Source organism: Sciurus vulgaris (assembly GCF_902686455.1).
Source record: "Sciurus vulgaris genome assembly, chromosome: 3".
NCBI lineage: Eukaryota > Metazoa > Chordata > Mammalia > Rodentia > Sciuridae > Sciurus > Sciurus vulgaris.
Window position 1 is genome coordinate 53,760,228 of NC_136463.1, and position 485,312 is coordinate 54,245,539.

The 485,312-nt window shown below is 45.9% G+C and overlaps 23 protein-coding genes, 1 long non-coding RNA gene and 2 pseudogenes across 61 annotated transcripts; 12 read left to right on the forward strand and 14 right to left on the reverse strand.

Annotated features, from left to right (window-relative positions):
* Positions 1-2,655: 2,655 nt before the first annotated feature.
* PER1 (period circadian regulator 1) lies at positions 2,656-17,562 on the forward strand. Of its 5 annotated transcripts, none has more exons than XM_079133231.1 (23): positions 2,656-2,744; positions 8,074-8,487; positions 8,606-8,704; positions 8,800-8,954; positions 9,046-9,167; positions 9,253-9,454; positions 9,606-9,657; positions 9,783-9,925; positions 10,288-10,366; positions 10,443-10,549; positions 10,713-10,866; positions 10,977-11,085; positions 11,168-11,299; positions 11,541-11,646; positions 11,734-11,905; positions 11,994-12,124; positions 12,357-12,536; positions 13,151-13,393; positions 14,280-14,890; positions 15,321-15,507; positions 15,697-15,886; positions 16,171-16,321; positions 16,675-17,562. In XM_079133231.1, exons 2-23 carry the CDS (start codon positions 8,213-8,215, stop codon positions 16,969-16,971), a joined length of 3,897 nt encoding a protein of 1,298 aa, XP_078989357.1. In that variant the 5' UTR covers positions 2,656-2,744; positions 8,074-8,212; the 3' UTR covers positions 16,972-17,562. The 5 variants fall into 5 exon arrangements, with proteins under 5 accessions (XP_078989357.1, XP_078989358.1, XP_078989359.1 ...); XM_079133232.1 differs by lacking the exon at positions 2,656-2,744 and adding an exon at positions 2,769-3,045; XM_079133233.1 differs by lacking the exon at positions 2,656-2,744 and adding an exon at positions 3,060-4,941.
* Positions 17,563-29,214: 11,652 nt separating this feature from the next.
* On the forward strand, positions 29,215-31,761 carry HES7 (hes family bHLH transcription factor 7; the record flags this gene model as incomplete). Its single annotated transcript, XM_079132699.1, has 4 exons — positions 29,215-29,301; positions 30,218-30,313; positions 30,899-30,986; positions 31,310-31,761. The coding sequence occupies exons 1-4, from the start codon at positions 29,260-29,262 to the stop codon at positions 31,759-31,761; spliced, it is 678 nt and encodes a 225-aa protein (XP_078988825.1). The 5' UTR covers positions 29,215-29,259.
* A 3,075-nt stretch (positions 31,762-34,836) lies between these two features.
* ALOXE3 (arachidonate epidermal lipoxygenase 3) lies at positions 34,837-57,726 on the forward strand. Of its 4 annotated transcripts, none has more exons than XM_079132946.1 (15): positions 34,843-35,371; positions 35,961-36,165; positions 37,197-37,278; positions 37,774-37,893; positions 38,187-38,312; positions 41,010-41,113; positions 41,662-41,834; positions 42,572-42,715; positions 42,801-43,004; positions 43,098-43,184; positions 43,757-43,926; positions 44,524-44,645; positions 50,542-50,642; positions 51,256-51,378; positions 56,841-57,726. In XM_079132946.1, the coding sequence occupies exons 1-15, from the start codon at positions 35,225-35,227 to the stop codon at positions 57,018-57,020; spliced, it is 2,088 nt and encodes a 695-aa protein (XP_078989072.1). In that variant the 5' UTR covers positions 34,843-35,224; the 3' UTR covers positions 57,021-57,726. The 4 variants fall into 4 exon arrangements, with proteins under 4 accessions (XP_078989074.1, XP_078989073.1, XP_078989072.1 ...); XM_079132945.1 differs by having other exon boundaries at positions 34,848-35,371; positions 51,208-51,378; XM_079132948.1 differs by lacking the exon at positions 56,841-57,726 and having other exon boundaries at positions 34,837-35,371; positions 51,171-51,263.
* LOC306657186 lies at positions 41,684-43,121 on the reverse strand. Its single transcript, XR_013762723.1, has 3 exons — positions 43,017-43,121; positions 42,392-42,496; positions 41,684-41,816 (listed from the first exon to the last, which is right to left on the reverse strand). It is a non-coding gene; the product is annotated as an uncharacterized lncRNA (long non-coding RNA).
* A 6,788-nt stretch (positions 57,727-64,514) lies between the features above and the next one.
* Positions 64,515-76,579, forward strand: ALOX12B (arachidonate 12-lipoxygenase, 12R type). The gene is made up of 15 exons (XM_079134774.1): positions 64,515-64,926; positions 65,923-66,127; positions 69,324-69,405; positions 69,545-69,637; positions 69,735-69,857; positions 70,169-70,272; positions 70,568-70,740; positions 70,971-71,114; positions 72,168-72,371; positions 72,564-72,650; positions 72,970-73,139; positions 73,583-73,704; positions 75,543-75,643; positions 75,989-76,159; positions 76,342-76,579. Exons 1-15 carry the CDS (start codon positions 64,780-64,782, stop codon positions 76,519-76,521), a joined length of 2,106 nt encoding a protein of 701 aa, XP_078990900.1. The 5' UTR covers positions 64,515-64,779; the 3' UTR covers positions 76,522-76,579.
* A 9,450-nt stretch (positions 76,580-86,029) lies between these two features.
* ALOX15B (arachidonate 15-lipoxygenase type B) lies at positions 86,030-95,567 on the reverse strand (the record flags this gene model as incomplete). The annotated part of the gene is made up of 14 exons (XM_079130720.1): positions 86,030-87,769; positions 88,154-88,324; positions 88,404-88,504; positions 88,602-88,723; positions 88,909-89,078; positions 89,219-89,305; positions 90,157-90,360; positions 90,453-90,599; positions 90,784-90,956; positions 92,165-92,268; positions 92,537-92,659; positions 94,744-94,825; positions 95,112-95,334; positions 95,421-95,567. The coding sequence occupies 14 exons, from the start codon at positions 95,565-95,567 to the stop codon at positions 87,590-87,592; spliced, it is 2,034 nt and encodes a 677-aa protein (XP_078986846.1). The 3' UTR covers positions 86,030-87,589.
* A 32,439-nt stretch (positions 95,568-128,006) lies between these two features.
* GUCY2D (guanylate cyclase 2D, retinal) lies at positions 128,007-141,677 on the reverse strand (the record flags this gene model as incomplete). The annotated part of the gene is made up of 19 exons (XM_079135721.1): positions 128,007-128,513; positions 129,030-129,139; positions 129,324-129,409; positions 129,547-129,641; positions 129,758-129,856; positions 130,107-130,281; positions 130,532-130,724; positions 130,821-130,984; positions 131,522-131,670; positions 132,297-132,446; positions 132,951-133,107; positions 133,218-133,424; positions 135,378-135,458; positions 136,822-136,923; positions 137,326-137,428; positions 137,719-137,803; positions 138,140-138,491; positions 140,555-140,859; positions 140,942-141,677. 18 exons carry the CDS (start codon positions 141,675-141,677, stop codon positions 129,046-129,048), a joined length of 3,333 nt encoding a protein of 1,110 aa, XP_078991847.1. The 3' UTR covers positions 128,007-128,513; positions 129,030-129,045.
* Positions 141,678-157,047: 15,370 nt separating this feature from the next.
* LOC306656292 (epithelial cell adhesion molecule-like) lies at positions 157,048-158,436 on the reverse strand. The gene has a single exon (XM_079131332.1). It carries the CDS (start codon positions 158,281-158,283, stop codon positions 157,348-157,350), a length of 936 nt encoding a protein of 311 aa, XP_078987458.1. The 5' UTR covers positions 158,284-158,436; the 3' UTR covers positions 157,048-157,347.
* Positions 158,437-164,241: 5,805 nt separating this feature from the next.
* Positions 164,242-166,566, reverse strand: LOC306657511 (nucleolin-like). The gene has a single exon (XM_079133583.1). It carries the CDS (start codon positions 166,532-166,534, stop codon positions 164,447-164,449), a length of 2,088 nt encoding a protein of 695 aa, XP_078989709.1. The 5' UTR covers positions 166,535-166,566; the 3' UTR covers positions 164,242-164,446.
* A 4,136-nt stretch (positions 166,567-170,702) lies between these two features.
* Positions 170,703-171,321, forward strand: LOC306656907 (prothymosin alpha-like; annotated as a pseudogene). The gene has a single exon. The product of its transcript is annotated as a prothymosin alpha-like (transcript).
* A 1,084-nt stretch (positions 171,322-172,405) lies between these two features.
* Positions 172,406-173,021, forward strand: LOC306657047 (large ribosomal subunit protein uL6-like). Its single transcript, XM_079132700.1, has one exon. It carries the CDS (start codon positions 172,428-172,430, stop codon positions 173,004-173,006), a length of 579 nt encoding a protein of 192 aa, XP_078988826.1. The 5' UTR covers positions 172,406-172,427; the 3' UTR covers positions 173,007-173,021.
* Positions 173,022-185,696: 12,675 nt separating this feature from the next.
* Positions 185,697-186,628, forward strand: LOC306655948 (large ribosomal subunit protein mL49-like; annotated as a pseudogene). The gene has a single exon. The product of its transcript is annotated as a large ribosomal subunit protein mL49-like (transcript).
* Positions 186,629-202,310: 15,682 nt separating this feature from the next.
* Positions 202,311-218,784, reverse strand: CNTROB (centrobin, centriole duplication and spindle assembly protein). 5 transcript variants are annotated; one of them, XM_079132123.1, is made up of 19 exons: positions 217,487-218,765; positions 216,627-216,711; positions 216,286-216,349; positions 215,672-215,828; positions 214,967-215,083; positions 214,633-214,749; positions 214,198-214,296; positions 212,527-212,763; positions 212,022-212,168; positions 209,030-209,163; positions 208,342-208,467; positions 207,894-208,056; positions 206,711-206,969; positions 205,109-205,263; positions 204,777-204,840; positions 204,459-204,629; positions 204,203-204,335; positions 203,105-203,177; positions 202,311-202,844 (listed from the first exon to the last, which is right to left on the reverse strand). In XM_079132123.1, the coding sequence occupies exons 1-19, from the start codon at positions 217,757-217,759 to the stop codon at positions 202,722-202,724; spliced, it is 2,697 nt and encodes an 898-aa protein (XP_078988249.1). In that variant the 5' UTR covers positions 217,760-218,765; the 3' UTR covers positions 202,311-202,721. The 5 variants fall into 5 exon arrangements, with proteins under 5 accessions (XP_078988249.1, XP_078988248.1, XP_078988251.1 ...); XM_079132122.1 differs by having other exon boundaries at positions 216,286-216,367; XM_079132124.1 differs by having other exon boundaries at positions 202,791-202,844; positions 203,125-203,177; positions 216,286-216,367; positions 217,487-218,775.
* Positions 218,785-218,819: 35 nt separating this feature from the next.
* Positions 218,820-220,442, forward strand: TRAPPC1 (trafficking protein particle complex subunit 1). The gene is made up of 4 exons (XM_079132129.1): positions 218,820-219,066; positions 219,222-219,292; positions 219,602-219,740; positions 220,060-220,442. The coding sequence occupies exons 1-4, from the start codon at positions 218,968-218,970 to the stop codon at positions 220,186-220,188; spliced, it is 438 nt and encodes a 145-aa protein (XP_078988255.1). The 5' UTR covers positions 218,820-218,967; the 3' UTR covers positions 220,189-220,442.
* A 134-nt stretch (positions 220,443-220,576) lies between these two features.
* Positions 220,577-227,573, forward strand: KCNAB3 (potassium voltage-gated channel subfamily A regulatory beta subunit 3). 2 transcript variants are annotated; one of them, XM_079132127.1, is made up of 14 exons: positions 220,577-221,604; positions 222,900-222,943; positions 223,031-223,068; positions 223,300-223,379; positions 225,130-225,174; positions 225,258-225,302; positions 225,515-225,558; positions 225,734-225,820; positions 226,090-226,175; positions 226,322-226,442; positions 226,527-226,621; positions 226,707-226,827; positions 227,004-227,092; positions 227,345-227,573. In XM_079132127.1, exons 1-14 carry the CDS (start codon positions 221,363-221,365, stop codon positions 227,420-227,422), a joined length of 1,215 nt encoding a protein of 404 aa, XP_078988253.1. In that variant the 5' UTR covers positions 220,577-221,362; the 3' UTR covers positions 227,423-227,573. The 2 variants fall into 2 exon arrangements, with proteins under 2 accessions (XP_078988253.1, XP_078988254.1); XM_079132128.1 differs by lacking the exon at positions 225,130-225,174.
* A 5,607-nt stretch (positions 227,574-233,180) lies between these two features.
* On the forward strand, positions 233,181-236,329 carry RNF227 (ring finger protein 227). The gene is made up of 2 exons (XM_079133267.1): positions 233,181-234,136; positions 234,229-236,329. Exons 1-2 carry the CDS (start codon positions 233,617-233,619, stop codon positions 234,282-234,284), a joined length of 576 nt encoding a protein of 191 aa, XP_078989393.1. The 5' UTR covers positions 233,181-233,616; the 3' UTR covers positions 234,285-236,329.
* Positions 236,330-236,967: 638 nt separating this feature from the next.
* CHD3 (chromodomain helicase DNA binding protein 3) lies at positions 236,968-263,064 on the reverse strand. Of its 14 annotated transcripts, none has more exons than XM_079133247.1 (40): positions 262,776-263,063; positions 258,123-258,235; positions 257,487-257,657; positions 257,135-257,256; positions 255,714-255,997; positions 255,357-255,487; positions 255,053-255,203; positions 254,593-254,768; positions 254,074-254,307; positions 253,699-253,902; positions 252,913-253,124; positions 251,960-252,091; positions 251,491-251,590; positions 250,910-251,101; positions 250,558-250,758; positions 250,117-250,254; positions 249,719-249,840; positions 249,383-249,556; positions 249,107-249,248; positions 248,751-248,882; positions 247,993-248,110; positions 247,652-247,776; positions 247,231-247,462; positions 246,742-246,908; positions 245,583-245,760; positions 245,091-245,156; positions 244,425-244,510; positions 244,138-244,271; positions 243,474-243,618; positions 243,139-243,301; positions 242,381-242,502; positions 242,129-242,264; positions 241,918-242,019; positions 241,606-241,731; positions 241,137-241,245; positions 240,810-240,942; positions 240,253-240,494; positions 239,084-239,247; positions 238,710-238,836; positions 236,968-238,246 (listed from the first exon to the last, which is right to left on the reverse strand). In XM_079133247.1, exons 1-40 carry the CDS (start codon positions 263,044-263,046, stop codon positions 238,006-238,008), a joined length of 6,318 nt encoding a protein of 2,105 aa, XP_078989373.1. In that variant the 5' UTR covers positions 263,047-263,063; the 3' UTR covers positions 236,968-238,005. The 14 variants fall into 14 exon arrangements, with proteins under 14 accessions (XP_078989373.1, XP_078989370.1, XP_078989371.1 ...); XM_079133244.1 differs by having other exon boundaries at positions 254,593-254,786; XM_079133245.1 differs by having other exon boundaries at positions 254,593-254,786; positions 255,053-255,191; positions 257,135-257,259.
* NAA38 (N-alpha-acetyltransferase 38, NatC auxiliary subunit) lies at positions 262,629-294,603 on the forward strand. 3 transcript variants are annotated; one of them, XM_079133260.1, is made up of 4 exons: positions 262,629-262,693; positions 264,528-264,613; positions 294,090-294,273; positions 294,444-294,603. In XM_079133260.1, exons 2-4 carry the CDS (start codon positions 264,545-264,547, stop codon positions 294,554-294,556), a joined length of 366 nt encoding a protein of 121 aa, XP_078989386.1. In that variant the 5' UTR covers positions 262,629-262,693; positions 264,528-264,544; the 3' UTR covers positions 294,557-294,603. The 3 variants fall into 3 exon arrangements, with proteins under 3 accessions (XP_078989386.1, XP_078989385.1, XP_078989384.1); XM_079133259.1 differs by lacking the exons at positions 262,629-262,693; positions 264,528-264,613 and adding an exon at positions 293,685-293,899; XM_079133258.1 differs by lacking the exons at positions 262,629-262,693; positions 264,528-264,613 and having other exon boundaries at positions 293,709-294,273.
* On the reverse strand, positions 288,960-293,173 carry CYB5D1 (cytochrome b5 domain containing 1; the record flags this gene model as incomplete). The annotated part of the gene is made up of 4 exons (XM_079133266.1): positions 288,960-291,898; positions 292,466-292,684; positions 292,831-292,907; positions 293,014-293,173. 4 exons carry the CDS (start codon positions 293,171-293,173, stop codon positions 291,668-291,670), a joined length of 687 nt encoding a protein of 228 aa, XP_078989392.1. The 3' UTR covers positions 288,960-291,667.
* A 147-nt stretch (positions 294,604-294,750) lies between the features above and the next one.
* TMEM88 (transmembrane protein 88) lies at positions 294,751-296,315 on the reverse strand. The gene is made up of 2 exons (XM_079133265.1): positions 296,033-296,315; positions 294,751-295,829 (listed from the first exon to the last, which is right to left on the reverse strand). The coding sequence occupies exons 1-2, from the start codon at positions 296,240-296,242 to the stop codon at positions 295,560-295,562; spliced, it is 480 nt and encodes a 159-aa protein (XP_078989391.1). The 5' UTR covers positions 296,243-296,315; the 3' UTR covers positions 294,751-295,559.
* Positions 296,316-296,836: 521 nt separating this feature from the next.
* Positions 296,837-318,102, reverse strand: KDM6B (lysine demethylase 6B). Its single transcript, XM_079133254.1, is given in 25 exon segments — positions 296,837-297,806; positions 297,808-297,945; positions 297,948-298,130; positions 298,214-298,340; positions 298,818-298,959; positions 299,102-299,289; positions 299,381-299,495; positions 299,659-299,807; positions 299,905-299,976; positions 300,058-300,122; positions 300,231-300,436; positions 301,293-301,398; positions 301,500-301,626; positions 301,721-303,933; positions 304,021-304,365; positions 304,453-304,653; positions 304,737-304,898; positions 304,984-305,076; positions 305,166-305,385; positions 305,485-305,583; positions 305,781-305,922; positions 306,012-306,162; positions 306,456-306,577; positions 311,270-311,382; positions 316,028-318,102. Coding segments are annotated over 21 exon segments (5,139 nt in total). The 5' UTR covers positions 305,918-305,922; positions 306,012-306,162; positions 306,456-306,577; positions 311,270-311,382; positions 316,028-318,102; the 3' UTR covers positions 296,837-297,755.
* Positions 318,103-318,404: 302 nt separating this feature from the next.
* DNAH2 (dynein axonemal heavy chain 2) lies at positions 318,405-422,640 on the reverse strand. Of its 7 annotated transcripts, XM_079133236.1 has the most exons (88): positions 422,499-422,640; positions 419,326-419,535; positions 416,993-417,054; positions 414,146-414,316; positions 405,767-405,995; positions 404,356-404,466; positions 403,955-404,193; positions 402,547-402,738; positions 401,709-401,866; positions 401,185-401,272; positions 400,424-400,629; positions 399,867-399,996; positions 399,206-399,388; positions 397,774-397,988; positions 385,218-385,364; positions 383,816-383,972; positions 383,274-383,513; positions 382,787-382,975; positions 382,079-382,226; positions 381,415-381,607; positions 379,322-379,522; positions 379,082-379,238; positions 378,355-378,529; positions 377,668-377,831; positions 376,415-376,576; positions 376,210-376,313; positions 374,571-374,727; positions 374,352-374,434; positions 374,055-374,235; positions 373,526-373,664; positions 371,072-371,289; positions 370,545-370,646; positions 370,052-370,177; positions 369,633-369,743; positions 369,125-369,313; positions 368,352-368,455; positions 368,067-368,256; positions 367,422-367,602; positions 366,525-366,652; positions 366,024-366,176; positions 365,621-365,746; positions 359,367-359,585; positions 359,045-359,162; positions 358,694-358,830; positions 357,934-358,071; positions 357,685-357,843; positions 356,530-356,682; positions 356,236-356,327; positions 355,698-355,896; positions 355,323-355,547; positions 354,339-354,443; positions 352,731-352,919; positions 352,486-352,571; positions 352,211-352,341; positions 351,903-352,052; positions 351,425-351,592; positions 351,001-351,161; positions 350,606-350,745; positions 349,025-349,157; positions 348,797-348,936; positions 346,892-347,102; positions 346,586-346,702; positions 346,281-346,422; positions 345,340-345,509; positions 345,094-345,210; positions 334,484-334,648; positions 333,833-333,958; positions 333,543-333,691; positions 333,403-333,469; positions 333,130-333,280; positions 332,734-332,882; positions 332,422-332,555; positions 332,115-332,259; positions 331,775-331,974; positions 330,112-330,238; positions 327,063-327,249; positions 326,721-326,869; positions 326,436-326,619; positions 326,041-326,231; positions 321,857-322,048; positions 321,501-321,685; positions 321,028-321,256; positions 320,806-320,957; positions 320,566-320,680; positions 319,718-319,894; positions 319,545-319,619; positions 319,236-319,386; positions 318,405-319,113 (listed from the first exon to the last, which is right to left on the reverse strand). In XM_079133236.1, exons 2-88 carry the CDS (start codon positions 419,519-419,521, stop codon positions 318,959-318,961), a joined length of 13,560 nt encoding a protein of 4,519 aa, XP_078989362.1. In that variant the 5' UTR covers positions 419,522-419,535; positions 422,499-422,640; the 3' UTR covers positions 318,405-318,958. The 7 variants fall into 7 exon arrangements, 2 of the variants coding, with proteins under 2 accessions (XP_078989362.1, XP_078989361.1); XR_013762762.1 differs by lacking the exon at positions 319,545-319,619 and having other exon boundaries at positions 318,970-319,386; positions 319,718-320,680; positions 355,698-355,833; positions 422,499-422,639; XR_013762763.1 differs by lacking the exon at positions 319,545-319,619 and having other exon boundaries at positions 318,970-319,386; positions 319,718-320,680; positions 422,499-422,639.
* A 6,746-nt stretch (positions 422,641-429,386) lies between these two features.
* EFNB3 (ephrin B3) lies at positions 429,387-436,830 on the reverse strand. 2 transcript variants are annotated; one of them, XM_079132949.1, is made up of 5 exons: positions 435,602-436,830; positions 432,425-432,717; positions 432,145-432,237; positions 431,928-432,032; positions 429,387-431,511 (listed from the first exon to the last, which is right to left on the reverse strand). In XM_079132949.1, the coding sequence occupies exons 1-5, from the start codon at positions 435,826-435,828 to the stop codon at positions 431,102-431,104; spliced, it is 1,128 nt and encodes a 375-aa protein (XP_078989075.1). In that variant the 5' UTR covers positions 435,829-436,830; the 3' UTR covers positions 429,387-431,101. The 2 variants fall into 2 exon arrangements, with proteins under 2 accessions (XP_078989075.1, XP_078989076.1); XM_079132950.1 differs by lacking the exon at positions 435,602-436,830 and adding an exon at positions 434,935-435,545.
* Positions 436,831-437,124: 294 nt separating this feature from the next.
* WRAP53 (WD repeat containing antisense to TP53) lies at positions 437,125-452,880 on the reverse strand. 2 transcript variants are annotated; one of them, XM_079133255.1, is made up of 10 exons: positions 452,225-452,877; positions 452,018-452,116; positions 451,678-451,789; positions 439,623-439,711; positions 439,340-439,430; positions 439,100-439,232; positions 438,038-438,246; positions 437,778-437,881; positions 437,499-437,633; positions 437,125-437,386 (listed from the first exon to the last, which is right to left on the reverse strand). In XM_079133255.1, exons 1-10 carry the CDS (start codon positions 452,626-452,628, stop codon positions 437,140-437,142), a joined length of 1,623 nt encoding a protein of 540 aa, XP_078989381.1. In that variant the 5' UTR covers positions 452,629-452,877; the 3' UTR covers positions 437,125-437,139. The 2 variants fall into 2 exon arrangements, with proteins under 2 accessions (XP_078989381.1, XP_078989382.1); XM_079133256.1 differs by having other exon boundaries at positions 437,236-437,386; positions 437,504-437,633; positions 452,225-452,880.
* An 886-nt stretch (positions 452,881-453,766) lies between these two features.
* On the forward strand, positions 453,767-466,839 carry TP53 (tumor protein p53). The gene is made up of 11 exons (XM_079133257.1): positions 453,767-453,900; positions 460,705-460,806; positions 461,191-461,212; positions 461,302-461,571; positions 462,357-462,540; positions 462,623-462,735; positions 463,057-463,166; positions 463,505-463,641; positions 463,728-463,801; positions 465,192-465,298; positions 465,868-466,839. The coding sequence occupies exons 2-11, from the start codon at positions 460,733-460,735 to the stop codon at positions 465,947-465,949; spliced, it is 1,173 nt and encodes a 390-aa protein (XP_078989383.1). The 5' UTR covers positions 453,767-453,900; positions 460,705-460,732; the 3' UTR covers positions 465,950-466,839.
* Positions 466,840-471,984: 5,145 nt separating this feature from the next.
* On the reverse strand, positions 471,985-477,946 carry ATP1B2 (ATPase Na+/K+ transporting subunit beta 2). The gene is made up of 7 exons (XM_079133584.1): positions 477,226-477,946; positions 475,359-475,487; positions 474,935-475,039; positions 474,623-474,828; positions 474,344-474,400; positions 473,468-473,566; positions 471,985-473,354 (listed from the first exon to the last, which is right to left on the reverse strand). Exons 1-7 carry the CDS (start codon positions 477,335-477,337, stop codon positions 473,190-473,192), a joined length of 873 nt encoding a protein of 290 aa, XP_078989710.1. The 5' UTR covers positions 477,338-477,946; the 3' UTR covers positions 471,985-473,189.
* Positions 477,947-485,312: the final 7,366 nt, after the last annotated feature.

A 485,312-nucleotide genomic window follows, 5' to 3' on the forward strand; every position in this document is an offset into this window, starting at 1 on the left:
GGATTCAGGAGTTGGTAATGGCTGCTGAACTCTGCAGTTCTGAGGTTTCCAGCTTACCCCCTGCCTTGCCTGGGGCATGTTTCTGATGTTGGACTCCTTTGTCCCTTCCTAGATTTAACTCCTCAGTGGTCTGCAGTCGCTCCCCGTGGTTATTCACTACCAGACCTGGAGTAGATGGCCTTGCCCTTGCCCCTGAATCATCTCTTCCCCTTTGTGCCCAGCAGGGTACCAGTGTCAAAGGAACTAATAAATACTTGATTTTTGTTTGGTACTAGGAATTGAACCCACGGGGGCTTTACCACTGAGCTACATCTTCAGCCCTTTTTATATTTTGGTTGGTGTGGGGGGGGGGACCAGGGATTGAACTCGGAGTACTTAACCACCGAGTCACTTCTCCAGCCCTTTTTCTTATTTTTAGACAGGGTCTTTCTAAGTTGCTTAGGGCTTAAGTTGCTGAGGCTGGCGTCGAACTTGCAATCCTCCTGCCTCTGCCTTCTGAGTTGCTGGGTTTACAGACTTGTGCCACTGCTTCCAGTTTTATTTATGTTTGAGACAGGGTTAAAGTGCTTAGGGTCTCACTAAGTTGGTGAGGCTGGCCTGGAACTTGGGATTCTACTGCCTGAGCCTCCCAATGATAAATACTTGTTGACTCAGCTCAGGGAGACCCAGATGTGTGACAAAGAGCCAACTGTAGTATTGACAAACTACATATACATAGTTTTGACACACTACATACAGTAGATGATATACTAGCCTTCAGCCATATCACTAACCCTGTTTTATTTTGAGACGGTCTTGCTAAGTTGCTGAGGCTAACTTTGAACTTGATATTCCTACTTCCCTAGCTGCTGGAATTACAGGCATGGGCCACCATGCTCTCCGTGGGTGCTTTTAAAGCCTCATGATTTACTGGCAGAGCTAGCTAGTTGCCTTCAGAGGTGCTTTCAAAAGTAGTTTTGAGGCCCCCTCTCTAGAGATTCTGATTAGGTGCTTCTAAGGGGCCCAGGTCATTCTTGTAATTAGGTACACATCTTTAGAGAGGGTTTACAAAATGGTAAGATTTTTGTGTATGTTAAAAACATCATCTTGGGCTGGGGTTGTGGCTCAGTGGTAGAGCACTTGCCTAGCATGTGTGGGTCACTGGATTTGATTACCAGCACCACATATAAATCAATAAATAAAATAAAGGTCTGTCAACATCTAAAAAAATATTTTAAAAAACATCTTCTCCTTTGACCCAGTCATCCCACTCCTTGGTATATACTCAAAGGACTTAAAATGAGCATACTACAGTGATGCAGACACATCCATGTATATAGCAGCTCACTTCACAGTAGCTAAGCTGTGGAACTAACCTAGATACCCTTCAAAAGATAAACAGGTAAAGAAAATGTGGTAGGTATGCACAATGGAGTACTACTCAGCCATAAAGAAGAATGAAATTATGGCATTTGCCAGTAAGTAGATGGAACTGGAGACTAGAATGCTAAGTGATATAAACCAAAAACCAAAGGCTCAATGTTCTCTTTGCTATGTGGATGCTAACACACAATGGGTGGGAAGAGGAGACTAGAAGTTGGATTAGACTAAGGGGAATGAAAATAGGAAAGATAGTAGGATGAATCAGACATAACTTTCCTATGTTTATATATGAACACATGACCAGTGAAACTTCACATTGTTCAACCAGAATAGAATTCTAATTAGAATAAGTTATACTCCACTTATGTATGTCAAAATACACTTTACTGTCATGTATGTATAAAAAGTCCTCTCCTGAATTTCTTGTAGATTTAGGTTTTCCCTAGGCCCAAGGATACGCCTTCTCTGGTTTCAGGGACCTGGGTTCAAGTTTTAGCCCCAGTTTGACTATCGTATTACTTTCTACAGATTATGTAACCTCTGAATCAGTTTTATTTGTGAGGAAGTGGGTAGTAAGTGTGCTGGCCTCCGTGGTGTTTGTGAGAAACACTTGGCCTGGCTCACAGAAAATAATCAGGAGGTATCTGTAATGTTGTTGGTCATTATCATGATGCGGGCGGTGAGCGCTAAAGACTGTTTCATCCTAGTGCTCACGCCTTCCAGCTTTGGGCAGCTTCAGAGACTTTAGGGCCGGAGGCAAGCCCCAGAGGCAATCTTGTCACACACGGGTCTCTGTACAAAGTGTCCCCACCTACGCCATCACCATTTACATCTGCGCCTGCGTGCAGGTCAGGCTCCATGCGCCTGCGCACACTCCAGTCTTGGTTAAGTGTCGTCAAGGAAAATCCCCAGCTTCTGGGTAAACAAGTTGCCGCGTGAGATCTCCGGCACGTGTCACCTACATCTCCACGACCTCTCAGCCTATGAGAAAGTTTGGAGGGCAGGACTGGCATTTGCGTCAACCGATCTAGGTAGGTCGCGGGTTGTTGTTACAGCCAATAGAAATTCCGGAAGTGGGTGGAGGTGTGGTTTCCGGTCAGTCTTCCAATCGACGCGCAGGGGCGGTTCCTCCCGCACGTGGATCTATCACTACCGGTTGTCATGCTGACCAATGGGAAGATGACGGCGGCCGCAAAATGCCAATGGAGGCTTTACGGAGGCGGGGCGACTGCACGCGGCGCGGGGCATGGGTCGGTGTCACTGAGCCAATAAGATGGGGGGGCGTGGCATCCCGGGCGGTGGGCGGGCCTGGTGAAGCCTGTGTAATCGCTACCGTACGTCCCAGTGGTGAAGAAATTTGGATTCTGCGTGCACTCCGAGCGGTGAGTGTCCCGGGGATGGGGAGAAATGAGGAGCGATCGATGTGTGCATTTCCAGAGTGGTGTGTGCTGTCAGAAGGGGTGTAATTGGAGTGGAGGGATCATGCAAACGCGTGACTGTTGCTCTGGGAGGTCTGATGGTTGTGGAGAATAGGGACCGCGAACTCAGCTCTAGGAGGACCGGGTGGGAGTTACTGATATCAGTTCCCTCCGCCACCCTAGGGTACGTGGACCCGACTGTCAGGGAGGGGTGCCCAGAAGCTCTCAGCGACCCGATGGAGCGGAAGCCCTTGTTCCCGGGGAGGTATGGGGACGGTACCCCTGAGAGCTAGTGGGGAATGTTCCAGTGCTTGACTACGGTTTGGAGGGGTGCCTTCAGCACTTGAAAGAGGCAGAGGAGAGGTTCAGAGATCCTAGGGAGGTCCTGAAGGGCAGATGGGAGGGTACCCAAGAGTTGGCGTGGAATTTGAGAAGGGGTGCTGTGTTGATTAGTGTGACCTAGAGCCAGTCTCATCATGGCTGTGGTTGCCTTTCTTTTGTGTCGAAGGGAGAATTTGGGTCTAGGAGCCATCCTTGGGAATAGAGGTGGGGCAGCAATTGTTGGGTTATGAGAGGACGACAAACAGGGATTTGTGCAGATTGGCTGTGCACAGATCTTCCTGAGCCACTGGAGGTGGGGAGGCACCAAGAGCTTGCTCTAGTATCTATACAAATAACAAGGCCTATGGTAATGTGGCCTGAAATAAGGTGGAAGAGTGAGAAAGTGAGGTTCCTAGGAAAACTTTGGGGGCAGGGGACTACGGGGGTTATCTCAGCATGAGAACGTGGGAAAATGGGATACAATAAGTGTATGGGGAGTGTAAACAATGTCTGGCGATTGGACGTAAGGGGAAGAAAGGGTTAGATGGAATCTGTGTTCCAGGCTCCAAATTTAGCTGAATATTTGAGAGGCCGAGGTTTGTCAGTGCTGTAATACAGCTTAGAGGTTGGGTAATACCTCACAGGTTCCTGAATGGTAAGAAGTCAGAATGACAAGCCATCATTTATAGCTCAGATTTGAACCCTGAGCTCCATTTGTTAAGAGTCTGAGACCACATTATAAGGTAGAAAATTAAGGCAAGTTTAATAACTTCTTAGTGGACCCCCATGAAACGGGGATAATAACACCTATCTCACAGGGTTGTTTGGGGGATTAAATGAGATTAATGTATGTATAATGCTCAGCACAATGCCTACAATCATTTTTTAAAATGTAGCTTAAAAAATGGCTGTAGGGTGACAAAATAGTGACAGGGTGAGAGGTTTATGTGAATGTTGTGACTGCGAACTATTCTCACATTCTCATGTTTTTTCTGCAAGTATTGATGACTCCCCATTTTCCTTTTCCTGGTGCTTCTGGCCTTCAGGCACCAGCCCAAGTTTCTTCATTCCTCCCTGTCCCTCTCCCAAGATCCAGGCCCCAGACTGGGCTGCTTGCTCTGTTCCAGTTTGATTTCCTCATCCTAGACCCATTCACCTCCCTGCCCCTCCTCCCTCTCCTTCTCCCCGCCCCTACCCTGCTGCCATAGTAACAGGAGATTCGGGCTCTGAAGGCGGCCTCTGGGAGGGAGCAAAGGTGCCTGTTCTCTCGCAGAACTTGGGCCTCCACTTCTCCGCCTTGGCTCTTTGGTACTGAGCCAGCAGCAGTGTACAGTTTGGGAGAGGGGGGAAGCCAGTGCCAGGAGCTGTTAGGAGCGAGCAGAGGGGCCGGCAAATGCGAGTTCCAAAAGAAGAGCCAGGTGTGGGGGTGGGGAAGGGGGCCCCCCCCCCCCCAAACCTCTCTCCAGGAATCCCTGGCTTTGGGACAGGACGGCTGTCGTTGGGTTGGGGGGAGGCGTCCAGGCTGAGTGCATGTCCTGGGCCAACAGCCAAAAGAACACCATGTTCCCAAGTGCGCTAGCCGCCGCCCTCTCGGGCTGGCCGCCTCCCAAACCGCTGCCTCTCCAGCCTCCCTGCCCCACATTCCCCGGCTGCCTCGCCCCGCCCCCTTCCTCCGCTTTGACGTCACCGCTGTCTCCCGCCCCCTCTTCTCCATTGACGGCAGCAGAGCCTGGTTGCTGTGGGGACGGAGAGGCAGGACAACCAGGGCCTTGGGAGCAGGTGGGGGCTGCTGGAGCGCTGGATCCTTTCGTCTATGCAAAATACAGATGTGGAGGTGGAGGTGGGCGGGCAAGAACTGCCTGGGTCAGGGGAGATCATCCCTAGATCCTTGAAGAGAGTTGGGGAGGGAGAAAAACCGTTTTCAGAGAAGAGGACTTGAAAGTGAGACAAGGGCAGGGACACAGTAGGGTCGGGGGAGAGGTGTGTGGGGTGGAAGGCAGGACCATTTTCAAGAAGAGGCTGAGACTCCATGTTCCTGTATCCTTTGTTTTCTGAGATTTCCTGTTGGTTTTTCTGGATTGTTTTATAACAGCCCTGTGTCCCTGCTTTTCCTCAGAGGCCTTGCCCTCACCTCTCCATGGGAAACACACCACTGTAAGGAAAGCTTAGGCCACGTGACAGTGAGGGACGTGCATCTACAGCTGATTATGTCAGCAGCTGCGTGGGGGCCTCTTTACTTGCTACCCACGTTTCCAGGGAGTCCTGAGGGGGACTACTTATCACAGTGCTGGATGGAAGGGCTGTGTAAGTTCAGCTCTTCTGGACCCAGACTGGCACTTTTTCCCCCCAATCAAGCCCCTGTTCTCTTTTTAGCACTCAGTATTCTGTTCTTTCCTTCTTTAAAAAAAAAAAAAAAAAAAAAAAAAAAAATTATAGTTCTCCTTTCCACTTTCAGGTTTCATCACCTCCCACATCTAAACTTAGAAACAAAAATTGTCATGTTTATTGATCACCTACCATGTGTCAGGTCCTTTCCTGGGTGATGGAGAATACAGTGATGAGGTGGATGAGGTCCCTGTTGGGCCCCTGCATCTTGGCTTTCTCTTTTCCAAGCAGTGGGGATATGAATCGTTTACCACCCCACCTTTCTCTGTGAGTGGCTCCAGCTGTCCTTTTTCAACCTCTACTCCCCCTTCATCTCTCTTTAGCTCTGGCTTCCTGGCCTCCTCTTTTGGGGCAGCCCTAAATGTGGGTGGCTGTATCCTCTGAAGAAGCACTAGTCACCATGTAGGCTGCCGGGAGACCTTTTCAATGATTGGCTATGAAAACACCTGCCATTGTTTCCATTCACAACTCCCATTGGCTCTGGCTGCCCCTTCCATTGTCTGTATCCTCCATCCACCCACTCATCCCCCAATCACACGTGGACCCTCAATTGACCTCCTCCCAGAATTTGAAGTGTCAGAGGAAGGGAATTGAGGAGGAGAACCCAGGAAAGACCAAGCGAGATTTCTGTCTTTCCCCTTCCTCTCAGGATCCAGCCATCTCATCTAGCTTGATCCAGCTCCCAGGGTCTTACATTTCTCACCTCAGGACAGACCAAGATGTTCTGTTCTGCAAGGCTGGTCAGTTCCGCAAGTAGACATCTCTGACTACCTCCTGTGGCTCGGAGGCATTTTCCCTGAAGAGGGACAACTTCCTCTTCCTTCCTTCCCTTCCATTATTCACTGTGCAAGGCGTCCTGCACCCATTGGCTGGGCGGTGTCTGGGGCCCTACAGCCCAGCGCCAGCACCCAGGTCCACGTGCGCCGGTGTGTGTGACACAGCCCTGACCTCAGTGGGGGCCAGTAGCCAATCAGGCGCTGGGAAGCGATCCCTAGCCAATCGGGGGCGGGGCTGGAGGCTCTGTGGGCAGGGGGCCAATGAGGGGCAGTGCCTGGCATTATGCAACCCGCCTCTTAGACTCGCGGAGGTTCTACTCCGCTGCGGGCTGAAACAGCAGAGGGCAGGCGGCTGGAAGGCGCTCTCACCGCCAGGTAGGAATCTCCGTGACCATGATCGGGCCAGTCTCCGTCCTCGAGCCGGGCCGCCGCCACTTCCAATCTGATAGGGCACTCAGCCCAGGCACTCAGCACAGCAGCAGTCCGCCTTCCTTGTGGCTGTCCGCGGGGACCTAGGTGTTTCTCGCAACCCTGCACCGGGTGTCCACACTCCTGAGCCGCTCACATTACCTCCAGCTTTGCTCCCCGATCCCAGCCACCCCGACCCCACAACAGAACCTCAATGGGCAAGTCCCATGGCTCTTTTCTTGTCACACAGGGGTCCCCAGGTTTGCCCTGGCCCCAGGACCTCTTCAGGCTTTCGGCGCTCCCTGCCCTGCCCCCTCCAATCCCTGGCCTGGAGCCGGCTGTGATGTCAGCCCGCTTCGGGCTGGAACATCCCGTTCCCGGCGCTAGTTCCTGCTGTTGGCCACAGCTTTCCCTTTTCTCCTGGCGCCCAGAAAATGCTCGGGGATGGGGGTGTGGTTGGACGGGGAGTAGAAGAAGAACTGCTGGCTGTTTTGCGTCCCTGCTCAAGGCTTGGGATGCGGGGCGGGGGAGGGGTGACTGGAAAAGTAGGGAACTGAGGGGAGAGGATTCCTGGGTCCTTGATAATGGCAGGTGCCGGTTTCAGTTCGGCCGTCCGGTGGGGGGCAGGAGCCAGAGAAAGGAAGGCTGTACCGTAGTGGCCAGAATGACTGGGATCCAGCCTTGGGAGGCTTTTCCGCGGAGCGGGGAGGCGATTGTGTTTGATTTTAGGGAGGCCAGGACCAGCCCCTGGAATCCCTATAGGCCGTTCCTCTTCATAGGGCTGCCGGGGGACTTGGGTTATTTTAGAGTGGGCGACCCTGACTGTGTCCGCCACTGTGGGAGTGGGTCGTTCCCTCACTTCCGAGGGGAAATGGGGGAGGGTCGCCCCTCCCGGGCTCCCGTGGTCCCTCCAGCAACCGCTGAGCTCAGCGGCTGACGTCGGTTTCCCTAGCGACCGCGGCGACGGAAGCGCGTGGTGGGGCCACGCACGTCGTTGCGCATGTGCAGCGGGAGTAGTGCTGCCCCTGGATAAAATTAGCCCGGAAGCCTAAATTTAGGAGACTATAGGCTCATTACCTGGCTCTGCGGTCTTGGAGTCCCAGATCGACTTGGGACCTGATGGGAACTTGGGAATGGGAAAAGTCCAGGCTTTGGTTCACAACCATAGGTCTAGTCGACTGCTCAGGCTCTATTCACGCCATGCTGTCAGGGGAAGTGGGCGGGGGGGGGGGGTAATCTAAGAGAAGCCTCTTCCCACCTGTGGCACCCTTATAGGGACAGCAAGCAACATATCTTGGTTCCCTGTTGGAAGCCCCAGGAAGGGGAATGTCGCGTAAATCAGAGTTCTATGGGGCTAATAGCCCAGCTTTCTCCAAACCAAACTTCCTGATCTCCCCCTCCAGGTGCTGGCTGTGAACGAATTTCTCAACCTTCAGAAACAGTTCTTCCACCTCACTCACAAGCCAGGCCTCAAGGCCACCTTGTTCATCCGTGGTGGCCTCTGCACCGTCCCTGTTTTCCTGTCCTCCCCATGGCCCAGACATGAGCGACCCCCTAGAAGGGGCTGATGGGGGAGGGGACCCCAGGCCCCGAGAATCCTTTTGTCCTGGAGGAGTCCCATCCCCTGGACCCCCACAGCACAGGCCTTGCCCAGGCCCCAGCCTGGCTGATGACACCGATGCCAACAGCAACGGCTCAAGTGGCAATGAGTCCAATGGGCATGAGTCCAGGGGTGCATCCCAACGGAGCTCACATAGTTCCTCCTCTGGCAATGGCAAGGACTCAGCTCTTTTGGAGACCACCGAGAGCAGCAAGAGGTGTGTATGTTTGTGTGCTGCAAAGTCTGGGAGTAGTTTTGTAAATGGGTGAGCTAGGTGATAGGCTTCATGCTGCTAGTCACCTGTCCCTCATCTTGGGCTGTTGCCTCTCCTCTAGCACAAACTCTCAGAGCCCATCCCCACCCAGCAGTTCCATTGCCTACAGTCTCCTGAGTGCCAGCTCAGAGCAGGACAACCCATCTACCAGTGGCTGCAGGTTTGTGGGGTTGAAGGCTGGGGGAGAGGTCTGGAGGCCTGGGCCACACTCTGGGATTAATGCCTTTACCTCTTCCTTTCCCATGGGCCCTGCAGCAGTGAACAGTCAGCCCGGGCAAGAACCCAGAAGGAACTCATGACAGCACTTCGGGAGCTCAAGCTTCGACTGCCACCAGAGCGTCGGGGCAAGGGCCGTTCTGGGACCCTCGCCACACTACAGTATGCACTGGCTTGTGTCAAGCAGGTGCAGGGTGAGTGGTGTTTCAAGGGAATGCCAGGGCCTAGGTTATTGTGGGGGATCAGTCACCTTACTGATGCCACACATGTGTCCTTACATTGCAGCCAACCAGGAATACTACCAACAATGGAGCCTGGAGGAGGGTGAGCCATGTGCCATGGACATGTCCACATATACCCTGGAGGAGCTGGAGCATATCACATCTGAGTACACACTTCGCAACCAGGTCTGTAAGCAGCCTGGTTCCTCCATCCTAATGCACTCCCAACCTGCTCCCACAGCTCCTAAACTTATTCTTATTCTCCTTCTAGGATACCTTCTCGGTGGCTGTCTCCTTCCTGACAGGCCGAATTGTGTACATTTCGGAGCAGGCAGGTGTTCTGCTGCGTTGCAAGCGGGATGTGTTTCGGGGTGCCCGCTTCTCAGAACTCCTGGCTCCCCAGGATGTGGGTGTCTTCTATGGCTCCACTGCTCCATCTCGTCTGCCCACCTGGGGCACTGGGGCCTCTGCAGGTGAGATGCCCAAGTGCTTGTGGGGAGGGATGAGCAGCCCCAGGATGCTTTTGCTGGGAGGGTCAGGGAACCCAAGCTTTCCCTTGATGGTTTCTTATCAGCCCAGGTTAGGTGTAGGGAATGTGCTCACTGCCTTTCTCATCTGTCTCAGGTTCAGGTGTCAAGGATTTTACCCAGGAGAAGTCTGTTTTCTGTCGCATCAGGTAGGTGGGACGAGTGGAAGTAGGCCTCTCTTAATCCTCCCCGTGTCTTTGCTGTGTGGGTCATGACCTTGAAGGGTGGGTGACTTTCCATTGAAAGTCCCTAATACTTCTCTCTCCCTCGCTAGAGGAGGTCCAGACAGAGATCCAGGGCCTCGGTATCAACCATTCCGCCTAACCCCATATGTGACCAAGATCCGGGTCTCAGATGGGGCCCCTGCGCAGCCGTGCTGCTTACTCATTGCTGAGCGCATCCACTCGGGTTATGAAGGTGGGTGGGCCAGGGGTCGGCCTAGTGGGGAGTAGGAGGAAGGGTTTTTCTCTAGGCTGGGGGTAGGGCACAGAAAGTGAGACTGGGAGGCACCAATCAGGTCTTTAGAAATTTGGAACAGAAGAAGGTATTATAAGGAGAGGGATCAACTCTTTCTTGGATGTTGGGTTGGATAAGGGCTTTGAGCTGGGGCACGGTGAAAAAGAATGCTTTGGTGGTTCTCAGTGTTTTTACTGGTACAAGGCATAAGAATGGCCCAGGGCTAAGCTGCCAGCAAGCCAGCCTGGCCCCAGGTAGAGAGGAGGGCTGAGGAGCTGGACCATTCTGGATGAAACTCAACAGCAACACATTCTGTGCCACAGCTCCCCGTATCCCCCCTGACAAGAGGATTTTTACCACGCGCCATACACCCAGCTGCCTCTTCCAGGATGTGGATGAAAGGTAAGGTCAGGTCCTGGAGGAAAGGGAGTGGCCAGGTCTGAGGTCACGGCCACTCTGACACCTCTTCCCATTGCAGGGCTGCCCCGCTGCTGGGCTACCTACCCCAGGACCTCTTGGGGGCTCCAGTGCTTCTGTTCCTGCATCCTGAGGACAGACCCCTCATGCTGGCCATCCACAAGAAGAGTGAGTTCCTCTCACCTTGCTTTCCTTTCCTATCAGGCTTCTTCACTGCCCTCATGATCGTATCTCTTGGTGCCTTGGTCTCCTGGATCTCCAGTGGGGTGGCCCTACCTTACTCAGCTCTCCTTCCCACTGACCACCCCACCTCATTTCCCACTGCCATTAGTCCTGCAGCTGGCGGGCCAACCCTTTGACCACTCCCCTATCCGCTTCTGTGCCCGTAATGGGGAATATGTCACCATGGACACGAGCTGGGCTGGTTTCGTGCACCCCTGGAGCCGCAAGGTAGCCTTTGTGTTGGGCCGCCACAAAGTACGCACGTAAGTGGGCCATGTTACCTAGCTGATTTTGGGAGGGGGGAAGTGTGGGACAGGGCAGGGCTGAAGTAGGACTGGGGACAGGGCTGGACTCAACTTTCTGAACCCTGCAGGGCACCCCTGAATGAGGATGTGTTCACTCCTCCAGCCCCGAGTCCAACTCTGTCCCTGGACTCTGATATCCAGGAGCTTTCAGAGCAGATCCATCGGCTACTATTGCAGGTGAGAGCTGAGGGGAGGGGCTTGGGAGGCATGAAGAGGGTGGAAGCCATAGATATGTAACCTGTTCTTCTCCCTGCCATAGCCGGTGCACAGCTCTAGCCCCACAGGGCTCTGTGGGGTTGGCCCCCTGATGTCTCCAGGCCCTCTCCACAGCCCTGGTTCTTCCAGTGATAGCAATGGGGGTGATGCTGAGGGCCCTGGACCACCTGCTCCAGTAAGTGACCCTCTCCAATTCACCCTTCTAATTGCCTGATCTCCTGTCCTGCTTGGAATCAGCATTGCCATTCCCCAGAGCTTTTCTTTATGTCCCATTGCCTCTTGCTTCCTTTCTTTCCTTGTCTGTTCTCATCCAGGCCTTTGTGCTTTCTTACTGATACCTTTGTGTTTTATTGTGCCCTTGGTTCCTGGCACTAGGCAGGTGCCCACCTTTGCCCTCTGTACTGCTGTGCCCACAGGTGACTTTCCAGCAGATCTGTAAGGATGTGCATCTGGTGAAGCACCAGGGACAGCAACTTTTCATTGAGTCCCGGGCCCGGCCTCCCCCACAGCCTCGCCTCCCTGGTGAGTTGGTGATGCTGTGGGTAGGGGTGAAGAGTGAGACCTCTTCCTCACTCCAGACCCATTTACCTTTTTCTTTCCTTGCACCAGCTACAGGCACATTCAAGGCCAAGGCCCTTCCTTGCCAGTCCCCAGACCCAGAACTGGAGGCAGTCCCTACTCCAACCCAGGCTCCACTAGCCTTGGCCCCTGAGGAGGCTGAGAGGAAAGAAGCCTCCAGTTGTTCCTACCAGCAGATCAACTGCCTGGACAGCATCCTCAGGTAAGGCCTGTCTGGCACCTTCCCCTTCAGCATTTGGTCTGCCCCACCCCAGGCCCTGCCTTCATGCCCCTGCTATATCCATCCACAGGTACCTGGAAAGCTGCAACATCCCCAGCACAACCAAGCGTAAATGCGCTTCTTCCTCCTCCTATACTGCCTCCTCAGCCTCTGATGATGACAAGCAGAGGACAGGTCCAGTCCCCATAGGGGCCAAGAAAGGTAATGACCCAGTGCATGCCCAGCTCCCACTGTCCTGTCCTGGCCCAGTGGTCCTGATCTCTATACTTCTGCCTTGGGGGCCCCCACCTTGCTCTGCCCTTCCCTCTTTCCTTGCCTCCTCATATTCAGACTCCTCCATATTATCTAGAATCTCTCTCCCTCCTCCCTGGGATCCCCTTTTCTGACCTCCCAGTGGGGTGGGGGTGGTAACCAGTGCCATCTCTCTGCACAGATCCATCGTCAACAGTGCTGTCTGGGGAGGGGGCCACTCCTCGGAAGGAGCCAGTGGTAGGAGGCACCTTGAGCCCGCTCGCCCTGGCCAATAAGGCGGAGAGCGTGGTGTCTGTCACCAGTCAGTGTAGCTTCAGCTCCACCATCGTCCATGTGGGAGACAAGAAGCCCCCGGAGTCGGGTATGGGCATGGAGTGAGGGGGGGCATTGCCTGGGCTCCACTTGATCCTCAAGCCAGAGCTCCTTCCCACCTGCCTTTTCCTTCCCTTTTCCCCTCCATCCCCAGTGGAGAGGAAGCCTCCCTCTTAGCTTGGGGCTACTGCTGCTTACTTTCCACCAGCCTCTGCTGCTTGCCCCCTCCCCTGTTCTGCTCTCTTTCTTACTGTCAGTTTAAATATAAAGTATGGAATGTGGCCAGGGTACTGACCACAGAGGGTTGAGGAAAGTAATATTGAAGTTCCCTAAAGGGTCTTTGGATGTTGACCTCAAAAATGTGTGAAGAAAGGGCAAGGAGTAGGTTTCTTTTCCAACAAGTTGTGATGGTGTCATCCTTAGGGGTTCCTGACAGGGTAGTGACCACTAGAAGAGACTGAGTATCTCTTTCCCCCTGGAGCAGCTTTGCATGGCCCTTGGCCAACCTTCAGCAGGGAGGTGGCCAGGAGATGTCCATGGACCCAGGCTTGGCTGGGGGCAGAAGCTGGGGTTGGTGGAGTCATTGAATAGGGAGGGTATGATGTGGGTGTGTGTTGCCCCTGAGATGGTTCTGATGTCCCTTCCTCATCTCACTTTCCTTAGACATCATCATGATGGAGGACCTGCCTGGCCTAGCCCCAGGCCCAACCCCCAGCCCGGCCCCCAGCCCCACAGTAGCCCCTGACCCAGCCCCAGATGCCTACCGCCCAGTGGGCCTCACCAAGGCCGTGCTGTCCCTGCACACACAGAAGGAAGAGCAAGCCTTCCTCAGCCGCTTTCGAGACCTTGGCAGGCTTCGTGGACTCGACAGCTCTTCCACGGCCCCCTCGGCCCCTGGCGAGCGAGGTAGTCACCTGGGGCTTTCCCGAGCTGCCCTCTGCCCAGACTAGGGCCAGACGGTTGTGTGGTGGGCATTGAGGGAGATGTTCCTGCTCCAGGGACCCAGGCTGGTGCTGTGTCTACCACCAGGGCCCTGTCTAGGGACAGGCCCCTCGCTAGCCTCTCCCCTTTAGGCTGGGGTGCCGGGCTGCAGCCAGAGGAGGGCAACCTGGGGGGCTGGCACTGAGACAGGAGGGCAGAGGTGCCCTGTTCCAGGTAAGCTACTTCAGGCCTAACCTGGGGGCAGGGGCAGGAAGTGTGCCCACCTAGGACTCAGATGTCACTGATCAAGAGATCTGCATAGACTCTGGGCCAACTCGCAGTGGGGTTGGAGCTTCAACGGCAGGTGAAGGGTAGCCCCTCCAGGGGCCTGAGGGAGATCCTATGCAGATGGATACAGGACTGAGGGCTCAGTCCCGGGCTTTCCCACCCATCTCTTCACTCCATTGCAAGCCAGACAGCACAACCTCGCCTGGCAGGAGGAGGACCTAGGCTGGCAGTGCCTGCGGGATTTTGGCAAATGGACTGGAGCTGCCTTCCTTTTCGTCTGTGGACTACTCTGCCTCCTCCCATCTGCCAATGTGCTTCTGTCCTTTGCACATCCCCATCTTGACCCCTCATGTAACCTTGCCTTCCCTGGCTCCTTTCTCAATAAACCCCCCTCTCCCTGGCTCCTGTGATTCTTCCCTGAAGGTGCCCCCACCTCCTGAGTCCCTTCTGTTCTGTATTACCTGTAAAGCTCTTTCTGGGGCCTTTCCCCGCCCTCTCCCTGGTCAGTGTGTCAGGGCAGTGGGAGTGGCAGGGGCACTAACTACAGGTTGAGGCCCTCACTAACCCTAGTCTTTCCCCACAGGCTGCCACCATGGCCCAGCACCCCCCAGCCGCCGACACCACTGCCGATCCAAAGCCAAGCGCTCACGCCACCACCAGACCCCACGGGCTGAAGCCCCCTGCTATGTCTCCCACCCCTCACCTGTGCCCCCCTCTGGCCCCTGGCCCCCCCCTCCAGCCACTACTCCCTTCTCAGCAGTGGTCCAGCCTTATCCACTCCCAGTGTTCTCCCCTCGGGAAAGTCCCCAGCCTCTTCCTCCTGCCCCCACGTCTGTGCCCTCTGCCACTTTCCCTGCCCCCCTAGTAACTCCAATGGTGGCCTTGGTGCTCCCTAACTATCTGTTCCCTACTACATCTAGCTATCCCTTTGGGGTACCTCAGACACCAGTTGAGGGGCCTCCTACCCCTGCCTCCCATTCACCCTCTCCATCCCTGCCCCCACTGCCTCCTAGTCCCCCACATCACCCAGACTCCCCACTGTTCAACTCAAGATGCAGTTCCCCACTCCAGCTCAATCTGCTGCAACTTGAGGAGCCCCCCCGTGCTGAGGGGGGCACTGTTGCAGGGGGTCCTGGGAGCAATGCTGGGCCCCCACCTCCTAGTGAGGAGGCTGCTGAGCCTGAAACCAGATTGGTGAGCACTGATTCCCTGTGCCTTGCTACCAGTCCCCCAACCCACACCCCCTGCCCCCCTTCCACCTGGTGCTACTTCCTGCCCTGGTGGGCTGGTGTCTCGGCATCTTGGAGATGGCGTGGAGGGTGGGGCAAGAGATCCCTGCTGAATTTCTGATTGAGGCAGAAATGGGCTACCTCCCCCATGAAGGGACAGTCTTATCGCTCTGACTGGTAATGAGGACATCTTAATAACTTCTGAAAGGGCATTTGCCACTTGGAAAGGATCTGGTGTCACATCCCTACTGTTTGTCAGCTTTCCTGTCTCAGCTTGGCCCTGTGTCATGGAATGGGGAGCATACCTCTTGGTTGAATGTGCCTCCCCTACCCACTCTAGCAGAAGCAGTTGAAGAGAAGCCCAGGTGCTAACAACCCCTTAACCCCTCCTCCAGGTGGAGGTAACGGAATCCTCCAATCAGGATGCACTCTCTGGCTCCAGTGACCTATTGGAACTGCTGCTGCAAGAGGACTCTCGTTCTGGCACAGGCTCTGCAGCCTCAGGCTCCCTTGGCTCTGGCTTGGGCTCTGGGTCCGGTTCAGGCTCCCATGAAGGGGGCAGCACCTCAGCCAGCATCACCCGTGAGTGCCCACCTTCCAACACCTCTGGGGTTAGGACAGTAACTGGGGAGTTGGTAAGCCAGGCTTCATCTTGACTGAGCTTGCCAAGCCCATTGGGCTCCATGTGTGACCTTGGAGGGTGGTGTGGTGAGGCCCTGGGTTGGATATGCTGACTAGACTGGCTCTACTGGCCTGCCTCCTACTCCATAGGCAGCAGTCAGAGCAGCCACACAAGCAAGTACTTTGGCAGCATTGACTCTTCGGAAGCTGAAGCTGGGGCTGCTCAGGCCAGGACTGAGCCTGGGGACCAGGTCATTAAGTATGTGCTCCAGGATCCCATCTGGCTGCTTATGGCCAATGCTGACCAACGTGTTATGATGACCTACCAGGTGCCCTCCAGGTAAGTTTCAGAGGCCACCTCAGCCTCCCTTTCAGAGGTAATAGGAAGACTGGTTTTCCTTCATTGCCCCCAAAATTTGGGTTATGGCTCTGACCTGGATGTTGCCATTTTACCCTCTGTCCCTTGGATCCCTAACTTCCTTCCTTCCAACCTGAGGGCAGGTTGACTGGTCTTGGAAAGTACCTGAGGTTCAGGAGAGGAGCAGAAGGCAGTGGGTGGGGGCTTTGGTAGAGGAAGAATGTCAACTGGTTCTGGTCCTGGATCCCAGCCTCTGCCTTTTGCAGGGACATGGCATCTGTGCTGAAGCAGGATCGGGAACGGCTCCGAGCCATGCAGAAGCAGCAGCCTAGGTTCTCAGAGGACCAGCGGCGGGAACTGGGTGCTGTGCACTCCTGGGTCCGCAAGGGCCAGTTGCCTCGGGCCCTTGATGTGATGGTGAGAGAAGTCTGGGACAGGGAGGAAGAAAAATGAGCTCATGTTCAAGGGATAGAGGCTAAGGGCTATCCTTAGTCCTTGGATTGTTAATCCTACTGTTTGCTACCAGATTATGTAGTATAAGACCACATGAGTTTTTGCAGAACTTTTCTGAAGCCTCCCATGCTAACATACATTGTAACTATCCCATGGGGAGTCTGGGTGAAGGACAAAAAGCATTTTCCAAGCTTTTTGAATCCCAGATGCATCCCAGGACTGGTTTCTTGGGAGCACCACAGAGTTGGGTGGAAAGTTGGGCTGTTGATTAGCAGTGAGGACTCAGCCTAACTCACTCATCTCCTTCTTCTTCCAAGGCCTGTGTGGACTGTGGTAGCAGCTCCCAAGACCCTGGCCACCCTGATGACCCACTTTTCTCGGAGCTGGATGGACTGGGGCTAGAGCCCATGGAGGAGGGTGGAGGCGAGGGTGGCAGTAGTGGTGGTGGTGGTGACGGTGATGGTGGCATGGGTGAGGGTGAGGGTGGTGAGGAGGCCCCGGCCCAAGTTGAGGCCAAGGTCTCAAGCTCTCAGGACTCTGCCATGGAGGAGGAGGAACAAGGTGGGAGTTCGTCCAGTCCAGCCTTATGTGCAGCAGAAAATGGCACCAGCTAAACTCCATTTTGGGGCCACTTCCCGGAGTCCATGCGAGGCATCCTTCTCTCATGTTGCAATTCTCAGAACTCAGATGTGGCTGGACCAACCAATAGAAAACTGCCCCAGCTTCTCCCACCTTAGGGGGCGGGACCCCCATCACCAGCCCAGCATCCAGAGGCTGCCTCTGGCTTCTTAGGGAACAGAGGAACTTTTCAGGCCCACCAAGAGGAGGGTCACCGCCCACCCTTTGTGGAGGCCCTTCTTCTGGATAAGGTTGCTGACAAGCTGCTGAAATGGGCTCGCCAAATCCCAGCTGAGCCTGAGTCCCAGTCCCGAGGGTTGGGGCTGCACTTATTTATTAGGGGAGACAGCTCTCTCTCCCTCCTCCTCCCCACATGGGGGGAGGGGAGCCTGGGGCCCAAGGAGGACCCAGGGGTTTGAACCCCTAGCTGCTCCAGGGTGGGGGAGGTTGGTGGACCATGGAGTCCCTGGTGCTGCCCCTCAGGTGGGACCCAGGCGTTCTCAGCTTTACCCTCTACCAATGGCATTTGTGTTTTTGATATTGTGTCTGTTATTATTTTTTTAATACAAAAAGAAAACAAAAACCCAGGACTTTGTGGAATGAAGTTTGGGGTTTGGGTGAGGGGAGGAATGGCTCTGCTTCCAGGAGGGTTGTAGTGAGGGTGGCCTCTTCCAACCCACCCCACCGGCCCCATGAACCCGTTCCTCTCGCCTGCACATCCTTTCATCTGAAGGGCCTTGTTGAGACAGCTGAATCTGCCTAACTCAAACTGTCCACTCACTTCTATACTCACTCCTCCATCCACTGGGTTTGTCCTGGAAGGGAGAGATAAGAAGCAATTTGTGGCTAAGGGCTTGGGCAAGCTTCAACCACAGGTCACGGTGGCAGAGGCAGGAGAAAGCCTGCTTAACCCCGCGCTGCCCTGAGGCAGTAGAGGGTGTCTTTAACTTTTATTTTAGTATCTTGGTCATCACACAGGAGATTAAGTACCTAAGGCACATGGAGTAAGGTGCCCATTCAAGGAAGATGGAGCAGGGCGCAACCAGAAAAGGAAACCTAGATCGCTGGATTCCCAGTACGGCGTCTGAGGCTGGTGTCCCATGTGCTGGAACCCAATAACACCTGATCTATCTCGGGGCAAGATGCCTCCTCTGCCGGCGCCGTGGCTTAGCTGGTTAAAGCGCCTGTCTAGTAAACAGGAGATCCTGGGTTCGAATCCCAGCGGTGCCTGAGTTAGCAAGGACTGGTATATTATTGCTGCAAGGAGGAAATATCCAATCTTAGGAGGTTCGTGTCACACCCTTTCACAGATTATTATTCTTACCAAGTCTATCCCCCCTTGGCCTCCGTTCTCGTGCACTTTTAGTGTATATTTGGAAGCGAAGACACTCTTCGCCCTCGAAATCCAGGGTGGAGCGGCCTTCCCATCCCGTTGTCTGCCTCCAAGGATGTGGGGAACGACTCTGTTGGGGGCTTGTTTTGTTGAGGATATAACTGGCTTGGGAGAGGGATGCAGTTCAAGGGAAGCTACCGTTCCAACACCGCTAACTTGGTGAAGGCCGGGATCAGCGGCTGAGCCTGAGCGCACGCGCGCAGTCATCTCCAGACAGTGGGGTGGGGCTGGCAGGAGGCGGGCACATTGATAGGCAGCTATAGTTGCGCAGGCCCCAGGCCGCACGCGGCTGTGATGGCCGAGTGGTTAAGGCGTTGGACTCGAAATCCAATGGGGTCTCCCCGCGCAGGTTCGAATCCTGCTCACAGCGTTGGTAGTTTTGGCAGTGGGCGTTGCTACTTCCAAGGTGGAAGTCAGTTTGTTTTCTAGGCCTTTCCTTCCCTTGAAGAAGCGTCCACGGCATTCTGAAGATCACAGATATTCAAATCCCCCAGGATCAGCCTACTAGCGCCCTCTTGCGAGGCCCCGCCTCCTACCGACTTGCAAAAGCCCTATTTATGGCAAATTTCGATTCATAATTCAATATCAATTTCTGGGTGCTACTCAGCAGGCAGATTAAGTTTCCCTAATCCATTCAGCCTCCTACTGTTCTATGAGACCATTGCATTTCTTTTCTCATTTCAATCACGATTCTCTTAATCTTTCTTCAGTTTTACTTTCTGGGTCACTGAGAAAATAAAGCATTCTGAACAGTTTCCCACCGACAAGCTCAGTCCCGCTACTTACCTACCCACCTACCTGAGTTTGTAACCACAGATTTCCTTTCCTTCTCATTACTGTAGAAAAACCCTTCCACTGAATTATGACCAACCTCTGCACCTATTAGATTTCCCATTCCTTTGGGCCCACTCAAGAACATTGCATTTTTTCTATACCATCAAATTTCCCTCTCTCCTGGATTGTTCCCATCAGCCTACAGACATTGTAATATCTCTCATTTAGAACAAGCTAGACAACAAAAGCTAATAACTAAGACTTAAATGTGTTCCCCAGAAGTTCTCGTGTTGGAACTTCAATCCCCAATCTTAGGTTGATTGGAGGTGGGGTCTTTGGGAGGTAATTAGGATTAGATAAGGTAATGAAATTGGGGCCCCAACAATGACATTAGCCAGGCGCGGTGGCACACGCCTGAAATCTCAGTGGCTCGGTAGGTTGAGACAGCAGGATCCGTGAGTTCAAAGCAATTTAGCTAGGCCCTAAGCAACTCAGCAGAAAACCTGTCTCTAAAATAAAATATAAAAAGGGGCTGGGGATGTGGCTCCGCAGTTAAGTGTCCCTGAGTCCAATCCCTGGTGTCATTAGTAGCTTTATAAGAAGAGGAGAACAAGAGAACTGGCCACCCCTAGGAGCACACATGATGGCTCACTTGCTGTTTCACAATGGGATGACCCTCATCAGATTGCCTAGCAGATGCCAGTGCCACACTCTTGCACTTCCCAGGCTCCAAAACCACAAGCTAAATATTCTTTATAAGTTACCCAGTCCATAGTATTGAGGAATACCAACAGAAAACAGACTCTATCTTGTCCCCACACACTCTTCCAACCACCACTTAATTTCTCTGCTCCCTTCTATAGCACGTGTAATAAGACATACTGTTTCCAGTCTCCTATGCTACTTTAAGCCCTCTCCAACCTTGTCCCTTCCTGCATCAAGGCTGCCCAGGTTAGGTTACCTACCAAATGACTATCACACTGCTAAATCCATTGATCACTAAACTAGTTAGCAACACTTGACACAGATGTCCCCCTTTCTCTCTCCTTGGAGCATTAGGGACTGATTGGGCAAGTGCTTTACCACTGAGCTATAGCTACAGCCCCAGTCCTCTGCTCTCCTCTTAGTGATACCCTCTTCTCTTGCCTTGTAGGTCACCACACCCCTCTGATATTCCTTCTTCATTAGCAGCTTGTTCACAGACTCCTTTGCTGGTTTCTCATCATCTGGATCTCTGAATGTTTGGTCTCAAGGTTCAATCTTCCAACTGCATTTTTTCTCTACCTGTTTATCTACCTTGGTGATCTCCAGGCCTGTGGCTAAATCATTCCACATTTTCATCTTTAGCTCCAGAACTCTCTCCTAACTTACAGAAACTTATATCTATTGCCCACTTGTCATCTACACTTTGATATCTAGTACGAATGACAAACTTTAAATATGCAAATTCTACTGCTGGCCTTCTCAAAAGCTGCTTCACTTGTAGTCTTTCCATTTCAATAAATGGAAATTCCAATCCTTCAACTGGTTAGACTAAAAACTTCAGCATCATCCCTCATTCTTCTCTTTTTCTCACACTCCACATATCATCAGTCCATACTTTCTTTTCAAAATGTGTCAAAAATCTGACTACTTGTTACTACATTCACCACTATGCCCTGGTCCAACCACCCTCTGCTCTCACTTATTACAAGATCACTAAATTACAAGATTATTACAAGATCACTAAATTATTTCCTGGTTTCCATTCTTGTCCCTAGTTCCATTATGGTGTACTTGTAACACAGTAGGCAGATCCCTATAAAATATAAATAAGATTCTGTCATTCTTCTCTTTGAATTTTCCAGTGGGGATGTCAATGTGAATCAATGGTTTTAATGTGCATATAGATATAGAAATAAATGTATACATACACATATTCCCTACCCCTAAACACTGAGTGAGCTTAGAAGCAATCATACACCAGTAGCAATGAGCACACCAAGAGCCTAGATCTTAGCTACCAAGTACTGTTCTCTACTGAAATGAATGAGGGCTCCTTGGAGAACAGGTTGATTCCAGCACTGGATTTGGAGAATTATCAGATTATTTTGGAATATTTTGTTGCAACAGAAAGCAAAGAAACCCTCGAAGAAAATTGGGTAAATATCAAAAAGATACAATATCAAGGGGCAGCTGGGTGGGTTCCAGTGACTCTCACCTGCAATCCCAGCAATCCCAGTGACTGGGAAGTCTGAGGCAGGAGAATCACAAGTTCATAGGCCAGCCTGAGCAATTTACCAAGACTCTTAATAACTTAGATTCTCTCTCAAAATAAAAAATAAAATGGGCTGTGGATGTAACTCAGTGGTAAAGTGTCCTTGGGTTAAATCCGCAGCACTAAAAAAATAAAATAATAAAAATTTTAAAAAGCCCTCCACTGGTTTCTCACCTCACTCAAGAATACCAATTGACCTTGAAGGACCAAACTGATCTACTTGCAACCTTCTCTACTTCCCCACTTCATCTCTCTGATCTCACCTCCTACCACTCCTATACTTGCCACCTCCCCCCATTCTGACCAGCCGGCTTGCTGCTCCCTTTTTCCTTGACAAGTCAGGCCTAGTGCTATCTCAAGTTCTTCATGCTTAGCAGTTCCCTACCCCTGGAATGTTCTTTCCCAAGTATCTCTGTATCCCTGTAACCTGTATCCTTCACCTCTTCAATTTCACTTTTTTATGAGTCCTTCCAGAAACAGACCATCCAAAATTACAATTCTCACTCTCCACTTCTCTCTCCATAGCACTTCCCATACACCAAATAGTACGTTTTATATACTGTGCATTGACTGTTTTCTGTACAAGAATGCATGGCCCATAAACATTGCCTGTTTTGTTGGGTGCTCTCTCTCCAGGGCCTAGAACAGAGTCAGGCACACAGTATGCACCCTATAAACATGTGCTGAAGAAAGAAAGAGTGCCTGTAATCCCAGTGGCTCTGAAGGATGAGGAAGGAGGATCATGAGTTCAAAGCCAGCCTCAGCAATTTAGCAAGGCCCTAAGCAAGTTAGTGAGATCCTGTCTCTAATAAAATATGAAAGAGGGCTGGACATGGTGGCTTAGTGGTTAAGCACCCCTGGGTTCAATTTTTAGTACAAAAAAAAAAAAAAAAAGAAAAAGTGTTAGGGTTCTTTGGTAGAAGGAGACTTAACAACTTCTGGCCCTTCTATTCTGCTTGGGTCTCCTTAGGTTTTTTGTTTGTTTTGGTACTAAGGGTTGAAAGCAGGGGGCTCTACCACTGAGATATATCCCCCAGCCCTTTTCTTTCTTTTAATTTTTTTAGTTGTCAATGAACATTTATTTTATTTATTTATATGTGGTGCTGAGAATCAAACCCAGTGCCTCATGCATGCTAGGCAAGCGCTCTACCACTGAGCTACAAGCGCAGCCCACCCCCAGACTTGCTTTTTTTTTGCGGGGGTGGGGTGGAGGTGGGGTGGGGCAGGACAGGGTCTCTCTGAGTTGCCCAGGATAGCCTAGAATTTGCAGTTCTCCTTTCTCAGCCTCCAGTAGCTGGGATCACATGTGAGCCCACTCTGTCAGCCCTCCTCTTTTAGTTTTGACACCTAAGGCAAGAGGAGGGAGACAGAACACCAGGAGTTTGCCTTGTGGGCCTAGAGATCTCTCTGGATTCAGCCCCTGGTTCAGAAGACTGGTCCTTCTACTTCTCAGTCCCCAACCCCCAGAACCCAACCCTTCAGACTCTTCTAGCCAGGACCCAGGGGGTCCCAGGAAACTAGCCTTCCCTTTGAAGAACTGAAGAGGGAGGAGCACAGCCTTGAAACCCAGGCTTGAGGAGAAGCACAGTAGGAGAGGGGAAGCTGGATCACTCCACCAGTTGTCTCTGTTCCTTCCCACCCTCTGCTGCCCTAGCACATTTGGGACTCCAGCTCCCCTTCCCAAGTCCCAGTACAGACTACAGTTGGAGGGCAGCCAGGAAAAGACCACTGTGTATGTAGATACAATATGTGTAGACCACTGTGTTTACAGGCAGAGGCCCTTGCTAACAGAGCCATTCAAACCCACTTAGAAATGCCCTCCCCAACAGATACCCTCAGACAGAGACATGCTGGGGGCAGGAATAGGGGGCATCCTCATAGGCAGTGTTTGGACCTGAGATTACCCAGCCCATTCAACTTGTCTCACCCTGCAGCAGCACTAGGTTTTCTTAAGTTAAAAAAAAAATTAGAAAAAAATATATATTTGTCGTAGATGGACACAATACCTTTATTTTATTTATTTTTATGTGGTGTGGAGGATGGAACCCAGTGCCTCACACATGCTAGGCAAATGCTCTACCACTGAGCTACAACCCCAGCCCCAGCTCTAGGTTTTGAAGGCCTGAAGGTTACATAATTAAAAAAGAAAATACAAACAGGTACAAAAAGTAGTATTTAGAATGAAGCAAAAGCACAACGATTTATCAATTTAAAAGGCTGATAAATAGCTGGGTGAGATGGCATGCTCCAGTCATCCCAGCTACTTGGAAGACTAAGGTCAGAGAATCTCTTGGGCCCAAGAGTTAGAGACCAGCCTGGGCAACATACCAGGGCCCAGTATCAAAAATAATAATGAGGGGGCTGGGGTGATAGCTCAGCTGGTAGAGTGCTTGCCTCGCAAGCACAAGGCCCCAAGTTTGATCCCCAGTACCGCAAAAAAAAAAAAAAAAAAAAGTATTCTTCAAAAATAATAATGAGCCGGTCGTGGTGGCACATGTCTATAATCCCAGTGGTTTGGGAGGCTGAGGCAGGAGGATAACGAGTTCAAAGCCAGCCTAAGCAACCCCAAGTTGCCTAAGCAACTCAGTAAGACCCTGTCTCTAAATAAAATACAAAATAGGACTGGGGTTGTAAGCTCAGTGGTTGAGTGCCCCTAAGTTCAATCCGCAGTACCAAAATGAATAATAATAATAATAATAATAATAATAATGGTTGGGTTTGTGGCTCAATGGTAAAGTGCTTGCCTCACATGTATGAGGCACTGGGTTTGACCCTCAGCACCACATAAAAATAAATAAAATAAAGGTATTGTGGGGCTGGGGTTGTGGCTCAGTGGTTACAACACTCGTCTTGCGTGTGTGTGAGGCACATGCACTAGGTTCCATCCTCAGCCCCACATAAATAAATAAAATAAAGGTATTGTGTCCATTTTCAACTGAAAATATTAAAATAATAATAATAATGAGCTGGATGCGGTGGCACACGCCTGTAATTCTAGCGGCTCAGGAGGTTGAGGCTGGAGGATCATGAATTCAAAGCCAGCCTGGGCAATTTAGTGAGGCCCTAGGCAACTTAGCAAGACCCTATCTCAAAAGAAAACATAAAAAAGGGCTGGGGATGTGGCTTAGTGGTTAAGCAACCCTGGGTTCAATCCCTGGTAATAACAACAACAACAACAACAACAATAATAATAGCAAGGTGTGGTGATGCATGCCTGTAATCCCAGCAATTTGGGAGGCTGAGGTAGGAGGATGGCAAGTTTGAGGACAGCTTGGGCAACTTTGTGAGACAAATAAAAGATAAGAAGGGCTGGGGATGTAGCTTAGGGGTAAAACATCCCTGGGTGTGATCTTCAGTACTAAAAAAAAAAAAAAAAAAAAAAGATAATGATAATAAATTAAGAATAAAAAGCTGAAAATTTCTACAAAGTCCAGAAAAACAACTTACTTGTATTAATTAACTGACTGCATCTCTGCACATTCCAAAGACTAGATGCTGCTTCTAAATATTTCAAATCTTGCTACTCCTCTAACCACCTAGGTACTTAGAGTGCTAAGAGCAATTGGACATTTTCATATAACATGTACCTTTTGGCCCTGCACCCTAACAGAGAGGCACAGATGACAGGAATATTCAGGAAGCCATTTCTACACCATAACCTAACAATGTGAGAATAACTACAAATCACAAACATATCCCAGGAAACTGCACATCTGATGTTTTCCCACCTCACCTTCCCCATAATCAGAACTCCAAAATGACACAGCCACTCCAACACATTGGGGAAAATGCAATGAAGGGGCAGCTGGAGTAGAAAAAGATAGGTCTTTACCACTTGCAATTAAAATATCTAATGTTTGCAAAAATTTACAGAAACCTATGACTTGGTTAAGAGCTTGCTGGAGTGCTCCCAGAGTGTGTGAGAGATCCTGGATTTCATTAATTTCATGGTGAATTGGCCTGTGCACTTGAAATTCTTGGTCTTATAGTGCAAATGAGCTCTTAACCCTCAGAAAGCCTATTCTCTTAAAGGCCTTGGAAACTTATTTTTCTACTTTTCAGAATGAGCATTTCATATCTTTTTTTTTCCTCAATCTGTAGCACTTTGGGTGCTGATGGGAGTAATCTAGACCCAAGGGTGTGGGTAGACCCAGTGGGAGTGGAGAAATCAGCCTGGATAGCAGGGAAGACCCTCTCCCATAGTGAGGTGGGGTTGGTTGGTGTGTGGCAAATAGGAGAACTCTTCCCCTTTCTTGAAGAATGATGGATCATGGTTAGGAAGCCTTTTTCTTTCTTTCTTTTTTCCCCCCTTTCTTTCTTTTCTTTTTTTCAGGGGTCTCATTGCCAAAGCTGCCCAGGAACTGGAGTACCTGTAACTATAGGCTTGCACAACCCAACCAGTTCCAAAGTGATCTTTTAAACATAAGGGAAAATATAACTTTCCTGATGACGATTCTCCATAGGCTCCCCATTGTACTTAGACTAAAACCCAAACTCCCTGGAAGCTTCCAAAATTCTGTGTGATGGGCCCTGCTTGACCCTTCCATCTTATTTCTGCCACTCTCAAATTCTCTGTCCCAGGTTCTCTAGCTCCCACCATTTCCTATATCAGGGACTTCGTATTTACAGTTCCTTTTGCCTGAATTCATGGCTGGGTCAAATTATCTTCTAGTCATAGAGGCTGTCTCTGACCACCTGGACAAAAGTTAGTACCGCACTCTCAACTCATTACCATCAACCGTCCCCCACTCTCCACAGCTTTATGACCATCATAAATTATATTTTCTATCTTCTTGGTTATTTTGTCACCCCGCCCTCCACTGTAATGTAAGCTTCAGGGGAGCCCAGATCCAATGTACTCCCAATGCCTAACAATACTTGGCGCACAAGAGGCACTGCATAAATGTCAGCTGAGTGAATAAATACAGCAGCTGCGCCTATAGACATACAGAAGCCCAGATTGTTTTACAATTTCCTTCTGGGGGCCACTGTCACAGCTCAGAGTGGAGAAGAGAGTATATTGCCTGTTACTGTCACAATCCAGGCAGAGACTCAGACCTCTGCTTAAATGAAATAGGCTGAAAGAGGAAGGAGACAGAAAGCAGAGGAAGAAAAGGACAGAGAGAGAGAGAGAGAGAGAGAGAGAGAGAGAGAGAGAGAGAGAGAGAGAGAGAGACAGAGACAGAGACAGAGACAGAGACAGAGACAGACAGCGACAGACACACACAAAGAGACAAAGACCGGGACCCAGATTCAAAGAACCAGAAACCTGGGCCCACAGAAGCCCCGGCAGCAGCGGGAGGTACTGTCAGGAGGAGGGAAGCGGAGGGAGGCGGAACCCGCGGGAATTGAGCGGAAAGCTAGCGCCGCTAGTCCGGGAGACCCGGGCCGCCCCTGTCCCGGCTCACAAGTGGCCGCGGCAGGTGGCCGTGCGCCCGCCAGCCCGCCCGCCAGCTCGACGCGTGCGGGATCAAAGCGGCCGGGAAGGGGCGGGACCGGGAGGTGTTAGGAGCCACGAGGTGCGAGCAAGAGAGCTTCCCGGCTTACCGCAGGAGCGTGGGAGCGCAGAGTCCCGGGAGGCTACAGAGATCTGGAGAGACGACGAGACATTCCGGAGAGACCCAGAGACGGAGAATGAGAGAGACCAGAGACCGGACGAGAGATCTCAGAAACCGAGACGCAGACGCAAAGACCGGAGAAATCACTGAGGACGCCAAGAGGAGGAAAATCGCTGAGAAACCTTGAAAGAACGTGAGAGATGCAGAGAGTCGCCGTGAGACACTCGGAGACCAGAAAGCCAAAAAAAAAAAAAAGGCTCGACGTCCATGCACATGGGAAAAGGAAGCGCGCTTTAGGAAACAGAAAATAAAGCGAAAGGAAGAGACATGGGGAAAAAAAGAGATTTAGAGTGAGGGGGGCGGGGAGACCTCGCTCCTCCCCCGCCGATGGCCGCGTGGACCCCCGGGGCGGGGATCCGAGCGCAGAGTCCTTTCTCAGGGTCATGCCTCTGGAGGTACTGGCCAGGGGCGGAGGGACTGGTGTGGAGGAAGCAGGATCCCCTGATTGAGGGGTGGGCAGCGTGAGGACGTGCGGAATCGGGGTCTAGAGAATCAGAGGTTGCATTTTATGTAGGTTTAAAAGTTTAAAGAAAGATACTTATTTAGAATTACCATCAAATGTAATTAAGGAGAAAAGTAAACCACGTTGCATTGGCCGGGAATCGAACCCGGGCCTCCCGCGTGGCAGGCGAGAATTCTACCACTGAACCACCAATGCGGACAGGGCTGTGCTTTCTGATCATCCTATTTGAGCTTATAAAAGACTGATGAAACTGGCTGCGGGAAAACTAGGCCTAGAGCTCAGGGAAGGAAGGAGTGGCCCCTAATGGTTAACATGGGTGGAACGGGTCATTCTTCCTCCCGCCTGGATCCGGCCACCCGGCCATAAAACCAGTCCATATGGCCAGGGGCGGCCCCACACCCGGGTGCGAACAGCCCCGCGCCCCGAGCCTCGCGTGCAGGTGAGAAAAACTCAACCCAAGCCCAGGTTCCCAAGGAGGGGGGCCGCGGGGGCGGATGGGGCCATACATCTGCGTTCCCATTTGGCCCAGGTAGGGGGTAGTAGGGTGTACTGGGGAGGTGGGGAGCCCTGATTCCAAATGGAAGCCCCCTTCTCAAGGTCTTGGCCCCTTCATGCTTGGGCTTTGGCAAGACAGGCTCCGCGAAAATACCAAGATGTGGAGGGGCGCTGGAAGGGTTTGGAGTCAGCCCCACTTGTCTCTGACGCCCACAGCTATCTTCCTGTGTCCTTGTCACTGTCACTCTTGTTGACCCATTACATTTATGATTTATCTTCTCAGGCACTTCGTCCTGAAGTCTCCGCCAATCTTTCTGCAGAGAGTCATGCTCTTGGTTTGAGGTAGGTGTTGATTTCCTCTTTTGTATCCTTTTCTTGTCTCTTTAGGAAGACTTCCCGCTCCAGTCAGGAGGGGCCTCCAGAAGCAGGCAACTTGGACACACTTGTGTAAGGTGTCCGGGCAGTGAGTTTAATTTTAAACTAAATACTTGTAAATGGAAAGACCTCTACTCCTATTCATACTTTAAAGACTAGAATCTTCTTTGAAGTTACCCCTGTCCACCCTCAGTCCAGTCGTCCTCAAGGAAATCCTTTTTTTCGGAGTACCTACTTCATTTTCTATAATGGCTGCTTTTTCACTAAATCTGCAGGGATAAACTAGACCTCTTGTTCATATGAACTGTCTAAAGCTAGACTAGTGGCCCATGCGCACAATGAGGGCACAAGATATTGGGGAAGTGAATATAACTGATTTAGAACAGATCATTTGTTCCACTGCTATGCAAGGACCCAGCACAATTGGGTTGCTCCCTATATGGAGCAGGAGGGGTATTTGGGGGGAAGGTGTATAATATTCAGCTTGGAGGCTGAGGAGTGCTTTTGTTTCAGTGTTAGTGGGGGTACAATGAACCTACAAAAAAGCTGCAATTCTAGAACTCCGAATTTCATCCTTAAGTAAGATCTGTCCTAAGTTACTTAAACTCCCTCTCCCCCTAATAGCCTCCTCCTTTCAGCTGGGTCCCGCCTCTTTATACAGCCTTATGGTTCTTATAACAGCCTGTGCCTCATTCCCCCATCACTTCCCACACTCCCAGGCCAGTTCCTCTCCTTCCCCTCCCCCTTTCACTCCTAGTCTTTCCGGGAGCCTCGTGCCAGGGTCCTTCCCCGGTGGGATCCAGGTGCTGAAGGGGGCGGGGCCGTATCCTATCCCTCCTACCCCGGCGCGGCGGGATATAAAGATCCAGACGAGCAGAGACCCGGTCCGCGCCAGGGTCCGGAGGAGCAATGGTCACCCGGGATCGAGCTGAGAATAGGGACGGGCCCAAGGTGAGAGGCGGGAGGGGTTGGAGCAGAGGTCCTTGGTCAGGCCAGGGAACCTGGGCCCTGACACCGTGGGTCAGTGGTGAGGCCGGAACACAGAGCTGAAAGAGGAGAGGTGCCCAGGAGACCCAGGGACCCAGGAACTGGAAAGAAGCTGCAAAGTATGAAGGAGATAGTGTCAGAACAGGACCTGAGTGGGCGGCAGAAGCAGAGTCCTTGGGACCTGGGTAACAGGGGTCAGCACCTTACGGCCTGAGGGCGTGGAGGGGGCAGAATTTGAAAAATAAATAAATAAATAACCATGAGGAGGACGCAGACAAGGGCGTAGGGTAGAACAAAAAGAGGAGAGGATGGGCATTCGCTCCACGTAGATGTGAGCCGGACTGTCCCAATGAGGTTCTGTAGAGAAAGTTTTTTGGTTCCAGAGGTTCGAGACCCGGCTGAAGATTTTAGGGGGAGCAAGTGGAGAAGGGTGGCGGCATAGACGGGTTTGAGGGAGAGGAGGAGGGGCGGTCGCGCTAGGTGTCTCCCTTTCTACACTCAGGGCCGCCAGCTCTGAGTCCCGCACCGTGCGGCCCACTTGCCTGGGCGCAAAGAGGGTCTCCAAAGTTCTCCACTGAGACTGAGAGACCGCACGAGATCGAGACGTAGAGAGAAAAGAGGAGAGACACAGAGAGGGGAGGAGGGACTGAGAGAGGAGAATGCAGAAGATCCGGGAGAGAGAGGAGGCGAGCTACAGAAGCGGATCCTAGGGGCGTTGGGAGGGGGAGCGGAGATGGAATGAATGGGCTCGGCCCTAGGCAATCTGGGGTTTGGGGCAAGGGGTGGGAGGGGGCTCTCCCAACCGCGGGATCCGGACGCCAGTGCGGCTGCGCTGAGTCTCGGTCCGGTGGGCCCGCTCTCCCTTCCCCGCTGGTCACAGATGCTCAAGCCGCTTGTGGAGAAGCGGCGCCGGGACCGCATCAACCGCAGCCTGGAAGAGCTGAGGCTGCTGCTGCTGGAGCGGACCCGGGACCAGGTCAGTCCCTCTACCAGTCCCGAACTCCCAAGCAACCCGTTTCCATGCCCCAGGGCTTCCCCACTGGGATGGCGGGGGGGCGGTAAGGCTGGAGTGGCCCCAAGGCATCCTGACCCGAGCCCCGTCTTTGGAATTCCATCCCAGACCCCCCTCTCATTCTCAGAGGGCAGTCTTCTTCGTCACCCCCTCGGGTCTGTAAGTTTTCTTTCAAGCTCTGTGAATTTCGCTCCCAGGATGGGTCAGTTTCACCCTCGGGTTTCTAAATGTCCCCTTTCCATACATTTCCCCAAATCAGCCAGCTACAGTTCTGCCGGTGGTTTTCACTCGCTGGGTTGCTGTTTCAAATCTCCTCACATATTGGGTATTGGTTCTATCCCCTGGGGCTGGACAGTTTCGTCTCAGGGTGGGACAGGACCATTCTTGGTCATCTCACTCCACATTCGGTCGCGCGTTCAAAGGGCAGCGCGCAAATGCGTTCCGGGAGCACCCCCAGCTCCCGATTCCGCCCCTCCCTTCTTCCCCCTGCCACTTTCCCCCTCTCTCCCCACCCCTTTCTGTCTCTGCGCCCTCCCCTCCCGTCTGTAGAACCTCCGGAACCCGAAGCTGGAGAAAGCGGAGATACTGGAGTTCGCCGTGGGCTACTTGAGGGAGCGAAGCCGGGTGGAGCCCCCGGGTACAGCGCCGGGGTCGGGTAGCGGAGGGAGGGAGGGAGGGAGGACCTCCGGAGATTCGGGCCGGGCAAGCTGGGGCGGGCCCTACGGTGGACGGTGGGCTTGGGGAGTGGCAGACTCGGCTCCTAGGCGAGGTTAATAACACCCGCGCGTGTCTGTCTCTGTGTCTCTGTCATTTTCTCCCTCTATACATTCATCTGGCTTCCTGTCTCTATGCGCCCGTCTGACCTCGGTATCTCTGCGCCCGCCCCTTCCCTCACCCTTGCTGGGCCCCTGCCCTGCCCGCCTGTCCTCCCGCCGGCCGCACCCGCCGCCGCGGCTCCAGGGGTTCCCCGGTCCCCAGCTCAGGACGCCGAGGCGCTCGCCAGCTGCTACTTGTCCGGCTTCCGCGAGTGCCTGCTCCGCTTGGCGGCCTTCGCGCACGATGCCAGCCCGGCCGCCCGCGCCCAGCTCTTCTCCGCGCTGCACGGCTACCTGCGCCCCAAACCGCCCCGGCCCGAGTCAGTAGATCCCAGGCCAACAGCGCCGCGCCCACCGCAGGACCCCGCCGCACCAGCCCTTGGCCCCGCGCTGCACCAGCGCCCCCCAGTGCACCAGGGCCCCCCTAGTCCGCGCTGTGCCTGGTCCCCATCCCTCAGCTCCCCCCGCGCCTGGGATTCCGGCGCGTCGGCGCCCCTCACCGGACTACTGCCGCCGCCACCGCCGCCTTACAAACAAGACGGGGCGCCTAAGGCCCCGCCACTCCCACCGCCCGCTTTCTGGAGACCTTGGCCCTGAGCTCTTGGGGGTGGGGTGGGGACGGGGGCTGGGGGAGGGGTAGAGACTCCAGCCGGAGGGCAGCAGAGGGACCCGGGCGTCCGGGAGAGGTGTTGGGGAGGGCGGCGGGGCGCGCGGGCTCAGCGCGCGGGTGAAATGTGGTCTATATTAGAGTATCTATATAAATATATATTTCCCTGGTTCCTGTCCCTTTTCCCTGCTCCCAACCCCGCGTCTAGGATTGTACCCTTTCTTCCCCAGCCCAGTCCCAGTCCCTTCCCGAGTCCCTAGTGCATGGAATAAAGTGGTTATTAAATCCCGGTGTGTCCCGGAGCCGGGGGCCTGCCTTTATCTCGGCGTCCACGCCCACTTTCCCTTCCCTTCTGTTTCCCACCCCCAGTCCTGCTCTCCAAGGCCCAAGCTCCGGGGCAGACAGGTAAGTAAAGAAGAGAGCAGAGCGGATATTGAGGTTGGAACTGAAACCAAGAGGAAAACGCAGAGATAGGGCAGGGGAAAATGGATGGGGACCTTTAAGAAAAGACCGGATAAAGAAAAACAGAAACAAAGTTGAAATAAAACCGACTCTGGTGGGATTCGAACCCACAACCTTTGAATCGCTCTTTCGTCACTAGAAGTCCAATGCGCTATCCATTGCGCCACAGAGCCACCTGGCGGGCGGTGGCGTCTCGCAGCTTACGGGTAGTAGCATGGGGAAGGAGTGGGGTGGGTGAGTGTTGTTGAGAGGAAATTGGGCGGGGCGTGCTAGGAGCATGCGGTTAGGTTCTCAGAGGCCAGTGGGGAGAAGTAGGTTAAACAAAGCATGTGAACTCGGGGGGAGTGAGGGCGCACGAGTATTCCAGAAACAGAGTGGGAAAGCAACCAAATAGGAGCAAGCAAAAGAGCGTAGAGCTTCGGCTGCCCGCTTGGAAAGTGCTTCCAGCACAGGCGCACTCCACTCCCACGTGGCCCCTATCAAATAAACTTGTTTTCTATAAATTTCTGTGTCCCTATTTCTTTTGGTTTGTTTTGCCATTTTCTACGATGCAGTTCAGGTGCTCGATGGTTCCCTATTCTTGATTTTTAAATGTGAAAAGGGAAACTAGTCAATTCAGTATTACCATTTTTAGCCCCATTTTCCTACTCTTCTCTTAGGAGGACGACGAGGACTCCAATTCTCTATGCAGGTAGCGTGGCCGAGCGGTCTAAGGCGCTGGATTTAGGCTCCAGTCTCTTCGGAGGCGTGGGTTCGAATCCCACCGCTGCCAGGCCAGAGTTTTTCCCCTTAGGAGTCCAGGTTACCAGATTATAGTGCTAAGAACCAACTGGGCACTCTAGTTTTACAAGGACCAGCGCAGCGTTTTAGCTATGACTTTTCTCTTTGATATTCGAGGCAGATACTGGGTCTCCCTGTATACCCCAAGCCAAGACCTGACAAACTGTGTAAACCCTTTCCTCATTGTTGATCTTCATTTTGATACCGTTCACAAGTATAACTTTCTTATCTCAACATTAGCACAACTTCCAAAATATCTAAATAATACCGCGTTATCTTCAATGGTCCCTAATAGTGGCTCTAATTATCCTGTTTGAAAACCTCAGAGAACCATGTCGTAAATTGCTTTTGTTTTTAGATTCTTGGTCACAAGAGAATGTTATCTACGAAATCAGCAAACAATGTAACAGATTTTAAAACCGGAACTAAACCTAAAAGGTAAGGTTCCACCGAGATTTGAACTCGGATCGCTGGATTCAGAGTCCAGAGTGCTAACCATTACACCATGGAACCTCGGTGTTGGGTGTTTCTTCGGGGATTATATACATTACTTAATACCCTATTTTGTCAGAAAACCAAACAACCGCGGATGATTTGGGTAGATATTAATTAATTGAGCACCTGAGATATTAATTAATATGTACTGTCAACTTCTAAAGCTTAAGGCTGTACGAAATAAGAAAATTTTATTAAGAATTTAGAAATATTAATCACATATTAAAATAAGATTTTGGAATATGGGGTTAAGTAAAATATATTAATATATTTCACCCTATTCTTTTTACTCTTTGATGTGGTTTACTAGATAATTTAAGTACATACGTATGTGTATATATACTTTTCTCTACCTTCTCTCTGTCACTCCTTCGACTCGAGAATAAATCCCTGTATTTTTCTGACTTTTTTCCATTGATTTGTTCAAAGGAGAACTACACATTAGCTGTACTCCAAAATAAAAACATTTATATAGCTGTGCTCCAAAATGAAAGCATTCTTAATGCAGGGAAAAAGGAAGCACGCCCGAACAGGGACTTGAACCCTGGACCCTCAGATTAAAAGTCTGATGCTCTACCGACTGAGCTATCCGGGCTCTTAGTGAGGCTCCCTTCTCTTTTCTAAAAGAGGTTTCCAATGCGAAAGCGCAGGCTTGCATAATGATATAAGAACTCTGTGCCTTTGAGCAAAGAACCCTGACACGTACTTGTGGCTCATCTGCTGCTGATTGAACTTTTTTCACCTCCCTTCCTTAGAAACCTGTGAAGGCTAGGACTGGAGCTGGAGCTTCGTGGAATCTGAAACCTTATGATGCCGGGACTGGCCGCGCGGGGCCGCTGCGGGTTACAGGTTTTCCTCCAGCAAAGGTTCCTCGCTGGCCCTTGTGACCCGGATTCTGGAGATCTCGGACTCCTGGGCTCACGCCCACTGCCCGGCAATCTGAGGGCGGACCTGGAGCGAAAGGAATGCCACCTGAGGCCTCCAGATGCCTTGTACTAGGACTATTTCATTCTCTACACCGGCCCTTGTCCAAGGTAGAAACTGAGATCGGGCGTGCTTAAAACAGGAGACGGAGAGGTTGAGTGTGCGGAGTGGCAGCAGAGCTGTTACTGACCTCCCGGTGGTGTGCAATGTTGGGATGCATCTGCGACTCACCTGCATGTGGTTGTAGTCACGTGTGATTTATGACCTAGTGCTGCTCACCTGTGTATAGTGAGTGATTCATATGGATGATTCACGTGTAGGAATTCGGATTTTCTGTGCTCAGTTCTGTCTGGGAGATAGGAGAAAAGGGTTTTGGAGGAAATTGAGGAGTGGGTGGACAAAGGCCCCAGGGCGTCGGTCGAGTCCCTGACCAGGCGGAGAGTAGAGTCCCAATGATACAGGCATCATCTCCTCCCTCCCAGTGGACCCAGGCTCCTGATATTCATCTGGGTGAGCCAGCCAGAGGGACCGGCTGTGCCAGAGACAAGCAAACAAATATTAGGGTGCAAGACTGTGGGCGGGGAGAGGAAGTCTGATCCACCAGCCAGAAACTCGGGTGAGCGAGGACCCAGGAGCATCCCAGAGAGAGCTGGGACCTTCCTTAGGCCTACCCTTCCCTAGCCTCTAGTCCTTCGCTCAGCAGCCCACTCTGCCGTGTCTGTCGGTCACCTCCTCCAGGCCGTTTGCTGCTGTGGCCAGCGTTGCCGGGGGCATTCCTTCTCTCCTCCCACCATGGCAGTGTACCGCCTGTGTGTGACCACTGGTCCCTACCTGAAGGCGGGCACACTGGATAACATCTCTGCCACACTGGTGGGTACGTGTGGTGAGAGTCCCAAGCAGAGGTTGGATCGAGTTGGCAGGGACTTCGCCTCTGGATCGGTGAGTACAAAGGAGAGAGAAAACTCTGAGGGAAGGGCCCACAGTCGACACTGAACGAGGGGAGGGGAGGTTCATCCCTGCTAGACTCAGCTATCTTTGCTGAACGCCTGATGCTCACCCTGACCTGTCACCATTTCTTTTGAGATCCTTGTCTTTTCTGGGATGACAAATTTCACCCAGGCATGACTGTAGAGAGGAAGGAGTACAGGCAGAGGGATCAGGGGAATTTCACTGGCTCCCTGGCTTCTCCCATAATTTGAGGGTGGGCTTTGGGCAAGTTTCTTTCCCTCTCTGAGCTGACTTCCCCTTCTCTAGAGCAGATTCAAGGTTATTCACTGGTGGCCTACATTAGCATGTCCCACTAATAAAGGTGGCTATGGAAATCCAGCGCCAACTCTGCTCACATATCCCCTGCTTCTCCCTGGATGAAGGGCTGCCTCTTCCTCATTCACAAAGGAATGGCATGGGTCAGCAGCAGTTCAGGTTTATAAGTCAGCACAGGTGGAGATGTGGATGCACCTTACAACTCTGCAAGGTTGGCCTTGACAGTTACCTACCTCTCACTAGTTTGCTCCCTTGGTCACCCCAGGTCCAGAAGTACAAGGTGCGCTGCCCAGCAGAGCTGGGTGAGATATTGCTGCTGCGACTTCACAAGGAGCGCTACGCTTTCTTCCGCAAGGACTCCTGGTACTGCAGCCACATCAGTGTCACTGCCCCAGATGGCACTGTTGCCCACTTTCCCTGTTATCAGTGGATTGAGGGCTACTGCACTGTGGAACTGCGCCCAGGAACAGGTGGGCCAGAGGCCAGGGCTGCTCTGTACTCCAGAAAATGTCTTTTGGGATTAAGGGTGGTGTCTCCCAAGTACAGGATGTATGACGTAGGCATGGGGTTAGGAACTGTGCTCCCATGAAGATGCTTTCTGAAAATGTGCTGCTAACACCCTGAAATGCAAAGGCTTTCTGGGCAATATTTATTCCTCTGCAGGCATACACAGACACACACACTTTTACAGACACACACTTTTACAGACACACACAGCTAGGCAGTTTGCATTCCACAGCTTCCATCTGTATTTTCTTAGATAATTTTTCTGGAACCTAGAAGGAACCAGCAAGCTAATTAGATTTCAATAGGTGAAGAAACCTTGAATGTATAGACAATGTAGCTGGAGAGGCCCAGTCCCCTACTTCTAACTTCTCTAGAGGGAATGAATGAAGTCCCTGAGGGGTGAGTTTGGATCCCTTGTTGAATTTGTGGGTCCTTTCAAGGATATTGGGCTTGAGTCTCTCCTGAGCTGGCATCCCCACATAGGAAACACCAGGCAGCTCTGTTTGTTGAGATGAGTGTCAGGGATGAGTGATGGACATTTTAGGTCAAGGGGAGTTGAATGAACATTACCCCATGGCCCATAGTGAGCTCCTCAGAGACTTCACTATGGACCGCCATCCTTCAGCACAGCACATCCATTATTTCACAAATATATGGGTTCACTAGTTGTTTCCCAAGTACCTGTTATATGCATAGTGATAGGGGCCATGTCAGATGCTGGGAATACAAAAAAATGAGTACAGTGTGACCTGCCCTCAAAGAACTTACAGTCTAGAAATGAGACAAACATGCAAAAAGTTAGAGAAGTTTTAATTTGGGGATGTAGTTGACTCAAATCCCTGATGAATGCATGAAGAACATGAAAGCATCCCCCATGTGACTCACATGAAGGTGGCTCTGGAATTTGGCTCAGGTGTTAGGGGGTGCAGGTGATGTTTGTAAGAGAGGTATTTGAAAGGAGACTTACATGAAGGACAATTTTCATTCCCTACAGCGAGAACTATTTGTCAAGACTCCCTTCCCCTTCTTCTGGATCACAGGAAACGAGAGCTTCAGGCCCGACAAGAATGCTACCGGTGAGGGTGACATAATTTGACTTCTTTCCCCATCTGTATTCTGATTTAAGCTTTAATCAGACACCAGTTTTAACCTTGGGGGCCCAATTCTGATCAGGACCTCATTTAAATCTAACCCCAAACCAGGCATGGTGGCACCTGCCTGTAATCCCAGTGATTACAGAGCCTGAGGCAGGAGGATTGAAAATTCAAGGCCAGTCTCAGGAACTTAGGGAGACACTGTCTCAAAATAAAAAATAAAAAGAACTGGCAATTTAGCCCAGTGGTAGAGCATGTGTTGAGCATGCTTGAGGCCCTGGGTTCAGTCCCTAGCATTGGGGAAAAAAAATGTTATCCTGATCTAAAGTCCAGGGCCTTCATTGAGAAATTCCAATTCTCTGTCACCTGCCCAAAAAGTGAGGTGTCTGGAGTTTCAAACTGAAGTCATATTTTTAAAAGCTAAGGCTTCTGTTTATCCCATGCTTGATCTGCCACTTCTGGTCTTTCCCTGGACAGCTGGAAGATCTATGCCCCTGGCTTCCCCCGAATGGTGGATGTCAGCAGCTTTGAGGACATGGAGTCAGACAAGAAGTTTGCCTTAACCAAAATGACACCTTGTGTAGACCAGGGTGACAGGTGAGGGCCAAGGCTTGGGAAGGAGGTGGAGGAGCATAAAGTGGAGTGTCTGTTGGGAGGATGGAGCCCTAGAAGGAGGAGTCTATAACAAATACAGTTTCATTCAAGAATCAGGAGTAGAGGGGGACTGGAGATGGGCCTGAGGGATCTAGCAGGGAGGGCCAGGGAGGAGCTAGGAGTGAGGGGAGACAAGGGGACTCTGGGGTCAGGACTGAGCGAGGTAATTAAGGGGAATGGGCGACAGGTTCTACTGATTGGTTTCCAGCCTTCCTCCTTCCACCATCTCTCCACAGCCCTGGGAATCGGTACCTGCCTGGCTTCCCCATGAAAATTGACATCCCATCCCTGCTGCACATGGAGCCCAATATTCGATACTCAGCCACCAAGACCACCTCGCTGATCTTCAATATCATCCCTGCGTGAGGCCACTGCCCTCTCTGCACTCCTGCTCACTGTCCCTTCTGCCCCATCCCTTTGATGCACATCTTACATCTTTGCCCCAGTATCTACCTCTCTCATCTCCCACTGATCCTAGGCTCCCTCTTCCCGTCCCCTGACTCCCTTTTCCTTACCTTTCAGTCTCCCGACTCTCTGCCAACTCTACCCATCTCAGAGCACCTACTCTGAGTAGAGCATAGACTGAGAGACTATTGGTGGGACCATACTGGACAGAGAGGCCCAGTCCTTAAGCTTTAAGGAGGTGGAGCCAGACTACTTCTGACTCAAATCCTATAACCAATGCTTTCTAGCTATGGGTCCTTGATTTCCACTTTAGTCTCTATAGAATCTCCTCACTTGTAAAATGACCATAACACTGGGCATGGTGACACATAACCTGTAATCCCAGCTACTTGGGAGGCTGAAGCTGGAGGATCATTGGTTCAAGCTTGGTCAACTTGAGGTTGTATCTCAAAATAAAATGAAAAAGAACTGGGGACAGAGCTCAGGCAGTAGAGCTCTTGCCTAGAATGTGCAAGGCCCTGGGTTCCATACCCAGGACCACAGGAAATAAAAATTATCCCTGCCTCATAGATTTTGAGGAGCATTAAGTAAGATACCCAGCAAATAATAATCTCTCAATAGATGTTCCTTAGTAGCAGTATTCAGAGACAGTCTTTGGAGGGAGGAATCCATAGGTCACTAAGGAGGCATTCATGCAGTTAATTAGCCATCAAAGGAGTCAGCAGTTTAAGTCAATAGCTGGGTCTCTAAGTGTGATGTGACTGGAATCCAGTTAACCTTCTGGGTTCCTGGAGAGTAGAGGGGTCAGCCAAATCCATTTTCCCCACCTTTTGGGGAAAGAGGTGGGGTTGAAGCAGGCTGGGGAGAGAGAGGAGGGGAGAATATGTAGGTCCTGCCAAACCTAGGTTGGGAACTGTGAACCAATAGCTTGGGTGGGAGCAGGAGACTCAGCTGGTCACTGTGCAGGGGCTGTATGTGACTTCCCAGAGGAGGCCAGGACAAGGAGCTGGGCCTCCACCTCTTGAACCTCTGTGTCCAGGATGATTCTTACAAAAGAAACAGATGGAAGGGAGTATAGAAGCAGGGGAAGACACTCTGGAGTGTCTGAAATGCATAAAGTGTGCAGGCAGTTCTGGCTCAGGCTTGAGAACGAGAACACCTAATGAGTCCCAGGTAGGATAAGGGACCAGAGGAGCACAGGGGAAGACAGAAAGAGTCCTTGAGTTGGTTCTCAGATGGATATGCAGGTTTACACAGAAGAGGGCCCAGGAGACCAAGGGAACCACCATTCTGGGGCTCAGAGGTGGTCTATAGGGATGAGATAGCTGGTGTTTTGCTCCATTCAGGAGTTTACAGGGAATTGAGCACAGGGTGACTTCAGGGTGTTTTGAAAGACATTTGTGGCAAACCCTAATGAAGGAAGACCCATTTTTTCTCCTTTATTTGCCTACTTAGCCTCCTCTACTTTCATGATTGAGTTCCTGCTAGTTTTTCTCATCTTCTGGGTTTGGATTGGCAGGCATTGAGCAAATATTTGTGGGATGAGTGAGCAAGCACTTAGTGAGTCCAGGTGGCCTTGTCCCTAGTCCTGTCAGATCATGAATTCTTCCTTCTCCTCTGCCTTCCCCAGTTGCTCACACTCTTCAGGGCACATCAGTGTCTTTACACAGCCTAACTTATTGACTGATTGCCACAAGCCAACCTGTTCCACACTCCATTCCCTTTCCTTTGGTTCAGCCCACTTGATGAGTGCTTATTAAAGTGGGTATTTTGGGGAATACAGAGCCAACTCTTGCCCTAAGAAGTTCACAGTCTAATGGGGGTGATATAAATATGCAGTATGTTGATAATGCAGGAGGTGGTGGGTGTTTTGTGAAAGATCTAAGGCATATTTTGGGGGAGGTCAGGCAAGACTTCATAAGGACTTCACATCAGAGATGCACTTAGAAGAGAAGTTAGATCTCATAGTAGGTAGAGATGTAGGATATGACTTTTAAGGAGAGGCCCAGCTTGAATGAAGCTCAGAGGTAGGGGAATTTAATTTCAAGCATTTTTTCCTGATTGTAAAATGATGTTCACCATAAAAAAATTTCAAACAGTATACACATCTACAGAGTCCCCTCAGCTTGCCAGTTCTACTTTTATGAATCCAGTGTACAATGTCAATCTTTGAACCAGGTGTGGTGGTCCATGCATATAGTCCCAGACACTTAGGAGGCTGAGGCCAGAGGATCACTTGAGCCCAGGAAAGAGAAAAAGTTGGGAAGTTTGATTGCAACGGGCTGATGGGGAGCTTCATGGACTACCAAGGCTTGGCACTTGGAGCTTTGTTCTGTAGGTAGAGGGAGGCCAATGAGGGTCTGGGACAAGAAGGAAGGTTAAATAGACCAGACCAAAGTACCAGTGAGCATGACTTCTCTGTATCTGGGTCCAGGGCACCACTTTCGCAGCCCTCCGAGGGATGTTTGCTTTTGAACCAGGCACACCCCCCCACTTCCAAGGCTGTAGAGCCTCACTGAAACCTAGACTTTTCTTCCATGTGGATTGTTAGGCACTTTCTACTTTGGGAAATGAATCTGTCAGTTCTCTCCAGGCAGGAGCACAGTGGCCCCCAACAGACCCCAGGCTTCACTCTCACCTTCCCCATCCTTAAGGTCCTTGGGCATGAAGATTCGAGGGCTGCTGGACCGTAAGGGCTCCTGGAAAAAGCTGGATGACATTCGGAACATCTTCTGGTGCCACAAGACCTTCACCTCAGGTATGGAGAGCCAGGGAGGGGAAGCCATCCTTCAATTTACCTCCCATTCAGACCCCTTTCTCCCATTCTTGGGACACAGTCCTCTCCCAGTTCTCTCAGAAAAACTGCTGGATTCAAGAGGGAGGAACTCCTGGTTCCACTGTGGTATCTCCCACATTCCCCTGGGGAACCCAGGCACCTCCTCTGAGGAGGAGATAAGAATAGGGAAGTGAGAATAGAGGGACACTGTCTTCCCAGAATAGGTTCATGGTCATTTAAAGAGTTCTGATCTTGATCAGGGGCACACAGTTCACTTCTTTACTCCTACTACAAGATGTTCTGAGCTTTGGGTTCAGAAAGTCTTAGGTTCAAATCCCTGCTCTACCACTTAAGTGGGCAGGTTACTCCATCCCTCTGACCCTCTGTATCTAGCATTCAATCGAAGATGTAATTATACCTACCTCATAGAGTCACTGGAAGAAAAACCTAAGGATGAGCAAGGGCTGGGCAGGACCAGGACCTAGGGAAGTAGGTTTGAGACCTAGTGGTCCCTTTTCTTGCTCCCCCAGAGTATGTTACAGAGCACTGGTGTGAGGACAACTTCTTTGGGTACCAGTACCTGAATGGCGTCAATCCTGTTATGCTCCATTGCCTTTCCAGCTTGCCCAGCAAGCTGCCAGTCACCAATGACATGGTGGCCCCATTACTGGGACCAGACACCTGCCTGCAAGCAGAGTTAGAGGTTGGTGAGGAACTTAGCAGTGGGCCTGATAGGAGGGACATGGGTGGGTTGCCATGGTGTGTGTGGAAGTTAAGGATGGAATGACAGGCCTGTGAACCTCAGCTTCTGTGCAGTCCTGGACCCTGCACCTTGTTCAAGTAGAACAGATATGGACAAAGGCCAGATGGACTTGGGATGGTTTGAGAACTGTTGGGGGACTTCAAGATCCCTGGTGCTGAGAGCAAACTGCTTTAGAACAGGTCAATGGCAGGGTCACCAGAGGTAGTAGGAATAATTGTGAAGAACTGGGAGCTGTGAGAGTGTGGGAATAACAATGATTCAGTCTCTCTAGGGCACTTAAGCCCTCAGGCATTGTCGAGAAGGTTAGAGATGTGGTTGGTTAATTCTCTTTGAGCGTTGATTTTGCTGTTGTTGGATACATAGAGTTCAGATCTCAGAAGGGAATTACATCTAAGTTGAGAGAGTGGGAAGGACCAGGTATGGGGGGGAGGAGGAGAGGACGCTTGACTTGTCCAAGCTGAGAGGCCAGGTGAGAGATTGCATAACGACAGACTCACCCGGACCTCATTCCGGACATTCTGAGAAGGGTGCGGTACTCAGCGTTGGCCATAAGCTCAGACACCAAGAATTGCTGAGGTCGAAAATGGGGACTTCAGCTCCTCCTTGAGGTAGAGAACGGAGAGGGAAGCAGAGCATCGGTGGGGAGGGTACACTAAGCCTCTGTGCGCCTTCTCCAGAGAGGGAACATCTTCCTAGCGGACTACTGGATCCTGGAGGAGGCCCCAGTCCATTGTCTAAACGGGCGACAGCAGTACGTGGCGGCCCCGCTCTGCCTGTTGTGGCTCAACCCCCAGGGGGCGCTGCTGCCCTTGGCCATCCAGGTGAGCTGGGGTTGGGGCTTTGGAGGGTGGGGCCTCAGGGGGCAGATAGTCTTGAGTCTTGCCTTCTTATCACTCTTCCGTGCAGCTCAGCCAGACCCCCGGGCCCAATAGCCCCATCTTTCTGCCCACTGACTCTGACTGGGACTGGCTGTTGGCCAAGACATGGGTGCGTAACTCTGAGTTCTTGGTGCACGAAAACAACACGCACTTTTTGTGTACGCATTTGTTGTGTGAGGCCTTCTCCATGGCCACACTACGTCAGCTGCCGCTCTGCCATCCAGTCTACAAGGTTCGTATCAACCTCCTACAGGGCCAAAGGGCGCGGGGCCTGGGCGGCCTTCCCCGCAGATCTTCGGCTCATGTGACCTCTTTCCACTCGCAGCTCCTGCTTCCCCATACTCGCTACACCCTGCAGGTGAACACCATCGCAAGGGCTACGCTGCTCAACCCAGAAGGCCTGGTGGACAAGGTGCAGCCTCCCTGCCGCAGCCCTGAGGCCCCACCCTTGAGTATGCTTTGCCCCACCCACAAGCTTTGTTAGGCCCCAGAGACCACTCCGCCACCCGGCAGGCTTCTTTCCACAAGCCCCGCCCCTCTCAGCAGTCTCCAACCTGCACGGGGTTCTTAAGCCCTGTCGGGTTCATAAGCAGGGTCGGAGTCTGCCAATCCTCTCACAGAATTTCAAAGTGGAATAAACAGTTAGCAGTAGGGATCTGGGGGTCCCCATTGAGACCCCACCCCCACCCCAAGCCTTCGTTTCGGAGGCAGGACACCTCCGGCCCCAGCACTACCCTCAGCTGACTGCGCCCCGTCAGGCTCAGGTCTCTCTGGCTCTTAAGTCATAGTTTCAGTTATCAAAAATCTCAGGATCTTTCCTCTGAACTTATCAGGGCTGCAACCTGCTCAGTCCGTGTCAGGCAGGCCCACAGGGATGCCTGATCTGTGGTCGTGGAGGGTTTGGCCAAGCTCAGAAGCCCCTTCCTAGGCCGAGTCGCTAGCCCCTGGGGTGGGGTTTGGGCAAGCCTGGGTGCTATGTTGCAGGTCACGTCCATCGGGAGACGCGGTCTCCTCTACCTCATGAGTACGGGTCTGGCCCACTTCACCTACACCAATTTCTGCCTTCCGGATAGTCTGCGGGCCCGTGGCGTCCTGACCATCCCCAATTACTATTACAGAGACGATGGTCTGAAGATCTGGGCGGCCATTGAGAGGTGCGGTCCCAAACCGGCAGCCCCTCCAGACCCAGCTCCTGGTCTCTGGGCAGTGTGGGGCCCCTGTGTTCGTTGCAACTGAGGCCCTTGGGACTGGGGATTCCAGGTGTTTTCAGAATTCTAGGGAATTCTCAAGGGTAGGAATTGGAGTTGGGGTGCCTTGTGAAATGGCAGGTAGAGAGGGACTGGGTGTCGTGAATGCAGTGGATGAAGAGAAAGAGCGGGGAGGTGTCCAGAGGAGTCAGGGGACAAGACCTTGTCCAACAACTCAGGATGGCTGTGACCTCCAGGCAGGCAGGCTTCCTCCAGAATGCTTAGTGAGGAGGAGGATGCAACGTGAGGCAGACTCTCCTTAGTGCATTCTCCCCCAGGACCCTGTGCAGAAAGGCGGCTCAGAGCCTTTGTGACTCAGGACAGGAATGAGACTTAAGGGAATCCTGGGCCCTCGGGTCTCCACTGAGCTCCCCCAACACTCGGGGATTCTCAATGGACTCTGGCAGCCTGCCTTTCCCCAGCCTAAGGAGCAGTTGGCCTTGGTGTTCTGGTCAGGCTTGACCCCAAGGTCACTTCAGGGCCATCAGCATCTCTTTCCTGCAGCTTTGTCTCAGAAATCGTGGGCTATTATTATCCCAGTGATGCATCGGTGCAGCAGGACTCGGAACTGCAGGCCTGGGTCGGTGAGATTTTTGCTCAGGCGTTCCTCAACCGGGAGAGCTCAGGTATCCCATCTGTCCCCACCCCCACCCCAAGCCCTTCCAGGTTCTTGATGATCCTGGCCTCCCCACTTCCATGAACAAATTCTTATTTATTACTGTCCCACTTAGCAGATGAGAAAATAGAGACAGAGAAGCCTACTGAGGCAGAATTCTGGACACAGCCTTGCTGTGCCCATCTGATTCTTCCACCTTTATGCAGACTAATCCATTCACTTCCACATGCTGAACTCTGTCAATGTGCAACATATAGTGGTAGGAGCCATCTCTGACTTAAAAGGATTCTAGAACCTTCTCTCATGCCTGTCCTGACAGGTGTTCCTTCCAACCACCAATGTCTCTTCATTTCCTGTGGCCACAAACCTCTTCATGGTGTGGGTTAGTCTTACTATTGCCTGACTCCTCATTGACATTTGTCCCCTAGTTTTAGCTGTCTCCCATCTTCTGGAACTGCCTGAGAGGACTCTCAGAACCACCAACACCAATGGTCCTGCTCAGCCTCCTTTCCTTAACTCAATGCCTAGCAGATGCCCCATACCACCCTCATCTCTTTAATCTTCCATTAACTCCAGGGAGGATTTGGCCTCCTGACCTTCCTACTTTTTTCTGAGTCCCAGCAGTTTTCCCATCCCAGAACTTGGCTTGTCCTGACTCTCTGACTCCTCTTTCTATCCCTCTGTAATGGAATGAGCCCTTCTCCTATTTCTTTTCTGTAGCTGATTTTCAGAAATTCCATATTCTCCAACTCAGAAGGACTTTTCTTTTTGGTATTTCACTGTCACCCTTAAGACCAGTACATGAAAATTACAAGTCATCCCTTTAAAACTTCTGGCCTTGCTTGGGTTAAAACAGTTCCAATGTCCATTCTCCAGTTTCCTCAGCCCAGCCTGAGACTTCTCTCAGCAGGGATGTAGCTTCAGCTGGTTTAGTGCTTCTGGTGGCCACACAGTGGAGTTCCTGTCTGTGGAGACCCAGAGAGAAGAGGTGGTCTCAGATGGCTCTCCATATGGAGGGACAGGTGTTGCAGTTCTACCTGGGATGGGACTTGGAGCTTCTTTCTCTCTCTTTCTTTTCCTTGTGGTAGTAGAGATTGAACCTAGGGTCTCACACATAGTAGGCAAGTGCTCTGCCACTGAGCTACATCCCCAGCTCATGCTTTCTTTTCTTTTAAATAATAACAACAAAACATTCTTTTCAAACATACACTAATGTAGAGAGTATAGTGTAATGAGCATCCATTTACCCATTTGCCAGATTCAACAATGCTCTTTTCTTATTAATCTGTTGTTTGGTTTATTGATGGAGCTTTTGCAAGTAAATTATAGTCATCCTATTTCACCCTAGTCAATGTCTCTTAAAATGTAACATTTTTCTTCAAAACCACAATACTGTCTTAACTTCTCTTTATTTTGCCATGCTGGGGATTGAACTTAGGGCCTCATTCATGCTAGGCAAGCACTGCACCACTGAGCTACACCCCCAGCCCTACATAATTGACCATAATTTCCAATGTCACCCCACATCTAGTCCACATTCAAATTTCCCCACCAGTTCAGTTTTCCCTCAGTTGATCCCATTGATTCAGGAATTAATCAAGGATCACATGGTATATTTTGTTTGTTAGTTTTGACTCTAAAGTTTCTTTTAACTCATAAGGGCACCACTTTCCCCTCTGCTTTTTAAAATCATAATACATGGACTCAGGGAAGAACCCAGACTAGTTGTTCTGCACAGTGTTTCACCTTCCGAATTTCTCTAATTGTTTCCTCATGATTTCATTTATCTTGTTCCTTTGTCTCCTGTGTATTTTATAAACTGGAAGAAATACAAAAAGGGTTACAATAAGGATTGCACATTTTTGGCAAGACTGTTTCTCAGGTGATGCTGTGTCCTCTGCATTACATCATCCTGGGAGGCGCTTAATGTCAGATTGTCTCAGCAGTAGTGATGCCAACAGTGATTTCTAGGTTAAGGTGGTGACAGCCACATGTCACTTGGGTTTTTTAAAAGGTGACCTTTCTTGTGTTTTGCAAACCCAGTGTTGATCTTGAGTCGCCCTGATCTGCTTCCCCACCCCATCGGGGGCTGTTTTTTGTTTGTTTGTTTTTGTTTTTCCTATTTAAGAACTAGACTAGGTAGGCATGGTGGTGCACACCTGTAATGCCAGTGGCTCAGGAGGCTGAGGCAGGAGGATCACAATTTTGAAGCCAGCCTCAGCAACATAGCAAGGGGCCCTAGACAACTTAGTGAGACTCTGTCTCAAAATAAAAAATGAAAAGGATATGGCTCAGTGGTTAAGCATTCCTGGGTTCAGTCCTTGGTACGAAAGAAAGAAAGAAAGAAAGAAAGAGAGAGAGAGAGAGAGAGAGAGAGAGAGAGAGAGAGAGAGAGAGAGAGAGAGAGAGAAAGAAAGAAAGAAAGAAAGAAAGAAAGAAAGAAAGAAAGAAAGAAAGAAAGAAAGAAAGAAAGAAAGAAAGAAAGAAACCAGACTGGGATCTAATTACTGTCAGTTCAAGTCACCTATCTTACTTTATTAAACATGCTTCTCATTTCTTACATTCAGATTGATAATAGCTCTTCCAACTACTACAAGCCTATTCTAGATTCATATATTTAAAAGTAAAACACACTTATTTGACTGTTAGTCTTTTGATTCCATATTCTGAGAAGAAAAAATACACAATATGAACTGCAGAAAAATCCCCATAGCTACTCTGCCCTCTGCTTAATTTTTTAATTGCCAGCCTCCAAGTTTAGGCACAGAACATTCAGGAAATTCCCACCCCCTCTCAGGTGAATGCCCAATCCTTCCTCCCAACTTCTTTCTTCTGCTCAGCTTGACTCCAAACCTTGGATCACTGTTTGCTCATGTTCCCCTCTTTGTCTTCCTAAATTCTGTTGGGTGGCTAATTTCTATTGTCCTCATCATTTCCCATTGTTATCACCCAAGTCCCAGACCTCATTGGTGCTCCTGCATGGTGGCAGCTGCTTCTCAACCACTTCCTCCTCTCCCAACCCCTTGCTCCTTAGCAGGCCATGCCTACTAGTCCTTAGAAATACTGCCCAGAAATCCCATGCCCCAGCACACTGCAGCAGCCTCATATTCAGTTATGTCCCCTCTCCTTGCTTATGCCCTATGCTGTCCCACCCAGGCATTTTACTCTCTCATGCATTCACTCCATTCAACCATTAATTACTGGGCTCCTAATTTTTATTAAGCATTGTTCTAGGCGCTTGAGTTTAGCAGTGAACAAACGGATAAAAATCCTGTCTGTAATGGAGCTTAACATTCTTTCAGGGAGATTCAAATAATCAACAAACAAATATGTCAGGTGGTTACAAATGCTAGGAAGAAAAACAAAACAGCATTAGGGAAATTATTTCATATGGGTGCCAAGGAACTGACGCTTAATAGAGACGTGAAGGAAGAGGTGGAGCTAGTTCTATGGATAATTGGTATAAGGGTATGCAGGCAGTGGGACCCAGCTACTTGGAAGGTTGAGGCAGGAGGATCACAAGTTCCCAGCCAGCCTCAGCAATTAGCCAGGCCCTACAAAACTTAGGGAGAGCTTCTCTCAAAATAAAAACTAAAAAAGGCTGGGGATGTGGCTCAGTGGTTAAGCACCTCTGGGTTCAATTCCAGGTACAAAAAAAAAAAAAAAAAAAAAAAAAAAAAAAGAAAAGTTTGCAGGCAGAGGTGTAGTAAATGCAAATACCCTGAGGCTGGAGCCTGTTGGTGTTTTTGAGTGCTATTAGGAAGGCCTTTGTGGCTGGATTGGAGTGAGAAGAAGAAAAGTTGAGAAGGAAAAGAGAAGGAATGGGAGCCAGATCCAGTAGGGCCAATAAGATGGGTGAGAGGGGAAGACCGTCGAAGGTTCTAGGCAACGTCAGTTGATTTATGATTTCTTTTTCTTTTTTGTGGTACTGGGGATGGAACCCAGGACCTTGTGCATGTTATGCAAGTGCTCTACGACCAAGTTACACTGCCAGCCTCTGATTTATGATTTTAGAGGATCACTCTGGCTGTCATGTGAAAAACAGACTATAAGGGACAAGAGTGAAAGTAGCAGAATTCATCCAGAAGAGAGATGATGGCAACTGGGTAGTGGTGGAGATTGAGCTGGGGAGGAGAGATGAGATTCTGAAAGTCTTTGCTGATATGTACGATATGACATAAAAAGAGGAGCGAGTGCATACATTTTGGCCTGGGAAACTGGATAGAGTACAGTCATCTCTTGATATGCAAGGGGGATTGGTTTCAGAAACTCCGGGGAGATCAAAATCCTCAGATGCTCTAGTCCCTCATCTGAAACGGTATAGTATTTGCATAGAACCTACACACATCCTCCCATTTACTTTAATCATTTCTAGATTACTTTTAAAACCTAATGCATGGGGCTGGGGAGATAGCTCAGTCGGTAGAGTGCTTGCCTTGCAAGCAGAAGGCCCTGGGTTTGATCCCCAGCACCCAAAAAAAGAAAAAAAAAAACCTAATGCAGTATAAATGCTATGTAAACTGTTGTCATAAGCCTATGGCTTAGGAAATAGTGACAAGAAAAAAAAAGTTTGCATTTTTTTTTTTTTCCTCCAAATATTTTCGATTAGAGGTTCGTTAAACCCACAGGTGCGGAATCTCCTGTGCTGAAATGGAGCCACTGAGGGAGGGTCAGGGGAGTCAAGCATTTGGTTTTGCGAGGTTAGGTTGGAGGTGCCTTAGGGATAGGGGGATGTCAGGGAATCAGCAACAGATTTATGCCCACTACTGAGTCAAGTTCAGGAGACAGGAATGTGAATTTGGGAGTTGTCAGTGAGTGGGAGCTGGGCAAAGCCACAGACTGGGGTTAGGTTAGTGCAGTACAGACAGAAGGACATAGGGCTGAGCTCTTCTCCCTCCAACCCTGACAGGGCTTTCATCTTTGCTACCCTCCCACCCTGCCCCTTGCCTTTTTTTGTGGTACTGGGAATTGAACCCATAGGCACTTTACCACCGAGCTACATCCCCAGCCCTTTTTATTTTTTTATTTTGAGACGGGGTCTCACTAAGTTGTTCAGGGTCTCACTAAGTTGCTGAGACAGCCCTTGAACTTTCAATCCTACTGCCTTGGCCTCTGGAGTCACTGTAATTATAGGCATGCACCACTGCACCTGGGTCATCTTTGCTAATTCTTTTCAAATTGTGTTTATTTACTCATTTTTGAGATGGTGTCTTGCTATGCTGCCCAGGCTGACCTTTTATTCCTGGGCTCAAGCAATCCTTCTATCTTAGCCTCGTGAGTAGCTGGGACTACAGGCACACATTGCTGTGCCCAGCTTCTGCCGTCCCTTAACTTGGGGAGGCCCCTTATCTTCCTCCAGGAAGGTCTCTCCTAACCACTCTAGCCCCAGTGCCTGTTTCTGTCCTACCTGTCTTCTCTTCCAAGAGTCAAACTCTGGCCTTGGATATTTCTTTCTTCTTTCATCACTCTGTGTTTTTAAGTAGTCATCTGTTTCTGCTACGAAGCAGAAGATGATCCATTCTGGGGTGCTTTGGACAAATCTTGGTAAATTGAGTAAATTAAATCATTAAGTGCTAGTATGGGCTACAGAGTCTTGGAGGTCAGGAAGAGGCAGTTTGGTGCTTGACTTGAACCTGGTTTCATCATAAACCTTGTTGGCCAAGCATCCATCATCTTGTCCAATCCCAGTATGTAGCTCCTATCTAGACCCCCTTCAGAAACAACAGACCTTGGTGATGGCCATCCCTAACTTTATCCCATCCCAAATCTTAGTCTAATGATAGTTGTGGTCCATGTCCAAGTCCTTACTCCCTTACTCTCCATTTGCAATGGGCTCCTGACCTCAGCTGCTCCTAGGAATCCAGTCCCTCCCTATCCTACCCTCTTCCTTTCATCCCCACACCCAGGCTTCCCAAGCCACCTGTGCACACCAGGAGAGTTGGTGAAGTACCTCACTGCAATCATCTTCAACTGTTCCGCCCAGCATGCTGCTGTCAATAGTGGGCAGGTAAGGTTGCAGAGGGCAAGCTTCATAAAAAGTCTGTTAGTCTTGGCAATGGACTTGGGGCCAGAGTTCAGGTTGAAAGCATGGGCAGATCAGGTTTGGGTGGGTTTATGATCAGGGTTGGGGCTAGAGTGACAACTGGGTGGAGTAAAGGGCCAGTGCTGGGTGGTAGCTGGGTGGAGCTGGGTCTAGGGTTACAATGGAGACTCAAGTTGGAGTTATGTTGGGAGTAGAACTTGTGGGCTCCTGTCTTGGTCAGGACTGGACCAGGTGGAGTATCAGGTTGCTCTGTGGCGTGCCAGCCCAAGGCCCTTTTCTAGGATTACCTACTTTCTGGGTCCTCCTCCCTCCCTGGTGACTCACCCCACCCAGTCCTGGGACATTGGGTAGGGAATGACAACGGGTGAGCTGGGCTCCTGCTCCACTTCTGGGACTTTCCACAATCCCCTAATTTCCCAACTGCAAGACCTGGGATGGTGGAGGCGGGATCGGGAATGATGAAGAGGGAGCTGGTCCTCATCTTCTGGCCAGCTGATCCAACTGGGGTGTGTGGGGGGGTTCTCCATAGCATGACTTTGGGGCCTGGATGCCCAATGCCCCCTCATCCATGAGGCAGCCCCCACCTCAGACCAAGGGGACCACCACCCTGAAGAGTTACCTGGACACCCTCCCAGAAGTGAACATCACCTGCAACAACCTTCTCCTCTTCTGGTTGGTCAGCCAAGAGCCCAAGGACCAGGTGTGTGTATAGTAGTGTGGATGGGGATGGGTCTTACAGGGCCAGGACAGTGGAGGAGGTGGTAGTGGCTATTCTGAGGTGGGGACTAAATGCTGGGATTTATGCACACTACTGAACTTCTTCAGGTTCTTTTAGTTTCCTCAGAAAATGATACTTGATTCCCCCCAAAGACAGACATTAAAGCAAATACTAGTTTAGTGGCTGGGGTATAACTTCCATCCAATTCACAAGTTTACCAATCCACCAATCCATCCATCATCCATCCGTGGATGCAGTTGTTCCCTGGTCCATCAATTACTCATGCATTCTCCTAAACATTAAACAAAAATGTTTGGGTACCTCCCACATGTCAGCACAGCACTGGGTACCAGGCATTTAAAGTTGAGTGAGACTTTCCTTCTTTAAGAAACCTGTGGTCTACTTGAGACATATGGGTAAATGAAGAAGGGCATCACAGTGTTTGTAGGAAGTACACACATATGAACTCCTCCATTTAGCATGTACTTCCTGAGCAGTGTGCCAGACACTGGTGGGCAGCCATGAGCCTTGTCCACAAGCTTTTCAGTTTAGGGACAGAGTAAGGACAGGGCTCTGTGGAAGCCTACAGGTTGAGGGGAACCCAAGAAAGCTTCTTGGAGGAAGCAACATTGAAGCCAAAATCTGTGGGACAAATAGACAAAGAAGGGGCAGGGTTGGTTTCTGGTTAGAGGGAAGGATACAAGCAAGGAGTAGAGGGGAGATTCCACTGGTGTGTTTGTAGGATCGTTATGGTTTAGTGCAGCAAGATGGCAGGTGGAGAGGAAGGTGGGTCTTTGCAGAATATTCATTTAGAGGATAAAAGACAATGAGAGGGCCACTCAAGAGTTTTAAACCAAAGATGTCATGATTCAATTTGCTTCAGCAAGGGTGCTTCTGTCGCCATGTGAATGGGTGACAGGGACAATTGTGGAGTAAGGAGACAGAGAGGAGGCAGTTAAGAATCAGAGGCCAGATGAGCAGCCCTTTAATCACCAACTGCTGTCATTGCCATTTATACAATGCCTAATCACTCATGACTCTGCCTTCCTGGTCTTGCTCACAAGTTCTTTGACACGTGAGCATCTTCTTTTTCTCATGCTTAATTCCATTTGGTGCCAGAAAGAATGCAAATGTTTTATCTTCCTAGAAAGTTTTATATTTGTTTGTTTTTGGACACAGGGTTTTGCTGTGTTCAAGGCTGACCTTGAACTTCTAGACTTAAGCAGTCCTCCTACCTCAGCCTCCCGAGTAGGTAGGGCAGGCAGGTGCCACAACCACTGACTCAGAATGATTTTTTTTCAGTGCCAGGGATGGAACCCAGGGCCTCAAGCATTCTAGGCAAGCACTCTGCCACTGAGTTACACCCCTAGCCCTTCATAGCAAGTTTTAAACAACCATCTCCTATCCTAGGAATGGCAAGAACTTGTCCCTGAATCCTGCCCCCTTTCTGTTCCCAGAAGGATAAGTAGGCAAGAGGATAAGGGTAGAGGGTTCCTTCCTCATAGGAGAGTCAGAAGTTTAACCTAGAAATTTAAAACAACAATAACAACAGTTGTCACTTACTGAGGATACATCATGTCTCAGTCTTTAAATCAGATACTTTGTGCACACTCTTTTAAAATACAAAACACAATTTACATGTTAGGAAGGATAGCTCTTTGTGATATGAACTGAAATATCTCCCTTAGTTGTCTTTTTCAAAAGTTTGTTTTGTTTATGATGTTTCTTTCCATAAAAAATTGATTTTTATGTAACAAAAAGTACCAGGGAAATAATTTACAACTTGGGGAGTTTGAGTCATGAAAGGTTAGATAGTTCTTGTTAACTACAGATTTGTAAAGAAAAAAATTTCAAGTTTTCTTCATATCATTTCATGGTTGTGTTATTTAAAAAATATCTTTGGTACATATGGGATTTATCATGATAAATGAGGTAAGGCAGGGGGATATTATTTTAATTATCCCTATAACGTTTATTGACTACTTCTTTTTCCCCAGTGATTTGAGATGATGTCATCTTTATACATTCAATTTCTTTATGTATCTGAGTGTACTTACTTCTGGGCATTTTGTTTTGCTAATAGACAGGTATGATACTCTTAAATTATTTAGGCTTTTAAAAATGCCTTAAAATGTTTTAGTGCAGGTCCCACTTCTACATTTTTTTTTTCACTAAATTTAGCATCAGGTGATATAGCTTACAACTGTTTTCATTGAGATTTCGTTAAATTTACAAATTAATTTACATAATAATATGGTCCTTCTATTTGTAGAAAGGCTATTTTTTTTTGCTTTCAGTGGTATTTTAATTTTAATTTTTAATAGGTCTCACATTTTTATTGACAAACATATTAATATAGGTTTTGTTACTGTTATATATGAAACCTTTTCTTTCATTAAATATTCCAAAAGATTGTTTGAATATATGTAAACTATTGATTTTTATATGTTGAATTTGTACTTGGTAATCTAATTGAGCTATCTTACTATTTATATTAGCCGTTAATAAAATACCTTGAATCTTACAAAAAAAAAAGATCACTTTGCTTTACATTTCTAAAATGAAAAAAGAATGTACAAGATAAGAAAAAAAATACAAAACAAATAGTAGCTATATTTAAAGTGCTTAGTACAGTGCTGGCATATAAATGTTCAATAGATGGTAGTTCATTTATGGGGGAAAAAACCTGAGGTTCAGAGATATTAAGCAATTTGCTCCACATCACTTAGCTAGGAAGCAGCCTTTGAATCCAGCCTGTTGTATTTTTTGTGTTCAGCTTGTCTGGTGACTATGCTATCTATAGTTTTAGAAGTTGCATATCAGTCTGGCAAATAAGATGTAAAACTGATTCTTTGAAAAGACCAATAATATAATGAACATAAATATACAACATTAGGAATGGGGAAGGGAATACAAAAGTTTTTAAAACAGTAAGAAAATACTGGTTACAAATTACATCACTATTTCATAGGGCTGAATCAACCTTGCCTTCCCAGAATAAAGTAGACTCCATCATGGCACATTATTATTTTACTATACACTATTGGTCTTTGTTGGCTGATATATTTGCTTACAGTTTTATGTAAGCAAACTTGGAAATCTAGATGAAAAGAATGATTTTTTTGGGAGAACATAAGCAATTGAAACTTTGGAAGAGATGAAAACCAGACTTATATGTAAAAGTTTGTAAAAGATCTGATCCCTTTCAACAAGTATTTTCTAAGTCACTCAGACTGCTTGAAAGCGTGGAGAAAGGTGGAAGCTTCTGAATAATTTCACTGAATTAATTATAGAACCCTGACTCCAAGATGGGCAAATACTTTTTTTAGTTGTAGATTGACATAATATCTTTCTTTTATTTATTTATTTATTTTTTATGTGGTACTGAGGATTGAACCCAGTGTCTCATATGTGCTAAGCAAGCACTGTACCACTGAGTTGCAACCCCAGCCCCCAAAGGCAGTAATCTTTAGAAAGGGAAGAGGGTCTCATTAGAAGGCTCCAGTTGCAAGTTGACACTTACCACCTATGTGACCTTGAATATGTAATTTGGCTTCTCTAAGCCTCAATTTCCTTATCTGTAAAGTGGGCATGATAAGAGTACCTGATTTAAAGATTGTTGTATCCTTGTAATGGTTCATGTAAAGTGTTTTAGAGGTTAGCTGTCATTAAGAAAATGAAATTATAAACTCCTTCTACTCAGCTACTACAATCTGAAAAATATATCAACCAATGAAGGCCATAATATATAGTGAAACAATAATGTGCCATGACCAAGTCTGACTTATTCTAGGAATGAAAGGTTGGTTCCACCTTAGGAAATGTAGCAATATAATTTGTTACATCAACAAAGAAGCATACCATATAATCATTTCAATAAATGATGAAAAAAGCATTTGATCAGTGTGAACAACTGTTGTAATAAAAACTCAGTGTAAAATGCAACGCCCTGAAGGGATTTTGATAAAAATGTGTTTAAGAAAATGGTGGGTGGCGCATGCCTGTAATCCCAGTGACTGGGGAGGCTGAGGCAGGAGGTTCCAGAGTTCAAAGCCAGCCTAAGCAAAGGCGAGGCACTAAGCAACTCAGTGAGACCCTGTCTGTAAATAAAATACAAAATAGGGCTGGGGATGTGACTCAGTGGTTGAGCACCCCTGAGTTCAATACCCAGTACGAAAAAAAAAAAAAAAAAGGTGGTGAACTGGGTATATAGCTCAGTGATAAAGCACTTGGCTAGCACTTGCCTCCCCTAGCAAGGGGAGGGGGTGGGGAGATAGAGGGAGGGAAAACTTATAATGAAATAGTAGAGGTCTCCTCATTAGAATCTGGAATGGGAAAGTAATGCCCATTATTACTGCTATTATTTAACATTGATCTTAAGGGATTCATCAGAGCAATAAAAACAAAAAATTATTTTAAAAACATGAATAATATTTTTTTCTATTTAATTTTAGTTGTAGGAAGACATAATACCTTAATTTTACTTTTACATGGTGCTGAGGATCAAACCCAGGGCCTCATACATGCTGGGCGAGTGCTCTACTACTGAGCCACAACCTCAGCCCCACGAGTAGCATTGACAGCTATCTTGTATGAGGGTTATATTAGGCAGGAAGAGTCTGCTGGTTAGGTCAGATGCTGGGCCTGGGCATTGTGATGGTGAACTGGTATGTGAAGTGATGTGGAGGGAGGGACAGTCCTGCACACAGGAGGGAATTGACACTCAAATTCATTGTAACATTTCTTTTCTCTTTGCTCTTTTGTGGTGCTAGGGATCACATCCAGGACCTCTTGCACACATGGCAAGCATTTACCACTGAGCGAATACCCCAGCCCTCCTTGTGACTTTCTTGATTGTGGTTATCCATGCTGTAAAGTGTGACAGTGTTATGGTGATTGTGTTGGCAAAATTTCCATTATGTTAGTTGATTCTGAAGGTGCCTTGGAACCAAGATGCTGGTTGTCCTCAGGGGCTGAATTTTGTGAGATTGTGAGGTAACAGGTGTATTCTTGAGTCTATTAGCTGAAGTATGTCTATGCTGATCTCAGTTGCATGATGAATGTGATTGTGCTCTTCTACTTTAAAGAGTGGCTCAGGGCACTGGAAGGGAAATTGAAAGATTTTCTAGTTCAATCCATCTACTTTCAGATTCAGGAATTGAGTCTCAAAGAGTAAAAGTCACACACGAAGGGTCAGCAGAGGGAACACAGAATTTAGGTTGACTGGCTCCAAGTCTGTCCCCTCTACTGTGTGGACTCTGGGTGTTGGGAGGCTGTTCAGGGTGAGGCTGCATACAGTGATTTGGGGTGGTGGTTTGAAGTGTTATGTTCACAATGGCTGTCGTGGGGTCGTGCCTGTGACTGTGCATGTTGCCACATGTGATCTTTCATTATTCTCCATCCCATCTGAACATCATCCGCACTTGTCATCTGTTTTTTCCCAGAGACCTCTGGGCACCTACCCGGATGAACACTTCACTGAAGAGGCCCCACGCAGGAGCATTGCCACCTTCCAGAACCGCCTGGCTCAAATCTCAAAGGACATCAGGGAGCGGAACCAAGGGCTGCCACTGCCCTATGCTTACCTGGACCCTCCCCTCATTGAGAACAGTGTCTCCATCTAACCCCCACCTCAGATCACCCCAGAAGAAAGGAGGATCCAAGCATGAGGAAGTCGAGCTTCTTAGGGTCTTCCAGACCCTTCCATTCTCCCTATTCTCAGCTGGAACCTTCTTTTCTGCATATGGGGACCTTTTCAGCCAAGATGGCTCTGGCATCATATGAATGAGCCACGAACTGTGAGGGATCAGGGCAACAGTGTCTGGGGGAAGCCGCTAACTGAAGTCAAATGCACAATACACCCCTTGAAAAGGAAGGAACCTTGTACCCCTTGCCCTACTTTGGGCAGCTTCCTGTTCCAGCCTCTTGTGGGAATCTACCTCCTCCCATTGGGATGCCCAGGTTGGGTTTCCAAGCTCTCCTTCCCAGTCCTCCCCATCCACACCCTCTTTCTCCTACTGTGGCTTTTCGATTCCCCTTGTCTCCATCCTCAGGACCAACCCACCCAGCTTCCTTCTCTAGAAGATCCTGGAAACTGGACACAGATGGGATGTGTGCCTGGGTCTGTCGTGTGGTTCTCTTTGCCCCGATTACCTTTAAGGGGAGGGGAAGAGTCAGAGCCAGTTCAACTGGATATCTAGCTGCAGTTCTAGGGGACAGGCCCCTGGGTGTGTGTGCAGCTTCACTCTCTTTCATCCTACTTCACTCTAATCCTTTTTTCTTTTTCTTTTTTGGTCTTTGAACTCAGCAAGTTCAATAAAAGCTAACATATCTGGCTCTCATTTCATTTTTGTGGTGTGTGGTGTGTGTGTGCGTGTGTGTGTGTGTGTTGGGTGATGGGGAACAGCTGAGAATCCATGGGTTGTCCCAGCTCAGTTCACCACCCAGTCTAGCCCTGTATTTCTGCCTTCAATTCCTAGACTAATATCTGGACTCGAGATACTGGTTGGAAAAAATTGGGCATTTTGCAAAGCCTTAGAATCCAGCTTCTGGATGTGGTAGTTGTTAGTGTTGCCCCTGAAATCCAGTTCTACTCTGGACACATGGAAGACCTTCTGCTGTCCCTCTTGTGGATGGGTGGAGTCCTAAGATGAATTTTGCCTGAGTTATGTGCGGAAGTGTGGTTATCTTCAGGTTGGAGGCCCTCTGGAGCTCTCTCTGCCCCTCAATTCTGGAAGTATGTGTCAACATGGCACTTGCAGCTGCTCATGTGTCCAAGGGACTAGAGAAGAGGCCCTGCTGACTGAGCTGAACATAGACCTGAATGAGAAATAAATGTGTTTTTTTTTTTTTTTTTTTTTTTTTTTTTTTTTTGGGTGAAGCCATTGAAATATTGGAATTGTTTGTTATTGCAGCATAACCTAGCCTCTCCTGACCAAAATCACTGAGGTCTGGAGAGTCTGATTTTTCTAGTCACTCACCCCTTAAAAACAGAAATTTGGGGCTGGGGATATAGCTCAGTTGATAGAGTGTGGCCCTGGGTTCAATCCCCAGCACCACAAAAACAAAAACAAACAAACAAAAAAACCAGAAATTTGTACAACTCTCAATCAGTCATCCACATCTCTCTCCACAACTGCCCAACATCTTGCCCTAGACCTCAGACCCAGTCCACCTTACCTCCTCTGCCACCTGAGTCAGATTCTGTGCCTGAACAATCCCTGGTCATGGCCTCTCTCTGGCCAGCGTCACAGTGTCTTTGAACAATGAGAGGGAGATGATTCTTCTGTCCCTATGATGCTGGTACTAGAGGAATCATCTTTAGGGTCAAAATAATAGGTGAACAGGTGACCCCCCACTCCCCAGCCTCACATGGCCAAGGGTTTTGCCTAGGATGACATCATTTAAGGAAGCAAAAAGTGCTTTCTATACAAGCATAGTTCCACAAAAAGTCTTAGATCTTTGTTTTTTAACTCATTTTTCACCCAGAGCCCCTGCTATGCTTAAATTTTGGAGCAACCATTGTCCTGTATATCCAGGAAAACACACTTTCCATCATTTCCCGCATCCTTTTCCAGCCTCACATTCTTCTCCCTGTTCAACCAAACCCCTTCTTTGGGATAGTGGAAGTGCGTGCTGGTGGGGTAAGGGGAGAGTCTAAAGGTTAAATTTTCACTTCTGGCATCTGTGATGCTGAGAGAAGAGAAATCCCTGTGCCATTGGGCATGAAGAAGTGGTTTGGGGGGATATGGCACCTGCAGATCTCAGCCTAAGAATTTAACCAGAATCACCAGATTTTGTTCACTTTACAACAAAATCAAGGGACTAAGAAATACTCAGTGGTGCCCCCTTGTGGTTATCTGGGCTGCAGTCAAAGCTGCAAATGTGAACCCCTAAACTGTCTTGACCAGAGCACTGTCTCAGCAATGGGTCTCCCCAGGAGGATGAACTCTTCCCATCCTGCACAAAGGTTCCACTGGAAGTCATGCTCATCTTAGAAAATGCTCCCAAGCAGGAGAGGGAGGTGCCAGGGTGGATCACTGGAATCTAATTTCCCAGAAAGTCAGCTTGGAGGGAGTTTAATTGGGAAGACACACCCAGCTGCACAGAGGACTTCTGCCAACTTTGGGCATGTCTGGGATGTGGGATGTGGGGAAGGGGCTCATGCCAGGCTGTTGGGTTGCTGTCAGATAGGGGGCTTCTTCCAGCATGCATTTTGGATCCCTCCATGTTTTTTTTTTTTTTTTTTTTTTTTTTTTTTTTTTTTTGTGGTGCTGGGGATCGAACCCAGGGCCTTGTGCTTGCAAGGTGAGCACTCTACCAACTGAGCTATCTCCCCAGCCCCCCTCCATGCTTTTTGATCAATCTGGAAGGATGACTGGCACAGTGGGAAGCATGCCAGCCCCTTTCCCTGGATGGTCTTGAACAAGTTCCTCCACGTTGGTGACCCAAACCTGTCAGATAAATGGGCGGGACGAGAAGACCTGGAAAGTCCCTTCCTGCATTGACATTCTAGGATCTGCTTGCGTAATGGCTCCTGTCTCCTCAACTCTGTTCTTGACCTTGAGAAGCAGCTGTGAAAGCCCCAGACAGGACCCCAGCTTCTATCAGCTTCCAGGTGGAGGGACAAAGAACACACCAATAGGCACATTGAGAGAAATTCTTCCATGTAGTGGCCTGAGCAGTTGGGAGATACAACCAGGTGACATGTGCTAGTGTGTCTGAGGGGGGCATTAGGTGTGGTGGTTAAGGAAGGTCTCTCTGAGGAGCTAAGCTGAAGTTGAGATCTGGATGCCAGAAACAACATTCTTGAAGCAGTGTGGGGGGTGGGCAGGTCGGGGGGATGGTGTTATGAGCCAGGACAGGGCGAGTGCAAGGGCACATCTTCGAGTAACAGAGGGTGGCTAAGAAAAGGTGTCGGTCATGCGTGGACACGAAGTCCATGGCCGGTCTTTGGATTTAATTTTAAGAACAACACTCTTTTAAACTCTGGTGAATTTTAAACAGGGGAGTGACCTGATTCAACTTTTTTCCTGTGTCCTAGGGGAGTGGGGCCCCAGGGGTTGCTCTCTGCCTCTCAGGGGATGGGGTTGGGCAGGGTAGAGGGTGTCCCGGCAGTGACGACTTGGTTTCCAGTGTGCGTGGGTGTCATGAGCTACCCCTGCGAGTGTGCATCTGTACCAGGGGCCTCTCATACTCTCTGGTTCCACCCCTGGTCCAGGAGAACCAGTTCTTCAGTGAGTGCCTACCCAGAGTTATGTGTCCACGTTTGGGTCACAACTGGGGAGTGCCCCAATCACATCCGTATACCTAATCCCTAATCCCTTCCACATCCCTAGCCCTAGCCCTGGCCCCAGCCGTATCCCCACTAGACCCAGGGAGAGGGGTTGACTAAAAGGAGGCCTATTTTAGTGGATCATGATTTAGGAAATCAGCTTTGCGGGCAGTGGAGATAGATCCCCTACTTGTGGTTTTCCCCATCCTCTTCTCATCTAGGTTCCCTTCTCTGTGTCCCCAGAGCCCTCCCTTACCCAGTCCTCTGGGCTGCCTATGTGACCCTGCTTCCTTCCCACCCCCATGCTGAGTCATCTTACCAATGGATAGAAAAGTTAAGCTTGGGCCTCTCGCTCCATATGCCCTGGGACCCTGCATCCCAGAGGGGCCTGGCAGCACTGTTTCCCAAATCCTTGAACTTTAATTTCCCCCTCCGACACTCTGCTGTTCGCCATGCCCTAGCAGCCCCCTGGGGCACAGTCTCCAGGGTAAGGGAGAGTTGGCATGGAATTTGCATCTTGACATGAAAATTTGCATAATCAGGCTCCTAACATCCCCCAAGAGTCATCAGGGTGACTGAGCAGAGCCTAGGAGGGCAGGCCTGACCAGCCCAGCAGCTCCTGTCCTCAGCCTAGCACGGCATTGTGCCAGGGGAATGGGACAGCCTGCCAGCCACCCAGAGCTTAAGCATGACCCTCATCCTCACGCTTCTCTCTTCCCTACCTCCATCCCCTTTCCCCATCTCCTTGGCTCACATCACTTCCTGTACCATCCTCCACCCTTAGCCCAACCCAGTTCTCCTCTCTGAATCTTCACTCTAATTCTAAACCTATCCTTGATTCAATCCTGGACCCATTAAAATCATGTTTCAAGAGCTGGATGTGGTGACACATGCCTCTAATCTCAGCAACTTGGGAGGCTGAGGCAGAGGGATCATAAAAAAATTTGAGGCCAGCCTCAGCAACTTAGGGAGACCATATCTCAAAATTAGAAAAGAAGAAAGGAAGGACTGGGAATGTAGCTCAGTGGTAAAGTGCCCCTGGGTTCAGTTCCCAGTGCAAAAAAGAAAATAATTATGTTTTAAGAGTCTCCACGGTATAGGCACTATTCCAGGAGATGGGGAAAACAAACAAACCAAATTATGGACAGTCTCATCTAGTAGGTAAAACAGACATCAAAGATATTAGCTATAGTGCTATGAGAGCAATTAATAGTTAAATTTGGCCTTACTCAAAAAAGCAATGATTAAACTAAGGTCAGAAAGAATAAGAGTCTTTAATCAAGTCCAAGAAGTAGAGGGAAAAGCATGTGCAAAGTCCCTGGGGTGGGAAGGAGCAAATCTCATGTCCTTTGTCTTTACTCAAAAATCTCTTTCCCAAAGAGCTCTTCCTGGCCACTCTGTATCTAAAATTTGCTGCCCTACACACACACATGCACACACACACACTTTTTTATTTTTTGTGGCACTAGGGATGGAACCCAGAGAACCTTGGCATGCTAGGCAAGCACTCTACCTCTGAGTTACACCTTCGGCACTCCCTTGGACTTGATATAATCCTTCTCTGCTTTGTTTTTCTCTTTGGCACTTGCCACCATTTAACATACTATTTGATTTATTTGACTATTAAGTCCTATTGTGTATTTCCTTCACTAGAACACAAACTCCACCAGGGCAGGGGCTTGTTTTAGTTACGTTGTGTTCTCTGGGCCTGCCACGTGCTGTGCACACAGTAGAGGCTTAATGAGCATCTGCTGATGAATGAATGAAAGGCACAAAGTATTATCCTAAGAGCAAGAAGAGCCACAGCCAGGCTTGATCTGGTTGGGGCAGGGTAGGGGTGACATGAGCATTTTGGGGTCTTGAGAAGATCGTTTCAATCCTTAACTCCAATCACATCCCTATTCTAAATTAAATCCCAATTGCAGTCTTATCCCTATTCTTCCAACCCCAAACCTACAGGAATCTTCTCTCCATCTCAGAATCCCAGCCCCCTTCGATCCTAACTTGGACTGGGAACTGAGTGACCTTCCCTTGATGGTGACAGGAGGGTGCCACCTGGGAGGAAACCAGGGCTGGTGCTTCCTGGTTGGCAGGAGCTGCCCCTGGGAGGTGGAAGGAAAGAGGGCAGGTCCAGAAAAAGGGGACAGGAACGTGACTCTCTCCTCACTCTCCCTCGGTCCCAAATGCTATCTGCCGAGAGTAGAACTTGGACCCTCTCACATCCACTGCTCCTCACCTTAGTCCTGACACCTCCTCCCTATCTGGGGGGCTGACTCCCCACTCTTATTTCTCTGGCTGCTGTGATTCTGTCGGAAACTAGTCTGGTCCCAACCCCTCTCCCACTTGGAGTTTATTTTCTTTAGAGCACTTAATAACAAGAATTAGAGCAAAGCTCCATGTATCTTTTATTTCTTCTTCATTTTTGCAATACTGGGGACTGAGGTCAGGATCTTGTTCTTGATAGTCAAGTGCTTTGTCCCTGACCTACCTTCCCACCCTCTCATTTAAAAAATTTATTTTGAGACAAAGTCTCACTACATTGCTCAGACTGTCCTCAAATTTTCTAGCTTTCTGCTCAGGCTCCTGAGAAGCTGGGATTCCAGGGGTGCACCTCGATGCCTAACTATTTTATTTCTTCTTTGTATCTGCAGTGCCTACAATGTGGTGTTAATTCTGCTCAATATACATCTGTGGAAGGAAGGAAGCAAGTAAAGAAAGAAAGAAGTAAGGGCCAGGTTCTTGACAAACAATTCCAATGGAGGCCTTCCTTCATTCCAGTCCTCTTCCTAGCTTCATTCTTAGGTTTTTTTTCCTGGTAAGGGTGTGTCATTTATAAAATCAAGAGATAACACAGATATAGTAAAAATGCATCAAGTGCCCTATATACTCCCCAGATGGAGAGAGAGAACACGTCCAGCTGCCTACGTGTTCCCCCATTCCCGAGATACTCATTAATCTGACTTGTGTAAGATGTGTTTAGTTTTACCTCTTCTGGAACTTGGGGCTGAGGGAATAAGAAAGTGTATCCTCTTTAATATGTGGCTGCTTTTCTTCCAGATAATCTTTGTGGGATCCATCCATAACGTAGCCTAATTTTTTTGTTTTGTTTAGAGATGGGGTCTTGTTGTGTTTTCCAGGCTGACCTTGAACTTGAGATCCTCCTGCCTCAGTTTCCCAGGCCATTGGGGTTGCAGGGCATGCAGCACTGCATCTGGAACTTTAGTTTAATTCCTTTGTTTTTGCAATGATTGGGGATCAAATTTGGGGGCTTATGCCGGCCAGGCAAAGGCTCTACTTTTGAGCTCCACCCCAAACCCTTTAGCTTAATTCCTGTGCCCTAAATTTCAATCGGATTTTCTTCTAATTGTATATTCAACCCCAATCCCTCCTCAGCTCATCCCGGCCTCAAGGAAAGCAACACATACCCCACCTCTGACCTGCAATAATTCCTTCTTATAGCATCTCTAGAGCCTCTCTGCACCTATGTGGTCCCTGGGCTTTGGTTCTAACACCCACCTGTCGTGAACTGTGGGTCCTAGGGTTGAAGGATGGTCCATTTCCCACAGCGATCATCTAAATGGCAAGTCTGTCCCGCTCCTCTCCCCTCCAATGCAGGTCACCCCTGCCCACAGTGCTGCTCAGCAGGGGTACCTGGCTCAGCAGGGGTGCCTGACAGCCAATGGGGGCAAGCAGATGGAAGGAGCTCATTAGTCTGATAAAGATCTGGGGGCCCTGCCCCACCCCCTCCCCCAACTTCCCTGGGGCGCTGGCTCAGGCTGGACTGGCTCCCACACCCTGAAGGCTCCTTCAGCGTGGCATCTTCCATCCGCCCTCTCAGAGGCAGGCCCAGCGCTCTAGCTGCAGTTCCTCCCCGCCAGCTCCCACTGGGCTCCAGCCCAGACGCCTGCTCACTGCCACCAGCTTGCTCCACCCCGGGCAGCTCACATCCCAGCCCTCCAAAGGACAGCTCCGGCCGGTGAGTGGTTCCTGCTGTCTAGCCACTTTGCCACAGAGGCTGGCCTGTTCACTCCTCTCTGTGCCTGGCCCCCCTGTGGGTCCTCCACACAGTGTCCCGGATTGAGCCCTCTCTTGACTCGTAAAGAGCAGCCATGGCCACCTACAAGGTGAAGGTGGCCACAGGCACTGACTTCTTGTCGGGAACCCTGGACTCCATCTCGCTGACCATCGTGGGGACCCAAGGAGAGAGCCATAAGCAGCTGCTGAACCACTTTGGGAGAGACTTTGCCACTGGGGCGGTAAGTGTGTGTGGCCCGGGAGGGATGGAGATGTGTGGGGAGGGAGCCAGGGACAGAGCTTGACCAGGAGAGGTTGGAGAACTGAGTCTCAGCTCTGAAGGCTGTGGGTTTCTTATGGCTCTGGCCTCATCCACACCTGTCTCCCGACCCTTCCCACTCTGCTAGTCTCTGGACTCTCTCTCCTCATCTCTGTTCCCTCATCTTTTACCCCTTTCAACCCGTTTCCATCGCTCTCACCTCTTCTCTTCACTCATTCTACATGGCTCTTCTCTCATCTCTCTCCCACCCCATCCCTTTCCACGGCCTCTCTCCCCCTCCCCAGCCTTCTTCCCTTCTTACTCACTCTTCCTAAACCAAGTTGCATCATAACTAGCTTAAATTTGCATTGGATTCTCTGTGACTTAAAATGGCATCAGACCAGCCTGTCCAGTGGGAACCTGCTTGCCCATGATGGAAGTCACTTTTTGTGAACTCTCAGACCTGATTTTGAGTCAGACCCAGCCATCTGCTGCTCTGTGACATGAACTGGTCCCTCTATCTATGTGGTCATTTCTGAATTTCCACATCTTCATTGAGAAATGAGAGAAGGGCTGGCTGGACCATCTCCATCTAGGTCTATAGGAGGCTTAAGAAGTCCTGGTCCCTCTTGGACTGCTTTGTACACCAACTCCTGGGGGTCTGCATGGTTCCTGAAGCCTCAGGTGATTAGGAAAGGGGATGGGAGAGAACAGGACTTTGGGAACTAGGAAGGGAGGGATGGAGGGACTGCGGTTCTGCCTAAGCCTCGGTAAATGGACCCAGCAGAGAACAGTCAAGTTGGAGGAGTCAGAGGAGAGCCCAATGGTCAGGTCCATGTCCCATCTCTCTGCCACCTCAGTCCAGAAGGTGAAACATCATCCAGCATGAGCAGAGCCTGGTTTAGGGACCTACTCAGTGGGAGGCTGGCAGAACCAGGGTCCAGTCCAGTGTGCTCAGTGAGACCTGTGTCTTGCTCAGGTGGATGAGTACACTATCCAGTGCCAACAGGACCTGGGGGAGCTCATCATCATCCGCCTGCACAAAGAACGCTACTCCTTCTTCCGCAAGGACCCCTGGTACTGCAACTATGTGCAGATCTGTGCCCCCAATGGCCACGTCTACCACTTCCCTGCCTACCAGTGGATGGATGGCTATGAGACCCTGGCACTTAGGGAGGCCACAGGTGAGCCCACACCACCTCACCCCATGCCCAGGGGGCCCCCACTTCAGCCTGATCACCCCAGCATGGCTACTCTGGGCTCCCATCAAGCTGGTCAGGCATCAAGGACTCCTGAGATCTTCTGCCACTGTCATATAGTACCCTCAGTCATCGCTGGGCTCAGCTTGGGACTGTATTCTGGCAGAACTAAGATGTGTGAGGCCCAGTGGTCACCTTCAGCATCCCAGAGTCTGGCAGCAGGCAGCATTTCCAATCATGCTTCTTCTTACGGCTTCTGTCCTCGCTTTGAATCCTGCAGGATGGCCAACCTTTCTACTCTATGTTCAGGCTCAGTACTCTTGTAGGATGCCTTGTTTCTTATGCCAGAGAGCAAGTCCGGCAACTCCAAAAAGCCTGATTCTCCAGCAGGATTCTGTTACTACAACAGGATGCCCTGCTACTCTAATAGGAAGCCCCATTATTCCAGCTGGAGCCTTCTTGCTGCATTCAGAAGCCCCATTAACAGTTCAACATCTCCCCAGGGCATCATGGCCTTGTATATGATCTTGATTATATAGAATATATATATATATGCATATTATATAGAATATATAATATATATTTAATATGTATATAAACATATACATTTATATATATTTAACATTTTTAAAATGTTCCCCCCACCCCCAACTGCTAGGGATGAAACCCAGGGCCTCACAAATGTTAGGCAATTGCTCTACCACTGAGCTACATCCCCAGCCCTATGAACATTTTTTAGACTGATGGGCTGTTCTGTTGCCCCAGAGGACACTTTATTTCTCTAACAGGACTCATTGTTATTCCAAAGCCTCCCCACTTTATCCACTAAGGGACCATCCACCCCCATAGGAGGCCCTGTTACTGGTGCAAACCGTCAGCTTCTCCTGGCAGTGGGTCAACACTGCCCTGCTGTTTGCTGAGCTGTGTGGTTGCCCACATGTGACAGGGACAGGACCTGAGTGCCTGAGCTCCATGCATCTACCCTAGACAGAACAGTCCACCTGACTGGGTGACTGGGTCAGCTTCCTATATGTGGCTGCTACATGAAGACTGGAGGTCTGTCCTCTACCCCAAGCCTCTGCTGACTTTCCTTGAGAAATTTGGAAGGGGAGGACAACTTTGAGGACACCAGGGGATCTGGAGCCCCATCCTCCTGATCTTTCTTGTTTTTCTGTGCTACAGTCTTTTCCTAGTGGGGAGGGAATAGGGCCTGAGCTGGGGGAAAGGAGAGGCAGGGGCAAAGGGAGGCAGGTCTAAGAGAGGGTGGGGCTGGCAAGGGAAGACTCAGCGGAGATGCAGAGTGCCTTCCCATGGTGATAGGTCTGTGTGGCATGGAAGCAGGGGACAGGCAGGGTGACACTTGGTGGCTGGGCAGGAATGGGGTTGGGTGGGGTGGCTGCCATGCAACACCAGGGCAGGGAGGCTTGAGTCACCTGTTGGGCCCTCGAAGGAGTGAGGCTCCCGCCCTGGGACAAAGCCAAGTTGGGACTCTGGGTTGTACCACCCCAGGGGGTGCCATTCACCCAGACTGTAGCATGAGCTGAGGCAGATGGAGGATGGACCCGGTGGCAAAGTGAGGACCTTGAGGGAAAATGATGGGACTGCAGGGATGTGCACAAACTAGCCTGGGGACAACCAGTCAGGATGCTGGAGAAAGATAGGCTTGGATCTCCATCTCAGAGCCACCATTTACTCTCAGGACTTTTCCACATTCTTCTAAACTTTGATACCCTCATCTGTAAAATGGAACTAACCAGAGGATCTACTTCATAGGGAAGATCTGAGAATCCAATGACATAATGTCTAAAAGAACAACTGTTGTGGCTGTTACTGGATGAAGGGTGGGAGGTCAAAGAAGCCGACTATGTGTCAAATTCCAGCCTGACTCCTTTTTTTTAAAAAAAATATTTTTTAGTCGTAGGTGGACACGATATCTTTATTTATTTTTACGTGATGCTCAGGATCAAACCCAGTGCCTTGCACATGCAAGGCAAGCGCTCCACCACTGAGCTTCAGCCTCAGCCCCTTGGCTGCTTTTTTCCTGTACAATATCGACTGTTTCATTCTTGAAAAATGGGAATGACAATACAGTCCTTGGGTTGAAACTGTTGGGGCCAGAGATATTTTGCAATTTGGATTTTCTTTTGCAGTCACACACATGTATATGTTCATATGTGTGTATATAATAGATACATATTAAATATGCATAAATATATACATATGCATATTTATCTCTTCCATTCATCTATGTTCAGGTTGAGTATCCCTTATCTGAAATGCTTGGGACCTAAAGTGTTTCAGATTTCACTTTTTAAAAATTTTGGAATATTTGAGATATTTTGGGGAAGGGACCAAAGTTTAAACATCTAATTCATTTGATTCATATATATACTTCATACACAGGGCCTAAAGGTAATTTTATACAATATTTTAAGTGTTTCTGTATTTTGACTGTGACCCACCACATGAGGGCAGTGTGGAACTTTTCTACTTGCATCATGTTGGCACTTAAAAAGTTACATTTTGGAGCATTTCAGATCTTGGATTTTTGGATTAGGGATACTCAGCCTATCATATGTACACATGTACCACATATTCACCACTGGGTATTCTCGATCAAACACATTAATATTTCTCGTCAAAAACTGAATAATTAAACCAAGCGAGTTAAATAAAGACTGTGTCTACCCTCAGGTAAATTTAGAGCATGCTTTGCTCACCAATGAATTTGTTATGAAACAAACTTGATTTCCACAGCCTTTTGTATTTTGGAATTGCAGGAAAGGGCTGTGGACCTATAATAATTAGTGACCTGCCTCGTAAAGTAGTTTTTGTATGGCTTGAATTATTAATATAAGTACTCAGGCCGGTTGGGGTTGCGGAACCACAACTGTCCACAACTGCCAGTTATTAATATTTCACTGTGTCTAGAAGAGGGACTTCCCCCAGCAGCAGAACCCAGCTTGAGGGGTAGAGTAGGAGTGGGGTTTGAAATTTTTTGGTCTGAGATTTTGGCAGGGGACATACCCTATGTCTTCCAGGGTAGGCCTTCCCCATCCTTAGCCATGAGCCTCCATAGCTCACCCTGGGGGCTAGAAACCAAACTCCTGTTCTCTGAAGTGGGCAGGAACAGGCAGGGGAGGGAGTCAGCCCTTGAGCTTCCTCCTTGGTCTCCCTACAGGAAAGACAATGGCGGATGACTCACTCCCCATCCTTCTGGAACACAGACAAGAAGAGATCAGAGCCAAGCAGGACTTCTACCAGTGAGGGGGAGGGTGGCAGGGTCTAGGGGACCTACAGGGGTTGTGGGAGATTAGGGGCCAGTGTTGGCTCTGGCCTGCTGTGCCCTGGGTTGGTACCTGGGCAACCATAAGGGCTCACCATCTTGGCTTGTTTTTGCAGTTGGAGAGTCTTTGTTCCTGGCCTGCCCAACTACGTGCATATTCCCAGTTACCACCCTCCTGTCCGGCGGTTCCGCAACCCCAACCGGCCTGAGTAAGGAGGCTGTGTTGGACCCCTCCCATGGCTGCCCTCTGGGCCTCTGCTCCCTGAATCCCAGGTGCCAGGCCCCAGCCCATGCTTCTCCCCCCAGGTGGAATGGTTACATTCCAGGATTTCCGATTCTCATCAACATTAAGGCCACCAAGTTCCTGAACTCAAATCTCCGTTTCTCATTCATCAAGACAGCCTCCTTCTTCTTCCGCCTGGGGCCCATGTGAGTGGGTATACCAATGGGAGATTGAGGCTCTGGTGACTGTCCCTCTCTGCTGTTCCACGCTCACCTCCAGGACAGGCCTAGAAGTTGGAATGGCCAGGGAGGCAATGGAACCAGAAAGAGAGTAGAAAACCCGAGACTTGACACCCAGAGACCTAGACACACAAAGATCTTGGGACATAGGCCACAGAGACCTTGAGACTCAAGAGACTCTGGGACCCAAAGATCTCAGTGGGTGGGCAGCCCTGCTGTCTGTCCCAGCACACCTGGCAGCCTCTCTGACCACCTCCCTCTGGCATCCCACCTCCTAGGTCACTGGCATTCAAACTCCGTGGCCTGGTAGACTCAAAACGTTCATGGAAGAGGCTAAAGGACATTAAGAAAATTTTCCCTGCCAACAAGACTGTCATCTCTGGTATGGAGTAGGGCATCCCCAATTGAACGACGGGCATCCAGGTAGTCTCTGGTGTAAGAGGCAAGCCCCTCTTGTGGGCTGAGTGACCAAGGGAACAATCAAGAGTCAGGTGTGTGCACCCTCCTGGGGCTTCTCAAAGCATTATCCTGGGCCCCTCCAGCAACTCAAGGCAAAGATGGGGGCTTAGTTTTCCTCCCTGAGTCCTCTTGGTCTAGACTGACTTCTTCTGTCCCAATGCCTCTATGTCCCTGAGGGGGACTTGTTCACTTTGTGATGCACCTGCACCACCCCTTAGAGTATGTGGCTGAGCACTGGACAGAGGACACTTTCTTTGGATACCAGTACCTCAATGGCATCAACCCAGGACTGATATGCCGATGTAGGAGGATCCCAGACAAGTTTCCTGTCACAGATGACATGGTGGCCCCGTTCCTGGAAGAGGGAACATGCCTGCAAGCAGAGCTGGAGGTGAGGCCCTCTCTGGCAGACACCCTGGACAGCCTCCCTGCTTCCTCCTTCAATGTCTCCGTGTCTTCTTAGCTCTGAGACCCACCTGAGTCCCACCCATGCCCACGTGCCCCACTTCCCCAGCCCTGTCTGATCACTGAACCCTGAGGCCAGTGCGCTTGGCACGCAAGGCGTGGGTCACGGTGCCCGTGCTGGTGTCTACCTGCCTTCCCACCGTGGCTCCCCTGCAGAAGGGGAACATTTACCTGGCAGACTACCGCATCTTGGAGGGCATCCCCACCGTGGAGCTCAACGGCCAGAAGCAACATCACTGTGCCCCACTCTGCCTGCTGTACTTCAACCCCCAGGGCAACATGATGCCCATCGCCATCCAGGTGTTTGGGGTGCAGTTGGGGCTGCTGTGTGGGTGTGATGCCAGGGCCGAGCCTCCTTGTGCACATGAATGTTCCTCTGAGTGTGTGCACATACTTATATGTGTGTGTGTGTGAGAGCCTGTGTGTATACTCGTATGTACTGGGAATGTGCATCTATGTGTAAGCTTGTATGTTCATCTCAGTCCACCTAAGCTAATGCACTTCCCAATCTGTGTGTGTGGCCGTGATGAGATTTGCGGGGAGGCTGTTGGGGCGTGGCCCTGTGTTTAAGCCCGGCATGAGAATGTGCATGTCCCTATGTGTGCATATCTGTGTGCTATCATTGTGTCTGTACACCCATGCATGAACTGGGTCCCTGCGGTGTGCTCGTGTGTAAGCTGCTGTGTGCCAGGTGTGCATTCTGTGTGTACGTGCACAGAGATGACCAGAGGGGATGCGCCTGACTCGAGCTTGTCTCCTTGACTTCATTCATCCATTTACTTGAAAGAATGACCTTTACTGTAGGCCAGGCCTCTGCTGGGAGTACTGAGCTAATCAGACTTAGCTGCTGCCTGGCAGGAGAGGGAATTGAGATGTTCCCTTATCAGGGATCCCCACAAGTGTTGTGATACCCCTCTGGGGCTATCAGCCTTGTCCTGATGCTTCTAGTTTATTAGTAGAACAGTGGAGGTTGGATTTCAGTGACAGCCTCCCATACCGAGGGCTAGGCACCCTTGCCCTTGTACAGAGTACAGCCTGCACACCTGAGTATGGCAGCCCTGGGGATGAGGGAATGACAGCTTCTCAGCAGTGGCACCTTGTGAGCTGCATCTTAAAGAATGAGTGGGAGCTGCTAGATGGAGATAGAGACAGGGCAAAAGTAGAGGCAGAGAGCATAGCAAAAGCAAACGTGGGTGGAGAGGGTCATGGTGTGTTCAGGGGACCAGAGGGACTGGAGCACAGTGGGTGTGGTTTTTACCTCCTTGAACTCCCTCTGCCTCCTTCTTGTGGTGCTGGCTTTTGTGTGTGAGGGTCTCTATCCTCACCTAACCCTCTTTCTTTCCCTGACCCCAGCTGAGCCAGACCCCTGGACCTGATTGCCCCATCTTCCTGCCCAGCGATTCTGAGTGGGACTGGCTGCTGGCCAAGACATGGGTGCGCTATGCTGAGTTCTATAGCCACGAGGCCATCTCCCACCTGCTGGAGACCCACCTCATCGCTGAGGCCTTCTGCCTGGCCCTGTTGAGGCAACTACCCATGTGCCACCCTCTATACAAGGTATGGGCTTGGGGGGAAGAGGCCCCATAAAGTCTCACTGCCTTGTAAGCCCTGGGAGGATCTGGGGACCCCTCCAGAGAGGACTTAGGGCAGGGGCTTTCCAAAGTCAGGTGTCTGATGTTACAGAAATGGGAATGCTGATGTCCTCTGGGGGCATCCTCAGCCCTGTCTTGTCCTTGCTTTCCCACCCAGCTTCTCATTCCCCATACCCGCTACACCGTCCAGATCAACAGCATCGGGCGGGCCCTTCTCCTCAATGAGGGGGGCCTTTCTGCCAGGGTAAGATTTCTGCCCCCAGCCCCTGTTGAAACTTGCTTTCTTCTGGTCTTTGCAGTTAGACTAAAAGCAGGACTTCCCACTTGCCTTTGGATCTTGGGGGGTGGGGAGGGGACTGGTTAAAGTGGGTGCTGTGTCTAGAATGGTGCAGAAGCAGGGGATGGGTGTGTTGGCCTGGACTTTGAGAGCAAGGAAGGACAGGCTGGGTCTGTGGCTCGAGGTACCCTCACCGAGTCCTGGAGGATCTGAGATGCCGTGGTCCTTAGGGAGGAGGCCTTGCAGGGATGCCATCCAGATCCCGGCTCTCCCTCCTCCCCCACAGGCCATGTCCCTGGGCCTGGAGGGCTTTGCTGAGGTGATGGTGCGGGCTCTGTCAGAGCTCACCTACGACAGCCTCTATGTCCCCAATGACTTTGTGGAGCGTGGGGTCCAGGACCTGCCTGGGTATTATTTCCGTGATGACAGCTTGGCAGTATGGGATGCAATGGAGAGGTGAGGTGGGGACAGCAGTGATGGCACTTAGGGTGGATACCCTGAGCTGTTGAAGCGGGTGTGGGAGCTTTTAAGAACCTGAACTTAGATGTCATCCAGGAGCTTGACCTTGGGGCTGGGGTCTGGGCTTTCCGTTCATCACACACCTTCTCCTTAGGCCCACAGGGCCTCTTCCTTGCTTTGGACTCCTGCCCTCTTCTGCTGGTCAGCCCCCTCTGGGCTCTGAAGTGCCTGGGGGGCCTCATTTATCCACACTGGGGATCACCTGAATGTCTTCTGATCTTGCCAAGCCACGCTCTCTACTTCCTTCCTGAATGACTTGCCTCCCTATAGGTCTGGGCTCGCCAAGGCCAGGCTGACCCCGGGGAGGTGGGAAGCATGGTTATGGAAGGAGAGGGGAGGGAGAGATGAGGTTCCAGTCTGAGTCCCTGTCCCCTGGTCAGGTATGTGACGGAGATCATCACCTATTATTATCCAAGTGACGCAGCTGTGGAGGGTGACCCGGAATTGCAGTCCTGGGTGCAGGAGATATTCAAGGAGTGCCTCCTAGGGCGTGAGAGCTCAGGTATGGGTGTGAGAGCTCAGTGGGGACTGGAGCCAAGGTGTGGTTCCCAGGAAGCTCCACGAGGGCCCTCCTGCTTCTGGGACAGACAGTATCTCCTTGTGGGCTGAAGGATGCCAAAGGACTACCTAGGACTTCCACAGGGCTCTGCCCTGGACCTTGGAGCAGTGGCATCTCTGGGAGGCTGGGGAAGAAAACATGGCTGACCATTGGTGCCTGTATGAACTCAGGTGCTAAGTCATCTCTGCAGAGGCCTAGAGGGGTCCCAGTCCCTCATCCTAGAAAAAAGCCACTGTGGAATGAGAAATGGGTTATGAACTCTAACAGGAAATATACTCTAAGCTGGAGTATATTTCTAGCAGGAAATATACTGCAAGCTCCAGGAGAGGAGTGGAAGTTGTCCTGAGGTCATGCCACTTGGGCACACACTCAGCAAATATTTAGTGAGCAGCTATGGTGTATTGCTGGACTGGTTATTGAGGGGGCAGAAGGGATAAAGACAAAGGCAGGTGCCCATCCTCAAGGTGTTTGATGCCTGGGGTGGGGGTGTTTCACTCAGTGAATGAGCAGTGTCCTTACAGCAGGACTGGGGCAGTTTGGAGAAAGCTGAGGAGGGGGCTAGAGAAGCCCAGGGAAGTTTCTAAGCCAGCTTGGGCTGGGCTGGTGGAGTCCGGGGAGGAGTGGGGAGCAGTAAACTAAGATCTAGCTGAGATCAGACTCCTTGGTTAACATCTAGCTAAGATCCGCCACAAGCCCCTGTTATCTCACAGCTATCCTCATCTGGCAGATGGAGCTGCTGCTGTTCAGGAGCTGCATGTGGAAAGGCCCAAAAGCTAGAGGCAGCATAGTGAATTCTGTGAACTACTCACTGGGATCCAGTTCCCTGCAACTGGAGCTGAGGGTGGAGGTGGGCAGGTTCCTGATAGGCTAAGACTGAAGCCAGGAATAGGGCCAAGTTCCCAGGCTGGTAAGGAGTTTGGAATTACCCTTGGAACCAGAGTGGCACATCAAAGTGTTTCACAAGGAGATCAGATGTGTATGTTAAAATATCAGGCTACAGTGCTGGTCAGGAGAGTTTAGGAAGCTGGTATGGTGTCCAGGAGGGAGGTGATGGGAACTTGACCAGAATGAGGGCTGTGGGGACACAGAGAATTCCAAAGCTAGAAATGACAAGACTTGGTGATTGGTTTGGGTTTGGTGGGGGGGCTGGGGTGGGTGAGGGGAGGGAGGGGCCAAGGGTGACTCCCAGGTTTGGGGCTTTTGCAGTTGGGTGGATGGTGTGTGTCACCCCTTGAGCTGAGGGCCTGGAAGCGAAGCCTTTGGGAGGAAAATACTCAGTCTGTTTTGAATGCGTAGGGCTTTTGTTATAGGGTAGCTGTGGCAACCAGGGCTGCTCACCTGGTATAATCAGAAAGAAGCCAGCAGCTTAGTTGGGAACAGGCTTGAGGCCAGGCTACTGAGAAATTTATCTGGAGTAAGAAAAAGTCTCAAAGGAGGTGGGAAGAATGTGTGTTGGGGTGTTGCTAAGTCAGGGTGGAAAACCCAGACTCTTCCCAAAGGAGAGAAGCCTCTCCACTCCCTAGGGGAGCTGGAAGAGAGATCCAAGGGCCTCAGCTTAGCTGGGAGCACAACTAGCCAGGGCCATCCAAGCCCTTCCCCCAGCCTTGTCATTTGGACATGGGGGAAAAGGAGTTGTGGCCACCAGAGGGCGGAACAGGCAGGATAAGGGCACCAGAGCTTGGAGGGTTGGCAATAAAGTGTGACTTGAGCTTGGAGGCGCCCTCTGCTGGATGGTCAAGGCTGGGTCAGGATTGATGCTGCCAGGTCCCTCTGCCCTGCAGGCTTCCCCACGTGCTTGAGAACCGTGCCTGAGCTGATTCGGTATGTCACCATCGTCATGTACACCTGCTCGGCCCGGCACGCAGCTGTCAACACAGGCCAGGTACCTGTGTTCACCAGCCCCATCCCCAGTCACAGACCTCCTAAATTTAGCAGTAGCCCGGACCTCAAACCCAATCTTGGCCATATCTCTGGTCCAGTCCCGATTTGTGTGAACCCCTGATTCAACCCCAGTCATACTTGAAATCCTTTCAGCCCCAACTCAAACCCACCCTTACTGCACCCCTAACCCAACCCCAATATCCGCTCCAGCACCACCAGTCTAAACCAACCCAGCCCATTCTCAGTCCACTGGGGCAGGAGTTCAAGTCAACCAAGAGAGGGTGATCAGAGTCTGGTGGATGGGAACTCTTGGGGTGCTCTCTGAATCCCTTTACCCCACCCCCAGCTGGAGTACACCGCCTGGATGCCCAACTTCCCATCCTCCATGCGGAACCCGCCAATGCAGGCCAAGGGGCTGACCACGCTGGAGACCTACATGGATACATTGCCGGATGTGAAGACCACTTGCATTGTACTCTTGGTGCTCTGGACCCTCAGTCGCGAACCTGATGACAAGGTGCAGCATGGGGTTCTGGGACTCTGAACATGGGCAGGCTGGGGGTTGGGGAAGGTGAGGACAGTTGGAGGTGTCCAGGGCTGGGAGCTTGCAGTGGGCAGTGGCTGAAAGGAAGGTGTTAGACTGTGGGTTGCGTGGGGATGGGCCTGGCTTCCTCCCAGCACCAGGTTCTGTGTCCACAGCGGCCCTTGGGCCACTTCCCGGACATTCACTTTGTGGAGGAGGTCCCGAGGCGGAGCATGGAGGCCTTCCGCCAGCGCCTGTCCCAGATCTCACACAACATCCGCCAGCGCAATAAGTGTCTCGCTGTCCCCTACTACTACTTGGACCCAGTGCTGATCGAGAACAGCATTTCTATCTAAGACACCCCCTTCGTATTTCTTCGTTTTCCTATTTTCGAATAAAATTACTTCAAATGCTCCCTGGGTTTTTGAGTGTGGGCAGCTGTTTTAGGAGTGCTGGAGGCATGGGGCTGGCACCACTGGGTACAAGCTGGGGCGCTCACACTGCGAAGCTGTTCTCCACCGCCACCAGGTCTACGTAGGCCTAGAACAGCATTAGGCCCTGGTTCTGCTCCCAGATGCCTTGCAATATCAGGACCAGATGGGTCTGCTGTGGGCCTCCTCCGTGAAGTGCTCATCTGGGCTCAGAAGCCTCTGGTGTCGCAGGGTATGGGGGATGGAGGGTGGGGGTGGTAGTGGGGTAGGGGCAAGGCTGGGACCTAGACTCTCATGATGATTCTGGTCCATCTGAATTCCCCCTACATGGGCACTCAGTCCCACCTAGGGGAGCCAGATCACCCAAGACTCAACTTGAAACAAACTACCTACCCAGCTGTGGAAGAGCCATCACTCTACAAGAAATCTAGACCACACCAAGCTAAAACCCACTTTGAAACCCTGACCTCTCTAAGCTCCACCTACTAGGAATCCATACCACCCTAATACATACCCTCCAGCCAGGGAGACATTCCAAGTCCTGCCCACCTAGAAGATGCAGCCTGCTGAGTTCACCCTCTAAGAAACCCTTTTCCCCAGGATCCTTCCTCACCTCATCCATTCTCCTGAAACCTGAGACCCTTCTCCCTGTACCTCTGACCTTGGTTTCATTGCTGATGCCCCGGATTACCAGGGTGTGGCATTGACTTTAGGGAGTAAGGCTACCAAGTCTGGCCTTTGGCAGTGAGTGGGGGGGTGGTCACATAGGGCAGGAATATTGGGCATCTAGGAACTGAATTCAAACCAAGCCCTCTCCCCAAATTCAGTTAGCACAGAGCTGCCACTTCTCCTGCTAGGCCCCCTTCTTCTATGACCCTGTTTGTCCCTGGGGTCTGGCCACTGTTGATGGTGGTATATTGGGCTGAACAGGTGAAAATGATTGTGGTGAGATACTACCTGAGGCCAGCACAACTGTCCAGGGTGGTGGGATCCCTACAGGAGTGAGGTGGGGAGAATAGAGCTGAGACCCAAGGGGCTGCTGCCCTGGGGAAGTGCAGCCTGGAGGGCAGGGAACAGGCATGGATAACTCACCTGAGCTAACGTAGCTTAGAAAACCTACCGGAAGATGTCTCTGACCCAGGCCTGGAGCTCCAAGTCCCTGCTCTCTGCCCTTTCATTATCCTCGTAGTAGATGTCAACAATATTGGTCACAAAGCTGGGGACCCAGGAATACTGTTCACTGCCAGTTGGGGTCCAGTGCTGCCCAGGGCTGTGGGTTGGAAGAGGTCACTGAACCTTTCTCCAAAAGGAGGAAACTGAAACCAAGGCAAGAAAATGGCCAACCACACAGTGTGAACTTCAGGGCTGAGTTTCAAACTGTGATCTTTACCAGGGGTGTGGCCTGAGGGCCACAGTCGGTCTACAGATTTTTTTTTTTTCTTTTTTTAAGGCATGCTACCAGAATCTGAGTAGCAAGAGAGCCTGGGTAGTCCACTTTTTTCTTTTTTTTTAAATACTGTAGCTGGACATAATACCTTTATTTTATTTATTTTTATTTTTATATGGTGCTGAGGATCAAACCTACTGCTTCATATGTGCTAGGGAAGTGCTCTATCCCTAAGCCACAACCCCAGATGTGTTTGATTGACTGTCAAGGTTTATCGTTTATTTTTGAAGTGGAATCATCAATATTTAAATATTAGAAGATGTCTGGTTTCTCTTGAAAAATCCGAAGATCTGGCCACAGTCATGCCTAGGCGCCCTTTGTCACCATGAGATACACATGAGTTCTCCACTGGCCTCCCAGTTATCCCCTCTTCCATAGCTTTTTTCTTCTTGCTGGTCCTTCAGACACTGGAGTTTCTGTCTCTTGAGCTTGATCAAAGAGGACAAAACAGAAAAAGTAGGAAAGAACAAACTAGGGAGGGGCTGCTGGGATTAGAGATGTGATGCTTCCCACTGAGAATGGCAGCAGTGGGAGCAGGCCACCTTGCAGTTGTCCTGAGGATGTGATATGCTACCCACCCACCCTACCAGCCCAAGAGCCCCCAGGACCCTGGCCTGCTGGCCTGGATAGCAGGGAGAAGCAGGGGCCACTGCTGGGGCACTGGCTCAGCAAGGTCAGGGCTCAGCCATAATTGGGGCCTCCTATTAATGATGCTGGGGTGGGGGGCCAAAAGGATGGATGACCTGGTCCACCAGGGACACAGAGTCCCTCTAGAGGAGGAAGGAGGAAGAGGGTGGTTGGGGGAGGGGACAGGCCTGCACGATTCCTGGACACCTTGGGGAAGGAGGGAGAATTACTTAGAAGCTGAAAGTATTTCACTTAAAGGAATCTCTTTTTCTAGAGCCAGTAGTCTGGCCTCTGTGTTCCATCCCAGAGCCACCTCTGGTTCCAAAGAAAGAGACTTCCTGCCCAGTATGGGAGATGCCTCTGCTGTGGCCAGGCCCAAGCATCAACAACAGGCACTGAGAGAAGTGAGCCCAACTGGAAGTCACCCTGCAGGATGTAGAGATTCTTTACTGGGCTTAGGGCACATCTCATTCCAGTAGCTCAGACTGCAGAGTGCTCAGCTGACCAGCTGCAGGGTATTCTCAGTAACGATAATCAACTCATCACCAAGATTTCTGAGCCTTGGGGCCACTGCCAATGTGTGGAGCTGGACGAAGTGCCAAGAGAGGGCACTCTCACTCAGCCCTCATCATCTCAGGATGATGTCTCTTGCTCAGGTGCTGAGCAGGAACCACTGGCCCAGAGAAAGATGGTTAGCAGGCTGAGAATGAGGAGGCCTGACAGGAGTGAAAGGGATGAAGTGGGGCCAGCACCAGATGAAAGAAACCGTACTGGGAGCTTGGATGTGTGGGTTCCTGTTTTAGCCAGTTTTTTCCTTGCTATGATCAAAAGACTTGACAAGGACAACGTGGAGGAGAAAAAGTTTATTTGAGGATCACAGTTTCAAAGTTCTCAGTCCATAGACAGCCAACTCCATTGCTTTGGGTCAAAGGCAAGGCAGAATATCATGGCAGAGGACATGGTGTAGGAAAGCAGCTCAGGACATGGTGGCCAGGAAGCAGAGAGTTCCACTCATCAGGGATGAAATATAATTCCCAAAGCCATGCCTCCAGTGACCTACTTCCTCCAGCCATATCCCACCTGTAGTTACCACTCTGTTAATCCATCTGTGGATTAAGCCACTGACTAAGTTACATCTCTCATATTTAATCATTTCTCTTCTGAAATATTCTTGCATTGTCTCACACATGAGCTTTTGGGGGATACCTCATATTTTAACAGCTCCTAAGGGCACCAGGAGATCAGGGAAGGGAGACTGGGTCCCTGTCCCCTCACCTCTAGTTGAGCCTGCAGCCTTGCTAGGCCACCACCCTATCAGTGACATGAAAATTGTTTTGGGAGGCAGTGACAGTGATGGGTCAGGACAGGGTGGAAGCCATTCAGAAACAGGAAGGTAAAGAATGCATCCTTCTGTCAGTGCTCAAACACACACTCTGCAGGAGTGGACAAGCGGAAGGTCACCCTGGTCCCCTGCCTCCAGCCCTGCCGCCATTCTGGGACTCATCTCCAGCTTCCCAGTGTGGTCCCTTCCTGATGCTAGTGGGTTCTCTTCCTCCCTCCTCAACTGGTTGAATGACTACCAATGAGTAGTTTCTCAGAAAACAAAGAGTTAGGGGTTCAGGTTCTACCTGAGAAGTCCCCTGATCTCCCTGGGCCCCACCCATTTTGGAGTGCCTAAGGGTGCCTGTGGTATGCATTGAGATTATCTCTAGGCTGAGAGTAGAGTTTGAGAGCCCCACTCATCCTTCCCAGTTCCCACTGCACAAGGGTTCTTCCAATTTACTGTCAAAAATCACCAGTCCTGGGGCCCATTCTCCTGCAACTTTGCCAGGAGACAGTCTGGGTAATATGTTAAACCAGAGTAATCATTCAAAAGAGTTTGCGCCACTTTGGGGCAAAGCACTGGTGCTAGGGATGTTAAACTGACAGTTCAACATACCTAGTTTGAACCTACAATGCACCTGGCAGGACAAGGGTATCAGAGAGTGGACACACCTGAGTCCTCTGACATGGTTTCAAGTTTGCATCCCAAGACCCCAACCAAATAGGTGCAATTTTGAAAGAGCTTTAATTTCCCTAAATTGCTTAGGATATTCCCAAGACAAGTTTCCCCCCTGCCCCAGTTATTCAGTGTTGGGGACGGTTTGAAGAAATATTATGAAGTTGGAGAAGGGATGTTTTAGGAAACTTTTTCATCACTTTGATCAAAATATCTGACAAGAACAACATAGAGGAGAAAATGTTTGTTTTGGCTTGCTGTTTCAAAAATTCAGTCCATGGATGTGGACTCCATAGCTCAGGACCTGAGGTGAGGTAGAACATTATGGAGGAAGTTATGGAAGAGGAAAGAAGCTCAGGATGTGGTAGCCAGGAAGCAGAGAGAGAGAGTTGCACTCACCAGGGACAAAATATAACCCCCAAGGCACACCCCCAGTGACCTACTTCCTCTAGCCACACCTACCTGCCTACAGTTACCGTCCAGTTAATCCAAATCAGTGAATTAATCTGCCGATTAGGTTAAGGCTCTCATGACCCTATCATTTCACTTCTCATGACCTGATCATTTCAGCTCTGGATATTCTTCCATTGTCTTACACATGAGCTTTTGGGGGACACTTCATGTCTAAACCATAACAGGGTTTGTTTGGTCAGCAAACAAGCTCCAAGGCCCTGACTTAGTTTCCCCAGCTTTAGATGATTGGCTTGCTGCTCAGGACAGAGGTTGCTGGTGTCCAGACAAGGTGGGAAAGGAGGGTTTGCCCCAGGAATTGCATGTAACTCCTTGTTGTTGAACTAGGAAGAAGTGGAATTGTTAGAACTTACTTTAAGGGCATCCTTTCTGAAGCCTGGAAGTGCAAATGGCTAGACAAACAATGGGGAAGGACATTTGAAGTGAGGCATCCTCCTGGGTTCCTAAGCTCTGCCACCTGTTTTCCTCACATGGAGGCCAGCAACCCTGAGTGACAGGGAGCAAGGCTTTTCAGGACAGAAATGGGGTTCTGTGCAGGACAAAGGAGGGAACTGGTGACTGTGCATGACAAGATCTGTAATTTCCAGAAAGTTTTCATTCTGGCCCTCTGGTCCTCAGTCCCACAAGGTGACTGCTGAGGATTCTTTGGTCCTGCCCCATCCCTGCACACATGACAGACCTGACACTGGAATGAGGAAGATGAAGGTGCACTGAATCTTATTCTGGTTTCTCCAGGGTTGTTGACTGTCCTGCTATCTCTTTAACTTCAACACAAATTTCCTGCAGAAAATCACAATGGCACAGGCTGGGGAGGGAACCAGGTATAGAGAAGGAGATGTCTTGTGGTGGCCAGGCAGGCTCATGGGGAGGTGAGGTAGAGTTTCTGGTCTACTTGATCCATGCCCGAGTGGCACAGGTTGGGATCAAGCTCCTTGAGGTTCTCAGCATCCAGGCAGTGGAGTATCCCCAGAGTAAAACTCACTCCACCTGGGTAGGGGCAGAGGTGGAGATGGCAGTGATTGGTTAGTGACCGGACCCCACCCTTTGGGCATTGGAAAGGGTTACAAGGTTGAGTTCCTTGGGCCTGGTTGTAAAGAGAACATTTAGGACAGGGATTCTTGAAGGAAATATGCCAGGATTCCATGTATGCTGTTCTTGGTCAGATCTGAGGCTCAATTGACTTCAGAGGGCAAGAGCAAAGGAGTCTCTTTGCTCCCCCAAAATGGGCAAGCATCAAGAGTTGGGGACTCTGGGGACTATCAGTCCAGAATTTTCCTGCTTCCAGATATTTCTACAGCTTCTCCTTAAGTTAAGCCTGGTGCTGGGCAGAGCAGAAGGTGACTGGTTGTTTTGCTTGCCAGATGATTTTGGTTGGGAGAGGAGATTTTGGCTAATTGAGAAAGGCACTTGCCTCTCACCCTTCAAACACCAGCCTCTTCCCCCTCCTCTTCTCAGGCCTGGGAAGGACTCCAGTCATTGAGTGCCCTTCTACCACTTCCTCCAGGGAAACGGGCCATTCCTATCATCTGCTCACTCCCCCTTCCTTCTAAGGCAGACCTTCCAAAACAGAAGTTTGCCTGATGTCATTCATTGACCCCCTCCACCCCCCCCCAACTCAACAGCAGACAGCAGAGACCATGACCCAAAGAGCAGAGATGTTGGGAATATAAATGAGGGATCTTAGCCACTCCACCTTATGGGACTGCCACCTCACCCTCACCCTGTCTCCACCAGTCCCTCCCACCTCCATTCATTCCTTCTAGCCCAAAACATCCTCACCTGACCCATCCTCAGAACCAGTCCTCTCCCCTAGCCCCATCCCCAAGTATGATTCTTCTCAGCCATCTCACCTCATCCTTGCCCTGTTCCTTTTGTCACCCCTAGGCGGGTCCACCTCCTTTCGTCCCCCTCCTGCAGCTCTGGCCCACCAGTTGCCGGCTCAGTTGTCCCATCCTTCATAGCTCCAGGCCCCGCCCGCTTCAGCTCCAAATTTCAGGGGCTGCGAAGGGGGGCGCCCAGCCACTGCCTCACCAGGAACCCACGCAGAACCGGGTTCTCAGGCAAGGACAAGTGCCTGAGAGCGTTTGGCCAGACAGGTGGGAGGGGAGCTTAATGCACCAGCAGTAGCAGCAGCAGCAGCAGCATCGGGCTCCTAGGGGAGCGTCACCTCGAAGGCATGCTTCTGGGGCCAGTGGGCAGAAGGGGAAGGCCAGTGTGGGTGGAGCGCTGTTCAAACGAGTGGGGATCCCTGGCGGCGCGAGTACTCAGTGCGCCTGGGTTGAAGTCCTCGAAATTGTCCAAAGGCACCGCACTGCTCTCTCCTGCAGATTCCACGAGGAGCAGACACGTCGTCCCCGTCCCCGAGCCCAGGAAGGAGCTGGTGGTCACATGTATCTGGTACCCGCCTGTAGAGGGCCGTTGGGGGGTCGGAAGTGCAACAGGAGTTGAGGCAGGGCGGGCCCGTCCCGAAGACTCAAGAGTACTTGGGGAGGCAAAGTAGGGGGCGAGGAAACTGTGCGCTTTGCTCAGATTCCGGTGACCTGCGCTCTCCAAATGTGCCTCCATCCGGAGGCGTCTCTCCCAAGTCCTCCACTGGCTCCAGCGCGCAGCGAAGCTTGGGTGGGACCAGGAAACGCTTCCTGCTTTCTGGCTCAGCTCAATGTGCTGAGACCCGGAGTCCTGGAATAACCTCGACTCCTTTCGTGCTTGCCCCCACCTCTATGAACCTTAGGGACCTGGGTCTCTTTTTAGTTCAGAGGACTAAAAAGAGCCTCTTCCAGATGGCTCCAGTTGGCTCCCCACTAAGAGAATTGGTGCCTCCTCCTCTGTCTCTACCTTGTCCACGCCCACCTATGGAGGGGCTTCTCTGTAAATGACTATGGATGCAGACACTGAGATTCTCGGTGACTTCCACTGCCAGCCCTTGCTCTCATCCTCAATCCTGGGCCTGGTCACTTTCCAAGTCAGTGAGGAAGGGAAGGGGTAAGTCTGGGGATGACTGATTTTCCCACCTTTCCCTGGGATTGAGCAGAGACATTTGGAACATCCAAGATAGATGGGGTGAGGGTACAGGGAGGAGGCTGGAAGAGGGCCCAGCAATGAGGGAAGAAGGGACTAGGCTTCTAGGTCCTGGTCTCAGGTAACACATGTGCCCTCAGCTCCAATGTGTCAAAGTATTTAAAAAAAAAAAAATTAAAAGCACAATTTATACAAATTAAACATAGGTCAAAGATTTTATTCAATTCAATTGTTCTCAGAATAATTGAGGTGCTGGCCATGTATAGGTGATGTAAGAAAGGAAGGTTAAGATATAATTGTTGGCTTAAATACAAAACTCTCAGTGTCCTACAGGGAAATAAACTAATATCTTTGCTGTTATCTTTTTGAATGAACAGAAATCATTTGCATTTCTGCTGGAACCAAATTACATGAACTTTACAGAAATTGAGACCTTTATTAATAATAGCAAACAATGATACAGTCTCCTAGAATGTTAAATATCCTTAAGAGAACAGGTGGTTGTCCTCTTGATTTTGTGTATTAGCTTTTGATAATTTTTCTTTTAGGATAATTTTTTCTTAACAAGGCTATTTCCTGGAAATATATCAGGCAATCATATGTCCTTTTCTGAGTTCCTTTTCTCTTTCTCTCAAATTAAGTTCCCCACTTTATTCTTCTTATGTGGCCCTGCTGTACTGTCCACCTTTTACAATTTTTTTAAACAACAGGTGGGAATGCATCTTTCCCTCCAGACATTTTCCTTTGAATGTGACTTGATTTTCATACTCAGCTTTTTTAATCATAAAAGGAATCTTATGCTTATCATTGTATAACTTTTTTTCCACCTATATAACAATGTTTTTCCATGTCAGTATTTATAGATTGACCTTATTAACAGCTACATTAATTTTCATAGGACTGTTTCCTAATGTCTAATATTTCCTTCCTAATGTGTTTTAGATTTTAATTTTTCCACATTTTTGTACAGTATAGTTATACATAATGATCTGTTGCATATTCATATATGCACACAATATAATTTGGTCAATGTCACTCCCTAGCACTTCTCCTCCCTCCCTGCCTCCCACTCCTTGGTCCCTTTCCTCTACTGATCTCTCTTTGATATTTAGGAGATCCACCTCCACCTTTCTTTTCCTTTTTCTTCATTAGCTTCCCCATATGAGAGACCTTCAGAGTTTGACTTATTTCACTTAACATGATAATCTCTAGTTCCACCCATTTTCCTGCAAATGCCATAATGTCATTTTTCTTTATGGCTGAATAAAACTCCATTGTGTATATATACCACATTTGATTTATCCATTAATCTTTCAATGAACACTTAGGCTGTTTCCAGAGTTTGGCTGTTGTGAATTGTGCTGCTATAAACATGGGTATGTATGTATCACTGTAGAAAGGTGCCTTTAGTTCTTCAGGATAAAGGATATTTAGATTTAAAAAAAACTTTTTTCCATATTATAAATAATATTGCATAGAACACCACTGTAAACATTTCTTTGTGCAAATATGGTAGCATTCAGCAGGATATCTTCTAACTGCTTTTGCTGGATTCAATTTTTTTTTTTTCAGTACTAGTGATTGAACCTTGTCCTCCTGAGCTTATAGTTCAGTGACAGAGGTAAGGATGAGGCTCATGTTATCTGAAACATGTCTTCAAGTTGGCCTCAGCAGAACAGTAAAAGGTTGAAGGAGGTACACTGGCTCACAACTGGCTCAACTCAGAAGTGGTAGACATCCCTTCTTCTCACAGTCCATTGGCCAGAATTAATCACATGGCACCACCCTAAGCAAAAGGTTGCCTGGGAAATGTTGGAAAGTGTGTGATATACTTGGTGAACATAATCTGTCTGCAGCAACTTGTGGTTCCTAACATTTCAAGTTAAGTCAAGCAGAACCTTTCTCATGGAGTTTGAATCCTGAGGTAAATGAATCAAGGACAAAAAAATATTCCAATTCTGTGCCTGGGAAAGTGTCCTTGGGTTTTTGTGCTCCAGTTGCCCAAAGCTACCTAGATTTCTGGTCTTTTCTGAGACTGCAACGTTTAACTCTTTAATTCCTCAAAACAGTTTCATTTGCATGAACTCTTTTATTGGCCTAAGTGAGCAGGAAATGTTTATTAATAGAAACCAAAGAAGTTTAATAGATGCATAGCTCTTTGGGCACACAGGGTCTCATTGGGGAAGAATAATTCACATGTCACCTGCCAGCCCATACTGTTCTTTCCGAAGCATTTGTCCATTGAGTTCCATGATTGGGTTTATGCAGATACAGTATATGTTTTGCATTTTGTTCATTGTTTTATAAAAATTAGTGAAACTATGGTGCATGCCTGTAATCCCAGAGACTTGGGAGGTTAAGGCAGGAAGATTATAAATTTAAGGCCAGCCTCAGTAATTTAGAGACCCTGTCTCAAAATGAAAAATAAAAAGGATTGAGGGTGTAGCTCAGTGGTAAAGGACTCCTGGTTCAATCCCCAGAAAAAAAAAAAAAAAAAAAAAGAAGATAGAAGAAGAAAAAAATTAATGAAGCTAAGCACCTATAGCACTGATACCTACAATATTAGTCAAATTTGAAAATCATCAGGTGAATTCAAAAGGACTCATTTGTTGTTTTAATGAATGCTCACTAAATCTGACACACACACACATACACACACACACATACAGAGAATTAAAGAATTTGTATGAAATGGAATTCTGTCATTGAAGATGGAATTGGGAAGGCAAGGTATGATTAGTCATCCATTAATAGAACCTCAAAATAGAACCTGCTTTAAAATACACTTTAGTTCTAAGAACAGAGGAGGACACTGCCTGCAACCGCCCCCAGGCAGTGGGTTCTCCTCCTTCTGGCTTCTAATGATCTTTTCTTAGTGTTCATTCATTTTCAAGCTGGGATAGTAGGTCACGGTCAACCCGTTGGGCAGTCTTCAGGCTGAGTTACTTCTTGTGTGGTCCAACAGCCTACAGGAGGGCTGCCCTTGAGTCAGGTGACTGTGCTGTCTAATCAGCTGTGGTCAGTAGGTCAGGATCATGCATTTCCTGGTTACAGTCCAAGGTAATAAAAGGCAAAACAAAACAAACTAGTAAAACCCTTAAGGGGGTTGTGCAGGCACTTTGAGGCTTGGAGTCTCCAAAGGCTCTCGTCATTCTGTTCTCTGTGGGTGTTTTGTTTTCTGTCTTTTGTGGGATGGAGGATGAAACCCAGGGACTTGCACATGCTAGGCAAGTGCTCTTCCACTGAGCTACACCTCAGCCCCTTGTCTCTCTGTTTTGTTGGGTGGGGATGAGTTACATGGGGCTTGGTTGTCCCAAGTGAGGCACACTGGGGCCTGTTTCTCTTGGGGATCCTTTTCTCTGGGTTTCAGTTAGCCTAGAGCAATGTGGTCAGAGGGATGTATGTCACATGGCACCAAGTTCTCCAGGGATTTAGATGGAGACACTGTTCTCAATGAGCGAAGGGTCCAGGTAGGTGTAAGGCAACGCCAGACTCTGGTTCCGCTCCCTGATGTCCCTTGAAATCTGGGCCAGACGGCTCTGGAAGGCAGCAATACTTCTCTGTGGGGCCTCTTCTGTGAAGTGTTCATCTGGGTAGGTGCCCAGGGGCCTCTGGAGACCAACCACAAGGTTGGGTGAGGGGGCTGCTGAAGTCCCATCCCCTGAGTAGCTGTGACCCACCTTGGCTTGTTCTGTCCCCAGTTCCCACTGAATCTCATTCATACCCCTCCCCTTAAGCTTTCTTCTTCAAGAGAAGATTATCTGCAGGAATCTCTTGAGAATTTTTAATTTAAAGTTTTAAAGGAGCATCATCTCATGTTGCCTTTGAAGCTACACATCATCTCATTCAGCCACTTATCTCTCATTCTGTGTCCCAAAGCTCATGTGTCCCACTGGGGGAGGTTCTGTGGGGCAAAGGGACCCAGCTCTTCATGGCAGAGTCGGGTCTGGGCCAGGGAAGGTAAACAACACACTGTCTTCTATGCCCATACTCACTTGGTCTCCAGGCTCCTGGCTCAGCAACCAGAGAGCAATGATGACATCGCATGTGGCATTGACTGGTGGGAGGGTGGCTATGAAACCCTCGGGCCGTGCCTGTCCTTTGGAAGTGGGCGGTGGCAGCTGCATAGTGGGCGGCAGATTGGGCATCCAAACACAGGAGTCAAACTGAAGATAGAGAGGGAGAAATAGGGCTGAGGAGCCCAGCCCTTCCATCCTGGCACCCCTGGTACTGACCTTCCCTTACCTGGCCTGCACTGATGGCTGAGTGCTTGGCTGAACAGGTGAATATCACCATGGTGACATATTGCACCAGAGCTTCCTGGGTGTCCAGGGAGGAGGGCATGCCTGTGGGGAGAGCTGGGCTGGGGCTGGGGCTGATAGGGTCCTGAGGACCTCCCTGCAGAGACCCGAGGGTAGGGCCTAGGGGCTGGGGGCTCTGTACCTGAGCTCTCCCGGCCTAGGAAGCCCATGGAGAATATCTCCCTCACCCAGGCCTGGAGCTCTTGGTCATCTTGGACAGATGCATCGCTTGGGTAGTAGATGCTCACAATTTCAGAGACGAAGCTGCAGAAAGCACCCAGGATCAGTCCCTCTCTGAGAAGCTTCTCTTACCCTCTCTAAGAACCACCCCTGCCCAATATCATTCATGTCTCAGCCTCCTTCTCATTGTGAACCTTTCTGGATCCTCCCTCTCTTTTCCAGTCTTCCTGCCTTTCCTGTCCCCTGGTTCCCTGGGAACAGCCCCTCACCGCTCCACTGCCCCCCAAATCTGCATCCCATCATCTCGGTAGTAGTAGTCTGGGATATCTTCAACTCCTCGGGCCCGGATATCTTCAGGCAGACACAGGTCAGAGTAGCTCAGCTGCTCCATGTTCCTTTGTATCAGCTCAGAGAAGCCTCCGATGCCAAGGCCTGTGGACTGGGAGACAGGACTCCTGAGCACTAGGACTTTGCTCCAGAAGCAGGAGGCAGCACTGGTATTGGAGAGTCAGAGCCACTCCCCAGCCCCAGAACCCGAGATTCTTCCAATTGAAGAAATGTCCTAAGGCGGTTTCTTACCCTGTCTACCACCTGGCCAGGTGCGATGAGTAGCTCACGGGCAAGTGTGTTGATATATAAGGTATATCGTGTGTGTGGAATCAGCAGCTGGTAAGGGGAAAGAGAGGACAGAACTGCAGATGGCCCTAGATTTGTCCCACAGAGGCACCCACCATGTAAGTCACTCAGAAAGACCACAGGGACTAGTGGGGACAGTTTGGGACAGGGGTCAGTGCTCCAGACCCAGAGACCAGGACAGAGTTCACTTAACATCTTTTTCTATGCCCCTAGGCAGGATCCTTCCTCTCTCTGAGCACCAGATCATTTTAGTAAATGATTTGGATGAGCATTGTGAGCTGGCATCCTGTGGTTTCCTCCGCCCAGGGCAGTAGAAGCACCATGGGCCTGGCAATGTAGAACTGTCCCCCAGAGCTCGTGTCTCAGTCTCGGAGGCTGCAGATAGTTAGAAAAAAAAATCAGCCTGGATTGAAGAGTACAAAGCAGGGTCTGTATCTGGGGTCCAGAACACCATCTCAGCGGGAATCAGAGTCTGAGAAGCTCTGGGAGGGGGAAATCCTGTCTTTCTCAGAGGAGATGCCTCTGATGCCATGGAGGAAACAGATTTGTGTCATCTGAAGACTCAGCAAAGCCCAGAAACCTACAGAATACTCCTGAGAGAGTACCTAGCTTTGAAACAACCTGTAGAAAACCTACTGGTCCTTCAAAGCCATGTTCTCACTTTGGCAGCCTCCCTGAGGCATGGCATCTACCCTGGCTCAGGGCCTGCCTAGAAGCAGGAGGACTGTGCAGGGACTGTGAAGTGGGTTGGGACCTCTGCGTCCCAGCCTGGGAAGACAGAGATCCCTGAGGAAAGGCCACTCTGAAGAGGTACTGCAAGGGGCAGGACAAGGTGTAGGGATCTTGGGGCACAGTCTGGGCCACCTTCATGAGACACTGACCTTGAAGAGAGGGTGGCAGTGGGGCAGTTGGCGCAGTGTGGCCAGGGTGAAGACCTCAGGCAGTAGGTGAGCATGCAGTAGGTGTGTGAGAGCCTCGTGGACAGAGAACTCAGCATTGCGCACCCAGGTCTTGGCCAGCAGCCAATCCCACTTGTCATCAGTAGGCAAGAAGATGGGACTGTTGGGACCGGGGGTCTGGCTGAGCTGGGGGTGAGGAGAACAGTGGGGAGAGAGGCAGCAATGAGTGCCTGCCAGTGATGGTGGGACCCTCTCCATCCCTATCCCCTACTACAGACCTGGATGGCAAGGGGCAGCAGGGGTCCATGCCCTGGGCGCTGGTATAGCAGGGTCATTGGGGCTGCAGAGAACTGAGGCCTTCCATTGATGACATTGGTACGGACGCCAGAGAGAATGCCATGATCCACCAAGAACAGGGAGCCCTTCTGTGGGAGAGAGAAGGGGAGCTGGCTTTCTAAAGAATGGGGGTGGGCAGGAAGTAGGGAGATTTAGGGCTAAGAGAGGAGTGTGTTTTGGGAGACAAATGTGAGTGTACCCCTCCCTCTCCAGCAGGGAATGGGCCTGAAGGCATTGAGATGGGGCTGGCAGAGCTTGGGCCCTGGGCCCCACCTCCAGCTCAGCCTGCAGACTAGTCCCAGGGCCCAGTACTGGGGCCACCATGTCATCAGTGACCGGGAAGTTCTTTGGGAGGTTGCGACAGCGGTGGATCAGGACAGGGTTGAGGCCATTCAGGAACTGGGAGGCGAAGAAGGTGTCCTCCTGCCAGTGCTCAAACACATACTCTGCATGGGGATGGGGGACACAGGAACCAGTCACCCCAGCTCCAATAGGTTTCCTCCTGACCTTACAGAAGAGTTCCCTTTGTAATTCATCTTGAGCAACCTAAAGTTTTCTTAGGGTGACCTCTCCTGGCTCCTTGGCACCAGTTCCTGCCCATTCACCAAACAGAAAATCTTAGTGCCCAGTCCACTGTCCCCCGTCTACCTGACATTCCCCAGAATGACTCACCAGCCTCAGATACAAAATATCAAAGACAGAACATAAGCTTTTCCTCCAGTTTGGGACTCTCCCACTGCTTGGCATCCTGGGGAATGGCAACTCCAACCATCTGGTTATCTGTGGCAGAGTCCAGTCCCCTCATTTTCCTCCCATCAAGTCCCATTGATTTTTCCATCCACAGGGCCTCTTGATCCACCTCTTCACTCAATCCCTTCTGCCACTGCCTTGCTGAGGCCATTATACTCTGCTGCCCTCAGCCAGAGACTCAGTTGGTCCTCCTGCTTCTACTCTTATCCCCTCCCACCCTATACAGCACATCTGCCATATTATTCCCTACCTATCCACAAGTTGATAGCATCACAAGGCACAAGTCTTGCCATGGCCCACACATGGCTCTGGCACCAACTGGGCCCTGGCCACTTCTCCAGTCTCCTCTCTGACCTTCCTTCCTCCTCATTCAACATGCTTTGGCCACAGCAGTGATTTTGTTCCTTCTGATCCTTCCATCTTCAGGGCCTTCCCTTGGCCTTGTGGAGCACTCTACTCCACAGCCCATCCTTGGCACTGTTAATGTTTACTCAACTCTCTGGGGAAAGCTTTCCAGGGCCCCCCTCCAGGGTAGGGTGGATTCCCCTTTTACATTATCTTGGAGACAATGATCATGTCTCACAAATGACACCAATGATTTGATTTCAAGTGAGTCCTGTGGGCACTGTGAGTCCCATGGGCACAGAGACTATGTCTACTGCCCCAAGCCAGTGTCTGATGGGTAGTAGCTCAAGAAATGTTCATTGGATTCGGACATCAGGGATCCCCACAGTCCACATTTTCTTTTAATCTCTATGGGAGAACATAAGGTCTAGGAAGGGACAGGTCCTGCCCAGAGTCCCACAGAGAATTGGCATTTGGTTTTCTGAGATTCCTGACAGTCTTGGGAACTGATACCCTGAGAAGAACTGATGCCCTGGGAACCCTGTGCCAAGTTCCTCACCAGCCGCTGGACTCTTCCGGAAGTTGAACATCCTTTTCATCTCTCTCAGACTCCTCCAGAGTCCTGTGCGGTCTAGCAGTCCCTTGATTTTGAGCTCTGCAAAACTGCCAGGAGATGCGAGGGGTGGGAGGGGGCAAGAGGCCCTGGGAGACCCACCCCAGTCAGCGAGCCTTATCCTTTTTAGGATTCTAAACTAGCTTTCAGGGTCTGAGGTGGTTATTGCCCCTAGGGTAGTCACTGCCCATGGGAACTGGTATGGGCAGGAGGCTATGTAACCCATATCACCAATGGCAGGGGAGCTGAGTAGGGGAGGGCAGAAGGCAGGGGTGGTAGGGCATCTAAACCAGTGCAGGAAAGGGTAGGCATCCTCACGCAGAGCCGCCTTTCATGTAGAATTTGGTGTTCTTGACTACAGAGTACTTCACGTTGCGGTCCAGGTCTTTTGCAGTCATCTGGTCAAGGCAGTGAGGCCAACCTGGGATGTAAGTCTTCCAGCTAAAGGGCAGAACAGGCAGGTGATCAGCAAGAGACCTCAGGAAGCCCCTGGACTAGGGCAGAGGGAGTCCCCTTGTGGGCCCTGGTCAAGCCAGCCCCCTTTTGTGAGCAAGGACTTTCTTGAGATCTGCCCTTCTCTTTGACCCACAAGGCTCAAAGGAGCTGCATAGTGAGATTTCTCTCTGTTCACAGTTGAATGATCTGGAGTTGAGCATTTGAGCAGAGTTAGACCAGAGTCCTTCCTAGGGAACTTGAGATTGGGGCAGAGCCATCTAGATTATATAGAGTGTATATAGGGATTGTCAGCTATGACCATTTTCCACTGTGTGGACTGGGAACCAGAGAAAGCTGAAAGAGAGATGAGAGAGAGGAAAGGGGGGGGGAAGGGGGCAGAGAAAGGGAGAGGGAGGGAAGGAGGGAGGGATGGAGGGAGGGGGGAGAGAGAGAGAGAGAGAGAGAGAAAGCATCTGGGAGGGAGGGCTGCCTTGGTTTCTGGCCTGAGATCTGGTAACTCTTCTTGCCTACACTTCTGTAACCACCTCTGTGTCCTGTTAATAAATTCCCTCTTCATCTGTCTGCTAGTTGGAGTCAGTTTCTGTTTAGACAAGCACACAACTCTTGACTAACACAGATGCATCTTGCCAAGGGAAGGCAGTCATGAAGCTGGGGCTGTCCCTAGGGTTTCAGTTACTTTTGACAGGCATCCCATAGAGAAGCACTCCAGCTTCCACAGCTTGTGGTAGCTGCAGCAACTTACTTTGCTTCGGCCTAGGCATCTCTAAAGCCCATTATCAAGTAAGTCACACAACCAAAACCCTTTGAGTGAAATGGTAAAATCATGATCCAGAAAACTGAGGACCCCTCCAGCCAGTCTTTCTGTCACTCATTTATTCTTCAGTTTATTAAAAAATTGCTTTGAGTTTTCAACTTCAAAGAACAATTTGCAATTAAAGCACACTGCCACCAGGTGGTGGCCAAGCCCTACTTCTCAGATTTCAAAGTGTACGTGATTCACCCTGGGGTCTTGGTAAACTGCAGGTGCTAACTTAGTAGGTCTGGGATAGGCCCAGGAGCCTGCATTTTCTAACAAGTTCCCAGGTGATGCTGATGCTGATGGAATGGAGCTGAGGTCTCACTCTTAAGCACTAAAGGCCTAGATAGAGTAGCATTAACTAGAAACATGAACAATGGTAATAGTACAGGACTTGGTGGTTGATTAGCTGCATTCCTAACCATTTTCTCATGTGTTCTACCTAATGACCCTAAGGAGACTAGTATTCTTGGTCCCTTTTGCAGAAAACGATAAAGAGCAAAGAGATTAAATGACCTGCCTAAGATCTCATAGCTCCTTTTGGAACAATCTAGATTGGCCCTGGGTCTCTATGGAGACAATAGACTTCAATATCTGCTCCATTTCCCAGGGCTGTTGCTGTGAGATTTAGTGCAATGATATTCTTGGGGGTGTAATTCATGACACACATAGAATCCCCAGGAACCAGATCAGCTTGTCTTCAGAGACCTGGGGCAAAAGCATGCCATCCAGACTTGGGACAGCAAAATACAAGATCAAATCTTCTGAAAATCAGCACCTGAGAGTGGCTCCTGACTTTCTGCCTCAGGAATCCTTGCCAGTCTCCCTAGCTTGTACCCTAATACTGAGCCCTGCCTGCCCTGGAGCAAGAGTCTCCTGGGGCTTGGGTGGTGTGTTTCTGGTTCTACTCACATTTCTGGAGGGATACAAGCTGATGTATGTAAAAGCCCCAGGGTAGGGAACACACATGCAGGGTATGGCTTTTACAACAGTGTTTTTCAAATTTCAATGGGCACCAATCATCTGAATGATTTGTCCAGACAAAAATTGTTACCCCCCACCCCCACCCTAAAGGTCCAAGTCAGAGGTACCAGGGACCTGAGCATTTGCCCTTCTAACAGGTGCCTGCAGGATGCAGATGCTGCTGGTTCCAGGAGCACATTTCATAGGAGAGGACAAGACAAGGGCATTAGTCTGTGTCATCAACAGCAGTTCCAGGCTGTCCCTCATCCCTTAAAGTGCCCCCTCCCTGCAATAATAGCTCTCTCCTCACCAGTACATCTCCTGCCTGGCCTGTAGTTCCTCCTGGCGTTGTCGCTGGAGGGTAGGATGGTGATCTGCCCAGGAGACCTTGGCTGTAGAAGAAGAAAAGTGGGTGGAGAGGGGGAAGAAGAAATCCTCCTACCTTTGATCTCCGCCACTCCCTCCTCCACTGCTGCCACCAGCTACAAGGTCCCTTTCCCCCATAAGTATTTCTCTCCCAAACCGGGCTGCCACCTCCTCCTGCCCACTGCTCCCACGTATTCTGCCCTACACCGTGGCCACAAGGATCTTCTGGTCACTCCCCCTTGCACTTCCCCCAACAACAGACCTCCTCCTGTGCCCCTCCTGTAGCGCCAGCCAGCCCCGTTGCCTCCTCACCTGCCCCTTCTCGTAGCAACAGGTCCCCTGCCTGCTCCAACCACTGGTAGCAGGGGAAGCGGAGTGGGACGCCCAGCGGTGACTCCAGTTGGAACCAGCGGCAGAACCAGGCATCAGGGGCCAAGGGCCCTAGCGGGCTAGGCAGCGCCAGCGGTGCCTTGTGCACACGCAGCAACAGCACTGGGCCCACGTCCTGGGGGAGCATCACCTCGAAGTCCTCCTCCTGGGCGGTAGGTTTAGTATGAGGAAGGGTAGTCCCTCCTGCTCTCCCCGCTCCACTCCACCTCTGCCCACCCCCCACGCACTTACAGCGCCTGCAGTGAACTCCTTGCCCAGGTGGTCCAGGGGCAGTGGGGGGCTCTCTCCCTGGGTCCCCACAATGCTGACAGACACTTTATCCCACGTGCCAGCGCCGCAGGCCTCCCCAGTGGATACTCTGATCCTCAACTTGGCCATGGTGCCAGCCTGAGCCTGCCTCTCTACTGCACACCTGCAGAGCTGGATGGCTCACCCTGGAGGAGATGCCCCGCCTCAACCTGGCTAGGCCCTATGTAGGCAAAGCGGGTTGTTGCCAACGACTCCAAGGGCCCACGGGCGCCCCTTGTTCGCCCTAAAAAGCTTCCTGGGATTAGGCGGGGAGGGGCGGGGTCGAGAGGCTGGAACCGGACCTAGAAGGAAGTGGATTGAGCAGGGGAATCCATAGTGCTGGCACAGGGAGGGACTGGGCTTCCTGAGATTTGGGGGACAGGACCTTTAGGTGATGGAATCCGGTTAGAATTGAGACCCAGCTGGGATGGATAGGGTACGTTTGTTCCTGTCCCACCCCCACCTTGTTTATTTACCGTCTTAACTTTAAAAGCCTGTGCCATGCCCTCCTCTTGGCTTCCTACAAGACTTCTTGGACTACATGCATTCATTCTTTTATTTCCTTCAATTTTGAGAGCTAACTATTCCAGCGACTAAATTAGGTACTGTGAATACAGGCCCAAACAAGACCCAATCTTGGCCCTGATGCAGGTTAAAAGCAGGTATAAGAAAGAATAAATAAGTAAACAAATACTGTACATACTAGAATTTCAGATAATGATAAGTGCTTTGAAGAAAATCAAACAAACTGATGTGAAAACCTGGGAAGTGATGGGGTGAAGAAGAAGGCCTTCAGAGGTGCAGAGGAGGTGACATGGGACCTGAGGGCTGAGAAAAGGTATGACTAGGAAAGGGAATTTTGTGCAAAGACCTGTCTGCACAAAAGTCCTGAAGTTAGGAAGAGTTTAGTTTGTTGGAGAAGGGAAAGGCAGGATTATAGTGAAAGAGACAGAGAAGTAAAAGAAGAGTTCCAAATGTTGGCTTTGGGGAAATACAGATTTGGGGTCTCCAATCTGGATATACTAAGTTTGATATGCCCATTAGATACCCAGTGAAGAAACTGTTATCAAACCCAGGTTCAGAAGTTCATCTTGGGATGTGGTGGTGCTCATCTGTAATTCCAGCTACTGGGGGAAGAGGAGGTTGAGGCAGGAGGATGCAAGTTGCAGGCCAGCCTGGGCAAATTAGGGAGACCCTGTCTTGAAATAAAAAATAAGGAAAAGGTTGGGGAAGTAATTCAGTGGTACAGTGCCCCCAAGTTCAGTCCCCAGTACTGGGCGGGGGGCAGGGGGGAGAGGAAGAAGCTCATCTTACAGAAGAACCAATATCTGAGATTAGTGTTGGAGAAAAAGAAAGAATTGTTCAGTGACCAAAGAATGGAGATGTGGGAGCCCATGCTCCCAAATCCACTTTCTAAACTCTTGGGAGATGAGGGGTTTCAGATATGACAGGAATAACAAGGGAGAGATAGGTTAATAAAAGAGAAGAATATTCATTTATTTTCTGGAAATAAGCAGAGATCTTCCAGGAACTTGGGTGCTGCTTCTTTTTACTCCTTTCATGGTCTCTTGTTTCCTATCATGGTGCCAACTACGTGTCTTTAGCCTTTAAGCAGGGAGAGAGTGAGAGAGAGACTAAGCAAGTCTAGTGCAAGCTAATTTGATATTATAGTCTTGGACAAAACATTTTTCAGATGATCAACAGGTCTACTTGCAGAGCTGAGTAGAATCTAACCCAGACTGTTGTTAAGGCAGCAAGAGACACACAATATGAAGACTGAGATGCCATGTGTTTTCATCCCATTCCAGTCACCCCTCAGATAGCTGTAGGTCCAAGTGAAGAGTCAATGTTTTCAGCAAAAGCAACCCTCAGGTTCCTGAAAAGAAACCTAGGCAACCATTACCATCATAACCCACACACTGGAGGTAATATCTAGTGGGAGATCAATAATCGATTGTCCAACTGTGTGACCTTCAAAATTAGTGATTTTTAACTACTTTAACTAATTTTAAAAGAGCAAGCGAAACTAGAGGGTTTATTTAGATTTTTTTCCAGGTAACAAAACCACTCCTGTGTTAAATGGTCAGGGCTAGCTGGTATGCAGCTGGAGTCACCAGGATATCAGTGTGACTAAGCCACAGGCTAGAGGAAATGTCTAAGCAGGGAATATAGGCGGAGAAGAGAAGAGTGAGCAATCTGTGCCCTGAGGTCCTCTGAGATTTGGAAGTCATGCAAAGAAGGAAGAAGCAACACAGATTGGTCATGGAGTATGTTAGTCAGCTTTCTGTTATTGCAACAAATACTTGAGATAATCAACTTATAAGGAGAAAAGGTTTATGTTGATTCACAGTTTTTGAAGTTCTAGTCCATTATCAGTTGGCCCCACTGCTTTTGGGCCATCATGGTCCAATGACCTAAAAACCTCCCACTAGGCCCCACCTCTTAAAGGTTTAACCACCTCCTAATAACACCTCCCTGGAGTCCAAACTTCCAACACATGAGCTTTAGGGGGAGATTTAAGATCAAAATCTTAAACAGGAGAGGCAGTTTCATGAAAGATGAGAAGAGATTGGGCAATTGTGTTAAGTGTTGCTAAGAGGTTGACCAAGAGGAAGACAGAGAAATGATCGCTGGATCTGCCAGCAAGGAGGTCTTGGAGTTTGTGCTCCCAGCTGATGAGTGCAGTTGAGGGAATCAACCCATTTTTGTGCAGCCAAGTCAGGCACAGACGACAGAATCTCACTGTGAGTCAGGTAACATTGTGCAGAGCAGTATTGGTGTTGTGATGGGGGTGGCAGCTGGTTGGAGTGTAGGTTAAAGAGTGGGGTGGAGTTCCAGCTAAACACACACACACACACACACACACACACACACACACACACACACACACACCCCTTACCTCTGCCCTCCTGAAACCCCACTAAAATACCAGGTTTAAAGCATAAACTTACAAGGACAAGAAAATGAAATGAAGAAATGAAATGAAAATGGTGATATCAGCAACTGATGTAACAGGAGAAAGGTAAAAGTCCAGAAGTGGTCATTTACCACTTGAAAACTCCTCAAGGTCTCAGGAATTGGGAGACAGACACCGCTGAGAGTGGTGTGTTTGTGACACTGAAATCAAGATGTGATCAGATGAAAACTTTAATTAGATGCAATTGAAAACTCTTCCCAAACTCCCCTGTATCTCCTCTACCTCTCACAATCTGTAGGTAAGTATCCTTCCCAACCTCACAAAGATTTATTTTCTAGAGATTGAACTGGAACAAGTCTAGACTTCCAGCTAGAGTGGAAGGTAGGACTTGAAACTTAAAATCAGAGACTGAGCTGAGTCTGCCATTGAACAGTGGGAACCCCTACCAAACCCCTTCCCTGTGTGGATCTGCTCAAATCCCTGCTTTCAGTTCTTTTTTTTTTTTTTTTTTTTTTTTTTTTTTTTTTCAGTTCTTTTCAATTCTACCTAGAAGTGGAATTGCTGGATCATACCAAGAAATTGTGACACTATTTTCCATAGCAGCAACACCATTTTACATTCCCATATCAATCAATGCCTGAAGCTGAAATTTATCCACATCTTGACTCATGTTAACTTCTGTTACTTGATAATAGCCATTCTGATAGACATGAAGAGTTAGTTGAGGTTTGATCTGCATCTCCCTAATGATTAGTGATGTCTAGCATAGTTTCATGTGTTTGTTGGCCATTTGGAGCAATGTCTATAAATGTCCTTTGTCTAAACCATCCATTCTTTTTAATTATTCTTTGCTAGGTCAAATTTTAGATTTGTTGTGAAAACGACAAGATGACACTCAAAAAGTAGGAGAAACCAAGCTTTATTTTACACCAGTGGGCCCAGAGGGAGATTAGCACTCCAAAATTCTGAGCCCCTCTGACTAATTTTTCATAACATACAGGCTGTCTAGGGTCAGAAATTTTCTAGTCTAAAACAGCACATAATTGGACACAAGGTTTCAAAAAACAAAATATGATTGTGTATAAGGGTCTTAGAGTGGGAACTGTTTACAAGAGCAGACTGTGATAAAGGAAGCTGGCTTACAAGTTCTTCTGTATCTCTAGCCTTGAGCCCTGAGCTTTCATAGGGGCATTTACATTTCAAAGGGACGTGGTAGGTCCCAGGGAAAGTCCTTTATATTCTAAGAAGAAGGAGTAAATCTGTGCTAATTTGTTCTCCTGAAGCCCAGCTTTAGGAATAAGGAGGGGAACTCTTACTCTCCCGGCAGCGTCCTCAATTCACTTTATGTCCAGGCCTGGGTCTGTTACCCACTACAGATTTAACATATGAATAATTAGAAAGAATAATTTGCATATTGAATTTACATGTGGAATATATTTGCGTAGAAATTTGCACACAGAACACATTCCATATATGTTAAATATTTTTATTTGTAGATCACTCATGATACAAATTGTAATTACATGTATTCTTTTCATGCACCCATGTGCAGTGAGTCTAGGAAAATGTGAGCAATGCTTTTTTTACAGACATGTTATTCTAAAATACATCCTTGGGCTGGGGTGGTTCAGTGGTAGAGTGCTCTCCTAGCACGTGCGAGGCACTGGGTTCAATCCTCAGGACAAAATAAAATAAAATAAAATAAAGGTAAAATACATCCTTGGATGTTCTTTTCCTGCTGTTTTTGTCTTCTTTTTCACTTGTATAAATTTAAATACATCTATTTTAAAGGAAAGTTAGTATTATGACTGTAAATTGATTTGTAAGTTTAACTTCTATAATAGAATGTAACAATAAAAGTGAATGTGGTGGGTATAATTAAATTCTAGGTAGACTCTATTGCCTGCAGTCAGCTCCCTGTTGCAGAGGAAGATAACCTAAAGTTGGTGATAAAAACAGAGCAACACCTAGTTAACACCTTCTGCCTGAGGTAGCTAGGGTTAAAAGAGAACCAATGTGTGGTTCTGTGTTAATTAAACTTGTGACCCCGTGTGACCCATTCTGACTTGCATCAGAGTATTTGGGTGCTTGTCAAAAATGCCAGTTGCCCAGCAAAACCTCACAGCAGGAAGGTAGCATTTCTGGAAGTTCAGGGGATGAATGTAGATGTTAAATATGCACAGTATGGTGATCCTTCCTTAGGGTCACTGCCCTTGAGCATTTCTTCTTCTTCTTCTTATTATTATTTTTAGTGTGTTGGGGATCAACCCAGGGTTTCACACATCCTAAGCAATTAATCCACTACTAAGCCCCAGTGTTTAGATATTTGATTCTGATCTACAGCCCATGATGGTCACAGATATATCAAATGGGAGGTATTATCCAATCTACTGAGAGATAGATGAAGAAATCAAAGCCCTGACTGTGGAAGGGACTTACTTGATTTTTAGAAATGTCAATCAAATTCTCTGTACTCCTGCTTTGAACCCCTGGATGATTTGAGTTCTCGCTCCCCTCTTTCTTCTTTCCTTCCTTCCCTCCTTCTTTTTCTTTCTTTTAAGTTCTAAAAATTTGGAGCAAAGTTATAGATGCAGGGCTGGGGGTGTAGCTCATCAGTAGAGTACTTACTTAGCATACCTAAGACCTTGTGTTTGATCCCCAGTACTGTGGGTTTAAAAAAAGCTACAGATGCATGCGTTTTTAAAGAGTCTAACAGTTCTACAAGTATATCACTAACAAGAGCTGCTCCCTACTCTACTTTACCTTTTCTGTTTCATCAAAGACAAGAATTCCCACTCATTTTGTTGATAATCTTGGTATTAACTACCACATCTGAAAATAGCATGCATGTATTATCTATTGAAAAACCTAGGTACATTTTGGCTTCCCACCATGACAGCCAGGATTTCATTCTTTTATCTGGTGTTGCCTCCATTAGATTTGCAAACCCTTCTTAATTCCTGTTCTAATACAGTTTCATTAGAATTGTGCAAACTGGCATTCAGTGTTTGCACAATTTTTTTAATATTTAATTTTTTTAGTTCTGGGGATCAAACCCAGGGCCTTGCACAAGCTAGGAAAGCACTGAGCTATGTCTCCAGTCATTCATATTTTGACACAGGGTCTCTAAGTTGCCAAGGTTGGGCTTGATTTTGCCATCCTCCTGCCTCAGCCTCCTGGCATGCTGGTATTATAAGTGTGCACCATCTCACTTGGCTGATTACATGATTTTGATTCTATTTGTGCTATTTATTCATAGGGAAGGGAGCCTTATAGTGTATTATAGTAATTAGTTTCCCATTCCCTACAAAACTTTCAGTCACTCTAGATAATTATGTTTGTCATTCATAATCTTGTTTTCTATACATCTTTCATTAATTTAACCCAAAGATTCATCTTTTTTTTTTTTTTTTTTTGTACAAGGAATTGAACCCAGGAAGGTTTAACCACTGAACCACATTTCCAGCCCTTTTTAAAAATATTTCATTTAGAAATGAGGCCCTTGCTATGTTGCTAAGACTGGCTTTGAACTCAGGGATCCTCCTGCCTCAGCCTCTAGAGCTGCTGGAATTATAGGCCTGTGCCACTGTGCCTGGCTCTTCATTTGTCTCTATTACCCTTCAATATGTTCACATTAAATATTGGATCAGTTCTGTCATCTTGAGGAGTCTCTCCCAGGCCTTCAACAGGCTGCACTGTTGGCTGCTCGCTTCTGCTTGGCAGTCATCCTGGGCTCTTGCTTCAGGATCATCCTCTCAGTTCCTTTTACCTCTCCACTGCTACAGCACCTGTTTCCTGCATCCCATGCTTTGTTCTTTCTTGGCTGTTTCATGAGCATGTCCTTCAAGGGTGCATGGGAGGAAGAAGTTGTTTAGACTCCCATGTCTAGAAATGCCTTTGATGGATCTGAATACTTGCACAATAGTTTGGAAACCTTTTTGTTCAGAGTTTTGAAAGCTCTGCTCTACTGGAAAAGCAGTGTTGCTATAAAGAAGCCTAAGTCATTTGAATTCCTCATCTTTTCATATAACCTAATATCCTCCCCAAGAAGCTTTCAGGATCCTCTTTGTCCTCAGCTTCCATTATTTCACAATGTCAAGCCATGGTATACTCTATTTTTATTCAGTGGGCCCTTTCAATTTTTTTTTAGTTGTAGATGGACAAAATATCTTTATTTATTTTTATGTGGTTGTGAGGATCGAACCCAGTGCCTCACACATGCTAGTTAAGCACTCTACCACTGAGCCACAATCCCAGCCAGAACCTTACATTCTTGAAACTCACATTCTTCAGTACTGGGAAGATGTCTTGAGCTATTTTATTGATCTTTTTCTTCTCTTCATTTTATCTATTGTCCCTTTTTTGAATTCCTATGATTTAGAGGTAGGATCTCCTGAACTGGTCCTTCATTTCTCCATTTAATCTTTATTTATTTAACTAAATTAAAAAAAAATTTAAACAGGGTCTCGCTAAGCTGCTGAGGCTGGCCTCCATCTCCCAAGTCCCTGGGATTACAGGAGAGTGCCACAGCACCTGGCTGTACTCCATTTTATTTATTGTTCTCCATTTTATTTTTTCTCCCATTTTCTATCAAGTTGCCTTCTGCTCTATTTTCTAGTGGATTGTCTCAAATTTCTCTGCTAATTCATCCATTGAGTTTTAAAATTTTTCCTATGGTGCTTTTAATTTCAAGAGCTATTTTTAGTTCTGTGTTTATTTTAAAAATAGTATCTTGTTCATATTTCATGATTGTCATATTTCTCTGAGGATATTAGCGATAGGGTATTTTAGATTTTTGTTGGTTTCTGATATGCTTCTTTGAGTTATCTATTGACACAAGATAAACCACCTCAACTTATAAAAATTGTTTATTTGCTGATGATTTTGCAGTTTGGGCAGGGCTGCTTTAGGTGTCAGCTAGAGTTCCCTGTACAGCTAATCCCCCTGGGAGGGAGGCTGGCATGGGCCTAGTAAGAATGACTTCACTCCCCTGTCTGCAGTGGCTGGGGCTGGTTGGGCATTTCTCTATCATCCTCATCATTCACTACATGGTGTTTGGATCCCAGGAGGCCTCTGTCGCCTAGGCCATGAACTGGCAGAGTCACTTCTGATGCATGGCACGAGTCAAAGTTGGTCACACACCAGCACAGAGTTCGTGTGGGAGAGGAAAGGGACTCTACCTCTTGATGGAAGGAAGAGGGAGGAATCTGTGGACATATTTAATCAACTGCAACACTATATTTTTTTTCTTTTTTGGTAGTACTAGGTATTGAACCAGGGGTGCTCTATCACTGAGCTACATTATTGGCCTTTTTTTTTTTTCAACTTTGAGACAGGGTCTTGTTAAGTTGCCCTGCCTGGCCTCATACTTGTGATCCTTCTGTCTCAGCCACCCCCAGTAGCTGGGATTACAGGTGTGCACCTGGCTCACAACACTGGTTTAGAACAATCTCTTTTCTGTTCTTTTAATGGAGGCTGGGAAGGGGGTAGAAGTTTGTGTTTGTGTTGAATCTTCCAGTTTTGACCAGAATAACTTAGAATATCAACCTGTTGCGTTTCTTCATCTCTAATTCCCCATGGGTTCCATCAATAGCCCCACTCTATCACCTTCTACTGTTGTCTATGTACAGTTCACCCTCTGTGTCTATGAGCTTCGTGTTCACAGGTTCCATCAACCTGGGTACATGTGCTACGTAGTCAGGCCTATGATGGTTGCATCTGTATTGAACATGGACAGTCTTTTTTTTCCTTGTAATTATTCCCCAAACAATATAAGAATTATTTACAAAGCATTTACATTGTATTAGGTATTATAAGTAATCTAGAGATAATTTAAAGTGTACAGCAGGATTACGTAGGTTCTGTGCAAACACTATGCCATTTTATATAAGGGACTTAAGCACTCACAGATTTTGGTATTTGCAGGAATCCTAGAACCAATCTCCTACATGGATGTCAAGAGACAACTATCCTTATGTTGAAGCGGGTATACCTTGATGGAACTAACATCTAAGTTCTCTTGGCTGAGTTTTGTGGAAAATTATAAGAAGCTTAGGGATAAGCAAAGAGGTGGACCCTGGTAAAATGATCACCTTTGTTTTTTAGTTTATTGTTTTTATATCTATCTTCTTTATTTCTTTATGCTTGCAAAATTATTTAGAAAAAAAATGAAGAAGAGTGAACAGAAAGTAGGGAAGTATAAACAATGAGGTTGGAATAAGTTTTTAAAGGTTTTAGTGTGAAGGGGAACAGAGAAATGGGACCATAGCAGGGGATGTGGAATGAAAGAATTTCTTTCAAAATGAGTAGTGTTCTTACAATGATTCTCTGTATCCTGGCTTCATAGTAGAATGACTAGGGACACTTCAAAAAAAAGCAATACCCAGGTCTCTCCACAGATTTTGGGAACTAGACCCACATGTTAGGTTTTGTTTTGTAGTCCCAGGGATTGAGCCCAGAGGCACTCTACTACTGAGCTACATCCCAAACATTTTTATTTTTTATCTTAAGACAGGGGCTCACTAAATTGTGGAGGCTGACCTCAAACCTGGAATCTTCCTGCCTCAGCCTCCCAAACAACTGGGATTACAGGTGTGCTCCACCCTGTCCAGCCCAGGTATTAGTAATTTTTAAAGCTTCTCTGGTGTTAGTCATTTGACAAAGTGTCTGAGGTAATCAACTTAGAAGGAGGAAAGATTTATTTGGGTTCAAAGTTTAAGAGGTTTCAGTCCATGGTCACCTGGCCCCCAGACTTTGGGCTTGTGGTACAACTGTACATCATGGCAGGAGTACATAGCCAAGGATGCCTGTTCACCTCATGGTAACTGGGAAGCAAAGAGAGAGGAAGAGGCTAAGGTCCCAGTGATCCCTCTAGGGTCATACTCCCAATGACTTGACTTCCTCCCATTGGTCCTCATCATTTAAGGGTTCCACCACCTCCCAGTTGTACCACAGACCTAGGAACCTAGCCTTGAACACATGAGACTTTGGGGAACATTTCAGATCCAAAGTATAGCACCTACAGATTCTAATATTCAGCAACCGTTGAAAACCACTGGCCCAGAAACATTTTTGAATCATTAGAAATGAAGGAGGGAAGGTTGATAAAAAAGGAAGAAGGACCCATTTCAGAAATGAAAATCCAAGAAAGTGACAGGGCAGAACCCAGAGTCCAAGCAGGGACACTACCAACAATAGGACATAACAAGTTTAAGCAATAGAAAATTCCAAGGCTCGAATTGACTTCCACAATACAGTAGGCTATTGTAACCCAGGCCTCACAGGTAGGGTGTATGACACCGTGAATTACCCACCCCATATCCATTTCCCCTCTACCTTCCTCATAAAACAAAAACTTGGTTCAGGGCAGGAAGGTGACCAGGGGGTCCTGGGTGCTGAATCATGCTTATCTAAGCTGAGTGTGATGGTTCTCTGCCTTGTGTTTACACATGGTTGCCCCACAGAGGACCAAGGGCTTGATGTCCTTCCATCTCTTCTCTCTGCCTTCTGCAGAGTTAGCCTCATCCTTGGGCTCCACTCTGGCTACTGTTCCAGAGGCATTTCCAGACCTCATGTCCTCACACCAGACCAACCAGGAAAAGAGGGAGTTTTTTTTTTGCCCCCAGTGGCACCTGTGGAAGAGTGCTGATGCTCCTTTTTTCCAAAATGCTAGCAAATGTCCTCTCACCTCCTTTTTGTTGTTGTTGTTGTTGTTGTTGTTGCTCTATGTGGTCACACATGGGTTCCTGAACGAACCAGTGCAGCCAGGAGAATGGAATACCCTGGGTAGCTTAAGCCCACTGTGGTGTATCTTTGGAATCAGGAATGGAATCAGTCCCACCCAAACCACCTGGCTGAGAATGGAAATGGGTGATGTGTTAGTCAGCTTTTCATCCTGTGACAAATACCCAGGAAAAAACACTCATGTGGAAGCTAGAGCAAAATAAGGGAAATAAAGTGATGATGCCTGGGGGGGTCTGTTACCGTAAATATAGTATATAGGGAAGATCAGTGGAATAGAAGGGAGAGAGCCAGAGAAGGGAGGAAGGATGGGGAAGGGGAGGAAATATAAATAGAATTTAATGAAAGCATGGTATATGCATATATAAAAGTACCAAAGGGAATTTCACCTTTAAATGTAGAAAGTACCAATCAAAAACAAATAAACAAAGGAACGAAAAGAAGACTAGTAGAGCAGAGAAAGGAGAACAGGGTTAGGGAGTGGGGAAGAAAAGTGGGGTAGATGGGAATTGACATCAAATTCCTTGCATGTATAATTTTGTCAGAATGAACCCAACTATGAATAACTATAATGCTCTAATGGTAAATTTAAAATTAAAGATTAAAAAACCTGAGGAAAAAAACTTGAAGAGAGATTTATTTTGGCTCATAGTTACAAAAGTTTCAGCATGGTCTCTTGGCTCCATTGCTTTGGACCTGAACATCATGGCAGAACATCATGGCAAAAGGATAGAGCAGAAGGAAGTAGTTGTCAGCTCATGGTGGCTGGGAAGCAGAGAAAGAAAAAGAGAGTAAGGTGCGGTAGCACATGCCTGTAATCCCAGCAACTCAGCAAATGAGTGAGGCCCTCAGCAACTTAGTAAGACCCTGTCTTAAAATAAAAAGATAAATGGGACTGGGGATGTGGCTTGGTGGCAAAGTGCTCCTGGGTCCCATCTCCAGTACCAAAAAAAAAAAGTGTGGTGGGTGCTGGGGACCAGAAATACCCTTCCAGGACACACCCTCGTGACCTACTTCCTTCGATCAGTCTCCCACAGAGTCCACCACCTCCCAGAAGTCTATTCAACTCTCAATGGATTAATCCACAGATGACATCAGAGCCCTCATTATCCAATCTCTTCCCAAAAGCCCCACCTCTGAACCTTGCTCATTAGGGACACGAGCCTTTGGAGACACTTCATTTCAAAACCATAGGAAGTAGTTTCATAAGGAAAATATTAGGTGCAGGTATCAGGAAGAGGGGACAAAGACTGGGCAGAAACCCCACTCACAATGGAGCAGGGACACTCCAACCCATGCAGTGGGACACGTCTTGCATCTTAACAGTTCACATGTTAGTGCAGATCAGTACCATGGCAGAGGGTCTGCAGTGTGGGGAGAGGGATGATGCCAGAGCTCCTTCCTGGTTGTTTCACATCATCAGTGAGACATGGGAAAAGTCTATCTGCTGAGAGGGGTCTGGAAACTTTTGTGTTGTCATATGCTTGGTGCTGGGGATGAAAGGATAAACAGAACAAGTCCTTACTCTCTAGCAGCTCTTAATTTGATGGGGAAAACCCACAGCCCAAAGGAACATGAATGAGGAATTGTGGATGGCAGTATCCATTCCCCTTATCCTGGTAAAACCAAAAGGGTTGTGGTGAAGCCTTTTTACTGCTCTACATTCCTGCTTTCCTATAAGAATAAGCTTCCCCATGCTCAGCCCACTCAGTGGCTCTGACTTCATCCTTTGGCTGCAGGGTAGGCATAGGATCAAGTTCTGCTCAAACAGGTTTAGGCAGAATTTGAGAATTGGTCCAGGGATGTGGCCTTTTCTTCCTTCCTTCCTTCCTTCCTTGCTTCCTTGCCTCCTTCCTCCCTCCTTTCCTTCCTTTTCTCACCCATTAGGCAAGTGTTCTACCACTGAACTACACCCCCACCCTTTTCATTTTATTTTGAGACAGGGTCTTAATAAGTGGCCAAGGTAGAACTTCAGTTTGCAATCCTCCTGCCACAGCCTCCCAAGTAGCTGGGTATAGAAGTGTGCCACCATGCCCAGTTGGAATAGTAATAATAATCATTATTATTAGGTGCTAGTTGTTGGATCCAGGGCCTTGTGCACGCTAGGCAAGCACTCTACTACAAGGTGCATCTCCAGTCCTTCTTTTATTTTTTATTTTGAGACAGGCTTTTGCTAAGTCTGGCTGATCTCAAACTTGTGATCCTCCTGCCTCAACCTCCTGAGTAGCTGGAATTACAAGTGTGCACCACCATACTCAGATATATATATATATATATATATATATATATATATATATATATATATATATATATATATATTTGGTATTGGGATTGAACTCAGCGGTGTTTAACCACTGAGCAACATCCCAGTCCTTTTTTATATTTATTTAGAGACAGGGTCTCACTAAGTTGTTTAGGGCCTTACTAAGTTGCTGAGGTTGGCTTTGAATTCTCAATACTCCTACCTTAGCTGCCCAAGCTGCTGGATATTTTTAAAGCCTTTAATTACTTAGGACTTGTTAAGATGATGGAATGAAGCAAGCCATAAAGCTGTTGCTGACCACTTCTGTCACCATTTGGGTGGATCCCACCTGAGAACAAAAAATACAGAGGAAATGTTGCTGAATAATATATATATATATATATATATATAGACAACTCTTGTGAGCATTTGGATAGAGCCATGCCTGAGGGGAGACCTACTTTTTTTTTTTTTTGGTGCTGGGGATTGAACCCAGGGCCTTGTGCAAGCACTCTACCAACTGAGCTATATCCCCAGCCTGAGACCTACTATTTTTGAATACCCAAACCCAAAGTTTTTCTTTAAAATAATATGGAATCCCTTTTAATCAGAAGAATCCTGAATAGTACAGAGGTTCAGCTTAGGCAGACATGAAGTCAGGCAGGTCAGAGAAAACTTTCTTCAGGTAAGAATGGTCACACTGAATTCCATAGATGAGCAGGTGTTAATTAAATGTAAGTAAGGAAAGTGCTCAGTGAACTCCACCTGCTAGCATACCTGTGTATTTGATTCCTGAACTGAGAGTATTGTTCACCTCAGTCTCTTCTGTCCCACTAATCCTCACATCTTCCACTTCCTGCCTCATCCCTCCAAGTGGGTCACTTAAATAACTTTTTGTCATATATTCATTCAACAAGTATGTCTTAAGAGTGTGACAGGGGAGGGACTAGCTGAATGTCGTATAGGAAAGGAAAGATGCATGACAAAGTCAGAGAATGTACTTGGTGGGGACTCAGCCTCTTCCCATTCCATGCCCATGGAAGACATTGCTAATCAATCCATGCAATCTTGAGCTCAGAAGTGGTCTCAGAATCTTTCTCATCATAGCCCTCTAGACAGACGCAATCAACTGATTGTAATTGACATACAAGATGAAGCATAGTGTCTTCCCCAACTCCTTGACATATCTATCTTCTCTGGCTCTCCTCAGGTTGTACCCAGTTTTCTACCTGCTTAGGAGACAAGTGACCAGGAGGATTGTGTGGGGTCTCTACTCCCTTTGGTAGAGGACAAGAATGTGACTGGTGGCACTGGTAGTAAATTATGATAAATCTGCTCTGCCCTCCATGAATGTCACTCTCACTGGCAGTAAAGTATACATTAGTCGAGTCTATGCACAACTAAGGTGTGCACATAGTTGTGTCTGCTTTAGACATGCCCTTCAATAAAGGACCACTTTATTATTGGATCCTTAAAGGCAGTCTCTTTGACATACCTGATAAGGATTAGACCAATTATGCAGATACGTGTTGCAGCTAATTGTGTGTAGCCAGTAGTGCCATGATGGCAATTGAGTGGCTGAAAGCACTACTGGAAGTGAAAGGCAATGGGAGAGTTTTCCCCATAGAATGGAGAACCATTGTCTCATTTGGAACTTTAATACCTCTTAGCAAATACCATGACTTTAAAACCATATAGCCAAAGGATGCTGGGCACAGTGGCTCATGCCTGTAATCCCAGGGACTCAGGAGGCCAAGGCAGGAGGATTGCAAGTTTGAGGCCAGCCTCAGCAACTTAGTGAGACCCTGTTTCAAAATTAAAAATTAAAAAGGGCTGGGAATGTAGCTCAATGGTAAAGCACCCCTGGGTTCAATCCCTAGTACCAAATCAAACAAAACCAACAAAAACCCTTATAGCAAAAGGAAAACCTTTCACCTTGACTTTTTCAAACTATAACAATAGATCCCTTTCTTAAACATCTAGAATTATATATATGAATATAAACTGTAAAACTGGATAGATCTGAAGACACTTGTATAACATCTTTTTCCTTTTATTCAAAAACAGAGGAAAAAGGAAAAGAAAGAATGAAATGAAGGCAGAAAGGAAAGATGAAGGAAGGATCGAGTGCATCCTCAAAGTAAAATATGGTCCAGGGCAAAGGTGGATCCAGAACAAAAGGGAGACAGGACTTAAACAATGTACTCCAGAGACTGGGAAGAGTGAATTAATTAGGACTATTGGTGTTTAAGTAATAGATACGCACTAGAGAGAACTTGAGTGAAAAGGAAGATTGATTATAAGAATATAAAACCAGAGATACAGCCAGAACTCAGGGACAGCCTAGAGACAGGGCTTGGAACCTTGTAAGAACTTGGGAAATTTGCTCTCTCCATCTCTCTTCTCTGCATGTCTATTTTGTTCTCTTTCTCTTTCCCTCTCCCTCTTCTCAGTTCTTTCTGGTCCTGGGTTTGCATGGCAGAAAATGATTGCTACAGCATCTTGTGTATATTCTCTATTTAAGATACATGTCTGAGTGTGGTTCACACCTGTCATCCCAGCTACTCTGGAGACTGAGGCAGGAGGATCACAAGGTCAAGGCCAGACTGGGTAACTTAGCAAGACACTGTCTCAAAAAAAAAATTTTTTTTTTTAAAAAGAGTGTCTTCATTCCAGTTCCCAGTTCTCAAGCACAGGATTCTCAGGACCTATTTTAGTACAGGGGTGCAGCCCTGGTCCCATTACCTGTATGCGGTAGGAAATTGCCAGTATGAGGTCATGGAAATTGCCAGGTTGACTGTGTCCACCATAACCATGAGGGTGATGCTGATGAATTGTGAGGTTGTGGGGAGATTATTTCTGGGCATCTGAAAACCCTAAGTAAAAAATATTCCCTATGTAATTCGAGGAAGGCTGCTTACATGAAGTGAGTTTTAAACTAATTAGTGTTTTATGTAGCTCAGCAGTAGAGTTCTTGCCTAGTATTTTCAAGGTACTGAGTTCAATCCCCAGCACCACACATACACACACACACAATATATATATATATATATATATATATATATATATTTTTTTTTTTTTTTTTAAGATAAAAGAGGGCCCTTCTAAACTAGTTAGGGTCTAAAGTACTAAACCACTTTCTCCCTAACATCCTAAATCCTCCTGCCACCCTGTCTTGCCCTAGATGTGCCTGGTTGAGCCCCCTTTTCCATCCCAGTCTCTGTACTGGGTCTCCTGAACCATATTAGAGAAAATAAGAACCATGCATTTGGGAGTTTCCCAGCCCTGGGTAAGGAGTTGCTTTTTCAAAGCTGTCTGCCAATTTCCTTATACGTGCTCCAAACAGACAAATGCAAATCATCCAAGACCTCAGTTAGCTTTGGCTGGTGTTGGAGTGGAAGTGGCCTTTGCCTCCAGCAATGACTGAAAAGATTCCAGAGCTGCTAGTAGACCCTCTGACCCATCTGGACCTTCCTTGAGCACCCGCTGTCCTGGGGTATCTCCAGGTATTCATGTGCTGTTTGGCTTCTTAGCATCCTCCAGTGCTGCCTGCTGTGCTCTTGGGATCTGTGAATGCTGGTCACTGGAGAGTGACCCTTTTCTTCAAAGTCTCCATACCCAGGGATTCTGGGCCCTGGGAGCTAAAAACCGGGTAGATCTGGGATTCCACAGAGATACCTGCTAACCCCAGAGCCAATGCCCACTCCCCACTTACAAAAGCACTCTCAAATCCTCACCTGATTTCCCACAAACTCATCTTGCTAATGGCAGACATGTGGCCATCTTAGTCTCTGGTGGCACTGAGGACACCAGAAGAGGAAGCTCTTTTCTTACCAGTAAATACTCATAGACTCAGCATCTCCTCCTCCCTCTGCCTCATAGAAAGAAATCTGCCTACTGTTGTCCAAAGTGACTTAGGGACTTGATCCCATATCAGGTTTTACCTCTTTATTAATAGCACAGAGTCTAAGACCTCAGGAAAATTATAGTCCTGACACTCACTGAGTAAGTGTTGTGACCTTAGACAGGTCATACAGCCTTTCTGAGCATCAGTGTTCTCATCTATGAAATGGAGTTATAATAGGACCTGACTCATGGAGCTGTAGAGCTTTCTCAAGAAAAGTGCTTAGCACAGTTTACAGCACATGGCAATCGCCCAATAAAATAGTGTCCCCCCGTTCCTGTACTTTCAAAGGTTGAGCTCACTACCTATTTCCCTGAGAAAACAGAGAGCTTTGACAGAAAGTTCTGGAAAATGAAACTACCTGGCTCACAAAGTAGCTACTCCCAGACCTAAACTATCCTACTGTAATCCTCTTACGAGGCTCTCCCCACTCCTATTCAACATAATCCCTCCTTGTGGGCCTGTCTACCTCCACTAAACACGGGGACCTCATTCCCTAGTCACCCAGCCCGGGATCTCCCCTTCAGTATTGCCTCCTTCCCTTCAGCATGTTGATGGACTCAAATCTTTCAAAAAAGAAGAATGACAACTTTTAAAGATATGGGCAATAGGCCCCAAGAAACTTCCCTTATTGTTCCCCTACCTGCCCTCCTGCCCAACCCTAAATGATCCCGCTACCAAAACTTGTCCCATGACCTGGCCCTGCTAAACTCTGTAAAACCCAAACCCTTGTTGCAGTTGGCTGCCATTTCCCTCTTGAAAAATGTGCCCCTCTGTTGCTTAATAAACCATTTCCCTTTTTTTTTTTTTTTTTTTTTTTGTATTCTCTTTCTTGTGCTACCATTTGGTGCTGAGACTAGAATGGAAGTTGGGGCTTTTTTCCCCTCCCTGTCCTAATGAACTTCTACAGCTTTTTCGTATTTCTATCTTACTTCGCAGGGTCTCTCTCTTTCCACCTTATACTGAAAGGTGGAAAGTCATGTTAAAGGCTGATGAAACCTGGAAAATGACCATTGATCATTCGGCACTTCTGTGGCTCTCTCAGGCTGAGGAAGCCCCCAGGACTGCTACAATGGCTGAATTCCCAACTGACTGATTTTTTTTTTTCTCCTCTCTTCTCTTTCTCTCTTTCCACTTTATAATCAAAGAAGGAGGCCCTTCACGAGTCTTGGGCTAGATTTTTGCTGCCTTACTGCCATGTGGATGGAACAAGGACCTGTATCAGGTCCTTTGTTGGTTGTGGAGGCATCCTCCTTCTAATCCTATCCACTTCAATTCCTTCCTTCTCTTAGGTATTCAGACCTCCAGATCGAAGGCACTTTTTGCCATTTTGTTCCCACGTGCAACACTAGCCTTCTCATTCTTCAGAAAGATAAGATCCTTTCTGGTCTCTTGCAGAGTTGCCAGGCCTGAGACCCTCACCTTTTGGCTCATCCGACCCCACGGGGTCCTCCACCAATCGGATTGCAGGAGGGGATGTCTTCATTCTTTGGTGGAACGCTGTTTGGTGGCAGGAGACATTAAGGAATGCTTTGATCTCTTTCACCACCCTGGTCAAACCTCTCCAAAGTGGGGGCTCCCGGAGGACTCCCCCTTAGGTTGTCTCATTGCTCATCCAGACCCCAGGGAATCCTCCACCAATCTTGTCAAAATCTAAATTAGGCAACCTAAGTCAATGGCTCGAATTCAGAATTCAGGACCTTAGACCCCCAAATCCTCCAAGACTTAAACAATTTCCTCCAAAGAAATGGCAAATGGCCTGAGGTTCCTTGTCTCCAAGCTTTCTTTTACCTTCATTCAAGGCCCTCGTTATGCCGACCTTGCTCTGTTCTACAATTACTTCTCACTGACTCCCCACTCTGTAAGCCCCTTAGATCAGATCTTAACCCCCAGATCTCTTCTTCATTTACCACCTCCAAAATAGCAGATGAACTCCCACCAAAAGTAAGTAAAGTTGGAGGCTCTAAAGGAAAGTTTCAGAGACAGAAATGACTGATAATTATCCAAAGAGACTGTCAGAGTCACAAGCTTTTTTCTGAGTCAATTTGAGACCTACAAATCTTCCTAACCTCCTATGTAGCCAAGCTTTACCTGTGCTTCTGTGTTTGCTAGTATGGTTATCTAGCCCCAATATTTATTCCTTAAATTGGTCTAATAGATGTAATGTGGCAACTAAAAGTCTTAACTAACTTTACTAAGAAAGCCGTAAGTAACAGAAATAAAGAGATCTCTACTAAGCATAGAGGTTATGCCAATAAAAAGGTATTTTGTGAAAATCAGATTAGATAGCTTAACTACATCTTATGGGGGCATTTGTAACATGATAAAACTTATGTGATAACTCTGAAAATGTTAAAGATTTACATTCCCAAATAAAGGCCTTGTCCTTACTGACCTTTTATGGGAACAACTTCTTAGCTCTTGTACCTACTTATGAGAGATTAATGGTTTCTATTATCTTCATGATATTCAGTGACATGTTTTGGATGTTGCAACATTTATTTTGTATTAATCTCACTTCAGTACTCATGTCTTTTTGTTTCTCTCACAGAAGCACCCACTCCTCAGATGGGGTTCTTTCCAAACCAGACTTTTGTTACAAACCCCTTGACTGACCCAAAACATTCCTAAAAGTGAAACTCAAACTGCTTGCCCCACGTTGTTCCCTCTCAGCTTGAAGCAGCCAGAGTGGTCATGTTCATTTTCCCTTACAACAGTAAGATTTCCATTTTCAAGTGGGAATTAAGACCAGGGGACAAAAAGACAGTCAATATAAATAATAAATGATTGGGTCAGAAAGATAGGGGCTAATTCAGGAGAAAATGAAATGCTAATATCTCCAAAGTCCTCCCCCCTCACCTGTTGCCAAGGATACCTGCCTCCAGGGAATAGTTCTTCCCTCAGGGAGTTGTAGAAATGTTTATGAAGTATCTCCTGGGCATACATGAAGAGGCACCCCTGGAAGGCTTCTTTCCCACATTGGCCCACCTTTTGACCACAATCATATAGGCAGGATGGGGGTAGAAGAGAGAGGCAGGATCAGGGGAGGAGAAAACATGCTAAATGTTGTGTGTAATAATTCTATCATATGGGCCCACTATGCTGACCCCCACATGCTTTCTTTTCTAGGAAGCAATTTACCTACAGTCCTGCCTGGTCTCTGAGGACAGGATATGTCACATTCCTTAGCAAACTACCTGTTCACCACAGGAGAAATTCAGGCCCCAAATAATGTCGATAAGAGGAACTCAAGTTTCCCTGAAGGAGGAGAATTTTGTGATCAGAACCTGAAACTGTGGGAGATTCTCAAGATAGAGTTCCCCCAGCTTTAAAATTAGACTATCTTCTCTAGACTCTCATAAGACACATTTCTCCTGTACTCCCTTCATCTGACAGGAAAAAGATGAAAATCTATCTCAGTTAATTAGAGTAAAACTACCCCTCATCTGTCCTAGTTGAGGAATCCAAGTTATTTTCTCTAGTGGAGATATCACTGAAAGCACTAACAGGCTTGCCTTCCACTTCACATTGAGGAGCGTAATATGAAATCATGGTCTTGTGTGCATAAGGACCCAAAAGGACAAAGAGAACATGGAAGAGAGTTTAAGAGCACAACTTACTGGCAAATGTCCTCTCTTAAAATAGTTATAAAAAATTAGTTAGTATCCTTCATTCTGAGTGATGCCCCAGTCAGAGGTCTTGAAGGAAAGGCAGAAACTGCTGACCCCTAAAGGGGCATATGGATAAATTGGCATATAGAAAAATGAGTGCTTATAAATTACATTTAAAAGAAAAATGTAATTCATATGCAAAGTGTATGAGATTTCAGTTGGGCTTTAATTAAAGTACCATAAAGTATTTCATCTTATTAAAATGGAGTAATTTGTTTAAATTCAGAAATTTCACAAAGGTAGTTTTGGAGTATGAATTAAGAAAATGGTCAACAGCTAGGAAGGAGATACAGGAAGGTTCTAGGCATGGAAATATATTTTAATATGGAAAGTAAAAAGAAAAAGAAATATTTCTGGATAAGAAAGCCTTTTGTGTGCCAAAGTAAAAAGTTGTAAAATGTCTAAGTTGCAGAAGGTTCGTGGAGGGAAAATGTTAAAAATTTGTGTGTAACTAAGTTGGTTGTATATAAGTAGCAAAATCAGTTAAAGTTATTCAAGATTTTTCCCTAAGGTCAAATATTAATGTACTGATATAAACCAAAGTTTAATTCTTCGTGGGTTGAAGTAACAAAGATGTCTTAAAACATTAATCTGCTCTTATATAGCAAGATAATCTCTTGTATCTGATAAGTTTTATTCTTTAGAGAAACTAGTCTTGAAGGAATTAGGGTTTGTACAACTCTGGTTAAACAACAACTGTTATTTTAGAATATTACATTATATTACAGATTTTGAATTTTTCTTTAAAAGCTAACCTTGATTAATACAAAAACATCAGTGTAATTGTAGTGCTATTTCTGGCTTCTTTGTATACTAAATGTAGTCATATCTTCCAAGTATACAAGTCTTTAAAGCATAAGGTTTAGAAGGGCGTGATACCAAGCTGGTGTTCTTCAAACCAAGGTTTAAAGTAAAAGTTTGGGATTATAAGAATTATGTTTCTTAGTTCATAGCTATTACACAAACTGGATATGTTTTTACTCTTGTTAATTTCATTTCATATTTTCCTAGTAAAGTTTAACTGTTGTCTGTTAGTACCTTACAGAAATACAGCTTTCAATATAATGACTTGAGTTAATTTGAGGTAGTAGGCCATCATCTATACACAGACAGGATGTAAGACTAACCTTCAGTACTAATATAAACCCATACTGAATAGAAGGGGCAACTGACTGTAAAATTATAGACATTGAAGTTACAACCCAGTACTCTTACTTTAAGACTGGTGAAACTGGCTTATTGAATGTTTAAGACCAAGGCTTGGAGATGAAAATTAAGGAAGTAAAAGGGACAAACCAGTATTTGGCTCTTGCCCTCTGATTCAGCTTAAACCCAGGGAACAAGGGGACTTCTCTAAATTGATGTTTTACCTAACTCTGGGCCACATGACCTCCCAATCAGAGTGATCTATGAGACCCTGGAAAACAGAAAACCAACCAGTGCACATGCTACAAAAGAGGAGGGTCGTTGGAGAAGGGAGACATCCCTGATGCTTCCAAGGGACACCACATCATTAAGGAACCCTGACCCATCCTGGCAGATGGCACTAAAAGAGCTAAGAGGCTACTCTCAAGTTCCCCAAGAGTGACCCCTTGAGGGAATTAAGCTGACCTTTTGTTTTAAAAATTTTAGTTGTAGATGGACAAAATGCCTTTATTTATTTATTTGGTGCTAAGTATCAAACTCAGTTCCTCACCCATGCTAGGCAAACACTCTACTACTGAGCCAGAACCCCAGCCCTCAGCTGATTCTTTTTTAAAATATTTTTTTTTAGTTGTAGATGGGAACAATACATTTATTTATTTTTATGTGGTGCTAAGAATTGAACCCAGTGCCCCACACATGTGAGGCAAGTACTCTACCACTGAGCCACAACCCCAGCCCTCTTAGTTGACTCTTAACAATAGGTAGGAACAAGGTCAGTTTGACCAGCTTGGTCTTGAACACTTAGCAAAAACAGTTATAACTAAAGTACAGCAATTCCCTAGGTTTTTAAAAGAAAAGACAATAGTTATTTTAATAGAACTTAAGATGTACACTTGTGTTAGTCTCACACCCCTAGTGCCCCCCAAATTCTGAGGCATTTTTTCCTTTGCAAGGCTCATATTTACCTATACCTACCAAAAATTGGACTGGCTTCTGTACCTTGGTCTTCCTTACTCCTCAAACTGATGTTTTACCTAACAACTAAAGTTTGCCTATCCTGGTAATGGTGCACACCAGACACAAGTGAGCCCTTCAGTTAATTTCCTTACTCATAGGGCTAGAGATATCTGCTGGGATTGACACAGGAGCAGTGGGATCTCTCTTCACTACTATAAAATATTGTCAATATGTGTTATTGAAGATATCTAACAGATCGCCGATTTGGTACTGACTTTACAAAGTCAAGTGGATTCCCTGGTGTCTGTCCAACTGCAAAATCATTGTGTCCTAGATCTCCTTGCTGCCAAATGAGGTGGCCTCTGCCTCTTTCTTGGGGAAGAATGTTGCTTCCATGTCAATCAATCAGGACCAGTAAGGGATAAGGTTGAACAACTACAGGACCAATTGGAATGGCAGAGATGAGAACTAGCCGATTCCTAAAATGGTGGATTTCCTGGCTTCTCCCTCTTTTAACCTCTCTAATACTCATTTTTCTTGTAATAACCTTTTCCCCCTGCTTTGTTAACTTTATACAGAAGCAACTTCTTCACAAGATGACTCTCTAGCCTAGACCACCTCCCAAGAACATGCAGAAGTTATTCTCCTTCACTCACAACATGACTTTCCTGAGCCCCATAAGGAAGGAATCACCCACAATGATTTTGAAGTTTCCTCCCTCTACACCCCCTCATGCCACAACCACCAGGACTGGAGAGGAGTCTAAAATACCCACCATTTCCTCTTCCAGACTTCTGATAGTAGATCCCCTACTCCACTCCTTCTCAGCAGGAAGTAGCCAGATATGATGATGTTGCCCCAACTCATTATACTTTTCAGAGTCTGGGGATATGGAAAATAGGCCCCAGGGAACTTCCCTTACTATTCCCCTATCTGCCCTCCTGCTCCACCCTAAATGAGCCTGCCACAAACTCCTCCCATGACCTGGCTCTGCTAAACCCTATAAAACCCAGACCCTTGTTGCAGACTGCCACCATTTTCTCTCTCAGAAATGTGCCCCTCTTTTGCATAATAAAACATTACTGGTCCGTTGAAGTCTGTCTCCATTTCCTTTTTCTTTTTGTATTCTCTTTCATGTTCTTTCAATTTTCACCTACTCTTCCTCCTTTCTGGCTCCTGAAAGAACATGTTTTACTATTGTGTCATCACAGGGAATGTTCTCTGGCCTCCCCAGGGAGTCTCTGACTCCTGGAAGGACCAGTTTCTGGAACCAGTTCAAGTCTTGGGAAAATCCAAGATCATTCAGTCCAACCACCTCAGTGTATGTGGGTGTTGCCCCATACTTGGGCACCAGAGCCCAGGGACTCCACTGAGATGGAAACCAGGTCTGGGCTTGTTCTCCAATGGCCAGGAAAGCTTCCATCACTTGGTAGCAGTGTTGAGGACAAAGTGCTCAATACTGTTCCTCCTTGTCTCCTTTTCAGATCCTGGTGAAGTCTGGAGCCTTTCACCATAGACTCTTAATGCCATGTATGCAGTCCCTCAGTTCTTGTTTCAACTGAGATCACTACCTCCCCACCCCGAGCCCCTGCCATGACTGAGTATGGCAGGAGTGCTGGGTGCCCATCCATCCTGGGATAAAGGCTAAACCCTAGGGGAGGTGACACCAAAGACTGAGGTGATATGCATGAGAATCCAAGTGGCCCCAAGTCAGACTGTATGTTGATGGTGGTAACAGGGATGACCTGATAGACACACAGTTTGGGAGTGGGTGCTCAGGACCCAGAGAGAGGCCTAGGAGATGAAGTACTGGGCAATAATAAAGGGAATGGTGGTGATGCAAGGCCACAAAGTGGGTGGACATTTATTTGCTTGGCTTGGTGGTTTGGGTGAGGCGTTGGTGGCAAGGGAAAACATGCTGTTGAGTTCAGTCATAAGCACGTTTTGATCAAATGGACCAACAGTGGGTCAAGATGAAAAGATCATGAGGGTTTTGTGGTATGAAAGAGAAGTTAATTTTGCTTTGCATTTTAAAAAATGGAATGTGTTAAGAGCTGGGCTTGGTGGTACATTCCTGCAATTCCAGCTACTTGGGAGGATGAGGCAGGAGGACCACAAGTTTGAGGCCAGCCTTAGCAACTTATGATACCCTGTCTCAAAGTAAAATAAAAGGAGGTGCTGGGGATATAACTCAGTAGTTCACTAGCCTAGCATGCCAGAGGCCCTGAGTTCAATACCCAGGACTGCAAAAAAAAAAAAAAAAAAAAAAAAAAAGAATCCTAAAAGTGTGTGTCAACAACCCATGCTGACTGGGTCACCCATTCATAAAATGCACAGTCATCCCATCCCCTCAGTAGCTGCAGGGGACTGGTTCTAAGAACCCCCCTGCCACCATGGATACCAAAATCCAAGTATGTGCAAGTTTGTTATATGAAGTGGCATAGTATTTACATATAACATACACACATTCTCCTGAATACTTTAAATAATTTCTAGATAACTTATGATACTTAATACAATACCAGTACTTCCTAAAACAGTTGTTACTCTGTATTGTTTGGGGAATAATGACAAGAAAAAAGTTTGTGCAAACTTAGTGCAGATACAAGATAAATATATGTATATAGATAGGACTAACTACATGGTATATTTAGTAAGAATGTAAAAATTTTCACCAATATTTTCAATCTGCCATTTGTTGACTCTAAGGATGGGGAACCTGCAGATACAGAGGGCAGATGCAATATTAACTTTGCTATAATAAGTTATCAAATGAAATTTTTCTTGTAGCTACAGAATTAGAACTAGGGCCCAGAGCAGGAATGATTAAACACTAAGCACTCCACATTCTAGAGAGGAAACAATGGACCAGCTGCCCCCACCAGTACCACCATCCTGAGGGCTTCTGGCCCTGTTTTAATCTATATTCCCAACTCCCATTTCCCACTTCTCAGATCGCCCAGTGGGGACTGCGAGGGTGGCAAGAGAGCAGGCAGAGAGAGCTGAAGTGGGTGGGAGGCAGCATCTGCAATGAAGGCAACTCTTCCTCCAACAAACACCAAGTGGAAACTCTCTGGAAGAATCACTAGGATGGAGGAGACTTTAAGAGCAGGAGATGGGCATCTTATTCCCAGCCACAGAGCACAGTAAGTAGGAATCAAAGCACAGAGGGCTGGGAAGAAGACAGAGGTGGCCCCAGTCCAGCTCCCTGTGTCCTAAAAGGTTGAGGAGGGGGACAGTTTCTCTGGCTCCTCAGAAAAAAGGAAATCAGAGAGCGAGCTGGAGAAGGACCACTGCCAAGGCGTCCTGGGCTTCCCAGGCAGCCATGGGGTGTGGAAGGAGATAGCACATTCAAAGAGAGACATAGCTGTTTTCTTCTGAGGGTCCTCAGTGATGAAGTAAGCTGGGCTGAGGCTGAAACCCAACCTCAGGGAACCACATATCGGGGGGTGGGGAGGTAGATTCAAATGTAGAGAATGGAAGCTTGTCCATTTTTTTTCCCCTGAAATGTTCTTTATTCCCATTTCATAGATGAGGAAAGCAGGCTGTCCATTCTGACAAGTGAAAGCACCAGGGTCTGACCAAGCAGTCACTGACTGAAAGCAGACATTTGCTGGCTGGGAAAGAGGTAGTGTGGGGCGCCCTGGGCAGGGGCTTGGGGAAAGTGAGTGGGGCAGTGTAGAGGCAGGAGGCATGGCAGAGAGTTACACATAGGGATGGCACATCTTATTCCTGCTGCATAAGCGCCACAAGTCCTGCTCCATAATATACCTGCCATCACCCAGCTAGTAGATGGCACTGCAGAAGCCACCCCAAGCCACAAGTGTAGGTTAGCTTGTTCATTTTTGAAGGTTCTCTTTACGAGAAAGTATATAACCAGGTGTGCTGACATACACCTGTAATCCCAGCTACTGGGAAGGCTGAGGCAGGAGGATTGCAAGTTAGAGGCCAGTCAGGGCAACTTACAAAGACCCTGTATTAAAATAAAGTAAAAGAAGGTACTGGTGATGTAGCTTAGTGGTAAAGTGCCCCTGGTTCAATTCCCTGTACTTAAAAAAAAAAAAAAAAAAAAAAAAAAGATACAGTTGGCCCTCTGTGTTCTGCATCCAAGTTTCTGCATCCATGGATTCAACCAACTTCAGATTAAAAATATCTGGGGAAAAATTTGCCTCAGTACTGAACACATACAGACTTTTTACTCTTATGATTATTCCTTACACAATACAGTGTAACAATTATTTACATAGCATTAATATTGTATGAGGTATATAAGTCATCTAGAGATGATTTTAAGTATATAGGAGGATATGCATGAGTAAGAAAGTATACAAATACTATATCATGTTGAGCATCCTTGTATTTTGGGTCCTGGAACAAATCCCCCAAGAATACTGAGGGATGACTATACAAAATTAGGTAGGAACCATAAGCCTCTTTTTCAACTTCATGGGGAACACACCCCTGCACATGTCCCAGCTGGGCAGGGATGGTCTCTCAGGGACAGTAGCAACCGAGCCAAAGCCAGACTAGGGAAATTTCCCCACCAAGAGATGAACAGTTAAGACTTCCACCATGTTACTTACTTTGTGGGGAGACCAGGGATCTGAAGATCAAATAGTACTCCTCACAATGTCCCTCCTCTCCTGAGCAAGGAGCCAGAGTGGGGAGGAATGAAGGAGCAGACACAAACTTCCCCTGGGATCCCTGATAGGTGTAGTGAGGAGCAGGCACTTCAAGCATGTAAGGGATTGCAACTTGCAATTGGACTGGAATCCTGGAAACAGTGATTGCAGAAATGCTGTTCACATCCCACCAAATCAAACCCTTCAATAATCCAATTGCATGTATATTGACTTGGAGTTTCAACTGTGCTCTTGGAAAAAAAAAAAAATAGAATCCAGGCACCATGAAGCAAGAAAACTGCCTATGAGGGACACATCTCCAGCACATCCTAGAGAGCCACCCAAAGCCCAGAGTCAGAACACCCAGATTTGATTCTTCATCCCAACATTTGCCAGATGAATATCCTTTGACAAGTCACTTCTCTTCTGGGAACCTCATTTATGTGCAAAATGGTTCTTGTGAGAATTAGAGATGGTGTGTGGGGTTGTGCTTTTAAATGATGGAATCGATGTTATTGGTGAGCAGAGAGGATAGATGCTTGACTAACATACCTTTCTCTAGGTCCACAGTCAGACACTCAGACTCAGGTGTGGGTGGTAAGGTGCAATGACCCCGGTGAGTTGACAAAACAATTTTAGCTTGGATGGGCGTATCTCCAGAATGTGGCAAATCAGCCTGCCCTACAAGATACTAGACTTCTCAGACAGCACAGATATCCTACTCAATTCTTCTACTCCCTTCCCACTTCTGGGAACAGGGAGAGACATCTATCTCCACCCCAAATCCTCTGTCAAAGTCTGATTGTTTCACTCATAAAGATGTCAACACAGTGCTGTCGTGAGCTTAGCAGATTGCGCCACACTCATTCGCATGATTCCCTCAGACTTATAAATGATGAGCCAGGACAAGTGTCCTGACAAGGATTATATGCTGTGCTGATTTTCCTACCCCAGGTCCTTACCTTCCCCTGCTTAGGTTTCCCATAAATGGAACAGTCATGCTACAGGGCAAGGGATCCGGCCTACTCTGGATGGAGTCAGTACTTAGTGACCATCTTCTGTTCATCATTCACCTTTCAACACCTCTTTCCTCCCTGACCACGATTCTCTTCTTTTCTTTCTCATTAAACCAGTCTAACCAATGCTTTCCACAATCCTTTTAGGGAGTATCAGGACACCTCAGGCTACAAATAACAGAAAGCCCAGTTACCTTCCCAGCTGGATCTGGCTTCAGGCCCAGCCAGGTATGGAAGCTCAAATAGTGGCAGTCAGGACTTAATCTTTGTCCATCTGCCCATTCTGATCTCTGTCTTTGTGATGGCAAGATCCACCAAGGTCCCATCCCCTCAGCAACCTCAGAAAAAGAGACAACAGCTTCCCATGACTTCCAGCAGTGTCTCAACACTGAATTTCATTTGCAACCCAGGTAACCTGCAGGTCCTCAATGCAAAAACACTGACTCTTCATTTTGGTCTGAAAAGTGTCCAATGAGTAACTAAAAGCAGGGTGAAGAATTCAGCATCTTTGCTTCCATTTTGTATCCATCTCCTTTGCTTGGAGTTATTTTAGACTCTAGAAACAGGTCTGATGATAAATATCTTATGGTAAGTCCAAACCACCCCACAAGCAACAGCAACTTTCTTATAAACGACAACTTTCTTTTTGTCCACTTGACTGATCCCAAGATAATGATCAACCAGACCACAGTGTGACCAAGACAGCTTGACTGTGCATATTTCTGGTCCCCTTGTCTATATAATCTGGAAGCTCATGGCAGTACCCTTGTGGCCAGGGCTGGAAATGTTGCTCTCCTTTGCCTTCCCAGTATAGCTAGAGTGATTAAAAGTTCCTTTCCTGCTTTTCACCATTACTTTTTTCCATTTGGTTTTTGGGGATAAAGGACAGATATGATTTGTTGGGGTCCCCAGAGTCGGCCTCTGTCCTAGGACTCTAGTAAGCATTCCCAGGGGGTGGGGGTTTTCAGAACACCCTTGGGTCAAAAGAACCACACACCATGAAATGGAATAAAGCACACCTTTATTTCAACTCCCCCGTCCTAAGACCCAAGCACATAGCCTGCTGTCCTCAGAGCAAGGTTCGGAACATCTTAGAGAACATAGCCCTACAATGCAGTGTCAGAAATTACTGGCAAGGAGCAGCTCACCTCACGTCTTCAAAGGAAGGTACCTGGGGGTCCATATGGGAGTGGGGAACAGGGCCCAGACCCTGAGGAGCAGCACAAAGAAAAGTGCCACGTGAGCCTAGAGACAAGCTGTGGGTTCAAAGCAAAAGCTATTGGAGACCCCACTTTGGCCATAACTTGTCCTAGCCTCAGAGCCATCCTAAAGCAAGGGTAACTCCAAGTGTGGGTTTCTGGTGCAGGCCAGTTGGCTGAGGTAGTGTAAACACATCTGAAGGTGGGGAGTGCCAGTGACCGTGCCAGGTGCTCACAGGTTAGGAATTGCCCAGACACAAGAGCATCAGGTGGGGAACTGGGAGGACTTCAGAGGGGGCCTAAGATTGATAATTGACTGAGTCCAGGAAAAAGGTGTCACAGAAATGGGGGAAGCTGCAAAGAAAGGCAGAGAGAAACAGCTGGGTGGAAAGAGGTCTGGGGCTAGAGAGAGAGCAGAGTCAGAGGAAAGAGGAAAACAGGTACAGAGAAAGAAGACTGAGGGACAGAGAGGACAGTGAAGCTCAATCTTTCCCCTTCTCTTCTCCCACTGACTCTGTGAATTCTGGTGGGAAGATGGTCCCAGCCCCCAGTCCCATCATATCAGGTCATTTGAGATCTGAAGCAGCTGGCCTGGGAATGAGGCTGAGTCAAAGTTGTGAAGAGACCTGCTGACACCTGTCCACTCCACCTCTACCCTGAGGTGGGTTTAAGCCCCAGCCCTCTTCCTCCTCTTCTTCTTGGGTGCGCTGCTCAGGCCTGCCCAAGGCAATCTTCTGCACCTAACCCTGGATGACTCTTTCCTGAGGCTTTCTAACTCATATACCATTAACCACCCCAGGAACTAGCAGGACAGGAAAGAGGAATAGTGGGAGATGAAGTGGGGTAGGAAGGGAAGAGCAGGAGAATGAGAGCTACATCCACACTGTCAGGTCCAGGCCAGCAATGTGGAATCTGCCCTTTAATTCTGGGACCAAAGTACAGAGAAAATCTTAAAGGAGATATTTAACAATGTAAATAATTTTTTAAAATGTGTGTGCATGCATGTTAGGTTTTTCTTGTCTTAATCTTTAATTCATCATCTTTGAATGCAGTTGAAAATGGTTTTTTTAATTGCACTAAATTATTCACTATAGTGGCACCATCTTAGGTAACCAAAACTTACAAGTGCTGGATTTGTTATTTCTTATAAATTTTTTCTTTTACTTTAGGAAGGAAGAGGAAGTTCCCCTAATTAATTTAAAAAAATGCAAAGCAACCTCCAGGAACAAAAGTCATTATAACATCCACTGCTCCAGGAGTCCTAAGCCCAAGGTCTACAGGTGCCAGATGTAAGGGACGTTCAGAAAATCTCAATGTCTTGGAGGCTGTGGGGACTGTGAGAACTGAAATGTGCAGCCCTGGATTAAACCTACTGTTGCTCTTTAGCTCCTGCAGGATGTTGCCCAGGGGTGATGCAAGCCTTGTGTGCTGCTTTTGATTTCAGAAGAGGGAACTCTGGTACAGTTGGCCCTGCATATCCTTGGATGCTGCAGTCACAGATTCAATCCATCATGGATCTTGGTCTATGGAGTTAGGCCTACAATGTTTGCATCTGTACTAACCACAGACAGACTTTTCTTGTCTTGTTTATTCCCTAAACAATATATTATAGCAAGTATTTACACCACATTTACATTGTATTGGGTATTATAAGTAATCTAGAGATGACTTAAAGTATACAGGAGAATATTCATAGGTTCTACGCAAATACTACATCATATTATGTAACGGACTTGAGCATCCAAGGATTTTGGTATCCATGGGGATCCTGGAACCAGTTCCCTATGGATACCAAGGAATGATTGTATATATTTTTATATATATATTTATGTATATACTGGATATTTTAACCCAGGGGCACTCTACCACTGAGACACACCCCCAGACCTTATTTATTTATTTATTTATTTAGACAGCATCTCTCTAAGTTGCACTGCTGAGGTTGGCCTCAGACTGGTGATCCTTCTGCCTCAACCTCCCAAGTCACTGATTACAGACATGCACCACCACACCTGGGTTTTTATTTTTAATACACTGATTTGGTAGCTGGGTACAGTGGCCTATACCTGTAATCCCAGATACTGGGGAGACTGAGACAGAAGGAAATCGAATTTGAGGCCAGAACGAGTAAGGTAGCAGGATGCTCATCCCCAAAAAAGTGATTTAAAATTGATTTTTAAATGTTAAAACAAAAATACTCCATAAGTCAGTCAAAGCAATTCTACTAGCTAGTCTCTAGCCTCATTTTAATGAAATCTTGAAGATTCTGAGATTCAAGGGCTCCTACAATCATTCAGTTCTAGGCTTCATAAATTTTAGTGTGCCTATACTGTTTTGAGAGAGCTTATTAAAATGTAGATTCTGATTCAGTAGATCTGGGACCTGAGATTCTACATTTTAACAAGCTCCCAAGTGATGCTGATGCTGTTGGCCCACCAGCCAGTATTTTCCCAGTGAGGACTTGGTTCATCTTTCCACCTAGGAATTCCTTCTAACTGCCATATCCTTAGTTTCTAACATCTGCTGTTATGCTTGCACATCTCCAAAGGATGAATGCTCACTACTAGTGGGTGGTTGCAGCTGCTCCTAATTTCTCCCAGGGTCTGTGGCAAAAGCAAATACACCAAGAGTCAAACATGCCAAAGCCTAAGCTCTGGAACATCAGGGGAAATTTCAGCAAAGGACTTGCCAAGACTGAACATTGACATTTGTTATGAAGATCTAAGCAGAAGGAATTTTCTGTCTAACTGGCTGCTCAGCAGCAAAGAGTTAAACAGAGAATATGATGGTGCAGGCCTGTAATTACAGCAGCTTGGGAGGCTGAGACTGGGAGATAGCAAGTTCAAAGCCAACCTCAGCCACTTAGTGAGGCCCTAAGCAACTTAGTGAGACCCTGTCACAAAATAAAGAATAAAAAAAGAGCTGGGGATGTGGCTCAGTGGTTAAGCTCCCTGGGTTCAATCCCTGGTTCCAAAAAAAACCCAAAACAAAAAAACAACAGAGAATATGACTATTCCTCAGGTGTTCTAAGTTAGTAAAGGTTTGGTGCAGTTTAATTTCCTTTCCCCAAAGCATTGAAGTAAACTTTCCTCTGCATTTGGGTAAATGACTTGGTTTAACCACTGGAGAAGGAATCAGTTTCTGACCAGGGAGCAAAGAAAATGGGAATGAAGCTTGAGGCTAAACAGAAGCCATGACCTCCCTAGGCCACATGCCCTGGATGAAATACACAATGCCTCCACCTCCAGGGCATCCAATTGCAGATCATCCTTCCTGGAGCCCTGAGAGGCTCTGGAAAATGGAGAATCCCCCACCCTGATGGGCTCAGAATCCTTTGGGCTGGGGGCCACATGCCACAGTGTCCATATCCTAAGGCCAGCCATTCTAAAGCCCAGCTGTCAGGGCCACAGGGGTGGTGAAAATCACTTAGGTCCCCCTTCATTCCGCCACTGGGGGGGACCCAATCCTGGAGAGCGCATGAGACTTTCTCAAGGCTGGTTTGCAGCTGACTCTTGTAAAGGCTCAGAATCCGTGGAGGCAAAGCTGGACAGAAGCCAGCTCTTGGTCAACTTTAGGTCACCTCTAGCAGCAACTTCCAGGGAAAATATCTTCCAGAACAATCCTGAGGGAAAGATGAATGTCTCAGAGGGAAGTGGAGAAAAGGGGTCATGGGGGCTCATCTAGGAAGGGGAGGGTCACAGTCAGAGGTCTTCAAAGGAGGGTAGTGAGCAGCTCTCTGCTTTAACTCCAGAGATAACTTGCATACTGTCCTCTGGCCAATGTTGCCCCCTAGAGTTTTATCTCTTGTGCAGTGTGTCCTGGGGAGGCCTGGTATGTGCTGTTTGTGAGTGGGTAGGGTCAGAGAAGTGACATGCCATCACAATTACAGGATTCCCTAACCCTGCACTCCTGGACCACTGCAGTCCTACAGAACCAGTAGGTGCTTCCCTCCCAGGGTAAATTCCTGGGTTTAAGAACTAACCTGGGCTCACTAAGTCAGTGAGGGATTGGGACATCTGGCTTGGGTGAGACTTTCTACAGCCAGTGCTAGACCCTCAGGCTAGCAAGGAGGCACCTGTCCCCTAGGAAGCATCCCCCATAAGTGTGTGGTCTGGGAGACTGAGGGAAGAAGTTGTACCTGTCTGGGCAGGGCCTCACTTCGCGGAGAACTGGCCTGGCCTGGCCTTCTCCAGCTTCTGGCGCCGCTCAGCGGGTATCTCCTGCAGGCTGATGCCATGGTTGCTGGCCCTGTGGCAAGGGGCGGCAATATCAGGGGAGGGGAGTTCAAATGGGGTAGGGGAGAGCTCTGGTCATCGCAGCTTCTTGCTGGGGTCAGACACAGGGCTGGAGGCAGGGAGAATGCGGGAAGGGGCCTACCCCGCCCGTGCTGGTCATTCATCTTTCACCCCGCCTGAGCATGCCAAACCCTCACCCCGGTTGCAGGTCAGGAGGTTTGGGGATGGGCTTGTTAAAGCCAACTTTGCCCACCAGCCAGTACGTGTCCTCAGCGCCCTTGCCCTGGAGAGAAGACACAAGAGAGGAGGAAGCTTAGATGAACTGAAGTGAGCGAGGGAGAATCTCTAAGTCTAAGTGGAACTTGGAGACCCTAGGTCCCCAAGGGCCCCTCCCCAGGAGGGAGAGGGGCCCGGCCTCACCTTCAGCTCAGTACGGCCTCGAAGCTCCATCTGGAAGCCCTGGTCCAGAGCGCGGAGAATCCGCACCGTGCTCATATTCACGTGGATACGGTAAGCTGGGACGGTGGGGACGCCATGAGCTCTGAACTCACCTCACCTGACCTCTCAAGCTGTTTCCCCTCTTCGGCCCCGCCCTCCCTCCCCCAGCTCCTCCCGCCTCTGTCACACTCACGCAGCCCAGTGGACTCCATGCGAGAGGCAGTGTTGACAGTGTCCCCAAAGAGGCAGTACCGCGGCATGGTGAGGCCCACCACGCCTGCCACGCACGGGCCTGCGGAGATGCACAAGTTGGCGGGCAGGAAGGACTTGGATTGAAACTGACGGTGCCCAGCAACTAGGCTATGCTTAGGGTCTTGGGGGACCTTAGCACCCGAGCACCCCACACTCCCTACCAGATCTCCAAATAAACACTCTCAAGGGTATCCTTTTCAAGGCAAGACCCCATCCCCAGCCCCTTCGAAGTTTGCCTCCTATAGAAGGAATTTGAAATGAAGCCCTAGAGAAGAAGGGCCGGGAATTACCTGAGTGCAGGCCGATGCGGATGCGTACTGGCACCTCCGGCATATGGCGCATACGAAAAGAGCCCACTGCACTAAGGATGTCTAGCGACATGTTAGCAATCTCTGCCGCATGCCGCTGCCCGTTTCTCTGGGGCAGCCCTGAGGCCACCATATAGGCATCCCCAATTGTCTCCACCTGGGAGAAAGAGTTGTGCCAGTTCAGTATTGAGTGTCCCTCCCCGCCATATACAAAGCCAATGTAGCATGCTGAGGCTGAAACTGGGGTTAGAGCAGACATCCTGCAGAGTCAGGCTGCAAATTGGGGACTGGGCTGGAGGAGAAGATTGGGGAGGTACAGGAGGATTGGGATAGAGTATTGGGCTAGTGGGCTGGGGTTGATGGAGCTGAACTGAAGATCAGGATGTCTTGTCCCCTGCACACTCCACCTTATAGACATCGTGGGCACCAATTATGGCATCAAAGAGTGTGTAGAGGTCATTGAGCAGGTCCACCACTTCGATGGGCTCACTCATGGCAGAGATGGTGGTGAATCCCACAATGTCACTGAAGTACAGTGTCACTTCCTCAAAGTACTCTGGCTCCACAGGTGTCCCCTTCTTCAGGGCCTCAGCCACAGATCTAGGCATGGCAGAAAGTGGGGTCACATGGAGGCTGCCCCAGTCTGACTGGGTTCCAGTTCCCTCTCCACCCACTCCTCGCCATATTGGCACCCACGGAGGCAGCATCTGCGTGAGCAGCCTGTCTGTCTTCTGCTTTTCCAGCTCCAGCTCTTCCGTGCGTTCCCGGATCAGGTCCTCCAGGTTACTGGAGTACTGCTCCAGCATCCGAAGCATTGAGTCAATGATGTTCGTCTTCCGTCCCTTGTTGATGCTCTTGAACTAGTAACAACAGGAAGCAGGTAAAACTGCTGAAGATCTGGGTAGTCATGGGGCTATATTACCCATCCCATTAACCGCAATTCATCTTCTGCTCATGAAGCAGTCCCGGGGTGCTGGGCATTGTGTGTTCAGACATTATTAGGAGGCAAGTGGGAAATGAGGGTTCCCAAAGGTAGTTGTTTTCAGTTAGGAATTGTCAGGGCACTGCAGCAGCTCAGCCTTTGGATTCCCAGACCAAGTCTCTGTCACAGTAAGCCAAACAAATACCTGGTTCTCAATCAATGTTATTTGAATTGAATTAAATATTTCTCCCACCCAGAGCTCTGTTTCCAACCTCAAAGACCTCCGCAGCCCCCATTCTAGCTCACCATCTTTCTAAGTCTGGCCCCAACAAACTTCCAGTTCTCAGGCTACTCCTTAGGAGGTCACCTTGAAGGTCAAAGATCCTGCCTGCCTTCCTGTGACCTTTCTAGGTTACTAACAAGAATCATGGATCCCAGGGACCCACCCAGCCCTCGCCCAATCCCAGTCCCTAACCAGGTCAAAGGTGCGGTCCATGGAGGGTCGAAGTTCTGGCTGTTCTGCCCAGCACTGTGTCATCAGATGGATGCACTCCACAGGTGCCTGGTCCATGGATACCGAGGGCCGACACAGCGGAGGCGGGCTCTGCACCCTCTGCACCACTTCTGGAGGCATGAGGGGACTGTGAGGAGTGGGCATTCCAGGATAGAAGCCACCTCTGATCCTGGCCTGATTGTTAAAGCCCAAGATGGGAGACCAACAGAGGGTCCTTTGAACCACAGCTTCAATGGATGCACAAGTCTAGTGTGTAAGGGGTCTCTAGGAGTAACAAGAGGACCCTGAACCCTGGGATCAGTAAGATGTGACACAAAGAAACATTATTCCATGTAAGGAAAATGAGAGGATAATGAATTAGCTTGCTCAGAGTCCCATAGATGATAATTGATGTGGATTTGAATCAGATGGGACTGTCCTTTTATCCTAGCCCCCGATGCCTCCCTGGGACCTGTGAGAACTAGAGGAACCTGCTCTGTCACATGGGGAAACAGGTTGGGTCCAGCATCAGGACAGAACAAACTGCTGAGATCTGGGCCCTGAAAAGCACTCCCCCCGCTCCACCATCCTGATGCTTGACTTTCTACTGCCCTGACCCTTCAGACTCCAGCTTCAAGGGAGCCCCCACATAATTAAGTCTTATCACCAGGCTTTGCTTTAGAGAAAAAAGTGAGGCTAGGTAGGCAATGGCCCTGTCCTAACTATAAGATGCCTTTCTGGCCCCAGCTTGCCTTACCCTCTGCTGTCAGCTCCAGCATGGCATAGGGGGGACTGCGGCACACGACCTCCTGCATAATGATGCCCAGACTGAAGACGTCACCGGCCAGAGTTCCCCGACGCTCCAGGGCTGGGTCCCGAAGCAACTCTGGGGCTGTCCATAACTGATCTGGGATGGGAACGGGCGCATGGTCACGCGGAGGACCGTGGGGCGCTGAGGACAGACTCCCATCCCTGCCAGAAAGCCCAAACTCACAACCTAGACACTCAGCAAGCCCGCAGCCCTGCAACCAATCCCAGGAGAGATTACTTGAAACTCTAAGCTGTGTCAGGAGAAGCCCTGCCCTCACAATAAGCCCCGCCCCTCAAACAAGGCTGTGCCCAGAAAAGACTCCTTCTCTTGGGCACAGGCCCCCACCCTTAGGCAAAGGTCCTCTAAGAGCAGACCCGGGTGCACTGTCAAGAGCTCAGGCACAATCCCTCCCCCGAGTTACCCCCACCCACCAGTCACAGATTCCATCCTCCGAATCTTAGAGGTCAGATGACCTTTTCCGTAGTAGTCAAGTCCAATGGATGTGTAATGGGGAGAGTGCAAGAAAGGGAGCAGGGGCCCTTGAAATATGTGGACCCTGGGGGTTACTCCTGTGCGCAGTAGGCAGCCAGGGACTCCTACCCTCGGCAGTGGGAGGCTGCGGTAACACCTTCTGCGCTTCCAACAGTTTCCCTTGGCCATGGTCGGTGACCTTGAGCACGAACCTCCCGTCCACCACGCAGTTCCGTGACTTAAGCCGCCCGTGAGCCACGCCGCGATGGTGCAGGTACCTCATTCCCTTGGAGGAGGCGGGGTAAGAGGCAGCCTGAGCCGGTGCGGTTTCTCTGCTCCCTATCTCCTTGCCCTCAGGGCACGCCGCACTACCACCTCCCGGCTGCCAACACTCACCTTGATGAGGTCCAGCAGGAGGGAGGACTTGAACATCCAGTCCAGCTTTATTTCTCTCTGGGCGAGGAGGTCGTGGAGGGAGCCCCTGGTACAGTGCTCTGAGACCACAGCCAGGATGCCCTCCCCGGGGGCCGCAGGGCCGTCTGCAGCCCCCGCCAGGAAGAGCCCTAGGTAGAGGGCCACGTTCTCGTGCCGGAGCTCTCGGAGCTGAGGGGGCAGGGGAGGCAGGGGAGTTGACAGGCATTTTCTGCCCTGGTGGCAACGTGGGCAGGGGGCCACTATTCAATGTCTGTTTTTAAGTACTCAAACTAGGAAGATGGGATGAGAATGATGAGTGAAATTGATGAGTGAAATGATGGTGAAATAACACACACACACACACACACACACACACACACACACCTATGGGTTGTGGGGTTCTCAGATACTTCTGTTGATTTTATGGAAAACAAAATCAAAAGCCACACTGTTCAAATACTAAATATAGCTGAACTTAAAGTTATGAATGAAAAGACAACCATGCATTGGTGATCAGCACCCAGGCAGGTTCTGATTTATTAAACATCAATCTTTGAACTGCCCCAGAGTTTTTCTTTCTACTTCTCCTTTTTTTCTTCATCTTCTTCTGCCTCCTCCTCCTTCTTCCCCCTTCTTCCTCCTTCTTCTCCTCCTTCCTCTTCTTCCCCTTCTCCTCCTCCTTCCCTTCCCTCCCCTCTTTCCCTCCCCTCCCCCTCCCCCTGCTTCTCCTTCTCCTCCTTCCTTCTCTGTCCTTCTTTCTCCCCTCCTCCTCCTCCTTCTCCTCCTCCCAGTTTGGGAATTGAACCCAGAACCTAGCACATTGAGCTACATCCCTTATCCTTATTTTTATTTCACAACAGGGTCTCCTTACATTGTCCAGACTGGTCAAGAACTTGAGGTTCTTCTGCCTTGGCCTCCTGAGTAGCTGGGATTATAGACCTGCACCCCGGCATCCAACTGAATTGCTTCAGTCTTTTTTTTTTTTTTTTTTTTTTTTTAGACAAGGTCTCACTGAATTGTTGAGGCTAGCCTCAAACTTGTAATCCTCCTGCCTCAGCCTACCAAGTTGCTGAGATTAAAGTGTACACCACACATCTGGCTGAACTGTCTCCATCTTAAGGGAAAGTACTACATGAGAGAAAAGCCCCTGCCATGACCACCAGCTCCTTCTGAATGTAACAGTCCTTGTGGAGAGGCATTAGGGCTTTCTGAGGACACCAGAAACAGCTCATGCCTGCAGCCTGACCTGGCGCAGCTCTGCTTGGCATCACATCAGTGTTTCAGATGCTTCTGAGACTCCACACTCCCCAAGTTAGGTAAGACAGCCAAGCCATCAAAGTCCTAAAGGAGCCATCAAAAGGTCATACCTACTTGGCAGGTACTTTCAACCTTAATGTCCCTCTTCCCCACTATGCAGGACAGAGTACACGCATATGCTGGAAAAGTGGGGGATAGAGGCTGACTGGTGCCCTTTCTAGCTTTTCTTGGATTTCATTTTAAACAGCGGGTGTTAAATGGTGACTATTAATCTATTGACCCATAGTCTGTCCATTTAAATCATTCCACAACTGTGACTATGTGCATCTGTGGAGGCCTCAGGAAAGTATGCCAGACAAAGACTGGCAGACAAATGCATGGCATTCGCAGGAAGAGGGACATCAAGGTTGAAAGTACCAGAATAAGCCAGTCTATTACCTCCTTGCCAACTTTCCATTCTATTAGGTCAATACAGCTAGGACTATTTAGCATATGTGGCCTGACATATGAAAACTCATTTTCTATCATTCACTCAACAAACATTCACTGGGTCTCAGTAATATTCCAGACCCTGTGCTGGATGCTGGGAATACAACAGAGAGGCACAGGGAAGCCCTCACTAAGCTTAGAGTCCATGAAGGAGGCAGAAGTAAGCCAGTCCACAGATGAACACATAACTTATGTATAAATTAACATGTAATTTATCTCATATAAGTTGTGATAAGAATATCAGAGAACTAGTGCCATGAGACAGATTAATGAGAACTCTGCTCTAGAGTGGAAGGAACATTTAACTGAAACCTACTACTATATGCGGGCTGTAAAGAGAAGCAAGAAGGGAGGAACTGATGGCCACCCTGCACCCATCATGGGACCAACTCTTACCTTGGAGAAGGCTGTCTTAGTTGCTGGACGGATAGCTATGTGATGATCCCCTGGGAATTTCTTTAGCCAAACCCAATCTCCCTGCAGCAGAGAGGATGAGGTTAGGGAACTCAGTCTCCTAAAGTCCCATGATGGAAGGAGCTCTAGAACCCCCATACTTCCATTGCCCACTGTCCCAGAACACATCTGCCATGTGACAGCATCAAAAACAGGAGTTTGATATCTGCCTATCTACTTCTCAGCCAGCTGGTTGAGAACCCCCTCCTAGGTGAGAGAGATGCAAAAGACCTGTATAGTTGTCCTGCCCACCTAGATGTGCCCATTAAGTGAATTGTTACAACCACAAATGTCAATGACATCACCATCCCTTGCCATGACAGCACCATGCTTTGAGTCAGGCATGTGGGTAGATGAGACTTTACTGTAAACTAGATGGAATGGATAGGGAGCCTCCTTGTCCTCAACTATTGGCAGGGCTGATTCAAAGCATGTAACCACTGCAGCTGCTCAGAGGGTCCAAGCTTGATTCAATGATCTGTTGCTATCATTTTGAATGAGTGAGGGGCCTCTCATACTTATTTTGTCCTGCATCTTGCAAATTACATAAGTTGCCCTGTTGGTAAGGAATTTGGACTAGAAGGGAGTTGTGAGAGTCTGGCATTGATGCTTAAGGAGCACATGGAAATACATGTGAAGACATTTTTAATTGTCACAAAAACTGCATTTAGTGTACAAGGTCAGAGACAAGAGAAACTAAACATTCTTTGAGGGACAAGGTGATCCCATGCAACAAAGAACAACCTGCCCAAAATGACAATAGCACCCCTCTGAGAAATGATCATGATGGTCTCTAGGTGACATAGTTGGAAATTCTGCATTCAATCCATGACTGGGTGCTTGGGAGCTCTAAATTTCTATTTTCCTCCTGATTAGCTGAGGTCTCTCTAGACTCCCTCTGAATCTCTTCTCATTATCTCCCATCCAGGCCATCATATTCAGATTTCCTGGCCCCACAGGGTCCTACTGCACTTTTATGACATTCTTACTCTGCTCTAGGGCTTGCTGTTTGAGTCTGATCTGAATTTTGGATGGGAATTATGAGGGGGCAGGGCCAGGGGCTCCCAGGCTTCAGTGGCCACACCAGCCTGCATGCTGGTCCCAGCAGACTGCTCATCAGCTCCAGCCTGTGGTCATGGTCTGGCTTTTGAGGAGTCCTCACCTGGATCATGGCTAAGAGAAAATCTTGCATCACAATAAAAATCAGATCAGGATTGAGGAATCCATGACAGCTCCCCAGGTCCCACTTGACCTCCCACTGCCTGGAGCCTGCAGGATTTGACATGACTGCATGCCTCCCTTGAGAGTATACCTCCTCTCTGCCCAGGCCTGAGCACCTTTTCTCACTGCCCCTTCTGGAGTACAACTCAGCCTGGCTCAGGCTCACCTCATAGAGGCCAATATTTGTGCTGTCTGAGGGCTGGCTGCGAATGCTTCGAATGTCCGATGTGCTGCGGGCAGCCAGACTGGATCGACTCCCCTGCATCATCTGGGAGGTAGAGGTCAATGCAAAGAGTCAATATACTCTGACTCCAGAGTATATTCTGACCCCTTGGATTGAGGTCAGACTGAGTTTTGTGGATTAAAGAGGGGAAGGGAAGAAATTTCAATTAGGGAAGATGAAAATGATATTACTTCCTAAGTGCACAACACTTTACAAAACGAATATATTTATTTTCTTTTTGGACCTTCACACTACCCCAGAAAAGTAGTGAGGACAGGGGCTGTCGCTCCTATTGTACAGATGAGATTGCTGATCCCTAGAACTCAGACCTTAGACATAACTGGGGCAAAAATAAGACTTTCTTTCTGGGATCTGGGGGTGGCTGGGATGAGGGCTGACTCAAGGAAGGGTGAAGACAGCAGGTTTTTGGTTCCTTGCTTTCCTGACCTTTCGAGAGCTACCCCCATGTGGATGGAGGAAGGTGATGTCATCCAGAGTCAGGATGATCTTGTTGGGGCCAGAAACCATTTGTATATGAAGGAGCCGGTGCCTGGTAATGGAAAGAGGTTATACTGGCAAAATGGACCAGTTTCATCTGAGGAGGCCAGTAGGGATTGGGATGGAGGGATGATGTGAGTTCAGGGGAGGTATAACGGAAGGCAGCCATCTCCAAATCAGACATTTCCCTGGGACACTGCCAGCCCTTCAGGATCCCTATCCTCCCTCCCCAGGAAAGATCCTCCCCTCTTCTACTCTTGAATAGCTGTCTTTGCTGCACAATTTCATCCCTGGCAGTGGAGAGCCATGATCACATCCTACTTACCTCACTCCTCTACTCACCTCACACAGTGGGCCAGGAAGACCCCAGCGAGCCCCATTGCTACCACCAGGAGGAAGCCAAGAAAGACGAGGCCCGGCTCCACTCCTGAAGGGACAATGAAAGGCGGGACACTCAGGACCTTGGAAAGAGAAGGATCCCTTTCAAATCCTGGACATTCCAGGAAATGGGGATGGGAGCTGGAACAGCCTCTAAGGAAAGGTCACAGATTCCTCAAAGAGGAATCTAGAAATGCTAGAAAATTTCTCAGAGGGTTTTCAGACTAGGCAAAAAAGAAGTCCTAAGCAAGCCAAGGCTTGGAGGGGGCCCTGGAAGGGCCCAGAGGGCCTGAAAGAACTGCAGGACAGGAGTTCACTCTCATTTACAACTTTGTGGACAGGCTGTACTGACTGTCCCAGTGCGGGCTGGGATGCTCGCCCTTACCTCCATTGCAGATGACGTTTGGCTCAAACCAGCACGAGGGATCTGGCCCTGGAGCGGGGCCGCCGCGAGGGAAGTGCACCGGGGTCCCAGCAGAGCGAAGGGAGCCCCGGACAGGATCCAGCACGTATGTGGTGAAGAGTCGGCTCCCAACCGCATCCGTGTCCAGCAGTACGAAGGAGGGCTCCTCGGTTTCTCCCAGGGTCCCACAGAAGCCAGGGACTTCGGCATTCCCGACGTGCCTGGCCACTGCTGCTCCAGACACCCAGCCCCCACCGGCGGCTGCCCGTGCTCTCGCCACGCCCCTCGCCAACAAGAAGACCGCGTCGTAGATGGTGCCAAACAGCGGGGAGACCTGGAGAAGGAAAGCAGGGACTCAGGTCTAGAAAGCACAGCCCACAAATTGATGGGAATTCACTAGCTCTGCCTATTCTTTCATTTGAACCCTTGGAGCCCTGCACGTACTGACTGTTCTCAGCTCCTAGTTAGTGGTTCCTCATGGACTATCTCTTCCTCTCTCCCCATTGGCTATCCCACTTGGTCTTCCCCACTGACTGGCCCTCTTTTCAGGACTTGAGTTCTTTTCTCATTTTCGAATTGATTGTAACTATCCATCACCTTTAGTTCTGTCCTTTCCTTTCAATTGGTTGCCCTGCATATTGTTTTAATCTCATCACCTACCATTATATAAAAGTCTTCTTTCCCATCCTTTGGTTCACTTCTATTTCCTATTTTCCCCTTTCTTCCCCTTAAGGTTACCTCCTGATCTCATCAGGCCATTCTACTATTGCCGGTTCCCATTTCTCAAAGTGCCAGACACTGTGTAAAGCACAAGAGATATACTGGTATATGAGACCATCCCTGCCCAGAGGAAATTTCCAACTACTTAGGAAAACAGACATGGTTGTGAAAGCAGAGCAATGAGTAGAGGTAGGAAAACCGAGGAAGCTTTGTGGATGAGAATGAGGTTCTCCATCTCATGGAGAGGTAGAGGAGGTAGAGAAGGAGGCTTCTAGAAGTAATGACCATCCCTCGGGGGATGAATCATAATTATCCAGGGGAGAGTCAGGTAAAAGAGAGGAAATCACACAACCAACAACTCAGAAAAAAAGAGGACACATTTTTGAAACCCAAAGTAATTCTCTTACCAACTATTCTCATCCTCTCTCTCCATTTGGCTGTCCCAAATTCTATTGGGGAAGACTGGGAACATTTGTGAGGAATATTTCAATTCCCCTTGACTCACAACCCTCTCAAACCCACAGTCCCTTTCAAATATAGTCTTGGTGGTGGTTGATTTCCTGCAATCAACATCTAAATTCCCTTCTATCTTAATGGTTTCTAAACCTCCCTTTGTAACTGGGGTGGATCTAGATGGTCTGAACTGGGCTTCTGGGAACTCAGAATCCTGAATTTGAGCTGGATGTTGAGAATAAACTTTGGATCTTAATATGGGAGCACTTGGCTCCACTTAGGGATCTTTCTGCTCTTTGAAGATGTCAAGGCCCTCAAAAAGTTAAGACTATCAAATGAGGTCCTAGAGGAAATGCCTTCCATGAAGGCATATAGTTGAACACCAGCCATTTATTGTGGATTGTGTATAATGGTAGTGGTAGAAATGGGTTTACTTTGAAACAGACTGGAAATGATGTTGCACCCGGCCTTTCCGCTTGCAAAGCCAGTGCTCTAAGGGATGGGCTATATTGTCAGCACAGGATGAGCTCTTTAAGGTACGTGACTTGATCCCCTGAGGTTCTGTGTCTGTGAAGTTCTGTGCAGAGAAGGAACCCTAGACAAAGCCAATCAATGACTAAGGAATTCTTAATTCTCCTTTTCACAACAATCTTGCAAATGACCCTTTTTGCATCTCAAGACATACAATCTAGGGGTTTGTCCTTAGGGAAAGAAATATCCCATCTTTACTTAAGGAGGAAACCAGTTATAGCTGATCCCTGAGCAGAAAATTATATCAGTGATCCATAGAGGACAGGGCACTAGGAGAGGCAGGTCTATATGGGTATTAGAATATGCTCAAGTTGTTAGTATGGAAGATTTTGGCGATCATTCGGCATTGCATCCCCAGCCATTACATTCACAATCATCTGACACTTTCAAAAGAAAAAAGAAAAAAAAAAGAAATGGGTTTACTTTGAAACAGATAGGAAATGATGTTGCAGTTCAGAGTTTACTCCTTGGACCTGGGCTTGAGAGGTCTTCTCTCATTGCCTATTCTCTGGAAGCAATTTCTATACAAGACCCCAAAAAAGACCAGAGGCTCTACATTACCCAGGAAATTCCAGAATAGCTAAAGCAGCTTGTTCTCTCCCCATTGGTTTCATTCTTTTTTTCCTCACTTTGACTCCTTTCCTTCCCTCTTCCCTCACTCCGCTCTCCTCCCATCTTCCTTGGCCCATCTACCTGCTGCAGATTGAGGTCAGGGGGCAGCTCCCGGTGCTCTTGCGCTCTCCGCAGGCTGTCCAGTACACTGCCTTCCGGAGGACAGTGGCGGGTGAGGGTGAGCACAGCATCGTGGGCCCTGCGAAGCTGGGAGCTGTTGGCCAGTGCGGCCAAGGCTTCCGGGCCTGGGGACAAGGCATAATGGAGTGTGTCGAAGGGCAGGAAGACCAGGGAGCCATCAGCTAGGCCCAGCTCCTCTGCGGCCTCCAGTAGATACCGCTGCTCCTCTCCACCCAGTAGCACCGAGTGCATCACCATGATCACCACTGCGGACAGAGATTTGGCTCCCTGAGATTCCCGGCTGTAGGCAGGACCCACCACCTCCCGGTACCCTGCAGGGGAGCCTACCTCTGACCCTGGGTCCGTCCCGGACCCTCTTCAGGGCCTCCCGGGCTCCAGACAGGTCGGAGGGCTCAATGGAGGTCACCAGGGTGACCGGTAGGCCCCGGGCCCTGAGCGCAGTGGACAGAGCTCGTCCCGCCTCCACCCATAGGTCCTGAGGGGCTGTCACCAGGGCCACGCACGCCCAGCGGAAAGCTCGAAGGAGGACGTACAGAGCATCCGCGGCTGGAGTCAGGGCAGGGACAGTGGTGCCCGCCGCCCGCGTCCCAGGGCAGCCCCAGGGCACCAGCGCTACCCCAGCTTCTTGAGCTAATAGTTCCGCTGGCCGACAGGCTGCAGGGTTCACGGGTCCCACCAGGCCAGAGACGCGGCTTAGCGCGGAGGATACAGCCCCCAGCGAGCCAGGCGTCCGGCAAGGCTCGGGCAGCAGCGCGACCTCTAAACGAGGGCCACCTTCCAGAGCAAGGTCATGGTTCAGGCGGGCGGCTGCCAGACCCGCGGCCAGATCGGGGCGGGCACGGGCGAAGATGGGGTCGCAATCCCAAGGGCCAAGGACCCCCACTTTGAACACCGCGGAGAGGGCAAAGGGAGGCGGGAAGAGGAGTAGGAGCAGGAGCCGGAGCAGCAGCGGTCCGGGCCAGGGCAGGACCCGCAGGACGCGTGGTGGGGACCCATCGCACCGCTCAGGGGCGCAGAACCCGGCGTCGGGAAGCTCCCTGGTTAGGAGGGTGCACGCAGTCATTGCCAGCTTCTGTGAGCACAGACCGAGCAGGATGAGCAATTGAGACCCCCCCACCCCCCGCAGAATTCCCGTAGGGCTGTCCCGGCAAACCTGTTTCTCAAACCCCGCTTAACCCTTGAGGTGTCTTTCCGTCCACAGTCCCTTCTGCAAATTCAGACGACTAGAGCGGGTCAAGTGCAAGTCCTTCCCGCCTTTCCATTCCCAACTTGTTTGCCCCTCCCTCCTCATCAGGACTGTCGAGGGTCGATGGGACATGCCCAGGCCCTCAGTCCTGAGGAGTAGGTGCCTAGGGACCTTTGCCACTCACCGGGAAGTACAGGGCTCGGGCCCAGGGCCCGGGTGAGGGGTCACAGGGTCGATCCCCCTTCAGTCTCCCCTGCCAGCCCATCCCAGGGCGGGGGTGTGGGAACAGCCGGCGAGAGCCCTTAATCTCCCCAAGCTGATTAGGGGCCTTTAATCAGTCAAGGAGGGGCTGGCTAGTGGAGGATGGGAGCACCTACTGCACCGTTTTGGAGTGGGATCTGTCTAGGTTTCAGGCAACCTGGAGTTGATTTAGCCATATTGGCGGGGTTTGGGGTCGGAGGTAGAATTAGAGCCCTGTCTCACACCACACACAAAATCAATTCCAGGTTATAGACCTGCATGTGAAAACCAAGTTTTTAAATGATTCATTTTTCAATCATCATGGCAAAGATTGGATCTGGTAAGGATCACCCGTGGATGCTAAAGCTAGGTGAAAATGTTGACGAAGAACAAGGTATTTGTCTGGTGTTTCTCTACAGATTGCTTATGAGTTAGAGGAGAGCAATCATTGTATAATTACAGCTCTTTTGTGTGTGTCCTTTTCAGAGTATAACGTGTACCGGCACATGATGTCCATATGTCCCTTATTGATTAATTCTTATCACCTGGACAAAGTGTTACCCCATTTCTCCATTGTATAATTACTGCCTGTTCACACCCTACCAAATCATAAGCAATCTGTAGGGAAACACTTTAAATCTACAGTTATAAAAATGCTATAATAAGAAAAAAAAGACAACTGACATAATTGGAATATGGATTAGAGGTATGATAAAACTTATCAATGAAGTTAATAACTACTGTAGTTATGTTAGAGACTATCCCCATTCTTGGACAATACACACTGAAGTATTTAGGGATAAATCATCATAATGTATGTAACTTACCCTCAAATAGTTCAGAGGAATATTACATATGATATATAATATGTTTAATAGGTTACATATTTATAAACAAATGGGATAAAATGTTAACAATAAGTGATTCTCTAAGTTGCATATGAGAAGACTTGTATAAAGAATCATTAATTTATTCATTCAAAAATGTATTGAGGGGGCTGTAACCGTAGCTCAGTAGTAGAGAGCTTGCCTAGCATTCGTGAGGCACTGGGTCCAATCCTCAGCACTGCATAAAAATAAATAAATAAAATAAAGGTATCATGTCCATCTACAACTAAAAAAAAAAAAAAAACTATTGAATTTCTCTGTGTACCTGTTGTAGGCTGAAGGCATACAGCAATGAAATAAAGAGTTAAAAATCCCTATTCTAGGGAGGATTAAACATAATAAGCAAGATGAAAAGATAAAATATATAAAGTGTATGGTAAAGCATGAAAATCTGTTAAGTTTCAATAGACAAATAATTGCTACAACTGGAGAACTTCTATATATTCAAAATATTTTATCATTTAAATTTTTAATATTTATTTAGGTACCAGGCATTGAACCCCGGGGGGCTTAACCACTGAGCCACATCTCAAGCCCCCCCCCCTTTTTTTTATTTTGATATAGGATCTTGCTAAGTTGCTTAAGGCTGGTTTGAACTCGCAATCCTACCTTAGCCTCCTGAGCCACTGGGATTGCAGGCATGTGCCTGGCTAAAATTTTTGAATTATTTTTAAATTAAAAATTATATGTCTAATCTGTAGTGGAGTCAATGTTCATTTACATAGTTTCGTGATTTTTACCTTCCATAAGGGTTATTTCCCCACATCTGCTCTCTCCTGAAATGCCTCTTGGGATTATAAAAACTCCACCAAATCTCATCCATTTCTCAGATGAGAATGAGGTCCAAAGACTGATTTGGCTAAACCAATAACCTCCCAATTTTCCTCTAGAGTTCTTGCACTGACATATAATGTAGATAAAGATGAAGAGCAGATTTTTAAAGACATTTTTATGGTAAAATATATTTAATATGAAACGTAGCATCATGACCATTTTTAAGCGTCCAGTTCTGTGGCATTCAGCACATTCACATTGCTGTGCCACCAGCACCACCATCCACCTCCAGAACTTTTTCATCTTCCCCAACTGAAATTGTGCACCACGAAATATTAACTCCCTGCTTTCCCCTCCCCTCACTCATTGGTGACCACCACTCTTCTATCTTTATGAATTTGACTATTTTCGGTATTTTATCAAAGTAAAATCATAAAATATTTGTCCTTTGTTACCTGGTTTATTTCTCTCGGCATAATGTTTTCAAGGTCCATTCTATATTGTAACATCTATCAGGATTTCATTCCTTCTCAAAGCTGAATAATATGCCTGTGTGTGTGTGTGTGTGTGTGTATACATACCACATTTTAGTCTTCCATTCATCCACCAGTGAACACCGGGGTTGCTTCCACCTTGGGCTCTGCTGGGGATTGAACCCAGGACTTTGGTCATGCTAGAGAGGCAACCTACCACTTGAACTACATCCCTAACCTGATAATTCTATATTTAATTGTTTGAAGAGCTGACATATGGTTTTCTACAATGGGTACACTATTTTATACTATATTTGAGGAGTAGAATCTGTCAAATCTATCCTGGTCCTAAGGCCAAGGTTACACAGCCAACTTCCAGACACTATGCTGCCCCGCCCTTCCAGTGATGCTTATCAGAGCTTGCATACTTATAGTCTATTGCCTGCTAATTTGTATTCCATCTGTAATGAACTAAAACAAAACATGCCCTCTTACAGAAAGGGCGGGGCCAAATCTTAAAGTAGCAGCTACTGGAGTTACCCAAGGGCGGAATTATATTTAAATCCAACTACTATAAATAACCTTAGCTCCAAGGCAGCTCCCACTCAGGAAGCTCCTGTTTTCTCTCTTTAGATTCAAAAGGAAAATGTCTTTCTTTTTGGAATTCTTAGTCTCTCCCTTGGTTCAAGAAAAATCATGAAATTTGGAGGAGTTGACAGAAGGACTAAGAAGTTTCTGTTTGTGGAATCAGTGCAGCAACAGATAAGGAAGAGCTATTTTTTAAGTTTAAGAACTATTTTTTAGTTTACTCTGAATCTCAGAGTAGCAGATAAGTCCAGAGGGGTGGGGTCAGGGAGGGTCTGATCTTAAAATAAATAAATAAATAAATAAATAAATAAATAAATAAATAAATATTATTCAAGTTGAGTTACAAAGGGCCACTGAAGCCAAAATATTGGGTGAAAGCCAGGATTCTATTAAAGTGCAATTTGTGATTGTTGAATAATGAGGGGGCCGGGATTGTGACTCAGTGGTAGAGTACTTGCCTAGCATGTGTGAGGCACTGGGTTTGATCCTCACCACCACATACAAATAAATAAATTAAATAAAGGTATTGTGTTCATTCACAACTTAAAAAAATTTTTTTAAAGAATATTGAGGAAGGAAAATATAAAAATATATATGGCCAAGGCCCTGGGTTTAAAGCCCAGTGCTATAAATAAATAAATAAATAAAGTCATTTTCATTCATTCTGATTATAGAAACAACTACTTCTTGTACTAAAGCATACAAAATTTGTAAGTAAAAAAAGAAAAAAGAAAGACCTTTAAAGGTAACCATTGTTAACAGCTTTTTAAAAGGCACACATGAAGCCTAGAGTGGTGGCAATCTATGTAGTCCCAGCTCCTTGGGAGGCTGAGGCAGGAGGATCACTTTAACCCAAAAGTCTGAGGGTAGCCTGGATAACAATAGGGAGAGCATGTATCAAAAATAAAATAAATGCATGTATGAGAAAATACCTTATTTTATGTACTGCTTTACAATTTGTTTCCTTCCTTAAAAATGTTTTATATTTGTTTTATGAAAATAAAATACAAAAGAATACAGTGAAAAGTTCCCCCCTCCCTGTCATTTCAATTCCCCAATAAGGGAACAACCTAAATTAGCTTCTGTGTATCTTTTGGAGGTCCTTCTAAATACACAAGAAAATGACAGTGCATTTTCTTATAGCTCCTTTTTACATTACAGGTAATATCATTCTGTACCTTGCTATTTTATGTTAACAATACCTTGCAGGTTTTGCTTCTTGCTTCATAGTTTATCATATGTGCATAGTATTCCATTGAATGGAAACACTGTAACCTGGTTAACCAATTAAAGTTTGTTACTAGCAATATTGCTCCAGTAAATAACCTTATTGTAATGTACAAAGCTGCTCTCCCCACCCTTTCCGTTACAGCTATTTCCCCGCCTCCCAACTACTGTCAGTCTGTGAACATCCTAGCTAGCTATTGGTTACTCAGTCTGCTTGCAAGTATCCTTCTCCATTATTGGTCCCCTGTTAGTCCTGCAGGATTCTTAAAGATAGCTTCACCGCCATCTTTTCTCTTGCTTTTTCTCTCCTACTCACTTGCTTTCTTTCTCCTCCTTGCTTTCCACTCTCTCTAGTGCGCCCTTTCTCTTTCCTTTCTCTTTTCCTCTCATTTTCTCTCTTACCCTGTAGGGAGACACTCCCCTTGCTTAATAAACTCCCTTATGTGATTTCCTGTGTCCGGCGTGGTTTTCATGGGATTCCTTACACTTATACAAACTTCATTTGCATGCATGCCATATATTTGTAGGATAAAGAGCCAGGGAAAATACACTGTAATTTGCAGAGATAAGATCAAGTTGTCCCCAATAGGTATTATAACAATTTACACCCCACAAGCAATAACTGGAGTGTTATTTTGGGTACAGACTGGATACAGAGTGTGTTTTACATGTTTTCCAATCTGATATTTGTGGTAGGGCAGGGATAGATGTATCCAAAAATCTAGTTATCATTTTCATACTCTTACGTTTTTTTCATGAATGAGTCTGAACATATTTTCATGTTTGCAATCTATTTGCATACCTTTTTCTGAGAACAGCCTATTTATACCTTTTGCTCACTTTTTCCCTGGGTTCTTGTCTTTTTCTTTTAAAGTTTCCTTTTTTTGGGGGGAGGGGTGGTGAACCTGGGGATTTGCATAGGCTATGCGAGAGCTCTGCCAACTCAGCTAATATTCCCAGTTGTCTTTTAGACCACTATCTTATATGGTCAGAGAATACACACTTGTGGTATGATCTACAATTTTTTTTTTCTAGTTTGTGTTTATTGCCTGTTTAAAATGTAGATATGTTTGTTCAAGCATGTTTTTAAATGTAGTCTTTTCAAATTCCTTTTTTTTTTTTTTCCCTGCGGTGCTGGGGATTAGAACCCAGGGCCTTATGCTTGCAAGGCAAGCATTCTACCCACTGATCTATATCCCCAGCCCCTCTTTTCAAATTCTTAATTGCCTTTTTGACTTTTAAGTCATTAAAAAAATCTGAGGTTATAAACCAATTCTCCAGAAAGTTTCCTTCAAGGACTTGTAGTTTCTTTCACCTATACTTCAATCATGAGCCCTTTAGGATTTATTTTGAAGTGAGGCCTCAGGTATGAATCTAACTTTGTTTACTTCTGACTAACTTCCAGTTATTCCTACAATTGTTCATTGAATTAACTATTGTGATTACTAAAGTATTAGAATATTTTTAGTTAATTTAGAGAATTAGCCCTCACCCTACTCATTGTATCCTTGCTCCTCCTTCCCAGATCTTCCTAGAATTTCTATTCTTATGTGTTACCTTTTTCCCTGTTTTGGTGGTACTGGGGCATGCTAGGAAGTGCTCTACCACTGAGCTACATCGCCAGCCCCCTTGTGTGTTCATTTTTTTGCATCATCTTCATAATCAATTTGTCTAGTTTTTTTTTTTTTAAGTATCACTGGTACTTTGTTATTATGTTAAATTTACAAATTAATGGAAAATATTTTATGATGATTACTCTTTCTATGCAGGTATATGGCTTATGTTTTTCATTTATTCGAACCCATTTTTGTATCCTTCTGCAGTGTTTCAAATGTTTCTTTAAATTGGTTTAAGTTGGGTGGAGCTGTAACTCAGTGGTAGAGCACTTGCCTAGCATATGTGAGGCACTGGGTTTGATCCTCAGCACCACATAAAAATAAACAAACGAAATAAAGATACTGTGTCCCTCTCCAACTAAAAGAATGTTTAAAAATAAATAAATATGTTGGTTTAAGTTTCTTGTTATTATAAGTTATTTTACCTTTTGTAATGCTGTCATAGGTTCTTTTTTTCTGTTATATCTTCTCTCTGGCTATTGACTGTCAATTTGTATTTTTCACTTTACAGTATGTTTTGGACATTGCCTATGTTCTTCTCTATAGATTTTCTTCATCTCCTTAACTAGCATTTCTCCACTTGAATGAATATAAAGCATGGAATATACCTATGTGATGGGAAAGTTGAAGGATCTTGAGATGGAGAGATTATCCCAGATTACCTGAGTGGGTCTGAAACATAATCACGTGTCCTTATAAGATGGAGGCAAAGGAAGATCTGACACAGGAGAAGAAGGCCAGGTGACATGGGAGCAAAACTCTTGGCTGCTGGAGAAAGAACTGCGGACTAAGGAATGCAGGGAACACAGCTCTAGGAGCTGGAAAGGGCCAGTCAATGCATTACCCAGAGAGCTCCCAGAAAGAGCACCTTTGGACTTCTGGCTTCCAGAACTGTAAGAGAATAAATTGTATTTAAGCCACTAAGTTTATAGGACTTTATTACAGTGGTCATAGGAAAGTAAATGCAGGTCTTTCTTATCTTAAGTTTATGCTGCATGGCACACCTGAAAATATAAACTCAAGTCTAAAGTGAGAAAGTTGGACTTACAGGTCATCAGGAAGGTTCTCATCCTTAAAAATGTCATCATCAAATAATTTGATATCAAGTCCCCAATAATACAGCACATTTGAGACTCAGTCTTCAATGCTGCATTTCCAGAATTTTGTGTATTTTGTACCTTTCCTTAAACAACTGAACACACAGTCTACTAGATCTCCCAACTTAATCTAGCAAACATCCTGCTACTGGGAAATATTCTTATCTTTGTCCCAATTATATAAAGTTTAGGAGAATTTTGTTCTCAGTATTCCCATTTCCCATAAGATAACTATTTTTGAATAACAGCAAAACAAGCACTGCTCAACACTTTTCAAAATGGAAAATGAGGTTGATTGATAGGACCAGTAGGTGAACCTTCCAAATATTCATCAGCTAGTGTCCAAAACCCTGAATTCAACATGAACTATCACTATGAGATATGAGAGTTGGGTGCTCTAAAGTTAATGAACCTGAAGGAAATTCCACAATTAGAGATGGCATCCCAGTAAAGAAACCAGTTCATAGTGGCAGCCATGGAGGGAAAGTCTCCACCAAATGCTTGTGTTGGTAGACTCTGGGTCTTTCTTATTGGTCCAGGTTTTCCATAGCCAGGCATGCAGAAGGTGTTCAGAAAGTACTGACAGAATGTTATAATGCTAAATTGCAGGGGGAGCTCTTGTCCAGCTCACAGGGCTGGGGTGATCTCATATTTAATTCAGGATAGGTCCTTGAGAGCTATAGAAAATCAGTGAACCATATCTGTTAAGCCTCATCTGCACCTGGACCTGATTTGGTTGCTGAAATCCTAGACTTTGAGTTGATAATGGGCTGAGACTTGTATTTTCTTGTGGGAGGAATGTGAATTGTTGTGACCAGAGGGCAGGTTGTGGCAGATTGTATTTTCTAAAGCTGACCACAACCCTGTCACTCATGTTACACATATGTTCCATAATGTGACTTTGGCACTCTGCCTTGGAAAGCAATATCTATGTCCCATTCCTTTGAATCAAGGTGGGCCTGGTGGTAATGACAAATGTGATGTCATGTGACTTTTTAAGCTAGTTCATAAATGCCACCATGCAAAGCAGTCTGACTGCACTGAAGCTGCTGTACTGCAAGGGAGTTCAAACTAGATAGAAGAGCGGGGGAGAGAGAGAGAAAGAGAGGCGGGTGGGAGGGCACTTTGTGAATTTTCTTTTTTTTTTTTTTTTTCTTATTTTTAGTTGTCGATGGATTTTCATTTTATTTTATTTATACGTGGTACTGAGAATCGAACCCAGTGCCTCACACATACTAGGCAAGCACTCCATCACTGAGTTATGACCCAGCTTTTCGTTTTGTTTTGTTTTGTTTGTTTTGAGGTACTGGGGATTGAGCCAGGGTCTTTACCACCAACCTACATCCACAGCTCCTTTTTATTTTTTATTTTGATACAGGATCTTGCCAAGTTGCTTAGGGCCTCCCTACAGTTGTTAAGGCTATATTTGAACTTGTAATCCTCCTGCCTCAGCCTCCTGAGTCACTGGGAAGGTGCATTAAGGTTTTCAAACACTTAGCAACAACAAAAAAGACAACCGGCACACTCAGATGAACAGACAATGGAGATTCTTTATATCTTTAACTTATCTTTTCTTCCTTGCTTTCTCACACGTGGCAGTGTGAAAACATTAACTTGATAGTTAATGGAATTCCTGTTTCTCCAGATTAGATATTCTCTTTGAAGTATATATACCATCATTTGCAAGTTCATCTTCTCGACAGGACTGTCCTTACTCTTCTCATTCCCTTTCCCACAGTGGCATCTGGGTACAGTGGGAGATGGCTGGCTGTCCCTGTGCTGACCTCAGCTGGTCCTTGACCCAAGGTGCAGATTGTGCTCTCTAGGCTAGTATCTGCTGGGAGTAATAGGTCCCACCTGGTCTTGGGCATACCACAGCATCCACTGCTGCTGACCACCAGTGACCCACTTGTCAACCTTAGGCTGAAACTAGCCAGGGGTCTCTCAGCAGATTGGCCTTTTATTGCTGTGTCCAGCTGGTGGTCCTGGACCCCTGCATCACACTGCAATGTGCAGAGCCACAGGGCTATTTCTGGCTCTCCTCTCTTCCCCATTCTCTTCCTCTTGTATGAATCTGCCCAAATCCCTGCTGGATACAGCTACTTAAGGATCTTCTCCTGGTTTGACTCATCCCTTAGCCTATATCCTATATCCACAAGCTCCCACATACCCAACTTGACAGTTTCACCATACTAGGAGTCTTCAATTCCAAACCAAGATCTCTCTGACCTACTTCTTTCTTTCCGCCTATGTTTATCAGCTTTCTTTCCCTATGACAAAATGAGAAAATCAACTTAAAGGAGGAAAGATTTACTTTGGTCCATGGTTGAGGTTTCAGTAACCCAGTTTCTTTTGGGCCTGTGGTAAGGCAGTACATCATGACCCAGGAGTGTGTGACAGAAGAAGACTGCTCCCTTCATGGCAGCCAGAAAGTAAACAGAGTGAGACAAGAAGGGGCTGGGTAAGGGCCTGTCCCCAATGACCTAACTTTCTCCCACTAGGTGCCACCTTCTAAAGGGTCACCATTTCCCAAAGGCACAATAGGCTGCTGACTAAGCCGTCAACCTATGGCCTTTGGGGGACATTTAAAATCTAAACCATAACACTTCCTTTCTATGCCATCCAGGACCTGAGGAGTTGGGCTTTGCTCCCTGAAAAGGCAGAGTTCAGCTCTTCCTCTCAGCTGGCATTTGCACCATCTTGCCCTTCTGTTAGAGACTCCATCACAGCCTTGAGGAGAGGTGGAAAGGATGTTTTCTTTACATTCTGCAGTAAACACTGTGCTTTTGAGTTGATACCTGATTTATTATACTGGGATTCCAGACTGTTTGGAAATAAGACTTAACTAAAAATGGAAATAATTATAAATCAAAATACGGTCCTCAAAATGTTTCTAAGAAAAATTTGACTGGTTTGTTTGTTTTTTTGTTCTGGGGATGAACCCAGGGGTCCTTTAGCACCAAACCAAATCCCCAGTTCCTTTTATTATTTATTCTGAAGCAAGGTCTTGCTAAGTTTCTGAGAGTCTCCTTAAGTTGCCCAGGCTGGCCTCAAACTTGGGATCCACCTGAGTCACTGAGATTACATGTGCCAGCCCCCAGGCTGGCTTTCTAAATCATGATGTATTCAGAGTAATGTTCATTCCATTATTCTCTGCTTCTATTTAGTTTTTCTATTTAGTTTTCTAATTTTTTGTCCTTAGGTTCTAAATTTCCAAGAATTCTTTCTTGTTCTTTTTTCCTTTTTCCCGGGGGGGGGGAGCGGGCAGTAATGGTTAAATACACATAAAATTTACCATTTTAACCATTAAAAACGTTTTGTAGTTGTAGATGGACACAATACCTTTGTTTTATTTATTTATTTTTATGTGGTGCTGAGGATAAAACCCAGTGCCTAACATGTGCTAGGCAAGTGTTCTACCACTCAATTACAGGCCCAGTCCCATATTAACCATTTTTAAGTGTATAATACAATGACATTACATCACAATTTTGTGTAACCATCCCTACTATCTATACCCAAAACTTTTTCATTATCCCCAAGAAAAGTTCTGTATCATTAACCAGTAATTTCAGCATCTCCCAACTTTCCAGCCTGATAACCTCTATACCACTTTCTTCACTATAAGTTTGTCAATTCTAGGTTCCTCATTTAAGTGGAATCATGCAATATTTGTTCTGTGTCTGATTTATTTCACTTAGCATAATGTTATCAGGGTTCATCAGTTAAAATCTTATTCGTTTTTATGTTAAATAGTACTCCATTATATGGATGCACCACATTTTGTGCTCCAAGTTGTGTTTTTTATGAATGCAAGATGCTCCTTTAATATTGTTGAGGATATTAATTTGCATATCTTGCATAAATTTCCCTGGAGGCCGTTCTTGAGCGATTGCCCTTCCTTGTTCACCTTTTCCAGAATGCTGATGATCCTTACTTCTGGCATGGTTCTCCATTGGCTGTTCATAGCTCGTGGTGGAAGTGGAGGCTAATGGTGTTGGGTAACTTTGCACAGATTATCTTTTACTTTCTCCATTCGGCCCTCTCCTACCGTGGCGTACCATCTTAGAATAGCGAAGGGCTTGGTATCTGGGCTGTCAGCCTTTCGGATTCTGCAAGAGCACAGATGAACTCCAGGTACTCAGTTTTCCTGCAGGAAACAGACCAGACGCCAGGGGGCGCCCCGAGGACCAGGCGAGAATCCTCCGGGGTTCCAGTTGCGTTTAGACTTCAGGGCATCTGGGGTTAATCTTCCTACTGCTTTGTGGAGGATAGAGAGGTGTAGGGTCACTCTCGTCCAGAATCCTCTCCTTTGATCACAGCGGGTGGGCCTCAGACTGGTCTGGTGCCACGGGCTCGGATAGATGTGGAAGTAGGGTTTGGGATGGGCGGCTGGAATTTGCTACAGCGCTGCGCCCTCCCCTCTCTGTCTTCTGCACCAGCCTCCGCGAGCTCCCTCCCTTGACTCAGTAAGGGAAGGTCAGCGCGATGACTCCGTCACTAACCATCAACGCAGCTCGGAAACCCTGTTGCCTGGGGTACTTCGACCCCACTCCCAGACCCGCTTCTCGGCGGGGGAGACCTTTTCACCTTCTTGCCGGGAGTCCCTCGGGTGAGCGCTCAGCCTACAACTGCTTGACTTTGTTGTCAACGAAAAACAATAAATTTCCAGTTATGAAAATTATTTCCTAATGTTCTAGCACATCCTAAATCCACTGTATGTTTCTGGTATATCTTTTATTTGGGGTATACTTCTGAACCACAAAGTATCGTAAGAATGGGCTGTGTCCAGGATTATAAATAACAACAATTACGGTTTTTAAACCGCAAGATGTTCTAATTTGATCCTAGATATACTGCATATAAACTACAGGGATCACACGCTGGATTGAAATTAAGGCCAGTTATCTAGACTCTTAAAAAAAAAAAAACGTTCTCCACCAGGGGGAGCTGTAGACTGTCTGAAGTTTTTTCCTGCTCTCGCCCCCATTTCTTTGTGTCAATGTATGTGTGTGTGTGTGTGCCCAGGAAACAATCGCTGAGCTGTAGACCCAGCCCTTTTTCTTTTTTTATTTTGAGACAGGGTCATGCTAAATTGTTCACGCTGACCTTGAATTTGTCCTCCTGCCTCAACCGCCTAAATTGCTGAGATTAACAGGTGTGAGTCACCAGGCCCAGCAGTTTCTTGCCTTTTTTTCTGCCCCCTCCCCCCCACACACTTCAAAGCATGATCTGATAAATTCACTGACAGCCACAAGCCCAACTAGGCTAAGGCAGAAAGCTTGAATGGGTTCTGGTAACTGAACACTTAAGTTAGCAGATTCAAGTGTAGACAACCCTAGGTAAGTTAGGTTTTGCCCTCCTCTGTGATGGGATTTATTGTCCAAAAGGCCCTCCTCTCAGTGACAAAGTGGCAGCAGCAACTCTGGTCTCCCGGCCTTTCAGACTTAAATCCAAGAACAGGGGCTCCAGTTACCTAATGACTTCAACAAAAACATAAGAATTAAGTATCTTGATTCTATTTGGCCTGACTTTGGTTAAGTGACTGCCCCAGAGCTCTTCTGTCAACAGGCAAGAGATAGATTGGCAATGTCTGGATCTCAGGGGCTGAAGGTGGATCCAGTTTAACCCAAATGACAAGGGTTGAGAGAAAACCTACAGACAAAACCAGGCTCTTCTACTAGAAGCTGGGGAAAATAGTGCAAGGTAGTCCTCTGGAAATAGGTGGCAAAAAGGGAAGAGGCACAAGGTAGATGGCAATTGTGGGGGCGGGGGGAGAGAAAATGGAACAAACGGATTTCAGGGTTAGTTTCAGATAGGAGACACCTCTCACCAGGCCCTTATGATGAGCAGGCAGTCTGAACTTATAACTTCAGAGGTGGGGCAGCTCCAGGCTAGAGCTGGTCCTTAGAGGGAGTAACTGATGGAGGTAGAAGAGATGACACCCCAAAGTGGCTGGTTGATCATGGGGATATTGAAGTCACAAGAATGAGAAACTCAAGAGCTGAAGAAGAGGATGTGCCCAGCTGGGTGTGGTAGCACACATCAGTACTCCCAGCTACTTGGGGGGTTAAGAAGGGAGAAGCACTCCTTTAAAAAAAAAAAAAAAAAAAAAAAAAAAAAAAGACCTGACGGTTTAGCTCAAATGTAGAACACTTGCTAAGCATGGGAAAGGCCCTGGGTTCCATCCTTAGCACAAAAAATAAAATAAAATAAATAAAAACAAGAGGAGGGGGGAAGGTGTGCTCTTCAGTCCGTGGACAATGGATGGTGGTGGTCCCCAAGGATGGGGCACAGGTGGAAGAGATGAATGGCATGCCCCTCAAAGAATTACTGGAGGATGAAGAGGATGCTGACCTCAGATCTCCCAAGTCCGGGGTTTGTGTAGCCTGAGAGTTGCCTCTGAAGAGAGTCAGATCAGCAATGAAGAAGGAAGGAGAGGGAATGTTTTATAAATAAGAACGCAGGAGAAACTTTTAATAGAACAGATTAAGCAGATCTATTTATTGCCCATCTCCCAAAACGCCACTAAAATCACAACAAAGGGATAAAAATAAGGCATAAATCCATAAGGATAAGAAGAATGGAGAAGGAAATAAGAGCAGACAAAAGGAGTGAGCATTCTGGAAAGTGGGAAGAGGGTGGATGGGCAGTGACTGACTCAGCAAGGCAGAGAGATGATCCCAAGTGCTGGTAGGCAGGTATGGGCACCAAGACTCAACAGAATCCTGGAAGCCCTTGGGATTTGAACATATCAGGTGTTTTGTCTATTTATTGCTAGGAAAGAAAGTACCACAACATTGAGTGGCACAAAGCAACAACTATTTCTCCTTTCATGATCTGTAAATGTGCTGTGGTCACCTGGGCAGTTCTGCTCCACATGATGCTGACTGGGGCTTCTGGGATGGCTCACAGACATGGCTGGCAACCACTGCTGCTGCCTCCTGACAGCTCAGCTGTGACAGTCAATTAAAGACCTCTCTACTTTTCTGTGTAGTGTCTCCACATGATTTGGGCTTCTTAAAGAGTAATAGCATAGAAATTAGCTAATGGTTAGCCAAATCCAATTTTTCCTCCAGGCCAATCATTTCTCCAATACATTTGATTATCAGTATTAGTATCATCATAAAATCCATTTACATAAGATGTTTGAGTCTTAGTAACAAGGTTAATGTTAGCACAAAATCAAAGTGGCAGTAGAAGCTATTACAATTGTAATATTACCTTAATACATTTTTAGCAGCTGTAGGTTTATTTTGATAGCTCCCTTTCCATTGATGCTAATTTTTGTGTTCTTTATTCTTGATTAGACTTGTTTGATTTTATCAAAATTTAGCTATATTATTTCTTCTCTTTCATATATTTCTGCTCCTACTTTTATTTTTTCCTTTCTAAATAATTTGATTGTTAATCTAGCTTATTTCTGATACAAGTACTTTAAGTTATAAATGTTCATTTGAGTGCTGTTTCATCCCAGAGATTCTGATATTTTAAGCTTTTATTATAGCTTAGATCCAAGCACTTTTTATTTACTTTTCTTGTACTTCCTTCCTTGACCTCTGAGATATTTCTAAATGTGCCATTTAATTTTGAAATAGTTGACATGTGGGGGTAAGGTTCTATATATCTTAAGGTGATTGCTTTCTAATGTAATAAATCATGAGGATGCCTATAATTCCAGCAGCTCAGGAGGCTGAGGCAAGAGGATTGCTAATTCAAAGCCAGCCTCAGCAACAAGCAAGATGCAAAGCAACTCAGTGAGACCCTGTCTCCAAATAAAATACAAAATAGGACTGGAGATGTGGCTCAGTGGTTGAGTGCCCTGAGTTCAACCTCCAGTATCCAAAAATATATATAAATAAAAAATAAATCATGCAGGAAACATAGTCTGCATGATTTCAAAATTTTTAAAAAAGTAATGAGAATGCATTTTATATTAATCGTATTGGTTACATACATGTCAAAACTGATCCAATTGCATACTTCAAATATGTGCATTTTATTGTACTTCAATTTTACCTCAATAAAGCTATGGGGAAAAAAAGGGATGGGAGTATAGCTCAGTGGTAAAGTACATTTGGGTTCAATCCCAAGTGCTGCCCCTTCAAAAACTATAATGAGTTTAATTATTCCCCATCATTAGTTTATTCCCAGTATCCTTTCTAATATAAATTACATTTTAATTAATATTTATAAATAAAAATTTACTGTTTCTTAGACTTTTTTTTTTTAGGAAATTCAAAATGTTTTATTTCACACTTCATAAAAAAAGTTTTTATGTACAAGTCTTAAAGTAAATGGAAAGGCAACGTCAATCATGAATGAGACAGTGGTCATTCAAACACTACTGTGGAAGCATATTTAATGCACACTCTTCAATATTATGCATAAATAATTTTATGCAGCCAAAGTTCCTGGTTTTATATTATTAGATTTGCACATATAAGACACTGGTGAAATTTCAAGATTGGTAATGCCAATTTCAAGCTGCTTACATTGTGAGTACGGGCTCATTATTACAAATATATGATGTTAACAAACAAAATAGTAATCCTCAAAGGTCTTCCTTTTTGTTCCATCTTCATATGTAATCCGAGTTCCTTTGATAATTTCCTTTCTTGTAGTTAATCTTCACACTACAGTAGTTATGTACTGAGTTCCCTATGCATCTCACCCATCTCTTTTATCTCAGCCTTCTCATACTTTGCTGTTTTTTTCCTCCTGGAAATAACCAGCACAACAATACCAGCAATAACTGCTATTGTCACAACCACAATGACAGCTATAATACCAGCTTTTAGGCCCTGCATTGAAAATTCAGGGGGTTTTTCATCAAGATAGTAAATAAATGTTTGACCAGGATCCAGATCTAGTTGTTCCCCATCTACTTTCAGGTCTATTTTTGATGTACGGAACAAGGATTGCCCTTTTACATCTTTTTCAAAATAATAAGCCACATCAGCTATGTCCACATCATTTTGAGTTTTCTGAGAAGAATTTTGCACCAGATCAATAATGATAACATAATCCTCATACAGAATATTTGTGATAAATTTTGGATCCAGCAGATAACGAGTGGACATCATTTCCTGAAGTGCAGTCTGCAAACTTTGAGTATTGTAAGGTTTTTCCCTTGCTTTGTGTTTTAATTCAATGGTGATCCTGAAGGTCCTCACTCGTTCAGAGCAGGTTATTTCAGTGTCCTTATCAGTTCTTCGGACCCCTGCAGCGTTCATGCACCAGCATGTGGCAGTGCCATTGCACTGCTTGGCTTTAAAGAGCCCTTTCTCGTCACAGTCAGGGTCATAAAGCCCATCATTGTCCTGGATTGCCCCTTCAGGTTTCACTCTTCTCCCAGACTTAGAGTAAGTCATTTCTGCCTTCATCACCAAACATTTGGAAGCCAGTTTGGAACAAATGATAGTATTTTTTGTACCAATGGATGTACACTGGCATTCATCATTTTCATTCATAAAGCAGTCTGTGGTCAGCTTATAGTTTTCACAGAGACATTCTTTCTGAGCCGCGGCCGTCGCGGCGGCGAGCAGGAGTCCGAACGCGAGGACCTGAGGGGGCGCCATGTTGCGCGCGCGCCGATAAGAGGGGCGCGGGGTTGTTCCGGGACTCGCCGAAGGCTCGGTGGAGGGAGTGGGGCTCCGGAAGCCACTGGACGGCCGGGCGGCGCGAGGCCTGGGGCGCGCGGATGGACCGGACTCAGGTGCGAACTCGCCAAGGACTGCTCTTAGACATTTCTATAAATAAAATTACTAGATCAAAGAGTTTCAAAAAAAAGTGACAGTAGATATAACTTGAAAAATTGTTGCTGAGCAAGGGCTTGCTGCTCAAGGTGCAAAGAAGATCATATCATGGCATTGCTTCTTGCAGAAAGTTTTGTTGTAAGTTGACTAACAAGAAAACAGGAGGCAAGCTCAAATCTGCCCCCTGATCAATTGTTGGGCCAGTAGTAAAGGGAATTTAAGTAGCCTGGGGTAAGGGCAAATAGAGAGCTTGATTGGTTGTAATCTGGAGCCTTGGTGGAATGTCTGCACCCAGTATGCTGAAATAGGGAGAATTTGTGGATAATTCTGAAATCGTTGACAGGACCTCTTGCTTCTAATCTAGATCTATGCAACCCTGTTCTCCTTTCTCAGATTCCACTCCTTGGCTATTTTTGGTTCTACCAGGCTCTCAAAGTCATTTATGGTCAGGTCCTAGGTCTCTGAAACTGAGTCCTGAAAAATAGCTGAAACAATTTTTAGCAACAGGGAAGCTATGATTGTATGGCATGGCTTCAAATGATACTCAAGAGATACTGGCATGTTACTCAAACTGTACTCAGTCACTGAGTCAAGTCCACACCATATGATCTACCATAAGAGTGCCATTCAGGTTTCCAGACTTCCATTTGGCTTCAACGGGTTCTAAAAAGCAGCACTGATATTGGCAACATTTGGCTTCACCCTTTCAAGTCTCCTATATAATTGAGCTAAGAGACAAAGGCATCGCTTACTCTGAGCCCTTTGTGAGGCATCGATGGAGTATTTGATGTCCCTCATTCCATGCCCATTTCTTCATTTTTCGGCAACCAGCTCTCATTTCTTCTCTCCATTTATATCCAAACTTTTCCACTTTTGAAAGAAACAGTAAGTTTCTCAGTTGTGTTGATCCAGAATGCCATTGGCTCTATTATTCTAGCATGTGACCCTCTCAGTTCACCTCAGTTCACTTCAGCATAATTAAGGCAAGGACAGAAATAGATGGCCACCTTGAACAATAGACAACAGTTATAGTCACTATTATCCCTAATTTTGCCAGATGGATAAAGACACAATCCACCACCGGGTGCAGTGGGGAGCACCTGTAATTCCAGCAATACAGGAGGCTGAAGCAGAAGGATCACAAGTTCAAAGTCAGTCTCAACTACTTTAGCAAGGCCCTAAGCAATTTAGTGAGACCCTGTATTAAAAAAAAAAAAAGGTTTGGGATGTGGCTCCATGGTAAAGCATTCTTGGGTTCAATTCCCAGTACCCACCCCCCAAAAGACATACTCCCCCTCATTGAGCCCTTTGGAATTCTGGGTTTTAAACCTTTATGGTTTAAAGGACAGTTGCAGATTCTCACTTTGGAATCATTCCTGTTTCTGGCACCCACAGCTGCAGTCCTAGTCTGAAGACCACTTCCTCAGGTAGGAAAAAGAAAGTAAAGTGAGGTGGGAAAGAATTGGGTAATTGTGTCAACATCCCACCCCACCCTTCCCCCAAGCCCCCCAAAGAAGCAGAAGAATCCATTCCTTGGCCTCATATTGAAGGTGAGCACACACTCACAAAGGAGTATCAGACTTCCATGCTTTTATCTCCCCTCATTTTAGACAACAAATGCTTCAATTGTTCATTCTAATTCCTGTCAAGTTGGGCACAGTGGTGCACACCTGCAATCCCAGCTGCTTGGGAGGGTGAGGCAGGAAGATCATAGGTTCAAAGCCAGCCTCGGCAATTTAGCAAGGCCCTAAGCAATTTAGTGAGACCCTGTCTCAAAATAAAATATAAAAAGGGCTGGGGATATGGTTCAGTGGTTAAGTGCCCCTGGGTTCAATCCCTAGGATACACACAAAAAAACAAAACAACAACAACAACAACAACAACAACAACAAAACACTATCAAACCATTACTCTGAGAATGAAAGTGTGTCCCTTGGTCTGAAGAAATGTGACTTGACAGTCTAAATTAGTGTGGTATTTTCTATTTTGGTCTTTTTGTGGTATTTTAAGCATTTGCATTTACCACCAGGCATGCAAAGCCTAGTCCAGAGTGAGTGTCTTTTCTGTTTGGGACCCATTTATAAGCTCCCAGGGCTACTGGCATCATCCAATTTGCCAGCTATATGCAGACTTCCCCAATAGTTCTCAGCTGTCTCTGTCTCTCTTATCATAGACAGACCATTCTTGTTGACATTTTGTGCCTGAGAGAGTACATGAGTCTGTCTAGATACAGGCCATCTCTGCTTTGCTATAGTTCTCCCATGGCCATTCATTTTGTGGACCCAGGTGACCATCTTAAGCAAGCACACTAGAAATCTACTGCATATTCCAATTACCCTCCAGTCCTGGAAGGAGGTTCTTCTGATGAACATTGACATGTCCTACTTTAATATTGTCCTTATATTTCCATAGGAATTTCCATTGTGCCTTGCTTCTCATGAGGATCCCCTTTCACGGTCCACTTTCCATTGTCTTTCTGCCTGACCCTATGGCTAGACCATTAACCATTACCTATGAATTGGTAAAAGTTCAAACCCAAGCATAGGGCCAGATGGCATGCAATTTGGTTCACTGAGCTGATTGGTTTTTGCATTCTTTAATCAAAGTGATGATCTTCCAAACAAAGTACTATCTGTTCACCTTCGAACTCCCATCCATAAATCAAGAAGATTTTTGTTGGTCAATAAAGAGCTGTTCACAAGGCATTGCTTAAATGGATCAAGTGGTCATTAGATCCAACAGAATCAGATGGTTCTAAAGTTGACCCTTGGGGGGAAGAGCATAACTGCTCTTGGGTAACTGCTTGCACTCCCCTGGTGGTGTGTTCCTGTATAAACCATTTGCATTTTGTGGTGTAACTATTCTGAGCACTTTCTTTCCTATTACAACATTTCCCTAACGGCACCCAAGACATGGGTATTTCAAGTTTCAAGATCATGTCCTTCAATCATAGAGGCAGTTTCAATTAATGCCAAAAAGCAAGCTAGCAATTGTCTCTCAAATGGAAAGTTTCTGGTTCAAAATCCCAGTGGTCATTGCCGGTTAGTGCTTTTGCCATAGCCCAAATCTGCCCTTCACAGGTCTATGGTCCACACCAGTACTCCAGCTTCCAATGGGTTGTTAAAGTAGTAATCTCTTTGTTCACCAAGCATTCTATACTGTTTCAGATTAACAATCTATGTGGGCTTAGGAAATTTTATTGGTCATGCCATTTAGTATGATCAGTCAATATTGACAGAAGGGCCTTCTGATGTACAATGCTAGGTAGGGGAACTATATCCCAGACAGGCACCACCATCTCCATAATACCATCAAGAAAAGGAGACAAAATCACTTCACATAAAGTCTGTTCAAGCATTTCAATTTTCATTCAAACTTTCACCTTAATCCCATGAACTATCGTATTTCCATATTCTCCAAATATAACTACAGCACCGTTAGGACTCACCAACAGGTTTTGGAACCATAGTATGTGGATTTCCATGTTCAGGAGTCCCAGAAATGTCTCTTCTCCATTCCCTAACCATTTTACCTATTGGTGTATGTATGGTCTTGGGTCCCCAACCAGGGTCAGGCTAAGGGACTGAGGCTCTTCAAAAGTCCTTATCTTATTTAGAATGTGGGGTCAAGTCTCAGACAATTCAAGGTCAATTATAATCTTTATATTCTGACTTTTCAAATTGCTTAAGAGCAGGATAAATTAGGCAGATTTGTTTAGGGCCCCTCAAAGTTAGGAGACCAGCAGGGACTCCCATTGGTCCACCCAACTTCCAAGAAGACTTCATTAAGACCTGTGTTGTGACTCCATCAAGATCTACTTGCTGGGGCTGAGATTGTGGTTCAGTATTAGAGCACTTGCCTAGCACGTGTGAGGCACTGGCTTTGACCTTCAACACGACATAAAAATAAATAAATAAAATAAAGGTATTGTGTCCATCTACAACTAAAAAATATTTTTTAAAAAGGTTTGCTTGCTTGCTTTATTTATTTATTTCGGTGGTACTAGGGACTGAACCATTGGTCTTGCATATGAAGGCAAGCATTTCACCAGTGAGCTATACCCCTAGCCCCCTCCCTCCCTCCTTCTCTTTCTTTCTTTCTTTCTTTTTTTCTTTCTCTCTCTCTCTCTCTCTCTCTCTCTCTCTCTCTCTCTCTCTCTCTCTCTCTCTCTCTCTCTCTCTGTCTCTCTCTCTCTCTCTCTCTTTCTTTTTCTTTTTCTTTTTTCTTTTCTTTCTTTCTGTACTGGGGGTTGAACCCAGGGGTGCTTATCCACTGAGCCACATCCCCAGTCCTTTTAGTTTTTATTTTGAGACAGAGTCTTGCTAAGTTGCTTAGGACATTGCTAATTAGCTGAGGCTGGCCTTGAACTTAGAAGCTCCTGCCTCAGCCTCCCTAGTCTCTGGGATTGCAGGTGTGCACCACCATGCCCAGCAATGTCTGCTTCATTCATACCACTTCTTAAGAACCATTTAATGAGTCCTTTGACTCTCCTTTTCTCTTTCCTCATACTCTTATAAATCAGTCTTTCTTTCTTACCTGTTGTTTCAGCAGAATTTTTACTATCTGTAGCAACTCTGTTGAGACTAGCAGTTATACCTCAGACTAGCCAGAATCCAACCTTGGCCCAGTAAGATCTGCCCCAACACTCTCTCTTCATTTTAACTATTTACAGAAAATAATAACCAAGAGATTATATATTTGCTTGTTTCTTATTACTTTGCCTTTTCATATATACTTAGTATGCCAAATACTCAGGGGTTAGATTCATCATTTAAATTCTGTTTATAACTTTTTCCTTCAGTTGCTGATCACAGTGGAGTTACATGCAGTTCTATAACATGGGTAACTAGAATAAAAAGTTTAACAACCCTCACCCTCTCATCTTTCCTCTTTTTCCAAACCACATGTTACAGTGAGTTAGAGTCAATCCCACTTTCAATGTCAACTGCAAACATTTAGGCCAACTGTACAGTTAGAGGAAATAGCCCCCACACAAAACCGCCCTCACCTCTGACACTGCCTGCAAGTTTGGGGGCTTCTCAAAACCACTCTGTGTGTGCGCGCGTGCTTAGAAAAAAAATCACTTGTGCTTTGCATATTAGAAAGTCAACAGATAATCTCTAAAATGGAAAAATGAAAAAAGAGCAGTACCTGCATATTACTTAAAATTAAGAAAACAAATACTAAAAGCAGTCACTAACAAAGACTTTCCTCTGTGCAGCAGGCCTAGGCAGGAGGAAGGGACGCGATGGACCACTCTTGCTTTCACCATGAACCATTTAATATGTTTGATGATATTGGCTAAGTGAATGCATGACCTGGCCAGATAAAGAGGTAATTTTAAAAATTTTTTTAGTTGTAAATGGACACAATGCTATTATTTTATTTATTTTTATGTGGTGCTGAGGATGTAACCCTGTGGCTCACATGTGCTGGGCAAGCGCTCTACCACTGAGCCACACCCCAGCCCTAGAAGTAATTTTTAAAATCTATGTGGAGAAGTTTGTTACCATATTCAGAATTACAAAGGCCAACCACATCATGAAGATTTGGGAGAGATGGGTGCAGTGGAAGCCTGTTTAGGGAGCAAGGAACAAAAACCAGAAAGGAGAAGTGAGTTGTGGAGAGCACCTGAATGGGGTCGCCACTTGCCCTGAGCCAGTTGTGATGGCGGCCAAGTAGGGAAGCCACAAATTCTGACCAGAAGGAATGAAAAGAATTTGTGGAGGCACTTCATCATTTTCCAAATCTTTTTTTTTTTTTTTTTTTTTTTTTTTTCTCTTTAAAAAGTTTATATGAATATCCAGTCAAAACCAACAGGGTATCTCCTTTGAAATGTCATCTATACGATTTCCAAGTAGACCACAGGACTGTATACTGTCTTGGAATGTCCTCAAAAGGCTCTGTCATTGAACAGGTAACAGAGTTTAAAAACCCCAGAGTCCTTTCTTTCAAATGGAAGAGGGAAAGACAGGGACAGAAGAAACTATTCAAACTTCGTCTTCTTTCCTTGTGGCTTGTGGTCTCCTCCTCCCCCTCTGCCTCCTCGGAAGCCTCCTCGCCCTCCAAAGCCTCCCCGGCCTCTGCCGCCAAATCCACCTCTGCCTCCTCGGCCGCCACCTCTGCCTCCAAAGCCTCCTCTTCCTCCACCACGACCCCCAAAGCCACCTTCCCCTTTAGGCTTGGCCCAGTCCAAGGTAACTTTGTTTCCATCAATTTCACCATCTTCCATGGCCTCTTTGGCAGCTTTGGCATCTTCCTCACTGTTGAAGTCTACAAAACCAAACCCTTTGGAGGATCCGGTTTCCCGGTCAGTGACTATCCTTGCACGGACAGAGCCGTCAAATGATTCTTTTAAGGTTTCTTCGGTGGTATCTTCAGACAGACCTTTGACAAACAGAGTTTTCGATGGCTGGCTTCTTGCGTTAGGTGATCCCCTGGGTCCTTGCAACTCCAGCCTGATTGCTCTGCCCTCAATTTCCCTTTTATTACAGGAATTTAAAGCTTCTTTTGCATCTTCAAATGAAGCAAACTCTATAAAGGCATACCCTTTAGATTTGCCATTTTGGTTCTGGGGTACTTTGATAAAAGTTGCCTTCTCAAATACTTCCTGAAGAGTTTCTTCTGTTGCATTGTAAGAGAGGTTGCTTAAAACCAGAGTTTTTGATTCACCACTCCAAGTGCTATTCTTTCCACCTCTGTAGTCTTGATTTTGACCTTTCTCTCCAGTGTAGTAGAGGGAAACAGATCGCCCATCAATCTCTGTTCCCTGCTTTTCTTCAAAGGTTTTCTCTGCATCAGCTTCTGTCTTAAATTCAATATAAGCAATCCCTTTACTCTTCCCATCCTTGCTGACTAATCTGATCTCCATGGCATCTTCAAACACTTCTTTTAATTCATCCTGAGTGACTTTGTAAGGGAGATTTTTGGCCAAAAGTGTTCTTGCATCTCGATCTTTCTTACTGTCTTTTCCTTTTGGTTTCTCTAGTTTAATTTCATTGCCAAAAAGTTTTAAACCAGCGAGTTCCAAGGCTTTTTCCAGATCTTCAGCAGATTCAAAATCCACATAGCCAAACTTCCTAGTCGTTCCAATTCTGACATCCACAGCAGCCAGATCATTTTTTGCAAAAAGTTCACTGATACCAATTTTTAGTTCAGGAGCAGATTTGTTAGAATTCAGGTTTCCAACAAAGAGATTAAATGATGTAGTTGGTTCTGTGCCTTCCACTTTCTGTTTCTTGGCTTCAGGGGCTGCCTTCTGTTTGGCCATTTCCTTCTTTCGTTTTCCAGGTGCTTCTTTGACAGGCTCTTCTTCTTCCTCCTCCTCCTCTTCCTCGTCATCATCTTCATCTTCCTTGTCCTCATCCTCCTCCTCATCATCATCTTCATCCTCATCTTCCTCCTCTTCATCCTCCTCAGCCACACTCTTGGCTTTCACTGGTGCGGCTTTTGCAGCAGCTTTCTTTCCTTTGGCTGGTGTGATCTCCATAGCTTCTTCTTCAGAGTCATCTTCTTCCTCCTCATCCTCGTCCTCATCGTCTTCGTCGTCATCCTCATCATCATCCTCATCCTCTGAGGCAGGGGCAGCAGCTGCTGCTTTCATCACTGCTGGTTCAAATTCATCCTCATCCTCATCCTCATCATCCTCATCATCATCTTCCTCGCTGTCATCCTCCTCCTCCTCATCGCTGTCTTCCTTCTTGGCATTCTTGCCATTTTTTGCCCCCTTGGCTGGGGCAACAGCTCCCTTCTTACCAGGGGCTGCTACCGATGCTTTACCCAGAGTGGCTCCCTTCTTGCCAGGTGTTGTAACTGCTTTGGCTGGTGTAACTGTCTTCTTGGCTGGTGTGGCTGCTGCCTTTTTGCCTGGAGCGACAGCTGCTTTCTTGGCAGGTGTGGCAATTGCCACCTTTTTTGTTGGGGAAACTACCACCTTCTTTGCTGGAGTTGCAGTAGCCTTCTTGCCTTTCTTCTGAGGAATGACCACCTCCTCTCCACTGCTGTCATCTTCTTCATCTTCTGACATTTCCTCATCTTCACTATCTTCTTCTACCTCCTTTGGTGGAGGAGCCATTTTCTTGGGGTCACCTTGATTTTTACCGGCCTTAGTTAAGCCCATTTGTTTTAAAAAGTCAACTAGTTGTGCATAGTCTTTCGGAAATTCTGAACTTAATTCAATTTTATTTTGAATTAAGATCTGAAGGCATCTCAGGGGGGGGAACCTCCCTTTAACGTAACAACTTGGGTCTTCTCATATACTTTTCCTTTCCCAGACCGAGCGGCACCACGTGGGTGTACAAGCCACGCCACCATGTGCCCGCAGCCCAGCGCCTCCTGGTGCCCACCACGTGTCGGCCCGCCCGGCCCAGGCGGAGCGATGCGAAGGCCGCCGAGCCTCCCACCAAGGCCAGTCTTGCTGTTGCCCGCCCCAGGGCCCGGCCCCCTGAAGACTCGGGGCCCACGCGGCGCGGCCCTCCAAATCTTTTAAGTTAGACTTAGGTGCTGCCAGTCTAGGGAGATGACAACAGAAACAAAGGACAGACAGGCTACAAAAAGCAAACACAAGAGCTTAAAAAGAAAAGCCTATTAGCATGAGGAGGAAAGACTCACTTTCATACTGTAGGTACCCCGGTGACCATCCTGTGTCATAATCCAGGGTAATTTTTTTTTTTTTGGCAGGGAGTACAGGAGTTTAAACCTAGGGACATTTTACCACTGAGCTACATCCCCAGTCCTTTTTATTTTTTATTCTTATTATGTTTTATTTGATACAGAGTCTCACTAAGCTGCTAAGGTTGGTCTAGAACTTGCAATCCTCCTACCTCAGCCTCCCAAGTCGCTGGAATTATAGCCATGCAACACGGCTCCTGGTTCAGGGTGACTTATTTTTATAATGATTGTATCAAGTCATTGGGAAAGTTGATCTGTGTTCAGTGGGCTCTGCTTTTTTTAGGACAGGGTTTTAGAAATATGTCCATTGAAAGTGGCTTAAATTATTTACAATGTGTTATCCTCAATTATCTGTTCAGTCTGCTTTTTTTTCTCCTAGTTCCCTGAGAACTTTCCCTTGTCCCTTTGCCCCTGAGTGGGGGAACTACCTCCTCCATCTCCATGGGTCTCCCCAGCCTTGCCAGGACTGAAAAAAAGAACAGTTCTGTCACCTTGATGTCCCATGTTCTGTCACCTTGATGTATGGCCATTCAGTGAAGGTCACTCTCTGGCCTTGCTAGTCTTAAATATCCAAGATGCTGAAGCTAAATTCCATGTAAAACCTGTAACCCACTCAGTTATGGGGTGATGATCAACTTTCTGGACAGTACCCAACCTCACCTGATGCATGCCACCTGTTCAGTGATGAAGACTTATTGCTGAAGAGCTGCTTTCCTTAGAAATCAAATTGTCTGAGTTCCAGAGATTATTTTGCACTGTTCACTATGAATCATCAGACAAGTGAATTCATTCCCTGCTCTGGTCTTAGGTGCCCTCACTTGTCTGAAAAATAAAAGTACAGAACTATGGGGGTGAGGATGTAGCTTACTAGGGCATTTGCCCAGCATGTGTGAGGCCCTGGGTTTGATCCTCAGAAACACAAAAACAAGCAAACAGACCATTTTTAAGGTTGCTTTCTTCACTAATATTGTTGAACTCAACTATTTCAGCCACAGATCCCTGAGTTTCTGTGTTCATCTGCCTCTACCACAGATGGGGGATGGGCTTCATTCTGCCCTTCTTTACTGACCATCTGTAAGTCTGGGAATCTTTTCTTTTAATTTTGACAGGGTTTTGCTAAATTACCCAGATTGATCTCGAAGCTGCAATCCTCCTACTTCAGTCCTCCATAGTTGGGATCACAGGTGTGCCACGTAGCAGTGGCTTATAGATTTAGTCCGCTATATGACTGGACCATAATTTACCACTCCCTCATTACTGGACGCTTGGATTGTTTCCTCCCTTTTGCTGTGAGAGTGAATGAATGAATATTCTTGTACTTACATAATTTTTTGCATGGACCTGTATCTCCTGCACAAAACTTAGAGATTCATCCTTTAGGCTGCATCAAAGAGAACATGCAGAGAGTGTTTCCCTAAAAGTTGTTAGTTAGAAAAAAAAATTGTGTCTCACTATCATTTTAGTTTGCATTTCACTTCTTTTAATGTGCTTGAGATATATACTGGGGTTGTGGTTGTAGTTCAGTGGTGGAGCTCTTGCCTAGCACATATGAGGTACTGGGTTTGGTCCTCAGCACCACATAAAAATAAATAAATGAAATAAAGGTATTGTGTTCATCTACAACTAGAATTAAAAAAAAAATGTATATATATATATATATATATATATATATATATATATATATATATATATAGTAGGGAGATCCAAGATGGCGGACTAGAGGAAGGCTGCGTTCCTTGTCACTCCATAACACCGGATTCAAGCAGAGGATATCTGTTTCTCGGTGAGGCAGTTTTTGCTGCTTATCGATCCCCTGGTGTTTACCCCATTTGTCTGCTGTGATGACCTGCAATCTGCCAGCATATCGACGCCTTTTTTGAAAGCAGATTGCTCACTGTCAGGCGTCTATCATCCGCCATTTGCTTGCCTCTCGCCTGTCCATCGCCTACCTTACCCCTATCCATCACCCAACGCTCAAGGTTCACCTCCCAATCGTCCAACAGCTGCCAGCAGACTGACCGCAGACCGCCAGTGGAGCACCAGCTGCCTGCTGTCGCCTGGAAGTTCACTGTCACAGTACCTGCAGGTTTGATTACACGTGGCTGCCGCCATTTTGAGACAACAGCCAGGCCCCATAGGACCCCTGGCCGGACTGACTGAGCCCCATCTCCAGGATCCCTCAGCCCGACCACTCCCTGCCTCTGGGGCCCTCACATCAACTGACCACTCCCTGCTGCCAGGACCCCCAGACCAACTGACTGAGCCCTATCACCGGGAACCCAGACCGACTGATTGCACCGGCCTCCAGGATCCCACAACTACACCAAACACACTGGACCTCCAGGACCCCTGCCGGACCAACTGCATCCTGTCTCCAGGACCTCCAGCTGACCACGTCCACCCCTGAGCTGCAGCTCCCCATTTGCCAACACATTTCAAAGCCAGAGCGGCCATCTTGGATAATCCTGGAAGCCGTAGCTCCGATCTTTGGGTGGGGCAAATCCCATCCTGAGACGCCTGCTGGAGGCTTGAAGCTCATTGTCAGGTACCTCTCATACATCAGGCTACTGAACACTGGGAGGTTTCATTAGTATATGACTGTTATACAGTAGATCTTTTTTCTCCTTTTTAAAAAAATTTAAGTTTTTATTTCTTTACTTTCTTGCTTTCTTTTCCTTTTGTTTACCTGTTCCCTCAAAGTCTCTTTCTTCCTTTTTTGCATGCTAACATCCGATTTCTTTTGATTACACTCTCACCCTTTCTATTTTCTAGAACTTCTGTATATTCTTTTCTTATCCCATTAACAGCCATATTCTACATCCCTCTGCATCCTCTTTGTCCTCCATTAGAAACTGCAGACCTTACTGCAAACCTGTTTGTTTTACCGAAGATAACATTTGAACTCATTTTGTTTATTATGACAATTTTGTTATTGTCCCCATAGGGGCTATTTGGTCTAGGATTGCATAGTGTCTGATTTGGGCACTGCTAATATTGATCTCCCCTTAAAGAAAGGGTTTTGGAAACCTATAGGGCCACTATAAGCCTATAGGGGGAAATCTGCAATACCCCAGATCTGCACTGTTGGAGGGGAAGATACATGAACAACATGAAAAAACAAGGGAAGAAAATGATCCAAACAAATCTAGATTCTATAGTAATAGAATCCAATGACAGTGTTAGAAGAAATGTCAGAAAAGGACTTCAGATTATACATGATTAAGATGATTCGCAAAGCAAAGGATGAGATAAGAGAGCAAATGCAGGCAATGAATGATAATACCAGTAAGCTGAAAGAGCACCTGCAGGAAGCAAAAGATCATTTCAAAAAAGAATTTCTCAAAAAAAAAAAAAAAAAAAAAAAAAAAAAAAACACAGAAATCCTTGAAATGAAGGAGACAATAAACCAAACACAAAACTCAATGGGACTGGCTGCTCTGAAAAGCCATCTTTGCATTGTTCCTGGGTTCAGCCTCGCTGGCGGCAACCACCTCTGCCGCCGCAGACTCCGGCAGCTTTGTCACCAGAGTCCCTGAACTCTCATTTCCTCTTTAACCCACTGCATCGGCTCACCAGCGTGCCCCACCATGTCAGTCGCGGCCATGGACACTAGCTCTGAGATCACCACCAAGGACTTAAAGGAGAAGAAGGAAGTTGTGGAGGAGGCAGAGAATGGAAGAGATGCCCCTGCTAATGGGAATGCTAATGAGGAAAATGGGGAGCAGGAGGCTGACAATGAGGTAGATGAAGAAGAGGAAGAGGGTGGTGAGGAAGAGGAGGAGGAGGAGGAAGGTGATGGCGAGGAAGAGGATGGAGACGAAGATGAGGAGGCTGAGGCAGCTACAGGCAAACGGGCAGCTGAAGATGACTGAGGATGATGATGTTGATACCAAGAAGCAGAAGACCGATGAGGATGACTAGACAGCAAAAAAGGAAAAGTTAAACTAAAAAAAAAAGGCCACCGTGACCTATTCACCCTCCACTTCCCGTCTCAGAATCTAAACGTGGTCACCTTCGAGTAGAGAGGCCCGCCCGCCCACCCACCGCGGACAGTGCCACCCGCAGATGACACGCGCTCTCCACCACCCAACCAATACCACAACGTGAATTTGCAACAGGGGAGGAAAAAAAAGAGAACCAAAACTTCCAAGGCCCTGCTTTTTTTCTTAAAAGTACTTTAAAAAAGGAAAATTTGTTTGTATTTTTTATTTACATTTTATATTTTTGTACATATTGTTAGGGGTCAGCCATTTTTAATGATCTCGGATGACCAAACCAGCCTTTGGAGTGTTCTCTGTCCTACTTCTGACTTTACTTGTGGTGTGACCATGTTCATTATAATCTCAAAGGAGAAAAAAAACCTTGTAAAAAAAAGCAAAAACAGCAACAAAAAAAACAATCTTATTCTGAGCATTCCAGTAACTTTTTTTGTGTATGTACTTTAGCTGTACTATAAGTAGTTGGCGTGTATGAGATGGTTAAAAAGGCCAAAGATAAAAAGGTTTCTTTTTTTTTTTTTTTTTTCTTTTTTTGTCTATGAAGTTGCTGTTTATTTTTTTGGCCTGTTTGATGTATGTGTGAAACAATGTTGTCCAACAATAAACTGGAATTTTATTTTGCTGAGTTGTTCTAAAAAAAAAAAAAAAAAACTCAATGGAAAGCATCACCAACAGACTAGACCACTTGGAAGACAGAACCTCAGACAATGAAGACAAAATATTTAATCTTGAATATAAAGTCGCCCAAACAGAGAAGATGGTAAGAAATCATGAACAGAATCTCCAAAAACTATGGGACATCATGAAAAGACCAAATTTAAGAATTATTGAGATTGAGGAAGGCACAGAGATACAAACCAAAGGAATGAACAACCTATTCAATGAAATAATATCAGAAAATTTCCCAAACCTGAAGAATGAAATGGAAAATCAAATACAAGAGGCTTACAGAACACCAAATGCACAGAATGGCAACAGATTCACACCAAGGCACATTATAATGAAAATGCCTAACATTCAAAATAAAGATAGGATTTTGAAGGCCGCGAGAGAAAAGCATCAGATTACATATAGGGGGAGACCAATACGGATAGCAGCCGACTTCTCAACCCAGACTCTAAAAGCTAGAAGGGCCTGGACCAACATATTTCAAGCTCTGAAAGAACATGGTTGCCAACCAAGAATCCTATACCCAACAAAACTAACCTTCAGATTTGAAGATGAAATAAAATCCTTCCATGATGAACAAAAGTTAAAAGAATTTACAAATAGGCTCTTTTTGCCGCATCTACTGCGAGAATGAAGACCATTCTCAGCAATCAGACTGTCGACATACCAGAAAATGTCGACATTACTCTGAAGGGACGCACAGTTATTGTGAAGGGCCCAAGAGGAACCCTCCGGAGGGATTTCAATCATATCAATGTAGAACTCAGCCTCCTTGGAAAGAAAAAGAAGAGGCTTCGGGTTGACAAATGGTGGGGAAATAGGAAGGAATTGGCCACTGTTCGCACGATCTGTAGTCATGTACAGAACATGATCAAGGGTGTTACACTGGGCTTTCGTTACAAGATGAGGTCTGTGTACGCTCACTTCCCCATCAATGTTGTTATTCAGGAGAATGGGTCTCTTGTTGAAATCCGAAATTTCTTGGGTGAAAAATATATCCGCAGGGTTCGTATGAGGACAGGTGTTGCTTGCTCAGTGTCTCAAGCTCAGAAAGATGAATTAATCCTTGAAGGAAATGATATTGAACTTGTTTCAAATTCAGCTGCTTTAATTCAGCAAGCCACAACAGTGAAAAACAAAGATATCAGAAAATTTTTGGATGGTATTTATGTTTCTGAAAAAGGAACAGTTCAGCAGGCTGATAAATAAGATCTAAGAGTTATCCAGCCACAGAAACAACAGTCCTGGAGAGTCAATTTGATATTCAGTGATGCAATAAAAGATATCTATTGACTTTGGACTTAATCTTCTCCAACAGGTTGAATAAACTTTAGTGTCCTTTCAAAGGAAAAAAAGAAAAAAAAGAAAAAAAGAATTTACAAATAGAAAGCCTGCACTACAGAATGTTCTCAACAAAATATTCCATGAGGAGGAAATGAAAAACAACAATGGAGGTCAGCAAAGGGAGGAACTACCTTAGAGAAAAACCACTCAAAGGAGAAACCAAGCCAACTTAAAAACCAAAAGTAAGCCAAATGACTGGGAATACAAATCTTTTCTCAATAATAACCCTGAACGTTAATGGCCTAAACTCCTCAATCAAAAGACATACACTGGCAGAATGGATTAAAAAGAAAGACCCAACAATATGCTGCCTGCAAGAGACTCATCTCATAGAAAAAGACATCCACAGACTAAAGGTGAAAGGATGGGAAAAAACCTACCATGCACATGGACTCAGTAAAAAAGCGGGGGTTTCCATCCTTATATCAGATAAAGTGGACTTCAAGCCAAAGTTAGTCAGAAGGGATAAAGAAGGACATTTCATACTGCTTAAGGGAACCATAAATCAGGAAGACATAACGATAGTAAATATTTATGCCCCAAACAATGGTGCATCCCTGTACATCAAACAAATCCTTCTCAATTTCAAGAATCACATAGACCACAACACAATAATTCTGGGTGACTTTAATGCACCGCTGTCACCACTAGATAGATCTTCCAAACAAAATCCAACCAAAGAAACCATAGAACTCAATAACACAATCAATAACCTAGACTTAATAGACATATATAGAACATTCCATCCATCAATGAGCAGATACACTTTCTTCTCAGCAGCACATGGAACCTTCTCGAAAATAGACCATGTGTTATGCCACAAAGCAGCCCTTAGGAAATGCAAAAAAATAGAGATACTGCCTTGTGTTCTATCAGATCATAATGGACTGAGAGTAGAAATCAATGACAAAATAAAAAAAGAAAATTACTCCAAGACTTGGAGACTAAATAATATGCTATTGAATGAAACATGGATAACAAAAAACATCAGGGAGGAGATTAAAAAATTCTTAGAGGTCAATGAGAATGATGATACAACATATCAAAATCTTTGGGACACTATGAAAGCAGTAATAAGAGGGAAATTCATTGCATGGAGCGCATTCCAGAAAAGAATGAAGAGTCAACAATTAAATGACCTAACATTACAGCTCAAAGCCCTAGAAAAAGAAGAACAGAATAACAGCAAAAGTAGTAGAAGACAGGAAATAATTAAAATCAGAGCTGAAATCAATGAAATTGAAACAAAAGAAACTATTCAAAAAATTGACATAACAAAAAGTTAGTTCTTTGAGAAAGTAAACAAAATAGATAAACCCTTAGCCACACTAACAAAGAGAAGGAGAGAGAAGATTCAAATTACTAAAATACATGATGCAAAAGGAAATATCACGTCAGACACCACTGAGATACAGAACATGAGAAGCTACTTTTAAAATCTGTATTCCAACAAAATAGAAAGTACCGAAGACATTGACAAATTTCTAGAGACATATGCTCCTCCCAAACTGAACCAGGAGGACATACATGATTTAAACAGATCAATATCAAGCAATGAAATAGAAGATGCCATTAAAAATCTACCATCCAAGAAAAGCCCAGGACCAGATGGATTCTCAGCCAAGTTCTACAAGACCTTCAAAGAAGAACTCATTCCAATACTTCTCAAAGTATTCCAGGAAATAGAAAAGGAGGGTACCCTACCAAACTCATTCTATGAAGCTAATATCACCCTCATACCCAAACCAGGAAAAGACACATCAAGGAAAGAAAATTTTAGACCAATATCCTTGATGAATATAGATGCTAAGATCCTTAACAAAATATTGGCAAACCGTATCCAAAAACATATTAAGAAAATTGTGCACCACAGTCAAGTGGGGTTCATTCCTGGAATGCAAGGATGGTTCAACATTCGTAAATCAATAAACATAATCCATCATGTCAATAGACTTAAGGATAAGAATCATATGATTATTTCAATTGATGCAGAAAAAGCATTTGACAAAATACAACACCCCTTCATGCTCAAAACACTAGAAAAAATAGGGATAGTAGGAACATACCTGAACATTGTAAAGGCTATTTATGCTAAGCCCATGGCCAACATCATTCTTAATGGAGAAAAACTGAAACCATTCGCTTTAAAAATGGGAACAAGACAGGGATGTCCTCTTTCACCACTTCTATTCAACATTGTCCTCAAAACCCTAGCCAGAGAAATTAGGCAGACTAAAAAAATTAAAGGGATACGAATAGGAAACGAGGAACTTAAGCTGTCACTATTTGCGGATGACATGATTCTATATTTAGAGGATCCAAAAACCTCCTCCAGAAAACTTCTAGACCTCATCAATGAATTCAGCAAAATAGCAGGCTATAAAATCAACACACATAAATCTACAGCATTTTTATACGCAAGCGATGAAACAGCTGAAAGGGAAATAAGGAAAACAACTCCATTTGCAATAGCCTCAAAAAAAATAAAATACTTGAGAATCAATCTAACCAAAGAGGTAAAAGATCTCTACAATGAAAACTACAAAACACTGAAGAAAGAAATTGAGGAAGACCTTAGAAGATGGAAAGATCTCCCATGTTCTTGGATAGGCAGAATTAATATTGTCAAAATGGCCATACTAAAAGTGCTATACAGATTCAATGCAATTCCAATTAAAATCCCAATGACGTACCTCACAGAAATAGAGCAAGCAATCATGAAATTCATCTGTAAGAATAAGAAACCCAGAATAGCTAAAGCAATCCTTAGCAGGAAGAATGAAACAGGGGGTATCGCAATACCAGAACTTCAACTATACTACAAAGCAATAGTAACAAAAACGACATGGTATTGGCACCAAAATAGACAGGTAGATCAATGGTACAGAATAGAGGACACGGACACAAACCCAAATAAATACAATTTTCTCATACTAGACAAAGGTGCCAAAGTATGCAATGGAGAAAAGATAGCCTCTTCAACAAATGGTGCTGGGAAAACTGGAAATCCATATGCAACAGAATGAAACTAAACCCCTATCTCTCACCCTGCACAAAACTCAACTCACAATGGATCAAGGACCTTGAAATTAGACCAGAGACCCTGCATCTTATAGGAGAAAAAGTAAGTCCACATCTTCACCTTGTTGGCTTAGGATCAGACTTCCTTAACAGGACTCCCATAGCACAAGAAATAAAAGCAAGAATCAATAACTGGGACAGATTCAAACTAAATAGCTTTCTTTCAGCAAAGGAAACTATCAGCAACGCGAAGAGAGAGCCTACAGAGTGGGAGAATATCTTTGCCACTCATACTTCAGATAGAGCACTAATTTCCAGAATATACAAAAAACTCAAAAAACTCTACACCAAGAATACAAATAACCCAATCAACAAATGGACTAAGGAAATGAACAGACATTTCACAGAAGAAGATGTACAAGCAATCAACAGATATATGAAAAAATGTTCAACATCTTTAGTAATAAGAGAAATGCAAATCAAAACTACACTAAGATTCCATCTCACCCCAATTAGAATGGCGTTTATCAAGAATACAAGCAACAATAGGTGTTGGAGAGGATGTGGGGAAAAAGGTACACTCATACATTGCTGGTGGGACTGCAAATTAGTGCAGCCACTCTGGAAAGCAGTGTGGAGATTCCTTAGAAAACTTGGAATGGACCTACCATTTGACCCAGCTATCCCACTCCTCGGCCTATACCCAAAGGACTTAAAATCAGCATTCTACAGAGATACAGCCACATCAATGTTCATAGCGGCTCAATTCACAATAGCCAGACTATGGAACCAACCTAGATGTCCTTCAATTGATGAATGGATAAAGAAACTGTGGTATATATATATATATATATATATGCGTGTGTGTGTGTGTGTGTGTGTGTATATACAGTGGAATATTACTCAGCTATAAAGAATAATAAAATTATGGCATTTGCAGGCAAATGGATGAAATTGGAGAATATCATGTTAAGTGAGATAAGCCAATCTCAAAAATCCAAAAGAGGAATGATCTCACTGATAAGCGGATGATGACACTTAATGGGGGATGGGAGGGGGGCAAGAATGGAGGAAGGAGGGACTGTATAGAGGGAAAAGAGAGGTGGGAGGGGTGGGGGGGAGGAAAAAATAACTGAATGAATCAAACATCATTACTCTATGTAAATATATGAATATGCAAATGGTATGCTGTTACTCCATGTACAAACTGAAACAACATGTATCCCATTTGTTTACAATAAAAATAAATTAAAAATAAAGAAATATATATATATATTGTATAATCTCATCATGACCTTTGCTTTTTTTTTTTTTTTTTTTTAATTGGGCCAATATTTTTTCTTAATTTCTGGAAGCTCTTTGTAGTTTAGAAAGTAAGCCCTTGGTCTTTGATATGACTTGGAGATGTTTACCCTCAGATTGTTGTATGTCTTTTGACCTTATTTGTAATTTTTAATTTGACATCTTATTCTGAGATATAGTCACATATTAACACTTGTTTAGAAATATGGCACATCTCATATCCCCTTTACCCAAATTACCCCAATGGTAACGTGCTACAAAATGATAACACACTGTATTTATGAATGTTTTTGCAACAAAAAAAGTTTGTTGTCGCTATTAATTTAGTGGAATTTATCAGTCTTTTTATTTGTAGTTTCTGATTTTGAGTTACAGACGCCCTGGCAATACTTAAGTCACCCAGTAGAGGGAGCATCACTTCCATGACTCAGTTTAGTAGAGAAATAGCTAGAGATGTCCTTTTCCCTGAGAGTGGTCTCTCCATCCAACATGACTTTTGCTCTCTCCACAGGGCCCACTTCTTGTCGCTCCATGCTCTGGCCTTGGCCCTGGCCTGGATATACAGTTTCTGGCAACGCAAACAGCTCAACTCAGCTAAAGATGGCAGTGCTGAGAGTTCCTGGGAAGGCCTCGTGTTCCTGCCCATAAGCCCCTCTGGCCTATAAACTACCCAAGTCAGGGCCAGTTAACTGGGTGGGCAGGCTTGGGAGCAATGCCATTTCAGTGCCCTGTCTGTCCAGAGTTCCCTGGGATTGGGGCAAACCTCTCATGGACAGTTCTCAACTCCACAAACCTCTTGTTTTCCTTCACTCTCCTGCCTTTTCTTCTCACTACAGAGTTGGGGACTGTGAAGTCAAACCCATCCCCAGGCTTCTATCGACCACCTGCCATTTCTGCTACTTAAGCCACAATTACCGGGCTTCCTACACTTGAACTGTAATTGAATTTCCTTGGGAACTCAATGACAAGATTGATTCAGCCTAATTGAGTCAAAGATCAACTCCCCAAGCCATTCATCTAATCCTGGTTTCTGCCTGGGGCTCTCTGGGTCAGGGCTGTGACTCACAGTTTTTGTTTAAATAGTGAAGAACCCAACTGACACCTTTTAAGCACCTTCAATGGATCCTATGAACATTGACCTTTTTTTGCCCCCTTCCTTGTTCTAGGTTCTAGCCGACTGAGGGTAAAGGAAATTTCTGCTGTTAAATTTGTTTGCGTTTTCTTCACATGAATGTTCCAATGCAATTCTAAGAAGAAGAAAAAAATGTAGGCAGTTCAAAAACAAGTTTGGAAATGAGTAAAACATCAGCTTCTAGGAAGTTAGCAGCTTGTTCTTTTTAAAATTGTCTCTATATGACTCAATAATAAAACAACAAATGAGGGAGGGAGGGATGGGGAAATGTTAATCAAGGGGCACTAAATTACAATTAGTGGAAGTAAGCTGTTCTGGTGTGCTATTGCACAGTAGTGTGACTATAGATAATGACAATGAGTACTGTATATTTCAAAAAGCTAGATGAAAGAAACTTTAATGTTTTCACCATATATAATAAGTGTTTGAGAAAACATGTTTAACCTTATTTAAATATCATGCAGTGTATATAGGTATATAGTGGATATAGATATTGAAACATCACATGGTATCCCATATATGTATATGTGTATATATATATGTATATGTATATATATATAATTTTTATGTTTTTATGTATCACTTAAAAATAAATTTGAAGTCAGACATGGTGGTATACCCCTGTAATCCCAGGTACTTGTGAAGCCAAGGCAGGAAAGTACAAGGCCAGCCTCAGCATTGCAAGATCCTCAGCAGCTTAGGGAGACCATGTCCTAAAATAAAAAGGACTGGAATGTAGCTCAGTGGTTGAGCAAGCCTGCCTAGCCTGTGTGAGACCCTGTATTCAATTCCCCACTACCTAATAAATCAATCGATCCAATAAAAAATTTAAAAAGTTAAATAACCCAATTTTAAAATGAACCTAATGTTTCATGCCTGTAGTCTCAGCTACTCTGGAGGCAGAGGTGAGAGGATCATCTGAGCCCAGGAGTTGGAGACCAGCCTGGGTAATAGAGAGAGACACTCTCTCAAAAATAAATAATAATAAAATGAGCAAAGAATCTAAATAGCTAGTCTTCTAAAGAAGGTAAAAAATTGGCCAAAAACACATGAAAAGATGCTCAACGTTATTAGCAACCAGGAAAATGTAAATTAAAACTGCGGTCAGAGGGGCTGGAGTTATGGTTCAGTGGTAGAGCATTTGCCTAGCATGTGTGAGGCCCTGGATTTGATCCTCAGCACCACATATAAATAAATTAATAAAATAAAGGTCTATCAACATATAAAAATATTTTTAAAAAACTGCAACAAGATATCATTTCACAACCACTAGAATGGCTATAATATGAAAGATCGATAAGAACAGGTTAGAGTGAGGTTGTTGAGAAATTGGGACACTCATATGCTGCTGATGGAAATGCAGAATGATGTAAGTTCTTTGGAAACAGTATGGCAGTTCCTCAAGAGGCACAATGCAGTTACCATGTTGACCCAGGAATTGTATGCATAGTGTTTATACACACACAAGAGAAATGAAAACATGGTTCACACAAAATACGCACATGTATAGCCTTATTCATAAAAGCCAAAAAGTGGAAACAACCCCAAAGTCCATCAATTGATGAATGGATAAAGTTTGGTATAAGGATACAGTGGAATTTCATTCCACCATAAGAGATAATGAAGTACTGATACATGCTACAACATGACCTTGAAAACACTATGCTAAATGAAAGAAACCAGACACAGAAGACACACACATATTGTATGATTCCATTTACATGAAGCATCCAGAATAGGGAAAAACATGAGACAAAGTAGATTCTATGGTTGCTTTTTAGGACTGAGGAGGGCATGGGGGTAATGGATAAAGGGTGTGGGGTTTCTTTTTGAAGATATGAAAGTGTTCTAAAATGGATTATGGTGATGGTTGTGCAATTCCTTGAATAAATTAAGAATGATTGAAATGGATACGTTGTTGCACACCTGTAATCCCAGCAACTCAGGAGACTGAGGTAGGAGAATTGCAAGTTCAAGTCCAGCCTCAGCAATTTAGCAAGATACTGTTTCAAGCAAATAAAAATAAAAAGGGCTGGGAATGTGTCTTAGTAGTTAAGTGCCCCTGAGTTTAATCCATAGTACCCCCACCCCCCAAGAAAAGAACTATTGAACTGTACACTTTAAATAGATGAATTGTGTGGTATGAGCATTACATTGCAAGATGACTGTTAGGGCGAAAAAGTTAATGCCAGGGAAGGAACTTTTCCAGGCAAAGTCTGAAAACAAACAAACAAACAAAAAACGATGAAGAGTAGGTAGTGCATCACCTGGGAGCTCAGCAGGACACTTGGGCGCCTCCCAGACCACAGATTCAGAGACTGCATTTGAACAAGATCCACAGGCAATCTGTATTCACAATGTAGTTTGAGAAACACTGCACTAGACGACAGTCTACAGTGGAAATTTTAAAACTACCCCTCACTGACCTGGTTCTGTCTCAAGTATTTTTGCAACTTATGTGAATGTGGTAGACAGTCTCCAAAGATGACGGCAGTTTGGGATAGGAAAAATCAGCATTTTAGGTATTCCTGACATCAAAGTCTGTGTGTGTGTGTGTGTGTGTGTGTGTGTGGTGTGTAGGGGTGGTGTGTTCCCACACACTAAAGCAGTTCTCCAGCAGACACCAATTGGGCCTCCTCTAATTCAATTCAATTCTGACCCCACAGGTTAAGGGCTCAGTTCCACATGCTTCCCCCCACTGTCCAGTCTAGTTCAGGCCACAGATGTGCTACCACTGCATATATCTCAGAGAGGATTGTTCAGGTGGGTCCTTCCACAGCAAAGAACCTTGTGCAACTACAATGTAACTTTGTTTAAGTGACTGTTTTAGGGTGGTTTGTTTTGTTTCTGTGGTGCTGGTAATTGAAACTGGGCTATCCCCAGCTCCTTTGGAATGTTTTGTTGCAAAGTAATATATAACAGTCAGAGGGGTGGAGGGAAGGAAAAATAACAGAATGATACAAACATCATTACCCTGTGTACCTGTATGATTACACAAATGGTGCAACTCTACTTCATGTACAACCAGAGAAACAAGTTGTACCCCATTTGTGTACAATGAATCAAAATAAATAAATAAATTAAAAAACAAAACAAAACCGGTCAGGCACTTGGGGCACAGTAGTTCCTGTGATCCCAGTGACTTGAGAGGCTGAGGCAGAAGGATGGCAAGTTCAAGGTCAGCCTATACTGTAATCAACTTGGTGAGAACCTGTCTCAAAAACAAAAACAAAAACAAAAACAAAACAAAACTGGAGCTGTAGCTCAGTGGTAAAGCACCCCTGGGTTTAACCACCAGTACCAAACAAACAAACAAACAAACAAACAAATAATATATAACCAGAATAACTGTACTATTCTGAGGCTGGACATCTGAAATTGGAGGTCACGGTTAGCAGAAAATTCTGTAGCCAAGTAGTAATTGTGCTGTATGCCAAGAACCAGTGATTTGTTTTACTGCCTAAATTTAAAACCCCTTACTACACCTTTCAGGCAGTTACCATTCAAGTTATCACAAAAGGGGCTGGAGGTGTAACTCATGTGTGAGGCTCTGGTTTCAATCCCCAGCACCTTCACGAATAAAATGAAGATATCATAAAAGGTAGAAGAGAAAAAAGAATAGCAGCATAACAACCTGAGAGCCAGGAAAATAAGTGTTCAAACTTTATTTATTTGGTACCAAGGATTGAACCCAGGGCCACTTAACCACTGAGTCACATCCTCAGCCTCTTTTTGTATGGTATTTAGAGACAGGGTCTCACTGAGTTGCTAAGGCTGCCCTTGAACTCACAATCCTCCTGCCTCAGCCTCCTGAGCAGCTGGGATTACACGTCGTATGCACCGCGACACCCAGCAGTTTTCAAACTTCCTTAAACAAGATGTTAATGCTGTACACATGTGATGTACCTCTATCATCAGTGACTATAAATAACTGATGTTTATGAGTAAAAAAATGGAAATGAAAGACAATTCCGAAAAAATTCAAATGCTATGCTGTAACCGGGGAGGTCCAGTTCTGCTGCCACCAGATGAAGACAAGACTCAAGAAGCAGAGAGATGGGAGCCAGGCTTGGTGGCCACGCCAGCAGCTCTGGGAGGCTGAGGCAGGAGGATCTAGAATTCAAAGCCAGCCTCAGCAAAAGTGAGGCACTAAGAAACTTAGTGAGACCCTGTCTCTAAATAAATACAAAATAGGGCTGGGGATGAGGCTCAGTGGTCGAGTACCCCTGAGTTCAATCCCCGGTACCAACCAACCAAACAAACAAACAAACAAAAAAACAGTGAGATGAGAATAGAAGGAGTTTTAATGGCAGCAAGCCAGCAGGTAGAACACAGAGGGCTTTGATGCAAGTCCCTTAGCCAGGGTCACAGGTGCACAAGCTTATATGGGAAGAGATGGAGGCAGGAAGCAGTGGTCCTTAACTCTTACAGCAATCATTTCTCTTGACTGTTGGTTTTCATGTTGGCCATAGGTCACTAGGTGTCCTTGTAAACCTAAAGAAAGATACTAATAGGGAGGTTGTTCAAGTGGTGTTGTTCTTTGATGTTTTCCTTTATTTTTCTTTCCAGGAAAAGCATCTAACTTAGTTGGTTAATTATTTGGGGAGAAGCAGTGGAAAAGCAGACTTGCTGGACCTAGAAGCTACTTAAGCCATTCACTGGCTTCAAAATCAAAACACTAATCAATGCCTTATTTTAAACATTTTAGAAAAAGAAAAGTGAATAAACTGACAAAAATATTTCATTTATGATCACAATAAAAGCCTTTAAATACCTGTGGAAAAAATAATTAGAAGTGTCTAGGACCTGCAGCAATAAAATTACGAAGCTTTACTAAAGAAAAGGCAAAAAAAAAAAAAAAAAAAAAAAAAAAAAAAAGTGGGGAGAAGCAACAAAGATGAAAGAAGCATTATCATGAAAATGAAGTCTCCTGAATTAGTGTTGCATCTTGTTTTTTCTGATGCATTCAGTTATTATCTCTAGTAATTTTGAAGTGATTTTCACTTCATTTGCAAAATATGATAGTTTTACTCCTTCCCTTTCTTTGTGTATATCTTTCTTTCTCTTCTCAGATAGCTTTGTCAGAATTTTTAGAGCCAAGATAAGTAAGGGAAATAATATGTCCTTGTCTTATTCCTGTTTTATAGAGGAACAATTCACACTTCTCCATTAAGTGTAATTTTGACTTTTGGTTTTCAACAGTTGCCTTTTGTCATGTTAAAGAGACAATCTTTTATTGCTTTCAGGAAGAATTTCAATGAAGAATCCCCTTTGGGTCTTTATGGAAATAATTATATGCATTTTTACAATTTTTTCAATAATATTGTTGGGAATATTATTATGCTGACTCTTGAGCTTTGGAGGCAAAGAAACTAGAAATGGTTAAAGCATATGTTCCTTTTAAAATTACATTATATTCTGATTGCTAAAATCTTATCTCAATTTTTTTACATATCCATTAATGCATGACATTACTGTTTAAACTTCGATTATAATGTTATTCTTACTAGATGTGATAGTCCAAATCTGCCTCATCAAAAAAAATGAGACAATTTAGAAAGAAAGTTAATAGCAATAGCAATAAAAAATTTAGGCAGTCCAACCTCACTAGGAAAAAAAATGCTAAATAAAATCTAATGAGATACCAAAATTCACAGCAAGTTTTAAGATAATCCCAGTTCAGAAAAAAAGGGATACTTTTCTTGCACAGAAGTATAAATCAGTACAACCCTAAAATTTTATGTACAAAGCCCAAATCCAATGAACTCAGGAAAGAGAAAGAAGATGGTCAGATATGAATAGTTCTGGATTTCTTCTTTCTTGTACTTTTCAGATTTTCTACATATATATGTTGCTTTCATAATTAAAATGTGCTTATTCAAATTATAACCACAATGAGATACCTCTGCACATTCACCAGAATGGCTAAAATGAAAAGTAAGAATAATATTAATGTTGGTAATGATGGGGACCCCTGGGAACTTATTTTATTTGTTTTTGGTACTAGGGATTTAATCCGGGGGTGTTTCATCACTTTCACCACTGAGCTACATCCCCAGCACCCTCCTTTTTAGTTTTCTTTCTTCCTTTCTTTTCTTTTCTTTTTTTTTTATTTTTTATTTTGAGACAGCGTCTCACTAATTTACTTAGGACCTTGTTAAATTGCTGAGGCTGTCCTTCAACTTGCTATCCTCCCGTCTCAGCCTCCTGAGTCATTGGGATTACAGGCATGTGTCACTGCACCAGCTGCCCCTAGAATTCTCAAATATTACTTATAAATTGGTTCAACCACTTTGGAAACCCCTTGACAGTTATTTATTAAGCTAAGCCTAGACATACCAGCAATTTCATTCCTAAGTATATACTCAGCAGAAATAAGTGCACACATCCACCAAAATATCTGTGCAAGAATGCTCACCACATGCTCAGCACAGTTTTATTTGTAATAAAAACTTTAAACAATTCAAATGTCTGATCAAAGAGAATAGATAAGTCTGGTACATTCAATCAAACCAAAGAGAAGAAATTCTGAATATGTGCAATAACATAAATGAATCTCACAAACATGTTGCAACAAAGAAGTCAAAGGCAAGAGTTCATACTAGTGGTTCTCTTTAAATTAAGTTCAAGCATAGACAAACGTATTCATGACCATAATAGTGGTCATCACTGAGGGGTGGGGGAAGACTTAACTGGGAGGAGATCCCAGGGGACTCCGACTGCAGTGTTGGAAATGTTCTATTTGGTTTGGACAGTGGCTACTTGGGTGTTCACATATGTAAAAGTTTATTAAGTTTATTTTAAATGTATGTACTCCATGGAAGTTAGTCCTCGGCAAAAAGAGGAGTTTTGAAATGTATTTACTACCCGCCCCCCGATACTGGAGATCAAATCCAGGCTCTTACACATGTGATAGGCAAGCATTCTATCACTGAGCTATACATGGTCTTTTGTATTTTAAATTTTTATTTTGACATATGGTCTCACTAAATTGCACAGCCTGGGTCCTGGGCGGTGCGCGGGGGCGGGGCGGTGCGCGCGGGCGCGGCGGCGGGACCAGGCCGGCTGCGCGCGCAGAGGCTATCGCAGGGGCAGGCCAAGATGGCGGCGGCCGCGTTCCGGGCGTCGCTGCGGGACTGCGGCCCTGGAGTGCCGCGGGGCTTGGCGCTTTGGCACCAGAGCCAGACCCAGGGGCCTCCTGATTACCCCAGCTTCGTGGAATCTGTGGATGAGTATCGCCTTGTGGTGCGCTTTGTTACCTCCCACCAGCATCCCAGAGCCCCCAAAGCATGAACTTTATCCCACCCCTAGTGGCTGGCAGCCTCCCAGAGATCCCCTACCCAACCTGCCCTACTTTGTGCGGCGTTCTCGAATGCGCAACATCCACCTCTACAAGGACGTCACACATGGCAATCGTCAGATGACTGTAATCCGGAAAGTGGAGGGGGATATCTGGGTCCTACAGAAGGATGTGGAGGATTTTCTGAGCTCACTGCTGGGGAAGACACCTATCACCCAGGTTAATGAGGTGAAGGTGCCCTGCGAGTTAAGGACTACTTTGATGAGCAGCTCAAAGCCTGGCTCCTTGAGAAGGGCTTCTGAAGCCCACCGAGCAACCTGCATGGTTGGCATAATCCCCCATAGACTAGAGTTCAGGCGATCTTGGGAATTGAGAAGTATGTTGTAACCCCTGGGAAAGGAAACAGAAAACAGGGCTAATGGCTTGGGCAGGGCAGACTATGAGGGCTAAGACTATTGACCCAGGCCTTTCTTACATCAAGAGGGAAACAGGTGTCCACTAGGGCAGAGCTGTCAAGCATGAGAGACCCACCTTGAACAGCCAAGCTAGGAGAGGACATTATCTGCTGTCCGTCCCCTCATTGTGGCCTGTTACTTGGGGCTGGAAGCGACAGCCCAGCCCCTTTTGGGGGAAGGGTTCACAGGGCAGAGCCATTGGGCACATCCTTCCTTGGCCCTTGGGAACTCACTGCTGGGAGCATTCCTGAGCCTTTGCTGTAGGTCAGACTTGGCTCCGTCCTGTAGGCTATGTGAAACAGTTGACTCTGGCATAGGGTCCTGAGGGCCTTAAGTTCCAAGTGCAGTGCTGGGCATCAGGGCACAGAGTGCCCTGAAGCCCAGGGAGAGTGGGAAGCCTAGTCCTGGTCCCTGCTCCATTCTGAACCACTTAGGCTTAACTGGGTTTCCATCTCTAAGAAGTCGAGTGATTAGCTTTGGCTGGCCTGGCCAGTCCATAAGATGGTGCCCGGGAGCTCCTCACAGGCCAGTCCAAGACCATCCTCCCAGCCTGTTGACCTGCACACAGGAAGTTGCAGGCCTTTCACTCCTGTGGGTCCTCCTCTGGAGCCAACAGACCTTCACTCTTTCCTCACTGTGGAGTCACAGGGGCCAAAGGCCTGAGGGTCATCCTCCGCCCTCAGACTGGCTAAGACAGGGTTTGGATCTGGCTTCTGTAATTGGTCTCTGACCTAAGGCAGGAGTACTGATTCTCTCTGGGACTCAGTGTATATGTAAAATGAGTATGTCTTTGCAGTTATTTAATAATCAAGTGTCTATTCCTGGAAAGTACAGACCATTATCAATTCTATAGCCTCAGTAAGGAAAAGGAGCCCAACCCTAATTCTGACACAAGCCCCACCAGTCATTAATGCAAGTTTTTATTTGGCCATGTATACAATTTAAGCTATTAAAATTTGTACGATATTTACAAATTAAATAATCATCTGGGGAAAAAAAATTACACAGCCTGGTCTCAAGCTTGGGATCCTTCCTCCTCAGCCTCCCTAGTAGCTGGGATTACAGGCAGGCACCACCACTTCCAGCTGAATGAACCGTTTAACCAAACCTACTTCTAGGAAATTACCCAGAGGAAGTAAGTCAGGATCCTAGCACAAAGATTTATGTCCATAGATACTTACTGTAACAATAATGTGTTGTATTAAAACCTTTAAAGAAACTCTTGTGGTCACTAGGCGCGGCAGCACATGCCTATAATTCCAGCTACTGGGGAAGCTGAGACAGGAGGATCTCAAGTTCAAGGCCAGCCTTAGCAACTTAGTGAGACCCTGTCTCAAAATTTAAAAAAATAAATGAAAAGGGTTGGGGATTTTGCTTAGTGGTAGAGCACTCTAGGCTCAATCCTTAGTACTAGGAAGAAAGAAAAGAACTTATTATCCAAATGGAGGGGCCTAGTTACAAAAACTTACAAGCATCAGTTATTCCCATGGTATGTGATTTGTCTATGTGATGTAATATTCTGTAGGTACCAGAATTTAGGATATGGACTAGGGGTGCAGCTCAGTGGTAAAGCATTTGCAAGGCCCTGGATTCAGTCCCCAGCACCACACACACCCAGGCTTCCAGGCCTAAAATGAATACTCATATTCACAGTATAAATTTGTGTTTAACTAATAAATGGTGTAAATTAAACATGCAAAATAGTATGCACAGTGTCAGTATAATTATGTGGAAAACAAAAATATGTAAGTACAGGGACAAAAAACAGGAAAAAAGAGACTAACACTGTGTTGTCATTGACCCTGAAAATAGAGGGTGTACAGGACATTCTCACTAATGTCCTTCTTTTTTAGCATTGGAATTGAGACCTGGGTTGAGCTGGTCTCAGCACTCACCAAAACTCCAGACCTCCTTTGGGTTCAAGCAAATAAGCTCATTAGGAGGTTTCTAGAAACTGCCTGACTTTGATGGTTTCTTTAAGACTAGAATCTCTCTGTTGCAGCTGGAGTTCTTCAGAACTATCCTAAAACATCAAGAAGACAGACTCAAATTATTGCTTATGTCAGAAAAGTTTTCTTCCACCCTGTTAAGTGCATTTTGTGGGGGTGGTGCTGTGAATTAAACTGACAGAAGACAGATTTGTGAGAACAAAAACAAAGCTTATTCCCATACTCACGTGGTAACTCAATGAAAAGTGGCTCAGGTCAATAACTAAAGGTAGGGGTTTATATACCCAATTTAACAGAAGAAAGGGAGTGGGAAGAGAAAGGCTTCTGAGGGAAGAATAAATGAGTTTCTTTAGAACAACAAATAGACTTTTAGAGGAAACAAAACAGGAGATAAGATTATTTATGGTAATGTTTGTTTATGCAGGTGCCCGTGGCATGAAGAGGGGGTTTATGGTAGTTTCACTCTTGGTCTCCTTCCTGGGAGTGAAATAACCCAAAAGAAATGCTTTATGGTGGGCTGGGGTTGTAGCTTCAGTGGTAGAGTGCTTGCCTAGCATGTGTGAAGCACTGGGTTCGATTCTCAGCACCACATAAAAATAAGTAAAATAAAGGCCCATTGAAAACTATAAAAATATTTTAAAAAAAATAAAGAAAGAAAGAAAAAAGAAATGCTTTATGGTAGTCTCACTCCAGAAGTTTCTGCTATTAGTCAGAAGTGGGTTGGCATGGGTGGTGGGGGCGCACAGTGGAGACTTTGGGTCTGACTCTCTCTGCATCTCTTGATTCTTAAATGTCTTCAGTTCAAAATTATTTTTGTGCCACTGTGATATAACTTGAATCTTTTCACTTGCCAAGAAAGAATATTTTGAAATACCATCCCTCTTTCTTACCGCTTTTCCTATTAAACCTCAACCCTATCTCCAATCACTCTTCCAAGTATTCTGCATTCAATGCTTCAGGGAAAAAGGTGGCACATCTGAACACATTAAAAAAAAAAAAAAAAAAAAAAAAAAAGGATAAACTCTTGCTGACTTACTTATACTTTCAAAAAGTCTAGGCCCCGTGGAGAACAGGAAGGAGTTTGGCACTCAGTCTGCCAGGGCAGGGCTCTTCATTCCCCGACACAGAGGAGAGAAAGAAGGGAAGGGAATGTGGTGCTGAGTGCCCTTCACCCTCACACCAGCATCTGACTGCACAGGGACAGAATCAGAAATCCCAGATACATTTGGGGGTGGTTGGGGTAAAGGGTAAGAATCACAGAGAAGAAATGTCTGGTGATGTGCTCAGACCAGGAGCCCACTGTAGAGGCCCCATGGGGTTCCTGGTGGTCAGGCCTGTGACAAAGACGAAAGGGCCTAGGGGGCCCCACAGAGTTTCCTCAGCCCAGAGGGCCGAGGGAGCAACAGACGGGATTCCCAGAGGATGTGAAGGTTCCAAGAAGTCTCCAACCTTGAAGAAAGTTCTGGGTTGGGAACACAGCACAAACTGCTGCAGTACCTGGGGCTCCAGCTGGGAAGAGGCAAAGGTGACCCAAGTGTGATGTGATGGAAGGAGCATTGGGACAAGTTGGAAGTGTTGCGAGAATCAGGTCTGTGCTGATCACAGTTTAAAGGCCAATCTGGAAACAAGAGTTGGTAGGAAAGAATTGGGTGTATTAAAGCCCTGAAGAAGATGGGGCGGGGCGCTATTGTCCTCATAGCTTTATCTTCCAGAACTCAAGGACACAAAGTGTTTTCATTTAGAGGGAAAGTGTTGTGGGGTGCAACTTAAGAACAGAGCAGTCACCACTGAGAAGTCCAAATTTGAGAGTTTTTATTAAGCTGGTCGGCTGACTGTCTCACACAATGCCCCAAAAATGGCTATTGGGAGAACAGCCCTGACCATAGGGTTATGATTGATGTATTGATTTGATATCACAAATCAATACATCAATCATAAGTGTCTGTTGCTATGATTTAAAATTACAAACTAACAGTATGAGATCTGAAATCATTAGCAGAAGGGGGAAGTGGGTCAAAATGACCTTACTTAGGTACAAATTAAAGAATGGTTATTAACATCTAGATAATCACTGTTGACATGGTACATTGTTTAGGAAACTAGAAATCAAAAAGAATAATTTTTCATTATACAAGAATTGCCATTTTGTGTTGCCAAACATGTCATGCTAAGCAACTGTTGATGGGTACAGAGGCAGGGTGTTCCCATGGGAGAAGCATTTCCTACATAACATGAAGTCTCAAGGTAAAATGGAGTCTGTTTAGTCATTGCCCATATAGCCTGGTCTATAACATTTCCATGGAGTCAAATATGTCAAACTGTCACAGAAAAGAGATCCATGGAGACAAGGGGCAGGATGATACACATAGATCATGGTCTTCATCACCCAGAGCAAGTATCTCCTTTGTTTTCTTTTTTTCTGACCTGAGCACCACATCACAGTGGACCTTGACCTCCTATAGACTAGTTCCTGGATTTTCCTAAAATAGACATATTTCTTTTCTGCAAGTTAAAGCTCACAGCCATGTACTTGCTTTGTGTGCGTGGCGATGGGGATGGAACTCAGGGCCCCACACATGCTGGGCAACCACTCTGCCACTGAGCCACATCCCCAGCCCTGCGGTCTTCATACTTGTGTTAGTTGATGCATGAAGACTGAGAAGGCGCAGTACAGAGGTCACCAGATGGTCTGGGTTCTGGAAATCCGAAGAAAGATTATATAGCACTTAACAACTTAACCATTGAGGTGCAGCTTCTCTTTTGTAGCATGCTGACAAAAGGGTGGGAGTATAAACCTGTGAGAAGATTAGAGAAGCCTGGCATGGTAATGGTCACACACCTGTAATCCCAGCTACTCCAGAGGCTAAGGCAGGAGGATCACAAGTTCAAGGCCAGCCTGAGTACTAGTAAGACCCTGTCTCAAAATTTTAAAAACAAACAAACAAATAAAAACAAAACAAGCAAAAAACCAACAAAGGGCCGGGGGTGTAGTTCAGTGGTAAAGAACCCCCAGTTCAATCCCCAGTACCAAAAACCAACAACAACAAAAAAAAAACCCTGTCTCGAAATAAAATAAAATTAAAAAGGGCTAGGGATGTTATTCTGTGGAGAGCGCTTGCCTTGTATGCCAGAGGCACTGGGTTCAATCCCCAGTAGTGAAAAAAAAAAAGTAATGAGATACAATTAGAGGGAAAATGTATGATGAGAATTATATGCACAGAATAATTCCAATTATGTGTGTGCATGAATTAAAAACTAAAGTATGACTCTTCTATAATAAACAAGAATAAGCAAGCTTTATAAGAGAAAATCAAGTTTTAAAACTCCAGTTAACAATGATTAATTGAGTAAATACTTCCTGCCAGGCTGCATACTTAAAGCCTGTAACACCAAGCTAAAGAATCCAGCCCTGCTGGACACTGTGGCACACACCTGTAATCTCTGTGGCTCAGGAGGCTGAGGCAGAAGGATGGCAAGTTCAAAGGTAGCCTCAGCAATTTAGCAAGGCCCTAAACAATTTAGTGAGACCCTGTCTCAAAATAAAATATATAAGCCAAGCTTGGTGGCAAACACCTGTAATCCCAGTGGCTCAGGAGGTCGAGGCAGGAGGATCAAGGGTTCAAAGCCAGGGGCTGGGGCTGGGGCTCAGTGGTAGAGCACTTGTCTAGCATGTGTGAGGCACTGAGTTCAATTTTCAGCACCACATATATATAAATGAATAAAATAAAGATCTATCAACATCTAAAAAATCTTTCTTAAAATAAGTGTTCAAAGCCAGCCTCAGCAATTTAGTGAGGTCCTAAGCAACTAAGCAAGACCCTGTCTCTAAATAAAATATTAAAAAGGACTGGGGGTGTGGCTCAATGATTGAGTAGGTTCAAGGTTCAGTCTCCAATACTAAAAACAAAACAAAACAAAAGAAAAACCCCGGCCCAGCTCTACTTAAAATCGATTGGGAATAATTAGCTGGGTGTTGTGGCATCTGCCTATAGTCCCAGCTACTCGGCACCTTGAGCCTAGGAGTTTGAGGCCAGCCTGGGAAACAGACCCCATCTCAAAAAAACCCCAGAAATCTAGTGGGAAAAATGGACATGAAAACAAACTGTTTAATTCTGAGCATGAGTCCATAAACAGCCTCAAGCTTAAGCCCAACAGAAGCCCATCGAATGCTAAAGTTTTGACCCATCAGCCCCATCTGTTTTCCATATTTGTCTCAATTGTTTTATTCTACTTTTTAAAATAAAAAGTTGATATTCAAACATATACACAAATTAAAAACACCATATGAATACCATGAGACATCTTGAAATGTTGGTTCATTTGCTGATATGCAAAAGCCCAAATCCAGACTTGAAAGGCAGTTTTGAGCCAAACACATATAAATTATAAATTGTGATCTGTGTAAAAGTCAGGGATGTGGGTTAGGGATATGGCTCAGTGGTAGGCATTTGCCTAGCATGTGGAAGGTCTTGAGTTTGATTGTCATCAATCAAACTAAAAAAAAAAAAAAAAAAAAGATTGAGGATGACTCGTTATGGGGACTGACCCCAAGTATGCCCTCATCAGACACATTCCCACCTCCTGGGTCAAGGGCTTATGAGAAATATGTGATAAACTGAGAGTGAGAAGCATCTTTTGGTCCAGAACTTACATAATGCTTAATTTTATATCAACTTGTCTGGGCTGAGGCACCCAGCTATTTGATCAAACATTATTCTAGATGTTTCTGTAAGCATCCATGAATTTCTTGCCTAGACTTGGGTCCCATACCCAAGATATCTCATTATGTGTTTGCAAATATTTCAAAAGCTAGAAAAAAAAAATCCTGAAATCTGAAACACTTCTGGTCCTAAGCATTTTGGATAAAAATTCTCAACTTGTATACATATATATATTTGTACATATTTACATGTACATATGAGATTAACATTGAAATGAGCAGACTTTTAGTAAAGCAAATGACACTCCGTAGTGTAGGTGGGCCTTGTCCAATCAGTTGAAGGTCTTCCTATGTAAAAGATTGACTTCCCTGAGCAAGAAAGAATTCTGCCAGCAGACAGCCTTTGATCAAATTGCAGCTCTTACCTGGGTCTGCAGTCTGCCAGTCAACCCTGCTGATTTTGGACTTGCCAAGCCTTCACAATTCTGTGAGTCAATTCCTTCAATAACACGCACAGACACATGTACAAGTTAAAAATTCCTTATAACCAGAAGTGTTTCCAGTTTCAGATCTTTTTTCCCCAGATTTTGGAATATTTCCATGCACATAATGCAATATCTTGGGTAGGAGACCCAAGTTTAAACCTGAAATTCATTTATATTTAGTATGCATCTTATACACAAAGACCAATTGTAATTTTGTGCAAAATTTTAAAGAATTTTATGTACAAAACAAAGTTTCATGATGTAGAATTTTCCACTTGTGGGGTTATATCAGAGCTCAAAAACTTTCAGATTTTGGAGCATTTTGGATTTCAAATTTTAAGATTAGAGGTATACACACACACACACACACACACACAGACACACACCCCCGTTGGTTCTGCTTCTCTGGAGAACCCTGATTAATACACCCTATAAATACTCTCTCTTCTATTTATCCTCACTGAAGACCCTCCAGGTTAAAATAAACCTTAATAAAATGCACACTCAGTCTGTGTTGTGGGCTCTTCCTCAGCCAAACTCATTGTTGCCCGAAGGCAGAGGCTCAAGAGGTCTACAGAGGCCCACAGAGGCCTACACTGATGTGGTAAAAGCACAGCTGCCGGTGCTGAGGCCTAACCAGCTGGTTGAAAATCCTGGTGTCAGTGTCTAGAACCTGTCTTTTAAAATAATTTCCAAAAGGAGACAGTAAGACCTACTCACCAAATTTTCACCATCCAGCATGATTATAACTTTGTTGTTGCTGCTGGAAATGGAACCCAGGGCCTCTCACAAGCTAGCAAGTGCTATCACAGAGCTATATTCACAGACTTTACACTGTGATTTTTTTTTTTTTTTTTCAGTGCAGGGGATCGAACCCAGGGCCTTGTGCTTGCAAGGCAAGCACTCTACTGACTGAGCTATCTCCCCAGAACTATGCTGTGATTTTTAAAGAAAATCCAAGTATATGGTAAAGTAAAATTTAAACAGTGAAAAGCAGTAGCAAAAGAAAAATCCTAGTGAAAACAGCTCAGAAGACAAAAGAAGCTCAGGACACTGCCTTTCTTTCTTTTCTTTTTTAAAGACTCCTGAAATGTTAATAAATAAATAAATAAAAATAAAGAAAATGATAAAATTTTAGATGAAGTTTTTTGATAAAAATTTCAACTTTCACATTTTAAATGGATCTTTTTTCATCCTGACTTTTAAGCACACACACACAATTTAAGATGCTACTAGTGAGAGAACTTGGAGACTTGTAGAGGATGCACGGTATAAATATTGCAGGTGTTTTTTGACTCTCAGACACCCTAGTCTTCCATCACTGCGCAGCTGGCCTGCCCTTCCTGTGCAGTCCTCTGCTCTCTAAGCTGCTGCACAGCCCCACCTCCCGCTATTTCCTGTAGTCCCACGCTCCCAGTTTCCACAGAGTGGCCATACTGGTTTCCTTCTCATCTTCCCTAGTCAGTAACTTAATAAAATGTGACGCATGAACAACACACATTCATGTAAGATCAATTTCATGGGTTTGTTCATGATAGCTGGTATCTTTCTAGTCCTTTCTCCTTGCATTTTATTAGTATGTCTGTATGCATATAGTTTTACACAGTTACATGTATACATGAAGTTCATTTTTCTAACACAAATGCAATAAGGTATGTATCTTTCTTCCTTAGACTTAATATGTATGTATAAAGTCCACTAACAACCTTGGTAATCACCAGCCAGTGGAAGGAGTGGAACCTTATCTGCCCTCCAAAGTCTCCAGAGTGCTCTCCTCATGTCACTTTCTCCCTGCCCAGAGGTTACAGTGATACTGAATTTGGTGCATAATTCTTCCTCACTTTTTTCTTATTAGTTGTACCAGGCAATGCATAATTCCTAAACAGAACAACATTTATTCCTGTCTAGGTTAGTGTTTTCCTCCAAAGAAGTGCTGCTTATTTTTCATTACTTATCTCTTTGCATATTTCATGCAGCATAAATGTTATTTTGAAATTTTAATTTGCTGGGTGTGAACATGTTGGTTTTTAAAACATCAATTTCATGGGTTGGGGAACGTTACTCAGTGGTAAAGTTCTGTGAGGCCCTAGATTCAATTCCCAGTACCACCACCAACAACAACAAATTAACTTTAAAGAGCACAGCTAAGCAAGCATCAAAATCAGTTAACTGGTCTCCAATCCTCAGATTTGTCCATTTCATCGGTTATCTCAATGAACTCCTTCCTCCACAGCAAAATGATCCTGTTCCGGATCACGGACCATGTTTACTTTTAGCGTTTCTTCTGTCGGTTTTGGTCTGGAACATTTCCTTTGTCTTTTCTTGACTTTCATAACCTTGACAATTTAGAAAATTACAGACCAATCGTTTTCAAGACTGTCCCGCGATTTGGGTGTTTCTTCATCACTAAATTCAGATTATGGGTCTTGGACAGGAATTGTGAAGAGATGCCCCAGCATCCTATTAGTGGCCCATGATTTAGATTTGACCCATTAATGATGAGATTCACTCAGATCACTCGATTAAGCTGGTTCAGAGTTCTCTGCTGTAAGGTTACTCTTTCCCCATCATAATTAATAAGTACTTTATGTACATGGTGGGGCGCTTTTTTTTATTTGTTTGTTTATTGATTGATTGATTACAGCAATGGGAATGGGACCCAGGGCTTTGCATGTTAGGCAAATGCTCTATCACTGATCTACATCCTTAGTGTCCCCCCAAGGGTACTGTAAAACCATGTAAATACCCTGTACCTTATCAGATCGTGAATTTATTAACATTTATATTCATAGGGACTCATGATTTCTGATTTTTTTCCATGGAGTAACGCCTTGCTATCATGATTTATTGTGAGGCTCAAGTTGTAGAGCTGGCTTCTGTGATATTTTGCCAAGTCCCTGTCTTTTTTTGAGCATATCCTTACTTTCCCCCTCGACATGATTTTCCAGGCTTATCTTGTATTTTCCCTGGTGTGAAGTCAGCCATTTTTCCAAGGAGCCCTGCTTCCTTCTTTGTAAAGAATATGTAGGAGACAAGATCTGGATCTTGGGAGTAGTCATTGTTAATGGGGTTGTTATGCGTTGAATTATGTCCCCCTGAAACATATATTGAGATTCTAACTCCCATTCACCTGCATGTGACATTACAGTAGTCCCCCCTTATCCACAGGGGATGCCCGCAACCACAGTAATAAACCCAGCATAGACCATGTCTTTTTTCCCCTATGCATATATGATAAAGTTTAATTCATAAGTTAGGCACAGTAAGTTAATGTCAATTATAATAATATATGGTATTAAAATAAAAACAGTGCAATGTTCCCTCTCTCTCTCTCTCTCTCTCTCTCTCTCTCTCTCTCTAAATTCTTTGTGTGTGTGTGTGTTGGTACTAGGGATTGAACCCAGGACCTCACAAGCACTCGACCCCTGCTGCCAGGTATAGTGGTGCCTCAGCTCAGGAGGCTGAGGCAGGAGGATCGCGAGTTCAAGCTGGCCTCAGTCACTTAGGGAGGCCCTAAGCAAGTTAGTGAGACCCTGTCTCTAAATAAAGTATAAAAAAGGGCCATGGATGTGGCTCAGTGGTTAAGCACCCCTGGGTTTAATCTCCCTCACCAAGAAGAAAGAAGAAAGGAAGAAAAGAAAGCCTTACTACTTATAGGAGGGTTGCCTGTATTTGGAAACAGAGTTTTGTAATCAAGTTAAGATGAGGTCATACTGATTAGGCTCAGCTGTAAATCCAATGGATGGATTTATTATGAGAAGGTCATGGGAGGACATAGTGACATGACACACACAATGATGGAGGCAGGGATAGGAAGTGATGCTTCTACAAGCCAAGAAAGATCAAGGATGCTGGCAACACCAGGAGAAGCCAAGAAGACACAAGAAACATCCTCTCCTGGAGCCTTCACAAAGGGCATAGCCCCTGCCAGCACCTCACTTTCAGACTTCGGGCTTCCAAAATGATAAGAAAATAAATTTATGTTGTTTTTAAGCCACCCAGTTTATGATAATGTGATAGTGGCCATGGGAAACATGGAGGGATATTACTAAGAAATATGTGAATGTATTCACACCAACTTACTTTCACCAATATTTCCATATCTATCTCTATACATCGAAAGCCCTAAGTCTACACAGATGTGTTCAGTTCTAATGCAATACCAAGGTTCATTACAGCTTTCACCTTTCCATATTTGTAAATCCTGTATCCCACAGTGAGAAACCTGGCTCCCATTATTTGCCATATATCCACGTATCTGATCCATCCACCATGGATGACAATCTCCACCACGTCCTCCTTCACACAGCTGCTCTGTCTCACTCTTCATGCTCTGACACCTGGCCGGGTCATTCTGCCAGAGGGACATTCTCCTCAGAGCCTGGCCCTCCCCTGTGTGGATTCCCTCCTCACCCTCACATCCCAGGCCCCACTGGACTGCTACATCCTGATTTTTAATATAGTACCTTAAAAATATGCTGTGAATTTTCTTCTGCAATCTGAATTTTCCACTCAACATTATTCTTTTTTCTTTTTATAAAATTTGTTCTTTTTAGTTCTACTCGACATTGTATTAGCAAACTTCATACCCACTGATGCATGTAACTTTAATTCATCTACATGTGCCGTTGTGGGATATTTTATTACTCTATATGGACATTCCATTGTTTGCAGGTTTTGGCTATGACATCTGTCTGTATAATTGTCTCCTGGTGCACACATAGGCAGGAATTTTTTCTAGGGCACATCCCTGGGGATGAATTCACTACATTGTAGAGTGTGTGCCTCATCACATATATTAGGTAATGCCAAAATGTTTCCCAAAATGGTCTGGTTCTCTCACCAGCTGAGCTTAAGTAGAGCTTCTGTTACTCAGCATTCTCAGCAAGACTTGATACACTTAGACTCTAAAAATGTTGCATCTTGGATGGTGTGAAATGACAGTTCACTTTGATTTCATTTGCCCTGTTCTTCTTAATGAGGCTGAGCATCTTTCCCCACATTCCCAGGCCATGAAATGCCTGTTGATGTCTCTCCATTTTTAAATCTTTTGTTAAGCCAACACCTTTTTAGTGAGATTAATTATACTAAAATTGACCTATTTTCTAAGAATTTTAATAGACCATTTAAATTTCAAAGTATCGTTTAGCCTGTTAAGGCAGCATTGTGTTATCATTTGAAATATACACATCAGTTTAGTGTCATTTAAATATATATTTTAAATATATAATTTAATAAGCATTTCAATTGATATATTGCCATGAAGATAATTATGTAATCTGTGAATATTAGTACTATCATTTCATCTTTTCCAAGTTTTGTATTATACTGCACAAGCAAGGATCTCACCACATATTAATAGATGCAATCATGAAGAGCATCCTTACCCTAGAGATTTTTAAGAGAATGCTTCCAACATTCCTCATTAAGAATGATGTTTGAAAGTTTAAGGCCAGTCTCAGCAACTTAGTGAGGCCCTAAATAACTTAGCAAGACCCTGTCTCAAAATTTTAAAAAAAGAAAAAGGGCTAGGGATGTAGCTCAGTGGTAGAGTGTGCTGGATTCAATCCCCAGTATAAACAATAAATTAAAGATTCTTTCTATTCCTCCTTGCTAGAAGTTTGTTTTTGTTTGTTTTGATATATTGGGACGCTAACTCAGGGCCTCTAAATAAATGCTCTACCACTGAGCTACATCCCCAGCACTTTTTAATTTTACTTTGAGACAAGTCCTCATTAAGTAGCTGAGTCTGGCCTCAAACTTGTGATCCGTCTGCCTCAGGCTCCTGAGCAGCTGGGATTCCAAGTGTGCACCACTTTCAGTTTTATAGTCACAAATGGTCGCTGAGTTGTATCAAATGGTCTTTCTGCAGCTCAAATGATCATATAATATTTTTCTCCTTTAATCTGTTAATGATGTAAATGTGATAAGTAATTAATTGTACCTATAGACTTTCTAATGCTAAACTACCCTCATATTTCTGGGATAAATACAATTCACTTGCACATGCCTGTGTGTGCATGCTCGTGCACACACACACCACTGCTGGATCCAGCTCTACAAATACCCTTTAACTGAAAAGCAAGTGTCCCACTTAAATTCTCCTGTTCTTGCATTTGAGGCATCTTTTTGTCAATTTATCAATATATTTAAGATTTTGAAAAAATAAATCTTATCTTTCAGTTTTTACATTATTTCAGTAGGAAGTTCGGTTGGGTTATGTAGGCTCAACTTATTGTTAGAAAAATACAAGTTCAATTTCCCTTACTTTCTAGCAAGCATTAAAAAGTCTGTCTTAATAATGATGGGTTATAGTGATAATTTAGGAGGGGCCTTTGAATTATTCATTCAACCATACTTCCAGAATCAAATTTTTTTACTTTTTATCTTTTCTAGGTATTTATTATCTGGAACTATTCTTTTTCTGTTGTTTCTCTAATAATTTATAAACTTGTTCCCTTTTAAAGACCAAATCCTTGTGCTATGATTACTTCTTTTTCATACCAATTTTCTCTTCTCCCTAAGAATATTGGTTAGAATTTAAATTTTTTGCTTTTTCCTGCATTCTGTTGTGTAGGGGTTAGTTAGTTCAATCCTGCATCTTGTACTAACTTGTCTGTCTAATGAATTTTTTTATTAGTCACTCCTAACAATTGGCATGGATTATCTCAGCAATTATTAATTTTCAATTTCTCTAAGGGAAGTACCAGCCCTTGATAGGGCAGACTCCTGCTGTTCATCAAGATATGTTCTCTCCTTCTTCCTTTGTTCTCATATAATAGCTATAGGTACACACAAAAAGACACATTTCTGAGTCTTTTGCAGTCATACATAACAAGGTGACCAAGGTTTTGCCAATGAAATACAAGGAAAATGGATGTGTGGCATTTCCAATGGTGGGTCTTAAGACATTGGACATGGCCCCTTTCCCCTGCTTGCCAACTGGGAGTCCCACAGGATAACCTTCCTTCAACGAAACAGATGACAGTGATTTAGGCAGAGCAACAACATGGAAAGAAATTGAAGCCTGACATGACCATGTGGAGCAGGACTCCCCCACTATTCTGGACTATAACCAGAGAAATATACCTTATCCAAAAGCCACTATGCCTCTGGGTTTGTTATGGCAGCTCAGATTTCACCCAAATACATTACACCCTTTTGTATGTTTTCAACTCTTGCCCACATATGCTGGTGAGAGTTCTCAGGATACAAAATCCTATATCAACACCACATTTACTCCAAGGGAAACCTGAGTTTTGAGACTGTGCCCATTTCCTCTGCATGTGGGTTTTTTCCTTGAAAAAATTTATTTATTCACTTACTTATGTTTGCCCTTCTCCATTCCCAAAATGATTATAGAAGTAAAATCTGGTGGACTGCTTGGCTGTGGGTTTTCTCTTCTTATCCAGACTTCAGGATGGTTTCAGTGAATAAACAAACTGTTAATGTGAGTGCAATATATACATTTAAAAGTCAACCAGGCACAGTGGCACACACCTGTAATCCCAGTGGCTTGGGAGGCTGAGGAAGGAGGATCACAAGTTCAAAGCCAGCCTCAGCAAATTAGAAGACCCTAAGCAACTTAGCAAGACCCTGTCTCAAAATAAAATATAAAAAGGGCTGGGAATGTGGCTCAGTGGTTAAGCAGCCCTGGGCTCAAATCCCTAGTACCAATAAAATAAAATAAAATAAAATAAAATAAAATAAAATAAAATAAAATAAAATAAAGTAAAACAAAATGAAAGTTGTTTGGTTATAATGACCTTCAATATGGCTAAGTCAGCACTGTGCCTTTTCTGATTTTGTTTTAGAGTTGTTTAGGAAATATTCTCCGGGTTGTACTTCACAGTAAGAAAAATGTAGGGCATGTTGACTGATGGTGGCAGGTTAGAATCCAAGAGATAATAAAATGAACTGGATGCTCATTTTACCAATTTTAAAAAGTGGTAGAAAGCCGATGACAGTATGCCATAAATCGGCACACTCTCATGAAATATTAAGTAGATCAAACAAATTGAATGCACTTGTGGCAAAGAAATGGAAATACAAAAATTTTCATAGATGGGTAGGTGGTCAGGCTCAGAAAGCCTCCCAAGCCTGTGCCACTCCCATACCCACTTGTATTTTCTTTCTTTGCTTATATGTGCCAGAGAACACAGCCAAGAGCAGGGCTGAGGAACCAGCTGTCCTAGACTCAGGTAAGCAGAAGCCATGTGATTACTAATCTTCTATCTTCAGCTTTTCTTCCTTTTCCCCTTCCCTGGGGTTGAGGAGGAAGGAAATAAAACCTGAATGTTTACTGATACAAAACGCTATGTGAGTCTATATTCTACTATGTCTGTTCTGGTTCTAATTCAATAATTCAGGGTCAAATTGAAGGGCCTTGCCTTCCTCAGAATCTAAACTCTGTCCCTCAAATGTCCTTCGTATTTGCCTTTCCCATCATCACCACCCACCCCATGATCCAGATCAGAAGTGCTGCCATGTTCTGAGGCTGCCTCTTTCAGTTTAATTGAAACTGGACTATGTTTTTCAGTGTTTATTCTTTGAAGCTGGGGCACTTATTTCATGTAGATGTTATCTTCTGTAATGTTATTTTTCTTTGTTCATTTTGGTGAGTGTTAAAATGGGTTGAGAAATATGGCTTTTTTTTTCCCCCCTTCTTGCCAGTTTTCTAGTATTTTAGACATGTTTTAAAGCCATTGAGTGAAAACTAAAGCCACAATGTGCCTGCTGGCTGGAGCAGATCTGCCAAACTGAATCCAACTAGTGTCACCTGGAAGATTTATCTGCTCTTAAAAGACAAATCCCCTGGCCCCCCACAACAACCAAATTTTACTCAAACTTTTTATATAATAATTTTTTATTAAAAGTTAAGTTTTTTATGTTTATTAAAATAACACAATTGTTTTAGAAAACCTGGAAAATACAAATATGTATAAAAAAGAGAATAATAATAATAATCCATAATTCTACTTCCAACCAGAGTTAATCATGCCGTAAGTTTTAAACACTGAAACTTAAGGCTCACTCAGACTCCTAAAATCTAGTCATGGATTGTTGTCTTTCAAAGTATTCATGTCTTTTCCCATAGGAAATAAAATATAAACATTTGACATAAAAAAAAAAACATACTCAATGTGGTTTCTTTACAAAGTAGTTTCCTACAAAATCTCCATTTTCCTAATTCCTCTGAGTTAGACTCTAATACAGACTATGGCACATTTATTAAAATAACAACAAGAAGAGAACAAAACAAAGAAGAGCAGGGGCTCATCTCCAGACTCCCCCCCGACTCCTTATGCTACTAGGGGCAGGGTGCCCACTTTTCTTCCGTGCAGGTTTTTCAGTCTTAGGGGCTGTAGTAAGGCGGCGAGGGACAGCCTGGGAAGGTATCTGAGAGTTGGGGAAAAGAGAAGGGAAAGTCAGTGTCATATACTCCCAATCCCCCTACCCCACAGAGGAAAGGCATGGTGCACAGAGAGGGCCAGAAGCAATCACCAAAAGGAAAAGAAAGTCTATGTTCTAGCAAGTGAGAACTGGGATTGGAGGGGCTAGGCAATGGGGGACTGGAGCCAGCCAGGGAGTATGAAGAACTGAAGGAATTAGGCAACGAGAGCTCTCCTCTCCCCTGTCCCTGCTGGACTTTCCCTCACCTCTTTCCGGGGGATCTCACCCAAGCGGGAGTCTGTGTTTCTTCTGGGGATATTCTCCCCTCGGCCATCAGTCCTGCCATACAAATCAACAGTATGAAGATGCGGGAGCCATCCCCTCAACTGTACCCAACACTGGATGGAAGAAATACTCCCCAATGCTGTCTCTCAAGAAGAAATGCCAAGCCAGGTGTGGGGGCACACACCTATAATCCCAGTGACTCAGGAGCCCGAGGCAGGAGGATCATAAGTTTGAGACCAGCCTCAGCAATTTAGTGAGGCCCTAAGCAACTTAGTGAGACCCTGTCTCAAAAAAAATAAATAAATAAAAAGGGCTGGGGATATGGCTCAATGGTTAAGTACCTCTGGGTTTAAACCCAGTATTAAAAAAAAAAAAAAAAAAAAAGAAAGACAAGAAAAAGAAAAAGAAAAAAAAAAAAAGAAGAAATGCCAGGTGTTACTGGTAATGCACACCTGTACTCCCAGTGATTCATCAGGCAGAGGCGGCAGGATCGAAAGTTCAAGGCCAGCCTCAGTATCTTAGCAAGACCATCAGCAACTTAGAAAGACCCTGTCTCAAAATTATTTTTAAAAAATACATATATATGTTTACATATTATATATTATACACATATATATAAATGACGGGGGATGTATCTCAGTGGTAGAATGCCCCTGGATTCAACCTCCAGTACCAAAAAATGAAATGTGAACAAATGCAATGAAGCTGGGAATTAAATTGGAGGAGACACTAGTGAAATCAAATAATAAATTATATTAGATCAGTAAAAAATCTAGGATTCTCAGTTTTGACCTGCAGGGAAAAGAAACGAAAACACTAAAGTACAGAGACAAGGGGAAGAGGGTTTTTGTTGTTCTCCTATTTTCAGTAAAGAAAAATGTAGTAGAAAGGAAGAGATAAAATAAAGGTGTGAGCAGTGAGAGAAGACTTGTGGGCCTTTGTCTCATCCCTCACTTTCCTCCACAGAGACAGAAGACTCTACTTAATGAACAATATCCACACTGCACTCAGCCCTGCCTGATCCATCTTCCCATGCAGATTCCATCCCCAAATCCCTCCTTCTTCCTCCTAGGCTATACCCGCCGTGTTCCAGCCTCTTCAGATAGAGCAGCAGATCCTCAGCAGGCAGATCCCCCCAGCCCCGGGCCTGGTACAGTCGTAATAGCTGAGACACCTCCATCAGCTGGCTTGAGGAGCTGAGACCATCCATACCTGAGAGACAAGTCAATGACTGACATAACCCTAGGGCACCTCTCCTAGGCTTCATCCCATCTCCCTAAGAATTCACACCTGGGACCTTCTCTCTGTCTCTCTGGTAAAACATGAACAGCTTACCTCTTTCTGGGGAACCAGTGCTGGGACCACTGCCTTGTGAATGGGATGAAGGAAGCTCATGAACCCGGAAAAGACTAGATGCCGTGGCTAAGGGGACTTTAGTTTTATGGACAGGGGGTGGAAGGCGTGGTACTTGAGGGGCTTCCTCCCAAGATGGGACAGTCCGAGGACCTACAACAGGAAAGAGATCCAAGAACAGGGAATGGAGCCAAGAGCCAAGGGAGTTTTACCACCTAGTAGCTCCTCAACATCCATGCTAAATCATTAACACCTACCTGTCCAGGTCCAGCCCCTACCTTCTTGAGGGCTGGAACTTACCAGACTTAGGAAGCAACAGGTCAACAGAGGGGTTCTCACTGTTCTGGGGTACTGTCTCCAGCAGCTGGGGGGACAAGACAGTAAGGTTCCCTAGGGGACTGATAAAAGAGGGAGATACTTAGCTACTGAGGGAAGCAGAAGCTGCTGAAGGAAGGGCTAAGGTCATCAGACTAAATTCCAGAAGAGAATTATGCACTGGGAATGAGATAGACTGGCAGAATATGGGACAAAGAATTGGTCCCCAAAACTGAAGAAAGCCAGAGTCCTGGATTTCAAGAGTAGGGAAAGGAAAGGGAGCAAATAAATAAGGCTCTCTGGGTGGACTCTCTTACCTGCTGCAAAAAATTCTTGAGGCCCTCCAGCTGAGAAGTAGGTGGAAGCCCTTGCTTTGGGAAGCCATCCCCATCTGATCCAGGATCTTCCTCCGGAAATGGCCGTTCTGCTGTGTGATCAGAATGGAAGGCTCCGAGGGAAGAGAAGGCCCCAGCTGTAAAATGAAATAGGCATGCATGGGTACACGTGTGGGGTAAGGGGAAAGAGCCACTCCACAAATCAACTCACCAAATGCCAAAAAGAAAAGGGTTTATTAAACGTAAGGAGTACATCACAGCAAGAAGATGATAACAGAAGTTTAAAAGAGCCTGATGCACGCCTATAATTCCAGTGGCTCTGGAGGCGAAGGCAGGAGGATTGTGAGTTCAAAGCCAGCTTCAGCAAGCAAATCAGGGAGGCCCTATCGCTAAATAAAATACAAAAAAGGGCAGGGGATCTGGCTCAGTGGTTTAGTTCCCCAGAGTTCAATCCCTAGGAAGGAAAGAAAGAAAAGAAAGAAAGAAAGAAAGAAAGAAAGAAAGAAAGAAAGAAAGAAAGAAAGAAAGAAAGAAAGAAAGAAAGAAGAAAGAAAGAAAGAAAGAGAAAGAAAGAAAGAAAGAAAGAAAGAAAGAAAGAAAGAAAGAAAGAAAGAAAGAAAGAAAGAAAGAAAGAAAGAAAAGAAATTTAAAAAGGGCTGGAGTGAAAAGGGTCAGAGGTGCCTAGGAGACAGCACAGCTGGATTCTAAGACACAAGTGTAGGCAGAAGAAGAAAGCTGTGTGGCTCAAACTCTAAATAAAAACACCATCCTTAAAGAACAGAAAGACTTACCAGACAAATTCTGTTGCTTCACCTGAATATGCCCCTAACCTTGTGTTACTGTTATTATTATTGATATATAATTTTTAAATTGTGATATAATTCATTCCTCTTTCTTTTTTTATATTTTTAGTTATAAATGGACATAATACTTTTTTAATTTTATTTTCATGTGGTGCTAAGGGTCAAACCCAGGGTCTCACATATGCTAGGCAAGTGCACTAATACTGAGCCACAACCCCAGTTGTCATGTTTATATCACCCAGAATACCTCCATCCGCAGATGACCAAACCTGGGGTGGACACCCACATCCAAGGTCAGCTGATCCAATGGAGGGCTACCGATCCATCCCATGGCCTCTGTAATTAGGACCTAAGAAGCTGATGCCAATGTCTCTAAATGTCTGGAGCCTGGTTAGAGCCAGTGCCAAAGCTGGTCAACCCATGTGGAAGTCAAGGATAAGAGGAGTAAGACCCTTGAGTAATTTATAAGAGATTGTTAGTAAAGCAGGAAAAGGAACAAATGTATAGGATGAGGCAGAGTCAAGAAACTATATAGGGTCAGCTGTCTCAGTTTCAGACAGCACCCTTATGCCCAATACTAGTTCTGTGTCTAGCTCCATCAAATTCCCACGAGATTGCCCTCCCTTTATCTGAATCAATGTAAGTGGGTTTCTGCTCCTTACAAGTTAGGATCACTAAATCATGTGGGAAACCAAATGTTCAAGTCCCAGTCAGAAAGAAAGTTAGGTAAGGGGGGGCCATTCTATGCATGAAAAGGGAACCCCAGTGACTTCTCAGTTACCGGTGGGAGGAGTGAGATCTGGTTTGGGCTCCAGGGGCTGGAAGGAATGCTGGGTCTGGAAAGGTGGGCCCAGCAGGAGGCTAAGATCCGGGGAGGGGCTGCAGAGAACAGGAGGCACTCCAGGCAGCTCATCCCTTGCTTCCCTGCTCTGCTGCAACACTGGCTTCAGGGCCACGGCCACAGGAGGCATGGTCCACATCCCCTTCTCTCCCTTCTCTGATTCTGGAGGGCCAGGACTGGAGGGTCTGGTCGGAGGTACCTGGCAAGGAGAAGCAGAAAGAAGAATAAAAGCCCAGTGGGTTCAGAGACAAGACATGGTACAGACACTTGAATAAGATTACAAACTACTTCCTTAAAAGGAGATTGAGTAACATCTATTCGATTTCTATCAAAGTTTAAACTGTTTATTTTGAATCTTACAATTATTTCTACAGATTTTATAGATATAGTTATACAAAGACATATATTTTATTTTGATGATATTTACTATAACACTGCTTATAGAGGCAAAGTCCAAAAAAATGACTTCATGGTCATCAATAAGCACTTGGTTGAATAAAAAGCTATATAGCAGTAGACAGAAGGCAACCATTTGGAATGTGGGGCAGGCTTGGGGTGGTAAGGGGAAAGAAGGGAGATGGTTGCTTCTCAGGAGGGGACCTGAGAGACTGAGGCACAGGTTAGGATGGAGATTACTTTTCACCATACACCACATTAACAGTTTGGATTTTTTTTAAATCATGTGCCTATGTTTACCTATTCCAAAAAATATTTTAGCTAATAATAAAAATTGCATAATTAATAAAAGGAAGTAGGAGATGCCAACATAAGAAGGGCTAAGGGGAAGACTCCACACTCTACTTCAGGACAGGACTTAGCAACAATTTTTAGTCCTTGCTCCCATAATTAATTCAGCTGTCATGCCATCATATGAGTACCGTATATTATTCATCACCTCTTGGTACTGGGAGAAGACAGTTATGCCCAATGGAATGGGGTCAGTCTGGTTTAGCTATAGCCATAAAAAAAAAGGTTTATTTTGGTAAGACTTCTGGAAAAGTTCACAGATTTTTCCTCTCTGATGTAGACCTTTCTTGTGACTTCCCTTGGGAGGAAGCTAGACTTCCATAGAAGGAATCTAGAACACAACTCTGAGAAGCTTAGCTCACAGGGCAATGCCTACCGGAGGGTTAGGAGGAGGGAGGGTGGCGCTGAGCAGGTGGCTGGCCTCGTCCCAGTGGGCCTGCAGCATGGCCTGGAGACGCTCTACAAGCTCCACTCGCTGCTCCTCCAGCTGTTGGTTTCTACTCTGCAAGTCCCGCACTCGCGCTTGCTCCCTTGCGAGTCTGAAGAAAAGAGGGGAGGGTGACTCAGGGCTTCAAGAGTGCAGATAATTCATATCCCAGGTCTATCTCCCCTTCTACAAAAAATTTTCCCTCAGCTCCCAGTTAACACCCTCTCCTTGTTCTATCTGAATGAAGAGCCAGAATAAAATGTCAGACATGGAAAGGTGATGCACCAATTTAGAAGATAGCAAATCTACTGAAGGACAGCTCTTTATCATTTCCAGCCTGGGCTTTACTCCCTGGGAAGGGGCTCAGGCCTAAAAGGGACACTCCAGAGACCAGTACCTGAGTTCATAGTCTTGAGCCACTTGCTGCTGCCGTTCCTCCCGTTCTGCCATTTCCACCTTGAACTGAGCCAACTGAGTAGCCAGTTCCTGCTGGTGCTGTCCACTGAGGTCCTGTAGCTGCTTCCTAGGAGAGCCAGGGTGACAAAAGAGGGATGAGACTGGAGATGGAAGTCATCACTGAGAAAAAGACACAATGTGTGCAAGAGGGAGAGGTAAACAGCCACAGTCAGGCAGCCTGGCCACAGCACAGAAATGGCATGGACAAATAAAGAGGTCTGAAGATGAGTTCCCCAGAAACAGACACTGCAGTGAGGATTCATGGAAAGTGATTTATTTAAGAAGTTTTCCCAGGAAAAACTGATATGACAGTGAGGTGCAAACTCATGGAACAGCTCTAGAAACAACACAGGTCATACCTCAGCATTGTCCCAACAAGGGAGCTAGACACTTTATAGTCCAGCCCCCTTCAGTTCTCAGTTAAGGACTTCTCCCTATAGGATGAAAGTCCCAGGACTCTGGCTCTCCATGAACACCTGATAGCAGAACTCCTAAGAGGACTGAGGTTCTGACCGAAAGGAGCAAAAACACACTGGGGCCGATGTTGGGAAAATGGCAAAGACCTCTGAGAGAACATGTGGGCAGAGCACTAACAATACCTGCTACAGCATACAGTAAGTCCCAGGTACCTGTGATGTTCCCTCAGAGAGGCTGCTTGCCGAAGGCTGCTCTCCTGAGCCTGAGCCAACCGCTCCGTCACCCGCTGCTCCAGCTGCACAGCCAGTTCTGACTCCATCTGAATCCGCTGGCTCTCATACCGGGCCTGTGATTCAGTGAAATAAAGTGAGATAATAGCTCAATTCTGTTGAGCTTAGAAGAGAATGGAGGATATAATGTAGACAAAACCCAGTACCAAAACTCCCCTCACTTATATAAGGGATGGAGAACAAGAATTTTACCATAGGAGTAAGAGGCTCTCTTTCCTTAAACTATACATATCTTATATGTACGCAAAAGCAAAAATGACTTTGGACTAAAGAAACATACTTTATTAACCCAAGGCAATATTAGATAGAACAATCAAATCTATGATATACATCTGCAATAACATATATAGTACCCCTAGCTCAGTACCTGAAATCAGCCGGCACTCAATGTCAGCATCCCTTTCTTCATAAGCAGAGTCTGTCTAAAATTGCTATTTCCATTTTCTTACAATACATTCCCTCTTGGACTCACTGAAATCTGATTTTTGTTTGAGTACTTCACTGCAGAGAGCTTAATTCTAAATCCTACTATGTTCATTTCTCAGTCTTTGTCACATGTAATCTTACTGCAACACCTGGCACCACAGGTCTATCCTTCCTTCTCTTCCTTCTGCAAACTTTCTTCCTCAGCTTCCCTTATGCCACTTTCTCCTTGTTCTCGTTCTCTTTGAGTCTCAGATGACTGCTCTGCCTCCCACTGCCTGTAAAGGTGTCCTTCATCCGCTTCTACCATATGCTAACATTATTATACAAACATGATAAACTTTGGCATTTAGGCCATATTTTTGCTACCATTTATATCTTAACGCTCCCTAAATCTCCCTCTTTTATTTTTTTTGGTGCTGGGGAATGGAACCCAGAGCTTCATGCATGCAAGGTGAGCACTCTACCACTGAGTCATATACCCCCAGTTCTATAAACCTTTATTTAAGATTTAAGCCCATACACCAGTAACCTAATGATGATTTGGACACACCTCAAATAGAACATTCCCCAAATTCAGCTCATTTAGGTGTTTCTCTTTCTTTTTTTCCTTTTTTAACTAGGGATCAAACCCAGGGGCACTTTACCACTGAGCTACATCCCCAGTCCCTTTCATTTTTGATTTTGAGTTAAGGTCTCACTACACTGCTGAGGCTTGTCTTGAACTTGCAATCCTCCTGCCTCAGTGTCTCAAGTAGTTGGGATTACAGGTGTGCACCATGGTACCCAGCTCAGTGGACTGGTTTTTGCCCTCTTACCTTCTCTTCCTATTATATTTCTTGCCTTAGTTAAAGGCTCCTCTCCCTTCCAACATATACCTGAGCTATGTGAAACCTGGAGTCATCCTGGGCTCCTGATTTTTTACTCCCTACTGGTCATTCAATTCTACTTCTTAACTTGCTCTCAAAAACCCATCAATTTGCTCTTAACACAGTTTACACATAAAAAGAGATCCATAAAGGCCAAAATTCTAATTGAATGTAGAACAGAGTGTCCAGACTCCCAATTCAGTGTTCTTTGCTCTTCAATATAGTGCCTTCACTATGGGTGGAACGAGTCTCTTTCCAACCCTTTCCTCCATTCCAGGGATAAGCAAACTATAGCCCAATTCAGCCCTCCGCTCCCTGCTTTCGTAAATAAAGTTTTACTGGGACACAGTCATGTCACTTGTTTACATAACTGTCTACAGCTACTCTTATGGTATAACAGCAGAGTCCAGTAGTTGCAACTGAGACCACACAACTGACAAAGCCAAAAATATTTATTTTCTGGCCCTTTACAGGACAAGTTTGCCAAATCTTATTCTATTACATGACAAGGGTCTGCCTAGTTTGATTTTAAGATTCAATGTACTACTAGCTAGGTGGAAAATATTTTTCCCAGTTTAATTATATCTGACAAACAATTTTGGGGTACTATTGTATTCCAGGTTATGAGCTATTCTGGGAATTTCATAAGTAAATAAAGGAATCATTGCTGTCCTAGGTCCCCAGTCTACTCCAGAGGAATTAATACAAGTTATTCAAGTAATCAGAGTTACACAGCAGACTGTTAATATTAGAATTAGGTCTCTGACCAAAGCTTTCACCTGCTCTTATAATGACCGCTAGGTGTAGTGTCATCTCTTTTAAAATAACATTAAGTTTTGTTTGTTTTGTTGTTTTGGTACTGGGACTGAACCCAGGGATGTTTTACCACTGAGCTACATCTCTAGAACTATCTCTATCTATCTATCTATCTATCTATCTATCTATCTATCTATCTATCTAAGACAGTGTCTTGCTAAGTTGCTGAGACTGGCCTTGAATTTGCAATCCTCCTGCCTCAGCCTCCCAAGTTCCGGAGATTAAGTGCCTGGCATTCCAAGGTATCTTAGGTAGATGTAAGTCTATTTAAGTCAATTTTCTACTAAAAATAACTTTAGGTCAGTCTGATATTGTGGGAAACCATCACTCAGTAAAAAACAGTCCTTTTTTAAAAAATGTTTTAGTTGTAGATGGATATAATACCTTTATTTTATTTATTCATGTGTGCTAAGGATTGAACCCAGTGCCTCACATGTGCCAGGCAAGCGCTCTATCACTGAGCCACAACCCCAGCCCTGGTCCTGTTTTTTGTTTTTGTTGTTTGGGGGGGTTTGTTTGTTTTTAACTTTTAGTTAACAGACACAATACCTTCATGTATTTTTATGTGGTGTTGAGGACTGAATTCAGTGCCTCACACATGCTAGGCAAGCACTTTACCACTGAGCTATATCCCCAGTCCAGTCCTGTGTTTAATACAGAATATTATTCATACTACCGAGAAACCACTGATGGAATGAATCCAAAATACCTGAAGTGGATTTATCTGCCATGACTACTGAGAGGTACTTTGCCTCAGACCTATTTCTCTCAACCAGAAAAATCCTCAAGAGCCCTTTGCTGCTGACCTGCACCAAGCTCATTTCCAGCTGCAGTGCATCCCTCTCTCTCCGAGCTGTATCTAGCTCCCCTTCCAGTCGCCGCACCTCAGACTGTACCAATGCCAATTGCTGCTGAGCCTCCCGGGCTGCCTGGGCCTCCCTTTGACTGTTCCCCTAAGAAAGAAAAATCAAAGGTAAGAACAAACCTTGTGTCCTATCTTCTGGTTACCTCTACTCCCCAATTCATCTTCCCAAGCCCTAAATAAAACCCAAGTTTCCTCTCTCTCTCCTCCTGTTTGTCTTATTTCCCATTCTTATTTAATGTTGCTTCCAGTCTTCCACATATTTGATATTCTCTGCCCTTCTTGCTGGCCCTACCCTCTCAAGCCTGCTTCCCATGTATAGCTCCTCATTTTCCATCTCTGTATCTCATCTCTATTTATACCTCATATTCTGGCATCACAACCCATCCAATTAATTTCCCCTTCATCTGTTCCCATTCCCCAATTCTTTTACCTTCTGCTGCTTTTACCTTCTCCTTCTCCAGCCGTGCCTGGCCTTCCTCCTGCAGTGCCTGGTAGCGTTCCTTAAGCTGTTGCTCCTGCTGGGCCCAGGCCTGTCGCTCTTCTTCTAGGGCAACCTGAAGGGCATCCAGCTTTCGATGCTCACTGAGCTGCACAGCCCGAGCCTTGTCCAGCTCTTCCTGAAGGGTGCAGCACCGCTGCTGTTCAACCTCCAAGCTCAGAGTCAGACCTTGCCTCTCTTCTTCCTAAAGCCCCAGGAGAAAACCAAGATCCCTAGTAGGCCCCTAAGAGACCATCAACTTGGGTTGGGGATGTAGTTCAGTTGGTAGAGTTTCTTGCCTCACATGCACAAGGCTCTGGGTTCAAGCCCCAGCACCAGGAAGGGAAAAAAAAAAAAAGGCCATCAACTTGCCACTGCCACCCCCATTCAAGGTACCCACTGAGAATCATGCCCATTAAAAGTATGACAGTTGACAAGGTCACAGGATTATAATATAGTAGATAAGAACTCCTGTCCCAGAGTTAGGTGGACCTGGATTCAAACCTCAGTCTGAATCATAGTTATAGCATTCATTTACTATGTATTCTTAAGCACATTATTATAATCCTGTAAGCTTGTCAACTATCAACTATCACTTTTTTTTTTTTTTTTTTTTTTGGTGCTGGGGATTGAACCCAGGGCCTTGTGCTTACAAAGCAAGCACTCTACCAACTGAGCTATATCCCCAGCCCCGATATTTTTTTTTTCTTCGTGGTGCTGGGGATTTGAACCCAGGGCCTTGGTGCTTGCAAGGCAAGCACTCTACCAACTGAGCTATATCCCCAGCCCTTCAACTATCACACTTTTAATGTACATAATTCTGAGCAGGTACATTATCTGCAAAATGGAGATGATAACAAGGTATGTCTTGTAAGGATTAAAGGAAAAAAGAGTATATAAAACATTTAGCACAGTAGCTGGCACATGATAAGTACTTAACATACAAGAGTTATCACCATCATCATCAAAAGGAAAGCCACAAAGATTAGAAAAATCCAGACTCAAGTCAGGAACTAGCCAAACAACAGCCACCATCAGTATTGTCAGATGTGGCCTAAGACGACAAGTGCCAGCCTATCTGTACCAAGTATGTGTTGCACAAGTGACAAGTTCCAAACATGGCCATTAACTCATATGGGCAATCAATTGATCACTTTAGTGCTAAGAAATTTGAGTGAATCTCATCCCATACCCGTTTTGGCTATGCCCAGAGTTCCAAAATTAGTCTGAACAAAATCACCTAGAAAATTTCCAAAAATGTTCCAATTCATCAACCCACTGAAGCAAAATCTTGGGGGATAGGTCCCTGAAATCTATATTTTAAAACAGTTCCCCAGATGTGGCTCAGTGGTTGAGTGCCCCCGAGTTCGATCCCTGGTAGCCTGCCTACCCACCCCACCAAAAAATCAATTCCCTAGATGATTCTAATAAGGACATTTGCAGCATCTCTCAAACTTCCTTGGTGGCAGAGCCTTTTTTGGTAGACTATCTAGCAAAACTAGTATTCAGGGAACACATCTTGGGCAACACCACCCACCGTGGTGCAACTCAAATTATAAACTCCCATAACCCACCAATAGCCAATAGCATTCTAGAAGTAACAATCTCCACTGGAATTACCCCAGCCCAGTCTTCTCACCAGTGCCTCTCTTTCCCGTTGCTGCAATCTGGCACCTTCCTGCTCACGATTCAGGGCCTCCAAGGCCTCAGAAAGACTTTGTTCCAGGTGGGTTACTGTCTTTGAGGGAGAGAGAAATACAGGAGACAGGAAATGAGGAAAATCACTCTACACTACGCTTCAAAAATCATTAACAATGTAAACTTGAAAATCTAGCATTAACTAAGTGGCATGAGGGTCAAAGAGGAGACTACATGGTATGGGGAAAACAGGGAAGTCAACTATGATGCAAATCTGATAGCAGAAACAATGAAGAAGAAGAGAGGGCAAGAAAAACTGTCAGAGCAGCACTGCAAGACAAAGGTGGATCTGTTGGGAACCTTAATTCCAAAGCTGTTTCTTTCCATCTAGAATTTGTGACTTAAGTTATAACACCATATGACCCAGGCCACCCACCTCCTGCTGCTTGCTTCTGGTGAGTTCTGCTGCCTGGCGTTCTTCTTGAAGTCCTCGAAGCACTTCTGTCCGCTCTGCCTCATGCCGGTTCCAGCCCTCCACTACACGGGCCAGGGTCTTGTGAAAGACAAGTAAGACAGAATTTCAAAATAACTTTTTTTGTCCTCTTTCTACCCACAGGGGCAAGGTCAACAGCCATCTCATCCCAGTAGTCAGTAAACCCACCCCTCATCCCAGCTCTTGGCATGCACAAAGAAACAAACTCCAAACTCTCTTAATTACTGTTCTTAATGATTTCCATGGACGTACCCACCCCCTTTTGCTACCCTGGCACCTTGTCCAGTTGCTCAATCATGATATCTTTCTTGCGGTCAGCAGCCACAGCCACCGCTAACTGTTGCTGTAGCTCTAGCACTCGGGTCTGTAGACTCTGAATGTGGCGCTCACAATGCTGGGAAGGAGAGTGAAGAGTCTGGGTATTGCTCATCTTTAGTCTGACCATAGCACCAAACTTTCTAGCTCCTCTACAGGGAAATGGACTGGGGACGGGGAGCCTGGGTACCAAGAACAAAATAGGTTTGGAGAGGGAGGACCAGTAATTCTGGAATAGGAACCTTGAGGCTTAAGACTTCCAACACCTTCCAGGTTCTTCCCTTTTCCAGATCTCCTGAGAAAAATTTCCATAAACCTTTTGGCAGAGGTATAGTAGCTCACACTATAAAGCATAGTAATTTACTACTGCCTTAAAGGGCTCATCAGATGTAATGATTAAACATAACAAGGATAGTTGGGCATGGTGGCACATGCCTGGAATCCCAGCAACTCAGAAGGCTGAGGCAGGAGGATTGTAAGTTTGAGGCTAGCCTCAGCAATATAGCAAGGCCCTCAGCCATTTAATGAGACCCTGTCTCAAAATATATTAAAAAAAAAAATTTTAAGGGCTGGGAATGAAGCTCAGTGGTAAAGTGCTCCTGTGTTAAACCCCTAGTACCAAAAAAAAAAAAAAAAAAAAAAAAAAAAAGAAGCTTTTATATCTCACCTTGCGACGGGTATGCTCTGAGTCCAGTGCATCTCTCAGTCCCTGAAAATCTGGGGGATTGAGTGGAGGCCCTGGTCGAAGGCTCGTATAGCGAGGAAACAACTCCTCGAGGCCCTGAGCTGAGCTGGATGGAGATAAGTCCTGCAGGGGCCGGGTGCTGACCAAATCAGATAGAGAATGTTAGGGTTGGAAATGCCTTTGAGATCCAATAGTCCTACAATGATAATTTATAAATGAGGAAACTGAGACCCAGAAAGGGCAAGAGGCTTGCCTGAAGTCATAAAGCTAGATAGTGCTAGAGCCATAAATACCAAGCTCATTAGCCTGTGATTCACTCTACAATGCTTCTTTCTCCATACCACACTCTCTGCAATAACCATCTCAGCATAAACATGCTAATTCTTTTGGGAGAAGAAGGGCTGATGTTAAGAGAAAGTCTGACAGTAGGTTCCAGAAGGAATAAAGGAAGGAGGGGACAAAGGTAGGAGAGAAAATATAAAAACTGAAAGCTTAATGACTACTTTCCTAAGAAGTCCAAAAGCAGTCAGGGGAGAACTAAGAAATAGAACACATGGATTCCAAGTAAACACACAAGCCAGGGGGACCCCACTCACTTGAGTAAGGTAGCTGTGCTGTCACTGTCAAAGGAGTCCTCATCCCGTCTCTCTGAGCCAGCACCTGGAATGAGGGGATCCCCTGTACACAACCCAAGGGGACCACACAGCCAGGGTCAGATAAGGATAAGAACAGTAACTATGTGAAAGAGATGAGAGAAGAGGGACTTCCTTTATACTTCTGCCACTCTCCACCCTCTCCCACAAAGAACAGGTGACTTTACTACTGAAATCTCTTGTCTCAGAGGTCTAGGATTTCATCTAACACTTCCTCTCTCTACTTTCTCCCACCTCTCACATCTAGGCTGTCCTTCAGAGCTGTAAGGAAGGGATTTACTCACGATAGACTGCATCACGTGAGGTTTGGAGCATGGTCTGCAGCTGACCTCGAACACTTTCCATCTCGAAGATATGCTTAGAACCATCCTAGAAAAAAAGTCCCATGGAAACACAATCTTATAATCTAAATTCTACCTACTGTCAGGGTAAAATTTTTACTCCAGCACCAGGGAAAGCCAGAAAAGTGAAACCAACCCAAAAGGGATGTCTTAACCTTGAATCAGAAACCCAAAGGCCTATAGAAACCAGGAAGATAATGCAAATGAATAAAGCAGGTACATGTTAAGACAAAGGTGGTAGAAATTCTTACCAACTAAAGAGCAAATGTCCTGTCTAAAAGCCATGAAGTCCATGGCTATCAGAGCTCAAATTCTGGAAGTCCTAACCAGTTCATACATTGATTATGACATCTTTTCTGTCCAACACAAATACCTATTTTCTCTGTAACATGTATAATTGATTAAACTATGATTCAGGGATTTGTCTGCCAAATTTCAATCCATACAATCAAAATAGTACTGAGCTGGAAGGATCTTAGTATATTTTCTGCTATTCTTAAGTCCCCAGTTCCCTCTTGGGACCAAGAAACACCACTCCTAAAGCCCAGGTCCTAGTTATAGGACATCAACCTACCCCACAGAGTGCATGTCTCTGATTTAAAAAAAAATTTAAAAATGGGGAGTTTTTCATAATTTCCCAAATTATGTGTTCCAGATCACTGCCTGCCTCATAAACATTTGTTCCCAGGAAGAAGCATGACTGAATAAAGTGAAAAGAAAATTGAAATTCAATCAGCAAAGCTAACTTGCAATTCCAATTCTGGTGTCTAGTACCTTAGAGGTCCCAAGACACACCTCCTCACCTTTTTCTTCAAGTTGTTCTCCAATCCCAGGGACAAGCTGTGACTCAGCTCTTGGGCCAAACCATCTAAGGCCTCATGAGGAGGTGAGGAAGTGGAGGCTAAATACAGCTGGGCTCGGGCTGTGGCCTCTGCCTGGCGGCTGAGGTGCAAAGAAGCATACAGCTGGGAGGTCACCTCAGAGGACACTTGGTTCAGCCCAGGCGGTTCTGACGAATCACTTAGGAGATCCTCAGGCCGGAGAGGGGAACTGGGTCTGGTAGCTGATGTTGCCATAAGTATAGGTAAGAAACAAGTGGAGACGATAGAAAGCTGGAAGCTCCGGGTTCAGCTTTGAGAGAGTCCAGTGGGAAAACTTCCTTGGAGAAGTAAGATTTGGGAGAAGGGAGGAAGACTCCTTGGTGGATCCTGGTTGAATAAGGGTTTCAAGGCTTCCTGGTTGGATGAAAGGTTTCCACCAGTTCTAGAGGCCATGGAGGGGGTAAAGGCACTCTTTGCCCAGTTCCTGGGGATGGTGGAAAAGGAGGGTGCAGCACAGGGGAGGTAAGGACCTAAGACCTACTGTGAGGCAACAGCACCACTGCAGCGCCTCTTACAGCGAGACTGCTGGAAGCTGCAGATCAGTTTCGGCACAGGTGTCTCTGGTGAACTGAACTCTTAGTTCTCACACCCAGGACGGGCAAACTGAAACGGACCCCAAAATAATAGGGCCCAATGTCTGTCCCTCAACTGGTTCCAGTCTCTCCCTTTGCCTGTCCCCGCCCACTTCACCTGTTCTACCAGGGTCAATCCCCATGTAGATTCCCTCCAATCCCTCCTAGAAAGAAAGTCAAAGCGAGGATTTCTAGAATTCCTCCCTAACACCCCAAAGAAACCTTGTGAACCTTCAGTCACAGCCTCAAACGTCCCTAAAAAGCACGCCGCACTCAAGCTTAGCTTGAGTTCCTTTACCGCGACCACCCGGATCCGACCACTCTCCGCAACTCCAGTCCTCAGCCCCCAACCTGCCAAGGTGGAGAAGGGATTGCACCCCTCCCCTAAAACTGAACTGGAAAAGACTAAGGTCTCCCGCCTTAGCGCGATCCTCTAAGCTCAAAACCGTTGGCAACCTCCCGCCGCCGCCCCGCCTCTTGCCTCGATGACGTCACCCGACCGCGAGACCACGCTCGCAGAGGCTCACACTGCTTTTGAAGCCAGGGAAGCTGAGCGCGCGTGCGCAAGCCGGGCGCCACGGATTGGTTGATGGAGGGAGGCGAGTCTGATGAAAGGTGTTGAGGCGGAGTTAATGCCCTGCTTTTTCAGTTCAAGAGCCCAAAGGGGCGGGGCTGCTAGGAAACCGGAAGTAGCTGCTCCAAGACGCTCAGAGCAATTCCGGTGAGTCCGGAGGTGGAGTCCCCACTTGGTTGGAGGGATCCGCGGCGGAGAATCCGAGCCTACTGAGTGGGAGTGGTCCTGGGACGAGGTTTACATTCCCCGTCCTGCAGATGACTGTCCATAACCTATACTTATTTGACCGGAATGGAGTGTGTCTGCACTACAGCGAGTGGCACCGCAAGAAGCAAGCGGGGATCCCCAAGGAGGAGGTGACGAGAGGGCCCCGGCTACAGTCCTGGTGACCTCGCACTTCCAAACGAACACAGTCCCAGCCCAACCCCTCTTCTCCAAATCCCGGCTGATTCCCAACCTCCACCCCGTCTCCCCTCAAAACTGAGACCTAACTCTGTCCCTCTCCTTCTAGGAATACAAGCTGATGTACGGGATGCTATTCTCTATCCGTTCGTTTGTCAGCAAGATGTCCCCGCTAGACATGTACGCCGTGAGAAGAAGGAGGACTATCTTTGGGAATTGGGGGGGCAGAGGGGCTTGCTTTGTAGAATGAAAGGGACATTGGCTTCCAAAGCGGGGAGGAGGAAGTAGAGAGACTTAGAGCGAGAGTTTTGAAGCTTGAGGGGAGGAGGAGGGGGCGCTAAACTGAAGGGTGAAGATGGGAGGTGTCTACTCAACCAGGTTCCTACAAACTATATGCTTAAACGAAGACGAAGTCGACTTTGAAGGATCAGAAGAATTTATTTGGAAGAGATTTCACTGCCGTCTTTAACACCCTCCTCATCTCTGCAGGAAGGACGGCTTCCTGGCCTTCCAAACTAGCCGTTACAAACTCCATTACTACGAGACTCCCACTGGGATCAAAGTTGTCATGAATACTGACTTAGGCGTTGGACCCATTCGGGATGTGCTACACCACATCTACAGTGCGGTCAGTGTCCTCCCGAGGGACCCTTCATCATAACCCCTTAACAGCCACAGACAGAGAACCTCCCAAGTCCCTCAGGTTTTCTGCCCTATTCCTACTGTATTGTATCTCTGTTAAACTCAAGAATTTTCTCGGAGGCCTTTAGATCCTTGAAAGTCTTTAGATCCTTAAACATTTCCACCAACGGTTTCTCCTAAGGGAGTGCTTGCCTCCCAGTCCTGGTTCCTTGTGTGTTCACACACCCCTGAGGTTATACTAGATTTGGGATTGAAATTTAGAAATGTCCCCAAAACCAGAATTTTACTCCCGTCTTTCTCCACAGCTGTACGTGGAGCTGGTGGTGAAGAATCCCCTATGCCCGCTGGGCCAAACTGTGCAAAGTGAACTCTTCCGCTCCCGGCTTGACTCTTATGTGCGCTCCCTGCCGTTCTTCTCTGCCCGAGCGGGCTGAAGCATGCTACTTAACCCCTCAGGAGAATCTGAACTGCCTGGGGCCCTTCCTAACTTAAGGCCCCCTCTGTAAGCCACTCCGTCCCTCCATCTACCTTCCTCCCCAGCAAAAACCTAAAGCCCGACCTCCACCCCATATCCTCCTCTCCAGAATGAAGTCCACAGGAGTCCCTGTATCTCCATTCCGTCCCTCTCTCCTGTTTTAACCCCAATATGACGCCACGAGAAGCACAGAATAAACTTTTTGTCATCTTCTGTAGCCTGACCATGTCTGTTTAAATGGATCCTTCTGGTTCTGCCCCAGATGAAGGTAGAAACTAGGGCGGCCATATTCCCCAAACCTGCAAGAGGTTTTACCAAGGATTTCTCAATAACTGTACTGTTGACACCTTGAGCTGGAAATTCCTTTTTGTGTTTTGTAGGATTTAAGCAGCAACTCTTGCTGCTAAAGGATAGTAGTACTAGTACATCCTTCCTCGCCCCCAGTCGTGACAACCAGAATGTCTCCAAACCTTGTCACATGTTAACTGGGGGACATAATTCCTCCTGACTGAGAACCACTGGGTAGAGGGTAGGCTGACATGCCTCGGGTCCAGAAAGTGTGGCAACTACGCGCCTAAGATCGGATCTCGCGCTCCTCGGAACACACAGAATAATCAAGCCACTGAGCCTTCAGCAGGCAGGGCTCATACAGATGTGCAGCTGGTTTGGCAGGGAGGCGGGCGGTTATATGCAGATGAGGGGGCGGTGCCTGCATGTTGATAAGCTGGGCTGGATGCCGACGCGACTGGAAGCCCGGCGGGTCCCGCTGCGGTTCCGGCTGAAGTGGCATCCCTCTCCCACCACCCCTTGTCCCTGGGTCCCTACCCTCTGAGGATCGCCCTTGATCTTTACCCTCATCCGTTTCCTTCTCCTACTTCCTGAACAGCGCCCCCCGTATCTGAATATATCCACTCCCGGAGCCCCCAGCGTTTCTCCCTCCCCGCTGCAAAACCCACGACCTCCAGCAGCCCGCCCCCGCGGGCCCGATCTGCCTGGTTGCTCCCGCCGCAGCCTCCTCAGCCTTCCCACTCTCTCGGAGATCGCCTATTACAATCCCAGGTGTCCGGTCTGGGGTGTCCCTGCTTCTTCCTCCCGTCCTCTCAGAGCCCCCTCCCCCGCCCTGACCAGCCGGCATGCAGGTGTCTATCGCGTGTACCGAACAGAACCTTCGCAGCCGAAGCAGTGAGGACCGTCTGTGTGGACCCCGGCCGGGTCCCGGGGGCGGTAATGGAGGGCCAGTCGGCGGAGGGCACGGGAATCCTCCGGGGGGTGGCGGGTCCTGCCCTAAGGCCCGAGCCGCTCTGGTTCCCCGGCCCCCAGCGCCCACTGGGGCCCTCCGCGAAAGCACCGGCGGAAGCACTGGCATGAAATACAGGTATGGGGTGGCCGGGTAGCCCGCCCATTTGCTCCCGGTTCGGGACCCCTGAGGCTTCCTTGGGATGGCCGCCAAGACCCTTTCAAACTTTGGTAGAAAGGTTCCTTCCGGTCACCGACACACTCTTACTTAGTCCTCTCTTGTTCTCCATCAATACCCCTGACTGACAGGATCAAGTTTACCAAGGTTGAGTCCTGTCAGACCCAGGGGCTCCCGAGTTTCCCTTCTTACCCCTAGAAAGGTTGGGGATGCATGGATCTCCAGGCTGCACCCCCCTCCAATACAGTGTCCTTGGGCCGGTGTCCTGAGGAGAGGAGGGAGGGAAACGACTTCTCACTCTGGCCCGCTATGGGTGCCTGACCCAGATACTGCCCCCACTTGCCCGGAGAGCCCCGTCTCTTGTGACCTCTCTGGGATCAGAAGGGGAACGGGACTGGGGCCTGTGGGAAGTTAGGACTACCAGCCTACATCTTCATGCTGAGGGACTGGGCTGGATGGGGAGATTGGGCAGAAATTTTACTTTATCTCAGAGAACTGACAGCCTGGCTCTCAGAACTCCCAATAGGGGGAGGGAGAGGGACTCCTGGTTGGTAGTGAGCAGAGGTCATTGATCTGACCTGGCTTTGTCACCTGAGGAATCTGATTCCCTCCATGTGTCTGTCCTGATTGGAAAATTGAGCTGACCACCTGGGTGGGGCCCCTTGGGAAGAGGAGGGTGCTCACTGATTAGGAGATAGTCTTCACAGGCCAATGGGAGCAGAGAGATGGAGGGGGAAAGAGGCTTTCATGTCACATTCCCTTCAGGTCTCCTATTATCTGTCTTTGCTGGAGGCCCATCTGTGGGTCTAACCAGGGACCCTGGTCTGAGTACCTGAACTTGACTTGGTTTACCTCTTCCACCCTGAAGTCACCCTGAGTGTGCCATTCTCTGAAGGGTCTGTACTTACACAGCCATCCACATTCCCTGATGCCCCCTACTCCATACGTCCCACAGATGATTCAAATACAGACAAGACTTCACCCAGAAGAAAGAAAAACCAGACAGTACATCTTCAATGTGATAAGAGGGAATAGAGGCTTTCCAATCAGTTATTTGTTCACTTGTTCTTTTGATAATATTCTTAGGGAATCTGCTATGGGATAGTACTGCCCAATCCCATAGGCCTACTGGGTTTAGTTTCTTTGGACTGAGACACCTTGAGGGCTTCTCAGTCTGGAACCAGAGGAGCTGGGGGCTGATGACCTAGGTTCATAATGGAAGAGCCACCCTTTCCTTCTGCTTTTGTGTCCTACAGGAATCTAGGAAAGTCTGGTCTTCGAGTGTCCTGTCTTGGCCTGGGTGAGTCAGAATAGGAATTAAGGGAACGGGGCATTCTTTCATAGCCTATCTCCCACAGTTCTCATGTGCCTGGCTTCTCTCCTGCAGGTACCTGGGTCACATTTGGTTCTCAGATCTCAGATGAGGTATAAGTGATGGAACCTAAAAGCAGGGTGGGGTGATGGTGAGGAAATCAGAAAAAGGACCTGGAAAGGGGTTTGGACAGCAAGCATGGAGAATGAGGGATCTGTGGCTGGAGAATGCAAAATAGGGAAAGAATGTGGAAATGCAGGATAAGGTGCCATGGGTTAGAGTGCAGTGAGGGAGGTAATTAAGGGAAAATGAGTGATCTTCAACTCTTTCTCTCACCTTCCTAGACAGCAGAGGATGTGCTGACAATTGCCTATGAGCATGGTGTAAACCTGTTTGACACCGCTGAAGTTTATGCAGCAGGAAAGTAAGGACTGGGGAGAAAGAACTAAGTAAAACTGGAAGGCTGAGGGTCCATCAGGGCTTCTTATTTCCCACTAAAGAACTGTGGGACTTCTAGGAAAACTAAAGTCCAACCTTTCAGGACATGGGCCCCCAAAGCATTATGGGAGTTATAGTCCCAACATCCATCCCTCTCTAGCTTACAGGCCAATAGGCAAACTGTGTAGTCACATTAAATAAAACTAACAAATAAAAATAATTATCTTGAAGAAGAAGAAACAACAACAACAACAGCTGGATGCAGTTGCACAACCCTGTGATCCCAGCAATTTAGGAGGCTGAGGCAAAAGGATCACAAGTTTGAGGTCAGCCTCAGCAACTGAGAGACATCCTGTCTCAAAATAAAAAAAGGAATGAGGATATAGCTCAGTGGTAAAGTGTCCTTGGGTTTTACCAGTACCAAACAAACAAAAAAACCAACAAATATATCTTGAGTATGGTTACATGCAACTACATAAGAATTACAAAGTTGTATTTTCACCAGGACAAATCATATGCCTATGGCTTCTCACTAGGAGTAGCAAAAACCTAGAAGTAGCAAAAACCTAGAATGGCCTATCCTGTCTCTTTTCCATCTTGCAAACACTTCTGCTCATCTATAAGACTTAGCCTAAATATCAGTTCCTCCAAGAAGCCTTTATCCAGCTCCCCAAAAGTTGGTCACCACCCCCTATGAGCTTACACAGAACATTATACTGCCTTCTGACACATAATTAATTACTGGTTTACCCAGCTGTATTTGCTGCTTAACTCAGAGGCTTCCCCCTCCATGGAACTTGTCTTGCTTTTCCCAAAATCCTCCACAGAACCTAACGCAGAGCAGCTAACTAACACAGAGCCTAACACTGTTCTGCTATGAAGTCAACATGCTCAAAAAGTGCACAACGCCTGGGCACAGTGCACCTGTAATCCCAGCAGCTCAAAGACCAAGGCAGAAGGATTACAAGTTCAGAGCCAGCCTCAGCAACTTAGCTGGGGATGTGGCTCAGTGGTTAAGTGCCTTTGGGTTCAGTCCCCATTAACCAAAAAAAAAAGTACACACACAGTGGACTGAAGATGTAGCTCAGTGGCAGAGTATTTGCTAGCATACATGAAGTTCTGGCTTCAATCCCCAAATACTACAAAACAACATTGATAAAACGTATGGTCTAAGTGTTTACAACAAAAAGCACAGGAGATCAAACGATAGTAAAACATTTCAGGAAGAGTTCACCATAATAATTTAAGACTTGTCACAAGTTAGCTCATAATTCTGTGCTAAAGAATTGTGTAACCAATTCAAATGAAGCTAATGAGAAGGCCTGATCCATAGACTGTGGCCATCAGAGTACATTCTGTGAATAAGGCAGAATCTGAACTGAGCTTAGGATGGGTGGGAGGCTCTGAGAAGGGGGAAGGCAACCCAGATGGTTAAAACCAGACAATGCAGTATCCTCCCTGGTTCTACCAATCTATTCTTTTACCTTCATCCTACTCTATCTCTTTAGCAATCCACAATAGGACTTAGTATATAGTTGATACACAAGAGGTATTTGTTGAATTAATGAATATCATATAACTATACCTCTAGCTCCAGAAGCCCCACTTTAGTCCAAAATGAAGTTGAGAATCCAAATGGGCTACTTTTGCTATACAAAAGAGCAAAAGGTGGGGAGGAGGGGAAGGAATTGATCCACCTTGGAGGGGTCAGTGTCTTTGCATTGTCTTTCTTCCAGGGCTGAAAGAACCCTAGGCAACATCCTCAAGCGCAAAGGCTGGAGGTGAGACTGTGTTTTGGAGGGTTTCTGGGGACATGATCATCCAAACATCCTTTTTTCTGGTTCTCCCATTTCTCTTTTTCCAGGAGATCAAGCTATGTCATCACCACCAAGATTTTTTGGGGAGGACAGTAAGTGACTGTTCCACTGTGATTGGGAGGATGACCTAGTAGACTAGTATGAAGGTGTATGGGGTGGGGGTGAGGACTGCTGTCTCTCACACCTTCTATGGCAGGTCCACATCCTGCCTGTGAGGACTCATGTAATCCTCATGGCTCCAGACCAGCCCTGGTCCCCAACCTATCTTTGTCATACCTAATCTTTGACTTACCTTTTCTTATAGGGCAGAAACTGAACGAGGCTTAAGTCGCAAACACATCATTGAAGGTGAGAGTTAGAGACTGGGAAAATGAAATGGATGGGTGTGGTAATCAGAGGAGTTGGAAACATTTTCTAAAGCTTTGAATTGGAAGCTTTAGGTGGCCATGGCAATGAGGTAAGGTCAAAATTCTAGGAAACAGAAACTGAGGAACTTACTTTCTTCTCCTAACCTCCACCTAAGGCTTGCGAGGATCCCTGGAACGCCTCCAGCTGGGATATGTGGATATCGTCTTTGCCAATCGCTCAGACCCTAACAGTCCTATGGAAGGTAAAAGCAGCACTCCTAAGCCTGATAGCCCTTCAAAACTGGGCACTTTCTTAAACCCTCAAGAAGCTAGCCCTAGCTCAGGTGGCCTTCCACACTCCACAGCAGATGCTTAGACTATAGGACTTGGACAGGGAGGGAGGTGAAGAACAGATAAAAACCTCTTTGGTTGCCTGGAGATCTGAGGGGTCTTGGTGGGGCAGGCAGAGGCCTGCAGAACTGGCAGATTCTAGGGATCTGGCAGTGAGGCCTTCCCTTTCCTGTGTGCCTAGAGATTGTGCGAGCCATGACCTACGTCATCAACCAAGGGCTGGCCCTATATTGGGGGACATCCCGATGGGGGGCTGCAGAAATCATGGTGAGTCTGTGTCCCCACTTCCCCCATCCCACAATTGGTTCCCACTTTTCACATGGCTACCCCAAACTGCAGTGCACTGGGGAAGGGAGTGAGGAAGAAAATGGAAGGAGTGCTTTGACTCCCATTTCCTGCCTACCCCAACCCAGGAAGCCTACTCCATGGCCAGACAGTTCAATCTGATTCCTCCAGTGTGTGAACAAGTGGAGCACCACCTATTTCAGAGGGAGAAAGTGGAGATGCAGTTGCCTGAGCTCTATCACAAGATTGGTAAGCAGCCCCACATCCCTGCCTTTCACTCAGCCTCACCTGTGGTCTAAGTCCCTTTGGCACACCTGAACCTCTCACTCTTAGGTGTTGGTTCAGTCACTTGGTCTCCTCTGGCCTGTGGTCTCATTACTAGCAAGTATGATGGACGAGTTCCAGATACCTGCAAGGCCGGCATCAAGGTAAGATCTGAGATGGTGGGACTGAGGTTATCTTCAGATGCTGTGTGTGGTGGTAAGGTCTTTGCTGATACTCCTTGGCTTCCAGGGCTACCAGTGGCTCAAGGACAAAGTACAGAGTGAGGATGGCAAGAAACAACAAGCCAAAGTCATGGACCTTCTCCCCATTGCCCACCAGCTGGGCTGCACTGTAGCCCAGCTTGCTATTGGTGAGATACTGCCAGTCCTGGATCCTGCAGGGTACTGTCTCCCTTTGAAACTTCACAAACCTATCCTAAGGCTAGTTTGTCCCTAGGGCCTACCCTCTTCTTCAGAAATACCTCTGAAATCTATGTGCTCACTGTTCCCATCACTTCTCTCTTTTTTTCCCCTCCTCTGGCCCCAGCCTGGTGTCTCCGCAGTGAGGGTGTCAGCTCGGTTTTGCTGGGGGTGTCCAGTGCAGAGCAGCTGATGGAACACCTGGGCTCCCTACAGGTGAGTTTGGAGACTAAGTGGCAAGGTTAATCTCTGTCCCCTTCCCCAGGAGTCAAGGCTACACTTGTTCAACCCAGAATGGTCCTATGAGGTTAGCCAATACAAAGTCCTCACTTTGCAGGTGAGAGGTCCAGCTGTGACTTGTTCTTTGCCAATGGGCCCCATTGCGGTGCTTCCCCGGGTCTTTGAACATCATGCCTTTCGTCGATGACCCAGTATTTACTGCCTTGTCCATCACCCATTCTCCTCCAGGTGCTGAGCCAGCTGACGCCGCAGATGGTGATGGAGATAGACGGTCTCCTGGGGAACAAATCGCAATCCAAGAAATAGTCCGTCGGGGGCGGAGACTCAACCGATCCACTGCAGCCGCCCAAGAACCGCATCTCCGCAAACGCCCCTTCACCCCATCCCCGTATCCCTCCACGCAGCGGCTAGAGCAGCCCCGCCCATTAAGGAGTTCTGGATCAGAGCCGCAATGCGCATGAACAAAGCCATATCCTTCCGCAGTGGGGCTGAAGAGAAGTAATTCGCCCACCCACTGCTGCATCTTTCTAGGCCTTCTTGCTAATCCCCGGCATGAGCTACGGGTCGTCCCCTCTCTGCCATTTGGTCTCGCTCCTTTCTCTCTTCTCCCTTTTGCCGGCGCCCAGAAGAAACCATGCAGAGTACCTCAAAAGTAACCCCTGAAATGTCATCAAGGGGTAAGGAACTAATAAGTTGAGTTGCAATGTCATCTGGGACATAGGAAATGGGGTTTTACGATATTCGGCACAAAGGCAGCCAGGCTGGTCCTGGCAGGAAGAAAATGAAAATCTTCGGAAACCAGAACTCTGCCTCCCAGCTCGGAGTTTGAAGACTTAAATCTAGAACGAGTTTAATACCTTGTTCTTGCAGAGAGTGGCCGGTGGGGAGGGGGGAATAGTGACAGCACCGGCAAAAGCAGAGGGAAATTTGATAGCACATGTACACTGTGGTCTGGCCAAAATGGCCCTTGGAAAACAGTTGGGTGGTGCTTTTGCATTAATTAATGATAGTCTTTGGGCACAGAGATGGGGCTGACTGACAAAGGTCTGGGAACGAACTTTTGAGCCTTGAGCTGGACTTTCTACCTGGCAGTGGAGGACTGCAGTCTTCCTCCTGCAATAACCCTAAAGCAATAATGATGGCCGCTCTTCTGTAAGACTTCCCAGGGAACTGTAAATAAAATTTCAGCTTGATTCTCACAGCATCTGAAATTGCAGGGGATGGAGGGTAAGGTTTTAGCTTTACATACATGGTCCTCTTGCCCCATCATTAGAAGACTCTTAGTACCAGTTTTCTCTTAGCTCAGTGATGCAGGCATCTTGCTCCTGGTCACTGTTCAAATGAAGGACATAGGCACCAGGTATCCCAGGCATGGGTTATTTTCCTTCCTTTTTTAGCACCCAATGATCTGGCTTCCTAGTTTTGTTGTTCCTCTATGAAAGAGTCAGTTGCCCTTTTTCCGTTTTTAAAATGTTTTATTAGTCATACTTCTTCCTTGTGCTCCTCCTTTCTCTCACCTGATACCCACACATATGCTAAGGAACTGTGAGAGTAGTTCTCTCATGACTGAGTAAGAGGCTGTTCTGAGGCAGAGGCTTTAAGATTTACTAGAAGAGAGGTCAAGTGCAAAGAGAGGGAAAGAAGTGTTTTGGGGGTGTGTGTGTGTGTGTCTTTGTACTATGGATTGAGCTCAGGAGTGCTTTACCAGTGAAATATCCCCATTTTTATCTTTTATTTTGAGATAGGGTCTTTCAATTGCTAAGGTTTACCTTAAACTTGAGATCCTTCTGCTTCAGCCTCCTGAGTCGCTGAGATTACAGAAGTTATCATTTTAAAAGGGGGGGGGGGGAAAGAAAAAGAAAACCAGTGACATGAGAGTGACAGAAAAGTAGAATCAAATGTGTGATGTCAGATATTGTCCCTATGTTCTTCCTCAAAGAACTCTGATTTCTTGGAGACAGAAAGTGGGTAGAAAGTTACAACCCTTAAATATCACAGGGCAGAGGAGAATGAGAACTGCCCTCCTTAAATACAACCTCACCATCTCTTTTCTACCCCTCTTTTTCCTGCCTTGATCCTAAAGCTGGGAGCACAGAGTAAAACCTATTTCCAAAAGAGAGAACCCAGCAGCATCCCATTTACTGGATTAATAACCAACAAGATCAACTAATGAATACTTATATCCACCCCTATCATCTCCCACTCAGTTTGGAAGACTGTGGAGGAAACAGAAGTAAAATGTAAGACTAAACTATGATTAGTTCTTCTGTAACAAACACACAAGACTTTATCAATTCACAATATAGTCTCCTTAAATAGTTCTCTTGGAGAGTTATGCATTTCTTATAGTGTTGCCTACCCCATTGCTGAACACATTTTAAATACCCCTTTTAGAACTAACTTCAGAGGCAATTTAGAAGCCCCTTGCAAAACAAACAAAAACAATTTTAAAAAACCTTCCTTTACTGTCATATCTCCTTTGTATATAAACATTAGCTATATTTTTCATCACCTCACTCATGAATTTAACAAGCATTTGTTTATTGAGTTCTACTGTAGTACGGCACAGGGATATAAGGGTGAATAAAACCAGACTCAGAGCAACATTTGTGCAGTTTACCGACTGGAAAGAGAAACAATCACATGACCACCAACCAAATATAAACTTTAGTTGTCCAAAGTCCAGAGGGGATAAAAAGGGGGAGGGGTGAGGAAAAATAGCATATACAAAGGCCTTTTGAAGAAGGGAACTTGTAAGCTGTGTTAGCTTTTTGTTGCTGTGATAGAATACCTGATAAACAACTTAAAAGGAGGAAAGATATTTTGGCTCACAGTTTCAGACCTTTCAGTCCGTGGTCACTTGATCTCATTGCTTTTGGACCTGTGGTGAGGCAAAACATCATGATGGAAGCACATGGGAGAGGAAACTCTCCTCTAATGGCAGTCAGGGAGCAGAGAAAAACAAAGAGTCCAGGTCCCAATATCCCCTTCAAGGGAGTGCCCCAATGACCCAACTTCCTTTCATTAGGCCCCACCTCTAAAGGTTCTACCCTGATAGCACCACCAGCTGAGGACCAAGTCCTTCAAAACATGAGCCTTTCTTTGGGGAACATTTAAGATTCAAACTATAACACAGGTCAAAGGTTTCCAGAGCCAAAGTTTCTGAGGCACGGACAGAAGTAAAATGTGAAGCATGGGTGGGATCAGAACACATAGGGCATTACAGAGCACTTCTATCTTTATCCTAAGGACAGCAGGAAAGCCTTTATATCAGTTATCTTTTGACACACAACAAATCAATCCAAAATCTAGTGCCCTGAAACAACTTAAAGAGTTATTTTTTCCATGATTCTGTGGGTTAGCTGAGAGTTCCTTTCTGTTTTCACCTGAGTTCATTCATGAGGCTGTGTTCAGCTGGCTGATTGGCTGAGAACTCCAAGATGGCCTCATTAGCATGTCTTACAGTTACTGGCTCTTGGCTGGGGCACCTGTTCTCTTCCACATGGTCTCATCCTCCAGTGGTCTAACCTTACTTCCTTGCAGACTCCAAGGGGACAAAGACATAAGCTGCAAGTCCTCCAAAGGATTAGACTCCAGAATGCACACATCACTTCTACCATATTCTATTAGTAAAGGCTGGTCACAAAGTCAGCCCAGATTCAAGGTGTAAGGAAATAGACACCAATTCTTGACAGAGAAGTGGCAAAGCTGTGTTGCAAAGGAACTGGGGGACATTAAACTACCTCCACATTAAAAGGTTTTAAACAGGAATGGAAGGACTATATGGTAGAACATGATTGAATCTGGCATTTGTAACTATCTAAAAGTCTACAGAGGTGCTTGTGGATAGACTGCTTAGGTGGCTTTTGGTAGGGTCTAAGCAAGAGATGATGGCAGCTTGAACCAAAGTGGTAGGCAGCAGGTGGAGATTAATAAATGAATTAGAGAGATGATTTTTTAAGTAGTAAAAAGACTCAAGCTTGGTGATGGGTTAATAAAAGAAGGCAAGGGAAGAGGAAGTGTCAAGGGTAACACCTTGGTTTTTGGAGTTGGGTCAAGGAAGGGGTAGAAAACACTAGAAGTACTGACTTGGATAGGGGGATCATTACTGTTTTTGTTTGTTGTTTGGATATGTGGTATGGAGATTGAACCCAGAGGCCCTCTACTACTGAGCTACATCCTCAGACCTTTTAATTTTGAGATAGGGTCTCACTAAGATGCTGAGACTGACCTCAGACTTGTGATCTCTACCTCAGTCTCCCAGGTTGCTAGGTTTACAGGTCATCACACCCAGCTTTCAGTCTGAATTAAAGATAAATAAGAAAGGCCATGGAGCAGGCAATGGTTTACACAGATCTGGAGCTTGGTCCCTTGGCTGCAAACACTTTGGGGACAGATTAAGATTTGGTGCTGGGGGTGTGGCTCAGTGGCACAGCACTTGCCTAACATGTGTGAGGCACTGGGTTCAATTCTCAGCACCACATATAAATAAATGAATAAAATAAAGGTCTGTCAACATCTAAAAAATATATATATTAAAAAAAAAAGACTAAGATTTGGGGGAAGGGAGGAGTACAGGTTCATCCAGTTAAATGGGGGGAATGGGAATGGGACCATAGAATGAAACAGACATAACTTTCCTATGTTCATACATAAATACACGACCACGTAACTCCCACACTATGTACAACCACAAGAATGGGAAGTTATATTCCATGTATGTATGTACATGTCAAAATACATTCTACTGTCATGTATAACTAAAAAAGAACAAATTTAAAAAATAAATACAAGAAACTAAACATAAAAAAATTAAGATTTATCACCAATTGAAGATATTTAAAAATGTGAGACATACAAAGGGCAGTTCCAAAAAGTTTTGAATTATGATACCAGAACTGGAATAAGTAGACAGGTTTCAAGTGACCATGAAGACAAAATTCTGAAATTTTTGCTTAAAAATAATGGTATACCTCCTCACAAAAGACTGCCTTCCAGGTTTTAACAATTTGGTAAAAAAAAACAAAACTAGCTCTTCATTACCTGTGATAAGCCAGTAAGTGCCCTGAGTGGAGAGAAGCCCATCTTATATTGACCAAATACAAGATTCATGTTGAAAATATCTAGTACTAAGAAATGAACACAATATAGGCAGGGAGCACAGGACAACAATAATAATAGCTAATGTTAGGTTTAGTGGCATACACCTGTAATACCAGCTACTTGGGAGGCTAAGGCAGGAGGATAGAAAGTTCAAGGCCAGCCTTAGCAATTTAGTGAGGGCCTAAGCAACTTAGCAAGAACCTGTCTCAAAATAAATAAATAAATAAATAAATAAATAAATATGGCTGAGGATGTGGCTCAGTGGTAAAGTGCCCCTGGATTCAATTCCCAACACCAAAAAATAAATAAATAATAGCTAATACTTAGTATTTACTATGCAACAAGCACCATTTAAAGCACCTTATTTACACAAGCTCTTTCAGTCCTTACTATTGTTATCCATATTTTGAAGATGAGAAAATCAAGGCCCAGAGAGATTAAATAACTAGATCAAAGTGCTGCAACTGCTGGTGGAGGCTAGGGTTTGTACTCAGGTCAGTTGTTTAGAGGCTGAGTTATTATCCTCTCCAAGAGAACCTGGGATGTAGGTCCAGGAGAGAAGGATGAGGAGGCCACTGGGTGTGGGCACCACACAATGAGGGAATGCAGACTGTGAGTACCATGTCCTGTTTACCTGTGGAGGTAGTCAGACTCCTGAGTCAGAAGTCATGTTGGACTGTTTTGCTAGAGCCATCATACTGTGTGGGTGTCTAAGCCTGGACACTCCGGAGGGAACAGATTCCCAGCATTCCTAAGGCTATGGTTCCTTTCTTAGGCTGAGATGTCAAGTGTATTGAATAGTTTGGGGAAGATGAAATTTGAGAAGTGAGTTTTAACATAGGAAGGACATATAAGAGAGTTGAGGGCATACTGAGACACTGGGTAGCATCCATGCAGATATCCAGGAGCCCACTACAGGTTGGCAGAACAGGCACTATAACTGGCTCAGTAAATCTGAGGAGGCTCTAAAAGAGAGTGAGCAACTAAAAATAAGGCCGAGTGACCTTTTTTGTCAGTAACCGAAGGCTGGAGGGCAAGAAAGGATCTGGAGATTAATGAGGTCTGGCATTGTGCTGGAGGTGAAGAAGCTCGTGTAGGGCACAATGAGAGGTGTGCCCCCCAGGTCAATTCTGACCTCTACTAGGCCGCCTCCTGGATTCCGCCAATGCTGGCATTCCGGGCCTCGCGCCTCCACCGCCCTCACCGCCCTCACCGCCCCCACGCGTGCCGCAGAAGGGAGCGGCCAAACGGCCGCATGACGCCTCGAAGGCGGGACCTCACTATTAAAAGGGGCAAGAGGCCGCGGCGCGGGCCCCAGGACCGGACCCCGGCCACAGGAAGGTCCGCTTATTGTCTGCGGCTGAGTGCGCAGCGCTCTAAAATCCGCGGCGGGCACGATGCAGCTACTGGTGAGGGTGCCCTCTCTTCCCGAGCGAGGCGAGCTGGACTGCAATATCTGCTACCGGCCCTTCAACCTCGAGAGCCGCGCGCCCCGTCGCCTACCTGGCACGGCGCGCGCCCGCTGCGGCCACACGCTATGCACCGCCTGCCTGAGCGAGCTGGCAGCGCGAGGTGACGGCAGAAGTACGGCCGCGCGCGTGGTGCGACTGCGCCGCGTTGTCACGTGTCCCTTTTGCCGCGCGCCCTCTCCGCTTCCGCGCGGCGGCGTCACGGAGGTCGCTGTTGACCCGGGCTTGTGGTCACGACTGGAGGAAAAAGCGCGGGCTGCGCGCGAACAAGATGCCGCAGGGAGCCTGGCCAAGGAAAGCTGCGATACCGAAGGAGAGGCAGACGACAAGGAAGAGGAGTGCGAGGAGAGGGCGGGGCCTAGAAGCGCGGGGTGGCGCGCGCTCCTGCGGCTCTGGGATAGAGTCCTGGCGCCCGCGCGCCGCTGGCGGCGTCCTCTGCCTAGCAACGGTGAGGGGAGGTCCTGGGAGAAAGCAGGGAAGAGCGCGTGGAAGAACGCCAGGGTTCGGTTGCATCCTTCTACTAAATCTTCTTTCTCTTAGTGCTCTACTGTCCAGAGATCAAGGACATTGCCCACGTAACCTGTTGCACGCTGTAAACGAGGAATCCGGAAGCTACAGCAGAAGAAAGGTGGGAGCTGCAGCCTCAGGCGTACTCTAGTACGGGGGACTGATGTCAAGACTACCCCCTCTCCGATTGGCACGTGATGGAATTGAGCCAGGGCAGAAGGAAACGCCCTGGGAGATGCTGATGCTGAGATGGGAGCCTTCTAGACGAACTCGCCCCCATCTATTGATTGCCAGCATTACATTTTCAGGCCCAGGAATGATATAAACAAAGCCTACATTACTGTGGGAAGAAAACAGACTGTTTTCTTAGCTGTGGCTTTGGCTTTTGTCCAGGTCCGCTGTGGTGTGTGGGAGCAACAGGTCCCATTTTAGCAGTTGTCAATGGTTTGAACATTTTAAAAAGATGGAACGGGAAAGAGGCTTATTTTTGTGTCATGTTAATTTCTGGTATGCCTACTGTCTCCCCACTCCCAGTTCTGTTCCAGGAATTACTGAGATGCCTCCCTGCCTATGATTACGTTCTGGCCTCATTTCACAATCTCTCTCCAGTCTGTTAGGGCAGCTATCAGAAGGTCCAGAGGGCATCATATGAGGCACCTAATTAGGGCTTATCAAGGATGGAACGGAGAGTCATTTGACATCAAAATATAAACTTTTAATATTATCTGTGTTTTTTTATAGTCACAGGGACACCCTGGCACTACCAAAAAGAGGTGCTTTTATAATTTTAAACTTGTGCCCTGTAATGAAACCTAACCTATTGTATGTCCTAAATGCTATTTTACGACCTATAAATATCTTACGAGTAGTGTCATAATCAAAGACCAGCAGTGTCGGTGTCAGTGTGGAGCTTGTTGGAAGCGTAGAATCTCAAGATCCTACCCAAATTTACTGAATCATACTCTGCATTTTAATGATCCTATGTAACTTGTGTGCATGTAAAAGTTTAAGAAATATTGGTCAAGATCCTAGACACACTCTAGGATATCATCATCTGTGGACAGATGATTTAAAACACAATTGATATACTATCTTATTGATAGGTCTAAATAACATTCTATTGATGAAGAAGTTGGTGTTACACTTTTCTGAGTTAAAAATGTTAATTTAAGCTGGGTGTGGTGGTTCATACAGGGTGTAGAGCATTCCTGTAATCCCAGCTACTCAGGCTGAGACTGAAGGATCACAAGACCCCGTCCCCTTCACCTCAAAACAAAACAAAACAAAACAAAGTGACAAGTATGGGTCTCAGTTGTTTAGTTTTGTCTCCAGGCTTTATTATTATTGACAAGTCATGAAAGTATCCATTTATTTTTAAGCTAGAAACTTTTGTGTGTGCTACTGGGGATTGAACCAGGCACTCTACCACTGAGGTACATCTCCAACCTTTTTTTTATTTTGAGGCAGGTTCTCACTAAATTGCTAAGGCTGGCCCCCTCAGCCTCATGAGTCATTGGGATCCCAGGAATGCTCTACTCCTGGCTAAACTTCTATGTTTCTGGGTTTTATTTGCTTGTTTTACAGTACTAGGGATTGAACCCAGGGTACTTTACCACTGACCTACATCCCCAGTCCTTTGTATTCTGAGACACGATCTTGCTAAATTGCTTAGGACCTAAGTTGCTGAAGCTGGCCTCAAACTTGGGAATCCTGCCTCAGCCTCCCCAACAGCTGGAATGTGGCATGTGCCACTGTGCCTAGTTTTAAAAAATTTTTTTGACTTTGAGATTGTCTGCCAAGTTACCAAAGCTGGCCTTGAACTCGTGATCCTCCTGCTTCAGCCTCCTGAACTGCAGGGATTATAGGCATGTACCACTACCCCTGCTAAACATGTTTTGGCATTTTCCTGTTCTTAATTCTCAGTTTAAATGTTCCCTCTTTTGAAAGCTCTCTTCCCCATCTTTTGTAACATAATGCCTTATTTTCACTTTTATTTTCTGATATTTCACATTTTATGGTTGAACTCTACTGAGTATAAGCTACATGGGAGCAATGACTGACATGTGACTTTTATCTCCAGGGCCAACCGCAGTGTTAATGTATAGTACATATCCAATAAATGTTTGTTGCCTTTTCTCTTGTTTTTTAATATAGCCTCAAGAACAAAGGGTTTGGCCTTGCTCAGTCTCTGAGAGCATGTTAGTGAACCAATGTGCCAAGATAGTGTCTTAGTAGTTCACATCTTTGACAAGTTATTGCAGGTCTGACCCCGACTCATTAAAAAAAAAAAAAAAAAAAAAAAAAAAAAAAAAAAAAAAGTACCTGCACTTCATATGGAATTGAAACTATGGAGCTGTAGTGACCTCTACTGACTCTTAGGGGAACTAAGCAATTTGAAGGGGAGAGGATGATCAAAGGACTTGAAGGCAATTTCGACTCTTTGTCAGCCTTTCCTCCCACTGTACCTCTCTCAAGGAAGCCAGCTCCCTCTCTTCACTCCAGTGAGGCCACAAGCCACATAAGGATTCTGCACTAACCACCACTGCTGCTCACCCTCCTCTACACTGAGCTTATCACACGGCTAAGGCTGGAAAAAGGGTCCAGTTTTAGTGATGATTCAAGAGACAAAGAGGTAAAGGAAAGCCACAAGTTTAAAAAAAAAAAAAAAAGAGGGAAAGAAAAAGACAGATTATGTGAAATGGCAGAAAGCAATATTTTTTTTATCCCTTTCCCACCCAAGAACTCCCCCAGCCAAAAATAACAGAGCACACAGAAAGGAAAGTATAATTTATATGTACAACCAATAAACCTGATACAGAAGAGGCGACTGGGACAGACCAAGAGTGGGTGTGAAGAGACTGGGAAAGGGGCAGCAAGAAAGTGAAGGGGCAGCAAAGAGGAAGTGGGAGGTTCGCCATGCAAACTGCCACTCCCCAACCCCTCCTAGGAAGGAGGATGTGCCCTCATCTCCCTGGCCTGCCCTCCACTATGTTGCTCTGGTCCCACAGGCACAGAAGTCCCCTAACTAGGTCCCCCTGCCTGACTCACTCACATTTAGTCTGTAACCAGGCCTTGAGGAGGAAAGGTAAGTCCCTCAGGAACCTGAGCCACAGAGTGGGGGGCTACCCCCATGTCTGGCCCGCTGTATTATCTCCCCACCTTTCTAGGTCACCTGGGTTCCTAGATCAGATTGGGGAGCTCCTCTTTGGCTTGAGGGAGTATCGCCCAACCATTACTCTCTTTGTGGGGGTGGCCCTTGGTACCTAGGGAGTGCGGGGTTCCCAACACAAGATGGCAGTACACAGGAGGTAACTGAGCCAGTGAATGGCGCCTTTATTCTGAGGCTGAACAGCAATAGACTCCCTCCCTCATAGCTGCTCCACCCTCCATTTTGGGAGAGGTAGGGGAAGGTAACATGCAGCCACCCCTCCTCTTCCCTTCTCCCTCCCAGGGCTCATTTTCATTCCTCTCTAAAAGTACCCCTCCTCTCTTTGAAGCTCTTCTTCCCACAAAAGTTCCTGAAGGCCAGTCAAGGCTAGTCCCCAACTTCTGCAAAGAGGTGGAACTGATATTGCAGGAGACAAGACTGGGGAGGCTCCACCTCTTTCCTCCTGACAACCATTTACTGGGAAGCTGTGTACATTTGACAGTGGGGGATAAAGGTACTTGGAGGACCCAGCTAACCATCTCCCACCCAGACCACTTCACACCAGCAAAGCCTTCAAAGCTTGGTGGGAAAGGTGTGTGGGGTTGGAGAAAGACAAGGGTCCCTTTCTTGAAGAGAAGAGTTATAGAGGGGCAAAGGGGCTCCTAGCCCAATGCTGGCCCAAGGGGTGGAGAAGACGGAGGACTGGCAGCAGGCCCCAGGGCCTGAGCAGGGGGTCGGCCTCTGGGACGGGGCCTGGGTGAAGGGCAGGCCTGAGATCCAGTCAGTCGTCTATACAGATCACCTCCCCTGCTCTGGGTTCCTTCCGATCCAGCCCGTCTGACACCAGTGCCCCCACCATTTCCTTCTCCTTCTTCACCAGCACTGGAGGGCCGTTGGTGGCGGCTGTTTGGGAAGGAGTAAGGAAAGATCAATCCCCATTTGCTCCCAAATGTCACTTCTGGACATTAATATATTCTTACCACTGCCACTTCCAATTTTCCTAGGTAAGGGTGGGAAGACCAGGGCAAAGCTCTCTTCCCAAGATTCCCCTTATATGATACAACTGAATGCATGCTCCAGCCCTCACTCTATCCCTTCTGAATTCACGTTCAATTTCCCTTGAGATAACCCAGATGGAGGAGGCTGGGGTGGGGGATACCAAGCCACAGAACCACTAAAACCCTGCATGAGGTTTTTGACAATGGGGATAGAAGAGGTAAGAAAAGAATGGGTAGAATGAAGCCCATTCCCTAATACCAGACACATCTAAGGAAATGAGATGCTAGAGCAGGATAAGGAAGCTGGGCAGGGATGAGGCTTGGCAAAGGAGAAGTGGGAGAAGCAGGAACTGGAAGCACCAACTGACCTGTGATGAAGGACCCTGCAGGCATCTGGCTGTAGTTGGCGCCTGCGGCGGCCAGGGCCCCGACGGGTGCGGCGCTGAAGGCCGCCCCGTACCCCGGAGGTGTGGCGTAGGGACCCGGGGGGAAGGCCTGGAATAGAAAGCAAGCTGAGGTTAGTTAGGTTCATAGTTTTTGAGAGGAAAGATGATGTATGTGAATAAGAGTCACATTCCAAAACTACTGAGGGATATAACACAGGCAGGGAGACTCACTCATGGGTGAAGACTGTGGTCTAGCAGGTGGTTTTTCCATATGGTATAGGATTCTGATGGAAGTGTTTGTGTGTGTGAAGGAGGAGCACCAAGAGGGAAAACAAGTTAGGGGGAAAGAGGGTTACCGGTGTGGGGTGAGGCTCCGTGCCCTTGCTGGCCAGCCGGCTGAGGATGCTGCGCTCCGACATCTGAAGGCGGGCTGCGATGGGGGGTATTCGGGACAGCGTGGCTGGCAGGCGGGTCACGTCCGCCTTCATGTCGCTCAGCAACTCCTCCAGCTGGTTCAGAACTGGGGCCCGGGCCACGGAGAAAGAAGGGCAAGAGAAAGACAGGGAAATAGAGAGATGGAGCCAAGAAAAGCAACAAGGAGTCAGATGGACAGATACAGTCAGAAAAATAAAGAGGAAGACACAGACGTCAAAGAATCAGAGACAAGTGATAGAAGCAAAAGAAGAAAGCAACAAAAAAGTAGACAGAAAAAGAGAATGACTCGGGGAAAGTATCAGGAAAAGACAGACCAGATCACCACAGAGGACAAATGGAGAGAAAGGAGAAATGGGAGAAAATGGAGAAGAGGGAGGTAGGAGAGGATATTGGAAGACATGGGGGGCGGGGAGTTGTCAGAACATCCCATACTGGAAGAGTGAGGTTGGGGGGTTGGGAATGACGGGGAGGAAATAGTCAGGAGGTGTGGGAAGTGGTCAGTGGTATCAGATTTAAGGAATCAAGGTTTTAATATGTAAGGGGAAAGGGAGGTTAGAGGGTCAGCATTACAGATTCAAAGAATCAGATCAGGGATCAAAGGGGCCAGGAGTCAGTCACTATACCAAGCAGGATTAGATGGTTAAAGGGCTTTGGGATTTAATCTATAATCATCAAGGTAAGAGGGTGTGGGTAAAGGGTTGAAGGTCAAAGGGAAGTTTCATAGGGTCAAAGGGTCATAGGGTGGATGGGTGGTAATTTCTGCCTCATAGGGTGAATGTGTGAGGGAATATGATCTGTGGGACAAGAAAAATGACCTTTGTGGTGTTTACATAGGCCAAGGCCTCAAATTGGGCGACATTAGCAGTATGACAGTGTGTGGAGTTCTACCACCAGGGAAAGGGCCCTACTGTGTGGGGAGTCCCTCTGTTGGGCACTGACATGATCACTAACAGGCATGGACTTGCACAAGTGCTAAAGGCTAAAAACCAAGGGGTCAGGGGTAGGGTTAGAGGTCAGAGGGGGGTGGTTCACAGGGTAAAGGGAGTCAGAGGGGTGGGAAGATTTTGAGGGGTGCGGGGTGAAGACTTACGCAGCGTTGTGGGCCCTCCCCCGCGCGGGGCCGCCGCGGCCCTTACCCTTGTGCAGGACGGCGTTGGCCGGCTTGTTCCCTGCCAGCGACTCCTTGGAGAGGTGCTGGTGGCTCTCGGCTAGGCACTCGGCCTCGGCAAAGCGGGCGTGGAGGGCCATGGCGGGGTGCGCCGGCTCCTGTGACAGGTTCAGGTAGGCCGCCCGCCGCAGCTGCTCCTCGATCACCAGCGCCTGCTCCAGGAGCTGAGGGCACAGGGTTGGGGTGAAAGCAGGGCTCTACTAGTCAGAAGTGAGCAAGATGGTGGACCAGACAGCACTAGAGACCCACCCTCCCTCACTGCTAGACCAGGGTACCTGCTGCTCCACACTAACTGCAACCCCAGTGTCAACCCTGATTCAGACCTCAGTCCCCACACAAAGTTAGACTTTGATGTTGGCCTCAAACATTGCCATAACCCTCAAGGTATTAACCTTCCTTCCCTGGATTCCAATCATATCTGGTCCCAATTGTGACCCAAGTTTCTATTCAACCCTATTCTTTTCTTCCTTTGCCCCCACCTTGAACCTCCGGGCCAGGAACTTATTTTTCATCTCCAAAAAGTTCCCCTTATTGGCTTCAGTTTTAAATGGCTCATTGATAATGGCAAACTGAGCATCGTTCTGGATGTCCTGCCACCGTGCATAGCCATGGCTGCCGATTAAGGAAAGGGGGCCATCAAGGAATTTAACAGGGATGTATTGGCTGTAAATACTTCTTTCTTTTGGTATGATCTCCCCAAAGTGTTGTACAAGCCTCCCTTCCATGTGCATAGACTCATCTTCCCCGTAGTTACCCTCTCTCCTGGTTAGGAGAACCTTTTTCTTGGTACTTCTATCAAAGGATACAGGACAATCCCAGCCAGAAGCCAGTAGTCATGTCTTCGGTGCCAGATCTCATTGAGTTTTCCAGAGGAAATAGCTGCCCGTTCCTCATTCTGCCACAGGGTGTGAAGCTCTGGAGAGGACAGCAAACAGAGGCATCGGGGTTTGCAAACCACATCCCTCCTGACAGACAGGTACAGATGAGAAAATGGAAAATGACAGTACTAACGTCTACTTAGGGGGAATGGGTAAAGGCTAGGTTATGAATGAGGAATAAAATTGATTATGAACAAAGTTCAGGTTAAGATTGAAAATAAAAGGTGAGATTAGATACATCTGTAGAGTCTGGCGGTACACTTAGGGAGACTTAAAGCAGGGATCATATTCAGCATTCACCATTTCAGAATTAAAGGTACCTTCAGGCAAAATGAGAAACCCCAGGAGTTTGGGCAGATCCCAATGACAAGCAAATAGCAGGAAGAACCTTTCCCACCTGTGAATCCACCATCAGCAATATTGAACATGAACCGTGGCTTCTCCACTTTCTCCTCACGGCGCCCGTTGGACCTTGGCTCATGAGGCCCAGGTCGAAGCTCCCGGTCCCCTTTTATATCTTCTGCTAGGGCAGACAGGGCAAAGCTCATACCTCAGGATACCTCCTCCCAGGTCCCAAGACTACTTACTACCTGTACTGTACTGGCCTTTCCAATAGCTACCCACCTAGGACCCAGGCCATTTGGTCTCCCAGACTCCACCTCCCCTGATCCCCTCAGGGACCCAAGTGTCCAGTCCTTTCACCCATTACCTCTCTTGCCCAAATCCCCCGTTTCCCCCTCCGGCCTCTCCCTGTGCTCCTGTCCATCCAACGGCTTCTCCTCCCCCCTTTCTCCTGGCGTCGACTCTGTGGCTGTGGGAGGGGATAGGGGATAGGAAGGATGTCACCCTCATCCCCTGACACCAGAAGAGGGAACTCCCAAATTCTAATCCTCCCATCACCCCTGTGGCCAAGCACCCACCTGATTTGTCTCTGTCCCCTCGGTATCCAGGTTCAGGCTCTATCTCTCCAGGTACCACTGGCACTTCATCCTCTAGAGAAATCTTCCTGGGCTCCAGCCGCTCCCCAAGTGATAGGGCTGGGCTTGGGGCATCAGCCTGGAGGAGGACAAGAGAGTCAAGATTATCCAGAGGACTCCCAGGTACCTGGCTACAGAGACACATCCCCAGACCCTTCCACTTAACCTCCTCAGACATATCCAAAGACAACATACTTCTGTCTCCATCTTCTCCCCAATTTTACTATTCTTCTCTGGCTTCTCCTCCTGGTTGTCAGCTTCTTCTTTATCAAGAGGTGTCCTTATGCCATCTCCTTTATCACTTGGAGCAGGAGTAGCTACAGGAGGAAGGCAGAACAAGTACTATGATTTGGATGTGATTGAAACGTCCTCCAAGTGTTCACATGTTAAAATTTAATCCCCACTGTGAAGTATTAAGAGGGGGAACACTTAGGGCTGGGGTTGTGGCTCAGTGGTAGAGCACTTGCTAGCATGTGTGAGGCACTAGGATCAATTCTCAACACCGCATATAAACAAATGAACAAAATAAAGGTCCATCAACAACTAAAAATTTTTTTTTTAAAAAAAGAGGGGCAACACTTAATCTAACCATGGTGTTTAGAGGAGGGCCTTTGGGAAGTGATCAGGATTGGGTGAAGTCATCAAGGTGGAGCCCCATGATGAATCCTAGTAATTTTTAAGAAGAGAGCTAGAGATCGGAACAAATGTGCCCTTCCTGTCCCTTGCCATGTGATGTTCTACACCACCTTGGGACTCTGCCAGCAAAAAGGCCATCCCCTTTGACCTTGGACCTCCACAATCATAAACTAAAATAAACTGTTTTATAAAGTTATCCACTCAGAGGTTTCCTGTTATAGTCATGCGAGACAGACTAATACTATAAGGAAAGCATGGTTCCATCTGTGACTCCTGACCCCATTTCTGTCTCTCCTGCCACCTGGACTCCTGATTACCAGGTTTAGAGGTGCAAGGACTGTTGGTAGCAGAAGCCTCAGGAGTGGTGGGAGATGTTTTGGTAGGAGAGGAGGCTCTAGAAGAGCGCTTAGAGTCAGCACTGGGATCAGGCATCAGCTCCGGCATTGACCAGCGCCCATTGATGTGCTCAAATTCCTGCACCTGGGGAGAGGGTGTTGTAGAGATAGGGGTCAGCTCCAGGCACTGGACACATGGGACACTCTTGTCCCTTCTGTCTTGTACCAGCCTGAGCCCATAATTGGAGGACAGAAGGCAGAGGAAGGACAAAGCCTAAGTGGTTGGCCTGATTCTCTGGGTGAGGGGAGATTGATACCTTCTTCTTGACAAGAGACATGACTCCAATGCGGGTCAACACCTGCTGGCGACTCAGTCCCTCCCGAGGGACTCCATCAGCAAAGGTTTCAGAGCCATCTGCCCCAGGTTCACACAAATGGCGCATGAACAAAGATACATAGGCCCTGAGGAGCATGGGGGTGGGAGGAAAGTTAGGGAGACTTAGAAGGGGTACAAGGCACCCCAGGTACATCCAGGGCTCCCCTGGTCACTGGGCCTCTCAACTCTCACCAGCCCTCCAAATCCTGACTCCCGCCTTGACTTCCCGCCTGTATACGTATCCTGGGCCTTGGTACTTTGTTCCTGGGCCCCATCAGTCAGTTATTCATCCTTTCCACCAGCTCTTCCTGCCACCAGCTCTTCAAGGCCAAGTAAATGTGAGGCTCGGCCAGCCCAGGCGAGGCTCCTTCCTCAAATGCCTCTCCCATGAAGAAGGGTGCCTGGCCCCTCTACTCTAGGCTCAGCTGAGGGGAGGTGGAGTACGCTGAGCCCACCCCCAGGAAACTGAGCCAGGAGATACTGCATGGCAGGGTAGGTGGTGATCAGGTGAGTAAGATAACATCACATGGTGGCCAAAAAAATGAAAGTAAAACCCAAAGTTCTTAACCCCTCATCCAAATAAGCCCTGAATCACCCATACTCACTTGAACTCCTTCTCGGTCTTGCCCCTCAGGTCCCGCACCAGCCACTGTGTGGTAAAGGCATCCTGTGGCGGCATCCCCCAGCGCATCACAGCATTGAGGAAAGCCTTCCGCTGACGGGTGTTAAATCCCAACACCTGAGGCAAGGAGGCATAGGCTATGAATGACCAGGTCTTAGGTCTTGATCCTTTTTACCTCAGTGATCCAGACCTTAATTTCCAATCCTCTCTTCCCTCCAGCCCTCATTTTCTCCTTAAGAGAATACATGGGGGTCTGGGTTCAATTTTCACCTCAATGTTGCCCCCGACTCGAGCCAGCAGTGGAGGCAGCGGCTTGTCCTTCTCATTTCGGAGCTGCCTTTTTGACTGTCGACGCCCTGAGAGTGGGGGTGACACTGATTAGTAGATCTACCACCTCTAAGCCTCAGTCCTCTTTCACACCTCTTCCCACGAAACAGAGAACATAGGAATAGCTGTGTCATGTTCATTTCTAATTTTTTTCCAAGTACTTACAGAACTATCAACCCAGAAACTCAAAAGAATCAAGTCATATTTAAAAATCAGTAACAAATATTTGAAACAGGCAAGATTCCTTATAGAAAGGTGAAATGATGTAACCTCGTTGGGTTTGTCTGTTTATTTATTTTTTATTTTATTTTAATTTTTTTGCAGGAGACAGCATATTGCCATGTTGCCCAGGCTGGCATTGAACTCCTGGGCTTAAGTGATCCTCCTCCTGACTCAGCCTTCCAAGTCACCACCATGCCTATCTTGCACACTCCAAATTTTGACAGAGAAGAAATTATGAGCATTTTTCCCTTTCTGCTCATCTGCAATCTTTAGTTTTTCTACCAAAAAAAAAAAAAAAAAAAAAAACCACTTTTATTTGTACAAAAACAATGGGCCCAAAATGGAAGGAAGCTGGGAAGAGCTGAGAGAGAAAGGAAAATGAGCCACCTTCAGGACGCTCATCAAAGTCTTCATCTTCCTCCTCTGACCCCACCGAGTATTCTGACTGGTTATCTGGGAAAGTAGAAAAGGCAGTGGTGACTCCTGGATGAGCCATGCTGGGATTTCTCCTCTTCACCTTGTCCTTGGCACTCCTGAGACACCAGGGTCACTGCCCACAGCTTGACTCTGGGTCATGTATCCTGAACTATTTGGTCCCAAGGTACCTCCTGCTCCACCACCTTGCCTCCTACCAAAGTTACTAGAAGCAATGACTCCTGGCTGTTCATAAGATCCCTCTGCAACCCCCTTGTAGTTAAATTGTGTGAAAACCCACTTGGCCTCCAGGTAGTTTCTACTGATCCTTTCTAACCACTTTCTCTTTAAGCAGGGAAAGACCCTGACTTGTTGGCTTCTCTTTCCCTGTAAAACAGACCCAGCCTCCAAGGGCCTACTCATCATCTCTTTCCTTCTTATCACCTGCACTGGTGCAGTCCTTACCTTGATCCTCCTGAGCAGCATCATTGTAGTTCACTTGCTTGCGAACCCTTTTGCCCTTGCCTAGGTTCCGGGCAAGGTCTTCCTGCTGCTGCTCATAATGATGCCTCAGTAGCTTCTCCCAGTAGTCAGGGTCTACATTCTCCTCCTGCTTGATGATCTCTCGCTCAATCTCCTCAATCTGAAGGGCAGCAGAGTGAAGGCTAGCAGCCTCCTTCCTCACCAGTCCTTTGATCACATCAAAAGCCCTATTCTGCTGCCTTAATCAAATCCTGCTTGCTGCTCCTAGAAACTTTCCTCAGCTCTGCTTCAAGTTTTTGGACATCAGTCATTTCTTGAATTATTTCTTCTATGCAAGGTACTTCTCCCACTTTTTGCTTTTTGGAGGTACTAGGAATGGAATCCAGGGTACTTTACCACTCAGATACATCCTTAGTCCTTTTGATTTTTTTTATTTTGGATCAATCTTGCTAAGTTGCCCAGGCTGGCCTTGAACTTGCCATCCTCCTACATTAGCTTTCTGAGTAGCTGGGATTTTAGGTGCCTACCACTGTGCCTAGTTCCCTGCCTCTTCTAGTCCTCTTTTCTAACCTCATCTCTACTTCCATCTTCCTCCTACCCTGATTCAGGAGGTACCCTTCTGGGTTTACCAAAACTTTCTATGCCCAAGTCTCTCTCCAAAGTCTAGTCTTACCTATTAGATTAATAAGTTGTTGACCAAAGTCAAACTGTCTGGTATGTGGACGCTTAACACACAATAGGGGGCGGAGGAAAACAAATTCACTGAATTGGATAAAGGGGAATGGAGGGAAAGGATGGAGGTTGGGAATAAGAAGACAGTAGAATGAATCAGGTGTAACTTTCCTATGTTCACATATAAATACACAACCAGTGTAACTCCACAGCATGTACAACCACAAGAAGGGGAAGTTATACTCCATGTATATAAAATACATTCTACTGTCACTTATAAATATAATGAACAAGTAAAAAATATCTAAAAAGAAGTTGTTTAAGGTTCACTATTGTTCTTTATTGGAGACTAACATGAGAGAACGAATAAAAAGAGCAAAGGGGAAACCTACTTCCAAGGTTTGGTGAAAGGACATTGCCCTTGAGAGATGACCTGTGATAGACAATGCATGACCCCAAAACCTCTCACCTTGTCTTCTTCCCGAACAACATACTGAGCCACCTTGAAGGAACTGAGATACTCATTCATGTTCTGCACATCAGTGTCCTCAGTTGCATCCTGGTTCCGGTCCAACAGCCGAGCAATGGCCTCATTGTCATAGTGGATCACGCTGCTGTCCTCTTCCTTGTTCTCCCCTGGTGGAGATGGTAAACAAATGAGAACTTGGGATTCCAATCAGAAGCTCAGGTATAACTTTATCAAAGATAGAAAAAAGGATGTACTCTAGGGGCCCTGGAGGGAAGGCTTATTTCCTGGAAGCAATGTCAAGGGTTTTTTCTTTTATTTGTTTAGGAGGCTAACACCCTCCAAGGACCACTGGAAAGAAGACTTCTTCCTTCACAGGCTACAGAGGAGTGTTTGCTTTCCTCCCCATGTGAACTACGGAAGAGAAGAGCTCATAGAAGCTGGCGTCAGGGAGCAGGGGTGGCTTCAGGGAGCTGCAGAAAAGATTCTCACCCTCATTTTCATCCTTGAATAGCTCCTCAGTGCCAAATTTGAGGATATCATCAAGCTCCTGCTTGGACATAGAGCCTGCCTTGGAGCCCAGTCCGGGCCGCACCACCAGGTGTGTCAGCATCATCTTTCTCTTGGCCACCTGTGTGATTCGCTCTTCCACGGATGCGCGAGTCACGAACCGGTAAATCATCACTTTGTTGGCCTGGCCAATCCTGTGAGCGCGGCTGAAAGCCTGCAAGGGTTGGAGAAAGTTGGGGTGGGCCAGGGGAATGGCAGGGAGAAGCTGCCACATGCTTGGGAAAGGCCCTCTCCCCTCCCCAAAGAGGTTTATTTCTGAGCCAGCCCATGGCATGACACCCTTTTCTGTGAACCCACATCTCCTTGCTGTTTGGCATAGGGGTTCCAGGATGCAAATTCCCACCTGGATGTCATTATGGGGGTTCCAGTCAGAATCGAAGATGATAACAGTGTCAGCAGTGGCCAGATTGATGCCTAATCCCCCAGCTCGGGTAGAGAGGAGAAAGCAGAACTGTTGGGCCCCAGGAGCTAGGAGATGAGAATTAGGAGGCTAGGTTTTTCCCGTACCCAGCAGTTCTGTCCACCTGCTGCTAGATGTTCCTCGACTACAAATGACTATGACTCCAACTCAAAGCCTAGGTGTCCAATATCCCCCTGTACCAGCCCCCTTCTTGTGCCAGGGACCTGGCATAGGTTTCTCAGGCCTTCCACACCCACCAGTAACTTAAGGGATCCCACTCTTACCATTGAACCGATCAATGGCTTCCTGCCTCAGGGCACCAGTGATGCCACCATCAATGCGCTCATACTTGTAGCCTTCATAGTCTAAGAAGTCCTCTAGCAAGTCTAACATTTTGGTCATCTACAGCAAGGGAAAAGGAAGGAGTCTGAAATGCCAAGGCAGTAGGATGGGTCTGTCTCGTCAATCTATCCCTTTACTCAAATTCAACCCCAAGCTTTACACCTGAATCCCTGCCCTGTCTTAAGTATCTTGAATGCATTCCCTCCTCCCATCCCCATCTCCTCACTGTTCTGCATTCTTTGCATATTTTCTTGATTAAAGACCATTTCTCCTAGGACAGATTCCCTGAGACCTACAAAAAGCATTCATAAGAGAAATCATTATGAACCCCCACAAAATCTATACAAAATGTACCTATAGTGCAGTTTTTGGACAGTAAAGGTATAGTTTTCATCAGATTTCTAAAAGGTCTTTGCCCCTCGCACCTACCGATAAGGTTAGGAAATAGCATTAGTCCCAGAGGCCTCCCTGGAGGCAGATAGTTCAACCTCACCCTACCACTAATCAGCCAAACAGGACCTGGACTCTAACTTCCAAGAGTCTTCAGAAACTAGGGATGAAGTAGCTATGCTAGGCACTCTTATGGATGGAATCTTATAATCCATCATACCAGAACAGTCATACGAAAGATGTCAGGAATTAAGGTATGGCTGATGAGGAAGGGACAGAAAGCAGAAACAGAGAAGAGGGGATGGGTCACCTGTGAGAAGATGAGTACCCTGTGTCCTTGCTCTTTCAGCTTCCGTAGCATCTTCTGCAGCAGCATGAGCTTCCCTGATGACTTAATAAGCGCTCCACCCTCATAAGCCCCACTGGGGAGTTTTGGGGACTCCTGAACAGGGAGGACAAGGAAGAGAGGGTCAGGAAATATGCCTCCTTATTCTTACTGTGCCTGGAAAGCCAGAAGCCCAAATTCAACTTCCACACTTTCAAATTACTACTCCTCCAAGGATCAAGTCCTTGGCCTTTTGGCCCAGCTCCCCCCAATTCAATGTGGTCTCTCCCAGGTTTTCAGAGTATTAGCTATTTGATCAGTTCCCTGATCTTTGTATCTACCATAGCAGCCACAGGAAAGAGGTATGGGTGGTTGCAGCACTTCTTAAGATCCATCATGATGTTAAGTAATGACACTTGGTTCCCACCGCCTCGTGAATTCAAGGCCTCAAAATTTCGAGTCAGGATGTATTTGTAGTATTTCCTAAAGACCAGGTCAGGGGCAGAGAAAAGATATATAAAGGAAAAAATTATAATAACATATTTGTCATTAACTCCTGGAAAGTTGCCACCAAATCCCCAATCCCCAGTCCAGGTAGCCCACTTTTTATGTCTCACTTCTGCATGGGGCTCAGCTCTACTCGAACAATGAGTTCTGTCTTGGCTGGCATGTTCTTAAAGACATCCGCTTTGAGCCTCCGCAACATGTGTGGTCCCAGCAGATCATGCAGTTTCTTAATCTGGTCCTCTTTGGATATGTCAGCAAATTCCTCCAGAAAGCCCTCCAAGTTGCTAATAGCCAGGAGAAAATAAAGAAATTAACAGGCTGTCAAATTCTTCTCCCCCAACCTCAGGTTGTATTCTCCATTCTTCATCTAAGATTAATTCTTTATCAGCTCCCCCATGCCTCTGGGGCTTTCCTCTAATGCAGACAACCCTTAGTAAGCCACTTACTTAAACCTCTCTGGGGTGAGGAAGTTCAGCAAATGGAAGAGTTCCTCCAGATTATTCTGCAGTGGGGTTCCTGTCAGTAGCAACTTGTGATCTATCTTATAGCCATTGAGGACCCTGAAAAACTAGACGATGGGGCAAAAATAGGCAGGAGAAATGGCTAATCAGTGACAAGTGTTTGACCCACCACACTGACCATTTCCTGCCCGTAACTCCTTTTTCCCTCAAAAATCAGAGGGCCCAAATTCTTAGTCTTCTCCCTCCTCTAGGCAAGACCTTCCCCAGAGGTTCCCAGGAACTCTTCCTCTCAGAACTTGGTTTTTGTTTCATTTTGTTTTTAAAGACCAGGGCAAGCTGGGATCCACAGCCTCAAATTTCTCAGGCCTGGGACTCATTCTCACCTTGGACTGGTTGTTCTTGAGTCGATGGGCTTCATCCACCACAAGACAGGCCCAGCGGATGGAGCCAAGTGCTGCCTGATCAATGGTGATCAGCTCATATGATGTCAGGAGAACGTGGAATTTCACCTGTGCCTCCCTCTGCCAATACAACCACTGCATATTCAGCTGCCACCTGACAGCCATGCACCTGCACCTCTAGCCCTCATTCTTTACCCAGATATTCTGTGCTCCAACTTGGGACTCCAAGCAGAAGTCACTGAACATGGCCCCTAAACTTCTACCCACCAGTCCAGCACACAGATCCATGGGGTGCAGAGGCATGAGAACAGGCAGAAGAAAGGAGGGAGGAAGGCAAATGGGGAATGCAGGAACTGAATTACTGGTTGAGGTAAAAAAATGACAGATCTGAGGGTCTCAGAGATGTGAGGTAAAGGGGTTTACCTTCATCTTAAAAGCTTTCTTGCCGCCTTTGATGGCATTGTCCTCAAAGGAGAACTCATTCTCACGAATAATAGCCCGACTGTCCTTGTCACCCGTGTATGTCACCACGTAGAACTTGGGTGCCCACATCTGGAACTCCCGCTCCCAATTAATGATGGTAGAGAGTGGAGCACTCACCAGGAAAGGACCTTTTGTGTGGCCCTGGAGTCAAGAGTATGGGGCACATTAGTCTAGGCTCCAGGGTGTATAACCTAGCCTGCTATCTGGTATGTCAATCCATCCTCCACGCCACTTCCCTAGTCTAAGCTAGGTCTTAGCCCAGCCACCCACTCAGGGGCCTAGAATCCAGCACCTCTTTATAGAGTGAATAGAGGAAGACGATGGTTTGAATGGTCTTGCCCAGCCCCATCTCATCAGCTAGAATTGTGTCGGTGCCCTGGGCCCATGAAAAACGTAGCCAGTTCAGTCCTTCCAGCTGGTACATGTGCAGTGTTCCTCCAGTAGCTGTGATAAACCGTGGCTGAGTCTCATATTTCACTGTAGGCTGTAGAGTTAAGGGAACAGTCAGGGCTCCTCTGGTCTTGGTCTCCTCCTCCCTCTCTGGCCCCAGTATCAGGTTGGATTATAATTCCCTCTACTATGTCCTGAGCTTATCAAAGTTCTAATCTTTAATTCTTCTCCTCATTCCTTAAAACAACATGCAGCAGCACCATGGGGAAAAGCTAGATGATAAAAGAGCCCCTCTGCTATCTATAGTAGCTTTCACTCTTATGCCAAAATTCCTAGCCTCTTCCCGAGGCAATGCTGAACACTGAGAGAAGAGCTGCTATTCAAAGAGATTGCTGAAATTCTGGGAAGTTATGTCAAAAGCCGCATGAAAATCTTCAATCACCATGGCTCCAGACAAGGGAAAGGCTGGCTAAGAGAACTTACATCATTAGTAGGAGAACTGGGAGGCCCATCACCCTGCAGTTCCTTCTTCTTCTTCTTATACTTGCGAGGTTGGGCGGGGTCCTCACCCATAATTAGTTCTCTGGGAAAAGAATATGTCTGAGTGAGGCCTGTTTCTTAAAACCCCTCCCACTTTTTCAGAACCCACTATCCATTACCTAGATTTTCTTGCATTTTCTTTCTCCCAGTCTATATACCATCACTATTCACATTTTACCCTGAAAGCTAACCCTCTCCACTCCCAAGCATCCTCTTACCTATTATTCAGGACAGATCTTATTTCTGTTCCACGTACTGGCTCTTTCCCCCCCCCCCCCCCCCCCACCCCAGACAACCCAGCCTAGGCTGCCACTTCCCTAAACTCTAGCTTGGGTATGTTCCTACTTCATCCTCATTTAGCTTTCAGGTGCCATCCTTACTCTCCCTCTAATCCATGACCTGGTTCCCTCACCGATGTCTCCAGTAGCTTTGCTTATGGTCTTCATATTCAGGAATGTTCATTTCATCTTCTTCCCATGTGGACTGGTCATAGGGCAAGTCCCTCCATTTCACAAGGTAGTGGTAATTCCCTTTTTTATCCACACTGTGGAATAGGAGGAGAAAAATAATATGTATCACAAAGAGCAAGATGTCTTGATAAACACAAAAATCAGCAAACACAAAGCATTTGTTACCTCACCCTCAATGCTCAGAATGACTGAAGTACTATGCTAATCTTTTCAGGATGGCATCTAAGTATCAACTATCACAAAATACCCCTGGAGAATCCTCCATCCTTCATTCTTCCAGTTAGTATTTACTAAGCATCTACTATGTGCCAGGCACTGTATCAGGCACTAGATTCAGCAGTGAACAAAATAGACAAATGATCCTATCAGAAAGCTTACATTCTACTGGGAAGGCAGCAATGAGATATATATAACATAACATTAGGGTTGAGGTTGTGGCTCAGTGGTAGAGCACTTGCTTAGGATGTGTGAAGCACTGGGTTTGATTCTTAGCACTATATAAAAATAAATAAATTAAATAAAGTCCATTGACAACTAAAAAATAAAAAAAACATAACATTAGGCAATAATAAGTACTATGAAGAAAGAAATAATCTGGATGAACTGTGCTTCTTCTCATATTTTGTTTTCATGCCCCCATTCCCAGACCTATTGTGGGAATCTCTTATGCTATTGGGAAATTAGTGAAAGCAAGGACAAATGCTGGGCTGGACTTTCCTCCTTGTTTCTCCTGCCCCCCTAGAGGAAGCAAGGTCAGAGGGGCTGGAGCTTCAGCAAGAGTTATCGAGTTTCCATCAGTCACTTAGTCAATCAACAGATACTAACATAGGGTCATCGCCACAGTAAGAACAGTATCATATCCCTGGGTTGGCCTTCCCACAGACTGAGGACTCACCTGTGGTTGATGATACGATGGACAGTCATCCACTCTGGCTTGATACCGAAACGATAGTACTTCTCCTCCATCTCTGCATAGTGCGGATCTTTTACCTTGCGTTTGTCACTCTTCCCATCATCCTCACCAGAGCCATAGTCCAGGGGTGGGGGTTCATCCATGTCATTCTTCCGCTGGTAGTTTCGGTACATTACCAAGTGGAAGATTTCCAGCTGATGCACAGAGGGAAAGAAAGAGATAATCCCAACATCCAGAGGGGACGAAGGGGGACAGAGAAGAGGGCTGTTGGGAGAATATGATAGCTTTAAAATAGACAAACAAAAAAAGCAAAGGCAAAAGCAGGAGAACAAATAAAAAGAACAGATGGAACAGTCAAAAGACGGCCTGGGTGGGGCCATAAAGAGCAAAAAACAACAACAACAAAAAAAGGCAGAGAATGTGGTTATTAAGAGTGGGGAGGGGCTAATATAGTTCAAGGGTAGAGAGTTTGCCTAGCATTTGCCAGGCCTTGGGTTTGAATCTGAAAAAAAAAAAAAAAAAAAAACCAGAGAGACTGATAAAACACAAAATTCAATGAAGTGAAGAAAGGCATCTAAGGAAAGAAAGCTAATGGAAATGAAGAGAAAGAGGACTAGAGACCAAGAAAACCACATATGGAAACCAAGGAAGCTGTAAGGATATGAGAACAGAGGTCTAAAATGAAAGAAAACAAAGGATATGGAAGATTGGAATAAGAATGGCAATAATCAAGGTCCCAGAACAGGGGGAAAAGAAAGGCTCCTGTACCTGAAGCTCCTTGGCCCAGGAACAGTGCCAGTAGGATAGTCCTACCCACTTGACAAAGAACTCTCGCTCAGATCTGCCTTGAAGAGGGCGGGGGGGTGGTACATCTGGATTCCCGTCTGCCTGTTGGGGGGCCGGCACTGCCACAGGTGGCTCCCCCCACCGCCAATGCAGGATCTTCTGCACACGACCCTTCAGCACTGGACACTTCAAGTTGGACACATATGAGAGAAAAAAGGCAGCAAGAACCCCTTGTTAGGAGAAGAAAGGTGCCATAAGGGGAGGGTAGGGAGAAAGGAAGAGCTAGACATCTGGGCCCCAGAGATGGGCAAAGGGGTCAGGCCTCATGGTAAGTGCTATGAAGGTGGTTCTACTCACTGTGCATCTGGGACACAGCCATTCACCATTGGGAATGTCGGGCAGGGGAGGGTTCAGGCAGTGGATGTGGTAGGAAGAAATGCAAGCGTCACAGCACAGGAGCTCCCCACCATCCTTGCACACTCTGCAATACTCCATGTGATCATCCTCTTCCTCTTTCTCCCCTTCCTCCTCTCCCTCTTCTTCATATTCTTCCTCCTCCTCCTTGGCCTCCCACTGTACCCCCTCCTTCTCCTAGAAGGCCAAGGACAGACACAAAGGAAAGAAAAGAGACAAGGAGTGAAGCTAGAAAATAAGAGATAAAAACAGGATACCCAAATCCTAGAAGTGCAGAGAAGACTAGAGAAAACTAAGGAACAGGACACCCCAGTTTCCATAAATGTTGACTCTGGGGGCGAAGGGATGGGGGAAAGCACCCAACTAGGATCCTTGATGCCCCAGGTATTTGGGGGTGAAAGAAAATAACTGAAAATAAGGAGGAAAGATGTGGGTGGGTTCCTAGGGGCACAAGGTACTCACACAGTGGGGGCAACTCCACTTGCCCTCAGGAGCCCGGTCAAGCTCAGGATCAAGGCAGACGAGGTGGTAGGCACGAGGGCAGGTGTCGCACAGAATAATTTCCCCACCCTGCTGGCACACCTCACAGTAATCCTGGTGATCCGTCTCGTAGCCATCAACCTCCTCCTCCCCGGCCACTGCAGGACAGCCCAGGACTGTCATATACCCCAGTGAAGGCAAAGGGGAAAAAGAGAGAGAAAGAGAGAAACAGAGAGAGAGAGAGAGAGAGAGAGAGAGAGAGAGAGAGAGGGGGGGGGGAACACAAGCAAAAGAGAGAAAGAAAGGTATAGGTATTTGGGGAGAAGGGAGGGACACACACACACAAAGAATTGAGTGAGAAGTCAAAATTGGAAAGAAGAAAAAGAGCAAAGGAAGGGAGAAAGGCAGACTGACAAGCTCACACAGAGTAAACACGCCTTACCCTTCTTCTTTTTCCTTCCTGGTCGGCCTCTCTTTAGTTTCTTAGGGCGGACAGGGCCATCAGGCCGGCCTGAGGCACTGTGGACACTGCCACTGTCCAGGTCTGACTCCTCAGCCTCTGGTTCAGGGCCCTCATCACTCTGAAAAACATACTGCCCATAGCCCCGTGGTTGTCAGTGAGGCAGACTTGATTCCACTCCCCTCCCTAGACCCTGGGGTTCCAGGTCCACCTTCCCTTTTGGACCTGTCTCTGGACCCCAGCCCTTGATGCCTAGATATTTAGTAGAAAGGAAGGGGTCACTCACTGAGCCTCCCTTCTTCCTCTTGCCACCAAGTAGCCCTAGTTTGATTTTGAGTGGTGCCATCTTCTTTCCCCGAAGCTTCTTACGTCCATCAGGTACTCGGGGGCTCTTACTCCGCCTCTTATGGCCTGGACCTGAATGAGTGTAGAAATGCAGAGAGAAACCAGAGAAGTCATGACATTTTCTGGGAAACAAAGGACATGGGGGACTACTCTGTGGGCCATGGTTTCACTAAGACCCTCTTTCTAGAAAATGTTTCTCTTCTAGCAATTGGGGCTGGGAAGACAAGAATTCTAAGCTATAATTTAACTGTTCAGTTTGGAAGGTGGGGTAACAGTGGTTGAATAAAGGGTTTCCTACCTTTGCCCTCTTTGGTTTTGGCTCTTCGGATGGGTGGGGGCTGGATATCAGCAGCAGGGGGTAGTGGAAGGGCAGGGGGTCCAGAAGGTGCTATGGGAGTGGCTGAGGAGACAGCAGCTGACACCTGCTCAGCTACAGCTGCTGCTGCTGCTGCTGCTGCCGCAGCCACAGCAGCTGCTGACCCTTTGAAGGGGTTGTTGGCGCTGAACTCTCTCCACTTGGCCCCAAGGATAGTCATCATCTTAGACATTGGGATCTTAGGATTCTTCTTAGCAATTAGGGGTCTGTAAATACAGAAGCAGAACTCAACCCTTCACAGATGGTCTAGAACACTGCCATCTTCCCTCATCAATAATCTACACATGTGGTAGGATTCCTGGGTGGTAAAAATATGTCCTATTAAGAAAAAATCAATTTAAATAATAAATAAGTTTTAAAGAAAAATAGATTTCAAAAACAATAAGAAAAATGCCAGAAAAAAAGCAAAATGAAAGTTAAAAGCCAAAAAAAGGCTAAAAAGAATAAAAAAGAATATCAACTGAAATGGTTTACTTTTGTATACTATTTCACAGTTTAAAACACTTTTAATTCTGGAACACTGATGGCCACATTGTTCTGCTCTGCAGTAGGGTGTTAAGCTTTTATGAGGATATGTGTGGCCCTGACTGATGACAAAAGTACCATCTTTAGCAGTAAGGTAGGTGAGACGTTACTAAGACAGTTACCAGTTAACATCCTCTGGGGCTAGATGCCAAATGTACTGGCATTGCACTCACTATCCCACCAAATCCACACAGATTCCTATCAGTGCAAACCATTATTATTTCTATTTTACAGGTGAGGAAACTGAGGATCAAAGAAATTAAGTAATTTGCCCAAGATGACACCAGGGCCTTAACCTCACCATAGCTGCTTCCAGGACAATAACTACTATGTTAAAATACCTCCTCCCCAAAAGATATCTTGGCTATTCTCTACTTTGAGAGCCATTGTAGCTCAGGCCCTACTGCCAGCAAAGCATTCTCCATTGTTACTGGGACCCAAGGAAGGGGTAGAGACTTGATAAATAAGCTAGGGAAATTCTGAAACACAGATGGTATCTCCCAGGATGTGTCTAAAGAGGTCATTTAGGGGAAAATGGGACTGCTAGGTTAGGAAAGGGCTCATTATATACTGTTGCTGGACAGTTCCCTAACCTAGGATTGGAATCATGATCTCTGGCCCCCAAACCCCTCAATGAAGAATTCTTAACTGGGATTCTGGGATCCTTAGAAATTCAAGAATGTCTTGAAATTAATGTGTGAAATTTTGTGAGCATGGGCTGTGAATTTCTCTGGAGAGTTATTCATCAGATTCCAGAGGGACCCAGGACCTCCCTAAAATTAACTGTCTGTTCAAGAGGCCTCCCAGTCCCACCCCACCTCATGAACTGGCTGAAGGCTTTGTAGTTGGTGAGTGTGTGGTAATCCTCCTCAGAGAACACGTGCTCCACGTCCTCTAGGCCCCATGTCAGAAGTAAAGTTGCTGACGACTTCTGTTCCACCTGCTGGGTAGGGGGACTTCAGTGAGGTGGGTGCTCCCCAGCTCCTCTCCTGGGTCCCCACACATGCCTCAATACTTATCTACCAGCTTCTTGCTCCCTTCTCTATTCCAACCCTATCCCTCACAGACTACAGCCTTGGGGGCTTCCCTCCATGCTCATGCCTGTCTGTCAAATATTAGACATGCCTCTCTAATGCTGACTGTTCACCCTTGCTCTCTAATCCTACTCACCTTTTGGCCCCCATCTCCCTCCCCCTTTTTCCTCCGCTTTGTCTTCTTCTCCTTTTTTTCTCGGTGCTTCCGTCTTCGTTTCCGACCTGGTCCAGTTCCATATTCACTGCCCCCGCTCTCTGACTTCTCCCGGTACTCATCTCGTTCTGAGCCAAATTCTTCCTCACTGTCCTAAGAAAGAGAAATAAAAATAACATCTATTCATCCTTACCACGTGCCAGGAACTGTTCTTAGCACATAACATACTCTTTCCATCTTCACAACAATCCTATGAGATAGTAACTGATTTGTTTATTGACTTTACAGATGAAGAAACTGAGGCACAGAGAGCTAAATAGATTGCCCAAGAAGACAGAGGGTTCTGAACTCATACAGTCTTCCTCCAAGACTGCTTCTCTTGGCTGCTAGGAAAGTCACATCAACAATGACCAGGCTCTTCACCAGGCTGTAGAGAATGAGGTTAGGGTTCTAGATCCATATGATACAGAGCAATAGGTTTTGGGGAGTGTGAGGGGGCCAAGCCTCCTTGATTTCAGGGCACCTCCCTTACCTGGGTAATCAAGTAAAAAGAAAATGTAAGTCTCTGGGAAAGATCTCCTGAGGCTTGCCACAGAGTTAAAAATCCTTGTCACTTACAAGTTTCTTGCGTTTTCGAGGTTTGCCTGGCTTGTTTTCCTTCTGTTTCTTGGGTCCTCGCTTTCTCTTCTTCACACCCAACGCTGAAGGCAGCAGCCGAATATCATCCTTATCTTTGGAGCAGAGAAGGTCAGAAAACATAAGCCTCTAGGTTCCCAGTCTCTAAGGCCCCTCCACACCCTGTTCCCCACTGTCTCAATCTCACTCTCTAGGAACTGGGCATTAACTCCTCCAAACCTTGCTGCCTTTCACTGAATACAAACAGAGTGTTTTGAGTACTCTGGGATGCTCTGGTTCTGAATGGGAGGTCAGGGGTCAGAAAGGAAGAGTCGCCAAACCACTCCCTTCTCTCCCCTCCTACTAACAAGGGACCAGGCTCTAGGCCATGGGATCTGACTGTGGCAGGTCCTTTCAGTCGCCGCCAGGACTCCTCCTGCCTTCCCCTCACTTCGCCAGCTGGCATCCTGCCCAGGAACTGGGGAAAGCCATGCCCAGCTGCTGGCCTGGCCTGACCCCAGCACTTGGAGTGGGGAGACACAAGCTGGCAGCTCCCTAAGCCAGATGCTGAGAAGGGAGAGCCAAAGGTGGACACCTGGGTTCTCACACTAACACCCTGGAGGCCTGACATCCTTTTTGCCAAGAGGGAGGCCTCTATTTACATTTTCTCGGATAATCACAGGCATCCTGTCACCAACATAGTCCTAGAGGAAAAGAAATCCTCAGCCAGTCATTTTCATTTCTTGCCCACAGGATCAGAGTATCTGCCTGATTCTAACTAGAGAGAAGGAAATCTCCAGATTCCCTTAATGATATGCCTCCTTCCAAATGGCCTGAAATCTGCCTCCAAATCTATTCCCATATTTTTGCTCCCTTTGAGAACCCAAGGGCTGCACCCTTTATCCCAATTTTACCCTTCCCCTCTATTCTGTCTCAGACATCCCAATTCAACCCTATAAAAACAATACAGGAGACCAAACAATACAAAGATATAGGTACAGACCTGACAGAGACACCCTGCATGTGCATTCTCAAATGTACACACACTCAGAAGCACAAATCCAGGAGCCAGCCTGTACCTGCTTCTGCAGAGCTAGATCCCTGATTCTCACCAGAAACCTCTGTCAGATGGCCCAGGGCAGGTTCTTCCCTGATGTCCCCCCCAACCCATACTCCGAGACCCCTTCCAGTGTGTTGAGGCTTGGGGGCCAGTGTTGCTCCTAAAGAGGAAAGCAAGATGCCACACAGACTAATGCCACACAGGCTGAGGCCCTGGTTAGCCTTCTGCACCAAAGCCTAGACTAACCAGCCAGACCTGTCTTGTTCAGGCAGAGGCAGCTGCAGCAAGAGGGGAAAGCCTGGATTTGGCCCAGCCCTTAGCTCTAGGACATACAATCCTCCTTCCCTCAACAGCCGGGAAAATTAGCCACAATTAACACCGGAGGCCTGGGTTTCCATTGCCTCAAATTACTGGCACCTCCCTCCTTTCACACTACCTTTTCTCCTAACTCTGGCAACCAGTGTCCCCTTCCGCAGGTCCAGGACAACACTCTAGCACTGGGTGTGTGTGTTAAAAGGGGGCTGCCTGCCTAGGGCCAGAGTGTGAAAACAGAGCGCTGGCCTGTAATAGGAAGTCAGGAAGACGCCAGGCTCCCCTGAACCCCAGGGACTTGGGTTAACACGAACATGGAAACGGAGGCTGCCGGGGCAGTGGCAAGGGCAGGCCAACTGGCAAAGGATCAGGGAAGTGGCCTGGGTCACTCCCAGCTGGGGGTGGGGGCCGCACAGTCTGTGAACTCCACTCCCCCCCGCCCAGCAGGAGGTTCCCGAACTTGGGCGGACGTCAGTGGCGGGGAAGGCAAAGGAGAACGGGCGAAGGAAGGCAAGGGAGGGTAATAAAGCAAATCTAAGTCCTAACCTCTGTCTCAGCAGCCACTCAATGCTGGCCGGGAGCCCAGACTCTCCCACATCCCGGCTCAGATCACGGGAAGGCGGGGAGGGAGGGCGGAGCCTGGCAGCTCAAGCCCAGGGGAGGAGCCTGAACGAAAGCCTCGCCTCCTACCCGCCCCTCTCTCCTAATCTCACCATCAATCTCTCACACATATATTTATTTTTTCTCAAATTCCCCTCCCTCCCCCACAACGAACCTCCATAATAGGTCTGCTGCACATGCGTACTGCACGCAGGGGGTGGGTTTGTATTTTCAGACCTTTTGCAAAGAAACTACCAGAATTTTCCGCACCACCCACAATCATTCCCCACCCCCACCTCAAGGAATCACATCTATATATTATGTTATATTATTTCTCTAGACTTGCCAGAAGGGGGAGGGAGAAGAAATGATTTTTTTTTTTTTTTTTTTTTTTTGGCTTCCTGCTCCCTTCCCCCACGAACACGAGTGCTATTATTTTAAACGTTTAACAATGTAAGGAGACTGGAGCGAGGGGGAAGGGATAAAATTGGTCTTGAGTAAGAATGTAAAACAAAATGGTGAGAATCAAAGCTGTTGGACTGAAAAACAATGGAGAGCTCTCAGATGTACAAATTCATGTTCTAGAAAAGGATGAGGGAGGGCAGCCTGAGCAGATCTCCTCTGAGGAGGCTTATTCTCCCCACACTTAGGTAGACAGAGATAATGAGCAGGCTAAAAATATTTTTCCAAAGTTTTACCTCAGAAAGTCATCTGAGGGGGTGTATCTGGGTCACTCATTTGACTCGGAGGGCTGAAAGGAGATAACATTGCCCGGGGAGAGAGGAGAGGTGGGATTTCACTTTAGATGTAACATTTTAAAAGCGTCTGACGTTTCTTCACGATACAGAAAGCAAAGAGGGAAAAGGGGAGGGAGTAGGACACAAAGACCCATCTCAACCTTAGATTCTTTCATGCTCCTCTCTCTCTCTCTCATACCCAGATCCGGGATCAAAAATACCCAAACACCAAATTCCAAGTTCAGAATACAAAATTGGTGAGAGCTTCCAATCCCCTAACTCACCTGACATTCTTTCTTTCCCTCTTTTCAGCACCTTGCTGTAGGCAACCCTACAGGCAATCCTTTCCCCACGACTCTTTTTTTCCCCCTCCTATGAATTCTGCCGGCTCTCTGGGATAACTTTTTAAAAACTTTTCCCTTTGTAAGACAAGCCTGGGGGCACAAGAGACTTGAACCAGTCAGCACTAAACACATACCCCCAGACCCACACAAGAAAGCACTCCCTCGCTGCCTCCTCAAAGGTTGCTTCAACTAGATAAGAACATGTGCCACATAAGCCACACGGATCAATATGACAGTTTTACAAAGAGCATGATGGTAGACGTTTTGAAGTCTGGAGCATCTGTGTTGTTCTGCCGCCAGAGACCTGGGGTGTGGATGTCCCCAAGCAGCGGGTTCGAACACCATGAGGATGACCCATCTCAACGAAGCCCCAAAATCCCTCCATGAGAAGGGTATTCTGAGGGAAGCCACTGCTAGGTTCCTGATGCCAGGCAGCAGTCTATCTCCATCACCTCAGAAGAGTGCCGCCCAGAGTGCCGGGTGACTTGTCATCCAGGGAGAGGGGTGCTGAGGGATGGTCAAACTGCAGAGCAGCTGGGTGGGCAGGTTACGCCCCCCAGCGTGGTCAGGGTGTGGGTGGTTTCAGCTAAAGAGTGAGTGACAGTGAATGGCAGCCACGTGAGAGTCACAGCTGGGCAGATCGGCCACCCCAGACTGACGGGGTCATGAGGGGAATACGGGGCCCACACTTGACACAAAAGAGCCCAAAGCAGAAGAGAGATTAAGGGGGTGGTCTTGGGGCATCTAGAGCCCCACTTTCCTCTGGTCCCCAATCTTAAGTGATTCTCAGGATCCCTGGCGGGGGGCGGGGAGCGGGTAGCTCAAGTCTAACTCCAGGAAGTGGTCTGAGTGGAGTGTTGCCACTACCTTCCCCTAGTCATCAGTCGCCCACATTCACAGGACCCCTTCCCCGCGTGCCACCACACGCCCTAGAGCTGGAGGGCACCGAAGTTCCCGCAGGTGGATAGGGGTCCGATGGACACTATCCCCTTTCTGCTGGACCAAGCGCCAAGCGGGGGAGGGGGCGCGGTCTGCTCCACACCACACAGAAACTCCACTCTGATCCGTGCAACCCCACCAGGGTCGCAGTCCGAGGGGCGCTCGCTCGGCCGCCCCTCCCCCATGCGCCCCTCCCCCACGCCGCCGTCCGGCCGCCAGGGTCTCCGCGGTCCCTCGCTCGGCCAAGGAGGGGGCCCTGGCTTCGCCTTGGCCGTTTCCTGCCTACCCCCTCCCCGCCGAGGGTTAAAAAAAAAATCTCCTCCTCCTCCTCCCCCGAAAGCCGCGACCGAGTGGCCCGGTCCGCGCGCGCAGCTCGCGCCCAGCGCTCTCCAGCCCGGGCGGCGGCAGCGGCAGCCGCGGCGGCGGCGGCGGCGGCGGCGGGGGAGGGGTGCGGCGGGGGAGGGGAGGAGGCCCGGCCCCGCGGCCGCGGCCGCCCGGACCGCGGGGACCGCCCGGACCGCCGCAGGGCGCCGGCCCGAGACAGTGTCCCGCGCCCCGGATTCGCCTCGGCTCGGCCGCGCGGTGGGTGCCCGGCCCCCGCCCGGCTTCGCGCGCCCGCGGCTCCCACTTGGGCTTGTTGGGGGGAGTCCGGGCAGCCGCTTACCTGGCGGCGGGGGCGGCGGCGGCGGGGGCAGCGGTGGCGGCGGCGGCGGCGGCGGGAAGAGGTGGCAGCTGGGGGGGCTGTGGCGGTCGCGGCCCCGGTCGTGGCCCGGCCCGCGCCCGAGTACTCCCTCGTCGTCGTCCTCCTCATCGTCCTCGTCGGCCGCCTCCACCTCCTCCTCCTCTTCGTCGCCCTCTTCTTCCTCCTCTTCTTCCTCCTCCGACACCACCATCTCCTCCTCCTCCTCCTCCTCGTCCCTCAGAGGGGAAGCCATCCTGTGGCTCTGGCCCCCCCCCCCACCCCCCCACCCACCGCCCGCCCGCCTCCCCCACCGCTACCACCACCTCCTCCTCCTCCTCCTCCTCCTCCTCCTCCTCCTCCTCGGCGGCGGCGTCCTCCTCCTCACCGCCTCCCCCAGCCCCCCAAACCCCCGGGCCACCCCCCTCCAAAACCCCCACCCTCGGGGCCGCCGTCCGAGGAGGGGGGCCGAACCACCCCCAAAAATGTTCTTGGAAAATTTTGAGGAGAGACTTTTTCCCCTCTTCTCTTTCCTCCCAAGAGAACAAGAAAGGGGGATTTTTAAAAAGAAAAAAATTATATATATATATATATATGTATATAAAAGTTTTCGACTTCTCTCTACCCCCCTCTCCGTTGCTTTAAATATATTTAAATTCTGAGGGGGGCGCTCAGAAATATTTCTCAGAGCTGAGGCACTAAGATGGCCGCCTTGAAATTATTTTTAAAACAACCCCCCCTCCAGCACCGCCACCCCCTCCATAAAGAAAGAAAGAGGGGGGAAAAATCCCCTTTTAAAACAAAATGGCTGGCTTAATATTTCATTTTTCACCCCCCCATTCTCCTCCCTGTTACACCCCCATCTCCAACCCTCTACCCAGAAACCCGCAAATTTCTCCCTTTTTTCATAACTGATTAGTGCACAGATTAATAGAGATATTTTCCTTGTGTACTGAAGTGTGTGTGTGTGTGTGTGTGTTTGTGTGTGTGTGTGTTGGGGGGGCATGAAGGATTTCTGCATAAAACAAAAATGGCTGCTGTGACTAACTCCCCCCCTTATAAAAAATATTTGGGGGGGGCATTAATCAGTACTCATGCTCAGTCTGACATCAGCATAAATTGTTAAAGGTTAACTAGTTAGATACTAGTCCAACTAGATTGAATTTTTTTTCTTTTCTTTACTAGTCTCTTCCTCCCCACCTCCCTTCTCTAAAGAAAAGCTTTTTTTTTTTTTTTTGAATACTTCAGAAGGGAGTGGTTTGATGTGAAGGTTTTTTTTTTTCCCCTTCAGGCATTGAAAAGGAAAAAGATGAAATATATGTTTATATATAACTCTGTTTCTTCATACCTCATTGAAGTCAAAATGCATTTAATTGTGTACGTATCTTTTAAATGAGAAGCAGTACTGGATTTTTTTCTCCTTTCTTTAAAAAAAGTGACAGAAATCCTAGTGACTTTTGGGGGAGAGATATGAATAGATACGATGATTGAGTTTTTTTCAAAGGAGTCCATGTTTGATTCTCCCCTTTGCCCAGCCTTTTCAGTGATTTATAATTGTTGTAAATTTTATCTTCACTTTTCTCCCCTTTCCCTCAACCTCCCCTCCCCCAACTGCTAGCATATAAAATTAACCTGACTTAGGAAATTAATTTGGGGATAAATAGAACAGATTTTTAGAATAAAGCTGAGAGAAAGTCTGAAGATTGTGAAATTATTTTCTCTTTTCTCCTGTTTCAGTATATTTCCCTTCCTCCATGATCTCCAGCACTGATAAAGTAGAAGAAACTGAGGTACCAGGAAAGAGAAAACTAACTGGGACTGAGGTAGGGGTTACACTCAGACATTTTTGTCTAACTTGCTAACCCATGATTTCCATCTGTACCCTAGTGTTTATCTTAAAGTGGTACCAGGAATCAGATGAACAGTTGAAAAGGAGTCCAAAAGTAGCTTTCTCAAACAGATTTGATCAGAGAGGTCTAGACATAAAATACAACTTGCCAATGGAGTAAAGGAAGGAGGGTAAATTATCTTTGGTTCTGCCCTTTTTGTCCCTTACCTTTTTCTTACTCTAGTTTTCTCTCATTCTTTTGAACTCACTTTGCTCCCTCCCTTGCTTCCCATCCCAGGCCTATAGAATGATCTCTTTCCTGGACCATTTCTCTACCTCTGAAGTGTAACTGCTGGCCCCCAGCCCTGCTCAAGAGCACCCTAAAAGAGGGGTAGGTGGAAAGCAGTCAGAAAGTATTAGTGACAAGGGAATATGATACAAATTTTTGTTTACAAGGCTAAAATAAAAAGCTTATTGTTGATATCCTACAACCCCCACTAATGTATACGTTATTGAACATTGGTTTACCTCTTTTTTTTTTTTTCTTTTTAATAATCTGATCTGTGAAATTCTCTTGCCTGTGCTTCCAAATCATTCCTCTTCCATTCAATTTAGCTTTCGCTTTCTTATCCTCTCTCTCAGCCTCCTTACGAGTTCATCTGGGTATCCCCTTTTTTTCTGTGTGTAGCTTTTCTATGTGTGTCTTTATTTTTCACTGATAATTTCTTGTCTTTGACTTTCAGTGTGCATCATCTCCAAGTGACTTTCCATCTTTGTCCTCTGTTTTCTTCTGTCTTCCCAATCTCATCTCTGTGTGTGGCTCTTCCGTGTGTGTGCCTGACTCCACCTTTCTGACCTCCTCTGTGTGTGTTTGTGGATCGTACCACGGTCTGGAAAGTGTCTTCATGTTTGTGTGTTGGTGGGGGCACAATATGCATCATGTGCTCTGCAAGTCTCTCTGCCTTGGGTCCTCTCACTTTATGCTGAATGTCTGCCTGCCTGCCACATGTACCATGATCTGCAGGTGTTGGGGGCCATGTGCATCCCTATGCAGACCTTCATCATTTTCTCTCTTGAGTGTGCTTTACATATAGATTTCTTAATCTGCCTGATTCTCTCCTTATCCATCTCCCCCTCTGCCTGTCTGCATCTCTCTCCTGATCTGTTTTCTCCTTGCTGACCTCTTGATTTGTCGTCTTCTATCCTTATTTCTGCCTGCCTCTTTACCTGCTTGCTCTTGTTATGGTGTCTGCCTGCCTGCCTGTCTGCTTCTTCCTCACTGGCTGGCAGCCTTTTTCCCTCTCTGGTTGTCTGTCTGCTTCTCTGGCTGTTTGCCCACCACTCTCTCTCTAGCCATCTGTCTCCCCGCCTGCCTGTCTCTATCACTTTTTTTAGCCTGCATCTCTTGGTTTGTCTACCTTCCAGGTCCTGCTATGGCCATCCCCATCTTGCTTTGCCTCTTATCTTGCCTTTCTACTTGTTCCTGTTTATTTCTTTTCATCATTTTTCCTTGCTTCCCATTAAGTTTGTCTTCTTGCCTGTCTCCCCTACTTGCTTTCTGTTCTTCTACCGCTTAATGCCTATATCTTTTCCCTCTTTCTGTTTGTCACCTCTTTCTCCCTTGACTTATTTTTTGCCTGCATCCCATCAATGGGTATTGTCTCTCTCCAGACTTCTCAGTAATCCCTTGCCCCAAAGTCTTATCTGCTTTTGTATCATATCTCCTACCTTGTCTTCCCTCACCCTTGCTTCCATTTCAGTCATCTCTTTCTCTGTTTCTGCTTCCTCAGAAAGGCTGCCTGCCTCAGTCTTTTTGCCATTCTCGCAGTCTCTGTTTTCCTGCTTTTTACTGTCTGCTTAGCAAGCTTTTGATATCCACATCTCTGCTTATTTTTTTCTTATTTTGTTTTAGTCTCTTCACCCCCTGCCATCAACTTATGTGTGTGGTGTTGGGGATTGAATGAAGGGCATTGCATGTGCTAAACAATCACTACCACTGAGCTACATCCCCAGTACTTTTTTTTTTTTTTTTTTTTTTTGGTGAGGGGGTTGGTACCAGGGATTGAACTCAGGGGCACTCAACCACTGAGCCACATCCCCAGCCCTATTTTGTATTTTATTTAGAGACAGGGTCTCACTGAGTTGCTTAGGGACTTGCTGTTGCTGATGTTGGCTTTAAACTCACTATCCTCCTATCTCAGCCTCGAGAGCCATTGGGATTAAAGGAGTGTACCACGGTGCCTGGCTCCCAATATTTGTTATTTTTTGAAAGGGTCTCATTAAGTGGCCCAGGCTGGCCTCAAACTTGAAATATTCTGACCTCAGTCTCGTGAATGGCTGGATTACTGGCATTTGCTACAGCGCCCAGTCCCAGTTAACTTTTGAATAGACATAACCATGGTATACAAATTTAAATGTATAAAACTAGTAGGGTCCAAAGTAAGCCTCCCATGGCTCTCTTCCTGGCTATGACTTCCTCTCCCCAGAGGCAGCCACTATGTGACATTTCTTCATAATGCCTGAGAGAAGTCTATACATACACAAGTCTACTTGGTTTTTGCTGTATTCCTTAATGCTTCTTTTCCAGTTTTGCTGGATGCTTCTTCTCTATCAGTCTCCTTCCTAACTTTGCATGACTTGCCACCTCTTGCCTTTTGTCTTTCTGATTCTACTTGGTGGCACTTGTCCTTTTTGATTGACTGTTGCTTATTACCTGCTTTTACTACCAGTACCAAAGGAATTCTTAGGAAGGTCTTGCTCTCTCCTAATCTCCTGTTCTACTCTAGTTGTCTGGAGGCACACTCTTGTTCTCTTTATTGCTGAAATATGTTATTAATTGAGAAAAGAAAGACATGATTGTACTAAATGAATATGCTAAAAACTACCAGATAGATAAAGTACAATTAATAAGTACAGGTAGTTTGTAAGCTGTGCTTACACACAAATAGACAGTGGCCTGCTCTGTCTTTCCTATATGAATTCTATGAAGTCCTTTGAGGGTTTTGTATTGTTTTGATTTGGTACTTGAGATGAAACCCAGGAGATCTTTTGCACTGAGCCATACCCTCAATCCTTTTTATTTTCTATTTTGTAAAGGATCTCACCAAGTTGCCCAGGCTAGCCTCAAACTTGTGATCCTCCTGCCTCAGCCCACTGCCCCCCCCCCCACCCCCGCCAGTATCTGGGATTACAGGCATGCACCTCTGTACCCAGCTCCTTTTAGGTGATTGACTTGGGCCTATTCCAAAAGTTTGTCTTTCTCCTCATCTAAAAAGTTTTGTTCCTTATTAAAACTGTTCTCCTTTTTCGTCCTTCCTTCTGGATCTTCTCCCATGCTGCCTTAGAAACATAACTCTTTGGGGGGAGACAAAGACTCAGCTTCTAACCAGGTTTCTTTGAGAAAGATGATAAAACTTTACACAATACACTGTTCTCTCATTTCTGCTTATTTACTGTCTATATTCCTGAATTCAACTGTTTTAACTTCTTATCTCCGTGTTGCTCCCATTCCCCCACCCACCACTTCTCTTTTAATTTGTTTATTTTTTCTTTCCTTGTATCTGTCTGGGTATTTAGCTTTTCCTTCTGATTGGCTACCTCCTCTCTGTTCTGTATGATTGACATGTATCTCTCTATCACCCCATCTGTCTGCTGGATTCTCCCTGTCTGCCTGCAATAATTATAAGGCACTCTGTTGTATAAAACACTATTATCACTTTGTCTTCCTTCTCACCTTATAGTTTTCTTCATCAGTGTGCCTTTCTTTTCTCTCTCTCTCTCCTTTCTGTTTGCTTGTTTGTGTTTCTCTTGGTGATCTTGCCTGCCTGTCAGTCATTTTTTTCTATCAACCTGTTTTTCTACCCTTCTTCTTTTCTACTTGGTCAGTTCTTCTGTCTTTCCTTCTGTGTTTCCAAGTTTCTCTATATTTCTTTTGCCTATCTATGCTGACTGTTCTTAGACCTTTTTTCTGTGCCTGTGTGTCTCACTAACTCGAGCTACTTGTCTCCCTGCCTGTCAGTTTCAACGTGGGCATCACTCTCTGCCTTTTCCTGTCTTTCTGTACTTTAAAAAAAGATTTTTTTTTAGCTGGGCATGGTGGCACAGATCTGTATTCCCAGCTGCTTAGAAGGCTGAGGCAACTTATCAAGGCTCTAAGCAACTTAGACCCTGTCTTAAAATTAAAAAAAAAAAAGAAGGCTAGGTATGTGGTCAGTGGTTAAGTGCCCTTGGGTTCAATCCCTGGTACCAAAAGAAAAAAAATTTTTTTAAATTAAATCCCTATGATTAATTGGTAAGACTTACCTTTTTTAAATATTAGGCTTATTAAGGTGAGAACAAGGAATTCAGATATGTAGCTATCAAATGCAAATCAGAAATTAGATGTTCCCTGCATACATACAAAAGAAAAAAAAAAAACTAGAAAAAACATTGAGGGAATGCCCAGACAATAATATTATTTATATAAAGCAAAATCAAGAAATTTATCTAAAGCAATAATTTCTAATCTTTTTGGATCATAAAACTTATAAACCTTTTCCCCAGGAAAAAAACAGTATAGGACTGGGGTTGTGGCTCAGTGGTAGAGTGCTTGCCTAGCATGCATGAGGCACTGGGTTTGATTCTCAGCACCACATATAAATAAATGAATAAAATAAAGGTCTATCAACATCTAAAAAGAATTTTTTAAAAAGTATATACATGTAATATCACACATATGTTCATGGTATTATGAATACCCTGAAGTCTGTGACCCCAGGTTAAAACTGATATAGGAAATCAATGAGTAAAAGAGCACAGACTTGTGCTCATACAATATGTAGATGGAAGTAAAAACTCTGCAATCTACGATTTTTCCAAATATGTTACTGATAATAATGAAAGGCACATAAATGGTCAGGATATTCTAGACCTAATCATGAAATTTTAGCAATGGGAGGTCACCTAAATCAGTGGTCGCCACTTGCCCCTTCCCAAAAGGCCTGTCCTTTATTCTGAAATTTTTTATTTTTTCTATATATTTTTATGTAGGATAAATATGTAATATACTATATTTAACATATAATAGATGTATGTACACGTGTTTATATATACATATTGTAAATATTATGTAGGTGTCATGTATATGTACACATGTATGTATAAATACACAATTACATATGTACCCAAACAGTCATAATGCTAAAAATGTCCTTTGTAAAAGGGAGATAGATGTGTATAGAAAAAGGTCCATGAGTGGATTTTAGAGAGAGAGAGCAAGAAAGTGGCTTTAAAATTTTTGTTTATTTATTTATTTATTGCAGTACAGAGGTTTGAACCCAGGGGCATTCGACCACTGAGGTATATCACCAGTTCCTTCATTTTGAGACAGGATCTTGCTAAGTGAGTGCCAAGGCTGACCTGCAACTTGTGATCCTGCTCCCTCAGTCTTTTGAGTAGCTGTGCTCCTCCACCTGGTTGAAAATGACTTCTTAATATTTCCTGTACAATTTGAATTTTTTTAGCTATATTTACTTTTTATAATTATAAAACATTTTAAGTCTTTTTTATAACATAATGATGATGAGTATATAGGTCAGGGTTTTGTGGTTCTTAATGTCCTTAAACAGTAAAAAGTCAGGAACCCCTTGTTGAGTACTTAACCACTTAGCCACATCCCTAGCCCTTTTGTATATTTTATTTAGAGACAGGGTCTCACCGAGTTGCTTAGGGCCTCACTAAGTCACTGGAGCTGGCTTTGAACTTATGAACCTCCTGCCTTAACCTCCAAAGCCGAGCATTACAAACATGCACCACAGCATCCAGCTGATGGACTTTTTTTTTTTTTTTTTTTTTTTTTGTGGTACTGGGGATCGAATTCAGGGCCTTGTGCTTGCGAGGCATGATGAACTTTTCTTTAACGTAAATGACTGTCCTTTAAAAAGTAAATTTTATGTTACTAGAAATACTATCCATAAATATTTGATTAGATTTGATAATTACAGTTTCCTAATTTATGTAAAAATACAACTAATTATTAAAATCAATAAAAATTAAAGTGTCTTGCATGCTACTAAAAGTATAGGTACCACATTTTAGATCCAGAAATTGGGTTTAGGTATTGATAGAATTGCCTAAGACCAAATTATTAGTTAGGGACAGAACCAAGACTTGAATCTATCAATTTCCATTCTGGTGTACTTTGTATTATATACTATATAACTTCTGAGTCAATAGAATGTCCTAGGGTTTTAAAGGAAGCCAAAATTGAAGGTCATATATGTAACTATTATTGACTTATAACAGTTATACCATAGAACTGGCAAAGGTCAATTTAATTATATTTATCATACTGTTTTTTTTTTTTCAGTAGTGGGATTAATCCAGGAGTGATCTACCACTGAGCTACACCCACAACCCTTTTTAAAATTTTTTCATTTTGAGGCAGGATCTGGCTAAGATACTGAAGTTATCCTCAAATTTGGGATCCTCCTGCCTCAGTCTCCCACATAGTTGGGATTATAAGCATGCACCACACCACCACCATGTCCAATTTACACTTATAAACTTTTTTTGACACATGATTTGACTTCTTACCATCTGTGCTCTTTTCTTTTTTTGCGGTACTGGGGATTGAACCCAGGACATAGTACATGCTAGGTAAATGCTCTACCACTGAACTATAGCCCTGGCTCTTTTAGAATTTTGAGACAGTTTCACTAAGTTGCCCTGGCTGGCGTCAAACTTGTGATCCTCCTGCCTGGGCCCTCTAAGTTGCTGGGATTATAGGTGTGTGCTACCACATCCTCCTTAGCATCTACTTTTGAGATATAGTCATCACACTTGTACATAAAATAACATGTGCAAATATGTTCATTTTAACACTGTGTAGCAAAAACTTCAGAACACCCTAAAATATCCAATCGTGAGGAATAGCTAAGCAAACTATACAGCAATCATGAAAAGTGAGTTACATCTGTATGTATAAACATGGTCAGATTCCTTAATATACCATTGAATGGAAAAAACCAGGCTGGAAAACAATATTTACATTATGATATTATTTAATTTATTTGTGTTTAAAGAAACTAAAAACAATGCTATATATTTCTAGAGATATATTTATATACCTGCCTTTTAAAATTCTGAAGGTACACATATCAAAGATTTTTAACTTCATTGTTAATTCTGAATTTTTACAATAAGAAAGTATAATTTGCATAAACAATTTAAGTAGCCTCATTGATCACATTAGCAAATGGAGCTAAATGATATAAAAAGTAGTTTGATTTTTCTAAAGAAATCATTCCTCATTAATCTCTGGTTCTTTGAAGAGAAAAACATGTAAGCAAAGTGTAATCGATGGATATACTGGTATACTTTTGAAAACATTAGAGAGGTTCCACTTTAAAGACTAATTAAAGTATGAGGGGAAAAAGGGAAGTTATAGAATGTATATATAATATGGTGCCATTTATGAAAGAAAAAAATATGTGACTATCCATAGGGTGTATGTGGAAGAATATACAAGAAACTATAGTAGTTGCCACTAGGAAAGGGGACTTATTTTTTCATGTACATCTTTTGAAGCAACTTGAAAATGTTGTCAAGTAGCTTGTCAAGTAACCAGGAGATTGGATAGGTAAAGGGAGGAGATCAGACATAAACATGCACAAAAAAACTAAATATAAGGGGCTGGAGTTGGGCCTCAGTGGTAGAGTGCTTACATGGCATGAGTGAGGACCTGGGTTCGATCCTCAGCACTGCATATAAATAAATAAGTAAAATAAAATAAAAGATCCATTGACAAAAATATTTTCTAAAAAAAGATAAATATGAGTATATGATTGTGATTATTGCTATGCACTGTAAAATCTGAGTGTTCAGAGAAATCTTGTATGGGGGGTAGAGGGAGTCAGTGAAGAACTTTCACATGTATTCATGTTTGAAGTTGGCCCCAAAAGATAACTAGAATTTATATAGCAGACAGGAAAAGAAGGGCAGTCTAGGCTGAATAAGAAAGCATTTAACAGGTGGCATTGGACATCATCTGACTGGAGTGGTAATTTCATGATTGAAAGTTATAGTAGAGGTTGTTACCTCTTGAAAGAGTAAGAATTGTTGGAATATAAAGTGAAGAGTAGAGGCCAGAACCTTGGGGAAAATTTGAAAGTTGGAGGCAGGGAGGAGAAGAGAAACAAACCAAAGAAAAACAAATTTTTAGGGTGGTAGATGTACCAGATAGTGTTACTATGGAAGAATAGAAACATAGGTTCCAAAAGGAAGGCAGGATCCTTGGCGCTAGATGCTTCATGGAAGTCAAGAAGAGTACAAACTGACTATTCCTCAAAAAGTTAAATATAAGCCAGGTATGGTGACACACACCTATAATCTCAGCTATTTGGGAGACTGAGGCAGGAAGATCATATGTTCCAGGATGGTTTAGCAACTTAGTGAAATACTGTCTCAAAAAAATAAAAAGGGTTGGGGATGTAGCTCAGTGGTAAAGTACCTCTGAATTCAATCCCAAGTACCACAGGGAGAGAAAAAAAGTTAAATAGAGTATGGCACAATTGTGCATCTGTAATCCTAGGAACTGGAGAGGCTCAAGCATGAGGATCCCAAGTTCCACATCAACCTAAACAACTTAGCAAGACCCTGTCTTAAAAAATTTAAAAACAAAAAGGGGCTGGGGGTTTAGCTCAGTGGTACGACACTTACCTAGCATGCACATGGCCCTGAATTCAATCCCCAATACTAGCTGGCTAGATAAATTAATAAACAATCCGAATATATAAATATATATAAATGCATGTGTGTATATATACACACACGTACACACACAAATATATATATGTATATATAAACACACATACACATGCACACACAAGAAGAGGGAGAGAGCATGAATGAGAAACAGTGGTCATGAAATTTGATAATCCCAAATAGACATTTTAAAATAATATATAAAATAGACCTGGAACCATCACATCATATATCTGAGTGAATCTAATTCTTTCTCCAGGTTTGCTTCCACATTTCCCTTTTATCTTATATAAAAGCTTGTATTCCTTGAAGGCTCCTGCAGTCTAGCTGTATATTCCTTAACTTCTCTCCTGTACAGCCAACTACTTACTTCCTGACCATTCCCCTCATTCGTTTAAGATCTTGGCTTAGTTCTGCCATCATCTTGGGTCACCTTAAGGATCCATGTGAAAGATCCTTTTATCACCCTCTCAGTTCCTCAAATTCCTGATTTCCAGAGACCTTATTCTCCATCCTACTTTTGCATCCTCAGCCTTTGTACCTGCCTCTTCTGAAATGTTAAATTCAAGCCCTCCACTTTGGCCATCACTTACTATTTTTCTAGCTCTCTTGTTTACTTACACCTCACTATTCCAGCACCCATGAGACATTCTTTCTTCTTAATGCCTAATTTTCTCCTGATCAGCTCCATTCCATCTTCACCTCCTTTCCTGTTCAGTTTAAATTCCATGGTCTATCATTTCAACCACTCTCCTGCCAGTACCAGTGTGCCCACTTCTCATTTTCTTTCTTGCAAACTCCTTGCCTTGGAGCACTCTGTTTCAGGGCACAGAGTGCTTCGGAAGAAAATACTATAATCATTCTGACTAGTATTCCTGCTCAGAAAACCTTTTTCCAAGTCAGTTTCCTTTGCAAGTCAGTTCTCCACAGTGACTTATTCAAATTCCTCAGACTTCTTCCTTATACTCATTTGATCTTAGTCAGAAGGCTATGTTTTAGTCAGCTTTTTTTGCTGCTGTGACCAAAGGACTTGAGAAGAACAATTAAGGAAAGAAAAGTTTATCGGGGGCTCACAGTCTCTGAGGTTTCAGTCCATAGATGGCCAACTCCATTGCTCTGGACCCAAGATAATGCAGAACATCATGGTAGAAGAGTGTAGCAGAGGAAAGCAGATCTGAACATGACCATCAAGGAGCACAGAGAGCTCCACTTTTCAGGGACAAATATATATATTCAAAGGCACACCCACATGACCCATCTCCTCCAGCCACACCCTGCCTATAGTTACCACCCAGTTAATCCCTATTAGGGGATTAATATATTGATTATTTCACCTCTGAACTTTCATGCATTATTTCACACATGAGCTTTTGTGGGACATCTAATATCTAAACCGTAACAGACTGAGAAATGATCTCTTCCTTACACTGAAATTAGGAAGTCTTATCTACTTCCAAGAGACAGGAGGAAGGAGTGAGAGCAAGAGCCCAAGTGAAGGGATTAACTTCAGCCAGCTCAGAAGGAAAGAAAAAAAGGACAAACATGCATATTGTTAAATATGCAGGTTTAGCATCAGTATTTTGAAGGATTTATCTTCTGATTAAACAGCTATATTAAAAGTTTTAAAGAACTAGAATGTGATATAAGCAAATATTTTTCGGGAGGTAAAAATGTCTTAAGCTACATGAGCAACAGCCATAAAGAAAAATACTTACAGATTTAACTCAATAAAATTAAATTTTACTGTATGCAAAACATCATAAACAAGGTTAAAAGAAAAACCAGGAAAATATTTATACCATTTATCACAAAGCATTCATTCAGTAAGCAATATGTACTTTAGAGAACTTGGAGGTAACAGAAGCAACTTTAGTTCCTTTAAGCAGAAAGAGATTTTATCCAGGAAGTTAACATATAAAATTGTTGGATGGGCCAGAGAAGCACTGTAGTGTGGGCTTCCAGTCGAACAGAACATTGCAAATCTGACCCACCAGAAATCTGTTTCCTGTCTCTGCTGTGATCGGGAAGCTTACTGGACCATGTACTGGCTCCAGAACAATGCCAACTGTAAAGTAACAGGAGGGAGGGAGTAGAAAGGAAGATACTGATGTAGAAAGTGAGCTAGCATTTGTTGGGTTTTTGTTCGTTTATTTGTTTGGTTGGGTTTTTTTGTTTTGTTTTGATTTTATTTGTTTTGAGATGGAGTCTCTTGCCCAGGTTGGTCTCCAACTTACCAGCTCAAGTGATCCTCCCGTTTCCACCTCCCACTTCCACTTGGGACTACAAGTGTGTGCTACCACACTAGCTTTAGGGTGTTTGTTTCTTGTTGAAATGAAGATTTCATAGAAATCAACAATAATTTCAAAATATAAAAGTAAATAAATTATGTATAAAAGATGACAATAGGATGATTTTTTTTTGTACTGGGTATTGAACCCAGGGGCACTCAACCACTGAGCCACATCCCACCTCTTTTTTGTATTTAATTAGAGACAGGGTCTCAATGAGTTGCTTAGGGCCTTGCTAATTGCTGATGCTGGCTTTGAACTCATGATCTTCCTGCTTCAGCCTCCCGAGCTGCTGGAATTACAAGCATGCGCTACTGCAGCTGGCTATGATTGCTAATTTTTATGGAGTTTTACTTTGTGTCTAGGTGAACTAGCCTAAGTAAGTACTTAATATGTACCAATTCACTCATCCCTCCAATAACCTTATAATGTGGAAACTATCATAATCTTCATTTTGCAGATGAGGAAGCAGAGGTAAAAGGTTAAATAAACTGGGTGCAGTGGTACATGCCTGTAATCCCAGCTACTCAGGAGGTGGAAGCAGGATTATCTCAAGTTCTAGACCATCTTAGGCAATTTAGCAAGACGCTGTCTCAAAAAAATAAAAAGGACTGGGGATGTAGCTCATTTGGTAAAGTGGTAAAGTGCCCCTGGGTTTGATCCCCAGTAGCCTCCTCCCCATCCCCCCAAAAAAGGAGATTAATCATCTTGTCCAAGACTAGAGCTACTAGGAGGTAAAACAGGAATTTATATACCCAAACTCCATGGACCAGGGTGGACCTGAAGAAAAGGAAAAAAATCAGATGATGTGATAACTCAAGGATTGAGATGCTATTGTTAAAATCACAGGAATTGAGACAGAAGTTAGCTCTAAGGGGGTATAATGTATTTGTTTCTAAATATGCTTAGCTTGATATGTGGCATGTTTTTGTTTGTTTTTTTGTAGCAGGGATTGAGCCCAGGATGTTCTACCACTGAACTGCATTCTCAACCCTTTTTGTTTTTTATTCTGAGACAGGGTCTATCCAAGTTCTGGTTCTCCTGCCTGGTTCTCTGCTTAGAGCCACATCCCCAGCCCAGCACCCCCTCCGCCCCCTCTTTTTTTGTTTGTTTGTTTTGTTTTTTGTTTTTATTTGGAGAAAGGATCTTGCTAAGTCATGAAGTCCTTAGGGCCTTGCTAAGTTGCTGAGGCTGATCTTGAACTTATGATCCTGATCCTCCCTTCTCAGCCTCTTGAGTCACTGGAATTACAGGCATGCACTACCACACCTGAACTATACTTCCTTTTTGAGATGATTTCATCCTTGTCTTTGGCTACAGTTACTATCTGCCAACAATTCCCACACCTATAACTCTGACCAAGAGTTTTCCAGTCCCACATACCAAATAAGATTTGGACATGTGTGCTTTCATACCCCAGAATTACCTTATATAGCTAACTAAAACTTACATTATCTTCATCTTCCAGCATTCTCCTTTTCCATTATTGGACTTACCATCCTCCCAGATGCTCATACCAGACACCTGGGTGTCATCCTTGGCTCCTCACTCTCCCTCTGACTTCTACCCAATAAATTATCCAGTAACTTTAGTTCATCTTCTTTGACCACCACCACTAACCTAGTTCCAGTTGTCTTCATTTGTCTCCCAGACTACTGAAAGGGCATGAGGTCGCCCTGTCTCTACTTTCTCCCCTCCATTCCATTCCTTCTTGGCAGTGTAGTTAAGTCACTTTGGCAGCGGTATTGGAGGTTGAACCCATGGGCACTTTACCACTGAGCTACAATCCCAGCCCTTTTTAAATTTTTGTTTTTATTTTTATTTTTTTATTTTGAGGCAAGGTGTCACTCAGTTGCTAAAGCTAGCTTCAAACCTGTGATGATCCTGCCTCAGTCTCCTGAGTTTCTAGAATTAGAGGTCTATAGAATTACTAAGTCACCACCATGTCTGACTTCAAGCCACTTTAAAAAAAATTTTTTTTAATTTTTTTATTTTTACAGACAGCATTTTGATTCATTGTACAGAAATGGGGTACATCTTTTCATTTCTGTGATTGTGCATGATGTAAATTTATACCATTCATGTAATCATACATGTACATAGGGTAATGATGTCTGTCTCATTCCACCATTTTTCATACCCCACCTCCCTCCTCTCCCTCTATGTAATCTAAAATTCCTCCATAATTCTCTCGCCCTCCATCCCCCTCAAGTCACCTTTTTAAAAGACAAATCTGATAATGTTCTTCCTACAAAATTCTTAAGTCTCATAGTACACTTTTTTAAAAATTTTTTTTGGTTGTTGAAGGACCTTTATTTTTATTTATTTAACTGTGGTGCTGAGAATCAAACCCAGTGCCTCACACATGCTAGGCAAGTGCTCTACCACTGAGCTACAATCCCAGCCCTGTACACTTTATTTTTAAATATTTATTTATGTATTTATTTTGTGGTGCTGGGGATTAAACCCAGGGTCTCATGCAAGCTAGGTAAGTACTTGAATTGTATCCTTTAAAAGAGTGAATTTTATGGTTTGTGAATTACATGTCAATTAAAAAAACAAAGCAAAACAAAACAAAGCAGAAACAACCTGATTTATAAACCCCCCCAGGACCTGGTCTGGCCTTCATATCTCTCATTACCTGCCAAATCCCCCTCCTCTCAACTTTACCATTTTGCATTACTTCTGCTTTCGAGCTTACATTCTCATCTCTAATGTTTCCACATGCTATTTATTCTCTGCAGGAAGCATTCTCTCCCCCTTACCCTCTTCTTTACTTGGTTAACTCCTTGCCGCTCAGTTCACAGCTTGCGATACCTCCCCAGAAAGCCTTCCCTGATCCCCCAGAAGGGATTAGGTGCTCCTGCTGTACACCCGAGACATTTCATACTTAGCTCTTTTATGGTATTTATCACACATTTGCTCATTTAATGGATAGCTATTGAATGGCTACTCTGGGATGGGCAGTGGGCTAGGTGCTGGGTTTTGGTGGCAAGTAAGAGTTGTCCCCATGGAGCTTACAGTTTAAGAAGGGAGGAAGATGGACATTAAACAATTACACTAAATGTTTTAGTTACAGTTAAGATGTTTCAGAACATTCTGTGAGGATATGACAAGAGATTTGACACTATTTTGAGGGATCAAGGAAGATTTTGCTAGAAAAGTGATATTTAATTGAGCAACTTTAATAGAGTTGGCCAAAGGAAGAGTGGAAGGTAGAGCGCTCCATGCAAAGGAAGAGCATGTGAGAATGCGCTGACAGGAAGGAGCTTAGGGGAATTTCAGGAATGGAAAGGCCAATGTGGGAGACCAAGAAAAGCTGGAAAGCCAAATCATGCAGGTCCTTGTGGAACATGGTAAGGGTTTCCTACTTAAGAGAAATAGGAAGTCTTAGAAGATATTTAACAGGGAAGCTTAAAATCCCCCTTAGCTATTGCGTAAAAGTGGAAGCAGGATGAGGCTCCCAAATGTCTCAATCTCCCACCAATCTATAAGCTCTGTGAGGGCAGAAATTGTGTCTTACTAAATTCAGCACTGTACCTAACAAATCAGAGAGTCATTTTAATAAATAAATTAATGGTGGGGCCAACATTCCAGCTAAGGTTTTCAAGAAAAGCCATGCTCATTTCTCAACATCCCATCTCCCCTATACATAACCCTACAAAGACCACCTCTTCATCCCACTCTAGGCTGGGTTAGATATCCCTCCTTTTGTTTCCAAAGCACCTGTAATGAACAGTATTTTCCCAAACTTACCAAAATATCCCACTCCTCATCTTCCAGTGTAATTTTGACACTGGAGGAGAGGAGGTCTTGCTCCCTCTCCTTGAATTTGAGGTTAGGTCATATAATTCATCTTCCTCCTGATTCTCTTGGGTAGCTCACTCTTAGAACCATGCAGTGAGGAAACCCAGACTTCCCTTTGTAAAAGCCCACATAGAAACTAAACGGATAGCCAGCATCAAATTTCTAGCCATGAGCAAACCATCTTGAAAGTGGATCCTCTAGCTCCAAGTGATATACGCCAGTTTACATTTTTTGGTGTAGACACTCTTTTGGAGTAGAAAAGCTTTCCCCACCAAACCCTACCCAAATTGTAGATTCATTAGTAAAATAAGCGATGGTGGTCGTTAACTTAAGTCACATGGGTTACGGATGGTTTGCAAAATAGCAATAGGTAACTGATATAGCTTCCTACATTTGCCACACAGAGATGTGGTACAACTCAGTGGTTAGGCAAATGAGCTATGACTGCCTTTCTTCAAAGCTCAGCTCTATTACTTTGTTGTATGACTGTTAGTGAGTTGTTCAACATTTTTGTGCTTTAATATTCTTTTGTCAATATAAATAAAAAATAGTATCTACTTAAGTTTGTTGAGAGAATTAAATGATTTAATATAGGTATGCATTAATGTATGTATATGAATACATATATACATGTGTATAAATGAATGTATGTATAATTTTTTTGTTTTTTTAATTTATTGTAATTGTAACCAAATGGGACACCTCTTGTTTCTCTGTTTGTACGTGAAGTAGAGGCATACCATTTGTGTAATCATACATTTACATAGGGTAATGGTGTTTGATTCATTGTTATTTTTCCCTTCCTCCCACCCCTCCCACCCATCTTTTCCCTCTATACAGTCCCTCCTTCCTCCATTCTTGCCCCCCTCCCACCCTCCTTATGTGTCATCAGCTGCTTATCAGCAAGATCATTCGTCCTTTGGTTTTTTGAGATTGGCTTATCTCACTTAGCATGATATTCTCCAGTTTCATCCATTTGCCTGAAAATGCCATAATTTTATTATTCTTTATGGCTGAATAATATTCCATTGTATATATATATACCACAGTTTCTTTATCCATTCATCAACTGAAGGACATCTAGGTTGGTTCCACAATCTGGCTGTTGTGAATTGAGCAGCTATGAACATTGATGTGGCTGTATCTCTGTAGTATGTTGATTTTAAGTCCTTTGGGTATAGGCCAAGGAGTGGGGTAGCTGGGTCAAATGGTGGTTCCATTCCAAGTTTTCTAAGGAATCTTCACACTGCTTTCCAGAGTGGCTGCACTAATTTGCAACCCCACCAGCAATGTATGAGTGTACCTTTTTCCCCACATCCTCACCAACACCTATTGTTGCTTCTATTCTTGATAATCATTATTCTAATTGGGGTGAGATGGAATCTTAGGGTAGTTTTGATTTGCATTTCTCTTATTACTAGAGATGTTGAACATTTTTTCATATATCTGTTCATTGCTTGTAGATTTTCTTCTGTGAAGTGTCTGTTCATATCCTTAACCCATTTGTTGATTGGGTTATTTGTATTCTTGGTGTAGAGTTTTTTGAGTTCTTTATATATTCTGGAAATTAGTGCTCTATCTGAAGTATGAGTGGCAAAGATTTTCTCCCACTCCGTAGGCTCTCTCTTCACATTGCTGATAGTGTCCTTTGCTGAGAGAAAGCGTTTTAGTTTGAATCTATCCCAGTTATTGATTCTTGCTTTTATTTCTTGTGCTGTGGGAGTCCTGTTAAGGAAGTCTGATCCTAAGGCAACATGTTGAAGATTTGGACCTACTTTTTCTTCTATAAGATACAGGGTCTCTGGTCTGATTCCAAGGTCCTTGGATCCATTTTGAGTTGAGTTTTGTGCAAGGTGAGAGATAGGGGTTTAGTTTCATTTGCTGCATATGGATTTCCAATTTTCCCAGCACCATTTGTTGAAGAGGCTATCTTTTCTCCATTGCATATTTTTGGCACCTTTGTCTAGTATGAGAAAATTGTATTTATTTGGGTTTGTGTCCATGTCCTCTATTCTGTACCATTGATCTACCTTTCTATTTTGGTACCAATTCCATGCCGTTTTTGTTACTATTGCTTTGTAGTACAGTTGAAGTTCTGGTATCGCGATACCCCCTGCTTCACTCTTCCTGCTAAGGATTACTTTAGCTATTCTGGGTTTCTTATTCTTCCAGATGAATTTCATGATTGCATGTTCTCTTTCTGTAAGGTACGTCATTGGGATTTTAGTTGGAATTGCATTGAATCTGTATACCACTTTTGGTAGTATGGCCATTTTGACAATATTAATTCTGCCTGTCCAAGAACATGGGAGATCTTTCCATCTTCTAAGGTTTTCTTTAATTTCTTTCTTTAGTGTTCTGTAGTTCTCATTGTAGAGGTCTTTTGTTAGATTGATTCCCAAGTATTTTATTTTTTTCAAGGCTATTGTGAATGATGTAGTTTTCCTAACTTCTCTTTCTGAAGATTCATCACTTATGTATAAAAATGCATTAGATTTATGAGCATTGATCTTATATCCTGCTACTTTACTGAAATCACTTATGAGTTCTAAAAGCTTTCTGGTAGAATTTCCCAGTTCCTCTAAGTATATAATCATGTCATCAGCAAATAGGGATAGTTTGAGTTCTTCTTTTCCTATTCTTATCCCTTTAATTTCTTTGGTCTGTCTGTTTGCTCTGGCTAGAGTTTCAAGGACAATGTTGAATAGAAGCGGTGAAAGAGGGCATCGCTGCCTTTTTCCAGATTTTAGGGGGAATGCTTTCAGTTTTTCACCATTTAGAATGATATTGGCCATGGGCTTAGCATAGATGGTCTTTACAGTGTTAAGGAATGTTCCCACTATCCCTATTTTTGCTAGTGTTTTGAGCCTGAAGGGATGCTGTATTTTATCAAATGCTTTTTCTGCATCTATCAAAATAATCATGTGATTCTTGACTTTAAGTCTGTTGATATGGTGAATTACATTTATTGATTTCCAGATGTTGAACCAACCTTGCATTCCTTGATTGTGGTGCACTATCTTTTTAATATAGTTTTGTATGTGATTTGCTAAAATTTTGTTGAGAATTTTTGCGTCGATGTTCATTAAGGATATTGGTCTGAAATTTTCTTTCCTTCATGTGTCTGTCTGGTTTAGGTATCAGTGTGATATTAGCTTCATAGAATGAGTTTGGGAGGGTTCCCTCCTCTTCTATTTCATGAAATACTTTGAGAAGTATTGGAATGAGCTCTTCTTTAAACGTTTTGTAGAACTCGGCTGAGAACCCATCTGGTCCCGGACTTTTCTTTATTGGTAGGCTTTTGATGACTTCTATTTCATTACTTGAAATTGATCTATTTAAATTGTGTATGTCCTCCGGTTCAGTTTAGGTCATTCATATATCTCTAGAAACCTGTTGATGTCTTTGAGATTTTCTATTTTGTTGGAGTATAAATTTTCAAAATAGCTTCTAATTATGTTTTGTATTTCACTTGTATCTGTTGTGATGTTTCCTTGTTCATTCCGAATTTTAGTAATTTGAGTTTTCTCTCTCCTTCTCTTTGTTAGTGTGGCTAAAGGCTTATCAATTTTGTTTATATTTTCAAAGAACCAACTTTTTATATTGTCAATTTTTTCAATTGTTTCTTTTGTTTCAGTTTCATTGATTTCAGCTCTGATTTTAACTATTGCCTGTCTTCTACTACTTTTGGTGTTGCTCTGTTCTTCTTTTTCTAGGACTTTGAGCTGTAGTGTTAGGTCGTTTGTTGTTTTTTTTTCTTCTTTTATTGAATGCGCTCCAAGAAATAAATTTTCCTCTAAGAACTGCTTTCATAGTATCCCAGAGATTTTGATATGATGTATCTTTGTTGTTGTTTACCTCTAAGAATTTGTTTATTTCCCTCCAGATGTTACCCATTCATCATTCAATAGTGTATTATTTAATCTCCAGGTGCTGGAGTAGTTTCTGGTTTTGTTTTTTTTTGTTTGTTTGTTTTTTGTTTTTTGCTGTGCTGGGGATTGAACCCAGGGCCTTGTGTTTGTGAGGCAAGCACTCTACCAACTGAGCTATCTCCCCAGTCCAGTTTCTGTTTTTTATTCTGTCATTTATTTCTAATTTCAATCCATTATGATCTGATAGAATACAAGGTAGTATCTCTATCTTCTTGTATTTGCTAACAGTAGCTTTATGGCATAACATATGGTATGTTTTAGAGAAGGATCCATGTGCTGCTGAGAAGAAAGTGTATTTGCTATTTGTTGGATGGTATATTCTATAAATGTTCGTTAAGTCTAAATTATTGATTGTGTTATTAAGATCTATGGTATCTTTGTTCAATTTTTGTTTGGAAGATCTGTTCAGTGGGGAGAGAGGTGTGTTACAGTAACCTAGTATTATTGTGTTGTGGTCTATTTGATTCCTGGAATTGAGAAGGATTTGTTTGACATACATGGATGAGCCAACAAAATATCTATGTTTGGGGCATAGATATTTGTGATTGTTAGATCTTGCTGATTTAGGCTTCCCTTAAGCAGTATGAAATATCCTTCTTTATCCCTTCAGACTAACTTTGGTTTGAAGTCCACATTATCTGATGAAGATGGCTACTCCGGCTCTTTTGCTGAGTCCATGTGCCTGGTATGTTTCCTTTCCCCATCCTTTCACCTTTAGTCTGTGGGTATCTGTATGAGATGAATCTCTTGCAGGCTGCACATTGTTGGATCTTTCTTTTTAATCCAATCTGCCAGTCTATGTCTTTTGATTGATGAGTTCAGGCCATTAACATTTAGGGTTATTATTGAGATATGATTTGTATTCCCGGTCATTTGGTTCATTTCTGTTTTTTTGATACAACTTGGTTTCTCCTTTATTTAGCTATTCCTTTAGGGTAGTTCCTCCCTTTGCTGATTTATATAGTTTTTCATCTCTTCCTCATGGAATATTTTGCTAAGAATGTTCTGTAGTGCTGGCTTTATTTTTGTAAATTCTTTTAGCTTGTTTATCATGGAAGGATTTTATTTTGTCATCAAATCTGAAGATAAGTTTTGCTGGGTATAAGATTCTTGGTTGGCATCCATTTTCTTTCAGGGCTTGAAAAATGTTGTTCCAGGCCCTTCTAGTTTTTAGGGTAGGGGTGAAAAATCTGCTGATATCCATATTGGTTTCCCCATGAATGTAATTTGATTCTTTTCTCTCACAACCTTTAAAATTCTGTCTTTATTTTGTATGTTAGGTACTTTCATTATAATGTGCCTTGGTGTGGGTCTGTTATAATTTTGTATATTTGGAGACCTATAAGCCTCTTGTACTTGATTTTCCATTTCATTCTTCAGATTTGGGAAATTTTCTGATATGATTTCATTGAATAGATTGTTCATTCCTTTGGTTTGTTTCTCTGTGCCTTCCTCAATCCCAGTAATTCTTAAATTTGGCCTTTTCATGATATCCCATAATTTTTAGATTCTGTTCATGATTTTTTACCATCTTCTCTGTTTGGTCAACTTTGTTTTCAAGATTAAATATTTTGTCTTCAATGTCTGAGGTTCTGTCTTCCAGGTGTTCTATCCTATTGGTTATGCTTTCTATGGAGTTTTTAATTTGGTTTATTGTTTCCTTCATTTTAAGGATTTGTTTTTTTTTTTTTTTCAGTATCTCTAACTCTTTATTGAAATGATCTTTTGCTTCCCGCATTTGCTCTTTTAACTGTTGATTGGTGCAGTCATTCAAAGCCTGCATTTGCTCTTTCATCTCATCATTTGCTTCTCTGATCATTTTAATTATGTGCATTCTGAACTCCCTTTCTGACATTTCTTCTGCCATGCTATCATTGGATTTTATTGATGTAGCATCTAGGTTTGTTTGGGACATTTTCTTCCCTTGTTTTCTCATATTGCTCAGGTATCTTCCCCTCTAGTAGTGAAACTCTGAGATATTGCAGATTTCCCTTGTTGACTTACAGTATCCCTGTAGACTTCCAATAACTCACCTCCTAGCCTTCAGTAGCCTGAAGTCTTGGAGGAACTTGATAATGCAGTGATCCACAAGGAAGCTGCCCCTCTAGGGGTGGTGGCCTTCAGGTGGGGTATATTCCCTGCTAGTGGGCAGAGGCGCCTCCACTTGTTGACCTATGGTCAGCCAAAGGGGGACTAGACTGTGGGCTGGGGCACTGCTGGTCTGGGCCTGTGTCTCTGGTTCTACCACCCGTGTGGGAAAGCCTCACCCAGCGGGGAAAACTCATCTGGTGGGGAAGTCTCACTGGGCAGCTCTCCTCCAAGTTCCCTTCAGTCCAGAACTACCACCTTGTCCGGGGAGCCTTGCCCTACAAGTGAATCTCTCGCTTGACAGCCCTTCTCTGCAACGTTCCCTGTGGTCCGGAACTACTGCCTGGGCTGGGGAGCCTGGCCCTGCTTCAAGAAGCTACCTCTTATAATTTTTAAATACTACTTAAAAGGATATTGTCTGCTTTATTGTTCACCTCACCAGAGTGTAAACCCCAGTAAAACAGGAAACTTGTCTGATTCACTACTGTATCCCCAGTACCTGGAACATTGCCTAGCACAAAGTGCATGTATTTTTTTGTCAGTGAATGTATGCATACCACTTGTCACACTGCTTGTGGAAGATGTCTGATTCCTATCCATTCTCTCCTTCCCTAGTAGTAGATCCTGCTTTTGTTTTGAATGTTATGAAATACTTTCCCAGATTCCTTGGAAGCTAAGGATCATCATATTATGCATTTTCTATCAATGCAGTATAGTCAAAAGTCTGCTAAGGACATCTGGGAAATTTTTTGCTGTTTTGACCTAGGCACTACTGTCCTAGGTCCTTCTTTTGTCCCCTCCCTCCTTCCTGCCTTCAATACAGGCTAGAAATAGAGCAGCCACAAAGTCAATGAGCATGAGGATAAGATGGGGAAATAGGAGATATTGATGATCTAGTGAAGTCACTGTTCTAGTAACTGCAGACTCCTAAGAATTCATTTAGCAATCCTTTGTAGTTAAACTCCAACAGCCAGGCTTCTATTACATGTAGCCAAATACCATGGTGTGTAATGGGGTCATATCTACTCCTCTAGAGTGATCATAAGGTCAAGCCTATGTATTTTATTTTCCTTACTGCTCAGTAGGAGGACCCAAAGAATTTATCAGCCCAGAGCTCACTCACTATCCAGATCTCCAGCTCACTTCACATAGTGACACTGATTAGGTAGCAAGGCACACTATATTATCTGAATCTGTTCGACTTGAGTTTAACATATTTCACAGTGGAATGTGTGTGTATGTGTGTGTGTTATGTGTACCATTCATTCCTGAAACAAGCATTTATTTACTGCCATTCTATGACAGACACTTTGTTGCTATTGGGGATACAAAGATGAATTAGTCAGGTGATTGAAGCTGGATCCCCAAGCTCCCACTAAGTAGCAGCTCCCCAAAGGCAGTAGCTGAGTGGCTGTCAGGGACAGATTCAAACTCAGCAGTCTTTATCATCTTGTTCCTCATCTCACTCTTCTTTACTCCCATCCCTCCTTGACTTATTCACAAAGTAGCTTTTTAAAGTGCTTCCCATGAGCCTAGAATATCCAGTATTTTGTCTGCATATCTGTATTTTGAATGCCTTATCTTCCAAGGTAAGAATCCAAGGTTTTAAACTGTTTTCTTAGCAACTAAGCCATGTGCTCTTGCTAATCTATCATTAAGTGGTTGTTCCCCCAATATCAACACACTTATATGCTGTTCCCAAACTCAGCAGCAGGACTGGATGTATTAACCGTATCCTAATGTCATGATTGAATGTTAATAGTCCCAAGCCCAAATGATGGATCCCTTCACTCAGCAACAAGTCACAGCCATATCAAAATTTGGAGCAGTAGTAAACATTTTAGACTAGTCATTACTTATCCCCAAGGTTAAAAGTTTTAGGAATTTCTGCCATGGAAACAGAGCAGGTATGACATAGGTTGAAGCAGACCACTGAGAGAGGTACCAGGGAAATCTGGGACCACATTGTATAGTCATTTTTTATATTTTACTTTGGAGGCTCTTTAAATTTTTGTTACCTGTGTATACTGTTTTAGGGGTAGGGGGTTTGGGCTGTTCAGAGACGCTGATGGAAATTATAGTACTTTTCTCCAAATATACATGCAGTATTTAGAAAGTTTAAGGATATCTAGGCTAAGAATCCACATGTGGTTTGCCATGAGGATGGAAACCTTTCTATAATTTTTTTTTATCATGTTCTGTTTACATTTACTTTTTTTCTGGGGTACTGGGGATCAAACCTAGGGCCTCATGCATGCTAGGCAAGCACTCTATCACTGAGTCACACCTCCAGCCTTTCATTTACCTTTTCATGTATGATGTTTTGTCCCAATGAGTAGGTATGAGTAGGTAGGCTTCCTGCAATAATGTGCCTTTTTTTTGTACCAGAGATTGAACCCAAGGGCTTTTGGCCACTGAGCCAATACCCAGCCCTTTTTATATTTTATTTTGGGTCAGGGCCACACTGCTTAGAGTTGCTTAGAACCTCACCAAGTTGCGGAGGCTGGTTTTTAACTCACATCCTCCTACCTCAGCCTCCTGAGCTGCTGAGCTTACAGGCATGTGCCATTATGCCCAGTACATATGCTTTTTTATTACCCTCCCCCCCCCAGGGATGTATGTGTGTAGAGGCCATGGCTTGTAGATTCATTTGCCAAATGAATCTTTTGAAGCTGCTGCAGTTTACCAAAGACAGGCAGCTTTTAATCCTCCATCTTCTGCCCCAACTCCCTCTAACACAAGAGAGATCACCACAGGAGGACTTGTGTCCTACACTCATGTTCTGTTTACCTTCTAGGCTTTAGGTTGAGGCACATACTCCTCATGCAAATTTCTACTCTTGGATATTTTGAGAACAAAGCAGAGTGTAGTGGAAAACTTTATACAAAAAATAAAAATGAATGCAGTCTACTATTTTAAAAATTTGCGAAGTTTTTATTTCTTCCTTAGTTCTATACCTTGCCCCATATACCCACAACAGTAAATAGGACCCTTACCCATCCTTTCTCAAGAGTTACTTCTCAAACTGCACTCCCTTCCTGACATGTGCTGTGGGGGAAAAAATTAAGGAATAAATCTAATGCTACTAGAATGGTGCCCATGTAGTCCTTCCTCCCCCACCCCCCACCCCTGAACTTTTCCCTCCCCCTAACAAATCTCCAAGGGCCACTTTCAATCCTAACTTCTTTGGAACTGGAAGGATTTTCCCTTCTCCGGGCCTCTTTCCCTGACTCTGTAGGCAGCTGCAGCCACCTGGTGGCCATATGGGGAAAAGGCAAGTTGAGTGTCCCAAAACATCTTTAGTATACTAAGGAATAATTCAATGAGTAACTTTTGGTCTTGGGTATATGGGAAGCAGGGAAAGAGAAACCTGTGTAGTAACTGTGGCACAGGAGCCAGATATTCTATCTCTTGGTTCCATCTTGTCTCCCGGGACACAACATCCCACCCAATAGTCATTACAGACAGATTAATTCCCTGATACCTGAATTCATTCAATCAACATTTATTGAACAGCAACTATATGCCCAGCAATGAGAATACAGCAAAGAACAAATATATAAGATCTCTGCCTCCATGAGCTTACAGTCTAACAGTCAGCCAGCCAGTAACATCCATAATTTTACAAAAGTTATAAAAACACTGAAAAATTGCATGGTGCTGAGAAGACTTAACAAAAGGTCTTGGCCTATACTGAGAAATCAGAAAAGGACTCCCTAAGGAAGAAACATTTAGGATGAGCCAAAGTAAAACATGGAAGGAAAGGTATGGTGAGTAAAGACGAGAAGACACTATATGAAGGCCAGCCAGTGTGTCTGAGGCACAGGCAACCAAGAGATATATTATGAGATGAGACATGCAAGGTAGGCTGGGTCTGATTTATACAGGGTCTCTGAAATTACGGCTTTATTCCAAAAGCAAATAGAAGGTCTGGGGTTGTGGCTCAGTGGTAGAGCGCTCGCGTAGCACGCGTAGAGCCCTAGGTTTGATCCTCAGCACCATGTAAAAATAAAGGTATTGTGTCCACTTACAACTTAAAAAAAAAGCAAATGGAAGCCACTGAAATATCTGAGGCAGGAAAGTGAGATGTTGAGGTTTGTTTATCAGAGCTCACTCTTATGACAGAATGTAGAAGGCAGAAGTGGAAATGCAAGGACAGGTTAGGAAGTTTGCCCAGCAGTCTAAACAAATTATGGTAACTCGAGAAAAGAAGGTGGATTCCAGCAATATTTAGCAGATAGAATCTACTTGGTGACTGTCTGGGTACATGATGAAAGGCATGTGTTTCTGGCAAGAGGTACTGACGTAGGATACTCTGGAAGAGGGACAAGTTTGGGCAAAATAAGCACACACTGTAGGCACAGGCTTTGAAGCTAGCAATGAGAGGAACAGCATAACTTGGATTCTCAAATAATTTAGGTTTAGTTGAGCAAACAAGGTACAAATGAGATCATTGCAGAGTTGATTAAATATCACAATGATTGACCTAGATAATTCATGGATTATTTCATTCCATGGGACTAGAGTCCCTCAATCCTAGTGAATTCAGAAGCTGAAGCCAATAGGGATATCCCCACCTTTGTTCATGCTTCTCACAGCCCTTCAGAAAACTTCTATGCAGCCCACCCCATGTCTCTCAAGACCACCTTCCTCTGAACTGGATTCAGGCCCCCAGCCAGGAAGATGTACTAAACTTTCCCTGGTTCATTTATTGCCTGGTGCTGCCAAGTAAGTTCACCTGTCTGTTATTCTCCATTTCCCTCCCCTGCTTAGATTAAAAGGGATGAAATCTAGCCATTGTTCCCTGTTGGTTCTCTTTTGGTCATTGGAAGTTGTCTGCCTTACTTAGTTCCTTTCTTTACATGTCCCCTGTCAAGTGACCTTTTTTGGAATCACAATCCTTCAAAATCAACCCTGTCTTCCTCTAAGTGGAAAGGTCCACAGGTGAAAAAGATGCCTCTGTTGTGCTCCCTCACCAAAATGTCCCAATCTACAGGCCCCTTTCCTACTCTAGTTTTTCTAGAAGTTAATAAATATCCATTTCTTTGCCTCATTAACATCAGAAGAGAAATTTTGCTATGGAATGAACAAGAAGCAGCCTCAATAGCTATTGCTAAAGAGGAGGTTTTCCCAGCCTCCTCTTTGCCTCTAGAGTACTCTGCTGATTAACTCCTTCCCAACACAGTAACTGCTGATACTCAATAGGCCAAGAATTTCTCATTGTGCAACAAACCCAGGACAAACCCACATACCAAATACTTGGTCTGTGGGCAGCAGTTAAAAATGTTACAATGAAGTTTGAGATTGAGACAGTCCCTTTACACTGAAAAGAACATAGCCTTTGGAGTTGGGCAGGCTTGGATCTGCATCCCAGCTCTGTTGGTGACTAATATGCCTCTGTCCTAATGAATACCTCACAAAAGACTTATCTGGGAAATGGTGTTAATGGCATTCACTTTATGGGGTAGCTATAATAAAGAAGGTGAATAAAGTACCTATTATAATATCTTGACTGGGTTATCTGATAACAATTTATTTCCTTTCTTTCCCTTGAGTTTGAGCTGCTAAATACTCTTCTAAGAAGGAGATAAGGAGGGAAGAAGTGGGTAAGTGCTAGGGAGTGATAAGAGCCAAATTACCTTGTTATATTGTGTGCATGTATGAATATGTAACAACAAATCCATCATTATGTACACCTACAATGCATCAATACAAAATGTGGAAAGAAAAATTAAAAAAAAAAAAGAAAAAAGGAGATAAGCCAAGTTTTTTATGGTCAATGATAGTCATTCCTACTCCTGTCTTTGTAAATCCCATCTTCCTACAGCCATCCCATTTCCACCATTGCCAAAAATGTTCTTCTATCCCTCATCCTTGTGTAGGATTTCTTTTCTTACATCACATTCTGCCTGAGCTCCATTTAACTCTTCTCCCCTACATCTCCCTATCCAAGATACTGTGTCTTCTTGTGTCATTTTTAAGACTAATTAATTCACTTCTAACATTCTCCCTAATTTTCTCAGAGCAAATCAGAAGGAAGCTGGAGAATAAGGCTCATACTTCAGAAGGGCATGGGAACTACAGTCTAGTTCCCAGAGGGAAAAGGAGGTCTAAATCCAGGTCTTTTGTTCAAGGACAGAAAAAGGCAAACTCAAATTATGTCTTAATCCATACAAGCATACAGCTCCTTTCCTATAGTTCTGTGAGGTCGTCATTGAAGTAAAGCAATATTGCAGGTATGTAATGTGTACCATCCATATTGAGATAGTCAAATTCTTCCTCCTCATCCCGGATCCCATTCTCTTCCAGGGTATGATCCATGTTCAGGTTCTTCCCTTCATATTTCCACGTGTAGCTGGCAGCATGTGCATTATAAGGAAGATAGCGGTGTAGGATTTCCCACATTGACTCCAGAGCCCCCACCTGGAGAACACGGAAGCACCCACTTCCAGAATTCTGGATGGAACACATGAGTATGTACACACACACACACACACACACACACACACACACACAGCAAAGGCCAGTACCCCAAGATATACAAAGCTAGGATCAGAATGCCTTCTTTGGCAGAGATTAGCTTCAGGCACTCCACAGTCCCAGAAATAAAGTTGAAGTTTCAGCATGCAATGAAGGGTGCCAAAATCCTACTATCTTTATGGCAGCCACTTCTAACAAACAGATGGCCCAAAATGGCCAAAGCCAGTGTCCCCTCATTTCATCCTTGCTATAGAATAGTCTTGAGTCCAATCACTGTCCAAAACAGTGCCCTGAAGTTAAGAAGGGATCTCTTGTACTCTGTAACCCAGACACTCCTAGAATTCCCAACTCTGGAGACCTAGGTGGTCTGCTCCTCAGTCACATCAATTTAAAGGGGAGAAAATTCAGCTCTCAGCAGTTACGGCAAACTCATGGCCTGAAGATCTGTCTGGAGATCTCCTGAAAGCATCAGTTTCTTCTCTCTACCTGTCCCCAGGCACCAGCTCTCACCTCCAGTATGTGCTGCTGCGACGTGAGCGTGTTAATGATGCGAATATTCCGGGTCTTGGCAGACAGCTTCCCCACCTCGTACTGCGACCCCTTCCACCAGGGCTTCCCAAAATCATTGGCCCAGTCCGATCGGGGCAGATGAGGTGGGACATGAACGAAACGGCCCCGCGGGGTGCGGTACCTCAGGCAACCAGTCAGGGGATCTATGTGCTTGCGGATCTTTGAAGAAGGGTTTGAGTTTGGGGTGAGATTGGGCGCGGATCCCATCCATCACTATTTCAGATTCCAGCTATCTCCCGCTTTTTCTCCCCATCATGGCTCTCCAGTGCTTCCCCCACCCCACCCCAGGTTCCAACATAACTCACGTCTCTGGTGTTTGGATCAAACCAGTGGCTGATGTCCTGGCCTGCAACTTCCACGATGGGTTTCAGCAGCAGGCTCCCTAGGAAGGAGAAGCTGTTGTCAATGCTGGCTACCCAAGAACCAGCCCCACCTACCTCCACCACCACCACACACACCCTAGTCCTGGTCCAACCTGTGGCCCTTACCCTTGTACTCCTGAGCCAACGGCGTTAGGTCGTACACGTATCCCAGGTAAGACACCCAAAGGTCTTCGGGCTGGTTATGTCTGGCGACTTCTTCCGGCGTGAAATAGCGACGCTGGAAGCACTCAAACTCTGGCCCAGCCACCAGGCCCCGGCGCGGCATGGCTCTCGCTCTATCGGGCACTGGGTTCCTTAGCTGCTTCCTCGCTCCTCAGCACACACATACTACAACATTCTCCCTCCCGTGCAGGAGCTAAGGTGAGCGCGTTTACCCGCTCACATGGAAACCATTGTCCTTTTCCGGCCACCGTCACTGAGATGAACCACTATGAGGGCGAGGAGGGGCTTGGGCTGTGAGAGCTCATGGGAAACGTAGTCTGATTCCGACATCAGGCATATAAACATTGAATAGTTTGAGTTCCAGGGAAAAGCGAACGCATTTCGTTTTAAATCAGAGTCTGGGCTACACGGGATATTCAGGACGAACTATCTGGAGGCAGAGAAACAAGGTGGGGAGACAGGATGGAAGGAGGTATTCTCGCTAAATTTCTGGGTTTCTAAAGATGTGTAAGAAAATACAGGTAAACTTCTCGCGATATTTTAAGTCATCTAGCGCAATAGGCCTCGGTGAGCCACTGTTTGGGGTAGAAGAAGCTCGCGAGATCTCTGCAGTTGCCGAGGAGACAAGGAGGAGGAGGAGTGGTGATCTCGCGAAAGGAAAGACGTCCGGAGCGCTCGCGAGATCTCAGACCACCGGACTCGAAAGGTTCTTAGGAAGTTTAAGGACCCAGAGGGGGCCCGGGGGCAAATGGCTGGAGCTGGGCCGACCATGTTGCTACGAGAGGAGAATGGATGTTGCAGTCGGCGTCAAAGCAGTTCCAGCGCCGGGGTTAGCGCGGGCTCGGTTTCTGGGATTGCGGGGCAGTCGGGCAGCAAGATGGGGGGACGAGGGGGAAACTGCAGCTCCCGGCAGCCTCTGGGTTTCGTATGAGCGCCCCGTGGGCTGCCGGGAGCTGTGGTTTCGCGGACGGGCGGGCAGCAGGACTGCAAGGTCTGAGTACCTGTTCCGCCTGGAGCAGGATTCGGACGGGGAGCGCGAGGACTCGCCGGCTGCGCGTGCCCGGCAGCAATTAGAAGCGCTGCTCAACAAGACTATGCGCATTCGCATGACAGATGGGCGGACACTGGTCGGCTGCTTCCTCTGTACCGACCGCGACTGCAATGTCATCCTGGGCTCAGCGCAGGAGTTCCTCAAGCCGTCGGGTCAGTGCCCGGGGGTTGCACACCCGCTTGAGAATGTGGCGGGAATTCACGCAGGCGTTTTCCCTTCAGGGTCCGACTGCACCCCTTGTTTTGTGGGGCATATTTTCGTGGCTCAGAAGGGGCGGGACCCACGTTGGCCTGCTCCCTGATGCTCTGACCCTTCTTTCCAGATTCCTTCTCTGCCGGGGAACCCCGTGTGCTGGGCCTGGCCATGGTACCCGGACACCACATCGTTTCTATTGAGGTGCAAAGGGAGAGCCTTGCGGGGCCTCCATATCTCTGACCACGATTAGGCATGACTTTCAAACTTCATTAAATTTATGACCGATGTGCCCTGTGTCTGTGTGTAGCTTGGATGCCAGGGCAGAGATAGTACACCCAACCTCTAGGAGGTAGGGGTTTATCTAAGGTCGAGAGCATTCTCGACCCTCCTCCCCCAACCTTATGTCCAGGGGTGCCAAAATTTCCCTTAAATTCGAGATTGGGGATGGGGAACAGGCAAGAGCTGTAGACCGGCAAACCTAGGGTGGACCCCTGCATCTTCCCTCCCACGCTGCTGCGCCAGAATTGTGGCGGGAAGGGGTGTCATCCTGCTCCGGAAGGCCCATTGTTTCCCGCCCCGGCCTGGCAACACTGAGTTCCTCTAAGCTGGGGTCAGAGAACGGACTCGGTCCCCAAGGGGAATGGGGTAGGCGGGTGAAACACGGCCCCCTCGCTATTGACTGGAGGTGACTTTGGGGTCAGGGACAGAAGTGTGGTGTCTAACCAGGAAGAAGGGACTAAGGCAATGAGGAAATACCAGGAAGCTGAAGGATGCTTCCCACCTGAGTATTTGTAATCTCGGGATCTGTTTCCTGCTCCTGGGCACAGGGCAGGGGTGATGGTATTTGTGCTACCCCTCTGCTCACGGCACACTCAGTTCATAAATTCTTTATTGATGTGTTTTTCTTCACCTCCAGCACTGCCCCTCAGCCCTGTAAAATTCTAGAGGAGCTGCAGCTAAAAAGGAGGGCACAAGATTCAGTTGTCCTATTCACGTTAAAGAAGTAGAAGGAGAGTGTGGAGGGTCCAGCCCAGATGTTTACGATCCAAATGTGGGTAGTCAGAGGAAAGCATGGGACATGGAGTTTTCACCAGCACTGGGTCCACAGAGGCTGCTGTCCCCCAAAGGGAAGCTAGGACCTGGCTCAAGTAGAGGTAGGGGGAGGGCAGAAGATCCTGGCTTCGAGTCCTTGGGCCCACCGGAAGGGAGGACAGCCCTACTGTTGTTCTTGACTCGAGGATCCTCAGACCCAAACCTTCCCCGGCGTAGGAACAGATTGGGACCCGGGTGAGGCCCGAGTTTGCCGTGGCTGCGGGACCCGCCGGCGCCGATAGAGCGCCCGGCTGTAGGGCACGAGGCAGTCGGCCAGGCGGAGGCGCAGACAGAGGCGGCGGTAGCTGGCTAGGGCAAGCACGAGCAGCGGGACGAGGAGCAGGAATCCGGTAACCAGCAGGGCGGTGAAGCCCGGGTCCCGCAGGTGCGCGGTGCAAGGGGGTGCCTGGGAGCGCAGGAACTGTGAGGAGAAGAGGCGTCAGGCCCAGGCCAACCTGAGCCACACTGTGCCCAGAGTGGGAACAGTCCAGCCCAGGCGGAGAGAAGTTGCGGCCCACAGACCCCCTGCCAGCATCACCACACAAGACCATGTCGCGTGCGCGCACGCGCACACACACACACACATACACACACAAGCACGCACGCATTAGGGCGCATGCTTACCTGGGAGTGGCAGAGGAAGCCGAAGCCTAGCATGGTGACAGCGGGTAGCAAGATGGTCCCCAGCACCAGCGCCAGCAGGAGGAGATTGAAGGCAGCCACCATTAGGTTCTGAGCGGTTACCAGCACAGCGCAGGCCCAGCAGTCCAGGGGATCGCGGGGCTCTGGGCTGCCGCCGAGAACGGATCGCTGCGCCCCGGGGACATCCGCCATGGCCTGGCTGGCTCCCGCCCGCCCGGCTACGGCCCTTATAGCCCTCTTTCCTGCCCCTCCCCCGACCCATCCTCTCCCCACCCCACCCCCCCCATCCTGGAATGCGGCTCTAGGATTAGGCACCCCCATCCCAAGGAGCAGACCAGAGCTCTGGACATTCCACAGGCGCCCCTGGGAGGGGCTCGCCTTGCCAGGGTCTGTGCAGTCCCTCCCCATCAATCATGTTCTTGCGGCCCTCCTCCCGGTACGCTCCCCTGCTATCACCAGCACGTTATCAAAACAGGATTTTCTTTCTTCTTTTATTTTTAATATTAATATTCTCACACAAAAAAAAAAAATCACCGAAAATAGGGATAGGGTTGGGAAGACCCCTCTGCCCCTAGGGCAGAGAGACAGTGCAGTGCGAGGGGGCGGGACTGTAAACCCCCCACCCCTCCGCAGCCCCAGCGGGGAGGAAAAAACAAAAACAAAAAGCCCCAAGCTCACGCTGGGGTGTCCCTGCCCCAGGGAAGCCGTGGGCCTGGGCTGTTTCACGCTTAAAAAGAAAAGGTGGGGTGGTGAAGAAGGTCTGTGTTTTAAAAATTGGCCGGGGCTGGGGAGGACAGGGTTCCTTTTCCTCATAGTTCTTTCTTTAAAACTTTTAAATTTTTTTATTTATTTATTATTATTATTATTATTTTTTTTTTACAAAATACCATTTCAGTTCCCACTTCTTCCCCTACAGTACAGGAGTCGCTCACCCTCAGGCGGGGTTGGGGTCAGGTTGGGAGTGGGGGACTGGTCCAAGAAAGTGCAGGACGTAGGGGAGGGGAGCGGGTTTGAGCACCATGAGAGCCCGGCTGGAGCCGCGGACGGACGGGCTGGCGAAGACCGACGGGCTGAGCCCGGAGGACACACATTGGGGTGCGGGGACAGCCCGGGGTGGGGGGGCGGGCACTCCCCGGAGGGGCAGGTGGGATGACTTGGGGGATGGGGGAGGTCGGGTTTTCCCAAAAATGAATAAATAGAGGTGAGTGGGACTGTTATAAATTAAAAACCAAAAACAAACAAAAAACAAAAAAATACAAATCATAACCAAGTGAATAAAAAGACATGTACGGGGGTCACAGCTAGCATTGGAAGTAAAAAAAACAAAAAAAAGGTTCTGGGGGAGGGGTAAAGCCCATAGAAAGAATCTCATTAAAAACCTCGGCTGCCTTAACATTTATGTACATACACTAGCCGCGTGCATCAGCGGGCGGGCGGGCGACTGGCAGGCGTGAGGGAACCCGTATGTGACCCCCGCCGCCGCCGGAGCCTGGTCCTTGTGTCTGTTGCTAGAAAGGCCAAAGTCGGTGAGGGGAGGCGCTGGTGGACGAGGGGCTGCCAGCCCCCTCCCCCGTCTCCCATTTTTTTTTTTTCCTTTTTTCCTCATATTTGTTTAAAAAAATTTTTTCTTAATAAATTAAGTGAGGGGAGCTGCCAATAGGGTGGAAGGGCTGGGCCCGACCCCCTTCCCGGCCAAAGGCGGGACCTAGGTCCAGCCCAGGCATGTGCTGGTGGCCCCACAGCGCCCTGCGGGGCAGGCAGGCGAGCGGGGCATCCGGCTTCATCGCGACGAGCTGGCGGGGGCCTGCGGAGAGAAAAGTGGACCGGGGCTCAGGTGCCAGCACTGACTGGCCCCAGGCTGCCCTCTCTGTCAGCTCCTGAGCCCCTAGCCCACGCTTCTAGCGCTCACCAGCGTGAAGGCGTCGTAGGCCTGAGCCAGCTCCTCAGTGCGGTACTGCTCCAGCACCACTACGCCCTGTAGGCCCGCGCTGCGACGCCGCGCACAGCCCTCGCAGTGCACCAGGTATGTGTTGCGGCTGCCATTCTCACTCGTCACGAACAGGATATTGAATACCTCCACCTGGTCAGGAGGAACTGTCAGTCACCAGGAGGGTTGGCCACGGTGGGCCCCAGGCAGGGGAGAGGGAGAACGTCTTCACTCACATCGCACTCGTTGCAGTAGTAGGCGGGCTCGTCCTTGACTCGGCCCTGGTATGCTATCTTCTTCCCTGCCCGCACCAGGCTCTCACGTTGCACTTGGCAGTGCTTCATGGATTGCAGGAGACAGAACCTGGGGAGGAACCCGGAGGAGATGTTGACACAAGGCTGGGGCATGGGCACATGGGGTCAGAGTTCAGAAAGCTCCATAGACTTCCCCTGGGGAGCCTTCCCTCTTCATGGCTGGGTCACCTCCACTGTCCTGGGCATGTCAGTTTAAATTTCAAGGGCTGGGGATGTATCTCTGTGGTAGAGTGTTTGCCTAACTTAACCTGCTCCAGGGCCTCAGTTCAATCCCCAGTACCACAAAAAATAAATAAAAATAAAGTAATAATTAGAAATTTCAAATAGTTTTGCCTATTTTGTCTGTTTGGAAAATAAAAGTACTGAGGGCAGGTACTTTGCCAGTCTCCCAAATACAGTAACACTGTGGGCACACTGCAAGCATGGATGGAGAAACAGGTAAAGAATAGGGTAAAGTCAGATATCAAGAATAAAGGCAGGGACTAGATCAGGTGGAGGTGGGCTCCCACCCAAACAGGGCCCTCACTTGATCATCTTGAACAAGTCGGGGTCGCTGATTTTGACCGTGCGGGCCACATTCCAGGACACATGAATCATGGGCACAATGGATTTGACGTTCTTCACCTCGTTCCACTCATATCGTTCCAGGGCCAGCTGGTACTGATAGGCTGCAGGCCAGAGGGAGTCACCACAATATTCTTAAACAGCCCCCAGCCACCTAGGCCTGAGCCCCTTCCATGGTAGCTGGGCCGCCCTCCAAGACCACTCCACCCCAACAGTGCTCACACCCCAGAGGTCCCACCCTCTCACCGGTGAGGGGCCCCACATTCCAGGCAATGTTGTTGCACCAGCCAGTGGCCTGCACCCAGTGCACAGTTCCCGCATTAATCCACACAAGGTCTCCAGGGCGCTGCACAAAGCGGTACACAGGGATATTGGAAGCATAGAGGTCATCCAGAATTGGCCACCAGGAACCCGTCAAGTAGTCCACGCCGTGCCTGCAATGTGGGCAGACAAAGGGTCAGGTGGGAACCTTGGGGACCTAGGAACGGGAGGCAGTGGGGTGACTAGAGAAGGGACAGTGCGCACCGGTCACAGAAGGCGCTGATGGTCTCCCAGTAGTGCTCGTGCACTGCGAACCATTCGCAATCACCTGGGCCAATGTTGATGTTGACGGAGCAGAAATTGTTGTTCTCTTGGTGGCCTGCAGAGGGAGACAGAGAACGGCATGACTGGCCTGACAGAAGCCTGTGCTCTGGGTAACCCCGCCCTTGGCCTTTATTGGCTAATGGCTGAGGCTGCCGCTAGTCCCTCCTCCCGAGCAGAGCACTTTGTGCTGAGTTCTGTGAGCTCAGCCAGAAGCCCACCTGGTGTTCGGCTGCCAGGAACTTTCATGTACAGCTGTACGGTATTCATGCCCAAGATGGTGTGGCCCACGTGGCTGAGCATGTTGCCTGTGGATGTTACCCGCATGAAAGCCGGCAGCTTCAGCAGCTCCTGCAGCTGGGGCTTCCACCTGTGGGGCAAGGGGGCAACCCAAATGAGAGGGTAACCTCCACACTGCCTGCCCAGCAGCACTCCTGCCCCAGCTTTGCTGCCTCAACCCCACTGACCGCTTGGCATCAGAGAGGTCGATATTGGTGCCAAATTTGATGATGTGATGGTTCTTCGGGTCTGGTGCACTGCTGCTGGAGCAAGAGCATAGGTTGGTGAAGAGGGCATAGGGAACAGGAGCCATGCAGATAAGAGACACAGCTATGCCTTACCTAGGAGGAGTTCCTGTGGTGCTGTCTGGCTCCTCGGACTCCTCATCCTCACTCTCCTTCTCCTCCTGCTCAGCCAGAGAGGCAGGCATTCTTGGATCAGTGACCTTTCTGGAGCCCTCCCACTGCAGCCTCTGATCCTGGCACACCTCCTTCTACCCATGATCCCCCCTCACCTGTAACGACTCCTGGAAGGAGGAGGCCTGGTACTGTGCATACTTGGCAATGGTGGTGTGGGAACGAGAGCTCTCACAGGGCCAGATCTGTCGTGTGCCAGTCAGGTCCCAGTTCTCATCTGAGGGCTGCTGTACCTGTGTGCGCACCTCCACGGTGTGCTCACCACTCGCCTCCACCAGCGTCTTGGTGGAGAAGAGGCCCAAGTCTGCAAGGGAGGGCCAAGTAGGGAGTCGGGGCAGAGGCAAAGGACAGGGACTGAAGACCCAACTCACCCTTTCCTTTCCTACTGCCCAAGTCTCTGACAGGATGGACATAGGTTTGGCAGAATTCAGCCCAAAGGAATGGGCAAGAACCCAAGCCCCAAATTTTTTGAGGCTGAGAGGGTTAGCCTCTCTGGATCCCTGCCAGCCCCATTCCTCCCACAGCTGCTCCAGGTCCTAGCCCTTCGACCAGAGTCCTCACTTCTGGATGTGGCCACATGTGCACAGTACTTAGCACACAGTAGGCACTCAGTGAATGGCAGCTTAAATTATCATGGTGTCCAATTAAACATTTAGTCAAATGAAAGCCTGTAATGTGCTTCAAATAACTCAGTGAGGGTAAGCGTATGGGTATAAAGGACTGACCTTTGTATGTCCATGTTTCACATTTTTCACAATAAAAGGTTGAAAAACAAAATCCAAACCATAGGTCTTTTGGGGTTTACAATCTGGTTTGTTGTTATTGTTGTTTTGCTGCTGCGTAAGTGCTCTAATCACTGAGCTACATCCCCGCTCTCATTCTTAATCATGAAGAAAATCCTAAGTGATTCTAAATAGAACCTGAGATACATCCCCATCCCAGTGGGTCACTGCTGGGGACAGATAAGACAAAAGGAAGAAAAGCCTGAGGCTGGCTGACACATCACTTGGCACTCCTCAAATACAGCCTCCATGTGATAGGGTACAATAACTATAGATTCTCATTATCCAGAATCTCCAAGTTATGGAGATTTTCTGGGGGTTCCACACATCCCAGATCCTTGTAGTCCTCCCCATACTTTTTGCACCTCCCATACTCACTGAGCCGCAGGGAGCCTGCCAGGCCTCGGATCACTGTGATGGGATTTCGAGGATCTGTACAAAACTGCAGCAGCACTGGTGAGAAGGCATCCCGTTTGCTCTCCAGCTGAGAGATGACCAGGAGCAGCTGGAGTCAGAGCCCTGTCCTCAGGCTCTGAGTTCCCCAACCACCCCAACACTGTCCAAGAGGTCGCATGGCTCACATACATAGATGCTGGGTGTAGGAGGGTTGAGTTTTTCCCGGGGCAGTTTCTCCTCAGTGTTGATCTTCGGTTTCACAGACTGGGCAGGGGAAAGGTAGGACTCTCGAAATTTCCCTTTTACCTTGGCATTCCTGTGAGAGGAAGACAGAAATACCAGGGTGATATGGGGAGGAGCCTATCCCCTGGGCATGTTCGGAGCCTTGGGATCCACAGCACCCAACTCACTTGCTGGCACGCACAACATCAGCAGCACAGTGGCTAATGGTGAGGTCTGCCATGCGCAATCGCCGCTCTTCTACCTCAGAGGCTATGAAGGTCTCCTTGTCACCACTCTCTACCTTGATGAGCCGGATCTTCAGCTCCTTCGGGGGCCCCTCACTAAGTGAGCGCAGCTTTAGCATGTCAGCACGACTGACACCTGGGGGCCCTGGAGTTTCCTCTCGAGCCTTCTTCCCAGGGACAGAGGCTGATGGGGGTGTGGGCTGGGCAGAGGGAGCAGGAGTTGGTGGAGGGGCAGGAGCTGTGGGTGGCTTGGCCTTGGATGCCCCACCAAGATCAGGTCGGGCCTTCTCCCGACCCTGGATCTCCTTGCTCTGTAGGTCCAGGTTCCCTAGCACCCGGCGGCTCTTTTCTTTGGGGGTCTTGGTCTTGGCCTTGGCCCTCCCCTCTCGGGGCCGCCGACCCACACTGTCCTTACAGGCCCTCCTGTGCCTACGATGCTCCTTCTGGTGCTCCTTCTGATGTTCCTTCTGCCGCCGCTTGCCACTACCTGGTCCTGTTGCTACCACAGCCACCACCCCACCACTTTCCTCCTTGGTCTGTGCAGAAGGCATCAGTCGCTCAGTTCCACTGTCCACTGGGTCTGCAGTGTCCACTGGGTTCATGGCACTCCGGCCCACCCGCTCCACAAGGGTCTCACAAGCCCGACTGATCTCTTCTAGCACCTCAGACTCAGAGCGAGCAGGGGGCAGTGGCAAGGGTGGGGGCGGCTGGGCAGGGGTCACCGGGCCTGGAGCTGGCTCTTCACCAGCCCTGCGCTCCCGGGCCCAGGGCCCGCCTGAGGTAGAGAACTGAGATGACGAGGAAGCAGAGGGCTGTGGGGAGCCCTGGGCGCTAGGGACCACTGAGGTGGGTGGTGGGGCAGTAGCACCTGATGGGGGACCAGGGGAATACTGAGTGGTGGGCAAGGGCCCAGGTCGGGTGGAAACAGCTGTTCCAGTCCCCCGATAACAGTACTTTTGTCCCTCCAGCACAGAAGCCAAGGATTTGAGCAAGCTGGCTGGATTGGCTGGTGGGGGCAGCGGGGGCTGTTGTGGTTGTGGCTGGGGAGGCGGAGGGAACTTGGCTAGAGGTGGTGGTGGTGGCAGGGCTGGTGGTGGCTTCTCCTCTTCCTGGGTGGTGGTGGTGGTGGTGGTGGTGGTGGTGGTGGTGGTGGTGGTAGTGGTGGTGGCAGAAGCTGTGGCAGCAGTGGTGGTTGGGACTGTGTCGCTGGGGAATGGAGGCTGCAGAGATGCAAAGGGTTCCTTCAGTGGGGGTGGAGGGACCACGCCTGCCTCCTGCTGCTGCTGTTCCTCCTCCTTTCTAATTGATTCATCCAGCATCTTCATGATGTTAGCCAGCCCATCCGGTAGAATCTTGAACTCAGCTGGCTCCTCAAATTGGTCCTCCAGTGGGGTTGGGGGAAAATCAAAGAGTCGTGGGCCTCTTGCAGGCAGCTCCCCAACCCCAGGCGTCACAGGCTGGGGGGCTTTACTCAGGGGGCCTGGGGGTGGCCCTGGCCCCACCTCGGGGGTCTTTGGGAAGGAGACCCTGGGCCGGGGGCTCTCCGGGCGCCTGAAGCTTCCTGAGGTATTTTGGTGGCAGGATGAGGGAGGAGCTGGAGGCAGGGCAAGAGTCAGGGGTGCAAGAGGTGGGTCCTGGGGACTCAGTGTTGGGCTGGGTGGCCGGGGGAGGGAGTCCATACTTCTGGCCAGATAAGGAGGTGGGGGAAAGGGCACAGGCCCAGTAGGGCTGCTGCTGTGGCTGCCATTGTTGCTGCTGCTGCTACTGCTGGTGGTTGAGGGAGTGGTAGGGGTATGTGAATCCTGAGTGCCCACAGAAAAGCGGGGGGCTGGAGGCCCCAAAAAGCCCTCGCGGTGGGGAAGGTGGGGAGGGCGAGGGGGCCCCTCAGCCCCAAAGAAGAGCTCTTCTAAGATCTCTCCATCCTCTCGGGTTGCCCGGCAAGCCTGGCCCTTCAGCCAGGCAGGGGGTGGGGGGGGGCGTAAGAGGCGGGGACAGGGGGGTGGAGGGGAAGAGGGGGGTCCAGGTGGCAGGGACAGGTGGGGAGCAGCAGCAGGAGCCGCCAAGAACGGTTTTCGACTGTTGTGTGCCGAGGACCCTAGGCGACCCTGGTGAGGGGAGACCTCCAGCGCAGGAGTTTGGTAATGGTCAGCGCCAGGCTGCAATATAGGATGGAGTGGTCAGAGTGCTGCTCTGGCCACCTCATAAAAGCTCCACCCCATTCTCCACCATAGTTGATCACTCACAATGCTTGGGTTGGGCTCCACACCCCGGAGACCGGTGTTGCTGCTGCTGCTACTGCTGCTGGTGGTGGTACTGGGGAGGCCAGGGGGCCGGGAAGGGGCGTAAGGCACGCAGGCGGTAGTTGCTGCTGGTGAAACGCTGGAGTCCATCCGCGACCTCTGAACTCTGCTCTCTCTAAGGTCACTTCCGGGGGGACGGGTGGCAGGCAGGCAGCCATGGCTCTCTGCTCCTGGGGGGCGGGGGCTGGGGCCTGGGGGTGTGGCTGGGACCAGCCGGTGGCTGGGGGGGTGCGCGGTGTAGGCTGGAGCTGGGTATGGATATGGGTGAGGCAGCGAGTGCCGCTGCTCCTGAGGGAGATAAATGAGGATGCAAGTTAAGAATGGAAGGTGCTGAACTTACAGGTAAAAGGCCACAAGCAAAAGACCTGGGCTTACCTGGCGCTCTGCAGGTGCTGAACCTTTGCGCTCAGGGCCCCAAGCATCTCCATGCAGGGTACTCCATAGCCCTGGCTTGGTCAGCTGAAATGGGGAGCTTGTAGCCAGGCCAGACAGGGGTGGTGGTGGTGGTGGTGGTGGTGGTGGTGGTGGTGGTGGTAATGGTGGTGGAGGCAGTGGCAGCCCTGGGGGAAGGCCAGTCTAGAAGAGAAGAGTGTGTGAGAATCCTACTCCTTGTCCCAGACCTGTATACTCTCTGCCTGCTTGCCCACCTATAACCATACCTGTTCAGAACTGCAGCCTCTCCTGCGTTTGCCTCCAGGGCTAAGGCCCTCCTCCCCTGAGGGACCTGAAAGTGCTGCAGGAGGAACAGGCTGCACCACTGGGGGTTCAGCAGCTCGCTTCACAGGGGGACCCCCTCGCTTAGCTCCATAGTTCCGCTTGTGCTGAGAACAAAATCAAGTAAGAGAATGGCATGGGTGCAGGCCTAGCCCAGCCCTCTTCCCTAGCCCCACTTAGCCCCATGCTCACCTCAAGGTGCAGCAAGTTCCACACTTGCTCCAGAGGAGGAAGGATCTTCGCTCTGTGCTGGCAGGAGCCAGTATGAAAGTTCCAGAGCTGAGCCTGAGGGGTCAAAGGGCAGAAAAAGGCATAAGGTGGCGGCACTGAGCCGAAGGCACATTCTTAGCCAATTAGGTCTTGTCTTATCCCACCTGCTGCAGTCGGCCAATGCGGGGTCCCAGCTCAGAAAAGTTTCCTCCATATCGAAGGGAGCTGTGGTAACAGCGTATGGCCTCCTCATTATCATGTTCTGACTCATACAGCTGCCCAAGCTGATCCCACAGCCCTGGCTGGGCTGGCTCCCGGAGCAATGCCTGCACACAGCCATGCAAGGATTCCAGCTTTCCATGGAGGGGTCTTGGGGCGGGTGTCCTAAAGAACAGAAGGGACTCAGAAAGGTTAGGTTTCAGGGAAATCTTTCGAGGCCCCAGTCTTACGTCCCACCCCAGAACTTCTGAATCCCCCACTCACCCTGGAGCATAATATGGTTTGTTGGGATGTCCAGAGCTACTGCCGTGTGAAGCGGGTAGGGGAGCAGGGAGTGGGGGCTGCCCGATGCTGGCTGAGCATCTGGAAAAAGAAGGGGTATATTATGTACCACAAGAAGGAACAGTCTTGTCCTCTAGGAACTAGGGGACAGAGAATAAGAAAAACCGAAAATGGTACTGAGGCCCACAATAATGGTAGAAACCCATACAGAATGGTACAGAGAGTGATGGATAGAGAAGATAGGAAGAAGAGTACTGGGAGGTGGTTCAAGTTCTCACCTGCCTCCAGACAGCCATGCGCCTCGAGGAGGGGGATGGGGCGGGCAGGAGCTCCAGGCCCCAGCACAGCTCAGGCCCCCAAGGGCAAAGGCTTCCCGTGCAGTGCGGGCCCCTGGAGGGTCCACTGCCCGATGCATCCAGCCTAAGTAGAAGATGAGATTGTGTTCTTACTGGAGGCAAAAGCAGAGCTGCCAGTGTACACCCAGCCAACCCAGCCTGTCTTTCCCTTACCAGGTCAGCAGTGGCCCCAGGAGCCCTGGAGATCGGGCACGGCCCCCTGCCCCAGCTCTCTGGGAAGCTGGGAGGATGGTCGGGCTCCAGCCGCTCTGACAAGAGTGCCCACTGTTCCCAGATGGCAGCCCCTAGACTTTCACAGCCAATTCTACAGACAGGAGTAAAAAGAGTGCAGTGAGTTGGCCAGTACACAGGGCCCAGAGGCTGGATTGGGATGCCTGTAGCACCCACAGGTCTGGCTTTTGTTCAGGGAGTATGAGTCTGAGGGGAGACCCATCCAGCCTAAGGAGCCCCTGGAGGCCCAGAAAAATAGTGTGACTGTAAGTTTGGAGCGGCAGGGAGCAGACAGTGGGTGCGACCCTGTGGATGCGCTGCCTGCTAGGCTTCAACTCCAGGGCCAACCCTGCTGACCCACAGGACTTCAACATTGCTGCTGCCTACCCGGCCTTGGTGGGAGCGTCCTCTAAGCGTCGGCGAACTTCAGAGATCTGGCCAATCACAGGACTTCCTCTCTCCCCGGAAAGCCAATCATCACCCGTGTCTCCGCCTCAGTAACAGCCTGGCTGGAACCAATGGGAGCAAGGTTAGCCCGGCAGTCAGCCGCCTGGGGAGGAGGGGCAGCTGAGCCGGTCAGACAGGATCGCCGGGTGACCCCGATGTGACCCCGCAGCTCCCACCAAGGGTCCCATCTCGGATGTGAAACCCGGGCTAGCATGGCAATAGCTACAAGCAGGTGGGCTAAGCAAGACACGCAAGGGTGAAGACGGTGAGTCGCACGCTTGGGCAAGCCTGGGGGATGGCGTTACCGGCAAGTCTCATGCACCCACAGAACTGTTGGAGGTCCCAGCCACCGCAGGACCGATGCGGGGGCAGATGGATCCAAAACGCAGACAAAGACATCACTCCCCTTCCTCACTGTTCCTCGCCTAGTGACTGACCTCTCTACCCCGAGCCCACTTTGAATTGCTTAAGTCTAGATAGCCGCGACAACTAAGACACCCAAACCCATCCATGCTGCTAAGAGAGCTCCATTCCCAACGCCTGACACCGTCCCAAACCACACTCAATTCTTCAATCTCATACCAATTCTTTCAGCTCCTCCACTTCCCCTGACTCTCTGGGTCTTCAATACCAACAGACCCCCCAAGCCAGAACCCTCCCCTCACACCTCTTTAACACCAACTTCTTAGAAGTTGTGCTCCGTGGTCCCGAGTGGCCCCTCTCTCGTGGCTCCTGTATCCTCTATGCCCTTTCCCCGCCGGGGCCACGCGGTTCCCCACGGCCCACGTGGCCCCCACCCCCCGAGGGAGGGGGGATTTCGGGGGTTGCCCGTGACGTGGCTACTTGCGCAGCGGAAGCGGTATGTGTAAGTGTGGGGGGGGGTGTCCTTCGGGAGGGATGAGGGCGGGGCCCGACGAGCAGTGACATCACCCTTGTCCCACTCTCACCGCCTACTCCCTTAAAGAACCCAGAACCCGTTTCACTTCCTCCCTCACACCCCCACCCCCACCCCTTACCCTCAGGGCTGGCGCGGCCCACGGTGAACACAGCACTCCCCTCTCCTGGGCACCTTCCCTGTAACCCCAGCTCTTCCTTCTCGCCTCTCTGAACCCAGGAGCTAAGTCCCCGCGCCTACTCCGCATTCTCCCAGGTAGAAAGCCGGCTGCGGCCCCAGGATCGGTCCATTGAGAGTTTAGAGTACAAAGAGTGGTGAGAGCAGAGTCGAGTACAAAGCGGCGGGGGCGGGGCCAGCGCTCCAGCTGGAGCCAGAACCCGGCAGGAAGCTGGGGGAGAGAGAGTGGCGAGGGGCTGGGGGCGGCTGGAAAGTTCGCCTTCGCGTTACAGTCTGCGCTGTAGGGAAATTTCCACCAAGCCCACAAGGGCAGAAGAGTTTCTGGTGAAAACAGCCCTCCCTCCCGCAGGGGCAAGGTCGACTGTTTGCTTGGAAGTGCTCGGTCAGGGTGCGCCACACTGCGGCCAACCCTGGTGGGATGCCTGCGCCCCAAGGACCCTCTGCAGTTCACACGGAGTTTGTGAGAATTCTCCACTCCAGAGGCAGCAGCCTTCCTATCAGTCACCAAGCCCTGGAACAAGTAAACACTTAACTGTGGTCAAGCAGAGCACAAGCTCGCTGCCCCCACCCAAGTCCTGCGGGAACCCATGGACCTGACATGAGCAAACGGGGACCCGGGACACAAGATCCAGAAGCAGGTCCCTGCTAGAGAAGTAGTGCCCAGGGCGCTGCCAGTTACCAGGAAATGAAGCTTCTCCTTCTATGATGATGACACTTCCCCTCTGCCACTTCCCCTTTCCCACGGGGAACTGACTCAGCTTTCCCTAAATTAGCGAGTTTCCTCTCTCCACCCACCCCCCATCTTCAACCTTTATTCACAAACCCTCACGCCGGCACCTGGGAATATAGAGCCCTCACTTGAGGATAAAACTTCCTATATACTAATCACACTCACTTTGGCCAGCTACCTCGGATACTTGTTCCCACCCGGGACCTAGAAATCTAACTCCCACCCGCCCCCCGAACAAAGCCCTCCCTCAGGGTCTGATTCAGGCTTGGGGTGGCGGAGCGTGAGTCAACCAGAAAACCTTCTTCCCCTGTTCCCACTGACTCAGCCCCCGCCTCCCTGAACTCACACAGACACACAGTCAGAGGCAGACACAACTCCTCAGCCCACACACTGCTCACGACCGGTCCGGCGGAATTTCCCCTCTAGTCTTCCTCATGACAGCGCTCCCCGTGCCGGGCAACCCCGCCGCCGCATTCACACCTGTTCCCTGGCGGTCAGCTACACTCTCACCTCCACTTTCGCTTTGGAGTAGGAATAGCCCTCTCCGAGTCCCGGTGTGCATACTAACCAAGGGGAGAGGACAACCACGGACAGGCACAAAAACAAGACACCCACAGACTCCTCGAAGACAGACAAGAGGTAGACGCGCGTGGCCAGAGCCAGGCTGGGAGGGCGACACACTTCTGAAGCAGACATTCCAGCGTCCCCCAACCTGACCCACAATCCCCAGAGGTAACCGCTCTGAAGGGGTTAATTCCGCTCCTGCCGAGGCTACGCCCTCTCCATCCGGGCACTCCCGGCAAAGCCCAGCTCCGCCCCCTCCATCCGGGCTCTGGACTCCGGGACTTTAACCGGCCCCCTCCTTGTAGAGCCCCTAGAGAGAACCACTCCATCAATCACGCCCACTTAACTCTCTCTGGACTTAAGGCGGTGGAACCCCCGAGCAGCACCCCAGCCGCACCGGACTCATGGTCAAAGTCCTGCTGTGCCCATGCAGACTCACAGTACCGCTAAGGACTAGACCCTGCAGATGGGGTTTTACCGAGCAGATAGCAGACTGAATAGGCCCGAGGTGGGGTTGGTCCAGAACCTCGCTACATCCCGCTCCCTGCCTATTCTCATTCTACCTGGTGGAAGCGAGGAGTTACAGGCTCGCTTTCTACCTGGGAGAGGGGGAGGTGTTGGGGAGGGCCGCCGGCTGAGGCTATGCTGTGACTCAGCCACCCGGGCAGACCGCCCGCCCGGGATTCCCTTCCCCAGCCTTCCCCCGCCGCCGGCCCCTCCCGGCCTCCCATCAAGGAGTGACACTGCTGGCCCCGGCCCGCTATGTGTCACTGCGGGCCTTGTGTCTGCTTCTGACTGAGCGCTGTGTTCACCAGTCTGTCTGACAAGGTCGACTGTGAGTCCCGGTGTCTGTCTCCGCGTGCACCTGCATATCTGCTCATCTTGTCTCTTCAGTGCCTGTGTCTGACGCGTTCCTGTCATTATCCCTGTCTACATGACTCCGCGGGGCTGTCTCTGTCTGTGTGTCTGCCTGGCTCCTGTCTCGGTCTTTTGTCTGGGTCTGCCTCTGCATCACTCGGGTGATCACGTGTGTCTCTGCACATGCCCTTCTGTGCTTGCCTTCATGTTCCTGAACAGAGTCAGGGAAACATTGGAGCAGGCCTACCCCACTGACTCCTCGCCTTACTCCCCTGAATCCTGACATCTTCCAGGATCAGCAATACTTCTTTGTGAGTCAATTACTTAGGGGTCTGTCTACCTTCAATCAAGGTCTGTCCCATTTCTTAACATCCTTGCTTATCCTTACAGCTCCCTGAAGCTCCCATTATGACAATAATTGCTTGCATTTAGTAACTACTTATTAGATGCCAGGCACTAAGCATTTTTACATACTTTTTTTTTTTCACCTTTCTCCCAAACTTACTACTGGAAGCACTTTGATTATCCCATTTTGCAGATGAGGAAATTGAGGCTCAGAGAGGTTAGGTAACTTGACCAAGGTCATTCTGCAAGTGACTGGAATAGCTGAGCTGCTTTCCAGAGCAACATTCTTGCCACTCTTCTATGCTGCCTCTGTCCTATTCTCTCTCACTTGGTCTTATCCTCAAAGGCCATGTTCTGGGCCAGCCTCCCTCTCAGCTTTACCCTGTTATCATCCCAAATGTCTCATGTGCTTCAGAGGTGTGGGTAGGAGGATGTACAGCAGATCTCAAAAGCTGTAGGTTTCTTGGCAATGAAACTCATTCAGTTAACACATTCATTCAACACAAATCCACAGAGGCACCCCAATGTGCAAACCATCATGCCAAACAGTGAGAGATACATAAGAAGAAAACAGTCCCACTCAAGAAACTCAGTGAGTAATGGGGAAGAGCAACACACACTCATGGAACTTAAGTCCCTGGCTTAGGCAAGATCTCTTTCTCCTATAAAGGGAAAAGGAGTGTAGCAGAGCCTCAGAACTGGCAGAAGGAAGGAGGGAAACAAGGTTAGGATTAGGACTTTGGGTGTAGGGAGCAAATACTATAGTGCAGTAGGAAGAGAAAGGGACAGAAAGGGATCTGGAAGGAAAGATGAAATGCTAAGATTGCCATGGCAATAGTGTTGTGGCAGTGATCTCCAATATCTCTCTGCCTCAATTTCTAACATCCTTCATAAGCCAAGTAAGTTAACAACAATTCTTAACAGGAGCAAAGCCCTCTCCCTCCCAAGAAGACTTCCTCTACTATATCTCACATCTACTTTCAGCTTGCAAATCCTAGCTTAATTCAATCAGTAACTGAGTTGCTGACTTGGCATAAGGTAGAATATTTTTTTGGTGGTAATAGATAAGGTGGGGGGAAGCTCAAAGTTGGACTGGACCATTCTGAGGAGATGGCATGATCCAGATCATTTTCAAACATGGGGTGCAGAGTTGGACTTGGGGAGCACTCAAGGGAATGGACTTACCAGATGGAGTTTGGTATGCTCTGTCTCATTAGAACAGTGCCCCAGCAGTGGGGTGCAGCAGACCACAGTGGAGTGGGTAGTGCTATGGGGCTGGCATGGTGCATGGGGGGAACCTAAAAGAAAAAAAGTCAGTTAGAAGTGGGGTCTCTGAGATTGGAAGATTTCCCTGTGCTCCCTGGCCCGCTTCACTGAGGAGAAACCTGGCTGTAGTAGTTAGATGAGATGGGAGAAGTGGTTTCCATGGAAACCAGAAAAAGCCATCCCCAAAGTGGTCCTCCAACCTTCCCCTTGAGGAGGCATCCTGGACCACATGGTAAGGGAGCATGCTACAGGAGGTGAGTAAGTCTACAATGGGCACCAACTGACTGGACCCTCCTGCTGACTCTAGCCTCAGAGTAGTTTCATCTGCCCCTGACAGCTGTACCCAGGCCAGTCTCAGTCCTAGCCCCAAGGCATGCAGACCTTCTTCCTTCAGCTGTACTTCCTCCAAAAGGTTCCACTCTCCAACCTTATCAAGACACCAAACAGTCAACCCCACCCTCTGGACTCTGCCCCCTCCCCTTCCCCTAGGCGGGTGCAGGCAGGTCTTGGCGGCGAGCAGCACAGGTGGCCAGACTAGATGAACGGGCCCAACAGGGAGGAGCCTTCCTCCTCTGTAAGAACTATAACTCTGGGCCTGAGCCTGGAAGTGGCCTCTGCTGCAAGACCCCCTCCATCCTACCCCAAGGACATATCCTGTTTCCCCATCACCTCCTTCCTCTGTGTGACCCAAGAAGGTGACAGAGGCCCATTCCTTCCCTTTCAACCCTCAGAAAAAAAAAGAACTAGGTCTTTTAACCTAAGTCCAGGGCCAGGAATCAGGTGTCCATCCAGGGGTCAGAACTCAGTCAACCCTCAACTCAGACTCACTTCTCAGTGACTTATGTGTTCTGCTCCCCTAGCCACAGTTCTCAGCCCCTATAGACCCAGACATTTGGTTGAACACCCAGTCTAGTCTCTCCATTCCCTAGCCTTCCAGCCCCCATCGTTTCCCCTGCCCCAGAGACTCAGGCCTCTGGCCCCCAGCCTCCATGATGCAATGTGCTGCAAGTCTCCATGACTGCTGATGACACTGCCCCCAGGGAAGGGTTATTTCTGACCCAAGCAAGGCCCCTCACTCAGCCAGGGTAGTGGTTAGCTGCAGGCTAGGAAAACAAGGCAAGTAGGGTCCTTTGGCTGGAAAACAGCTTGAGGCTGGAACCCTCCAGAACAGGGAGACTCAGAATACAGGACTAGGGAGTATATGTCTATAGTTGACAGCATTTGTACATGTGGTTGTGTTGTGGGGAGGGATCACAGGGGTCTAGCCTAGAGATGGGAGGGGGTAGGTCTCAGGAAAGACCATGATGAAGAGTGAGGGGCAGCCAAGGTGATCAAGGGGTGTGTAAGGGGCATCTGGACACCAGAGTGGGGGAGGGGCCAAAGCCATTTAAAGGGCCAACCCCAGAACTCTAATCCCTCACCAGCCCTGGCCCCAAACAGGAGGCTGTAATTCATCTGTCCAACAGCTGGGGTGGGTGTGTGTTGGGGGGGGGGGCGGGCATGTGAACGGGAAGGGGGAGCTGGGGGAGGGGCTGGGGCTTTCTTGTGCACAGAACCAAACAACAAAAGGGGAGCTGAAGGGCCAGCTCCAAAGCACCCAGGGCAGGCTACTGACCAGCAGACCTGCTGGTGGCCCCCACCTGATGGCCAACAGACTCGATAGTTTGGACTCAAGGATTCTTGGCTAAGGAACAGATGGACCCAAAAGTGGGGTCCTGACTGAGTGCCCCCCAAGCAGGCTGTCACCCCTCCTTGTACCTTCCAGCACAGCACCATCCCAGACCTGGCAGGCCCTGCAACAGACAGCCTCAAATGCCCTGTTCACCAGCCAAGCCTCCCCAGACAGGCCCTGCCGGCTCCCCCTCCTGCCGGCACAGGGTGGCAGTGGCCACACCAAGGCTGTCCCTTTAAATCATTACCACCCCTGATTGTGTGGACAAACCAAGGGCCCTGCCCCCCAAGGCAGGCGCCTAGCTACCCCCACTCCTACACACACACACACAAACACACACACACACACACACACACACACACACACACACACACACACACACACACGAGTCCCCAGAAATGTGAGGGCCATTTAAAGGGACAACACAGAAGCAGCTTGGTCTCTAACGGCTTCTCTTCCCCACCCCACACACACACACCTCCCCTTTTCCCAGCAACACACAGCCCCTGCCCCTCCATAGGGCCCCCCAAATTCCGGTTCTCTCCCGACCCCTAGAGACACTTAGAAAGAGAAAGGGGGGGCAGGGAACTTGGGGGAGAAAAGGACAAGGACTCCCTCCTCCCCCACGGCCCCAGGGGACAGGTCTGAAGGGAAGAGCCCAGAGAAACAGCAAGATAGAGCCCCGAAAGGTGCCTCGGGCAGACCTGGGGAGCACAGGCGGAGCGAGGGGAAGGGAGTCAAGCTGCATAAGACGGTGGGTGGCGCGGCCAGCGGGCGACAAGCCCAAGTGGGAGAGATGGAACCGGAGGGCTAGGGAAAGAAGCAAGGCCGAGGAAACTGGGGAGACAGAAAGAGGGAAAGGGGTCATCTGGGAGGGTGTGAAGGAAAATCAGAGGGGGGAGGGCGATCCAGGCCAGGGTTACCTGCTGGGTGTCTGTCCCCCGGCGGTGCCCCCAGAGTCCGGGTAGGGAGGGGGAAAGCAGCAGGGAGGGGAGTGGGGGCTGGGGGGGCGGGGGAGACAGTCCCTCCTCTGCCTCCTGGGCCTGCCCCGGCGCTTGCAGCCTCTGCCTCCCTCCCTCCTCCTCCCCGTCCCCGAGTCCCGGAGTCAAACAAAGAACTGTAGCAGGCTCTCCCCAACCCCCTCCCTCCCTCCTCCTCCTCCTCCTCCTCCTCCTCCTCCTCCACCTCCTCCCCTCCCTCCCTCCCCACCAGCAGGCTCCCTCCTCCTCCCTTCCGGTCTCTTCCTTTAACTACCCGCCCCCCCAGCCCCCAGCACAAGTCTCTCTCCACCCACCTACCCCAACCTTTTACACACCCCTTAGCCTAGCAGGGTCCCTGCTAGGGAAACTGTGGAGTCCCTTTGCAAAATGAAAGGCTCCAGAGAACAACATGGGGGGTGGGGGGAGACTGGGGTCTTGCTTCAAAATCACCAACCACAGCACAATTATTTTCACAGCCAAAAGAATAGTCTTAGCTATTTCTTCTCCAAGAGAGAGAAAATAATCCTAAAGAAAACAATACAAGTCTTACTAAAGCCCTCATCAAGTAAAGTGTACAGAACAGTCAAAGCAAATCCCCAGCCCCCCCCCCCCACAAACACACATACACAATTAACACAAATTCTCCACTCCTCTCTAACTCCTAAGATCATAGGTAGTTTGGAGCAGGCCCACCAAGTATAATAAAAATAACAACTAAAACCATTTAATAATAAGTATTTCATAACAAGCATTCATTCAGAGTTTATTCTGTGCCAGGAACTGTGCTAAGTGCTTTGTATAAATTATCTTTTCCCTCCCATCTGCCTGGAGGTGGGTATTAATATTTAAATTTCCTAGATTAAGAATATGGGGCTCTGAGAGGTTGTGACTCTTCCAAGTCTAAGTAACCACTAAATGGCAGAATTGGGATTAGAATACCAGTCTGCCCTAACGGCCCAAACTCTTAAGGCACATGGAAACAGATACTGATTTTTTTCCAATACCACCACCAAACCCAGCACTTAACAGAGAAGGGCAGCCACAGTTATCAACTAAGTCCTTCTTCTCCAAGTGGGATGCCGCAAACTGATCCATTTACCTATACAGAATAGGTATAGGTGACTTTTCAAGAATACTATAGTAGTCTAATACTATTTCTTTGCCCTTTCTCAGTTTGGGGAGGGGATTGAGCAATTAGTTAAGGGGACATCAGAGATGAGCTGGGGTGTATACCCACACATACAACTCTTCTCCTAAGAGCAGATGTTTTCCAACCACTTCCATTTCAACTCTAGACTGGGAAGAGGGCAATAGGAATCTGGGCCATGCAGCAGGTGGGAAAGTATAAAGGGTTGTAGGAGGCTCTTTCAAGGAGGGAGGGACCTGGAGAGGAAACTCTCTGGTGTCAATCTGGGGGAAAGTAACCCAAGGTTCTCTCAGTCCAACATGGGGGCATCTTTCAACACCACCACACCCGTGCCCCTCCCCCTCACAAAACTCCAGGCCAGGGTTTCCCACCTGCAGGATGCTAAAGCCAAGGGAAAGGAGAGGGGAAAGAGATGGCACGGGACTGGAATTGGATTCAGGTTAGAGGTGGGAGGGAATGGAAGGGGGAGGAGGCCTCATTGCCTGGCAACCGTCCCGGGGCACGTGCACTGGTGACATCATCCTAGGCCACCTCTAACACAGACCTTTGACCCCTATGGGGGCGGGGGAGGGTGGCGCTGGCTAAGCTTCCTGGGAAAAAACCTTAGGAATTCTGGGTACCCGAAAAGCAGATGAAGAAAGGAACCCAGGCGTTCTACCCTTATCTCTTTTGGCCCCAATACGACTCCAATCCAAGGGATTCGGGCTTCTCGCCTGCCTCCTCTCCGCCTCCAGCCCTGACCTCCCAACCCACATTTCTGACGGGAGTTACGACACGCCCCTCGGAGATACTGTGCCCTTTCTCTTCTGAGCGAGATCTCTGGTGGGGGCAGGAGGCAGGGAATGGAGCACCTAGTCCCACGGGGCTCCGTCTCCTACCTGCGGGATCCCCTGTGCCCCAGCCGGCCGGAATCTGTCTGGGTCCCCAACTCTCCCTCCCCTCCTGTGCTGTTCCAGGGCGGAGTCAGTGGAGTTGAAATCAGGACACGGCGAGAGGAAGAGTTATATAACCCTGGGAAGCAGAGAAGGACGAGTGGATACAGGGACAGACAGTTCGAAAGGGGCCAAGAGATGTGCAAAGAACACTAGGGAGAGTGAAGAGGAAACGTTAGGGATTGGAAGGGGTTTGGGGCACATCAAAGCAGGAATTCACGCGAAGAATGGGCGTGACGGCCTGAGAAGCGTCACCTGGGCCGTACGGGGCTTCCCCGCAGCGCCCTCCCTCGCCAATAACAGTTGGGCCTTGGCAGGCAAAGCCTCAGGAAGGGGCGCTGGTACCCACTCCTTTTCCCTTGGGAAGCAACCTAAGCCAGAGCCGGGGAAGGCAGCGACTCAGCCTGTGGGGCCGGAAACCACAGCTCCGCCCAGCCCACCTGGGAGTGTGGGGCGCCAGCTGTTGGGTGGGTAGTGGCAAACAGGTAGCTGGCCCTCCGAAAAGGAGTTGGGCATGAACAGGGTAGATGGAGCGAAAAAGCGCAGGTCGACCTAAACGTCTGGGCCAGAGGTACTGAGAAGAGTAGCCTGGGACCAGTTTGCAAACAGTAGAGACAGGGACTTGGGGGAGCGCCCGACTCGCCGCGCAGGCGCAAGGGGGTGCTCCGGCGCGTGCGGTGGAGGGAGGGGGTGGGCGCGAGCGTGTGGGAGTGCACGTGCGGATCCTGGGCAGCCACCTCCTCCCTTCCGCCACCTCTTCCCCCTCTCCCTCTTCCTGTCGTTCTATAGTGCCCGCTCCCCATTGGCTTCCAGCATCGTGACGTCAGTCTCGTCCGCTGCCGCGGATTGGGCAGAGAAGAGTTCGGGAATCAGGCTCCTGAGTCTCGCTTTCCAGTTACTCTGGCAACAGGGCAAGCAATCCCGGGAAGGACTGAGAGCCGTACTGAGCTCTGCGCCTGGGTCCCGCCTCCCTCCCTTAAACCTCGGAGTCCATTTCTGCCGCGCTGCAGCTGGCAGCCTCCTCTCTTTCCTACCAGGGTTCTTCGTGCCCGGGAACTAGACGTCCTGCCCTAGACTTTCCTCACAGTCTCCCAGCCCCCCACTCTGTCCAGCCCCCACCCTAAGACGCAGCCACAAGCCACAGCAGACAGGAAGCGAATCTGCGTTGCCTAGTAACCAATCCGCGTACCCCCAACCCCACTATTTACACACAGCCCGTAAAGGCTGAAACTGAGTCCCCCGCCCCCTTCCCACTCTATGCCCAGTGCTTTCCTGCCCACAATTTCCTGTGAGGGGCCTAGATGGCAGGAAGTCCAAAGAGGGCCTCAGCCCACCCTTTCCTCAAGCCCGGGCGGGGGGCTTCAACTGTTCTCACGGTTACATCCCCCACCGCACGCCTTTCAGCTCTGGGACGTTTGTGTCTGGTCCTCGCCATCTCGCGGTTACGCTGCAAAAGTTCAGCACTAAAAAGGGCCTGAACCCGGCGAGGTCTAAAGACCGCTGAGTAGGGGCAGGACGGGGGCGGGGGAGGACAGGGAGGCGAACTGGAGAAGCCAAGTGAAGGGAAGTTCAGTGGGGTTGGGGGAAGGCCGCCGCTGGGGCTCTAGGGGCTACTGGTGAGAAGGTGAGAGCAGAGATTATTCATCCCACCTGTGGGAAAAACTGGAAGAAGAAATGGCTCCAGGACTGGAGGCACATGCCAGTCTGGCCACATCTGACCTCAGTAGGCTATCACATTGACCTGTCTGCAAACTCTGCCCTTCAGTCTAGCCCTTCAGTTAGGACTGCCGCGCCCCACCCTAGTGTCGGGAAGAGGAAATCCTTTCTGGACCCTCTTGACATCTGGAAGCCAAGTATCTGCCTCTCGGTTCTTCCCCCACCCCCACCCCACTCTCTTCTGGGGGACCCGGATGTTCTGCGCCCCAGTTGTCTTCCCAGAGCCTTTCCAGAGACCCAAACGTCCATCCCCAGCTCTAACCCTCCAGCGGCTCTCATGTCCCGCCCCCTTGCGCGGAGATGGTTTCCCTCTTTCCAGACGCCCTCGCAGCTCCCCATTACCTGGTTCTGGGGGGTCCCACGTGTTTAGGGTCCCCAAGTTCTCTAGAGGGTCGAGCGGGCCCCCCCTCTCCCAGGCCGGGGCTGGGGGGGCCGCTCCGCCCCGTGGCGCAGTTGGATTTTCCAACACAAACACTCGCACCCCCCCACCCCCTCCCAGCCCCGCCCCCTTCTTGTGGTCCCGCCCCTCGCGCTGAAGTCCCTCTCCGGCTCCGCCCCGCCCCCTGCGGGCCCTTGTCGCCCAGCGCCAGTGCTGGGTAGGATACGCGGGGGCAGGGCTCCGGGTTCGGGATGCAGTTTATTGGGTCCACCCCCGATACCCGCTTGTCAAACCCCTATTCCATTCGGATCCCGCGCCCTTCCTATGTAAGCCCCGCCCCCTTTTATGTCCTGTCCCGAGGTTTAGGCCACACCCTTTTTTAGGCTCCATCGCTCTGCTCATTGGTTTAAAGTCACACCTCCTTTCCTCTCAAGGCCTCCCCACTTCCCTTGTTCCATGCTCCTTTCCCCTTATAGTAGGAGTTCACAAGTAACTCCGGTCTTCTTTAGGGCCCCGGACTCCTCCCCTCTCTAAATCACCACCATTCTATGAAGACATTTAGGGCTTGTGCTCCCGGATGTTTTACTGCACAGAGCTCCTATACAACTCTTCTTCCTTTATGGCTAAAACCACTACATATCTCCAGGGCCCGGTCACATGCCAGATTCAGCTAAGTCAAAAAAGCCTGCTGGTGAGATTCAACCTCAGTCTAAGGCGCATTATTGATCTTGGCTCCCAGAGTTCCCAGCCCACTCTCAAGCTGGGAAGAAAAGGAAGCCGCCTCAGTTGTCCAGGCTCATGAGTAGAGCAGTCCCCCTCTTAATCCAATGATCAGAAGTCATGGCCCCAGACCTTAGGTCAATGCCAATAACAAAGGAGGCTCTGTCGGAGCTGCCTGCCCGGTTGGGATAATAATAACAGGGACAAGAGTACATGCCTGAGGGAAAAGAGAGGAAAAGCAATCAGACTCCTGGAGCCCCTGGGAGAGCCCCTGGAACCTGGGATGGGTTAGGGTCCAGACAAGGAATGGGGTAGGCGGGCCTCAGGGAGCTGTCCCACCCTTGGCGCTCTTCTTTCGGCTCTCTGCAGGTCGGAAGTGGATTGTGGGCATAAGGCAGACCAGCTGCATGGGCTCTGCTTCCACTAAGCAGGAGTTCTTCCGGTCCCAGCCGGCACCCTCCAGGTAAAGGCCCCGAACCCAGACACCATCCTAGGGAAAGATGAGAGTAGGTTTGGACCCTAAGTTGCCAGCACCCTTGACCTAACTCCTCTGTCCTCCCTTCTCTTCCGATGACTTCTCATTTTGGCTCCCACCACCCTCCTCCACCTAACCCTCTTCTCAGAGCCCAAAGTTTATCCAGTTCCCACCTTGGGTGGATACACTAGGTTGCTGTCATCCACGGTGGAAACAATAAATTCCCAGGAGAGACTGTCCACTGAAATCTGAGAGTTGAAGGTGAGAATAAGGGAAGCCCCCAGAGAGGAGAGTAAAATACATGTCCCCAGCATCCCTTCCATTTCATCCTTTCCACATTGCTCACATTGTTTTGGCGAGCTGATGACTGCAGCACAGCAGTAAGGAACCCAGTGGGAAAGGTGAAACTAGAGAGCCAGAAGATCACAGGAGGCCGCGCACGACTTGCCCACAGCTCAAACTGCTCCACACGCATGGCCAGGTCCCGGGTCCACGAAGCCAGTGGCTTTTGTGAGGGATACGCCTGGAGGAGGAGGCAGTGCATGTGCTCAGTCATTCCATCACTCATTCAGAATCTTATTTGAACACCTGGAGCAGCTATGAGAACACGATGTGGTATCAGCCTCTGCTCTCCAACCAAAAACTCTCCAAAAGAGTTGGGCAACACTCCCCAAAAGCCAACTTCCAGGAAAGAAGCAGAAAATGACAACAATTAATAACAGTGACCTCAGTTCAGGATGAGCATCCCTTATCTAAAATACTTGGGACCAAAAGTGTTTCAGGTTTTGGAGAATGTTTGTTGGAAATATTTGCACAGACTTTACCAGTTGAGCATCCCTAGTCTGAAAATCCAAAATCAAACTTTTTAAGCATCATATTGGCACTTTAAAAGTTCCAGATTTTGGAACATTTCAGATTTCAGAATTTTGGATTAGGAAATCTCAATCTGTACTATTAATGAAGTACCTATTGAATGTTATGCACAGTACTGGGAATCTCTGAAACATACTTGGCGAGGTTAGTAACTTGCCCTGAGTAAGTCTGTAAGTTAATGAGTTGTGCACAGTGAGTGACTCGTAGAGCCACATTCCAACTTCAACCTTTCTTGCCCTCCCTAGGATCAGAAGTTGGGGGTGTGGTTGAGAGGAGAGCTCTTGGTTAGCACAGGTTTGATCAACAGTGGTATAATCTTGCCTTTCCCCAGAGTGGAGGAACATGGGCATCAAAAATGCAATTGAAAATCTCTTCCAGGCTTGTTGACATGACGATGAGGCCCTGGATGCCCTTCTCTAGGTCTGTCAGTGAGAACCTAAGCAGGATGAAGTGGGTGGAGTGTTATAACTATGACCGGGCCAGGGAGAGCCATCCCAGCCAGGGGGTGAAGGCCTTTCCCCTACCCCTTCCCCCATTCCACAGAGCCCCTCTTCATATTACAGGATGGTCTCCATGAGCTTGTTGTATCTCTGAATCTCCTGCAGAAGGACCACATTGAGTGGGGAGGGGTCGAGAGCCAGCAGTTTTCGGGTTCCCTCATAGTCAATCATTTCGGGGATCTTCTGCTTCACATCAGTAGCCAACTCAAGGACCTGAGGAAGCATGAGCTCAGCATAGTCTCTCTTCCTCAACACTCCCCAGCAGGGGTCTGTCTGATCCTACCTTCTCTTCCCGGGTCTGGCCACCAGCACTGATAGGTGTGATTTGGGGTTGCAGAGAAAGCAGAGTCTCAAAGAGGGTTCTTGCTTCTGTGATCTGGGAGGCCACATCAGCATTGGGGTGCTGACCAAAGGCCTCAGGAGGGTCCATGCTGGGCAACAAGCTGATGTATTCCTTGTAAGAGGCCAGGCTCCCATCTTTTGGAATGAAGTAAGTCTCTAGGACTGACAACCTGGGGAGCCACAGCATAATTGTCACCATGTCACTGAAACTTGGGCTTCTATGCCAGACCAAGATCCCCAGTCCCTATGCATGTCCTATTTGTCCAGTTCCTGGCTCTTGTTCTCTCTCCCAAGTCCTACGGACTCTGTCTTCTCTCAGTCTCATATTCTCTCCTCAAACACTTCCTCTGCCCCCAATACTTGCCATTTGGTCTATGTCCTTTTGTCCCCTGCTCAATGTCACCTTCCTCTTACCGATAGAATGGAGTTGATAGAGACTGGTCACAGAAATAGTCATTGATGTAGGTTGTAAGCAGACGCCGGTCCCAGTCATCTGTGACGTGTCCACCGTAGTTGACACCAGCAATGAGGTACTTCAGTGCATCCCAGGGCGTCTCCTCGTACTCATCCAGATAGAGACTCAGCAGGTTCTCTGACACCTGTGCGTTTTCCCAACCCCAGCCCCCAGCCCCACACACAGTTATGACAGGATCTCTCCTAGTAGGGTTATTAACACAGGCTTTCTGTCAGCCAATATTTCCAAGGGGTGCTGTGTGGCAGGAAATATAAGGAAAGAGGACTGGGGTGAGGGACCCCTGGCTAGCACAAACCTCAAAATCGGAGTCATTGAAGCCATAGATAATGTTCCAGCCAAGCTGCAGGAATTTTTTGCGTTCAAGTAATACAGAGTGGAAGAAGCAGAGTGCAAACAGCAGCTTCTTATATTTGGCAGGTTTAGAGCAACGGGAAAACTGTGGTTCTGACGTCAGCTGGTAAAGACGTGTCATGTTGGCCTTTAGTCCCTGGGGGCAATGAAGTACAGAGGGTATGATGACATATATCATGCCTAGCCTAGACACTAGCACAACCATGTACAGTTGTGGAGGTTGTTCACTTCACAAAGGCACGGGCTTAAGAGGTGAATGAGGTTGAAATCTAGTCCTTGATCTGCATGTCAAAGTGTGTACTCATTTACAAGGTTAGGTACCTTTTTCTATCTAATTCATACATGGGCACTGTATGGACCAGTGGCTTGTCCCTCCACATTTGATTCTCTTAGCCATGATGTTCTCAAAGGTAGTAGGTAGACCAACGAATGCAATTTGGGAGTATCAGAAAATATGAACGAAAGCAAAGGCAAATATATGCAACTTTTTTGTTGTTTTTTGGGTTTTTTGTTTATTTGTTTTGTTTTGTACTTGGGAATTGAACCACCCGGGGTGCTTTACCATCCCCAGTCCTTTTCTACTTTTTATTTGAGACAGGGTCTCACTAAGTTGCTAAGGATGGCCTCAACCTCTTGATGCTTCTGCCTCAGCTTCCTGCACACCCCACCATACCCGATACAATGGTTTTTGTTTTGTTTTGTTTTGTTTTTCAGTGTTGGGGACTGAAATCAAGGTCTTGCACAGGCCAGGCAAGCACACTACCACAAAACTATGCCCCTAACCCCATGTAACAAAATGTGCAGATTAATAAAAATGTGCAGAATTTAGTGCAAAGGTTCACTATAGATTTAAAGGCCATTGTTTATCATCGAGGAGGAACATCTGTGTAACTGGATTTATCAAGCTTTGTGAACAAATTAGGAATTGAACTATGTCTTACAAATGAGTAGGATATGATTAGATTTAAAAGGAGGATCTTGGTTCCCTACAGATAGAATAAAGGCCCAAAGAAGAAAATAAGAGGATGAGTCTGGATGAAGTCAAATGCAAATGCATAGGTGGTGTTAAGAAGAATGATCATTTGAAGCCGGACTTGGGTGCGTGGCGCATGCCTGTAATCCCAGCAGCTCAGGAGGCTGAGGCAGGAGGATCACTGAGTCCAAAGCCAGGTTCAGCAACAGCAAGGCACTAAGCAACTCAGTGAGATCCTGTCTCCAAATAAAATACAAAGTAGGGCTGGGGATGTGGTTCAGTGGTCAAGTGCCACTGAGTTCAATCCCTGGTACACCCTGCCCCCCAAAAAAGGGTAGGATGTCTTTTTCCCCACCCTTGTGATACTGGGATTGATTTAACCCAGAGGCGCCCATACACCCCACGCCCTATTTAATTTTGGACAAGTCTTACTAGGTTGCTCAGGCTGGTCTTGAACCTGCTAACCTGCCTCAGCCTCCTGAGTCACTAAGATTACAGGCATGCATCACCATAATACCCAGCAAGATGGTTGATATGTTGAAACAGTGGTTTTCTTGGTGCTTGGGTTAAACCCAGGTTCCCATGCATGCTAAGCATATGTTCTATCTTTGAGCTATATCCCTGGACCCTAAAAAAGACATTATCTATGATCAATAGGATAGAGCAATGAGAAAATCAAAGTGAGAATACTGGATAGCAGTAACAAAAAAAAAATGTGATTTAAAAAAATGCTATTTACAATGTCATCAAAATATGGAAAGTAACTAGAAACACATCTAATTAAAATATACAAATATTTATGGAGAAAATTACAAAATGTTATTGAAATTTAAAAATGGCAAGATATACTGTATTCCATGGATTAGGAAGTTCACTGTTCTAAAGATGTCAGTTTTCCCCCCAGTTGATCCATAGACCTTTTTTGGGGGAATTTGATAAGCTAATTCTAAACTTTATGTTGGAGAACAAAAGGCCAGGAATAGCCTGAAGAAAGTTAAGAGAATTTGCTTTACCAGTTATTGAGAATCATTATAAATCTGTAAAGGAATTAAGACCATAATATTGATCCCAGGATAAAAAAACTTGACCAATGAACAGAAAAATGAACCCCAAAACCCATACATAAATGGAAGCATGACTTAAGGCTGAGCAGGCATTATGGATCAGAAGGATCGTTATAAACTATTCAATAAATGATACTGGTTATCCATGTGGAAACAAAATAAAATTACAGAACTGGGGATGTAGCTCAGTGGTAGAGCCTATACTTAACATGTGCAAGACCCTAGGTTCAATGCCCAGCATTAAGAAAAAAGAAGGTTGATGAACACACAGATATTCTTGAATCGTGACCCTTTATATTTTGCATATATCTTAAAAATATTTGTATTAAGTAGACACAAATATGACCTACTTAATATCTAATAAAAAAGATGAGATAGCAGGAAGTAATCTAAGAATATTCTGTAGAACCATACCTTAAAATGGCAACTGGCTGTGCTTTGTAGGGACGTGTGTGTGTTGCTGGGGATTGAACCCAGAGCCTTGCACAAGCTAGGCAAATGCTCTACCACTGAGTAACAAAAATGGGAAGAGAATGTACACTATGGTGAAGGAGCTGATATCTCATTTTTAAGAGTGTGAGGTTTATAGCCCTGGTGTGACAAAAGAAAATGCTTTTTAATTGAATGGCAATTCAGACCAGGAACTGAGCTTGGCATTGGAGCCAGAGATGGGAATTGGAGTTGAAATCATAAAAAGGACAATTTCCCCCATGAACTTGTGAGAAGAGGAAATGTAGAATGAGAGAAGTCAGGAATCAAGACTTCCCAACATTTCCTTACATTCCCTTCCTAAATTCACTACTGTGATTAGGATCAGAGGACCAGGTCCTAAGATAAGACCAGAAGCAAAGAGGAGAAAGAAACACAGAAGTAATAAATGATGTGTCAACAGACAGATGGAGAAACAAGAGTACTGTGTCAGAGAAGCCAGGGACAGTCAACTGTGTCAACTACCCTGGGTGTGCAAGGAGGGTTAGAATGATAAATGTGTGAAATGTGTTTAGAGTACCTCTTTGTAGAGTAACTGTGACAAGCTGGTCCTTGTGCTTTTCACACGTTGTACCAAAAGGATTTTGATCTCAAGGAAGAGCAATAAAAAGCTACCAAAATAGCTTACTAGGGGGTATGTGGGTGGGAAGTAGTGACATGAGCAGATTTTAAAAGATCAGTATCATTGCATTTCAATAGTGAGATTGTAATATTGGAGATAAAATTTTTTAGAGAGAAGGAAGGAAAAAGAGACTGGGAATCCAGGAAGTGTGAATTTAGGAAGGGAATGTAAGGAAATGTTGGGAAGCAGGAAGTTTCTGCAATGTAAAGGAATGAATTTGGGCTGGGCATGGTGGCTCACTCCTGCAATTCCAGGACTCAGGAGAATCACAATCACAAGTTCATCTTGGTAAATTAAAGAGACCTTACCTCAAAAAAAGTAAATAAATAAATAGGAATGTAACTCTGTGGTAGAGCACCCCTAGTTCAATCCCTAGCACCCAACCTCCACCCCAAGAAAAGAAACTAAACTATGCTGGTCATAGAGACCCATGCCTGTAATCCCAGCTACTTGGGATGCTGAAGCAGGAAGACCACAAATTTGAGGCCAACCTGGCAACTTAGGGAGATCTCGAAATATAAAAGAGAGGGGACTTGGAGTGTAGCTCAGTGGTAAATGCCCCTGGATCCAATCCCCATTACCCCACCCCACAAGAAAAGAATTTAGGAACACAACTACCCATATTCTGGCTCTGGAATACTTACTCACTTTTTCTGTGCTTCAATTTCCTATCTGTAAATTGGGGGTGACAGTTCTTAACTGATGGTATGTGTGTATATGTGTATTAAATGAGTTAACAAATGTAAAGAATTCAGAAAAGTGCTTGGCACATAATAATCACTCAAGAAATGTTAGATGCTACTGTTATGTTCTAAGGGTTTGGCACAAAGAAGAGAGAAACAATTTTTTTAGAATACAATAAAATCAAACAAAGTTGTGTTACTGTTAAAGTTAAGATCTCTCTCTCTTTGATGCCATCAAGAGGAAATGCAGACCAGATGGCCAAGTTGATGTTACTAGCTCTCTACAGCCACCCATACCTTTGGTGGCTCTGTGGTCATCTTGATGCTAGCCTGCAAGATTGAGATTGGGAAGTCTGGGTGGGGGCTAGAGCTGAGCCAGAGACGGAAGGAAGGGTGAGGGTCCTCCACCTGCAGCTGCTCCACCAGCTTGTCCAGATTAGGCATCCAAGACAATGACAGATGGCAGTTTGCCAGGAACACCCAATGTCCTGTAAGGATATGCTAGAGTCAGGGGGGAAACATTCCTTAAGCCCCACCTATACTTATTCTTTCCCCCTGGTGGCAGTGGGGGTAGTGTCCAATATTCGTCTCCTGGGGCCTTCTGGAAAAGCGGGAGCTACAGTCACAGTACTGTGATTGGGGTCAGAGGACCAGGGCTGAGGATGGGTATGAAAGATGACATGGACACTGACCTTGAATCACACCATCTCGGAGGAGCCGAGCAGCAATAGGGGCCTGGCCCTGGCCCAGGGATAAGGCATGGAAGCGCTGGGCCATGCCTGTGTGCTCTGCCAGTTGGAGCAGGGCACTGGTGGGGTCCACTCCTGGAGACAAGATAAAGACCAGCGGGGATCGTGGAGTTGAATCCTCCATCACCTGGAAGCACAAGGATGGTCTAAGACAGAAAGCCTCAGAGCCAAAGCAAGAGAGTGAGATTGAGGAGACCGCAACACAGCACCAGAGGCAGAGCCACTGACCAACTTCATGTTTAGCACAGGCGGCTCAATGAAGCGGGAGCCAAGATTGGAGATGATGAAAGAAGTGACACAGAATGCCACCCGGTCCTGGCGCAGGGAGCGAACGATCAGCATTCGTTGCATTTCGTTACAGGCATTTTCCCATTCACCTGGGGATGAGGAAAATAAATGCAGAGGGAGGGAGTCTGAAAGGACCCAGAATCTAAACAAAGAGGCACCTGCAGGGAAGGCAACCAGTGGAGGGGAGCTGGGAAGAGGGAGGAGGAATAAAGGGAAGGGCAAACAAAAGCTGAATGGAGGGAAGGAGAAGGGCAAGGAGGGGAGGTTCTAAGGCCTGGGTACCTGGCAGCATGGCTTTCTCTGGGGTAGCACTGGTATACCACAGGTGCCAGTCCCGAGGATACTGCTCAAAGGAATTCATGAGTCCATGGAAGTTGGTCAGTTTGTCCAGCTCTGTAATGTTGTCCCAGTAGGCATCTGCGAGCCAGCTAGTACATGGGTTATCCATTTGGCCCTCCCGGTCCAGGACCTTGGGAAGAAGAAGAGAGGCATAAGAGACTGATGATGAAAACACCTCAAAAGAAGAGTTATTGATTTTGAATGGTCCCAGACAAAGAAATAAATGTTTGAAGGGATGCATATGCCAAATACACTGATCTGATCTTCACACACTGTATATATGTATTGAAATGTCACAATGTACCCCATAAATATGTATAATACTGTCAAATTATGTCATGACCATCAGAATAGCAGTCATCAAGAATACAAATGAAAGAATGGAGGAAGGAGGGACTCTATAGAAGGATAAGAGGGGTGGGAGGTGTGTGTGGGGGGGAAATAACAGAACAAATTAAAAACTATTACCCTAGATAAATGTATGATTACGCAAATGGTATGCCTCTACTTCATGTACAAACAGAGAAACAAGATGTATCCCATTGTTTACAATAAAAATGAATTTTAAAAAAAGAATGCAAATAATAAATTCTGGAGAGGATGTGGAGAAAAAGGAACACTTTTACACTGTTGGTGGGACTGTAAGTTACTACAGCCATTACGGAAATCAGTATGGAGTTTCCTCAAAAGACTAGGCATGGAACCACCATATGACCCAGTTATATCATGTCTCAGTATTTACCCTGAAGAATTAAAGTCATCATATTGTAGTGATACATACATGCCCATGTTTATAGTAGCAATAACAATTCACAATAACTAAACAATGGAACTAGACTACATGTCCATCAACAGATGAATGGATTAAGAAAGTGTGGTATGTATATACAATGGAATTTTATTGTCATAAAGAAAAATGAAATTATGTTATTTGCAGAAAAATGGGTGGAACTAGAGACCACCAGGTTAAATGAAATAAGTCAAACTCAGAAGGTCAAGGATTGTATGTTTTTTCTCATATGCAGAAACTAGAAAGGAAAAAGGAAAAGAAAGTTGGAGTGCATCTCATAAAAATCAAACAGAGACCAATAGAGGAAAGGGACCATGAAGGTTACAGAAAGTAACTAGAATTGGCCAAATTACATTGTTATATTGTATGCGTGTACAAATATGTACCAACAAATCTCATTTTGAACCAATAAAAATGTCGGAAAAAAATATGCAATTGCTGTCCATTAAAAATAATGTATATCTTGATGTTATCTATTCTCTCCCCTTTCTCTATTCTTTTTTTTTTTCCCTCTCTTCCCTTCCCTCCATTCCTCTTTCCTCTTCCTCCTCTTCTTTTCCCTCTTCTTTGTAAGAAAGCCAAAACTGGTCTTACATGAAATACAGTGAATGAGATGAACACAGGAATCCAAGATGGATGGGAATTCTTTACCCAGGAATAAATGGGATGGTCTGCAGTTAGGATCCACTACTGTCAACTGTCACAGTTGAACTCTAAGAAGCTGTCGCCCTCTGGTGGTTTGATGGTAATGTCTTCAACCTTAATAACTAATCAGTGACCTTACTCTACTAAGCATAAACCGTTTCACATTCATTCACACATTCCTTCATTCTTTTCTGTATTCATTCTTTTTACCAATTTTTTTAAGATGGAGTCTTGCTATGGTGTCCAGGCTGGCCTTGAACTCCTGCACTCAAGCCTCCTGAGTAGCTAGGACAACTTCTGTGCCCAATTTTTGAAAAGATATTTATTGTTCTAAGTGTTTTAAGTAGTTGGAATATGTCACTGAACAAATCAGACATATATCTATGCCCTTGAGGAGGTTATTTTCCAACATAGGATTAGGAACCTGTGGGTAGATTATTGACCAAAAATGTAACAAGTGAATTATCTAGTACATTAAAGATGGCAGTTTCAAGAAGAAATAGAATAGGTTGAAGGGGTAAAGGAGATTGGAAGTGCTAAGAGGTAGTATGAAGTATTAAATAAGAAGATAAGGGCTGGGGATGAAACTTAGTGGCTTTGGGTTCAATCCCCAGAAAGAGAGAGAGAGAGAGAGAGAGAGAGAGAGAGAGAGAGAGAGAGAGAGAGAGAGAGAGAGAGAGAAGGCCTCCTTAAGGTAAGGCTTGTAAGAGAGGGCCAAGTGTATACCTGGAGTAATAGTTTCCCAGCACACAGGGCACAGCCAGTGCACAGGCCTAAGATGAGATGTGCCAGAGCTATGGAGGAGGTTAACGAGGCCTGTGCAGCTGGACAGTGGGAGATATCAGTTGTGGGGCATCCTCTCCAGTGGTGTCCACTTTAAAAGGCCCTCTGGGGTTGCTGATTTGAGAGCTTAGTGGGAGGGTATTGGAAGGCTGTTGCTAGAATCCAAATGAGAGATGAAAGGAAGGCAACTTAAAAAAAATGAACTGCTATACTAGAGGGAGGGGAAAACAGCAAAATTGTCCAGCAGCTTTAAAAGTCCACTTGAAGCTCATGATCACAGATTTAAAGAGAATTTAGTCAGTGTGGGTAAGTTTTTCTCTGGTCATGCTCAGCTGCCTGAGACACACAGGGTCAGAGAGGAAAGAGGAGCTGGATCTAGCAGAGTGGTGGTTTTGCCAAGCAAACGCAACACAAAAGAGGGAGAGACAAAAGGGTAGAGATGCCTGCAAGGGACAGACTGTGATAGTGACCATGGAATGAAGGCTGGGAAAGGAGTGGCCAGAGAAGCAGCAAAATAGTGGCATGATCATAGGCATCGGGTGAGAGGTGGATCATAGGTGAGAGGTGCCCCAAAGCCCAGTCTGCACTGCATGTCAGAGGGTGCATGGCAAGTCACCCCCACAAGTCCAGTGTGTACCTGCTTCTGGCATGGTTTTTCTCAGCTCACATGCTGAAGCCTTAGGCCTTACCCTCTGAGTCCAGAGTCCTTATCACACTTGCCCTCATCCCCAACCTTGGTCACCCATGCTGAAATGTGCCCTCTGCCCTACTCACCACACCCCCACGCAGAAAGAAGTTGTACTCATCCATATTGAGCTTGCCAGAAGTCTCCAGAATTTTGGCACACATGTGAAAACTGAATAGTAGCTTGTGGCGCTCAAAAAGGGTACGGCAGGTGTACCTGGGAGAAGAGGACAAGGGTAGATGGAATACGTGGGATGAAGTGGGGATGGGATGCCCAACACAAATGCTCACTGAATAAAGATCCTACGAACAGAAAGCCTTACACAGAAGAAAGGCCTTAGAACTTAAACCAAATCTCCTGGCAACAGCCAAGCACTGTGGGGCCTTGAAAGATGGCATGATTTCCCCAGAATTCACTGGTAATTTGGCACTCAGTTCCTATTAAGAACCAAAATATTGATTTTCCCCCAACTGTCCTGCCAGGCATTCTGAGAGGTCTTGAAGACACAGAGATGAGTCAGCCTCCATTTCTGTCCCTGTGGAGGTCACAGCAGAATCAGGAGACCTCATGCTTCGACACAGAGACATAGAAGTCGTTTGTTAGGAAGGTGTGCTGAGCACTATAAAGAGGTGTGGCAGGGGTGTTAAGGGAATACAGGTCAGGGACTCCCAGCCCTATCTGGTGGTTACAGGGGCAACAGCAGGTTGATTGGGTAATGTGGGTCAGGTAGAGAGGTGAGCACTTCCAGGAGAGCTCACAGTATAGGCAGAAGCCAAGGGGTGAGAAGAGCATGGGGCAGGGGCAGGAACAGGCAGTGCTGCCAGGACAGCTGGTGTGAGGTGGGGAAGAGGGAAACTGAGAAAGGTGGAGGCCAGGTCACAGAGGGTTTGTGGGCCACCAGAGATACACCAGAGACAACCACTGAAGAATTTAAGCCAGGAGTGACAGGGTCAGCTTGTGCATTTGGAAGGCTCACATTGGCAGTTCTGAGAGGACATATTGAGAGGGACAAATTGAAAGGCAGGGTGACCTGTCAGGGGACTGTTGTGAAATTAAGAAAGAAAGATAATGAAGATCTGCATCAAGGCCCAGTCATAGTAGTCAATGAGGAGAATGAGGCAGGGCAGGGGAAAATGGTTTGCAGAAATATTCATGAACAGAACTAGGTGACTGATCTGAGAAGGAGGAGTCAAGGATAACTCCCAGTTTCTGACTTGGATGACTGGGTGGTGGGTGTTGGTGCCTTTCAGAGATGACCCTGGTGGAAGAGGGAAGATTTTGAGTCTGATATGAAACAAGTTGAACTTGAGGGGTCAGTAGAATGTCCAGATAGAGAATTCAAGTACTTTGCTGCACAAAATGTAATCAACAGACCAGAAGCAATGGATCCTCTAGGAGTTTGATAGGGACGCAGAATCTCAAGCTCTATTGCAGATCTCTTGAATCCAAATTTGTACTTTAACAGGACCTCTGGTGCTTTATGTGTGAATTAGCATTAGAGAAGTGCTGGTGTAGTAGGCAGATGTACGTCCACATCCGAAGTGCAAGGGAGAGGTAAGGGAGTAAAACTGAGGATGAGCAACACATAGATGATTCTAGCAGATGAGCTTCCCAGGAAAAGTCTAAGGAGAGGAGAACAGGGGACCAAAGAAGTTGGTCTTGGAAAGTACTCTGCTAGAAATAGCCTGAGGAGAAGGATGAGAGCCAGTCACTTGGCCTCCTGCCTTGCTCATGTGGAGCAGACCGTCAGACCTGTAGACAGCATAGGTGTGGTAGTCATTCAGGTAGTCAATGCGGTCCTCCAGCTTAGTACTTCGATGGCTCTTGTCAATGCTGAGGATAAAGAGGCTGATATAGGCATCCAGTGAGAACTGGTACATGGGATCGATTCGGCCCATGTCATTGAGCACGAAGAACAGCACTGATGCCCGCTGGGCACACGGCCGGTAAGCCTGCATCAGAAAGGACAGAATCAGGGCCACAGAGGGGCAGGGCATGCAGCAGGTGCTCAGGGAAGGAAAAGGCCTTTAGACAACATCATCAGAGTTGCTTTTTGGCTAGCCAGGGGCAGCTGGAGGGCGCTGGAGCTTACCTCGCGGGCCAAGTCAATATTGATCTCCGTGGTCTCACTGGTCTCCAGCTGCTCGGTCACCTCAGTAGCAGTTATCTTGGATGTCTGCAGGGTGTTCACCAGCTGCACGTCATCTAACAGGGAGCCTGTGGCCTCATTCAACAACCTAGGGGGAAGTCAAAAGGCACATGGATTGAGGGGTTTGGGTACTGAGCTGGAGAGAAGGGAATCATCAGGCCCCTGGGATACTAGCTTTGCCTGTGGGTAGAACATTGGACCAGCTGGGAACAGACCAATGGGGCAGGGAGTGGAAGAGGCAAGATCTCACCGGAGGATCTCATCTTCCAGCTCCTTGAGCTTCCTCTTGCCAGCGGCAATATTGATAACCAGCGAATCTTTCTGCTCCTCCAGTTCAGGCCGCTCCTTCCGAACCACAATGCCCAGCAGTTGGGCCTCCAGACCCTGGTAGTGCAGCACTCATGGTGAGGATCTCATTCTTTTCTTCCCTTTATACCTCCCAAGACCCTCATCCTCAGTTGTCCAACTCAAGCTTAGCCTTTTACTCTGAGTTTCTTACATCCAAACTCTATAGCCCTTCCTGTTTGATCCTAGATCAGTCTGGGCATCAGCCCTTATCCACCTGTTCTTTAACAGCAAAGTTGACAATGGTGGTCTTGGCTGAGGTTTCTGGGCTATAATGGGGATTGGAGAGCTTGGTGGTGATGTAGAAACGGAAATTGGGATTGTATTCCACCTCCTTGTCACCAATGCGCATCAGCAGTCGACCACCTGCATCCACAAAAAGGGTCAAGGGCAAGAGTCCCATGTGACCAGGTATGAGCTGATCCATTTCCTAATAGCATCTGGGGCAGTGGTTCGGCCTGCTTTAAAGGCCCAGTTCAAGTTTGTCTGCATGGAGGGACAGGTAAGTAGAGGACATGGTCAAAGAGCCACCCATTCTTCCCAAGTGTCCCACTTAGCTGCTCTCCAGGACTTGTCCCACAACCCAAGCCCACAGTTAAGCCTGGGACCTGACCAATTCGAGCTACAGATTTGTTGAGCACAGGGTTGAGTGTAGGGTCCAGATATTCCTGCACATTCTGAAGTAGCACTGGGTGTCCAAACTGGATGGCCTTTTCTAGGACTCGAAGGTAATCGCTCATCTGCAGGTCAATGATGCTCAGACCCTTAAAGCAAAGGGGAAAGATGGAACAAACATTGGGGAATACCATGATCCAGGATAGGACCTCAGGAAGAGGCCTGGGAGGGAATTCTATTGGGGTGACCCAACCAGCCCCCAGCTTTATACCTGGTTTCCCTCCATGTTCTTAATCCATTTCAGGGCCTGGGCCTGAGGATCTATCATGAGGGCCCACCTGAAAGAGGAAGTGTCATTCAGAAGACAGGCTCTGTTCCTCCTCTGCCTCTCACTCTTTACAACATCCTTACCTGTTGCCACGGGTAACAATAATGCCATTCTCAGTGGAGAAGGAATCTGAGGGCAACCCCTGGATGTTCCAGTCCCGAACTTTGGTAGGGTTGGTCAGGAAGTTATCAATGGCAAAGTGAGGTGAGCAAGGAACCTGAAGCTCCCAGATCTGAGGAAAGAAGATTCCCAAACTTCGGCTTAAGTCCAGCAGTATCTGTCCCTTCCCTATACCCTTAATATTGCCAAAGTCCCTTCTTCCAGAGCCCACCCTAAGAGTCCATTTATCTTCCATACCTGAGCCCCATCTCACCTTCCTAATCCAGATTTGGTTGACAATCTCATCCCGGTAGTTAGTCAAGAAGGGTCCCATGTAGGACAGGAAGGCAGCTGCAAGGAGACAGTCTCCCACCAGGTATCCCAGGTCTTCCTCTAGGCCCTGGCAGATAGTAGGGAGGTATAAGCCATCTGGGTCCCAGGCCTTTGGGAGACACTTGGAATGCTTTTGAAGGCACTTTCCTCTGGACATAATCTAGATCAAAGAGATTCTTTCCTTCCCCTAAACCTCTGTACTCTGAGCTCTCTAGCCTGATTGTAATCACTTTTGAGTTTCCACCTCTGACAGCAATGTTTATACTGGTGATAAGGACAGAGAGGTAGAGACAAGATGGCATATGTCTGTGGTCTATCGGGTCAGCAGGCTGCATCAAGTCCTCCTGTGTGCTTTCTAGCCCTGACTCAAACACTGAAGCAGACCCCCCAATGGCATAAAACACCTTTACTTCCATATTTTCCCCACAATTGGGGAGAGTGAGGGGAGAATTCCCATCCCCCTATTCTTCTAGGATTTTTCTACACCCAGGTGTCCTTGTTTTCCCTAACTGTTCCTCAGTGGTAGAGGGATGGATCTCTTGGAATGGGCAAGATGAGCAGAAGTGGAGCCTGGTACTGTGACCCATCTCACCTTCACTGTCTCCTCCCATCGGGCCTTTTCACCAGCCAACCCAGACACCAACATCCCGGCCCGCTCCAGCTTCAGCTCCATCTCTTCAGACTTCTTGCGAAGCTCCTCCTTCTGTGCCAACTTTTCATCGTACTGCTTCTTCAGCATCTCCAGTTTCTCCGCCACCTGGGAGGAATCAGAGCACAGAGCATGGAACATGGGGCTCAAGGCCAGATGGTTCCAGTTCAAATCATGTCTGCCACTGAGTAACCATCTAACCTTGGGTGAATTATTCTTTTGAACCTCAGTTTCCCTTGAGTGCACAATTATAATAATACCTACCTTATAGGGCTATTGTGAGGAGTATATGGAATGCAATAGTTTGCTTTCCCTTCCATCCATTGCCCTGTCCTAGAGCCCAGAAATTACTTGGTGATAAAACTCAATGCTGGCTAGGGAACAGAGACCTCTTGAATTATGATAAATCACAGAAGAAACTGGGGATATGCTCAGTGGCAAAGTGCTTGCCTAGCATGCACCAGTCCCTAAGATCCATCTCTAATACTACAAAATAAAAATAAAAATAAGTCATATTAGATAGGTTGACAAGTTAGTTTCAGATAGCATAGAAACAACTGCTCTATGCCAGAGACCATACCTCGGGTGGAAGCTTGAAAGAGGAAGTAAAAGCTGGAAATGAAATCTTGGGAGAATAAGAGGGAGTTCCAGCAAAAGAAAAGGCCAAGTCCCAGGCCCTGCCCATACCAGAGGTGTATACCTGGGAAGAGCTGTGTGTATTGGATAAGCCCATCTCAACCCACTGCCACTAGGTGGGTTGAATCTATCACTTCATTCAGAAGCAGAGAACTGGTGCAGCCTTGTCTAAGATCCTGTATGTGGGCCTCGATGGCCATCAGTCACTGGGCCTGGGTACAGACTGTAATGCCTGCTCTTTCTGCCATGAGGAATATGGGGCTGGGGTGACACACTGTGTGCATACTATAAACATTAGCTCCCTCCCCTGTTGCACCCACTCCCCACGGGGAGAATCAGCCTGCAACATTGAAAATGTTTCCACTATTATAAAGGAGAAATAACTCAGTTCTTACTGAGTGATACCAAGTGAGTTTCAATCCTCTGGAGTCTCATCTGGGTTGTAGTATAAGAGAGTAAATGTGGGTTGTAGCACAATGTCCAGATAAGCAAGCAGTACTGGGGCATGAGCACTTGGAAAGAGGATGGACAACGCTCCAAAAAATATTTTTTAAGACAAAGTGGAAATTTAAAATGTCATATATAGGCCTATAAATTTAGCCTTGGTATCAATTTATTATGAGATATTAATGTCTAAAGAAAGAAGGTGTCTGGGCTGGGGATGTAGCTCAGCAGTAGAGCACTTGCCTAGCATGCATGAGGCACTGGGTTTGATCTTCAACATCATATAAAAATAAATAAACTAAATAAATGTAGAGGTTGGGGTTGTGACTCAGTGGTAGAGCACTTGCCTACCATATGTGAGGCACTGGGTTCAATTCTCAGCACCACATATAAATAAATGAATAAAAATAAAGGTCTATCAACATCTAAATTTTTTTAAAAAAATAAAGATATTGGGTTCAAAAAAAGAAAGATAGAAGATGTCAGGCTAAGGCTTAGTGATAGATTGTTTTCCCAGCATGCATGAGTTCAATCCCCAGCATGGCAAAACAGAAAGAAAGAGGGTATCATCCAGGATGGGCATGGTCAGCTGGACCAGTCAGAGGGAATGGCAGCCGGCTGGGGCCCCCATAGCAGGGGGTGTCCTGGCCCCCCTACATGTCAGGTCTAGCCCTGATGGGGCATGCATCTGGTAGTCTTTGCACTGAGAGACCTGTCACCAGGATCATGTGACCCCTTCCTTTGCTAAGGCTACTCTCATGAGCAACATTCTGATTGTAACTTGACTTCCTGTGAAGATAGGTCTATGGGGAGGCATCCACACCACTTGAGAGTTTTATACTTCATTATTTATTTTGCATGTGACCTTATTATCTTTTCTGTTTTTATCTTTTCTACTGAGATCTATATGCACAAAGTTGAAAACCTATTATAAGAACTGGGCATGGTGGTGCACACCTGTAATCCCAACTCCTTAGAAGACTGAGGCAGGAGGAACACAGAAGTTCAAGGGCAGATGGGCAATTTAGGGAGACCCTGGCTCAAAATAAAATTTAGAAAGGAGATGGGGACATAATTCAGTGGGAAGAGTACTTGCCTAGCATGCATAGGCCCTGAGTTCAATCCCCAGTCCTGCCAAAATAAATAAATAAGAATAAAGACATTTTCCTTCATAACCACAACACTATTGTTACAGCTAATAGAATCTTTGTCATGTTTTAGAAAACAATTTTTACTATTTGTTTTGAGTGGTGAATGCATTCACATAATCAAAATTTAAAAGGAAGAGAAGTCCATACAGTGAAGGGTGAGTCTTCCTCCCACCCTTGACCACCCAGACCCAATTTTACCCTAGTTTCTTGTGTAGATTTCTAGAAAAGTGTATGCAAAGAGCACAATAGTTTATAAAGAAAATGTAAACACTGCTAGGGCTTAGACCAAATCCTTAGACCTAGGGAAATGCCCATTACTTGTTTTGAATGAATACATGTGTGTGTATATGTCAGAACCTTCTGCATGCTAGGCAAGCTCTTTATCGCTGAGCTACATCCCCAGTTGGTTTTATATATTATTTAGAGACAGTGTCTGGCTAAGTTGCTTAGGGTCTTGCTAAATTAATGAGGCTGGCTTTGAACTCGAGATCCTCCTACCTCAGCCTCTTCAGTGACTGGGATTACAGGTGTGCCTCATGGCACCCAGACCCAAATGGATGAAATTTTAAATAAATGGTTACACACTATGACACTGTTCTGTACTTTGCTTCTTTTTTGGGGAGGTGGGTACTGGGGATTGAACTCAGGGGCACTGGAACACTGAGCCACATCCCCAGCCCTATTTTGTATTATTTTGTATTTTATTTAGATACAGGGTCTCACTGACTTGCTTAGCACCTCACCATTGCTGAGGTTGGCTTTGAACTCAAGATCCTTCTGCCTTAGCTTCCTAAACCACTGGGATTACAGGCAAGCACCACGTCACCCAGCACTTTGCTCCTTTTTTATATTTTACTTTTTCCCCCCTCTTTAATGTGGTACTGGGGATTGACCCCAGGGCTGCTCTACCACTGAGCTACATCCCCACCCTCTTTTTTTATTTTGAAACAGAATCTTGCTAAATTGCCCAGGCAGGCCTCAAACTTGCTATTCTCCTGCCTCAGTCTCCTGAATTACTAGGATTACATGCATGGAACACAGTGCCCAGATTACTATTTTGGGGGTGTTTGCATTTCTGTTTTTCCAAAGGTGGAATGGAATCCAGGGCCTTGTGCATTCTATGCAAGTGCTGCTCTCACCACTGAACTACACCTTCCCCCACCCCTGCCTCATTCTTTGTTAAAAAATTCATGTGTGTGATTGAACCATAATTTGTTAACAAATCTATGGGAACACATTTGTGGTTTTCCAAACTTCTACTATTATTCAGCATGCTGTGTAATGAATATCCTTGAACATACAAAAGCACATCTTCATACTGCTTTTTCTTTTTGCTTTTAATTGTTTACTCTGTGAATAGGAATTTAAAAATTCAAAATACACAAGAACATGAGGGCATGGGAAGTCTTCCTCCCAAACTTGTTCGTACCTTCCACCTACCCAGATCCCTTCTCTAGAAGCAGCCATGTAACCTGTTTATCTCCTTTCAAAATTATTCCATACATATATGAGTGTATTTAATACTGCTTTTCTTTGTGTATCAATTTTATATTATTTCTATTGACTCTATGCTAGGACAGATAAAGTTTTAATTTACTTATACCTCCATACCACTACTCCTTTCTCTCTATTAAAAGTTTTAGTTCTGTTGGTTATCTCTTCTTCTCCCTCCAGTGATTGAACTCAGGCACTCTACCACAGAGTTACATTCCAAGCCTTATTTATTTACTCATTTTGGTACTAGGGATTGATCCTAGGGCTGCTTTACCCGAGAGGTACAATCCAGTTCTTTTTACTTTTTTGAGACAGGGTTTTGCTAAGTTGCCCAGGATAGCCTCAAACTTGTAATTCTCCTGCCTCAGCCTCCCCAGAAGCTGGGCTTGGCATGCACCACCACACCTGGTTTCTACTGGTTACCTTTATCACTTTAAATAACATGTTAAAATCTCAGTTTAGCTGGGCAGTGGTGCATGCCTATAATCCCAGCAGCTCATGAGGTTGAGGCTGGAGGATCATGACTTCAAAGCCAGCCTCAGCAATTTAGCGAGACCCTAAACGACTTAGCAAGATCCTGTCTCTAAATTTAAAAATATGAATAAGGGCTGGGGATGTGGCTCAGTGGTTAAATGCCCCCTGGATACCAAACAACAACAACAACAAGAAACCCTCAGTTTATGGGGCTGGGGATATAGCTCAGTGGTATAGCAAGCACAAGGCCCTGGGTTCAGTCCCCAGCATCACATAAAAAACAAAACCCTTGGGGCTGGGATTGTAGCTCAGTGGGAGGCACTGGGTTCGATCCTCAGCATCACATAAAAATAAATAAACAAAATAAAGGTATTATGTCCATCTACAACTATATATATATATATATATATATATATATAAACAAAACAAAAAAAAAAAAACTTTGACTTCAGAAGTATTGCCTATTCTTTCCTCACCAACCCCTGCACCCACCTCAACCTTTTCAGCTATACTTTAATTTTTACATTGTCAGGGTTGACCACACCTACATTCAGAGTCCACAATGAGTCTTCCATGCTTTAACTCCAGGCAGATTACAAAAATTGAATGTCACAAGCAGTGGTGATGGTATCATGACCAGGGCAGATGCCCAGATGCTGAGCACCAGTGTCTGACTCAGTTGCTTCTGACCCAGGCATACTCAAGTTGGTCACATACACATCAAACCGATTGATAAATTGTTTATGTTACCCTTGATTCTGCATATTTCTTTCAGAAATTCTCATTGGTTGGAGAATCTCATATCTCATATCCCCATCATATGTTCTGTCTTTTTGTATTATATTCCTTGACACTATTTCCCACACTTCTTTTGTATATCATACTTCAATAATATTAAAATATCCCATGGGGCTGGGTACGGTGGCACACGACTGTGATCCCAGCAGCTCAGGAGACTGAGGCAGGAGGATCTTGAGTTCAAAGCCAGCCTCAGCAAAAGTGAGGTGCTAAGCAACCCAGTGAGATCCTGTCTCTAAATAAAATAGAATATAGAGCTGAGGATGTGGCTCAGTGGTTGAGTGCCCCTGTTCAAATCCCAGTCCCCACCCCGCAAAAAAATATCCCATAGGGGTTGGTGGTAGAGCATTTGACTCGCATGTGCATGTGCTGGGTTCCATCCCCAGCATTGTGGGGGAAATTTTTTCCCAGAAATGTTTCTCTTTGTTTGGACTTCCCCCCTCACCATCCTAATCCTTGTTTTGTGGATCTGATTTCTTCTTTCTGATGATATCAATTAGATTAAGTTTGCATTCTTCTCTGTAAACTGAATTATCTCTGATGTTTTCCCCCCTCTGGGATCATGTTTTGTTTGTTTTTGTAATGGCATTGTGACATTCAATCTTTGTAACCAGCCTGGAGATAAAACAGGGAGGACTGATTTGGTACTGGGGATTAAACCCAAAGTGGCCTACTACTCAGCTGAACCCCCAGTCTTTTTTCTGTTTTATTTTGAGACAGGGACTCACTAAGTTGCTCAGGCTGGATTTGAACCTGCAACATTCCTGCCTCCTGAGTTGCTGGGATCATAGGTATGTGCCACCACAGCCAGCATGCTATAATTTTTTATCTTGGTCATTCCCTTGCAAGTTGGAAGACCTCCTCCACTTTTTTAATCCTTCAGACCTTCTCCAGGGGAGGTATAGGACTGCTCTAAATAAAATTAGGAAGAATAAACTAAGGATGTTCAACTAAACTCAGTTTCATTTTAGAAATGAGCAGAACACAGAAAGTACAAGTTCCTCTCAACTTCTTAAGAGTGTGGGGGGCCTGCCCAGCTTGGCATTGCCTAAGATCAGGCAATTCTATCTAAATATAGGGCCACTACTGGTAGGGCCACTTGCCTACAGATGTTACATCTTTCAACCTGTGTCTCTACAGGTTATCAAGGGGACATTTTGGCCAAACTTTTCTTCTCTCAAAATTTTTTTTTGTTCATTCTTGTTTTGAAGTGGAATCTTGCTCTACTGCCCAAGTTGGCCCCAGCATCCTGGGCCCAGGTGATCCTCCTGCCTCAGTCTCCCTGAGTAACTGGGACTACAGGCACATGCTATCATGCTTAGCTTGTTTCTCAATCTGTTTAAAATGTAAGCAATAGAAGATGGCTACCAGTTCTTGGATCCTCTCAAGAATATATCTGCAAACCAGGAAAAACCCACTGAGAACATTTGGGTGGGGTTACAATTTATAGGCATGCACAGTTGTCTGGACTTAAGTGATTTGTAGAGGCTTCATATGAGGTCAGGTGGGATTGACTTTTTAAAAAAAATTTTTAGTTGTAGATGAATACGATACCTTTATTTTATTTATTTATTTATTTTTATATGGTGTTAAGGATTGAACCCAGTGCCTCACACGTGCTAGGTAAGTGCTCTACCACTGAGCCACAACCCCAGCCCATGGGGTTGATTTTTAACCACGTAGCCAGAGCAGAAGGCTTTATGCCAACCATGTGTTACTTTGACCTTGGAAGGGAACTGAGGCTTTGTTCACAGGTGAGTGGCTGCTTCTACAGAGGCAGCACAGTCTGAAGCAGGACAGCTTCAAAGAAATTGGGCTTGGATCACTCTGACCTGGGCAACAAAGAAGGAGAAGTCTCAGGATAAAGACTGCTAGAGCAACAACACAGAACCACAGTCTGTTATTGCTGATGAGGTAGAAGTAGGATTAGGTCATTTTCAGGTGCCAATGAACAGAATATTAGATTAGCTGCTTTAATGTTGTCATTTAGTCATATTGCTACTATGTTGAACAATGTGACCAAACATAATTTGGAATGGAAAAGAGGAATGAAAATGAATTTTCAACATTTGGGCTACAGTTACCTTGAAGTAGATTAAGATTTTGTTCTGACCCATTTCAGAGCCTTCTGGGCCAATCTCTAAGCCAGGCTTGTTGCATATAAAAATTGGGCTTGGGCATTTGGGGACTGTGAATGCTCCAATCTTAAACAAAATAGTATGTTTATTTATTGTTTATTAACCTTTCCCTGGGCAAATGATATCAGTGTAAGCCAGCAAAGTTTCAGTGTAAGACAGCAGATTAGACCACTTCTTTAATACAAAAGCTGGAGAGTGTTCAGAGGTCTGAAATATAGTTATCTGGAATATTGATAATCATAAATAGCTATCATTTATTTAGTACATATATTACACACGGGTTATCATGGAATTTAAATAAAATCTCATAATTTCATGAACCAGAAATATACCATATTAAGTCCTATGTTGGAGATGAGGAAATTGAAACTCAGTGGGATTCAATATTATGCTGAAAATCTTCCATCTAGTAAACACAGGATTAAAAGCTTGTATATTTTCCACTTTCCTCCATTACCTTTTTACTTGCATGTGTTTGGACTCAGAGAGGAAAGAAGGTGTTTAGCCTGTAACCAAGACTTACTACCTTCATGAAGTTGAAGGTTTATTATTTATTCAAAGAGAAGACTTTGAACCTTAACAGGGGCGCGCTGCTATAAAGAATGCAGATGGGACCCTTGCCACACACATACCCTCAGACTCTGTAATAAACACAATTCTTTCAGTTCCCAAGCATGGTAGTCTTTGCAGATTGAAGCAAAGCCTGTGAGCTTGTATCTCAGTGAGATCCTTGCAGCCAGAAGGTCCAACAGGTTTGGTAAAACAACAAGTGAGAGTAGTTCTATAAAGTGTCATGCAGCTAAAATAAAGGATTGAATTATTTTTTTAAAATTGGACTTGGATAAGAGATATTTTCATGACCCCAAACAAGTAAATAATAACTAAGACTGTTTATTCAGGACTGGCATTGATAAGCAATATAGTGGGGCCCTAGCACTATGTACTGGCATTCCCATTCCTGGTTGGCTCTAACAGGGAAGCACTTGAAATGCAGATTCCCAGGCTCTACCAGGGATTATTACTTATTGGGCCTGGGGTGGGGCTCTAGTATTGGCACAGTCCTAGATCTGAGGTTCTGCTAAAAGATGCATTTGGTTCTTAAAATGCACAGCCTTTATCAGTAACAGGAAGAACATTTGGTTCTCTGTCTGCCTACTCTTTTTGTTTTGTTTTATTTTGAGATGAGGTTTTGCTATGTTGCCCAGGCTGACCTTGAATCCCTGAGTTCAAGTGATCCTCCTGCCTCGGCCTCCCAAGTAGCTGGGACAACAGGTGCATGCCACTGCACCCAGCTCTCCTGTCTGCATACTCTTATCAATTAGGGATTCTTGGATATGTATGGATTCGCCACCAAGTGACCTAACATTGAATGCTCTGTAAGTGCTTGTCCAATGGAATGAATTGTTGGCAGTTTACTTCAGAGGTCTCATTTTTTCACATGTAAAGGGAACAACCCCTAATTACTTAGGCAAGGAACAAGAAAACTTTCAAAATGGATTGCCACATCTGTGACTATTTAATCTCAGAAAAGAGTGAAAAGAGTGAAGGTTTCATGAGAGGTGGGGAAGGGCCTATGTCAGCAGTAATGGAGCAATGGAGAAGCATGTATACACAGAAGCCCGGTCACCTGGTCTGGTTGGGTTCTCTGCATAAGCAGAACCAGAAGAGGCCTGAAGGACAGTTCTACTTTTGACAGTAAAGACTCCTATGGCAATAAAAGACAGGAAGAAACCCTAGGCAGTGTGGCATGGAGTTGGAAACATGGGGTCTTAACCCCCACTCTGTCAGGAAAGCACCTGGGCAAGGTGCTTACTTTCACTAAAACTCGGGCTTATCATCCCATTTGAGAGAGTTGGACCTGGATGTTTTCCAAATGTTTTGGATGAAGTATTTTGAAGTTGTATGACCAGCTTCCAGTATACAAAAATTTTAAATCTCTATATAAGGACTGGGGTTGTGGCTCAGTGGTGGACTGCTTGCCTAGCACCTGTGAGGCACTGGGTTTGATGCTTAGCATTGTATAAAAATAAATAAAATAAAGATATTGTGTCCATCTACAACAAAAAATATTTTTAAATGTCTATATAGAGATAACATCAACAAAATTAGAGGATTAGTGAAGGTCAAAAGATTGTAAACTTGTCCATCAAAGGGGGAATGGTTACATAAATGATGGTGTAGCCACCCACTGAAATATCATGCAGCAATGAAAAGAAACAGAAACTCTATAATATGCTGATATGAAACAAATCTTCAGTTTATAGGTAAATAAGATAGGGTGGTTTGGACCAATGTGTATAGTGTAAAAAAAATGAAATATATGTATTTATTTATATAGCTTAGGCACCTTTGGAACAAGAATTTGTAATATCAGTTGCTTTCATGGGGAGAAAGTGGGTGCTACAAAGCAGAAGGTGGAAAGGAGACTTCTTATCAGATATTCTTTTGTACCTTTTGAATTTCAAAACATGTGGCTGTATTACTTTTAGGGATATAGTTGTTTTATCTACTAAATCAACAGTAGAAAAATCAAGTGCTAGACTGGCAGAATTCTGAGGGCTTTTTATTTACATTTTGTTTGTTTGTTTTGGTGGTGCTGAGACTGGAACCCAGGACCTCACACATACTAGACAAGTGTTCTACCCAGAGCTATATCCCTGATTCTTTCTTTTTCCTTTCCTTTCCTTTCCTTTCCTTCTCTTCCCTTTTCCTCTCCTCTCTTCTCCTCTCCTCTCCTCTTCTCTTCTTTTCTTTTTTAATCTTAGGACAGTGTCTTGCTAAGTTGTCCAGACTGGCCTTGAACTTGGGATCCTCCTGCCCAAGCCTCCCAAGTGGTTGGGATTACAGCTGTGCACCATCACACCAGGCTTGAATTACTTTGATAATACCATTTGACCACTCTGCCTGGTTTGCAAGTTACTTGTCTGTACATCTTGTAGGAAATCACCATCGGCGATGTCTAATCCTCTTGACATTTGGGATAGCCCCATCCCCACCCAAGCACAATGGTACTGTTTCTCTCTCTTCTCTCTCTCTCTCTCTCTCTCTCTCTCTCTCTCTCTCTCTGTCTCCCTTCTCCACTCACCCCCTGTCCATTCTCCTGGCAAAGACCAATTTTCCACACAGAATTTATCAATCAGTAACCCAGGAGCCATCTCCAAACACTGTGACAAAGATCAGCAATTCCAAGTGGATCTCTGGAAAGACTTTCTGGATGACAGTGCCCTTTGAGCCTTTACAACACTATAATTGGCTCAGCTTTCTGAGCCAGAGGCAGCCCAATCTAACGGGACATATAGTGGGAGGGAGGCAGGATGGAAAAACACAGGACAAAGAGGGGGATGGAATCAGGTGGGGGAAGTGTTCCTGAAATCAGAGTGAGGGACACCTGTGGAAAAAAAAAAGGAGTTGGGCTCACCTCCCGCAGCTTCTCCTGGGCCTCAGCAAGGGCTGCTTGCTTCTCCTTAAGTTGGGCCAGGGCGGCATTCATTCGGATCCTCTTGGGCTCCACCACCCTATACAGCCGCCCATAGAGCTGTAGGGAGAGAATCAGGCTGTGAGGGTCACCCGCTCACCAACCCTCTCACTCAGAGGGAGGCAGCCGCTCCCCCAGCTTTCTCCAGGCCTGCCTCCACTGCCTCCAGCCACCTCAGCCACTGCTCACCTCCATGGCCCGCACCCACATGCAAAGGGACTTGGCAGCCGAGGAAACACGGCCAATGATATCAGGCTGGAAGTCAGGCTGGGCACAGTAGGCCCCAATCTTCTTCAGTACTTTATCTGAGATATTGTCTTTATCAAAGTGGATCAGTGACTTGATGAAGTTCTGTTCTCCTGTGGATGACAGATGTGGGGGTCACAGCCAGGGGGCCTAGCCTTGTCCTCATTGTCATGCTTCACTGCCACTGATTAGGCTCAGCTAGGCTTCTCCTGGGCTCAGGGCCCTAGGCCAAGATATCTGACCTCCTCCCTAGTTCACCTCTCCAACCTTGCTCCCTTTTCTAGTAACCTATCAGCCCCTGGGGCCACCACAGTCTTCCCAGCCTTATCGCCCATCACTTACCTTTAACACACTCAGGCCTACACACCATTCTTTCTATGTGGTTTGCATTTTCTTCCAGGGCAGAGCAAACCACTGAAATAAAGAATCTGTTTCCCCTTTCCTGATTCTTGTCCCCTTGGGGTTGGGGAGGGGCGCTGAAGACATTTCTTTCCTTAGATTCCGCAATACATTCCTATGTCTTTTATATATATGTATGTATGTGTGTGTGTGTGTGTGTGTGTGTGTATAATTTTTTTAGTTGTTGATGGACCTTTATTTTAGTCATTTACTTACATGTGGTGCTGAGAATCGAACCCAGTGCCTCACCCACACGAGGCAAGCACTCCACCACCAAGCCACAACCCCAGCCCCGATAGCTGTTTCTTTTACTTACAACCAAAGAATCCTAACTGATATTTACACCTTCTTTTTCCTCCTAGGCTTTATGCTCTTGACGGTCAGTATGCCTCATTTATTGCTCTTTGTGAGTGTCTCATGCACAGCAGTGGATAAATGAACACTGGGTGCACAGAAGCCAATTGCCTCATGGCTCCCTAGCTTACCTAGCTGCCGCTTGGCCTCCGCCCATGTGGGCTCATTGCCCCGAAGAATCATGACTGCCTGCATCACTATCTCCACTTGGGCAGGGGGCCGTCCATAAGACTTGATCTCCCCTATATCCTTCTTGTTCAGAGATTCCAGAGCCTGGGAAAAGGGATTCATTCAGGAATCTGGGTCAGAGTCAACTCAGGCAGTAAGATGCAGGGCCTAGCCGAGATACCACTTCTTCCTACTTTCCCAGGGACTGAGACAAAGGCCAGCCCCTATTCCCATTCCCAGTACCCATCCTGGCAACAGCCCCTGGTACCCGCATGGCCTCTTCCAGAGCAGGCAATGCCTCCTCTAGATCTTTCTGGGCATTGTCAGCCAGTGCTTGACACTTGACTTCCTCAATAGCAATCTTCTCACTGTTGGCTGTTACAGCCTAAGGATAAAAAGAGAACAAGAGGGTTTTGTCTTTGCTTTGGGGAAAGGTGGGAGGAACAGTGTAGGAAGGATGAAAGAGAAAGCTAAACAAAGAAAGAGTCTTTCCTAATGCAGCAACTGATGGGGACTTGGAAGCCTCTTCCCAGAGGACTCTGGAGGAGTGGGGCATAAGGGGCAGGGCTGGGACCTTTTGCTGTTCATCTGCTTCCCTCTTCTGTTGCACAATGATGACCAGGTACTCCTCGCACTGCTTCTGGAACTCGGCCACCTTTTTCTTGGCATCCTCCAGCTCCAAGGACATCACTTCCACCTTTTCCCTAGTTTCATCAATCTTAAACAGTCCTGTCTGCAACTTATTGGCTTGGTCTAGCAGCTCCTGCCTTTTTTCTCCCAGCAGCCTGGGGGAGAGAGGATAAGGTGTGTGGAGAGGCTGGACTCCCAGGAAGTTGACATCTACATAATCTTCTTCCCTGTGTGTCTGTTTACTATTCTGTTTCCACTGCCATCCCCACTACCCAGTTTCTTATCATTTCCTGCCGGGATGGTTGTCAACAGCATCCCAACTGATCTGTCTCCTTGTCCTCTGATTTATTCTATACACCACTTTCAAAATCAGTCTGTTAAAGAAAATTTCCATCACACCACTTTTTCTCCTTGAGAATCTCCCACTGTTCCCCACTATGCAGTAGGCAAGTGGGCTGCAGTGAATCAGAAAACATGAACCTGTTCAAGGGGGGTAGTTGTTCCTCACTCCAACCTGGCATTTCCTATGGAAATGAATGGGAGCCCAGGATTGCCACCATTTCTGATGTTTAAACAGAATCTGGATTTTTCTAAGTCTCCAAAGTTTCATATATATATGAAGTACATATATATGGAACATACATATGGTCCACATGGCACACAGCTTCTAAAACCCTTGTAATCTTCAATGTGATGTGTCTTTTGTATGTTAGTGAGATGAACTGAGGGATCTTGGATAGCCTCAGGTTAGGGACTGGCTACCTGGGAATCAATCCTGTGATTAGAGGGTTGGGACTTCCAGACCCACCCCCTGACCTCCCCTGACCTCCAGGTGGAGAGGGGCTGAAGGTTGAGATGATCAGCAGTGGCCCATGAGTTCATCGGTCCCGCCTATGTATTGAAGCCTCCATAAAACCCAAAAGGGAAGGCTCAGAGAGCCTTCAGGTTGGTGAACATCCCTGTACTGGGTGTGGACAGAAGCTCCTCTGCTTGAATTCCTTAGGAACTTCACCCTATGTTCATCTGTATCCTTTAAAATATCCTTTGTATTATGTTTAATTATAATGCACCAATAGAAATATAAGAAAAAATATCCTCTGTAACAAACTGGCAACAGTAAATGTTTCTCTGAGTTCTATGAGCCACTCTAGGAGATCATGGGAAGCCATGATTTAGAGTCAGCTGGGAAGAAGCACAGGTGAAAACAACCTGGGGCTTGGGACTGGCACATGAAGTGGGGAGCAGTCTCGGAGGACTGACCCCTTAACCTGTGGGATCTGACTCTAACTGCAAGTAGACAGTGACAAAATTGAACTGGATAGTAAGACACCCAGTCGGTATCCACTAGAAAACTATGTGGTATGTGGGGGAAACACAATGCACATCCAGTGTTAGCTGTAAAGTACTGTGTTGAGTGTAGGAGGAGGGAACATACTTTGTTTTTGTTTTTGTTTTTTTCTGTCCCATATAGGCAGCAAGCCTAGAAGACATCAAAGGCAGAGATGAAAAGACTAGGTATATCACAGCAATGTTCCAATCACATTGTGATCAGAAAAAGAGAAATATCATTCAGAAAATAAGGGCAGAGAGGATGCGGAGAAGGTTCATAGCCTGGGGAACATGATCAGGGCACTCCAGTGACAGACTCTCCCACCTAAGCTCCACCTCTTTCTCATTAACTTCTGGGGCAGAACTAAAACCCTTTGCATCTGACCATCCCACCTTAGCACCCAGGTCCCCAAGCCTGTCCCCTTGGTCAGTTCCTGAATATTTCCCGTAACACCATTTCATCAGTTTCCCTCCTAAGACACCACATTCCTGGCCCTCCACCCAACGCTCTTCTTCATACTTCTTATATCCAGACACCAGTTCCAGGTAGTTGGTGGGGGTGACATAGTTGTATCTCCGCAGTTCCAAGAGCATCTTCTGAGAGTACCGAGCCACTGACCAGTGCATAGTGACAAAGATCCAGGCCACCTTCCTGTGGATCTGAGGCCAAAGACAGAGAATGAAAGACAAAGAAGATAGAAAGGAAGTGGGAGGCAGGTCCGAGGTGTGATGGGGAGGAGAGGCTCACATTCTCTTGTGTCCCCAGGTCCACTCCCACAAGGTACTTCTCAGCCACCTCTAGCAGGGCCTCTTGGGGCCACTCTGAGAACCAGTTGATGGTTGTACCATTCACCAAGGCTGGGTACTGGCGGATCCAGTTCCTGTGGAAGGGTTTAAAGAGACAATGAAGCCTATTCCCAGTGTAGCCTCCAGCTCCTGTCTTTAAAGCTGAAGAGCATCCCCCTGCTTTCCAGGAACTTTTTAAACACCCCATCCTCTTGCAAATTTAGTCCCCTTAGAGCTAGTCCAGCATAGCATTTAGAAACAGGCTCTGAGCCAGGTAGAGCGACACACACCTATAATCCCAGTGACTCAGGAAGCTGAGACAGGAAAATTGCAAGTTCAAGGCCAACCTCAGAAATTCAGAAAGGCCCTAAGCAACTTAGTAAGATCCTGTCTCAAAATAAAAAATAAAAAAGGGCTGGGGATGTAGCTCAGTGGTAGATTGACCCCGGGTTAAATTCCCACTACCAAAAAAGAAGAAGAAAGAAACCGACTCTGGGGTCAGAAAGTTCTGGATCCACACTTCTAAGGTGTGGATCTTGAACAAATATTTATCTAGCCTTTTTGAACATCGATTTGCTCATTGCTATAAGGGACATAACAATACAAACTAAGGTTGTTGGGGAATTCAATGAAGTAACACATGTAAAATGCTTAGCATAGCTCCTAGCATATGATAACTCTACCATATGCTATAATATTTTAAAATCAACAATGGACTAGGCACAGTGGCACATGCTTACAATCCCTATGACCCAGGAAGCTGAGGCAGGAGGATTTCAAGTTCAAGGCTAGCCTCAGCAACTTAGTAAGACCCTGTCTCAAGGTAAAAAAAAAAAATCTGGGGATGTGGCTCAGTAGGAGAGCACCTCGGGATTCAATCCCCAGTACCAATACATACATACATACATACATACATACATACATACATACTGCTGCAAAAGAAAAGAAAAACAAAAAATGGTAACCCAAATTATCTTTCTATATATGTATTTGTCTTTCTTTTTTTCTTTCTTTCTTCTCTCCCTCTCCCTCTCCCTCTCTCTCCTTCTTTCTACTGGGGATTGGACCCAGGGGTGCTTTACCACTGAGCTACATCCCCAGACCTTTTTATTTTTATTTTGAGACAGGGCCTTGCTAAGTTGCTGAGCTGGGCCTAGAATTTTCAACCCTCCTGTCTCAGCCTCTCAAGTCACTGGAATTATAGGTGTGCACCACCATGCCTGGCAATGTGTGTGTTTTTAAGCACACACACTCTTAAACATAAAAAACAACTAATCAAAAAAAATTTTTTTTTAAATTTTTATATCACCAACCAAAAGAATAAACTCCAGCCACAACCAAAGAGATGGATGACTTCCATTTGAGCCACGGGGATTTCCTAAAAGAAGGCACAGTCTATGGGAAGGAGATGGGGCTGAGCCAGGTGGGAAAGCAACACTGCTATTCATGACATTAACTTCCAGAAGGCATGGAAGGCCAAAATGGGGAGGGGACCACATGAGGAACCCTAGGGTCCATAGAAGAAGGTTATAAGAGGAATCACCTGAAGGGGTCCCCCACAGGGCTGAGGCAGAGCACAATGTGCAGGTTGTTCCGCACACGCTCGATGAAGTAGGCGAAGAGGCTGTCTGAGGACTCAGGCACTTGCTCTGCCCGGGCCTGATCTATGATGTGTGTCTGGATCTGGAGAAGCCACACAGAATTAGAGGGCTGAAATTCCCATAACAGCATCAGTAGGCAGCAGTTTAGGCTGTACTGACCAGGAGTGAGGTTTAAAGTAGCCCTGCCCAGTTATCACTCCCTGGAGGGAAGATGACTGAAGAACTGTCCTTAAATCTCCTGGGGATGGTGGGGGTGCCAGAAGATATTCTGGATCTATGGTTCCTCAGGTGTTAATTAGAAAGGTCAAAAAACCAACTGGTGTGGAAGGAATCATACCTCCTCAAATTCATCAGCCTTGTAGAGATTGGGGACCTCCCCTGAGCTGAGGATGTTGTTTATATCCTCTAGGAAGGATTCATCAGCAATTTGGGTGTCCACAAAAAGGAAGGACGTGGTCTTGAGCTCTATCCCAGCCTGGCGATACAGACACTTGATATCTAGCCAGATGAGAGAAGGAGAAAAGAGGAGAAACCAGACTCCAGAATCACTATTCTGCCCTTGGTTTCTCTTCTGAGATTCAGGAACCCTCCCCCAGCCCACAGCACATGCAACACTGTCCTGTACCCAACACACTCAAGCCAGATGCATCTCACTCTCTGACTTTCCTCTCTCCTGCCTTGTCATTGCAAGTACTGAAGCATCTCATTTTTCACTCCAAGCCCCAACCCTCCTCTGTTTCAGAGACCCAGCTGTTCAGTACCATCTCGGAACTCTTGCTTCCGATAATGTTTGGTGACCTCAATCTGGAAGGTGTCATAATCGCAGATGGATGAGGCCAAGCGGGCTAGACTCTGGCGTCCACTGCCCCCAATGCCCACCAACAGCATGTTGCCCCGAGGCTGTCCAATCACCCGCACGATCCGTGTGACTGAGGACCAAGGTAAAGGTAATGAATTGACTGAAAAACTCAGAGGACCTCCAAGCCCCTGGCAAGGAATAAAAAACCATGAAACTAAAGTGGATGAGCCGGGAGGGCTGAGAATGCCCAGAGAGCAACTCAAACTTTTAACCTTCTCTCTGTATATGAAACACCTATCAACACAAGGCCATTTGGGGCCAGAAAGCAGGACAACTTTTGGGACCCAGTTTAGGAGAGACATGGGAAGGAAAATCTATTTTCTTAGAAATTCCCTATAATTGGGATGATGGAGGAGGGACTGGGAGTAGCAAATGCTCACTGTGTTCAATGGCCTCTCGGAAGAGCACTAACTGCATTGGCACAACAGAGGGGGACAGATTGTAATCATTTAGTGCCGTCTCCATGGCTGTCTTCAGTACCGTCAGATCTGTCAGGTCTTCATATACCTTGGGCTCCTTCAGGAAGTCCCCTGTGCAAGGGAAGAGGGAGCATCAGTCTCCAGTGTCTGGTTCTCCCCAGAGCTCCCTTAAGGGTCCTCAGCATCAAGACTCCATGTCCTGTGACCCTCTTTCCAACCCTAACCTCCTGAGAATCATAGTCCTACAACAGTCACAGCTCCCAGCTCACCAAAGATGGGAGGACGTTTGTTGGGACAGAGATTATGAAATGTAAGGTCAAAGAAGGAGCCAAGTTTGTCACTTATGATGCCCACAAAGGCTTCCATGTCTGTCACATCAACCAATCGATCAGAGAAGACTCTGTTGGGAGGCAATTGGGATAAGATCTGAGACTAAGGAGAAGAATCGTTCTGGGGAAGAGAGAGATGGGCCAGGGGAGAAGCAGGGTAAGGTTAGGAGCAAGGTTGAGGAAGACTGAATCTGGTCTAGGCACACTCCTGTCACCTGAAACATTCATGAATCCAGAGTCGTGTGATGCTGGACTTGGTATCATGGAAGTCCTTGTTGGCTCTAAGCATGCCCTGGAATACCTAAGGAAGAGAAGCGACTGTTGAGGTGAAGGGAGGAAACAGAGTCCCTGCGGGAGTTTTGGAGGTAAGGTTTTCAGTGTGCAGTTTGCTATGGATTCTAAGGCTTTGAGAAAAGATGCTTCCAAGGAGGCAAAAAGGCAAGGTCAGACCCATGTTCACCTTGGAGATGTCTCGAAGGTTGAAGAGGTAATGAATCTTGGCAGGTGTGGGCAGAAAGCGTTGTACCACTGTATTGTACACGTCCAGGGTGGCCTCTGTCACCACATTCCCAATGGGTTTCACCTCTTCTTCAAAGTCCTGAAGCTTCTGGTTGATCATGGTGCCAAATATGCGGATGATCTGGGACTCCTAGAAAGAGGCCTCAGACTCAATTTCCAAGGTTCCTGGCCTCTTAGCCAGGGTCAGAGCAGGGTGAGGCAGTGCACAGCTTGCTTCATGGGCAGAATTTAAGGGGGCACCAAAAAAAAAAAATAGTAAAGAAAAAGGAAATCAGAACTCTGAAATCAAGAGAAATAAATTTGGGTCTAAAGGTATAGCTCAGTGGTAGAGTGCCTGCTTAGCATGCACAAGGCCCTGGTTTTGATCCCCAGCAACATACACACCGAGAGAGAGACAGAGAGGAGGGGGGGAGAGAGAAAGAGAATGAATTACAATATTCAAAAATCAAAAATTATGCAAAATATCCATAAGAAATAAATACAAATCTTCTAAATAAAGACTAGAGCAGTATTATTGATTTCTCCTTTTACCTCGGGCTCCACTATGGCTCAGTACTATACTGGGCTGATCCTGTGTAAATATAAAATTTCAGTATCTTCATCATAAATTTTTGTCATTAATTTTAATGTTTTAAAAAATATTGCCAAGGCTGGGGTTGTGGCTCAGTGGTAGAGCACTTGTCTGGCAGATGTAAGGCACTGGGTTCAATTTCTAGCACTGCATATAAATAAAAGAATAAAAATAAAGGTCTATCAACATACAAAAAAATATATATATTGCCAGATGGGCTGGGGCTGGGGCTTAGCAGTGGAGCACTTGCCTCACATGCATGAGGCCCTGGGTTTGATCCTCAGCACCACTTAAAAATAAATAAGATAAAGATATTGCTGTCTATCTATAACTGAAAAAAAATTTTTTTAAATAAATAAATAAATAGAGAGAGACAGACAGACAGACATGGTAGCACACTCCTGTAATCCCAGAATGCTGAGGCAGGAGAATCACAAGTTCAAGGCCAGCCTAGGCAATTTCGTGAGACTCTGTTTCAAAATAAAAAATAAAAAAGACTGGAGATGCGGCTCAGTGGTAGCAACCCTGGGTTCAATTCCCAGTACAAAATACACACACATATACGCTTTGCATTAAATGTCATTTCTCTTGAGGCTTACTTTTTGTTTGTTTTGATGCCCCTTAAATTCTACATTGAAGCAAGTGCCTCACCTACCTCATGTCTTGCCCTAATCCTGCACTGCTTTCAGCTCTCAGCTTTGCAGGATCTACCTTCCTAGGTCTATATGGGCCGCCAGGCAGAGAGGAACACAAGGATCCATACTCCAGAGGCAGCAAGCCACGCTCCATCCTGTAGCTCTCCTGGTTCCTGGGACCAGCAAGGGCTAACAGATAGCCCCGCCCACCTGCCACAGCTCCCTAAATGCAACTCTGCTCAGAGCCCCTCGGCCCCCTCCTTGACCTGCCCCTCATTCTCTGGTACAGGAACAGTTTTACACTGTACAGCCCCCCTCATGGTGGCCTCCGCTATGGCCTTACTGTGGGAAAGGTCATGTTGATAATGTTGAAACGACTCTGTAGCCTTGGGGAGATGACAGTCCGTCCACCGCCAGGAGGGCCCATAGCAGCCATCAGGAACATGTCCTATACAGCAAAGACAAGATGGGGCAGAGACAGGGGGAAGACAGGATGAGCTAAGGCACAGAAATAGGGAGGGTGCTTCAAAATAGCTAGGACAGAGGATTTTAAATGTTCCCAATGCACATGATAAATGTTTGAGGTAGTGGATATGCCAACTTCCCTGATCTGATCATTATACATTGTATATAAATATTGAAATGTCACACTCTACCCTATTAATATGTATAATTATTATGCGTCAATTAAAACTTTTTAAATTTAAATAACCAAAAAGAAAAAGCAGAATAGGGAGAATGAAAAAGGAGTGGGAAAGAAGATAGGAAACTGAGGGGAGAGGGACAAGGACAGAGTAAGGAAGGAGAAACATGGAGTAATATGGACAGGAAAGATGAAAAGAAAGGGGCTGGACAAATTTTCTTTTATAATTATTAAAATAATGTATTTCCTTTATTTCATCATTAAAATCCATATACCCAAATTACAAAATTCAGGTAAGTAAAATTTTTTCATCATATTTTATAGATCTTCTCTTTTTTTTTGTTTTAAAATTGTATATATCTACACACACACACACACACACACACACACACGGGGGCTTGGGGAGGTGGATGTGTGTGCTCTCTCTCAGAAACACACTAATATATTATTAGACAGATATTTGGCCCTGAGTGCTAGGTAGATGGGCACCCCCAAAATCAGAACTGATTGATTAAAGAGGAGAAACAAACAAGATGCTCAAAATTTCATGGGAGAAAATGCAGGGTACTCCTGTGTAGGAAGGAATATAGGGTTATAGGAGTAGAGCCTGGGGTCCCAGGGAGTGGAGACTGAGCCTGTCACAGGAGGGAACAAAGACCTGAGAACAATTTCTCAGATACTTACTCGAATGTACTTGATGGTCTGTTTCATGCGATCATACCAGAAGCCATAGTCAATCCAGAGGCGAATCAGCTCCAGGGGTGGCTGGGACCCAAAAGTGTCCTTAGCTGGCATATTTAGTTCATCCATGAAGGTGATCATGCTTTTGCCCCCAAATGGCACATAGACACCCTTGGTTCGCTTCTCCACCCTACTCTCAATGATGCTCTGCACATTGTTGGATGTGGTCTGGTGGAAAAGGCACAAAATGGTTGCTTGGATCCTCCAAGAGAAAAATGGGGTCAAAGAAAAGTGTCAACCAGGCAATTGGATCCCAGGGAAAAGCAGAAGGCAGGAGAACCCAGGGAGCTGGTGGCCTGAGTAGGGTCCCCAACATACCTGTGCAGACATGTTGACAATGAGCACTGTCCACTGGCTGGAGGGCAAGGACTGCAGAACACTCTGGGCTATGGAGGTCTTCCCAGTGCCCACGGGACCCACCAGCAGAACAGGATTCTGATTGGCCACCAAGGTGCTTACCAGGTAATTGTAACGAACAGTGTCAACGGTGGGTACCATGATCTTATAGAAAGGGGTACTAGCAAAAAAATGGGAACTGTGTCTCAGGGATCATTGTCCACTCCTTTGCAACTCCCATTCCATTCTTCTCCCAAGTTGTTTGTTTACATTCTTCCAGTGTCACCATGATCTAGTCACTAATCCTGCCTCCTGTGGGGCCTGGAGAGGGGAAATCTTCCCTAAAGACCCCATCCCAAGTTCTCAAGATCCTGCTTCCTATACCCAAGAGTCATCTCTTCTCTGGAATCCGCCCTTTCCTTTTACAGCTCACTGTTGCTTCTAGACCCCATCACCCTTGCAACATCTCTCACCAACTGCAGCCCAGGGACCCTCTGCATACTCCAGACCCTGCTCTTACTTTGGAGCATAGCGCCAACTCTTAGGGAGCTTCTCCTCAAATGATGTCCAACTCCGCATCTTGGGATTCACAAAATACTCATACACTGTGTCCTAAGGAGGGCATGTATGTCTGGTTACCAAAGCCTGCCTTCAGTCCTCCCCAGCCCAGAGACATGGCTCACAGAATGCTCAGGAGCAGAGGGAAAGAGAGCTGGTCCACAGTCAGAATATCAGGCAGAGTCTGAGGATCAGGAATGTTAGTGGGTTCTGTAACAATAGGACAAATAGGACAGCTGGGTTTGAGGGCACTGACCTTATTGGGAAAAGAGCCCTCAATTTCCCGGAGGTAGCTGTCAATCTTCTTGCGGCCCTCCTCATCCACAGAGGCACACACAGACCAGATCATGCTGAACACAAAAGTCATCTCTACCATACTCACATAGTTTTCACCATCAGCTGGGTTCATCTGAATGGAAGAAGAGAAGAAGACACTCCTAGAAGAGATGGAGGGATCATCGCCAAGGCCTAGAGCCTTCCTCCATTCCGGGTTCTAGTTGGAAAACCACATGTTGTCTTCCAAATGTGTGTATTAATCTACAATTACTGAAAGCTTTTAGATAAACCTGAAACTTCCTACAGTTCCCCAGTTTCCTGGAGCTTCTTTTGTGACAAGTCATAACAACACAATTGTCATCTGACCTTACCAGGCCTGCACTGGAGAAGCATTCATGGGTGTTCAAGGAGATAGAACCAGGGACATGTGTGGTAACTTGTTTGCAATTGTAAAAATATGGGAATGACCTAAATATTCACCAGGAAAGGGATGGAAAAATAAGACACAAGGTTCTATTGTGGAATAGTACATAGCAGTTAAAGCAATGAAATAAATCTACGTAGAGCAATACAGAACCCAAAAACATGATGTTGATTTACCATGCATATTGTATATAACATAATCCATTTTTAAATACCACATTTTCTGTGGATACTTTGGATTTGTATGGTGAACTTTATAATTTTTTTTTTTTTTTTTTTTTTTTTTGGTACTGGGGATTGAACCCAGGGGTGTTCTACTACTAAGCTACCTCCCCAGCAATTTTCACTTTTTGTTTTGAGACAGAATCTTGCTAAATTAACTAGGCTGGTCTGGAACTTGCAATCCTCCTGCCTCAGCCTCCTGAGTTGCTGGGATTACAGGCATGTGTCATTTGGCCTGGCTTGACAGGAGGCTCTAAATGAAGATGCTTAAAATTACAGCTGATGCTGTCCAAATACCAAATGCTGTATTTGGTTTCAGAATAATCCCACCTGCCCACATGCACAAACACCCCTCCCTTCCTCCATGGTCATCCCTGAGGCCTCCCCTTGGAGTCTCTGCTCCACTCAAGCCTGGTGCTCAAACTGAAGTTATCCACATAAAGTTGAGTCCTTTCTCCTGCTCCTGCTCTGGTCTGGGTCCACTCCTTACCCCATTCTCAGATGTGGCCAGGGCTGAGTACAGCTTGCAGAGGGAGATGATGCCACTGTACTCTGGCAGGGGCACCAGCTCATTGCAATTGTCCTTCTTAAAGACCAGTATCTTGTTGATGAATTTTTCAAACATGCGTTGAAGTGGCTCTACCTCAATCTGGAGGTGAATAAGAAGGGACTCTATTTATTCACTCTTATGTCCCATAGGCTGCCCTTGTCACTTTCCCTCTCCTCAGTTCCCTTATACCTTTGGCCTCTTCTCTAGCCATGACTGAACATAGGGTTTCCAGCCCAGGTCAACATAGTCGGTGTAGACCATCCCACAGCGAGAGACAGTAGCTGGAGAGGCCACTGCCAAGTTCTCCACTTCAAATAGGAGAGACACCTAAGGGTACACTTTTGTCAGAAACCCATCTTCCTCTGACTCCCCCATTAGAAGTTTAAAAAAAAAAAAACCCACCCCAGAACCCTAATGTCCTAAGGTTTGTCTCTACTAAAGTATGCCAAGAAGAATAAAGGCCTGAGGTTCATAAGTGATGTACTTTCTTAAAAAAATCTGAGATTATTCCAGGTTATCCTTAGGAAAAAATCACTCTAGCTTGCTTATGGAAGAGGGTGAGTGTGACAGCCCATGAATTCATAACCAGGGTGCACGACAAACACCATGCCTTTTAGATGGGTGGAAACAAGGCTAAGGAGGATCAAAGTCTACACAGTGCTTCTGTACACAAAGTTCTGTACACAAAGTTCTTTTCTGTAAAATTGTTCCTGACATCCATGGTAGGGCCTTAGGCATGCTAGGCCAGTTCTCTGCCACTGAGCTACACCCAAAGCCTAAGCAAAGCATTTTTTCTTTTGTCACAGCTTTCTCTGAGTTCAGGCCTCCTCTTCCCCAGCTCTCCCCTGTGGAACTTACACTTCTCTTAGGATTCTGGTCTACTCCCATCCCCTCTTCCTGCCCTCCACTGTCTCCCAGGCAGGGCCTAGGCAGGACTACATCCCCCTACCTGCTCAGGCATTGCAATACGCTCTCCATTAATGAGGGTCAACACTTTATTGTCATCCATGACGGAGTTCATGCTCTCAATCCACAATGTGTCCACAGGGCCATCAAAAAGGATCCACTTCTCATCAGGTTTCTCATCTTAGTAGCAGGTGGATGATAAGGACTGACATAGAAGACTCTTCCGTTGCTCTCCCTCCTCCCTCTTGCTCCTCTGAGAGGCAAGCCCTCGTTTCCTCATACTTCAACATTCCCCCATACTTCTCTCCCCCAATGGAACATCCTATCCCCAGACTCCCCACTCCCTCAGGAGATTCAGGCATCTGTTCTTCCCACCCCATGATCCTTTGGCTACCTGCACATGCTGCCCGCATGACGCTGGACAAGACGCCATCTGTCCATTCATTAGTGTTCAGGTCATATTCCCCGTATAGCTCCCCTAGGGACAATGCCTTGGGGTTCAAAGGGAACTCCTGAAAGTGATACCACAAAGGGTTTGTGAGATGCTGGTAGAAAAACACTCTCAAGATCCCCCTTTATATCCAGCCCTCTTCTTAGGTACCTGCATTTGTCCCTTCTCTCTCTCATTCCTCCCAGGCCTCCCTGGCCCTGGGCATGCACCCCTCCCCCATACCTGAGCTTTCTCACCCCCAAGATCCACTATCCCAAGTGCATACTCTAACAATGTTGAAGTTGGGGTCTCCAGCACGGCAGAGGGAGGACAAGGAAGCCTGCAGGATTCTCCAAGAGGTAGTCTTGCCACTGCCAGTACCACCCACGATCATGGTGGAGTGTCGGGAGTTCTTGGTTTCATACAATTGGAAAACCTTAGTGAGGGTGAATGGTGTGATTTGTAGGCCCATATCTCGAATCTCCTGTTCAATAGCCTCTTGCAGCTGAGGGAAGGGAAAATACAGGAAGTGAAATAAAAAGGACAGGTCTCCAAAGGACTTTCAAATTCCCTCAATTCCTAAGAGGATATGTTCAAACTATTAAAAGCAGCACTGGGGCCCTTTACACTCTTGCAATTATTCATTCACTGAGAAGCTGGCCAGTCTCAGGATAAAGACACTGGGCTCTGGAGCCAACCAGCCTGGTTCCTCAGTTTTCAGTTATGTGATCCTGAGTAACTTACTTCTCTGAGCCTCAGTTTCCTTGGGTGTACAATGTCTGACACATAGCTCTACACATTTTTTTCTATTATTATTCGACAAATATTTAACAAGCCTCCACAGTATGTACGAAGTAGTGTGCTGGGTGCTAGGGATATAGCTGAAAACAAAATAGTTTATCCTACAGCAGAGCTCACAGCATGGTGGGAGCCTGATAATTGGTTTTTGTTTGTTTGCAGTGCTGAGGATTAAACCAAAGACCTTGTGCATGCTGGGAAAGCACTCTACCCTGGAGCTACATCCCCAGCCCTGATTTTTAAAAAATTGTCACCTAAGAGGTAATGCTTACAGAACCATGACCCATATGTATCAGTCCCAGAATACCATAACACTATTAAAAATCATTTGTGCAACCAAATAATTTCAAATAGATGCACGATCTTTACTTGTATTTCTTTCCCCCTTCCTTTCTTCCTTCCTTCCATCCATCTTTACCTTCCTTTCCTTCCTTCCTTCCTGTGCTGAATTTGATCCTAGGGCTGCTTCACCACTGGGTCACATCCCCAGCCCTTTAAAAAATTTTTTTAAAATTTTTATTTTGAGACAGGATCTTGCTAAGTTGCTTAGAGCCTCATTAAGTTGCTGATGCTGGCCTCAAACTTGCAATCCTCCTGCCTGCTTCTGGGTTGAGATTACAGGTATGTGCCACTACACCAGGCTTTATTTATAAATCTTAAAGACCACTAATGGGCCTCACCAATAGCACTTCCTTCCACTATCTGAGAATTAGCTTTATTGGTATGTTTGTGTGTGTGCATGTTTAGTGTCATACCAAAAGTGTAATGATACATTTTCTATTTACTTAGTTATTCTTTAATTTATTCTTTGACCCAGGAGTTTTTAGGATTGTATCACCTAATTTACAAACATTTGGGCTTTTTCTATTTTATTACTAATTTCTAATTTAATTCTGTTGTGGTCAGAGTTCATCCTCTGTATAATTTCAAACATTTGAAATTTATGACACATACTCTAATAAACCAGCATATGGTAATTATGGCAAACTTTCCATGTTTACTTGAGAAAAACGTGTATCTGCGACTGTTGGATACAATGTTCTATGAATCTCAGGTCAAAATCTGTTAAAAGCATTCAAATTTTATCTTTGTGGAATTTTTTTGTCTGTTTTATCAATTTCTAAAGTGAACATGTCCAGATCTCCCATAAGGGTTATGAATTTATCTGTTTCTCCTTTTAGTTCTGTCAATTTTGTTTTATAAATTTTATGACTATATTTAAGTGCATACAAATGTATCATTGTTATATCTTTTTATGTATTGGTCCTTTTATCATTATGCAATGTTCCCCTTTATCTTTTGTGCACGTGACAGGATAGTGCCCAGAGGTGCTTTATCATCAAGATATGTCCCCAGCCCTCTCTATTTTATTTTGAGACAGTATCTCACTAAGTTGCCCAGGGTGGTCTCCAACTTGCCATCCTCCTACCTCAATCTCTGGAGTTGCTGGGATTACAGGTGCATGCCACTAAGCCAGCTCCCCTTTAATACTGCTTCTCATTAAATTCTGTTTTGCCCAGTATTAGTAGAGTTATTGTGATCAGAAAATATGGCCTGAATAAATTCCTTTGAAATTTTTGAGACAGATTTATGACCTTTACTTGGCCTAATATTCTGTGTGCTTGAAAAAAAAAAGGCTCTTCTTCAAATAGTAAGTGACATTTATATAGATAGCAATTAAATCAAGATTGTTAATTGTTCAAATCTTCTATGACCTAAATGATTTTCAGCCTACTTGACCTATTAGTTACTAAGATGTTATGAAATCCACTATGATGGTAAATTTATTTATTTCCTCTTGAAATTCTGCAAGTTGTTTTAAGTCTATATTATTAGGTGCATCCCAATTAGAATTGTCATGTCCTCCCAGTGAATTGTGCCTTTTATGATTACATAGTGACCCTCTATTTCCAGTAATGATTTTTGCCTTAAAGTCTATGCTGATACTGTCAGCCTAGCTTTCTTTTGATTAGTATTTACATGTCTTTTTCTATTTTTTTATTTTTTAGCCCTTTGTCTTTAAGTTTTAGGTATGCCTCTTGTAAACTCTACCAAGTATTGACACAACAATATGTACCACTCAAGATGTGATTAATTTTCCTATGTTATACAAATTTTTACCCACTAGAGTCTAATAGCTGCTGTTTTTCATTTGTTTGGTTTTTAATATATACTCAGCTCCAAATCATACCAGTTGACTAAATCTCTCAAAACTATTTGTCACATCAGGTATTATTATTATTATTATTTTTTTTTTTTTTTTTTTTTTTTTGGTGGCACTTGATATTGAACCCAGGGACATTCTAGTTCTCAGTTATATTCCCAACCTTTTTTTATTTTAGAGACAGACCCTCACTAAGTTGCCTCGGCTGGCCTCCAATTTGTGATTCTCCTGTCTCAGCCTCCCAAGTTGTGGGATTACAGTTGTGTGACACTGTACCTGGCTCAATTTTTCTTTTTAAATAAGTCCTCCTTCAGATTTGCTCCAATCTATATTGACTTCTCTCTTCGTCCTGTGCATGACTGCCACCCTGTGATCTCCACTGACCATCATGGCAAGCATTACCTCAGCCTGTCTTACACTGAATCTTCTGTTTCCTGTGTGCTGTATTTCTCCTTCCATAGTATGCTTCTGCCGTTTCAGCAGAACATATTCTCTAGTAGCTGTCTGAGAAAGGATACATCAGAGGGCGTTCTTTGTTTCATTTTTTGTTGTTGTTTCCAGAGTTAGCATGTCTGAAAATGTTTCTGACCTTGCCTCCTACATGATGGGTTAGGTGGATATAGAATTTGAGGTGGAAAATAATTTTCTTTTTCTTTCTTTCTTTTTTTTTTTTTTTTTGGTATCAGGGATTAAACCTAGAAGGGCTTAACCAGTGAGCCACATCCCAGTCCTGTCTATATTTTATTTTGAGACAGGGTCTCGCTAAGTTGCTGAGGCTGGCTTTGAACTTGTGATCCTCCTGCCTCAGTCTCCTGAGTTGCTGGGATTACAGGTGTGCGCCAGTGCACCTGGCTAGAAATAATTTTCCTCCAGAATTCTGAAGATGGTGTAATTGATTATTTATAAACTTAATATTGCTATTAATAAGTCTAGCATTCTGGTTATTATTCATTTATTTAGGTTCTGGGGATTGCACCCTAAGGTGCTTTAACACTGAGTCACATCCCCAGCCCTTTCTAGTTTTTGAGACATGGTCTCTCTAAATTGCTTAGAGCCTCAGTAAATTGCTGAGGCTGTTCTCAAACTTGTGATCCTCTTGCCTCCGCCTCCTGAGTTGCTGGGATTGGAGGCATGTGCCACAATGCCAGGTCTACCATCCTAATTTTTTACCTTTGGCATATCACTCCTTTTTTCTTTTCCTCTTTGGAAGTGTATTAAATCTTGTCCTTGTCCTAGTGTTTTAAAATATCACAATGATGGGCTTTCATAAGGATGTATTTTTGTTCATCATATCATGCATTTGTGGACACTTTCATTTTGGAAACATATCCTTCGGTTCTGGGGAGTCTTCTTGAATTATTTCATTATTGATCTCACCCCCTATATTTTCTTTGTTCCCATTTTTATAACTCCTTTATTTGGATAATCTTTCCTAGATTTGCTTTTAAATCTCTCCTTTCTCGGCTCTTTTCTCTGGAATAGTCTTTTTTTTTTAAACAAATTTTTTCGTTATTGTTGAAGGATCTTTATTTCTTGATTTATATGTGGTGCCGAGGTTCAAACCCAGGGCCTCACACGTGCCAGGCAAGTGCTCTACCACTGAGCCACCACCCCAGCCCTGGTATGGTGCCTTTTAAATAGCATTTCACTAGTATTTCATTCTCTGAGAATAATGGTAGTTTTTGCTTGTTTGCTTATTGTTTTGTTTGTTTGTTTGTTTGTTTTAGAAAGGGTTTGGCCATATTGCCCAGGCTAGGCTTGACCTCCTGGGCTCAAGTGATCCTCCAACCTCAGCCTACTCCCACTTATAGAGGCACCTAATTCTACAAATGTTTAGCCTTCTGAAGCCTGCCTCTCAATTTTCCCCAATTTTCACAGGTTTGCTAAGTAAGCCACAACTTACCCATTTGCTTCCTACATCTGACATTTAGTTATCTCCTCTCTCATTTCTCCTGTCCCTTTGTGGTATGACTTATAAACTTCTTTAGTGTAGCTGTGGTGGATTTTAATCTATTTTTTTTACCTGAAAGTCCTGTCTTTCTATTGAAGTTTTTGGTGCTGCTTCTCCAATGATCTTATTTTTCATTTCTAGAAATACAATTGGTTCCTTTTCAAATCTACTTGTTTACAAGTCTCTTTACAAGGTTCATAGTTTTAAGCTGCTTTTTTTATTTCTTTAAACTTACTAAACACAGATTTTTTTTTTTTAATTCTGCACCTTTTGGTTTCAATATCTGAAGTCTTCATCGATCTGATTCTGCTATCCATTGTTTTTCAAGCTTCCATTTATGGTATTTTGTTTCATGATGTGTGTTTTGGGTTTTTTGACCACAAGTTGCCCATTTTCTTGAACTTTTATCTGTGGGGATTCTTTTAGGCATAAGTTAATGTTGAATTCCTTCAGAAATAATTTGCTTTTACTTCTCCCAGTCACCTGGGGGCACCAACAACATAGAACTACTTAAAATTCAAGCTTGAACTCCAGATTACACCCTGCAATCTCAGTGACTCAGAAGGTCCCGCAGGAGGAACACAACTTTAAGCCCAACCACAGCAAATTAGTAAGATGTTATCTCAAAATAAAAAAGATTGGGGATATAGTTCAGTGGTAAAGTGTCCCTAGGTTCAATCCCCAGTACCAAAAACCAAACCAAAACCAAAAACCAAAAAACAAAACAAAAAAAACTTGATTTTTTTTTGTTATATAATCAAATTAATTATGACCATAAACCATTTGAGAGGTATCTTGCGGCTAAGAAATCTCAAAGGAGATTTTTGCCCCTTCCTTCCATCACCAGAACTCAGACAAGCAAGTTTCTTTTCCATACAATCTTTTCTAAATAGTGTTTTCCATTTAGTGGAGTATTATTCCTCATGACCTGAGGTTTATGCAACACTGGGTTTTCTGTTATAACTTCAAACTTGGGCTGCTTTATCTCCTATCCCCAGTGCTTTTGATTTCACAGAAATTTCCAGGGGAAAAGTCATCTTTGGAGTCCACTTACCTCCTCTCCCAGGGTTCCTGCCTTTACTCCCCTGGCAAGAGCCCCTGAAATTTTTGCCAGTTAAACAATGCATTAAAAAATGTCTTTTATGTTTTTATCCAGAATTTTAGTACTTTCTAGATACCATTCACAGTATCTAGACTATTGTTAACACTGGAGAAAAAAAAATTTTGTCCTTTCTAAAATCCCTTTCCCTGTCCCCTACTCCATGGCTCCCACATATCAAACAGCTCTCAGCAGTTGTTCCTCAAAACCCCCAAATGAAGAAAGAAGGAGAGACAGGGGAGGATTAGTGGATATTGAGAAAGTGGAAAGACCAATGGATTCAAGTTTTCAATTAAGTCAAAGAAATGTGGCATGGAAGTACCTGAATAGGTGAATCAGTGGGTAGGGAGCTGTAGTCAGAGAGAATATGTAACAGTCTATATCATATTGTATATAAGGAAACCTAAAGAGAAGTCTATTGTTTTACTCAAAGTCACAGCTAGTAGATAACAGAACAAGGCCTAGAAGCCAGGTTTTCTGTTTCCAAGATTCCCATATGAAGCCAGGAGAGTGTTAAGGAATAAATACCTTGCCATAGTCAATGACTGGCAGCTCAATGCTGGGGAAAAGATCTTGCACGATGGCATTGAACAGCGGAACATCAACTGAAGTAAGCTTGGCAATATTCATATCTCTCATTGAGAGCAGCAGAACCTGGATGGGAAAAGACAGAGACTCAGGCATGAGGAGAGAGTTCCTAGGTTCTTATGAGACACTTCTTCAAAGGGCTCAGAGGTAGAGACTAAGAATAATGGATACACCAGAGTTAGTCCTTAGCAACATAACAGGTAGAACTCAAGCAACACAGGGTATAAGGCGCAAGGATGGGAATCTCAATTAGGGGCAAGAATGGATCTGAAAAACATTAGTGAAGACACACAAGACCAGTGGCAATAGAAATTAAGGTCCAAGGACCATGTCCTTGGTCTACCTCTTCATCAGCCAGTTCTGGCTGTAGGCGACGCTTCTTGCCAGCATAGCGCAGGAGGGAGGTGAGGGCCCGGAGGCCAAAGTCATAGTGGTCCTGTCTGGAGAGCTGCTGTACAGCCAGTGAGTAGAGTGTGTACACCTTCTTGGCCAGAACCTGGGAACCAAACAGAGGAGAAAACAAACCATCTCCCCACAAACCCCTCTCTTCGTCTAGGAACAGTTACAGATACCAGAAGCTAGATCAGTGACTTGAAGCACCTTGGAGGTGTTATGTGGACAGTTCTGATGGGAAAATCCTATGAATCATCCTATTATCAGTTAGTAACATAGTGGAGGGGAGACCTGTCTCCTCTGAATTCTTCTGCCTTCACATCCTACTGACAATAGTCTAAGTTCCTTGTAGGATAAGTTGATTGTGAGGGCTTCAGGAGGATCCTCTGTCCAGGGAATAATTATGAAAGGGAAATAAAATAACTGGGAAAAAAAGGGATTCTAGGGATACCTTGCAGTTTCCAAAGCCCTCTCCAAAAAGAATGATCTCTGCAATAAGTGTAGAATCAGGCACCACCATGGCAATTGGACGAAACATAGACTTAAGATTTTCAGGAAGCTCTGTGCGGCCAGCATAGCCTGGAAAATAATTCCATTTATTTAGAATCCCTGTATTTCCTTATTTTGACTTGCCTCCCCAAAACCCACTTCATAATCAATTCCATTTTTTCCAACCCTAGCTCTATCCCTAACTTTCTCCCCAACTCCAACGCTAAGATCACAGCCCTGAATCTTCCCATTGCACTTTGACCTTCTTTCCTCTCTGTGCTTTCCTTACTTCCTGCATGGGCCTGTTTCAAATTGAAATTACAGAGCTGTTGATTTCCCATCTCTCCAAGTTCTATGTAGCTCACATAGAAATTACAGCTATTTCTCTGATTCTTCTCAGAACTTCAACCCTTTCCTATGCCTGTTCTTTCCTAGACCCTCCCCAAGAGCTGTTCCTATAGGACAGTAATGAGAGACCTCAGGCCTTGCACTTTAGGAGATTCTGCCATCCTACAAAAGGGATGGCAGGTAGACCAGAACTCTGGGAATTAGTCCAATGGGAGAAGATAGCTAAGACTAAGGTTACATGTAGACACATAAGTGGTTATTGATCCCATTAGAGAGAATAGTAAGACTGTTCCTTCTTCCAGAAAATTATATGTTTACCCTTCTCTTGCCCTTTGTAGTCTTTAGCCTGGCAAGCACTCTAGCACCAAGCTACATCCCCAGTCTCACTCTTTAGCCAGATTTCCCCTTGGTTAAATAGAAGGGGAAATAGGAGGTACACAGTTATTTGCCCTGGACACCCACAGCTCTCCTGCCCCATTCCCAGAAGTTCCATCTACTCCCTAACACCTACCAGGATTCATGGTAATGAAGATTCCACAGGACCACACTAGATTTATTTCAAAGCCTTCAAAATGGAAACGAGTGAGGTTGGCAGCCAAGGCAGTTAGGATGGACAGGATCTGCTGGGCCACCACTGACAGTACCTCAATGTTGATTCGATTAAACTCATCAAAGCAGCCCCAGGCTCCAGTCTATGGAGGGAGGGAGGCAAAGTCACTGGGAGCAAGAGCGGTTCCCCAGGATACTAGAAAGCATAACTAACATACTCTCCCTTAAAATGTTCAGTAGGTGAAGTGGCTCCAAAATCGGGGATGCCAGAGGGCACCAGAGTAGCATTGTCATGGCTTCTGGACAGATATTTCCCTCTGACAGGATGGCCTGGGTCACAAAGAGTCTGGGGCAGGGAACTTGTGTGCTTTGAGTTCTACTGTGTGCCAGACAGTTTCTGTGTATGATCTTCTTTAATATTTACATAATCTTTTGATTTTGTAAATAAACAACATGAAACTCAGGGAAGTACAAGTTCTTCTCAAATTTTTAGAATTATCTCAGGTGATACAATGATGGAAGCTACAAAACACTGAAACAGAATTGGATTTCAGGAGATTTTTCTGATACTAAAAGATGTGGAAGGGACAGGTTGGCAGATACTGACCTGGGCCAGGCCTGAGTACATTCGGCCCATGGACTTGTAATCTAGGCCCTCAGAGCAGTTGACCACAATGACATAAAAGCCAAGGGCCTTGCCAAGGTCCTTGACAGTCTCTGTCTTTCCAGTTCCAGCTGGACCTTTGGGGGAGCCCCCTCGATGCAGATGCAATGCCGTGGTCAGTGTCATGTAACACCTGGGAATTAAGGACAGGACTCGGTAAGACTCCTAAAAGTCTCTCTCAACTCCACACCCCCACCCCAACCACCTCCTTCCTCCCTGACAGCAGACCTGTCTGTCAGTGGGGTGATGACCAACCGGCCAGAGTTTCCCAGGTACTCATAACCATACTGAAACTGTGTGTTGGTCTGACGGATCATACAGTCATCAAGATCCTGGGAAAGAGGTCAGAACAAGATGGAAGTTGACTGGTAGGAAGAGGGAGAGCTGTGGAAATGGATCCCAGAGGGCAGGGGGTTGCAGGTAGATTAGAAGTTCCACTTTAGAGCTAGAAATAGGGATTGATTTATTTTATTATTATTATTATTAGTAGTAGTAGTAGTAGTAGTAGTAGTAGTAGTAGTAGTAATACCAGGAATTGAACCCAGGGGTACTTAACCACTAAGCCACATCCCCAGCCCCCATTATGTTTTTTTATTTTGAGACAGAGTCTCGCTAAGTTGTTCAAGGCCTCACTAAATTGCTGAGGCTGGCTCTAACTGCTGCCTCAGCCTTCCAGCTCACTGGGGTTACAGGTGAACACCACCATGCCCAGCGTAGGAGGGACTGGTTTATGACCAAGATGAAAAATGGGCTTCAAATTGCATGTCCACCCTGATCCATGGTGGCTGCCTGGAGTCTAAGTCCCAGTTAAGTGACACTTGTTGTGGGTACTGCCTGGAAACAATTATTAACCACTCCTGAATTAGGAGGTGAAACTCAATTAAGAACTAGAGTAGGGTACTATGAGAAGACTAAGGGTTGGGTTAGGATGTTATTGCATTTAGGGAACATGATTTTAATTAAGGGAATAAGATCAGCTTTAGGGTGAGAGAGTAGGATACCTTCTCCCAGTAGAACCGAAGTTGGCTGAGCCAGTCAAAAGCATTGACATCCATGAGGCCACTTTTATAAAGCTTCTCCAACACATCCCGGGCATGAATTTCTATTGTCACCAGAGCCACAATTTTAAGCCTCAGGATCTTGGTCAAGTTCCCCCTGATGGCTTCTGAATATTTATTTAGTATTGATACCTGTGGAATGAAGAAGCATGGAAGAACAGACTCAGCAAGGCCCCCAAGCCAAATCATATCTCATCCCAGTTTAACACTACCTTCAACCCCAAAGCTGATCCCACCTGAGGTAACATCCACACCCAACAGCCACATGGGAAAATCTAATTCTGGTCCACACCAAACTCTCCTCACTGGAATTCTGTCACAAAACACCCTCCATCTGACCCTTTTGCACCAACTCATCTTTAATTTTTTTTTATAATTTTCACTCTAGTTAATCACCTCCCTCCCAGCAATTCCAACTCCAGACCTATCCCATACTTGAAGAGCTCCCCACCTGTTTCTTCTTCATGACCTTGAGGATTTTCTTATCTCCCCGCTCCTTAGCTGTCAGCAGGCACTTGGTGACATCAGCTGTCCACTGGATCTGACTGGCAGTAATCACCATCTGAGCAGGTACAAAAGCCAATTCTAAGGCTCTGCTCTTGGCCACCCACACAGCACAGCTCCTGAGTTCCAGTCTCTTCCTGGAGTAGAGACTTCCAGGACTAGGTGCTCACCATGCCTATTCTGTTCTAAATGATGGGGCATGTGTCTCAGGTCAGGAACTACAGGTCCAGCATGTAGGATACACCCCCACAGCCCAGAAAGTAGGGCAAGAAACCTGTTTTGTGTATCTTTAGAATCTGTTTTTCTGCTTGTTGCTCCTAGTTAGCTCCATCATCTTGTTCCCCATTTCTGTTGACCACAGCTTACCTGCCCAGCCCATTCCTTCACCCATTTGTCCCTTTTATTGAGGAACTTCTTAAGGGCCATGCGGCAGTTCCGGAGAAGGTCCCGCAGAGTCACCCTCATGGTTCGTTCCACATCACCTAGCCAAGACTGGGGAGAGGTGAAAGAACAGTATGGTGTGGCTTCAGGGTCAGACGCAAGACTCCCCAAAGGGAAGGTACTTAGGAAATAGAACTCCAGGGCTTAGGAACCAGGAGGAAAGCAAGACCTGGGCAACATTTGGCTTGGTCACCAAGAAAAATGGAGGCAAGTGTGCAGAGTATCTGATTTCAAAAGGAATCTTAGGTTTAAGGCAGAGGTTATAGTTGACAGGAATGGTGGGTGGGAGGGAACTAAGTCACTGAAAAAGCAACTAACATCCATTTTTTTATGGAGATGTTCTCTCATCATGGAACCAAGCAGACTTTCTAATAGGAAGAAGAATCTACTTGGTTCTTAGACCCTCAGCACCACTCACCTCCACAGGCCCTTCTAAGAGTACTGAGTGGAGAAAATCAACATATTCACCATCACCCGAGAACATTCCCACAGCTTCCCATTTGCTGCTGGCCCCCACAACCTGTAGAAAAGAGAAGCTTTTAATAGACTGGCCTGCCCTCTTGGTATCTGCCTACTAGTATTGGGGTCTTTTAAAAACAAAAATTTTAATATTTTTTAGATATTGACGGACCTTTATTTTATTCTTTTATTCATTTATTTATATGTGGTGTTGAGAATTGAAACCAGTGCCTCACACATGCTAGGCAAGTGCTCTACCACTGAACCACAACCCCAGCCCCATATTTGGGTCTTTTGAGGGTAATTTCTTCTCGAGACCCCTCCTATCAATATTACCAATTCTAAAAAGTTCAGCACTGTGACAATCTAGAGTCATTAATTAATATCACTCCTGTTGGAAGGGCATGGTTCCCTCCAAAACCTTGGACAACTTGACATCACCATCCCTTCCCTGCCCTCCATTCCATCATGGCCAACTCTACTGACCTTCTGAATTTTCAGTGATTTGATGTTGTCAAAGCATTTTTTGAGATGTGGCTGCACAGCCTCTGGGTTGCGAGACTGGCCTAGAATCTCCAGGAGATCATCATTGGATAAGAAGTAGAAGCGGGGGAAAATATGGCGCTTGGTCTCTAAATACATGTCCAGAGACTTCTGAATGTCCTCCAAGATTGTGTTCATTTCTATCAATTTGTCCAGGAGACCTGGGAAGAAGAGCAATGAATGACATTTGGTAGTCTTTTTACCACTGTCCTGAGTAGATCTAGAGTGTACAATTCTATTTACTTTGCCAGATCTTGAATGTTAGGTTACAATCACCATAAGGATTTTTGGAAGCAGAGAAATATCCCCAATCCCTTTGTCATGTTTAGCCCATTCTCATCATTAATTCATTTTTAAGTATTCATTACACACTATTATATGTGCTATAGTTTATACATTAGTTATACATATGTGATTTCATAATTTAACTGTCTCATCGGTCTTTGGAATGAATGTCCTATTCCACCTAAGAACTTGGGGCTCCATGGGTCAACCCAACATCTTCTAAAAATTAGAGATTATTCTCCATTTACATAATCTAACAAGTTAAATCAACCAAATCTAAAAATCTATCACTTGCATATAGCGAAAAAAGTATGTAACCACTGAGGTTGCCAGTGTCCTTCATGACGTAGTAACAAGGGCACTAGACTGGAAGACAGAAGACTGTCACTCTAATGGCAGTTTTTTTTATCTACTAGCATGTTAATTAACCTTGTTGAGTTTTGACTGTAAAACGGCTATAAAATCCATCTCAAAGAACAATTCAAGATATTAATAAAAAGTTTTCACATTTCTAGGTTCTGGGTCATCTGAACTTTTCTCCCAGCCTAAATCCCTATCCCTTAGGTCTTGATTGGTTTTCCCATCTTCCCAGTTTCTAGTCTTCACAAGATGCTGTGAGTACAAACAATGTCTACAAGTTATTGGAGCTTTGAGAGACCACCTGAGTAACCCTGCAGACTATGTGGAGACTCAGTAGCCTTGGACCAGATGGATCTGTTTTGTGCATTCAACAGCAGGATCATTGTTTTTATAGCTTTGCTTATAAATTTTTCCAAAATATACTTATTAATATCTCAAATATTGTCAGTTGTTGACACTCACTTTGCATATTGTTGACTTATATTTTATCAGGATAATTAAAGTTATTTTTTTGGATGTGTATACTCAAGGCCCTTGGGAAAATGAAGAATCATTAGACTAGCACTAGGCAAAATAAAGAAATCCTCCATATCCCCTGCTAGAACTTTTCTTCTCAGGATACCTGTCATTTTAGGTGCTCATTGTCAACCTGACTCCCTGATTCTTTTTTTTTTTTTTTTTTCAGTTGCTGGTGGACCTTTATTTATTTATATGTGGTGCTGAGGATCGAACTCAGTGCCTCACTCACGCTAGGCAAGCATTCCACCACCGAGCCACAACCCTAGCCCAATTCCCTGATTCTTTACCCTAATTCACCCAGTGAGCCAGGCCTCACCATGTGTACACGCTTCCCCTGATCTTTCTTCCCCAGTCCCTACCCCATCCCCATGTCTGTGATAAAAACTAGTTAATTTGATAAACTAAAACCAATGTAATAGTAACAATAGCTAATAATAACCAAGGGCTTTCTAGGTGTTATTTAAGTCTACAAGTGCTTCATTTATTTTATCTCATTTGCCTATATCACCTTACCAAGTGTACTCACTGAATGAATCAGCTAGAGAAGAATGGTTCTCAATCAGGGCCACTGAGACACAATGCTGTTAATCAAACCCTAACTTTGTGCCAAAAACTACACTGGAACTGTTACATACTCCTTTATAATCCTTACAAAAACTCGGTGAGTCAGGCATGGTGGCGCATACCTGTAATCCCAGCAGCTTCGGAGGCTGAGGCAGGAGAATCTCAAATTCAAAGCCAGCCTTAGCAATTTGGCAAGGCCCTGAGCAACTCAGTGAGACCTTGACTCTAAATAAAATATTTTTTTAAAAAGGCTGGGGATGTGACTCAGTGGTTAAGTACCTCTGGGTTCAATTCCCAGTATTAAAAAAAAAAAAAAAAAAAAAAAAAAAAAAAAAACACCCCGGTAAGACCACTATCCTAACCTCCTCGGAACCATGAGGAAACTATAGTATGGAGGATGCAAGCTGCCCAAGAGTACATTTCAGATTTGAACACAAGGCTGTCTGATTCCATACCCCATACTCCATGCTCTTAACCACTGTGTTGGACTCCATTCCCACGCTTATTGCATTCAATTTACTAAACTCTTATTTAATGCTTAGAAGAGGCAATGGTGATTAGTATTATAACAGTCAGGTACAAAGTCAGTCTTTCAATAAATAAAACATGAGGCCATATACATAGACCCAACTGAGGTCACATCCAGGCAAGAGGCCAGGGAGCTCTAACCTGGGTGGTGGGTGCTCCGGAGAGCATTATTGTCCTTGTTCATTCGGTCCATGATGGATTTCCAGTTGTTGTTGACCTGGTCAAACAAGGCTGATTCGTTGGGCAGCTGTTTGCGGATGTCCTCTCCTAGGAAGATATTCTGAGGGGCCATGGAATTGGGGTGAGAGTATGTTTCTCAGATGCTGTCCACACTCTGCTCCCTGCTCCCAGACCAGGGACAATAATTGAGTAGAGGACACAGAGCATTAGGAACTGACAGGCAATATGCCCAAGTTCTAGAAGGGAAGTTGGGATTGGAAAGTCAGGTGCTGGGTCCAAGAGGAAAAATGAAATGAAACTCTGGGAAAAATGAAGGCCTGTCAGGGAGGGACTCTAGGGTGAGAGGTAATGACTAAGGATTATACTGCTGGGTCCTAGATGAAGAGTGAACTTGAGAGACAGACAAGTGAAGTTGACAACGGGGCAGGCATCTAGGTCCTAAACACCTAGGAAGTAGAAAGTAGAAAGTAGGAAAAACTCAGGTCCTGACCTCTAGGTACATCCACTGACGCTGCACTGTGAGCACCATCTCAATAACCTCCAAAATGAGGGAGAGGCAGCGTTCCCAGTGGTCCACATCCTTCTCAAAGGACTTGACAAAACGTGATGCCTTCATGGTCGACAGAGCTACCTGGTTATCTTCCAGTGCCTGGAATACCTCTTCTGTACCTCTGGGCCACAAGGGGTCAAAGTCACAGTCCATGCCCATCTGCCAAACCTTGGTCCCCACTCCACAGCCCAGATCACATGGCCCTCCCCTCTCCTGTAGCCCTGGGTTCTTCTCTACCTGAGCCGGTGATGGCCCTTATCCTTGTACGGGACTATATCTAGCTGTGTTGTGTCCCAGGTCTTGGCAATGTTTTGTAATGCCTGTGAAGAGAAGTTGAGGGACAGAACAATCACTATATAGTCCCCAAGGGGAGGACTAGCTGGAAGGGTCCCTCAGATAAGGAACAGCTGGAAGCCTGTGGAAAATGAGAGAGGGTGGGGGAGGATTGAGTCATACCACTTCTATTGCCAGCTCTTTGGTTGCTGAAGCAGAGATTTCCGCAATTTTCTCCACATGCTGATCCATCCCAAGCGCCACAATCTGCTCTAAGGTGAAGCTTTCAGATTCCTGATCAAACTCCCGTTGGATCTCATCCCTGACCTGGTCCCAGTGCCTGAAGCCAAGAACAGGAAGTCTGACTGGGAAGCCAGATACTAGGGCCCACTGAAAGTGTCAACATAATCCCTGGGGCTGGAGGTGTGGCTCAAATGAAAGCATTTGCCTAGTATGCTTGAGACCCTGGGTTCCATCCCCAGTGTGCGTGTGTGTGTGTGTGTGTGTGTGTGTGTGTGTGAGAGAGAGAGAGAGAGAGAGAGAGAGAGAGAGAGAGAGAGAGAGAGAGAGAGAGAGAGAGAGAGAGAAAAGAAAATCACTCTTTGCTTCTGCCTGCTGGGACATTATGATTCTGGGTATTTATTAATTCATGATTCAACAAATTTTACTAGACAGGTTCTAAGATGCAATCTTAGGCACCCTGAGGAATACAAAGATTGACACACCACCCTCCAGGAGTTGATTCTCTGGAGAGGAAATTGAGACAGGTGTGCACACAAAACGCTCAATAAATCATTTCAGGTTTACTATGAATCACGTGCTGAGATAAGTGCTTTATGTGAAACAGCATGTTTCTTACAACCACTCCATAAATTAGAAAGTATTACTAGTCCATTTTGGAAGCAGAAAAACTGAGACTTAGAGACTAAATAACTTAAGAAAATAAAGGGGTTATTAAGTCTAACCACATCACACTTACAGGTGAAACATTGCCAAAAACATTATACTGGAGGCAATGCAAAAGAAGTAAAATTATTTTTCCAAAATAGATGAAATCAACCTTAGTGTCCATCAAGCAGATAAAGAAAATGTGCAGAATATTATTCCACTTTCAACAAAAAGGAAATCCTGCCATTTGTGCACCATGGATGAACCTGGAGGACTTCATGTGACGTGAAATAAGGCAGGCATAAGAAGGCAAATATTAGATGATCTCACTTATATATACAATCTAAAGAGGTCAAATCACAGAAGCAGAGTAGAATGGTGGCTCCCAGGGTTAGGGATGGGAGGAGGGTAGGGAGATGTTGGTCAATAGGTACAAAATTTCAATTAGACAGGAGGAACAAGTTAGAGGGATCTATTGCACATCATGATGAAGATAGTCAATAACAATGTATCATATGCTTGAAAACTCACTGAATAGATTTTAAATGTTCTCACCACCCACACAAAAAATAAGTACTTGAAGTAATTCATACATTAATTAGCTCAAGTTGGTTATTTCATAAAGTATACATATTTCAAGACATCAAGTTACACATTATAAAAATAATGTAATTTTTGTCAATTAAAAAATAAATTTGGTGGTTGGGGGCATAGCTCAAGGGCAGAGTGTTTGCTGAGCATGTGTGAGGTCCTGCATTTATCCCCAGCACCATGAAAAAGATAATAAAATGTTAAAAAAAATTTTAAAACAAACAAAACAGATGCATATAAGAGGACGGAGGGAATGCTATGGTGGAGAGGACTGAAAGGAGCTGGAGGTGGCCCAGGCCAGGCGGGCAGAGCAGTTGCCCTGGGAGCAGAGGAGCAGCCTCACCTGTCTCTGAGGGCAGGGTTCCGCAGGTCTGAGATGAGGGGCATGGTTCTTTTGAACTGCTCTATTTTGGAGCGAGTGGTTTCAATAACTTCCCAGTTTTTGTCCTGAAAAGAAGCAGGAAGCATTAGAAGACTCAATGAGCTTCTGGAGACCAGCTCCTTCCTCAGATGGCCCATCTTCGCCTCCCCGTCCTGTCTCCACATACCTTATACTCTTTAGCTAGTTTTGTGAGGCGACGGAACAACCCATGGGCCATGGCCTCCATGGCCTCGGTCTGCAGGGTCAGGAACCGGCCGGTCTTCCACTGGCTCCAGTTCTCCTCCCAGTCCCGCGTGATCTCCCACACCTGCTGGAGCGCATCGAGCTCCTGCACAGCAGGCAGGAAGTTATTAGGCAAAGAGGCCCTGGCCCTGTTCCTCCCTGACAGTTGCTCATTTGCTCCTCTCATTCTGCAGAGCTTGTCCCTCCAGGGTATAACGCTGCCTCCCCAATTCACAGTTTTTCCTCCATTCTCTTGCCTTAAGGGCTCATCAAATGATAAGCACATAAAAAGATCCTCAACATCATTAGACACTAGGGAAATGCAAATTAAAAATCTCAGTGAGATATACCACTTCACACCCATTAAGATGGCTAAAACCAAAAAAAAAAAAAAAAATTTTTTTTTTGAAAGAAAAATAAGTGTTGGCAAGGATACAGAGAAAAAATAGGAACCCTAGTACAGTGCTAGTGGGAATATAAAACAGTGCAGCTGCTATGGAAAATAGCTTGGCAGTGCCTCAAACAGAGTCACCATATGATCCAGCAATTCTATTGCTGGGCTTACACCCACAAGAATTGGGAACAGGTGTTCAAGCAACTACAAGTACCCATGTTCATAGCAACACTACTCACTACAGCCGAAAGGCGGAAGCAACCCAAACAACCATCAACTGGTGAATGGAAGAACAAAATGTGGTAAATAAAAAGTGATGGAATATTACTCAGTCATAAAAAGGAATGGAGCACTGATACATGCTACAACATGGATAAAACTTGGAGATACTATGCCATGTGAAAGAAATCAAGAAGCAAAAGACCACATGTGGTTCTATTTATCTGAAATGTCTAAAATAGGCAAATCCATATACATGGAAAATAGATTAGTAATTGACAGGGGCAGAGGAGAGAGGGATGGGAGTGACTGCTAAGATGTATGCAATCTCCTTTTGGTGTAATAGAAAGCCTGGGATCTAGACAGAAGCAATGGCTGCACAACATTGTGAATGCACTAAATGCCACTGGATTTTTCACTTTAAAATGGTTAATCTTGTTATGTGAATGCTGCCACAATCTAAATCAAACACTCGTGAACTCATCTGCCTGGTCCCAGCTGTGTTTCTGAGGCCCTTGGGTACCATTCTCCAGTCCCTCGCTCCTCATCCCCAGTTCCCTCAGGAGCCTATCTCAGCAAGCCACCTTCTCCAGGTTCTGAAGGTCCTTGGAGGCTGGTTGCTCGATCTTGAAGATGCCCAGGTTGGAGCGGAGAGTGTTTTCTTCTTCCCGCATGGCCATCAGCATGGCCCGCACCTGTGCGATCTGCTCCAGGGCAGCCACATATCCCACATTGCTGGTGAAGGGGCCTGGGGGAGTTCAAGGTGCAGCTCAGTTTCCCGCTCAAGTCCCTGCTACCTTGAAAGGATGGCCATGGCTCTCCTTTCCCTTTGTAGGCAAATCTCACTTCTTACATGAGAGAGAAAGGATGGAGAGTAAGAGGGAATGGAGGCAGCCCTGAGAAAACAACAAATGTGGCCGGAGAATGAGAAACAGATGGAATATGGACAGGCGATGTAAGAACACTGGAGATGTGAGCTGGGCTGCTGCCTTCCAACCAAAAACCAGTGACAACAAGGTGAGCGCATCTTCTTCCCTGCCCAGGACTCTCCTCCTCCCATTCTGTTCTCTCCTTTCCAGGACACAGGCTTTGAACACTGAGTGTCAAAACAAAGGCTAAAGAAGGGGTGAGTGCTGGGGTTGTAGCTCAGGGGCAGAGCGCTTGCCTAGCACTATGAGGCACTGGGTTTGAGCCTCAGCACCCCTCAAAAATAAACAAAGTTATTATGAAAAAAAGAGAAGAAGAAGAGGAGGAGGGGGAACAAGGAGTACCTTTGAATTCAAAATCTTCCAGAAGATTGTGTGCTTTCTTCTTGAAATCATCAGCAGAGTGAATGAGGCCTGTCTTGAATTTATCCTTGTGTCTCTTGAGCATTTGTTCACTTTCCATCAAAGTTTGTTGGAAAGCAACCCATTCCCCATTCAGACTGTCCAGCATCTCCAGTACCTGGGTCCATCAGAGAGAGGAGGAGGAGCCATGAACAGGAGGACTGTGCTTCTCACAAATGCTTTGTTGTTGTTGTTGTGGGATGGAGCTCAGGGCCTTGTGCTGTACCACTAAGATCCACCCAGACCTTCACAAATGTTTTCTGGATCTCTTTTCTGATCCTCTACACCAAAGTTCATGGACAAGTTTTTTGGGGGAGATGGGGTCTCACTGTGTTGCCCATGCTGGTCTTGAACTTCTGGGCTCAAAGGATCCTCCCAACTCAGCCTGAGTAGCTAGGATTACAGGCTCATTTCCCCAAATGCAGCTCATGGATGAGTTTCACATGGGCAATGAAGCCCCAAGAAATCAAGCAGGGAATTGGTGGGCCTACACACTGAACAGAAATACCATTTGAGTTAGCTTCATTCTCAGGGGTTGAATCTTGAGTCTCTTCATCTTTTCACTTCTTTGTGCTGCCCCCTGAGCACCACAGTTCCCCCCTGCCGCCCACAACCTGCTGCCACTGGTATGGATCCAACTTGGGTGCACCAAAGAACTGCTGGAACTCACACTGTCTGGAACTGGCACCTCGTACTTTTCCAGAATGGTAAATTGCTCGTGGATGGGAGGTATCTGGCTCTCTGTGTTGGACAAATCATGCTGCAGGGTATCCATGAGCTGCAGACTGACCCCCAGTTCCTCCAGCGTTTGGGGAGGGCGGCTGATTCTAAAGGCCAGCAAAGACAGCAGCATAAGCAGAAAGCCCAAGCCCCTCCTGCCCCAACCTCACACCACGGGAGCCCGCCCTACTTCTCTGCATTCTCCTTCAGGTAGGTGTGCAGCTCCAGCAGGCGCCCCGCTGCCATCTCCTTGAGCAGAGTTGTGAACTTATTCTGCCATTCATTGCAATGCTGCACCAGCGAGAACTTAAGGTGTGAACAGTCCAGCAGCACGAACTGGATGTTGAGGACCGTCTCCTCCTTCTGCACATTGTTAGCCACTTCCGTGTAGCTGTAAGCACCCCAGATTTGCACTAGCATGTTTTCTTCCTTCACAGACATGCCCCCTGCCCCAAAACTGGTTCAAGTTCTCATTTCCTTCCACCCAGACCGGTGCAGCACTGCTGGAGAATTCTCTTACTTCCAGGTGTCTCCTGGGCCAACCCATCCCCAGAAGACAGCTGTGACCACTACACCCACTACAACCCACTACCCCCACTACAAGGGACTAGAGATGTGGCTGAGTGGTAGAGCACTGGCCTAGCATTCACAAGGACCTGGGTTTGATCCCCAGCACTCCAAAAAATAAAACAAAACACAACCACTGGCTATGAAATAGTGGTCACACTCCTTCCTCGGGCATCCAAGGTCTTAGAGTTGCATAGGTCTGGATTGAGCTCATGTTATACTGCTCCTTGTTTTGTTTTAAGAGCCAGGATCTCGATATGTTACCCAGGCTGGCTTTGACCTTGTGGGCTCAAGTGATCTTCCTGCCTCAGCCTCCCAAGTAACTGAGACTACAGGGACCTGCCATTGTTTTGGTTTTGGTTTTTTTAACTGTCCTGAATCTTAGTTTTTGCTTCTGTAACATAGTGATGATAACAGAACATACCCCATGAGGTTGTTTAGAGGACTGGCTGCTGCATATCAATTCTTTCACATACTTCCCATGCTTTAGACTTCTCACCCAGTGGGGAACGTGCCTGTGAGAGTTCAACTTACCTCTGCTTGTGCTATTTCCTCCACATACAATGCCCTCCCATTCGGCATACTGAAATCCTACCTGCCCTGTAAAGAGCAAAGTCTTTCCTGATGCCAGCTGAAAATTCTTTCTTTCTGCTATAATATGGATTTTAAATGTCCCCCCACCAAAGGTCCATATGCTAAAGGCTTAGGCCCCAGCTTGCAATATTGAGAGAGGTGGAAACTTTAAGAGGTGGGTCCAAGCAGGAGGTCTTCTGGTCACTTGAGTGTATGCCCTTGAAGGTTTACAGCTTTGCTCCTGCCATGATGTGCCACCACAGGCCCAAAGCAATGAAATCTACTGGTCATGCACTAAAACCTTCAAAACTGTGAGCCAAAAGAAACCTATTCTCTTTATAAGTTTATTTTCTCCAGCATTTGTTACAGTAACAGAAAGCTATCACAACTTCCATTGACCTGCCCTGGTACTTGTCATTATGTGCATCACATTGAAGCTTATGCAACCATAACTAGTTCATTTGCACAGTTCCTTTGAGTTTACAAAGTGTTCTCACATATATTTAATGATCTCACAGTGTCCTAAGGTAGGTAGCATAATATCTATTTCATGGGAAACTGAGGCTCAGAGCATATAAGAAACCCACTTAAGATTGCACTGCTAGTAAGTGGTAGAGCTTGGATCCCAGACTTCTCAAAACAGCACAACCATCAATGACAATTTTATCTTCCTCACTATACTACAGTCCTTGGGGGCAAAGAACTTGTTCATTTTTTTATTATTATTCATGGCCCACAGGATAATCATGTTTGTTGAATGAATGAATGACCAGGAAGCCATGACAAGATGGCAGTTAAGATTAGAATTTAATAATCTCTTCAATCTCATTTTAATCTGTCTTCTTAGAATGAAAGTACACCTCCTTTCATCTTTCAGATCTCTGGCACTTCTTTTTTCCTGACAGAACCCTGTGGTCCTCCCCTAAACAACTGCTTTTCCTAAATCTCGTCCAGCTCTTTCCAGATCTCTACCCTTGAGAAACAAAGGTTCCAATGCCCTCAGCAGGTTCTTTTCCTGTAGTTGAGGACACACAGTGCTCGCATCTGTCCTCTCCAGCTCCTTTCCCTAGTTTCTGGGTTCTGTCCTCCTCCAATTAATTCTATACCTCTTCCAGACACTTGCATCCCACCTTCTCCACTCACCGGGCAATGTCAGCATCAAAAGAAGAGACAGGGGGGTTAAGGCGCTGGTAACGACGAATAAAGGAGTCTTTGTTGATCTCCCAGATTTCCCGATACATATCCCAGGTCTTCAGGTAGTTTTGCAGCAGACTGGCATTGTTAGTCATGCCACTGCTAATCTGGGCTTGGATCTTCTTGATATCCTCATCTCGCTCTTAAAAGGATCCAGAAAGATGTTTCTCATTGATATCCACCCCAGCCCAAGTTCCAGCCTAGCCCTGGGCACTGCCCTGGACCTTCCACTGCAACACCAAAGAAGTGCTGCTCAAACATGACAATTATAAAACAACAGAGGAGGCAGAAAGTGAAAGTGTGATTCTTGGTGTTTCCTCTGCAAAATTAGACATCTCTCCTGTAGGGATCTAGGCCTCTTCTAGCCAAGTTACAGTCTCAGATTGCCTTTGCTCATCTCCCACCCAATTTCCAAACCTCATGAGCATCAGTCACCTAATCTCTCCACCATCCCACCCCTGATTCCTTCCCTAATCTGGCCTCCTGACTGGATTTCTCATAGGCCAAGGAGATAACTGGCCCAATAGGTCTGCAGACATCCCTGATCTCTCCTCCATTCAGTCCTTAGCCTCTGACAGTTCCACACCTCGCATTCTCCCTAGTGCTCACTCACCCACGATTGTATGGATGGGATCCCGGTGAAATTTGCGCTTGGAGAGGATTTCAGGAAGGTGGCGGAAGACAGAGATAGTAGAAAAAAGATGGTTGCCAATGTCATTAACCACACCTGCCAAAGTCTGCAGAGTAGGTGAGAACTCCACCTGTGGGGAGAACAGCAGAGAGGACCTTAGCACAGCTTAGGGCGGAGACAAGCCTCAAGACTGGTAAGGCATGGATAAAGAAAATGCAGGAAATGAATGGAACATGAAAACATATGGTAAATGAAATGTCAAACTCAGAAAGTCAAGGGTCATATTTTCTCTCATATGTAGAAGAAGCTAGAGAAGAAAAAGGAAAAAAAAAGTTGAGTCAGGGGATCTCATGAAAATCGAAGGGAAATCCATAGAGTAGAGGAAAGTGACCAGGGAAGATAGGGAGGGGGAAATACTGGGGAGTGATATTGGTGATATTGGCCAAATTATATGGTTATTGTATGAATGTACAAATATGTAACAACAAATCTCACAATATGTACAACTATAATGCACCAATAAAACAATATGGAATTAAAAAAAAAAAAAAAGACTGGTAAGGCTGAACACCTCAGAATCAGGCACAGTGGTCATAGAAGAAAGTCAAGGCCAAGGACCAAGTTTAGGAATTGAGGGAAACTGATAAATAAGGTGTGATAGCTTTGGGATGTTGGTGCAGTGGTCCCTACCTTTGCCACACCTCCCTGCACATCATTCTGCAAAATGACAAGGACACGGAAAAGTGGGTTTGGAGAGGTCTTCCCATCCCCGTTGATGGCCTTTGATAGTTCCAGCAGTGACCACTTTACGTTCAGGCGCAGAGCATCCTCCATCATGTGGTCCAGCCGGATGGTGTACAGCATCCACTGCTGCTGAATCTGGTGGGAAAAGAGCCAAGAGCAAGAGAACCTCTCAGGGGATACAGGGGAAATTATGGGTAATGAGAACCAGCCAACAGGGAAGGGAACAGGAGCTTAGATAAAAAGGCAGCATGCTAAGTTCTGTAGGAAGATGTTTGAAAGATTAAAAGCTGGCTGAATGCAGGACTAGAGCAAGATGTTTGAGAAACACACACCGTTAAAAATAATGGGGAAGGTGAGGACAAAAAAAATGGTCCAATGAGACTGGGGGACTGTGTTTTTTTTAAACCACAAAGCCTGAGCCATAGGAGCCTACCTCAGGGCCATCATTCTTGAAGACTTCATAGGAGTTCATCATGATGGCCACCACATCCTCATGCAGGCTCATCAATTTCTCCTGTACAGCTGCCCGGTGTTCTTTTTGGTCCTCCTCAAATTCCAGGTCCCTGTACACCCGTTTGCCACTAATGCGAACCAGCAGTGTCTCTGACATCTCTTGGGCCCGCCAGCCAATGGTCAGAGTGGAAGCCTTGAAGTCATTCACAATCATCTGCACCTGGAGTCAGACCCCACCCACGGTTTGTAGATAGCCACTTTCTGTGAACTAACTGAACTGCCCCAGCACCTTGGATACTTGTGTACACCTGGGTAAGAGACCCTCTGGTCCTGATTCTACCCCTTCACCGGTGGTCCAGCTAGAATTGCTGACACAAGAAAGTACTTTCCTAAGCACACTTAATTTCTTTTACAGTACTCTCAGGTGTCTCCAACATTACCCAAGACTCAGGTATTGATTACCATGCACCAGCCTTTCTCCCTCAATCTTACAGACCTTTGGGTCTCCCAGTCATGGCTTACCTTGCTGGCATGTATGCGGCACTCTGTGATGAAGAAAGCACTGGCCCCCTTTAAGGCCCAATGCAACTTCTTGAGGCCAGGGTGAATCTTCTTATCCAGGAATCGAATACGCTCCTTGAACAGGGCCTGCTCATCTTCAGACAGCATGGCAATAATCCTGCATATCAAAGAGGACTGGTAGCTGGTGGGGACAAATTCTGAAGACCTCTTCTCCACACCTGGAAACTTGGTGGAGAAATCTGAAAGTGCAATTCTAGACTAGTGTTTTCCAAAGAAACTTTCTGTGGTGATGGAAGTGTTTTATGATGTGTGCTGTCCAGTACTGTAGCCACTAGTCACATGAGACTATGGAGCCCTTGAAATGTGGCCTGTGGCAATAAGTACCTGAAATTTATTCATTTGTATTTATTTGTTTATTTATGGTGCCAGAGATTGAACCCAGGTCCTCGTTCATGCTAGGCAGGTACTCTTTACCACTGACCCACATCACCCATGACTTTTTTGTTTTAATTAATTAACTTAAATGGAAATAACCTCATGCTGCTAGAGGCTCCCATACTGGATGTGGTGGTTCTAGACACTCAAATAAGATGCCTTGTTCCATCCCCCTAGACTTTCACTGGACTGAGATACCGTCTATGGTCTGAATAATTAACCCCCAAAATTCATATGTTGAAATCCTCATTACCAAGATGATGGTATTAGGCAGTGGGGCCTTTGGGAGGTGACTGAGTAATAAGGGTAAAGCATGCTCACATGGAATCAGCCCCCTGATAGAGAAGGCCTAATAAAGCTCTCATCTCCTTCTACCATATAAGGACACAGTGAGAAGGTAACCATCTATGAACCAGGAAATGGGCCCTTATCAGACACTGGATCTGCTTGAACCCTGATCTTGGACTTCCCAGGCTCCAGAACTATGAGCAATAAATTTCTGTTGTTTATAAGCCACCCCGTCTATGGTATTTTGTTATAGCTACCTGGACTTACTAAGACAGTATCTAACCCAGGACAAAGTCTCACTCCAGAGATGGGTAGCAGAGGTCCAGAGACCAAGGGGACAGGGGTAGGATGAGAGCAGCATGGCCTTGGTTCAATGAATCTGATGTCATTCTGCATCCATAATCCCAGGGTGGCCCTAGTTTCATTCTTAGAGAAAAGCCCTGTGGGGTGGGAAGGGATGTGATTGTTTTTGCTTTCTTCCCTACAGCTGGAAGTCAGAACTACAAAGGACAGGAATAATTATGGGACCATAAGAGAGAACATAGGGAAACGAGTGTGTGGGACAGACAAAATGTAAAAGACAGAAACTGTAGGGAAGGGACAACATCATGGGGCAGAGAAGCAAAGAGGAGGAATAAAATAACATCTAGAAGGGCTGCAGTGAGGCCCAGAGCCCTACCTGTTGTAGTCTCGAGCAACAAGTAGCAGATTCTCCCGCAGAATGCGCAGGTCCTCAGCGCGTTCAGCCACGCTCACCACGTAATGGGGTATCTCAAACAGCAGCCGCTCCCAGTAGTCAATCTCCACAAAGAGAATCAGAAGGGTCCTTGAGACCAAGGAAAAAGCAAAGTGGTTGAGGAGACTGCTCAAGGAGACAAACTGGAACCCACAGTGGGACAAGGACTTCGGGCTGGGAAGCACAAAAGAATAGAGTCAGGAAATGAAGTGGAACTTCCAACCGGACACAGTTACATTGCTCAAAATATTAGAACAACAGTAAAGGGGATTTCCATGTGTCAAAAGCATAGCCCACTGGTGTGAGGAGATGAAAATTAAGGAGTTCTGGAAGTTGAAAAAGCTGATGGCTAAGGAGCAGAAGGGGAATCATAAGCCAGCAGTGGGGACAACTGAGAAGCCACTTGGCTTTCTAAGGGCCAGGGGCTGGTGACTTCAAGGAAATATCTAGAAGAAGGGTTGAAGTTGGGACTCAAACAGGAGGACCAGTGGAAAGTTGAGGAAACAGTTCTCTCCATGTCTCTTCCCTACTCTGCACAGTAAAGAGGTGCCCTCCCCTCACCCAGCAAGGTACTAAAGGTTTATTGTCTGGCAAAGGCAATACAGAGACACACAGGGGGCCTTTGACTTGGGGGCCTCAGGCTGAGTTGAAGGAGAAAGTAAGCTACTGAAAGCAGGGGGTGTTACCTACTGAACATTAAGACCCCAGCCTTCTTTCCCACCCACACTCTGGCAGCAGGACCTATGCTTCCGAGAACAGTTTGGAAGATTCTTTTCTGTGGTCTCTGACCAGCCTAATGGAAAAAGTCTAAGGATGCTGACCTTGAGAGTCACCCTGAAAACAGCATACCCAGAAGACTCCACAGTGAGGTTCACAGTTGACAAGCCCCTACCTGCTTCTCACCAGAGCTTCCAATTGCTTGCAATTCCCTTCCTTAAGAATGAACACAACATCGAGGATCACAAGATATTAGTTTTCTGCCTTTCTTAGCATTAATGGTAGAAGCCAAAACAAACAAACTAGAAGGGAACAAGAGGACTACTCAACTCAAATAAGAAAAGCCAACAAGATTGTCACTAACATCCTCAGAGAAATGAGAAACACAAAAGAGCATCCATGAAACAAGAATATGATGCTACAAAACAGAACTCTAAAAGAACTCTTGGAAGTTAGAAATAATAGTCGAAACATTTAAAAATCAAAAGAACATCAGGCATGATGGTACACACCTATAATCCCAGTAAATCACTGGGGAGGCTGAAACAGGAGAATCAAAAGTTCAAGGCCAGCCTCAGCAATTTAGTGAGACCCTGACTCCAAATTAAATAAAAAGGGCTGGGATGTAGCTCAGTACTTACCTAGCATGTGTGAAGCCCTGGAATCAATCCCAAGTACAGAAAAAAAATTGAAAGACATAAAATAAAATTGACAAATCTCTCAGAAGGTAGGGAAAAAGAGAGGGGAAGGGAGAGAGGATTTTCTGTGGAAAAAAGAATAGGAAACATTCCATTAATAATTTTTTTATGTACTAGAATGATTGTGTTTTGGGAATACTAGGTTGAATATTAAAATTAATTTTACTTCTTTTCCCCTTATTAAATGGCATACCAGAACATTTTAAACTGCATATGCATCCTAAGCACCCTGAATTTTCTCACATTCGGTAAATTTCTCCTCCTTCCTACTTTAGCCGCCACTACCCTGCCCCATCCTGGAACTTGTTCACAGCTCCTCCACATCTAAGACACCCATTCACACAACCTCAGTCCAAATGCATCCTCCTCCCTCCCACTCCAGAACTTTCCTCAAGTTTTCCTAATCCATGGGTTCTCTGGCCTCATGGGACCTTGAGGCCCCAGGCCCCAGTCTCTCAGACCCCTCCTATCTTCACTTCTTCCTCTACAGCCCCAACTGTCTTTCATTTTGTTATTTATCTAATTATTTATTGGTGCCAATGATTGAACCCAGGGTCTCATATATTCTAAGCACACATTTCCTCCACACCCCAGCCTTTGCCCTTTATTTTAACCATTCTCTTGCCAATCTTTACTCATTTGTCTCATTGCTTAGTCTAAACCACCTAACATAAACACCAACACTGGTGAAATCCACTGACCTTCACACTGAACCCTGTGAAAGCAGTTGAGTAGCACTGGAGAAAGTTGCAAGGCCACACAGACTAGCTCACTGCCCTCTCAAGGTCCCTCTCCCACCCAGCTCCCCAAGCTGTTATCCCTGTGTCTCCTGCTCTGCTCTGCCTCTTGCTCTCTCAAGGGACTATTTGCAAACCCTTTCCGCTCTTCTCAAAGCTGGTCTTCCCCATCCCCAACAGAAAGTCTCATCTCCTAGTCACAGGGAAAAAAAGAAAAAAGAAAAGCCTCCATCCACTTCCTGCTATAAAATTTGTATTTACCTGTCTCCACAGTTAGACTCTTTCCATTTATGATAAGAGAGTCAGTCCCTCCTCCCACAGAGGCTGAACCCTGGTCTAACACTGTTTCCTGCCATCTTCTCAAACTCCCCTCTACCCTCAACCTACTTTTTTCTTCCTGTCATTGAAATACAGCCAAGTTTCTATGGCCTTAAAAAAGAAATAAAAGCAACCCTCCCTCCACTCCTATCCTCCTGCAAGTACACCGTCCTCCTCCTCACAGCCTGCCTTCTTTAAAGAATCCTCCTTGAAGATTCCCTTCACATCCTTTCTTCCCATTCACTCTCACCCCCAGAGAGCAGGCTCCCTACCCATCACACCTCTAAAACTGCTCTCATCAAGCTCACCAAGGATTCTTATAGCTAAGCCTCCCTTGGGGATGCTTCTCAGCACTTCTCATCTCTCCGTAGGTCTTCACATCACAGTGAAACTCTCCCCACCTTCTTCAAACTCTCTTCCTTGGCTTGTGGAACACAGCCCTCCCCTACTCTGCTCTTGCTTTCAGTAGAAGCACCCTCCTCTTTCCAGGGACCAGAGTCCCTGGAAATCATTCAACTAAGTGCTGGATCACAGTGAAGAATCTGCTTTCCCTGCTGCTGTCTTAACTGGGCTTCCTCAAGGTCCAATAACTCTCCCTGGGTGACATCATGCACACTGCGGCTTTAGTCACCGCTACAAGCTGATCACTCCTAAATGGCTGAATTCTGTACTTGTACTTGTGCTACTGTCTACTAGCTATCTCTCCCATTTGTCCCACAGGCACTTCAAACTCCATGTGTTCCTAAACAGATGAATCATCTAATCCAAAAACTTGGAGCTCCCCAGGGAGAACAGCACTTGCTTAGACCAGAACCAAGTCTTCACCCTCAGCCTCACTTTCCAACCTCCTACCAATTCCTTTTGTTTTTATATTCTAAAGCAACCTTCAAAGAAATTCAGATATCTCCAAGGAAAGTGTAACTCCAGTGTGATAATAAATGGCTTGTGACATTTGACCTAAAGCTGAGCTAAAAAGTGCATACTCCATCTACACAGGGCCATGGCCACAGGACTCCTTGCAATTGTGACATATGGGAATGTGACCCCAATGTGGCCATGCTTTCTGATTTTCCAAGAGAAAGTGGATTTTTATGCAGAATCTCCTGACTTTTAAATATTAGAAACAAATTCTATCAAAAATACTTATTAGGGATTTCTGGATTGCTGGCAAAGTTCTATCCTTGGCTAGGGTGGTAGATGCAAGGGCATTTTTTATAATACTACTTATTAAACTGAACATAAAGGTTTTAAGTATAGTTCTATGTGTATGCTATGTTTTCTGATAAAAACATCTTTTACAGGAAAAAATATTTTAAACAATATATTCGTAAAATGTAGCAGGGTACGAAATTAACTTATAAAAATCAGAGCTCCCACCGGGCATGGTGGCAATGTATGCCTGTAATCCCAGCAACTCAGGAGTCTGAGGCAGGAGGATCACAAGTTCAAAGTCAGCCTCAGCAACTTAGTGAGGCCCTAAGCAATTTAGCAAGACCCTGCCTCAAAAGGTCTGGGGATGCGACTCAGTGGTAAAGCCCCTGGGTTCAAATCCCCAGTACAAAAAAAAAAAAAAAAAAAAAATTAAAGCTCCCAAATATAAAAACTGTAACCAGTTAGACATTGTCATATGAATAAAGAAAATAATGATAATTAAAACAATAAATACAAAACACTGAAGTTTTATATATGTATCTTATGTATACATATATATGACATATATGTGATATATATATACTAGATACATAGATATTTAGAGTTATAGTGACTTATGAACAAAAAGCAGGACTTAAATTCTTAAATTTAAAGGAAAATGTTATTTTGGGATAGAAGAACTGAAAATCACAAAGATATGCATTCTTCTAAAGTTAACCTATAAATTTAATCCAATCTCTATTCTCATAAAAATAGGAATGGAACTATTTTTAGAACTAAACAAATTGGTTCAAAAATTCTTATGGGAAATAAATATTAAACATATCCAGGGAAATTGAAATAAAGGAGAGTAATGAGGACAATAATTAAAACAGTGTGGATCCTGCACATGAATAGACAGAAACACTAGACCAGAACAGTGAATTCCAAAACAGAGATAGACTTGGGAATTTGTTATAATAAAGACAGCAGTTCAATAAATGAGATTAGAGGGCTGTGGATGTAGCTCAGAGGTAGAGCTCTTGCCTAGCATGTGTGAGACCCTAGGTTCAATCCCCAGCACCACACACACAAAACAATAGCAGCAGCAGCAGGAGCAGCAACATCATCATCATCATCATCATTATCATCATCATAAAATAAGTGAGATTGGGTCTATTGGCTAGCAAGCTGAAAAATCATGCAAAAGTCTAGTTGAATCTGCGCCTCTCTTCCTACACAAATAAATTTCAAAAACAAAAAAGTATTTGATAAAAATCACTTGATTTTTAAAATCTGCCTTTTTAAGTGAAATTTCACCATTTACTCACAAAGGATTAAAGAACTTGCTACCTAAAAATATGCTCATAAAACTGCATTCTTAATATTACTGTAATGGTACTTGGGAAGAATATTGAGGTAAAAATTCCAGAATATTTTTTTGTTTGTTTTACCGGCAAGCCCTGGAGTAACATAGGAGATAATATTATACTTTAAACTTTGCAAAGGATTATATTTTCATCTTCATTATGGGAGAATGACCTAATGAATAAAATTATTTTTAAGTGTTCATTTATTTGTGATACATGCTTTAAGAGATTGTAGGGGGAAAAAAATGCTGTTTTTCCAAACTTTGAAGATCTACACTGAAGTATGCATTCTTTCTGAAACTGTCGAAATTTCTTCAAAGTGAGTAAAACTTTCCCAAATACAAATGACTGATGGATCACCAGACATTTGAGAAAAGCTTCTGAAGTAAAAGAGAACAAAATCAAGGAAAATTGCTTTCAAACTAGAATTCCAAACCCAGGCAAATGTCTAGCAAATAAAGAGCAGAAAACAGTTGCTGCCAATCATGCAAAAACTCAAAAAAATGTAACTCCTATTCATTGTTACTTGGAGAGCTACTAAAGGATGCACTCTATCCAAAGGCATAAACCAAGAAACAGGAAGAGAGAGGAAACAGAAAATCAGATGAGGGCTGGAGATATGGCTCCATGGTAAAGCATTTAACTAGCATTAATTAGGGATTCAATCCCCAGAACCACAGAGGGGAAAAAAAAAAATCAAACAAGAAAAGAGGCTCAAGGAAGTTCCAGGGTGACCCCTCCATAACAGACCTTGAGATCAACCAGTTGGACTAAAGCAAGAACAAACAGGGGAGTGACAGATCAAATCTGAGAAAACTATGAAACAGCACACCTGACATGTCAGATTGCAAGGAAAAATACTATTCAAAGGAATTTCATTGGTTGATTTGGAAGAACTGCTAGTGAACAGTGTGCTAACAAAAATAGTAACTATTAATTCCAAAAAGACAAGATAGGGGACTGGGATTGTGGCTCAGTGTTAGAGCACTTACCTACCATGCATGAGGCACTGGGTTCGCATTCTCAGCACCACATATAAATAAATGAATAAAGTAAAGGTCTGTCAACATCTAAAAAAATTTTTAATAAAAAAATAAATAAAAAAGACGAGATAGCATACAAACAAGAAAAGAACTACAGTAGCCTCCACTTACCCATGTGGGAAATGTTTCAAGGGCCCCAGTGGAGGCCTAAAACTATAGCTATACGTACTTTACCATGTTTTTTGTTATACATACTTAGATACCTATGATAAAGTTTAATTTATAAATTAGGCACAGTAAGAGACTAACAACAAGCTGGGTGTGGTGGGCACACCTATAATCCCAGCGACTCAGGAGCAAGAGGATTGCAAGTTCAAGGTCAGCCTCAGCAAACTTCGGCCCTAAGCAACTTGGAGAGACCCTGTCTCTAAATTTAAAAAAAAAAACTTTTTTTTTTTTTAAAGGGCTGGGGCTATGGCTCAATGGTAAAGCATCTCTGGGTACCAAAAAAAAAAAGAGAGAGAGAGAGAGAGAGAGAAATTAACAACAACAATAATGAAATAGAACAATTACAACTATATATGGTAATAAGCATTACATGTGATCTCGCTTTTTCAAGTCAAGACAAATATTAATACTTTCTGAGCACTGCTCAGAAATCGCTATATATCAATATATAATATATAACTGGGAACTGTAATATATCAGTATATAATTACTCAGCTCAGCAGTAAACAATACTAATAAAGTCATAATAAAATAAACACAGAATATCAATTTAACCAAAAATTGTATTACAGTTACATAGGGAGGCTACAGGGGCATTTCTAGTGACATAAGTATATTCTCATATGTTCTTCGAACTGAGGGCCTTGAATTTGTCCCTGCTCATAAATATCAGGACACACCCACTAGAGTAACTATACTGGCCAACGATGTATGAAAATATTTCTTCATTTTTCTCATCTTGATCCAATTTTCAAAATAAGGCAAATTATCAAAATTTAATTAACCAGGTTGGGGTTGTAGCTCAGTGGCAGAGCACTTGCCTAGCATGCATGAGGCACTGGGTTCAATCCTTAGCACTGCATAAAAATAAAGAAATAAAGGCATTCTATCCATCTACAACTACAAAAAAAAACATTTTTTTAAATGTAGGCTGGGTATGGTAGCACACACCTGTAATCCCAGCTGCCGGGGAGGCTGAGGTAGGAGAATCTCGAGTTCAAAGCCAGCCTCAGCAAAAGTGAGGCACTAAGTAACTCAGTGAGACCTGAGACCTGTCTCCAAATAAAATACAAAATAGAGCTGGGAATGTGGCTCAGTGGTGGAGTGCCCCTAAATTCAATCCCCAGTACCCCCCAAAAAAATGTAATTAGTCAATAGGATGAATTCAGACAATATCTGAGGTTGAGCTGAAAATCCTACAAGGAATCTTTTTCATAATGATGTTCAGTCTTTGACAGAAATTTGTCAATACATTTTTAGAATGTAAATTTTATTTTATTTTTATTTTAGTTGTAGATGGACACAATACTTTTATTTATTTTATCTATTTTATTTATTTATTTATTTATTTTTGTAGTGCTGAGGATCAAACCCAGGGCCTCACATTTGCCAGGAAGTGCTCTACCACTGAACTACAACTACGGCCCCAATTTTTATTTTATTAACAAATATAATTTCTTTTTTAAAAACTCTATTTGGGAAATTATTTTTGTAAAATATTTTATGATGTATGCCCAAACATAGTTAGGTAACAGAGGTAGGACAGGTGAGACCAGCTGAGCTCAGAGCTGATTAGCCAGAATGAACTGATCAGAGGACAAAGCACTGGATAGAAGGGAAAGAAAGGAAATCCCTTAGAACAAAAATCAAAGAAGCATCAGTGTCCCTTCTCCTGCTCTGGGGAAATTTTGCTTTGCTATTCAAAGAGTGATAACACAGCTCTTTCCATCAGGGTATAGACGACATCTGGAATATGTTTGTGTTAAGTGCCATCTGTAAAGCTGGTCTGGTCATAAAATGTGGTAAAAGCTGATTTGGACCTCAGAGTTCAAATATTTGAGATATAAGGTGGGATAACAAAAGCACTTGTGGGATAAAATGAATACTATTAGGGACTGGAAGTCTCCCAGAACTAAGAAAGAGTCAGTCTGAGGACAATCAGGATATTTAAAAAATATGCTTATTTCAAGATCTTAACCAGACCTTGGACATGAAGAGTAAACCTGATAAAGTTATCTGTACTCCTGGGGAGTGTTAATAAGGTTTGGAAGCTGAACTCTCTTGGATTTCTCTACAGGCTTAATGAGCCCAGACTCTTCAAAATCCTTCACTACAATCATGTTCTTTCTCATCCATTATTTATGGGATTGAGGCTTATCTTAAGACCACAAAGTATAAAGTATCTTATATCTTCTCTAGAAAACAATTGCCAAAAGACAGGAACAGTTACCTCTTTCTATTTAGAAGAAGTGTCTATTATTTGGTTTCAGACAAACCCTGGTCATAAATATTTGGCCCAAAATTGCCTTGTTAAACTCTACTGTAAAGATTATGCACTGGGCCTGGTAGGGGAAGCCTGTAATCCCTGCCATTAGGGAGGACAAAGCAGGAGAATCAAGCAAGTTCAAGGCCAGCCTCAGCAATTTAGCAACAGCCTATTTCAAAATAAAATATTTTAAAAAGGGCTGGGAAAGGTATCTCAGAAGTAGAAGTCTCCTGGTTCCAATCCCCAATACCCCAATGCCATAAAAAAATAAAAAAAAATAAAAAAAAAAAAGATTGTGCAAAAGGTGTTCCAGATAAAAGATTACAGCAGAAATGTTCCCTCCCTAGATGGGTATTGCAGTCAACCTTTCAGGAAGCACAGTCCTGGAGAGGTAAGGGAAGCAGATTCAGGAAGCCCAGCAGAAATCCTCTGGCACAGAATATTAAGAAACCTAGAAACTGTACAACTTAGAAAAAGTCTATCAATAGTGGATATGTTAATTAGATTACAAAAGAGCCATACCTTGGAATACTATCAGTCATGAAAAAAGAGTCAAGTAATTCTGTACAAACAGAATGGAAAAACTCCCACATATATTAACTTTAAAAAAAAAAAGCAAATTGCAAAAATATTTTTCATGGGTTGGGAGGGCAGCTCAGTGATAGAGCATCTGCCTAGCACATGCAAGGCACTGGGTTCCATCCCTAGCACCACAAAACAAAACAACAACAAAAATAAACTTCTTGTAATGTGAACTTATTTTGTGTGTACAGTAGATTTTGTTTTGGTTTTGGTTCAGTAATTATATGGTCATCATGGTTACCTCTAGGGATTGGGATTGTGTGTGGAATTTTCACTTTTTCCTTTAAATACTCTTCTATCAATTTTTTTTTTAATTTTAACAGTGAGCATGTGCCTTTTTTGTTGTTTCAAAATACCCAGTAAAAATTAAAAAGAAGCTAGATACAGTGACACATGACTGTAATGTGGCTTGGGAGGCTGAGGCAGGAGGATTGCAAGTTCAAAGCCAACCTCAGCAACTTAGCAAGGCCCTGGGTGAGACCCTGTCTCTAAATAAAATGCAATAAAGGGCTGGGGATGTGGCTCAGTGGTTGAGTTCAATCTTCCATATAAATATATACAAAAGATTAAAGGAAAACAATCATATGAAAACAGGGAATTACTATATATATTTTTTATATATGCGTTTGTGTGTGTATAATTGTGTATGTACAAACACACACTAGGGGCTAGGGGTATAGCTCGGTGGGAGAGTGTTTGCCTAGCATGAATAGGGCCCTGGGTTCAATTCCCAGCACCATACACATATACACACAGTTTCTGGGGAAACTGTTACAAGATGTATATTATGCTACTATTCATATAAAAAGAAAATACTTCTGAGTGGGCATATACAGTTATCTCTGGAATGTTACAAGAGAATCTGGGAATGCAGAATCTTCGGAGAGAAACTTGATTACTGCGGACAGCAGCAGAGGGAGAGTTTGCATCCTCTACCATCTCATAACTGTTGAATTTTGTATTACATATGTATGTTAGCCCTTCTGAAAGACTTAAATGTTTTAAGAACTAAAACTGTTATACCGACCTGCTTAATTTGTTTTTGGGATCTTTTTTGAGGTGCTGAGGATTGAACCCAGGGCCTCTCTCATGCTAGATAAGTGCTTTACCACTGAGCTCCAGCCTCACCCTTTTTTCCTTTTTTTCATTTTGAGACAGGGTCTCACTAAGATGTCCAGGCCGGCTGTGACTTTACAGCCCTACTGCCTCAACCTCATGAGTAGCTGGGACTATAAACACACCACCATGCTAGGTTCCTAAATTTGTTTGAAATTAACGCATTCATCGAGTTTTGTGAAGCAATTCTTTAAGGGAAAATAATGCTTATTGTTTATTCTTTGTGAGGACTTCTACGTATGTCATCTTGCCTCATGACAGCCTCAGAAATGTTTTTTAAAGTAAATGAGGGAAACTCAGAATCAGAAATTAGGTGGTTTGCCTAAAGCCACATGGCAAAAGAGATCTGCTGACCCAGAAGTCAAACTCCAAACTGCCTGGCATTGAAGTCCGTGCTTTACCATTCTCACTGACTGGCCTGGAGGATTGGAAGGAAGGAACTCCAGCCAGTGTCACAGAGGGCATTTCTCTGCCTCTTTCGACTTTTGTTTTTTTCCTCACATCTAAAATGTAAGTATTGATCATTAATGGTCAATGAGATTTTATGATTTAAACACGATTCCTTATTTTGTGGGAATACAGGCAATTGTTGGACTATGTGTGCCCACATTCATATTAATCTAAGGGTGTCCGAATAGCTCCCCAGCATGGTGCCTTTGTGGGTACCCAGCTTGATGGGAGAATGGGTCTTGTAGATTGAATCCCATTATGTCTGCAAATGTTATTACCAGGGTAACTCTGGTCCAGTGATCTTTCTCTTCAGAACCTTATCATTAATGTATGAGACAATTTTCATTGGTTCTAACTGGCCATACCTCAACCCAGAGGTCACAAAATCAAAGCCAGTCCTACACCTGTCACTGGTCAAAGTTTTACCCCAAACCTCTTACCCTTTGCTTCCTCGCACTTTGCTCCTTTTTTTTTTTTTTTTTTTAATATTGTTTTAGTTGCGGATGGACTTAATACCTTTATTTTATTTACTTTTTTTTTCATGTGGTGCTAAGAATTGAACCCAGTGCCTCACATGTGCTAGGCAAGTGCTCTACCACTGAGCTACAACCCCAGCCCAGCACTTTGCTCCTTAACTACTCCCTTACATGTGTGGTTTCTGACATCTCTGTCCTCCCCACTAAGGTTTTACCTCAGCCCTCTTACATGAGGTTCATCTTGATTCTCTCACCTCCTTTCTCAATCATAGTGTGCATGTTCCCCAGGTTAGGCCTCCTTCAGCTGCCCAAGACAGACACAGGCAGTTTCCTCTGGGACTCCATCTCCACAAAGGCCTTCGCTGGCAAAATTCCTTATACATTTGTCCCCAACAATCGTGGACACTTTGTGAGCTAATTCCAATGCTGGAGCAACAGCTTAGGAGTGTAAGAAGCAACACTCCTACAGGGCATAGCTGATAACAAGAGCCAGCCAAAACCAGTCAAGTGGAAAGTTATTTCCTTCTGATTAGGAAAAACCTGTCACCAGAAGGTTTGTAATCTCTGTGGACAGATGCCTTACATAGTTTCTTCTTTGTTTTTCTCTTCCACATCTCATGTGGACAGGAAGCTATCTAGCTCCATTCCAAGGGTAGAGCTATTGACTTACAGAGTGACAGCTTTGCCTCCTTTGCCATTTTACCCATTCCCTGGGTCTACCCCAGTTCTCAACACATGGACAGCGCTCACTGTATGTTTTTGAATAAACTAATTAATGGACTTGTTAAATCTTTATAAATTATAGTATGAAAATGTCATAATTTTAAAGCTGTGGTAGAGGGCATGATCTTCCAGCCCTATCCATCAATTCTCAAAAAAGTCCAGACTATGATTCAGGGTTTGGATGACTTAGCTGAGCCATCATGGCCATCTAGTGGCAGAACATCTGTATCACTGGTTTATCAGGTTAGTGTTTTGGTTGGGTTTATCATGTTTTTGTTTTTCTTATGTGTGTGGTGTGTGGTGTGGTGTGTGTGTGTGTCTGTGTGTGTGAGTGTGTGTGCGTGTATGTGTGATTGAACCCAGGGGTGCTTGACCACTGAGCTACGTCTCCAGTCCTTTTTATTTGACACGGGTTCTTACTAAGTTGCCCAGGCTGGTTTCAAACTTGCAATCGCCCTGCCTCAGCCTCCCTAGTTGTTGGGATTATAGGTCTGTGCCACTGCACCTGGCTATTAGTTATTTTTTTTAAAGATAAACTAAAATTAAAATTCAAAAGTAATAGCAATCATATTATGGTACGAGGGACAGAGAAAGAGAGAGAGATGAACAGAAGAAATAAAAAGATGGGAGTTAAGCTCTTGGGAGAGTTGGAGAGGAAGACCTGCACCAAGGATAGGAAGAAGGGACCAGGGTGGGTCCTGTACTTGTCAAAGTTGACATCCAGCATGCCCGCCTTCTCCTGGCTGATTCGTAACAATGGGGTGTCCAGTCGCCGAATGCAGTCCTTGTCTAGCGTGGACGTCCAGTCTTGGAAGGTTTTTCGAACCAGTTCATCAATGGCCTGAACCATCTGCTGATAGGTATGAACGCTCTCCTCTCCAGTCCCAATATGGGGCAGGAAATGGGCACCAGAAAGACACTGAGTGGGGAGAAGAGATGAGGATGGCTTATTTGCACATTCTCCTAGGAGGAACCATCTCCCCGAGACCTCCTGCACACACACACTCGCAGGTACACGTGCACATGCTCACAAACATATGCATGCTCCAATGATACACGCAAGTCTTACAGTGAGGTTTGACTGATTTGTTAGGGGAGGGCAGAGCCAAACAGGAAGAGACCAGAGAATATTTAGAAGAGGAGTCAAAGTAAGGAAAAAAAAAAAAAAAAAGCCTACAGATTGAGCACAAAAGAAAAGCTGAGCAAAAAGTAAATCACAGAAGGTACAAAGTTGAAAATGAGTCTCAGCCCTTTTCTGCCCCAGTCTTAGCCCACTCATCTGCAGTCTGCCTCATTCTCTCCCAGAACTAGAACCAATCAGACAATAGCAGGTCAGTACCTAAGAGTGTTCATCCTATATTCCCAAAAAATTTTTTTTTAATTTTTAAATTTTTTTAGCTGTTGATGGGCCTTTATTTTATTCATTTATTTATATGTGGTGCTGAGAATCAAACCCAGTGCCTCACACATGCTAGGCAAGCACTCAACCCCTGAGACACAAGCCCAGCCCCCACAAAGTGGTTTTAAAGGGTTTTGTTTTTATTTGCCTTGTTCATTATTTATTTATTTTTTAGTACTGGGGATTGAACCCAAGGGTGTTTTACCAATGATCTACAGCCCTAGTTCTTTTTATTTTTTATTTTGAGGCAGGATCTCACTAAGTTGCTGGGGTTGACCTTAAACTTACCATTCTCCTGCCTCAGACTCCCAAATTGCTGAGAGTACAGGTTGAGCCATTATGCCTGGCTTTGCCTTGTTTCTTTGAGCTTATTCTTCCAGACAGATCAGATCCTTTAAGGGCCTGGTCTGTCTAGATCTCTGATAACCAAGTTGTATTGTTTTTCTCCTGACCCAACTTCCCAGATACTACTAGCACTACTCTTCCTCTACATCTTGACATGAAATTCCTAAAATAATCCCTGTTCTAACAGCCACACATGCCACTTCTGCAAACCAGACCCATGGCCTGCCTCACTGAACTGAATCTGCTCCCACCCTGTGCAGCTTAGTCTCTGGTAATGAAAACTCTCTAGGGAACCTCTCTGGACCCATCCCCCATCCCTTCTAGCCCACGGCACAGCCTGCATACCCTGCCATCTCACTGAGGACAGATTTTGGAAGAGGACAGGCACCTACATTCATGACTCTGTCAATGCGCCGCCGAAGGATCCGCACCCAGTACGCCTGTCCAGAATACTGGGCCATGTAGGATATCACGTATGGCCCTTTCTTGTTCAGTTCACGGTTCACAAGGGCCAATTCACTATTGAACAACATGTAGAGATCCACGGCCTTCTTGTCATATGTTCGCTTGATGGCCTAAAGAACAAGAAGAAGAAATGGATGATATGCCCCATGGAGCCATATTCCCTCAGTCACTTATCCCAGAGGAAAGTGCCCTTTCTACAGTGGGAGCTGCACTCCTTAGAGACATGGAAACCAGGGGAGCAAATGGAATAAAAGAGGCACCTGGGATTTGGCACATGGGAAAGGGCACAGGTGCAGGCCAAATGGCATCTGTTTTGTTTTGTCTTGTTTATGGTGATACTGGGCATTGAACTAGAGATGCTCTATCACTGACTCCACTGACTACATCCCCATCCTTTTTTATTTTTTACTTTGAGACAGAGTCTGCTAAATTGCCCAGGATGGCATTGAACTTGCAATCCACCTGCCTCAGTCCCTGCAGTCACTGGGATTATAGATGCACACCACACCTGGTCCAGATGGCATCTGGAAGGCTAGGGAGGAACTAAGGAAGACAGAGAGACCCGGGGCAGGGGTAGAGTGGCCACACCTCCCGTGTTGCAAGCCTGTGGAAGGTGTCCAGCAGCAGCAGCCCGTGTTCCACGTCACGAACTAATTCGAAGGCCGAGGTGATCAAGTTCTGGGTCATCACCTCCAGGTCTTTGATTCCAGCACGGAATCTGCATAATCAGAGAGGCATGGGGAAGTGTGGGTGCCTTCACCTGTCCCCCCAAGTACCTCCCCTGAGAATCACATGGAGTTTCTAGTATGCCAGATATTGATTAAGTGCTTTACATCCAAGAATCCTTTCATCCTCTAAACAATGCTAGGAGAAAGGTTCTACTGTTTATTTTATAGTTGAGGAGTGAGGGCACCAATTAGTAACATAATTATAATTTGCCCAATGTCACATACCTAGATGTGGCAGAACCAAGACTCAAGCCCTGAAAGGTGAACCCTGAACCAGATCAACCACCCTGGCACTCTCTCTTGCACCCACCCACCCTGAGCTGTTCTCCCTTCTACCATCTTCTTTGTACACTCTGCCACTCCACCCATTCCTGTCTCTCCCTGCCTGACTCTGACATCAGCCTGGGAACCACTCACTTATTGTAATCTTCGTGCCAAGAGGTGTTCTTCACATCAAGGATGCCACCACGAACAGCTCGCAGCATGTGCAGATTTTTATGAAAGATGTCCTCAATTTCCAGCAAGTTTCGTGCAATCTGTGGCCCCTGGGCACCAAAGAAGCAAGGAAGGGGACCTTGCTTGCCATCTTCCCAGCGGGCAAAGTGGTACTGACAGTCACATACCTGAAAAGAAGCCAGCGTGAGAGTTTTCTGAACTTTCTTTTCTGAACTTGTGAATCCTGAGCTCTTTGATTTAACTTCAAATATCTAAAACTAGGGAGGATGCAGGGGGGGAGGCTGGGATGAATTTTGGCCACAGAATGAAATATGAGATGCTAAAGCAGTGGTAACAGGCAAAAGTCAAAAAGAATGGGGTGGTGGGAGGGTACTCAGTTATGCAGAAAGAACCAAGCAGTAAGTTTAGTTTTAGCCTCTTAATTAAAACTTTTAACCCATCTGCCCTGGTTCCTAGGGGAACGGGGACAGGATTCTTGAGGGTCTGCTGCTGCCTTTTTTTTTTTTTTTTTTTTTTTTTGTACCAGGGATTGAACCCGGGGTGCTTAACCACTGAGTCACATCCTCAGCCCTTTTTATATTTTATTTAGTAGAGACAGGGTCTCACTGAGTTGTTTAGAGCCTCACTAAGTTGCTGAGGCTGGCTTTGAACTCATGATCCTCCTGCCTTAATGCTATTGGCTTTTGATTGGTCTTCCTCATCTTCCCCAACAGTCTTCTCACCTCAATAAGGTCCTTGCAGCGCTGCACAAAAGCATCAACCTGTGCAAATATGCTGGTCTGGTCTAGGACCCAGCCCCGATTAGAGAACCTGTGTTAGGAGAAAAATGAACTGAATCAAAAGGCAGAAATACTAGGGATCAATCTACCCATGCAAAACTAGACTGCAAGCCCTGGTTTCAGAAAATAGACCCCAAGAAGCACCTTCCCTGAATCCTGAATTGAGAGATTCAAAATGACAAGAACCAGACAGGAGAAGCAGCATCTAAGCTCTAGAAGAAGGTTTTATATTTTAAATTGTGGGACCAAAGGGCAAGGTAGGCCTCCTGGAATCAGGGAGGGAAGGTTATGAGAATAAGAATTCAGGGCTGGCAGCTAGAATATCTTGGCTGGATGTAGAAACAGCTAGATCAACAAAAATATAATCCATAGACTACAAAAAAGTGCTTGTGAAAGGAGTTGGAATCCCCCCTCTGTAAGAATGGCAAGGTGATAACACATGGAATTTTAGGGGAGACCCATCATACTGGGTATGTATCTGTACAGCCCGAAGGTAGTGATCTTTCCAAGCATGGCAACAGGAAATGCAGCCTTGTAAGTCTGTCTTGCTGGAAGAGACATATCCCTCAAAGATTCGGTCCAGGGAAATGGCATGGCAGCACAAGCGGATGATCTCATTGCTCATCTGCAGAAGGGAGTCCAACAGCCTCAATTTCCAGCCTCATTTCCACCCAATCTCTTCAAGCTCCCTGATGTGCCTCATGCCTCCACCTCCTGCTCTTTGATTTGCCTCCTGAGACCCATTTCGCGCATGGTCCTCCACTGGTGTGTTCCCCATACACTCCTGTCCTAGTGGTCCCTTGCTCTACCCTGGCTCAGCTCTGCAGCCTCACTGACCCAGCAAGCTTGGCTCAATATTCCTACTCCCTCTCCTTGGAACTATCACTCCAGATGATATCTCCCTGCTCCCCAGAAGCTGTGTTCCTTCCTAAATATGCCTTTGCCCCACTGCAGACTCCATCCTAGGAAATGAGTTAAAGGAGATATTCCCTCCTGCACAACTCAGCAGGTCTGTCCTCCCTGCCTCCCTTTCCAATGCTCATCAACTCTCCTTCCCACAGCCCCTTCTCCTGTGTGAGCTACTTCCATCTGGAAACAAAAGCTCAGCCCAGGCCCCAGCTCTGAGCATCACTAAAGCCAAGATGTCGGTGGAAGACTTGGGTCCGTCAGAGATGAAAGACGATCCTCATCACCTTGCCACCTGCATGGATTCTGCCAGGGAATTCTGCCTTTTTCTGAAAGTCTGAGCCCTGTCATTTTGCCATCCTCCTAATACCCTCCCAAAGGCCCTCTGCATATACACACCTTTCGGAAGAGGGAAGTCAGTCTCTCCCGAGTGTTGTAGTGGGGAGAATTGACCCAGATGATGCGGATGAGACTGATCAGCTTAGGGAGCTTACTCGAGATGTCCCTAGGTCTCATGAAAGCCAATTCCTGGTAAGGTTCCTTCAGAATTGACAAGAAGGTCAGGTTCGATTGTGCTTGGCGAGAGCCATCCTGGCAGTAAACAAAACCCAGGAGTGCATTTATTCACTGGAAAGAGCTGATTCAGAGCATGTACTTAATATTCATCTTTTTTTTTAAATTTTTTGTTGTAGATGGACACATACCTTTATTTATTTTTATGTGATGCTGAGAATGGAACCCAGTGCCTCATATGTGCCAGGCAAGTGCTCCACCACTGAGCCACAACCCAGCCCCTTCATATCCATCTTGAACACCTTCCTGACTCACCTATACCAGGAAGGCCTCCCAGTGAACCCTACCCAGAGGTCATCATTTCAGGTCTCAGCACCCCTCGGGAACAAAGTTTGCACATATCAACTTTTATTCATTTACAATTTTCTGTGAAAATGTTTCAGACTGGGAATTCCTCAAGTTCAGGTCTGCTGTCTACTCCTCTGTGTTCTCCAGTTGAATTCAGAACTCCATACAAAGTGGACATTTCATAGTTGTTGATCAACTATCAGATATCACTCCCATCCCATCGCCCAGTCCCCTTAGCTAGTTGCCCTGTTCTCAACTAAAGCTTTAGATTTCTCTGGTTAGTTATGGCTCAATTCCCTTAATACCCAGTTGAAATTTTCCCTGGAAAGAGAGGTCTTCAATCTCTATATCATACTGACCATTTCCTGCATGACCCTACACTAACATAATCAGGTTTTTGTATCAATTTTTTTTTTTTTTTTGCAGTACTGGTGATTGAACCCAAGGGTGCTCTATCACTGAGTTATGTCCCCAAGCCCTTTTTAAATTTTGAAACAGAGTCTCACTAAATTGCTGAGGCTGACCTCAAACTTGTAATCCCCCTGCCTCAGCCTCCTGAGTCACTGGGATTACAGGTGAGTACCACCGTACCTGGCTTCAAATTTATTTTTAAAGTAGCTATTTTGAAATTCTCTTGACTGAACAATACAGATGTGTTTTTACTAATAGTATTTTTGTAAGCCCTATTTTCTCAGCTGGATTGTAGGGATTAGACTCACAGAGGATAATCAACGTGTAGCTGTCTCCCTACCTCAACTATGAGTTCCTTAGGGACCCTGTTCAACTACTCTTATCTTCTCCCACCAGTATGAGTCTAAACTGTAGGCTGATCAGTTGATCAGTCTCTGTGGTGATGATTACATTGGTTCCCACTCTTAGCCCCTCTTGTGACTCCAGCCATTACCCACTTTTTGCTAAGCTCCCATCTTCTGATCCACTCACAAACCTGGATTTGCTGGGCCAGTTTCATAAAGGGAGCCAAGTAGGATGACTTGGCAAGGCGCAGGATAGACTCAATGTGTTTGACTCCCGGCTTCACCAGTTGTTTGCTGATGCCAGACAGGTCCATGCATCGGTTGCGCCAGAACTCAATCTCCTCCAAAGGTCCTGAGTTTTCTCCTGTTTCCACAGTCTCCTGGGAGCTGAGTACCTCCTTTATCTGCCGGGTCCAGTGGATCATGGAGGCTGCCGGTGAGAAACAAATCTCTTGTGTGTCTTTATGCCTTTCCTCAATTGTGCCCTCCCCTCGTCACCCAACCCACCTAACCCAGCTCCTTTGTCAGCATCATGGTTGCCTCTTCTCTTGTCTGCAATTCCCACTAGACACTGGCAATGCTAGACACTCACTCTCCAGTCGCTGCACCAGCTCTTTGTCCTTCACCACCACCTCAGGCTGCATGTTCACGGCCTCTGTAGGGATGTAGAGGACGGTGTGCCCCTCCAGTTTGTACCGAGTGTCTAAGGAAAGGACCATGGAAGTTCAAAGGAGGTGAATTTTTGCTGCCCAAGTATCAATCATGATTGATGATCAGTGGGGGTCTGAGAGGTACAGCTGGTTCCACATCTGCAGACTCAATCAACCATGGATGCAAAATAGTTTTTTAAAGCTGCATCTGTACTGAACATGTACAGACTTTTTAAAAAATCATTATTCCCTAAGCACTACAGTAGAAAACATACTTACATAGCATTCACATTTTATTAGGTATTATAAGTAATCTAGAGATGATTTAAAGTAGACAGGAAAATATGTGTAGGTTATATGCAAATACGACACCATTTTACATAAGGGATTTGAACAGCCATGAATTGGGGTATCTGAGGGTTCCTTGGAACCAATCTCCACAGCTACTGAGGGATGAACTACATATGCATTTCAGGACAGCAGGCAGGGGAAATTATGACTCATGTTTTTTGATATTGAGAGAAGAAATGACAGAATGCAAGAGAAAAAAACTCAGGGGAGTATAACAAGAAATTGCCATAAAATAACTTCAAAGATCTTATGGCCCTCCAGAATCTACCATGATGCATGCAAGTCTTCCTCTGCTCCAACACTACCTACATTTCTCCTTATCCCAACTGTATTCTTAGAAATTTTCAATTCAAAGTTCCAGCATGTGCAGCCAACCAGTTCTACAGCAGCAAAGTGCATCTGGATTAGATGGCATATTTTCTTTTTTTGACATTATGATAAAATTTATTTATGAGAGACTGATCTCCATTAGTTAGTAATACTTAAGATGTCCCTTGCTCTTTAAGTCAGCAGATTTGTAGTTTTGATTCAAGACACTTAGAATATATGGAGGCAAAGTGCTTCTCTGTGTATGTGTGTGTGTGTGTGTGTGTGTGTGTGTGTGTGTGTGTGTGTGTTTCAGTATTTGGTTTAAAAATGTATATGAGTGGGTATATGCAGTGAGATTCCATTCAAAGATTCTTTTAATGGCTGGGGATATAGCTCAGTAGTTAAGCACTTGCCTAGTATGCAAGATACCCTGGGTTCAGACACCAGCACCTCAAAAGAGTAGATTATTTTAGATATTGATTTGAATGTTAGTAATAGCTGGCAGTATGGCTCAATCGTAGAGCACATGAGGCCCTCGGTTCAATCCCCAGCTCCACCAAAAAAAAAAAAAAAAGAGTAGGGGGAGGAAGAAGAAGACTGATTTTGCACCCTTTTCTGCTCACTCAACAAACACATATTGATCAGAATCCCACCAGCCTCATGAGCTCTACTAAGGAGAAATCAAGCACTCACCCGTCAGACAGGCCAAGAACCTGTGCAGATGTGAAGCAAAATGATTTCGAATGCTCTCAGGCCAGGTTGTATTTGTAAAGATCTGAGGGGCAAAGACACCAGTGAGCAGCCGAAGTAGGGCTGGGATGTAGGAGCCCCGCACTGTCCCAAACTGCACAGTCGTCTCAAAGTTCTCCGGAGTGATGGGGACCGGGGCTTGGCGAATGAAGTAGACAATCTGATTCTGGGTCTGCATGAAAGAAGATCGGAGTTCAATCTCCAGGCTCCACCATGATGCACAAAGAAATCTAAGGCCCCCACTGTGAAAGCTTGACCGAGTTCTTTGTCACTGTCCCTTAGTATATCCTGATCCTTCTCTAAATGTGTCATAAGGTCTTTTCTTTTCTTCTCAAGAACATAATAGATTCTATACTCAGAAAGATGGAGAGGAAATATAGAGTGTGCCCTGAAGGTAGGGACTCTGCATTTTGCCAACTTGACTCCAGAACCTAACCCAGTGCCTGGCACTAGTTTATACTCAATATATGTTTGTTGGATGGACTGAGGGACGGGATAGAATGGATGAAGCACTTCGGCCAGGGGCAAAGAACAAATAAGAAATTTATAGAAGTAAGAAATAATTATCTTGGATTTCCCACTTGGGTTGTATATGCTTTTTCCCCGGTTTTTCATTTGTCCTTCAATTTTGCCTATGGTGAGTTTTTGTAGCTACCTATGTTCAGAAATGCATTACTTACATTAATTATATCTAAAACATTTCAAATTTCAAGATCTAATGGCTACCTGCTTAGGCCATTCCCATCCTAAGGTCAGATTCACTGGTTTTGTTTTCTTTTTAGTGGTTTTGTAACTACTCTTTACAATTTCTTTGATTTTAAAAAGTGAAAATAAAGCACATAGAAGAAACTAATAATTATCCCTCTTCCCACTACTCAGGAATAAATCCTGGCATTTTGTGTTCTTTTGTTTAAATCCTAACAATTATTATTTTTGTTAATATGATATGTGTTAATTATGAAACAACACAGAAGAACTGGGGGTGCAGGTCAGTGGTGGAGTATTTGCCTAGCACGCACATGCTAGGTTCAGTCCCCCACACTGCAAAACACACAGACACACACAAAGTACAAATATAAAAGTAAAAATACCTAAAATTCCACTGCCCAGAAATTAAATATTGTTAACATTAGGAAAAACATTATTTCAGAGATTTTCCTACAGACATATAGAAAATTTAATTAAAGGTTGTTTTAAAACAGGATTGTGGGGCTGGGGATATGACTTAGTTGGTAAAGTGCTTGCCTCACGTGCATAAGGCCCTAGGTTCAATCCCCAGCACCATAAAAAAAAATAAAAAAAAAAAAAATCATGCTATTTTAGTTAAAAGTATTGTGTTTAATTATATTAGAATTTAATAGATAAAAACAAAGAAATTGAAGTAGATATAAGGCATTGCTGAGGCTTCAAATAAATGTCTTCATCCCTAAGAGATATTTCTTCAAAAGACCAAAAGTTTGCAACAAAGAAAGATTATGAAAAGTGTTGAGTTTTCTCAGTGCCATTCAATGTTTTGTGTGCTGGGGATTGAACCTAGGCGGGCTTTACCACTGAGCTGCACCCGCGGCCCTTTTTATTTTTTATTTTGAGACAGGGTCTCACAAAGTTGCTGAAGCTGGCCTCAAATTTGTGATCCTCCTCTAAATCGCTGGGATTACAGGCATGTGCCACTGCAACCAACTCAATTTTAAATTCTATTGACTCACCCTTTGAAAGATAAAAGCCACAGATAACATCCTCACACTCCCTCTCACTTTCCTACTCCTTGCCCATTCTTGTTATAGTATGACTTTTACATTGTCCAATTGAATTCCAATTGATTTGTTTGTCTTTTCGCAGTGCTGGGGATGGAGATCAGTGCTAAACAAAAAAAGCTCTATCCCCATCCCTCAGTTGATGGTTTTTTGTTTGTTTGTTTGTTTTGCTTGTTTGTTTGTTTGTTTGTTTGTTTGTTTGTTTGTTTGTTTAAAATAGGAGTCTTTCAAGATTGAAAATGACAGCCTATTTGTTTCATTTATCCTTAAGCATCTTGGCTGGGAATAATACCCTTGTCACACTATCTTTCCTGGAAAACTCTGTAGGAATGGTCTGGGTTCAGAGAAGTCAGAGATCAGCCTGATGTTTTTCCCTTGGTAGATAATTTGGGGTGTTTTGGAGAAGAGGGGCCTAACTAATTTTCCCTTTTTTTTTTTTTTTAATGTGGTTCTGGAGATCAAACCCAGGGTACAATAAGCATGTACTCTGCCACTAACTACATCCCCAGTCCTATTTTCTAAATTTTTCATTCTGAAAAAAGACTCCAATTCATAGAAAAATTGCAAAGAAAGTACATACCCTTCACCTAGAGTCACTGATAGTTAACACTGTATTTTCTTACCCTCTGTCTATAGCTGAGCCATTAAGGAGCAGCAGGCTTCACAATCCTATACCCTTTAACACATAAGCATGTCTTGTAAAAGCAAGGATAATCTCCAACATACCCAACACTGTAATAATCACACTCTGAAAATTTAAGCTTGTCCACATCATTTACAACCACAAGAATGAGGTCCTAATTAGAATAAATCATACTCTGTGTATGTCAAATACACTCTACTGTCATGTATATCTAAAAAGAATAAAAATTATTTTAGCATCTGAAAAATGCATAAAATAAAATTCACTATCTTGAAAAAGAAAGAAAATTTAAGCTTATATGACAACCAGTCCATATTCAACTTTTCCCAATGGTCCAGATATCATTTATAGCCGTTTTTTTTCTCAACCACAATCCACAGGACCACACATGGGTCATGTCCCCTTGGTCTCCTTTCATTTCAAACAATTCCCCAGCCTTTTCTTTCTTTCACAGCATTGGTATTTCTATGAATCCACGTCAGTTGCTTTCCAAAATATCCTTTAATTTGGATTCATCTGATTGCTTCCTCATTATTACAGTCAAGTTAAATATTCTTGGCAAGAATAGCACATAGGTGATGTTCCCAACAAATTAGTATCCTTGAATTTTAATATCATAACTAAGATGTGTATTGATGTGAAACCTTGAGTAACAAATTTTGTGGAATATAGTGTGCCCTTTTGGTTCTTTTGTATTTGAGAGAAATTCTTTGTATTTTTACCTATAATTATATATTCCATGTCATTTGCTGGTTCTCTATACTAGATCATCTATGCTGGTCTTTCTAATTATGTTAATGTCTTTGGCCTTCTCTTCTACACACCCTGTGATTACCTCATCTCTCTATGACTGTGATCGGCTTTTCAGCATCAGTTCTTCAGTTTGTTGCAGTTTTTAATCTACCCATTTTGTAACATGCAGCTTTATTTATTTCCTAAAATCTGTACTCTCCCTTTTATCTCATTCTCACCTTTTATCATTTCATCTCTCATTTTAAAAAAATGAATTCATGTTTATATTAGGTTACACTGTAACATGATGCTGGTGTAAGGAATTTCCTTCTGTTCTTTCAGTTATGTCTTCCTCCTTTGCATGCTTTGTTCCTTTTTTTTTTTTTTTTTTTTTGTTCTTGATATAATATGCCTGCCGTTGCCATGCAATTTCTCCTCACTTTGCTCATGCTCGGGCAGCTCTATGAATTCATTCTTTTGGCTGTAACATACTGTGGGCGACTTCTAGATGTCCTACTGTGAAGGACCAGTTTATTTTGCCTCTTGAAGATAAAGTGAAAGGCTTGGATATTTTATATTGTATTCACTTTTCTCTAGCCTAAGAGACCTGACTGAGGGAATGAGCAGGTGGTCAAGGCTAATTTAAAGCAGCGTCAAATCTTTGTTAAAAGACCAAGGCTGGCTCTCTCTTTTAAGATTGTAAATGATCCAAGGTTCCCTCCATCCAGCTGGGGGCGTATCCTTCCTATGGGTAGTGTGGGTCCCTGGACTCAGTGCTTAAGCTTGCTATTGATGACCTTTATATTTTTATTTATTTATTATCTATTTTTGTTGCAGTTCTTTCACAGTGCTGGGGATGGAATCTATGGCCTCCTCCATGCTACAGGACTCTATGGCTAAACTACATCCCAGTCCAGTGTAATAATTTTTCATTTGTTTTTTTGCAGTGCTGGGAATTGAACCCAGGGTGTTGGGCATACTAGGCAAGCAGCTCTACCACTGAGTTGTGCCAAGGGTAATAGTTTTTTAAGGCAGTTTCAACTGACCATCTTAACCAGGAGAATACAATTAAGCCGATAATCCATTTAGAATGCATGTCAGCAAACTAAATAGATTCTTCTTAATTGAAAAACTTCATGTTCCATATGTTTCCAAATTCTATTCATTTTCTTATCCATTCTTCGCCAATTCACAGATTTTAAAATGCCATTTTTTTTGTAGAAAATGCTTATATATCTGTTTCTCTACTTCTCTTTTCTGTATTTCCTATGCTTCTGTACTGTTACTGATAACATCTATTTTTGCACTTTCTAAATTTCTGTACTGTTGCTTATAACATATTCCTGTCCTACTATAACTGTTTTAATTACTGTAGCTTAATAAAAAGGATTTTATAGTCATATGTCTCCTCCATTACTTTCCTTCTTCATTATCTTTGCCATTTTCCTGCATTTTTCTGGACAAAATTTAAAATCTTTGTGGGCATAGCCTGTAATACCAGTGGCTTAGGAGGCTGAGGCAGGAGGATTGTGAGTTCAAAGCCAGCCTCAGCAACTTAGCAAGGCCCTGAGCAACTTAGCAAGACCCTGTCTCTAAACTGAAAAATCAAAAGGGCTGGGGATGTGGCTCTGTTCAATCCCTGGTACCAAAAAAAAAAAAAAATCCTTTACACAGAGATCTAGGGACAGCAACATTTTAGCACTATGATTGGAGCTGCATTAAAATGATAAATTTTTGTCAGACATGGTGGTATGCTCCTACAGTCCCAGCTACTTGGGAGGCTAAAGTGGGAGGATTATTTGGTCCACAAGTTTGAGACCGGCTTAGGCAACAGACCAAAACCCTGTCTCAAAAATAAACATAAGGGACTGGGGTTGTGGCTCAGTGGTAGAACGCTTGCCTAGCATGTGTGAGGCATTGGGTTTGATTTCAGCACTGCATATAAATAAATGAATAAAAATAAAGGTCTATCAACATCTAAAAAAATTAAAAAATAAAAAGGTAAAATTTTAGATTAAATATATTTTATAGTACAGAATAGAGGACACGGACACAAACCCAAATAAATACAATTTTCTCATCCTAGACAAAGGTGCCAAAATTATGCAATGGACTAAAAATAGCCTCTTCAACAAATGGTGCTGGGAAAACTGGAAATCCATATGCAGCAGAATGAAACTAAACCCCTATCTCTCACCCTGCACAAAACTCAACTCAAAATGGATCAAGGACCTTGGAATCAGACCAGAGACCCTTCATCTTATAGAAGAAAAAGTAGGTCCAAATCTTCAACATGTCGGCTTAGGATCAGACTTCCTTAACAGGACTCCCATAGCACAAGAAATAAAAGCAAGAATCAATAACTGGGATAGATTCAAACTAAAACACTTTCTCTCAGCAAAGGACACTATCAGCAATGTGAAGAGAGAACCTACAGAGTGGGAGAAAATCTTTGCCACTCATTCTTCAGATAAAGCACTAATTTCCAGAATATATAAAGAACTCAAAAAACTCTACACCAAGAATACAAATAACCCAATCAACAAATGGGCTAAGGAAATGAACAGACACTTCACAGAAGATGTACAAGCAATCAACAAACATATGAAAAAATGTTCAACATCTCTAGTAATAAAAGAAATGCAAATCAAAACTACCCTAAGATTCCATCTCACCCCAATTAGAATGGCGATTATCAAGAATACAAGCAACAGTAGGTGTTGGAGAGGATGTGGGGAAAAAGGTATACTCATACATTGCTGGTGGGGTTGCAAATTAGTGCAGCCACTCTGGAAAGCAGTGTGGAGATTCCTCTGAAAGCTTGGAATGGAACCCCCATTTGACCCAGCTCTCCCACTCCTTGGCCTATACCCAAAGGACTTAAAATCAGCATACTACAGATATACAGCCACATCAATGTTCGTAGCTGCTCAATTCACAATAGCCAGATTGTGGAACCAACCTAGATGTCCTTCAATTGATGAATGGATAAAGAAACTGTGGTATGTATGTGTGTATATATATATATATATATACACACACAGTGGAATATTACTCAGCTATAAAGAATAATAAAATTATGGCATTTGCATGCAAATGTGTGCAGTTGGAGAATATCATGCTAAGTGAGATAAGCCAATCTCAAAAAACCAAAGGACGAATGATCTCGCTGATAAGCAGATGATGACACAAAATGGGGGGTGGGAGGGGGGCAAGAATGGAGGAAGGAAGGACTGCATAGAGGGAAAAGAGGGGTGGGAGGGGCGGAGGGAAGGAAAAAATAACAGAATGAATCAAACACCATTACCCTATGTAAATGTATGATTACACAAATGGTATGCCTTTACTTCATGTACAAACAGAAACAACATGTATCCATCCCATTTGTTTACAATAAAAATAAATTTAAAAAAATAAATTAAATAAATATATTTTATAGTTTTTTTTTTTTATTGTGGAACTGGCAATTGAACCCAGGGATGCTCTACCACTGAGCTACATCCCCTGCCCTTTTTTATTTTTTATTTTGAGACAAGGTCTTGCTAAATTGCCAAGGCTGACTTTGAACTTGGAATCACCTGCCTTAGCCTCCTGGAGTCTCTGGGACTATAGGTGTGCACCACCATGTCCAGCAAAATATCTTTATGCTATTAAGATTCTCACTCAGAAACAGGATATGGCTCACCATTTATTCAAATCTTCTATGGTCTGCAACAAAGTTATTTTCTTTCACATAAATCTCACTTTATATTAAATATTTATATACAAATTACAGAAACATTTTTACAAATTTTGGGTTTTTTTTTTTTAGTGAAATTATTTTTTCATTATATTTGTGGCTGAAAACAGGAAAACCCATGGCCTGTTTTGTTTCTGCTTAATATGGAATGCTTCAAAATTGTGTTATTGTGGCAGTCATTATCATTTCAAGTCCTGTGTATGTATTGCCAATAAAAGCAAAACAGTACTCTTTTCCCCCCATTATTTTATTTCAAAAATTTTCAAACATATAGAACGGCTAAACTAATTTTACAATAGTTACCCATACATCTACCATGCAGATTCTACCACTGACATCTTACTGTATATCTTTCATTTACATCTCCCTACCCTTCATCTACCCTTCTTTAACATATCCTCCAGGTCATTGAAATTCTAAATCCAAAAAGACTTTCAATAGCTCTCTCTGGAATACAAGCCAATTTCTTTAATATAACATATAAGGCTCTTCACAAGCTACCTTCTCAGTATCATATTCTTCCTTTCTGTGTACATTAATATGTGGGGGAAGTCTTCTGGTTCACTTATTTTTGGTTGTTGGTACTGGGGATTGAACTCAGGAACCCTTTACCACTGAGTTATATTCACAAGCCATTTCTGGTTTTGATTTTGAGACAGGGTCTTACTAAGTTGCTTAGGGTCTCACTAAATTGCTGAGGCTGGCCTCCAACTTGTGATCCTCCTGCCTCAGCCTCTCGAGTCACTGGGATTACAGGCATGCCACCACACCTGGCATATTAAGTGTTTTGTTTTGTTAATTTTTTTAGTTGAAGATGAACACAATACCTTCATTTTATTTATTTCCTTTTATGTAGTGCTGAGGATTGAACCCAGTTCCTCACACATGCCAGGCAAACACTCCACCACCAAGCCAAAACCCCAGTCCACATTAAGTGTTCTTTATTGAACAGTCTTCAACTGGTCTTGATGAAATCCTACTTTACCAACTTCATCACCAGCTCAAATATCATCTCTACCATCAAGTTTTCCCAGAATTCTGCTGGCTCTGTTAGTTGCTTCCTAGAAGCTACTATAACATTTTCGCCCATGCACCAAAATATATCATAGGGTATAACTCAGTGTTAGAGCACATGCTTAGTATGCATGAGGCACTGGGTTCCATCCCCAGCACGACCACCAAAAAATTAAAATTAAACACACACACACACACACACACACACACACAGAGTAAATATTTATATATCTGTCTTCTCCACTAGCCCATGCTATCAGTAAAAGCGAAGTGGTGTCTCATTCTTCTCTGTACCCCTGCTTCCAGGCAGGGTACCTGATACACTATTGGGTTCCATGGGCCTTGGTGCAGAAGATAACAAGACTCAAGGATGCTGGAGCTATGCGGAACCCTCAGCACCCTAGAAGACCACCACTGATATGGGAAAGTGGAGTACCCACCTGTATGGGCATGCCCAGTTCCAGCTTCAGTCCAAAACAGGGATCAATGAAGATGGTAAGGATGGATTCCGTGGGTTCCCGGGCAAAATGTTCCAGAATGGCATCATGCTCCTCTGTCCACACGGCATTCGCCAGTCCTGTCAGCGCAGCTCGGGAGAGGAAGAGGGGCTTCTACCAAAGGAGAGCAGACAGAGAGGCAGAGCAGTCAGCTGTTAGAATGAGCCATTCTCCCCTCCACAATCACACACTAAGATGTGGGAGATGAGAGGAAAAGCCAGACAGGCTCAGAATTCAGAAGCAAAAACTGAGGATGACTGAATGATAGGTTTCAGGCTTTTAAAGAAACAAGACAATAGATTCTCTTGCCTCTGAGAGTGAAAACAGAATGTGTCATAGAGGAAGACGATGGGCTATTATCTTCCCAAGATATTTCATTTATGCCTGTAATTGTAAAAATGCTTTCTCAGGCAACCCTCAATCTCAAAGGTAAAAGGGAATTATGGGAACATGTAGGATGTTAGCCTAGATCAAGTAATTAGAAGCAGGGAGATGATGAACAGAAAAGGGATAAGAGTACCAGAGCAATTTCTTCCTAATGCAAACCCCGCAGATGCTAAAATAAGTATGATACTGGGTAAAAGCCAATCAACAGAGCATTAAGGAAGAAATAATGGGTGGGGGTACTGAAAAGCACCAAAGAACACACTGATTAGATAGAAAATAAATTGTAACTGGTTGCTAGAAAAAAATTAATCTATAGAACTCTACTAAATAAATTAAGGAAACTGGAAGTGATGAAGATATAGTTCAGTGAACTTGAGAAGTCACCCTGTCCTTCTTCCCCCAATGATCCTAAAAGGCAAAAAGGAATTGCTCTTGAAGTTTCCAAGTCAAGACAATTTAATTGACAGTGATCTAAGATCTTTCCAATATACAATATGGATGAACCAATGAGAAAAACACTAAGACCCTAATAAATAAATGGCCCAAAGGGCATGAAAAGATGTGTCATGTCATAAAAGAGAGAAAATGCAAATATGAAAACATATGAAAAAACTGTTTTGTCTCACTTGAAGTCAAAGAATACAAATTAAAAACAACAAAGACATCATTTAATGCCTATTTTTTAAAGATCCTTGCTAAATTGATAACCCCTGGATTTGAAAGGGTTTGTTGCTAGTGTGAGAGCAAAAAATACAATCTATTTGGAAAACAATTGGTTTTATTTTTTAAATTTTTTAAAGATGTTGACAGACCTTTATTTTATTCATTTATTTATAAGTGGCACTGAGAATCAAACCCAGTGCCTCACACATGCTAGGCAAGTGCTCTACCACTGAGCCACAACCCTAACCCTAAAAAACAATTGGTTTTAGATAGCAAAAACACTGGAAATGCCAGGTGTAATGGCACATTCCAGAAACTCAAGAGGCTGAGGCAGGAAGATCACAAGTTCAATACCAGCTTTGGCGAGGCCCTAAGCAACTTAGTAAGACCCTCCCTCAAAGTAAAAAATAAAAAGGACTGGGGGTGTGGCTCAGTGGTCTAAGTGCCCCTAGGTTCAATCCCTGGTACAAAAAAAAAAAATTAGAAGTGTTCTTTACTCTTTGATTTGGTAACGCCAAAGACTCTATCTCAAAGAAATATTAAGTATTTCAAATGTGTTAGTTTTATTTATAATATTTATCACAGTATTATTATCAAAGCAAAACATTAGAAATGTCAAAACATACTAGAATAATGGGTTCATGCACCTAACAGAACACTATACGGCCATTAAAAATGGTGCTTACAAAAGCTATGTAATAACATAAAGAATGATAAAATATTTTACGAAAAATCTTAACACAAAAATTGTAATATGTGATATAGTTGTAAAATTACAAATTTATGCTCAGAAAAAAAAAAAAGACATGTCAACATCTTAAATTTGGATGTGTTTGGGCAGTAATGCTATTTTCCCTTTCTTTGTATTTTTCTGTCCCTTCCACTTTTTAAAACTGAGAGATTATCCCAAAAAACCAAAGACTGAATGTTTTCTGATAGGTGCATGCTGATACATAACAGGGAGTGAGGGGGACACTAAGTGAAGGATGGAGGAATGTTGGATTGTGTAGAGGGAAATGAGGGAAGGGGAGGGGAAGGAAAGATGATGGAATGTGATAAACATCTTTCCCTATGTAAATGTAAGATTGCATGAATGGTGTGACTCTACATTGTGTACATCCAGAGAACTGAAAAGTTGTACCCCATTTGTGCACAATGAATCAAAATGCATTCTGCTATCATGTATAATAGAACAAATAATTTTTTAAAAAGAAAAAAATGGGAGATTATTATATTTCTCTCTCCTTTTAAAAAAATATCCAGATCACCACCCTATTCTTCTCACCCAGAAGACTATGGATACAATGCAGCTTTGTTGCAACTTGGAAGTAAAGATCTAGTGGTCATTTAGTGCCAATTTCTCAAGATGATTGAGGCAGCTTCCGTAAATTCTTCAAAGGAGAGGATTGAACGAAAGGAGAAAAGAAGTCTTAGAAATTAGTATCTAAATAGGACAATATCGTTCAGCTTGTTCAACTTGTTACACTGTCCACCCATAAAACTGTTCAAGGGTGTACAGAAAAAAGGAGATCAGTTTCTCACTGAAGGCCCTCTTTTGAAGGGAGCTTAGACCATTTTGTCCTTTAATCATAGACTGGATCTGAGTAAGCTACCAGAAAAAATTAAGTAGGGAAAAGTGACATTATCAAGAATTCCCCATACACCTTTCCACCACTGAGCTCTTGATTCACCAATCTGGGGGAAGAAATATTATTAGCCTTGGGGAAGACCCAAGCCTACCACATCTGTCTCAGATGCCACCAATTGTTGTTCCTTTACTTCAGGTTCCTCCAAAATTGGCTCTAGGAAGAATAAAGATACAGAAATGAAGTCATTGCTTAGAAAATTAAACATGGTCACCATACCACCCAGCAACTCTACTTCTAGATCACCGAGAGACCTGAAAGTAGAACCCATAAGGTGTTGGTTTCTCAATAGGCAAAGGTGAAAACAACCCAAATGTCCAGTAACATTATGAACAGATAAACAAAAAGAAGTCTTGTCATATAGTGGAATATTATATACCATAAAAAGGATTGAAGGTGTGGCTCATGCTACAACATAGATGAACCTTGAAAACATGATGCTAAGTGAAAGAAGTCAGTCATATAGACCACATTATTATGTGACTTCCTGCATATAAAATGTCCAGCATAGACAAATTCATAAAGATAGAAAATAGGTTAGTGATTCCCAGGACCTGGGATGCAGCTACTAAAAACAAGGTTCTGGGCTGGAAGTGCAGCTCAGTGGTACAGCTCTTGTCTAGCAGGTACAAGGCCCTGAGTTTGATCCCCAGCACTACAAAAAAATTAATTCACTAATTAGTTTAATGAATAAAATAAAAAGCAAGATTCTAATGCAACTAAGAAGTAAAGATGTAGAAGTCATCTACTGCCAATTTGTCAAGGTAGCTTTCTTCTAGAGGGAAGAAAATGTTCTAAAATTAGATAGTGGTGATGGTGGCACAGCTTTGTGAATACATCAAAACCCAGCAATTTATACACGTTAAAAAGGTGAATGTTATAGTAAGCAAATTATCTTTGAATTTAATTTAAAAAGCTGACTGGGGGCTGGGGTTATAGCTCAGTGGTATTGTGCTTGCCTAATGTGTTAGAAGCCCTCTTTTATCTCCAGCTCTGCATTAAATAAATAAATAAATAAATAAACCTCTCTATTCTTGAACCCACAATCTTTCACCAAGAAATGATTTAGGCCCCCTCTTTCTCCAGTGAAGAGGCCTCAGTCGCATTATAGGCATTAATCTTAGTTTCAGGGCTGCCTGGGAGGCCCAAGTCCTCTCTGAACCTCTACCTGGGTTGCTGGGCAGCTTGAAGGCTCCATATCAAACAATAAGTAAGCTTAGGGCTGGGGTGAGAGAGACCCTTGGTGTCTGGAGGCCAATGAGTTTATTTCAAAGCTCCTTTCTTCCATTTGCTCCCCAGCGGATTCTCCAAACACAACTGAACCTCTTTGACTTCTCTCCTACCTCCCTTTACTACTGGTAGCCAGTTTCTAGAAGTCAGAACTAATTTTAAACTGCTTTCAGATGAGCACTTAAGAACTCAGAAGAAAAAATGCTACACATTTCTAAGGTCCTGGATCATAGGTCAGGTCCCTATGTCTCTGGACCTTTCTCCCACATCCACGCTTATCCTCTTAACCATTAATATTAAAAGGGTATTCTAACTGGGAATGTAGCTCAGTAGTAGAGCACTTGCCTAGCATGCACAAGGCCCTGGGTCTGATCTCTAGCACTGCAAAAAAACAAAACAAAAAAACAGTGGAGGGCGGGGATACTATTTTTTCTCCATCTTTATGGGTTATTAGTAGTGTCAAGAAGCCCCAGTCTGTACTTAGCTCAGTCCTATCTATGCTGGTCAGTGCTCTAAGCAAAAGCCCAATGACAGTAACAGCTACCAAGAGCCTTCCAAACCTGCTGGCTCCTGGATCAAAGCCACAGAGGCAGCCTCTTTAAACTCTTTGCTCCCTCCATCTAGACTTCTTTTCCTGTCGCCCTGAACCTGAACCTCCGCAGTCTACCAAGTCCCTGCCAAAATGAGGGCGGAGATACAGGAGCTTTCAACAGATGGTAGAAAGCATCAGCCGGGCTTAGGATTCAAAGGGTGGCAAAGCAGGCTGAGTCTCCATGGTGATGGGCTTAATGGGAGAAAAACATTATTTGTTTTGCCACCCAGGGTGAAAATGAGAAAAAGGAAGAGATCAAACCCTCTGCGGTGGAGTGGGAGCAACCAGGAACAGTTGAAATAAGGGGGAAAAGGCTAGAGAAAGGATTGGCTGATGGACTCCTGGTGCATTGGTGGGAAATTTTAAGACAGAAAGAATAAGTGTAAGGCTGGCCAGGAGGAAGAAGCACAAAAAAGGGACCCAGCAGGAGGGCTGAGGTTCTGCTAAGTCCTCATGTCAGCAGCAGGGTGAGGGGAGACACAGAAGTGAGAGAACCTGCTCCTCAACCCTAAGACACTCAAAAAATACAACCATTTTACCTCAAGCCCCTCCGATTTCTCCCTGCCCTCCATATCTAAACATCCCCTGCCTTATCAAGTACCCACCAGGCTCCTCCTTGAGTGGCTCAGGCTTAGCTTCAAGTTCTGGCTGGCTGGTGGCCTGGGCATTCTCTGCAGCCTGTGCAGCCAGAGCGGCCTGAGCAGCTCGCCCGGACCGGCCTGCCCGGGAGCCTGCCCGGGAGCCTGCCCGGGAGCCTCCCCGGCTACTTGCTTTCCGCTTCTTATCAGCTTTGCTGGACATGGTTCAGGCAAAACCTGCAGGCACATGGGTATGGGGAGTCCACCACCAGATCCCACCCCCAAACCAGCCCCCTGATACGCACAGTGCCTTTCAGATTCATAAATTGAATGAGATCCCCCAATACAATCATCTTTTCTGGGTCTACCTATACCCTGCTCTTCAATAACAGACCTGAACTCTATGCGGGCCATGGAGGCTGGGGTGTAGCTCAGTGGTAGAGCTTAGCATGTTTGGAGACCTGGGTTCAATCCCAAGCACTGCAAAAGTAAATAAATAAATAAAATATGAAGTGTGGAGTCCTTGCTTTTTTTTTTTTTTTTTTTTTTTTTCCTGGGATAACCTACTTTCTTCACAGCATTTGGTTAAAATCAAAGTCAGGTTGGGTGTGATAGTACACCTGTAATCCCAGCAACTCAGGAGGTTGAGGCAAGGAGGATCCCAAGTTTGAGGCCAGCCTAAGCAACTTAGTGAGAACCTGTCTCAAAATAAAAAGGGCTGGGACTGTATGGAGATATAGCGCAGGGGCAGAGTGTCCCTGGGTTCAATCCCTGGTAGAAAAAAAAAAATCAAAGTGAGTCTCTCAAGGCATTAGTGGAGTTTAAACATAACAGATACCCCATTAAAGAGGGTTTAGGAATCCTTGTGTCTACCCAGGGGTATGGAGAATGTATGAATGTAAGATAATCAGTAAAAAATCTATCAAGGGCTGGGTGAGGTGGCACACACCTGTAGGCCCCCGGGGCTTAGAAGGCTAAGGCAGGAGGATCACAGATTCAAAGACAGCCTCAGCAATTTAGCTAAGTACTAAACAACTCAGCGAGATCCTGTCTCTAAATAAAATATTTTTTAAAAGGGGTGGGGAGCGCTAGGGATATGGCTCAGTGGTTAAGTCACTCTGGGTTCAATCCCTAGTACTAAAAATTTTTTTAAAAGTCACCAAGTTTGGATTTGCAAGTTGGTACAGCCACTCTGGAAAGCAGTATGGAGATTCCTCAGAAAGCTTGGAATGGACCCACCATTTGACCCAGCTATCCCACTCCTTGGTTTATACCCAAAGGACTTAAAATCAGCATATTACAGTGATGCAGTCACATCAATGTTCATAGCAGCTCAATTCACAATAGCTAGACTGTGGAACCAATCTAGATGTCCTTCAACTGATGAATGGATAAAGAAACTGTGGTATATATACATATTACTCAGCCATAAAGAAGAATAAAATTATGGCATTTGCTGGTAAATGGATGAAGTTGGAAAATATCATGCCAAGTGAAATAGGCCAAGCCCAAAAAACCAAAGGCCAAATGTTTTCTCTGATAAGTGCATGACAATATATAACGATGCGGGGTGGTGCAGGGAAGAGAAGAATGAAGGAACTTTGGATGGTGTAGAGGAAAAAGGGGTGGGAGGGGTTGGAGATGGAAAAACAGTAGAATGAAACAGACAGTATTACCCTATATATATAAGTATGATTACATGAATGGTGTGAATACATATTGTGTACAACCATAGAAATGAAAAGTTGTACCCCATTTGTGTACAATGAAATCAAAGTGTTTCTGTAAAAATAAAAAAATTTTTAATAAAAAAAAAATTTTTAAAAAGTCTACCGAGCTGTTGTATAGGGCCCTGGGTGAATGAAAGACCAGCCACAGAAAGGAAGACTATCCCCAAGTACACTGCCTTTTGTCAACATGTTATTGAAGCAAACCAAATGGCGTTCCTACATACCTTCTCACTTAAATGGAAAAAGTCTCCTCTTATCCACATTAAAATCTACAACAGCCTTAAAGAAAGAAGAGTAGTATTTGCCACTCATCTTTTTAGCTTTTTAATTGCTATGGGGCAGGAATACTGTTTTGTGTTTAATAAGATTTCTTAGCACAGTTGGCTGACTCTGCTAACTGTAAGATCAGGATCATTTAACTCCAAATGCCCTGAGAACATACAGAAGCAGGAAGGACAAAAGTCATCTAATAATGAATTGTAAATTATGTAATGGGGAAAAGGAAATGAAGGCATGAGGAAGGTCCAGTGTGCCTCAGAAAAGTAGGATGGCAGAAAAGAAGCATCTCTGGCAGTTGTTCAGAACCCTGAGGGCAGCTGGGCATGATGGCACACACCTATAATCCCAGTTACTTGGGAAGCTGAGGTAGGAAGATCCCAAGTTCAAGACTAGCCTCAGCAACTTAGTGAGACCCTGTCTCAAAATAAAAAGAGCAAAGGATGTAGCTCAATAGGAGAGCTCTTGCCTAGCATGTATGTAGCACCAGGTTCATTACCCAATTGGGGGGTGGAGGGGATTCCAAGGGCCATGTTGGACCGGCTGCAAATTCCCTCTTCATCCAACTATAGCCTGACAGCCAACTGTGGCTTTCCTTCCTCATCCCCACAGGCTGCCACAGACATTGATCATAGGTTATGAATTTCAAACTTGAAGGAATTGTACTTTGCTCCAAGGAAAATGTTCTGCTAGGCCAACAAATCAATAAAACCAACTGCGGCAATGTTGCTTCCTCCACCGGCCTCCAGGGAAGCATCAAGCTGCCCTTTGCCTCAAACTGAAGTCTCGGGAGCATTCACCACGGGGTTCACCCCATGAACCAGCACCTCAGACCCCAGGAGACGCTGTCGAACTAGCCTTGGGATTCACTCTGTTACTGGGAAATACCTCAGTGGTCTCTCCTTAAACTGGTTACCAGAAGGCAAATTTCCCTTCACAGTAGCTTCCCCAGCTGTCACAACTGTCCCCTCTTCATTGAGCCATTACCCCTTCTTGTTCCTCTTCTCCCACAGGAATCCCTTCTTCTCCCATTCAACCCACAACTGCTTCTTCCTCTCCCCTCAACTGCCCATTTTTCTCCCGTCCCCCCCACAACTGCCCCTCCTTCTCCCCTTCCCTAACCACTATACTTTGCTCCCCCTCCCACAACTGCCTCTTCTCCCCGGCATTCCTTCCATCTGACCCGACACACACCTCACGACGCCGACCCTCTCCTCCCTAGACCGATCGATGGGACCACAACAGCTAAGAAGTTGCCCCGTGTGGCCCTCTGGGGCCCCGCGCCTGTACGCGTCGCCATGGCAACCCCTGGCAGGGAGGAGTGAGCTGCAGGTCCGGAGAGCCCGCCGCTTCTGCTCATGCGCTGTGGATCCTGGCTCTGCGGCCCCACCCCACGCGGGTCTACCCTGCGTGGACCCAGGGCAAAAGGGCAGGGAATAGGGTAAAGCAGCTAAATTTGGCGGGCCGAAAGGTGGGTTGTGTGTGAGAACCAAGTTGGAAGGACGGGTAGCTGAAAACAATGCGCTATGGTCCCTCAGGACATTGAAAAGACAAGGGAACTCAAGTGCCCCAACCCCGATCCCAGGTGTGTGGGCTCCAGCCCGAACGGGTCCAGCAGATGGCGCCCGGAGTCCCGCCTGCAAGGCTCATTCAGCATCTGAAAGGTGCTCCAGGATTTCCAAGCAGCCGTGGCTGTGCTGGGTCCAGGAGAAAAACCGGGGCTGGAGCACCCCTGCCCTCCGGCGCGTTCCCCCTTAGTTCGGACTGGGATCTAGGATTCCTGGGTGTCGCAGGCAGGGAAAGGGAAGGAAGACTGGAACTGGAATTTTTGGAATCGGAGGACTGGCTTTGGAAAACGTGGTGTGTGTGTGTGTGTGTGTGTGTGTGTGTGTGTGTGTGTGTGTGTGTGTTGGAGGGGGACGGGAGGCGGGGACTCCCTGGGGAAGGTGACCGGGCCGGGGAGGGGCTTTGCTCTCCATAGGAACAAAGGCTGCGTCCTGAGGAAGCGAGAGGAGCGGGTTGTGAAAGAGGGGCAGACCCCAAAGGGTGCTAGGGGGCGCTGTGGTCCGGGGCTGCTAGAAGGCGCCTAGAAGACGGAGCAGTACCTGGGCCCGGGAGAAGCTTTGGGGAGACGTGGGAAATACAGGGAAGAAGCAGAATCAGGAGGATGGGGAGGTGCCCTCCCTGCTTGCATCAATAGTGCCTAATTAAGACAAAGCCAGCAGCGAGCCCACTGATTACATTTCCATGAGGAGCTAAATTGATGACATTTTCTTTGCTGGATGAGGAGAGAAGCTGGCACCTCAGTTCCCCCTTTTTTCTGATCGGTGTTCACACCTGACAGGTCTTATTATGCCAGTCTGTTACTACTACTGACGGACAGGTGGACCCTGACCTCACCATCCCACCTACCCTCCATCTTTATTTCCAGAATCTACAGCCCTGCCTTTGCCCCATCCCTATCACTAACATTATCTTTAAGGTAGGTTTCTGGGCTCTGATCTGTGGCCTCCAGGCCAGCCCAGACTCTTGTTGCTGATAGCAGGGATTGAAGGAAAGAAAGGTCCTGCCACACCCCAAAATCAGCTGCACAGCAGGCAAGGCAAAGATGGGACATGTAGGTGATCTTCTAGCCAAATGGCAGAAAGTGCTGATGTGATTGGTCAGAACCCCTAGGGAAAAGCCCCAAAGGAGTAAAAATTTGAGGGGAGGCATGGGGTAAGGAACCTCAAGGGCAGGTTCATGAGTCCCTCAGGGAAAAGAACTTTGCATAGATCCCATTTCTTTTCTGACTCCCCTCTCAACTGTGGATGTGCCTAGGGATCCCAGCCCCCTACATTATGCTAAATAGGTAATCAAACATCTCGCTTTGCTAATTACTGCTCAATCCGATTAAACGCTGCTGAAGCTCATCAACAGAGGTGGAGGTAGGGGGAAGGGATGAAGGGGGGCAACCACAGCTGTGATGGGGGTCTTGTCCCCATGGAATATTGGGGACAGCTGAGAAACAGCCAGGGTAGCAAGACAGCACATCCCAAAGGAAAGGGGGTAGAACACTTGTACTCTCAAGTCCCTTAACCTTGTACATCCTTTGAGCCACAGGCTTTTCCCTCTGCCTGGAACCTTCATAACCCTCAGAACTCAAGCATCCGGCCATTCCCACAGCTCCCACACACTCCCCTGTCCCACATTTAATAAGTTCTGTTCTCTCACTGTCAATATTTGATTTCTCAGAGCCATCTCCACGGAGAGGGGATTGGGGGAAGTCTTCCCTTCTTCCCCCCTACCTTGGCCCTCTCTGGCCCATCCCCAGTCTCTTTGTGCCCCCAACCTTCTCTGAACTTACCAACTTAATGAAATGATATTAAAGTCTTAAGCAACTCCAAAAAGAATGGTTGTTATGGAAGAGAGTGGGCAGGACGCCTGGGTCCCTGAGGGGAGCAAGGACTGAGAAGGGGGAGAGGGAGCCATAGGCTAAGATCTAGAGGCCCCAGGCTCAATGGGGAGTATCAGATTCAGGGTCAGCTGGGGTGCCAGACTTCCAGATCATGGTGGGAAGCAGGACATGAGGGCTAGGGGCTAGGAGAAGGTGGGAATAGAGAGGACATTCAAAGGGTCAGGGTCTCAGTCCAAAGCATCCATCAGGATGGAGAGACCAGGCGGTGGGTGGAGACAGGGCCTCTGTGCCAAAAGCCTCCCTGCTGACTGTGCTCTGGGCTGGTCCTGTGAGAACCAAAGTGGATTCTTCTGCAACCCTGACTCATCCCTCTTTCCCCTTTCTTCCCTAGCAGCCCCCCACAGGTGATTTGTAGCTGATGCCCCCAGGATGGCAGGGGCCAGGACTGTCATTCCATGACATGAAGAAATAAGAGCTTCCAGAGAGCAAAGAACAGAGGCCAAGGGATGAGAAGCCAAGCACCACCCCTACCCTCCCAACCCCATCTCACTCCCCTGGGGACCCTGGCCCAGCCCCAGTCCCCTTGGGGTGGTGGGAATGCAAGGACATTTGGCTGGGGCTGATTGATGAGGGAGGAGGCAGCCACTGGGCACTGAGGCTGCTGTTTGCTGAGCACACAGATTCCTCCCCACTCACCAGCTGCCGCCCCCTGAGGCTGCTCAGTTCCCTACCACCAGCAGCCACTGGGTTTGGGGGGAGCTGATGCCTGAGTTTCTGATGGCAACAGGGGATAAGAGAGAGAACCTGGAAACCAACTACTTTAATTCCCTGTGACAATCAGAAGTATCTGGGACTGGTCCCTTCTGAAGTCCCTCCAGGACTCTTTCTTTTCCTGCCACCTTCCAAACATCACTCTCCACGCCCAGTTGTTATTGCCATTCATTTTGGATCCTTTTTTCCTGTCCCCATCCAATCTCTGAGCCCATGCCAGCCAGCCCCCTGCCCCCAAACTACCTTGCAATACTTCTTCTGGCCTGCCTACAGACCTCAAAACTCTCTCCAAAAAAAAAAAGGGGGGGGGGGGAATCCCTATGTCTGTGGTTGCCAACATAGCCCCATAGGAAGTTCTGTTTTTTCATTCTAAACTAAAATTCCAGATGTGATATCAACCATTCCCCATCAAAAAGTCCCACTGTGCCTGACAGGTTGGTGCATGCCTATAATTTCAGCAGCTCTGGAGGGGCAGGAGTATAGCAAGTTTAAAGTCAGTCTCAGTAACTTAGTGAGATCCTAAACAACTTAGAGATACCTTTTCTCAAAATTTAAATTTTTTAAAAAAGGGCTGGGATATGGCTCATTGGTTAAGCACCCCTGGATTCAACCTCTGGTACAAAAAAAAAAAAAAAAAAGTCCTGCTGCAAGATGGTCACATGCCTATAACCCCAGCAGCTCAGGTGGCTGAGCCAGGAGAATTGCAAGTTCAAGGCCACTTGAGTAATTTATCAAGACCCTATCGCAAAATTAAAAATAAAAAGAGCTAGGAATGTACTTCAGTTTTAGCCCTTGGGTTCAATCCCCAGTATAAAAAACAAAACAAAACAACACAACAACAAAAAAAACCACACACACAGAAACACACACACACATTAAAAAATAATAATAATAAAACAAACAAACAACAACAACAAAAATTGCAATCCCTGGTTATAGTTCTCTCTCTCTTTTTTTTTTTTTTTTTTTAACACCCCTCACCCCCAGTGGAGTTTGTATCCCTCAGTAGCTTCTGTTTGGAAAGATGGCAAAGTCTGCACTGTCTTCTGCTCAGTCCTCAGGACAGCCTTGACCCTGTGGTGTTTGGGACAGCTTTAGTTTCATGGTCCACAACCCTCTTGGTCCCTTGTACTCTGCCTGCCTGCTTGGATTCTGTATTTTAGACTTTGTGTCATAGCCTCTGAAAGCTCAGAGATCCTTGCCCTCCCAGATCTCAAAACATACTTGAAGAAAACAAAACGAATTCACAGGCTCACAAGAAACAAAGGATCAGAAAGGAAGACTGAGTTAGATGGGCTTCCTAAATGTGGATTCTAGACCCTAAGTGACTTGCTCCCCAATGGGCTCATGGTAGGGAAGAACAGGGCACATCTGGAATGTGTGTATGGTGTGATGTCCTCCTTGCTATTCCCAGACAAGCCAAGATTTCACCTCTGTGACTTTGCACTTGCTGTTTCTGCTGTCTGCATGCTCTTCCTCATATAGTGCTTGATTTACTTCTCATTATTCCAGGTCCTTAGTATTCCAGTTCCTGGTTGTTTCAGAGGGGTCTTCCTGACCTCCTAACCTAAGCATTTCTCTATTACTCTCTATCCTGTTACTCTATTTTCACTGTCTGAAATTGTATTACACTGTTCCCCTTCAAAAACAATGTTGCCAAATTCAGTGGTGCATGCCTATAATTCCAGCAACTTGGGAGGATGAGCCTGGAGGATTGCAAGTTCAAGGTCAACCTCAGCAAATCAGTGAGACCCTGTCTCAAAATAAAAAATAAAAAGGATTGGGGATGTAGTTTAGTAGTAAAGTACTCCTGAGTTCAATCTCCATTTTAAAAAAAGCCAGGTGTGGTGGTGCATGCCTGCAATCCCAGCAGTTTGGGAGGCTGAGGCAGGAGGATCAAAGCCAGCCTCAGCAAATTAGTGAGGACCTAACCAAGTCAGTGAGACCCTGTCTTTAAATAAAATACAAAAATGGGCTGGGGATGTGACTCAATGGTTGAGTGCCTCTGAGTTCAATCCCTTGTACCAAAACAAACAAACAAACAAACAAACAAACCTATGGACTTCAGAGATAGGCATGTAGCTCAGTGGTAGAGTACTTGCCTGGCATGTGGAAGGCCCTGGGTTTAAGCCCCGATACCCTCAAAAAGAAGAGGCATGAAAGTATAAAACAAATCAACCCTCAAAAATGTGGTGTCATGAAAGTAGGGACTTTGTCTTATTTACCACATACTCCCAGTGCCTGAAATAGTACCTGGAACAAAGTAGATGTGAGATTGAGTGACTGAATGAGTGAGTGGACAAATGAATGTCTTCCAATCCCTCAATTTTGTTGTAGTTGTTATCCTACAAATGTATTTGTGTACTTGCACCCAGAAAGCCAACAGGATGTTACGTGTCATTTTTGAACACAGCATTTTCAAAAAGCTCAAAAGATTCTCAAGTCACTGCACACTGTGACTTGAGAAAGGCTGTAGGTGTTGTGTTGATAATGTCAGGTGGTTGGCAGGGAGTCTATGGATGCCAGTGCTCTGAGGGGGCGTGTCCTAGGGCACTGTGGGTACGTGCTGTTCCTCTCCCCAGGTGTGTATCTGTCCCCAGGTGTCTTCCTGTCTTTCAGCCTGTTATGATGTCTTGGATGCTTTGGTGAGGTGTTTCTGTCACAGAGACTATTTATCCCCACTTCTCTTCCCTGTCGTCTCTCCACCTGTACCTCTAGATGTATGAGTCAGGGAGACTCCCTCGGCTCCCTTGCCCCCTCACATACACAGCCCTGCCCCAGTCTTGGACCCCTCCCTTTCACAGTGGGCCCTGTTGCTGGGCTCTGGGTTGCCATAGTGACGGTTGCCAAGTCCCTGAGGCTGATAGCCAGCGATGGGGCTGTCGGCTCCATCCACGCGGGAGGCTGAGGGGGGCTTCCCATTGTGTGGAGAAGGGGATGTTGCCAAGACAACCAACCCCCACTAAGGGGCAGGGACCAGCCCTTCCACCCCCCCCAACCTCCCCACCTCAGGCTGCTCCAGTGTGGGCTCCGAAGGCAGGCGTAAATTCGACAGCCCAGCACCTGGCCTCCCAGTTTTCAACATCCCTCCTGCAGCGCCTGCACCTCTTAGGACCCAGACCTCTTGCTGAGACAAGGGGAAGGGTCCCAGTGGACAGAGGAGGAGAAGGGGGACCCCTTGACCTCCAGGCAGATGGGAGACAGCAGGAGGGAACCTAAAGTCAGGGGCAGGGTTGGGAGGGCAGAGGTTGTGACCCCTGCTGACTCGCTCCAGTGATGCTCCTGACGGCTGCTTTTGTGGTTGGAGAATGGGGCTGAGTCTGGGGGGCTGGGCACCTGGGCTTTTAGGGGGAGAAGAGCCTGGGCTATGGGTACACAAGCAGCCAGGAGATGGGCACTTGATGCCCGACTCCCTACTTTCTTCAGATCACCTACATTCCTTCTCCCCATGTGAGTTTTCAAGTCAAACTCTGAGTCAGAGGTCCTGATAGGGGTGGTAGGAAATACCTTAACACATTTCCACCACTTTGCTACTAATTGTAACTTGCCTCACCACCCAGGTCAGGTGCTTTGATTTAGTGATAGACACTGGCAGTCCCATACATTCTTATTTGAGTATACCAGCAAGCCCCTCCCACCTGGGTTCTCTCTCCGAGGGGTGAGGGAGTGATTAAAGGTGATTGCCTTCCTCAGCCTCTCCAAGCCCAGCATCCCTTCCCATGTACTGAACCGCATACCTCACCACTCCAACCGTCCTTTTCTCTGCCCATTCCCCTTGGTTTCCTGTGATCCAACCCTTAGCTCTGAAGCCATCCTATCACCAGATTCACATCCAGTCATTCTCCAGTCTTCTTGTCAACTTTTAAAGTTTTTTATTCTTTTTTTTTTTTTTTTTTTTTTTTTTTTTGGTTTTTGTTGTTCAAATTTCCCTTTTACAGTAAAACTATTGAGGTGACGGCTGTACCCCGCCACCTCCCCCATGGCAATATCAACTTCCTGTTCCCTGGAAGGAGCTGGGAACTACAGCACCAGAGAGATGATTTGGTCTCTGGTAACAAAGCAACCATCTTGGCTGGTGATTGAGGTGGCCAACTTGGTGCCCAAGGGCAGTTTTGATCTAATAAAATTGAGCTTGGAGGAAACTGAGGCAACAGCCAACTGAGCACTAGAAGGCAGGAAGAGGTATAGACTGGAAACTATGGAAACAGCAGCCGTTGCTAAGTACCACTGTCATCTAGACCAGTCTAGGTAGGCCACCATTTTGGTCACTAAGAAGGGAGCTGTGTTGAGTTTGAAGAGAGGATGGGATGAACAAGACAGCCATCTGGTTACTGGGGGAGAACACATGGGCTCTTGGGGCAGTTCTGTGATTAACAGAGATTATATTGGGATATGGAAAGGGAAGAACAAGACAAATTAGGCCTGCCACAGCAGATGGCAGTCATCTTAGCTGTCCTAAAATCACACAGAGCACAAGGGAAGGGAGATCCTGGGAAGTGCCACTGAATACTAGGAAAGTCCTCCTCAGTCCATCTCTGTCCCCTTATAGTCAGTAAGCTCCAGCTTCCTCCTGAAACAGGAAGTTCCTCCTGCCCCTTTCTCCACAGGGTAAGAACCATCCACCTCCCACCCCCCAACCCCCAGACTAAGCCACTTGGAGTTCCAGCCAGACCACTTCCTATTTCAGAAGTGCTACTTCCTGTCCTGGATGAAGGCACTTCCAGTTCCTGCTGCACTGCTTCTGCCACTTCCCAGGCCATTTCTGTCCAGGCCTGGTCACTTCTTGACTGGAGCAAGTCACTTCCTGTCCCAAGTGGCCCATTCAGCATCAGACCATGTCCACAATGTCCCGACAGGTTCATATCTTGCTATCAGCCACTGGACAAAACGGGACACTTCTTCTCATGGTAGCTGTCATGACCCAACCACCCCAAATGGCTGGAGTAAGTACGTAGAGGCCTGGGGCAGGGCAGAGAAGGAGGCCCTGCTGCCCATGCCCTGAGCTGGGGTGGAGTGCCAGAGCCTTCCCCATAAGGCCCCCATTTTTGGCGGACTGAGAGGAGCAGTTGTATGAGAGGTCAGAAGGGAGGCCAAGAGCTAAGGGCAAAAATGCTTTGACACCCCCACCCAGGAGTTGGGAGAGGCACAGGATAAGAAGCCAAGAGGGTAAAGGGAGATGTAAGGAGGAGGATGCTAGGGAAGAACAGAACAGACCTAGAGACAGGAGAGAGAGAAAGAATAAAAGATAAGACAGAAGAGAAAAACTGTGAGAGGCAGAAGGAAAGAGGTGCCAACCAAAAGACAGACTGTCCCCTCCCCTATTCTGGGTGGATGAGGGAAACAAGAACACTTGGGTCATGGTCAGAGAGGAGGCTGAGCCTGTGTCCCCTCGTCAAGGGATACAGAGACAGAGGGGTGTCCATGGCCAAATCAAAGGCCAGGAGGGAGTGAAGCGGAAGTCTTAAGGGATCCTAAAAGTGGAGACCAGGGCAATAGCCAGGAGGAGCAAAGGAGCTGGCAGGGCAAAGGGGGCCAAGGAATTGCCAGAGGTGTCCCTCAGACCATGAATTAAACTGGAGGAGCACCCCAAAAAAGGGCTGGATTCAGGAAAGCCAGGTGGGAGGAGCCCTCATACCTTGTAGTAGATGTTTGGAGGGCTCTGGGGGGGCCCATCCTGCACGATGTACACAGGATGCCCATAGTCGCCACTCACCTTCTCATAGTGGGGACAAAAGGGGGGATCTGCAGCCCCACCACCCCGCAGAGCTATTCCTAGCTCCCCAGGCTCAGCCTCCCGAGGTCCCATTCCACCTCCCGCCCCCAGGCCCAGAGACCCTCCCCTCCCAAAGGAGCCGGGACCAGGGTGGCGACTCTCCGAAGGCTTGGCCCGCCGTCTCCGCCAACACATGGCACCCCCAGCCCCTGCCACGCCCAGCAAGAGCAGCGCCAGCCCCCCCGCTGCCCCAGCCACTGCGGGCATGCTGGGAGGGGGCAGGGGGCCTTCAGCACCCCGGGAGGTTGCATTGCTGGTGGGGTCACCTGGCAGGGAAGGGGTGAAGGAGGAAAGAGGGGGAGGGGCTGAAGGAGCAACCTGGACATCTGGACACCCAGCCCTGGGGGTCCCCATGGGCTTCCCCAGCAGTGTCCAGGACCCCTGGGAACCAGACCTCCCCTCCCCCCACACCCCACTCATAATCCAGGTGTCCAGCCCTGCAGCTCCCTGCCACGTAGTCCTCCCCACTTCTCTGACAGCACTGATTGAAGCACTGACTTGACTAATTAGTTCTAATTGAGTCTTTTCCTCATTTGGCTTCCATTCCCCTCCTACCCTCCCATCTTCTCTTCTCTTTCCTGTATCACCACCCCCAAAAAGGGAGAGGGAAAGAGAAGGCAAAGGTAAGGGAGATGGGGATCTGAGAGCAGAGAGGGCAGGGGCTGGTCCCCTGGTTTCATACCTGGCATGCTCTCTTTCCCAGGTTCCAGGCTGTGTGCTGCCCCTCGGTCTCTCTCCATGGGCATTTCAGACACAGGTTTTCGGGGAATGGCCCCTCCTCGGGGACCTGGAGATGAGGAAGACCCAAGTGGGGGGGCTGAGACAACTGCCCCTTGACTGTGATGGTACTGTGATGGACCTCCCTCAGCTTGTAGCAGGTATCCCACAGCCCCACTCACTTTGTCCCACTCGGAGAAGCACTTTCATGCCTCTGGTTAGGCACACACCTCCCTGTAAGCTCTCCAGGCCTTCCCGGGTCCCATCTGATGTGGCTGGGAGAAAAGAGCAGAGGGAGAGGTCGGCATTCCAGGATCTAACCCTTCTAACCCTTATTCTGTTCCTGTGCCCTGGCAGGACAGCATAGGGGTCTCCCTCTTGAATCCAATGGTTCCCTTCCCTCACCAGTCCTCCATCCCAGGGGCAACCTCCCATCTGACACTGCCCTCTGCCCAGCAGTACCAATTATGTAGTAATCATGGTGCGAGCGGAACTCATGGCCCCAGAGGTTAGGGCTGTACTCTTGGAACTTGATGGTGAAGCGGAGATCCAGGTCTGGCCGATCACAAGTGAGAAGGAGGTTTGGGGCAGGGGGTGCCTCGCAGCGCCGGCCCTGGGCACCCCCTACCAGGTACAGCTTGTAGAACTCATAATTAGGAGAGGAGTGGGGGCCAGGAGGTCGGGCCCGGGGGCAGAGCAGGTCTAGACGGTCCCCAATCTGAGGGTAGAGCACATAACCACCCTCTGCCTGGAACCTATGGGGAGGAGGACGAGGTGGGCAAGGAAGAGATGTCAGGGGTGTGGCACCAGAGCTTTCCCTCCCTCACCCGTAACCCTCCAGGACAGCAATGCTTAGTTCCTGCCTGCCTGCCTTTGTCTGAGTGGAAAGTCTGTTCTTTGAGCACAGGCACCAAGGATTCTGAGAGCTCATATCAGAAGCAGCAGGAAGCCAGGCTCAGAGGTCTCCTGCCCCTTGGTGTGCCCAAATGCACTCTTCAGCCCGCCCTCACCACATGCACACTGCCATCTCCCGCTCCATCACTGGCGCCGTTACCATGGCAACAGGATGCCAGTTACCAAGGAGCTGGCCTCTCTGGAACCACACAGCCCACCCCTCCCAGGTGATTTCACTATTCCATGGCAGTCAACCATGGGGGCAGAGTCTCCCATTCTCCGGGCCACCAACAAATTTCAGGGCAAAGGAGGCAAGGTAGGGGTGAGGAAAGGGGTGTGGAAGGTGATCCAGACCAGTGTCCCAAGTTAGCCAGTTACTGGGAAAGGAGACAAATGTCTAGCTTGGCAATGGTCCTAAGTGGGGCTAATGGGAACGAGGGTGTGGAGTCCAGCTGTTCAGGTCACTCCCTTGCTCAGTTCTCCCATGCTGGGGCTCAGACTTCCCAGGGAAAATGCTCTATCACTTTGGAGTTGAAGTAGTTGACTTTCCTAACCACAACTAACCCTGCATCTTCAGGACCAGTGGTCTGGGGAATCCATCAATCTAGCACAACCACAAACTATGCCTCCCTGCACTTCCTTGCATCTTCATAGCTGAGACAGGGTCTCAGGTCTAGGTCCCAGGGGACTACTTACTGCCTGGTATCTTCTCAGATTCCCAGATTACCCACACCCTCCCACCCAACATTCCAAAGAGCCCCCAGGACACCCTGCCTTTTCTCAACTTCTTCAGATAAAGCCTAATTTACGTCCTCAAGCCACCCTAGATACTCAAACTGCAGCCCCAAGTTGGAGGGTGGGACAGCCTGAGCACAGAAATGATATTGAAATTATTCCCAAAGAGATATGGGAAGAATGGAGGAATACGAGGACAGGGAAGTGAGAGGAAGGCTAGGAAGTAAGGAGAAGAACAAATAATCCCAGCCTTCCTTTCATAAGCATATACTATGTTTGAACACCTTACCTCTAACCCTCATAACAGCTGTAAGAATTGAGGATACAAACTCAGAAAGGTTAAGTGACATGCCCAAGGCCACACAGCTGAAAGCAGCAGAGCAAGGATTAAGACCAAGAATTTGATAAGCTCCAAAGCCCACCCCCCTACCATGGCCTTCCACAGCCTCCCCAAGGAGGTAGTTTTCAAAAAACAGAACCCTTTTGCTAATGGGAAGGGTAACTGCACTAGAGGCAAGGGACCCAGATGATGTCCCCAAGGCTCTGTCCTACCCTGTGTGACTTAAAGTTTCATCTGACCCCTGGCCTCTTTTCAGAGCACAGCAAGCATGGAACAGAGGCCCTGATGGAAGAGTTTGCAACATAGACAGGAGGAGGGGGCAATGGAGTCCTCAGGACTACAGAGGCAAGAAGGAAAGAAGGAGGCTTGAGGGGGCTCAAGTCTTCCTCCAGAAATTAATCCCCAAGACAGGAAGGGAGGAATATGTCCTGGCCGGGAAACTGTTCAGCCAGGATTCACCAAACCTCTCTGGCTGTGGGCAAGAGTTGGGAGACAAGACTACCAAGTCAAGAAGCCTTGGGAAAGCTGTTTCCAGAGCACCCAAACTAAGCCCCCCTTTCCTTCCATTTCCAACACAGAGCCCCTTCTGGGAGGGAGTCACCCCTGCCTTCCCCTCAGCGCCTGAGCAGCCCCTACTCATCGGTTCTCTCCTGAGAGCTGACATTAACCAGGCTACCTCCAAGCCCGCCCAATGCAGGTCTCCCACAGATCCAAATAGCCACTCCACTGCCCTCCCGCTACCCACAAACTTTTTATCTTTGCCCCCTTTGAGGTTTCCAAACTCCTGACACATGGTCATTACCACCCACCTCCAGCTCTGTGTGGGACCCAGGTATCTGGCTCCCGGGATCACTGCTCTCTAATAACCCATCACCTAAGATCAGGGCTCCAGCACCTTCCCTCCACCCTCCTCCCTGCTTAGGGAACCCAGGTCTCCCTGTCCTCAAAGATCCCATACCCCTGTCCATAGGGTCTGGGGTCTCCCCAGCCCCAGGCCGCTCACCTCTTGTTCGCCGAGTTCCAGTAGACAGGCTCTAGGCTGAGCCCAGACACCAGCCCCCAAAAACCCAGCAGCAGCAGGGCCCCGATTCGCACGCCCCCCGGCCCAAAATGGGGGGCCCCCATGACCCCGCCAAGGCCTGGGGGGCGGGGCACCAACTCCCCCAAAGTCGCTCACCCCCAGGGGTGACTGTCTTGGCTGCCTGGCTGTTGGGCGAGATCACCCCGGTGAGTAGCTGATGCCCCCAGCTCCCTCGCGGACCCGCTTCCTGCTCTGCCCGCGCCCCGGTTCCAGAGCACTCAGCCCCACAAGAGCTCTTCCAGGGGCCGTCTGCAGGCGCCCTACGCGCCCGGGGCCCACGCGCCAGCACCGCGGGAATTGTGCGCCGGCCTAAGTAGGGGACCGGGGGACCTGGGGGCCAGGCGGGGGCGGCATGGGGCGCCGGGCAAGGGAGCGAGGAAGGGGACGCCGAGCCGGAGCTCCAGCCTCGCCGGGATTGAGGGCAGCGGGCTAAGGGAGGAAACCAGTCCCGAGCCCAGGAGGGGGGAGTTAAAGGAGAGGCGGGGAGGGGGAGAGGATGGTGGAGGGAAAAACCGGAGCTGGAGCACAGGCGGAGCGGGCGGCAGCATCCCGCGGCCCACGCCCCCCACACCTCCCTCACCTCGCGCACCTCCCGCCCGCCGCCCCGCCTCGCTGCCTGGCGCGGTCTCTCACGCCCCCTTTGTCTCTCTGAGTCTCGGTCTCTGGGTTGCTGCGCGTCTCCCCTCCTGCCCTCCGATCGCCCAAGCGGTTGGAATCTTCCTTTCTCGGATCCAGAAAGACTCTCACCCTCTCCACCCCGAGGAACCCACCCCTATTACTCCCGCAGCCTTCTCCTCCTCCATCCCAAAACAACATCGCTTTTCCGAGGCGGTCTGCAGAGAATAATAATAACAACCTTGATGGCTAGGCACTTCACAAAGTGTGGCTGAGTTGATCGTCACGACTACCTGTGTGAAGTAGGAGGAGCTGAGCTACCGATCCCATTGCAGTGATGAAGAAACCGAGGTTCAGGAAAGGACCCCATGACTTGCCCAAGGTCATATAGGGAATCTAGAATAAAGCTGCAAACCAAACCGATACAGAGCTCCCGATCCTGGGGTTCTTTGGTCACAGATTCCTGATTCTTTACTGTTATATGGGGCTCAGGTGAAAGACTAGAAATGAGGGGGTAACTTGTACCCTTCTTAGGTGGTTGTGGGAAGAAGTGAGGTGGGAGAGAGGGAAGGGGTACCTACCTACAAACTCAAACCAGCACTGCTCTGGAAGGGCTGTTTCCAATTATCCTGGGGGAAGGGAGGTGTTGCCTTTTTGGGTGTAAGAACCCAGCTTTCTGCACCTCCTAGCAGGGGGGACATTCCTCTCCTTCCCACTCAAGCCTCCACAGGCCTTTCCTTTCCCTTTGATTGTGAGGTCTCCGATCACGTTCCCTGCTGACAGTATTTCTTCATAAGACCCCCCTTCTCAGCGTTTGGCAAGGTGTGTATGGGGAGGAGGGAAGGCTGAGGGATAGAGACCAGCACCAGCTGCCAGACCATCACCAGTTGCAAAATGAAGCCCCTCACCCTTGTCTTGCATTTAATCGGGAAGACTGAATGTGAATGCGACATCTATATTTTTCGACTCCTCTAGGCTTTCATGTGTCCTTGACTCTGGCTACTGGGTTGCCTGCCTCCTGGGGGAGCCCAGAGGAGGGGAGGCAAATGTGCCAATACTCCTTCAACAGAGTAGAGTAATGGTCCCTCTGCTGCTGGATTATGGTAAATAGTGTGGAGCACAAGTGAGCTGGTATCTTGTCTGTCACTGTCTACAGTCTCACACAGTCACACCCAACAGTCTGACACTCCTGCTAGGCCTAGCTCACCCTGACCCCTGTTGCCCCCACCTCCAGAAAGGGAGTTCGACCAGGTCCCCCCCTTCAGTTTACCAAGTTGCCTAGCAACCAGCCAATTAATGGCATGAGGCCCCACCCCCACCCACTTGACTTCACACCCAGCTCAGAGGCTGGATTGGCTCCCATGTAGTCCCACCTCTCAACCCCTGGTTTCAGGAACAATATGCCAGTCCCCAACACTGCTGGACAAGGCAGCAGTGGGACCCTACTCAGCCCCCACCTCTGTCACAGCCTCCCAAACAGACATGAAGACTCCAGTATCATATAAAATCTTTTTATATAAGCTCACCCCCACCTCCCTCAGTCCCTTCTTGTCCCTTTTCCTCCCGGTGATCATCAGGGACACTGGGGTCTGAACCACCCCCACACCACCAGAGCTGAAGTCGATATTCCAGGTGGACGTGTCGAAAGGAGAGCAGGGGTAGGTCTGGCTCCTGTTCCCCTTCATCCCCACTGTCGGTGGGCTCTGGAAACACACGCTGACCAGAGGCAGTGGCCAGCAGAGGCAGGCTAGGGTGCAGGCTGAGGGAGGGACACAGGATCTGTCAGCACCTTAGTAACGATGCTTGCTCCCTCAGAGATTCACCTCCTTCCCCAACCCCAACCCTGAGATCCCTGGAAGTTAACTGAGGACCTCACTCCATTGGTGCAGTCTTTCTGGGGCAGAAAACTCAGCATAGGCTCTGGCTTCCCATCCTTGCCAGTCCCACTGATGTCCCACACAGAGACAACCCCGCTGGTGCTGCCACTTGCCAGGAACTGCCCGCTCCTGGGGGAAAGAGGAGATTTGCTGGCATATAGACATCACCTCTGGGGCAAGAACCTCTCACACCCAGAAGCTGGGACCTTTAGCTGGGCTCTGTATCCCTGGGGATATCAGGGCCTTAGACAGGAAAGAACCATGGTCACTTACGGGTCCAGATCAAAGTAGATGCGCTGATTGGTGGTTACCTCTCGACTCAGAGACCAAAGCGGGTGACCAGGCTGCCGGAGATCCCAGCAGAGGAGCTCAGCATCCTGAGACATAGAACAGGGACCTAGAATGTCTGTCCCCCAGTCTCACACAATGTCCCTTCCTCCCTCAAGCTCAGCATTCTCCAACTCCTGCCCTACACCCCCACTTCTGCCATACTCTCCACCCACCTGATTGGGTTCTCAGGTTGCAATCCCTACCTTTCGGGCTCCTGAGAAGAAGCGATTGCCATCAGAGTGAAAGCAGAGGTGGGTGATGCCCCCTTGATGTCCTCTGAGCAAGGCAAAAGGGGAGCCATCATCCCAGGCATACAGGCCCAAGGAGCGGCCATAGGAGCCACAGGCATAGAGAGGCTGGGCTGGGCTGAAGGCTATGCAGGAGATGATGCCACTCTGACCTTGCTTTTTTGCTAGAGAAGGAAGGAGGCACAAAGTGGGGGAGAGGGCAATGAAACATGGCATTTGCCAGCCTAAGCAAAAGTATATCTCTGTCCCCTGCCACAGCACCAACATCTCCTTCACCCTGTTTGTCCCAAGCAAGATAAAAATGGATGTTTTCCAGATCCTTCTATCCCTCTGCCCACCCAAAGGACCTAAATGCCCAAGGCCCCCTTCTTCCTTCTCAAACTCCATTTTTCCTAGTAGGGACAGAGAGCTAAAAGCCTATGGAAATAAACTTGGCTTCATCTCAAATTTTCTAGAGGGCTGGGGATGTAGCTCAGTGATAGAACACTTGTCTAGTACTCATGAGGCCCTGGGTTCCATTCTGAGCAACACAAAAATAAAATTTAAAAATTTCTAAAGATTAGGCCAGGTGCAGTGGCACACACCTATAATCCCAGCAGCTCAGGAGGCTGAAGCAGGAGGATCCTGAGTTCAGAGCTGCCTCAGCAAGCGGCAAGGCACTAAGCAACTCAGTGACACCCTGTCTCTAAACAAAATATAAAATAGGACTGGGGATATGGCTCAGTGGTTGAGTGCTGCTGAGTTCAATCCCCAGTACCCCCCACCCAAAATTTTTCTAGAGATTAGAAGATTTTTGGTACATAGCTAACAGCTCAAGTTCAGGAGCAAACTAGATGGTTCACCTTGGGAAAGTTTCCTCTGAGTCTATATTTCTTCTTCTAGCTGTGCACTGCTTACCTCCCGAGACTAAAGTAAGAACAAAGCAAAACCCCACAAGTGGTCCCCTGGATCCCATGAGGCCCTGATACTGGCACCTTTCCCTTTTTTCCTCCTTTGGGTGGGGGCCCAGATGCTTACCAAATGTAGCTCGCACTTCACAGTCCCGGCCAGGTCGGGATGTGGAGAAGACACGCACAGTCCGGTTGAAGCCACAGAAGAGTTGAGAGCCATCCGGGGAGAAGCAGAGCGAGTGGGCTGCCGTCAGCTCATCCTGGGGGCAGGAAAAGGCTGAAAACAGGCCTTGCCAAGGCTCAGCTGTCCTCAAGAAAGGAGAGCTGGCCCCAGACAAGTGCCAGGGCTAGGCAGGAAGGTCTGTACCAGGTGGTTGTAGGCACGGAAGGAAGCCCGGAGCTCTCCAGTGAATGCATCCCAGATGTGAATTGGGTTCTCCCGGCTGCTGCTGGCCACGCTGAGAGAGACATGGACACTGAGGCCCCAGTGCTGTCAAAGGAAGGGGAGGAAACCAACTGACCAGCCCTCTCAGCTCCCGTCTGAAAAGCACACTGAGGCTTCCTCCTCCCAATACCCATGGAAACCACTGACTCTCACTAGAGGGACAACTTGAAACTGGGGGCTGGTGGCCAGCAAGGACATCACTTACTAGGAAGTGTCTGGTTGGGTTGAGGACATCAGCGAATACCAGCAGTAATCATATATGGTATCACCCTCCATCATTCGAAGGACAGGGGCCTAGACCGAGATGGAAAAATGCCAAAGTTACTGGCTGGGGAGTCAGAGGCTTACGCCTCTAGCGGTTTTATGGCAGAGAGGGAGATCATGTGTTGGCACTAACCAAGTAGAAGGCAGATAGGGTATATGCAGAGAACAGAATCTTTATCTCAATGTTCAAGGTTTAATTCAGCCTCTAATGTCAGAGTCAGACCACCAAAGCCATATGAATCCATGCCTTTTAAACACTTACAGGGCAAGAAACATATTTAATACCCCAATCCAGAGACAAAGAACCAACCAGTAATAGAAATATTTGCTAGGCACAAATGAGCTGCCATTTTATCCTTTAAAAAAATTAGCGCTGAGGATGTAGCTCAGTGGTAGAGCACTTGCCTGTTATGTGCAAGGCTCTGAGTTTGATCCCTAGCACTAGGAAAAAAAAGAAAAGAAAAAGGAAAAGGAAATTAAATAGTTCGAACATGAAGTGCTTTTTGTTTTTGTTTTTAAATCCTGTGACTTCTCCACCAACTTTAGGCAGGGAAAAAAGGCATTAAAACCCCTTCCCTCAGAGGTAAACATTATCCTGAATATATCATTCTCATGTATTTCTTTATGCATATAGTCATAAGAAAAAAACAGTACCTAGCATTATAGTGCATGACTTTAAGCTTAATATTAATGGCATCATATTGTATGCATTCCTGATTGTGGTGTGATTTAACCAAGTGATACACTGTCCTCTAATTCATGCATTTGCACTGCTGCATAGTACTCCATTCCTGAATGTACCAGATTGATCAGTCCTCTCTAGCTGAGTCATTGATGGTTTTCATGTGCTTTAACATTCTGAAACACATATGTAAGGGTTCCTCTAGTTTCTGCTAAAGAATAAAATTACAGGTCTTTATACTATCAATTTTGCCAGCTTTGTGAAATAACGTCAAGTTTTTTCCCCCAAAGGGCTCATTGTAACTCAGCAGCAGTGTATAAGAATGCCTGGTATTTAGCAGCTGGGGAGGTTGAGGCAAGAAGATTGAGTTCAAAGCCAGCCTCAGCAACTTAGTAAGGCACTAAGCAACTCAGCAAGATCCTATCTCTAAATAAAATATAAAAAGTGCTAGGGATGTGGCTCAGTGGTTGAGTGTCCTGGGTTTGATTCCTGGTACCAAAAAAAAAAAAAAAAAAAAAAAAAAAGACTGCCTGGTATTCTTTATCCTCTTGGCATTGCCAGATTTTTTTTTTTTTTTTTTCAAATTTTCTCAGTTTGAAGGCTGAGAAATGGCATTTTGTTATGGCATAAATTTACATTTCCATCATTGCTATAAAGTGAGATTAGACTCTTTTTTTGTACTGAGAATTTAAACCAGGGGCACTTTGCCACAGTCCTTTTTTTTTTCCTTGAGACAGTCTTGATGAGTTGCTGAGGGTCTCACTAAATTACTATTACTGAGGCTGGCCTCAAACTTGTGATCCTTGTGCCTCAGCCTCCCAAGTCCCTGGGATTACAGGTGTACATGACTGCACCTTGTTAAACATTTTTCTATTTTTTTGCCATTTAGGCATATCTTTTAATAGTGCCTATTTTTCTAGTAGGTTGTCTTTTCTCACTGACTTGTAGGAAATCTTTAAATAGTCTGGACACTAGTCTGTCATCAGTTGTTTGGTGACTCTCAGGGTGACATCACCTAGCTATGACTTCAGTTTCTACCCCATCACTCTGAATCCGTATGGATAACTGCCTGGTGGACAACTCTATCTGAACATCCCACAGGAACCTCAAATTCCATTTATCCATCACAGCCCTGCACCTGCTATTCCTCCTGGGCCTCATATCCAGTTTTCAAGCCTGGAATGTATGTGCCAGCCTTAACCACTATTACTCTTCACCTCCTTTCCATTCCGGGCTCAACCTAAGACCAAATCTGCCAATTCTTCTTCCAGGTTTTAAGCTGTCCTCTCCCTTTCGTTCCCTGTCCCAAGATTCCATCGTAAGCTACTGCCTTCTTGCCAGCATTTTTGCAATACTCCATGTGTTCTCTGGTATTCCCCATACCATACTCCAAACTATACATCCATTCTCCACACTTGAAGCTACAGCAATGTCCAAGATCTTATTTAAACTGGAATTCTGTAGTATCATTCTCTTGCTGAAAAAGTGTCAATGACTCCATGTACAAACACTTTCATTACTATGCTCCTCCCCAGACCCACCTCTCTCTACTCACTCCATTTAAAATTTCCATGAACCACCATTTTGACTCACAGGCCCCAAAAGGAACCACCTCACCATACTCTCAACCTGCAGATGTTCACATATACCAGTCTTCAAGTCTGGAATATCCTTCCTTCATCTCCTCATAAATCCTCCAGATTGACTGCTCATCATTCTTCAGGGCTCTTAGATACTTCTTCCTCTGAGAAGCCTTCCCTAAGCCCCCAGAAGGAGTAAGGTGCTCTGCTCCATGTTCCTACAGCCTTCTGTGCTCCTCACTCTACATCATTCCTACCCAAGAAGTGAGAATCATATCTGCCTTGCTCCCCAGTCTCCTCAACACCTAGTGCATAATCAGCAGTCAGTAAATAATGTTTTCATGAGCAATATGGAGACAGGAGACTGTTTCAGCAACATGAGGTCCAAAATAATAGGACTTTGAATTAAAGCAGTCAGGAGTGCAGAGAAGCGGATGGATTAAAGATTAGGTGGACTTAATGAGATTTGATAATTAATTGGATGTAGGAGGTTAGGAAAAGGAAGATTAAAGGATGAGGCCCTAGATTCTGGCTTGGATACCTCAGGCTATAAAGACTTGAGGACCAAGAAAGGCCACGATACCAATGTCTTTGGTAAGGGAGAATCAGACAGCATAAGCCTCAGAGGAGAAGATTTTACAAAGATGAAAAAGCAATTGCCTGGTTGGGTGTGGTGGCACATGCCTGTAATCCCAGTGACTCAGGAGGCTGAGGTAAGAGGATCACAAATTCAAGGCCAGCCTCAGTCACTTAGCAAGGCCCTGTTTTAAAATAAAAAGGGCTGGAGATGTGGCTCAGTGGGTAAGCATCCTTGGGTTCAATCCCTGGTACCTCCCCCACAAAACAGAAAAATTGTCTGGCTCTGGCATTTGGAAATGAGAACACCCCCACTCCCAAAATGAGAGATGAAGGGCAAAGAAGATGCAAAGCCTCCGTGGAGAAGGCTAGAGGTGCAGTGAAGGCCTTTTGCAAAAGGCACAGGGTAGGGCGAGTGATCAGGGAATTGGAAAGTAAGGAAGAAGAATCCTAGAAAGCTCTGTGAAAGGACAGAAAAGGGAGAAGAACTGGGGGACTATGCTGGGAAGAGGATATAGTTCATGTGTGTGTTTATTTTTATTTTATTTTATTTCTTGGGGGCCAGGTACTGGAGATTGAACCCAGGGGCACTTTACCACTGAGCTACATCCCCAGCCCTTTTTATTTTTTACTTTGAGACAGTCTCTCACTAAAGTGCCAAGGCTGGCTTCAAACTTGTAATCCTTCTGGCCATCTCTCAGTATCTGGGATTTTGGTGCCAGGAGCCTCCAGATACCAAAATCCACGGATGCTCAAGTCCCTTCTGTAAAACAGTGCATATGTACATTGAACCTACACACAACCTCCCATATACTTTTTATTTTTTGGCAGGCAGGTACTGGGGATTGAACTCAGGGACCCTCAACCCCTGAGCCATATCCCCAGACTTACTTTGTATTTTATTTAGAGATAGGGTCTCACTGAGTTGCTCAGTTCCTCACTTTTGCTAAGGCTAGTTTGGAACTCGTGATCCTCCTGCCTCAGTCTCCTGAACCACTGGGTTTACAGGCAAGTGCTACCTGGCCTCCCTCTAAATCATCTCTAGGTTACTTATAATATCTAATACAATGTAAATGCTATGTAAATAGCTGTTACACTGTATTGTTTAGGGAATAATAATATGGATAAAAAATGAACATGTTGCACAGCAATTCTTTTTTTCCAAATATTCTAGATCTGCAGTTGGTTGAATCCACAGATGCAGAATCTACAGATGTGGAAGACCAATTATACCCCAAAATGTCCTTTGCATCCATACATTGGTAACAGCAGAGGAAAAAGTCAAAGTTTTTGAAAACAAAATGACTACATTACAAGACATTAAAAAAAAAACAATATGGGCATGGTGGCACATGCCTGTAATTCCAGCGGCTCAGGAGGCTGAGGCAGGAGGATCTCAAGTTCAAAACCAGCCTCAGCAACTTAGCAAGATTTTGCCTTTAAATAAAATACAAAAAAGGGCTGTGGATATGGTTCAGAGGTTAAGTGCTAGTGCGCGCACACACACACACACAAAGAAAAAGAAAACGTATATTGATGCTATCTGAACGAGAGTATTTCTTACCCATAGTTTCCCTTAAGAAAACACTCTCTCTGCATGAGGCCAAGTTCAGTCCCCAACCCCAAAAAGAAAAGAAAATATTCTCCCTCAAAATACATAACAATATTTACTGAAGACTAATTTATGATATTAAAATCCTGGAAATAACCCAAATGTCCAAATGGAAGGAGAGGTTAAAAAAACTATCAAAAGCATTCAATGCAATATCACACACCATTAAACACAATAACTATGAAGACTGGACCACCATGAAAAACATTTAGAATATGATTGCTCAAAGGAAAAAAGCAGGATACAAAACCATTTACCATAGGATTACAACCACATAAAAAGCTTCAGTACTTGGACAGAGCTTAGAAAGAATGTAGAAAAATTTAAAGGGCTGAGTTTTGTAGAGTGGTAGGTAATGATGACTTTTTCTTAACATTCCTATTTCTCCAAAACAAATGAGTGCAATACTCAACCTCCCACATTTCCAGAATCTCTTCTAACCATCCCTACGAGAAACCACCTCTCTGCTCCTGATTTCTTTCAGGCAGGCTGCAACCTGGCTCCCTAGTCTTAAGACATGACCAATTTCTGTTCCAGGAGCCAGGGTTTCTAGTACTTTATATCTTCCCACAGAATTCAAATTATCTGCAGCCTCACATCCATGAACTGCATATTCGGTAAGCTTTCAGGACCAGGCCACCCCCAAACAGGCACCATTCTTCTTCTCCTATGTTTATTAATTTATTTTTAGTTTGTTTTTGTATTTACATATACATGTATTCATTCACTCATTCATCCATTCATTAATAGTACTAGGGTTTCAGCCTATGGCCTTTCACAATGAGCTACACTCCAATCCTTTTTATTTTTTGCTGGGGGGCAGTGGGTACTGGGGATTGAACCCAGGGGCCATTAACACTAAGCCACATCCCCAGTCCTTTTTTATTTTTTACTTTGAGACAGGTCTCACTAAGTTGCTTAGAGCCTCCCTAAATTGCTGAGACTGGCCTCAAACTTGTGATCCTCCTGCCTCACTCTTCCTAGCCCCCAGGATTACAGGCCTGTGTCACCACAGCCCCAGCTCTTCTTATTCTTTAATTTGAGAATAAATAGAGGGTGTCACTAAGTTGTTGAGGCTGGCCTCGAATTCATGATCCTCCTGCCTCAGGATTACAGGCATGCACCTTTGCCAGGGACCCTTCTTTTAAGGAAGCCATCAAGATCCACCCTCTCTTTTCATTAACTTTAAGCACTGAGAAGTCTCAGCCTTCTGCGGCATCTAGAATCACTTCCATCTGTGCACTGCTTGAATACACCTTCATCTGTCCCAGTCCCACTTTTCCCAGTCCTCTCAAATCCTTAGGCCAGAGTGTCTCACATTCCTACTCAAGGATGTAAAAACTACTTCATTTCTCATCATCTCCTCAGAATGCTCCATTTGCCCTGCTGGATTTGCCTGGCCCTGGCTGTCCTCTTTGGTCCTCAAGCTGAGATGGCATTAATGTTCATCCCCTTGTCAAGGTACACTTCAAGAACAGGAGGTGGGTGGAGAATACTTTGCTTCCCACTGTCATTTCCAAATCTTCCACTGTTCCAACCAGTTTCCTTGCAGTTCTTGCCATTAGTCTAGCTATCCACCTTCTGTCAAACAACCCTATTTCCTGAGACTTTCCTTCCTGGTTTGCCATCTTGCTCTCTACATATCCTCCTATTACCATTCTTGATGGCTTCTACTTTTACAGTGGCCTATTAATTTGCTCTCCCCTCTGCCTGTCACAGTCATCCCACAGGTATCAGTTTGGTTTGCTTCAGGTTTGCTTCAGGTCTCTGCTCAGATGTTACTTAATGATGAGGTCTTCTTTCTTTTCTTTTTCTTTTTTTTTTTGGGGGGGGGGGGCAGGTAATGGGAATTTAACCCAGGGACACTCTATCTCTGAGTTAGATTGCCAGTCCAGTTTTTTATTTTATTTTCAGACAGGCTCTCCTGAATTTCCCCAGGCTGGCCTCAAACTTGTGCTCCTCTTGCCTCAGCCTCCTGACTAGCTGGGATTACAGGAGAGCGCCACATGCCCAGTGATCCAGTCCTTTTTAAAACTGCAACTCACAGCTGGGCACAGTGGCACACACCTGTAAACCCAGCAGCTTGGGAGGCAGAGGCAGAAGGATGGCAAAGACAAGGTCCTAAGCAATTTAGCAAGGTCCCATCTCAAAATAAAAAATAAAAAAGGGCTGGGGATGTGACTTGGCGGTTAAGCTCCCCTGGGTTCAATCCTCAACACCAGAAAAAAAATTATAATCACTCTTCTAATCCTCTTCTCTGTTTTATTCCATGGTATACCTCCATGGTATCTATTGGATACATATATTTTACTTTGTTATTTCCTTTTTTTTTCTTTTTTTGAAGTGTTGGGGATTGAAGCCAGGGGCACTCTACAACTGAGCTACAACCCCATCCCTTTTTAAATTTTTAAAAATCTTGGGCTGGGGAGATAGCTCAGTTGGTAGAGTGCTCGCCTCGCAAGCACAAGGCCCTGGGTTCAATCCCCAGCACCACAAAAAAAAAAAAAATTTCGAGACACAGTCCCACTAATTCACTCAGGCTAACCTTAAACTTGTTGTACTCCTCCTGCCTCAGCCTCCCTAGTTGCTTGGAATTACAGGCATGTGCCACTACACCCAGCAATTCATTATTTATTTTCTGCCTGTTTCTTTTTTGTCATTGTTGTTGTTTTTTAACTTTTTTTATTGGTGCATTATAGTTGTACATATTGATGGGATTTGTTACATATCCACACATGCATACGATATAACAATATGATTTGGTTACTGATTATTTCTTGCACTAGAATATAAGCTTCATAAGAACAGGTACTTTTGTCTGACTAGTCCTCAGCACCTAAAGCAGGAACTGGTATACAGAATGCCCTTAACAAAAATGCATTGAAATAGTGGTAGCCAATAATTCCAGCTATTCAGGAAGTTGAGGCAGGAAGATGGCAAATTTGAGGTCAACCCAGGTAACTCAGTGAGACCCGTTCTCAAAACAAAAAAAAATTGAAAAGAACTTGGGATATAGCTTCATGGTAGAGCATCCTTGGTTCCAAACCCCAGTACCACAGGAAAAAAAAAAAAAAAAAAAAAAAGCCAGGTATGGTGGCACATGCCTGTAATCTCAGTTACTCTGGAGGATCACAAGTTCAATGCCAGCCTATGCAACTTAGGGAGACCCTGTCTTAAAATAAAAAGGGCAGGGCTGGGGATATAGCTCAGTTGGTAGAGTGCTAGCCTTGCAAATACAAGGCCCTGGGTTCAATCCCTAGCACTGCAAAAAATAAATAAATAAATAAATAAAAAAGAGCAAGGGGATGTAGCTCCATGGTAGAGTGCTTGCCTAGCATGCATGAGGCCCTGAATTCTATACCCAATACTGGGAAAAAACAAAAACATGCAGTGAACAAAAGAATGAATGGATCCATCAAACACATGGGCCTGTCGCATGCCTTTACTTCCTTAGCAACCACAGTCACTGCCTTTGTCATCACTGAGATAGCATACCTCGATTTCAGTCTCTTGACCACCTCCCACCCACCTAGTTAATTTGCTCTGCGATTTTTATCCTGATGATTATTCATCAAAAACATATTTATGTCAGGTGTGGTGGTGCATGCCTATAATTCCAGCAGCTTAGGAAGCTAAGGCAGGAGGATCATGAGTTCACAGCCAGCCTCAGCAACTTAGTGAGGCCCTAAGCAACTTAGAGAGACCCTGTCTCTGAATAAAATATAAAAAGGGCTAGAGATGTGGCTCACAAAGAAACTACAGTCACTTAACCTGCCAGGAAAGATATATGACCAAAAGAGTTAGTCTCACTTTAAATGGATGGCAACAGCTGGGTGTGGTGGCATACACCTGGAGTTCCAGCTACCTGACAGACTGAACGCAAGGATTACTTGAGCCCAGAGGTTCAAGGCCAACCTAGACAAGATAATGAGACCCTGTCTTTAAAAAAAAAAGGAACAGCTGAGCACCTGCAATCCCAGTGGCTCAGGAGGCTGAGGCAGAAGGATGGCAAGTTCAAAGCCAGCCTCAGCAACTTAGCAAGGCACTGAATAACTCAATGAGACCCTGTCTCTAAATAAAATATAAAAAGGGGCTGGGGATGTGGCTCAGTGGTTAAGTTCCCCTGAGTTCCATCCTCAGTACCAAAAAAACAAAAGGGAACAGCAACAAACTTCTGGCAAGCACTGTGAAAAGAACAGTAAACCATCTTCGACTTACAATATGATTTTTCATCTTTATAATGGTGCAAAAGTAGTATGCTTCAAATATCAGAAGTGATATAATTCAGTAAAAACCATACTTCAAATTTTGGTCTTTTCCTGGGCTAATAATATGCAGTATCATGAGTGAAAACATAGTACACGGTGTTAAACTGTGATGTTCAGTGCATTAGGCATATTAAATACATTTTCAACTTATGATATTTGCAACCTATGCAGATTTATCAGGATGTAACCCTTCATCAGTCAAGGAGCATCTGTACTACTATTCTTCGGTAGTTTTGATTCTCTACTTTCTTTTGTTTTTCCCCCAGTTGTAGATGAACACAATACCTTCATTTTATTTAGTTTTATGTGGTGCTGAGGATCAAACCCAGGGCCTCACGTGTGCTAAGTGAGCACTCTGCCACTGAGCCACAACCCCAGTCCATTGATTCTCTACTTTCTAGAACAGATTATAATCTTTCCATACAGGCCCTCTTCCTTCAGCTAGAGACCTCCCTTTATGCTTCACTGAAAACAGAGAACCAAGAGACAGGAATATCCAAATCTTCTAACCACTAAACAACTGCCTCTGAATGCTCCTCCACCTTCCTTCCTATGGAGGGCAAGAACTCTGCGTTTAAGCCAACATCTCCAATGTGCTCTAGAGCCTGTCTTCACTGAGCCACCCAGAAACTTTGTTATCCCCTCTCTCTTATACAGCATTGCTATGGTTTGAATGTGTTTACCAAAAATGTGTTCACAACTTAAACCCCAATTCACATGATGATGGCATTTGGAGGTGAAGCTTTTGGAAAGGAAACAGGGTTAGAGGAGGCCATGAGGGTAGAGCCCCATGATGGAATTAGTGACTTCCTAAGACCTAGGTTTGTATGTTCCTGCCATGTGATGTCTTCCACCAGGCTGACACAACAGAAGACTCACCAGATGTGATCCCTTGATCTTAGGCTTCCCAGATTTCAGACTGTTAGAAATAAATTTGTCTTTATAAATTACTGTCTCAGGTATTCTATTGTGGCAACACAAAACAGAACAAGACAAGCATCAATTCCTTTCTCGCTGCTGGATTATTCCTGACATCACAAAAGCACCCAATAAACCCTTTGACCCATGTTCCCTTTTGGCCACATGTTTTGGCTCCCTTTCACAGCAAAACTCCAAATAATTGTCTGTTCTTTTCTTTTCCTTCTACCACAATAATCAGTCTCTGCCTCCATTGCTCCTCTGAAAGCACTCTTGTCAAGGTCACTAATATCCTCTTGTCAGTCTCTCCCTTTTTTTGTAGTACAGGAGGATGAATTCGGGGATACTTTACCACTGAGCTACATCCCCAGCCTTTTATTTTAATTTGAGACTGGGTCTCACTTAGCCACCCAGACCGACCTCAAACTTGCAATCCTCCTGCCTCAGCCTCCTGAGTCACTGGGATTACAGGCATGCACCACTACACCTGGTCTCTTGTCATTCTCTAAATCTACCTTACTCCATCTCTCAGCAGTATTAGTCATGACTGGTCCCACCTTTTTGGCTTCTCCTATACCCTGCCCCAGATGCTGGTGCACCCAGGACTCTGTATGGGCCTTCTCCTCTTTCATCTACACTCTCTGGAGAATGAATCCATCCTCAAGACATGAAATGCTGCTCAATATATCCCTGACCTCACTTTCTCCTCTTAGCATTACATCTCACATTTAATATACTTAAAAACCCTTGACTTCTAGCCTCATACCTGTTCATATCCCTGTTTCCTCCGTTGAGTAAAGTGTTCCACCAACCACCCAGCTGCAAAAATCTGATCATCAGGGGCTGGAGGTGTAGCTCAGAGCACTTGCCTAGCTCATGTGAGGCACTGGGTTTGATCCTCAGCACCACATAAAAATAAATAAAATAAAATAAAGGCATTGTGTCCATCTACAACTAAAATTATATATTAAAAAACTTTTTAAAAAATCCAAACATCACATTTAAACATTTCCTTTCCTGTACCTCCACATCCAATGGATCTCCAAGTCTTAAAAAATATACTTCAAATCCATCCACATCTCTACAGCTCTACATCTCTCCTGACATCACTTCACCAACTAACCATCAGCTTTCAGCTGAGTTAAGTGCATCCTAATGAGTTCCCCTGAATCACTCTAGCTTACCTGCAATTCATTCACTTCTCTCTTCTAAAACTTTCCTATTGATTCTCAAATAAACTCCAAAAGGCCTTCCCCTAACACCTCACATGATGTTGCTGCCAGTCACCTCCACATCATCACCCCACTTTCCTCCACCATGGCATTCTTTCTGTTCTATGAACATAGAAATCTCTTTTCCAGCTCTGGGTCTATTTATAATACTATTGCTTTTTCCTAGAAGACTCTTGTCATGGCTCTTATCTGACTGATTCATTATTCTTTTCAGATGTTAACTCAAATATTTTTTTCAGAGAGCCCTCCCTGACCATTGTATCTAAAGTAGAATCTTCTGGTTGGTTTCTCCTAGTTCTGTTTACTTCCTTCAGCATATGCGTGTATGTATTCATTTTAGAGACAGGGTCTCACTATCCTGCCCAGGCTAATTCAAATTCCTATCTCAGTCTCCCAGAACATTTGTTTTAATTTGTTTTGATCTTGTTTATTAATTGGTTTACACCCGCAAACCACACAAGAAAACCAGCTCTTCATCTATCATGTTCAATTCCTTATCATTTCAGCATCACAGTGACTGACATTAGTAGTTATTCAATAAATATCTATAACTAAATTAAACACTCTCACAAAAAATCTAATACTTTTGGGGCTAGGGAGATAGCTCAGTCGGTACAGTGCTTGCTTTGTAAGCACAAGGCCCTGGGTTCAATCCCCAGTACCCCCCCCAAAAAAAACAAATCTAATACTTTCTAGAGAAAAGACATATTCCTGACTAAAGACAGAACAAATACCTCTCTCTCTTTTTTCTTTTCTTTTTTTTGGGGGGGAGGGGTCAGAGTACTAGGGATTGAGCCATGTGTGTTTTAACCACTAAACTACATATCCAGTCCTATTTATTTATTTTGAGACAGGGTCTCACAAAGTTGCTGGGGCTGGTCTTCAACTTGTCATCCTTCTGCCTCAGCCTATTGAGTTGCTGAGATTACAGGAGTGTGCCACCATGCCCACATACATCTCTAAAATAACTTCAGAATTCAGGGCAAAAATGCTACATGTGAAAATTCATAGAACAGGGAAAGTGCTATTAGTAAACGGGAAATTTGTGGACTATAATTTCTCCATCCACATGAAGGGCTTAAATGTGCAATGTCCCCATGAAGGGGCAGAATCAGACCCTACCCTTACCATTTCTGTGTATTCCACTTGCTCTCCCTCATTATACAGCTCTGGGGGCAGGTTATAAATCCGCAGGATGTTATCAGCACTATTGGTCAAGATGCAGGAACCATCAGGGGCCCTAGAAATGTAGCAAAGAGTTAGGAAACTGGACAGACTATGTCTTCCAAGTATAGAGTCTACCTCTGTAGTAAGTAAGCCCCTGAGTCCTTGTTGTAAGACACAAAGTCCTAGAAAATTTTTAAGCTCAAATATTCTGAGGGATTCTCCTCTTCTGCCCACCTCTGGTGGATCTTTTTCCCAGATAAATGCGGTGTTTTCCTCTCCCTGCCCCATTGTCCTTTCTTACCACTTACAGCCTTTCAAGAAGTTCTCAGGTTGGACGCTGAACTCTGACCAGGAACCACTGAGAAATCGAGGAAGCCAGGAGAAGTTGTAGTTCCAAGTGCTGGAAGGAAGATGAAGGAACAAACTGGGTCGCCAAAGGGGAAATGGACCTGGAGAAGTGGGCACACACTTCCACTCTCTTTAGGTGATAGAGTCAACTACTACTTACGTGTCTCCTTCATCTTCTAGAGCGGCTTCCTCAGACATGCCTTCTATGGCTTCTCCAGACCCCAACTCCGGAACGCTCGTTTTTTCTGTAAGAGAGCTTGCATTTCCGTCAAGCTCTTTCTCCTTGATTTGAGGACTCAACTCGAGAGGAGTGTCAAACTCTGTTTCTAAGGGAGTGGAGAGAGATGCTGGGTCCTCCTCCCCCAGCTCCTGGGACACAGCAGAGCCAGTCACGGGATCTGGGGACATCTGGGGCGGATCATCCCCACCAGGTAGCAGTGGTATAAATTCAGGGTCTGTATTTTTATCCATCGGAGAAGCGTGGGGAGAGAGACGGACTGGTACTGGGGCCTGGTCTAAAGGAAGGCTGTCGGGAGCTAAGAGTTGCTCCTCCGACGTCTTCATGCTGCAGAGGAAGCGCGGCAGACATTGACCTCAGCCGGGCAACTCTGCTGGCTACAAGCGGCCGACGCACAGGACTGCCGGAACAACTTCAAAGTTCTCAGGGATCAGAAGTGGGGAAATCCACCAGTGCCTTCCTTCCTCTTCCGGGGGGGTGGGGGTAGACAGAAGACCCCCCAGCCGGCGAGAATAGGAGAACACCAATAGTGCAAACACAACTCTGCTAAGCACCTTGGGCCGCTCAGCGCCACTTGTTCTCGCGGGACTTGGGCCGCTGTGCGATTGGACCTCTGCATCTCGGATCAGATTTCGCGGGCGACCCACAGAGGGGCGGGAAGTACCTGTAGCATTCAGCTTACGCTTTGAGCCTGAGGGCTCCTAGTAGCTGCTGGGAGTTGTAGTCTGAACGCTCCGCCTTGGCTAGAAGTGCCGGAGCTCCGCCAACCGTCTCCCGCGGTAATTCTTAAAGCACCTACCCTCCCTCGCCTGAAGAGAGCGCTTGAATCAGGTTCTGCATTTCATTTGCGCAAGTCCTCAGACCTTTTTTCATTCATTCGATAAATATTATCAAGCTCTTACTTCCTACCGAACACTGTTAGGCATCGGAGAATATAACAATGAGTAAGATAGTGAACAAATTATCTACGTTATAGGCAATGCACAAATGAATCTTTTCAGTGATAAGGGCTATGAAGGAAATTAAAGACTGTGTGATAGAAAGTCTCCAGGGGAACACAGTACATAGAGATATTAAGGATAAAAGGTTACATTTTAGCTGATGACAAGAAACTATCCAGTTATATCTGAAAGCAGTGTTCCAGGCTGAGAGAATGGCAAATGCAACAGTTTTCTTCCTTCCACCCTTTATACTTGACACAATAGCGGAGCCCTGCAAAATGGTTTCCACTAATTCTGCCCTCACAGTTCTGGCGTGTATTACTTTTCCTCTCCAAAATGTCAAGAGCTACAGCACCAATACAACGCAAATCCTGACTCCCCATCCTTCTCCCCAACTCCTTCCGTCCGCCTGCAGGCAAATTACTTGCCCTTACTTGTCATGGCGACTGTCCAGCTTTGTGCCAGGAGCCTCGCGAGGGTTGCTGGGATTGGGATTTTCCCCTCCCATGTGCTCAGACTGGCGCTAAAAGTTTTGAGCTTCTCAAAAGTCCAGAGCCACCATCCTAGGAGCAGGTAGCTGCGGGTCTCTGAAGGGCACCTGGCGACCGGTCTTGGAGGGTGCTTCCCAGGACTGTGACACGCTCCTCCCAGGACGGGGTAAGGTCCCGATTGAGCTTGATGAGTCCTCTCTGAGTCACGGGCTCTCGACTCCGTGTATTTGCAGCTCGAGAGAACCGTGGGGTTTGTGGGGGTTGGGGGAGTGGGGTTTGGCTGAGTAGTGGGAAATGGCTGGCGGGATCTACATAGGAATGTGTTGGGAGGCCTGGGTGAAGATAATGGGGATGTTACGATCAACCAGACTCAAAGCTGAACACTTGGGCAGAGGGTTGGGCTTTGGAGAATCTTCAGCCTTCCAAAAGCTTCCCCTCGCCCCCTCCCACACCTCTATTTACCCAGAGCAGGGTGCTGGGAATCCCTGAAATATTATGCACCAAGCACTAATTTGAGACTGTGAGATGTTAGAGCCCATGACATCCTAGTGGAACCTCAGGCTCCATCCCAAAATTAACTGGGGTGATCGGGAAGCCCAAGCCGCTAAGGTCCCCAAACTTCCGGACCTTTGTCCTTTCTGAAGTCATCTTTCCAGCTGGCCCCCGGCTCCGCTAGCTGAAGAAAATCCAAATAAAGATTATCAGCAGTAGAGGTAGGAAGTGTTAAATGAAAGGTTAGCCCGCAAGACCCGGCAGGATCATGCGGGTCTGAGAGGCCCGGCAGCCCTGTTTTTGTTTGGCTCTACATTTACATTTCTGCCACTTGCAGTACCATTTCCGGTTTCTTTTTGTCGGAAGGGCTCACTGTTATACCATTAAGAGGGAAGTAGAAAGAAATAAAATGTGTTTTAGGCAGGTTCCTATTGCTTGCGGAGGGATACTGCTCTACCCATCCTCCATTCTTTTTCTGAACTACTTGGTTATTGCTTTTGCAAAAGATCGGGTATTTGTTTTGATACAAAGCTCGGTCCCTCCCCTTCTTTGAATGGTGCACTCCACCCCCGGTCGTCCGCAATCTAGACGGACGCTACCACTGCGTAGAAATAGGCGGGGGGAGGTGTGTGTAGAAGGCAAAGCCTGGGTATTTTTGGAATTAGGTACATTGAGGAATCAACTTTTGGGAAAGCGTGTAATGATAGGTCGTTTGTTTGTTTCGGAAACACAATTTATCCAGCATCCGGTTTTGGGCTGAGCCATTCCAACTCTGGACGCAGACCGAACGTCGTGAAAGCGGAAGGGGTGGGCCTTTGGGAGGGGCGCCCCGAGGTCCTAAGTGCAGTCCTCCAGTCCAAGCCGCTTCTTCCTAGTCGGGGGTAGCGGAACATCTTCAAGTCCCACGCAAATCTATGTCTCTTGCATATTCATCATCTAGGACTGGCCATTTCATTCATTGGTTACCGCCCACTTCATGTATACTAGGCACTATGTGCCCTATTTATGTGCATTTCGTTTTTCTAAATACGGGTTGCATTTACACACGGTGCTTTGGAGAATTTTTTAATTTTCCCCTGTTCCTCTGAAGGTTCAGTAATCTTAGTCTTTGAGATAAATTTACAATAGACTAACAGGGAACTAAATAACTAAATTACTTGGCTGCGGGAGCCACACATACAGTATGTGTGGAGGGCCAGATCAAGTTTATATAGACCTAAAACTTAGGTTTTGGGGGGCGTGGGTAAGGAAGGGAATGCAGGCGGTGGAACGTTGAAGGGGGGAGGTGCACTAGAGTGAAGGTTGTCTTGTTATGCAGATAAAGTCTCCCAGGTAACTGCCATTTGTGGTAATCTCTGAACCGGGTGTCAGAATCCCAGTTTTTTTCTCAGTGTGAAAAGATCTTTCAAAGACCTTCAGGGGGGATGTCACACAGCAATACCTGTGCCTGCTTCTGCTGTTTAATAATGGGTATATATGTGCGTGCGTGATATATTTTTTGAAAATGACGATTTTCAGAACTAGTCCTGTGTCTGCAGAGGTGTGCAGTTTCTCTGAATAATTTAGTACAGTTGTCCCTAGATATCCACGCTAGGTGGGGGAGGGGTTGGTTCCAGGATGCTCAAGTCCCTTACAGAAAATGGCATAGTATATGCCTTTAACCTATGCTTATTCTTACGTATGCTTTAAATTATCTCTAATTACTTATAATACTTAGTACAATGTAAATACTATTTTAATAGTTGTTTTACTGTATTGTTGAGAAGAAAAAAAGATCTGTACATGTCGGTAAAGACAGCATCAACTTTTTTTTAATATAAGATGTGCAAAATTTTAGCAAATCAAACCTGGTTATGTGTAAAAAGAATAAGTACATCCTAACCTAGAGTGGTTTATCCCAGAATTGCAATGTTACTTCAGCATTCAAAAATTAATCTAGGGCTTGGGATAGAGCTCAGCTGGTAGAGTGCTTGCCTCGCAAGCACAAGGCCCTGAGTTTGATCCCCAGTACCGCAAAAAAAAAAAAAAAAAAAAAAATTAATCTATAAGTTACCAGTTAACACACTGAAGGATTAAAATTCTATGATGATTTCAACAGATGCAGAAAACGTAGATAACAATATTCAACACTTATTCATGATTTCAAACAAACTTCACAGCAGACATTAAGTATTAAGATACTTAATGGTAGAAGACTGAATGCTTTTCATCTTAAGATCAGGAACTAGGGTTAGGGTTGTGGCTCAGTGGTAGAGTGCTTGCCTAGCACATGTGAGGCACTTGGTTCAATCCTCAGCAATACATAAAAAATAAATAAATAAAATAAAGGTTTTTTTTTTTTTTTTTTTTTTAAAGATCAGGAACTAGAAAAGTATTTGATTCTCACCATGTTAGCATTGTACTAGAGTTCAATCAGGCAAGAAAAAGAAATGACAATTAGAAAGAAAGTCTTTTTATTATGAAGTCATAAATGGAAAATTCATAAAATCTACCAGAAATAATAAGTAAATACTGCAGGGTTACAGGTTACAAAGGTAATATACTTAAATTGTATTTTTATATACTAGCAATCATTTAGTCTGAAGTTGGAGAATGAATTTTAAAAACAGTAGCATTCATAGTAGCATCCAAAACTATGTCATGCTCATGGATAAATTTAACAAAATGGACAAAAGCTCTGCATTGAAAATTATAAAATATTGCTGAGAGAATTGAAGGAAGGTTTAAATGGAGAGATACTCTTTTGATGTATTAGAAGGCTTAGTGATAAATCCCAATCAAAATCTTTGTAGTTTGTTTATAGAAATTGACAAGCCATTTCTAAATTGAAAAAATAGTAGAGTTGGAGGTCTTTTAAAATTTTTTTGAGATTCTGGGGATTGAACCCTGGGCCTCCTAGGTGAGCTATATCCTCAGCCCCAAAACTGGAGGTCTTTATCTGACTTTAAGATTACAGTAAAGCTATATTAGGACTAAAGAATCAATGAACAGAATAGAGTCCAGAAAAAAAGATATAAAAATGGGGCCATATGATTTTCTACACGGATGCTAAAGTAAAAGGGAAGTCTGCAGCAAATGACAATGGACCAATTGGGGGCAGTTAAGTTTAACCCATACCTTACATAAAACTCAGAATTAATAAGAGATGGATAATTAGTCTAAACATAAAACCATGGTGCATACCTGTAATCCCAACAACTTGGTAGGCCAAAGCAGGAAGATCTGAAATTAAGGCCAACCTGAGCAACTTGTTGAGACCATATCTCAAAATTTAAAAAGTAGCTCAGTCGTAGAAAGCTCCCCTGGGTACAGTGGGTACACATACACACCCTCACACAACTCTGAAACTTATTTTCAGAAGAAAATACAGGACACCAATTCTTACTCCTCCTCCCCGCACCCTGCCTCTTTTACTGACAGGATTACCTGGTATAGGGGTAAGTTACAGGACTGTTTCAAAATTTACCAAATTAAAGTTTAATGCATTTCAACATATGTAAGTTTTACCTCAAAAAGTTTTGTTGGGGAGTGGCTAGAAGTATAGGTGAGGTAATAAAGGGAGCCTATTGATTATTCATGAAACTGGTGGCACACACCTGTAACCCCAGCAGTTCACAAGAGGCTGAGGCAGGAGATTGCAAGTTTAAAGCCAGCCTGAGCAACTTAAAGTGAGTCCCTCAATAATTTAGGAAGCCCTGTCTGAAAATAAAAAGGGCTGGGGGTGTGACTTAGTGGTAAAGTGCCCCTGCGTTCAATCCCCAATACCAAACAAAAAAGAAAGAAAAAACAAGCAAGCAAACAAATTTAGGAAAATCATTATTCGGATTTTAAGACAGCCCAGGTTCACAGCCCTGGTTCTGCCCTACAGCTTTGAAAACCCTAATAAATGACTTAATTTTTCAACTCTCAGTTCCCTCATCTGTTCTTGAAACCTACCTTCCAATACAATATGGCTTACAGCAACAGCCAGTGTTAGGTTTATGATGCTCCCTTCCCCTCCTTGGGGTCTCAGCTTAACTTACTGCCTTCCCACCCAGCATTTCCTTAAACACTGCTCCCCATCCCCAACCATTCGTTAGGTCCAGTTTGGCTGGAAACATTCATATCATGGCCTTCTGGTGCTGGGGACTTATAGAAAGTACCTGCTCTGAAAAGGTTTGCTAGGGATGACTGTGTATTCTTACTAGAAAAACATTGAGAACATAGTTGCTACGGAAGACCTGAGTGTTAGAGACAAGACCTCCTATTGTCTGTGGGGCTGTTTTCCTCAAAGGGGTCAAAATCCTTGAGCTACCGTCCCCAGGACAAGCCCCCACTTCCCACTCCTTGTTTACTGAACAGTGTTCCCTAAGGAAGTGAACTTGCATTAGCAGGGTGGGAACAGTATCACAAAAGCCACGCTGACCCACAAAGTTCTCTCTAAAATAATTAGAACAAATAAAAGAGGACAGATTAACAGCTAACATTTATTGATCTCTTATGATATGCCAGACACTCTGATTGTTTTTCTTATTGTTGTTTATTTGTTTGTTGTTGTGGGGTACTGGGGATTGAACTCATCCCCAGCCCTATTTTGTATTTTATTTAGAGACAGGGTCTCACTGAGTTGCTTAGTGCCTTGCTTTTGCCTCAGCCTCCTGAGCCCCTGGGATTACAGGTGTGCACCATGTTTTTTGTTTTATCTTGTTTTGTTTTGTTTTGTTTTATGATGCTGGAGATCAAACCCAAGGCCTTGCCTATACTAGGCAAACATTTTACCGCTGAGCTATACATTCCAACTCCTTTTCTCAGCTCTTTATGAAATAATGAATTAAAGTACTGTTTTAATATTAAGGTACTGTTTTAGATCAATTCTTATAAGTGAAACAGCCAGAAGAGTCCCTTTGAGATAGGTGGGGTACTAACAGTACACTCTGAGCCCAGGACTTTTGACTTTTGAGTCTCCTCTCCTAAAAGACTCTTGTTTTGATATTGATCTAGGGGAATTCCTGAGCCTCCCTGACCCCTTTCCTTCCTCCTTGCTCCTGCTCAACCCTACTCAGCATTGAGGGGCTGTGGTATCAGACCCTTTGCCAAACTCTCACTGAGAAGACTTTCTTCAGCTAAGATCTGCCTTAACTGATTACAGAAGAGTGCTTTTTGCAGAAAAGTCTATTGATAATAAACATCTTATTCATAAATGTTTGAGTGGTTATTTTTAATAAAAATTAATTTAAACCTCTTCACTTGTCAAGTTGCAAATGTGGTTATCAGGACAGGTAAGATAAACCATGTGATGAAAGGATTTTGCAAACTCTAGGTACATAATAAAGAAAACCCTCTTTCAACATAAAGGTGGAAGTAAATGTTAAGGAAGATTAGAAAAAAGCTTGCCATTAATGCCACTGCTTGTTTGGGGAGCATTTGTCAGTTGGAGGCAGAAAGAAAAGTCTGGTGAATATTTTTGGTGAGTATCTCTCTTAGCAAAGCTCAGGACAGATTTAGCATCGAGAAAGATAGCCCAGTGCGAGGCATGGTAGTGCACAACTGTAAGCCCAGCAATTTGGGGGACTGGGGCAGGAGGAATCATAAGTTCAAGACCAGCCTGAGCCACTTGGCAAGAACGTGTCTCAAAATAAAAAGAACTGGGGATGTAGCTCAGTGGTAGAGCTCCCCTGGGTTCAATCAATCCCCAGTGCCACAAAAATAAATAAATCACTTCCCTGCTCTGAGGATGATTATATTCTACTAAAGTAAACATGAAATAAACAAGGATAAAGCATACAGTATAAATACTATGAGAATTAAAATAGAGTGGCTTGGTGGAGTTTAGCTGGCTGGCTATGATTGAATGGTCTGTGGGAACATCTATGAGGAGGTGTGACACAAATTGAGGTCTCAGTGGGAAGGAACCAACCACACAGCCAAAGGGGGAATAGAGTTGAAAATTAGTGTTTTAGTAGTTGAAGCAAACCACTAGTTGATAGAGCAGAGGAGGGAAGTCAAGCTAACTAGAGCCCAGGGAAGGGAGGGAGGGAATAGTTGTAGTTGTTGAAATCGAAGTGGTGGAAAAGGATGAGGAGGGACCTCAGGGGAATAGGCAGAGAGGAGAGGTGATTTGTGAAGTCAATCCGAGAAATGGAGCTGTGCGGGGATGGGTGAGGTATCCTTCCCCATGTGGAGCGAGTGGGCTGAGAGGAGTTGCATCCTTATTAACAGGAAAGAGGATGGAAGAAGAGTGCAAATTTTGGAGGGCTTATAGATGTGATGGGCAATTAAAAGCTTCTCTTGGGTTTTTTCTGAAGAAATATATGACCAAAAAGCTAGCTGGCAAGGAGTGGGGCAGGAGCAGCCTGAGAGAAGGCAGAAGGAGCCCATCTGTTCCTGCTCCCTGGGAAGTCAGGCCTGTACCCTCCCATAGCAAGTCCTCGGGCTGGTTCTTGGGCCCCATAGCCTGGATTGGATATGTCTTAACGCCAGTTGTCACTTTTCCCCTCAGAAATCAGAGTGCTGTCTGGGACACTGCCATGGAGGAACCACAGTCGGATCTCAGCATTGAGCCTCCTCTGAGTCAGGAGACATTTTCAGACTTATGGAACCTGTGAGTTGGTTGGGTTTTTTTGTTTTGTTTTATTTTTTGGTACCACGTTTTGCTCATCCACTGAGCCACATCCCCAGCCTTTTCTTAAGTTTTATTTAAGGACAGGGTCTCACTGAGTTGTTTAGGGCCTCCCTAGGTTGCTGAGGCTGGCTTTGAACTCAACATCCTCCTGCCTCAGCCTCCCAAGCCACTGGGATTATAGTGTGCCACCATGCCCAGCCTGTGAGTGGATCTCATGGGAAGGGCAGACTTGCTGCCCAGCACCCCTAGAGGTTAGCCATCTTAGCCTACCCTCCCCAACCCAGTCCCCAGTCCCCAGCCCCCTAGCAGAGGCCTATGGGAAGCAAAAATTAATAGTGCTGACTTTCTGCTTTTGTCTTTCAGACTTCCTGAAAACAATGTTCTGGTAAGGACTGGAGCTGGAAGGGACTAGGGACTTGGTGGGCTAGTGGGCTGGGAACCCAGCCTTAAGACTCTTCTTTTGCCCATCCACAGTCTCCCACACTGTCCTCTCCCATGGAAGATTTGCTACTATGCCCAGATGTTACAAACTGGTTTGAGGAAGACCCAGATGAAGCCCTTGAAGTGTCGGCAGCTTCTGTAGCAGAGGCCCCCACACCAGCAGCCCCTCCACTGGCGGCCCCTGCACCAGCCACCTCCTGGCCCCTGTCATCTTCGGTCCCTTCTCAAAAGACCTACCATGGCAACTATGGTTTCCGTCTGGGTTTCCTGCATTCTGGGACAGCCAAGTCAGTCACGTGCACGGTCAGTGGCCCTGAAGAGCAAGCTTTCATATGACCTTTCAATGCCTGGTCTTATTCCCCTGTTTGTATATGTGTGTGTGTGTCTAGAACTTGAGGATTCCTTTTCAGCCTTTGGCTTTGTAGACATTATTTATGTTTTACCCATTTAGTCTGTGGACTTTTACCTGTCCCAAAGTTGAATTTTCCCTCTTAACTTTAGGCTTTCATCTTTCACACCTTAACTGTCAGCATCTCTCTCCTGGGGACACAGAACTTTTTCTTGCATATGTTCATTTCTTGGCTTTTGAAAATAAGCTTCTGAAGCCAGGTGCTGTGGCCTACATCTGTAATTCCCACTACTAGAGAGTCTGAGGCCATAAGGTCCCTTGAGCCCTGGAGTTCAAAGCCAGCCTTTGCAATACAGTGAGACCCTGTCTTAAATGAACAAAAAGCCAGGAGTGGCACACACCTATAATCCCAGCAATTTGGGAGGCTGAGGCAGGAAGACGGCATATTTGAGGACAACCTTAGCAAATTAGCAAGACCCTGTCTCAAAAAGTAAAAAGTACTGGGAATGTAGCTCAGTGGTAAAGAGCCTCTGAGTTTAATCCCCATTGCCAAAAAAAAAAAGGGAGAAAATAACCTTTCTGTGTGTAGACCCTAACTCCATTATCTCTAGCTATCCTCCCCCATGGTTCCTGGCATCTAGTAGGTTCCCAAGCAGTGCTTATTCATTGGATCCCCTTTTTCCCTTGTTTTATTTGTTGGCTTGTCCCCACCCTTCAATTCTTCTCCTTTCTCCTACAGTATTCCCCTTCCCTCAACAAGCTATTCTGCCAGCTGGCAAAGACCTGCCCTGTGCAGCTGTGGGTTGACTCAACACCCCCACCTGGCACCCGGGTCCGTGCCATGGCCATCTACAAGAAGTCACAGCACATGACAGAAGTTGTGAGGCGCTGCCCCCACCATGAGCGCTGCTCTGATAGTGATGGTAAGTGATCAGGGACCTGAGATGGGACAGAGCTGGCTGCCCAGGGTCCCCAAGCCTCTAATTTGTCCCTGATTGCTTTCAGGCCTGGCCCCTCCTCAGCATCTCATCCGAGTGGAAGGAAATTTGCGTGCAGAATATTTAGATGACAGAAACACTTTTCGACATAGCGTCGTGGTGCCCTATGAGCCTCCTGAGGTCTGCTTTGGCAAATGGGGTCTCTGGGAGGAGGGGACTGGAAGGGATTATCATTGGCCACCCAGGGGGAAAGTAAGGGAACTTTGTTCTGCCTTTTTTTTTTTTTTTTTAGCACTAAGGATGGAACCCAGGGCCTCACATATGTTAGTCAAGTGCTCTACCACTGAGGCACACTCCCAGCCTACCTGCTTCTTATTCAGTGCCCTCCCAACCCTGTGAGGTGTGCAGAGCAGAAGGGTTATCCCTACTCCTTAAGTGAAGACACTGAAGCTTCTAGAGGCTGTAGGCCTCCATGCCTGTCACAGATCTTGTTCTTCCCAGGTTGGCTCTGACTGTACCACCATCCACTACAACTACATGTGTAACAGCTCTTGCATGGGAGGCATGAACCGGCGGCCCATCCTCACCATTATCACACTGGAAGATTCTAGGTAGGGATCCACATGCCACCCTTCACACTGGCGTGCTCCTTTCCATTCTCTGCTTGTCCCTGTTCCCTGATCCTCACCCCATACCACACTATTACTCATTGTTAACTGTCACCCGACCTCCACAAGTAGAATCTCCTCTGCTGTTTTCTCTCAGAGCCCTGTTCTCTGGCTTTGGGACCTATCTTACGTGTGGCTTCTCCTTAGTGTCCCTGGAGCTGGAGTTCAGGTTCCAGATGGGAAAAGTGCAATTAGGAGTAGGTGGGGCCCAGCTTAGAGATAGGGCAAGTAGGACCCAGTTTTTTTACTGCCTCCTGCTTCTCTTTTCTCATCCTGGACAGTGGTAATCTGCTGGGACGGAACAGCTTTGAGGTACGTGTGTGTGCCTGTCCAGGGAGAGACCGTCGCACAGAGGAAGAAAATTTCCGCAAAAAAGGGGAGCATTGCCCTGAGCCACCACCAGGGAGTACTAAGCGAGGTAAGTAGGCAGGACAAGAAGAGGTGGAAGGGGAAGAGAGGGTGCAGTTGTGCCCAAAATTTACTCTTTGCTTACCTTTTTCCCAGCACTGCCCACTGGCACCAGCTCCTCTCCCCAGCCAAAGAAGAAACCACTGGATGGAGAATATTTCACCCTTAAGGTACCAAGTCTGAGAGAGACACAGTCTCTTGCATATACTAATTGGGACTGGAGAAAAGGTGTATTTATTATTTCTTCTGTTCATATCCCAGACTCTCGCAAAGTTATTATCAGATTGCAAGTTTTCAGTCTAGCACTCTTTAATACTTTTGATGGCTTTATCTGCAATTAGGGCAGTTGCCATCAGGGGACAGTGATGCCTCAGACAGTGACCCTTGGTTATACCCAAATTGAGAACACTGACTTGTACCACAGTATAGGTGCTTCTCTACTTAAGATGGGATCACTTCCCAGTAAGCCCTTTGTAAGTTGAAAACTAACAAATCAAAAGTGCAGTTAGGCTTTGGGTGTGTCTCAGTTGTAGAGTGCCTGCCTAGCATGTGTGAAACCCTGGATTCAATCCCCAACACTGCCCCTCCACCCAAAAAAGGGAAAGAAAGTACATTAAGTCCACCTAACTTAAACATCACAGTTGAGCAATACAGTATACTGTAGAGTATCATGATCATGTGTCTGTTAGACTGCAGCTTACTGCCACTGTTCCACATCAACAAAGAGTATCATGCTACATATCGCCAGTCTGGAAAGATCCAAAATTCATGTATATGCGCGCACACACACACACACACATATGTCAAACCATTGTAAGTTGGGGACCATCTATGTGTTTATAAGGATAAGCTTTCAAAAGGAAAATTGTTGGGCCCCGGGTAACTTAGTGGTAAAGCACTTGCCTAATACATATGAGGCCCTGGGTTCCATCCCCAACCCTACAGAAAAGAAAAAGAAAAATGTTAAAGAGAGCATGAACCAAGATGGGCACTGTAGTGTGTGCCTGTAATCCCAGTGATTTGAGAAGCTGAGGCAGGAAGATGACAAATTTGAGACCAACCTCAGCAACTTAGTGAGACCTTGTCTCAAAATAAAAAATGAAAAGGACTGGAGATACAACTCAGTGGTAAAGCATCCCTGGGTTCAATCCCCAGTACAAAAAACACAAAAGAGCATAAGCCAAGGACTGGGGAGACTGAGGTAGAAGGATTATAGTTCAAGGCCAACCTTGTAACCTAGTGAGACCCTGGCTCAGTAAAATTTGAAAAAGGAACCGAGGTTGTGACTCAGTAGTAGAGCACTCACCTAGCACACATGAGGCCCTGGGTTTAACCCTCAGCACCACATAAAAATTTTAAAAAAGTAATGTCTGCCTACAACTAAAAAAAAAATTTTTTTTTTTTTTTTTATTTGAAAAGGGCTGGGGATCTAGCTCAGTGGTAGAGCACCCCTAGGTCCGATCCCTAGTACTCCCCCTCCCCCTCAAAAAAAAGAGACAACTTGAAAATGGTTCTGTGACTTTGCCCAATCCACTCTGTCCCCCTTCATCCCTGCTACAGATCCGTGGCCGTGCACGCTTTGAGTGGTTCCGAGAGTTGAATGAGGCCCTGGAGCTCAAGGATGCCCTGGGTGAAAAGGAGCCAGGGGAGAGCAGGGCTCACCCTAGGTGAGTGACTATGACTGGGCCTTGCCCCCTGCCCCTCCTAGTTGGAAAGCCAATTCTGCCTTCATAGTAAAAGACAGTGAATCCCATCTACTGGTTCTGTCCCTGCTCAGTATACTTTAGTGTTTCTCCTGTTGTGTCATATTACCACTTCCCTGCCTCTGGCTCCTCCAACCCAGGACTGAGTGTGGATACTTCTTTGCCATCTTGGCAAGTCCTAGCTCAGAGCTGTTGGGGGAACCTGGTAATTTTATGAAAGTGATAGGCAGAACCTGTTGGGGGTTACTCAGCCTTGCCAAGTACTAGCAGGTCCTGTGGGATCTTGTTACTCACCTCTCTCAGGCCTAGTTTGCTCATTTGTAACGTGGTGTAAGGGAAGATGAAGAGATTGATACACACGGGTATCCTCAAGTGCTCAATGAACATATCTGCAAGTGGTGTGACCATCCTAACTTAAATTCCCCTCATTCTAACCTTAGATCCTTCTAAGCCTTGATCAGGGAAAAGGGGCCTAGACCATCTCTCACCTATCATATCATCTTTCCTCTTCCCCTTTTCTGTTTCCCCTACAGCTACCTGAAGTCCAAGAAGGGGCAGTCTACCTCCCGTCATAAAAAACTAATGTTCAAGAGAGAGGGACCTGACTCAGACTGACATCCTCTGACTCTTGTCCCCCATCCCCACCCCTATTCTCCTTCCCTAGCATTTTAGAACTTGGGTGCTTGAATCCTTGCTTAGTAGGTGTACCTCAGAAATGCATTGTCCTGGAGTTCCATTTAAGTCAGCCTGCACTGGTGTTTTGGGGAGAGGTGAGATCTAGGACATACCAGCTTAGCTTTGAAGGTTTTAACTGTGAAGAGTACTGGGGAGAGGGAAGAAAATGTCCTTGTGTGTAAGGGTTAACATACAACCAGCCATACAATGGGCTGGAAGCCCCATTCTCCAACCATGTTAACCAGAGAAGTTATTTCAAGTTGTTTAATTTCTCCTAACTTCAATACCCACATCTATGAAGCATTGATCATCATACCTACCTCACGGGGTTTGTTGTGAGGGTTAATGAAATAACGTGTGTCTGGCCTTGAACCGTCTTGTATTACCTTGTGGCTGGGACTTGGCCCCCTTGTGGTTGTTGGTTGCCTGCTCCCATTGGGGGGATGGGTTGATAGTTTCCAAGATTGAGCAGCTGGTTAAAGGGAAGGAATTGCCAAGTCTCTGCTGGCCCAGCCAAATCCTGTCCAACCTCTTATTGAACCTTGGCACCTGAAAGGAAATCTCATCCCATCCCACAATCTGGAGGATTCCATCTCAAGCTTAGGTAGGGTCTGTGTCCACCAAGATCTGTTTTACTTCCCCCACATGCTCAGGGTCAGGTTTTTGGAGTTTGGAGTTTTTTTTGTTTGTTTGTTTTTAATTTTTAAATTTTTTTAATTTGTTTGTTGCCACCCTACAAAGCAAATCTGCATTTGTCACCCCACACCTTCTCTCATTTTATATCCCCTTTTTATAATGATTTCTTGTTTTACAATAAAACTTTGCTACCACCTGTGTGTTTGGTGGATGGTCCCCCAGGTGCAGCGGTGGGTAAGGAGGTCATGCTGGGGGATAGCCACCTGAGTCACCAGGGTGGGTGGGCTGGGGTGGGGGGCAGCCCCTAGGCTCCAGAAGGGGAACAAAGGCTGGGGACTGGGTCAGTCTGTGGGCTGCATGACAACAAGGGAGAGGGGTGACTCCATTCATAACTCGGGAACCAACTGTCCCTCCTCCCCTCCTGCCAGGGTTGGCACAAAGTTCTTGCCCGCCCCTGCTTCTAGTTGGGCTGCTGTCTCCTCAGCAGCCTCTCAGCAGGATTATGGGATTTAAATGTCTGATTTAGCAAGCCTGAGCCTCTGGGGTGGCCATCTGCTCTACAGGAAAGGGGCAGGGTACCTGGGTTCCTAAGGGGAAGGGAGTGGGTGCTAGTGGATGAAGAGAGACACCAGTGGAGGCCTGTCATATGGGGTCCCAGGGAACTAGGGGCAGCTAAGGTGAGGGTTGGGGCCTTCCCAGCATCCTCTCATCCTGGGCCTGGTGCCAGGCAGTTGAATGAATTAAAGCTTTACACGCTGCCAGGAAAACCTTTGAAAGGGCTTCTTGGGGTAGGGAGGACAGTCGGGTTGGGGAGCCCAGCACCTCCTGCCCTGTCCTGTTGCTTAGTGCTGCTGGCTCCCAGGGAGGGGGGCTAGGGCCAGGCTTTCCCAATCGGAGGCTGTGGCCTGGGCCACTGCCCAGAGGGATAGCAAGTCAATAGGCACGTGGCTTGGTCTCTTGTCTCCTCCCTGGTGGTAGAGAGGGTTGGGTGCTAAGGTCCAGAGGACTTTGGGGACAACATCTGCAACCTATAAACCAGGCTTTAAAAAGTGCTAGTGGGAGCCCTTTGCCTTGCCCCAGTGTCCCAAACACCTGGGAAGACACCACCCCACCCTCAAGACCATTTTCCTTGCTTACTAGGGAATATCAAATGTTATTCCAGGAGGCCCAGGTCCACCTCTTTGGGATAATAGTTTTATTCATTCATTGGTGGTGCTGAGAATCAAACCCAGGGTCTTGCACATGCTAGGCAAGTACTCTACCACTGGGATATACCCCTCAGCCCCAGATACTTTTAATTTTGTCCTCCCCCTACCTACCAGGCAAACCAGAGCTCTTATAATTCAGTCCTTCTTGCTCCTATGTATAGGGCACTTTGAGAAGCTTCATTTTTCCTTTTTCTCCAGCTTTATTGGGAGGTGTAATCGATCCCAAAAAAGGTATGGAATGTTAATGCATGCCTACAGTCCAAACACTCAGGAAGCTAAGGTGGGAGGATCACTTGAAACCAGGAGTCAACATGTATATATCATAGGATGATTACTGCAATTAATACAGCTCTTACCATGCAGTTACCATTTGTGTATATGTGGGTGATAAGGACACAAGATCTACTCTTTGCAAATTTCTACTAAACAGAAAGGTTGCCTTTTTTTCTTTCAGTGCTAGGAATTGAATGGATCAAATCCTAGCCTTGTACGTACTAGGCAAGTATAAATTCTATCACTGAATTAAACTGTCAGCCCCAAAATATGCCTTTTTGACCAGCATTCAGCACCCCCTTACTCTAAATATTTCTCTTGATTGTGTCCTTAGCTCTCTTTTACTGGTGTAAGCACTCTGGAAGCTGATCCGTTCTGGCTCCATTAGTTCCTTTTTTGGGGGCTGACTTTCAAGCCAGCTCTGCAATGAGCTGTGTGAACTTCCACAAGTCCCACAAGTGGGACCTCTTTGGTCCCACTTACTGCCATCTTTCTTTCTGGTACCTGTGTCTTACTCCAAGCAGGAGGACCTGTGAGCAGAAGTGTGCTCTGCCTGCAGCTGAAAGCCCAACGTTTATCCAACTGAGATCTGGAATCAAATCTCCCAGTCTTCTCCTGGCTCTAATCCAGGTTTGCATTTAACAACTTTTTCTGTCAGTATATCCCTTTTTTCTTTTAGGCAGGGCAGGTGAGTGTGGGGGTTGAAACCAGTCCTTGAGTATGCACTACTCCTCTATCCCCCATCCTATTTTTCAATTTAGAAAACTTTACTAATTTCAGGAACACAGATCCCCAAATCTAAAAGTTGTACTCTGGAAAAATAGAGCTATAAATGCTTTTGTTGTTAAAGAGAAAAGAAAGGAACCAGCTGGTGACCCACATCTGTAATCCAGCTACTCAGGGAGGCTGAGACAGGATTGCAAGTTCCAGACCAGCCTGGGCATCTTAGCCAGGTCCTGTCTTAAAATAAAAACTTAAAAGTGTTGGAAAAAAAAAAAAGTGTTGAAGATATAGCTCAGTGATAGAGCATCCCTGGTTCAATTCTCAGTATCATCAAAAAATAAAAATAAAATAAAAATTTTGCTAAGGGCTGGGAATGTAGGCTCAGTGTTAGAGCACTCACCCAGCATGAATGAGGCCCTAGGGTCCATCCCCCATGTTAAGGGGGAAGAAAATTGTGCTGACTTCATTGATATTAAAAACCTTGTGAAGATACTAAAACACTAGAAACCAAATTCATTTATAAATATACTTGCAAAATCTCAAAATATCAATATAATAGTGAATTTTAAAAATATTATAACCAAACAGGAGCACAGAATTATTATTCCAGGAGCACAGAATTGATTTAATAGCAGAGAATCTATCAATGTAACTCGTATTAACAAATAAAAAATATATATGATCATATCAACAGATGCTGAAAGGAATTTCATTAAATTTCAGCAGCTGTACCTTAAAAAAAAAAATTAATTAAAACAGTAATAGACTGGTAACAGGATACCAATAAGTCAGTATTATCCTAAATAAACACTAAGATAATTTCAATTAAAATGGAAATTATACAGAGACATCCACTAACAATTGAGTTTTGTGCATTCACAAGGGTGAAAAGAGGGAGAAAATAAATCACTGGTTTAACAAAAAACTTTTTTGGGGGAGAAAGGGAGGCTTGCTGGGGATTGAACCCAGGGCCTTGCACATGTTAATCCTGTGTGTTCTACCACTAAACTATATCCCCAGCCAAAGTTATCATAAATTTATAGAGAATAATAAATACCCCATAGTTTTTTTCAATCCCTGCGTTTCAATCCCCAGTACCAAAAAAAAAAAAAAAGATGGATCCCAAATTTATAACACACAATCAACCAGATGAAATTAAAGTAAGTATGAAAGTTAAATTGAAATTGAAGTCCTAAAAATAAAAAATTCCAGACAGTATGAGTATAGTGACTAGAAACTCATGGAAACTTAGACAAGGGAAGAAGTCAAAATATAAATGAACAGCTGGGCATGGTGGCGAACACCTGTAATCCCAGCAGCTTGGGAGGCTGAGGCAGGAGGATTGCAAATTCAAAGCCAGCCTCAACAAAAGCAAGGCACTAAGCAAGTGAGACTCTGTCTCTAAATAAAAATACAAAATAGGGCTGGGGATGTGGCTCAGTGGTCGAGTGCCACGTGAATTCAGTCCCTGGTAACTGCACCCCCCAAAAATGAAAGAACAAATAAGCATATTTGACAATATGAGAATAAAAAACAGAATAGGGCTGTGGCTCACTGGCAGAAGACTAGGCCAGCATATATGAGGCCCTCGGTTCAATTCCCAGCACTGCAAAAGAAAAGGAGCCAGGCTTGGTGGCATACACCAGTAATCCCAGTGGCTTGGGAGGCTGAGGCAGGATGATCACAAGTTCAAAGCCAGCCTTAGCAATTTAGCAAGGTCCTGTCTCTAAAAATATAAAAAAGGGCTGGGGATGTGGCTCAGTGGTTAAGCATTCCTAGGTTCAATCCCCGGTACCTTTTAAAAGAAAAAAAAAAAAAAGCAGCCTGACAACTATAATCATAATGACCCTGTAAGCTGAGGCAGGAGGATCACAAGGTCCTCTTAGCAACTTAGCAAGACCTTGTCTCAACATAAAAAAAGGACTGGGGTGTAGAACAGTGATAGAACACCCCCGGGGTTAAATCTTAGTCACTGAAGGGGAAAAACTGTATGTGTTAAAGTTGTTCAAAGCAAATACTAAGACCAACTCATTGCAAAAACAGCAAAAAACAAGCCCCACAAAGAAAATTAAAACTAGCTATCAACAACACGTTCCCTCCCCATATGCCACAGTAAACACTGTATATATCAATTCATCCTTTGTTTTATATGCACAGCACTGTGTGTGTGTGTGTGTGTGTGTGTGTGTGTGTGTGTGTGTTGTTTACATAAAATCAGGACCCTACAGTTCCTAATCTCTTCATTTTGAAATCTCTTTATCCTGGTCAACTTGTCTCACCTGTCTCAGCTTGTGGATGCTCTTCTCTCCCAAACCACTCCATCTTTTTAAGCTCCAGTTTCAAGCTGCCTCCTCTAAGAAACCTTCCCTTCAAAACCCCCAAAAGAAAGTGCAGACCACTCTTCAAATTTTGTCATCACCAGCTCTGTGCCCTTCCCTGAAGCACATCAGGGTCTACCTTGTATGAAAGTTTCTCCTGTGCTCCACACCTCTCCCATTAAACAAGGGAGCTTGTTCTGGACAGGGACTCTGCTTCTTTCATAAGTGTGTCCTATGGTGCCTAGAATGTACACAGTAGGCACTTTATAAATCTCTCTGTATAAGGGAAGTCTCTCTGCCTCTCTTGAGTGATCTCAAGATAGTGTATATTAAATTAGTTGAGGTGAAGAAGGTGAAGAGGGTGGATGCTTAGACATTGGAAGGAAGGAGTCAAAACTGGGCGCAGCCACTAAAGCCTGGGTAACCCTTAGGATCACCCAAATCCACCCTCCACCCACTTCCCAGGGTGGTTCTAAATGCTCAGAAAGGAACAGCCTGCACACAGGGCTCTGTGTATGATATATATTTATATATATAATTGCTCTTATTTTATTGTACTTTATCCTCTTTACAGTAGATCTGACACAGGCATTAAATAACTGCAGAGAGACCATTGGGGAGAAGGAGGGTGCAGGAAAACATGGGGACCCAAAAGGAAGAAAGAGATCCAGCAAGAGGAAAAAGGGAAGGGTGGAGTGTGGAAGCTGCAGCATTAATAAAGAAAAGGGAGGTTAGACAGGGTGGGGAAGAGGAAAACCAGAGGAAAAAGAGGAGAAAACCAGGGAAACCAGAGGAGAGTTAAAAATGCCTCTCTAAAGAATACTCAGAGCAGGAGGCCTCTCATTTAACATTCTATGGGCATTATGGGTTTTTTTTTTTAAAAGGCAAACGGGTCTGAAGGAGATGGAGCCAAGAAACTCAGAAAGGAGAGTATTTGAAACTTACAGGCTGGCATGCAGAGGAAAGAGACTGAGGTTGTGGTCAGCCCATAACTTTTTAGGAGAAGCCAGAGAGAGGATGGCGCCGGCAGCTCTAGGCTCAGGGGAAAGAGGTGGACTAGTCCCCCAGCCAGCTGACATTTCCAAGGTGGCCACTGGGGATGGAGCCAAGATGGCTGCCCCTCCCCCAGAGCTCCCTGGGAAGTAGAACTTGAAGGATATTCTGGGAAGGCGAATGGGGGAAGGGAGCTATCCGTAAAAACAAAGTGGATATTCAGCCTAGGTCAAGCCTGCTTCTCTGAGTAGTGACTATGTAGATGACAGGAGGGACCAGGAAGGAAGTGGAGTCAGGGACCACTATAGAATTCTCTAGAAGAATCAACATGGACTTCTCTCTCAGTTTCTCATTTGCTGGCTCATGGAGTCACCATAGAAGATGAAGCAGGATGTGCCAGGAAAGAGGGAAAAGGCCACAGAACCAATTTGTCCTTAATTACAAATGGCTGCTTTTCATTGGAGGGAATACAGATAGGCAAGAGGAGGGGAAAGACCTGCTGGAGGAACCAAAAAAGTCAAAACTACCAAGTCGGCAACTGTAGAGATGGAGAAGGAATGCAAGAGAGAAGGGTAAAAGAGCTGGAGCTTAGGAATGGGAGAAAGGAGTACCATGTTCATTTCTATTGACGAAAGGGCTGAAATGAGGCCATGTGTGTTTGTGGGCCCGGAGCAGGTTAGTAGGCATTTTCTATGCTCTCAGGAAATAAGAACGGAAGTGGGAGTTCACAACTAAATCACAACTAGAAAGACTCCTAACTTCTCTGGTCATCTTGGTAGCCAATCTATCTGTCTCTGGCTGAGCTAAGGTAGGTGGCTCAGAAGATGGTGGAAAATGTGTATAGCATAGTCAGGGAATCACAGTGGACATCAGGTTGGGTTGAAAAGTCAAGGAAAAGGGGGTGAGGCTTAGACAAGTCATAGCTCTGTTATAAAAAATACCTTTGGGGGGTGAGGGAGGGATCAGGCAGGGTCAGGGACATTCCAGAAGCATCCACAGGAGAGAGGTGGGGGTGGAAGAAGAGGGGCCTCAGGTTTTGTTGATGCGCAGTTTGAAGGCCACACGGCCGGCAAACTTGTCTCGCTCATCATCCGTGGCAATGTTGGCAGCATTGATGCGGCATTCCACATTCACCTCCACATTGGGGGTCACATTCAGGAACTTCACGGCCACCAGGGGCTGCGTGTAGTTCACCTGGGCCAGAGGAAGAAAGCTGAGGGTCTAGTCCTAGGACAGCTCAGCCTCCTTCCCAAAAACCCCATAGCACCCCTTGAGGAGCCATCATCCCAGGCTCCCATGGGACTTACATGGAACTTTTTGCCATAGTAGGGGAAGTACATGAGGTCGATGTTGCCATTGGCAGGGAACATGACAAAGTGGCCAAGATTCTCAGCATCTTCATTTCGCTGTGGGGGTGCAGGAAGGTAGGGGGTGAGCATGTTAGAAGTGGCAGATACACAAAAGTTCACTGGATTTCTCTTTGCACTTCACCCCAAATTATTCCTATCTTGAATCTGTTTCCCTTATGTTATGCATATGAGTGTAGTGCGTCTGCATAACTGTACAAGGGGATGGCCTATCTCTCTCATCAAACTGGGAACTCCTGAAGGATGCTAATGACATGGAAACCTTCTACTCTACCACCACCCCCAAGTTCTTACCCCATCCTTGGGAATCGGTCTCTGGAGCAGAGCCAAGAGAGAACAAATAAATAGTAAGGGCTCAGTAGGAAGAAAAGGAAAGGCTGATGGAGAGGGGCAAGTTTCTGGAGAGGATAGTGGAGAGAAAGCAGGGTTCCAAGGACAACTTAAGGTGGTAGCAGATGGTGCTAACGGATCAGCAGCTACCCGATACCTAAAAGGAACTCAAATGGGAGGGAGGGCAGGAGACATGGACAATCTAGAAATAAAGGAGAAGGTGGAAAGCCGGGGGAGAAGTCAGAGGCCAGGGCTTTAATGGAGGATGGGATGGGTCTGTCCCCAAGAAAGCAAGGTTCTGCATCCTAGAGAGAAGCTAGAGGGACTAAGAGTCTCTTAGAGTTAACCACATTGGAACCCACTCTTACCCCCTTGTCCCTGTAATGTTGGGGCCTCTGGAAGCAAAAATAGATAAGAGAAGGATGAATTACATGGAAACCATGAAGGACAAACAGGTGGGCGGATGGATAAGATCCACGAACTCACCTTCCCAGCACAGGTAACATTCATGCTCTGGTTTGCGCCTGCATAGAAGTTGATGACCTGGTGTGAGGAGAGAGGGTGGTGAGAGTTGGAGGAAGTCACCTTGTAGGCATCCAGCTGTGGAGCTTAGTCTCCAATAGCCCCACCTCTCTTGTCCTTTCAGCTATTCAACAACAAAAAATCTCTCTAGTGTCCATTAACCCCAGGGAAAGGATGCAACAGTCAACAGGTGGTGGCCCCTGCTCCCTCCTCCAATTTCCCTAGGGACTAAGTCATGGGTACCCGATTCATCTTGATGAAGACACAGGGCTGCCCAGTGCTGTAACCATAGTGGGTGGAGTCCCCGATGCCAGAGCAGTTGCCCAGCTGGGTCCGGTTGAATTGGCAGGAACGTTTCGGGTAGTTGAGGACCCCGTTATCTGGCTGCTCATAATAGCGCCCAGGGCGGCAGACATCATTCTTTTGGGCTTGGATGGAGTCGTTGTAAGCTAAGGAGGTGGGAGGGAGAGAGTCACAGGCCTAATGTTCTACTTCCAGGGTCCCCAGTCCCCTGCCCAAGGTCCTGTACTGGCACACTGCCAGTCACACACTCACGCTCCAAGAACTTGTTGAGCTTCTGAACATGCTGATCCCAACTTTCAGTGTCACTGATGTTGACAATGACATCAAGGTTCTCAGTCTTAGGACGAATCATCAAGCCTATAGCCAACACGAGTAGGAACAGGAGTATATAAAAGATGAGAGGTCACACGCAGAAAGGGAAGAAGAGATAAGGAACCCCAGGGTGAAGGAGGGGCTGGCGATCTGAGATGGTCTTCCTGTGAGCATCCCCTAACCCCCAGATCACATAACTTCTAGCTGCAGGATATAGGAAGGAAGGAAGATTTCAAGCAGATTTCTAGCACATAGTGATTGAGTCATCAGAACTAGTCTCCTGCAAAGAACTTTGAGTTCCTTTTGAAGGTTTGGGGGCACAATAGCATTTAATAGTGGCTGGTAGGGGAACCTCATCACTCACCGGGTGTGGCCAGTCGGTCCTGGTATTTGGGGGTATGGTCAGAGACAGTCTGCAGCATTACCCACATGGTGAGGGTGAACATGGCTGTGAGGAAGCCATAGAACACAAGGTAGAAGAGGAGGATGAAGGCTAGAACGAAGGAAATAGAAGGTTCTATGTCTCCCACCATGATTTCACCTAGCCCCATTCACCACTTTCCCACTCAGAAGTTCTGCCCTAGGTTGGGCTGCTGAGCCACAAAATGTCTTCAAGCACCCCTGGGTCTAAATGAAACAAACTGGAAACAGGCAGCATGTCCGGCTTCCAACCATGACTCCAAGCCTGGTCCTAGAGCACAGTGAAGCCTGACCATTTAGAAGCCACAATACACCTAAACTTTCATTGCTGCGATAACCACAAGAATAGGCCACTGTCATTTTGCCCCTAATTACACTTTCAATTTCTCAACAATGCATGGTTCTGAAAAGGAACATTTGTTATCACTATATTGGTTCGAATGCTTAGCGCTGTCCTAGTGCAATGACTTTTAAAGCTGGTACTGGCCACTCTTCACAGCCAAACTCATCATTCTACAGAGCCTGGACTCTCAGGCTCAAAGAGCAAAATCTCTCTATTGGCACACCACAGCATCCAAATCTTCAAAGCAGCTCCTGAAATAAAGGGCCTAACACTCTGGCTCAGCTACAAAGTGTCTGAGGCAGCTGTCAGATCTTCAGCAGCCATCCCACCCTCAACTCACACATGGAACCCTGGACATACTGGGAGAAAACCTGGAATTCCCCTCAGCCTTCCCTTGACTCCACCTCTCTGTCTCTCCTCTCTTACAGTCTCATGTAAGGACTTGTTTTTCCCACCACCCTTGACTATCAGTCCTTCCACCTCAGAAGACACTTCCTCTATGAAGTCCTCAGACTGTTCCAGGATTCACAGATCCCTCACATCCCAGGGGCTGGGCCTCAAGCTCCCTGAAGACAAAGATTGCATTAGATCTTCCTCATGGGCCAGTAAAGCCCTAGATAGGTGGTCTGATGGGGACAGTGTCCAATCAGAGTGGACAAATTGTAAATTGTCACACAGTATTCCTTGTGCTTTGACTTCCCCAGCTTGACAATTCCTTTTAGACAAGTTTCACTTTCCATCTGCACCTGTGCCTATCACCAGACACCCCCCCCCCCTCGGTGAGGAAGGACATCAGGGTCCCTCCACATCCCCTAAGTCTTGCCATGGTAGTGGGGAGAAGCTTCCCCAAGCCACTGGAGTTCCATAGACACCAGGACTGATGATGTATCCATCTAACCAGTGACCACTCCTCCCTCCACCACCGACTTCTGAGCAGAATATACAGTCTGGAAAACCTCAGTGTTGCCCCCTCCCCGGCAGCACCCTACCCCCAAAGAAACCAGGAAAGGCTCCAAACGCCCAGTGGTGGGATATAGACAAACAACTTCCGCTGTGAAGAACCCTCCTACACCCCCCTCCCAGACCCGCCCCCTCATGAATGTTCCCAGGGTCCTGGGGTTGGGCTCCAGCTAAAAATAGACGGGCTTGGCTAGCTAGGGAGAGCTGGAGAGAGGGAAGGGGCACTCTTTGGAGGTGGAGGTCGACCGTGTACAGCTACAGGCCCAGAGCAGGAGAACCGAGGCGCGGACGCGCGAAGAGCTCGAGACCCCCCGCCCGAGGGGGCTCCACAGGGGGCGGGAAAGCGGCAGTGACCTACTTTCTAAACCGCCTCCGCAGCGGCCAGCCGGGAAGATTAGACCGGTGATTGGGCCCCCTCCCAGTCCTGAGCCGGCAGGGGGGCCGGACGCCAGGGACCCGGCAGGGGAGCTGAGGCGTCGCCCGGCGGCCTACCCCAGACCCCTCGTACCCCAGCTGGTCCCAGTGCGGCCCATGAACTGGTGTGTCCTCGGGTTCCACACGAACTCCTTCCACTCCTCAACCACCTGCCCGCAGCTCTTCTTCTCTTTCTGGATGACCATCTTGACCGCGCGGAGCGAGTCCCGACGCCGGGCGGGGGGCTGCAGAGAAGCGGGGGCGACGCGCGCCGAAACCCTCCACGCGCTGGAACGCGCGGGAAGCGAAGGCGGAGGGGGCGAGGGAGACCCCCCTCAGATATGCAGCTGCTGTAAATTCCGGGGTGCACGGCCACGCGCTGCGGGGTGCTGGCAGCACGGCGGAGGTGCACCGATCCGAGGCCCCCCGACTGCGATGAAAAGGGGGACTGTCAGCAGGGGAGGATGACAAGGGGAAGGGGTGCGAATGCACTTTCACCCCGCAAACCGCCTAGAAGCAAAACGAAAAGCGATGTAAAAACAGACGGCTACAAAACCCGAACGAAATGCAGAAAAAAGCGGGGCGCAAGGAGGCAGGGAAAGGTGGGGGAGGGAGGTCGCCCTGAAATCCGAGATGCAAAGAGGCTGTGGAACACGGCAGGTGGCGGTTCAAGGCTCCTCCGCCAAGCGGAGACCGCCGCACCACTGGTGGCCCAGCCGTGGGGGGTGGGGCGGGGACGCGCAGTTGAGGGACAGACTAGGATAGGGGTTCCCCCGGCGGAGGCTCCGCTCCTCAGCAGTGCGGGGCCCGCGGTCGCTGCTCGCGGTCTTTATACTCTGAGACTTCAAGGGTACCCGCCCCTTCCCACCCCCAGAAGCCCCGCCTCCTCTACGCTAGCACAGGCGAGCTTATACATATGCAAATATGAGAGGGATTGGGACTGCCCCCTGCCGCCTCTTTGGAACCTGGCGGTCTCTTCCCTACCCCCACCCTAGGACTGGAACGGGATGGGAAGAAGGGGTAGAAATCATATCTGGATGGAGCGGAGGGAAAAATAACCCTAGAGCGACTCATAGGCCAAGAGGGAATCTCGAAGGTTGGGGCCCCTGCAGGGAGCTACAGACCAAGACAGTGATGCTGCGGAAGACCCCAGGATGTAGGACAGAATGTGAGAGGAGTATAGGGAAAGAGTAAGAGACCAGGAAAAATGAGAGTGCAGAGACCAACCGAGATGCTTGAGCTGTTGGGATGTAAGCTAGACTAAGCCACACAGAAATGTACAGAAGCCACCTAAGTACACTTCCTCTTCCAGTCTCCCAGTCTCTTGTGCATTCCACCTGATTCCATGCCTTTCCCATCTTCCCCAAAGCTCTCCCAACACCACATTCCTAGTCCCAGCATTAACCTGAGACCCCAGCCCTACAACCAGTTCTGCCTCCCCTTAGCCCCCCATATCTGATCTCTCCTCCTCATTTTCCTATTTGGGTCAGCAAACATTTATTAAGCACCTACTAGAAACAGAGTGCTGCTCTTAACCCTGTTGAGGCCAAGATTGTTAGACTGAAATTGCAGCTCTCACAGGGCTAGAGAGGCCCTTTCTAGTAGAAAAGACCTCTAAATACCATTTAAAAATCATTATCTCAGGGCCAGGGTGGTGGCTCATGTGTAGACCACTTAAAGTTGCATGTTGTGAGACCCTGGGTTTTTCCCCTACATGGCAGAAGCTTAGTCTCTGATTTTTTCATCTTTCTTCAAATATTATCACTTGTGGGGAGGGTTTCCTTTTCAATTCCACTCTTGATTCCAGCCCTCCCTGTCTCACTCTTGTTTGACAAAGAGTGTATCTTGTCAAACTCACTCCCTTTAGTCCAGGACCACCTTACATGTTGGGAGACCTGCTCAATTACACAAGGCATGTGCTTAGAATTGCTTGGTTTAATGTTCCACTATTGCCAACTTGAAACTCTTAAGTTTTGGCTTTGAACTTGTGTTTTGTAAGTAAGGTCCCATGGGACATTGGAATATGTCATGGTGAGCAAAAGAGATAATATCACACTCAATTCATTTGAGATGTTCTATGAACATGGAATTCTGGTGGCTGTAAGAGGAATGGGAGTTTAGCCAGACTCAAAGCATGTACAAGGCAAGTGTGTCTTATCTACAGCTGAATAAATGAGGGTGGGAGTTGGCAGCCAAGAGACCCACTTCCCATTAGAAGCAGAACTACTTTGAACACAGAAAGATAACAATGGATTCCTGGAGACATGGGTGATCAAAGCATCAACTCACATCCTTTCTTTTATTATATATATTTTTAGTGGATGATGGACTTTCATTTTATTTATCTATATATGGTGCTGAAAATTGAACCCAGTGCCTCACACATGCTAGGCAAGCGCTCTATCACTGAGCCACAAACCCAGCCCCCACATCCTTTCTTAATCATATTATGCCCCTGTATTGGTCACTTGGTCTGGCAGTAATGGCATCAAAGGAGAGGAAGAGCTGGGCAATACATAGTTACCTTTTGTTTTCAGTCCTTTCTTATCAGGAAGTTGAAGTTAGAAAAATGTTAAATTTTAAAATTTACACATCAAATGGGCAAAGAAAAAACACCATGAGAAGCACCGTAGAAGAAAGAAAAATATTTTGTATCTTGGTTCCTCTAATGATACTGGTACTTTCTTCCTACTTTTTAAGCACGGGGCTTCACATTCTCTTTTCCTTTTTTTTTTTTTTTTTTTTGGTACTGGGGTTGAACCCAAGGGAGCTTATACCACATTCCCAGTTTCAGCATTACCCTGAGACTCTAGCCCTACAGCCAGGTCTGCTTAGGGTGTTTGCCTAAGTTAAGTTATATCCCAACATACCCAGACCACCCCCCCCCCCCCTTTTTTTTTTTTTAAAAGACAAGGTCTCTCTGAGTTGCTTAGGGTCTTGCTAAATTGCTGAGACTGGCCTGGAACTCACTATCCCACTGCCTCAGTCTCCTCAATCACTGGGATTACAGGCATGCACCACCATTCCTGACCACATTTTCGTTTTGTTGTGTTTGGCAAATTATGCAGCTGGTCCCTCTTTAGTTTATTCTGCAGCTGATTCTGGATTAATTTTCTCAAAATACAGCTTTAATTAGGCCACTCCTGATTCTTCAGTCTAACATGGAGGGTGCGCCACAATCTGTACTGAGCCTGATTCCCAACCTCCATTCTCACTAATCCCCAACTAGTCTTCTACTGGAGCTGAGCTGGCCACTCCCTGGACAGACTGTGCTTACCCCCGACTTCACACCTTTGTCTATTTCATTCCCTCATCTTGGAAGACTGCCCGCCATTCCAAGCCATTCCAAGGCCACTCCCAACCCGACCATTCATTCAATGCATATCTAATGAGCATTTGCCTAGAGTCAGCACTGTTCTGGTCCCTGTGTTTCTGAGACTCCCTTTCCTGTAAACAATAAAAATAAGCAAACAAAACAATGTTAATATTATGGAACATAATAAAACAGGATGATAATAAAATAGGTATCAGATAAATAAAGCAGGTACCAGAGGGCTGCGGATGTAGCTCAGTGAGAGTGCTTACCTACCATTCATGAAGCCCTGGGTTTATGAATACTGAAATACTGAAAGGAAAAAAAAATTAAAAAAAAAAAAATATATATATATATATACAGGTACCAGAGGGCACTTGGTTGATCAGATATAGCCTTATGAAGAGGTAACTTTTTTGTTTTTTGGTACTTGGGATTGAACCCAGGGGTGCTTAACCACTGAGTCACATCCCCAGCCCTTGTTAATATTTTATTTTGAGACAGGAACTCGCTAAGTTGCTCAGGGCCTCACTAAGTTGCTGGGGCTGGCTTTGAACTTGTAATCCTCCTGCCTCTGCCTTCTGAGCTGCTGGGATTACAGGTGTGCGCCACCACACAGGTGAGGAGATAACTTTAACATGAGTCCTAAATGACTTGAAGGTGCCACGTGGAGAAACAGGGTAAGAAATTTCCAGGAAGAAAGGGAAGTACAAATGCAAAAGCTGGGCTTTAATGAAGGAAGGCAAAATCGATACAGTAAGAGGGAGGCAGGAGCCAAATTCAATGGGTTTTTGTAGGCCAAAAGGAACAGTTTGGATTTTAATCCAAATAGCATGGAAGTAGGGCTGTGGATGTAGCTCAGTGGAAGAGCATTTGCCTAGCATGTGGGAGGCCCTAGGTTCCATCCCCTGCACCTCCAAAAGAAAAAAAAAAGTGAATTTATTTATTTATTTATTTAGTACCAGGGATTGAACCCAGGTGTGCTTAATCACTGAGCAACATAAACATAAAAGGTGAATTTAAAAGTCACATATGGCGGGGCTGGGGATATAGCTCAGTTGGTAGAGTGCTTGCCTCGCAAGCATAAGGCCCTGGGTTCGAGTCCCCAGCACTGCAAAAAAAAAAAGTCATATATGGCACGCCTATAAACCCAGAGACTCAGGAGGCTGAGGCAGGAGGATCACAAATTCACAGGCCAGCCTGGGCAGTTTAGTGAGACCAAAATAAAAAAATTAAAAGGGAGTGGGGATATAGCTCAGTGGCAAAACACCTCTGGGTTCAATTAACAGTACCACAAAAAATAATGTGTGTGTGTATATATATATATGTGTGTGTGTGTAAATGGAAGCAGTTCTAGGGTTTTAGGTCTTTAAGCTGTGGAGTAACATGATTGAATTTAATGAAAGTGCCAAACATGGTGATGTGAGCCTCTAGAGTAGCTATTTGAAAGGATGAGACAGGAGGATGATTACTTAGGTCCAAGAGTTCAGGAGAGCTTGGACAACATAGTAAGACTCCATCTGGGGGATAAAAAACAAAAGATGATCACCCTAGTGGCTGCCTTGTGGACACTGGGTCATGGGAAGCAAAGAGACCAGTTAGAGGGGCCTTTTAACAAGCAGTCCAAGTGCAACGCGGCTAGCTTAAAACAGCGTAGCAGGTTGGCAGATGGGTTTAGGATCTATTCTGGAAATAGAGAGGAATGACCAATGGGAATGGGAGAAAGAAGGGAATTTAGGCTATCATCAGTTGCACACATCTGTAATATCAGCTACTCAGGAGACTCAGATAGGAGTCTGAGCCTAGCCTGGGCGATTTAGTGAGACGCTGAAAATAAAAAAGACAAAATGGACTTGGAATATAGTTGAGTGGAAAAGTGCCCCATATTTAATTTCCAGTACAAAAAAATAAGCAGGGGAGGAATCTAGGGGTGTAGCTCAGCGGTACAGTACTTGCCTAGCATGCCTAGCATACTGAAGAAGACCTGTGGGTTCTATCCCTAGCATGGCAAGAAAAATAAAAAATGAAAAAGAAGAAGATAATGTCTGGTTGCTAAACCTGTAATGGCTCCTTCCGCAGGCAACCTCAGGGAAGCAACAAACTCTTTCCAGCAGCAGGAGAGGAGCATTGAAATGGTCCAGTCTTGATCTGGAGAGATAAGCACAACCCATCCCACCCCACTCCCTACAGCCTGGCAAATAGCCTAGGGATAATAGCCTCCAGCTTCTTGGTTCAGTTACTGCCCTGTACCCCAGGCTCTCATGGAAAGGACAGAGTGAGTGTCCCCCATGCACTGTGAGAGGTTATGGTGTAAGAGTGAGATACCTGTCTCTGCTTGGTGTTTTCTGTAGATAAGGAAAAAAATGCTGGGGGAGAGAGGGTCCTTAACTCAATGCCTCATCCCAGAGAGAAACAAGCTGAGAAAGGCTGAATCTGGAAAAGCTTGTGGCTTGGGGACAAAGAACCATTACAAACCTCCAACCTAAGGGGCTGGGGATATAGGTCATCAGCAGAACACTTGCCTAGCATGTGTAAAGCCTTTGATTTAATCCCAGAACAAAAAAACAACAAAAATCTACCTCCATTACCCCAGGCAGGTGGTGTCTTCTGATCCCACCAGGAGAGAATCATTCTCTTTGTGGTTGTTAGCTCCCATCTCCACCCCAACCCAGGGTCACAGCCTGCTGGGTCCTCCCATAGCCTCAGGGCCATTTTCCTCAGACTGAGTTGGAGTGAGTGAGCACCTTTTCTGCAGCCTACCATCCACCCCAACATACTTGTCTGTTATTGTTTTTATATATATATATATATATAAAAAGGTCATAAAACTGGAAACCCAACTCTCTGTCCAGCCTCTCCAGAAGAGGAAGGTAGATAGGTGCCCCTGTCCTCCCTTTTCCATATCCAGAGCTAGTCCTGAGGTCTGTGCCTCTGACCCCCACCCCATCCATGCAGTTGTATGAGTTCTTAACAAAACTGATGTTTGCAAAGACAAGAGTAAGTAAAGAGAGTTCTGAAATACATATAAAGGGAACCAGAAAGGGGAAATTTAGCTGGGACAGAGTCTCAGTTTTTACAAGATGAAGAGTTCCATAGATGGTGATAATGGTTGTAAAATGCCAATTGATGCCACTGAGGTATACACCTGAAATCGGTTGAGATGAGCTGGTCATGGTGGTTGCTGGCTTGTAATCCCACTTACTCTGGAGGCTGAGGCAGGAGAATCACAAATTTGAGGCTGACCTGGGCAACTTAATGAGACTCTCTAAATAAAAAATAAAAGGGGCTGCGATGTAGCTCAGTGGTAGAATGTCCCTGGGTTCAATCCCCAGTACCAGAAAAGGAAGGGAAGGAAGGAAGGAAGGAAGGCAAGGAAGGAAGGAAGGAAGGAAGGAAGGAAGGAAGGAAGGAAGGAAGGAAGGGAGGGAGGGAGGGAGGGAGGGAGAGAGAAAGGAAAGGAAAGAGGGGGAGGGAGGAAATGGCTAAGATGGTAAATTTTATGTTGTTTATATTTTATTTAAAAAAAAAAAAAAGACAAAGGACAGATGTTTCCTCCACTGACCAGATAAAACCTAAACTCTCAACAGGACATATGAGTCCTTCTACCCAAGGACTTGGGCCCAAGGAGTCTCTCTAATCTGCCTTTCTTCCACCTCAGCCTACTCACAGCTCAGTCACATCACCTGCTCTTTCTCATTCTTTGCCACCCACCATGTTGCTGGGGACTGAACCCAGGACTTGTGCATGCTAGGCAGGTACTCAACCACTAAACTACCTTCCTGAACATTTTTTATTTATTTTATTTTATTTTTTAAATTTCATGTGATAGTGGCGATTAAACCCAAGGATGCCCTAGCACTGAACCACATCCCCAGCCCTTTTTAATTTTTTTTTTTTTAATTTTGAGATAGAGTCTTGCTAAGTTGCTGAGGCTATATCAAATTTGCAATCCTCCTGCATCAGCCTCCTGAGTAGCTGGGATTACAAGCAGGTGCCACCACATCCAACTCTTTTCTCACTCTTTATATTCAGCAGTCTTGGCCTTACATGTCAAGACCTATGCATGAGGTTAACATATTTTCAGCACTTTCTGTATGTTAAGCACTGTCCTAGACATTTTACCTATCTGATTTCATCAAATCTTCATAGGAACTCTATGGATAGGATAACATCTCCATTTTTCAGATGGGAAAACTAAAAGTTAATGAAATTTAGTAATTTGTCCAGTTTCACACATCTAAAACTCACCTCTTGGATGATCCTTAATAGAAGAAACAACCGGGTTCCCTGGTGTTTCATACACATCTCTGTAAAAGTATTTTGCAGGTCTATCTCCCAAGACCCCAGTTCTTTAGGGCCACTATCAAGTCTTAATCATCTTTATAGTCCCTCTGGACTACCTAACACAGTGCTTGGCATACTGTCAACAGCCAAGAAATGTTAGTTGAAAGAAAGAAAGGATGGGGGGTAGACCCAGAGGGAGGGAAGGAGAGAGAGAGACAGTGGATAGGGTGGAGTGAGTGGGTAGGCCAGGCCTGGAGACTGCAGGATGTGCTGCCAAATTCTGGAAGGTTTTTTTGAGGGGTGTGGAAAAGGCAGGGGATATTGGGCAGGCATAGTAGGTGCCCTTGGTGGGGGCCTGGCAAAGTCAGTGTCAAAGCAAAGTCAGTCTTAATGAAAGAGTGCAGACAGTTCTGGATGGTAATCAGGAATCCTGGAATCTAGGGCAGCCTGCAAAAAGAGAAGTTGGGGGCACAATGTCCTGGAGAGGGCAGGGTGGAAGAAGAAAAAAGTTGGCCTGGGGAATTTCCGGGGGACGTAAGATCAGGAAACTGCCCACAGAATAATTTCCTCAGTGGGAGCCCAGG

Bases quoted from the DNA above. Each gene is read 5' to 3' on its own strand.
- NAA38 (XM_079133258.1), top strand. From the start codon at position 293,859: ATGGATGTTGCAGTCGGCGTCAAAGCAGTTCCAGCGCCGGGGTTAGCG. The intron at 294,274-294,443 runs GTCAGTGCCCGG...CCTTCTTTCCAG, and splicing joins GGAGTTCCTCAAGCCGTCGG to ATTCCTTCTCTGCCGGGGAA.
- TRAPPC1 (XM_079132129.1), top strand. From the start codon at position 218,968: ATGACTGTCCATAACCTATACTTATTTGACCGGAATGGAGTGTGTCTG. The intron at 219,293-219,601 runs GTACGCCGTGAG...TCATCTCTGCAG, and splicing joins AAGATGTCCCCGCTAGACAT to GAAGGACGGCTTCCTGGCCT. The intron at 219,741-220,059 runs GTCAGTGTCCTC...CTTTCTCCACAG, and splicing joins TACACCACATCTACAGTGCG to CTGTACGTGGAGCTGGTGGT.
- TP53 (XM_079133257.1), top strand. From the start codon at position 460,733: ATGGAGGAACCACAGTCGGATCTCAGCATTGAGCCTCCTCTGAGTCAG. The intron at 463,167-463,504 runs GTAGGGATCCAC...CATCCTGGACAG, and splicing joins ATCACACTGGAAGATTCTAG to TGGTAATCTGCTGGGACGGA. The intron at 463,802-465,191 runs GTACCAAGTCTG...TCCCTGCTACAG, and splicing joins GAGAATATTTCACCCTTAAG to ATCCGTGGCCGTGCACGCTT.
- TMEM88 (XM_079133265.1), bottom strand. From the start codon at position 296,242: ATGGCGGATGTCCCCGGGGCGCAGCGATCCGTTCTCGGCGGCAGCCCA. The intron at 295,830-296,032 runs GTAAGCATGCGC...TTCTCCTCACAG, and splicing joins GCTTCCTCTGCCACTCCCAG to TTCCTGCGCTCCCAGGCACC.
- DNAH2 (XM_079133236.1), bottom strand. From the start codon at position 419,521: ATGTCCAGCAAAGCTGATAAGAAGCGGAAAGCAAGTAGCCGGGGAGGC. The intron at 366,177-366,524 runs GTATCCCTAGAA...TTTGGTTCCCAG, and splicing joins AGGGCTTTGGAAACTGCAAG to GTTCTGGCCAAGAAGGTGTA. The intron at 365,747-366,023 runs GTAGACCAAGGA...TTTCCCATCCAG, and splicing joins CAGAACTGGCTGATGAAGAG to GTTCTGCTGCTCTCAATGAG.
- KCNAB3 (XM_079132127.1), top strand. From the start codon at position 221,363: ATGCAGGTGTCTATCGCGTGTACCGAACAGAACCTTCGCAGCCGAAGC. The intron at 223,069-223,299 runs GTATAAGTGATG...TCACCTTCCTAG, and splicing joins GTTCTCAGATCTCAGATGAG to ACAGCAGAGGATGTGCTGAC. The intron at 225,303-225,514 runs GTAAGTGACTGT...CTTTTCTTATAG, and splicing joins AAGATTTTTTGGGGAGGACA to GGCAGAAACTGAACGAGGCT.
- PER1 (XM_079133231.1), top strand. From the start codon at position 8,213: ATGAGCGACCCCCTAGAAGGGGCTGATGGGGGAGGGGACCCCAGGCCC. The intron at 10,367-10,442 runs GTAAGGTCAGGT...TTCCCATTGCAG, and splicing joins TTCCAGGATGTGGATGAAAG to GGCTGCCCCGCTGCTGGGCT. The intron at 16,322-16,674 runs GTGAGAGAAGTC...TCTTCTTCCAAG, and splicing joins CTCGGGCCCTTGATGTGATG to GCCTGTGTGGACTGTGGTAG.
- ALOXE3 (XM_079132945.1), top strand. From the start codon at position 35,225: ATGGCAGTGTACCGCCTGTGTGTGACCACTGGTCCCTACCTGAAGGCG. The intron at 42,716-42,800 runs GTGAGCTGGGGT...TCTTCCGTGCAG, and splicing joins TGCTGCCCTTGGCCATCCAG to CTCAGCCAGACCCCCGGGCC. The intron at 43,927-44,523 runs GTGCGGTCCCAA...TCTTTCCTGCAG, and splicing joins ATCTGGGCGGCCATTGAGAG to CTTTGTCTCAGAAATCGTGG.
- WRAP53 (XM_079133255.1), bottom strand. From the start codon at position 452,628: ATGAAGACGTCGGAGGAGCAACTCTTAGCTCCCGACAGCCTTCCTTTA. The intron at 438,247-439,099 runs GTAAGCATCTGG...TTCCTTCTCTAG, and splicing joins TGAAGTGCGAGCTACATTTG to CAAAAAAGCAAGGTCAGAGT. The intron at 437,387-437,498 runs GTCCTCAGTTAA...TCCCTCCCTCAG, and splicing joins GACTGCACCAATGGAGTGAG to CCTGCACCCTAGCCTGCCTC.
- LOC306657511 (XM_079133583.1), bottom strand. From the start codon at position 166,534: ATGGCTCCTCCACCAAAGGAGGTAGAAGAAGATAGTGAAGATGAGGAA.
- CNTROB (XM_079132122.1), bottom strand. From the start codon at position 217,759: ATGGCAACATCAGCTACCAGACCCAGTTCCCCTCTCCGGCCTGAGGAT. The intron at 212,764-214,197 runs GTGAGAAGACTG...CTGGGGCTTTAG, and splicing joins AACGGGAAAGAGAGGCACTG to GAAGAAGAGAGGCAAGGTCT. The intron at 209,164-212,021 runs GTCAGCAGCAAA...ACTGAATCACAG, and splicing joins TGGAAATGAGCTTGGTGCAG to GCCCGGTATGAGAGCCAGCG.
- RNF227 (XM_079133267.1), top strand. From the start codon at position 233,617: ATGCAGCTACTGGTGAGGGTGCCCTCTCTTCCCGAGCGAGGCGAGCTG. The intron at 234,137-234,228 runs GTGAGGGGAGGT...TCTTTCTCTTAG, and splicing joins GCGTCCTCTGCCTAGCAACG to TGCTCTACTGTCCAGAGATC.
- ALOX12B (XM_079134774.1), top strand. From the start codon at position 64,780: ATGGCCACCTACAAGGTGAAGGTGGCCACAGGCACTGACTTCTTGTCG. The intron at 70,273-70,567 runs GTATGGAGTAGG...ACCACCCCTTAG, and splicing joins CAACAAGACTGTCATCTCTG to AGTATGTGGCTGAGCACTGG. The intron at 73,705-75,542 runs GTATGGGTGTGA...TCTGCCCTGCAG, and splicing joins CCTAGGGCGTGAGAGCTCAG to GCTTCCCCACGTGCTTGAGA.
- ATP1B2 (XM_079133584.1), bottom strand. From the start codon at position 477,337: ATGGTCATCCAGAAAGAGAAGAAGAGCTGCGGGCAGGTGGTTGAGGAG. The intron at 474,829-474,934 runs GTGAGTGTGTGA...CCACCTCCTTAG, and splicing joins GCTCAACAAGTTCTTGGAGC to CTTACAACGACTCCATCCAA. The intron at 473,567-474,343 runs GTGAGTTCGTGG...GCACCCCCACAG, and splicing joins ATGTTACCTGTGCTGGGAAG to CGAAATGAAGATGCTGAGAA.
- EFNB3 (XM_079132949.1), bottom strand. From the start codon at position 435,828: ATGTTGTTTTGGGATGGAGGAGGAGAAGGCTGCGGGAGTAATAGGGGT. The intron at 432,033-432,144 runs GTGAGTGGGGCT...CCTCATCTCCAG, and splicing joins GCTTCTCCGAGTGGGACAAA to GTCCCCGAGGAGGGGCCATT. The intron at 431,512-431,927 runs GTATGAAACCAG...CTTCCCTGCCAG, and splicing joins TGGGAAAGAGAGCATGCCAG to GTGACCCCACCAGCAATGCA.
- CHD3 (XM_079133237.1), bottom strand. From the start codon at position 263,046: ATGGCTTCCCCTCTGAGGGACGAGGAGGAGGAGGAGGAGGAGATGGTG. The intron at 257,658-258,122 runs GTAAGTGACAAG...TCTCTTTCTTAG, and splicing joins CTCGAAAACGCAAGAAACTT to GACAGTGAGGAAGAATTTGG. The intron at 244,272-244,424 runs GTGAAAATTGAA...TCCTTGCCTCAG, and splicing joins GAGTCGGGGGCAACATTGAG to GTGTTGGGATTTAACACCCG.
- LOC306657047 (XM_079132700.1), top strand. From the start codon at position 172,428: ATGAAGACCATTCTCAGCAATCAGACTGTCGACATACCAGAAAATGTC.
- LOC306656292 (XM_079131332.1), bottom strand. From the start codon at position 158,283: ATGGCGCCCCCTCAGGTCCTCGCGTTCGGACTCCTGCTCGCCGCCGCG.